General features: G+C 39.0%; 3 protein-coding genes, 2 long non-coding RNA genes and 6 pseudogenes across 19 annotated transcripts, besides 30 other annotated features; 7 read left to right on the forward strand and 4 right to left on the reverse strand.

The window, feature by feature from the left end:
* Positions 1-5,378: 5,378 nt before the first annotated feature.
* Positions 5,379-37,889, forward strand: LOC107984559 (uncharacterized). The gene is made up of 3 exons (XR_001749987.2): positions 5,379-5,440; positions 20,380-20,537; positions 37,498-37,889. It is a non-coding gene; the product is annotated as an uncharacterized LOC107984559 (long non-coding RNA).
* Positions 13,909-14,631: an enhancer, noted in NCBI's record as "OCT4-NANOG-H3K27ac hESC enhancer chr13:49447591-49448313 (GRCh37/hg19 assembly coordinates)". NCBI's record gives its function as "activates a minimal SCP1, AML or CMV promoter by ChIP-STARR-seq in primed H9 embryonic stem cells {active_cell/tissue: H9 hESC(primed)}" and the evidence as "EXISTENCE:reporter gene assay evidence [ECO:0000049][PMID:30033119]".
* Positions 15,448-15,956: an enhancer, noted in NCBI's record as "NANOG-H3K27ac hESC enhancer chr13:49449130-49449638 (GRCh37/hg19 assembly coordinates)". NCBI's record gives its function as "activates a minimal SCP1, AML or CMV promoter by ChIP-STARR-seq in naive H9 embryonic stem cells {active_cell/tissue: H9 hESC(naive)}" and the evidence as "EXISTENCE:reporter gene assay evidence [ECO:0000049][PMID:30033119]".
* Positions 15,957-16,465: an enhancer, noted in NCBI's record as "NANOG-H3K27ac-H3K4me1 hESC enhancer chr13:49449639-49450147 (GRCh37/hg19 assembly coordinates)". NCBI's record gives its function as "activates a minimal SCP1, AML or CMV promoter by ChIP-STARR-seq in naive H9 embryonic stem cells {active_cell/tissue: H9 hESC(naive)}" and the evidence as "EXISTENCE:reporter gene assay evidence [ECO:0000049][PMID:30033119]".
* Positions 24,856-25,095: an enhancer, noted in NCBI's record as "active region_7737". NCBI's record gives its function as "activates an Ori minimal core promoter by ATAC-STARR-seq in GM12878 lymphoblastoid cells {active_cell/tissue: GM12878}" and the evidence as "EXISTENCE:reporter gene assay evidence [ECO:0000049][PMID:35858748]".
* Positions 97,902-98,403: an enhancer, noted in NCBI's record as "NANOG hESC enhancer chr13:49531584-49532085 (GRCh37/hg19 assembly coordinates)". NCBI's record gives its function as "activates a minimal SCP1, AML or CMV promoter by ChIP-STARR-seq in primed H9 embryonic stem cells {active_cell/tissue: H9 hESC(primed)}" and the evidence as "EXISTENCE:reporter gene assay evidence [ECO:0000049][PMID:30033119]".
* Positions 101,994-102,163: an enhancer, noted in NCBI's record as "active region_7738". NCBI's record gives its function as "activates an Ori minimal core promoter by ATAC-STARR-seq in GM12878 lymphoblastoid cells {active_cell/tissue: GM12878}" and the evidence as "EXISTENCE:reporter gene assay evidence [ECO:0000049][PMID:35858748]".
* Positions 115,571-115,630: an enhancer, noted in NCBI's record as "active region_7739". NCBI's record gives its function as "activates an Ori minimal core promoter by ATAC-STARR-seq in GM12878 lymphoblastoid cells {active_cell/tissue: GM12878}" and the evidence as "EXISTENCE:reporter gene assay evidence [ECO:0000049][PMID:35858748]".
* Positions 115,745-350,233, forward strand: FNDC3A (fibronectin type III domain containing 3A). Of its 7 annotated transcripts, none has more exons than XM_017020440.3 (26): positions 115,745-115,845; positions 146,606-146,743; positions 215,743-215,818; positions 255,109-255,185; positions 271,591-271,828; positions 276,786-277,055; positions 279,201-279,259; positions 286,232-286,389; positions 307,698-307,757; positions 309,067-309,205; positions 312,497-312,550; positions 314,889-315,013; positions 315,821-315,995; positions 319,022-319,108; positions 326,418-326,556; positions 327,576-327,644; positions 328,969-329,087; positions 331,469-331,574; positions 331,663-331,838; positions 337,331-337,444; positions 338,179-338,328; positions 338,436-338,719; positions 338,816-339,028; positions 342,254-342,420; positions 343,611-343,738; positions 347,535-350,233. In XM_017020440.3, exons 2-26 carry the CDS (start codon positions 146,645-146,647, stop codon positions 347,847-347,849), a joined length of 3,597 nt encoding a protein of 1,198 aa, XP_016875929.1. In that variant the 5' UTR covers positions 115,745-115,845; positions 146,606-146,644; the 3' UTR covers positions 347,850-350,233. The 7 variants fall into 7 exon arrangements, 6 of the variants coding, with proteins under 6 accessions (XP_016875929.1, NP_001073141.1, NP_001265367.1 ...); NM_001079673.2 differs by lacking the exon at positions 115,745-115,845 and adding an exon at positions 116,366-116,631; NR_103528.2 differs by lacking the exon at positions 115,745-115,845 and adding an exon at positions 117,116-117,371 and having other exon boundaries at positions 331,469-331,563.
* Positions 115,901-116,520: an enhancer, noted in NCBI's record as "H3K27ac hESC enhancer chr13:49549583-49550202 (GRCh37/hg19 assembly coordinates)". NCBI's record gives its function as "activates a minimal SCP1, AML or CMV promoter by ChIP-STARR-seq in primed H9 embryonic stem cells {active_cell/tissue: H9 hESC(primed)}" and the evidence as "EXISTENCE:reporter gene assay evidence [ECO:0000049][PMID:30033119]".
* Positions 115,901-117,160: a biological region, named in NCBI's record as "H3K27ac hESC enhancers GRCh37_chr13:49549583-49550202 and GRCh37_chr13:49550203-49550822".
* Positions 116,081-116,350: a silencer, noted in NCBI's record as "silent region_5337". NCBI's record gives its function as "represses an Ori minimal core promoter by ATAC-STARR-seq in GM12878 lymphoblastoid cells {active_cell/tissue: GM12878}" and the evidence as "EXISTENCE:reporter gene assay evidence [ECO:0000049][PMID:35858748]".
* Positions 116,331-116,630: an enhancer, noted in NCBI's record as "active region_7740". NCBI's record gives its function as "activates an Ori minimal core promoter by ATAC-STARR-seq in GM12878 lymphoblastoid cells {active_cell/tissue: GM12878}" and the evidence as "EXISTENCE:reporter gene assay evidence [ECO:0000049][PMID:35858748]".
* Positions 116,521-117,140: an enhancer, noted in NCBI's record as "H3K27ac hESC enhancer chr13:49550203-49550822 (GRCh37/hg19 assembly coordinates)". NCBI's record gives its function as "activates a minimal SCP1, AML or CMV promoter by ChIP-STARR-seq in primed H9 embryonic stem cells {active_cell/tissue: H9 hESC(primed)}" and the evidence as "EXISTENCE:reporter gene assay evidence [ECO:0000049][PMID:30033119]".
* Positions 116,681-117,160: a silencer, noted in NCBI's record as "silent region_5338". NCBI's record gives its function as "represses an Ori minimal core promoter by ATAC-STARR-seq in GM12878 lymphoblastoid cells {active_cell/tissue: GM12878}" and the evidence as "EXISTENCE:reporter gene assay evidence [ECO:0000049][PMID:35858748]".
* Positions 117,301-117,400: an enhancer, noted in NCBI's record as "active region_7741". NCBI's record gives its function as "activates an Ori minimal core promoter by ATAC-STARR-seq in GM12878 lymphoblastoid cells {active_cell/tissue: GM12878}" and the evidence as "EXISTENCE:reporter gene assay evidence [ECO:0000049][PMID:35858748]".
* RNU6-60P (RNA, U6 small nuclear 60, pseudogene) lies at positions 128,365-128,470 on the forward strand (annotated as a pseudogene).
* Positions 161,536-162,085: an enhancer, noted in NCBI's record as "NANOG hESC enhancer chr13:49595218-49595767 (GRCh37/hg19 assembly coordinates)". NCBI's record gives its function as "activates a minimal SCP1, AML or CMV promoter by ChIP-STARR-seq in primed H9 embryonic stem cells {active_cell/tissue: H9 hESC(primed)}" and the evidence as "EXISTENCE:reporter gene assay evidence [ECO:0000049][PMID:30033119]".
* Positions 185,143-187,332, reverse strand: RAD17P2 (RAD17 pseudogene 2; annotated as a pseudogene).
* Positions 198,379-199,578: an enhancer, noted in NCBI's record as "BRD4-independent group 4 enhancer chr13:49632061-49633260 (GRCh37/hg19 assembly coordinates)". NCBI's record gives its function as "activates an origin of replication core promoter dependent on BRD2, P300/CBP, MED14 and CDK7 cofactors, and independent of BRD4, by STARR-seq in HCT116 cells {active_cell/tissue: HCT116}" and the evidence as "EXISTENCE:reporter gene assay evidence [ECO:0000049][PMID:35650434]".
* Positions 223,076-223,325: an enhancer, noted in NCBI's record as "active region_7742". NCBI's record gives its function as "activates an Ori minimal core promoter by ATAC-STARR-seq in GM12878 lymphoblastoid cells {active_cell/tissue: GM12878}" and the evidence as "EXISTENCE:reporter gene assay evidence [ECO:0000049][PMID:35858748]".
* Positions 223,516-223,575: an enhancer, noted in NCBI's record as "active region_7743". NCBI's record gives its function as "activates an Ori minimal core promoter by ATAC-STARR-seq in GM12878 lymphoblastoid cells {active_cell/tissue: GM12878}" and the evidence as "EXISTENCE:reporter gene assay evidence [ECO:0000049][PMID:35858748]".
* Positions 223,786-223,875: an enhancer, noted in NCBI's record as "active region_7744". NCBI's record gives its function as "activates an Ori minimal core promoter by ATAC-STARR-seq in GM12878 lymphoblastoid cells {active_cell/tissue: GM12878}" and the evidence as "EXISTENCE:reporter gene assay evidence [ECO:0000049][PMID:35858748]".
* Positions 235,846-235,943, forward strand: RNY3P2 (RNY3 pseudogene 2; annotated as a pseudogene).
* Positions 253,272-253,776: an enhancer, noted in NCBI's record as "H3K27ac hESC enhancer chr13:49686954-49687458 (GRCh37/hg19 assembly coordinates)". NCBI's record gives its function as "activates a minimal SCP1, AML or CMV promoter by ChIP-STARR-seq in primed H9 embryonic stem cells {active_cell/tissue: H9 hESC(primed)}" and the evidence as "EXISTENCE:reporter gene assay evidence [ECO:0000049][PMID:30033119]".
* Positions 253,777-254,280: an enhancer, noted in NCBI's record as "H3K27ac hESC enhancer chr13:49687459-49687962 (GRCh37/hg19 assembly coordinates)". NCBI's record gives its function as "activates a minimal SCP1, AML or CMV promoter by ChIP-STARR-seq in primed H9 embryonic stem cells {active_cell/tissue: H9 hESC(primed)}" and the evidence as "EXISTENCE:reporter gene assay evidence [ECO:0000049][PMID:30033119]".
* Positions 305,807-306,364: an enhancer, noted in NCBI's record as "H3K27ac-H3K4me1 hESC enhancer chr13:49739489-49740046 (GRCh37/hg19 assembly coordinates)". NCBI's record gives its function as "activates a minimal SCP1, AML or CMV promoter by ChIP-STARR-seq in primed H9 embryonic stem cells {active_cell/tissue: H9 hESC(primed)}" and the evidence as "EXISTENCE:reporter gene assay evidence [ECO:0000049][PMID:30033119]".
* Positions 327,808-328,203, reverse strand: COX7CP1 (COX7C pseudogene 1; annotated as a pseudogene).
* Positions 350,544-352,612, reverse strand: OGFOD1P1 (2-oxoglutarate and iron dependent oxygenase domain containing 1 pseudogene 1; annotated as a pseudogene).
* Positions 360,222-360,478: a silencer, noted in NCBI's record as "fragment chr13:49793904-49794160 (GRCh37/hg19 assembly coordinates)". NCBI's record gives its function as "represses an EF-1alpha promoter that drives an FKBP-Casp9 reporter gene in an ReSE screen in phorbol 12-myristate 13-acetate-treated (for megakaryocytic differentiation) K562 erythroleukemia cells {active_cell/tissue: K562(+PMA)}" and the evidence as "EXISTENCE:reporter gene assay evidence [ECO:0000049][PMID:32094911]".
* Positions 360,222-360,674: a biological region, named in NCBI's record as "ReSE screen-validated silencer GRCh37_chr13:49793904-49794160".
* Positions 360,415-360,674: a silencer, noted in NCBI's record as "silent region_5339". NCBI's record gives its function as "represses an Ori minimal core promoter by ATAC-STARR-seq in GM12878 lymphoblastoid cells {active_cell/tissue: GM12878}" and the evidence as "EXISTENCE:reporter gene assay evidence [ECO:0000049][PMID:35858748]".
* Positions 360,745-360,824: a silencer, noted in NCBI's record as "silent region_5340". NCBI's record gives its function as "represses an Ori minimal core promoter by ATAC-STARR-seq in GM12878 lymphoblastoid cells {active_cell/tissue: GM12878}" and the evidence as "EXISTENCE:reporter gene assay evidence [ECO:0000049][PMID:35858748]".
* Positions 360,792-362,831, forward strand: MLNR (motilin receptor). Its single transcript, NM_001507.1, has 2 exons — positions 360,792-361,692; positions 362,494-362,831. The coding sequence occupies exons 1-2, from the start codon at positions 360,792-360,794 to the stop codon at positions 362,829-362,831; spliced, it is 1,239 nt and encodes a 412-aa protein (NP_001498.1).
* THAP12P10 (THAP domain containing 12 pseudogene 10) lies at positions 373,328-374,853 on the forward strand (annotated as a pseudogene).
* LOC105370203 (uncharacterized) lies at positions 375,967-388,294 on the reverse strand. Its single transcript, NR_135318.1, has 2 exons — positions 388,089-388,294; positions 375,967-376,415 (listed from the first exon to the last, which is right to left on the reverse strand). It is a non-coding gene; the product is annotated as an uncharacterized LOC105370203 (long non-coding RNA).
* Positions 388,240-388,802: an enhancer, noted in NCBI's record as "H3K27ac hESC enhancer chr13:49821922-49822484 (GRCh37/hg19 assembly coordinates)". NCBI's record gives its function as "activates a minimal SCP1, AML or CMV promoter by ChIP-STARR-seq in primed H9 embryonic stem cells {active_cell/tissue: H9 hESC(primed)}" and the evidence as "EXISTENCE:reporter gene assay evidence [ECO:0000049][PMID:30033119]".
* Positions 388,272-388,501: an enhancer, noted in NCBI's record as "active region_7745". NCBI's record gives its function as "activates an Ori minimal core promoter by ATAC-STARR-seq in GM12878 lymphoblastoid cells {active_cell/tissue: GM12878}" and the evidence as "EXISTENCE:reporter gene assay evidence [ECO:0000049][PMID:35858748]".
* On the forward strand, positions 388,379-433,939 carry CDADC1 (cytidine and dCMP deaminase domain containing 1). Of its 9 annotated transcripts, none has more exons than NM_030911.4 (10): positions 388,379-388,573; positions 389,325-389,419; positions 396,293-396,367; positions 399,800-399,977; positions 407,944-408,513; positions 414,745-414,794; positions 418,804-418,973; positions 420,963-421,152; positions 426,676-426,736; positions 432,138-433,939. In NM_030911.4, exons 1-10 carry the CDS (start codon positions 388,492-388,494, stop codon positions 432,209-432,211), a joined length of 1,545 nt encoding a protein of 514 aa, NP_112173.1. In that variant the 5' UTR covers positions 388,379-388,491; the 3' UTR covers positions 432,212-433,939. The 9 variants fall into 9 exon arrangements, 8 of the variants coding, with proteins under 8 accessions (NP_112173.1, NP_001180407.1, XP_011533553.1 ...); NM_001193478.2 differs by having other exon boundaries at positions 433,232-433,939; XM_011535251.2 differs by lacking the exon at positions 388,379-388,573 and adding an exon at positions 388,851-388,923.
* Positions 441,587-441,881: a silencer, noted in NCBI's record as "tiled region #13963; HepG2 Repressive non-DNase unmatched - State 1:Tss". NCBI's record gives its function as "represses a minimal TATA promoter and a strong SV40 promoter by Sharpr-MPRA in HepG2 cells {active_cell/tissue: HepG2}" and the evidence as "EXISTENCE:reporter gene assay evidence [ECO:0000049][PMID:27701403]".
* Positions 444,127-444,421: a silencer, noted in NCBI's record as "tiled region #6847; HepG2 Repressive DNase unmatched - State 8:EnhW". NCBI's record gives its function as "represses a minimal TATA promoter and a strong SV40 promoter by Sharpr-MPRA in HepG2 cells {active_cell/tissue: HepG2}" and the evidence as "EXISTENCE:reporter gene assay evidence [ECO:0000049][PMID:27701403]".

A 446,434-nucleotide genomic window follows, 5' to 3' on the forward strand; every position in this document is an offset into this window, starting at 1 on the left:
AATGGAAATTTGACCCTATTTATTTTATCTGCTTGGGAAGGGGGAGGAGGAAGAAAGCAATAAAGAGCAGTCATTTCTTTAACAGCTCAGTCTCTGAATTACTCCCACTTCTCATTTCCCCTGGTAGAAAGACACTACGCCTAACTGGGTAAACCTTGCAAAGGGGACAAATAAGCCTTAGACTCACAGTAACTTTGACTTCTCTCATAGAGAAAATGTTGAGAATTAGCATTCACTGAAACCCTACTATGAACTAGACATTGTACTAGGTGCTTTAGTGATAATATTCCATTTATACAAATTGCATCCCTGTGAAACCATGTCCTCTTTAAATATGAGGAAGCTAAGGCTCAGAAAAGAGAAGTAACTTGCCCTAATTCACAAAGAGCTTACTTCTAAACTCACTTACTGCACCACCTAACACTGGAGAAGGCAGGGTGCTAAGTGGGTTCTCATCCAGATTAGTTCCACTCCCTGTGAAATATTTTGGAAAGTTGTAGAATTTATCTTCAGTTTTGTCATTTACCTATTGAAACATTATTTTCAGTTACATTTTTTAAATTTCTATTTTATATTGCAATTTATATTTTATATTTTTTGTGTGATTATGTGGCTAGTTAGGTTATATTACCTGCAAATTTCATTTTAGAATGGTAAAGGGGTATCTCAAAATATGTGTTACATAAAGGGAGGCTTTGGGCCTGAGAAGGCAGAGAACCGCTGCACTAAATCGTTATTCCCAGAATAATTGAGAATTGACACTGATTTTTCTTTAAAATGTGGGACACAAGCATTTCTCAAGTCTAAAAAGAGAAGTCATTGTTAGTGGCATATAACTGTATTAGTTTCTTAAAATAAATTAAACATATTTCTAAACAGTTAATGATGGGGCGGGGTAAGCACCAGGGAGAAGAAAGGAAATGCAAATTCATTTGTAAGGAGATATCCCTGCCTTTTCACTGGAAAGTCAATTTCCTTGATACATTAACTCCTCAATCTCAAACATTTATTTAGGGGGAGGTACCAAGTCTAGGGCCCTAGCTTCAGGGAGTGAGAGGGCAAACTGCAAAGTGAAGCTACCACTTCAATGCTAGTGCTATGCACAGAGCTAGAAATAAGAAATAATTAAGGCTTCACTTAGCCACTAGGAAAATGGGATAAAAGGTGGCTTCTCATTCTCTTGTTTCTGAATCTCATGTGGCCAAAGCCATTAGAAGGACATCCCCAGGTTATTTTATCTGAAGAGTCTCTGGAATCCTAGTATATTCTCTGGAATACGCACTCACTTGGGAATTGCCCCAGGGAAACCTGGACTTTAGGGCTACTTTAATGTAGCAAGTAGGTGCAGCTAACTCACCTATTTGGTTTTCTGTGTGATACAGAGGTACTGCTTCTTTCTCCAACTCTTTTGGAAAGAAGAGCTAAAGATAATATCAGAGATAATAAATTATCTTCCATTTTTCTTTTGTTATTTTAGGTCTAATACCTTTCAATAAGTGCCCTTCTTCAACATGTATACAATATAAGAAGAAACCACAGGATATCTTTAGAGCTAAATTGACTTCTCAAAGTTTATTTCTTTTGATCAGAAACCATGTTTTAATGGAGGGAGGAAACTTTATGGTGGGGAGCTGAGGTTTCAAATTTTATTCAGGCTGTATTTTTACTAGAAACAATATTGTTTTTTCTTTGTAGAATACTAAAAGATTAAATTTCATATTTCAATTTTTGTGAAGACTCCCAAGATCCAAATCCAACATTAAATGTGTGTGTTTGACCCCATATCCTCCTTACATTAACAATACAGCTTACACATAAGTACGAAGCAATGCACAGCCACCCACAACCAGCACAAATGATACTTGGGTCTTACAGCTACATGCTGTAGAATATTTTCAGCACATCTAAATAAGAGAGGCTATTAGAAATAAAATACGGGTCACAAGAAGTAAGGAAAATGAGATTAGTCTTTAATACGTCTCTATTTTATGCAATTATGGATTTTAGACCATTGTTCTGGGTTCCATCTTTACAGGTTAAAATCCAAGTGTTCAAAACTGAAATATAGAAACTATAATTGCTTATACATAGGAGATGTTTAGATAAATTTATTTTTCATAAAAGAAGCAGCATGGAGTAATAAATTGTCAGTTACATAAAAATCCTATCTGGGATGTTTTCAAGGGATTTTATTAGGATGGCCACATCAAAGAACACTTATTTATTATAGGTATACAATCTGCTTAGGTCCACTGGGCAGATTTTAGATAAACAATAGCAATCACAGGGTGTCCCAGTGACATCCATAGAAAGCTTTGTGGAGCCTAAGTTATCTGAATGACCTCTTCAAGGGCACCTCTTCTTACCCTAAGAATTCTCTTCTCTGAAATGGATACTCCTCGAGGCCAAAATCTACTTGGCATCAAAAGCTACTAGAGTAGATGTATTAGTCAGTTTTCGCACTGCTATAAAGAGCTTCCCTGAGACTGGGTAATTTGTAAAGGAAAGCTATTTAATTGACTCACAGTTCCATGTGGTTGGGGAGGCCTCAGGAAACTTATAATCATGGCAGAAGGTGAAGGGGAAGCAGGCACCTTCTTCACAAGGTGGCAGGAGAGAGAAGTGAGCAAAAGCAGGAAAAACTGCCTTATAAAACATCAGATCTCGTGAAAACTATCACAAGAACAGCATGGGGGAAACTGCCCCCACCTCCCTCCGTTGACACGTGGGGATTACAATCTGAGATGAGATTTGGGTAGGGACACAGAGCCAAACCGTATCAGCGGACTCCAAACCAGGTCCATTAAAAAGTCCTTTAATTTAGATCCCTATGGTGCATCAATAAAATACAATGAAAACATGAGAACTTTGTTGTTGCATTATCTCAATCCTCTCTAACCTCATCCTGGATGCCTATTAATATCTCTTGTTTTATTCTACCACCATTACTTCACACATCTAGATTATTCTTGTTTGTCACCCCTGTATTCAAACAAACTGAAGCATGAAGTTGTCCAGAATATTTACCTTGTGTCACTTATGTGACAAAGCAAGTCAGACACTGCAGAAACCTGCTAAATATCCAGTAACCTATTGATGAATTCAGAATGGCGTCTAAAAGCCCCTGGAACTTCTTGAATTGACCTTATCCATGGCAGACACAGGCTTACTTCTTTTTGGTTTCCTCCAAATGTTTCCTGTTTATTTTCAAGTTGCGAAAGCCATGCAGACTCGAGTATATGAAAGATGACCACAAAATAATGAAACCAACTGTCATGTGTGGCTCACATGTACTTAGTTCCTATAAAGGGTCATGGCTACACTTATATAAAACTTCAAACAAAATTAATCTGACAAATAGTATTTGAAACATTAGTATATTTATATCTAATCCTGTTCTAGAAAATATTTGTAATATTTGAATATATATTCAAAAACATATATTATTATAAACTATATAAATATATGTGTATGTGTGTGTGTGTGTGTGTGTGTGTATATATATATATATATGATTGAGGAAGATTGGTACACATGTGGAAGCAATAGGGACCTACACAGTTACTAAAATTTGTTCAGAAATTGGCCCTGAGTCTCCTGGAAACCAAAGCTGAAAGAGAAACATGACCACTTACAAAATTCATGTTTGCCATAAGGAAAGAGCATACCAGATCTTCCAAAATCTAATAATTTACATAATTACTCATGTACAGTATGGTAATAAGCCATAATTGGTGAGTAATATACAGAAATTGCTACAAATTATTCATTTTTTCATTCCATAAACATAATGTGTCAGGCTTCAGGGATAGTAAGAAAAAGTCCCTGACCTTGAGGAGTTTTCAGTCTAATGAATGAAGAGAGAGACATTCAAATAAACAGTTAAACCACAATATATTGACTATTAAAGAGTACCATGAATAAGATGTAGTGCCTTCATAAATGTTTCCACATAACCAAGTCAAAGTTTGATTTCTTCCTCCTACTATTTTGCGTATTTTCCAGAATTCAGGATCGATATGCAGCAATGCAGTCCTGACCTTTTCACCATGGAATCAGTAACACCATTGAGACCAGTAAGTGCACTTGTCCGAAGTACAGCCAAACTTCCTGTGTTCCTGCCTATACCCCAAGGCATCCAGCCCTCTTCCTGATCCTCTCTTCTTCCATCTTTGCCACCCTTCTTCCCTGTACTTGTCCTTGAGCAGTTATGTAATTGCTCCCTTCCCTTGGTTTAAGTGTTAAAGACCCAAGGCCAAGGAGAATCTGTGATTGGGGTTTGGAATTATTTATTGGGATTCTCAGCAGGATTCTCATGTTGAAGGGGGATAAAGGTACACTCAGGGAGGAAAAAGGACTCAACAATTTTGGCTCTGGATCCTTAGGATATGAAGTATTGAATCTAAGGGATGGAAGAGGATTCAATGAGACCAGTGCTTCTAATCCAGCCTCACAGCCAGGCATGCCAGTAGTAATTATAATAATACTAACAACAACAACAATAATATCTGTTTGATGCTTCAGAAATGATATGTGTTCAAGAGTAAATCAGGTGTGCCTCAGGTGTAAGATGATTTCAAGGCCAACAAGAAGGCTTTCTGGGCTTTCTGAATAAATCTCCACTGAGCTTCTTGACAGTGCATGCAATTCTTTTAACACAGGGACAAAGATTTTCCCCAACACAATTAGAGATAAAAAGGCTTAAAAATGTAAATGTATAGGAAAGGTGACACACTGGTATTGATTTGATTCAGTCAATGTGCAAATGATGGTATCAGAAACTTTCTCAACTCCCTCCTCTACTCAGACTCTTAAAACAAGAATTTAGTAGTTTTTGCATCTGTCCTTGCTCATGTTCCCTGGATTCCACCCTCCTCTGAACTTTGATCCATCAATGATCCCTCTGCCTTCCAATATTACTAATCTCATTCATTCAGCATCCTCATTGCTAAGCATATCCTAGACACTGGGGATGGACAAAACAGACAAAAATCCTTGCCCTAAGAGAAAAGATAAAGCAGTCAAGAGATAATTAGGGGTCAAGGGGAGAATGCTGAAATTTTAAATAGGGTGGTCAGGGAAATCTTCTATAAGAAGGTGATATTTAAACAAAAACTTGAAGGAGGTGAAGGAGCATGCATTCCAGGCAGGAGACACAAGTGCAATGGCCCTGAGGTCTGATATCCCTGGGACAGAATGTGCATGAAAGAGAGGGTCACCAAGGAAGCCAGTAAAATGAAGTCACTGAGATCTTAAAGGTCATGGCAATTGGCTTTTGCTCTGAGTGAGATGGGAAACTACTGGCGTATTTTGAGCAGAGGAGTGATATGATCTGAATTACATTTTAATAGGATCGTTCAGCCGCTGCATTGAGAACAAACTGGAGGGCACAAGGATGGAAGCAGAGAGTCCTTTTAGGAGGCTGATGCAACAAATCCGGGTAAGAAAGAAGAAAGTGGCCTGAACGAGGCCTTAGTCATTAGGGAGTTAGCAGTGGACGTGGTATGAAGTGATCAGATTCTGAACATATTTTGAAGTTGGGGCCAATAGTATTTGCTAAAAAATCAGATGTAAGGTATGAGAATAAAATAAGAGTGAAGGATAACTCAGAGGCTTTGGGCCTGAGCAACAGGAAAAATGGAGCTGCTGTTTCCTGGGATGGGGAAGATTTTGGAAGGATTAGGCACAGGGGTAGAATATCAGGAGCTCAATTTTAAATGCTAACTAGACATCCAAGTGAGATGTTAAAATAGGCAGTGGATATATAGTCTATAGTTTTGGGGAGAGGTTCAGCCTGGTATTTAAAGTCATGACACTAGGGAAAAACCACCATGGGAGGAAATATAGAGTTAAAAAGGCAAGAGGATGAACTGGTCTCTGGCACAGTCCAATTTTTAGAGGTTGTGGACGTGGAGAGGAACCTGCAAAAGAGGAGAAGGAGCAGCCAAAGAAGTAGAAAAACTAGGCAAATGTGATGTCCTAGAGGCCAAGGGAAGAGAATATGTCATGAGAAGGGACTGATGGGTCAAATGCCACAGATGGGTCATGGAAAATGAGGACTTTTCATTGACCATTGAATTTAGCCATCAGAAAGTCTTTGATGACTTTGACAGGGAAGTTACAATAGAATGGTGGGCACATTCCTACACTCCACCACTGCTCATGGAAGTTAATTCAGAAGAAGAAGAAAGATGAAAACTTGGAGACAACTAATAAAGAAACTTCTTTTGAGGTGTTTTGCTGAGAATGGAAGGGGAGAAACAGACAATGGCTTGAGAGTGAAATGGGAGTTCAAGACTTTTTGTTTTTAAAATGAAAGAAATCTTAGTGGGTTTGCATGCTGATGCAAAAGGGAAAAAAAACGGTTAAGTCAAGAGAAAAGAGAATTCTGAAGCAGTGGCCTTGAGCAGAAAGAAGTGATGGGATCAAATGAGAGGGAAGAGAAACCCCGTCTTAAAAAAAAAAAAAAAAAAAAGGTTGGGGAAGGGATTGGCTTTAGTTAGGAATATGGACAATGATCCATGTTTTCCACTCATCCTTCCTCTCAGCCTCTTTTAGCATCTTTTGGCTTCCCTGTTGCAAAACTAAGAGCAACAGGCTGTTTGCATCCCTCAAAATTCATATGTTGAAATCTAATCCTAATTTGATGGTACTTGGAGGTGTGGCTTTAGGGAGGTAATTAGGGTGATGCCTTCATGAATGGAATTAGTGCCTTTACAAAAGAGAGCCCAGAGAGATTCCCTTGCCCCCTCAACCATGTGAGAACACAGCAAAAAGTGGCCATGTATGAACCAGGAAGTGAGCCTTCACCAGACACCAAATCTGCAGCCACCCTAATCTTGGACTTCCTAGCCTGCGGGACTGTGAGAGATAAGCGTCTGTTGTTTTACAAGCCAATGGTATCCTATTAGAGCAGTGTGAACAGACTAGGGCAGTAAGCAATCTTCAGTTGCGTCTAACTATGCTCTATAGCTCTGCTTCCTTCTCTTTATAGTCTGTTGTCTTCAAAACATTGCCCACATTTGCTCTGCTCCTGTGGTTCCCTTTCGTTTGTTGGCACGAGATAGCCCAGCTTCTGCGCACCAGTGGCTCTGGAATTGCCTATTTCCAGGGACTGTTTTTTGTTTTTTTTGTTTTTTCTTTTTTTACTGAACCCTTTCTCAAGTGTCTGTGCGAAGAGACCACCAAACAGGCTTTGTGTGAGCAACAGGGCTGTTTAGCAAAGGGTGGTGGGATTATCGTTAGTTCTTACAGGTTTTGGGATAGGCGGTGGAGTTAGGAGCAATGTTTTGTGGGCAGGGGGTGGATCTCACAAAGTACATTCTCAAGGGTGAGGAGAATTACAAAGAACCTTCTTAAAGGTGGGGGAGATTACAAAGTACATTGATCAGTTAGGGTGGGGCAGAAACAAATCACAATAGTGAAATATCATCAGTTAAGGCTATTTTCACTTCTTTTGTGGATCTTCAGTTGCTTCAGGCCATCTGGATGTATATGTGCAGGTCACAGGGGATATGATGGCTTAGCTTGGGCTCAGAGGCCTGACATTCTTATCTTCTTATATTAATAAGAAAAGCAAAACAAAATAGTGAAGTGTTGGAGCAGCAAAAAATTTTGGGGGTGGTATGGAGAGATAACGAGTGATGTTTCTCAGGGCTGCTTCAAGCGGAATTAGGGGCAGTGTGGGAACCTGCAGTGGGAGAGATTCAACTGAAGAAAGATTTTGGGGTAAGGGGTGATATTGTGGGGTTGTTAGAGAAACATTGGTCTTATAGAATGATTGGTGATGGCCTGGATACAGTTTTGTATGAATTGAGAAACTAAATGGAATACACAAGGTCTGAATAAAAGAAGGAGAAAAATGGGTATTAAAGGACTAAGAATTGGGAGGACCCAGGACATCCAAGTAGAGAGTGCCCAAAGGGGTTCCGCGTAATTACTTGCTTGGTTGGTGAGTTTTTGAGCTCTATCCTTGACAGAGTCCTCTTTTTTAGGTTGGAGGCTGAGCTTGGTGAGGTTTGTTTTTAAAAGACCATTAGTCCGTTCTATGTTTCCTGAAGATTGAGGACAGTAAGGGGTATGAAGGTTTCACTGAATACCAAGAGCCTGACAAACTTCTTGGGTGATTTGACTGGTAAAGGCTGGTCCGTTATCAGGTTATATAGAGGTGGGAAGGCCAAACCGAGGAATTATGTCTGACAGAAGGGAAGAAATGACTGCAGTGGCCTTCTCAGACCCTGTGGGAAAGGCCTTTACCCACCCAGTGAAAGTATCTACCCAGACCAAGAGATATTTTAGTTTCCTGACTCTAGGCATGTGAGTAAAGTCAATTTGCCAGTCCTGGGCAGGGGCAAATCCCTGAGCTTGATGTGTAGGGAAGGGAGGAGGCCTGAATAATCCCTGAGGAGTGGTAGAATAGCAGATGGAACACTGAGAAGTGATTTCCTTGAGGATAGATTTCCACGATGGAAAGGAAATGAGAGGTTGTAAGAGGTGGGCTAGCAGCTTGTAACCTACATGGAAGAGGTTATGAAATGGCGACAGAATTAGAATGGGCCTGTGAGACTGGAAGGAGATATTTTCCTTGGTCCATGAACCATTTGCCTTGTGTTCAGTTGGGGAGTAGGTGGGAGTGACCAGATGAGAAGGAGAAAAACTGCCATGAGGGATAGAAGTTGGAATGCTAGCTGCTTTTTTAGCTACTTTATCAGCATAAGCATTGCCCTAAGCGATGGGAGCTGATGCCTTTTGATGGCCCTTGTAGTGTATGACTCCAGCTTCCTTTGGAAGTAAAGTGGCCTTGAGAAGAGTTTTTATTAAAGAGGCATTAATGATGGAGGAGGACCCTTGCACAGTGAGGAAACCTCTTTCAGCCCATATAACATCATGCTGGTGCAGGATATGGAAGGCATATTTACAGTCAGCATAAATATTGACATGCAATTCCTTTGCAAGAGTGAGGGCTCGAGTTAAGGCAATGAGTTTGGCTTGCTGAGAGGTAGTAGAGGGGGGACAGAGCAGTAGCCTCAATGATAGATGTGGAAGGTACTATAGCATAGCCTGCCTTTACTTATGAGTGGCGATTAGGCCTGGTAGAACTGCCGTCAATAATCCAAGTGTGATCACGGTGAGGAACAGGAAAGAAGGAAATATGGGGAAATGGAGTGAATGTCAGGTGTATCAGAGAGATACAGTCATGGGGGTCAGGTGTGGTATCAGGAATAATGTGGGAGTACGGATTGAAGTCCAGGGAAGGAACAATGGTAACTGTGGGAGACTCAACAAAGAGTGAATACAGCTGAAGGAGCCGGGAAGCAGAAATTATATGTGTCAGGTGTGAGTAAGAAAATAGATTTTGGAAGTTATGAGAACTGTAGAGAGTGAGTTGAGCACAGTTTGTGATTTGGGGGGCCTCTAAAACTATTAGGGCAGCAGCAGGTGCTACACGGAGACACAAGGGCTATGCTAAAACATTAAGGTCAAGTTGTTTGGACAGAAAGGCTACAGGGCGCAGTCCCGGTCTTTGTGTAAGAATTCCGAGTGCATAGCCCTGCACTTCAGCTATGCGTAATGAAAATGGTTAGGATGAGTTAGGGAGAACTAGTGTGGGGGCAGCTTCTAGGGCTGTTTTTAAGGAATGGAAAGAGGAGTGGCAAAAGGATTTAGGATCTATGGGGTCAATTAGGTTTGCTTTTGTGAGTTTATACAATGGACTAGTCAGGATGGTAAAACTAGGTATCCAAAGGCAGAAGTACCTAACCATGCTTAGGAAGGAAAGGAGTTGTTGTTTTGTAGAAGAGGTTGGGGTTTGGGAGATTAGCCAGACACGATCAGCGGGGAGAGCATGTGTGTTTTCATGAAGAATTATGCCGAGATAGGTAACAGATGAGGAAGAAATTTGGGCTTGACTGAAGTAATGGGGGCTGTCCGCAAAGTCTTGTGGCAGTACAGCCCAGGTAATTTGCTGAGCTTGATGGGTGTCAGGGCCAGTCCAAGTGAAAGCGAAGAGAGGCTGGGATAAAAGGTGCAAAGGAATAGTAAAGAAAGCATGTTTGAGATCCAGAACAGAATTATGGGTTATGGAGGGTTGTGGAGGGAAGGTATTGAGGATGGAAGAGTATATGGCTTTGGCACCACAGGGTGGATAGGCAAGACAATTTGGTTGATAAAGCACAGATCCTGAACTAGCCTGTAAGACTTGTCCGGTTTTTGGACAGGTAAAATGGGGGAATTGTAAGGAGAGTTTACAGGCTTTAAAAGGCCATGCTGTAACAGGCAAGTGATAACAGGCTTTAATCCTTTTAAAGCATGCTGTGGGATGGGATATTGGCACTGACTGGGGTAAGGGTGATTAGGTTTTAATGGGATGGTAAGGGGTGCATCATCCATCACCAAGGAGGGAGTAGAGGTGTCCTATACTTGTGGATTAAGGTGGGGAGATACAAGGAGAGGATGTGAAGGAGGCTTTGAACTGGGGGAAAAGGTGGCAATGAGGTATGGCTGTAGCCCAGGATAGTCAGGGAAGCAGATAATTTAGTTAAAATGTCTAGACCTTATAAGGGAGATAGGCAGGTGGGGATAACTAAAAAGGAGTGCATAAAAGAATATTGTCCAAGTTGGCATCATTTGGGGAGTTTTAAGGGGTCTGGAAGCCTGGCCATCAGTACCCACAACAGTTATGGAGGCAAGGGAAACAGGTCCTTGAAAAGAAGGTAATGTGGAGTAGCCTCTATATTGATTAAGAAGGGGATGGACTTACCCTCCCCTGTGAGAGTTACCCGAAGCTCAGTGTCCGTGATGGTCTAGGGGGCTTCCAAGGCAATTGGGCTGCATCAGTCCTCAGCCGCTAAGACGAGAAGATCTGGGAAGGAGTCAGTCAGAGAGGCTTGGGCCAGAGTTCCAGGGACCCTGGGAGTGGCTGCCAGGTGAGATGAACAGTCTGATTTCCAGTGGGGTGCCACACAGATGGGACATGGCTTAAGAGGAATCCTGGGCTGCAGGCATTCCTTGGCCCAGTGGCCAGATTTCTGGCACTTGGAGCAAGATCCTGGGGCAGGCGGTCCTGGAGGAATCCCTGGCTGCTGCGGTTCAGGTGTTTGGAGTTCTTGTGTGCTGGAGATGTGGCTGGGGTTTGTCTCACAGAGGAGGCAAGGAATTGCAACTCAGAAATACGTTGCTACTTGGCTGCCTCTACTCTATTATTGTACACCTTGAAGGTGAGGTGAATTAGGTCCTGTTGTAGGGTTTGAGGGCCAGAAACTAATTTTTGGAGCTTTTTCTAATATCGGGAGTGGATTGGGTAATAAAATGCATATTGAGAATAATCTGGCCTTCTGGCCTCTCTGGGTCTAGGACAGTAAAGCGTCTAAGGGCTGTTGCCAAACAGGCCATAAACTGGGCTGGGTTTTTATATTTGATGAAAAAGAGCCTAAATGCTAGCTGACTGGGGAGAGGTCGGATAAAGAAAAAAGCAGCATTAACTTTGACTATGCCTTTAGCTCCAGCCACCTCTTTAAGCGGAAATTGTTGGGCAGGTGGGGGAGGGCTAGTCATGGAACGAAACTGTAAGCCAGACCAGGTGTGAGGAGGGGAGGTGATAGAAAGATTATAGGGTCGGGGAGCAGAGGCTGAGGAAGAATTGAGACCTGGCTCGGCCTGGCGAGGAGCAGCCTGGGGTGAAGGGGAGATGTCAGATGAGTCTGTAGAAAAGGATTCAAGGACTCAGAGCTTGGGGTGAAGACTGAAGGAACAGACAGGAGAGAAAGACAGTGCCATTCTCTTGTCACTTGGAACTACTGTCAAGTTGGTATTGGGGCCAAGCGGTATTGCAGAAGAAAATAAGGCATTTAAATTTTAGGGCAGGTGTGAGTTGAAGAGGTTTTAAGTTCTTGAGAACACAGGCTAAGGGAGAAGAAGGAGGAATGGAGGGTGGAAGTTTGCCCATAGTGAAGGAGGCAAGTTTAAAGAGAAGGGTAGAGACACAGAGAAGGGGGGTGGGGAGCAGCCCTGGACTGCAATGTGGGTGAGCAGCCAAAGCAGGCATCCCTGCAATTGACTTGCCACCAAGGGAACATGGGTGAATGACCAAGGCAGGCATCCCCGTGGAGATCAGACACCAATCGAATGTGGGTGAATAATCAGACACGCATCCCCACAATGATTAAACACCAAGGGAAGGCTGTCTTCCCAAGTCCGTGACTGGCACCAGAGTTTTGGGTCCATGGATAAAATGTGTTTCCTTTGTCTCTACTAGAGAGGAAAAAGAACTGGAATTGGAAGGACAGGGAGATTGAAGGGTAGCAAGAGAGGCTGGAGAAGAGAGTGAAAAGACCGCTTACGTGATTTGAAATTGGTGAGATGTTCCTTGGGCTGTTAGGTCTGAGGACCCGAGGTCATAGGTGGATCTCTTCACAGAGTGAGGGTGAGGACAGGGGACTGGTCTCCCAAAGGAGTCCCTCTGACCCGGGTCTTTGGCACCAAATGTCTCACACATCTGTGTGAAGAGACAACAAAACAGGCTTTATGTGAGCAACAAGGCTGTTTATTTCACCTGGGTGCAGGCAGGCTGAGTCTAAAAAAGGAGTCAGCAAAGGGTGATGGGATTATCATTAGTTCTTACAGGTTTTGGGTAGGCGGTGGAGTTAGGAGCAATGTTTTGTGCACAGGGGGTGGATCTCACAAAGTACATTCTCAAGGGTGGGGAGAATTACAAAGAATCTTCTTAAGGGTGGGGGAGATTACAAAGTACATTGATCAGTTAGGGTGGGGCAGAAACAAATCACAATGGTGGAATGTCATCAGTTAAGGCTATTTTCACTTCTTTTGTGGATCTTTAGTTGTTTCAGGCCATCTGGATGTACATGTGCAGGTCACAGGGGATATGATGGCTTAGCTTGGGCTCAGAGGCCTGACAAACCCCTCTGACTATTGACTGCTTTCCTTTCTAGAAACCCTTTACCCTTTACTATATCGTGTACCTCTATCCCTGGGCTGGACTTCTGGTCCATTCCCTGGACTCCTGTTCCTCTGCCTGACACTTCAAATGTTGGTGCTTGTTGGGTTTTCTCAGCCTTTTTTTCATTTGACAAAGGAATATCACTTATCCAATGCCAGCAGGGACTCCAGAATTTTCATACAGGAAGAGATAGGTGATTTGTCTTGATGCTGAGTTTGCTGAGTAGGCTAACTTCTTCTACTTACATTCTCTATGTTTGGAGCAGCTTGTTAAGTGGTGATGTAGATTACAGGGGGACTTAATCCTCCCCCATCTCATCACCCCTTGTTTCTCTGCTGCCAGAGCTTCAACTGCCACCTACATGTGGGGTTGTTTTACCCAATAAGTACTAAAGGCACAGTATCTTTTCAAAGTAAAAGAAAATATTTAAGAAAAGAAAGAAAGGAAGGAGGAAAAGAAAGACAAAAGCAAGGAAGGAGGAAAGGAGAGAGAAGAGAAAGAGGAAAACTGCAAAATGAAATTAATAGATGTTTAATCAACTGCCTACAATTCATATCAAATGTCAGCTTGACTCGTGTATGATTATCTGATATATTGTATATAACATATTTCAGTATATTTTTATATGATGTATGGAAGAGCTTCCAAAAGTAACCATGATTAGAGCCTATCAAACACTTATTTACTGAAAATCCAAGCTAAAACTTCTTCCTGAGCTCTGTACTCTTCTTTACAATTGCCTACTACACACAGTCACCTCAATGACCACAGGAATCTCAAACACAACACATCCCTAAATAAAATCATCTTTCTTCTCAAATGTCCTCTAGAGTTTATGCAGTAAAAATGGAATAAGCTTGAGCATCAGCCAGTTTTTTAGGTTCAAATTTCAACTCTTTGAGTTAGCCATTTTGTGGGAAATAAGAATTTTAAATGGGACTTTGTCATTTACTAATAATTACATTTCGGGAAGGCAAGGGAAAGAGTCCTTACCAACCAGAGATGTAAGCACTCAAAGGCAGTAAACCCTGGTAGGGGCTGTGACAGAAGCTTGTCAGGATATAGTGAGGAACAAGAAAAGGAGGAGTCAAGAATGTATTCGGTGAGGTGGAGAGACTTCTCACAGACAGTAATAGTAGAGCTTTATCTAGAATAAGAATGACTTAAGTAGCCCAGGGCATGGCTAGGAGTGGAGGAGAGAGGAGCATTAGCAAGAATTAGCATGGTCACCTGAGACCACCAACAGGTTTCAGAGCACAACAGAGGAGTTTGGGAGAGGAGCTTGCATCTGATCAGGGATAATGCAGGACCTCGCTTACCCAGAGCCAGAATTTATCCTGAGGCTACAAGTGAGTCACAGAGAACTTAAGCAGGGGACTTATATGATTGGATTTGCATTTGAGAAACATAACTTTGGTAGCCACAAGGGGGATAAATTAAGACCAGACTGGAGGTGGAGAGAATCCTAATAGACAACTGTGAACATTCTAAGCAGGAGCAATGAGTTAATTAAGACAGAGCAGTGAGAAGGAAAGAAAGGGAAAGTTTTAGGAGGGTGTTAAAGGGTAATTCTGACAGTTGTGACTGATGAGGGACTAGAGGAAGCTGGAGAACAGGACTTCTGGGTCCCTGGCTCAGAGGCTCATCCGATTATTAAGAGGACAAAATGAAATACTATATGCCTGGTATATGGTAGAAGCTCAAATTATATTATTTCCCTTCCCTGTTCTCTCTTATTACTGGCACCGTCACTTACTCAGTAACTGAGGCCAGAAATGTGGCAGTAATTCTTATCTCTAGTGCCCTTTATCCTCCACACCCAGAGCTGATGACACTGAGTGAGGCGAGGGGAAGACAGAGACCAGAAAAGGGAAACAGTCCTCAAGGAGTTCACAGTTTCCCTCTGGCCTGAGTGTTTGTTGTTGTTTGTTTGTTGAAGGAGTGGGCAGACAGGAGCCCAGGTTTAAGGTATTTTGTGGCTTGCCCACCTTGGGGGCTTGCATAGCGATGAATGCTAGGTATACTCCTGCCCCACCCACTGCAATGCCAGCTTCTTCCCCATCCAGCTGATTCTCTTCCCAATTTCCCAGCTCCAGTCTGGCTTCTAAATTATCAGGTGCTTGGCTAGTGGCTGAATCTAAAAACATGTCTGAAAAGACCATCCCCTCCCCAAGGGAAATGGTTAACCAGATTTTAAACCAAGCTAAATAAAGTTTGGGGTCATTTTTTGAGGAGGAAGCGTTTTATTTGTATAAGTAGTAAGGGCTGGAAAAGGCAAAACTATGGGGACAGAAAAGAGATTCACTGTTGCTAGGGACTGAAGGTGGAGGGAAGACAACCCAAGAGAACTTTGCAGGGGGGTGATAGAAATGTTCTAGAACTTGATTGTGGGGGTGGTTACTAGACTGCCATTTTTTTTTCAAAAGGCATGAAACTACACTAAAAAGCATAAATTTGACTCCATGTAAATTACACCTCAATAAGCCTGACTTTAAATTTAAAAAAAATGAAGGAACAAATAAATAAATTCCTAAGCAGATAGTAAGGGCTCAGTAAATGTTTGCTAAAGTGATAGTGATGGGTAGTGATAAGGTATCCGGCTGTCAAAGCTGCAGATTTTACTCCTTCCCTGAATATTTGCATTTTAGTAGAGGATTCTTAAAGCTGGAAAAAGCCTTTAAGGCTCAAAGAAGTTTGTCTCTAATAGGATGCATTTTTTTTTTCAAATGCAAAGTATTTTATTGCAAGCCAGAGGGGGAGTTCTAGATGAAAAGAAAGGCTTGCAGGAGAGCTGGGAGGCCGGGAGTAAGGAGACTTTACCTGTCTCTAAATTCGCAAACCTCTGAAAGGAGGGTATGCATTTTAAGTAGAGGCACTCTCCTCTGCCTTTTATCCACCATTTCCATCACAAGCTTTTCCTGGATTATTATCCTGGCCCACGATATTGGATTCTTATTGGAAAAACAATTGGTGTTGATGGACAGAGACAGAAGAGTACTACATCTACATTCAGCTTGGAAAAGAGAATGAGTGAATTAGTGCTCGGCAGCTACAACAGGGGCTATTTAAAGCCAACCCATGCTAAAATCTGTTTCTACCCCACCCCATGTGGACCAAGCCAAATGCCGGCCTTGACCTACCAACCTTTTCCTCTCCTGTTCATTTGCCAGTCAGGTACCAGAGGATTAGAAGTGATTTTAGCTTCGTTTTGGCAGTCACATCTTGCTGATAACCAGGGAACTGCCTGCATCTTTGAAACGGATATTCTCTCCTGTGTTTCTTTAAAAATCGCTCTCCGATCTTGTAATACCAAAGCACCTCGATTTTCTTTTTAATTCAAACTCCCCCATCTGACAGGACAAGGATTCTCTTTTACAGGACACTCAGGGAACTAATTTCTTTCTAAGCCATTCAAAGCCCAAAATGTCGAATTCTTGATTTTTCTTCTGTCACCCTGGACAGGTTTTCCTGTTTCATTTCACCAGAGTGCATGTGAGCACCTGTTTGAACCTATATGATAGCATCTGTTATCCTTGGCAGCAAGAAGTGGAGGAGTCGGGAGTGTGGGAAGAGTCTCTTTCCACTGCTTGCCCCTGGCACCCCACCCTGGGGGAGGAGTGGCGGGGGTCCTGCTTTTTCCTTAGATTAAGTTCATCAGTATTGCCAAAACTGTCCATTCCTCACCCTTCCCTGGGTGGTAGTTCAGGAGAAGGGGGCATTTGACTGCTGGGCTGGAGAGGAGGTGCCCGGTGACAGGAACAGTGGTGGCCTCCTCTCCTTGTCCATCAACAGCAGCTCCCACAACCCCCAATCAACTGCCCCAAGACAGTTATCACCTGGCTCTGTCCACCTCTGTGCTCAAACTGCTGCTCCATCATTGAACTCTCCCTGTCTCACAACCCTTGATCTGGTGCCTCCAGCTCTGTTTCCCTGGCACAGCCCTCTGGGGCTTTCTGAGCCCCTACCCCCTCCCTACCCTCACCAATAACAAAACACAAGACTCAGCCTGTTAATTGCTTCCTTCCTAACAAGAAGTTAGCTTGTTGGCTACACCTGCTGACATTGTTCTAACTTATGCCTGCAGAGTTGATGAAAGGGCTCTACTCCTTTTGAAGTTCAGTAAGAGCTAACTTTTATTGAGTGCTGACTATGGGGTCAGCCAGGGTGCTAACCTTGGTTATGTCAGTTAATCCACATATGGAAACTAAGGAGCAGAAAGGTAGCAGCTGTGATTGACACCTGTGCTTGACCCATAACCATAACTACATTAAATTTTGCCCTAAACAGGTCACTAGTCCTCCCTGCCCTCCCTGCCCCAATTCCCAGGCTATTCTATTTGGAATTAAGCAGGATCCAATGATGAGGGACATCAAAGGCATTTTACTAGTCTGAAGGATTTAGGGAACTCTTCTAGAAAGTTCTGTCATCTGCCTAATCAAGTGATTGTATGGACCTACAAAATCAAAGAAATAAAAATGCCTAGGAAGAGGTCCAGGGCAGGTTACAGACTGTGGAGCACCACTGCTAGATTCCTTTATTTTTATTCTTTAAATTTAGTAAAGACCAGGCACGGTGACTCATGCCTGTAATCCTGACACTTTGAGAGGCTGAGGCAGGAGGATTGCTTAAGCTCAGGAGTTTGAGACCAGCCTGGATAGCATAGTGAGACACTGTATCTACAAAAAAATACAAAAATTAGCTGAGCATTTTAGCACATGCCTGTAGTCCCAGTTACTCTGGAGGCTGAGGTGGGAGGATTACCTGAGCCCAAAAGTACAGGGCTGCAGTGAGCAGAGATACCACCACTGCACTTCAGCCTGGGCAACAGAGTGACACCCTGTCTCAAGTATTTATTTATTTATATTTTGAGATGGAGTTTTGCTCCTATTGCACAGGCTGGAGTTCAATGGTGCAATCTCGGCTCACTGCAACCTCCGCCTCCCGGGTTCAAGCGATTCTCCTGTCTCAGCCTCCCAAGTCGCTGGGATTACAGGCATGCGCCACCACATCCAGCTAATTTTGTATTTTTAGTAGAGACAGGGTTTCAACATGTTGGTCAGGCTGGCCTTGAACTTCTGAACTTGTGATCAGCCCACCTCGGCCTCCCAAAGTGCTGGGATTACAGGCATGAGCCACTGTGCCCGGCCTCAAATATTTTTAAAAATTAAGTTAAATTAAGTTAGTAAAAATATAATGCTTTCAATATGCCATCATAAGGTAATCAATTGCCAGTATAATAACTCTAAATATTGTGCTAGGCATTTCTAAGGTTGTAATTTTTTCTTGTAAAATTCACATATCCTTACTGCAGCAAATTTTTAAAATACAAAATAATTAAAACAAAAATATGTCTTACATATATTCCCATCACCCATAGGTAGCCTCAATTAACATATTGGTGGATTTCCTTCCAGCCTCCTTTCTATATAAATATGTACGTATTTTCGTAGTAGGGATGTCCATGATATACAAATATTTATACCTGAGTTTTCACTAAATATTATGTTAGCCAGCATGTTTCCATGTAATTAAATTTTTTGAAAATGTCATTTTTAATAGCAGTAAATTATTTAATAAGCAAGAATTTATTTAACCATCTCTCCAATGTTAGACCTTTGCATTTTCCCCAAGTTTTCACTATTACAAGAAATGCCATCTCTCTCATTATTTCCTCAAGATTGTTTACTAGAAATGGAATCACTATGTCAAAAAGAACCTTTAAAAATTGCAGCCGGGCACGGTGGCTCATGCCTGTAATCGCGGCACTTTGGGAGGCCAAGGAGGGCAGATCACTTGAGGTCAGGAGTTTGAGACCAGCCTGGCCAACATGGTGAAACCCCACCTTTACTAAAAATACAAAAATTAGCCGGGTGTGGTGGCGTGCACCAGTCATCCCAGCTACTCAGGAGGCTGAGGCAGAAGAATCACTTGAACCTGGGAGGCAGAGGTTGCAGTGAGATGAGATCGTGCCACTGCACTCCAGCCTGGGCAACAGAGTGAGACTCCGTCTCAAAAAAAAAACAACAAAAAAAAAAACCAAACCTTTAAAAATTGTAAAAGCAGCTGGGCGCGTTGCCTCACGCCTGTAATCTCTGCACTTTGGGAGGCTGAAGTGGGCAGATCATAAGGTCAGGAGTTCGAGACCAGCCTGACCAACATGGTGAGACCCCGTCTCTACTAAAAATACAAAAATTGGCCGGGCGCGGTGGCTCACGCCTGTAATCCCAGCACTTTGGGAGGCCGAGGCAGGCAAATCACGAGGTCAGGAGATCGAGACCATCCTGGCTAACACAGTGAAACCTCGTCTCTACTAAAAATACAAAAAATTAGCCGGGCATGGTGGCGGGCCCCTGTAGCCCCGCTACTCCAGAGGCTGAGATAGGAGAATGGCGTGAACCAGGGAGGCAGAGCTTTCAGTGAGCCAAGATCGCGCCACTGCAGTCCAGCCTGGGCAACAGAGCGAGGGACTCCGTCTCAAAAAAAAAAAAAAAAAAAAAAATACAAAAATTAGCCGGGCGTGGTGGTGTGCACCTGTAATCCCAGCTACTCCGGAGGCTGAGGCAGGAGAATTGCTTGAACCCAGGAGGCAGATGTTGCAGTGAGCCGAGATTGCGCCATTACACTCCAGCCTGGGCAACAGAGTGAGACTCTGTCTCAAAAAAAAAAAAAAAAAAATTGTAAAAGCGTTTTTTCCCTGTATACAATACAATGGTTCTAAGTATGAGTATAGTTCTTTATATGACTGGCCAAAGAAAATGTTGAGCTTATGCCAAATATCTCCTTGTTACCTTCTTATAGCTAAAGGCCTCTTGGTAAAATTATCACATTGACTCTGATGAACAAATCTTAAAAAAAAAAGAAAGAAAAGAAAAGAAAAGAAAAAAGAAAACAGCTGGAAATCATTTCCACCTTTACATGGTATTAGGTGTTTGAAGGCTTCAGAAAACCTTGAGAAAATTTGTTACGATTGAAGACAAGGTCTTCAGGAATAGAAAAAGAAAGATTTTTCCCTAAAATGAGGAATTTCATAATAATAAAAAATGAAAGCAAGAGAATGTTGAATTTGAAGTGAATGTGAAACTTGAAGAGATTCTTGAATGCTTGACTCATTGCTTTCTAAAAGCCTTTAAAGATGTCAGCTTCCTGAGGTTTTTATGTTCTCTGCTGCGTTTAGCAGACCAGGTTAATTGTGGATGGTACAGACTGTCAGGAAGAACACAGTGCTTTGATGAGTTACTACACTTAAGCTTCAATGGTGTGGGAGCCAATTATCTGCTCCCTAACCTGTGTAGACACTTACTTTCTTTCCTTTTCCTAATAGTTACCCAGATTTATGATCATTTAACATCTCCTTAGGACCTAGTGCAAATGTGGGCAGATGACATGAAAGAATATCAACCTCAGATCTATCGATTTTGTTACAGTCAACCCTAAATGGAGCAGATTATCCGTACAACATGGGCAATACTGATGAGTAGCACCTACTCCCCTGAAGGAACACAGCTGGATGCTGCAGAGACCAATCAACTGAGACAGCTGCCAGCCGGCCCCAGGATGCTGTGAGAAGACTGCATCAGAGAAGGTGCTGTATCAGCCGCTGACATGGGAAGCAGTGGCTATACTCACAATATACCTCAGACTTAGGTCGTGTATTCTACAAATTTCAAAGAGCCTTTACATCCATACGATCATTTAAACCGCCAAACACTATAAAGATATAATCACCCATGACCCACAGACAGAGGCACAGACCCTAGAGAGGTTAAATGCTTTGCCCAGTATTGCGAAGCCTGTGAGCAGCAAGATGAACTATCAAAGCCAGGTATTCTAATTGCAATACTTGTGTTAAAGCAAACTAAATATGGCCTGAGAAGGACTCTGTACTTCTATATTTGAGTCCTTGTGGATGAACTGCAACCTAACAGGTAGACAAGTTAGGGTATTGAAACCCTAACTTAGAGGTATGCTCCTGTAATAATCGCTGAGTCTTGGCCAATCCCAGCAGCCATACTTCAACCACTCCTACACTGCTGAGTGTTCAAACTGTGTTCAAATAAGGCAAATGCATAGCTGTAACCAATCCAGCTGTTTCTGCACCTCACCTCTGATTTCTGTATGTCACTTTCCTTTTTTTGTCTATAAATTTGTTCTGACCACGAGTCATCCCTGGAGTCTCTCTGAATCTGCTGTGATTCTGGGGGCTACCCGATTCACAAATCGTTCATTGCTCAGTTTAACTCCTTTAAATTTAATTTGCCTGACGTTTTTCTTTTAATACTTGTGAACTTTCACATTGCTAGCTTACAACAAAATTTTACTCAGTATTACTGTGGGCCAGATCTTTCACTAGATAAAAGAGGATTGAAAGAAAAAAGGCATAGATCTTTTTTTTTTTCAAGGAGCTCAAGACCTATAAAGGGGGACAGACAGAAACTGAGGCTATAATCCTAAATGATGAAGCCATAACTGAGGCAAATGGTAGGAAGGCACTCTGGACTTCAAGTGTGGACAAACTGTTTTCTAAGGAAGCAGCCACCTGTATAGTGGTAAGAAAAGATTTTAGACTTATCATGTCTTCTCCTTTTCAACTCTTGCCTCAAACTCTTTACAGACTAATTCTTTTAACAATACAAGATACGGGGTTAAGAACTTGGGCTTCAGCTCACACAGTTCTGGGTTTAAAACCTGTCTCTGCCTCTTACAAGCTCTTTGAGCTAGAGCAAGGTGACTTTGAGCAAGTGGCCACATTAAGATCCAGTACACTCCTCTGTCCAGTGAGAATGGTAATAATAGTATTTGCCATTTAAGGTGGCTGTGAGGGCTAAATGAGAAGATGTGTTCAAAGTGCTTAATGCCTCACCAGGTGTACAGTAAGGGCTCAATAAACATTGGCATGATGATGAGGAGGAGGAGGATGATGATGATGATAATTAGATACCTTGATTACTGGAGAAGAGAAAGGAGAATGGAGAGGAGGAAGGGAAGAACTTGAGTGATAGGGGCTTAAGAGAATTTTTACTTAATTCATATCTTGCATTCCAGCTAGAAATCAAGGAATCTGCAGCAAGCTGGGCAGCCACAGGTTAGGAAGATGAGGGTAGAGCATTGGGGTTCCTTAAAAGGCAGCAAAGCTGGATACCTGAAGTATAATGGTTTATGAGACAAGTGCAAATTTCCCTACCAGGAAATGATGTGTTACCAAACAGCCCAGTCACTCTGCCTCTGTCACCAGAAGAGTCCAGCACATTCTAAAGCTTCTACCAGACCCATCAGCCCTTCTCTGGCCCACTCACAGCCCCTCAGGGATTCCTGTTCTAGCCTGAAATCCCCACATGAGTCTTAGGCCATGTCTCCTTTCCCAGCATACCCAATCCAAGATCTGACTTCCCAGCTCTAGAATTCTGGTTCTCTACATATCACTCCACTGTGGCATAATTCAGCATTAAAGAGGATGGCCCTGGACTCCCTGATTTCAAATCCAGGCTCTGCTACTTACTAGATGTTTAACTATGGCCAAATTCCTGATCCCGTGTACCTCAGTTGCCCCCATCTATAAAATGGGGACAATATTATCGATGACCTAGGGTTTTGTGAAGTTTAGCTGAGTGCTTAGAATTGTGGCTGGCACCGAATTTAAGTGCTCAGTGAATGTTAACTGTTATGATTTTTTCCCCTCCTTGGAAAATTCCAGTTCTGGTAAATGATAAGTAGGGAAACATATGACAATAGTTACATAAAATATGGAATTATTTGTATATTTCAATTGTCAGTTTTAATTACATATTGTTTCACGCATGGATGATTGAGAGTTCTATCTTGGGACTTTTTCATTTGAACTGGTTCACAAAGATGATATAAATGATGCTGGAATGTCCATGAATAAAGAAGGGACATAGTAAATATTAATGACACTGGAGTCTGGCTGTCAACTTTTCTGAACATTTCCAAAATCCTAAAAGTTAAAAATTTCCCAAAAAGGTTTTTGTGTGTCTATGTGCCCCTAACATCTTTCAGAATTCCACATGAAAGCATCTAGATGAGATAAACATAGACAAGGATTTACCCAGTAGGAGCAGAATTACAATCGCTGAGTCTCCAAGAAGTGCTGCTGTCTTTGCTCTTGCCCAAACAGCCCCTTGGCTACTTATGTACAGTAGAAAGCTGATTCCATTTTCTTATAGTTATAAAACTTACATAAGATCATTGTAAAAAAAAATTAAAATGAAGACAATAATAATCTGTAATTACAATTCTTGGGAATGTAGGTTTAGCGCATTTTATATGATCAGCCAGTTCTTTCTCTGTGCATTAAACATATGACCAGAAAGGACCAGAGTAGGAATGACACGCTTGTGACTTGATCAAAGGCAAATTTACTGGGAAGCTAAAAAACCTTAAGCTTTAGGGCCTCTCCTTTCCACAGGTGTTTTCCAAGGCCTTGGCAATCTGTTCATATGGTAATACATTTGTATAAATTGTATAAATCTTAGGCTTCTTAAATCCTGGTTCCATCCCAGGTGCTGCTGGCTGCAGTCTTTCCTGCCCCATGCCATTCTGTCCCACTGAGCGAGCCCAGACCCAGACTCTGTTCACTCTGAGCTTCTAGCAGCCACTACCAATCAAACAGAGCAGGCATCCACTGAAATCTACTTGTCATCTTTCCAATTCCTTTTGCCCTAAGTTGGGATTGATGCAGGGCCTGAGAACTGCCAGCAGGTATAGGTTATAAGGCTTGGAGAAAAGAGAACTGTGGCAGGGGAAAGGTGGAATACAGGGATGACTAAGACACTCCTTGACCAGCTTTGGTCAGGCTCCTCTGAGGCTACTTCTCAACATGCTCCAACCTTCAGACTCCTGTGTCCATCTTTACAATGCCAAGACTTAACAAAAAAAAATTCTGTTAGGTGAGTTTAGCAAGAATCCCCATCTTTGATATCTAATAATTCCTTATCCTCACTCTTAGAATCTGATCTCTCCAGCCTGCCTTCAATAAGAATACTACCATCAGTTTAGCTAAAATCCCCCTTACCCCTGATATTTCCTCTTAGTAATTTTTCCATCCACTGGTCCCCACCCTTGTCCTTGGCTATAAATCCCTACTTGTCCACACTGTATTTGGAATTGAGCTCAGTTCAATAGTGAGCCTCTTTTCCTCTATTGCAATATTTGGTTTTTTAAAAATAAAATTTATCTTTAATTAGATCCCAGAGTTGATTCTCTTTAACAAAGGGCAGGCAGGACATGATACCCACCAGAATTCTAGAAATGCTTGGTTTGCTGTGACAAAACAGACTCATATGTGGGACTGAATACCACTTATACCCAATTATCATCCAGCACGATATGGTTTGGCTGTGTCTCTACCCAAATCTCATCTTGAATTGTAGCTCCCATAATTCCAATATGTTGCAGGAGGGACCTGGTAGGAGATACTTGAATCATGGGAGCAGTTTCCCCCACACTATTCTTGTGGTAGTGAATAAGTCTCATGAGATCTGATGGGTTTATAAGGGGAAACTCCTTTCACTTGGCTCTCATTTTCTCTGTTGTCTGCTGCCATGTAAGATGTGCCTTTCACCTTCTGCCATGATTGTGAGGCCTCCTCAGCCATGTGGAACTGTGAGTCCATTAAACCTCTTTTTCTTTATAAATTACCCAGTCTCAGGTACATCTTTATCAGCAATGTGAAAATGGACTAATACACAGCACAATGACAATTACATATATTACTATTAAATGTGTTCAGTTAACTTTGAGGACAACCCTAAACTCAGTTGAGGTGAGAGCCCTCTTCAGAGTCTTGCTCACCCACTTTGGTAATCCAATTGTAACTTTAAAAATAGAGAATGCTGCTTTCAAGCCACTCGTTTGAAAGTAAGCTGTGTTACTACAGTGTCACAGTTCCCACATAGTACTGGAAGTGATTCATTTTCTTGTTAACTTGTGCTATATATACTCCAGAAAAATGAGTTGGCATTTCTAAGAATACTTGTTAGAAAAGAACAGAAGTTTTTCTTTCTCTTCCTGTCATCTGAAACTCTTAAATCATAGACAGTGCAATGTGTAGGAAGCTAAAATACGTACTCAAGCTCAGAAGCACCTGCCATAGCAGGGTTTGTCTTTTTTTTTTTCTTCGTGGTATCAGATAGTTTCTCTAACTCTGAAGAAATTTTCTCTAGAAAAATATAACAGTGTTAGGGCCGGGTGCAGTGTCTCACGCTTGTAATCCCAGTACTTTAGGAGACCGAGGCGGGCAGATCACCTGAGGTCAGGAGTTCGAGATTAGCCTGGGTAACATGGTAAAACCCCGTCTCTACTAAAAATACAAAAATTAGCCAGGAGTGCTGGTGCATGCCTGTAATCCCAGCTACTCGGGAGGCTGAGCAGGAGAATCACTTGAACCTGGGAGGTGGAGGTTGCAGTGAGTCAAGATCACGCTATTGTACTCCAGCTTGGGCAACAGGAATGAATGTCCGTCACACACACACACACACACACACACACACACACACACACACTCTCTCTCTCTCTCTATATATATATATATGTATACATAGTGTTAGATATCCTGCAGAATGCAAACCAACAAAGAACTATTAAATACCTAAAACAAACACAGGTTCTTCTTTCCCTTGAAGCTTCTTTTTTGATTCTTTGATTGAAAACTTGGGCCAGATAAAAAGGAAGCACAGAACTACAAGTCATCACCCACAAAATGTTTCATTCTCTGACTTCACAGCTGTAAAGGCACCTGGGAAAGATGAAGAGAAACAGGTAGAAGAGTGACAGTTTAAAAAAAAAATCCATCCATTTAAGTAATCTGAAATGAATTAAAAGAGTCACATATGTTAAAATGCAATTCACATCCAAAAATGTTCCCTTTGTGGAAATTGTAATTATGGCGTTCTGACCACAAGACTTTTGTCTTGTTTAGTTTTGTTTTGGGAGCACCTCACAGGATTAGGTTAACTAGGAACACACACTGGGAAACAACTGCACTAAGTTTTCAAGAAAGGATTATGTTCTCTGCATCATTCAGGAGCAGTACTCATGCATTTCAGGAAGGTTTCCATCCCTATCAGACATACCTGGCTGTATATCAAAAGTCCATGCTCCTCTTTCATACAGGGTAGAGTTGCTGCTAAAAAGTGGGTGAGCAGCTAGGGACTCTATTTCTGCCAGCTCCTCCCCCACCTTTGCAGCTTGATGCAGTCTTGCAATTAAATCTTAGCAAAGGAAGGGATGTTCACCAGCATGAGGTCCCCGCCACAATCCTTAGTGTTCTTTATTCCTCTGCTACGTGAATGTTGACATTCAGGGCAACCTTGGAAGCCTCTCACTGAAGATGGCAGAGCCTCCATCTGATTTCGTCTCTGAATGATTGTGTCGAGCGGAGCACTTCCCCTGCTCCCACAGCAAACACACACACAGACACATACATATGTACTACCACCACCACCACCTCCACTTGACCTACAACTGTGCTGTACTCTTAAGTGAGCATAAAATAACTGTCTATTTTGTGAAGCCCTAAAAGGCTAAAGTAAAATGAGGTTGGTATTTGGAACGGTAACTTGTAGTTAGATCTATGCTTTGGGGAGGGCAGTGCCCTAGGCCCCATGGTGATATTGATGCTGCACCTTATACTTCTAATTTGGAGCATTATTAAAATTCAATTTTCAAATTTCTCTCTTGAATAAAGATAACCCAAGGGAGCCTATAAAGGATGCTGACAGGGTGATTCCTTTCAAGTGTGATTATCTTAGGAGTTTGCACTAATAGTGTTGCCCAAGACCCCTCATGCTTTAAAAGATCCAGACTTTAGTTATTTGAAAAACCCATCACACTCTCTGGATGTGCCAGATAAATTAACTTTTTGCTAGATATGTCTATTCATTTTGTAGTTGTGAAAACCTCTTGATCTCTGGAAATCTCATTTGAACAGTACTTGATTCAGCAAATGTTAATTGAGCACCTACTACGTGTCCAGAGCAGCAATCATCAAACATCAAATACACAAGAGACTTGAAAGCCATGTTCCTAGGCTAAGCTGGGAAGCCCACCACATTCATCTGTAGTGCCAGCCATGAAGCATAGCACCTTTGTCCTGACATCTGGCTGTCCCTCTACCCACTTCCCTACATCGATGACCTGTAGTACAAGCGTAGCCTCTCTAAATTCTGGCTGCCACAATTAAATAGAGTGTAGAGTGGTGTATGAAAATATCAGCAGAGTGAACTTTAAAGCAAGCTCTTCAGACCTGGGTCCTCAGGTACAGTAGTCCAGGCTCCCTCCTAATGTTTGAAGAGCTTGAAGTTGTATATAGTACCAATAGAGGCCCACGTTTCATATATCTAAATATTTTAAAGTTATTGAGCAAACTAGCAAACTGTTAAAGTAACCTCCTACCTTGGTAAATACACCTTCATAACAACTTGGAAGTCCAAGTTCAAATGTAGGATTCTTAGGCTCCATAGCATTCTGCATTGGAACTTGATGGTGAAGGTGAAATTTTTCCCAGCCATTCCATTTCTCTGCCTATCCTCAGCTGCAGACCCCACCAAGAACGCCTCATGTGTTGATGTGTGGATACGGCAGTCTACATCCAGCTCTGTCTCCAAACCCCTGCAAACAACTGGCCCTTGGTTACCCCCCAGGCCTGGATGAAAGGGGAGTCTACTCTTTGGAGGACAAACTAGAATAGAAACTCATGCAGGCCCAGAGCATGATGTTTCAAGGGGCACTATGTTTCTGAGTGAGACTATCCCCATGGTCCTGTGGGAAGGGACATAGCCAGAGCAGGGCCCTACTGGGGCCTCTAAAGCATGGATCCCAAGGCAGGTGCCTTTCTTGCCTTACCTAAGGGTAGTTCTGCGCCCACCCTCCCTCAGAATCACCGAGAAAAACAACTCCTATTCAAATAAGTTTGAGAAACACTGGATATTGCACAGCCTTCTTGGAAATTTATAGTTAAATTAGTATGATGTCTTAGCTTGGGCTGCCATAACAAAATATCATCAATTGGGTGGCTTAAAGAACAGACGTTTATTTCTCACCATTCTGGGGGCTAGGCAGGTGCTGGCTGATTTGGTTCCTGATGAGGGCTCTCCTCCTGGCTTGTAGATGGCCACCTTTTCACTATGTCTTCACATGGCAAAGAGAGAGCTCTGGTCTCTCTTTCTCTTCTTATAAGAACACTAAACTCATCATGGGGGCCCCACCCTCATGACTGCATCTAAACTGGATCACATTGCAAAGGCTCCACTTCCAAATACCATCATATAGGGAGTAAGAACTTCAACATATAAATTTTAGAAGGACACAAACATTTAGTCCACAACACAAAGGAAAGAGAGAGGACTGATGCAAAGAAATCAGTTTAACTTTAACTCAGTATCATCCACACATATTTCTTTATGAAATTTTTTTTGAAGTTTGGTGGATTTTCCATAAAAAACACTAGTATTCGTGCTAAACCACTAGAATCTTAAATCAGTCATCACCTTTGGCTCTATCCTCTCGGCCACTGGCTATTTCACCAATACGGTACCTCGCTTTAGTCTCTGCTGATGGTGATAAATACCATCAATAAACCTTGTTTCTAGATTTCCTTTTCTGTCATCCTCAGACCTGTCCTCCTATTAATAAAAGTCCTAACAATTTGCACAATTTCCAGAGTACCAGTCAAGGATGTTTTATTCACATTACCAGTCAAGCATGTTTTATTCACATTTACCAAAGTGATAACTGCAATATCGCCCCATCTTAACAACCAAGCAGGTGAAGCTGTGATTGACTTTTAAATGCAATCACTAAGCAAGTGGCCAAAACTCTGACTTCATAGAATAGACTCAAAACAACTCTCTGAGTTCACTTTTCTTCTCTCCTTATCATTTTACTTTGCTTTTCTTTTAATTTGGACATAAGTGCAGCCTGGTGAGTAAGATTATAAATGAAAAATTCAGGAATGCAAAATTGAAAATTAGATAAAAGCTATGGTTTTCTGTAGCCTAAAACGAATTCTCCAATTCCTTTTTTTTCCATTTCTCCCACCCTTTAAATTGCAGGCTGTTATGAAGATTTACTTAGCATTTATAAAATCTAGAAGAGCAATAAGAGTAGAAGTATTGCATAAAAGCCAAGAGAAGGGTTTCATGTTGAAGAACAATCACAGTGCGTACTTTTGTTTACTAGGAAAAATATAAAGGATTCCCAGAAGGCTAGTACTAAAAGTTAGTCGCTATTAATTCCAGTTGAAGCCATCCTCACAGCTGCCCTTATTACTCTGCTGAAAGCTCCCAAGTGTTCCAGCCACGCCGTTGCTGTGGTGACTGCTGCAACCACTTGCTCATTTCAGCTAAAAAACATATTCAGGTTGTCAGCCTGTGCCACTAGCTGATTTTGGCTCAGAACATTAAGGTCACTGACATTGCCTTCTCAACGCATGTTATCAATTGAACCTGCTGCAGTAAGAGAAAGTTGAGACAGAATTGTTGTCTAGGCCAGGAGCCAGTCAGGGTCTTAGGGGATGACAACGTCCTTGGTCATCTCATTTAGAGTCTAATCCTCAACTTCACAGCCAGAAGGTCAGTTCTGTGGGTATATGTAGGGAGAGCTGGGCTCTAGGGTGCTGATTAACATTAATCAAATTAATGCAAGAATAATACATAAACTAGAATGTTCATCATTTTCCGTTATAAAACATATTTATATATAAAATATAATCAAGAATCACAAAATATAATCAAGAGTACCAGAATTCCCATGCCCATGCATCAGTAAATTCTCTGCATGATACTTACAAAGCCAAATTTGAATGAGAAGGTTGCTTAGTTATCTGGAAACCAAAGCCAGGGTGAAAAACAAAACTATTTTGGTGGCTGTCATCATGAAACCCAACAACTCTGCCTCACCATTTTCCAAGTTCACTGTAGTTTATTTCCCTGTGTAATCCATCTTGCATTAGGACAAAAACCAACTAAGTCAGCTGTATCTTTAGACTAATATATAGCCATACTCCTCTGAGTTGATAGCTCGAATACTTTAATTTAGTTTTAGGTATTCCTCAAACTCTCCAGGCTCCCATTTATAAATCATTGCTTAAAATGCTTTGGTTCTGCAGATGGCTGGTGTCAGATTGACTTTTTCTAATACAGCCTTATGTTCAATTTTGGGGAAGCCTATATCATATACAGAAAACAGTTCAATGTTTCAAATTGTAGAAAGAAAATCAGGAAGACATTATAGAGAAAAGACTTAGTACCAGTTTGATATTGGATCTCTGGTGAGGCATTTGATTTTTAATATTTATTATCATATCCTAATATGTTCTGAAAGATGAAAGACAGTCATCATTTATGGTAGGCAGGATTCTAAGATGGCCTCCAAGATTCCCACCTCCTAATAAATAGGCCCTGCCATAGTTCCATCCTCTTGAATGTGGGCAGGACCAGTGACTATGATGAGATATCACTCCCATGATCAGGTTCCTATTCAGTTGACTTTGAGTTAATCAAAAGGGAAACTAACCTGGGTGGGCCTACCTAATCTGGTGAGCCCTTTAAAAGGTGAAGCAGCAGAAAGATGCTCTATTGCTGGCCCAGAAGGAAATAAACAGCCATGCTGTGAACTGAACTGCCTATGGAAAGGGCCATGAAACATACCATTACTCCAACATTTGTGCCTCCTCATATTTCATCTCTGTCCATTCTTCCAAAGAACTTAAACTCTATATGATAGCAGAAAAATAGTAAAATTTTTATACGTCATTGGAAAGAGAACGTTGAATATATGGTTGTCCTGAAAACATTTTTTAAAATGCTATACTTTGTCATATTTCCTTCCAAAAACCAGCTGTCTGGTATGAAGTCCAGAGCTGAGTTTTGAGACAGAGGCAAAAAAGAACCAAATTCCCTACAGTAATATAGTGAGAGAGAAGTTGAGCTTTAGGAATAAGAAGAGAGTTCAATAAGATAGTGAAAAAGAGGTCTGTGAAGGACAGAGCCAGTGAGAAATTTACTTGAGCAGGAATGGCCAAAGAACTTGTAAGATCAGGAGCGCTCAACATCTGTTTTAAGTTGTTTGCTGTGATGTAACCCCCCTCCACCGACTCAGATCAGTGGGGCTTCAGAGGATGAAGGAATCGGGCAGTTCCTAATAGGGTGTAATGCTAGGGGGAAGAGGTGGACAACATATGTAGGGGATAATAAGAAGAGAGGTGAAAAAGAATTCAGATGAAGCAGAAGTTTTGATTCAGAAATGACTTGAAATATAAACTCCCTAAACCATGAGAGATATTTCAAGGCTTCTGGGACACCCATCATAAGTAGAAGAGGATTTTGAACCATTTTAATTTGAAAATTATAATGAAACAGATGAGCCACTAATGCTGGAGGACTTAGGAACTCCCAGACAGTTGACATCAGCTGAAGCAGATGGACCCACTGTGTGATGGTGCAGCTCTCTTCCCACCTTCCTAATCTCGGCACCTGTGGCTGCATTCCTCAGTGGAAAGCAACACTCACAGTGGCAAGAGGAGGGGCATTTTAAACTTCCTTTTGTGGGAAGAACACTTCTGTGCTGAGACCAAAAACGTGGTGCAAGACGAAGGATGCCATGTCACCATCATTGGGTGCGCCCCTGACCACAGAAGATCAGGATCAGTTCTCCCGTTTAGAACCCATCATTCAACTGCTAAAGACCAATCACCCATCATCCAAGTTGGACTACATTAGATTGATAAGAAGAAGCTTCACTGCAGGCAGTGGAGATGAGGGGTATTAACTCTGATGTGAAAGTCCATGCAAGACATTTAAAAAGCTCTCTCCACATTCTCATCTCAGGTAATGGTGTCATTACCTGATGTCAAGATGAACCTATTGCTCCCATTAAGACTAGTGAGTCAAACTTTGGAATAACACCATCAGACATTGCACTTCTTTTCATGCCCATCTTATCAATACTTCATAAAATATCAAACTCCTCTCCCACAAGACTCCTAGGGTTGTATTTTTTGGGCAGTGATTCTGAATAATCTTGTGCTTAAAAAAAGACTCAGATCCAGATAATAAAATGATAGAAGCTCTTGCTGAATAACCTCAAACATGTAAAAAGCAAACTAGGCAGTAAACTTCATGAGGACAGAGACCCTGGTTGTGTCTGGTTGGCCATCATCTCTCAGGTCTTAGCACAGTGCCTGACAAATAGCAGGCCATGATGACTCGGCCTCTTTATGCTTCCTGAATGTCAGGATTCATTTGCGTGGTCTGGTCTCCAGTCTTCTGGCTGTCTCTGTCTCCCTGAAGATGCCCAGGACAAAAGGCTACACAGCTGCCCTGGGCCGCTGAGTCATCTCCCTATCAGGAAATTGTTTCTGCCTTAGCTAAATAGGTAGGCAATTTTCTGCCCATTTCAGACAGAAAACCTAAGTTTAAAAAAGATTAAGTGAATAGCTCAAGGTCATATGCAAACTCTGGCCCAGTTAGGAATAGAACCCAAGTGGTTCCTGACATTCAATCCTATGGTTACTTTTGCAGAGGTGCCTATCTTTGTAATTTACAGATATTGTTCCCAAATTGCTCACTGAAAATTCTGCCTAAATATTGAAGGTAAAACAGCTTTATGTGTCCAATAGAGAGAGAAAGAGTATATATAAAATGAAATTTTTCCCACATGAGGAATGAATCACTGTAAGGAACATTTGTTCAGTTGTTTCATTATAAAATAAGAGCATTCCTCCTGGCTGCCACAAAATCCAAATGCTCCATTTTGTTACTAAACACTCCTTCTAACACCAAGCCAAAAATAAGTCACAATGTTAATGCAAACATCTTGCAAGCAAATAAAAGGACTTGTGCCAAATTTATCAGAGTTAGAGGGAAATTGTGTCAGACCTGTCTATGAGAAACTTTCTATTAGATCACCAGTCAATAGGATACCAGCATCTGCTGATCCTGACTGAAAGACATGAGTAATAACAGACAACTTTAGAAAATACATTTTTCTTCCATAGTTAGCAATGCATGACTCACTAGAACTCTCCAGACACTATACTGCATGAATGACTCAAAATTCTACCAAGGACAGAGCACAATCAGTTCTCTCTTCCTGTGCCAGGATTTCTCGTTCCAATTATACTGATTCGTTAGCTTACTTCAAAGACAGAAAATCTTGGTCCATTATCTTTCCTCTTTCAAAAACAGTCATGTATATTTTAATATAAAGACAATTATTAGGGTGCTACAGGAAAACAGAGACTAAACATAATAGCGAATGCTGAAAGCAATCTTCAATTGGTTCAACTCTCATCATTTGGGAGAATGGGTTGGGCAATGACCATGGTTAAGTTTCTTCTGGAAGATTGACCAATGAGAAGAGGTTGTTGCAATACAAGAAATATCGTATTGTGTCACACCAAGAGCCTGCTCATCCAAATCTTCAGTAGCTGATAGTGGTATCAAGGATATTTTGAGAAATATTTCAGTAGTTACTCTCCACGACAGAGGCCTTGTTTCTTTCAAATAACTGTTTTCCTCAATAATTGCAAAAGCCTCCCAGTGAAAGTGCACACCTCTAGGCTCTTTCCTTTTCATTCTATTCTTGGCATTCCATCTCCAGTTTAATATTATTGAAGGATAATTCTGATAATGACATCAACGTAGCATAGTGACTAAGAGAATAGGTCTTGGAATTAGGCCACCCGGCCACCAATTAATTTTTTTTTCTTTCTTTCTTTTTTTTTTTTTTTTTTTTTTTGAGATGGAGTCTCTCTCTGTTGCCCAGGCTAGAGTGCAGTGGTGCAATCTTGGCTCACTGCAACCTCCGCCTCCCCAGGTTCAAGCGATTCTCCTGCCTCAGCTTCCCAAGTAGCTGGGACTACAGGCACCTGCCCCCACACCTGGCTGATTTTTGTAGTTTTAGTAGAGATGGAGTTTCACCATGTTGGCCAGGCTGGTCTCAAACTCCTGACCTCAGGTGATCCATCTGCCTCAGCCTCCCAAAATGCTGGGATTACAGGAGTGAGCCACCACACTTGGTCATCACCAATTATGTTTTTAACCTCTTCATGCCTCAGTTTTCTTATCTGTGACATGGAGTTTGTGAGATGCTTGAATAACTTTTAACTTTGTGTTAAAAATGAGTGTGTAAGCAAACAGAGCATTCATGGTTAAGAGAATAGGTTCTAGAATGACATTTGGGGTTAAATATGTTGGTTCTGCCATTTAACTGTCTGCAAGGCTGAACCAGTTACCTTATTCTGTATAGCAAATCACCCCCAAAACTTTCTGGCTTATGACAGCAATAATCATTTTTTTTGTCTTCCACAGTTTCTGTAGGTCAGATTTGGGGAGCAGCTTGGCTGGGTGGTCTTGGACACAAGGTTTCTCATGAGGTTGCAGTCAGATATTGGCTAGGGCTACAGTCATCTGAAAATTAGACTGGGGTTGGAAGATCTACATTTAAGGCAGCTTACTCACATGACAAGTTGGTGGAGGTTATGGGCAGGGAGATTAATTTCCTTTCACATGGACCTCTCCACTGGTTGCTTGAATGTTCTGATGACATGGCAACTGGCTTACCCCACAGTGACCCAGGAAAGCAAAGCAGCTCCAATGCCTTTATGGCTTCACCTTGCAATTTATATCCCATCAACTCTGCCATGTTCTACTGGTCACACTGTCCACCCCAGATTTAATGTGAAAGGGGACTACTCAAGGCACTGACACCAGAATGTGAAAATCACTGGCAGCTATCTTGGAAAATGACTACCACAAAGATATTGAGCGAGCTACTTTTAGCTCTTTAAACCTTAGTCTCCTTATTCGCGAAATACAGACAATAACAATATACTTATTTCATAGGGGTGTTATGAGAATTGACAAGATGATACATGTAAAGTACTTGGTACCTACTAATTACTCAAAAAAATTACTTATTATTATTATTATAATCCAGTAATAATCAAACTATTCCAGGGGCTGCAATGAGGAAAAGGGTTTTACTTCCGGGGAGTAGATAAAACTGTAAATCTTCCCCGTCTTCTGCCTCATTCTTATTTCTTTCAGTTGACTTCATTTTGTCTCATATGTATTAGGCTTCCTCATAAGCTTTTCATTTGAAGAAAGGATTATTCAGCTTTTTAAAAAAGAAAACTACATTTAAAAAATAAAAGTGTTATTGATCATTATTTATTTCAAGCAGTAAGAATTTTAGTAAAGATAAATGTGTGAATGTATCTTTATAATTTCCATATAGATAGCATTACCTAGCTAATTAGTGATATAGTATGGCTGGAAAGCAGAGAATATCAGATTGTATAAAAGACCACCTAGTCCAGTGTTAAAACCCTTAAGGCTATTAACCCATTTCCACAGCAGTCAGATGGAAGACCTGACATTTGAGGTTGTTGGGTGAATGTATTAGGTAAACTCTTGCACATTCCAAAAGTTGATTTATTCACCATGGTATGTACTCAAGCACTTACTTTCTATGTGCCCTTGTCTAACTGCTGGCTATATATTAGTGAACAAGGTGAATAAACTTCCAGTTTCCATTGAGCTCTCATTTTGTGAAGGAAAAGACAAGGAATAAACAAATAAATGAACACTGTAATTTCAGGCAGTGATAAATGCTATAATAATGAAAAGCAATGATGTGGTAAAGTGACCAAGCAGTTGGAAGACTGGTTTAGCTAGGATGGTCAAGGCAGTGTTCTACAAGAAGATGACATTTGAGCTGAATTTTGAACAATGACAAGGAATCAGCCATATCAGCAATTGACAGAGGAATTCCTAGATATGTACTAACATGGCACCTTGGGAAGCCTGAGCCATCAGGTGACCTCATTCCAATGGAAATCTTACTATTTACTAAAGTTACTGAAATTTGGTTTGAAAGATATTCTGAATAGACTTCTTTCCCTTTGATGATGCATCTTCATAGAGACATTTGGCTAAAGTTGCTGATTAGAGACAATATTTCTGACAAAAAACAATGGAATTGCTGATAGATGGTGTGACTGAGACCAATGCCTCCAAGTTAAAAACCAGTTCAATCTGGGCCACTTTGAAAATATCCTAGAATATCTGAAGGATCAACTTAAGCCTATTTTTCATGGGCTTAAGTTGAAAACAGAAGTCAATACATAGAGGACCCAAGTATAGAACAGATAACATATGCATTCTTGTCTAGTTTCCCTAAGATTTTTCAACCTTCTTTTCACCACCAACCTATACACTTAGAAAGGAGGGGAAGGGGTGTCAAGAAAGAGAAATAAATGAAACATAAAAGACTTAAGGAGGAAAGGAGTAACTACAAAGTAAAATCAAATCTGGAAGGCTGAGGCGGGCAGATTGCTTGAGCCCAAGAGTTAGAAACAAGCTTGGGCAACATAGGGAAAGCCCATCTGTACAAAAAGTACAAAAAATTAGCCAGGTATGGTAGCATGCATCTGGAGACACAGCTATTGGGGAGGCTGAGGTGGGAGGACCCCTTGAGCCTGGGAAGTAGATGTTGTAGTGAGCTGTGATGGTGCCACTGAACTCCACCTTGGGCAACAGAGTGAGACTCCGTCTCAATTAAAAAAAAAAATCAAATCACATTAGAGTTGGAAGAGACCTTAGAGATGGTCCTGTCCGACCCCCTCAGGTTATACATGCACAAACCAAGGCACAAAGAAATTAGGCAACTTCTCAAAGGTACACAGTCAATAGCTAAGTGGCACCCTCACACACCAATGGGAAGAAGAGGTGATAGGGGTGTTCCCTTACTTCCCGTACAGCCTCGGCTTCATATAAGGTGAACGAGGGCCTCTCCATCCTGAATTCTGGGAATGCTCCACCCCTACTTCCCACTCTCAGCAGGTAAAATGCCCTGATCTGTAGAAGAATTGAGTTTGAGTTGCCTGTGAAACATCTACATAGAGATTGCCCAGGAAGCTATTGGACATAAGGGTAAATAACTTAGGAGCAAGATCTCAGCAAAGATGTGGATTCATGAGTCATCAGTGTACAGCTGAAGATAGGTCCAATTACAATACTTCCTGTTTTTACATTATGAATCTGAGACCCAGAAATGTGATGTAACTTGACTGGGGCCATATTAGTAGGTACAGAGCAGGGATTTAGAACCTAGTCTTCCTGACTCCCATGTCTGTGCCCCTTCCAAGAGGGCTTGCTGATATGACTATGTGCTCTGATGAGGAGTGGTAGGAAGGTGTTACAGCAGAGCAATGCTCTTTTAATTTCAATTGCATATTTCTATTTCTAATATATAGCTAAACATAAATATGTCTAATGTGGGTGGCTATACACATTTTGCAGCTTATGCAGCCAACAAATTGCCTACTGACAGGCAACCAGCCACTCACCCTTGTCCTTTGGATATGATTCCAACAAGAAACTCTGTAAAGCTGAGAGAAATCTCATAATGCCTTCCAGATAGTCCCTTCTGGGTCCTGTAATCTAACCAAAAGAGTGCAAGATGCCTGCCAGGTACTGTAATTGGGCCTATCTTTAGCTATCAACTGATGATTTCTTTTATAGGAACCTGGTGACTCCTGACTGTGCTACCCAAGAAGACTGTGTGGAAGGAAGCAGCAGACATCAGCATGTCCATTGCACCAAGACTGGAAGCCCAACCAGTGATTTCTGTAGCAATTTCTGAAGTTGCTGAGCAAGTGGATTGAGAGCTTTTAAGATAACTCTATACTGAGTATCAAACAAAGACCAGAAAACACCTAAGAGTGAATTACTCGTTTCAGCTGCATTATTTTATGGTTTTTAGGACACAATGGAAAACAATGGAAGCTCCACAGCTATTAATTAAAAACTTTGGGGATACCACCAAGAACTTCCCAGGTACGTAATGGTTGGTCCACTGTTCACCCTTCCTTGTTCAAAAAGGATTTCCTGAGCACCTTCTCTGATGCTTGCCTTCCCTCCCTATAGTCTTTTGGTCCTCTCTTTTCTGTGTCTTTGCTTCAAGCCTAAGGAGCTTTTCCCCAGACCTTTATTTTATTTTATTTTATTTTATTTTATTTTATTTTATTTTAGATGGAGTCTTGCTCTGTTGCTCAGGCTGGAATGCAGTGGCATGATCTTGGCTCACTGCAATCTCCAGCTCCTGGGTTCAAGTGAGTCTCCTGCCTCAGCCTCCTGAGTAGTTGGGATTACAGGTGCCCACCATCACACCCAGCTAATTTTTGTATTTTTAGTAAAGATAGGGTTTCACCATGTTAGCCAGGATGGTCTCGATCTCCTGACCTCATGATCCTCCCACCTCCCAAAGTGCTGGGATTATAGGCATGAGCCACAGCACCCAGCTCCCCAGACCTTTCAATATTAACCTAAGACCCAAAGGGTGAGAAATTTATCATTGTTAATACCTTTATTTCTCCTGCAACTCTCAACCACCCCGCTTTCTCTGATACTACATTCCTCTTGCTCATTTCCTGCCTTTCTGATGGCTCTTCTCTGCTCCTGTCATCAACAACCATTCTTTATGCCCTTTCTATAGGACATTTCCCAAGGCTGTTGCATTGGGTCTATTTTCTAAAATTCTTACACTTAATTCCTTGGTGATCTCATCAATTTCGCCCTTGCCCCAACCCAGCTTTAACTATTTGAGGATGACTTCCAAATCCACATCTTCAGTCCTGAACTTCAAGTCATATACATTTTCTAATGCCTGATAAATAATTCTACTGAAAAGTGCTACCAGCACCTCTAACTTAAAAACAAGACTTTTTTATTGTTGACAATAGACCATCCACGATTCTACCCATCCAGACTTGGAACCTTAGAGCCATGGCACCATTCGTTGTAATTTTAATCTCCTGAGTTCACTGTGTGGAGAATAGTATCAACTTCTTAGATGAATTCACAGCTCTACATCTATCTTTCCTACCCCTATCTTTACACTTAATCCAGTCCCAACCTCTCTTTCTTGCCTCACCACTCACATTTCTGTCTTCCCTCCTACCCTAATCCTTTCACCCTACTCTTCCACTTGTGTTGTACCTTGGATTATATTACTCTTTTCTCTTTCATTCCAATATCTTTCCCTTCCCCTTAAAGAGCATTTCTCATCTCTAACTGATAAGATAGGACCCATTCTCAGACCCATCTCAAGTAACATACGCCCAGAAATGGTAAGTTTCCTCCAGTGTGCAGCCACCTATGAGAGAAGATGTAATTTCCTGTCCAAATGCCTTCTCTCTCACTCTCCAAGTTAGTCTACCTCCTGCCCCGGAAATTCTACTTCCTTAATGCTTCTTAAATCTATCCATTTTCCTTTATCTCCTTTACAATACTTTTGTCCAAGTCACTACTGTTTTCACCTAGGCTACTAACATGGCCTTCTGGCTGACCTCCTGGGTCCTCTTTTGCCCGTCTCCAGTTTGTGCCATACAATACATGTTTTTAGAACATGACTCAAGTCGGGCCACCCCTTCAGTGCCTCCCCATAGTGCCCAAACCCTCAAGCCCTTGGTACACTGGATTCTGCCTGCATCTTCAGCCTCTTCAGCATTTTTTTTAAAGACAGCATCTTTCTCTGTCTGAAGTATGGTGGTGGGAGCATAGCTTATTGCAGCCTCAAACTTCTGGGCTCAAGTGATCATCTCACCTCAGCCTCCTGAGTAGCTAAGACTTCAGGCAATGCCATGCCCAGCTATTTTTTATTATTTTCAGTAGCGATGGGGTCTCACTATGTTGTGCAGGCTGGTTTCGAACTCCTGGTCTCAGGTGATCCTCCTGCCTAAGCCTCCCAAAGCACTGGGATTACAGACATGAGCCACTATGCCCATCCTCAGCTTTTTCTCAGTCAGCACCATGCCCATTCCTACTATGGGACACTTATACCTTCTGTTCTCTCTGCCTAAAATTCTCTCCTTCCACTCTGCTCTCCTAGCCTTCAGAACACATCTCAAATATTCCTCCTTTTGAAAAGCCTTCCATGCCTATATTCCCCCAGCTGTCAATGATACTGTGTGTGTACTTTCCCTTCATGGCAATTCTCTCAGTTAATTACAGATGATAGCTAGAGACTTACAATGGGGTTATGTCCCAATAAACCCATCCTAAATTGAAAATGCCATAAGTTGAAAATGCACTTAATACATCTAACTTATTGAACATCATAGCTTTGCCTAGCCTACCTTAAAGGTACTCAGAAAATGTATATTATGTTACAAAATATTCTAACAGAAAGCCAATTTTAAAATAAAGTGTTGAATATTTCATGTAAGTTGTTGAATACTGTACCGATACTGAAAAAGAAAATTATTATATGGGTACTCTGAGTACAGTTTCTACTGAATGGCTATCACTTTAGCACCATCCTAAAGTAAAAAAATTCATAAGTTTAATCATCATAAATTGGGGACCATCTGTATTTTACTATATATTTCTATTACTTGATTCATGTCTGTCTCCCCCACTAGATTAAATGTTCCATGAAGAAAAAGGCTGTATCTGATATGCTCATCATTTTGTCTAAGCTTTTGTTCCAAATTTCCAGCAATGTCTGGACATAGTAAAAGTTACCTAATAGATATCTGTTCATTCAGTGGGTGAATTGTTATTCTCTGCCCTCAGATTTCCTAAGTAAAAAGGAACTCCTTCCTTATACCTATTTCTTTCTGGTAATATTAACTATGGTTTTCTGAAAATAAAAGTGAGAAATTTTAACCCACTTTGTTGAACAAGTCCTATGTGTATAACAACAGCCATAATTCCAGGCTTCAGCTTCTGTTTCAAAAAAGTATTAATGGGTACAAAAACTGGCAAAGAGAGGGAAAATATAGGTGGGTGTAAATGAGGTTAAGGAAAGTACATGTTTTGACTCCACAGCAGAAAGAAGTCATTTATATGTCTTTCCTTCATCCCACCCAACACTAGGTTTCAGAAATTGGAACCAAACTAGGAACTAATAAATGTGATGTTCATAGGTCACAATGACAATGTTTATAAAGTGCTGCTTTCTCCACTCAACCAATTTATTTTAAAGCTCTTCCTGAAAATGATTTATACTAGGTTTTAAACTAAAAAGTTTCAAAATATTTTTACCTCTGACATTTCCATGAAAACCAAAGATAAAAGTGACATTGAGTTAGGGAAAATATTCAGTGCAAATACAAATGCATTGTCCTTCCTTACATCTGACTCTAATGAGCATAGGTACATGCTCAAAATTCTGCTTGTAAACATTTCTGTTCAGCTGTATTGAATTCCACTGATAAAACTGAGAGGACATGAGGTGATGAAGAAGTGGGGACAAATGGTAAGACCACTAGACTAGAAAGCAGAAAACCAGTATTCTAGTTCCACCACTTAATAGTCATTTGACAAAGCACTTAATTTCTCTGTGCCCAAATTTCAGGAATTATAAAATGGCAGTGATAGAGCTTTGGTTCAGGAAAGCCGACTAACATCACATGGGTTAACAATAAAGGTGTATGACAGGGGACACATCCATAATAGTAGTGAGCACTGAAGTTGTTAAAGTGAGTTCTTGTTGAGGCAGAAAGTCATAACCCAGGATGCTTACAGACGATGGCAATAGAGATAGGAGTTGGAATTTTTCTTCCCTCTGGGACCCAGGATTGATCCAAGCCCAGAGATAGCATATTCCGAGAGCAGTAGTGGGCTGAGGATGACAGTAAGCACAATTAATTAAACATCCTCTATTGAAATAACTATACCAGATTTTCTCCCTCTTTATGAACCCCACATGCCCAAAGAACCTGGCAAAAATGGAGTTGGCAGAGGAAAGTCATACTAGCTCCCCAAGATAATGATCTAGCACTGTATTCGTAAATATAAATGGAAAGCCAAGGATTCCTTCCATTTGTGTAAAAATACTTCAATGGCTCAAAAGAGAGGGACCAAAATAGAGGTAAAATTGTAAAAACCTTCCAGAAAGCAGAGTATAATTTTTTTTAAATGTTTAAAGAAAACCAAGAGAACAAAAAGTTAAGGAATATGGAAGATAAATCTAGGAGAGATGTTGTATATCTAATAGGAATTCTGGAAGGAGAACACAGGAGCTTTAACAATTAAAGATATAATTGAAGAAAACGTCCTAGAGCTGAAGAAAACATGGAGTTGTCAGATTGAAAGAGGTTACTGAGTGCCCCTATGGATGAAATTTCAAAACACCCCAAAGTAAAAAAAGCTAAAAGCTTCTAGGGAAAAATAATAGATTCCCTATTTACCTCACTGCTCAAAAGAATCTGATTATTTCACCTCTCAAAAGCATCAGACTGACATTGGATTTGCCATCAGCAATCTTAGAAACTAAAATACAATAGGGAATTGCTTTTGAGGAATGAGGGTAAATTATTTTGAGGCTACAATTATATGTTTGGCCAAGTTATATCATAAAGTTACTGTAAACAGATTTTCAGACACATTATGACTCAAAAAATCTGCCCCAATTTCACAATTTTTGTGAAAATTGCTTGAAATTTCACTTACATGTTGTTAACACAAAAAGGAACCCAAGAAAGAGGAAGATATAGAATATGTTTGTCAATCTAACCCAAGAGTGAGGTAATCAAGGAAATCTCAATATTTTAGATGCATAGTATACCTAAGGAGCAATTGATACAAAATTCATCAGGAAATCAGAGGATTCTAAAAACAATAAAAAATGCATTCAAGAAGATAGAATATTCCTTTTAAAAACACAGAAAGGTTAATATATATATCTATATACATAAATACTAATATGTATGTACTAATATGTACTAATACTAATAACACTTTATTAAATATATCTCTGTATATGATTAAATGTAATACACAAATATTTAATATAATCATTAGTGTTTTGATGAAGACATGATATTCTATTTATCAACAAGTATCTTATGTTGGGTTCCCTAGCAGAGTTCAAGAAGAGGATTCTTTTACAAGTGATTTATTGAGGAAGTGCTCTTTGAAAAAAGGGGGATGATGGAAACAATAAAGAACAGGGAAAATGCTAAGCAGGAATGTGGCTCAACTGAATATTAGCTGTACTCTGACTCCACAGGGCACTAGGGATCACAAATTGCTCCAGAGAAAAGGTCCCATCTTGAGGCAAGCTGCTCTATTGCACCACATGTCAGTCAGTCAGCCAGCAGCAGGCTTGTATGGGAGGGAGTAACTTCCCTAGTGAGGCAGTTTCCATTAGCCCAAAGGTAATTCTTTGGAAAACTAGTCAGCTGTAAGCTATCAGATGCCAACATTTAACTGCAGTGAGGCGTGCCTGCAAAGTGAAACAACAGCATTCATTACAACAACAAAGAAAAGCCAGGCAATTTAAAATACCAGGTAAAACAAAAAGCTATATCAGAAATCCAGAGGTCCAAATGTGAGGCAAATTGTAGCATAATTTTGAACAATCAATATTACATGAGAAAGTTTATCTCATTTGATTTTGATGATTAAAATATTCTCCTTTGAATTTCATAGGTTCAGTTATAACATACATTTCCTCCATGAATCACTAATTAGACTTATAGTAAATAATAATTTCATAATCACATTAACATAAGCATGTTTTAAGTTTGTAAAATCAACTTGTAAAAAGAGCATGTAAGACTTAATCATAGTTATAGGACAGAAGGCAAAATTTAAAAACCTTAACAATATCAAAGTAATGGTAGAGTTGAAAGAAGTTGGAAATAAAAAGGGGAGATATGAGATGGAGGAAAGTATAAGAATAAAAATTATTCATCTTCCATAAATGGAGTTAATATATGTATTTTCTAAAGTTGAGACATCAAGAAATACAGATTTAAGTTCTATGTTACTTAATATTATAAAGATTTCTAATGAAAGAACTATAAAATAAATATATAGAAACAAAAATTAGAAGGAGAGAGAAAGATAATATAAATAAGCTACATTTCTCATCTTTCATGGAAAGGAATCAATAGATTCTACCTGAGGCTGATAAATCAAGAAATGGACACATAATGATATTATTTGATGTTATGGAGATAAATGCCAAAAGAGGTAAAGTTAGAAACAGTTGAAAATGACTACCTCTGAAGGGTGTTATAGAGAGGAGTGAGGAAACAGTAAACTTTTCTTTTTAATTTTGTAAACTTCTTATTATGGGATTTTTTGTCTGTCCACATGTATTACTTTAGTAGAACTAATAAAAATGACAACAAGAATACTTTCTGACCTATCTTATCAGGTAATTAAGAGAATTAATTAAGATAATGTATAGGAAGGCACTCTGAAAACTCTTAAGTGCTAAGATAAATGTGAAGTATTATTAAGAGGGCAGTCAAAGGCATTTCAAAATAGGAGAAAGGAATGTAGCGTTTTTCTTGATCAAGCCACTCTTTCCAAGGTGCCAAGATCCAAGCTGAAAAGGAAGCTGTCTCTAAAACGCTGAGTGTAAGATATCTGAAGGAATAAATGTGCTGAGAGATAGTATTTGGAAGGGAATGACAACAAGAAATTTTAAATAGTAAGTGTCGAGGTAGAATATTGGGTTCCCATAAAATTCTTTCTCCAAACCAAAAACATTGTGAGGAACTAAACAGCAACAGTGATACCATCATCTTAGGAAATGCCATAGCAAAAACATTTCTTGTTAAAATATAAACTTATCACCTCCTTACATCTGAAACCATTTTTAAAGACTTTTGTAAACAGTCTCATAATTAGCATCCCACATGTTTTAAGAGTACTGTGTCCTCATAACTTCTTAATTAGACAGTACTAATCAATAGTCTTGTTAGGGCTTTGAAATAAAATTGTTGATTCATGCCTCTGTCTCCTTTGCAAGAAAGGAAATTTCTCAATTTCTCAGAACAAAAAACCATGTCTAACATTTTGTTCTCGCTCTAGTGCCTACCTCAGAGCCTCCTAGCACATAGTAGGTGCCCAGTGAATTTTGCTAAATGGATGGATAGACGGACAGATGGATTGATGGGTGGATGGATGGATGGATGGATGGATGAAATAACATAGAAAAAATGTTTTTTTATTCTGTAAAGCAAGCCCTTGGTTTGTCCATAATGTGCAATAAATGTCTGGGGACTGTCTCAGCCATTGTTCTTCTGTTAACATGTAGCAATAGGGGAGGAAATTGACCCTTCGATAGCATTGTCCACTTGAGCACTTTGGATAGAACAACTGCATGGTCTGTCCTTTCTTGAGACCTTTCATGAACATGGACTTTAGCCTCCAGTGCAGGTGGGTTCAAATCCCATTCTCCTGGTTAGAGTCTGTATGACCTTGGGCAAGTTTCTTAACATTTACACAATAATCACAACCAGCAACTAACAGGTATTTATGGAGAACATACTATTCATATACTCTGTTGTGTGCCTGCCTCCTCAGAGACTCATCTGAAAAATGAAAGTAAGGGTATCCACCTCAGATAGTTGTGAAAGTAACTTACTGAAACAATGTATGCAAAGCTCTCAACACATAGTAAATTTTCATTAAATGGCTATTATTATTATTATCATCCTCATCATCATCAATGTGCAACTCTTGTTACTGAGTGACCATTATACGCAGTCACTGTCTGCAGAGCTGGGTCAAAAAAGATAAGCAAAACAAGGAGCTCACAGTCCAGCAGGGGACATAAACAAGCTGCTGGGCCACCTTACTCTGTGTCACTCTCCATGTGCTTCATGCACAAGCTCATTTAACAAAGTATCCCTCTTGGGCCAAATTTTCCCTCCTGGATACCTACTAAGGTACTGGCCAGCAAGAGAAGATACATATGGTAGGAACGTGAGTTACAGAGGTCCTTGTACTGAATTATTTGTGAACATTCTTCTCTCCCTCCTCAACATATCCAGGGGCCATGATTGACCTCTGTTCCTCCATAGTCCCTAGCTCCCTAGCATGTGTGTCCCATAGAGTACTAGATGAATATTTTTTGATGGCCCTAAATTAGTCAAGGCAAGAGACCGAACCATGGGGAACAATCCAGAAAGAGGTGATAAAGCAGGCTCTGGACTCAGTAATTCACAATGAAAGTGGCATGGGAATCCTGTAAGCCTGAAGGAGTCATGGGCACAGAGGTTCTGGGTATTCCAGCGCCCCCAGACTGTCCATAAACAAAAAAGCCAGAAGCAGCTTCTTATTTAAACCATCAGGTTTTGGGTCATGCAGTGTTGGCTCAGACATACCAGACCAGACCTGGGAATTCATGACCAAGCCTGAGGATATACAAATGAGCAGGGAAGTGAGCCTTTCGTTGGAGCCTCCACTAAAGGCACCACTTTTAAGGTGTGTAGGGGGGAAGAAAAGACCCATTTCCACCCTACAATTGTTGAATTCCCTTCTTTCTGGTTGCCACAATCTTAACATTTTTTGGAATATGTGATATGGCAAGGAGAATAGCGACATCTTCCCACTGGAGTCGCCTCTGTTCTGCGCGTTTTCTAATTGCATGACAAATATTTTCTCTGTCATCATTTTCTTGAACTCAGACTTTTTTTTTTCAAGAAAGGAGGATGGCACAAAAAACTTGGCAATAGATTAACGTCATTTTATACCCAGATTCAGTTTCTTATATCATAAATGTTTTATCTTTAGAATGTTCATTTTGGAAGAAAGATTGAAAAGACTCTGTGAGAAATTGAATGTGCAAAAATTTTGTGAGTCTGTGAATTATAGAGAGTGCATATAAGTCTGTGAATTATGGACAGCATCCTTCCCCTTGAGTTTATTTCTGAGCCAGGCTGGAATTGAACATGATCATGTTCTCCACATCTCTGTTTGGCGTACTCCATTCAAACCCTTATCACAGAAGCTCAGTATCAATGTCCCCTGATTTTCCAGCACCCCCACTGGTTAAACAACAAGGATCATTTTCCCCGGCCCTGTAATGATTTTGCAGTAAAGGACAGAATTGATTTCAGGGCTATGACTCAGGGCTTGGTAAAATATTGGCCAAGAAGTGGGTGTAAGCAGCCGCTAGCACTCTGGAGATTTCTGTACCTTGTTAGCGGCTAAAAATACTCATGTAACCAATTACGCTAATTTCAAGAAAACATCTAAGTATTTGAGTACTTAGCGCTTTCTTCTTAGGAATCTTTAAAGGATTAAGTAGCTTGCTGTATTAATATTCTTCCTTCAGCCATTTTGTGGAGAAGAAAGTAGGCTGGTATAATTAACAAGGAAGGCTTTTTCCTTGCAAGCTTACTGTGTGTCTATCACTGTACAGGAGAGTAAACAAAAGGAGAGTAAGAACTGATTCATGCCTTCTAGATATCTATAGCCTAGGTCAGGGGGCTGGAAACATTCATTCATTAAGCAAAATACCCCAAAGGAGTGGTTCAGGTGGCCAGTGCCACCAAGGCTCAAGAATGAAGGTAACATGTCCCATGGAGCAGGAGGGAAGATTGTGATAGAGAAGGGGCATCATGGCAGCCGAGCACAGGCCATGCTGGGTCACTGAGACCACCAGGGCCTACAGCCGCAGGTCCTGGCCCGTCACCTCCAGAGACAGGAGGGAATTTGCTGCAGGGCCTCTGACTCCTGGCTCTCCTCTCTTCTTCCACGTGGAAAGAATTACCAGATGCTTTTCTGCTTTAGGCTGCAACACAGGATCTAATTCAGGAGCGACAAGTTGGTTATCCCTCAGACCTCACTGCCCACACTTGAAGCCCTAAACACAGTGCTAAAGAGCCTCAGTGGCCTTGCCCCCATCTGCCCGTCCAGATGTTCTTCTCAACGACATGCCTCTTAATGCTTGTGTACTTCAAAACCAGATCCTTAAAACCTACCCTGTGCTTTCTGCACCCTATGCTTTCACTGTCACTGTCCTCTCTACCCAGAAGAGCCTTCCTTGCCGTCTTTCCCTGTGGAGACCACACTTATCCTCAAATCCCACCTTCGATATTCTATCTTTACAAAATCTTCCCTGACCCAACTCCTAAACCACTGGCTGCCTGGTTGAAAATAATCTCACTCCACCAATTATCCCAATAGCACTTTGTTTGTAGCTTATATCACTCTTCATATTATACTCTATACTGAATTCTCATGAATGCCCCTTTCTCCCCACCAAATTCTTTGAGGGACAAGAAAATGCCTTTCACATCCCTGCCCTCAATTTCCTAGCATGTTTCTACCAAAAAGTACTAAGTAAATATTTGTTATGTGGCCCTAAATTAGTCAAGGTAAGACACTGAGCAATGGAGGACCACCAAGAAAGAGGTGACAAAGGTGTAATCAACAATGAAAATGGCAGGGAAATTCCATAGGCCTGAGGGTGGAAGTCACCGGCTAGAGTCAGCTGTACTGCTTCCTAGCTCTGTTATTTTGACCAAATTGTTTAAACTTTTTGGATCTCAGTTTCTTCCTTGTGAAATAGACATAGAAGCACCTCTTTGAGTGCTGGGGAGCCAAGATGAAGCATAGAGTCTAGGTGAACTAGCCCAAGTGTGAACTTTTGTCATCTATGACTCTAGGTGGGGTGGGGGCGGGGTTCATGTGCCCTTTGAGTTGCCTGCAACTTGGGGGATGTTTGTTAAATGAGCATTCTTCAGACCTTTGTTATACGGGGCAAGGGGGTGTTGTTCTAGACTGTAGGGGCAGAGGTGTTGACCTCATCACATTTCTTAGTCCATGGCATGCTATTATCATTGGTTGCTGCCAGGCCATTCTCATATTTATTAATTATGTATTAATTCTCATGTATCCCCATTTCCTATTCTTCCTCCTCTCTTTGCCCCCATATTTTTTGTACCTCCTTAAAAAATCTGTATTTGTTTTGTATTCATGTATTTTTAATTTACTCAAGTGGTAGTGTGCTAAATATTGCATTCTATTTCCTACTTTTTCTCACTTAGCACCCTGTTTTAACATCAATCCATATTGTTTTGTATGTATTTGATTCATCTTACCCATCATTAAGTGCTAGGTGCCTTGCAATTTATCAAAAATATTGCCACAGAGAGTATTCCTATTCATGTTTCTTGATGAACTTATGTAAAAATTTCTCTGAGATACACCTGGGAACATAGCATCTGCATTTTAGGTAGGGGGCTCATACACCCCAGCTTACCCAGGATGGTCCATGAATAGTTAATAACACTCACTGCTGAGTCATCCTAGGCAAAGGACATGCTACCTAATTGGAGTAAGTACTGCCAGCTTCCCTTCAGCAATAGTGATCAACTTTGCATATTGGAATCATTTGGGGAGCTTTAAAAAAATACTGCTGCCTGGGGTCAACTCCCAGGGATTCTGATGTAATTGGTCTGAGTGTGGCTTGAGCAACAGGATCTTAAAAGCTCCGGAAAATCCTAATAGGCACCCACTGTTGAGAACCTCTGCTCCACCAGAACAGTCTTTACCAATCTACTCTCCCATCAGCAAGGTTTTCATACACCCACTTGGCATTACCCAACTGAAAGCATTTTGTAAAATGTAACTCTGTAAAAATCAGGTTTTACTACGACTTGTTCAGTTGGCCATGCCAAGGCTTCAGTGACTCACTCTGATTTAAGATGCTGCTTGCCAGTGTGATATTTCACATTAGCAATGATTCTTTTATATAAGCAAATGGTAGTTGGGGGCAGAGTAAACAGGGCTTTGAAAATGCTTTAAATTTTTATTTGAAGTTAAAGGTAGAACTGTCTGGTTTAATGGGATCCGTCCCCTTGAACAATGTCCAACTCCTAGGCAGCATACCTAGCTCACCGCTGTGTTCACAACTGCCCCAGGCTTGGCAATGGCTCAGATGGGCAGGAACAAGGTTTGAGTGTCTGTATCTTTTCCTGGTCCTGCCAGCTAACTGCTTGTGTTAAGAAGTAAAGGCAGTTAAAAGAGTGTTGGATTTTTTTTTTTTTTAAGTTTTAAAAAAGGCCAAAATGTAAGTAGTAATTTTTAAGTGACATTTAGTAAAACCATAAAACCTTGCAAGGAATTAACAGAGCTGGATAGCAGACTATTTTGGGTTATAGTAGTACCTTCCAAAAGAAAATTGCAACTACTTTAGGTGGCAATCTTTCTAAAATTAATTATAAACTGCCCTCTAAGACAGAACACACGGAACTGAATTTAATCTCCTTTGCAAATGACCCATTCTCATCATTGTGGACATCAGTGCAATTAGTTTACTCTGTGGAGATGACCAAAATGTACCAACCTCTTTGCCTTTTCTCTCAATGTTCCCAGGCTGCTATGACTGGAGCTTCTAAGCCCACTTGTAGTTTTTCTGATGCCTTCCACACCCTTAGGATTCTAGCCATTACTTCTTAACTACCCCAAGCAAGCCTGTCTGAAATAGCTCCAAATTCTCAAGTCTTCCCTACTGCTGTGCTCCATGGTTGCCTTCAATTTGCTTTGCTAGAATGATGTCTATAGTACACATAAAGAGGCTCTGACTGAGAGGCTGAACGGGTCTTCAATAAGCAAAGGAACTTTGCAACAAAACTTTTTACTCAGAGACCTTTGATAGATTATTACCTGGTGCTCGGCTATGTTCTCAAATAATGGGAATTTTAGCTAACTGGATTCTGGCTAGAAAAAGCTTATGTTGATATCTTAGTCAGTTTAGCGTATCTCATGATACGTAAGGAAGAAGAAACATTCTAGTTGATAATTCATGTTCATTTAGTATCAAGAAATCTTTGTTTTTTAAAGAAAAAAATAAGTTTACATGCTCTTTCCTCTGCCCAAAAGCCTCTTTCCTCCTTCTCTACGTGGCAAATCCTACTTACCTTTGAAGACTCAAGCCCAGGGCTCCCTTCTTGGGATATCATCCCTGACTCTCCCTAGCAAAATTATCTTTTCTACCTTTCATACTCCCAAAGAGTGGAAGTGTCTCACCAAATAGACTATGAGCCTCTTGTTCATCCTTACATACCCAGGACCTAACACTGGGACTGACATTTGGTGCTTAAAATATTTGTGAATAAACGTATATATTTTAGAATATGTGGCCATCTCATGGAGTGGGAAAGGTATATAAATAGTTAAGGGCGGTACAAGAAAAAAAAAAACAGATGATAAAGAAGAACAGATAGGAAAGTGAAAATCAGAGAAGGGGGAAGGAAAGTAGGGGAAGAGAAAGAGAATATGTGAATAACAGACATGTTGAGGACAGTGAGATTTGATAGGCTCTGGAATGTTGGATTACCCACCCTTGCCAACTTTTCTGTTTAAGCCATACATTTCAGACTCTGGTTTCCTTTCTTACCTCGTTCCTCTGAGATGCTAATTAGCTTTCAAAACTGGCTCATAATCTTTCATTTTTCTTAACCTTAAACCTTAAAACTTCAAAGTTATTCACCCATCACTCCTACTCTCTTGATATAGAACTTCAAGTTTCTTAGCCTGCTCCCGCTATGTTATCAGAATAATATAGTCAGAATGCAGGAAACACTTTCGTCATCAGAATATTTCACATTGAATGGGAGGGAGCTGTTGTTTAAGGACTTGTGATGAGAAGACATGTGTTGTCACCATCACCAGAGGAAACAAGTATCACATAATTCTTTGGACTGTACCCACTATTTAACAAGTTACTCCTTTAGTTAACAAAAGATAGAAAGAAAAAGGGTGAAGAAGAGGATGCAAAGAGCTTATTTCATATGATCTATAAAATCAAAAGGCAAACAGCAGGGAGTCACAGGTAGCAATCTGGGATTTAAAGAAAGAAAATACCAACTTCTGAATTCCATGGTTTCAAAACTAATTTATTCACCGTGAACTAATCTTGCAATTCATTAGCTTCACCCAGGAGACAAGATTGAATGTTAACTCTTTTCCTGACCTATAAATAATAGGTGCCACTTGCTTAGAAATGAAACTTAGTTAGAGCATAATAACAAAGTGAATCAATATGATTGTTACAAAGCTAAAAAACACACACACACACACACACACAAAAACAGGCTAAGTCCTGGATCTTTGGGGAAAGGAAATTTTCAATTCCCTGCTCTTTATGGAGAAAAAATGCTTGACAGGAAAGCTGATAGACTTCCCTTAGAAGCGCCAAGAGTGAACTAAAAAATAGTCTAAGAATTAAAAATAAAATATATATTTCAATCATTTGTTTAGCCTGAATGAATAGCTGGGAACAATGGTATTACTCCATAGGTTAATAATGATGATGTGCCATTAACTGTGGCAATATTGAGTTCTTGCCAGTGAAGTATGAGTTGTATGCACCGCTTCCAGGCCTGAATCTAAAATACCTGCCATGCATGTTATTCTATGATCTTTCTTCATTTCTGCTAGTGGGAATGAAGATTACCATGGTGACTTGGGAGCTACTTGTTCAATATGGCAAGTCCTTTGTTAGCCTAGGTCCCTGAATGACTGCATGGAATAGAGCCACTACCAACCAACCTGGAACCTACACTGTTTTCTGTTAAGTGAGTAAGAACTAAATCTCTGGTTCTTTACACCACTACACTCTGGAGTTTTAGTTGTTTGAGCAGCCTATAATAACTACCTATTTCACTTTTATTTTTGAAAAGTTTTAATAAAGTAAATACATATTAATTGGATAAAAATATTATAAATGAAGAGAAACAACAAAAAAGAGGAAATAAAAATCTGTAATTACTCAATATAATAAGATGTACAATCCTAAGACAGGGACCACACATTATCATGTTGTAAGGCATTTTTTTCACTTAAAAAATATCATGAACATTTTTCCTTCTGTGTCATTAAATACTATTCTGCCACATAATTTTTAGTGAAGCATTATTAAAGTTACACAGATCATTGGGAAACCGCAGTTGAATGAATAGCAATATTTCTGTTCATAAACTAATGAACCAAAATATTGCTAGGCAACAGTTGTTCTCAGAATGATTAGATCCTGGACTAATAGCACAGGTGACCACTTGGAAAATTATAATTGGTTCTGATGCATGAACCAGTTGGTATTATCGTAGATGTAAAGCTGCTATAATTTTCTGAAAAATCTTTGTCAGAATGTAGGAAACATTCTCATACAGGCTTCTGAATGAACAAAAGTGTCCTTCCAGGTAATGAATTTGCCCAAAGAGTATCCCCGTTGATTCTCAGACTTTAGGATTGAAAGCTATTCTCAGAATCTAGAATTGAATTAGGCCATGTCTTTCTTTTCTATTATTTTTAATCAGTGTATTCTTGAATAATGATATACGCCAAAAAGCCCTTCATTATGATGGCTACATTTTAGCAACAATTAAATGTATCCATTTAAATCAATGATAACTTATAATCAGGAAAAAAAGCAAAATAGTAAGAACACCTACCTGAATGTCAGATTCTATCAATCTATTCAGTCTCTCTGGTAAGTGTGATTCGTTTGTGGTCCATTCTCACTTTTGTGGAGAATTGCTTTTCTAGAAAAGTTACCATATATCAAAATTATGTAAGTTAAAAATTATTTTTCCACAGATTTAAAGTCCTATTAGGGCATTAAATTCCTGATCAAATGTTCAATGTCCAACTTTTTATTAAAGTGTACCTAAAGACTATATTTAGTTGATTAAGAATTATATACCTAATATATACTACAAATATTTAATGCCATATGCCACGTTTTTATATTCTGCATAATTTCTGCCTTAGCTCATTACAGAAATCTGAAGATGAAGGAATACCTTCACGGAATTCAGAAGGGCTCTTCTCTTCTTTCCTAACATTTTATTCAGAAGCCATTTGAGACTTACAAAAAAGTTGCAGAAATACTATCTGGAGTTCCATATGCCCTCATCTGGTTTCCTCTAATGTTAACATCTTACATCACCATAGTGCAGTTATTAAAACCAGAAAATTTAATTTCATACTATGAAATTAACTAATTTTTAGACCTTATTTGAATTTCATCACTTGTTTCTTTTCTGGTCCAGGATTCAATCCAGGATCCTACATTGCATTGAATTGCCACATCTCCTAGTCTTTCCAATTTGGAACAGTTATTCAGTCTTTTAAGAAGACTATAAGCCAATATTTTGTAAAATGTCCCTCAGTCTGGATTTTCTAACTATTAGGTTGAGGTTATGCTTTCTGGTAAGAACATTACAGAAGTAAAACCTTCAGGCATCACACCAGGAGACAGATAATTCCAATATGTCTTACTATGGTGATGTAAACTTTGGTCACTTGATTGATTAAGAAGATACCTGCTGGATTTCTCGCTAAAAAATGACTGTTTTCCCTTTGTAATTATGAATATCTTGAAAGGGTATATATTTAAAAATTATACTAATAACTGTTTCTCATGATACCTTCACCTACTGTTAGCATCCATTGATAGTACCCACCTAAAACAATTATTACAGTGGTATTTGCCAAAGAGTAACTTTTCTGTTTCCATCATTCTTTCTACATGTTTTATTGATATTCTACTGTAAGGCCGAATGGCCCCTTCTCTCCCATTTATTCTTTATTCAGTTATTTATTTACACCAATGTGGACTCTTGGATAATTATTTTATTTTATAGGCTATAATTCATTACTATTATTATTTATTTTTTTGCTCAGATTCTTCCAGATTTGGCAGGGGCGGGCAGAAAAGCTTGAGGGTTTCACAGCTGCCTCTGAGGAAACCTACAGGGGACACCTAAGGCTACTTGAGGGCTTTAAGCAAGCTGATCAAAGAATGTGTCTTGTCATTCTCTTACTCACTTTAAAAATTTCCTGTAGCAAGCACAGGTATTAGATATGAAGTTCTTGGGTTCTGTTCAAAGGTGCCTGGAAGACAAGACATTCATCTGTGTGTTTACTGCTATAAAGCCATAATGTATTAACATGGCTTAATATCCTTTCGAGTTCCTCCATTCAAATATACAAAAATCACTTTCTTCCCTTTGGGGAAGGCAAATTCTCCCATAGTTGAAGAAGTGTCCAATCACATTTCTTATTCTTCTCTTTAGTATATTATAAGCTCCTCCCCAAAAGGAAGGAGTATTGTTAATCTGATTAGAGACTAAATACTGACTGGGCTGTGTTTTGCTACTGGGCAGGCTTACTGTGCCCTATCAAAGACATAGGGCCATGCCCTGCTTCCTTCTGCCCTTGCTGTCCCTTGGTATGAACTAGCCTGTATGGTTTGCCTCTGGGGCATGCAGGACAAGGTCTCACTCAGATCTGTTCTTTTCTATTCCAAATAGTCAAAGATTTCTCCATTCTATCCATTCTATTTTCCAGCAGAAATGAATCAAACGCCTTGTTGGGGCCTCCCACATTTGAAAATACAGCTTTTTACTGAAGAACTCTGCTTTGGAGGGTGTTGAGTACTTACCCCATGGTTAATAAGCAATATTTTGGGAAATTGCTTGGGAAATGCATGCTCCTGGGGAAGAAATGTGTGGAAGGGGGAAATCAGGTTCCAAATGTCAACATCCTTGAGAAGACACATAATCACTCCTTTGCCACCTTTTTTCTCATCCGTTCACAGTCATGTGCTCATCCTCTCCTGTGGTTCAGACGGATCAGCCAACCCTGACAGAGAGGGAAAATTCATTGTATAACCTGTAGATCAGCCACATCAGAACCATCTAAAAGTGCAGATTTCCTTTTTCTGAAACAGATGGTCCAGTCGGAGTTGTGTGGGACCTCAGGTCTCCTCAGCCTATCCTCCTTTCTGCTAACCGGTCTGAGATATTCCATGTTATTTACATAGCTGCCCAACTTGCAGGATTCTCTACCACCAGGGAAAGTTTACTTAAAAGACTTACTTTTTTTTTTTTTTTTTTGATGGAGTCTTTCTCTGTCGCCCAGGCTGGAGTGCAGTGGCGCGATCTCGGTTCACTGCCACCTCTGTCTCCCGGGTTCAAGCAATTCTCCTGCCTCAGCCTCCCAAGTAGCTAGGATTACAGGTGGCTACCACCATGCACAGCTAATTTTTTGTATTTTTAGTAGAGATGGGGTTTCACCATGTTGGCCAGGCTGGTCTTGAACTCCTGACCTCAAGTGATGTACCCACCTTGGCCTCCCAAAGTGCTGGGATTACAGGCGTGAGCCACTGCGCCTGGCCAAGCCTGGACTTCTTAACCAAACTCCTCTCCTCTTGGTGCCCCTTCTTGCTCTGTCTTATACTCCACTCCATTCTAGCATGGGGGCATAACTCTGAATCCCAACTCTCTTGGGGATCAGATCCTGCTCCCTACGTGGCATGCTGGATCCGATAAACAGATCTCTCAGAACCATACCACACAGTCTGCCTGATGCCCAAACGTTACATCATTTCATGAATTTCTCCTGGGCTGACACATACTTGTTACTCAAGATTCCAGGACACCATCTTTAGATCTGAGACTAAATCCCCCAAACTCTCCTTAATGTGCTCCCCGACTTCCCCAAAAAAACTTCTCTGTCAGATCTGTAGCCCCCATCCTCTTCCGCTCCTGCTTCAAGCTCCTCCCTGCCAGCGCCATTTCACTGAGATCCCAATATGCCTGGAGTGTTAGTCTACCATTTGCCCGCTCCAACATATACAGAGGAAACAAAATCAAATCCTGATGTGCGGGGATCATCCTGACCTCTCATACTTTCTACCAAGCTTATTTAAGGCAAAGACCAAATCACATTTTTTTCACAGTAATTAGCATCCTTCCTTGAAATTTATAATATTTAAACACATTGAGAGGTTCCAGTTCCAGGTAAGATGGAGTAAGCACACTTCTCCTATCTCTCCCAATGAATGCAGCTACAGAACGCATGGGCAGCTGTTTGAGGACTACATTCAGAGTACCCTCATACCTTCAGTGAGTTTGTCAGTCTTTCCCCCATAAGGAGGAAGAGTTTTCCCTGGCCTGGACCAAATCCAGAAGTGGGCATTGGTATAAGCAGAGAGGCTCCAGGGGAAGATCTGCAGTTTAGGCTCAATGAGAGGCCAGGGGTCTCCTAGAAGTGACAGCAGAGGTAATGGGGCCCACAGTGCCTGGTATATAGTTGGTGATTAATTGACTAATCGTAATGATAATAACAAATTACATACTAATGATGACAATAATAACTAACATTTATTAAGTCCCTGCTATGTGCCAATCTCACATCTGAGCACTTTGCTTATATTCATAAAAATGCCATGAAGCTGGGCATGGTAGCGTACACTTGTAGTCCCAGCTACTGGTGAAGCTGATGCTGGAGGATCGCTTAATCCTGAGAGCTCAAATTTAGCCTGGAAAACATAGCAAGACCCTGTCTCTTAAAAAAAATTTTAGGCCGGGCACAGTGGCTCACGCCTGTAATCCCAGCACTTTGGGAGGCCAAGGTGGGTGGATCATGAGGTCAGGAGTTCAAGACCAGCCTGACCAACATGGTGAAACCCCGTCTCTACTAAAAATACAAAAATTAGCCAGGCATGGTGGTTCATGCCTGTAATCCCAGCTACTTGGGAGGCTGAGGCAGGAGAATCGCTTGAACCCGGGAGACGAAGGTTGCAGTGAGCCGAGATCACGCCACTGCACTCCAACCTGGGTGACAGAGCGAGACTCCGTCTCAAAAAAAAAAAAAAAAGACCAAATTTAGTGCCATGAAGTAGGTTATTATCCTATTTCAGGGGTCTACAGACTACTTGTGTAAAGGGAAAGATAGTGAATATTTTAGACTTTGAGGACCAAAGTCTGTGTCACAACTACATAACTCTGCTCTTATAGTGCAAAAGCATCCATAGATAACATGCAAATAAATGACATGGCTGCGTTCCAATTAAACTTTATTTGCAAAAACAGGCAGCAGAATATGTTTGACTTAAAGCCCATAGTTTGCTGACTGCTATTTTATTTTGAAGATGGGAAAACTGAAACCCAGGTAGCTTGCCCAAGAACACAGAGCTGGTGAATGGCAGAGCCAGGGTTCCAATCCAGATCTTAAGTCTGACTCCTCATCACCACGCTACATTGATATTTTTGAGTAAATGAATGAAATGATGACATAGAGACAGACCCAAGTGATATCTTTGGTACGATTTTTTTCAAAGCCCATGGGCAGATGCTAAGTGTCAGAATGTGCCAAGAAAAAACAATTACAATCCTGAACAAGACTGTATTAGTTTCCTATTGCTGCTGTAACACAGTGCCACAAACTTAGTGGTTTAAAACAACATAAATTTATTCTCTTAAAGTTCTGGAGGTCAGAAGTTCAAAATCACTCTGACTGTGCTGAAATCAAGGTGTTGGCAGAACTGCATTCCTTCATGAGGCTCTCTGGGAAAATTCATTTCCTTGCCTTTTCTACTTCTGGAGGCCACCTGCACTCCTTGGCTGTGGCCGCTTCCTCCATCTCCAAATTCAACAGCATAGCACCTTCTAATCTCTCTTCCGACTGATCCTTCTTCCTCCCCTGATAAGGACCCTAGGGATTACGTTAGGCCCACCTGAATCATCCAGGACCGTCTCCACATCGCAAGAGCCTTAACCTAGTCGCATCTGCAAAATCCCTTTTACCAGGTAAGTAATATTCACAGATTTCTGGAATTAGTACATGGACATCTTTGAGAGGCTCTTTTTCCTGTCTACCACAGAGACATTCAAGGCAAAAAGCACTTACCTGGCAAGCTTTCTCCTCTAATGCCTCCTCATAACTTAACCTTTTGCAATCTGAGCAAAAGCAGAACTGAACCCATGCCTAAGGGCTCTATGCATACAAGGGTACAACACAAGCTGCAGTTGGAGGAAAAAATCAACAAAACCCTCTGGGACCTGAGATCAACCAAAAATAAAAGAACGGGTCACCTTATCCAGTTTCAGGTGCCCCCTGCTTCCCTGCCCAAAAAATGAAAACTTAAAGCCTTTCTTTTTAACAAAACAATGTTGTTAACGTTTTATTTTTCCCGGCGAAAAGTTCAGCCTTGACATTTTCCATGCTGGTATCTGAAGATATCAGGGTCAGTTTGTATATTCTGGGAAGCGGGTGTGAAGACAGAATTAGGGGTGAAAACACTTATTGAGGAAAAGGCCTATGAAGGATTAACTGGCAAGGGAACAAGAGGAGGCTGGGAGAGCCTTCAGACCAAGGCACAGGTCTGATATCTGTGGAAGGTTGTCTAGAAAGAGGCTCTGGCTTCAGTACAGCTTTGGGAAAGTCACAGCCAGGCTAGTGGGGAGCTCCAGAGAAAAGCGTGCTCTTTCAAGGAGGGCCAAGCTCTATTTCCCCACGACGCTCAGTCTTTGGCCTGGAGCAACCCAAGGGAACATGGCTGTGGTGTGAATGCCGACGCAAAGGTGTGGCAAAGCTGGACGCCATCCACTACCTTTTGTATAACAGGTTCTTTCTGAAAAAGAGATCTGAGCAGCACACCTCCATGAGGGCCAGGATAGGTCACCACCTTTATGGATATGATAATTATGAGAGAAATTTTCTTATCCACAACCTTTCAGAGACCGACTATAATGTGTAAAATCTTAGTAATAATGAGGCTTTTTTCCCTTAAACGCTTCTGTTGTTTTTTTTGTTGTTGTTAATTGATGAGCCATTCTTCTAGAATCTTCTTTGTGAGATTCTTTGAAAGTAAGTTTATATCCTTCTTAAATGGCTTTGTCTCAGAAACTTCCCTCGACATTGTGTGGTAATGAAGAGCAGTGGCGGGAAGGAGAAGAAACTGAAAATATTGCAACAGATGAAGGAATTTTTTACTTGGTCAAATGTACTTATTATATTTGAGCTGGGCCTGTTATAGTGCTTGTTCCCATAATGCCATGAGCATCATGAGGGAAAAGTGCTCCCCTGAAGATCTCTGAGCTGCACAAACTGTCTTCTTCACTCCATCCCAAGACTCAGGAGGCTGCAGGGCTGAAGGGGCTCCTGGTAAGTATGTGTTTATGCCCAGCTTATTCTAAAGAGGATTTGAGGAGGGGATGAAATACTCAGAATATGAATAAACTATAAACTAAAAATGGTCTGCCAGTGTAAGATTTTATGGACAATCAGTTTAAAATAGTGCCCTTACAGAATGGCAAATTCAGAAAGGAGGCTAGATAGAAGTGCCACCTGGGGGAAAGAGAGGGAGGGAGTGGTCTGTCCCACCTCTAGCACATTCTCTACAGGTAAGACATATCCTTTCTTTTACAACCTCACTGTACTTTGAAGATGGCCTTGTAGCTTAGGTGCTCAGTATATACATTTACCCAGTTGAGCTCTGTAGACAAGCTCCTCTTTTAAAATGCTAACCTTAAAATCATGGAGAGACTTCAGAGGAAATAGTAAAGTACACAGTGATACATCAGAAGACAGATCAGGAAACAAATAGAAAAGAGGTTAAAGGGTTGGGTTTTACTGGTGATTTCCCCATCAACTAGCAGCACAGCCTTTTCCCCTTCCCCTGCGTTTCAGGATCCAGGGGTAACTGGAGAATGAGATAAGCCAAGGTGGGGTTGGGGGACAGTGGGGGAAGCAGCAAGAGAGGTGAATGGAGAGATAATAGCCAAGGTATTCAAAGTCATTGGGATGGGAGATGATGAAAAAGGATATAGAAAAAGGGGAAAAACTGAGGGGGATGGAGAGAAAAAAAGAAATGCTGACTTGACTGTTTTACCTTTGTTCTTATTTGCTACAACCTCTTCTCACATCTTAAAATATTCCTTTGCATGTCACTCCTGTCCTACTTGGGCAGCACCACCTGGGCACTTAATCTTTATTGGTAAAACAGACAAAATAGAAGAGAATACAACAATATGTCAGTCAGGGTCCAACCAGGAAACATAGAATTAAAAATAGAGGGAATTTAATGCATCAAACTTGTTAACAAGTAATGAAGGTGGCTGAGAATCAAATGAGAGAACAGTGAAACTACAACCAGAGATGAGCAACAACAGTAAGTTGCTACCACCCCTAGGTTGGAAGGACAAAAGGAAGAGAAAGTATTCCTAGAGCTTGGAGCCTAGTGCAACTAGGGCCATTCAAAACCTGTCCTGTGAAGCTGGACAGCTACGAACACTGGTAGAAACACAGTCAAGACAAAGAGGCAAGGGAGAAATATCATCGCTTCTCTCTCTTGCTCTTCTATCTTCCTCCAAAGCCTCCCACTGGCCAGACCTAGCTAGAAACCAGCTGACAAGAAGGCTCAGGAAATGCAGACTTCAGGAGTCAGCCCCCTGCACTACAGAGAAGGACTGAGAAAGGGCAGGACAAACAAGTCCAGGACACACTCAAGCCACTTGTTCTGCCCAACTCCCAAGAGCCATCTGTGATGGTTAATTTTATATGTCAACCTGACTGGGCTAAAGGATGCCCAGATAGCTGTTCAAACATTATTTCTGGGTGTCTGTGAAGTTGTTTCCAGAAGAGGTTAGCAGTTGCATCAGGCGACTAAATGAGAAGAACTGCCCTCGTCAATGTGAGTGGGCACCATCCAGTCCACTGATGGCATAAATAGAACAAAAATACAGAGGAAGGATAAATTCACTCTCTCTTCTTGAGCTCAGACATTCGTCTTCTCCTGGCCTCAGACATCATAGCTCCTGGTTCTCCAGCTCCCCTGAATCTCAGGCCTTCAAACTCAGACTGAATTGCATCATCAACTTTCCGGGTTCTCCAGCTTGAAGAATGATTATGGAACTTCTCAGCCACCATAGTTGACCGAGGCAATTCCCATAATAAATCTCCTCTTATGTATTTACATATATTGTATCCTGTTTCTCAGGAGGACCCCAAAGAATATACCATCTAATTAGCTTATAAGGGAAGGAAATTATTTGTGAACGAAGGGATTGTCCAGTAGACAGAAAGGACACACAGGTGGGAACTTTCTTCCTCATGTGTCAAAGCTGCATTTTCAATAAGCTGGATTCAGATAAAGTTATGTAGCCATAAAAGGACATATATAAACAGTTCATGTGCTCTATGTGAACAGATTGTATATATTTTTTGAGGCAGGATCTCGTTCTATTGCCTAGGCTGGAGCATAGTAGCGTGATCATGGCTCACTGCAACTTCTAACTCCTGTGATCAAGTAATCCTCCTGCCTCATCCTCCCAAGTAGCTAGAACTACAAGTGCACACCACCACACCCTGATCTTTTTAAAAATTTTTTCTTGAGATGAGGCCTTGCTATGTTGCCCAGGCTGGTCTCAAACTCTTGGCCTCAAGTGATCCTCCCATCTTGGCCTCCCAAAGTGCTGGGATTACAGGCACAAGCCACAGGGCCTAGCCTGAACAGATTGTCTTTACAATGCTTCTTCAAAAGTCAGTAGCTCAAGACTTTGTAATTATTCTTTCCAAGAAACAATATTATGTAATTGTTCATTGCCAAGTAAACATTCAGAAGCCATTTTGAATCATATTATATACTAACTATATTTTCCAAAGCATGGGATCTTTCAAAGGAATTTCATACCTCTTCAGGATTTAAAACAAGATGGAATACTAAAAATATTAGAACTCTCAAGGACAATGAGACTAAATATTTGAAATTATACAGTTCTTAATTTTTTTTATTTTTTTAAATTTGCCCATAGGGATGCAGTCCTTAAAATTTTTAAATTTCAGATCCTTGCACCAATGTTACACTTGTTCCTGATGTCTAAGTACAGCATGTGTCTATAAATAGAGCATGTCCTATAGACATTACAGTCCAACTCAAAACACCAATAAAACACATCTCTAGCCCGTAGGAAATTCACCATGGATTTCTTCATCAGGTGTAGTTTCCCTTTGGAACCGAGGATCAGGACAGATAAAAGAACACTTGCCTTAGATAAACACCACCTTCATCTATGTCTGAGAAAACGGGTTAAAACTAATACAGTCCTGATTTATGTTGTAGAGCCTTAGGAGGCTGCTCAGAAACCATGTCAGCGGACTGACAACATCTATCTTCAAGTCAAGTCACAACTTGAGACACTGTTAGGAGGTTTCACTTTTGTGTCACCATCCTTGGATCACTATTCCTGGGCTTCTTTATCTGGATTTCATCCTGCTTCTTTTCCCGTGGGCCTAGATCAACTCCAGATATTCAGGCTCCTCTTGGTCACAGAATGCTTTGAACTCCTTTCTGGCTTTCCTTCTCTGATTCTCTGTTTCCTCCGGTTTGGGTTCTGATCATGGCGTCACACTCCTGATTCACATGACTGACTTCATCTCCTCCTGCTCGTCCCAGTGGACTTCCTTATCCCTGAGCAGGCTCCCAGCTCCGACCCCTCCTGGCTTGCCCACCCCTATCCCGTTGTCCCTACAACATGTCTCATATTTGCATAACTGCAGATAACTCTCCAAGCCAAGGATAACAATGGGAGCACTGTCATGTGACAATGTCATCCACTTAGTACTGGCTGCTTGAAACCCAGTTTGGGAAAGTATTCTGAGGGAAGGGTGCAATGCATACCATGACTGATAGACAAGACCTGCTATGGGCAAGGTACTTTTAGATTGGTTTAAAAGTAATTGCAATTTTTGTCATTGAAAGTAACAGCAAAACCCACAATTACTTTTGCACCAACCTAATAATGATAATGCCAGTAAGAGCTTCTAACGTTTGGATGCCTGCTGTGCACAAAGCCCTGGGCTAAGCATTTGTCTGCATTTTTATTTAAACTTCAGGATAAAGAAAGTGATGTTCCAGTAGTTAAGCAACTTCCTAAGGTGATACAGTTAGTAAGGAGAAAACCCAAGACTTGAACTCCGGTCTGTCTCATGAAGAACTCAGGCTCCTGGGTCAAACAGTTCTTAATATTCTGCATAAGACACCCAAGGACACCTATTTTTGTGGATTGGATTGGGAAAAGCCTCCTCATTCAGTATGTGAGCAATCATCGGTAAACCATGTGTTTGTCAATTGAGATCTACCTGTTCAGTCATATAAGGAAACTGGAAAAATGCACAAACAATGTGGTTGGGCATTAAATGAAAGAGTTTAATGGAAAGACATGGTAAGAAAGATCAAGAGGAGACAGTAGCTGAAATCCTTTTTTAAATCTCTTGAGTTAGACACACTGATATGCCGAAACTTGAAGTCTACCCACTCCAGGTACAGTATTCCTAGGAGGGAAATGCTGCAAGGGAGCTTCAACTTCAGTATCTGCTCACTATCAGGGATTTCTCTAGGTCTACTCAAACTTTCAGTATCTACTCACTATCAGGGATTTCTCTAGGTCTACTCAAACTTTCAGCTTCATGTGATGGCACCCAGCCAGGAGAATCTCAAGGGAACCCAGAGAGGGTAGGAAGTGATACAAAATCTGGATCTGGCTCTACTCATCAAGCTATGTGCTCTGGTCTGGGCTCCATCAGCCTGGAGGATAGTGCCTTTTTTCTAAGTGGCCCACCCAGGGCACACTTTTTAAAATTCAGGTGCTAGCTACTGCCCTGCTGGAAGTCTCCCATTTTTGCATTCGTGGCTTAACCAACCTCCTTTCTTTGCCTCTGTCTCCCTTCACTAGACCAGATTTTGTCTATTCTATAGTTCTTTAAATATCTCTCTGGGAGTTGAATGGGATAGAGATGTGGTTTGTTTATGTTGTTACTTTTTCATTATTTATTATTTTTATTATTTACTACTCATGAACAGCCTCAATAAAGAATTTGGTAGAATCTCTGGAAATTATATTGATGTTTCTGAAAAATATTTTTTCAGAAATACATTGAATGGTTATAGTAGATCAAAATGGCATGTTGGTAGATTTCTGAAAGAATCACAGAGAAATGGAAGGAAAGTTTTGTGTAATGATTTGTCTTTTCAAGATTACAAAATTCCAGAGAGATAGCCATTCTCCACTGCACAGATCTGCTTCAGTGTTTAATAGACTCCTTACCAGCAGGGGAGACCAGAAAAACAATCCCACAATTACAGAGCTTCTGCTATATTTAAGGCTCTGTACTTAGCATAAGAAACACAAAAATGCAATAGCCTGCCTTTCAAAGATCTTCACAAAGGACTCCCAATGGCTAAGTGCTGTGTGAATCAATGACCCAGGTTCTGTTTTAGTTTTTTTTTTTTTTTTTTTGAGACAGAGTCTTGCTCTGTTGCCCAGGCTGGAGTGCAGTGGCACGATCTCGGCTCACTGAAAGCTCCGCCTCCCAGGTTCACGCCATTCTCCCACCTCAGCCTCCCTCCCGAGTAGCTGGGACTACAGGCGCCCACCACCACGCTCAGCTAATTTTTTGTATTTTTAGTAGAGACAGGGTTTCACCATTCACAGGAGGGTCTCGATCTCCTGACCTCGTGATCCGCCCGACTCGGCCTCCCAAAGTGCTGGGATTACAGGCATGAGCCACCGCGCCCGGCCCTGTTTTAGTTTTTTAAGACACCATATTGCTTTGTTCAAGACAATATTTATTGATTTTGATTGATTGGATCCCTACTCCCATAATATCCAAATATATGGTTAATTATTCTGCTCCATAAATATTAATTGCTTAAGCTATTGAATTACAACAACATTTCATCATTCTAAATGGCACCCAGATATGGCACTGAATGGTTTAAAAACAAGGACAGATGGCTCAACATCTTTATTCGATAAGAAGGAACTACCTTTTTCACTTTCCCTGCTGGTCCTTCCTTTATCTCATCACCAGAGGAATATGGAAGAGTCTATTATTGGGGACAATTCAACTCCACCCACTGTGCTGCACTCCCAAGTTCTCCACAAAAAGTTACCGGCAATCAAACACTCCTGGGTCACAGTTACAGCAACATGGTTGTGCAGGGAAGAATCTCAGAAGTCACACCCAATACGCAGAACACAGACAGGCAGGCTGGCATGAGGCTCATCTGGTTTAGTTTTAACCTATTTAACCATCACTTGTCCAGCCCACTACTTTTTGGCCCAATGCCCTTATTTCTTCTTGCTAGATTCTAAGTCCTTGGCCACAGTTGAAAAAGCTCTCACCACAGATGTTTCCATGGATAGTGAATCCAGAGGAACCTCAACACTCTTTGCAATGTTGACTTCCTCATAAATTAGGGAATCATTTATGTATTCAGCAACTACATTTAGAGCCTTCTTAGGCTTTGAAGACACAACAATGAATAAGAAAAACTCATAGCAGAAAGGGGAGTCAGATAACATGCAATGGTAGTGCTACAAACAAATATGGAGCAATGTATGATAATGAAGGAGGAGATGCTACTTCAGAAAGGGTTAGGACTAAAGATATCTCTGACAATGTGATATTATCGCAGACAGCTGAATGTGTGAGGTAGTAAGCCATAAGGCTATCGGGGGCAATAAACTTTCCTAGGCAGAGAACAGCAAATGCAAAGGTTCTGAGGCAAAAGCGGGCTTGGCTAGGTCAAGGAACAACCAAGAGACAGGGGGCTGGGAGGAGGTGACAAGGCTAATAGCAGGAAAACTAGTTAGGGGACACTTGCAATAACCCAGGAAGAGATCATGGTGGCTTGGACCACAGCGACAGCAGTGAGGTGATGTGAAGTGGTTAGATTCTGGATTTGTTTGGAATGTGGCACCAATTGGATTTGCTGGTGAATTGATTGGATGTGGGGTGTGAGATGAAGAAAAACTCAAGAATGACTTCATATTTGGGGCATGAGCAGCAGGAAGGATGGAGAAAGGATCAAATTTGGGAGTGGAAAATTTAGAAGTTAAGTTTGGTAAATGTTAAGTGTGAAATGCCCAGTTAGCCATTCAAGGGGAGATATTGAGTAGAAGCAACAAGACAGCAGCCTGCCAGAAGTCGTTAAAAACTGAAGAAAGAAGAGGTGCTGTTTTCAAATGTTGTTGAAAGAGTCAGTCAAATAAGAAATGAAAGTGAGCTTTAGATTGGCAATTTATGGGTCATTATAAGAACTTTAAATGTTCATTGTAAGGTCATGAGAACCATTGATTAGAATTATTCCAATGGAGTGATAGGGTGAAAGGCTGATTGGAATGGATTCAAGAGAGAATGGGAAGAGACAGAAGAAGAGATGATGGGATGGAATAAGAAACTCTGTCAAACAGTTTTGCTGAAAATGAAAGCAGGAAATGTACTAGTAGTTGGAGGGGGAGCTGGAGGTTCTGGGAGGATCATTTCAGGATGGAAGACACCGTAATTTCCTTGAGCACTAATGAGAATGATCCAGTGGAGAGGAGAAAATTGATGATGCATGAGAGGAGAAGGAAAATTTCTGGACAATATTCCTGACTAGGATTGAGGGGAGGAGGTCTGTGTGCAGGTGGTAGGTTGGCCTTAGACAGGAGTTCCAGTGGGGCTCTTATCTTCCCACCCTAAGAATAGATGGGAGTCTCTTACTGAAATTTGTTCACCCACCCATGTTTTTAATTTTTGCCAAAAGAGCAAATGAAAAGTGTTATCTTATTGTTTTAACTTGCATTTTTGTGATTACTGAGGAAATTGAGCCCTTCTTCATGTATTTGTCATCCATTTGCATTCCCACTTCTATTTATATCCTTTGTTCATTTTAAATTGTCTTTCCTTTTGACTAGCAAATAATAACACATTCATGATTTTTGACACTGCAACTTCTTTCTCCTGGTTTGGCATGAGTCCGTTAAATCTATCAAAGTGTGCTGTGTTAAACAGAAATGTTTAATTTTTACCTAGTCAAATCTATCTGATTTTTACTTCATGGTGTAGGTGTTTTTGAATCACAAGGGTATTCTCCTACATGTACTTTTATTAGGTTAACAAATTTACCATTTGCCTCTTTAATGCACTTGAATAACACTATTAGTTTGTCTATTAGATAAACTAGGGGTTCAAGAAGGTGAAAATTGAGGTTGAAGAATACCTACACATGCACATTTCTAGCTGTGATGGTTAATATAAGATGTCAACTTGCTTGGATTGAAGGATGTGAAGATGGCTGGTAAAGTATTGTTTCTGGGTGTGTCTGTGAAGGTGTTGCCAGGGGAGATTGGCATTTGAATCAGTGGACTGGGAGAGGAAAAGCCACCCTCAGTGTGGGTGGGCACCATCCAGTCGGCTGCCAGCATGGTTAGAACAAAGCAGAGGGAGGAAGGTGGGATAAACTGGCTTACTGGGTCTTCTGGCTTTCATCTTTCTCTGGTTCTGGATGCTCCCTTCCGCTCCTCCTGCTCTTGGACATTAGACTCCAGGTTCTTTGGCCTTTTGGCTCTGGGACTTGCTGGGGGTCCTCAGGCCTTTGGCCACAGACTGAAGGCTGCACTGTCAGTTTCCCTGATGTGAGGCTTTTGAACTCAGACGGAGCCACTACCGGTTTCTCTCTTCCCCAGCTTTCAGAAGGCCTATAGTGGGACTTTGCCTTGTAATCATGTGAGCCAATTCTCCCTGATAAACTCATATATAAATATATGCGTTTGTATATATACACACAATATAGCCTACGAGTTCTGTCCCTCTGGAGAACCCTAATACACTAGCTTTCCAATACTACCACATTTGTGTCACTGAAAATAACTGCCATCTTAGAATTCTTCACCCAGCAAAATTATCCATCAAGAATGAAGTGAAAGTGAAGACACTTTCACACAAACAAAAACTGGGAGAGTTTGCCACCAGGGGACTCATTAAAATAAATTCTAAAGGCTGTACTTCATGTCAAAGGAAAGTGATTGCCAATGGAAGAAATGAAGACCAAGGAAAATGGTAAATATGCGGTAAATTGAAAAGAACATCATAAAAAACTATAGTAATATTATCATATGATGTTTTAAACAAAACAAAAAAGGATTGAAATATTTGTCACCAGTAACATATTGGTTAGGAGAGTTAATGAACGCAGTTTAAAAATCTAAAGTCTTCATATAGTTAAGAAAGAAAGATGTTAACTTTATTTTTATTTATTTATTTATTTTTGTTTTTTTGAGACGGAGTCTTGCTCTGTCCTCCAGGCTGGAGTGCAGTGGCGCGATCTCCCCTCACTGCAAGCTCCACCTCCCTGGTTCACGCCATTCTCCTGCCTCAGCCGAGTAGCTGGGCTTACAGGCGCCCGCCACCACGCACGGCTAATTTTTTGTATTTTTGGTAGAGACGGGGTTTCACCGTGTTAGCCAGGATGGTCTCGATCTCCTGACCTCGTGATCCGCCCGACTCGGCCTCCCAAAGTGCTGGGATTATAGGCGTGAGCCACCGTGCCCGGCCCCAAGGATGTTAACTTTAGATTTAAATACATTAGGATTCATGGTGTGCTTTCTGGAGTGAAAAACACAGAAATAGATATGATTGTGTAACTGTTAGTTCAAGTCCACAGAGAAGAAGATGCCAAGACAGGACTAGAAATGCAATCCTCCCTGTTAGGGAAAATGCCAAAGAAGGGTAAAAGGGAGGGAGTCCCAGAAAGTCAGGAGAACCTTGAGCCTATGATGCAGGCTGACACTTTGAAAAGGGGGAAGGAGGGACTGAGTAGGATCCAAACTATTATTTAGGAAGAATGTTCCAGGACAAAGAGGAGCAAATACAAAGCCAGAGAGGAGAGAGGGCTTATGAAACATTTCATGACATGCAAAGGTTTCAGTATAGCAGGAGCATCATGCAGGGAGCTCTAAATAGCGAGGTAGGAGGAGATTGAACAGGTCAGTAAGGGCACCGTTACAAAAGGCTTTACATGCCATCCAGGAAAGAGTTTGAATTTTAACCTGAAAGCAATGGGAAGTCATTGACTGATAGCTTCTGAGAAAACATTTACTCAACAAGTATTGGAGTACATACAACATCCTAGTCACTCTGTGGCTACCTCAGAACAGGACAGACACAGACCCCGCCTTCCTGCTTCAATCGGGATTGGCGAGCAGGAAACATAGGTTTTGGAGCAGGGCCAATCAGTAGATACTAATGTGGAGAACTGCAGGTTACAAAAATGAAGCCATGTGAGAAAATGAAGCCATGTGAGTAAATGAATCAAAAGACTCAACCAAAGGCAGAGCTCCACAGTGTATCAGCAGGGCCTGGACTAGGGTAAGGCAAGTAAGGTTCCCAGGGGTCAAAATGTAATGAGGTGCTCACTCTTAGGCTCATGCAAGTGCAGGATTGATGCCTGAGAATGAGTACCTCCTTATATTATTCTTTTTTTAATTTTAATTGTAGAGACAGCATCTCACTCTGTTGCCCAGGAGAGAGTACAGTGGCACCATCAAGGCTCACTGCAGCCTCAACTTCTCAGGCTCAAATGATCCTCCCATCTCAGCCTCCCAGGTAGCTGGAGGCATGTGCCACCGTGCCTGGTTAATTTTTGTATTTTTTGTAGAGACAGGGTTTTGCCATTTTGGCCCAGCTTGTTTCAAACTCCTGGGCTCAAGCGATCTGCTTGTCTCAGCCTCCCAAAATGCTGGGATTACAGCTGAAAGCCACTGTGCCCAGCCTCAGTTTTATTTTAAATAATAGTTTTATTAAGATGTAATTCATATGCCACATAATTCATCCATTTAAAATGTGAATTTCAATTTTTGATAAATTCACATCCATCACCACTAGATAACTTCACAACATTTCCATTATCCCTCCCACACTCTCCCTATATCTCTGACAACCACTAATCTATTTTCTGTCTCTATGGATTTGCCTATCTGGACATTTCATATAAATGAATTCAGACAATATGTCTGGCTTCTTTCACTTAGCAAAATGTTTTCAAGGTTCATCCATGTTGAAGCATGTATCAATACTTCCTTCCTGTTTATGCTGAATAATGTTCCACTGTATAGATATATCTTTTGTTTATCCATTCATCAGTAAGTAGACGTTTGGGTTGTCTCTACTTGTGGCTATTATGAATACTGCTACACGAACATTCATGGACAAGTTTTCATATGGACATTAGTTTTTATTAGGTTGATGCAAAAGTAATTGCAGTTTCTGCCATTACTTTTAGTGGCAAAAAACAGCAATTACTTTTGCACCAACTTAAATAGCTCTCTTGTGTATATACCTAGGAGTAGAACTGCTGGGTCATATAGTAACTCTAGGTTTAGCTTTTGAAGAACTGCCAAAGTATTGCAAAGCAGCTGCACCATTTCACTTTACCACCAGGAATATATGAGGGTTCCAGTTTCTCCACTTCCTCATCAACACTTGCTATTTTCCATCTTTTTCACTATAGCCAACCTAGTTAGTGTGAAGTGTTCTCACATCATAGTTTTAATTTGCATTTTCCTAATTACTAATGATGCTGAGCATCTTTCCATGTGCCCTGAATTACTCACCACCACCCATCATCTTGGAATCTAAAGAAATGAGGGAGATAAAAGCATCTCCTCAATTATGTAGGAAACTCTGGGCATACAAAGTCCTGTGTCTCTTGTACACCAAGAAGGTGCTTAACTCCTAGCAGTTCAAAACTGATGCATTTACCAATATGGAACAAACATTTTTAGGTTTTGGTCGTAGGATCTGGCTTATATCAAAATCACCCCATAATTTCATTTACTTTACTAGTTAACAGAAGTCTCAGGATTTCTTTAAAAACAGCTTGCTTAGAAAACCCTTAGGATGCCTTTTAACCCTCCTAATTGGCATAGTCAAATCACCTTTTGCTTGCACAAAGCCTCTTCTCAGACACAGAAGAATAAACCTGGGCTTTTGTTTTTGTTTTTCTGAGTGGAGTTTAAATGTCAAATATTCTCCGTGTAGACAAAAACACTTGCCAGACTATCAGGCTAGCACAGTTAAACTTAAATATTCATGTGTGATTTATTTGGTAGCAGAGTAAATTACACAACTTGTTTATATCAGCCTTGTCAACAGCAAAATGAAGCCATTTACCAAAAAGCCATATTGATGCAGGATGCCTCTGTGGCACAGGACTGAAATCTGACTGAAAGATATCAAGACACACCATCTGTGTTATGATTTATGACAATGCTAAGGAAAGAGGCTGTTAGACTGCTTTGCAAATACTAAACATATTAAGGGCTAAATGCAGCATTTGGTATTGCATTTTATTATATGAATTCATTTTAAGTATATCTTCCTCTGAAATGCCTTGCAGTTTCAGAGGAAAAAATATTTTCCTTAAATCTGATTTGTTTTGAATGAGGATATTCATGGAAAAGTTAGACATCAGCTTATTAAAAACTTCAGCCAACATTCAGAACATTTTAATTACAGAGAATCCTAGCAATTAGACCCTGTAGAAAACTTATCCCTGACTGAAGTGTTTCTATATTTTGTTCTTTATTTTTAAGGTCTACTTCGTCAGCTATGAATCTATTATGAATCACTGCATTGCAACAAATGTATCCTAAATAAAAAGAAAGACAGCCTCTTGTAATTAATGAGGTATCAATTAAATTTGAATTTTGCCTTTTAAAAGAGTTTTATCACAGTAAGATTTTATATGGAATCAGTAGCATGTCAAATGCCTGTAAAGTAAAGAGTAAGGACAAAAATAAATTCTACATTTAAATGAAATTCCAGCTTGCATTTTTGTCTATTATTTTCCCTTCTAATTAAACCATTTAATCCCACGTTTTTATATTTCATTATTTCTATCATTGGAACATGAATTCCAGTTCTCACAAGTAGTAAACACAATTCTTTAAAGACTTTTGTTTATTAACATTGAATTCCTGAATAAATGGCTACCCCTACCAACGTAATACTTATTTCTAATGGTTTCCAAATAAATGTTTCTTTCATTTTCTCATTGTTTTCCTTTCTCATAGACTCAGAATAATAAGAAAATTGAAGGAAAGAGTCAAAGAGGGGTCTGTGTGATTGTTCCACGGCTCCAAACCCACCCTTCCATTCTCTGCATTGCGATGCTGATGCCGGGACCCTGCAAACCACATTTCTGCTTTTCCAGCTGCCTCTCTGTTAGACTTTGCCATATGATTTTGGACTCGAAGGAGATTGAAAGGCTAGAGATGAAGAAAGAATTCACACTTTCTGTTCGCTTCTTCTTTGCTTCTTGTCTACTTCCTGTTCCTGTGAGCATCACTCTAGCACCTTGGCAACATAGGTCCCTTCCTTTAGCAGCAGTTGAACCCAGTCTGCAATTCTTCCAAAATTTGCAGAACCATCCTGGTTATATCCCATCAGAGACACAAGTGTCAGTGTCCCCTCCTCAGAGGTCTGGGTCTCAACCACACAGAGCTTCTCCTTCAAGTTCAGAGACATCATCATGAGTCAAGCTCTGGCCCCTTCCCAAAGAACTGAATTCCAGCCCTGGGGGTAAGAGGGCGTGGGGGCTTTTCCACCAAATTTATCTTTTAATAATTCCAGCTTCTTCCCTTTGATCTCCCAGCCATAGGGATGGTAGCTCTTCCTGCAGTTGGTACCTTCATGATGTATCAGTGTTTCCTTTTTGTCTCTTCAGTTACCTATTTAGCAATTTAAGACTTGGTTCATAATTCTTTATGTTAAATTGTATCTGTTAAAATAAGTAGGTGACTTCCATCTGGTGAGTGGACACCAACTATACGTGAATTTGTCCCAGGAATAGTTCTAGGAACAAAAAACATTTAAAAATGTGATTTGGAGATTGGTTTGTTATGTCCTTGGGCTTGAATGTGGTGCTAAACTCCCTGACAATGGAGCATGGGGACTAGTGATCCATACACTGGCATTACAATTCATCAAATTACACCTGTGGTTGGTTATAATGACATTCTTAATGAATTAAGTACTTTGGGGGAAACAAGGGATTGCTTCCTTTAATCGTTTCTTTTTTCTTCAGTGTTTAGTTTTCTTTTATTATTTTGGCTTGTCCTGTAATCATTGTAGCTGGCTGTCTTTAAAGAAACATCTACCATTTCCCATTATTATTATTTTTTATTTTTCCGTAAGTTATTGGGGCACAAGTGGTATTTGGTTACATGAGTAAGTTCTTTAGTGGTTATTTGTAATATTTTGGTGTACCCATCACCCAACAGTATACACTGCACCATATTTGTAGTCTTTTGTCCCTCGCCCCCCTCCCCACAAGTCCCCAAAGTCCATTGTATCATTCTTATGCCTTTGTGTCCTCATAGCTTAGCTCCCACATATCAATGAGAACATACGATGTTTGGTTTTCTATTCCTGAGTTACTTCACTTAGAATAAGTCTCCAGTCTCATCCAGGTTGCTGCAAATGCCATTAATTCATTCCTTTTTATGGCTGAGTAGTATTCCATCACATGAATATACCACAGTTTATTTATCCACTCATTGATTGATGGGCATTTGGGTTAGTCCCATGATTTTGCTGCTGTAAACATATGTGTGCAAGTATCTTTTTCGTACAATGACTTCTTTTCCTTTGGGTAGGTACCCAGTAGTGGGACTGCTGGATCAAATGGTAGTTCTACTTTATTTATTTAAGGAATCTCCACACTGTTTTCCATAGTGGTTGTACTAGTTTGCATTCCCACCAGCAGTGTAGAAGTGTCCCCTCTTCACTACATCCATGCCAGCATCTACCGTTTTTGATTTTTTGATTATAGCCATTCTTGCAGGAGTAAGATGATATCACATTGTGGTTTTGATTTGCAATTCCCTGATCATTAGTGATGTTAAGCATTTTTTCATATGTTTGTTAGCCATTTGTATATCTTCGTTTGAGAATTGTCTATTCATGTCCTTAGCCCACTTTTTGATGGAATTGTTGGGTTTTTCTTACTGATTTGTTTGAGTTCATTGTAGATTCTGGATATTAGTCCTTTGTCAGATGTATAGGTTGTGAAGATTTTCTCTCACCCTGTGGGTTGTCTGTTTACTGTGCTGACGGTTCCTTTTGCCATGCAAAAGCTCTTTAGTTTAATTAAGTCCCAGCTATTTATTATCTTTGTTGTTATTGTATTTGCTTTTGGGTTCTTGGTTATGGAATCCTTGCCTAAGCCAATGTCTAGAAGGGTTTTTCAAATGTTATCTTCTAGAATTTTTATAGTTTCAGGTCTTAGATTTAAGTCCTTAATCCATCTTCAGTTGATTTTTATACAAGGTGAGCAATGAGGATCCAGTTTCATTCTTCCACATGTGGCTTGCCAATTATCCCAGCACCATTTGTTGAAAAGAGTGTCCTTTCCCCACTTCATGTTTTTGTTTGCTTTGTCGAAGATCAGTTGGCTGTAAGTATTTGGATTTATTTCTGGGTTCTCTATTCTGTTGCATTGGTCTATGTGTCTATGTCTATTTTTATACCAGTACCATGCTGATTTGGTGACTATGGCCTTATAGCATAGTTTGAAATCAGGTAGTGTGATACCTCCAGATTTGTTCTTTTTGCTTAGTCTTTGTTTGGCTATGCGGGCTCTTTTTTGATTCCATACGAATTTTAGAATTGTTTTTCTAATTCTGTGAAGAATTATGGTGGTATTTTTATGGAGATTAAATTGAATTTGTAGATTGCTTTTGGCAGTATGGTCATTTTCACAATATTGATTCTACCCATCCATGAGTATGGGATGTCTTTTCATTTGTTGGTGTTGTCTATGATTTCTTTCAGCAGGTTTTTGTAGTTTTCCTTGTAGAGGTCTTTTGCCACCTTGGTTAGGTATATTCCTAAGTATTTTACTTTTTCACAGCTACTGTAAAAGGGGTTGAGTTCTTGATTTGATTCTCTGCTTGGCTGCTGTTTGTGTATAGAAGAACTATTGATTTGTGTATATTAATCTTGTGTCCAGAAACTTTGCTGAATTATTTTATCAGTTCTAGGAGCTTTCTGGAGGAGTCTTTAGGGTTTTCAAGGTAAGCAATCATATCATCAGCAAATAGTGACAGTTTGACTTCCTCTTTACTGATTTGGATGCCCTTTATTTCTTTCTCTTGTCTGATTGCTCTGGCTAGGACTTCCAGTACTATTTTGAAGAGGACTGGTGAGAGTGGGCATCCTTGTCTTGTTCCAGTTTTCAGAGGCTTCCCTTAACTGTTAATGAAATAATGTTAATTACAAGGACTATGGCATTGAATAGATTCTTCTGAGTGCACTGGACACTCATAGAATGAAAATTACAAGCTCAGGGCTTTACACGCTCAGCTTAAGCAACAGATTTCAAAGAATTTCTATGATAGCCCTAAGAAAATCTCTTATTTCTTGCAGCCACAGGACCAATATTGTTGAAAGCCAAACACGAAATTTAACTGTACAGGCTGCAGAAATACAATATAAATTGAATTCACAGCCTCTCTAAGTCTCTCAAGTGAGTTGGGGCGTTGATTGGATAGGAGTGAGCCTTGAAACTTAGGATAGGAACAAGTCTTGAAACTTAGAATAGGAACATCTGCTTGGGTTCAGAAGACCTTGAGAATTTTACACCTTCCCTGCCACCCTGTCATCATTCTGAGATTCTCTTGCCAGTGGGAGGAGCTTACCTTTTGCATGTCTAAGTAGACTACATGTTCCTTGCTTAAATACCCTGTAATAACCTCATCTGAGGCAGTGCCTTATAAGGGGACACTCATTGTCCTGAAGACTTACCTTAATACCCCTCGTTGCCACTGGGCTCATAATGAAGATCAGATATCATCATGCTCAAAGGGGTAAAGGACATAGTCTGACCTGAGAGAAAATGACTTATAAACCAAAAAGAAGGCAAGATTTGCTTTTCTTTTTTTTTTTTTTGAGACAGGATCTCATTCTGTTACCCAGGCTAGAGTGCAGTAGCACAATCACGGCTCACCACAGCCTCGACCTCCTGGGGTCAGGTAATTCTCCCACCTCAGCCTCCTGAGTAGCTAGGACTATAGGCGCCTGCCACCACTCCTGGCTAATTTTTGTATTTTTTGTAGAGATGGGGTTTTACCATGTTGCCCAGGCTGGTCTTGAACTCCTGGGCTCAAGTGATCCACCCACCTCAGCCTCCCAAAGTGCTAGGATTACAGGCGTGACCCACTGTACCGAGTAAAGACTTGCTAACTATATTAACATAAACCTGGAGCAAATGTGTGAGAATGCAAACTAGGAAATGGAAGATAAGCCCCACAAAATTTCTCATCTAGAATATGTCGAGACAGTCCCTCTGAAGAGAAAAATGAGTTGTTGTATCTTGTACCACCTAACACTAAAAATGTGGCATAACACTCGATGGGCCTTTTTTTTAGATTTTAGAAGCAACTATTTCTCACTTTTCAGTGTGCTACTTCAACTCATTTACCAAGTATGTTAAGTCTGTCCACTTTGAGTGGAGAGCAGAGGAGGAAAAGCTCTAAAGCAGATCTAGACTGGAGTGCAAGTTGCTCTTCCAGTTGGGTTTCATCACCCAGCATTTACAATAGTATTCCACCCTACAGACGGGGGAAATACAAGACAATGAAGTTATGGGCCAATTTTATTCAAGAGCCTGGATGCAGAAATTATAAACAAAATTGAGCAAACTGAACCCAGTAGTGCGTAAAGTGCTACATGTAAGCTCCATGAAGGTAGTGATTTCTAGGCTTATCATTACTGTATCCCAACACCTTAAACACTGCCTGAAACATCATAGGCATCCAGTATTATTATTTGAATGATGAATGACCAAATTAAGTATATCCAGGACTTCAAGGGTGGTTTAGCAATAGTAAATCCAGAAATTATTGCACCACATTGATTGATTAAATAATACACATATGTATTATTTATTAAGACATTAATAGATGCAGTAAAAGCATTTGATAAAATCCATTAACCATTCATTTAAAAAAATACTTCTTAGCAAACTAGAAAATAATTTGAAAATAGAAACAACCTACAATGACAAAGAATAAAATATTTAGGAATAAATCTAACAAAAATCTGTAAGAACTTTAAGGAGAAAATTGTAACTTATTAGTGACAATAATACAAAAGGCCTAAGTAAAGGAAGAAGTAGTTCCTCAAGCACAATCTTAAGACTAAATATGTTGAGGTTTTTGTTTTTGTTTTTGTTTTCCTTTCCCAGTATATATTTTCACCCTGGAGGACTGTTGACATTCTCATAAATTTGGAGACGCAGAAATGACCCAGTTTGGTAAAAGTGCATTAGCATCGGTAAACATTTTGCAAGTCCTTACTGCTCTAACTAAGTCTTTGGCAGCCCCTCAAGGAATGTATACCATGCTCTTGCCATAGGAGCAGAGATTCTGGGACCCATGTGGTTTTTGTAATGAGACATATTGGAGGAGCAATTATTTAATTATGCCTGATGTCCCTTCTCTTTCATTCTTCTTCCCTTTTAAATGTGAAAAGATCTCTGAAACAAACAAACAAAAAAGTCAGCGGAGGTAATTATTCAAGTAATTATAGTATTGATAAGTTAGAAATTCAACCTGACCCATAAGTACTGTACATACTACCTTAATAATAATTGCTAACATTTATTGAGCTCTTAGCACTTTACATGTATTATATCATCGAGTCTTCAAAATAACTGTAAGTAATATTCATTCTCTTCATTTTACAGAGGGTGGAAACTGAGATAGAGAAAGAACTAGTTAATTTGAACAACACAGGAGTCAGCGAAAAATAAAATAAATAAAAATTTTAAAATGTAAAAAAGAAAGAGCCAGTTAACTCAAAGTCACACAGCTAGTGTATTAGTCTTTCAGGGCCATCGTAACGAATTACCAAAACCTTGAGAGCTTAAAACAAGCAAACAAAAAATTTACTCTCTCACGGTCCTGGGGGTTAGAAATCCAAAATCAAAATATTAGCAGAAATATTGGTTTTCTCCGGAGGGTATGAGGGCCAATCGGCTCCACACCTCTCTTCTAGCTTCTGACAGCTGTCCGCAGCCCTTGGCTTTCCTTGGCTTGAGGGTATGTAACTGCAGTCTCTGCCTCCATGTTCACATGAATATGTTCTATGTCTCCTGTCCGTCCCTTTTTCATCTCTTATAAAGACATTTGCCCTTGGATTTAGGACCCACCCTAATCCAAGATGGTCTTATCTCAAAAGCCTTACCTTAATTACATCTAGAAACACTTATTCCAAGTAAGGTCACACATTCTGAGGTGTTGGGTGGACATTATCTTTTGGTGCCACAATTTAACCCACTGTAGATAGTGAGTAGTAGGACCAGGGATTCAAACACAGGTCTGTTTGGCTTCCAGATCTCAATCTCATCCATTATTCTGGACTTCTCTTTTTACCAAATCTCATGAATAGTAAATACTCAATAACAGATTAATGGCTGAATGAGAATTAAAGATTAAATACAATAGTTGGACAGTCTTTTGGAGTGTGTTATACTGGAATTTATCTTATAGTCACTTCTTAGAAAACTACTTCTGAGTAATCACACTGTGTATACTTACTATTCCTTCTACAAAGATGTCACTAACTTGCCACTTCCTCCTTGTGATTATCCTCTTTGATCCCTCACAATCTGTTGTTTTAGCAGCAGAAATCAAAGGCAAATTACAAATTCACTCAGGAAAGAATTAAAGAGAGAGGTGTGGTCAGAGAGCCCCACTAATGATGTGAAATCAGTTAGTACCAGGCTCACTCTCCTTGATCAAAAGGCAAAATTACCAGTCACAGGCCTCTCTCAATGTCTCTGTTCTTAACTCTTAAGTAAACCTTGGACTGTAATGCTAATCTGCTTCTCATGTTTTCCAAGAACTCTATTTGCAGAATTCCTAGAACAAGAAGATAGCAGGGTCATAGGTTGTTTTTAGTTTTAGTTGCTGCTGTTGTTGTTGTTGTCATTTAACATGATTTGAGCCCCAGGATGTTTCTGAAGTGGCTTGTCTTTCAAGTCTGTGTCCCAGAAGTATAAGGGTATGGAAAAAGAATGGGAAGGAAAAAATGAGTTTTCCATCCCAAGTATTTTTTAATTGAAAAATGTGGTGATATGAATGGTAAATAAAATATTTGAGATAAGACTTTCAGTAAATGCTATTGGCTCTTTCTTTTAAAAATTATTTCTAAAATCGATGCTGAGAGATTTATATACAAAAACCATTAATCATGTGAGATTATTTCAGTTTCTATACTGGATGATGAACAGTGTATTCTCATAGTCAAAAAAGTAAGACAATTTAAAAGTAAATTCAGTGACTATTTGTTACAGTAAACTATCTAATTTTAATATGCCAAATATGATTGTGTTCTTAAATAATGACAACAGAAAAAGGATTTTTTTCCCATATATTGCATGGAATTAAATTCTTAAAAATTGTCTGATTACCCTCTTCATTCCCACAAAAGCAGGGCTGGGGAAGGAAGTAGAGGGCAGAGTTAGGTGTTGGTTGGTTGGTTTTATCTATTATGTCAAACTTTCCAGAAACTTTCTATTTCCAATTTTCTCACTGGAAGGTAAACAGTGATCTCTAACTTACAGAATGAGAATTAAAGAATAAATACAATATTTGAACAGTCTTTTTATTGGGATTTATTTTATAATCACTTTTTTTTTTTTTTTGAGGCAAGGTCTTACTCTTGTCACCCAGGCTAAAGTGCAGTGGTGTGATCTTGGCTCACTGCAGCCTCAGTCTCCAGGGCTCAGTTGATCCTTCCACCTCAGCCTCCCAAGTAGCAAGGACTACAGGCAAAAGCCACCATGTCCAGCTAATTTTTTAAAAATATTTTTTGTAGAGATGGGTTTTCACTATGTTGCCCAGGCTGATCTTGAACTCCTGGGCTCAAGCAATCCTCCTACCTTGCCTCTGAAATGCTGAGATTAAAGGTGTTTGCCACTGTGCCCAGCCCATCACTTCTCAGAAGACTACTTCTGAGTAATCACACTGTGTATAGCTACTATTCCTTCTACAAAGGTGTCACTAACTTGCCACTTCATCTCTGAAGCTGTCAAGACCTATAGAGAAGTCGAAGCCCATATGTTTTTTAGCACCGTATTCACATTTTTGGGTTAGAAAATAAGGTCACTAATTTCACAATCTCACCATCCCAGAACACAGAAAATTTGCTATCCAGTAATGGTGACACTTCATGCATCCTGAGCAAGCCCTAGTTCTTACTTAGCCTGAGACCTTCACTCTTCCTCTTCTGCCCCTAATTGTCTTTGAATGGCCTGGATCCTGGGATTGGGCTTCAGTTTAAGTTACCCTAGTTCCAGCTTCCTATTCATCCTCATCACAAAGTGCCATGATCTCAGGGTGGCTTATGTCCAAATTCACCCAAATTTCAGCTTATCCTACTTCATCTCTCTTTAATGTACGTTGCTACTTTGACTTCTAGGAGAAATCTATACCCTAATTTTCTCCCAACCTCTTTGTCTACACATTCTCCTTCATTGAATTATCTTCCCTAGACAACTCCTTTAATGCTGATTTTCCTCTGGATTCTGTGCCCCCTGGCTTTCTCAGGCTTCTGTCACAGGAAATCTCATTCAATGCAATGGCTTAAATCAGGCATTGGTAAAGGATAGCCCACTGGCCAAATCTGGTCTGCTCACTGCCTGTTTTTGTAAAGTTTTATTGAAACACAGCTACACTCCTTTATTTAAATATTGTCTACAGCTGTTTCTACGACTCACCAACAGTAGAGTTGAGTGGTTAGACAGACCATATGGCCTGCAAAGCCTAGACTATTTACTATCTGGCCCATTAGAGAAAACATTTGTTGACCCTTGGCTTAAACAATCACTTCTACATAGATGATTTCAACTTCAATAATTGCACCTAGCTGGATGGAAGACTGGGCAGAAACAAAAGGTAAGGTTGAGGTAAAAAATCAATAGCAGGCAGTGAGTTCAGTCCTTCACCTAAAAATCACGGCTGAGATTGAGCAACAAGTGTCTATAGCAAGATGCCACTGGAAGTCACTTGGACTATTCCCAGGTTTCTTTTTGGCCCTGAATGATGGATAATTGTTAAAACTGAGGAAAAGAATATAGGTGGGGAAACAATTTTAACAGGAATGAAGGGTAGAAAGATAATGCTTGACTTTGGGAATGTTTTCATTGTGGTACCAATGGGACAGCCAATTTATGTCCAGAAAAGAGTCAGATGTACGAGGCTGAAACTCAAGAGGAGGGTAAGGATAGAGATCTGGGAATCATCACTGTTCCTGTGTTAGCTGAGTCCTAGACTAGGAATGAGATCAACCAGCAAGCAGTCGTAAAGTATATTTTAGCAACTCCAGGTAAAGGGGGCCAGGGTAAATTAATATCTTCCTGGATGTAACACTAACTCACTAATTTGGTAAATGCTGATACTGCTTAAGAAAAGAGATAAGGTAATCCACAGAAGAAGACAAGAGAACTGTGCCCTAAGTGCTCAGTGCTGGGGATCAAATGCTAAAAACCTTCGTTGCTGCAGTAGCGGCTGTTGCTTTAGCCAATCAATCTTGTAACTTTAGATGATTTGATAGAAAGATAAGAAATTCTTTGGTAAATTTAATCCATGTGGACCACCAGTTTAGAAAAATCTCATCATTCATTGTCAATAACAAATTCTTTTATCTAAATTACCTGAATAACCATTCTTATCCTTACTACATTTTTTATTAAATAATTTTATTTTGGCAAATAGTGTTCAATTAAGATGTATTATTTACATTTGTATGTAATTGGTTTATTTTTAAATAAACTTTTTATTTTGGAATAATTTTAGATTTACAGTAAAATTGCAAAGATAGTACAGAGAGTGTCTGAATATCCCTCAGTTTGCACTAATGTTAACACCTTACATTACAGTAGTACATTTGTCAAAATTTAGAAATCAACACTGGTCCATTACTATTAAGTACACTCCAGATTTTATTTAGATTTAATAAGTTTTTCCACTAATATCCTTTTAATATTCCAGGATGCCTACCCAGGATGCCACAATGCATTTAGTCAGAGTGTCCTTAGTCTTCTCAGTTTCTCAGTCTTTCCTTATTTTTCATAACCTTAACAGTTTTGAAGAATACTGGTGGGATATTTTGTAGAATATCCTTCAATTTGCATTTATATTTTCTCATTATTAAATTGGGATTATGGGTCTTGGGGAAGAACATCACATGTGTGAAGTGCCCTCCTCATCAAGTTATATCAAAGGATACACAATATCAAAATGACATGTAACTGGTGATGTTAATCTTGACTATTTGGTTAAGGTAGCATTGCCAAGTTTCTCCATAAAGTTACTTTTTTTCCCTTTCCTTACTCTATTCTTTGGAAGTGAGTCATTAAGTCCAGCCCACGCTCAAGGAAATCAAGCTCCACCTCCTGGAGGAGGGAGTATCTGAGTGAGGAGGGAATTCTTTAAAGAAGATTTGTCTCTTCTTCTCCACGTGTTTGTTTATTCCACCATTTATCTAGATCACTATGGGCCAATATATATTTGTTTTATATTTTGGTTTGCAATCCATTACTAGGCTATTTCCTTTGCTGTTCAAATTATTATAGGTGTGGCCATCAGTCGTTCTTTCAGTTGCCTCCTGTGTGCCTTTGACCTTTGACATGTTCCTTGCGTATGTGTATGTGTGTGTGTGTATGTGTGTATTAGCAATGTGAGAGACGGAGAAACACCTTAATTGAAGTCTAAGATAGAGGATACTAAGCTCTGATTTTAGCTCTGCCAAGAATCCACTCCAAGTTGGAAATGGGTAGTCCAATTCTCCCTCCCCCTTTTGAAAACAAGTATACTTGTATATGGCTACTTTTCATGAAAATAATGGTAATAACTGCATGAAAACACATTAGTGCAAAACTGAGGGATGCTTTCTGGCAAGAAAGCACACACACACACACACACACAAACACACAAGGAACAAGCCTCAAGCACTTCTTACATTTTCTCCCAGGAATTACCCACATTTTTGCCATTTAGAATAAAGAAAATAGTTTAGCAGTTGCTTAAAATGTTAAACATATAGTTATCTTATGGCCCAGCAATTCCATTCTCAAAAGAATTGAAAACATACATCTACACAAAAATTGGTATATGAATGTTCACAGAAGCATTATTACAATAGCCAAAAGTGGAAACAATTCGAATACCCACCAACTAACAAATAAACAAAATGTGGTATACTTATATAATGGAATATTATTTCTCCATAAAAAGGAACGAAATACCAATGCATGCTACAACATGTAGAAACCTTGAAAACATTATGCTAAGTGAAAGAAGTCTGTCACAAAGGTCACATATTGTCTAATTCCATTTACATTAAATGTCCAGAATAGGCAAATCCATAGACACAGAAAATAGATTAGTAATTTTCAGGAACTAGGAGGAGGAGGGAACAGCGAGTGACTGCTAATAGGTACAGGGTTTCTTTTGGAGTGATAAAAATATTATAAAATTAGATAGTAGCACAATTCTGTAAATATAGCATTGCATGGCATGCTTTACAAAATGTGAATTATATCTCAATAAAGCTGTTATTTAAAAAATAATAAAGTATGTTATATGATTGTTATTTGGATGTCTGAAGGTCTTCATCGATATATAAATGTTTTGGCTGGGTGTGGTGGCTCACGTCTGTAATCCCAGCACTTGGGAGACTGAGGTGGGTGGTTCACCTGAGGTCAGGAATTCTAGACCAGCCTGACCAACATGGTGAAACCCCATCTCTACTAAAAATACAAAATTGGCTGGGCATGGTGGTGCACACCTGTGATCCCAGCTACTCGGGATGCTGAGGCAGGAGAATCGCTTGAACCTTGGAAGCAGAGGTTGCAGTGAGCCGAGATTGTTCATGCTTGTTATTCCAGTGCTTTGGGAGGCCAGGGTAGGAGGATTGCTTAAGGCCAGGATTTCAAGACCAGCCTAGGCAACAAAGTGAGACTCTATCTCTACAAAAACAAAAAGTTACCCAGACATGGTGGTGCACAATTGTAGTCCCTGCTAATTGCTACTTAGGAGGCTGAGGCAGGAGAATCACTTGAACCCAGGAATTTGAGGCTATAGTGAACTATGATCTTACCACTCCACTCCAAACTGGGTGGCAGAGCAAGACCCTGTCTCTAAAAAAATTTTTTTTAAGTTAAAAAAGTTTTTGTACTTTCAAGTAAATAAATCTTTAAAATATTGAATGAAGATGGTGATAATGATGGCTACTATTAATTGAGCATCCATCATATACCAATCTGTACCACATGAAATTGCTGGTATTTGAACATCTTTGAGCTACAAAATGGCAATTTCATATAGTTTAATCTAATTCAAGGTTAAGCCCTTGAATGTATATATTTTAAAGCAACTGAAATGTCCCACCAGCTAGGAGCCAGGCCCAAGGGGATTGAATTGCCTAAGGTTACACAATGAGTACCTCATAGAACTGGAATTCAAATCCAAATCTCTCTACTGAAAATGCTGAGCTCATTCGGTTTGTCCACATGGGCTCCCATAGAAAATGAGGCTCTTGAATTTCTCATGCAGCAATTACGACCATTATTTCCATGAAAAGTAGCCATATACGAGTGTACTTTTTTTCAAAAGGGGAAGGGAGAATTGGAGCACCCATTTCCAAACTGGAGTGGATTCTTGGCAGAGCTAAAATCAGAGCTTAGTATCCTCTATTTTAGACTTCAGTTAAGGTGTTTCTCTATCTCTCACGTTGCTAATAGTATTGTCATCTCTAGGTAGGCAGGACTTCCCATTTATAAATCCTTGCCTGTTTTCCATGACAAGAGAATGAAAGAGGGAACCCAGGAACTTTATCCAAAACAGAAACAATCAATGATGCACAAGTTGGCTAAGACTGTTAACTTTGAAATAACAAACTGCTTTTAATCTTACTTGATTCATTTCTAATTTTATCTCAGGGTTTCTCTACCCTAATCCGGTCTTGCCAAAAATTCTCAGAGTTGGATGTATAAGTGCAAACATTTTAATAACTAGAATTTTTCTCCTCTGTTCCTTGCCAGTTTCCTCTCTTATTTGATGCTTTATTATCATTCTATGCCTATTTCCTCCAATTTTCTCCATTTAAGAGTTAGCACAAGCCTCTTGCTAGTGTTAGTTGCATTGAATGTCACATGAATGCAATGAAAAAATATAAAGTTCAGACCGTATCACCAAATATACATTTATGAGTTGGGGTTTTTATTTATTGGGTTTCGTTGAGGTTTTTTTGTTTTGTTTTGGTTTGGTTTTTACATTTTTTTCAGGGGAAAGAATGAATGGTCTTATAAAGTACAGAGTAATGACATGTGTGTTTGGAAGAAGATAGAAAGAAAATTACAGCTTCCTCACCCAACCCCTACATTTCAACACTTACCCTGTTTTATTCTTCTCCTTAGAACCTGGTATCATCTGATATATTTATTTATTTATTTATTTACTTATTTCTTTATTTTCTCTCTCCCTATACTCAAAGAAAAACTCCATGAGATAAGGGTTGTTTGTTCCCTGATATATCCCCAGTGTTTAGAATACAGCCTATTCTATAGGAGCCTCTCAATACATATTAATATTTGTCAAATAAATAAATGAATGAATAACAATGAAATAAAAGAAACAATTACTTTAAGGAGAATTATAGATCATTTTCCTCCAAATTTTTTATTTAAAGTTATTACAATATTGTACTTAACAGCAAATAAAAATCAAAGAAAAAATACTCCTTATTCCTCCTGAAAATGCTCAATTTGAATGTTGACAGCCTTTGTGAGAGTAGCTGACTGGTCTGAAACATGAGAGGAGGGCAGAGATTAAATGATTTACCAAGGGGAGAGGAGCGGCCATGGGGGCCCCTGGGCAGAATGATTGGTAAAGGGGAGGCCAGAGAAAAAGAAGCTCACTTGCCAAAAGCATGTAATAAACTCTCTTTCTTTTTTTCCCCCACCTCTCTCTTTTCCTTTGAGGCATAGCTGATTTCTTTTTCTTCAAAGTAATTGTTATAGTTAGAAGACATTAATTAAGAACAAATTCTGTTTTAAACAGTGTGAGTAGATTGCAACCCTGTTTGAAGAAACCTGTGGCCTTTGGCTAGGGGAAGAAGTGATTCTGAATGGCTGAGGAAGTCAGGCCACATGTTCAGAGCCAATTAGATTCACTCAATGTCCAAAATTTAGCAATCGCTAGTTAAATAATGCATTTTTTTCCCCACTAAACAGCCTCACTGTCAGTTAAAGACAAGCTCCTCACTGTTATAAGAAATTTTTTTAGTAACTATAACCTGTCATTCACCAAAATGACATCTTAAAAAGTCAATTTCAAGAATCGCCTTGGCTGTCTCTCAATCTCATAAATCTTTCCAAATCCCTTTACAGCCAGCCTGAGAGCACAGCCTCACACAATCTAGGATATGTCAGCTACACCTGTTGCCTATAAAATGCGGTTTATTACAACAAACACAATTGTAAACCTATATACCCCAATGCTGCTTTTATGGCAAAAAGCAAGCAACCCTGACTCTGGTATTTGATCACTAATGGTTGTCTTGAACAACACACAATGTTCAATAATTCCCAATTTGGCCACTCTTGATTCTAGTGGATCATAAACTGTGCATTATGAATTGTGGCTTCCCTAAGATAAGCCATATTACCCATGAAATGATTAAAAAGTAAACAAAGCTATGACAACATGATCTCTTTAGAAAGACGCATTTTTCTCAAATAAGAACATGGGATCTCTCCGACACAAGTTTCCTGACCAGATTACAAATCTACTAATTACATCTTGATTCCTTAAATCTACCCCCTTTAATTTCAAGTGAATGAATTATATTCATCTCATCTTAAATGTTACGGAGATTTGCACTGCACAGTTAAATTGCTGCCATCATTCTCCCCAGATAGTCACAATAGTTTACATTTGCATAACTCACTACAGTTTGCAAATTCCTTGCACATAAATTTTTAAACTTTAACCTATGATGGAACACCTATAAGCTAGTTATTATTAGTCCCAGTTTTACAGATGAAAAAATTGAGGTACAAAAGACTTTCTTTTACCCATTTTTGCTTCAGAAAGTGATGATCTTTTGCCAGTAGCTTCATCCCTGTCAGGTTTCTGATGAAGGTAGACAGTATATGTGCATTAGGAACCCCATGTAGACAGTATACATGCATTAGGGCCTTGGAGTTGGTCTTGCTGCAGACCAAAGTCATTTAGCCCTGGTATTCTGATGCCCTCTGACCTGCTTCTCTTCTTTAACCTCTGCCTCAGCCCTGTTCCAATAACCGGTTTATGTCTTAGTTCTCCCTCTGGCATGGGAGCTGTAGTGACAGCCCATTTCTGCCTATCTTGGCTTAAGACCTGACAATACACACAGCCCACGCCACCTTTATCTCTGTAGGAGCTGAACCTAGTACTCAAAGTGCTGTCTGGGAACTTGCCCCCTAACCCACAAAATTCCCTTACAACTATGACATGATGAGGCTGACACTCATCGGCTCAGAGCAAGGCATTCTCTGGAGAATCCTACCAAAGTGCTCCAGATACCAAATTAGACCTGGTCCAGATGAAACCTATGGAAAGAGGCCAACCACATAAATATCTGTTCCTACTGTACAAAGCTGAAGAAGTTTATCTTGTTTAAGAAGTTGATTATCAAAATCCAAACTCATTCTCACTCATTTGATAGGGAAAAAAAAAGCAAGTAAATAATAGAATGCCATGTTCTTGAGAGATCACCACCTCTTACTGGGATCCTTCAGACATAAAGTATTTTAGAGAAGAGGCCCCGCTCTGCTGTCCAGACAAGAGTGCAGTGGCACAATCACAGCACCCACAGCCTCAAACTCCTGGCCTCAAGCAATCCTCCCACCTCAGCCTACCAAAGTGCTGGGATTACAAAAGTGAGCCACCACACCCAGCCCAGACATAAATATAGAGAAGAAAGAAATCATCTGTATCAGTTAGGATTCAGTTCCATGGTAAAATTAGAAAAGTCAAATTAACAGTAGCCAAAACACAAAATATGTTATTCTGTTAAAAGTTCAGAATTGGTATTACAGAGGTGGTATGAAATCCCATAAGGAACCTAAACTCTAGTTCCTGGAGTCAGAACTTTTGCATGTGCTATTTGCCCTGGCTAGACTGCAGTTATTTTTAACATCGACTTTACTGAAGGAAGCATTCATTTATTCACCTACCAACAACTAAATCCAAGTGTAGAAAAGATAAGAAGGAAGGTGTGAGATAAAATATTATCCCATAATTTCATTTTAAAAAGTCTAAATTTTGGCCTGACTTGGTGGCTCATGCCTGTACTCCCAGCACTTTGGGAGGCCAAGGCAGGTGGATCACGAGGTCAGGAGATCGAGACCATCCTGGCTAACACGGTGAAACCCCATCTCTACTAGAAATACAAAAAATTAGCCGGGTGAGGTGGCACACACCTGTAATCCTAGCTACTTGGGAGGCTGAGGCAGGAGAATTGCGTGAACCCAGGAGGCAGAGGTTGTAATGAGGCGAGATGGCGCCACTGCACTCCAGCCTGGGCGACAGAGTGAAACTCCATCTAAAAAAAAAAGTCTAAATTTCACCTGTAATCCCAGCACTTTGGGAGGCTGAGACCGGCAGATCACCAGAGCTTGGGAGTTGGAGACCAGTCTGACCAACTTGGAGAAACCTCGTCTCTACTAAAAATACAAAATTAGCCGGGTGTGGTGGCACATGCCTGTAATCCCAGCTACTCGGGTGGCTGAGGCAGGATAATCACTTGAACCCAGGAGGCAGAGGTCGCGGTGAGCTGAGATCATGCCATCGCACTCCAGCCTGGGTAACAAGAGTGAAACTCCGCCTCAAAAAAGTAAAAAATATATAAATTTATTCTACCATTTTCAGCATCTGAGAAGCATTCCAGGATATATTTTGTTTAAATTTTTCTCTTGGTTTCCATTTATTTCCCCCTCTGTCTACTGGCTTCTCCCTTTTGCCTGTCTGAGTCCACCTATTGCTGAGAAAGAAACTTATGGTTGTCATAAAAGGTGATGGAAGTAATGCAAAGATCAGATGGACAGAAAAATTCCAGTTGTGGAAAAAGAGATCCTGTCCACCCAAGCCAGTGTAGTTGTGCATGTGAGGGAGATCAATGCAGTCCTTGTCGGTGTATGAACTGAAGGAAAGAGGCCTGGTGGGCCCAGTGGCTCACACCTGTAATCCCAGCACTTTGGGAGGCCGAGGCAGGCAGATTGCCTGAGCTCAGGAGTTCAAGACCAGCCTGGGCAATACAGTGAAACCCTGTCACAGCAGCATGCGCCTGTAATCCCAGCTACTAAGGAGGCTGAGAGAGTAGAATAGCTTGAACCTGGGAGGCGGAGGTTGCAGTGAGTCAAGATTGTGCCACTGCACTCCAGCCTGGGCGACAGAGCAAGACTTCATCTCCAAAAAAAAAAAAGAAAACAAAAAGAAATGACAGGAAAGTACACCGGGGCAAAGCATTACATCAGGAATTTTGGGCTCTATTTCTGCTTGAAGTGGCAAAGAAAGAAGGCATTCTAAGAATATACAGTACAACAGAGGGCTGTCTGGGAATGAAAAATATTAGAAAATCTCCTATAATACCTAGCATTCTGAGCACAGAAAAAATTAGCTTACATTCCACCAAGCCTTGCTTTTCCCATTAAAAATTATGGGTGGAGATGTTTTGAAATACTTGCCTATCTTATCAATCCCAAATAAAACATTCTCTGCAATCATAACAATTTTTACCTTAGATCCATTTTGAAATGTTTGCCGATGGTGCAAACGTTCCCTCTTGGAAATGTGCTTGCTTTTAAAACAATGCCAAATGAAACAATTTTCTGTGCATATAGAACATTTTATTTTCAAAATACTTGCTGATGTATGCGGGGCCTGTGCAATGTCAAGAAACATATTTAATCAAACATCCCTGGGAGAACAGCTTAGTACCATTAGCCTCATTATACAGATAAGAACACTGAGATCTAAATAGGTTAAGTAGAGGTTGCAGCATGCTTCCTAACAACAGAGTGCTCTAAAAATATGTGTACAGAAGGAAAAAATGTAATCTTTTGTAGGAAAGAGACTAGGGAGAACAGCCCAGAGGCAAGGAGAATTTATATTTTTGTTTTGAAAGCTTTCATGGCTCATGTCAAAGAATACATTGTTCTCCTGAGCCATGTACAATTTTCTCATCTAGTATTTTGGGGAATTATACTACTTCATCTCCAGAATTCAAGCAAATCAGATGTATACCCATGGTTTTCCTCTGCGGAGTACAAAGCACTAAGAAAATTCTGGTTTTGTTGTTGCTGTCAATATTGTGCATAATCAGCACATTTCTGATGATGCCATATCCCATACAAACCTAATAAATACATTTCAGGAACATATCAACTCTGATTTCTTCATTCAGCAAACATCTATTGAGTGACAATTCTGGGTCAGTCAGTGTGCTAAGCCTGGAGATATAATGATAAATAAGATAGCCCCTACCTTCCATTAGTTTAGTATGTAGAATAGAAAAACAAAATGTAACCAAATAATTAAAAGATAAAATTAATTAATTAAATTAGAAACACATACAAAGTACCTTGGTAGTACAGAGAAGAGTGCAATGTGCTCTGCCTGGAGAAAACAGCCAAATAATTAGATGATGTAAAATCTGAGCAACATCTTTAAGCAAAACAAGGTGAAAGGCATTCCACACAGATAGAGTCATACATCTAAGGGCAGAGAAGTACAAAGAGGATATTATGTGACCTGGGTACATTGAATACAGATGGGAAATAAAAATGGAAAGACAGAATGAGATGCACTTGTGAAGGGCTACGTTCTATCATCAATGAGGAATCAAGGAAGGATCTAAAACAGGGAAGGACACAGTCACATTTATGCTTTGAAAAGACAACTCTGCATGGAGAGTGGGCCAAACTGGGGAGGGATTGGAGACAAATGGAGCCAGTTAGAAAATCCTGAGACTGTGCAGTAGTCCAGAAAAGAGATGGTGAAGACCCAAACCACTGCAGTGGCAGTGAGGGTAGAAAGGAGCCAGCAGATTGCAAAAGATGTTTGGGTGGTGGACTCGACAAAACTTGAAGACCAATACTGGAGGTGGTGACTTGGGTACTACACATGCTGTTGTTATCTAAATTAGAATTATGGGAGAAAGGTCAGGTTTGAGAGAAGATAATGTCTTGGTATTTTACATGTATATGATTTTCTGAGTAAATAGAGTACCAGACGTGTAATTGAATATTTTACTGATTGTCTTACAATACCTTACAATTATCATCTTGAGATGAAGAGCTTTCTAACTCCATCAGTAATTTGTAAGTTTATGAGTTCAGTGGTGCCTTTTTTGAGGGTTCCTTTTGCTTGCCTTAAGAGAGAGAGGCTTCCCTCTTCATCCCCAAACATCAGGCTTGCAGACCTATTACTTCATTTTATAAACCCTGCTGAAAGTCAGGTTAGCAACATGGTATGTAAAATGAGAATTGAAAGAGACAACTCATGACACACCTTACCATCTTTATGTTCCCTGCTTCTTGTATAGAATAAGCATATACACACTGCTCATGTTTAATAAGTGAATAAGGTTTAAATCTTATTATTATCTGCAAAGGTGATAATAAGATGTAGCAGGTCATTGTTGATGGTCCTGGTTCTGACCATCAGAAATAATAACACAGATTTGGAGATATTATAATTCAGAATATATCTTCAAAAAGAAAGGTTCTTGACAAACTCACCTTGTGAATAACATTGAACATGAAAGGGAATAACCATAGATGTCCCTGGGTAGCCACAGTTGTGTTTAATAATCTGTCCCAGAAGTTGATGTGGCACCCTTGTTTCTCCCTAATTTTCAATCCAGACCCCACTGGAGAAATTATTCCATCTATCCCCACAATGCTGTAGATTACAGCAGCTGGCCAGAGCAATTAGATTAAAGACAGAAAATGTAGAAAGCCACTCAAAGAAGGAAACTATTTCCAGGTAACAACTAATAAGTAGTGGAAAACATTTTATAGATCATAAATAAGGAAAGCAACTTCTTTTACTTATCATTAAAAAGACATACGTAAACTCTGAACAATCACATAAGCAAAAGTGGAGAATTTTGGCAAATAATAAGAATTAAGTTCTAGGATAGAGCCATCTTAATTGCTTATTTGATTAAAAATTTAAAATTAAGTGGCATACATACTGAAGACTTCTGTCACTCAGAACCGTTCAAAGCCTGCTCTAATTAATGCACCGTCAATACTGACCTACCTATTTACTCCAATTATCTTCACAGGTATAATCTCATATCTAAGGATGCAAATGTGGTCTCTCCTTTTTTCAAAGGGGAAATTTTCTATTCCCTCAAAAATTTAAATCTATCAGTTTGTTAGTCATTCTGTCAAAATCTTAGATCAGCATCGCTTCTTAAACTGCAGACCTGGGCTTCTCAGTTCATTATCTTGTTCAAGGAGCAAAATCACTAAGGTACAATTAGACATTCACTGATTATTGTCATATTATTTGCCCTGTGGTGAAATCTGTCAAGAATAGCACAAATTGTAAACCTTTTGTTGACTTTACTTTGCATAAGCTTGAGAACGAAAGCTGGTTAGGAACAATGCAACATAAACACAATTCCAGTTATTGATCCCCATATTTAACATGCATTTTAATACTACCAGTCAAATTCCAAGTCCCCTTACAGTTTAGACAAAAGTATCCAATTTCTATTTCAATTATTTGGATGTATGGCATCTACTTTCTATCTCCCATGTTTTAAGACAAAATTATTCTCCAATACTAATGATATTTTTGTTTTGTTTCATTTTATTCTTGTTTACTTATTTTACTTATATGTTATAGTATCTAATTATCTTCAGAGAAAAAAAGTCTTCAGATAATCTTTGAAACTAAAATTATCTTTAAAGCGTCCTCCAAAAGACAATTGGCTATATTTTCTAATTCCAAACAAAACATTAATCCATTTAGTAACTTGAATTATATTGTGAGTTCATCAGAAAGCCATTTTGTCTTAAAAAATATATATTTCATGGAAGCATCGTCAAGGTTTTTCTTGGCCAAATTATTTCAGTAACGTTTGATGGGGGAAAACTTAGGAAATTCAATAATTCAGCCATATTTGTTCATGGGTTAGAGAGGACTCACCCTTTCTTTCTTTTTTTTTTTTTTTTCAGACGGAGTCTTGCTCTGTAGCCCAGGCTGGAGTGCAGTGGCACGATCTCAGCTCACTGCAACCTCCACCTCCCAGGTCCCGGTTCAAGCAGTTCTCCTGCCTCAACCTCCTGAGTAGCTGGGATTACAGGAACGCACCACCATGCCCAGCTAATTTTTGTATTTTTAGTAGAGACAGGGTTTCACCATCTTGGCCAGGCTGGTCTTGAACCCCTAACCTCTTGATCTGCCCTCCTCTGCCTCCCAAAGTGCTGGGATTACAGGCATGAGCCACTGTGCCCGGCCAGGACTCACTCTTTCTTGAGGAAAAACCTTTTTCTCTAGAAGCTGCTTTTGCTAGTAAGTCATTGTCATCACCAGCTGTTTCTGTTTTTCCTAACTACAGACTGCAACAAATGCATTTCAGGTTAACTACTATTTCTAAGTAATTAAGTTCTTTCTATTGTAAATTATTAATAACTTTCAGCATAGATTCCATTTATTGAATGTGGTTTTAAATGTGTCACTTTAAGAATAGCTTGTCACATTTCAAACGAATAATGTCATAGCAGACCACCTTAAGGGTTATGGCAAGACCAAAGCAAGGAGGGAGCTTTGTTTATTTTGGTCTTATGAACATAAATGATTTAACCTTTTAGAAAGAGATCATTATTTGGTTCAATATTACACCCACTCACATTTACATCTGTTTTGGGTAATCTTATGCAAAGGATTACACTCACAGGTTTTACTTTATGAATACAGGCAGACTGATTTTTAATATTTTTAGTTAGATATTTGATTTGGAGGAAGGAGTAACTGCAGAGTGTTCTTAATAAGCATCAGTTAAAAAAGAAATTATCTTTTCTGGAAAAATGGAGTGTGGTAAAAGGGAATGGTTATTATCCTCATTTCAAACTATTCCTAGAAATGTTTTACCTGAATATTTTGGTCAGTTGGATTAAGGGGAAGAAAGGAATGTACCGAGACTTTGTCCAAGAGAAATAGGAGCCTGGTTATTTCATCCGGAAATGGAGTCATTTTACAGCCATTTAGGCCTCTAGACACAAAAGTGTTCTGCAGTCTGCATCTTTGTTCTCGGTGACAGGGCAGAACCCTGTGTTCAGCAGAAGGAGTGGGGGCTTCTGTAACTTGGCTCCCCGGAACAAAAAGAAGCCGTTCATGACTCAGAGTTTACATAATGCATGTAACTATCCAGTAGGTCTCTTCACTCTCACTGAGTCGTGATATGTACTGAAATTACATGAAGCCCATTATCTCTTATAACAAGATGTTTAGATCACCTGCAATTTAGGATCATAAGTGCCATCTCAAAAATATCATTTGGATTCAGTCAACATCAAAATATATCTATGCATTGATTCTTACAAAAAAAAATGTTGTGTTAAATCCACATTTTAGGACCTTTGGACCACTAATGCTTTTTTCTTTTCTAACTTGGTATTCCTTCCATCTTACATTTATCCATTCATTCATTTATTCATTCATTCATTTAACAACTACTTATTGAACCCCTATTCCCTGCATAGTTTTATGTTAATATTATAAGGCATTCAAAAGAAGTATGAGAAAAAGTATACTCCTATATCCTATCAAATATTTAAATGACACTTGACAAAATAAGATGGAGCACCAAAATGAGTGGGAAAAGGAGTTCAGAAGAAAAATGTGTCTGTGTGGACAGTAATGGTCTAAAGTAGCTTCATTTTAGAGTCATCTTAAAGCAAAAATTGTCAATTAGCTCCCTTCCACAGCCTCCTTTTCAGCATCCCTGACTCCAGGTACCCACTGTCCTGATGTGATCCTTCTCCCATTCCTCCCTGAGTCACACATACATAAAGCACCAGGGAACCCCACTATGAACTTTTCCTCCCAGTTAGGCCTCATAAAGCCTTTTTCTCTCCTCTCCTTTTTCTATAGCTCATCCAATCTTACCTAGACAGCAGAACAACTTCTATCCAGTTTTCTGCTAGGAAACTCATATATTAATTAAAGGTATAAATTTCCTACATATCATATGCTTTCAGGACTAATTCAAGGAGATGGCTTGGTGAAGATAATATTGAAAACCCCTTAGGCAGGGTGGCAGTATTAATATTTTTGACCAGAAGTTCAACCTATGAATCCACATGTTGTGCCAATACAATAGGCCAGTACATGATGACAGCCTCTGTCTTAAATTGGCTTCCCTGAAAATGGGAAGAGATGAGGTGTTGATTGGAATAGATCAGGTGTTGATTGCAAAACATTCACATGGAGAATGCTCTCAGAAGATAGACCTGTAAAAAAGTGAGGAATGCAGTTGGGAGCAGAGGAGCTAACCCTCAAAGCTGTTGCAATTGAGACCTCATCCAAACCTACAAGGAGCTCTAGGGCTGGGATGACCCCTCAAGAGGCCTCTTATTCCCATATCAGCCAGTCATTGACCATAAGCTGCCTTAGAGGGAGTGGTTCTTTGATTAAGGCGGCTCTCTGTGGCAGCAGGTTATTTCCAGTGAGAAACACTGTGAGCTGAAAGCAGCCAATATGCCCAGCAGCTGGGGGATGGTGGAGGTGTTATTCCAAGAGAAGAGAGAATCTGAAAGTGGACCAAAGTACAAGTGCAAGGTAAGGAGAGCACCTGTTAATATGAAGTTGAACGTTGAACTCTCAAGTTTCTTTTTTTGTTTTTCTTTTTTTTCTGAGACAGAGTCTCACTCTGTCACCCAGGCTGGATGGAGTGCAGTGGTACAATCTCAGCTCACTGCAACCTCCACCTTCCAGGTTCAAGCGATTCTCCAGCCTCAGCCTCCCAAGTAGTTGGGATTACAGGTGTGCACCACCATGCCTGGCTAATTTTTGTAATTTTAGTAGAGACGGGATTTCACCATGTTGGCCAGGCCGGTCTCAAACTCCTGACCTCAAATGATCCACCCTCCTCAGCCTCCCAAAGGGCTGAGATTACAGGCGTGAGCCACCATGCCCGGTTAAAGTTATTTTTAAGACTAGGCTTCCCACTCTTTTATACTTAGCTTACATTTATATTCCATGATTAATAAACTAAGCTCAATGACTCAAGATGATTGTCCCAAACCTCTTAATAGGGCTCCTAGCTGATATTAACATCATGCAATGAACTCTCTAGATAGCCCAAATGATGTCATCAGGTTCTGGATCATCCATTTTGAGGGACATAGTAAACATTTAATTTGAGGCTGCTATGTTATAACTGCAAGAATACCAGCATACAATAAGTTCAGGCTTTTAACTTAAATTCCTGCTTTGTCAGCTCTCATGTGTTGAGAAGGAAATTATATTTTGAACTGAAATTCTACTCTTGTAATGAGGCAATAAGAAGTTTGGTTTTCTGAAATCTATACATTTACCTAGATGGAGGCAAAATAGCCCTCTGAATAACCATGGCTTTGCAAGTACTTAATTCCTCAAGTAATTAAAGATGGAATTTCATACTTTCAATTTGGTACACAGTCTAAATTTTACTTTATCACACCATACTTCTAAATGGGAATCTCATGAAGAGAAAGAAGTCTTCATTTTAGAACAGGTAATTTAACATGGTGCTGCTTCATTTGAAATATTAGGACTCTATCTTCTACCAAAAATAACTGGTGTTGAATTAAAAGCACATCCCACTGAGCCAAAAATTATATCTTCTAATTATCCAGTCTAAATTTATGGTCATCTCAGTTGAGTCTCTAATCTGCTTAGACATGCTCTTTTTTGAATCATTGTACTTTTGATAGTTATTCAAAGTTGTTATTTGGGACTTTAACATCATTTTGAAATTTAACTTGAACCCCTCAAAATATCAGTTATATCAAATCATGAGCTCTTTGGCTAACTTAATGCCTTTGGAATTGTAACTCAGGAGGTTGAAAAGCTATGGGGTCTGGCTGGATCCCCATAAGCATCACACATAACAGTCATAAAAATTGACTTCATGCAAACGGTCTGATCATTCAATTAATTTAACTGGCAATAGTATTAAGGCTGTTGCTCATTCCCTGAAAAAGAATAAAAAACTTCCCAGTAACTAACCTCTAAAGGTATCTTTGATGACTCTTCCAGGAATGACGATTATACTCAGACAAATCTACACTATCATATCACAGTTAAAGGACTTGGCAAAATGCTTTATAAGACACAAACTGAATGCCACATGTCCTTGTATTACTTATTTATTTTGGGGGGCAAGTAGAGCTGCTTATGAGAATATTGTTAAACCTCATTAGCAGAAACTGATTCCTACAAGGTTGTGCATACAAACAAACATTCAGGAAAAATATGTAGTAAACGTTTTTATTAGTACTAAAAGGAAAATTAGAGGTTGGGTTTACATCTCTCTCCTACTGTAGATTGGACTGAAATCAAATCTACGATGGAGGTGGTGGGGGCATGTAGGAAAGATTAGATGGTATGAAAATAATTTATTCTTCCCAGTTTAATTTGAAATACTAATAAAGACAGGCCCTTTTGTCTTTCCCTTTGAGCTTTTAAAAGGCAGGATGTTCATAACAATGCTTAATACTTAAATAACACCTTTCTTCTTCAAAGAGTTTTAAATACAGTAACTACCTATTAAGATCTGTTCCAAGCAGGGCAGGAGAGCCCCTTAACTTGAATCCAATTAAATTGTTGAATGTCACATGTTACAGTACAGTGACAGTGGAAAATAGGGAGAAAATAATTGCTCTACAATCACCCTGAACCATGGACAGTGAGTAACTGGTTAAAACCCTGAACCTTTTAATATCCTTTAAGATCTACTATATTTTTCAATAAAATTTAATGTTCCTTTCCCTTTATTACAAAACAAATATATGTTCATTGCAAAAAACCCCTCAAAAATGAAAACAAAGAAAATATTTACTGAATTACGAATCAATTTTAAAGGTTGTGATAGTGACCTCATAACTTCTACCAGTTCAACCTCATAACTTTAATCAGTTCTTTGTTTTTAAAAAGTAAATTGAGTCACAGTGAAATATTGGAGGTTAAAAGCCAAAAGCAGTTTTAGCATAACTAGAGAAATGCAGGGAATCTATCAAGAAATGAGAACTAGCAAGAGACATTTAAATTATGCAACTTGCTTTTTAAAAAGTTGAAGTAATCTGTTCATAAACAAGGTAATTTGGTTTCAATTTTAGCAGCCTAAATATTTACTAGAATGTGCTAACCAGATTTTGCTATTTTCTTCCTCTGAATCTTCCTTGTTCTTTATTCATGTATTTCTTCATTCAGCAACTATGAGCTGAGAATATGATGTGCGAACAGCCTTGTGCTGTGAGCAGAAGAGGTACAATAAAATAAAAGCCTGAGAATCCTGCTCCTATTCCCTGAGTTGGATTTATCTAATTTCTAACATTATAAGAAACTAATACCAATATATGAAGGACTTAAATAAGTACTAAGAAAATAAAAACCTTTTAGGATCTCAGATTTCTCTTGTTTCATTTATAAATGTAACATTTCACAACAGATTCCAGATAAAGTTAATTTAAGGATTTGTTTTTCACACTAGTTGAGCCTTTCTACTCTCTTGAGAAGCTAGTTACAATACCTCGTATATAATACTTTGTATAATGTAAGTTTTTCCTCTAAGAGAAAGTATTTAAATGATGAGGTAGGAAAAAAAAATTCTTCAAGGGCATAATAGGTAAAGGTGTTCTAGTTCAATGAACTCCTTTGAAACAGGGAAGGCATTTTTCCCTCTTGTGTGCCTATAAGACTCCGTCTTTACCTGCAAGGATCAAATGGATATCACCCTTTCCAGGAACTTTCTAGGTCATGCTAGCCTACAATGAATCTCTTCCATTTTTTAAATCCTATGGCACTTGTACATGTATTGTGTATGAGACATGCATACAAGAAAGAAGTTTTAGGCTGGGTGCGGCGGCTCACATCTGTAATCCCAGCACTTTGGGAGGCTAAGGCAGGAGGATCACTTGAGGTCAGGAGTTCGAGACCAGCCTGGCCAACATGGTGAAACCCCGTCTCTACGAAAAATACAAAAATTACCTAGGTGTGGTGGTGTGTGCCTGTGATCCCAGCTACTAGGGAGGCTGAGGCAGGAGAATCGCTTGAACCCGGGAGGCAGAGGTTGCAGTAAGCCGAGATAGTGCCACTGCACTCCAACCTGGGGGACAGAGTGAGCCTCTGTCTCAGAAAAAAAAAGACAAAAGTTTTGTTGGTTATCTTCATCTTGCTCTCTGACTATATTTGCCCCCCCCCCAAGCTAGATTATAAATACTTCGAGGGCTGTATCGCTTACATTTCATTGAATTTTCCCAAAGTGTCTCCCAATCCACTGTTGTTATGTAACTTCAGGGAGTTCCATTTCCCTAAAACCCAAAGAGGTTGCATTGCAGTAGCCCTGCTGATCTTCACAGTGATTACTGTATATTTCAGTACATGTTTTCTTTAGAACTACATTGTCATTGATTCTTTAATCAGTGTCCCTTTCTTCTTCTTCTTCTTTTTTTTTTTTTTTTTTTTTTTCAGACGGAGTTTCGCTCTGTCGCCCAGGCTGGAGTGCAGTGGCGCGATCTCGGCTCACTGCAAGCTCCGCCTCCCGGGTTCACGCCATTCTCCTGCCTCAGCCTCCCGAGTAGCTGGGACTACAGGCGCCTGCCACCACGCCCGGCTAATTTTTTGTATTTTTAGTACAGACGGGGTTTCACTGTTTTATCCAGGATGGTCTCGACCTCGTGATCCGCCCGCCTCGGCCTCCCAAAGTGCTGGGACCACAGGCGTGAGACACTGCGCCCGGCCTGTCCCTTTCTTCTTAAACATATTGATAATATTGTGGCTTTCTGTGTTTAACAGTAGAAAGGTTTAAAAATGGACACTTGTAAAATAGATGGAACAAGAGAGAGAAATTCTGCCAGGGATCCCTCAGTTTCAGACAGGCTCTAGATACCAAACAAGAGAGCTACCCTAAAGCTCCAGCCTTAGAAGAGGGTACCTGGGTAGGTAGAACCACTAAACCAAGACAGGAGAATGATGAGAATTCAAGTCGTTTTACCCTAACAACAATCACTTTATTGTGTATCATGATGTTGTATGTCAGGATTTAGGTGGGTCATTCATCTGTCCCATGTAGAGTTGACAGAGATCATTTGGTGGCAGTCTGCTGGCCAAGAGGCTGGTTTCGAGAGTCCAAGATGGCTTCCATTACTGACCTGTACATCGGTGGGGTGACTGGAAGGCTAGACGCAGGTTTGGTATGCACCTATATGTGGCCTTCACAGCATCATGGTCCAGTAAGACCTTACCATGGCAACTTAGAGCTCCAGGGAGTAGTCCAAGAGCTCAAGTGCTTTCTGATGACTTAAAATCCTGTCCTTTGCTTTATCCTCTCAAATTGTTACTTGATTAAATAAAATTCTTAGGAAAAATGTTTTATGTTTAGTAAGAACATTCTTACTATTACTCTACTTTTAAAAAAAAAAGTACTGTTTTTATTTTTGATATCGTAAAGATCATACATTCACAGTCATTTGGAAATGCAAGCAATATATAAAATTACATGACACATAGTAAAAGTCATCTTAAATCCTACCACAGTTAGTTATTGGAGGCTATAGTAAACATTGTTTAGGCAGCTGTATATGTGTATAAATATATATATATACACATACATACATATATGAATGACTTTTATAAGTGAGACATTAATTTATATGCTATTTTATAACCGTTTTTCACTTAACGATATGTCATGGTGCTCTTTTGGTGCCAATCAAGGTAGACAAACAGCATCCTTTTTAATATTCATATATTACTATGTAATATAAAATAATTTATCTAATCAATCTCCTATTTGCAGATATAAGACGTAATTTCTTTTAATGAAATATTTTTGGGCATCAAGTATTTCAGAGAAAACCCAGTCAAAATACAGCCATTTATTTTATTTTATCAAATAAGTTACATGGCTAAAGTGTGATGAGGTTTTAAGTAAGTTTAGGGATGGAGAAGCCAGATAGAATAGTCTGTTTTAGTCAAATAGGCAACCAAATAATAGGCAGTTCTTTAGTTTGTTTTCTGCTATACTAACGTAGGTTAACTAATACCCTAGACATTGATGAGGCAAAATAACTATCAGTCAACGTTTGCATTATACTGTGAAACCTGACAGAGGGAATGAGAGGGAGAAGAGGAGGAGGATAAAGAGAAGAAGAAGGAGGAAGAGGGGAAAAGGAGAGAAGGAAGGAAAGAAAGGAGGGAAGAAGGAAGAAAGGAAGGGGGGTCTGTCAGAATCTGAGTGCTAAAATTTTTTTTTAATTTAAAAAAAAGAAAGGAAGGAAGGGTAACTTAAATGAATCAGTGTTTCATTTTCATCTAGTTACAAGAAATAGGGAAGTAAAAAGTTCAGGGTTGGTCAGCAGCTCCACAATGGGGTCAGGACTCAGACTCCTTGTATCTTTTCACTCAACCATCCTACGTTGCACATCATCTTGTGGCCCCAGTGTGGCCACTTCACATCCCAACATTGTGTCCATGTTCCAGATAGGAAGGGGAAGGTGAAAGGGAAAAGGACAAAAATGCGCAAACCAGCTAAATCAGTACTCCTTCTAAGAGGTCTTCCTGGAAGGCCTATCCAGTAATTTCTGTTCACAGCTCAGAGCTGGGTGACAAGGTTGCCCTTATTTGCAAGAAGACTGGGAAATATAGGTTTTTGTTTTGCTTTGTTTTGTTTTTATGGCTCGTATGTAAGAAGGGGAAAATGCATATGGGGTGGCAACTATCTCTGCCACATTAATTAACATAGGACATTTCTTATAATATGTAGGTGCATATACATGTTTATATTCCCAAGAAATTTGACCTAAGAGAAGAAAAGGTAAAATGAGTAACACTCTTATTTAACTAAGAAGTCTGAATCTACAAGAGATTCATTTTAAAATAAGTCTGTGAGAATTCTCAATGAAAAGAGAATTTCTTCATTTTCAGTTCAAGTTAACTACCTGAGATGTAGGTGGGAAGAAAACTACAATGAATAGAAATAGCCACCGTCCTTGAGGATTTCAGTGTAGTGATGTCAACATTTGAACAAATAATTATAATTTCATACAAAAAAATCTCTATTGCACTGAGAAATGTATAAAGGACTGTGGAAAGAGTGGGCAGGCTTTGGGAAGGCATAAATGTGGAGGAGTCTACTTGTGCTCTAGGCTTAACAGATAAGAAAAACGTACCAAGGAAATGAAATAAGAGAAGGACTTTTCAGAGCAATGGAGCAGTAAAGTGCAATCACGTGCTGACTAGTGCCTTTAAAACGTTGTACAAGAGGTACATGTGTAGCCCAGGTTTCTCAGAGTTTGGTCTATGAGTCATATACACTACAAGTATGATGCTCCACCTCCAGTGATTCCAATTCAGTTGAAGCAATAATACCTAACAAACTCTTCAGAATTGGCACGCACACCAAAGTTTGAGAACCCAGGGTTTAACCTGATGAAAAGAGAAAATGGGTCAAAGAGACTCTGTCCAGCACTCTGTCAATACCTTCTTTCATTCCTGTCTTATGCTTGTCTAACTATATTGCTACAAATATGGTCTAACTATATTTCTGAGTTATGTTGATTTTTTTCCTTCATATGCTTCTCTTGGACACTTCCTCACTGAGGTCCTGGTTCTGATCCATAATCATACCCTTTAATTTAACCCTATCCTAAGGAGCTAACTTGGGCAGAACAATACCAAGATGTTGAGGCCCTAGTCCTAGAATTTTAGACTTCTTTTAGTATGATAGACCCCTTTAGCTATCTAGTAAAGCCCATGGACCCCACTTCTAAAAATAATGTTTTTATGTGCATAAAATGAAATACACAAAACAAAATAAAACAATTATATTGACATACAGTTAACATTTTTTAAAAAGAAATGTGCTTCTTTACTAATGCTCTAAATAGCAAGCAAATACATATAAATTATAGGCAAAGAAATATTAATGTGAGGGTTATTGTTGCTTAACTTGAATAAGAGTATTAAATAAGGCCGCGCATGGTGGCTCACACCTGTAATCTCAGCACTTTGGGAGGCCAAGGCGGATGAATCACGAGGCAAGAGACCAAGCCCATCCTGGCCAACATGGTGAAACTCCGTCTCTACTAAGACTACAAAAATTAGTCGGGCGTGTTGGCGCACGCCTGTAGTCCCAGCTACTTGGCAGGCTGAGGTAGGAGAATCACTTGAACCCGGGAGGCAGAGATTGCAGTGAGCCGAGATTGTGCCACTGCACTCCAGCCTGTGACAGAGCGAGACTCCGTCTCAAAAAAAAAAAGTATTAAATAGTAGTATTTGACAAAGTAACAGGTATGCCATATTGAACATGAAGGCACATGTTTTGTTTTTTCCTTCCAAGTTCATAGGCCTTCTGAAAGCATATGGGTCTCTGTGGACCCCACATTAAGAACCCCAACAAGGAGATCATCTAATAGAGAGGTCCGCAAGTGGGGCAATGCTGTCCCCTGTGGTGCATTTGAGAAATGTGAGGGGGTAATTTCGATAATCAAAATAACTGAGGAGATGCTATTGGCCATTAGAGGCCATGAGGTATAGAGTACCTCCCAAATCTATCAGCTCTGAATTATCAGCTTAACTAAATTCTTCAATAAAGTATGAGTTGATGGAAGAGAGAGATATTTCTTATTATGCTGAATCTACCTCAATTATTCTCTTGTTAAAGAGGAAACAAGAAGTTACTTAAAGCATAAAATTAACTGGAAATCCAATAAAGTATTTTATATCCTTTTCCTGATCAATAAGCATTTCGTTATCTTGAAAATAGACCATTTTTAATACCAGGCATCACTTATAGGTCTTTGCCTGAAACTGTTCATGTATTGTCCAATGGAAAATTACTAAAACAATTTTTACAGTTCTATTCTAGAAAAATTTTACCTAAAATATCCAAATGTCATTACTATTATTATTTTTTGAGATGGAGTCTTGCTCTGTTGCCCAGGGTGGAGTGTAATGGCATGATCTCTGCTCACTGCAACCTCCACCTTTCGGGTTCAAGTGATTCTCCCGCCTCAGCTTTCAGAGCGGCTGGGATTACGGGTATGCGCCACCATGCTCGGCTAATTTTTGTATTTTTAGTAGAGGTGGGGTTTCACCATGTTGGCCAGGCTGGTCTTGAACTCCTGACCTCAGGTGATCCGCCCACCTCGTCCTCCCAAAGTGCTGGGATTACAGGCGTGAGCCACTGCGCCCTGCTCAAATGTTATTATTAAGAAGAGTACTAAACAGTCATTCTAAAGATAATTGATTCAAATGCTTACTTTTTGTTACTTTTGCATTGTAGAGACAAACTACATGCAAAAAGAGTGAAAACAAATCTTGTCTTCCATTACATAATTTTATAAATACTTAAATTTTTAAAATTCTTACAGACAAAATGTCTCTTCTTAGAAACAAAGTATTTTTTCCTTATAATTTTAATTAGCCCCTTACTGGAAAAAAGTTATTGTATTTGCCTTTTCTTCACACCAGATAGGTTACTTTTAAAAATGCCCCTTTCCCAAATAAGGTATTGGATTTGGAAAGAAAGGTTTCAAACTAACTAGTTTGAAATCCTCTGAGATTCAGTGGAGTTAAAGCCCTGGTTATAATAGACAATCTACATTCAAAGCACAGGCAGTCCCCAAGTTGCAAATGGGTTATATTCCAAAAGTTAATTTGAAAGTCTGCTGTTTAGAACTTGTAGAGATATTTTGCCACGGAAACAAAGTTCTAAATGACAGTTGAATTTCTAGGCTAGCCCACAAAAGTCTATCTAACCCATAATGTGTCTGAATCCAATTGCTTCAAGGAGAGGTTTGTAACAGAACATAATAGTTTACTGACAGGCTGATTGGTGGCCCACTTTATCAGTATCTCTCAATTTAGCGTTGTTGGCTTGTCGTTTTAATATTTCTTCATTTTATTCCCTAAAGATATATTAGTCGAATAATAATACTTTTCTTTAAAAAGTACTTATTTCATTTCTCATAGTTGTGTAAATTATTTTAGGTCTTTATCTTAAAGCAAGGAATAAATAGATATCCTTTTTTTCCTGTGATAAAAATCAATTTCCTGACTAGGCGCGGTGGCTCACACCTGTAATCCCAGCACCTTGGGAGGCCAAGGTGTGCGGATCAGGAGGTCAGGAGTTCAAGACCACCCTGGCCAACATGGCGAAACCCTGTCTCTACTAAAAATACAAAAATTAGCCAGGCATGGTGGTGGGCACCTGTAATCCCAGCTACTCAGGAGGCTGAGGCAGGAGAATCGCTTGAACCCAGGAGGCAGAGTTTGCAGTGAGCTGAGATTCTGCCACTGCACTCCAGCCTGGACAACAGAGTGAGACTCCATCTCAAAAAAAAAAAAAACAATTTTCTTATAAGGTTTTTGTTTGTTTGATGTCTGTTTTTTTTTAATTTATACAAAGTTAAAATTCCTTTTCTAATGGCAGTAATCTATAAAGATTTTTTTTCCTGTTTGTTTTGTTTTAATGTGTTGCTTATTTAAAATGCCTTTGATAACAACTGTGGCTTGACAAGTAATAATGAAAAGGGACTGTAAACAACAATATCAAATCTTTCCCACTTTTGCCATTTTACTCCTCTGACTCCTGATTAAAAATAAGTGGTTCCAAAATTTCTCATGTGCCAATCAAAGTTCTCCTCAATTTAGGCCAAACTTCTTTTTTTGCCCTGTATCTCCATGCCTTCCATCACAAACGTTTGTGCTGGCTCATTTCTTACCCCCAGGCATACTTGGCATTTTCTCACTTTCATACCTTTGTTAGCTATATTTCCTGTAAGAGTGCTCTACTCTGATCATTCTATTTGAAGCCTATTCTTCAAGGTTCATTTTAAATTTCACCTCTTCTGAGCTAACATGAAATAACGGAATGAATGTGTTAAGAGTTGTTAAAGACAAAGTTATCGAATAATATTTGTCAAAGTATGATAAGGAGGATTTTATTCAGCATGATCATAATAGGTAGAGGGACCACTGCAATGGGGCCTTGTAGCCAGGGAGAGAGATTGGGCACAATTCCCAGTAGAGCATGGGCAAGTAAGAATTTGGAGCCACAGAGCAGTGTGGGGGTCAGCAGGTGTGCCTTGACTTTTAAAAACTTTATAGATAACATCAGGGGTAAGAGTGATTCTGGCTAAACTGACCTAACAGGATTCTTGCTGAAGACAGGCCAGAGTGTTTAGACGTCACCCAAGAGATGAGAAACTTGATCAGATATCAAGGATGATCAGCTATCGAGAATAGGAGTTCTTGCTAAAGTCAATTAGCAGGGTTCTTTGCTAAAACAGAATTTTACAAGGAAGTGCACAGAGGGGCTTAGCAGAAGACCCAGAAGTCTGACTAAGGCTTGGCCCCAAAGACGCTTTGTCGGAGTCATACAGGCCTAAGTATGAATCCCAGCTCTGTCACTTTCTTAGCTGTACATATGTGAATGTAAGTTTAACCACTCACAGCAATGTTTCTCGTCTAAAGAGTGAGACTAATGGTACTTTGATCACAATGTTGTTTTGAACATTAAATAAAATCAGTTAAAATTTAAAAGCACAATGGCTATCTTCGATCATCTCATAGCAACTGATTGCTTGTCTTTGAGCTCTATGGCAAATGTTAGCTGAGCTTTTCATGTCAAATGTTATATCACTGAATATATTTTTGCATGAATGTATTTTGTCTCCATAACCAGGTATTTTAAGTCTCTCTGGTTAAAATCTATTAGTCAAAGTCCTGGCTAGGACTTCAGAAATTAGAAACCATGCTACGTATTTCAGACAGAGGAATTTCATTTAAGAAATTAGTCACATAGATGTTGGAAGACTGAAAGAGCAAATGAGGGATGCTGGAAAAGGTGGCTATCACCTGCAGGGCAGCAGGGCCAGGGGACCAAATGGGAAAATCTAGGAGTATGAAGGAGAGGGGCCCTCATATAGTTAGCACTCAGGTCTTGAGGGAGATGTCCTGTGGTTGGTACTTATGCTGACAAGAGGGCGTGGCTGACTGGTCCTGGTAGCCTTGAAGAAATGTGGCACTGTTTTTTGTTTTTGTTTGTTTGTTTGTTTTTTGAGATGGATTCTCGCTCTGTCACCCAGGCTGGAGTGCAGCAGCATGATCTCGGCTCACAACAACCTCTGCCTCCTGGGTTCAAGCAATTCTCTGCCTTAGCCTCCCCAGTAGCTGGGATTATAGGTGCCCCCAACCCCCACAACGCCTGTCTAATTTTTTTGTATTTTTAGTAGAGACGGAGTTTCACCATCTTGGCCAAGATGGTCTTGAACTCCTAACCTCGTGATCCACCTGCCTTGGCCTCCTAGAGTGCAGGGATTACAGGCTGAGCCACTGCGCCTGGCCAGCACTGTTTTTTTACCCTAGAATTTGAGCATGTTTCAGCACATCTGCAGAACTGGCAGAACAAAGGAAGAAAAAATTCATCCTAAGTGAAGAAAGCTATGAAAAGTTTGCTTCAAGATCAATTGCCCAAGGTTAGAGGAAAAGACTTCATGGAACCATGTTATCTATCCCATGAACTCATGCCTGAGTCCTAGAGCAGCAAACAAATAATATAACTAAATGCTTCACTGTGATGTACACGGGACTTTTGGAACTGAAGACAATATCAACAGGAGATGATGCCTGTGAAAAATGGCGTCTTGGTACAGGCATTAATGCCATTAAAATTAGGAGTTTGCGGCCAGGCGTGGTAGCTCTTGCCTGTAATCTCAGCAGTTTGGGAGGCCAAGGTGGGCAGATCACCTGAGGTCAGGAGTTCGAGACCAGCCTGGCCAACATGGTGAAACCCCGTCTCTACTAAAAATACAAATATCAGCCGGGCGTGGTGGTGGTCGCCTGTAATCTCAGCTACTCGGGAGGCTGAGGCAGGAGAATTGCTGGATCCCGGGAGGCAGATGTTGCAGTGAGCCAAGATCATGCCATTGCACTCCAGCCTGGGCCAACAACAGCAAGGCTCTGTCTCAAAAAAAAAAAAAAAAAAAATCAGGGTTTGGTAGCCTCAGCACAAACAGCATTGCAGTTGGGGAGCATTGTTGCCTTTGGAAGCAGTAAGAGAAAACAATTCAATGAGCCAGAGGAGGAAGACGGTGACTGGGGACTGTTTCTTAAAGTGTTCCTTCCCTAAAAGCAAAGGAAACAAGGCATAGAATACAAAGCAAATCCCTGGGAGTTCTTAGGATCTTCTGAAAGAAATCTGAATGTGGATAGGGAAACGTATGAATACTCTTTAAGACTTTTACTACAACCCTTTTTTTTTTTTTTTTTTTGAGATGGAGTCTCACTCTGTCGCCCAGGCTGGAGTGCAGTGGCATACAACCCTATTTTTACTCTTAGTCTCGTGTAGCTTGGGAAAACGGGCTATATTTGAATATCTTTTTTTGTTTGTTTTTGTTTTTCTTTTCCTTGTTTTTTTCTTTTTTTCTTTTCTTCTTTATTTTTTTGTTTTTGTTTTTGTTTTTGTTTTTTTGGAAACAGGGTCTTGCTCTGTCACCCAGGCTGAAGTGCAGTGGCGGAATCTCAGCTCACTGCAACCTCTGCCTCCCGGGTTCAGGCAATTCTCGTGCCTCAGTTCCCTGAGTAGCTGAGATTACAGGCAGGCGCCACCAGGCTGGGATAATTTTTGTATTTTTAGTAGAGACAGGGTTTCACCACGTTGGCTGGACTGGTCTCAAACTCCTGGCCTAAAGTGATCCGCTCACCTTGGCCTCTCATAGTGCTGGGATTACAGGCATAAGCCACCAAGCCCGGCAAATTTCTTTTGTTTTAAGCTATTAGCTTCTTTAATTTGAAGCTGAATATTTATTTGTTAAAGTCATAGTTTATTATTTTTAAATGAAAATAAGCACTCCAAGAGACTCTGATGAGGGTAGTCCATGGGTCATAATTTGAGCATCTTAGAGCAACCAGCTCAAACAAGAGTCAACTTTCACAAATAAGAATGTTTTTCCTCTCTGTAACATAGAGTTAAACTAGAGTTGGCTCTTTATTTTACCTTCTTTTAGTAATGCTAAGTATTATTAGTAATTAATTTTGACTTTTGTTCTTTTTCGGTATAATAATTCTGGGTTTATGTCTTATATGTACAGTGTAAAGAAAAAATAAAAGCCAAGTTCAGATGTGCCTTGATTTTTAAAAACTTTATAGATAAAAATTTAAAATCAGTAAAATTGGTATTTTATTTCATTAAAAGTCTTCTATTTATAAATGATTTTCCTAGTGTTTCCCATTACTATATGTCATTGTCTTTATCTCAGAGATGCCTGCTTCAATTTTACATTATATTTTAAAATAATAAAGGCAACTTGATCTTTACTTTACCTACCATGAATAGATTGTTGATTTGTCTGATAGTCATAAAATGTGATTTGGTTTAAATATTTACCTCTGAAATTTGAGGACGATCTTTCTTAAGTTTGGTGAATTGTAGCTGGATTTAGAGTATCTGAATTTTCATTTCCTAACTTATTTAAATTTTATTTTTATTTTGTCCAGATTAAAGTCTTATTGTTATCTTGGTAAAGTAGTGCTCTGGTTTTGAAATTTGATTTTTTTGAGGGAAAATAAAAGCCAGGCAGTTGGGGAGTGTTTTTAGAATTCCAAGTCATCCTGTGCCTCATTATTCTTATAGATGCCTATCTCCTTCTTCTGTCTTTAAAATTGATTCATATGTCATCTGGTTATGCTGGATAATGATCGTGGTGTGTTCAACCCCAGGGCTATTATCAAAGCATCCTAAAGTGGTAAAAAAAACATCAAAGAGCTGTTGACAGTCCAAAAGAGAAATATAGAAACTTTATTTTTTCAACCTAGAGAAAATCCTTATAATCTGTCTATTATTGTATAGCCCCTTCAGATCCGGAAGCTATTCAAGAAGTCCTGGCCAGTAACCAGATAAGTCTTTTCCCTTTGGAAGTAACTGTCCCCAGTGGCATTGCTTTGAAACCATATCATTAACATTGACAAATTTGGACTATTAGGATTATCATTTTGTGATTAGGGAATTCCTTGGTCTTTCCTAATTGCCTTCTCTATAGAGAATAAATAATATAAATGACATGGACCATAGATGACCAGTTTTCCTGAACACTTGAGCCAACTCTAGTTTAACTCTATGTTACAGAGAGGAAAAACATTCTTATTTGTGAAAGTTGACTCTTGTTTGAGCTGGTTGCTCTAAGATGCTCAAGGTATGACCCATGGACTACCCTCATCAGAGTCTCTTGGAGTGTTTATAAAATGCAGATTCTTGAATCCAAATCTTGGGGTGAGAAGGGAGTATGTAGTAGAACCACTAAAGCTTAAACAAGTGCCACAGGTGATTTTTATTCATGCCAAAGTTTAAGAACTACTTCTCAAGGACAGTTACTCTTTAGTTTAGGAAAATACTTTAATAAAACATCTTAGTTCTGAAATAAAGCTAAGGTTCCAAGGCTATTCTGTATAAAAGTGAGGACAGAAAACAAACAGCCAAATTGCTTTGAGTAAGAATAAATTAACAAGAATTTGGGAATTGCCGCCCTGGTGTGTTTTTTCTTCTTCTTCTTTTTTTTTTTTAAGATGAAGTTTCGCTCTTGTTGCCCAGGCTGGAGTGCAATGGCATGATCTCGGCACACCACAACCTCCGCCTCCCAGGTTCAAACGATTCTCCTGCCTTAGCCTCCCGAGTAGCTGGCATTACAGGCATGCGCCACCACGCCTGGCTAATTTTTGTATTTTTAGTAGAGACAGAGTTTCTCCATGTTGGTCAGGCTGGTCTCAAACTCCTGACCTCATGATCTGCCCACCTTGGCCTCCCAAAGTGCTGGGATTACAGGTATGAGCCACTGCGCTTGGCCCACCCCTGGTGGTTTTAAAGAGAGGTGGCTTTAGGAGTCCCAGAAATTCAGAAAAATGTAGAGAAGGTTCTTGTTAGGGTGAGGGGCCCACAGCAATATAGTGGCAGGGTGTGATCCGAAAAGAATGATGGCTACTGAGAAATTCCCTGTGGTGGGAATGGCCAACATTAAATGTGAAGTCGCTTCCTATTCTGTGTCTTGTTTCCTTTGCTTTTAGGGAAGGAGCTGTTCCATCCATAGGAAAGCACAGAGTGGGATGGAAACGGGAACAGGATCAGAGCAAGTGTGCACCCTGGCCAAGTTCCTTTCCAAGAATCCTTGGAAATGTGGAGGAAGGTTCTGGATTTTCCCAACCTCACCAAATCACAATTAGCCAGGACATCCTAATCATGTAGCTCACATTTATTTATTGAGCATCAAGCATATACCAGGCATCTTCATACATTATGAAATTTAATCCTGCAAAGTAGGTATTTTATCCTTAGTTTATAGTTGAGGAACTGAAGCCAGAAAGGTTGGATAACAAGCCTAAGATCGATCAATCAATCAGTTAGTAATAGAGCTGCGACTGAAGCCCAGATCTACCTGACTCCAAAGCCTGTCTTTCCTGCTCCACATTATACTACACCCCTTCTCAGAGATTAAAAAAAAAAAAGCTCTGGCTGCTTTAACTGGTGTACCTCCAGGTCAACCACTTCCATCTCCTTCTCCTCTTTCAGATTTGCACCTGTTCCCTAACCAAAGAGAGGAACAACAGCAATAGTGTTCTGTCGGGATCTGTTCAGAGTTAAGGCCACCAATATTGTTCAGAGAATTCAGTCAGCACACCCCTCCCACCTCAATCTGCTGTCCCATCTCTCCTCTTCATCACCAAACTTTTTTTTCCAAACTTTCTAAATAGTCTCCACTTGCTGTTTGACTTCTTCATCTTCGTCTTTCTCTTTAACCCACTGTACTTTGTCAAGAACTATGAAAGGTCTGAGATTTCATCCTCCTTGCAAGCTAATCACTTAACCTGCTATAGTTTCATGGAAGCTGGCAGAAGACGTGGGGCTTTGCAGTCAAAGGGCTGTATTACTCATGGCACAGCAAGCAGCGCCAGTGTCATGTTCAGTCAGTTCCCTTGCCCCCAGGTCTTACCTGGAGCTACATGGTGTGGTTCAGGTGAGTGATGCACCTGCAGTGGGTTTGCCTCACAGCTGAGAAACTCTATCTAAGCTTAGGAAATCCCCAATCTTTTTATAATAGGCTGCAAGAAAACCTGCTTGACCTTTACCTCCAAAGACATTATCTTCACTATATTGGATGGTAAACAAATGTGCCCCTGCTCTTGGCGGGGAGGGGGAGCAGGGCAGGGGACACTATGTATATTTTCCAAGGCAGTTTGACCAAAAAAAAAAAAAAATCCTTGAAAATATAGTCTAAAACAAAAGCTGTTAGTGCCTCTGCTCACAAGACATGCAGAAATACTAGAGTCCCACAGAGAATTGTCTTCCAGCACATTTCTGCATTTCTTCCCACTAGTCATACAGAAGATTGCTCTCTTGAAAATGATCAGTGATCTAATTTCCCGATCTAACAACCTTCTAGAATCCCAGAAATAAACTCATAGGACAATAATCATTCAAGAAATATTTATTGGGTAGCTTCTATGTGCCAGGCACTGTGCAGGCCCAAATAGACATGGTCTTTATCCTAATGTGGGGAGCAACAGACATTAACCTAGTAGTTACACATACCAAAATGTAGTTACAAGCTGTGGTAAGTCATAAGAGGGGAGGGTATATGGTGGTAAGAGAGCTGACATAACAAGGTATCTTGAATGTATCTGGGAGGTCAGAAATGTTTTTCCCAAGGATGTCGCTTTCAAGCTGAGACCTGAAGGATGAGTAAGAGATAGGATAACTAAAGGAGAGAATGGCATGTACATAGAGCCTTTGGTTGTTGGGATCATAGCATTTTTGAGAAACTAAAAGAAGACCAGGAAGTCTGCCCAGGAAACAAGGTGAAAATGGTGTGAGATGAGGCTGGAAAAGGCAGGTAAGGCCAGACCTCGTATGGTCTTTTAGGCTGCCTTAAGAATTCTAGACTTATCCTAAAGCAATGAGAAACTGTTTAAGGAGATTTTTGGAGTAGTGACATAGTCTCATTTGCTTTCTTAGAGGATAATTTTGGCTGCAAAATGGAGACTGAATGGAGGATCCCAGATTGTATACAGTGAGATCGAATTAGATTGGTGGTGATTGGAAAGAAGTAGACCAATTAGATTTTAGAAATAAAATTGCCAGGAGTTAGTGCTGCAACAAATATGGAGAATGGAAGAATGGAGGTGAGGGAGACATCAGCGGTTACTGACTACTAGATATTTGATTTGAATAACTAGAGAGATGGGGGATAAGGAAAACAAGTGTTCATGAACTCAGTTGGACTAAACTTTGCAACTTTGAGATATTAAGTGGCCATGTCAGTGAAGCTTGGAATTTAGAGGTAGGGTCAAACTTTGACTAGTGGATCAGATTTGGAATTTAGAGGAAAGGTCTGGGCTGGAGGCATATATGTGGAGATCACTGGCATATAGATGATAACTAAAGCCATTGGCGTGGGTGATGCTGCTTAGGCCAAGAGATTACAATGAAAACAGAAAAGAATCTAAAACTGAATTTTAAGGTACTGTTATATTTAATAGTTAGGGAGACCAGCAGGAATATGCAAAGGAATCAGAGAAGCAGTGCCTAGGAAACTAAGGAGGAAAACCAAGAAAATGCAGTGTCAAAGGAAGAAGAAATGTTTAAGAAAGAATAGTGGTCAAAGTGTTGAGTATTGTTGAGAGGCCAAGAAAGATGAGGATTGAAAATGGCTCCCATTTTATTGATAAAAAAAAAGTGAAGCATTGAGAAGAGAACTTGTTCAAAGCCAACATAATTTCTTGACCCTCTCTCTGTTCCCAGAGAACTCATACTGGTGCACATGCTAGGGTCATTTATGTGTGGGTTTTCTTCTCTCCAAAGGCCATAAATTCCTTGGTCTTCACTTTACTTCACCTTACTGCATTGCATATTATTGACTACAATCTCTAGGTCTTCAATAACATTCTTAAATTATGTGTTAATCTCCTTCAAAAACAGCTGATCTTCTTTACTCTGCCTTTACATGTAGGCATGTCCCAAACATATTTTTTTAAATATAGTTTTTAAAAGTGCCATGTCTTGGCCTCTCCCTGGACAAAGGAATCAGAATCTTGAGGGGGTAGATTGCAGGATTCTGTATTTTCAAAAAGCTCCTGAGTAGGAAGCAGAGTAGGAAAGTATTAGCTTAGCGGTAAGTTTGGAAACCACTATCTTAGTCTCAGACCAAGCATAGTTGGGCAGTAAGATGGGGAAGCCACCCCATTCGCCCACACTCTGATAAAATCCTCATACTTTGAAACAATATACAGTTATACTTCAATTATTCCAAGATCAACTTGCCAGCTGTCTCGAAGAGGGCCAAATCCAAAAGTTAAGAAAAGGAAACATCTCTCACAGGGAAAGAACTTCTGATAGTGAAGAGCAATGAAAATATCTCAAGATACCACTGCCCTATTTACAACCAGAAGAAAAGAAACCTCTCATTAGCTGGCTGTGGACATAAACATCCCATCAATCTTCACCTGGAGCCGCAGAGAAAACCAGCCGAGAAAGGAGAGAAGAATGAAAAATAAACAGTAAAGCAGAAAGAATAAGAGGAAGGATCAGAGTGGATAGAGGCAGATGAGGAGATGAAAAGCAGTGAAGGATTTTAGAAGAGGTGATGAGAACATTCCAAAGAGGGAAAAAAAGAGAGCACCAAAGTAGGGATTCTATACACCGCAGCAATCCTCTGGGACTTAAACGTATGGCCAAGATATCGGTTTGAGAGTCAGTTATCAACAAAGGATTTAATTAGCCATTGTATTCTTTAAGAATATAGAGAATAATCACATTTTAAAGAGATTTCTGTAAAACAGTTTTAAAAATACAGCTATTTTAAAAGATCGCACAATTAATACACTGAAATAAAGCCCAGACATGCAACTTGTTACATCCATCACCATTTTTGAAAGGACAGTTCCTGAGGCTGGACTCACCGGCCCAAGTACTACCCCCTCCCCAGGTCTCCGGCGGCAACTGTAAGTCAAAAGCCCTCAGGCATTATTGCAGCGTCCCACATTGTTTGAGGTTCCAGGAAGTCGCTGCTACGCTCACTTGTAAGTCTTCGTGCTGTTGTAAAAATTGAGGTCGTGGTTTTCCACGCGATTTGGCTGGCGAAGAGACCACGAAGCCACCCCCCACGTTTTCAACTGAGTAAATATCTAAATATTTTTGCTTGCTATCCAGATCCTGGGTTCGAAGTCTTTGGGATTAGAAACTTCCAAGCCCATTTCAGAGGCTTCCTAGTCCTTGGGAGGAGTGTCTTTTAAAGCACCTGCCAGCCTTAAGTTCGCGTGCTTTCGGAAAGGGGCCGACAGGGTGCGTCTCAGGGGAGCCTTTTGAAATGTGGATTGAGAATTGTGTGAGTGTCTCTAGGAACCTCCATTAACTCCACTTTTCCTGAGTGTAGCTCCGAGCCTGGCCACAGCGGATGCTACCACAAGCCAGGCGCAGCCGGGCCTCGGGAGAAAGCCGGAAGCCCGAGAGGGTGTGGGCGCTCCGGGAGCCAAACGCGGCCGCTCAGCCGCCACGCGCCGGTGGCCCCGCGGGGACTCGCGTTCCGGTGAGAGAGCCCCGGCGCGGCGGGCTCGAGGCGGGGGTTCGGGGTCCCGGCCGCGGGCTCCGTCGGCGGGGCCCGCGCAGCCGCACTCGGCGCGCCGACTTCGGGCTCCTCCTCCCGGCTCCGTAGTAAGCATGGCGGCGGCGGCGTTCGTGGTCCCTCGGGTGAAACAGAAAGCGGGAGCTACGCGGAGAGGGAGCGAAGAGCGGGGCTGAGGCGGCGGCGTCACTGCCAGGAAACAACCCCAACAGTCAGCGCGCCGGCGGCCGCGGCGGCCCTGAGAGCTGACTCTGCAGCTGAGGTAGAGAGACAACGATCAGGAACCCTAAGAAGAGGCGCCAGAGGAGCCGCCTTCTGCCTCAGAACGGCGTGACTCGGAGGTGAGAGCGCGGGCACTCCCTCCGCGAAAGGCGGGGGACACCGAGCCGTCCCAACCCCGTCCCGCCCCGGAGGAGGCGCCGCGGAAACCGTTAGGCTGGGACTGAGGGCCGGGGCACTCTCCAGGGCTCGGCCCCGTCGAGGGGCGCGGACCACCCCCTTCTGTGGGCGCGCTGTGGGCAGAGGTGCAGAGGGGCAGTGGGGCCGGGGACAGGACCGGTCTACTAGTCGGGCACCTGCCGGGGCCGAGCCTAGCCAGGACACGCTTGCGGGGGCGCGGCCGGGGGCGCCATCCAGCCCAAGAGGAGGCGGCATCTAGCCCGAGGGAGGTGGCGCTGGTGCGCGGGCGGCCCTTCTCTCTGTCCCCCGCCTCCTCCCCGCGGCGAGCCGCGTAGCTCCGGAGGGCTCGGGGGCGGGGGCGGGGGCGGGGGCTGGGGCGGAATCCTCCTGAGAGGATCGCCCAGCACCCGCGGCGCCTTCGGCTTTGGCCGCCCGGCAGCCGCCGAACTTGAACGCTTTTCTGAAGAGAGTTTTCCCCGCTCATCTTGGGGTTAAAACCTCGAAAACCCGCCCTCTGTTTGATCCTGCGTGGCTGCTTCCAGTACCTGGCAGTTCCTCTCCCCGGGCGAGTTAACCACCTGTTCAGTCGGGAGGTGGACTCGAGGCTGCAGTCCTCGCCCGGTTTTAACAACCTGGATCTTCGAACTTTTGACACGGCTTTGGAAACGACGTCATGTGTTAGGTAAAGGAAAATGAACAGATAATTTCGCTGTCAGATTGCGAGCAGAAGAGGGACTGTTTTAATGGATGTGGTCGTTAATTGTTCTTTTATTCAACTGTTAGCGTTACAAGCCTTGGGATATTTTAGAGGGTGGAATGCGATGATTTGCTGGGGGTGCTAGAGATTGTGAATTCGAGATTTTCTTTTGTGAGATTTTACGTAAGTTCCTTTGGACACCTTTGTGTCTGACCATCTATTAAATAAGAGTCGCAGGCTGATGAGATTTTTTTTTTCTTTTTGCGGTATAATCATTATGTGTTCACTATGGGTTTTTAAAACCGAACAACGTAATTATTTTGCTTCTTACTGTGGTCTGTGTTTTTTAGTTCTTGAAACCAAAGTGTGTATGCTTCTGTATTGTAGGAATGAAATAACAGTTGAACTCTTACTATAATATTTTATCACCATGCTGTTACCAGCTCCAGTACTAAACATACGCCACTCAGGAGTTTGAGCCATATGTTAGGCAGAAACGAATTGAGTTTTGTGGTTCTGATCTTATGTTTGGATAAATATTTAGTTTTTGCGTATTTACTAACTCTTGTCATCTTGTGTCACCCACAAATGTTCAAGTGAGTTGAATCCCCTGTCTTTTGGATATTTTCTTGGTTGAATTAATTTTTCTTAAGTAATGAGATGAAGTACTCACTGAGACAGATGGTGGCCCAACAGAAAACAGTGATGAAGGATTTTTACCACATCTTTTATGAAATATAACCTGAAATGTTGCTTTTAGCTTTGTAGCCTACTAATCTTGCTTTCTAATCACACCAGTTAGTGGGAAGAAGGGATGATGACAGGAGAAACATCTTGTTAAAATTTTAATATTAAATCTTATATTTAAATTTTTTAGCACTACTACATTAAATTTTACTATATTGTCTTGTTTCATTTCATAGATCATCTGTTAGTTTTCTATGTGTAGGTTAACTGGAAAATTTTTTATCCCAGGCTGGCTACCGTTAGCCACCTGTATGCTTCTGAATTAACTCCCTCTTTTTCCCTTTTGTCTGAATCCTCCAAATCATTGAATGCTCCGGAAAAATAAAATCCTGGTTAACACTGTCAAGCATAGTTATAAGGGTAATTAATTTATCCCAAATTAATAATAAGCATTAAAAAAAACATTCTAGGATTATCTTCTTTTGGTGACGTCTGTGTCTTCACTTCCTCTATCTGTGTGAGTAATTGAGACCTGATTTATTTTAACACACATGTAATGATTACTCTTTACTAGTCACATTTCTACAATATAATAGTAAGCATATTTTATTACTAATTTAAAAATTTCTCCCTCTTCCCTGACCAGCCAGACATAGCTAAGGGCTGAGACATCCTTAACCCCCCGAAAAAAAGAGGGAATGCATGATTCATATTCTCATTGTCTTTTGTAGTTTTAGGCAAAGAGCATTTAATTTATACTTTATCAATTTTTAGTAATATTTGCGCTGTTTTAAAACATTTGCATTTTTTAAGATGTTCATGACATCCAAGGCTTGTGTATTTTATAATCTGCCAGTATTTTTAAAATACAATTTGATGAAGTAACCAAAAACGTTTTTTTTTTGAAACATTGTTGGTGCATTTTTGAATGAAAATGAATCTAGATCGTGTCTTTGAGAATGGTGTAGGGATATGCACATGATTTCCAATTTTATTAGCCAGATAACTAAGTGATTAGTGTTTCTGGTTTTTTTTTGTTTGCTTTTGTTTTTTTTGTTTTGTTTTTAGCATTGCCTAGCGGACTTCAAATAAACTCACAATATTGTAATTCCGAAGGTTTAGAATATGGTGCATATTTATTCCATTGAGCCTTTTACTGCTTCAGTTTATCACATTGCAAAACAAGAAATATGGCTCCCATATGTGTGAATGTCAAAAACTACTTGTTAAAACGAAATTAGTGGCCATTAATGTTGAAAGGCAAATTTTGTACTTTTACATGTATTGTGAGCTTTTATAATTTTCTTAATATTTTGGTCTTATTTCAGATAATTATTCAGTGGTCTCTTTTTATATCTTTATTCTTACCTTTCTGTCTTCCCACTGTTGTGGTTTTGCTTGTCTTTAATATATACTTTCAAGTTTTCTGTGTAACCTGTGGTCTTCCATCAAGTTCCTTTGTGGGTGTCATCTTTCAATGTTTCCAATCACTTATCACCCATTACCAGTCCTTGGGCTATTTTTTCCTCCAAGATTGAGAACTACACCTGGGAGATGTCATGTGCTTGCAGGGTGATGCAATGTTATTAAAGTGGGGATACAAACATAGTGTGATGTCTTCCTTCCTTCAAGTAGTTTACAAATTAGTTGGGGGTACTAGACTAATAGTATCATTAGCAAAAATTATAATATGGTATTATTAAGTTGTGTGACACCAACTGGAATTTAAAGGGAAGTGAAGCCAGTGAGAGCTAGAACAATCCTGGAAGGCATTTGGAGGGAGTCAGAGGAAACTTAGAAATGATTTAGATAACAAAAGGAAAGGCATTCCAAAAGAGATTCACAGGCAGAGTTGGAAGTAGTAGTAGAATAAGTAGTCCAAGAGCATCCAAGGACAGAAATTGGGACGAAGAAAGAAAGAAAGTTAGGTCGAGATGTTAGCTTAAGCACCAGGGCATCAGAAGAGGAAAATAGGCAGAGCTGGACAAGACAGTTTGTATCATTAGGAACCTATCACTGAAAGAACTATACCTCAGCTTTGACATATTAATAGCTTAAGCTTTATGTATAATGGATAGCTTATATGTGTTTGTTTGTATGGCTTAGGTCAGGGGTCGGCCAACTTTTTGTGTAGAGTGCTAGATAATTAAATATTTTAGGTTTTGCAGGCCATTTACAGTCTCGGTTGAATGTTCTTGTTTGTTTGTTAGTTTTTTATAATCTTTTAAAAACGTAAAAATTTTTACATTGTTGTCTCAAGAGCCAAACAAAAACAAGCCATCTGTGGACTGGATTTGGCCAGGGGACCTAGTTTGCTGACTGCTAGGTAATAATTGGCAAAGTAATTGTCCATATAGCACATACTGTGAAATTTCTTGCATCATCTTGTCTATATGGTGGTTTGGGCGTTTTATGACTATCATGTATATATTTTTCCTTATGTTATCCTAAAAAAAAAGTATGTAGAAATAAGTGCTTCTGTAATTGTTATTTTGTGGCCAGACTTCTAACAAGAGCCTAGAATAGGTCTCAGAATTAGGAAGTGAAAGACGAAAAGCCTTTGAGTCAGGCCTTACTACAGTGAAAATAGCTACACAGTGGCTTGATTTAGAATTTGTATAAGGTTAGGTGTATCAACTGCCTGTGCTGGTTTTACATTTTTAAAAACAGCTGGCAGGTTAAAAACCTTGTCTAGGATGCTGGTGGTCTGTAAGTGACAACAGAGGAGCAGGCAGTAGGGATCTTTGTTTTTAGAAGTAGTCTAGGATGAGTTAATAAAGGGACAAGCAGTTGGACATTCTGCAGTACTCCAGAAAGAATCACTCTGTTATGGAACAGTCTAATAATTGATATTTACATTGATGAGCTTGAGTCATCAAGAAAAGATTATATCATGTGCACATTAAGGCACGGAAGAAAGACCTAGAGATCTCTTTACAAATAATTAAGATTTTTTTAAGATAAGTTATGGTGATTTAAAGGATATAAGTATCAGCTGTTTTGAAAAGTAATTTACATGAAACATCTCTGAAGTTTCTAAATTTATAGATATCTATTTCTAAGGCAGTTCTGTTTCCTTCAGTATACTGTGGTTCATGTGCCATTACCAGGTGAATAGTGATGCCTCACGCTGTGGCTGCACAAATCAATTGGCTGGGGCAACTGTATTTTTTGTGGCATCAAGAGAGCAAGAATACATCATGAGAGCATTTTTTCATTAAGCAGGCATCAGTACATTCCATATATCAGGGTTAGTATTAGGTGCTGGAAAAAGTACAGATGTATAAGATGGGAAGCAACCTGGACAGAATCAGTGATGCTTCTTTCTTCCTGTTAAAAACATTAAAACCAACCAAACAAAATCATGAAACTTAACTTTTGTACTTTAATTTATTATTAGCATTTTTCATACTTAGTACATACAGTACCGTAATTTTAAGGCAATATAAAGCTTTTGATTTAAATAACAGCCTTCATAAATTGCTACTTAATACAATTTTTACTTTTTAAATTTTAGTTTAAGGAGAAATTCATGCCCTCCCTCTTTTTTTGTGAATGCTTGAAACAGCTTCACCATGCCAGCTGTTTCCATTTGCTAAACAAGAGGTAAATTAAAGTACCTTGGATGGTGACTCAAAAGTCTAGTTCTTAGTTCTAACTTCACCACTTATTACCTATATGATTTTGGGTTAGTTTCTTGCAATCTTGGTTTTCTAAGCATTAAAATAGAGAATAATATCTATCCTGTTTTCCTCAAAGATATTGTGAGAACCCACAGAGATGTTGGAAACTATAAAAGCATTAAAATACATACCATAAAAGTGCTTACATTAATGCTACTATATTGGAAGCAATGCAGCCTTTTTTTTTTTTTAAGACCAGAGTTCAAGCTTTATCCTCCAAAGTTCTGTAAACATAGTATGTTTCCAGTAAACATTCAGTTGAGCTCATTGAATTTTAGAACCTATACTTGCTTATTTTTAAAATCCTATACAAACCTGCCAGATATGTGGTGGTATTCTCATTTTACAGATGAACTATACTTCTGATTGACTTCCATATCTCTTTCTCCTTCACTTCTTGAGATCTCTTATGTGCTAGTTGCTAGAAATACAAAGTGCAATGTATACTTTGAAGTAAGCCTTGGTGTAAAAGTTACCTAAGTTTGGTAAATTAGATTGTGTATGTTAATCAGCCTCTATCAGAAATGCTGGGGGAAAAAAAAGTGTTGTATCTGTTTTCTTTCCTCAGAATCCATATTTTAATATATATTTGAACTTTTAAAAACTTAAATGATTTCGCTTCACTACTTCTTCAGTGAGGGATTACTTTAATTGGTTTATGTATATTCTAAACCGACAGACACATAATTTGGGAGGCAAAAAAATCTTACTTCTCTAGGGGTTCTAAACAGATATTTAAGTACACTTTAAATCACAGTTTAGACTTTTATTAGAAAGTAATTACGTGCTTTGCTTTATAGAAGTATATGCCATATACAGCAACTACTTTTGTTGAGCCATAACTTGAAGGATTAGTCATTTCATTTACTTTAAAATCAGTTTTTCTTAAGATTTGCTTAAATAAAAAGTGAAAATTCATAATTTGCGATTTTATGTTTAAATTTTCTAAATTTTTTTTGTTTTCTTAAGACAGACATTCTCAATTATGTCTTTGTTCTTATGACTTGATTTTTTTCCATGTAATATTTTCATTTGTAATATATACCTAAAAAAAATTTTTAGCATAGTACCTTCATAGTTTATGAAGTACCTTTTTGTTTCTTTAGTAACTATTAGGATCAGCTTTTCCTGATGCTTCAGATTGGTATTCCTGAAATAGTATGTTCGCATTTTTGTTTTAATCACTTGAACCTTACTAAAACTGGCCTAGTGTGTGTGACAGAGTAGCCTTTGGGTAAAATGTAGGGGCTACTGCCCCTCTAACCATCTTTTAGGCTGCTTCCAGGATATTTAAAAAACATGAATTTATTCAGATCATTCCCCAGTTTTAGAAATCGAAATCACAATACAATTCCTGCTGCATTAATTATAATTTCCTTTGTCTTTGAGAGTCCATACTCTGTTGATATCCTATTGTGTCATCATTTCTTACCTCTTTACAACTTTGTGATATAGTGTAGAGAACATATTTCTCATTAGGCAGCCACAGGATTGTTAGTTGACTTCTCATACTGGCTGTATAGAAACATGAGTGTGCTACTTTACCTGTATGAGCCTTGGTTCGTTCATTTTACAGTGTAGTAATAATAGTAGCTATCTCCTAATATAGACTGTACAAGAATTAAAAGATCCTATTTAACATGACAAGTAAAATGCTTGCCATAGGATATTTATATCTAGAACTTTGACAGACATACCTAATCATTGTCACTCAGGCATCCTGCATATCATTCATTTATTCATTTGCCTATCATTTGTTGAACATTTAAAATGTCCTAGATACTTAGAATATGAATGTTGAATGTCACAAAAATGAATGTCACACTCCCTCCCCTTTAGAAATTTACAGAATGGGATGAGAGATAATGATATGTAAATAAATACATATTTTTAAATAATTAAAATATCTTGTGTCTTTTCACTTGTGTGAGTCCTTCCTGTCTTTTAATATTTAAATGCAAAATGTTTCCATAATACCCACAGAATATCTGGGTTGTATATATCATACTGTAATGTATATATATTTTTTACTTGTCTAAATCAGCTATTCAACTATGAACTCCTTGAGTTTGACCAGTACTACTGGAGTCAGCAACTTTTTTAATATAAGAGAAGGTAGTAAATATTTTAGGCATTGTGGACCATATGGGCTCAGTTGCAACTACTTAAACTGTGCTACAGGAGCACAAAAACAGCCATAGATAAATTATAAACAATGGGCATGACTGTGTTCCTATTAAACTTCATTTACGAAACTAGGCAGCAGACCAGATTTGGCCCACAGGCTTTAGTTTGCCAACCTCTGCAATGGTGCATGCATATACTTTTATTTGTGCTTGACAAATAAAAGGCACTTAGTAAATAATATGATTAATAGGCATTAAACACTTTCTGTATTCTGGGTGCTATTGCAAAAAACTTTATATGTATCAGTTTACTTAAGCCTTAAAACATCTCTCTGCGGTAGATACTATTATCACCAAATGTCATAGAGTAATAATAGAAGCACTTTCATTAATAGATAGGAACACAACATTGGTTCAAAAGTCTTAGGCAATACATTAAGAACAAGAAAAATAATTAACCTGTAAATAAAGGGGGGAAATGTATCACTATTATTTAGAGTTGATATGACTGCTTACAAATACAAATAAATATAATACAAATACAAATAGCAAAAAAATATGAGATAACAGAAAAAGATTTGTATTAAAAAATTTCAGTAAGCTGATTGGCTATAAGATAAAGTTAGAAAATTCATTAGCCTTCTTATATATCAACAATAACCAACTATGAAATACAGTAATAAGAAGTAGCAGCCTAAACTATAAAATACTTAAGATTTTAAAATGTGTAATAGCTATGTGAAGAAAACTGCAAAAAGATGTGAATGGATGGAGGAGTATTCATGAATGTGTCAACTTAATGCCATAAAAATGACAGCTTTTACTAAATTATTCTATAAAGTCAATGCAGTTCTAATCAGAAATTCAACAGGAGTTTTAAAATGGAATTTGACAAACTGATGGTTCAAGTTTTGAGAAGGGAGCATGCACAAGAATGGCCAAGTAAATTTCAAAAAGAAGTATAATAAATGGGACCCATCAAAGGTCGAAACATTATAAAATTACAATTATTAAAATAAGAATTTGGAGTAGGAATAGGCATATTGATCAAAGGAATAGAATAATAAATTCAGGAGAAGATCCATAGATAAACATGGATAAAGAAGAATTGTATGATAAATGAATGAGTAATGGAAGAACTGGTCTATAAAGGGTGTGGGACAATCAACTGTTTAATTGAAGTAAAGATAGTTAGGTACCCACTTCGTGACACTCTCAAAACTAAGTTCCAGGTGGACTAAATGGTTTTTTATTTTTATTTATTTATTTATTTTTGAGATGGAGTCTCGCTCTGTCACCAGGCTGGAGTGCAGTGGCGTGATCTCGGCTCACTGCAACCTCCGCCTCCCAGGTTCAAGCGATTCTCCTGCCTCAGCCTCCCAAGTAGCTGGGATTACAGGTGCCCACCACCACGCCCAGCTAATTTTTGTATTTTTAGTAGAGACGGGGTTTCACCATGTTGTCCAGATGGTCTCGATCTCTTGAGCTTGTGATCTGCTCGCCTCAGCCTCCCAGAGTGCTGTGATTACAGGCGTGAGCCACTGTGCCCAGCCCCGAGTGGACTAAATGTTGATAAATAAAAAATAAAATGACAAAACTTTTAAAAGTTAATTTAAAAACTCGTTGGAGTAGAGAAGGCCTTTTAAGTGAGACATCAAACTTAGATGCCATTTAAAAAGGAAGGCAAGCAATAGACTGGGATAAAATATTCGACATGTAATAGACAAAATTAATATTCAAGGTATATAAGGTGTACCTACAAATCAATATGAAAAAGATAACCTGATAGAAAATGGGAAAGAATGTAAGCAGGAAATTTATAGAGGTAGAAATATAGGTAGCCTGTTAAGTTTTGAAGGAATACTATTGAACCGAATATAAATAGCTTCATCTTTTTAGGAGAAAAGTTTGGCAGTATCTATCCATTTCAAATGTACGTTCTCCTGAGCCAGAAGTTTTATTTCTATATGTCTGTAATATAGAAATGCTATCATTCATTAATAGAGAGTATTGCATGATTATTCCATGCAGAGGAGAAAATGTATGATGGGAAACTGGAAGTAATAAGATCATCATTAGAACAGTTAAATTATGGTGTGCCCTTACACTATAATATTAGATACTTATGAAAAAACATGAAATAGACATAGATGTACTTCTTAAGATATTTTACATGAAAGGGCGAGATACAATATAATACATACACAAAGACACAATTCATACACACACAAAAAAAATACAATACACAAAAGCAGTGTATGTGATTTCACTTACATAACAACCAATCCCAGAAAACCTAACACACAGGTAAGCACAGAGAAAAAGACTGGAAGGGTACACCACAGTTGTTAGCTATAGAAATAGGAGTTGGATTAGGGATCAGGAAAGAGTTAAAAACAATGTTTGTATGTGTATTTTCAAGTATAAGCAAGTACAGCCTTTGTGATATAACAAACATAACAACACATGCAAGGCTTTGTTATGATTGGTCCTGATTAGGACCATTCCTCCTGGGTGGACAGCTTTGATTTATGTCGGTTTTCCCTGCGTAATTTTTAATAGCACTTCCTTTCACTTGCAGAAGCTTCCCAGTTGGTGTCTGAAGTCATTGGTGTTTTTAGAAATAGCAATTTCTGTATAGTGTTGGATCTGAAACTGTGTTAAAGTGGGTTAAAGAAGTGAGAATTCTACCAGTGATTCTTAACCTCTATAACTACAACTGCCAACCAAGACAAAATAAAGTGCTTTTTATTTTCAGAGTTTCTGTTATAAAAACACTTTGCTTTTTTAAATATAAAGTTATAATTTCGAATGTAGTTTTTTTAAAGTCCCATATGTCTGGATATTTTGATCCTCCCCTTTAATATTAAAACCTAATATTTCAAGACAGTTAATGATAGAGGTCAAGAGAGGAATCAGAAGCTTAAGAGGAAGACAGAGTAAGGAGAAGGAAGTTGTTTTTTTTTTTTTTTTTTTTTTTTTTTTGAGGCGGAGTCTTGCTCTGTCGCCCAGGCTGGAGTGCAATGGCGTGATCTCGGCTCACTGCAACCTCCGCCTCCCAGGTTCAAGAGATTCTCCTGCCTCAGCCTCCTGAGTAGCTGGGACCAGAAGCACGTGCCACCACACCCGGCTAATTTTTTGTATTTTTTAGTGGAAACGGGGTTTCACCATGTTGGTCAGACTGGTCTCAAACTCATGACCTCATGATCCGCCCACCTCAGTCTCCCAAAGTGCTGGGATTACAGGCGTGAGCCACTGCGCCTGGCCCGGAAGGTTTTTTTAAAAAGAAGTTGAAGGAAGATGAGTATGATTAGAGGCAATCTTTAACCAAGGCATAGTTGTAGATTTATAAACAAAGAATCTGGTCATCTCAGAAAGGACTACTTTAAGGACTACTGGATTCTGCAGACAAATCTACTTATAGGAAATAAAGAAATGTTACTTGATTTTATTATGATAAAATTATTTTGGAGGAATTAGTGAAGGAAACATGTTAATATGGTTAAGTTATAGTAATACAGTAGCTTTTACACAGGAACTCAAACTTTCTGTTGTGAATTTAGTTACCAATGTATTACTGTGGCCAGAAAATATTCAGAAACTACAGGTTTAATCTTCAGTCCAAAAATCACACCAATGGATTTGAAGTTCTACAAGAGCAAAGTTAACAATCTATAATATAAAAACTAAAGTTTTATATAATACTTCTAAAAAGGACAGTAAAATATTTGGAAGTGAAAATAGGATTGTCCCAGGTGTAGTTGCCTTTTGGCTCTAAAGGGTAGCCTATGTGCTCCAAAGACACTAGACAGCTAGAGCTATATGTGGAACTTAAGAAGATGTTACTTGAAAGAAAAACTGATCTATGTGCACACTATCAGTCCTTTAATGGACTGGGGTTCGTTTCTTGGAAGCAGTTCTTTCTCTCTTGTTTCCATAGTTTCCTGACTGGAAGTATCTTTTTGATCAAGATTTCCTTTGAAGTCTATTTTAACAGGATTTTCATGTTAGTATTAAGGTATAATTTCTTAGTGGGAGAATGGGGGCTGTATCTCCTAAATGTCTAATTAAATTTAAATTTAGTATATCTGACTAAGAAGGGTGAGGATGGTGGCTTGAATGCCCTCTTCCCTTTTAAACCTTTCTTCACTTAAGGGACATGAAAGAGTGAGGCTTATCCATCCGACCAACACTACTCTTTCCTTCTTTCCAGTGGATGTGGGATTGGAGAAGAATAAGATAAATAAGTTACAGTAAATTTGTTGCTAACAATCTGTGTAAATTATTGATTTCTTTGTAAGTGTATGAACACTTTCATTAGGTTAAATTGTTGATATTTTAAAGTTTTTGACCTCAGTGGCAGTTTCATATGGTTTGACCTATTGCATTATGAAACTATGGCTATAATCACTGCCCTGTATATAAAAATGTTATGGCACTTAAACAAAAATACATTATAACTTATTTAAATAGCATAAATTTGTGCGTGCTTTGGCAGCACATATACTAAAATTGGAACGATGCAGAGAAGATTAGCATGGCCCCTGTGCAAGGATGACACACAAATTCATGAAGCGTTCTGTATTTTTCAGACTCTAAACCAACAAAGATAAAAAAAGACAAAGAAGGGCATTACATAATAGTAAAGGGCTGAATGCAACAAGAAGAGCTAACTCTCATAAATATGTATGTGCCCAATACAGGAGCACCCAGATTTATAAAGCAAGTTTTTAGAGACCTACAAAGAAGCTTAGACTCCCACACAGTAATAGTGGGAGACTTTTAACACCCCACTGTCAGTATTAGATCAACGAGACAGGAAATTAACAAGGATATTAAGGACTTGAACTCAGCTCTGGATCAAGTGGACTTAACAGACATCTACAGAACTCTCCACCCCAAAGCATAAATTCATAAACAGTACATCACTGATGAAATGTCAACATCCAAGCCAAATTGGAATGTTCATGAATACACCTACTTTAGCAACAGGTAAAGCCAAAAATATTGTTACTGCAGATATGTATCATTATACATTAAAGGGTTAAACAACCTTCTCCAGAATCTAAATTGCATATGAGAATGATAAAAGCCATAATATAGTAATTTATAATTTAAAAGCTTGTAGTATGGCCAGGTGCTTGGCTCACACTTAATAGTCCCAGGACTTTGGGAGGCTGAGGTGGGAGGATTGCTTGATATAAGGAGTTTGAGACCAGCCTGAGCAACATAGCAAGACCTTGTTTTTACTAAATAATAAGTAAATAAGTAAGTAAGCCAGGCATGGTGGCACATGCCTGTAGTTCCAGCTACTTTGGAGGCTGAGGTGGGAGAATTGCTTAAGCCCAGGAGCCTGCAGTGGGCCATGATTGTGCCACTGCACTCCAGCCTGGGTGAGAGAGTGAGAACTTGTCTCAAAAAAAAAAAAAAAGATAAGAAAAAGCTTATAGTAATTTATAAGTTAAAGCTATCAGACATGAAAACCTTAAGTGTTCAGCAAAGTATGGATAAACATATACATTTAAGGAAACTACACAGGGCTGGAGAAAGAGCCAACTAAAAAGATTGTATATAGAACAGTATCCAAGCTCACACAGGGCCAGAAGAAGTGCCTGTTTCCACTAGCTAGAACAGAAAGCCTCATAATTCACAAGGCATTCAGTAGAGTACTCTGGAGGGTTTTGCATTAGTAGTGGGGAAAAATTAATTACATATTAAATGCAGCTCTGTTCTTGCCTAATCCATCGTAAAAGCAAGTCCCAAAGAGTCAAACTTTGTCCGAGTCCCTTAGCCACATGTTATAACAAATCTCCAGATTATTTATGGAAATACAAAAATATCCAACAGCCAACAAGATAAAGTTAACAGTATCTTACATGCAGTTCAAATTACTGAGTCTGCAAAGAAGCAGGAAAATACAAACCATATTGAGAAAAATTAATCACTTGAAATTGGCCTTCAAATGATACTGATGATGATAGTCATTAAAACAGTTATGACTGTTGGAGAAGCTAACAAAAAGATTGAACATGTTAAATAGAGATACTGTCTGATTAAAATTACGTGTCAAAGACATACTACATTAATGGCATGTTAGACTTTGTCAAAGAAAAGATAAGTGTACATGAAGATACAGCAATAGAAACTATCCAAAATGAAGCACAGAAGAAAATAGAATTTGGAGACAATAACTGAAAAAGTATTTGAAGAAATAATGGCTATTTTCCAAAATAGATATAAACTATAAACCAATAAGCACAATAAGCATAAGAAAGATGAATAAAACTCTGCTAAAACACATCATAATCAAATCACTTAAAGATAACTTTTTTTTTTTTTTTTGAGACAAAGTCTCGCTCTTTTGCCAGGCTAGAGTGCAGTGGCACAATCTTGGCTCACTGTAACCTTCGCCTCCCAGGTTCAAGCGATTCTCCTGCTTCAGCCTCCCGAGTAGCTGGGATTACAGGTGCATGCCACCATGCCCAGCTAATTTTTGTATTTTTAGTAGAGATGGAGTTTCACCATGTTGGCCAGGATGGTCTCCATCTCTTGACCTCGTGATCCGCCCACCTTCGCCTCCCAAAGTGCTGGGATTATAGGCGTGAACCACCGTGCCTGGCCCATAAAGGAAATCTTAAAAGCAGCCAAAGAAAAACAGAACAAAGATAAGGGTGACATCAGATCTGTCATTAGAAGCAATGTAAGCTAGAAGACAATGAAGCAATATCTTTAAAACATTTTTTTGCAAAAACTGTCAACCTGGGACTTTTTACCCAAACTGTCTTTCAAAATAAAGGCAAAATAAAGATTTCAAATATACAAAAGCTGAAATAATTTATCACTTTCATTTATGAACTAAAAGACATGTTAAATAGAGTCCTTCAAGCAGAAGGAAAATTAAACCACATGGAAACTTGGCCACAAGGAGTTTAGAGTACTGGAAGTGGTAACTATCTGGGCAAATATATAGGATTTAAAAAAAATTATTATTTGAATATCTTTAAAAGACAAATGACTGTTTAATATAAAAATGATGACAGTTGCCAGGTGTGGTGGCTCGTGCCTGTAATCCCAGCACTTTCGGAGGCCAAGGCAGGCAGATTGCTTCAGCCCAGGAGTTTGAGACCAGCCTGGGCAACATGGTGAAATCCTGTCTCTCCAAAAAAAAAAAAAAAAAAAAAAAATTAGCCAGGCATGGTGGTGCATGCTTGTAGTCACAGCCGCTCGGAAGGCTAAGTTGGGAGGATCGCTTGAACCCAGGAGGCGGAGATTGCAGTGAGCTGAGATCACACCACTGCATTCTAGCCTGGGCAATAGAGACCCTGCCCTCCCCTAAAAAATGACAACATGAGGTTTAAAACATGTAAAAGTAAAATATACAATAATAGCAAAAATCCCAGAGAAATTGCAGATTTATTGTTGTAAGGTTCTGATACATATTCCTGAAGTAGTGTATTACTTGAAGGTATACAGTAATAAGTAAAACATGTGTATTGTAAATTTTAAAGAAACCACTCAAGTAACAAAGAGTTGTAGCCTATAAATCAACAAGAGAGAGGGGATGGTATAATAGGAAATAATTCAAAATGAAGCAGATGAAGAGGGAAAAGGGGACAAAGAACATTTGAAACAAATAGCAAGATGGTGATGTAAATCCAGTCGTATCAACAATCACATTACATATAAATGGCCTAAACACCACAATTAAAAGTCAGGGATTGTTGGATACAATTTTTTAAAATTAAGACCCAAATATTTCACATCTACAAGAAATCCACTTTAAGTGAGTTAAAAGGATGGAAAAAGATATGCCATGCTTACACTATCCAAAAGAAAACTGAAATCAGTAAGTTAAACCAGAAGTTAGGTTACAGAACAAAGAATTCTTACCAGAGATAAAGAGGATTATTTCATACTAGTAAAGGGATTAATTAAGAGGGCATGCAATTATAAATATGCATCTAGTATAGGAACTGGCCTGGGGGCAGTGGCTCATGTTTGTAATCCCAGCTCTTTGGGAGGCTGAGGGGGTTGAATCAGTTGAGTCCAGGAGTTCGAGACCAGCCTGGGCAATGTGGTGAAACTACGTCTCTACAAAAAAATACAAAAATTAGCTGGGTGTGGTGGCACACGCCTGTAGACCCAGCTACTAGGAAGGCTGAGGTGGGAGGATTGCTTGAACCTGGGAGGTTGAGGCTGCAGTGAGCTATGCTCACACCACTGCACTCCAGCCTGAGTGACACAGCAAAACCCTGTCTCAAAAAAAAGAAAAAAGGAAAAAAAAAAGAGAGAGAATGTTTCTGAATATATGCTGGAACTGCAAAGAGAAATACAGATGCTCTTTAATTCATGATGAGGTTATGTCTCAATAAACCCACCTGGTTAAAATATGTCAGAAATGAGTTTAATTCACCTAACCTACTGAACATCGTAGCTTAGCCTAGCCTATCTTAAATGTGCTCACAACACTTACATTATCATATGGTTGATGAACAAAATCATCTAACACAAAGCCTATTTTATAATAAAGTGTTGAATGTCTCGTGTAATTTATCGAATACTGAAAAGTGGAAAACCGAATGCTTGTATGGATACTTGATGTATGGTTTCTACTAAATGTGTATCTCTTTTGCTCCATCATAAAGTCCAAAAATTGTAAGTTGAACCATCACAAGTTGGGGATTGTCTGTATACAAATAATGCAATTTTAGCAGAGATTTCAATACCCCTCTCAATGGAAAGTAGAAAGAATGTAAAGCCTAAAACTATGAAATTTCTTAAAACAGGAGAAAATCTCTGTGACCTTGCATTAGGTGATTTCTTAAGTATAGCATTGAAAGCACCATTCATAAAATGACAAATCGATAAATTGTACTTTATCATAATTTAAAACTTCAAAAGACATTGGTAAGAGAATATAAAAACAAGCCACAGACTGGGAGAAAAATATTTGTAAATCACTTATCTGGTAAAGGACTGCTATCTAGAATATATAAAGCACTATCAAAACTAAATAATAAGAAAACAGTCTAGTAACTAAATGGACAAAATAATCCAACAAATAGTCAACCAAAAATATACCTGGATGGCAGATAAGCACATGAAAACAACATCATTGTTCATGGAAATGCAAAGTCTCCAGTTTACAAATGGTTAGTAGGAAAATTTGAGAGATGACGGGTAAGTTCATTATCTTGATTATGGTAACAGTTTCACAGGTGTATTTATGTGTCAAAATTTATCAAATTGTACACTTTTAAACATGTGCAATTTGATATATGTCAGTTATACCTCAGTAAAGCTATTTCAAAAATCAAGAGTAGTTGACACATTGTATTAGGTTGGTGCGAAAGTAACTGGTTTTTGCCATTGCTTTCAATTAAAAGTACCATTTGTACCATTAAAAGTAATGGCAAAAACCACAATTACTTTTGCACCAACCAAGTAGTTATAACAACTACTTGATGCGTGTTTGTTTAATACATTTAACTCATTACTCTGCCATTTCCCAGGAGTATTTGAAAGTTTCAACTTTGTTTAATCTACAGGAAATAGCAACTTCAATCTAAGGATAGTATATCATACTCTCCTAGTATATTGATTTGACCATAATATCCAAAGGCAATTAAAAATTCTTCATTAAACTTGATTCCTCTACGAATACTTTCTTATCCTTAGATCAGTATTTTTATCTGTTTCTCGTTGAAGGATAATGTATTCACATCTGGGATGAGGCTTTCCAGAATGAGGTATACACCTTACATTGTTATCAACTTTACATCCTTATTATCAGTTAGTACTTAATGTAAAAACTTACTTAGTCTTAGAGTTGTATGGCCCAGAGACTAGCAGCATCAGCCTAACCTGGGAACTTATTAGAGATGTGATTTACTGGGCCCCACCACACACCTGTTGAGTCAGAAACTCTGTATGTGTGGCCCAGGAATCTGTTTTAATAATCCCTGCAGGTCATTCTGATACATACCAGGATTTGAAAGCTGTGATCTTAGAGCAACAATAGGACTTTAGATTCTTAGATACTTATAGTAGTTTCATTTTTAAAAATCTCATATGATAGCACACTTAAGATTTGTACATTTCTGGTAAAAGGAATTTGACAAAAAAATTTTTAATGAAGATGTGTACATTTTACCATACATGAACTTTTTTTTAAGGAACTAAAAATTTTGAATGCTAGTAACACATGCAAAAGTGTTTAGGGGTGAAGTATACTGATGTCTGCTGCTTTGAAGTGCATTTAAAAAAGATCGCTAGAGGAATACATGCAATTAAATCCTGTCAATTTTAGAACCTAGGTGGCAAGTATATGGGTGTTTGCTGTTCAGTTATTTCAGCTTTTCTGTGGGTTAAAAAAATCCTCATAATATAAAATCCTTCCATGACTCCTTTTTAAATTTTTGATCAAGAGAGTGAAATGTGCCCAGAATGTGCTCTTAGGCAAAATAATGGTAGATAGTAATGAAGTTTTAGTATCTTAACAGCAATTATGAATAAAGATATAGAAAACTGTGTTTCACTAGAATGATATTACATTTGTTAATCTTAGAAATTGACTATTTGAGATTTTTCTAATCAAATTAAAATGGAAAGTGTAATCTTGCTAATGTTCTTTAAATTACCTCTATTGATTGTCTCTTCATATATCCAGATGAAAAGATCATCAGCTATATATGATCTAGTTAAAGTCACTTTTAAGGACTGATATAAATTATTGATTTTTTCAAAAATAAAAAAGTAGACCAATGTGGTCTTCAGAAATAAAAAAAATTACTTGCTTTTAAAACATTATTAAAGGCTTGACAGTCAAATGGATGGTACTTAGATTAAAAGAGGTTTTTAAAGACATGGCAAATAGTAGTGTGCACATCTGATACAAATCCTGATTCAAACAAGTTTTAATAAAAACAAGACAATGCAAAATTTGAACACTGACTACATATTTGATGATTTAAGGAATTATTGAAGTGTATGTATGGTAATGGTTTTGTAATTATGTTTTAAAAAGGAGTTCCTGTCTTTCAGAGATACATACTGAAATATTTGCTGTGGTTGAGCGCAGTGGCTCACGCCTGTAATGCCTGCACTTTGGGAGGCCGACGCGGGCAGATCACAAGGTCAGGAGTTTGAGACCAAGCCTGGCCAACATGGTGAAACCCCATCTCTACTAAAAATGCAAAAATTAGCTGGGCGTGGTGGCGCATGCCTGTAATCCCAGCTACTCCGGAGGCTGAGGCAGGAGAATTGCTTGAACCTGGGAAGCGGGGGTTGCAGTGAGCCGAGATGTGCCACTGCTCTCCAGCCTGGGTGACAGAGCAAGACTCCATCTCAAAAAAAAAAAAAGAAATATTTGCAAATGAAGTTTTGGAATGTCTTAGATGTGTTTCATAATACTGCAAGACAGGAAGTGGGGTATAGATGAAACTAGACTGGTCATGAGTTGAAGCTGGGTAATGAGTACATGGGGTTCATTATACTATTATGTTTACATTGGTGTATGTTTGAAGTTTTCCACAATAAAAGGTTTTAAGAAAGATGTAGGTTAAATTTAACTCTTACATCATGATCTGAGAATGAAATCATCACTTATTGTGGTGTTTCAGTGAGAAAATATTTTCCAATTATATCTGACTTTAAAACAACTAATAATAATATTAATAAGGTCTCTATGTTGCCCAGGCTGGTCTCAAACTCCTGGACTCAGGTGGTCCTCCTGCTTCAGCTTCTTAAAGTGCTGAGATTACAGTCGTGAGCCACTGTAAGAGTGAAAGGCCTTTTTATTTATTTCTTTTTTAATATTTTCAGATATATCTGACTTCTAACAAAATACTGTAAGGGAGCCTATTTCTTGATTGAGGACTGCCTTTTTTTTTTTTCTTTTAGCATAACAATCTTAGTTGTAGCCTTTTTGTGTACCAAATCTTGTACTGTTTTATACTTCCAGTATCCAAAGATATGAAAAAAGTGAGCATGGGGAGAGAAAGAAAAGCAAGGAACTAGATTAAGCATAAATCTTTTGAATTATAAAAAGCTGTCTTTTTTTAAATTTAATATCAGTCATTGAAAATGATTAATAGCACTGTCTTCTTACCATCCTCCTCCCTTCTCACTTTCTCTACCAATATACATTTCTATTATAAATATAGAAGATAACAAGATTGCTTATTATGTCTTCATAAAATTTCACATTAACATATGGACATTTAAGGTGAACTGAAATAATGCATGTAATTATATTTTTAAGAGCCATTTTTCTGCAGTACAGTTGACATCAAAGAGGGTAATTCAAAGAATTAGTTTTGGCAAAAATATAAAATAAGCTAATATCCTGTTCTTATTGTTAAATACAGTCTATGAAATATTTGTTTTTGGTTTCTGATAAGAAATGATAGGATAGTTTTGCAGAGTGATTCCCATGAGTTTCATCTCAGGAAATTCCACCACAGGTGATTTCAAATACCTTATTTTTAGTCTAATATAGTCAAGTTTAGAAGATGAAAAATCCAAACGTTAAAAATGAAGTAGAAGTCTAAATTGGAAAAGTACATTTTAGGATATCAGTTCATGAGATAAATTAGTATTTTGGATAAAGTCCAAGTTGTGGCAGAACTTATTTAAATTCTCCTGAAAGGGTACTTAGATGGTTGAGAAGCCAAATATGTGTAGTTGCCTATGGCTCTTCAAGACTATTAACTTTTAAATCAAAATTTTGATGGTGGTATAAACCATATCCATATTATAAAAAAAAACTTGAGAAATAGAAACAGTTACATAATCTCACCATCTTGATACAGTTGCTACTGTAATTCTAATATTTTTACCTAACATTTTGTTCATGTGTATGTTTAAAAATACTCCTAAATTCTAGAGTTAAATGACTAAAACTCTTTGGAGTACAGTCAGCCTTCCATTTTTGGGGGTTTCACATCCATGGAGTCAATCAACCGTGGATCAAAAATATTTGGGAAAAAATGGATTGTTGCATCTGTACTAAATATGTACAGAGCTTTTCTTTTTCATTATTCCCTAAACAATACAGTGTCACTATTTACGTAGCATTTATATTGTATTAGGTATTATAAGTCATACAGAGATGATTTAAAGTATACAGGAGAATGTGCATAGGTTATATGCAAATACTACAACATTTATATAAGGAGCTTAAGGTTTTGTGGATTTTGGCATCTTTGGGGATCCTGGAATCAATCCCCTGTAGAAACCAAGGAACAACTGCATATGATAGTCTTGTGGTTTCAGATATGGCTCTGGAGACATACAGTTTTTAGTTTGAATTGGACACATCAAAAAACCACATCAAAACACATTGGATTTCGGCAGGGCATGGTGGCTCACACCTGTAATCCCAGCACTTTGGGAGGCCTTGGTGGGTGGATCATTTGAGGTCAGCAGTTCGAGACCAGCCTGACCAACATGGTGAAACCACATCTCTACTAAAAACACAAAAAATTAGCTGGGCATGGTGGCAAGCGCATGTAATCCCAGCTACTCGGGAGGGTGAGACAGGAAAATTGCTTGAACCCAGGAGGCAGAGGCTGCAGCGGGCGGAGATCGCACCATTGCACTCCAGCTTGGGTAACAAGAGCGAGACTCCGTCTCAAGAAAAAAAAAAAAAAAGACATTGGATATCTCAATCTAAATGTACATATTTTTCCTATCAGTACTTCAGTTATAGTATTGCTGTAATCCAAGATGTAATCCTGCTTTGCATTTTTCCACATGCTTTTTAGACAAAAAGAGCTGAAGTTTCAAACCCCAGACCAAGCTTATTCTCATGAGCTATCTACCTTAGTTTCTAGGTCTAAGCTGTTGTCATCATATAGATAACAAATCTGGGTGGAATTAACGGATATGAATAATAAGGTTAAGGAAGAAAACTAGCAGAATACATGTATAAGGAAACAAGAACAGATTCAGAATTGTGTCAGCGGCTGAGTGAGAAAGCACCTGATAGTGTTATGGACTGAATGTTTGTATACCCCTCAAAATTCATACATTGAGCCCTAACCACCAATGTGACAGTATGTGGAGCTGGGGCCTTTGGAGATAATTTGGCTTAGAGGAGAGCATGAGCATGGGGTCCCCATGATCAGATTAGTGTCCTTAGAAGAAGAAGAGACTTGAGCTTGCATGCTCTCTGCCTTGAGGACAAAAGGAGAAGGTAGCCATCTGAGAGCCAGAAAGAGGGTTCTTACCAAAAAGCCAACCATGCTAGCACCCTGATCTTGGACATCTTGGCCTCCGTAACTGTTAAAAATTATGTCTGTTGTTTAAAGCAACCAGACTATGTTATTTTGCTGTAGTAGCCTAAGTTCAGTAAGACGGTAATTGGTGCTAAGAAATGGGTGACTGCTATAACAAGTACCTAAAAATGTGGGAGTAGCTTTGGAACTGTGTAATGAGTAGAGGCTGGAAAAGTTTTGAGGTGTGTGCATTAAAAAAAAAAAAAATGCTGAGATTGCTGCAACCAGACTGCTAGGGGCAATTCCAGTGAGGGCTCACAGAGAAAAAAGGAGAGCTGGAGAGAAAGCCTCCATCTTCAAGGAGGACACATAAATAATCATGAACAGAATGTCATTTGAAAACATGGGTGATAGGCCATTCTGATGAGGTCTCAGATGGAAATGAGGAGCATGATTTGGACAATGGAGAAAAGGCAATCCTTGTAATAAAGTGGCAAAGAATTTGACTGAATTATGCTCATGTTCCAGTGTTTTCTAGAAGGCAGAACTTGTGAACTGTTAAATTGGGTGTTTAGGTAAAGAGATTTCTAAGCCAAGTGTTGAAGGAGCAGTTTGTTTTCTCTTCACTGCTTATTCAGGTTGAGCATCCCTAAATTAAAAATCCGAAATATAAAAAGCTCAAAAATCTGAAACTTTCTGAGCTTTGGCATGATGCTACAAGTGGAAAATTCCATCATGTGATGGGTTGCAGTTAAAACAGTCAAAACTTTGTCTCATGCACAAAATTATTTAAAATACTATGTAAAATTACCTTCTGGCTATGTAAGATGTATGTAAAACATAAATGAATTTCGTGTTTAGACTTGAGTTTCATCCCTAAGATATTTCATTATGAGTAAGCAAATATTCCAAAATCTGAAAAAAATGTGAAATCTTAAACACTTTTGGTCCCAAGCATTTTGGATAAGGGATACTCAACCTGTAGTAAAATGTAAGAAGAGAGAAATGAATTGAAGAAAGAGAAATGAATTGAAGCAAAAAGGCACCAGAACTTAAAGATCTGGAAAATTCTCAGCATGTCCATATTACAGAAATGAGAAAGAACATTTGGAAGAGAACATCAAAGGGGTGGCTGGCTGACCGTTTGCTAAGAAGATTAGCATGGGTGTAAACCATGGACCTAATAGCCATCTCAACCGAAGCCAGGAATAGAGACTGAATTATATTAGAAACACTGCCAGCTGAGATTAAAGGAAATAGAGAACATGGGATAGAATGAAGGAAGACTGTGAACATGCATGATCATTTCAGAAAAGGGAGAAGGACTCCAAAGGCAATTCAGAGGTCATCAGGGCTGCTACGCCCACTACAGATCCAAAGTGCATGGGCCCAAAGGGCAAGGCTGCTTCCACCTCAGCTTTAAAGGGCAGGACTGCCCCGCAGCAGAGCCTCATGGGAAGGTCCCTGTGAGAGTGCTGCATGGTCAGGGCTCCACCAAGCGGAAGGGACAGGTCACCTCACTGAGCCATGGGAGTGATGCTGCCATTTCAGTATCTGGAAGGCAGGACCATCACCCCAGTGGATATGGAAAGCAGAGCATTGAATCAAAGATGATGATTCTCAAGCCTTAAGATCTAACAGTATTTGCCTTGGTAGGTTTTGGACTTGCTTGGGACATGTCACCCCTTTCTTTAATCTGATTTCTACCTTTTGGAGTGGGAATGTCTGTCCTGTGCCTGTCCCACGATTGTCTTTTGCAAATACATAACATATCTGGTTTCACAAAAGCTGGAAAGGAATTTTGCCTCAGGATGAATTGTACCTCTACCTTCACCCATATCTGATTTAGATGATACTTAGATGAGACCTTGGACTTTAGAGTTGATATTTCTGTGAGTTAAGACTTTGGGGGCTGTTGGGATAGAATGAAAATGACATGAATTTTGGAAGGTCAGGGGCCGAATATTATAGACTGAATATTAGTGTCTCTCCGGAATTCATATATTGAACCCCTAACCCCCAAAATGATAGTATTAAGAGGTGGAGACTTTGGGAGATAGTTACTGAAAATAGTTAGACTTAGATGAGGTAATGAGGGTGGAGCTCCCATGATGTGATTAGTGTTCATATATAAGAAGAGTAAGAGACACAGAGCATCCTCTCTCCCTCATGTGAGGCAACAGCAAGAAGATAGCCATCTGAAAGCCAGGAAGAGAGGATCCTTACCAAGAACCAAATTTGCCAGCATCTGGATCTTAAACTTCCCAGCCTCCAGAAGTGTGACAAATAAATGTCTGTTGTTTCAGTTGCACACTTTTGTGGTTTTTTTTAAAATAGCAGACCAAGCTAAGACAATTTGTAAATGTTTTCTTCCATTCCATAGATTACCTCTTTACTCTGTTGATTGTGTTTTCTGATGCACAAAAGTTTCTAAGTTTGATTAAGTCCCATTTGTCTGTTTTTGCCTTTGTTATGTGTGTTTTTGCTGTCATATCCAAGAAATAATTGCCAAATCTAAAATCATGAAGCTTTTCCCCATGTTTTCTTCTAGAAGTTCTACAGTTTGGTTCTTACATTTGGATCTTTAATCCATTTTGAGTTAATTTTTGTATATAGTGTAAGATAATCCAAATTCATTATTTTGCATGTGGCTATCCAGTTTTTCATACATCATTTGTTGAAGAGACTGTCCTTTCCTCATTGAATGATCTTGGCACTCTCGTTGAAGATTATTTGGTCATATATGCTAAAGACTTATTTCTAGGCTCTCTATTCTATTTCACTAGTCTGTTGTCTTCCTTTATGCCAGTACCACACTGTTTTGATTCCTGTGGCTTTGTAATATGCTTTGAAATCAGGAAGTGTGAGTCCTTCAACTTTGTTTTCTTTCAAAATTGCTTTGACTATTTGGGATCCCCTGAGATACTAGAATTTTAGAATGGATTTTTCTTTTCCTGCAAAATAAGCTATTGGTATTTTGATAGGGATTGCATTGAATCTGCAGATTGCTTTGGATAGTATGGACATTTTAACAATATGAAATCTTTCACTTTGTGAACCTGGGGTGTTTCTGCATTTATTTGTGTTTTTAATTTCTTTCAGCAGTGTTTTGTAGTTTTCAGTGTATGGCTTTCACCTCCTTGATTAGGTTTATTCCTAAGTACTTTATTCTTTTGGTTGCTATTGTAAATGGAATTTTTTTATTTCTTTTTCAAATTTTCATTGTTATATATAGAAACAATGAATTTTTATGTATTGATTTTGTATTCTGCAACTTTGCTGAATTCACTTATTAGTTCTAACAGGTTTTGTGTGTTTGTGTGTGTGTGTGTGTGTGTAATCTTTAGGGTTTTCTACCTATAAGATTATATTGTCTGTGAACAGAGGTAATTTTATTTCTTCCTGTCCAGTTTAGATGCCTTTTGTTGAGGGAAGTCAGGGACCCCGAATGGAGGGATCAGCTGAAGCCATGGCAGAAGAACATAAATTGTGAAGATTTCATGGACATTTATTAGTTCCCCAAATTAATACTTTTATAATTTCTTACGCCTGTATTTACTGCGATCTCCAAACATAAATTGTGAAGATTTCATAGACACTTATCACTTCCCCAATCAATACCCTTGTGATTTCCTGTGCCTGTCTTTAATCTCTTAATCCCATCATCTTTGTAAGCTGAGGAGGATGTATGTCGCCTCAGGACCCTGTGATGATTGGGTTAACTGCACAAATTGTTTGTAGAGCATGTCTGTTTGAACAATATGAAATCTGGGCACCTTGATAAAACAGGATAACAGCAATGTTCAGGGAACAAGAGAGATAACCTTAAACTCTGACTGCCAGTGAGCTGGGCAGAACAGAGCCATATTTCTCTTCTTTCAAAAGCAAATGGGAGAAACATCACTGAATTCTTTTTCTCAGCAAGGAACATCCCTGAGAAAGAGAATGCATCCCTGAGGGTAGGCCTCTGAAATGGCTGCTTTGGGGGCGGCTGTCTTTTACGGTCAAAGCTGTGGGATGAAATAAGCCCCAGTCTCCCATAGAGCTCCCAGGCTTATTAGGATGAGGAAATTCTCACCTAATAAATTTTGGTCAGACCGGTTGTCTGCTTCAAACCCTGTCTCCTGATAAGATGTTATCAATGACAGTGCGTGCCCGAAACTTCATTAGCAATTTTAATTTCGCCCCAGTCCTGTGGTCCTGTGATCTTGCCCTGCCTCCATTTGCCTTGTGATATCTTATTACCTTGTGAAGCGTGTGATCTCTGTGACCCACACCCTATTTGTACGCTCCCTCCCCTTTTGAAAATCACTAACAAAAACTTGGCTGGTTTTGCGGCTTGGGGGCATCACAGAACCTGCGGACATGTCTCCCCCAGACACCCAGCTTTAAAATTTCTCTCTTTTGTACTCTGTCCTTTTATTTCTCAGACCGGCTGACACTTAAGGAAAATAGAAAAGAACCTACGTGACTATCAGGGGCAGGTTCCCCCAGTATCTTTTATTTCTTTTTCTTGCTCAGTTGCCCTGGGTAGAACTTCCAGCACTGTGTTGAATAGAAATAGCAAAAGTGAGCATCCTTGCCCTTTCCTGATCTTAAAGGAAAAGCTTTCAGTCTTCCACCATTGAGTGTGATCTTTCCTGTAGGTTTTTCATATATAGCCTTTATTATGTTGAGGTATATTTCTTCTAGTATTAGTTTATTGAGTTTATTTTTATTATGAAAGGGTGTTAAATTTGTCAAATGCTTTTTCTACAGCAATTGAGAATGATCATGTGGTACCTTTAACTTTTAAAAATAATTTTTGAAGGATAATATACATAAAGAAGTGCATATATAATCAGTATACAGCTTAGTAAATAACTTAATGGTAATCATCACATAATAGCCCCCCAGGTCAAGACATAGAACAGTACCCTAACCCCAGGAACTGCCTTCATGCTTTGCCCATGTTTCCATCCTTTCTTCCTTGTCAAAGGGAACCACTGTCCTGACTCTTAACACCATAAATTGGTTTTATCTGTTTTTGAACCTCCTGCAAATAAAATTATGTAGCCTGTATTCTTTTGTGTGTTTTTCATGCATGTTGTGTTTGTAAGATTTATCCATGTTGTTTTCTGTATCACTAGTTCATTAATTTTCATTGCTGCATATAGTCCATTGAATGAAACAGCCACAGTTTATTTACAAAGGACATTTAGGGCCATTAACAAGTAATGGCTTCTATGAGCCGTCTTGTATCTACCAGGAATCTAATAGCTGGATCATAACTGGGTCCTAGAGGATGCATATATTCAACCTTGGTAGATAATGTCAAACTTTTCCTAAGTGATTTACGAATTTTCATTTCTGTTCCATATGAGTTTGCCTCCATAACTTCATTACCACTTGATATTGTCAGTCTTTTTCATTTCATTTTCCACTTTTTTTATTTTCGAGACAGAGTCTCGCTCTGTCACCCAGGCTGGAGTTCAGTGGCATGATCTCAGCTCACTGCAACCTCCACCTCCCAGGTTCAAGTGATTCTCCTGCCTCAGCCTCCCAAGTAGCTGGAATTACAGGCACCTGCCACCACACTCAGTTAATTTTTGTATGTTTAGTAGAGACAAGGTTTCACATGTTGGCCGTGCTGGTCTTGATCTCCTGACCTCAAGTGATGTGCCTACCTCAGCCTCCCAAAGTCCTAGAATTACAGGCATGAACCACTGCACCCGGCCACATTTCTACTTTTGTGGAGAGTATATTCAAGTCTCTTGTTATTTTTCTATCTTTTTTTAAAAATCAATTTGTAGGAGGCCAGTATATATTCAAAATATATGCTCTTTGTTAGTTGTATATGTTGTAAATACCTTTTCATTTTCTTAAAGCTTTTTAAAAGAAATTACAATTCTTAATTCTAGTGAAATCCAGTATATTTTTTTGTTTATGTTTTAAGAAATATATTTTATATCCTGTTTAAGAAATCTTTCTCTGTCCCAAGGTTATGAAGATATTCTTCTGCATTATCTTTTAGAACCTTTTCTTTGGTTTAACCTTGTATATTCAGATCTGCAACCTCTCTGACATTTAAAACAACATTGTTTAATTTGACACTAATTAAAATATTAGACCTACCAAAAAAAAAGTTGCAAGAATAGTACAAAGATGTCCAGGTTTTTTTCACCCAGAGTCTGCAACTGTTTATTTAATGTATTTTACAAGCTTCTACATAGAGCACTGATCCAAACATTAATATTTCACATTATTGCTACATAAATAAATGTTGATATATCAACAGTGATATGCTGGAGCTGTCTTAACTTGTGTACAAAAGTTGGTTGTTAAAATTCAGGAATTTGCAGGTCAATTTTAAATCATTGGTAGTTTGAAGTGGGCTGTGGCAGGGAAGAATTTACTCCATGGATGTTAATACATGCTGTAAGTTATTTCTATTCTTTTTAAAAATACATCAAATGTTACATTATAAAAATTAAAAATAAGTGTATAACTAAAACTAAGAGGGTATTTGAGGTCAGAAGATAAGACTAGAATGTAGAAAGTGAGTAGTAACAAAACTAGAAGTAATTTATTGAAGGAAGAAGCTGACAGTATTCTCTACACAAGGAAAGAAAGGAATGTCTGGTTTCTAAATGCCAGCATTTGAGTTGCAGGGTAAAAGTTTTGAATCTGCAAGCTTAAATAAAACCAATTACTTTGCGTGTGATAGATATGGCCATACAATAAACCAATTTATAAATGAAACTTTAGTGTGTTCTAGTTTTAAAAATACTAAAATTAAAGATAATACCTTAGGCAAATTGACCAATGGGTTGAAAATTTTAAAAAGGTAATACCTTAAGTGGAATGGTAATATTGAAATATAGCATGTGGCTCTATACCCAGTCTCTAATAGCACTAGTATTGGAATGAACTTGAAGATTCAGAAGAAAATCTGTATTTCTATTTGTAAAATTACCAGTTCATCTCCTGAAACCAAACTGTGGTTGTATTTTCATTGTTACATTCTAAAATTTAAATAATAATGGCGGCCTGCAGTTTTAGCTAAACCTAGTACATAGAATATTGCAAATAGAATAAAATGACAAAATTTAAATGGCTCAGTGGTTTTTATTTTTTTTAATTTATTAAGAAAATTGAGTTACCTACAAAATCTTGTTAATCCCAAATTAGCTTCCTGGAAATGTTTCTTACACTAACTCTTGTGATATGCAAGTGGGAGAAATAATACATTTATTCTTTCTCATAATTCTTTGTATATTCCACAGAGCAACATTATTTGACAATATTTAAAGTACTTAGTGGTTTTATTGGACTTTAGTATAGCAATACAGGTTATGCCAGAAGTTAGATTTGCATTATTTTATATATAAACATTATGTTTAAAGAATATGCATTTTCATGAGATAATTAAATAATATAAAATGGCTCATTTTACATTATTGTGGTATTAACTATGAAATCTTCAAGTAGATACCAATACTGAATAATTTTTAAAACATCATAGTAGTTGTTATATAGCTACATGAAAAATTATTTTCAATCTAAATCAACTTGTGAGATTCAGCAGTCAAGATTTTAAATAAATAACATGAATTTAATCTCTTATAAAAGTTAACCCTCTTGACACTACTGAATTGCAGAATGCTGTAAACATTCCAAAATGTTTATTTTATTTTTCAATATAGATTCAGTGTATTTATGATTATACTCAATTTGCTTATCTTGAAATGTAATTTGCTGATGTTTTATTGGTTAACATTGTATATGATAGACTAATATTGCTTACATCATCTTTTACTTTTCTTTTTGTATGTGATATTGTGTGTACAGTTAAAGATTTGTAAATATATGTTTTTTTGTTGAAATTATTGATTTATTGTAAATAGGTATCACTTAGAAAAGAGTAATACAATCAAAATAAGTAAGTAATATAAGAGCTTGAAACTTCAAACTTGAAGGTTCTTACCCTAATCCTGAGCAAATTTTTTTACCATTGTGTTTTGTCTGAGGAATCAGTGAAAAATCATAATTTTTCTTGTGTAGTTCCTAGAGACAGATAGGGTGATGAGGGGGATTGAGTCTTCATAATTACCTTGTCTGCCCATAGAAAAAAATTAGTGACAGTTGCCTCACTCAATCACTGTATCTTAGTGCCTATCCCAGTGTTTAGATTAAGTAGTGGTGGTTAAATTAAATAAAATATTATATAGAGATGAAAGGGGTGGAGAGACAGACATAGAATTTAAATAGAGCCTGCTGATATTCGCTTTAATATATCATATAAACTTACTGACTACTTTGACAAACAAAGTAATTTGAATTGTAAGAAATGTATTTCCTTAAATGGCTTATTGATTGGAAAAAAAAGCAGTCAACAGAGTATTCTAGAATTTCCTTTGACAAGAATATCTCTTTAGGTTAAAGAATGAAACATCTTGAATGTACAATGTTTTACTGTATTTTAAGGATATACTTACAAATGACTATATATGTTTGTTTTTCAGAATTGGAGCGTTATTCAGTATATTAATGTCTTATTGATAATGGCAGAACATCCACCACTACTGGATACAACTCAGATCTTAAGTAGTGATATTTCTCTTTTGTCTGCCCCTATTGTAAGTGCAGATGGAACACAACAGGTAAGAAAACTGAAATGTTTATTTCTTTATGTCTAATACACATGTATTTATGCAAAATTTAAAACAGATCACAATAGTGAGTTCCTGTTAATTCGTGTTTTAAATTCCCAATTCAAAATGTTGTTCAGTTTTATAAGATGATAAAAATAATGAGACTGTTTTTGAAGTCTCTTTTAAAATATCTTGCTAATTAATGGTCAAATTTCTTATGTGTATATTTAGTTGCCATTCAAGTTGTTTTTGTTTTCCTTTAGACAAATAGTGTGCTAGTCCCTGAGTTTAGCCTTGTACCTTAATGATTATTATAAATCATTTCAAATCATTATGAAATTATGATTTTTGCCTACATTATATAATAATGAAACGTTGTCTTTTCCCTCCCATTCTCTTCTCCCTTCCAAAAGTAAATACACAATCCCTGAAAAGCTGATAGATTTTTTTCCCCAGCCCAGGTCTTTATTTAAAATGTTGTGGTTGCACTGATTTCACTATTCCCACAGTAATCCTAAAAAGGGATAGGAATAATAAGCTTTCACAAGTACTTATTATGGGCCAGGCAATGTGCTTCATTCTCATAACTATCTTATATGGTAGGTATTTTAACAGTAGGTGAGGAAACAAACACTAAAAACATAATAAATGTTAATGAGGAAGGGAAGGAACAGTTTAGGTGCCCATTATGTAATAAACATTGTGCTAAGAGCTTTATGATCTCATTTAATTCTTTCAACAATTCTATGAGGTAGGTACACCTGCCCTTATTTTGCAGATGAAGCAAAATGAGTTTCAGAAAGTCTTAAATAACTTGCTCAGCATCACACAAAGCTTGTGCTCCTAACTGTTACTCATACTGCCTCCTTGGAAAACTTAAAAACAAGAAAGTCAGATTTTCTTACTTTATAAACTTAGTATCTATAGTAGGCAATTATGATTTGCTGACAAGATAAAGGGCTACTATTGAAAAATTAGTAGCAATTGGCTTGGGTTCTAAATTTTTCTGTTCTGTGTAAACATGGCAGAAAGTGTTGTGTCCTGGTTTTAATTTTTTACGTGCTCTTATCCCAGCAATTTCATTCCACAAACTTGCTTTTCATGGTCAAATTTAAGTCTGTTAAGATTTTCTACTCACAAAAATAGTAGATGTGGCAGGTATTCATTTACTTTTTGAGGTTGTCCAAGTGTCTTCAGTTATCATTTGTTGCCTCAGGCCAGTCACTAGTTTCAACTTGTTGATAATCTAATGTATAAAAGAATCTATTAAGCAGTTAATTACAGTACATTGATAGAGTTGCATATTCTGTTAAGGGGAAGACAGCAGGCTGAAATAACTCCATGATGCCATCTCAAGACTTTTCTCTCCTTCCCCCAGAAGGAAATTGCAGAATTTTCTTGAAATCTTGAAGGCACCATGGCTATCATGTAACAGTAATGGTGTAGATGGCTATAGAGAAAGGATCTGGGAATAGAAGAACCTACTAGCAAGATTTAAAGGAGCAGGTGGAGTTAGGAGGTCTAGGGACAGGTTTTTAGGTAGAGTTTAAAAACAAACAGATTTCAGGAAGTGTAGAGTAAAGCCTTGAATTCTAACTAGCAGGTTGCGTGTAGTTCGGTAGGGAGAGAGCTAAACACGAGTGGAAGAAAACACTGGACTGGCCTGATAGATCTGGATTTGATTTTGGTTGCCGAAGACAAGTTATTTAACTTCTATGAGTATGTTTGCTTCTCTAGAAAATGGAGGTAATAATATCTTAAAGTAGTTATAGCTATGTGGGTGAAATGAGCCTGAAGGAACTCAGTAAATGTTTGCCGAATCCTAAGTAAAGCACTCAATAAATATTTAAAAGACTGAAGAAACTTTAGATATCCCAGTCAGGATTTCAATAAATAGAGATAGTTATAATAAGCAGTGGATCAGAAAACGTGGAGATAGTTATGAAGGATGCATATGAAGTGTAAAGAGTGAACCAATAGCTATGATAGAATGTAAGGGACTATATACAAAGCAGATAATAATTAGAGGTGGGAGCGCAATAAACTTGACAGCAGACATTTCTTTGTCTTAACACAAGAACTTATTGATACGCCAAGTTATAGCTTACCTATGGAGATATGACACAACTTGGTTGATGCCTGTTTAACCACAGACTAAAAAACTGTTCCTGACAGATGGAAGTGTGCACAAGCATGATGTTAAAAATTCAAGACGACATATTTTGTCCCTTGTCTTGACTTTTCTTCAGAATATTATGCTATATGAAATGATTTCTCTTCTACTCTTGGGATCAAATTAATTTTCTTATAGTTGGCTATTAAGATTATCTGTCTCCTCATTAATATTTTCTGGTTTAGTACAGTAAACATTTCCTACTGTATCATATTACACGCAGTGGGTCTTTGGCTTGTGAATCATAATAGAGGGAATTGCTCCTGATATCACTGCTAGTGTTGCCTTTAGGGAGGCTGTAATAGTCATTTATTATTCATTTTGACAAGCAGCTTATGAACCTTTTTTTGTGGTTATGGAATCTGCCTCCCTTTTTCATTATTAAAATAGATTTTATTTTTAGAGCAGTTTTAGGCTTATAAGAAAAATTGAGCAGACAGTACAAAGTTCTCACATACCACCTCTTCTCCACAGTTTCTTCATTTATTAGTGTGATATATTTGTTACAATTAATGAACCAGTATTGATGCGTTATTATTAAGTAAGGTCCATAGGGTTCACTCTTAGTGTTGTACAACAGTTCTTCAGGTCTTAACAGATGGGTAATGTCATATATCATTACAGTATCATACAGAATAATTTCACCGCCCTAAAAATCCCGTGCTTCACCTTTTCATTCTTCCTTTACTCCCCCCAAATCCTTGGCAACCACTGATCTTTTTACTATCTCTCTACTATAGTTTTGTATTTTTAAGAATGCAATACAGTATGTAGCCCTTTCAGACTGGCTTCTCCCACTTAGCAGTATGGTGTAGGTAATTTCTTTCCACGGCTTAATAGCTCATTTCTTTTTCATTATTGAATAATACTTCATTGTATAGATGGACCAGTTTGTTTATTCATTCATCTGTTGAAGGACATCTTGGTCACTTCCAGCTTTAGGCTGTTATAAATAAAGCTGCTTTAAACATTCATGTGCAGATTTTTGAGTGTACATAAGTTTTAATTCACGTGGATAAATACCTAGGAACATGATTGCTAGATTGTGCGGTAGGGCTGTGTTTAGTTTTGTGAGAAACTACCAAACTGTCTTCTAAGGTGGCTGTACCATTGTACATTCTTTGTCACATGATTGACTTGAGATATCTTTTCCTGATAGCAGAAGGAAAGCCTGCATGAATGTGTGTGCCCTGTTAGAACCTCCAAACCAGTTTTATAGAACATAAGCTTCAAGCAAAAGTGGAATGCTCAGTTCTGTTCTCTAGTGCCACCATCTAAAGAAGATTTCAGATGTTTTAGTTTCTTGTGTGGTTTAGCAGTTTACTAATTTGTCTTCTCTTAATTTCTACTTACTTACCTTCCAAAAGGATTGAATACATTTAAAGTTTCAGTTAAGACCTTTAAAAACTTAGCCTGCCTATTATACAGTCTTTATTAGTACCTTCTTGATTGCATTAATCTCTTAAAATTATAATTTTTATAACTTCCCGTCTCATTTGTACCCATGGGATTTTAATTTACGGAAGTAACTTAAGAGATGGCACAAAGAGGCTAATGCCATTGAAAGAAGATTTTTATTACTTAAATTTCCCAAAGAAGGGGACGTATCATGTCATACAGGTAGGGCCAAAGGAGAAGCAGCATGTTCTGGTCAGGAGGCAGAAGAAGGCATGAGGAGAAAGCCTGGACCAAACCTTTTGTTGGGGTTTTCACAGGAAAGGCAAGGTGAAATAAATAGTGTTGGATTGGCTAGTTTTAATAATTCTGACCATCTTTGGGCTGTAAGGGTGATCCCTGGTAGCCTGGTACCTGGCCTGGGATGGCTTAGGGTAGGGTAAATATTGGCTTGGTGTGTAAAAGTTAGATAAGGTGGTTGGCACTATAGACTTGGGATTGGATGGTTTGCATATAAGAAGTATGCCTCTGGCCAAGCCTTTTGTTATCTGTAAGAATTGGCTATCCCTACAAGGGGCCATCTCTCCCCAGCAAGTGAGGCCACAGGTGCCAGAACATCAGGAATACAGAAAATAAGAAAATAGGGTTAATATAATTGGCCCTGTGATGAATGGATGCCAACGGACAAATAAAGAATCTAAGAAAACACAGAATGTGCCCTCAGCTTTTTAAAACCTGTTTTAAATCATGAAGTATAACATATATTTATAGAAAAGTACGTAAAATAAGCATGAAATATAGCATATGATTATAAGGCATAAATCTTGTAACTACAAGCCACACTAAGAGATATAATACTGCCAATACCCTAGAAATTGCTTGTATGTTTCTTCCACATCATAACACCCTCTCTCCTTCAAGGTTACCACTATCCTGACTTTTATGATAATTGCTTACTGACTTTTCTCTGTAGTTTTATCTATATATACTTCACTATACAACAATACTGTAGTTTTGCCAATTCTTGATATTTACATAAATTAAACTTGGTTTAACTATTCTTTTGTGACTTGCTGGTCTTATTCAATATTGTTTTAAAGATTCCTCCTTACTGTTGTTGAAATTTGTTCTTTTTAGTTTTCAGTATCAGATTCTATTATGTGTGAATATAACTCAATGTATTCATTTATCTGTTCTCTTCTTGATGACCATCTTGGGGGTTTCTAGTTTGGGATTATTATGAAGAATGCTTTTTTTCTTTGATTTATCAAACTGTTAATCAAACTGTTAATATATATTCTGGCCAAAAGTTCTTAGTCAGTCATAAGTGTAGTGAATATTCTCTCCTGTTCCCCTGTTCTGGTTGTCTTTTCACTCTCTTTGATGTCTTTCTTTTTTTTTTTGAGACAGGGTCTCGCTCTGTCACCCAGGCTGGAGTGCAGTGGCGTGATCTCGGCTCACTGCAACCTCCGCCTCCCAGGTTCAAGTGATTCTCCTGCCTCAGCCTCCCAAGTGGCGGAGATCACAGGCGTGCACCACCACACCAGGCTAATTTTTGTATTTTTAGTAGAGATGGGGTTTTGCCATGTTGGCCAAGCTGATCTCGAACTCCTGACCTCAAGTGATCCACCCACCTCGGTCCCCCAAAGTGCTGGGATTACATGCGTGAGCCACCGGCGGCTGGCATCTTTGGTATCTTTTGATGGACAGTCTTTAATTTTAATATGGTCAGATTTACCAGTTCTTTTCTTCTAGAGTTAGTGTTGTGTTTCTTCTCTCTCTACAAAAAAATTTAAAATTTAGCTGAGTGTGGTAGTATATGCCTATAGTCCCAGCTACTCAGGAGGCTGAGGTGGGAGAATCACTTAAGCCCAGGAGGTCAAGGCTACAGCAAGTCATGATTATGCCACTGTACTCTGGCCAGGGCAACAGAGCAAGACCGTGTCTCAAAAAAAATGTTTAAGGTATTTATGAACAGGAATTCCCTATACTGAGGCAATGAAAATATTTCTAAAAATATATTCTAAAAACTATACTTTCGCGTTGAACATTTTATTCCAAAATCTACTGGAGTTGATTTTTGTGAACTGTATCAAGCATAGGTCCAATTTGACTGTTTTTCCATGTATGTATAACTTAATTATTTCAGCACTGTTTATTGAAAAAACTGTTGTTTTCCTGTTGCTCCACAATGATACTTTTGTCATGTATCTATGATACATTGTTACAGATATGATCAAATATCTGTCACATATTTGTAGGGTTATTTATGGATTTTTTTTTTTGAGACGGAGTCTTGCTCTGTCACGCAGGTTGGAGTGCAGTGGCGCGATCTCGGCTTGCTGCAAGCTCCGCCATGGGTTCATGCCATTCTCCTGCCTCAGCCTCTCAAGTAGCTGGGACTACAGGCGCCTGCCACCATGCCCGGCTAATTTTTTGTATTTTTAGTAGAGATGGGGTTTCACTGTGTTAGCCAGGATGGTCTTGATCTCCTGACCTCGTGATCTGCCCGCCTCCACCTCCCAAAGTGTATTTATGGATTTTTAATTCTCTTTCATTGATCTGTTTTATTATCCCTGTGCCAAGAATACACCAAGTCTTGGTATCTGGTAAGCAAACCATCCCACCTTATTCTTTGAGAAGGTCTTGGTATTCTTGGGCCTTTACATTTACATATAAATTTTAGAATTAGCTTATCAATACACACACACACATGCACACACACACAACACCTGCTGAGTTTGATTTAGATTGCCTTGAATCTATAGATTGATTGAGGGAAGAATTGGTGGCATCTTTACAATATTGAATTTTTCAATTGTTGAAGTTGGTGTATTCATGCATTTATGTAGGTTTTTAATGTCACAGTGAAGTTTTATAATTTTTCCCATAAAGGTCTTGATTATCTTTTGTTAAATTTATTCCTGGGCACTTGGGTTTTTATATGCAATTATAAATGTGTGTGTGTGTGTGTGTGTGTGTGTGTGTGTGTATCATTTTCTGTTCCTGGTGAGTTAGAAATACAGTTTATTTTTGTATATTGCTTCAATATCCAGCAACCTTGCTATACTCTTACTCATTTTGAGACTTGTTCTTAGTCTCAAAGAGAGTATTTTCAGCATATTATTAAGCATGATGTTTATTATACATTTTTATGTATATTCTTTCTAAGATCTAAAAGGGTAAGCCAGGTGCAGTGGCTGACGCCAGTAATCCCAGCATTTTGGGAGGCTGAGGCAGGCAGATTGCTTGAACACAGGAGTTGGAGACCAGCCTGTGCAACATATAGTAAGACTTCATATATACTAAAAATAAAATTAGCCAGGTGTGGTGGCACACACCTGTAGTACCAGCTACTCAGGAGGCTGAGATGGGAGGATCACTTGAGCCTGGGGGGTTGAGTCTGCAATAAGCTGTGATTATGCAACTGTGTTCCAGTCTGGGCAACAGAGTGAGACCCAGTCTCATATTTTCAACATTTCTAAGATAATGATATATTTTTCCTTCAAATTTTGATGTCATAATTTACATTAATTTTATTATTATACTTTAAGTTTTAGGGTACATGTGCACAATGTGCAGGTTAGTTACATATGTATACATGTACATGTGTATACATATGTACACGTGTATACATGTATATACATGTACATGCGTATACATATGTACACGTGTATACATGTATATACGTGTACATGTGTATACATATGTACACGTGTATACATGTACATGTGTATGCAAGTATAGATGTACACGTGTATACATGTGTACACGTGTATACATGTATACATGTACATGTGTATACATGTATACATGTACATATGTGCCATGCTGGTGCGCTGCACCCACTAACTCGTCATCTATCATTAGGTATATCTCCCAATGCTATCCCTCCCCCCTCCCCCCACCCCACAACAGTCCCCAGAGTGTGATGTTCCCCTTCCTGTGTCCATGTGTTCTCTTTGTTCAATTCCCACCTATGAGTGAGAATATGTGGTGTTTGGTTTTTTGTTCTTGCAGTAGTTTACTGAGAATGATGATTTCCAATTTCATCCATGTCCCCACAAAGGACATGAACTCATCATTTTTTATAGCTGCATAGTATTCCATGGTGTATATGTGCCACATTTTCTTAATCCAGTCTATCATTGTTGGACATTTGGGTTGGTTCCAAGTCTTTGCTATTGTGAATAATGCCGCAGTAAACATACGTGTGCATGTGTCTTTATAGCAGCATGATTTATAGTCCTTTGGGTATATACCCAGTAATGGGATGGCTGGGTCAAATGGTATTTCTACTTCTAGATCCCTGAGGAATCGCCACACTGACTTCCACAATGGTTGAACTAGTTTACAGTCCCACCAACAGTGTAAAAGTGTTCCTATTTCTCCACATCCTCTCCAGCACCTGTTGTTTCCTGACTTTTTAATGATTGCCATTCTAACTGGTGTGAGATGGTATCTCATTGTGGTTTTGATTTGCATTTCTCTGATGGCCAGTGATGGTGAGCATTTTTTCATGTGTTTTTTGGCTGCATAAATGTCTTCTTTTGAGAAGTGTCTGTTCATGTCCTTCACCCACTTTTTGATGGGGTTGTTTGTTTTTTTCTTGTAAATTTGTTTGAGTTCATTGTAGATTCTGGATATTAGCCCTTTGTCAGATGAGTAGGTTGTGAAAATTTTCTCCCATTTTGTAGGTTGCCTGTTCACTCTGATGGTAGTTTCTTTTGCTGTGCAGAAGCTCTTTAGTTTCATTAGATCCCATTTCTCAATTTTGGCTTTTGTTGCCATTGCTTTTGGTGTTTTAGACATGAAGTCCTTGCCCATGCCTATGTCCTGAATGGTAATGCCTAGGTTTTCTTCTAGGGTTTTTATGGTTTTAGGTCTAACGTTTAAGTCTTTAATCCATCTTGAATTGATTTTTGTATAAGGTGTAAGGAAGGGATCCAGTTTCAGCTTTCTACATATGGCTAGCCAGTTTTCCCAGCACCATTTATTAAATAGGGAATCCTTTCCCCATTGCTTGTTTTTCTCAGGTTTGTCAAAGATCAGATAGTTGTAGATATGTGGCGTTATTTCTGAGGGCTCTGTTCTGTTCCATTGATCTATATCTCTGTTTTGGTACCAGTACCATGCTGTTTTGGTTACTGTGGCCTTGTAGTATAGTTTGAAGTCAGGTAGCGTGATGCCTCCAGCTTTGTTCTTTTGGCTTAGGATTGACTTGGCGATGCGGTCTCTTTTTAGGTTCCATATGAACTTTAAAGTAGTTTTTTCCAATTCTGTGAAGAAAGTCATTGGTAGCTTGATGGGGATGGCATTGAATCTGTAAATTACCTTGGGCAGTATGGCCATTTTCACGATACTGATTCTTCCTACCCATTAGCATGGAATGTTCTTCCATTTGTTTGTATCCTCTTTTATCTCCTTGAGCAATGGTTTGTAGTTCTCCTTGAAGAGGTCCTTCACATCCCTTGTAAGTTGGATTCCTAGGTATTTTATTCTCTTTGAAGCAATAGTGAATGGGAGTTCACTCATGATTTGGCTCTCTGTTTGTCTGTTGTTGGTGTATAAGGATGCTTGTGATTTTTGTACATTGATTTTGTATCCTGAGACTTTGCTGAAGTTGCTTATCAGCTTAAGAAGATTTTGGGCTGAGACAGTGGGGTTTTCTCGATATACAATCATGTCGTCTGCAAACGGGGACAATTTGACTTCCTCTTTTCCTAATTGAATACCCTTTATTTCCTTCTCCTGCCTAATTGCCCTGGCCAGAACTTCCAACACTATGTTGAATAGGAGTGGTGAGAGAGGAGGGCATCCCTGTCTTGTGCCAGTTTTCAAAGGGAATGCTTCCAGTTTTTGCCCATTCAGTATGATATTGGCTGTGGGTTTGTCATAGATAGCTCTTATTATTTTGAAATACGTCCCATCAATACCTAATTTATTGAGAGTTTTTAGCATGAAGCGTTGTTGAATTTTGTCAAAGGCCTTTTCTGCATCTATTGAGATAATCATGTGGTTTTTGTCTTTGGTTCTGTTTATATGCTGGATTACATTTATTGATTTGCGTATATTGAACCAGCCTTGCATCCCAGGGATGAAGCCCACTTGATCATGGTGGATAAGCTTTTTGATGTGCTGCTGGATTCGGTTTGCCAGTATTTTATTGAGGATTTTTGCATCAATGTTCATCAAGGACATTGGTCTAAAATTCTCTTTTTTTGTTGTGTCTCTGCCTGGCTTTGGTATCAGGATGATGCTGGCCTCATAAGATGAGTTAGGGAGGATTCCCTCTTTTTCTGTTGATTGGAATAGTTTCAGAAGGAATGGTACCAGTTCCTCCTTCTATCTCTGGTAGAATTCAGCTGTGAATCCATCTGGTCCTGGACTCTTTTTGGTTGGTAAGCTATTGATTATTGCCACAATTTCAGCTCCTGTTATTGGTCTATTCAGAGATTCAACTTCTTCCTGGTTTAGTCTTGGGAGAGTGTATGTGTCGAGGAATGTATCCATTTCTTCTAGATTTTCTAGTTTATTTGCGTAGAGGTGTTTGTAGTATTCTCTGATGGTAGTTTGTATTTCTGTGGGATCTGGTGATATCCCCTTTATCATTTTTTATTGTATCTATTTGATTCTTCTCTCTTTTTTTCTTTATTAGTCTTGCTAGTGGTCTATCAATCTTGTTGATCCTTTCAAAAAACCAGCTCCTGGATTCATTAATTTTTTGAAGGGTTTTGTGTGTCTCTATTTCCTTCAGTTCTGCTCTGATTTTAGTTATTTCTTGCCTTCTGCTAGCTTTTGAATGTGTTTGCTCTTGCTTTTCTAATTCTTTTAATTGTGATGTTAGGGTGTCAATTTTGGATCTTTCCTGCTTCCTCTTGTGGGCATTTAGTGCTATAAATTTCCCTCTACACACTGCTTTGAATGCGTCCCAGAGATTCTGGTATGTTGCGTCTTTGTTCTCGTTGGTTTCAAAGAACATCTTTATTTCTGCCTTCATTTCGTTATGTACCCAGTAGTCATTCAGGAGCAGGTTGTTCAGTTTCCATGTAGTTGAGCGGTTTTGAGTGAGATTCTTAATCCTGAGTTCTAGTTTGATTGCACTGTGGTCTGAGAGATAGTTTGTTATAATGTCTGTTCTTTTACATTTGCTGAGGAGAGCTTTACTTCCAAGTATGTGGTCAATTTTGGAATAGGTGTGGTGTGGTGCTGAAAAAAATGTATATTCTGTTGATTTGGGGTGGAGAGTTCTGCAGATGTCTATTAGGTCTGCTTGGTGCAGAGCTGAGTTCAATTCCTGGGTATCCTTGCTGACTTTCTGTCTCGTTGATCTGTCTAATGTTGACAGTGGGGTGTTAAAGTCTCCCATTATTAATGTGTGGGAGTCTAAGTCTCTTTGTAGGTCACTCAGGACTTGCTTTATGAGTCTTGGTGCTCCTGTATTGAGTGCACATATATTTAGGATAGTTAGCTCTTCTTGTTGAATTGATCCCTTTACCATTATGTAATGGCCTTCTTTGTCTCTTTTGATCTTTGTTGGTTTAAAGTCGTTTTATTAGATACTAGGATTGCAACCCCTGCCTTTTTTTGTTTTCCATTTGCTTGGTAGATCTTCCTCCATCCTTTTATTTTGAGCCTATGTGTGTCTCTGCACATGAGATGGGTTTCCTGAATACAGCACACTGATGGGTCCTGACTTTTTATCAAATTTGCCAGTCTGTGTCTTTTAGTTGGAGCATTTAGTCCATTTACATTTAAAGTTAATATTGTTATGTGTGAATTTGATCCTGTCATTATGATGTTAGCTGGTTATTTTGCTCATTAGTTCATGCAGTTTCTTCCTATTCTCGATGGTCTTTACATTTTGGCATGATTTTGCAGCAGCTGGTCCTGGTTGTTCCTTTCCATGTTTAGCGCTTCCTTCAGGAGCTCTTTTAGGGCAGGCCTGGTGGTGACAAAATCTCTCAGCATTTGCTTGTCTGTAAAGTATTTTATTTCTCCTTCACTTACGAAGCTTAGTTTGGCTGGATATGAAATTCTGGGTTGAAAATTCTTTTCTTTAAGAATGTTGGATATTGGCCCCTACTCTCTTCTGGCTTGTAGAGTTTCTGCCGAGAGATCCGCTGGTAGTCTGATGGGCTTCCCTTTTTGGGTAACCCGACCCTTCTCTCTGGCTGCCCTTAACATTTTTTCCTTCATTTCAACTTTGGTGAATCTGACAATTATGTGTCTTGGAGTTGCTCTTCTCGAGGAGTATCTTTGTGGCGTTCTCTGTATTTCCTGAATCTGAACGTTGGCCTGTCTTGCTAGATTGGGGAAGTTCTCCTGGATAATATCCTGCAGAGTGTTTTCCAACTTGGTTCTATTCTCCCCGTCACTTTCAGGTACACCAATCAGACGTAGATTTGGTCTTTTCACATAGTCGCATATTTCTTGGAGGCTTTATTCGTTTCTTTTTATTCTTTTTTCTCTAAACTTCCCTTCTCGCTTCATTTCATTCACTTCATCTTCCATCGCTGATACCCTTTCTTCCAGTTGATCGCATCGGCTCCTGAGGCTTCTGCATTCTTCACGTAGTTCTCGAGCGTTGGTTTTCAGCTCCATCAGCTCCTTTAAGCACTTCTCTGTATTGGTTATTCTAGTTATACATTATTCTAAACTTTTTTCAAAGTTTTCAACTTCTTTGCCTTTGGTTTGAATTTCCTCCCGTAGCTCGGAATAATTTGATCGTCTGAAGCCTTCTTCTCTCAGCTCGTCAAAGTCATTCTCTGTCCAGCTTTGTTCCCTTGCTGGTGAGGAACTGCATTCCTTTGGAGGAGGAGAGGTGCTCTGCTTTTTAGAGTTTCCAGTTTTTCTGCTCTGTTCTTTCCCCATCTTTGTGGTTTTATCTACTTTTGGTCTTTGATGATGGTGATGTACAGATGGGTTTTTGGTGTGGATGTCCTTTCTGTTTGTTAGTTTTCCTTCTAACAGACAGGACCCTCAGCTGCAGGTCTGTTGGAGTACCCGGCCGTGTGAGGTGTCAGTCTGCCCCTGCTGGGGGTGCCTCCCAGTTGGGCTGCTTGGGGGGTCAGGGGTCAGGGACCCACTTGAGGAGGCAGTCTGCCCGTTCTCAGATCTCCAGCTGCGTGCTGGGAGAACCACTGCTCTCTTCAAAGCTGTCAGACAGGGACATTTAAGTCTGCAGAGGTTACTGCTGTCTTTTTGTTTGTCTGTGCCCTGCCCCCAGAGGTGGAGCCTACAGCGGCAGGCAGGCCTCCTGGAGCTGTGGTGGGCTCCACCCAGTTCGAGCTTCTGGGCTGCTTTGTTTACCTGAGCAAGCCTGGGCAATGGCGGGCGCCCCTCCCCCAGCCTCGCTGCTGCCTTGCAGTTTGATCTCAGACTGCTGTGCTAGCAATCAGCGAGACTCCGTGGGCGTAGGACCCTCTGAGCTAGGTGCGGGATATAATCTTCTGGTGCGCCGTTTTTTAAGCCCGTCGGAAAAGCGCAGTAGGCGGGTGGGAGTGACCCAATTTTCCAGGTGCCGTCTGTCACCCCTTTCTTTGACTAGGAAAGGGAACTCCCTGACCCCTTGTGCTTCCGGAGTGAGGCAATGCCTCGCCCTGCTTCGGCTCACGCAGGGTGCGCGCACCCACTGACCTGCGCCCACTGTCTGGCACTCCCTAGTGAGATGAACCCGGTACCTCAGATGGAAATGCAGAAATCACCCATCTTCTGCGTCGCTCTCTCTGGGAGCTGTAGACCGGAGCTGTTCCTATTCGGCCATCTTGGCTCCTCCCCTACATTAATTTTTCAATGTTTAACTGACAGTATATTTCTGGCTAAACCCAATTTCATTGTGATACATTGTTCTTTTAATGTATTGCTGGATTGGGGTATGCTAATATTTTTTCTTGGATTTTATTTTTAGTCTGTGTTCATGAGTGAGACTGTCCTATAATGGGCATTTCCCTAATATCCTGAGTTGGTATCAAAGATGTGCTGAACTAAACTGTGGAGTTTACCCTTTTGTTTCTTATTCTTTGGTTAAATTTGTGTTTGTTTAAAATTGTTTCTTCCTCATTTGGTATAACTTGTTCAGTGAAATCTTCTGAACCTAAGTTTCTTTGACTGAAGTATAGAAATGAAGAAGCAAATCAGATGCATACTGTGAATACTTCATCTTAAGTTTGGAAGTACATTTTTATAATACTGAGGTAATCTGTGTATATTTGTTATGTAAGTGGTATTAAAATGGTTAAGAAAAGTTGAGTTTTTAAATAAATTTAATAAGAACTATTTAAGCACTTATGATCAGGCATTTGAGGCATTTAAAATAAAATTTATTGATGTTATTAATGCAGATTAAAATGTTTAAGGAGAGTGAAGCTAGGGAAGGAAAATATTGTAATATCAGATTAAAAAAACCTGAATTAAGGTCATGTTAATGATACACGATTTGAGAAATATTAAGGAGGTAAAATTGGTGAACAAGTCATAGAACAAAACTAAGAGAGGGGATAAAAATTTCCCCAGGATTTTCTTTGAAAATGTAAGTGGATAGCAAGACCATTTACTAAGTAGTTAAGTCTTATCAGTCAGAATAGGCAAGATTATTTTGTGGTAACAAACAGCTTCTTAATCTCTGTAGTTTACCAAAAGGTTTATTGCTCATACTGCACGTCCTTCACAGGTTTGCTGTGGCTGTGCGCCACATAGTCTTCACCTGAGACCCAGCCCCTAAATAGAATGTTGCTGGTATCCTGGTGAACTACTTGCTGATCTCCATTCCATTTTATGGACCAACACAAGGCACATGGCCAAACTTGCCATCAGTGTTGGGGGGTTATAATAGCAGCTACTGTTTGAGCCCTTACCCTGTGTTCAGACACTGAGGCAAGTAATGCATTATTTCATTTAATCTTCATAACAGTTCTTAGAAGTAGCTTTAATATTTCCATTTTATAGAAACTAAGAATCAGAAAGGTGTTAACTTGTTACTAGGTTAAGTAACATAGCTTCTGAAAGGCAAAAACCAGGATTCAAAGCTAAGTCTTTAAAATTCCTAATCATTTATCATGGTCTTAATCACTATAAAAATAGTAAATTAATGGATTAAATTTCAGGAAAAAGATCTGATTCGAACCAGAGATGTAGAAATTATCAGAATAGTCAGGGTAGTGAAGCCATAGGAATTAATGAGTTTATTCATACTGAGAGAATTTCAATTTGATATGGGAAAAAAATGTTAGTAATTTCTGATATAACACCCTAGTGAGTAGGCCTATGTAACTGGTATTAAAATGATTAATATATACTGCCAAAATGAAAGTAGGTTTATATAATACTACACCTTAACTTGAACACACTAGAGCTTTTCAAAGCCCCTATATGAACATCTTATTCTGCAGCTTTTCCTGTCCAAGTTTTTGGTTAGCTTCTTGTTTTCCCTATTGTTATCCTCACCACAAGCCAACTGTGATGTTAAACCAACTGCCACTGATTGTTTTACACATGCTCCCCAGGGGGAAAGCTATTTGCAATAAGGGAGCTCTGAGTTAGGACAAATCAAGACAAGCCCTGGGACTGGGTGTTTCCAGGGAACTGCCAGACAGGTCAAATATGACAGTTCTTTTGGAGATGAGACTTTTACGGTATTCCAAACCATTCTTTCCCTTCCAGTGGCTGCTAGTCTGCTGGTTTTTACTGCTGCTGTGATTCTGAGACTTTTCCAAGGCTTTTGTGAAGCTGGGGAGACAGAGTAGGGAATAGAGCAAATTAAAATGACACAAAGCTCACTGTCCATATCAGGATCTAGCTGTTTTCCCTGAACATACTGTTGCAAGCCTTTGGTTAATTTCTAGAGTTCCAAAAAAAATTAGTTTTGACGATTTACGCCTGTGTTCTCACTGCTGTTATGGAGCAATGGATTTTTGGAGGTTAACACTGTGTCATTCCTAATGATATCTTCCAAAATGGAGTTTTTATGGAATAAAAATGCAGTATGATCAGAGTAGGGCCAGTTCTCTATGTAATACAACATTTTTTCTAGTGTCATTTTATATTTTTATATTGATATCTAAACTTTGGAAAACAGTGTTTATTATTTACCAACATGTACAATGAATAAATTTCTTCATCATATGACTGTATATATAGAATAAAACTATGTTCAAAGCCTGCTGGGTGAACAATTGTAAAAAGGTATTTTTTTCATCTGACTCAGACCCTTACTTCAGAAATTTACAATGAATAAACCATTTCACAGGTCAGTAAGTTTCCTTACTTGAGGGCCCTCATCATTTTTGTTGATACATGTTAAGCTTTCATGCATAGCAGGCCTTTGGTTAGACCCTTCATCGAGAATTGTCTCAAAAACATTCAGAGCATTTTGTCCAGAGGAAACTAAAGACAAACCAGAAAAAGCAGAGCTAGGTAGTAGAGTAAAGGTGCTTCCCCCTTTTTACATTACCTAAAACAAACCTAAAAACAAAGCTCTACATGTTTGTTTCTGAGATTAGCTTTTACATAATGTTACTTTGGGTTAAACTTTTATCTCCATGGAAGTTGTGTTTGGTTTAAATGGAAATAAGAAGGAAAACTTTCACCAATAGCCAAAAATCTAATGTAAAAACTTTAAAAAGTGCTCACATTTTTAAGTTCAAAAAGTTACAAATTTGTAAATATATGCATTTAAAAATCTGATAGCTTCCATGCTAAGCTATAAACATAAACCTTAGGAATGAGGCTACTGAGACTGAAATAAAGCTTATACTTTTGTGACAATAATTTTGTGCCTCAGAATTCTAATACAAACCATTAATCATAGATTTCATGGCCCAAATTAGTCATCTTCTAACTGCTATGCAGCTTTGCCTGGCAAATAAATAGTGGTTTGCTAAATTTCTCATTCTTAGAAGCTTTGGAAAGGCTAGAATTTAAACATTACTCTCCTTTTTCAATTAGTTTTTTTCTCCCACACGTCTGCACCATGCCACTTTCTGTGACATTTCCTTAGAAAATCAAATATTTTTGAAAAATTCTAGTGCTATTACCGTTAACTTTTCTTTAGACATAAAAAGCCTTATGCTCAAGGTTCAGATCTGAAAATTTGCTTAGTTATCACATTTTTGTAAGCACACATTTTAAAAAATTTATGATAAATATTAAGCTAGGTTGTCCTGGAAAAAAATTAACTTCACACATATTCAGGTTCTGTCTGTGTATAAAATATTGCACTGGTTCTTGTTTTAAGAGATGATAAAATCAGATTTACAAATTGGGTGTAAATTTTAAGATAGTCTAAAGGGAAGAAAGGTTCATAAAATATCAGTCAGGAACAGAGTTACAAAGAATGCAGACTGGAATTTAGTTTTTATATTTGGCACAAAATAATAAAATTGTATTCTTATTGAATGACTTGAGACCAATACCATTTCATCTGTTCATTTTTTAAACTATATATATTTCCAATAAAACAAAAATTGGGCAAATTATTTTATTTAGTTGAAAAATTATTTCATTTTAAAAGTGGACAGTAAAATACTTTCATGTAATTCAAGCTAATATGACAAAACTAAAATATTTTGTAGCGTTTTTATACTATCTTAATATATATTTTTATATATTTAATATGTTTTTAAAACTGTTATGAAAGAGAATCATCAAACTCTTAAAATAAACATCTTACAGAAATGAAACATAATGGTCCTGGAATTTTGAGGGATTCTTGGTCTAAAAAGAATTGATGTTCTATTAAACTCCTACATATTCTACAGTTAAATTCCAAACTCTGATTCAGAGTGACTCAAAAGTTAGTCAACTCCTGTGCCCCAGAATCCTGTAGAAATTGTTAACTTTTAAGTAATATAGTTTGGACTAAAGCAAGGAGGAAATAAAGAATGACTTGAAAGTAGCACTGTATAAATAGGGAAATGCATTCAACTAAAAAACAAAGATGTTTCCCACTTTTGCAAGTGTCCTTACATTAGATTAATATAAAGCAAGATGATTTTTGTCAAAAAGTGTACAGATAGTTGTTGAAGTAGAAATTGAGTTCTGCTTTTTCAACTCATAACGTTCTCCTTTCATATAAAAATAAAAAAGATTACAAAACCAAAAGTGAGTTTCTTGAAAAGATTAACAAAATTGACTAGCCATTAGCTAGGCTAAGAAGAAAAAGAGATAAATAAATAAATCAAAAATTTAAAAGGAGACATCACAACGGATACCACAGAAATACAAAGGATTATTAGAGACTACTATGAACAACTATATGTCAATAAATTTGAAAAACTAGAGGAAATCGATAAATTACTGGACACATTCAACCAACCAAAATTGGAACAAGAAGAAGTAGAAAACCTAAACGGACCAATAACAAGTAATGAGATTGAATTTTTAATAATGTCTCCCAAGAAAGAAAAGTCCAGGACCAGATGGCCTCACTGCTGAATTCTATGGAACCTTTAAAGAATAATTAATACCAGTTTTCCTCAAATTATTCCAAAAAGTTAAAGCAGAAAGAACTGTTCCTAACCATTTCCATGAGGCAAACATAACCCTGATACCGAAACTGTACAAGGACACAACAGAAAAAGAAAGCTAAAGACCAATATCCCTGATGGACATAGACACAAAAATCCTCAACAAAATACTATGTAACAAACTGAATCCAACAATTCATCAAAAAGATAATACACCATGATCAAGTGAGATTTATCACAGGAATGTAAGAATTGTTCAACATACGTAAATCAGTAAGTGTGATACATGACATCAACATAATGAAGGACAAGAACCATAAAACCTCTCACTAGATGAAGAAAAAGTATTTGATAAATTCAGCATCCCTTCATGATTTTAAAAAAAAACCCTCAATAAATTAGGTACAGAAGGAAAGTACCTCAATGCAATAAAGGCCATATATGACAAACCCACAACTAATATCATGCTGAATGGGGAAAAGCCGAAAGCTTTTTCTCTAGGAACTGAAAAATAATTGGTTTTAATGAGTCCCAAATTAGCCAACCCACTTATACTGTTGTTTTTCCTTTCAATAATCATTTTTAAGTAGTAGTAGTTCATATTTTGCCTATTTTTCTCTCTGCTTCTAAAAGTGATTAGAAAAAAATATTTTGTTGCTACTACTGTTATTTTCTTCAGTGTCTTAAATTATCTCCTAAATAGCTTTTTTGTGCTTGCTCCACATAGATAGATAGAGGAATCATGGCTGTAGGACAAACCGTAAATCATTAGATTTAAAATAGGTTAGTTTTCAAATACTGCTTTTTTGGAATTGAAATACAATTCCATTTCATAAGTATTTACTAAGGTAACTACTACTAGATATAATTTATGTTCCTGAGGATTTATAATTTAGCACATGAGTGTGCCTGTGCACACTGGTTTATAACATTATAAACCAATATATGGCAGTTTGAACAAAAGTGATTTAGATAGCTTTTCTCATCACTATTGACTTGGTAATACTTGATATACTTGAAAAATGTATATTCTAATATTTTCTTTTTTCAAGATTTCAGCATGACTCTGAGTAATCTATTACATTCTAAAGTAATTCTTTAGAATGTCTGAATAAAATACCTGTTCTTTAACTAGTAAGCATAGTAAGCATTAATTTCAGTGTCTTATATGTGTCCTCAAACATGTTATTGACCACTTAATAGCCTATATACCTATATAATACAGAAACTGGCATTTACAGCTAAAACAGCTGGTAAACTTAACTGATACACTAATGAGTGCTAATTGTATAAGGAAAGAATTTAACATTAGTCATAAAGTTGGCCACAAAGGGCCTGTATGTGAAATACCCTATCTTGAGGTGATTAATTGGACTTATTAAAAGTTTGGGGGAAGAAAGGAGATTGGAGTTATGTTCTAAAGAAAAAAAAATGCAAATTAAAACCTTAATGAGATTGTAGATGTTAAGGAACCTGACAGTATAGTAAGGCTTGTGGAGCAATAGGATCCATCAGATACTGCTGGCACAGTCAATTTGGAGAGTGATAATAGCAGTATTTAATAAAGCTGAAAAAATGTATCTTCCAAATCCAACACATATATACTTCTAAATATTTCTCTTACAGAAAATCTTATATATAAGGCACACATGTGCAAAACTATTCTCTGCATTTTGTAATAATGATAGAACTGGAAACAGTATAAATGTTTACTAGTAGGGAAATGGAGAAGATTTGAGAGGATTTATGTAATGGAATACTAGAATACTATATACCAGTATTTTATTGTGTGAATCTATACTATGGATAAATCTCAAAAATACAGTATTGAGTAAAATAGCAGGTTAGGGATTTGTAAGATGTGAAGTCACTGATATAAATGAATAAAAATAAAAATTTCACAAAATAGCAGTGTATACTAATAATGGATGTATATAAGCATGCGTATGAAGAATACTAAATGAGAATGATACACTCCAAGTTCGGAAAAATGATCTGTAATAAAATTATATTTCTTTTTCAAAAGAGCATCTGAGGAAAATTCATCAACAAATTCTAGTTGATTCTGGAAAGTAAAGGATACAATACTGTCTACTTTTCTGTATGTTTAAAATATGATAAAAATATTAAAGACATGCCATTAGGCATTACAGACAGGGTAGTTGCTAAGAGGTTTTGTTTCATTTTGTTTTGTTTTATTGTTTTTTTAAGACAGGGTCCTGTTCTGTCACCCAGGCCAGAGTGCAGTGGTGTGATCATGGCTCACTGCAGCCTCAGTCTCCTGGGCTTAAGTGATCCTCCTGCCTCAGCCTCCTGAGTAGCTAGAACTACAGGCATATGCCACCACACCCAGCTAATTCTGTTATTTTTTTATAGAGACAGAGTCTCACTATGTTGCCCAGGCTGGTCTTGAACTCCTGGGCTCAAGTGATCTTCCTGCCTCGATAGAAGGTTTTGAGTGTTATATTCTAAGTTTTAGATTTGAGGTAATAAGATATAAGTAGCCAATAAAGTTTCTAAAGTAGATCAATGAAAAGATGAGAATAATCCTTGAGGAAAATTATTTGGTTAACTATATAGTTAAATGCAATGGAGTGGGGAGACAGCAGAGGAAGGATTGATTGGCTTATATATCCACCCCACCAAGCATAAAGTCCAGAGGATACCAACTGTGAAATAGAAAGTAAAGGGGGAAACCTGATAGTTTTTTTTTTAGAGAAAGAATGAGTATGATGAAATTTTGGAAATTCAAAACTGAAAGAGTGTACAGAAAAAAACAGTCCAATTCACATTTTTACAGATGGACAAACTAAAGGCTCATAGTTAGCCAGTTGACACACTGAGTGGCAGATTTGAGACTAGACTCAATATCTTCTGATCCCCCAGTCTCAGTCACTTTGGAGTAAGAAAGGACGTTGAGTTTAAACTCAAAATTCTACAACCCTTGGTTCTAGGTAAGTAATGATCTAGTTGATACTAATAAAACAGTTAGAAATGGCAGCACCAAACCGATAGGAATGGTTAGTGAATGCTTTTCCAACGCTGTCTCCTTACATTCAGTAGGAATGTTCACAAGACAGTTGAGTAGATACGAAGAAATAAAGAGGACCAGTAAACATAACCAGGTAAATACAGTATAAATGTATTAAAAAATTTTTTTCTGTCTGATTTAAAAGTGATTTGCAGAAAGCAATAATTATACACTGTTGGTTGGCTTATAAGGTATAAAAATGTAATTAGTGTTATAGCACAGAGGATAGGAGAGGGAACTGAGGTTAGAAAAGCAGTGTTTTTTACATACAATTGGAATTAATTGGATCAACATTATTATGAGTTAAGAGGTTAATTATAATCCCCAGGGCATCTACTAAGAAAAAATAACTCAAAAGAATATTGTAAAAGAAACAACAGGAGAATTAAAATAGAACATCAGAACATATTTAACATAAAAAAGGCAAAAATGGAGGAATTGAGGAACAAAAAAGATATAATATCATGCATAAAACAGAGCAAAATAGCAAACTGATAAGGCAAATCCTACCTTATCATTAAGTGCATTGCATCTAAATGGATCAAACATAACAGTGAAAAGATAGTTATTGACCAAATGGATAAAAATTCAGGTGCAATGGCTCACACTTGTAATCCCAGCACTTTGGAAGGCCAAGATTGGTGAATCACCTGAGGTCAGGAGTTTGAGACCAGCCTGACTAACATGGCGAAATCCTGTGTCTACTAAAAATACAAAAATTAGCCAGGTGTCTGGTGTCACCCACCTGTAGTCCCAGCTACTCAGGAGGCTGAGGCAGGAGAATCGCTTGAACCCCGGAGGCAGAGGTTGCAGTGTGCTGAGATTGCGCCACTGTACTCTAGCCTGGGCAACAGAGTGAGACTCTGTCTTAAAAAAAAAAAAATTCATGATTTAACTATGTGCACTCTATAAGAGACACTCTTTATTTTTTAAGAGACAGGGTCTTGCTCTATCACCAGGCTGAAGTGCAGTGGTGCCATTGTAGCCCTGAGCTCAAGTGATTCTCCTACCTCAGCCTCCTAAGTAGCTGGGACTCCAGGTGCATCCAGTTACACCCAGCTAATTTTTTAATTTCTTGTAGAAACCGAATCTCGCTTGTTGCCCAGGCTGGTCTCAAACTCCTGACTTCAAGTGATCCTCCAACCTCATCTTCCCAAAGTGCTAGATTACAGACATGAGCCACACTGTGCCCAGCCCAGGACACTCTTGAAATCAAAGACACAAATAGGTTGAAATGTAAAAGATAGAATAAGAGAACTTGTAACCCAAAGAGAAATGAAATGACTATACTAATAATTGACTTTAAGTCAGAAAAGTTACTAGAGACAAAGAAGGATGTTTTATAATGATAAAAGGGTAAATCTGCCTCTAACCATCAAGCTGCCAAATATCTGAAATAATGATTGACAGAATTGATGGGAGAAATAGACAATTGAACAATAATAGTTGGAGCCTTCAATAGGTAGAATATTAACAGGGAAATGGAAGGTATGAACGACACTGTAAACCTGATAGACATCTGTAGAACATTCCACCCAACAACAGCAGCATGTATAATATTTTCAAGTATACATGGATCATTGTCCATTATAGGGTATATACTAGGTCATAAAACTAGCAAGCTTCAATAGTAAGAATTTTTTTCTTGAGACAAGGTTTTACTTTGTCACCCAGGCTGGAGTGCAGTGACATAATCATGGCCCACTGCAGCCTTTGCCTCCTGAGCTCAAGTGGTCCTCCCACCTTAACCTCCCAAATAGCTAGGACCACAGATGTGCACCACCATGCCAGGCTGAAGTTTTTTTTTAGTAGAGACAGGGTCTCCCTCTGTTGCCCAGGCTTCAGTAAATTTAAAGAGATAGAAATAATACAAAGTATTTTCTTCAAACACAATGAAATGAAATTAGAAATCAATAACAGAGAAATTTGGGAAAATAACAAATATGTATAAATTAAAGAGTATATTTCTACAAAGCCAGTAGGCCAAAGAATAAATCACAAAGGAAATTAGAAAATACTTTGGTATGAACGAAAACCATGATACAACATACTAAAATTTATGAAATACTGCTGAAGTAATGGTTAAAGGAATACGTATACCCTTAAAAGCCTGTGTTTAAAAAGAAAGCTCTCAAATCAATTATCTAACCTTTTACTTTAAAAAGCTATAAAAAGAAGATAAAACTAAACCCAGAGCTGGCAGAAGAAAACAGTAAAGCTTAGAGTAGAAATAAATGAAATAAAGAACAGAAAAATATAGAAAATCAAAAATACCAAAAGTTGGCTCTTTGAAAAGATCAACAAAATTGCCAACCCTTTTAAGTAGACAAGAAAGAATGAATTGTTGGTGGTGCAGTGGTGAGCATAGCTGCTTTTCAAGAACAAAAAAGACTCAAATGACTAAAATCAAGAATGATCAAGAATGAGAGAGTAGACATTACTACAGATCTTACAGAAATGAAAGGATTATTAATGAGTACTGTGAACAGTTGCATGCCAACAAATAGTCTAAGTGAACTAGACAAATATCTAGAAAGACACAAAACAACCAAAACCGAATCAAGAAAAAAATATAAAATCTGAATACACGTATAACAAGTAAAGAGATTAAATTGGTACCACAAAGAAAAACTGTCACCAAGGTAAAGTCCAGACCCAGATGGCTTTTTTGGTGAATTCCACCAAATGTTTAAGGGAGAATTAACACCAAATCTAAAACTAAACCAGACAGAGACATTGCAAGAAAACCACAGACCAATATCCCTTATGAATATAGATATAAAATCCTCAACAAAGTACTAGCAAATCAAGTCCATGAACATATACAATTCTATTTTACTTCATTATGTACATCAACTAAGTGGGGTTTGTAGTAGGAATGTTGAAGTTGGTTCAACATACATAGAACAATCATTGTAATATACCACATGGTCATCTCAGTAGACTCAAAAGAAGCATTTGACAAAATTCAACACTTTTCATGATAAAAACACTCAGTATACAAGCAATAGAAGGGAACGTCCTCAACCTCATAAAAGGCATCTGCAAAAAAAACACAATTAACATTGTATGGAATGGTGAAAAACAGTATGCTTTTCCTCTAAGATGAGAAACAAGATATGGATGTCCTGCTGTCACCACTTCTATTCAACGTTGTACTGGAAGTCCTAGCCTGGGCAAATAAGTAACTAAAGGAATTAAAGGCCTCCAGGTTGGAAAAGGAATAAAACTCTATTCAAAGAGAACATGATCTTGTAAAAAGAAAATCTTAAAGAATCCACTGAAAAACTATTGGAACTAATAAACAAGTTCAGCAAGGTTGTGGGATATAGGTTCAATATAGAACAATAAATTGTATTTCTATATACGGGCAATGAACAATCTGAAAATGAAATTAAGAAAACTTTTTACAACAGAATAAAAAAGAATAAAATACTTAGGAATGTTTAATGAAAGAAATATAAGATGTATACACTGAAAACCATAAAACTCACTGAAAGAAATTAAGGAAGACTTAAACAAGTGGAAAAGCATCTGATGATCATAGATCAGAAGACTTAATATTGTTAAGGTGAAATACTGCCAAATTATACATATCCAATACGTTGCCTCCCAAATTCCCAGCTTACTTCTTTGTAGCTATTAACAAGTTGAGCCTAAAATTTGTATGGAAATGCAAGAAACACAGAATAGCCAAAATAATTTTGAAAAAGAGCACAGTGGGAGAATTCAGTGTTTCTCCATTTTAAAACTTACTGCAGACTGGGTGCAATGGCTCATGCCTGTAATCTTAGCACTTTGGGAGGCTGAAGTGAGCAGATCACTTGAGGTCAGAAGTTTGAGACCAGCCTGGCCAAGATGGTGAAACTCCATCTCTACTAAAAATACAAAAATTAGCATGGTGGTGTGCACCTGTAATTCCAGCTACTCGGGAGGCTGAGGCAGGAGAATCGCTTGAACCCGGGAAGCAGAGGTTGCAGTGAGCCGAGATCTCACCACTGCATGATCAGCCTGAGCAATGGAGTGAGACTCCATCTCAAATAAATAAATAAAACTTACTGCAAAGCTACAGTAATAAGACAGTGTGGTACTGGCCTAAGAATGGAATAGAATTGAGGGTCCTGAAATAAACTCTTTACATTTATGGTCATTTGGTTTTGACAAAGGTGCCTAGATGATTCTGCTGGGAAAGAATGGTCATTTCAACAAATGGTGCTGAAACAACTAGATATCCACATGTAAAAGTATGAAATAGGACCTATACTTCATACCATCTACAAAACTAACTCAAAAATCAATTAAAATCCTAAAATAAGAGCTAAATTGTAAGACCGTTAGAACAAAAAGGCATAAATCTCCGTGATCTTGAATTATGGAATTATTTCCTAGATAAAAAACTAAAAAGCACAAGTAGGAGAAGAAAAATGAGATACAGTATACTTCATCAAAATTGAATAATTTTGTGTTGTAAGTTTTGTGTTACTATCAGGAAACAAAAATCCACAAAATTGGAGGAAAAAATCCATAAAATTGGAGAAAATATCTGCAAACTGTATCTGATAAGGGGCTTGTATTCAGAATGTGTGAAGAACTCTTACTTCTTCTAAAAAGACAACCTAATAAAAAGGTGGGCAAAAGATTTGAAAAGTCATTTCTTCAAAGAAGTTATGTACATGTACTATAAGCATATGAAAGATTCACAACATCATCAGTCATCAGGGAAATGCAAATCAAAACCACAATGAGATACTGCTTCACACCCATTATAATGGGTAGAATTAAAAAGATAAAAACAAGTGTTAGCAACGATATGGAAAAATTGGAACCCTCATACACTGCTGGTGGGAATGTAAACTGGTAAATGTACTTTGGGAAATAGCCTGGCAGTTCCTAAGACAGTTAAACATAGTGTTACCCTATGACCCAGTAATTTCACTCCTAGGTATATATCCAAGAGAAACAAAAACATATGTCCATGTAAAAAAATGAACAGCATTATTTATATTAGCCAAAAAGTGGAAACACTCCAAATGTCCATCAACAGAGAAATGGATAAACAAAATATGGTATATCAGTAAAATGGAATATTATTATTTGGCTGTAAACTGGAATGAAGCACTTCAGTATATGCCGCAATGTGGATGAACCTCAAAAACATTATGCTAAGTGAAAGAAGCCAGTCTTAAAAGTCTACAGACTGGCTAACAGGGTGAAACCCCATCTCTACTAAAAATACAAAAAATTAGCCGGGTGTGGTGGAGGGCGCCTGTGGTCCCAGCTACTCGGGAGGCTGAGGCAGGAGAATGGCGTGAACCCGGGAGGCGGAGCTTGCAGTGAGCCGAGACCGCGCCACTGCACTCCAGCCTGGGCGACAGAGCGAGACTCCGTCTCAAAAAAAAAAAAGTCTATGGAAATTTCTTTTTGAGGTGATAAGAATGTTCTAAAATTTACTGTGGTAGTGATTGTACAGTTCTCTGTGTATACTAAAAACCATGAAATTATAACTCTTTACAGGGTAAATTTTATTGCATATAGATTATATCAATAAAAATATTTTTAAAGCCTATTTGCATTTTAAATATATGTTTATATAATTTAAATGTGATTAACAATCCAGAAATAAGTTATTATTATAAGACTAAGTATTATCAATCTTTCTTTGATAAATGGGTTAAATTTGTGGAGTCAGTTTTAGAATTAAAGCATTAATAGGTTATTTCTAGGTGTATGGGATTTGTACACTGATGCTTGTTTCTTTTATATATACATATATATAAACCGCAAATATACTGACATATTCCAAGATGAGAGCAAAAACAAAATAACTAAAAATGTGGCTTTAAAATAAAATATATTTGTAAACAGCATACTCTTAAATTCTGACTTGTTAACTGATACTGGATTATCTAGAAGCAGATGCTACTGCACTTCTTTGTTGATTTGGTTGCTATGGTGATATAGTCATGTACAACAGTAAGCCTACCGTACATTGGATAATTTGATAGAAAACGAGGTTTGAGGTAGGTATTGATGAGTGTACTGGTAATCAGTTGTACCTTTAACATCCTGTCTCTACGTGTATTTTCACTGGATAAGTATAAAATGACATAAGATGCCACCAGAATAGAGTTTGTAAAGGGTGACTTGGTAGACTAAGGACAATATGAGGTCCAACTTGCCAGTGAAAATTACCTTAGTATTCAGTGAATTGAAACAAATTAGAATAGATTGCTGGAGAAGAAGCTGTTGAATCTTACAGCAGCTGTTGGTACCTGTGGAAGCAGCAGTTGAATGAAAAAAAATCAGAGAATGCAACCAACAGTAAGTAAAGTGGGTTTTAGAAGTGGCTTTACTAGATAAGCAAGTTTATGATTTAATACATCAGTCATATTTTATAATTTATACTTAAATTTTTTGTATTTATTGGTCAAGGAGTAAGATCATGTTACTGTTTTTTAATGTAGGTGCTGATAGAGTATTAAGAGCTACAGATTTACCAGTTTTAGAGTAAACTTAAAACTATTAACCTTTTACCATAGAATAATTTTATTAAATCAATAGTTATAGATTAGTTTTGAAAAAATACTGTGATTTAAATGAAAAATTGTAAAAACCACTTTGTAGTTAAAACTGTTAGGAAACTATTACTTTAAATATGTAAATTATTTATAAATGAAGTTATTTTAGCTTATAACTTATATTTATTGCTAAAATAATTATATTTTAGCATATTACCATGAAGGTAAAATATGCGGAGTCTTTAAAATGCTGTTTTTCTAGTATATTTAGAGTTTTTATAATTTGAATATAGAATTTCAGAGTTTATGAATCTATTAAGAATGATCAGTCCAGCTGCACTCTTTGTGAAATTATAAATCTGGAAATTTTCAGAAGCTGTATTATGAAGAAAGCTATTACAGACTGCTGTAAGACACCTGAAAGAAACATAACTCTTTTACAGACACTAATTATCATTCACCTTTAAAGAGTGTTCTAAGTAATTATATTTTGGTTAATTTGTTAGTATCATTGAAATGACTCTTTCATACAGGTACACACACTTGTCATTTGGGTAATTTGTTGCAGAGTTAGAAATAACAGTATTTGTTATCCATATAACTTTCATCACAAAACTTCTGAAACTTAGAGGTACTTCAATAACTTATTTTGACTTGATCCTATTACGTTGTGAGATACTGTCCTAATTGTTTTAATTCTAAATTGCAATATGAAAACTTGTGTTTTTGAGTTTTAATAAGCATAATGAATTGCTTTTGATATATTGATGCAGTTTATGTAAGAAAACTTATTCTGTGAAGAGACTATCAGCATTTAAGATAAAACTTACTTCATAAAGATAAGGCAGAAATTTTATTAAAAAGATAAATTAGTTTATTTTCAAATGCAGGCAGTTTATACTGGAAGCATTACATGTTAAGGGGGTGCATGTTATTGCTCAAATATAAGCCATGTGAGCAGTGAATTCATATTTTAAACTCAATCCTAAAATGAACAAAGTAAATGAGCATGAAAGTGCTTGATTAACAATAAAGTAAAACACAACTTTAAGCTATGATACTGTAATTATCCCCTTGGGTAATCTTGATACCCTGGACTTATTTTGAATATCAGTTTTTAAAGAGTGGTACAGTGGTTAAAAAACATGCAAACCCAAATGACATCTGGAAATTGGAATTGATGCTGATATTCTAATTACTGTAAAGTCCTTATATTTTTTTCTTTAAAATAATTGTAAGTGGAAAACATTTTAAGTCTGACTTTTTGATAGAACTGGCTTTAGAAAGAAAGATTTAATTATTGCCAACCCACACATGTGTATAAGTTCAATGAGCTACATGGCACCCATGTGCAGGTAATGACACTTTTTAGTAGGATTGGTAAGAGAATTAAGAACAGATCTACTTATAAGCCATTCTGAAATAAATGAGAACACAAATCCTTAGTTGCATATGTATACACTGTATATACATATATGCAGACATTGTCTATAAATGTGTATATGTGGGATAATACCTCATTATATTTTAAGAATCTCCTGTATGTCAGGCAGTATGCTGACATACAGAATATACAGAATTTACCTTTGTAGAAAAGTCACTACAGTTTACAGTTAAATTAAAAGCTGCATACCTATTAAGTAATAGAGTAGAATTTGAATGTAGAATAATCTGACTCAAAATTCATTTATCTTTTCTGTCAAAATGACTTTATTTCTGTAGAAACAATTATGAAGACAAATGAGCCTAAACAGGAAAAAAAATTTTCTGATTACCACATATTATACCATGTATTCTGTTTTGTATTTTAATTGGCTGTAACTGTCTCCCTTACTGATTCATCCTTGTATCCCCAGCTCTTCAAAGAGTGCCTAACATATAGTAGTTACCCATTAATTGTTTGCCAAATAAATGAATTAAACGAGCAATTGGTTGACTCTTCTCAGTTGTTTGTCTATATGCTGGTATCAAGCATATATTCTTACTTAGGTTGAGTTATTATCCATCATGGAACTAAAATCCAAATTCAAATTCGTTAGTTTGATAATATTCTTATCTTTTATTTGCAAATCTTAATTTCTATTTTGACTTCAGCTGAAATGTTATATCAGCCTGTCAGTCTACAGATTGACAAGATCTAGCCAAGTATAGATAAAGCTTAATGCAAAGTTCATATGATCAAGTTAATTTAATAGCACTTTAATGTATAATTTAGACATTTGTGAATTGATAGGATATTCAAATGAAATGAATTTCCTAGCTTAACTTCTCAGGAAACTCAGATAATTAGTTCAAATTTAGACATAGTGAAATGGAGGTACCTGCAGTTTATCAAGGTGAATAAATCCAGAAAGTAGTTGAAAATGGAATTTTAAAGTTTGGGGCATCCCGAGATATATTGTCTAATACAGTAGCCATTAACCACATGTGACTATTTAAACTACTAGAGTTAAATAAAATTACAGATTCAGTTTCTCATCCCTACTAGTCACATTTCAAGTGCTCAATAGCCACATACAACTAGAGGCTGTTATATCAGACAGCACAAATGCTATAGGACATTTCTGTCATCACAGAGAGTTCTGTCAGACAGCACTGGTGTTGAAACTGGAGGAAAGGATTTAGGAGTCATTTGGAGATGGATGGTAGTTAATTGAGCAAACATTTGTTCAACCTATGTTTTTGTAAATTTACTGTGGTCTCTGTAACTATAAAAACAGATCGATGTCTAAATGTACCACTCTAGTCTCTGTAACTGTAAAAACAGATTGAAGTCTTATGAAAGGCTTGTGTTGTAGTGGAGGTGACATCATGTAAACAACTAAATACAATTTAGTGCTAAGTGTCATAATAGAAGGATGTACAGAGTGCTTTGAACCTTAGAATGGGAATAATCTAACTTTGCTTTAGGATGGCAGAATCTTGAAGGATGAGTAGAGTTTTCTGAAGAAGAAATTCTATGTTCACAGTCATAGTGGTTGAGAAGCCCTGTTAGGAAAATATTAGCAGAAATCAAGTCTGAACTAATTGTCATGCCAAAGAATAGTAAGTAAGTCACAGACCAGAAAATGAAGGTGAGGCTATTGACCATTAGAACACTACACTGAAAGGAGTAGAACAGATGGATATCTGGAAAGCTAAAGGATCAGTATAGGAAAATATGAAAAGTAAAGAGTATGCAGATCCTGGACCAGTTGAGGAGAAATCTCATAAGCATTGTGTTCTAGGTATATTCTCTTTCATGTGCGTCCACTTGGCTAGGCTAGAGGCAAGTCCTTAAATTGAAAGATCTATATTGATAAAAAATAATACTACTAAGAGCTACTCATACAGCACTTACAGTAACAGCGAATATGTGCATAGATAGTGCTTACTATATGCCAGTCACTGTTCTATGCACTTATTATATGTTAACTCATTTAATCATCACAAGAACCCCATGAATGCTGAAGTAATTTGAAGGCCTTTAACCATGGGTTGGAGGAATGAATGGTTTGGCTTAGCTAACCATTGCTAAATGTATGTTATTAACTGTCATTCAAGGATACAAGGCACAGAGGATTTTCTCCTTTATTATTGCTATCAACCACCAGCAAACGTAAAGGAGCAGTTGGATAAGGAGGAGATAGAAGGATTAGGCATTCCAAATATTTATGTGCTTTCTGTAACTTGGGGGTTGTTATGGGAGGAATTGTCATGTCCACCCCCTACCCCCTGCCACAACCCAAAATTGATATGTTGAAGTCCTCACCTTCAGTATCTTCAGTACCTCAGAATGTAACTGTATTTGGAGATAGGGTGAAACGGGAGAGTTCCCTGGCCTCACCCCCCTCACAGTACATGCAACAGAGGCATGCCTCTCTGTTCAGCCACTGAGAGCTCAAACCCCTTATGGGAGCGGGAACTCGCAGATGGGCAGGTGCAGGAGCCAGAGCAAGCACTTTGTGCTCTGGCCCCATGATAGTGTCTACAGATGGGTGCCTGTGACTCCCAAAGCCCAAGTGGGCATTCTACAGTGCACTCTTAGTTTTGCCGTCCACAGATGGCTTAAGTGCCTTCTTGGCACCCAGGTTCTTGTGCAGAGTCCAGGAAGAATAAGGACTTGAAGAGTGAATGTGGGGGCTTTATTGAGTGGTAGAAGTGGCTCTCAGCAGGATGGATGGGGAGCTGGAAGGGGACCAAGTGGGAAGATTATCTTCCCCTGGAGTTTGGCCATCCAGCGGCCGATCTCTTCTCTGATTGTCCCCACTGAACTCTTGGTGTTCAGGCGCTCCTTCTCTGTGACACGTTCTGCCGTTTGTCTGCTCATCTCCTTCTGGAGCCTGGGTTTGGGATTTATATGGGTACAGGATAGGGGGTGCGGTGGGTCAAAAGACAACTTTTTGGGCATGAAAACAGGAATGCCTGTTCTCACTTAGGGCCACAGGTATCCAGGCTTGAGGGTGGGGCCTTTGCCAAGGAACTGCCCTCTTCTACCCACTATTTCCCTGTCTCCTGTCCATATCATTTTCCCCCTCTAAAGAGAGGGTGAGCCCTAATCCAATATGGCTGGTTTCCTTATAAGAACAGGAAATTAGGACATAGACACATACAGAGGGAAGACACGGGGAGAAGATGCCATCTACACGTCATGGAGAAAGACTACGGAGGAAAACAATCTTGCCAACACCTTGCTTTGAGACCTCTAGCCTTCAAAATTGTGAGAAAATAAATTTCTGTGGTTCTTTTTTATGGCAAACCTAGCAAATTAATATGGTAGCCAAGATAATTTATTTGTAAATATTGGGAACATGAATATATGTTTTTGAATTCTGGGTTGATTTTCTTACTGTATCTACTAAATCCTTCACCAAGTTTTAGAAGTAGAGATGTGAGATGTTTACTTTGTTGTTCTCAGACCTAACAATGTTTGTGAAGAATGCAAGTCATGTTCCTTTTGGGATAAGGCGAGAAAGTTAACTTATATCTGTAAAATTGATGCCATTCATAAACATTTTTCTTTAATTTTTTTCTGTAATTTGGTTTTGTAGATTTTTTTTTGCAAAAATATAGGTGAACAAGAAGTTAGGGGAAAAATACAGATTCTTCACCCTCCAGAGAGGGACCTGAATACATATACAGTATTTTGAAAAAGTCCCAGGACAATTCTAAGACATCATCCCTTCCATCTGGTGCACATCTTCTCATCTGATAGATTTTGGTGGTGCTGCGGGTCAGATGTAATGTTATTTTTCCTGTTCTCTTTTGTATGTAAGAAACTTAGACTGATAGATATTAAGTAAAATTGAAGTAGGGGACCAAGGAATTGTGTATTACCATTGGAATGTAAACTAATATTTTTCAAAGTTAGTAAGGTATAATTTATGCATAGGTATAATCTTTTCTATAATACCAATCTTTTGAATAATACCAATAATTTTCTGTTAATTTATTTTTTAAAATCTGGATTGTACTAAATGGTATCTCAGACATCACTTAGCTCTAACTTTTCCCAAGCTGTAGGCTCTGTTTGTTTAGAGGTTCCCGTCAGGCTTGCTTGTCTCTGGTATCAATGCTCCTTTGTCCTTCCTCACTCCAGAGATATCTTTTGCTGCTGTCCTGCTTTTTTGAAACTTAGTTTTCTCCCCCAAGTAAATAATTTTATATATGAACCTCTTAAATCTTATCTATCCTCTTCTGTAACTTCTCCAAGCCATCGTATCTTTTTTATCGTTTATTAAGAATTGCAGTGAGCATTAAATTTTAGTCATATTTTGCTGTATTTTTGTAGTTTTAACTAACATATATACTGGGCATATTTATAACTTTAATCAGTGACTTTTCATTATCATACTTTTTCTGTTTTTGTTTTTTGTTTTTTGTTTTTTCTGAGACGGAGTTTCGCTCTTTTTGCCCAGGCTGGAGTGCAATGGCGCAATCTCGGCTCACTGCAACCTTCGCCTCCCGGATTCAAGCGATCCTCCTGCTTCAGCCTCCCATGTAGCTGGGATTACAGGCATGCGCCACCATACCCCGCTAATTTTGTAATTTTGGTAAAGACTAGGTTTCATCATGTTGGCCAGGCTGGTCTTGAACTCCTGACCTCAGGTGATCTGCCTGCCTCAGCCTCCCAAAGTACTGGGATTACAGGCGTGAGCCACCGTGCTGGCCCTGTTATTTTTTAATGTGACAGTTTTGTGTACATATTTTCATATGTCATCGTAGGACACTTGTAAGAATAACTTAAAGGTCTACATGGTATGGCATTATTTGCAGTCATGATAAATTCTTATCTGCCCTTTGGTAGTAGCCGCCTTACCAAAGACATGTTTTAAGCATATGTTTATCTGTTATTCAAGAAGTAATGTAATTATTAGTAGTACTGAATAAGTAAATTCAGGATACACTAAAAATGCTCACTAATTCTATTTATCTCTGTTTAAGATGCTTAAAGTTGGACTGTTGGCATATATTCAGACAATAATTTTTATCAATTGCCTACTCACCCATTATCGGCACTAATAACTCAACCCAGATATTAGAAGTTCCCACCATTTGCACTTACGGATGGCAAAGGAAAACTCCTAGGTATCACACCAGTAGAGCAAGGTCTTCAAAATGCCACCAAATCTATTGCTAGAAATGAAAGAAGTGAAAGAAACTGAGGAGAGAAACATAGTGCAGAATTTTTACAAATGGTGTAATGAAACTGTCAGATCTGAACTCTGATCTTTAAAATAGTTGGGAGTTGGAAGATCAGCAGTGCATCTGAGATAAGTGCAAACTTAAGAGTATGGTTATTTGTTTCTATGAAATTTAAAGATATTGAAGGATTTAGTTTTTAAAAGTCTAATAAAGTACTTTATAACCACTTTATGATAGTATATTTGTAAAAGGTGCTCTGTAATATACCCCTGTGCAAATAGAGACATCAATGATAAGAATCACAGAATGATGGATAATTTACCAGGGTTCCTCACCTGTCACACTTATAAGAGTTACTTGGTTTACAGGATTTTTGTAGTCATTTCATTTATGATTATTCTGGAAACAGTTTTTTTGACATATTTTATCTCAGGTAATATAACTAGTTTATAATTTGTAGTTCTTCTTTCACTCTTCCCTCCGCTCATCATATTGTACTATTATAATGAGATTATGGAAAATTCCACTGCATTTGTGGCAGATGAATGTAAAATAGCATAGGAATCCAGATAATTTGAAGATATATGAGTCCTGCATTTTGGAGCTGGCCAAAAGTTTGATTATTTGCCAGAAACCTGTGAGTGGGCGTAGCATTTAGACAGGGACCTTTATTCCAAAGTAGCCCTGGTTTAATCTGGCATGTTGGCGAAAGTACATACTACACATACATCTGTGTATGTTAATTTCTTCTAATCTCATATTTTCTATTTAGTCTTTTAATAATTCCCTAAAATAACTATTTCAGTTGATATTTACTCAGTGGCCTAACTTGAATCCTATGACTCTTTCTCTGCCATACCATGAAGGCGGTTAGTTTTGTCTATTTTGTTTACTACTCTATCCCAATTATCTAGCACAAAACCTCACGTTACAAGACCTTAGTAACTGATTGTTGAATGAATTAATCAGTTCCACACCCTTCCTAGTCCCCACTCTTCAGTTGTTTATTCATTGAACGAAAGTTTATTGAAAACCTATTATTGGCTAGGCACAGTGGCTCACGCCTGTAATCCCAACACTTTGGGAGGCTGAGGCGGGCAGATCACCTGAGGTCAGGAGTTTGAGACCAGCCTGGCCAACATGGCAAAACCCCATGTCTACTAAAACTACTAAAATTGGCTGGGCGTGGTGGTGGGCACCTGTAATCCCAGCTACTCGGGAGGGTAAGGCAGGAGATTTGCTTGAACCCAGGATGCGGAGGTTGCAATGAGCCAAGATCATGCCACTGCACCCCAGCCTGGGCAACAACAAAGCGAGACTCTGTCTCAAAAAAAAAAAAAAAAAGAAAAGAAAAAGAAAACCTATTATCAGCCAGGCTCTAAGGTGTGGAATTTTATAAGACAAGTTGAAGTGTTTGGTTTCATAGTGAGCTTTTATTCTAGTGGAGTGGAAACCACTCAATATAAAACCAAATAATTGCACAAAATAATTTCAGATAGTGATGAGTACTAGATAAAAAATAAAATATATGTGAGGGGTATATATACCCTACAATTTGGTCGTCAGGGAGCGTCTTCCTGAGGAGATGACATCTGAGATATGGGAGTAAAAAGGAGCCAGCCTTATGAAGATCTTGGGAGAAGAGCCATAATTTTAATATTCCCCTAAATACAACTTATATATCAATAGAAAGATATTTATAAAATCCATTGTAAAGCCATCTACTTGCATCAAATCTCCAAGATTTGAGTATGTCCTTGGGACGAAAAACCCCAGGCTGGAAAAGGTAAGTACTTTTTTTCTTGTATTTTTTCTCCTGGTTATCTTTGATTACTCTTTGTTATCTTTGGTGACTCTGATTACTCTTACAACTATTTTATCATCTTCCAGCATTTCTTTATTTTCTGATTCGCTATTTCTGCTCATATTTTTGTTTCCTTCCTTTTATTTTCGTTGGATTAGCTATGCCTTTTCTTACTGAGTTGGACACTTAACATACTAATTTTCAGCTGGGTACAGTGGCTCATACCTGTAATGCCAGCACTTTGGGAGGCCAAGGTGAGAGGATCGCTAGAGCCCAGAAATTTAAGACCAGCCTAGGCAAGATAGTGAGACCCTGTCAAAAAATAGAAAAAAATAATGAGGTATGGTGCTGCATGCCTGTGGTCCCAGCTGTAATACTTGGGTGGCTGAGGTGGGAGGATTGCTTGAGTCAGAGATGTTGAGACTGCAGTGAGCTGCGATTGTGCCACTGTACTCCAGCCTAGGCAACAGAGACCCTGTCTCAAAAAAAAATTAATTGTTGTTGTAAGTATTTAGAGGTCTGTATTTTTTGATAAATACAGTGTTGTCTGCATCCTAAGGTCTTACTGTAGAATGTTTTGGTTACAGTTCGTTTCTGTTCCTTTTCTATTTTTCATTATAATTTCTTCTTTGACTTATGAATTATTGAAACTTTTACAGACATTTTCTGTTTTTGTTTTTTGAGAGCCAGGGTCTCATTCTGTCACCAAGACTGGAATGCAGTGGTACAATCAAGGCTCACTTCAGCCTTGACCTCCTGGGCTCAAAGAATCCTCCCACCTCAGCCTCCCAAGTAGCTGGGACTATAAATGTGTGCCACCACACCCAGCCAGTTTTTTTTTTTTTTTTAATATTTTGTAGAGACAGGGTCTTACTGTGTTGCTTAGGCTGGTCTTGAACTCCTGGGCTCAAGGTATCCTCCCATCTTGGCTCCCAAAGTGTTGGAATTACAGGCGTGAGCCACTGGACCCATCCTGCAAACATATTTTTAAGCTGTTAAAAAATTATTTTATTTTTAACTTTTGTGTACATTGAAGACAGTTAATACTAATTTCTTTGAAATTTGTGAAACTTGATTTGTGCTGTTCTATGTGGCCCATTCTTAAATTTTTTTGCTCCACTTCTTTATGTGCTTAAAATGAAAGTATAGATTTAAATTGTTAGGTGCAGTGTTCTTTCCGAGACCATTTAGGTCAAACTAATTGATAATGTTGTTCTGATATTCTGTATCCTTTAATATTTTGTCTCCTTGTTCTGTTAATTACAGAGATAAGTATTAAAACATGCTGTCATGATAGTGTAATTGGAATATGATCCTTGTAATTTTTTTAATTCAATTTGATTTTCTGTTTTTTTAAGTAAGCAAAACTTTGGCCATTTTTTTTTCTAAGTCTTAAGGTTTATTTATACTAATGATTGCATTGTACAATGCTTTATAATTTATATTTACAACCCCCCATAAACTTTTTGTATTCTGGATTATTCCTTCACATTTTCTAATATTCAGCATAATGATCAAGCATACTTCATATACATTGACCCCTCTCCTTCAGCAACTCAAAAGATTAAATAAATACTGTAGAAAAAATGAAGAGATGACCTGAAGACTTGATCATCTACATCTATGTGACAGAAGAGTCAGTTCTTTGTAATGAAATACTGTAAGAATGAAGAATTAACAAATTGTTTGTAGTTTACCAGAAAAGCATATTAACTCTTTTCAAAAACCACTGAATAAAAGTAAAATGAATCCCTTAAGTTGCATTCTAATTAGCAGACTGGTTTCCATATCTCATCATTCTCATAGTCTTCTGTTGTCATGTCTTCTTCCGTGTCTCCTTGGGATGAAAAGGGCTGAGGCTGGTTGGCAGGTAATTCATTCTCACTATTCTGACTCAAAGATACCAGGTTTTGGGTTCAGTGGTTTGAGTGAGTTCACCCAGAGCTTCCTCTACAAGCTGTCCTCCATTAAGCTGTGCCTCCTCTCTGCTGTCAGAGTCTATTATTCCATGCTCCCCATAAGGTAGGGCTTCCATTTTCAGTCTTCCAAAGTGTTGCTCCAGAGGGAGCTTTCCAATGTCTTGGATGAAAGAAGTCTGAGGCCGGGCGTGGTGGCTCACGCCTGTAATCCTAACACTTTGGGAGGCCGAGGCAGGTGGATCACAAGGTGAGGGGTTTGAGACCAGCCTGACCAACATGGTAAAACCCTGTCTCTACTAAAAATACAAAAATTAGCCAGGTGTGGTGGCACGTGCCTGTAGTCCCAGCTACTCAGGAGGCTGAAGCAGGAGAATCACTTGAACCTGGCAGGCAGAGGTTGCAGTAAGCTGAGATCGTGTCACTGCGCTCCAGCCTGGGCGACAAAGTGAGACTCTGTCTCAAAAAAAAAAAAGAAAGAAAAATCTGAGCTTGATTTCTCATTTGAATGGTTAACAGAACAAGATATAGCAATAGCTAAGTTTGGAGACATAAAGCTGGTAGGCAGAAGTCAGGAAAAGTGCTTTTGTTGCCAGGCCATTTTTTCAATACTTTTTGTGTGTTAGAAACTACTGGGGTTTGTGCAAGGTTCAAAAACTTGATTGTTCTTGGCAATGAGCAAACCCTCAAGATTTGTTGAAATGTATCACATCTTTCATAGCTGTAGATGTACTACCCTGAGTAAAGAGCATGTATTCTTTTCACAAATGGGGATATCTGCAAAACTCAGAAATTCACTGGCTCTCATAAGATTTCTCCTTTCCCTTTCCTTTCCCTTTTCCTTTCCCTTTCCCTTTTCCTTTCCCTTTCCCTTTCCTTTCCCTTTCCCTTTGCCTTTCCCTTTCCTTTTTTCTTTCCCTTTCCCTTTCCCTTTCCTTTCCCTTTCCCTTTCCTTTCCTTCTTTTTTAATGGAATCTCACTCTGTCACTCATGCTCGAGTGTAGTGGTACCATCTCGACTAACTGCAACCTCTGTCTCCCAGGTTCAAGCAATTCTTCTGCCTCAGTCTCCCGAGTAGCTGGGACTACAAGTGCGTGCCACCACGGCCAGCTAATTTTTGTATTTTTAGTAGGGATGGGGTTTCACCATGTTGCCCAGGTTGGTCTCAAACTCCTGACCTCAAGGATACTCCTGCCTCAGCCTCCCAAAGTGCTGGGATTGCAGGTGTGAGCCACCACACCCAGCCAAGATATCTACTTTCATTAAAAAAAAATCCCTGTAGTTTTGGTGAAGATATAAATTAAATAAATAACCCTCCTGGCATGTGTGACATTTCTACTACTTCCTCAGTTTGAACAAGTAATATATCCCATACCATACTCTCTTAAATGAGAAGGCAACAAAGGTGAGTCTAGTTCTGTTAAGGATGCTCTTCTACAATACATTTTTTCCTAAAGCTCTGAAGAGAAACAGAGAAACAACTTTGCCACCAATAGCTTGGACCTCTTGATTTTCAAAAACCCTGTCAGGATGTTTTCTTTGTTTTGATTTTGACAGCATAGCATCTGATTTTAATGACAGTCCTTTTTTTTTTTTTTTTTTTCGTTGTCAAATAAATTGTCCTTTTCTTTTGAAGGAGAAAACTGGAGGCTGTTTCTTACACTTTAGATACATCCTTGACAGAGCAATTCTAGAGAAGTTTTTATCAGGGACAATACTTTTTCCTTCATTCTTGTTACCATCTAAAGTCAGTATTCAATTAAGAAATTTTATCATAATTGTTGTTGCCACAGGGTTGAAGCTAATATTTGAGATAGAACACTCTTCTTGAATTACTCTGGGAAACAATAACCTTTGATTATTTCCATTGAGACTGTCAGAAACTATAAATGTAAGAGGACATCGGGCAGTCTGCACATTCTTTCTTAGAACTTCATGTAAAGTATCAGAATCTCAACAGAACTAATCAGATAAATCTTCAACCAAAATTATGTTCTTATCAGTCCTCAGATCATTTCCAAGCATTTGTAGCTTGCGATGCTTTGTTGCCCTTAGTAACAACTCTTTGTAAACTGAGATCTAAGACTGTTAGGGAAATATAAGGCAGCTTGATTCAGGATTAAACATCTTGAAACAATCTTTTTGGAAGTCTGTTAAAACTGGATTAATCAATCCACTCTTGTACTTGAATACCATGCTTCTTTGATAGTATTTTTATACTAATTGTCTTTCCACATCTAAAAGGACTTGTTATGAATAAAATAGATATACCCTGTTTGGGTTGCCTTTCTAAGACTTGAACTTTTATCCATGTTTCAACTTCAGTTATCTTCTGCACATCAAGTTCATGCAGAGTTTCTGGTTTATATTTATACACCCATGATTCATTTTCAGACAGATATTCTTTTAAATTTTTTAGAGCTTAAATCTGTTCTAAGGAAGATAACTTTTTTTCTATGTGGAAATCTATTACTTTCTAACATTTTTTTCTTGTATAACATGAGTGATTCACACCTAATGGTGTAGTAATAGTGTTCTCACTGTTCTCTGAAAAATCATCACATAATGAGTCTACCCAGTCTTCCGCCTTTGTGGAATGTAAACCAAAAAGTATCTAAGGAAAGTCTCTTTTTAAAAAGTTAAAAAGTTTTTTTTTTATTTCAGTAGGTTTTTGGGAAACAGTTGGTGTTTGCTTACATGAATACGTTCTTTAATGGTAATTTCTAAGATTGTGGTGCACCCATCATCCGAGCAGTGTACACTGTACCCAATGTGTAGTCTTTTATCCCTCACCTCCCCCCATCCAGTCCCCTGAGTCCCCAAAATCCAATATATCATTCTTATGCCTTAAACCAAACATATGTTTGCTTTTCCATTCCTGAGTTACTTCACTTAGAATAATAGTCTCCAGTTCCATCCAGGTTGCTGCAAGTGCCATTATTTTTTTTTTTTTAATGCCTGAGTAGTATTCCATGGTGTATATATGCCACATTTTCTTTATTCACTCATTGATTGATGGACATTTGGGCTGGTTACATATTTTTGCAGTTGCGAATTGTGCTGCTATAAACATGCATGTGCAGGTATCTTTTTTGTACAATGACTTCCTTTCCACTGGGTAGATACCTAGTAGTGGAGTTGCTAGATCAAACAGCAGATTTACTTTTAGTTCTTTAGGGGATCTCCATGCTGTTTTCCATGCCATAGTAGGTATACCAGTTTACATTCCCACCAACAGTGTAAAAGCATCTATTATTTTTTGATTTTTTTGTTATGGCCATTCTTGCTGGAGTCAGTTGGTATTGCATTGTGGTTTTAATTCGCATTTCTCTGATCATTAGTGATGTTGAGCATTTTTCCATAGGCTTTTTGGCTATTTGTATATCTTTGAGAATTGTCTGTTCATGTCCTTAGCCCACTTTTTGATGGGATTGTTTGTTTTTTTCTTGCTGATTTGTTTGAGTTCTTTGTAGATTCTGGATATAGTCCTTTGTCGGATGTATAGCTTGTGAAGATTTTCTCCCACTCTGTGGGTTGTCTGCTAACTCTGTGGATTATTTCTTTTGCTGTGCTGAAACTTTTTAGTTTAATTAAGTCCCATCTATTAACCCTTATTTTTATTGCATTTGCTTTTGGGTTCTTGGTCATGAAGTCTTTGCTTAAGCCAATGTCTAGAAGGGTTTTTTTCTCAGTGTTATCTGCTAGAATTTTTATGGTTTCAAGTCTTAGATTTAAGACTTCGATTTATCTTGAGCTGATTTCTGTATAAAGTGAGAGATGAGGATCCAGTTCCATTCTTCTACATGTGGCTTGCCAATTATTCCAACACTATTTGTTGAATAGGATGTCATTTCCCCACTTTACATTTTTGTTTGCTTTCTTGAAGATTAGTTGGCTGTATTTGGCTTTATTTCTGGGTTTTCTATTCTACTCCAATGATCTGTGTGCCTGTTTTTATACCAGTACCATGCTGTTTTGGTGACTTTATAATATAGTTTGAAATCGGGTAATGTGAAGTTTCCCAGATTTGTTCTTTTTGCATAGTCTTGCTTTGGCTATGTGGGCTCTCTTTTGGTTCTGTATGAATTTTAGGATTTTTTTTTAAGTTCTGTGAAGAATGATGGTGGTATTTTGATGGGAATTGCATTGAATTTGTAGATTGCTATTGGCTGTATGGTCATTTTCACAATATTAATTCTACCCAATATTCTATATAGTAATATTAATGAATTAATATTAATTCGTGAGCATGGGATGTGTTTCTATTTGTGTCATCTGTGATTTCTTTCAGCAGTGTTTTATAGCTTTTCTTGTAGACGTCTTTCACCTCCTTGGTTAGGTATACTCCTAAGTGTTTTATATTTTTGCAGCTATTGTGAAAGAAGTTGAGTTCTTGATTTGATTCTCCGCTTGGTTGCTGTTGGTTTATAGCAGACCTACTGATTTGTGTATATTAATTTTGTATCCTGAAATTTTGCTGAATTCATCTACAGTTCTAGGAGCTTTTTGGATGAGTCATTAGGGTTTTCTAGGTATATGATCATATCATCAGCAAACAACAACATTTTGACTTCCTCTTCACCAATTTGGATGCCCTTTATTTCTTTCTCTTGTCTGATTGCTCTGGCTAGGACTTCCAATATTCACTGAATAGAAGTGGTAAAAGTGGGTGTTCTTGTCTCGTTCCAGTTCTCAGGGGGAATGCTTTCAACTTTTTCTTGTTCAGTATAATGTTGGCTGTGGGTTTGTCATAGATGGTTTTTATTACCTTAAGGTATGTCCCTTCTATGCTGATTTTGCTGTCTTAATCATAAAGGGGTGCTGGATTTTGTCAAATGCTTTTTTTGCATCTATTGAGATAATCATGTGATTTTTGTTTTTAATTTTATGTGGTGTATCACATTTATTGACTTATGTATGTTAAGCCATCCCTGCATCCCTGGTATGACACCCACTTCATCATGGTGGATTATCTTTTTAATATGATGTTGGATTTGTTTAGCTAGTATTTTGTTGAGAATTTTTGTCTCTGTGTTTATCAGGGATATTGGTCTGTAGTTTTCTTTTTTTGTTTCGTCCTTCCCTGGTTTTGGTATTAGGGTGATACTGGCTTCATAGAATGATTTCAGGAGGATTCCCCCTTTCTCTTTCTTTTGGAATCATGTCAGTAGGATTGGTACCAATTCTTCTTTGAATGTCTGATAGAATTCAGCTGTGAATCCATCTGGTCCTGGCCTTTTTTTTTGTTTGCAGTTTTTTTCATTACCAATTCAGCCTCTCTTCCTGTTATTGGTCTGTTCAGAGATTCTTCATCTTCCTGGTTTAATCTAGGAGGCTGTATATTTCCAGGAATTTATCCATCTCCTCTAGGTTTTCTAATTTATACACATAAAGGTGTTCATAGTAGCCTTGAATAATCTTTTGTATGTCTGTGGTATCAGTAGTAATAGCTCCTGTTGTGTTTCTAGTTGAGCTTATTTGGATCTTCTCTCTTCTCTTCTTTTCTTTTCTTTTTTCTTTTTTCTTTTTTTGAGATGGAGTCTTGCTCTGTTGCTCAGGTTGGAGTGCAGTGGCGTGATCTCAGCTCACTGCATCCTCTGCCTCCCATGTTCAAGCGATTCATCTGCCTTGGCCTCCTGAGTAGCTGAGTTTACAGGCATGTGCCACTATGCCCGGCTAATTTTTGTTTTTTTAGTAGAGACAGGGTTTCACCATGTTGGCCAGGCTGGTCGTGAACTCCTGACCTCAGGTGATCCACCCCTCTTGGCCTCCCAAAGTGCTGAGATTATAGGCGTGAGCCACGGCGAACAGCCTTCTCTCTTCTTTTCTTGGTTAATCTCACTAATGGTCTATCAGTTTTATTTATCTTTTCAAAGAACCAGCTTTTTGTTTCATTTATGTTTTGTATTTTTTTTGTTTGTTTCCATTTCATTTAGTTCCACTCTGATGTTCGTTATTTCTTTTCTTCTGAGTTTGGATCTGGATTGTTCTTGTTTTTCCAGTTCCATGAGGTGTGAACTTACTTAGATTGTCTGTTTGTACTCTTTCAGACTTTTTGATGTAGATATTTAATATGATGAACTTTCCTCTTAGTGTTGCTTTTGCTGTATCCCAGAGGTTTTGATAGGTTGTGTCACTATTATCATTCAGTTCAAAGAAGTTTTTAATTTCCATCTTGATTTCATTTTTGACCCAGTGATCATTCAGGAGCAGGTTATTTAATTTCCATGTATTTGCATGCTTTTGAGTATTCCTTTTGGAGTTGATTTCTGATTTTATTCCACTGTGGTCTGAGAGAGTACTTGGTATAATTTCGATTTTCTTAAATTTACTGAAACTTGTTTTGTGTCCTATCATATGGTCCATCTTGAAGAATGTTCCATATGCTGATGAACAGAATGTATATTCTGCAGTTGTTGGGTAGAATGTTCTGTAAATACCTGTTAAGTCCATTTGTTGTAGGGTATAATTTAAGTCCATTGTTTCTTTGTTGACTTTCTGTCTTGATGATCTGTCTAATGCTGTCAGTGGAGTATTAAAGTTCTCCACTATTACTGTGTTGCCGTCTATCTCATTTCTTAGGTCCAGTAGTAATTGTTTTATAAATGTGGGGGCTCCAGTGTTAGGTGCATATATATTTAGAATTGTGATGTTTTCCTTTTGGAGTAGTCCTTTTATCATTATATAATGTCTCTCTTTGTCTTTTTTTAACTGCTGTTGCTTTGAAGTTTGTTTTGTCTGATACAAGGATAGCTGCTCCTACTCCTACTTTTGGTGTACATTTGCATGGAATGTCTTTTTCAGCCCCTTTACCTTAAGTTTATGTTAGTCCTTACATGTTAGGTGAGTCTCCTGAAGACAGCAGAAACTTGGTTGGTAAATTCTTATCTATTCTGCCATTCTGTATCTTTTAAGTGGAGCACTTAGGCCATTTACATTCAATGATAGTATTGAGATGTGAGATACTGTTCTCTTCATTGCACTATTTGTTGCCTGAATATCTTGGGTTTTTGTTTTGTTTTGTTTTGTTTTTTCATTGTGTTATTGTTATATAGGGTCCTGTGAACCTTATGCTTTAAGGAGGTTCTATTTTGGTGTATTTTGCGGATTTGTTTCAAGATTTAGAGCTCCTTTTAGCAGTTCTTGTAGTGCTGGCTTGGTAATGAATGAATTCTCTCAGCATTTGTTTGTCTGGAAAAGGCTGTGTCTTTCCTTCATTTATGAAACTTAGTTTTACTGGATACAAAATTCATGACTGATAATTGTTTTGTTTAAGGAGGCTAAAATAGGACCTCAACCCCTTGTAGCTTGTAGGGATTCTGCTGAGAAATCTGCTGTTAATCTGATAAGTTTTCCTTTTACAGGTTACCTGATGCTTTTGCCTCACAGCTCTTAAGATTCTTTCCTTTGTCTTGGCATTAGATGAGTTGATGACTATGTGCTTAGACGATAATCTTTTTGTGATGAATTTCCCAGTGCTCTTTGTACTTCTTGTATTTGGTTGTCTAGATCTCTAGCAAGGCTGGAGAAGTTTTCCTTGACTATCCCCTCAAATACGTTTTCCAAACTTTTAGGTTTCTCTTCTTCTTTGGGAACACCAATTATTCTTAGCTTTGTACGTTTAACATAGTCCCAAACTTCTTGGAGGCTTTGTTCATATTTTTAAATTCTTTTTTCTTTGTCTTTGATGGATTGGGTTAATTCAAAAGCCTTGTCTTCAGGCTCTGAAGTTCTTTCTTCTGCTTGTTTGATTCTATTGCTGAGACTTTCCAGTGCATTTTGCATTTCTCTGAGTGTGTCCTTGATTTCCAGAAGTTTTTATTGTTTTTTATTCATATTTATGCTATCTATTTCACTGAAGAATTTTTCTTTCATATCCTGTATCATGTTTTTGATGTCTTTAAGTTGGACTTCACCCTTCTCTGATGCCTCCTTGATTTGCTTAATAATCTACCTTCTGAATTCTTTTTCTGGCAATGCAGAGCTTTTGTCTTGGTTTGCATCCATTGCTGGTGAGCTGGTATGATCTTTTGGGGATGTTAAAGAATCTTGTTTTGTCATGTTACCAGAATTTTTCCTGGTTCCTTCCCATTGGGGTAGACTATGTCAGAGGGAAGATCTGAGATTCAAGAGTTGCTGTTCAGATTCTTTTGTCCCATGGGGTCCTCCCTTTGATGTGGTATTCTCCCTGTTGTCTTATGAATGGGGCTTCCTGAGAGCTGAACTTTTTTTTTTGACCTTCTGGGTCTAGCCACTCAGTGGAGGTACTGGGCTCCAGACTGGTACTGGGGAGTGTCTGCAGAGTCCTGTGATATGATCCATCTTCAGATCTTGCAGCTGTGGATACCAGCACCTGCTCCGTTGGAGGTAACAGGGGAGTAAAGTGGACTCTGTGAAGGTCTTTGGTTGTGTTTTTGTTTAGTGTGCTGGTTTTGTGTTGGTTGGCCTACAGCCAGGAGGTGGCACTTTCAAGAGTGCATCAGCTGTGGTCCTATAGGGAGGATGCAAACTTGCCCTAGGGACACCTGGTTAAGTTTTCAGGTGTCTCAGGTGGTGGACAGGGCCATAGAGCTCCTGAGAGATTACGACCATTGTCTTCAGCTACCAGGGCAGGTGGAAAAAGACCACCAGGTGGGAGCAGGGATAGGTATGTCCGAGCTTAGCCTCTCCTTGGGCAGGGCTTGCTGTGGCTGCTGTGGGAGATGAGGGTGTGGTTCCCAGTCCAATGAAGTTATATTCCCAGGGGGTTTACAGCTGCCTCTACTGAGTCATACAGGTCACCAGGGAAGTCTGGGAAAGCCGGCACTCACAGGCCTCACCCTGCTCCCACTCGGCCGCAGTCCTGAAGGCCAGTCTCATTCCAACTGTAACTCCCCAACAGCACCGAGTCTATTTCTAGGCAGCTAGTGACTAGGGCTGAGTACTTGCCCCAGATCATGAGCCTCCCCATTCAGAAAGCAAGCAGACTCACAGTTTTTCGGCATTTTGGGGAGCCTGCAGTGGTGATACAGTTGCTTTAGAGGGTCTGTGGATTCTCCCGGCTTTCTTAGTATGTTTCTGTGGTAGTTCTTGAAGCAAAAGTTTATGACATGAGTCTCCACATACTGTTCTGTCTGAGTGGGAGCTGCAAGCTAGTTCTGCCTCCTATTTGCCATGTTAATCCTGAAACAGGTCTCAAACAGTTTAGAAATTTATTTCATTAGGGTTACAGATCATGACTCATGACACAGCCTCAGGATGTCCTGTGAACATGAGCCCAAGGTGGTTTGGTTATAGCATGGTTTTCCATGTTTTAGGGAGACATGAGACATCAGTCAGTACATGTGAGGCATACAGTGGTTTGGTCTGGAAAGGTGGAATAACTCAAGGGGTGTTGGGGGGTGGCTTATAGGTCATAGGTGGATTCAACTATTTTCTTAGTGGTTGAAGGAGCTATTATAAGACCTGGAATCAATAGAAAGAAGCGTCTAGGTTAAGGCGTTGTGGAGACCAGCGTTCTTATTATGTAGATGACGTCTCATATGCCTCCACCCCCAGAGGCAATAGATGGCAAATATTCCCTATTCAGAGCCTTAGTAGGTGCTAGAGCACTCAGCCAATCTTTTCAGAATCAGGAAAAGTCCTGGAAGGGGAAGAAGATTCTCTAGAATGTAAATTTCCCCCACAACAGACAGCATTGTAGGGCCATTGCAAAATATGTCAGAGAAACATATTTTGAGGTAAAATACTTTGGTTTCTTCCAGGGCTCTGCTGTCATGTGATGCTACACTAGAGTCAGGTTGGAGTTTGGTATCTTGTTTCTGCAAAGAGTCTGTTCTGTCAGTCTTAGGATCTCTATTTTAATGTTAATGCTGGTCAGTTGTGTGCCTGAACTCCAAAGGGAGGAGAGTATAATGAGGCATGTCTAACCACTCCTTTCGCATCATGGTCTGAACTAGTTTTTCAGGTTCAGTTGGGTCCTCTTGGCCTAAAAGAGGGTCCTTAGTCAGGTAGGGCACTTAGAATTTTATTTTTAGTTAACAGAAAGATGCCTTTGGTCTAAGAAAGTTTTGACATTATAAACTTTAATAGTTCATCTGTAGTATACAACCTGTAGTATATTAAAACATAATTCATTTCCATTAAAAAGAATGTAATGGTTGATGCCAGATTCCTGAAAGGAGACATCAGAGATAGAAGATACATTCAGGACTATTCCTATCAGACCCACTACTGCCCCACACATTGCACAGAGGATAGTAAACTCAAACTTCATTCAACATAATCTTGTAATCAGTATTGAGCCATACTGAGCATGCATGTCCCTGCTCCAGGCTGTACCCAAACCACCTTGGGCACATGTTCTCATAGTGCATATTTCTGCACTCTCACCTTTCTCATCTCCAGATGGGATGGGCAGTCTGGAAGGAAGAACAGTAAGAGCCCAGGAAGACATGAAGGCAGAGATGGACTCACATCTCTATGACATATATACAACATAGCCATGGTCAAGGTGGCCTTATTCTCCCAGAGCGGCGTCCCCTCATGGGCAGAGAGGAGCTCAAGCCCTGCTTCAGGTGGAAGGGCAGTTGCCTGGCCCTAGCCAGGATCAATGCTGAGCCCCTCGGAGGTCCTGCTTCCCAGGGACCCTGTTTATATTTTATATTTATATTTGGATTTATTTCTAACTTTATTTTTTTTTCTATTCACTCTACTTTTTTCTCTTTTTCTACTTCATTTGTGGTGAGGGTCTTTTAATGCTAAACTCAATTTTTACCTGAGATATCTTCATTTCATTTTCTTTTTGAATTACAGTTTAGAAATATGATTAATTTCTAGGTTGATAGTTGTTTTCTTAAAATTCTGAATATACTAGTACATTGTATTTCACTGTGGCAGTTGGGAAATTTGCTCTTCTTTTTTTTTTTCTTTTTTAGAGACAGGGTCTCACTCTGTTGCCCAGGCTGGGGTGCGGTGTCACGTTCGTGGCTCACTTCAGCCTTGGCCTCCTGGGCTCAAGGAATCCTCTTGCCTCAGCCTCCTGAGTAGCTGGGAATACAAGCATGCACCACTACACCCAGCTAGTCTTATTTCTTTGTAGAGATGGGGCCTTGCTGTGTTGCCCAGTGTAAACCAAAAATAAAATCCTAAGGCCCCCCAACCATCTGAATAGACCCCCACCTCTTGGCCAGGGCACTCCAAAGTTAACCTGCAAAATGGGTTCAGGGCATGACGAGAAGGGAGGGTAATACATGCCTTATACCCTCCTCCCTTTTGGAATTTAGGGGAAGCCAACCAGCATTTAACATCAACACAGACCTTAAATTTGATAAGAAACATTTATAATCTTTATTCTCTGAAGCCTGCTACCTGGCGTCATCTGCATGATAAAATTTGGTCTCCACAACCCCTTATCATAACCCAGACATTCCTTTCTGTTGATAATAGCTCTTTCAACCAATTGCCAATCAGAATATTTTTAAATCTACATATAACCTGGAAGCCCCCTGCCCCTTCAAGTTGTCCTGCCTTTCCAGATCGAACCAATATATATCTTACATGTATTTGATTGATGTTTTATGTCTCCCTGAAATGTATAAAACTAGGCTGTGCCCCAACTACCTTGGACACATGTTCTCAGGATCTCCTGAGGGCTGTGTCATGGGCCACTAGTTACTCATATTTGGCTCAGAATATATCTTTTCAAATATTTTACAGAGGCCGGGTGTGGTGGCTCACACCTGTAATCCCAGAACTTTGGAAGGCTGAGGCAGGACGATCACTTGAGCCCAGAAGTTCAAGACCAGCCCAGGCAGCATGGCAAGACCCCATCTCTACAAAAATAAAAAAAATTAACTGGGTGTAGTGGCACGCGCCTGTAGTCCCAGCTACTCAGAGGCTGAGGTGGGCAGGTTGCTTTGAGCCCAGGAGGTTGAGGATGAGGTGAGCCAAGACCATGTCACTGCACTCCAGCCTGGGCATCAGAGCAAGACCCTGCCTCAAAAAAAAAAAAAAGTGCAGTTTAACTCTTTGTCAACACTAGGCTGGTCTCAAACTCCTGGACTCAAGCAATCCTCCTGCCTCAGCCTTCCAAAGTGATGGGATTATGGGCATCAGCCACCATAACTGGCCAGAAATTTGCTGTTCTAATTGTTATTTCTTTATAAGTAACATGTATTTTTTCTCTCTGGAAGCTTTTAAGATCTCTTTGTTTTTGGTGTTGTACTATAGTGTGTCTAGGAGTGGATTTTGATTTCTTTATTCATCTAGAGACTTGTGCTTCCTGATTTTGAGAATTCATGTCATTAAGTCACTGCAGAAAAATTCTTGGCTGGTTTGTCTTTAAATGTTGCCTTTCTTCATTCTCTGTTCTTCTCCTGCAACTCCTATTAAAATGTATTTTGGACTTTCTTATTCTATCTTCTGTATCTCAACTTCCTTTCTATATTTTACATATTTTGTTTTTCCAGTTCACCTGTTTTCTACTGGGATTCAATATGCTGTTTAACTATTTCATTGTTTTGTTTCTTTTAACTTCAGTGACCACATTTTCGAATTTCAAGCAGTTTTTATTGTTCTTCTTAAATCTGCAGTCTGTTTTCATAGTTTATTATCTTATATTTTAAATTCCTTTTTGTGTCTTCAGATATTTAGACATTTTTAAACATTTTAAACATTTTAATGTTGTCTCTTTCCTAAAACCTTGTTATCTGATTTTAGGAGGTCAAAACCTACAGTTTGTTTTGTCTTTTATTGATTTACAGTGGACTAATTCTTCATGATTTATATTTTGATATTGTGTATTCATTTCATGTGATCTTTTTGTCTGGGAATTCTCAATAACTTGGTTTAAGGATATGTCTTCAAAGACATTTGTGTTGGCTTTTTCCAGGTACTCAGGCTTGATGGACCAGAAACTAACTTGGGGGTTATTTTTTTGTCTAGGGGTTTCTAGATTATATAGCTAATATAGATTTAGTCCCCAGATTCATTTGAAGGTAAATCAGTAGTCTTGAATTCCTGGAAGAGACTTTTGCCCAGGCTATGATGTAGGAGCTTTCTTACGTCCTTCTGTTGAAGGTAGAAGGGTTCTAATTATTCTTTTACTAAATGCGTAGTCTTTAGGGGAGCTGGATTTACACAGAACATATTAATGTAAACTCACTGCTCACTTTGGACTACTGGCTTTATCTCCTATTTCTTAACGGGTTTTGAAACTCAGCCATTTAGTTACCAAAGCCATCAGCCACCCCTCTTATGCCAGATAAACTCTCAACTTCTACTTGCTGCTCTAATTTTTCATTTCCTCTTTGTTCTTAGCTCTTTTTTACAAATTTATGCATTTGTTATCTTATACCTTGCATTTTTGGTTGTTTTGTGGGGATGATTTTTAGGATATCCAATATTCATGTTGCCATTAATAGAAGTTTCCAAAAAGCACACTAACATGTTCTAATATACTTTTAATGCATTAGTTTTCTACCTTATTTAATATACTAATAATGAAATTTTAAATAGAATTTTTGTTCTCAACCAATATCAAACTAAGCATATATGGTATCTTGGCTTTAAAAATTAGAATGACTTATTGAAAATCTGGTGACTAGTCAATTCCATTTTGTTTTAGTTAACTAGCACACTTTCTGATTAAGCAGTTCTCTCCATTCTCTGCAAAATGAAAAGAAACACAGGATTTTAGTAGAGTAGTATTTTTCCTAAACACAAATACTATGGACTGAATTGTATCTCCCCCCCAAAATTTATATGTTGAAGTCCTAACCCCTAGTACCTCAGACTGTGCCTAAGTTTAGAGATTAGATCTCTAAAGAAGTAATTAAGGTAAAATGAGGTAATATGGGTGGGCCCTAATCCTGTAGCAGGACAAGCCACAGACAAACCCCTCAGACACCGAGTTAAAGAAGGAAGGGCTTTATTCGGCTGGGAGCTTCAGCAAGATTCACGTCTCCAACAACCGAGCTCCCCGAGTGAGCAATTCCTGTCCCTTTTAAGGGCTCACAACTCTAAGGGGGTCTGCATGAGAGGGTCGTGATCGATTGAGCAAGCAGGAGGTATGTGACTGGGGACTGCATACACCAGTAATTAGAAAGGAACAGAACAGGACAGGGATCTTCACAGTGCTTTTTTTATGCAAATAACCGATTAGGTCAGGGGTCGATCTAACTACCAGGCCCAGGGTGTGGTGCAGGGCTGTCTGCTTGCGGATTTCATTTCTGCCTTTTAGTTTTTACTTCTTTCTTTGGAGGCAGAAATTGGGCATAAGACAGTATGAGGGGTGGTCTCCTCCCTTAATCCAATCTAACTAATATCCTTGTAAGAAGAGGAAATTTGGACACACAAAGGGACACCAGGGATTCCTGCACAAGGGAAATAGGTAAGGACAAAGCAAGATGGCGGTCTTCCGTAAGCCAAACAGAAAGGACCCAGAAGAAACCAAACCTGCTGACACCTTGATCTTGGATTTCTAGCTTCAGAACTATGAGAAAACGAATTTATATTGTTTAAGTCACCCAACCTGTAGTATTTTGTTACGTCATTCCTAGCAAACTAGTTTAAGTGTCTGCTGACTTTTCAGGATTCATCTTTTAGTATGTTGTCTATGGCTTTACTCTTTTCCTCAAGCTAATATTTATTTCACACCATTCAGATTAACAGTCTTCTAATTGGTAGCTTTGCTTTTGAAATGGTTCACTCTTCATTCTTTCAATACTGCTGTCAGAGCCATCTTTCAAAAATGAAATTTGTACCTAGCTTTCAGTTCCCAGTTTCTAAATACTGCACCCCTTAACAGGACCAGAGGTAAGGTACAAAGTGAGCTCAGAACAATTTGTCATGTCAGAAAGTTAAAAAGTACTCACAAAATGTTAGATACATGTTAGGATACAAGTACCTGTAGATGATTCCATGGGAAAAGAATAGTCTTCAAGAAATGATGATGCTAGGACAACTGGATATCCGCATGCAAAACAATGAAGTTGGGCCTCTGCCTCACATCATATACAAAAAAAATTAACTTAAATGGATCAGCAACCTGAATATAAAAGCTAAAACTATAGAACTCTTAGAAGACAACATAGGGGTAAATCTTCATGGCCTTGGATTTGACAGTGGATTCTTAAATATGACACTGAAAACGCAAGAAACAAAATTAGACAAATTTGACTTCATTGAAATTAAAAATTTTTGTGCACCAAAGAACATTGTCAGAGATGTGAAAGACAGTCTATAGAATGATAGAAACTGTTTTGTTTTTGTTGTTTGTTTGTTTTGGGATGGAGCTCTCGCTCTGTTGCTCAGGCTGGAGTGCAGTGGTATGATCATGGCGCACTGCAACCTCAGCCTCCTGGGTTCAAGTGATTCTTCTGCCTCAGCCTCCCAAGTGGCTGGGATTACAGGCACCTGCCACCATGCCTGGCTAATTTTTGTATTTTTAGTAGAGACAGGGTTTCACCATGTTAGCCAGGCTGGTCTCAAAACTCCTGACCTCAAGCGATCCTCCCACCTCAGCCTCCCAAAGTGCTGGGATTACAGGCATGAGCCATCACACCTGGCCTATAGAAACTATTTGTGAATCATGTATCTCTTAAGGGTCTAGCATCCACAATATATAAAGAACTATTACACAGAAAAAGCCAGTCCAATTAAAACTGGGCAAATGACTTGAAAAACTTTTCTCCAAAGAAGATGGAGTGGCCAGCAAACACAAGAAAAGATGCTCAACATCATTAGTCATTAGGGAAATGCAAATCAAAACCAAGAGATACATTATACTCACTAGGATAGATATAATTAAAAAATGGAATAACAAACTGGCAAGAATGTAGAATAAGTGGAATCCTTATACATTTTTGTTAGGCACATAAAATGGTGCAGCCACAATGGAGAAGTTTGGTGGTTCCTCAAAAAGTTAAACATAAGAATTACCATATGACCTAATTATTCCACAAGTACTATGTGGAATATCCAAAGGAACGTGTATATCCAAAAGAAATGAAAACAAGTACTGAAATACTTTTGTACATGAATGTTTATAGCAGCACTATTCTAAATAGCCAGAAGGTGGAAATAGCCTAAATGTCTGTCATCATTTGAATGGATAAACAAATTGTGATATATTCATACAATGGAATGTTATTTAGCCATAAAAAGGAAATGCTGAGGCGGGGCTGGTGGCTCATGCCTGTAATCCCAGCACTTTGGAAGGCCAAGGTGGGCGGATCACCTGAAGTCAGGAGTTCGAGACCAGCCTGGCCAACATGGTGAAACCCCATCTCCATTAAAAATATAAAAATTAGCCAGGTGTGGTGGCATATGCCAGTGGTCCCAGCTACTCGGGAGGCTGAAGCAAGAGAATCGCTTGAACCCAGGAGGCGGAGGTTGCAGTGACCCGAGATTGTGCCACTGCACTCCAGCCTGGGCGACAGAACGAGACTCGGTCTCAAAAAAAAAAAAAAAAAAAAAAAAAAGTGCTGATGCATGCTACAACTTGATTAAACCTTAAAAACACTGTACTGAGTGAAAAGAAGCCAGGTCACAAAAGATCACTATTGTATGATTTTGTTTATATTAAACATCCAAAATAGGTAAATACATAGAGATAGAAAGCAGATTGGTGATTACCAGGGGCTCGGAATAGGGTAGAATGTAGAGTGACTGCTTAATAGGCATAGGAATTTCTTATGAGTAATGAAAATGTTTTGGAAGTATACATGGAGGTGATGATTGCACAACATTGTGAATGTACCAAATGCCACTGAAGGTTACACTTTAATATGGTTAATTTTATGTTATATGAATTTCACTTCAATAAAAATGTTAATAGTTACAGAAATTGATTATAATATTGATTTTTAAAAGAATCCATGAGTCCATATTGAGACTAAAAAAAAATTAAAATTGAAAGAGGGGGCTTGTGTTTGTTTTAGAGATGAGATCTCACTCTGTCACTCAGGCTGGAGTGCAGTGGCGTGATCATAACTCACTGCAGCCTCAAACTCCCGGACTCAAGTAATCCCACTCTCCCAGCCTCCTAAGTAGCTGAGACTACAGGCTTGCACCAGCATGCTTGGCTTTTTCTTTTCTTTCCTTTTCCATTTTCCATTTTCCCTCTCTTCTCTTCCCTTCCCTTCCCTTCCCTTCCCTTCCCTTCCCTTACCTTCCCTTCCCTTCCCTTCCCTTCCCTTCCCTTCCCTCCCCTTCCCTCCCCTCCCCTCCCCTCCCCTCCCCTCCCCTCCCCTTCTCCCCTCCCTTCCCCTCCCCTCCCCTCTCCTCCCCTCCCCTCTCCTCCCCTCCCCTCTCCTCCCCTCCCCTCTCCCCTCCCTTCCCCTCCCCTCCCCTTCTCCCCTCCCCTCTCCTCCCCTCCCCTCTCCTCCCCTCCCCTCTCCTCTCCTCCCCTCTCCTCCCCTCCCCTCTCCCCTCCCCTCTCCCTTCCCCTCTCCCCTCCCCTCCCCTCTCCCCTCCCCTCTCCCCTCCCCTCTCCCCTCCCCTCTCCCCTCCCCTCTCCCCTCCCCTCCCCTCCCCTCCCCTCTCCCTCTCCTCTCCCTCTCCTCTCCCTCTCCTCTCCTCTCCCTCTCCTCTCCTCTCCCTCTCCTCTCCTCTTCTCTCCTCTCCTCTCCTCTCCTCTCCCAAGCTGGTCTCAAACTCTTGGCCTCAAGTGATCCTCCTGCCTCAGCCTTCCAGTGGGCTGAGATTACAGGCATGAGGTACCACATCCAGTGAAAGGCTCTTCTTGGAGAAGAATGGTGACTAATACATGTAGAAAGAATGATGTTTTAAAATCACCATTTTACAGTCCCCATAGTAATAATTGATTTAGTAATTGCGGAAACCATTGTGTAAAGGATTGCCAGGGACAAGAATATTCACAAAGCCCCGAAGTATCACCATGTTGATTATCACTATTGAAGGGAAACTGTGCCTTTCTCATAGAGACATCTGACAGATACTACCTTAACAAAATGATCAAACCTTACACCACCCAGGTACTCTAAAACCATTTACCAAAAAGAGTGAGAGTGAGCAAAAGTGGCAACACGTTAATTGGTGAATGTAGGTGAAGTTTACATGGGTGCTAATTGAACTATTCTTGCATTTTTTTCTATAGGTTTAAAATTTTTCAAAATAAGTGGGGGTAAAGATGAAATTTGGATATGACCCTTTCCTGTTTAATAGTGTTGCCTGAAGGTTAACAGTTGAACTCTTTAGCCTACTAGTTAAGGATCCTTATGATTCAGCCCCTGTTTATCTTTCCAGTCTTATCTTTTTCCATCACATTTCTCAAACTAGTTTAAATGTTAGCTATGCCACACTACTTCCTATTTTTCAGATTGCTCATGTTCTCTTTCACCCTCATGACTTCGTACACATTATATGTGCCCTCTCCTTGAAGTTTCCTTTTCCTGTCTTTATCTTGCAGACTTCTGCTTGTCTCGCTGAATTCTGTGTAGTTTATCATTTCTTGCAGGAATCTTCCCTGATCATCCTAGGTTGAGTGGATGCTTATAATGCATTGCTCATATTCCTGTTATACCACTTGTTACACTATAAGTTAATTGGCTGAGTACTTGTCTGTTTTCTTCCTAGACTGGGAACTCCTTGATGCCTTGGACTGTGATTTATTTTTCTTCTTTTGGTGTCCACAGTACCTGCAAGAGTGTGTGCCACACGGTAGCTGTTTAAGAAAAGATTTTTACATAAATGAATAAATTTCACCTCCTGCTATTTCCCTGGATATTTTAACTTAAAATAGGTCTGTTTATCTTCATTTGTACTTAATATCAGTTTTATGTGTATATCATGTTTGGTTTTCTTAGTTTTATTTCTTTTTCTCAACTTTATATAGTGAATGATTTTGTTACAGAAATTATTAGTAATTTATAGAATTCTGCAGCACAACTAGTACATGATAGGATTTGATCCAATAAGTATGAACATTTCTTGCTTAACTGTACTACATTGCTAAGCACTGTGGGAGAATATAATAGAGATGACATTTTGGCAATTTAGACAATGAGCTAATGTTTCCTAACATTAAAGCCAAATCTATAACTCATTTTCTATACAAATAAAACTTCTGGATTTAGCAGAGATGTAAATATGATTTTAAAAGGAAAGAAACTCTAAATATACTAAAAACATTTAGGTAAGTTTTTTTTTTAAAATAATCATGTAATATAAAGTCCTTTATAGTGCTGACCTAAAAGGAAGAAGCTGAGGCAAAATTCATGGAAGTAGAGCTTATTTGGGCCAGGGTCGAGGATTGTAAACCAGGAGCATGGATTCAAGTTGCCCTGAATGTAGACTCCAATTAGCAGCAGTTACAAGTAGGTTTTGAAATGAAAGGAAGCAATTCCTAAATTGTTTCCAAGAAATTACATTAATATAACAAGCTATTGATTGGGTATACATTATTCCTTGTATCACAAATTCCAGGAAAATGAAGATAATGGGTGAGTCAGTTAGTCAGGAACAAAATATCTTTAAACAATTGCCCCTGGGCATGGGTGCATAGGGTGTGACTGAAGTCCCATACTCACGTCTCTCTGGGCCTGATAAATTTTACATGCCTCACATAGCTCAGACTGCTCTGAGCTGTTTTTCTTTTCTCAGTAATATAAAATGAAACCCAGAAGCTATAAAGGAAAACATATTGATATAATAATTCTTCTACTTAAAAATGTAAAACTCTAGTGTAGCAAAACAAATTTTTTTATTTGAAAAAAGAGAAAGTATCTGTGTTACATGTTATGGCAAAGGGCTCATTTCCTTGGCATACAAACGACTATTACAAATCAGTGGAAGAAATTCAAACAACCCAATTGAAAAACAGGTAAAGGACATCAATAAATAGTCTGTGGAGGCCAGGCGTGGTGGCTCATGCCTGTAATCCCAGCACTTTGGGAGGCCGAGGTGGGCAGATCACGAGGTCAGGAGTTTGAGACCAGCCTGACAAACATGGTGAAACCCCGTCTTTACTAAAAATACAAAAATTAGCCGGGCATGGTGGCAGGTGCCTGTAATCCCAGCTACTTGGGAGGCTGAGGCAGGAGAATCGCTTGAACCTGGGAGGTGGAGGTTGCAGTGAGCCAAGATCGTGCCATTGCACTACAGCCTGGGCAACAGAGCAAGACTCCGTCTCAAAAAAAAAGTAGTCTGTGGAAAAAGAAGATTGCTGATAAATATAGAAATATTGCCCCCCGCCCCCCCCCCAAAAAAAAAACAACAAGGGGTTTGTTCACCTAGCAAGCAACAAACAAGTGTCCACAAAAACACAGGTTTTGACCAATAGAAGTTTTATTACCTATCACAAGGAAAGAGATCACTGAGAGTATTCTCCAAAGCAGTGTCTCCCTGAGGGAAAGTGACAGGAAGGTTTCATGGATCAGTGGAGAAGGGAGAGGATACGTCATCACATGTAGAGGAGGGGCCCCAGTGGCGCAGACACAGTCAGTCATTATGCCAGCACACAGGTTGCATGTAATGATAATGATGCTATAGCTCCTCCTGGGGTGGAGACTTTATAGCATGGTGAGGCGGAAAGTTCACTTGGGTTCATGTGTAAGTTGCTGAGGTCTGTCAGTAGCTGATTCCAACTGACTAGATGACCACATAACATACAGGGTTTGGGAAAAAACAGGTTGCAAGGCAGGAGGGTATAAAGCAAGCTCACAGTTCATGTTTATTAAATTCTTATAGTCCCTGGAGACCTTCCGTGTCTGCTTACAATATGTTATAATGAATGAGTAGGTCTGTATACTGCTGTGGAAAATTGTATGAGTGAAAAAATCCATCATACTTTTCAATTCCTGATTCAGTTATCTATTGTTGTGTAACAAACCAACTCAAAACTTAGTGCGTCAAATCAGCAAACATTTATTTGCTCCATTTCTGCTCTCTGGGCAGAGCTCAACTGGGCAGTCTTTGCACTGGTCTTGCCTAGAGTCACTCACCTACTTAAAGACGTATAGAGTCAACTAGAGCTGGAAACCTGCAATGGGCTGGTCAGGCAGCTCTCTCTCCCCATCTCTGTGGCATCTTCAGCAGAGTATCTGGACCTTTTTTACATGGTAGCTCAGGAACCCAGGAGGGAACTTTCCAAGAGTCACAGGGCCCAGTATCTAAGTGCTTATGAAAACCAAGTCACATGGCCAAGCCCAGAGTTAGTATTGAGGACTACACAATATGTAATACCAAGAGGTGTGATTCACTGGGGACCACCAGTGTAACCACACTTCCTAATTTATGTTACATACCTATTTATCTGTTTATTGCCACTCTTCCATTAGAATGTATCATCTGCAAGAGGATGGGTTCTGCTTATCTTGTTCACCTATATCAGCCTAGAACAAGATATACTACATTGTTGGATTTCAGTAAATTTTTGCTGAATATATATGTCTAGTAAGATGTTGTGTTTAAAGAAAATGGTGTGTATTAGGGGAGGCTGGTATTTCTGTGTGCATAATAAACTTCTGGAAAGATAAACATAATGGTTTTATGATTAAACATGATGGTTTCTGGATTTGAAAAGGAATAAGGGGACAAGAGGGGACCTTTTACTCTATTTCATTTACATTGTGTATTTCCATGACTGTATCCCAGTTTTATAACTTAATACATAGTAAAATATGAGAATCATTCTTTATTTGTAAAAAAATTATTTTCTTAGACATTTATAAGAAATACTAAAATTAGAGTACAAGGCCAAGCAGCTTGTAAAAATGATTTAAAGTTGTCTGGTCAGTATGATAGAGTTCTTAAAAACATTCAAGTTTATGCTAAATGAATGTTATTCATTTACTTATTCTCCTACTCAACAAAGATTTTTTGAGTATATAATAAGTACTATAGTACATTGTTTTGGGTATCTCAGTGACAAGATTCTTTGTCTTCCAGAGTTCTATTAGTTCAATTGGCAGACCTGGTTGGATGAATAGGAAAATGCCAAATTATAAAATACCTTTGAAAATTCTTAAAAAACTGTATTCCTGTATTCGTTTTGGTTATTAAAATAGTCATTTGGAGCCAAGCATAGTAAAGATTTTGAGTCAGAGACAAAAGAATAAAATAGTAAGACTTTTTCATTTGTGACTTCTGAACTAACTCTCAAGGCAATCTAGAAAAAAGTAGTTTTAGTTCTTCTGAGTTCTCTAGAGTAGATCTCTCACCCTTATAGTTCATTGCTAGATAACCTAAAGAGTATCTGGCATTTATGGTGCCCAAGAAACACTTATTGAAGATATATGTAATAGGCTTCACTTACTGCTGCTTACTGTGTATGTCACACTGTGCTGTATGTTTTACATGTATATTATCTGTTAATCCTTCAACAGCCCTGTGGCAAAATCATTATAGATCTCAGTTTTCAGACTAGGCAACAAAGACTTAAGTAACATACCCAAAGTTACAAATAGCTATTAAGTGGTGAAGCATATTGAAAGTCAAGATCAGAGATACTTCAAAGCTTATATTCTTTTTTTTTTTAACAACATTCTTTTTTTTTTAATATATACTTTAAGTTCTGGGATACATGTGCAGAACATGCAGGTTTGTTACATAGGTATACACGTGCCATGGTGGTTTGCTGCACCCATCAACTGGTCATCTGCATTAGGTATTTCTCCTAATACTTTCCCCTCACTGCCCTCAAAGCTTATATTCTTAATGACTATTCCTTTTTGCCCCTCCACCAAACCCATTCATATGAGACTAGCATTGTTTTGCATCTGTATATGCTTGCATGTTTATTCAAAAAACAGTCTATTTTTTAATTACCTCGGAGAAGACTTTATGGGCAAAAGTGTAGAGGCAGGAAGGAATGTTTGGCTAGACTAGAGTGGCTTATAATAGACATGACGAGATGGGTAAAGAAGTAATAAATTGTAACCTGGAAAGCCAAAGGATTGTATCATGCTGTTAATTGGCTATTCTACTAAAAGGTCAGATGAGGGAAGAACTAAAAATTTTTAGTTTTAAAAAAAATTAGCTTTTGGGTTATTTGTAGATTTTAATTATATTTTCTTTATTCTTCAAGGATATGTAAGATGTGCCTACATTTATGCTTTAAATATCTCTGATTTGTCTATCAACTAATAACATTAGAGCAGTGTCTTTCGCATTTCTTAATTCCCTCTCTAATTTCCCTGTTTATCCTTCTCTCTGTGCAGATTGTTGGTTTGGCATTCTGTCTGGATAGCCTCAGCCAACAAGTATTAATAGCTTGGTCAAAACACAGAATTTTGAGGAATCATTGTATCCATAGGGTAAGGTGGATGTAAAGCAAAGATATTTAGGTAGTTTAGCCATGATTTATTTTATTAACCCATTTATGCCTAGTGTACCATTATTGGAACGCTAAGCTTGTGGGAGTTATTTGTATCCTGCTGCTCAAGGTCATCGCCAAGGTCCGATTTTTCACAAAAAAACCTTATAACCTCCAGCATAAATGGGTTAATTTAATCATTTCTTATTGATTTCGTCTGTCCTAATAGTTCTTAATCTACTTTGGGTCTTGGACCTCTAAAAATCTGATGAAAACAGTGCTCAGAAATTGTAATATCTACAGAAAGTTTATATACCAATCCAGGTTGTTTACAAACCCTTTGAATCCTATCTATGACACCCAGGTTAAGAACTCTTGTGCTTTATCTCCATGCTGGTCTCAAGTAACATCCTACAGTAATTCACCACCACTATAAAATTTTATCACTAATTAGAAAAAGGGTGGAAAAGATGGAATGCTTTAAAAATTTTAAGAACCATAGATTTGTTAGAATCATTAAAAATGTGTTGGAAATAAAAGCAAAAGGAACATCCTTCAGTCTACTTTCAAAATTTTAAGTATGTTTTACAGGCCAAGCATTGTGGCTGTCCTGTAATCCCAGCACTTTGGGAGGCCGAGCTGGGCGGATCGCTTGAGGCCAGGAGTTTGAGACCAGCCTGGGCAACATGGCAAAACCCCGTCTTTATTTAAAAAAAAAAAAAAAGTGTGTAAGTGTGTGTGTGTGTGTAATTTAGCCAGGCATGGTGGTGTTCACCTATAGTCCCAGCTACCCTAGAGGCAATGATGGGAGGATAGATTGAGCCCGGGAGGTCAAGGCTGCAGTGAACTGTGATGGCACCATTGCACTCCAGCCCAGGAAACAGAGTGAGACCCGTCTATAAAAAATAAATTAATTAATTAATTAAATTAAATAAAAACAGTTGTTGGATCACAAAGGAGATCAAGAACAAAATAGCAGAAAATCTAATAGTGGTGAATCAACCATTGTGGAATCAACCATTGTGGCGATTCCTCAAAGGGCTGAAAACAGAATTACCTTTTGACCCAGCAATTCCATTACTGGATATATGCCCAAAAGAATAGAAATTGTTCTGTTATGTCATGAAGATACATGCATGCATCCATTCATTGCCACACTATTCACAATAGCCAAGACATGGAATCAACCTAAATGCCTCTCAGTGGCAGACTGGATGAAGAAAATGTGGTACATATACACCATGGAATACTATGCAGCCATAAAAAGGAATGAGATTGTGTCCTTTGCAGGGACATGGATGGAGCTGGAGGCCATTATCCTTAGCAAACTAACGCAGGAACAGAAAACAAATACAACATGTTCTTACTTACAAGTGGGAGCTAAATGATGAGAACACATGGACATAAAGAGGGGAACAACAGACACTAGGGCTTACCTGAAGGTGGAGGGTGGGAGGACGAAGAGGAGTAGGAAAAAATAACTATTGGGTACTAGATTTAGTACCTGGGTTGCAAAATAATACATACAACAAACCCCCGTGACATCAGTGTTTACTTATATAACAAACCTACACGTGTACCGTGAACCTAAAATAAAAGTTAAAAAAAATGTACTGAAAATACTCTACATGGTTAAGCTGATTTAAGTAAAACTCATAATCTTAAGTGTAGGTATTATTAAGAAGAGAATGAAATGAGTATTTAACTGAAAAGATTAGAAAAAACAAAAAAGTAAGCCTAAGGAGAACAAAGGAAATGATGAAAGTTAAAAGTAGAAATTAATACCTTTAAAGAAACCTTTAATACCTTTAAAGATGACGGTGGCCTCCTGAGTTAATCCTCTGTGGCACTACCCTGCTTAAATAAAACTCTTCATTGTCCTTAAAATGGCTCACTAGACCCTTCATAACCTGGTTCCTATCCACTGCTTACTATATTTCTCACCCTTCCCGTGTTCCCCCACCCCCATGCTCCAACCATATAGAACTCCAGAATTTCTTTTGGTTCGTTGAACACAGTAAACTTAATGTCATTTCCGATCCTTGTGCTTTGCCCTTATTCTTCTCTAGGCCTTCCCACTCTTCTTGCCTGGCCAATTCCTACTGAGTCTTCAAGACACAGCTTAAATTTTACATACTCTAAAAAGGCATTGAACATACAAATGTACATACACATACACACAAGTGCTCAGGTAACAGACTAATTTACATACTCAATCTTCAGTGGTTTGATAGCATTTTACTGCCCCTATTATAGCACTTCTCTCACCAGTCAATATCAAAGAAGTGTTTGACAAGAGGAGTAATAATTGAGGTACACCATCAGAAATCCAAAGTTACACTGCTTAAAATTATTAAAATGAAGCATATTTCCAAAGCTACTTTTGCTAGAGCAGATACTAGTATGAGTGAGATAGGCCAGAATAGTATATTATAAGCAAAAGAAAGTATCCTAAATTTAGCAAATTGTATTGGTTAACTCTCAAGGGAAAAAATACTTTTGAGTCTTCAGATAAATTTTAGATACATCAAGGAAATAAATATAAGCAATTAAGTTATATAAAAACTAGGAAAAATAGGAACTAGTACTAATCCAAACCTCTGGATCAGTGTTGCCTAATAGAAATATAATACAAGCCACATAAGTAGTGTTTTTTTAAAATTTATTTTTATTTATTTATTTTTTTGAGACAGAGTCTTGCACTGTCACCCGGGCTGGAGTACAATGGCATGATCTCGGCTCACTGCAACCTCCGCCTCCTGGGTTCAAGCAGTTCTCCTGCCGCAGCCTCCTGAGTAGCTGGGGTTACAGGCACCCGCCACCACGCCCAGCTAATAAGTAGTGTTAAAATTTTTTAGTAGCCTCATTAAAAAAATAAAAACAGGAAAAATTAATTATAACATTTTAACCCAGTATGTCCAGAATATTGTTTCAACATGTAATTGATATAAAAATATGAAGTACCAGAGTTTTTTAATACTAAGCCTTAAGGTTTTTAATGTATTTTTAAAGATACATGTGATATTTTGATACATGTATACAATGTCCAATGATCAAATTAGGATAATTGGGATATCTGTCATCTCAAACATTTATCTTTGTTTTGAAAACACAACAATCTTCTAGCTACTTTTAAATACATAATAAAGTAGTAACTGTTAAGTTCTTTACTATCAAATACTAGAACGTATTCTTTCTAACTGTAATTTTGTACCTATTAACTGATTTCTTCTCAATCTCACACCCACCTTCCCAGCCTCCAGTAACCACGATTCTATTCTCTACGTCCTTTAGTTCCACTTTTTCAGCTCCCACATGTGAGTGAGAACATGCAATATTTATGTTTCTATGCCTAGCTTATTTTACTGAACATAACGACCTCAATTTCCATCCATTTTGCCACAGATAACAGGATTTCTTTTTTTTTTTTGTTTTGTTTTTTTTCTTTTTTTTGAGACAGGATCTCACTTCATTGCCCAGGTTGGAGTGCAGTGGTGCCATCGTAGCTCACTACAGTCTTGACCTCCTGAGATAAAGCAATCCTCCTGCCTCAGCCGCCCAAGTAGCTGGAACTACAGGCATGTACCCCCATGCCGGCTTTTTTTTTTTTTTTTTTTGTAGAGATGAGGTCTCACTCTGTTGCCCAGGTTGGCCTTGCGCTCCTGAGCTCAAGCAGTCTTTCCACCTCAGCCTCCCAAAGTGCTGGGATTACAGGAGTGAGCCACCGTTCCCCAGCCAGGATTTTGTTCTTTTTCATGGGTGAAAAATATTTCATTGTGTATATATACCACATTTTCTTTATCCATTCATCCATTGATGGACACTTGGGTTGATTCCATATCTTGGCTACTGTGAATAGTGCTGCAATAAACATGGGAATACAAATATCTCTTTGATATACTGATTTCCTTTCTTTTGGACATATACTCAGCAGTAGGATTGCTGGGTCATATGGTAGTTCTATTGTTTGTGTTTTGAGGAACCTCCATACTGTTTTCCCTAATGGCTATAATAATTTACATTCCTACCAACAGTGTAAGAGCATTCTCCTTTCTCTGCATCCTCCCCACATCTGTTATTTTTTTGACATTTTTGTAATAGCCATTCTGACTGGGTTAAGATAATATCTCATTTTGGTTTTGATTTGCATTTCCCTGATGATTAGTAATGTTGAGCATTTTTTTATATACTTGGCCATTTGTATGTCTTCTTTTGAGAAATGTCTACTCAGATCTTTTGCCTATTTTTAAATCTGATTATTTGGTTTTTTTTTTTTGCTATTGAGTCATTTGAGAGCCTTACATATTCCAGTTATTAATGCCCTGCCAGATAGATAGTTTGCAGATATTTTCTCCTATTCTATGGGTTGTCTCTTCACTTTGTTTCTATTTGTTTTTAAGATAGGGTCTCACTATGTCGCCCAGGCTGGTCTCAAACTCCTGGGCTCAAGTGATTCTCCTGCCTCAGCTTCCCAAAGTGCTGGGATTATAGGTGTGAGCTACCATGTCCAGCTACCTTGTTGATTGTTTCCTTTGCTGTGCAAAAGCTTTTTAGCTTGACATAATCCCATTTTATTTTTGCTTTTGTTGCCTGTGCTTTTGATGTCTTAAACAAAAAAATATTTGCCCAGACCATGGTCCTTTAGTATTTTCCCAATGTTTTTTTCTAGTAGTTTTGTAGTTTTAGGTCTTACATTTAAATCTTTAAGCCATTTTGAGCTGATTTTGTATATGTTGAAATATGGAACTGTAGTTTAATTCTTCTGCCTAATAGAAAACCGGTTTTCTGAGCACTATTTACTAAAAAGACTGTTCTTTCCCCACTATATGTTCTTGATTCCTTTGATGAAAATGAATTGGTTGTTGAGTTTCATGTCAAGGCTAGGTGAAAAGATAGAAAAAAGTGAGAGTTAAAAAGTTAAAAAAAAAGAAAATGAGTTGGCTCTAAGTGCATAGATTTATTTCTGGGTTCTCTGCTCTATTCTGTTGATCTCTCTGTCTGTTTTTATGCTAGTACCATGCTGTTTTATAGTTTTATAGTTTTCCTGGTAGAGATCTTTCACTTCTTAGGTTAAATTTATTCCTAGGTGGTTTCTTTTTTGTAGCTATTATAAATTAGGTTGCCTTCTTGATTTCTTTTTCATATTGATTGTTCATGTGTAGAAACACTACTGAGTTTTAAAAATAATAATTATTATTTAATTGCAGATGGGGTCTTGCTATATTGCCCAGGCTGGTCTCAAACTCCTGGGTTCAAGCAATCCTCCCACCTCAGCCTCCCAAAGTATTGGGATTACAGGCATGAGCCACCATGCCCAGCTAATACTACTGATTTTTGTATGTTGATTTTGTGTCCTACACCTTTACTAAATTTGTTTGTCAGTTCTAAGAGTATTTTGGTGGAGTCTTTAGGTTTTTCTAAGTATAAGATCATGTTGTCTGCAAACAAGGATAATTTGACTTCTTCTTTTCTTCTTTGTATGCTCTTTATTTCTGTCTCTTGCCTAATTTCTCTGGCTGGATGTACTAAGCCTTTGAAATCCAGTGTTTATTTCACACTTACAGCGCATATCCATACAAACTAGCTACATTTCAAGTGCTTGATAGCCATATGGCTCTTGGCTATCATTGGACAGCACAGCTGTAGATGAAGTTAAATATAGAAGCAGTAGAAGATAACACAAAGGAAAACAATAAATAACATTGGCTACAGGAAAATAAAGAATTTAGTAAAGAAAAGGCAGAAAACAAAAAGAAAAATATTTGCAACATATTATAGTACAATATTATTATTCTTAATATGCAAAGGGTTCATACAAATCATTAAAAACACTTAAAAACCCAAAAGATTAACAGGCAAGATGACACAAGCAGGTAATTTACAAAAGAGCTGGTAACAAACTTAGACATAACAATCAAAGAAGGATAAATTAAAACAATAGTACAGGTTGGGCATCCCTAATCTGACAAACCGAAATGCTCCAAAATTGGAAACTTTCTGAGCACCAACATGATGCCACAAGTGGAGAATTCCACACCCAACCTCATCTGACAGGTCATATGACAGGTTACAATCAAAACACAGTCAATAATATTGTATGAAATTACCTTCATGCTGTGTGTATAAGGTATATATGAAACATAAATGATTTTTGTGTTTAGACTTGGGTCTTATCCCCAAGATATCTCATTTCATATGTATATATATATACACACATATATAAAATATATATGTATATATAATATATATGTGTATATATAATATATATGTATATATAATATATGTGTATATATAATATATATGTATATAATATATATGTGTATATATTATATATATGTATATATATTATATATGTGTATATATTATATATATGTGTGTATATGTATATACACACACACATACATATATACATATTCCTTAATAAAAAAAAATCCCAAATTGGAAACATTTTTGGTCCAAGCATTTTGGCTAAGGGATACTCATATTTTAATATCCTATTTTCATCTGTCAAGGCAGCAAAGATTTTAAAACTGTAATTTTCAGGGTTGCAGACAATGTAGTAAAAGGGTGTTCTCATAGACTATGAGAGGGCATTCGAAGTAGTATTATAAAACCCTTTCTGTTACTTTTTATTTCCATAGGTTTTTGGGGAACAGGTGGTGTTTGGTTACATGAATAAGTTCTTTAGTGATGATTTCTGAGATTTGGGTGCACCCATCATCTGAGCAATATACACTGTACCCAATTTATAGTCCTTTATCCCTCACACTCCCCTCTCCTCACCTCCCCGCATCCCGAAAGTTGATTGTGTCATTCTTATGCCTTTGCATCCTCATAGCTTAGCTAGCTCCCATTTATGAGTGAGAAAATAGTGATGTTTGGTTTTCCATTCCTGAGTTACTTCATGAAGTAGTAAAACTCTTTTAAAAAGCAGTTTAGCAACAAGCACCAAAATTCTGTGTTTGGGAATCTATCATGAGGAAACAATACTAGCTGTAGAGAGGTGAAAACTGCATACCAAGACACTCACTTCAGCATTGTTCACAATAATGGTAAAATTGAAAACTACCTAAATTCCTTAAGTTAGGGGAATGGTTAAGTCGTTTATGGTATAATCTTTTGATGAAATATTTTCAGTAATAACTTGAAAGTCTTTTTTTTAATAATATTGAACTTTAAAAAAGGTAGAGAATTGAATATCTTGTATCTAGAATTTAAGGGAGAATTAATCCTGTGCAGCATAAGAAGTTTATTAGAATGTTAACAATGTGTATCTTAGGATAGCAGGACTTTAGTTTTTTTCCCCAGTTTCCTGTTTTTTCTCTGTTTTTCAAATGTCGTAAAATTGGTATGTATTACCTTTATAATAAAAGGAAGCCTACTTAAAATGGTGGGATTAATTTAACACATTCTCGAATATAACTTCAGATGTCATACTAATTCAGATATGCTCAACTCATGCTCTACCTATCAGTTTATACTTTAGAAAAACATGATACTTAGCAACTGATAAGCTCACTTAGATGATCTAAATATTCTGTGGTTTGACTCCATCTTTGTTTCAGAGTGAAGTTTATTGACTTTTCTTTCTAATGAAAGTGTGTCACTTTCTTCTTTTTTTTATTCCCTTTACTTTTGGCTTACGTCTAACCTCCAGAAAAGTGATGTCACATTTTTTTTAGCAAACCAGCATCTTAAATGTGTAATCCCCATTTTCCTTCCCAGTTTCATAAGGTTAAATAGCTTATATCTGCTCTGTTACTATTTTTATATTCTGATTTGCTTTTTTTTGTTTTGATTAATACTTCTTCCCCTCATTTTTAAGGTTATTCTGGTACAAGTTAACCCAGGAGAAGCATTTACAATAAGAAGAGAAGATGGACAGTTTCAGTGCATTACAGGTAAGAATGGTAATTGAGAATAATCATTTGAGACCAAATAAACCCCAAAAATTTATGATACATAATAGTGTATATGCCTATGGTTTCTTCCTTCTTTCTCACTACCAGCACACAAAAGCATAAACTCTGATATCTTAGCATTTAAGTATTGCAGTGTCATTCTAACTAGTCTCTTTGCCCTGGTTTCCTGATTATGTTGATTATTCTTGATATATTATATTGTTCATGTCTCTTTCCTGTTCAGCAATCTTTATCAAATCTAGTCCAGGTGTCTTAGTTTTTCAGAAAGATCATTTCAGCTTTTTAGTCTTGTTCCCACTTCCCCTTCAAATTGCTTTTCTTCAGTTTTTCTAATAGGCTTATTCACTGTCTTTTGAAGCTATCTTGTACTATGTGTTCTGTTTCCCTTATCTGGAATTCACCCTTATCACCACTGCCCCCCCCACCCCCACCCCCACCCCCCCTTTCAGATCCTACCTGTGCTTCAAGACTGAGCTCCAGTCCTACCTTTAACAGGTTTTTTGGAAAGTCTTTGTTTAGTGAGCATCTCCTTAGTACTGTTGACTTTTGGGTCAGGCAGTTCTTTGGTCAGCGGGACTGTTCTGTGAACTGTAGGGTGTTTAGTGGAATTCCTAGTTTATACCTACTAGCCACTCACCCTCACTTATTCATTTATGACAAACAGAAAAGTCTCTGGATATCCCCAAATATTCCCTGAGGGACAAAATTGGCTCCAGTTGAGAACCATCTTCCTATGGGAAGATGAGAGCAATAAAAAAGATGACTGGCTTTGGAATTAGAGAGAGAGAACCTAGGATTAAATCCCAGCTCCTCTGCTGTTTACTAGCTACATGACCTTGTACATGTTACTTAACCTCTGTAAGTACTTTTTTTTTTTGAGACAGAATCTCACTCTGTCACCCAGGCTGGAGTGCAGTGGCTCAATCTTAGCTCATTGCAACCTCTGCCTCCCGGGTTCAAGTGATTCTCCTGCCTCAGCCTCCCAAGTGGCTGGGATTACAGGTGCCTGCCACCACGCCTGGCTAATTTTTGTACTTTTAGTAGAGATGGGGTTTCACCATGTTGGCCAGGCTGGTCTTGAATTCCTGACCTCAGGTGATCCGCCCACCTCAGCCTCCCAAAGTGCTGGGATTACAGACGTGAGCCTCTGTACCCAGCTCTCGGTGAGTACATTTCTCATCATTAAAATTCTTATTCCTGTCAATAATAGTACACCTTATAGGATCATTGTGAAGGTTCCTGATACACGGGTAATGTACTCTAAACCAGCCTGGGACATACAAGGCACTCAATAAGTGGTGGTGAGTGCTGTAGTGTTATTGTTAATAGAAAGTGATCCCCGTCACCTGTGAAACCCCATCATACCAATTATTGCACCATTCATTTACCAAATAACTACACCATCTTGTAATATTTCTTCTAGTTGTATTTTTAAAGTTATTTAAATTTTGTATTGTTTAACATAAAATTTTTATTCAGTCTCCCCAGCTAAAGTCTAAGCACTTTGGGGACACATACCATTTCTTACATTTCTTTGTATCCCCTTCAATTCTTGGCCTTCCATATGTTGGGTATTTAACTAATAGTTATTGCTTTAGTTTAAAAAGGGAAGACAAGTGCAGTGGGTCACACCTGTAATCCCAGTGCTTTGAGAGAATGAGGCAGGAGGACCTCTTGAGGCCAGGAATACGAGACCAGCCTGGGCAGCATAACAAGACCCTGTCTCTACAAAAAATTTAAAAATTAGGCATAGTGGCGCACGCCTGCTGTCCTAACTACTCGAGAGATAAGGTTGGAAGATTGCTTGAGCCCAAAAATTTGAGGCTGCAGTGAGCTATGGTCATACCAGTGCACTCCAGCCTGGGCGATAAAGCGAGACCCTGTCTCAAAATAAAATTAAATTTAAAAAGAGCATTGGAGATGAGGTGTCTGTATACTTTGTCATCTTTCAAACTGGAATACAGTGAAAGAACTCTAACACTTACTTCAAGACAACTGATGTAAAGCAAGACTGTCTAGCCCAGGCAAACTTCCTGTCTTCCCCCATTTTACCTAGGCTGTCCAATCTGTTTAATCAAAGAAGAAATAGACCTAACTCTTTTCAGAGAAGTAATCAGCTCAGTAATTAAAATTAAAACTTTTAGCCTGACATTTAAACCTTATATATCTGAGAGTTAAAAATTTCTCTCTAAGTTGAACACATGGACACAGAGAGGGGAACCTCACACACCAGGGCCTGCGACAGGCCCCGGGCCAAGGGGAGGGAGAGCATTAGGACAAATACCTAATGCATGCAGGGCTTAAAACCTAGGTAATGGGTTTATAGGTGCACCAAACCACCATGGCACATGTATACCGATGTAACAAACCTGCACATTCTGCACATGTATCCCACAACTTAAAGTAAAAATTTTTTAAAAATTTCTCTAAGTTAATTTAAATCATTTGTGCAGCAGTTATGGCAATTTCACAAATAGGAAGAGTTCACATATTATACTTAAAAGAAACCAGGCAGTAGAATTTATAAGCAGTGTGATAAGCATTACCTGTCTTTACTTGCCAGTTAAGTTTTTATGAAAATAATTTTATTCTGTGTACTTCATAGAGTGTAAGTTTCTAATAGAGCACACATCTAGGTTTGTACATCTCTTTTCAAATTGTTTTCAATAAATACTGTTTATGGTGGGTACATTTTAACTAATACAGCATTGATCTTTTCTAACACATTTGCAGAGGAAGATACTCATTACTGTTTTAGTGTGACTCAGAACACAAAAAGTGCTATTTATGATTGGATAACCAGACCCTGAATTATAAGTAGCTTATATTTCAAAAGTTAATTTGTAACTGCAATCTGTAAACCCCACCTCCATAAATCAATTAAATTGATTTTATATGCGGCAGTGACCCCTTTGGTCAGGACCAAAAAAGCCTATCTAATTTATAATGTGCCTGTAATACTAACAGTATCTTAGTGATAGGAACTAACTACCATGAGAAGATATTTTTAGGCAGGGACACATTTCTCTGCTTCAGTGGGAAATGGATTCCTTTCTCTATATGACAGATTGTAAGATTGGAGACTGTTTTAAAATTATTGGGTAGAGGTTTTAAAAACACAGGAAAGGATAAAGGGAACCAGACAGAAAATAAGAAGGCTCTCCCCTCTTTATGTTTTTGACTGTCCAAAATTACAAGATGGAATATGGGTGGAAGGAATAGTAGTGAGCAAGGGAACTGGGGTTGAAGTCTTTGTAAAATCAACATGCCTTCACTCTGAGCAAGAGAAGACAAGAAAAGACTTCTGGAGTTCATTTTCTTCCACTTAGCCATCACTAGTTTCTGTCATATGGCAAGCCCCTTCGTGGACTAGCTCTGGATCTAGGCAAAAAGTGAGATTATTAATAGAAGTGGAGGCAACAGATAACAAGGAGAAAGAGAAATTAAGGGAAGAAAATCATATGCCAGCGAAGTGGAGAGAAACATAGATCATTATAGCCCTAAGGCCATCAAGTTAGGAAAGCTGTTCTCTGACAGCCACTATACTAATAAAATCTCTATATTAAAACCTAATGAATTGAGATAAGAGCTGTGTAAATTAATAAGCATTTGAATTAAAGTCCATTCTTTTAAAAGTAGCTTTATTACTTGTTCAGAATATTTAGAAATGAAAACTAGGTTGAGAATCACAGAGAACTTTAGACATCTAAATAATTACCTTACTTTATTGGAGGCTCAGATTTTGTGAGTTACAGCTAGTTATGGGCAGAGTTCAATACAGTAGTTTTTCTACTGTATAGCATACATTCTGGAAAGACAAATTGCTAATTATTTTTTTCTATGAATTTTCTAAGTATCTACTGAGGTATACTGTGCTAGTTGCTGGACATTCAAACAAAATCTGAAAACTAAGTTCCTGACATTCAAGAACAGTGTCATGGGGGAAAAAAAGGGAAAATTAACAGTTGTATTACAGTATAAAAAGAGATACACATAGGGTGTTATGGGAGCATAGAAGGAGGGTTACTATAACATTCAGTGGTATGTAAAGAAAAAATTATTCCAGGAGAAAATGACACATGAGCCTCCTCGAAGAACAGTGGCAGTTGGTCAGATGGACAAAGGGTCTCAAGGCACTTTAGACAGAGGGAAAGTGTTCAAAAGCAACAGAAGGAAAGAATGACTTGACTTATTTGAATAACCACAAAGAGATTGGAATTGCTAAAAAGTTGTGTAAATATGTGGTACCTGTTGAACCAAAAGTCTTCCTACTACAAACATCATTGGAAATGTTCAATAAAATAATAACATGTAATCTTTCAAATACACTCCTGAGCTTCTCTCTCTTCCCTTCACCCTATAAAAAGGAAAAAAAAGGTGGGGACTGGGGAAGAATCACTGTGGGCCAGAAACAAGGACTTTTCCACATTTATTTGTCTTCTATTTTAAGAGACAGGGTCTCTTTGTCACCCAGGCTGGAGTGTAGTAGCACAGTCATAGCTCATTGCAGCCTCAAACTCCTGGGCTCAGGTGATCCTCCTGCCTTAGCCTCCTGAGCAGTTAGGACTGCAGGTGCATGCCACCATGCTTTTATAGAGTTGAGTTCTCACTGTGTTGCCCAGGATGCTCTCAAACTCCTGGGCTCAAGCAATCGTCCCATCTCAGCCTCCCAAAGCACTGTGATTACAGGCATGGACAATTGTACCTGGCCCAATATTTGTTTCAAAAAATACAGTTTTCATATTTTTAATGAAAAGAATTAAAAATATCTACATTGTTCTTTTGATTTGATCATTTTCTATTGTCCCATACCATTTTTTCTGAGTCCTCTTCAGAATTTGATGTCTGTCTTCCCTTAGTTCTTTACCTTATTTCATGTCCTTTTGGATAAGGCACCACTCTTAAATATCTAAAAGTGTAGTCTTCTGTTTTGCTAGTTTTCCATTTTGGTCATTGGTTAGATCTGTTTATATTTCCTGATATGAACCCATACCTCATTTTTTCCCCCTTCTTTAACCATTATTCACTGGTTTTAACTTAAATTCTTGATTACTTTTGAAATGAGTGCTAGTTTGAGTCTGTCTCAGGTTTTTTCTGTTGAGAGGTATTTTGAAACAATCTAACTTGTTCTTACGTTTTCATAGTGAAGTGCTTTGATAGCATGTCAACAGATTGTCTTGTATATTGAGAGATACTGTGAAAATTAAGTATTTTGCCTAGTAACTGGTATGTAGAAATGTAAAAATTTATTGAATGGGGAGATTTTAGGTTTTATATTAATAGATCTTTGTAGCATGTGCTAAAGACTACCTTCTTAGTTTTATGTTGTGAAGAGTTATGAAAAATAGGGAATTAGGCAAGGTTTCTAAATTTGGGTTACTGGGAAGGTCATAGAAGCATATTTCATAGAGAATATGTAGTAAACACTTAAGAATCCTGTGTAGAGCTGGCTCTCCTGATGACAAATTGGTTCCTCTAGATATCATCTGTTCTGTGAAGCCCTTGCTTTAGTTTCTCTCCTCTTTTAGCTGTAGATACACATACAGAAATAATTGAAGGCAGATATTTTTACATATGTTTATAGCCCTGATGCTTTGTATGGCACCCAGCACATAGAGACTCTCAATAAACGTTTAAGGTGAGTGAAGAAGAGAAAACAACAGATGTTTCTTGAGCATTTATATGTGTCAAACAAGTAGATGTGTTATAGCCAACAGTTGTAGCTAAAAACCCTCCTTATGAGAGGCAGGTATGGCTTTTTCTCTTTTCGTCTGTGATACCTCAGAATGAATAAATGGGGCTAACGAGTAAGAATTTATTAACTATCTAGGGGTTTTGCATTGTTATGGCACTTCTACTTTGGTGTGATTCCATGCCACTACATGTAAGAGAGAAAATTATGAAAAGCAAAAAATACACAGACGAGCTATGCTTGAATAATTTTTATATGCTCTGGCTCCTTCAAATATTATGTTTTAGACAGACAAGCAAAAATATTGATGATTATTTAATACTTTAATAGGGCAGTAGTTAAGCAGAAGGGTACTTGGGTTTGAGTTCAAACTTTGCCACTTACTATTGTATCAGTCAGATTATATTCAGTATATATTGTGTCTTACACTTGTTTATGTAAATAGTGTGTGTCCGTGTGTATACACATCATGTAGGACTTAGAACATAATTTTGTCATAGAGAAGATTATTATTAGGCCGTATCTTTTGGGATATATTACTTATATCTGTGGAACCATAGAACCCAAGACCTACATCATATATAGTCTCTAATTACATTGATCATGGATTAACCACATCTACATTATAATTTTTCTGCAAAGTGGCTTCTACAAAAACAAAGACCTTATATTCTTCATCCATTCACTTATTCAGTATTCAGTGAGGGACAAAAATGAATAAGCACTGTTTATTTTCTCAAGCTTATTTGTCAGACTTTCTTATATACCTTTATAGGAAGATGAAATAAAATTTGATCATCAGACCGTTGCCAGTCTGCAACTTTGTCTCACGTTGTGTTACTCAGGATTTTGTTCTCTAGGGCTTTCTTTTGAGCCTGTTAAATCAGTACCTTTTTTTTTTTTTTTAACAAAAATAAAAACATGTTTATGAAATGTTTAAGTGTCAGAAAGTTGCTAACGTTAATAAATGTCAAACTCAAGAAGATCAGAACATATTGAAATGATAGGTCAAAAACAGTAGGATAGGCCCAGCACGGTGGCTCACGCCTGTAATCCCAGCACTTTGGGAGGCCGAGGTGGGGCGGATCACCTGTGGTCAGGAGTTCGAGACCAGTTGGACCAACATGATGAAACCCTGTCTCTATTAAAAATACAAAAATTAGCTGGATGTGGTGGCGCAAACCTGTAATCCCAGCTATTCGGGAGGCAGAGGCAGGAGAATCACTTGGACCCGGGAAGCAGAGGTTGCAGTGAGCTGAGATCCTGCCACTGCACTCCAGCCTGGGTGACAGAGTAAGACTCCATCTCAAAAACAAAAAAACCCAACAGGATAAAATTTAATAGGAGTAAATATAAAGTTCTACGTTTTGATTTTAAAAATCTAGGTACTGTATAGTGTGTATTAGTTGGGGTTCCTTTTTTGAAACTTAATCTTGCCTATAAAACACAAAAGAGTTTAAGATGATATTGAGACTCCTCCTGTCCTCATTCCTTTTCCTTCCTAATAGCTCAGTCCTGAAGCTCTTAGGTGAGGCAGAACAATATAGGCAGTGCACTAGTGGGAATGGGAGAGGTGAGCTGCAGTTCCCCAGAGTAGGATGTCAGAGCCCTAATTGAATGAGAACCATATCACATCAGAGAATAGCCAAGTATAGGGAGTTAGAGCCCAAGCAGACTGAAGAGGGAATTCACACAAGAAGGCAGCCTGGTATAGGGAGTCAGAGTATAAGGCTGAGGAGGATATCATCAAGAAGGTATGTAGTGTGGCATGTAAGAACTTGAGCAGGATGAGGCAGTCACTGACGCAATGCAATGATCCAGCATGGGGAATCAGAGCTCAAACAAGAGTGAGGAGGCCATCTGTGTGGAGGGGTAGCCTGACCTGGGTTGTAGGAGTCCCAGCATGGTCAGATAGTGCACAATCTGGGGATGTATTAGAGTGAAGAGTCAGAGCCCAACTAGGGTAAAAAGGGCATCCACACAGAGGTGGTCTAATTAGGAAGTCATCATCAATGCTGTGATTATACCCCTTCCCCTCCTCCACTAAGAACTCAGTATTACTTGCTTCTAGCACAGATACCACTTCTGCAACAGGAATTTTGTAGCCACCCACCACTGCCTGCCAAATTATCAGCACCTGTAGGAGTGATGGTCTTTATCTCACACCAAGGAGACTCCTCAAACACACAAAGGGACTTCAGATTCTATGCACTAAAACAAATGACAGCGTCCACTGCAGTGCAAGAGAAGACAACTTTATGAATAGAACTTGCTTATTTTAGCGGAACTAGAACTAAATATGAGTCATCTATTGAATCCCATTTGCAAAAGGGAAAACAAATGAAATCTTGGACTTCAAAAATAGAAATGCAAGTTCAAAACAGATGGTGGTGTATGCTGGTTAGACGGTATTCTTTTAACATGTTTAAAAGAAGTATTGACAAACTGGGATTGTCCCAAGGAAGATAACCAGGAGATCATAGAAGCGTGAAATCACCTTTATAAAACACTATAGAAATGCGTGAAGGATGTTTAACCTAGAAAAGAGGGCAGTGACTTGGTCTCAAGCTCTTGACCTCGTGATCCACCCGCCTCGGCCTCCCAAAGTGCTGGGATTACGGTTGCATTCACCACCATGCCCGGCTAAGGAAGCAGATTTTGACACGGGGAAGAACAGCTATGGCTGTATAAAAATGGAGTTGTTTGTTATAACAGTGTCCCATCTTCATATGTGTTCATACCCTGGTTGGGTGATATTATAAAAGTAATTCCAGCATAGAAAGATAATTGTGATTAGGTGAATTCCAGCAGTTATTGTAACTAAAGATGCTTTGATTCCAGAATAATCTGTTTATTAAACTGAGTTCTCTTTAGTTACTTCTGGGAATGAGGACTCTGAATGAGCGTGTTAAATTTAACAAGTCTATCTGTGCACAGGCACATAAGGTAATTGAGCTAGTGAATGGTTATTGCTCATGGTAGACCTATAAATAGTATATCAACTAGTTAATTTATTAATACCCACTACTGGTGAAATAAATACTTGAGGAGAGAGAAACTTCCACTACATTCTGAATCTCATAGGGGCAGGAACAATAATGCCGTCTTTATTTTGGTACAAAAACCCTACTTAACTGAAGTGGAGTATTATCTTCCATTTTGTTTCTTTAACAACAGAAATTGCCTGTTTCATCTTTTATCATCTGTGCTAAAATAATGCCTTTTGCTTAGTGGGCATTCTGTCAATATGTTAAAAAGAACTGCTAAAATATTTTTATTTGTGTACAGTACTTGCTTGCCTTGGTAACTGTTATATACCAAAAATATACTTTTCATACTTGGGGATATTTTAGTGCCTCAGAGTTTTCAATATGAGCACCATTTAAGATTATACAGTTATATGAAAATATTGATTTAAATATGTAAATGGTGAGCCACAGATATCACCTGGGTGATGATCATTTGACCAAAAATTCTGGGTTTATGCTTATTTTCTCATGATTTGACTCTTTGTGTAGAAAAAGTATCAAGGTGAATTCAAGTTTTCTGAGAGGTATCACCTTTGTTTTCTCATACCTCACGCTGCTTGGGGAAGACAAGAACCTAATTAACACTACTAGAGTGTGTTGATTGTGAACCTCGTCACCTACTAGAGTTAGTATGATCAGGCTCCACCTAGAAGTCCTATTGCTAACCTTTTGGTTTCAAGTGGCTCAGAACAGCTTCTCAGGAGTTATTGATGTTTTCTCCTCGTTGTTGCTGGTATGGCTTTTTCTGCCAGTAGGGGTTTATCCTTTCTTGCTTCTACTGTCCCCTCATTAAAGAAGTAACCAGCCCCGGTGCTTCTGGGGGCAGTTATTGTCAACTCCTCTATCTGACTTTTCTTTTTCGTTGCTGCTGCTGTTCATTGCTTTTCTACTCTCACCTCATTTCCTCAAGTACCTGATCCTGCTTCTTCCTGCCATTACAGGTCTTTTTGAACATAAGGGATGGTATGTCCCAACCAGTTAGTAACCATTTTCTCCCTTTCTGTGCTGTGGGATCGTGATGATTATAACCACACGTCCATCCTCATTCCTGCAATTAGTCAGCTTTTTCAAATACCTGCCATCTCCTTTGCAGAGCATTTTTTAGCAAGTCCCTAGACTAAGCCAGTATTTTGTTAAATAGTTATAAACCCTGAGCCTCTATCCCATTAATCACAACTCTGTTACCTCATGGTAAGTTATTTGCCTTGCAAAAGTTGGAGCTCCTGGCCTTGTCCTTCTCTCATGTTCTAGTGTAAATCCTTATGCCCATAAGACATAAGCAAAGCCCTCTTCTCTCAGGATGTCTTTGTTGGGGAGGAGAGAGGAATGTAGAGTCCTCATGCAAGTAAGACTCCTAGTAACCTGCTCTGATATCCTGGAATCTCTGAGACACCTCAGCCTCATGACTCTTGATACTTCAGGGCTTTGATATTAGAAATACCTCTGAAATTTATCAGAAGTTGTGTCTATTGTGTTGTAGATCATAGTCACTACAACTTTTGCTGCAGTTACTATAACAGTAGGCATGAGATATTACACGTATACCATTTCTTCCTATAATCACAATAAAACTTTAAAGAAGTAACAGACTATGTGACAGAATTAATGGTGTGTTATTAAAGGCACAGGTCTGGGAGTAAATTGACCTGGGTTCTAGAACCAATGGGTGGAAGTTAAAAGAAAACAGAGTTTAGCTTAGCATGAAGAAGAACTTTGTAATAAACGGAGATGTCAAAGGAGGGTTAGGAGTGATCAGTTTCCCATCCATCCTTTTTTTTTTTTTTTTTTCCCCTTGAGACCAAGTCTTACTGTCTTGCCCAGGCTGGAGTGCAATGGCCCGATCTCGGCTCACTGCAACCTCTGCCTCCTGAGTTCAAGTGATTCTCCTGCTTCAACCTCCCAAGTAGCTGGGATTACAGGCACTTGCCATCATGCCCGGCTAATTTTTGTATTTTTGTAGAGACAAGGTTTCACCATGTTGGCCAGGCTGGTCTTGAACTCCTGATCTCAGGTGATCCACCCGCCTCAGCCTCCTAAAGTTCTGGGATTACAGGCATGAGCCACTGCACCCAGCCTCTCCCATCTATCTTTGTAGGTGGTAATGCATCTGCTGGCTCTTCACTTGATGGTGGTTTATTTATAGAAGATGGTTTATTTCTTTTGAGGGGATTGTTCATGCCTTTTAAGGTTCATCACAAGCCTAAAATGCTATTAATTTATAGCCGTAGGTAATTTACTTAAATTCTGGCCGGTATTGTGCATATACTGAAATGAGGGTGGGCTAGGGCAATTTAGATTCTACAAGTTTCTACCAGCTCTCAAATAGTTACATATTCATAACTATACTAATTACATACCATGTCTTAAATGTATTTTAATAATACGGAGATTGATATTATAAGAATTTTTTATAAGATCACTGGTTATCTTTTGCCCACTGACTTTGCATTACAGCAAATCAGACCAAGTTCTACTGAAATTATAAGTAACTCAAGTCAAAACCACATGTAGTAGATTTTTATTCCCATATGACTATTTACTTTTTTCATAATTAGCAAACTAAACCATGGAGAAGTTTGTTCTTTATACATTACTTAAACAACCTTAACTTCCATTAGAAAATTTTTTGAAGCATAGGTAACTATTTTTCATACTGGTGGAAATCATGATTGTATTTAAAAATTTGCTCTTTATACTTCCCCTTTTAATATGAAAACATCAGTTTAATTAGAGTCGCTCAAAATAGTAGCTTTGAAACATTAATGAGTCATGTTTGTAAAAATGAATTATAACAGATCATCCATTCATAAATTCAGCCCATTTCAATTTAAGTGAATGACTATGATTCATTCCGAGTACATTGTGTAATAGTCTCAGGATGTCCCAGAGAGCTATTAAATGTTACTTTTCAAGAGAAAGTGTGTTATATAAGACTTATTTAAGAGAAAATTGCAATATTTTTGTTAGAAAGGAAAATATAGGGAAATTCAGTTGTCATCAATTCTTCATGTTCCTAATAAGCAAAATATCACTGTTATAGTTAGTCTCTTGGAAGTATAAAATCTAAGCCAGTTTAGTGAGTGCTATTAAAATAAGCAACAAAAATATTGATTAAAAAAATTTTTTAATGACTGATGACAAAAGGAAATTAGGATCCAGAAAGATGAGTATGTGAAATATCTTATATTAGCTTTTGAATAAATGTTCACAAACCTTTTGCATTCTGGCACTTTTGATATCGTTTAGTGACTAAAATGGACATAAAAGGATCTAAGCCTTCTTTTGAGCTGGCCTCACAAAATGCTATTTTATTACGTAGGTAGAAATATGAATATAAAATGTTTGTTTTGTGTGCCATTCTCTCTTCCTGTTTTCCCTTTTAGGAAAAAAGCCACTTACTAATAGTAGATAAGAGCTAGGAAATGAGGCTAGAGAAGCAAATTGACTTGGAATAGGGAAAAAATGGAAAGATTAGATAATTTTAAAGACAAGAAAAATGAATTTGGATGTTTTACAAGAGTCAAAAATTTACAGTCAAAAGAGCTAGAGAAGATTTTCACTTTAGGCAGATTTTAAGCTAATTCCTAAGAATTATGTATCTAAGGCAGTTTCCATTTAGTTTGATTTTAAAAGCTGCCTTTTGAATATCTAATACCAATTATAAAATAAATATGTGTAAGTAAAATAAAATGGTAACTTGTTTTTTATAAGAGGGGAAGTTGGTTGGTTTTATAAATTAAATGAACATTTATGCAGTCGGTTATTTTTACGTAAAAATAGTTGTTATATTCTAGGTAACAGAAATTTAGAAACCTATTTTTCTGTAGAAGAAAGGTGTTGCTATCTGCTTTTGATTTCTCAGATATTTGCTTCTCCTTAGAATGCTATGATCAGATTTTTATTAGAATGAAGTTTTCTAAAGGCTTTGATTGGCATTAGCTTCATTACTTATTTGCTTAGGTTAAGATTAGCCCAATAGACATATTATCTTTATGGACCATTGCAAATTTTTCTAATATCTAACCATTTTTAACCTTTTATATATGAATAATTAAGGAAACATTCAATTATAATAAAATTTATTCCTGGCACTATGTAGGCACTCAATAAGTATTTGTTAATTGAGTAAATGATCCCAGTAGATAGTTACATACAATATACAGGGAATCTTTTTCTACTACGTGTGTTTTTCCTCAAAATATTTTTTTAGTTCCACTTCATCATGAAATTACTTGGAAACTGACACCAAAGAGATCATGTTTGGGCACAGTTTTATTTCACTCAGCTTCACTCCAAAATTCTCATACTATGGGAAAATAATCCATAACAGTAGTAACTATTGTGATCATATACTACTACTACTTCTAGATTGAATGATTGTTACACTCTTGTCAAGGTCACCAGTAACCTCTGTGTAGCCAGAATGAGTGGTCAATTCTCACTTCTCATCATACTTGACCTCAGTGTATTATTTGAACCAGTAGCATTCGACCCAGTATATTTAACCCAGTGTATTATTTCCTTCTTCTTGGACACTGTTCTCTTGATTGCCCTTCTACAGTTTATGCATTCTCCTGTTTTTTTTCCAACCGCACTAGTACTTCCTTCTCAGTCTTTTTTTCTTTTTTTTCTTTTTTAAGTAAAGACAGGGTCTCGCTATGTTGCCCAGGCTGGTCTTGAACTCGTAGCCTCAAGTGATTCTCCTGCCTTGGCCTCCTAAAGTGCTAGGATTTACAGGCATGAGGCACTGCACACAGCAGTGTTTTCTGATGTGTATTAAAATTTAATTTCAAAAGTATGTAGCAGTTAAGTGAAATAAATCAGTCACAAAAAGATAAATATTGTGTGATTCCACTTACGTGAGGTATCCAAAATAGTCAAATTCATAGAGAGAGAAAATAGAATAGTGGTTGCTAGGGACTAGAGGGAGGGAAGAGTGGAGAGTTAGTATTTAATGGGTACAGAATTTTAGTTTTGGAAGATGAAAAATGTTCTGGAGTTGGATAGTGGTGATAGTTGCACAACAATGTAAATGTACCTAATATTGAACCATACACTTAAAATGTGTTAAAATGGCAAGTTTTATCTGTATTTTACCACAATTTAAAAAATTAATTTAGTAAATTTTTATATTTATCAAAAACCATTTTTAAAGCAGCAGATACCTGAAGCCAGAGCTTAAATAATGTGGTAGGCAAAATTCTAGGATGGCCCCCAGTGTTGTTGCCTTCTCTTGTACATAACCTACATAATTTCCAGGACAATGAATATGATGAATGTTACTTTCACAATTGGGTTATATTGTATTGCATGGTACAGATGACTTTTAAGAAAGAGAGATTGTCTGGAATAAACCTCACTAATCAAGTGAGTCCTTATGAAAAGAGGGCCTTTCTGGAAGAGATTTGAAGCATGAGATGGAAGTCAGCAAGTGAAAGAGTTTTCTTGCTGGCTTTGAAGATGGAAAGGGCCACATGGCAAGAAATGTGGGTGGGCTCTGGGAACTGACTGTGGTCCCTGGCTACCCACCAGAAATGGGGACCTCAGTCCTGCAATCACAAAACTTAATTCTGCCACACCATAAGCTTTTGGTAAGAGGTCTCCAACCTCCAGATGAGAATACACCCTAGTTCACGCTTCTTTTTTTGCCTTATGAGACCCCGAACAGAGAAGCCAGTTACACCATACCCAGACTTCTGAAGTACAAAACTGAACTAATGAATGGGTACTTTTTAAAACCACTGTTTGTTACACAGCAATAAAAAACTAAGACAAATAATATGAACTTTTTTCTTTTCTCATAAATTACGGTACAAAGATAGGCAGTTAGTGCTTGTATGGAGGTGCTGCTCCATAGGTTATACAAGTGGCCTAGGTTACTTTTGCCTTGGCCTGCCATCCCTAGGTTGCTGCCAATGTATGCATGATCCAGGTTGGCTCACCACCATGTCCATGTGCCAAAGAGAATGGAAAAGGGCAGGAGAAGAAAAAGAGATGAGAAATTTGCCCACTTTCTTTAAGAACATATCCCAGAGGCCAGACGCGCTGGCTCACACCTGTAATCCCAGCACTTTGGGAGGCTGAGGTGGGCAGATCACGAAGTCAGGGGTTCGAGACCAGCCTGACCAACATGGTGAAACCCTGTCTCTACTAAAATATACAAAAATTAGCTGGGCATGGTGGCATGTGCCTGTAGTCCCAGCTAGTCAGGAGGCTGAGAGAGGAGAATCACTTGAGGTAGAAGTTGCAGTGAGCCAAGATCACGCCACTGCACTCCAGCCTGGGTGACAGAGCGAGACTCCGTCTCAAAAACAAAACAAAACAAAAAAACAAACACATCCAGGAGATTGCACAGATCGGGGGTCTGTGCTTTGACCTCTGACTGGGGTCTGTGCTTTGACCTCTGACTGCTGCTTCTGTCACAGACATGCAAACAAAGAAGTGGGCAGCCATTGTTATTGTACGACCCTCTATTGCAAGTGCCCCCCCACCCCACCCCCTGGCTGTTGTGACTTCCAGGGGATTTAAAGAACAACACCCTTTTATCCCCCACTTTGTTTTCCCCCGTCTGGGAGCCATGCATTAAAGATTAGGTCAGTCAACATGTACCATAGGCCAGGCTCAGTGGCTCATGCCTGTAATCACGACACTTTGGGAGGCCAAGGTAGGAGGATCGTTTGAGGCCAGGAGTTCAAGACAACACAGTGAGACCTCATCTCTACTACTGAAAATTTTTTAAAAATTAGGCATGGTGGTGTATGCCTGTAGTCCCAGCTACTCGGAAGGCTGAGGCAGCAGGATTGCTTGAGCCCAGGAGTTCAAGGTTGCAGTGAGCTATGCTTGTGCTGTTGCACTCCAGCCTGGGCAACATAGCAAGACTCTGTCTCAAATCTGCTTTTACAGGGAAAACTGAAAATGACCATACATGCTCAGGGAAAGACATAGGCTCTCAGAAGACCTTAAATGTACATCTCAGGCTGATCCTTGGCAAAGAGATAGTCTACAACAATAAAAAAATCAGAACAATAACAAAAAACAGCCAACTCTGGGGAAAGAGAAGAAACTGATTTCCAGAGTTTCTACATGATTAGATTTAAATGTCCAGTTTTCAACAAAAAAAGATTACAAGGCATACAAAGAAACAGAAAAGTATTGCCCATTCAAAGGAAAAAAAAAGAAATAAACAGAAATTGTTCATGAAAAAAGACTCAGTGGTAGATCTACTAAATACAGACTTAAAAAAAAAAAAACAACTCCTGGGGCTGTGAAAGAAAACAGAGACTTTAAAACAACTCTCTTAAAGATGCTCAGAGGAATGAAGTCCCTGACCATCCAGCTAAACCATTGGGTACAGCCCATGAATCTGTATGTAATCACACATCTGGCCATTTCTACTTCCATGCAGAGTACACAACCAGTTGCACTGCTTGAAGTTCTGCCCACTGGGAAGATTTCCCTTCACTGTTGTCCTTCAAGAATGTCCTAGAAAGGGACTGTAGTGCTGCAGCTGTTCACTTTTGGGTGATGCCTGCATATCATGCAGATCCATTTGTGAACCAGGCCCTATCTTCTCTTCCTGTGTCAACTGATCATAGGGAACTCTCCATGAGGCCATAGGTGCAGGCTGGGGGAGAGAAGGCAGGGTGGCAGGAGTGGAGACTATGGGCATTTGAGCCACTTCCTCATGTAACTTACTTGTGCCTGCAAGACCTGCTCAAGCTCGATCACTTCCATTTGATGATGGAATGCTGCCATGCATAAACCACTTTATGGCTAGATGGGTCAGAAAGCACCCAGTTCATGATGGGCAGTTAGGTCACATGGTGACTTGATGACCCATAGTCAAATATTCAGTTTCCACCAAAGCCCAGTAACGGGCCAAGAGCTGTCTCTCCAAAGGAGAGTTGTTATCTGCGGAAGATGGCAGGGCCTTGCCCCAAAATCCTAGAGGTCTTTGCTGTGATTCACCTATGGGGGCCTGCCAAAGGCTCCAAACAGCATCCCTATCTGCCACTGACACCTCAAGCACCATTGGATCTGCTGGGTCATATGCCCCAAGTGACAGAGCAGCTTGCACAGCAGCCTGGACCTGTTGCAGAGCTTTCTCCTGTTCTGGAGCCCACTTAAACTGGCAGCCTTTCAGGTCACTCGATAAATGGGCTGAAGTAACATACCCAGATGAGGAATGTGTTGCCTCCAAAATCCAGTTAGGCCCACTAGGCATTGTGCCTCTTTCTTGGTTGTAGGAGGGGCCAAATGCAGCAACTTATCCTTCACCTTAGGAGGAATGTCTCAACAGTCTCTCTTTTTCCATTTTTCTGCCTTCTTATCTTCTAGCGGTATTGGCAGCTGATTAGGTTGTGCCCATCCAGATTAAGGTTAGGTCTGCCTTTCCCAGCCCACTAACTCAAATCCTTTGGCAACCCTCACAGACATACCCAGGATCAGTACTTTGTATCCTTCAATCCAATCAAGTTGACACTCAGTATTAATCATCACACCGCCTTCATACCTTTGTTCACATTGTTCCTTCTTATAAAAATCACACAGGAGCATGCATACATACAGGTGAGAGCTTTCTGAATCTTTCCAGCCCTTCAAAACCCAATACTAGTTACATCTATTTTGAGACTCTTTCTGACCACTCCAATGTTAAAAAAAAAAAAAAGTGCTCCTTAATTTCTTGTAATATATATATTGTCAGGCTTATATCTCTAATCTGGCATGTTGTTTATTGGTCTATATTGTTATTTGTCTTTTTTTTCTGTCTCAGAGTCCATCTTTAATAATGTAATTAGGTGCTCATTGTCTGCCAAGATTGTGTTGTATGCATTGATTGCATTAATCAACTTTAAATCTTAAGAGAGGAACCTGAGATTCATAAAAAGCCTCATACCTAGTTATTGGTGGATCTAGAACCCAAATGAAAGTCTTTTTGATTTCTAAAGAATAATTTTTACCTGCACCAAGATATCTTAGAATCAACTGGGGAGTTTAAACATACAGTTGTGTAGGCCCACATCAGCCTTTCTCAACTGATTTATGATACAAAACCATGATACAGTGGTAGTATACTCTTTGTAGGCTACATTCCCCTCCGCTCTCCTCCCCGTAGCACTTACAACTGCCCCATACATACAGAAATTCAGTAAATGTTTATTTACTTATTTTAGGCATATAACAATAGAATTGTCTTTATTTCAGCACTTAGTCATTTCTAATTGCACAGATATTGCCTTATAGATCCTCAAGTAATGAAAAAAGGGAGAGAAAGTGACTTTGTTATTTAATTAGCATATATATTAGCTAATGGTTATCGAACGATCCCTGTACCAGTTAGTGTTGTAAACACTCTACATGTGACTAACCTATTCAGTCCTCCCAGCAACCCTTTCAGCTAACTATTATCTTCATTTTATATACGAAGAAATTGAGACACAGGTTAATAATTCGCCTGTAGTTACCAGTTACTGAATGACTCAGCTGCGACCTGAACTCAGGCAGTCTGGCTGCAGAGTGCATACTTCTAACAGTTACCTTACAGTGACTTCTCAAACATAGAGTACCTAAGATGGTGCTCTACTCATAGTCCAACAATGATTAGTTCCTCCAAACCATGTACTTGCTTCCTGAAATATTTAATATATTTCAAAATTGAATGCTGAAACCAAATTATTATACCAAATACTCTACTCATAAATTTATCTTTGAACCTCAAGACTATCTCTATCAAAAAGTGCCATTTAGCTTTACATGATTTATATTGCATGATGCTGGGGCAAACAGAGTCTCTTTTGGTTTTAATTGCAAGATGTAGTTTTTCCTCAGAGCATTGAGAGAACATGTTTTATTTCCTTTACTAATCCTCTGTTTTGAGGAGTGATTCACTGAAATAATTTTAAAGAGTGAACGATACAGATTTTATATTAAACAAAACACTGAGTATGAGAGTTTGAAAAAGGCTCTTTCTTCATTTATACCTAAGAAATACCTTAATTTTGATTACCCTAAATGGCAGAGGTGGGGTGGGGTGACTAATATCATTTGATTCTACTTTTTTGGAAAGAAATCTTCATCAATTGGTTTTAAGATATTTTTGCTAAAGATGATATTATTAGAGTTAATAACAATAGGCGTAAAAGGTGTGTGCTTTAAACCTTAACCTAAGCACAGAGTGTCCTTGTAAAATACCTTTCTGATTAACTGAAAACCAGAAGGCTTTTCCAATTCATTTTACTGAAAATATTTATAGAATAACAAATTCAGCCATGGTAAGCAGAATATACTGAAAATAATTCAGTCTTTCAGTGCCCTAAATCATTGTAAGTATTAATAATACTGATTGTACTATATAGTTGTAGATTATGTAGAAGATAGAGTTGAATCTAGATTAGAATATGGCCTGGGGGTTGCTTTTTAAACCCATTACTTTATGTAAATAATTCTTAACCTAATATTTGCAATCACTATTCCAAAACACTGGAGATGTAGTGATAAGCAACATAGACTGTATCCCTGACTCCCATGAAGTTTACAGTTTCCTAGGAAAGAAGATTTAAGGAATTCGATGAAGTGAGAGAAGTGTTGTGATTGAAAAAGAAAAAGAAAAGGCACTATGGAAGCATATAGCAAGAGCATTCAAACCAATCCAGGGACTAGAAAATACTTCCAAGAGGACACTTACAGGGTGAGCCTACTCTATTCTTTTTCTCTCAAAAATGGAAGATTAAAAAGTTTTATTAATTAGGTGTTTGCTTTAATCAGGACCATTTATTTGATATATATTATTAAGGATTTCAACAAAATTAACTCTTTTGTAATAAGAAAAAACATTACTTTTGCATGGAAAATACAGATCCATGGAAAATAATTGTGGCATATTTCCTCCAAGTATATGGTAGGATTATAGGAGGTTTTTCTTCTTTATACTTTACATATAATTTGATAATGTCAACATGAATTTCATAAATAATTATACAAGTGAAGTTTTAACCCCTTTTAAATTGTTTAGTCCAACTTTATTTAAAAATGTATATATATTTTTTTAAATTAAGACCCTAAGCTCATTCAGGAAAGTGAGATACCATGGTGTTTTTGGTGCAGATAAGTGGATTTTTAAACTAGTAAAAACTAAAAAATCAGACATATGAAGGTTATCAACACATCATTGTAGTCCATCAGTTTTCTAAAAATCAAGGGAGTGGAAGAAAAGAAATGTCTAAATTTCATATCATAATATAGAACTGGGTTAAAGGATTCTGCCACTCGGGATAGATAAGAAACCCGCTGGTCCAAATGCAGTGGTGTTTACAACTAATTGATCACATCCCGTTATGGATTTCTTTGTTTCCTTTCCACTCCCACTGCTTCACTTGACTAGCCTAAGAAAATAAAATAAAATATAAAGGAAACTCAAGGTAGAGAATCTTTATACCTTGAGGATTTATTTTCTTAACACTATGAAAGAATGTCTAGAAAGGTCACCTTCCTTATTAAAAATAAAAACCATACTCTCCAAAGTTAGCTTCATTAGAAGGATATCCTGGTGAGAAGGACAACTGAATCACAAACACAGAGATTTACCTTAGTTTAGCCTTGTAGTAACTTCTACCACATTTTTTGATTCAGGGAAGTACTAATTAAGCATTCTAACCCAGGGGCAAACCTTTGTAATTTTTTTCCAGGAGCATACCTGAGATGAGGCTAGGATGTCCAGAGAATACTTATATAACGTTATAAAGAAACTACCGTGCATTTATCTACTGTCATTTACATGCTTTTGTACCATCTGCAGAAAATGTTCTAGGAAACAGAAAAGATCTTTCCTGGTTCCTTTGTTTGTATGGCAGCATGTTGGATGTGATTTTTAGACACTACCTAGATATATAGAGATAGAAAAATCATTCTCCTCCAACTTATCTAGGATTCATTCTCTAAGTTTTCCTCTGTTATGGCAACAAACACTTTAAGCATAATTTCATTTTTCAGAAAGTTTCTTCCTGTATCTAGAGAAGTGTGACTTGTGCTCCTGACTGTGGTTATGGTCTTTGATTAAAGTGCATCCAAACATGTCACCATTAACCATAAGAATCACAAAATAACATAATGGTTGCAGGACAGGATTTCTTTACAGGTATGTTATTTTCTCTATGGCTCCAGAGGTTAAAATTATGACTCTACCAGAGTTGAGTAGAGTTAGCATTGGATTCTCTGATCCCAAAACCCATGTGATACCATTGTTTGAAGATGTTCATTCACTTTTAAAGAATGAATTTTAATCAAATCCAGTTTCCATTCTTTATGGTTTAACAGAGTTCTGTCTTTGACATTCCCTTTTGCTTTATCATGTAATCCTTCGATATTTTTGGAAAATCCTTTCATCATTACAGTAAAATACCATCATATTTCAATATTTTAATATTATTTTTAGTCTTAATGTGCTGAAGTTTCTCACTTCTTTTGTGTCCAGTCTTCTGTATTCAGCCACTTGCTAGAACACAGAAAACACAGTCACTGAATGTGTGCTCTTTTCCCTAGAGAGAGAATTTGTTTTAAGTGCCTTTTCATGTCCTGAGGGGCAACTCATTCTTGACAGTTATTTGAAAGACTTAGGCCTTGCCTCACAGCCTAGTACAACAGACAGAAAAGTAACCCACAGTTAAAACAAAGAAGGCCATGCTAAGTGCTATGATGGAGTTTATGTGGGAGGCCAGGGTAGGAATACCTGAGCAAGCATAGGGAAGTCATTGAGTGCTTAGGAAAATATGATGCTTGAAGAAGTAGAAGTTAGCCAGAAGAAAAAAATAAATAGAAAAGTATCTTCGAGACAGAAGGAACAGCATGTGCAAAGCCCAAGCACACACAGATTAGAGGAAACGGAAAAACTGTGATTAGAGAGGTAGCTTAGAGAAGAGACTGCATGGGAGAGTATCTGAAAATGAGACTAAAAATATATGCTACTTTGCAAGTACCGTTATATGCCACGCTAGAGATTTCACATTTTATTCTGAAAGGAAAGGGAACCATTGAAGGATTTTAAGCAGGGGATAACCAAAACTATAGTAATAAGAATGAGACCTGGAAGCTCAGTGTGGAGGGTGAGAAGAAACTAGGATGATTTACAAATTTCACAGACAAGAAGAACTATGAGAACAACTGTCTCAGCAGTTTTTATATTTTCCAAATATTTCTTTTAGATGATTAGCAGTTAAAAAAAAAAAAAACTTAGAATGAGGGAAAGCCCTTGCTTTTTTACATTTTTTTTTTAAACACTTTTTCTTAAGAAACAACACTGGTTGAGGAAACGCCACCAAAGCAAAAGCCTGAGGGTATGGGAAAAGGCCCTTGGCATGTTTTCATGTTAGTCTATGTCAGAGTAATGATGACAGAATGAAAGGTTATTAGATGTGCCTCCAGCTTTGATCTCTGTTTGGTTTTCCAGTTCCCCTGGGAAGTGCCAGTCTTACAACATAAACTAACAGGAAGGGTAATGCTTTAAGTGTACAGGCCTAGTTTCTTTTTGGGAGAACCTACAGCAGGATGTGAACATTCTGTGCCAAGCCTCCAGGGGTAAGTTCTGTTCCTTTTATAGAAGAGAAGATTTCCAATTAGGTGTGGGTGTGTTTTCAGGGATAATATATTTCGAAACCTTATACATATGATTACTCATAAGCCATCCAGCTGTAACCATTAAAAAATTGATATTTTGATGCCCGAAAAGACTAATAAAGTTTTAAAATTATAGGCCCAAAGAAGAAGTGACTATTGGGAAGAAGACCTGAAATTACAGTAAATTGTAAGGCCATAGTGTAGTGCTCCAAATCTGAATCAAAGTGATATTTTGTCAAGCACAGCATATTATATAAAATGCTTAATAAATGGCAACATATCTGCAGAAGATAGTCTAAAAAGCCTAGATACAGAAGCCTTTTTACAGATAATTCAGATGGCTAGTAGAACCTTAAGACATGTTTCTAAGGGCCCAGACCTTAAAGCACAGAAGCTGTGAGGAAACTAACATATAGATTCTGTTGTATGGGCAATCTATAATTAAAATAAAAAAGTTTAGATATTATGTAAAAAGAGAACCTAGCACAACCCTTTTTGACACTAGCAGTACTGATTTAATGCAGTCTGCATGGTAGATGACTAGCCTGCTTTGTCACTTGAGCAGTTTTTTTCAGTCTGTGGCCTTAATGTTTGATCCTGACAGGATTTGCGTCACTGATCCATATCACTGCCGTGTGATGTCAAAGTGTGGGTGTTCAGTTATTGAGGCATAGTTAACCTAATGTGCTGCAGTAAATCCTAAGTGCTCCTTCCTACTAAAATAACAAAAGAATGATTCATCATTGTTCATATTAGGCTGATACTAAAAATAGTAATGTTCACAACCTGCTGCATTCATGGACATTAATATCACAGCCTCTGCAGCTTTCTAAACAAGTGCACTAAAAATAATTTCTTGTTTAGAAACAGGTGCTTGGTAAACACATCTCCTTCAAGTTTTCTATTTATATGCAGTTCAATTTAGTGCTAAAGGTAGATTCTAACCATAAGTCATTCTTCAAATGTACTCTACTTAGTGTTTATCACTGATACATCTAATTGTGCTGCAAATCTAATCATAGAAATTTTCAGTTACTTGTACACAGATAATGAAATTATCCACAATTCTGAATCATACTTAGGCCCCTAATTTAAGCATTCTGCTTTATCCAAACTTTAAAAAGAATAATAAATTTCCAAGGAAAAGAAAGGTCTCTAAACATCTAAGCATGAATAATGACCTTGATCTTTTCTCTTTCTCCTGTAACTTCCTTATTCTGTTCCCAAGTTCTGACTCACCAATTTGGTGAGTTCCTAGATCAAGGCTTACACTAATTGCCTGCCTTATATGAATAAATGTTGCTAGGTGTTTCATAGCCTTAATAAATAAGCATTCCTTATTAGTAAGGGGACCTTATATCCCAATTTGTCTAAGACAGTTCTGGTTTTTGCCTCATCTTGATATCTAACTGGTATGACATTTGTCTTGGATTTATCATTTTTAAAACAATATTATTAGTAGTTCATTAAAATAAGTTGTGATAGATTTGGTTGACCACCATTTTGAATTTCCAGCTTCCACCTTGATCTCTAGTAAGTAGCTCATCTGTCTCTTTTTCACTTTAAACTTGTGGTTAAATCTTAGACAACCCAAAATAAATCATTCTCTCTTCCTGACCCTTGCCAGAAGCAAGTCTTAATTAACAGTAAGTGAAAGTGTGCTTAGATTTAAAGGACTGGGAACTAACTCCTTTCAGTTTCCTGGTAGTAGTGGCAGAAGTATTTGATGCTGCTGTCTTTGCTGGCCACTTGGTGTCACCAGGGCACCAAGTGGAAGGACCAGTGGGAAGCATATAGGTTAAATAAATAAATATGAGGAAATTAAATATTTCTGCCACTGAATATATAAAAAATAGCTTGAATGATTTTTATCACTTATTGTATTGTGTATAACTGTTACTTGGCAGTACTTTTTTATCTTGCAGTAAACTCTCTCAGCAATAATGAGCTCAAAAACAAGGTCTAAATTTGGTGAAACATGCAGAAGAAAAATAAAGACGATTCAGTGAGATTTGTAAAAATATGTAACATTTTTATAGTACTTAATATTGTAAAAATATTTGAAGTATTTACACATCTCGATAAGAAACAAAAAATAGAACTGAGAGTATCCTCCACTTAGCAGATATGCTCCCAGCTTACCAGATAGCACCTTAGAAACAGTTTTTCTTAATATAAATGTTGTAGTCTTAAAATATTACAAAAAAGAGTCAATTGAAGGTATCAGCAGCTTTAAGTTTATAAACCATAAAATACAACATTGTAAGCAATTTTATTTTAAAAATTAGGATGACTATTTGAAAGAAGAAATTTTTCAATTAAATACCAGTGATAAGGAATTAAAGACAGGTATAGCTAAGAAATTAAAATACATATATACTAAGAATAATTGTTCCATTTATATTACTCCAATATTCAGATACTCAATATGAAGAATACCTTTAAATGCTCTTTAATGTACTTGCATATGTTTTTTAATAAAGCATTTTATTTTTCGATAGATTTTGTTAGAACTTTATCTCCCTCAGTGTAATTAAAATATATCAGTCAATAAAGAAACATACCAAATGATGTATTTTTAATGATTTTTAGCCCCCTTTTTCACTTTCAGAAGTGTTCTTGATTGGATGATGATAATATAATTATCCTACCTCTGCTCTGTTTCCTCCTTCTTCCTGTCACCAGAGCTCAGCCAGCCTGAAAGATAAATCCCTATCCCTCTTACGCTAAGCGTTATTCCCAAACCCTTTTCCATAGATGTAGGGATATTTCATCAGTCTAGGAAATAGGAATAATAAAGATAATGTAGTGGTTTTTCATTAAGTTAAATTTATTTACTTAAGACTTTTTAAAAATTCTGAAGTTAAATCTTTTATAATGTTTGAAGTTACAGTATCCTCTTTTTATGAATTGATGTGACAATATAGGATAGACTTCCTTCTATCCGTTCTTAATTTCTTCTTAACTTTTAATGTCTTTACTTGGCCTAATGAAAAGCTGGTTAATGAGTCCCCAGAATTTGTTTTGAAATTTTGCTGTCACATAAATCCAAATGTTTGGGAAATACTAACTTAGAACACAGATAACTTCTGTATTGACCATTTTCTGGTTAATATCTAACCTCCTAACCTTATCCAGGCACCCTCACCCCTCAAATCAATCCAAAATATATTTGGCCTTAGACTGATCCTCACATTGCTTTCCTATTAGCATGTATAATGTAAAGTAAAACTTTTGTTGAATCGACATCTTAGTATAAGTAAAGGGGAAAATTATAGAGAAAGAAATCAGCGACTATCTGGTGAGATATGCAGGTTGATTAAGGCCTCTGAACGGGATAAGAGGTAAAACCTGGGTGAGAAAATGAGAAACAGTTAAAAGGAGAAGAAACAAGGTTTGATTTGTGCCCAAGGACAAAATTATAGTTTCTAATTCTTCACTCCCCTTATCTCCCTTTAGACTATTTGCTTATTTCATTGTCAGTCACTCCCTGGCAATAGACTCCTTCCCATGGAGCACCTGGTTAGTTGCAGATTTCATTGATCTTTCCTTGGTCCCTCGACTCTGTGGACATGTGTCAATTAAGCTCTAAGCTGCATGAGTTTAACACATATTATTTAGATGCTTATTCAGAACCTGCACTTTAATACTGCCACAAGAATCAGAGTCAGGGTCAGAGTCAGTCTTTTGAAATATCAGATAAAAATAGGTAGAAGAGTACAAGAGTGTACCTCACATCCCATCCTTTTATATCTTAGTGACCTGAAACCACTCTTTGTTTAGCTGAACGAGTCTACCTTTTAAATTTTTGGACATGCAAATGACCCTGATTATTATAATCTAACAGCAGCCTTAATAAACAGCTGATCTGGTTTGCCAGGAAAAAAAAAATCAAAATCAACTCTTCTTTTAATTTGCCTCATAGCTGACAATCTCTTTCTGCAAATCAACTGATTCATCTGTTGTAGCTGTTCATTTTGCAACTATATTGGAGGACATGTTGCTAAAAGTTGGACATTTATGGATGCTTTACTGAATTTTATATATGGTAGAAGTCATCTTGGACTATACCTGCTTTAGTTTTTTTTTTTTTTTTTTTTTTAAGCCAAATCATTGGAATCATGTTGTATGGCAGTGTGGGCAATACTTAAACTGCAGAAGGGAAGAACTAACTTAACCAACTTAACAGCGTGGTCCTTGGTACCTGATTTTAATCATGTTTCAGCTTACACAAAGCAGAGAGCTTTTATTGCTCATCCTCTAGTAAGAGCATAAGACTAGCCTTCCTCCTTTTTAAATTTTTATGTATTTATTTATCTCACTGTTTTGCCCAGGCTGGTCTCTAACTCTTGGGCTTAAGCATTCCTCCCACCTCAGCCTCCCCAAATGCTGGGATTACAGGCATGAAGCAAGCGTAGCTTTTTTTTTCTTGATTTTTTTAAGCTTACTCTTTATTCTTATTGTTTTTTCTATATTAATTTTCCCTTTTCTTCAATTTATCATGGCTTGTGTTTTGGTTTGGTTTTGGTGCTACATATATCTTAAATCACCTTAAATTGTCTTTTGGAATGGGTTGAGCTACTAATTCACTGATTGTTTTCCATATAATATCCCTTACTTACTAGAAACAGTTTAGGATCTTTCTTCACAATAGTTTCAGTGAGATAAATATAGGTACATTTTGCTTTATTATATGTAACTAGCAGATACTTAGGGCATAATAGTGTTGGGTTTTCCATCCAAATGTCAGTGCTTTTTGTGTGCTTTAGGCGATATTGACTCCTACCTTCAGAACCCTTCTAAGAAAACTTAACAAGACTTAACTTCATACCCTTACTATTCTCCCATTTGCCACAGAGTTCTCATCCTCAGTGTTAGTGACGTGGTCACTACATTCAAGGACCTTTTGGTTATAGTGAGGACAATACAGGATGCTTGTATTTTTTGTTCCCTAAAGACCTCATTAATTTGAGTATATGTGTCAAACAATTTTTCTATAGGAATAAACACAGAGGATGCATTGAGGAGATTACAGTTTATAGGAATGCATTATGCAGTGACCAGCATATTTTTCATTTTTCCATTCTTGTTTAATTATATGATAATTTTAGCAAACTTAAAAATGTACCTGCTTATTTTTGTAATATTATCTCAGATATTTTGCAGAGAGCTATCTTAATAGCATGGCATGTCATAGCAGTTGTTTGGATTTCTTCATAATATTTTAACATATTAACTACCATTCCTGAACTATTGATTTTCAGGTAGGCTTGTCAATACAAGCACTAGCACTGTGCTTAGGTGACATTGCTTAAGCACTTACTGTGTACCAAACACTGTTCTAAGTGCTGTACAAATATGAACTTATTTAATCTGCATAATATCTCTATGAAATAGAATAATTATTTCCAGTTTACATGTGAGAAAACTAAGATACAAAGAGGTTAAGTAACTTGAAAGGTCTCACAGCTATAAGCTGTCATTAGAATTAGATGGGCTAGCTGAGTCCATGTTCTTCATCACTACCTTATGCTGCCTTATGTTTAAGCTATAACAAATTATAATAAAATGAATGATAAAATAGCAAAATAGTAACAAAATTCCATTTGAAGACATTTTGATCCCAGTGAAAACAAATGTGGTTCACACAGTATTGACAAGGATAGACTGGTATTTTACCAGTTTGAGTGGCATCACCCAGTTCATGTGGAAGCATAGTAGGCTACAGTAAAGAATTTGGACTTCATCTCATCACAATACAGAATGGTCTCTGGGTTATAAGCAGAGGAGGATACAATGAAATTTGTTTTTTAGATCAGGTTAGCATTAGTGTGAGAGATGTATCAATTGCTAGGGACTGGGGGCAAGGAGACCCATTAGGAGAATACTGGAATAGTTCTAGAAAGAGCCTAGTGCTGCTAAGGCAATAGCAATGGAGTAGAAGAGAACATGGATTTGAGAGATATTTAGGAGATAAAACTGTCAGAACTTCCAAATAGATGATGTGGAAATTGAGATGGGGGGAAAATAGAGTCTAGGATTATTCTCACATTTCTGGCTTAAGATTAACTTATCATGGGAAACACAGAGGCGGAGTGACTATTGATGGAAAAAATAACTGGTTTTGAGTTTTATGTAAATTAAGTATTATAGATCTAGAGCTCAAGAAAAAGTCTGGATGAGATACAGAATGATAATCTTTCATGAGAGTAGTAAATAAGATCATCTTGAGAGATCATGTAGAATAAGGGAAGTGGACCAAGAGCAAAACTCCCAGGAAAATAAACACTTAAGGAAGAACAGAAGACAAGAAGCCATTAAAGAAATTGAAAAAGTATGATCAGGAGGTAGAAAGGAAACTAGGAGAAACTAATATTTCAGATGTTAAGGAAGAATATTTAAGAGAGTTGTTAGCAATGTTCATTGGATTTGGTAAGTAAGAATTTCATCTCAGTGACTTTTGCCAGTGCAGTTTCAGTAGAGTGGGCTGGACAAAAGCCTGATTATGGTGGGTTGCAATGTGATTTTGGGGCCGGGCGCAGTGGCTCATGCCTGTAATCCCAGTACTTTGGGAGGCCGAGGTGGGTTGATCACGAGGTCAGGAGATCCATACCATCCTGGCTAACACTGAAATCCCATCTCTACTAAAAATACAAAAAATTAGGCAGGCATGGTGGCGGGCGCCTGTAGTCCCAGCTACTCGGGATGCTGAGGCAGGAGAATGGCGTGAACCCAGGAGGCAGAGCTTGCAGTGAGCTGAGATCGCGCCACTGCACTCCAGCCCAGGTGGCCCAGGTGACAGAGTGAGACTACGTCTCAAAAAGAAAAGAAAAAAAAGAAAAGAAAAGAAATGTGATTTTGGAGACTTCCATTTCAAGTCATTTGGTAGAATGGATGCTCTGCTCTAGGTACCATCCTCTTATTAAAAAAAGATCTTCTGTAAGAATTTTAATTGCATTATTGTGCCCACAAAAAGTAAGAGACATGTCCTAGGGGATAGGGAGCAAGAAACAATGCTGGGACAGTTGGTTATCCATTTGGATTAAAATGGAATCAGATCCTTTTCTCATACCTTACCCCAAAATTAATGCTTGAAGACTTAAAGACTTATGTGAAAGGATAAACTTAAAAATAATAATAAAGAGAGAGTATCTTCATGACTACAGAGTAGAGAAAGTTTTTTTAGGATACAAACACACAAAATGCTAACTATCAAATGATCAGTAAATTTGACTCCATTACAATTAAGAACTTTGGTACATCATAAAATATATGAAAAATATAAGTCATAAACTAGGAAGAGTATATTTGCAACCAATGTAACCGTAAGGAATTAGTATCCAGAATACATAAAAACTCTTCCCAATCTATTTTTTAAAAAAGACTACCCAGTAGAAGAATAGGTGGGAAACATGGACTGGGTAATGCAAAATAAGATCAAAGTGAGATTGGCAAAAATTTAAAAATCTAAATACCAAGTAATGGAGGGAATGTGAATCAGTGGAACTTCTTATACATGCCTGGCTGGTAGGAATATAAATTAATATACTCGGGAAAACTATGTGGCACTATCCTATAAAAACTAACATTCACAAAACCCTAAGACACAGCATTTCCTCTCTTAGGTACATACCTTAAAGAAACATTTGCACATGTGAGCTGAGAGACATAGAGATAGCAGCAGTGTTCTGATCCATGCTTCTCTCTAAGAGATAGCATTAGATTGTCTTCTCTATCTACTTTAATTCCTTTGTTGATGTCATCCAGTCTCATGGATTTAAAGCCTATCTACCAAAGACTCTGGAATTTGTATCTCTAGACTAGGTAAGTATTTCCTTGAACTCCAGAATAGTAAAATGAACTGCCTGCTAGTTGAAATCTCCATTTGGATGACTAATAGACATTTCTAACGTAACATGTCCAAATCTGAATACCTGATCATCCCCAAATACGCTTCATCCACTTTTGTGCTATTAAAATTAGTACTGCTATGAATGTTCTAAATTACATCCTTCGGTTGGTGTTATATGTAAGCATTTCCACTGCCCATATACTTAAAAGTAGAATTACTAGATCATAGAGTATGCATATGTTCAAGTTTAGTAGATATTGCCAGTTTTGCAAAATGGTTGTACCATATACTTACCAGCAATATGTATAAGTCAGATGAATTTTTTTTAATATAACTTAGATCATGTTTTAAAATCCAGCAATGGCTCTTATTTTACTCAAAGTAAAAGCATACAGTAACCTATGAGGCCTAACAGAGTGTAGCTCATTTCCCTCTTAATCACTCTAACCTCACTCCTTTTCTCCCCCTTCACTCATGCTGCTCTGGTGACAGTGGTGTCCTTGTTAAGTCTTAAACATGCCAGTCATGTTCCCCCTTAGGGCCTTTACACTGGTTGCTCCCTCTGTGTAGAATGTTCTTCCCTCAGATATCCATATGGCCCACTCCCACACTTCTTTCAAGTCTTGGTTCAAATGTGACCTTCTCATTGAAACCTAAACTGATGTCTGTATTTTAAATTGCAGTATTCAATCTTCCCCCTCACCATCAGCCTATCTTAGTACTTAAAATCCTTTTTACCCTACTCTGTTTTATTTGTTTCTTTTGAGATGGGGTCTCACTCTGTTGTCCAGGCTGGAGTGCAGTGGCAGGATCACAGCTCGCTGTTATCTCAGCTTCCTAGGCTCAAGCAAGATTCCCGCCTCAGCCTCCTGAATAACTGGGACCACAGGCATGCACCACCACACCCAACTCAGTTTTTGAGATTTTTTATGGAGATGGGGTCTCACTATGTTGTCAAGTCTAGTCTTGAACTCCTGGGCTCAAGTGATCCACCTCAGCTTCCCAAAGTGCCGGCATTACAGGCGCGAAGCAGCACACCCAGCCTCTCTTTTTTATTTTATAGCATTTATCACTTTCAAATATACTTCGTGATTTACTTGAATATGATTTACTTATTTACCATGTTATTATTTTCTTCCTCTAGTGCCCAGAACACTATCTGGCACATTGTAGATAATCTATATATGTTTGTTAAGTGAATGAAAGCAAAAAAAAAAAAAAAAAAAACCAACAACAACAGAAACTGAAAAGAGCCCAAAAGCTAATGACAGAATAAACAAATTATAGTTATTTACATAAAAACATAAATGAAAATGAGGAAACTACAGCTATATGAAACTACATAGATAAGTCCTAGAAATCATAATATTGTTTAGGGATATATGTGATTTTTTTGTAGGAAATTATTTTTAAAAGAAAGGTAAGAATAAACTCAAAATTCAGGATAATGGAGACATGAGTGGCACAAAGTGATGGATTAGATGGTGAAGGAGCACATGGATGCAACAGTGTTGGTATGATCTGTTTCTTGGCTTGGATGGTGGATTTGAAACAGTCACTTTAATGACTTGCACTATTTTCTTTTGTATGTATCAAATATTGCATAATCAAAATTTTATTTAAAATGTGAAAGTGAATGTAAGGTCAGAAAATAGAGTCATGTTATAGAGTTAATGTTATATAGAGTTATGTTAGAAAGTAGAGTTATATAGAGTTATGTTAGAAAATAGAGTTACTGTTAATTTTGAGAAGTTTGAGAAAAGAGTGGTAGCTGGATGGTATGATGGGGCAGAAAAAAAGTGTCAGTGAGAGATGGATGATATGCATGGTTTATGTGTGAAACTTTACCATGTTTATGGGCACAGATGCAATGGTTCAAAGAGACTGAACAAAGGAAAAGGTAAAAATACCTGACAGGACGGAAATGACCAGTGAAGCCAAGTCCAAGTGGAGGATCAGATCAAGAGTAAAAGAGGAAAGATACCTTTGATCTAGTGAAGGAACAATGCTTCTTCTGCAAATAGAGGAAAGGAATTAGAAAAGTGTGTATGTAATATTGAGTTCAGTTCCATAACATCAAGAGTTCAGTTTCATGTCAAATAATGTGAAGAGTTCAATTTCGAGATATGGTTGAAGTCAGGTTGGGGAGGGCTCTTAAAGTGTAACGAGAATCTCTGATAATCATCCTAGAAAACAGTGTAAGGGATTGACCAGGGAAAGATTCATGAAAGGATTCCTGAGCAGTGCTGACAGCTGAGTTAAGGCTGAAGATACTAAATTTATAAACATGCCAGTCTGAGTACTGCTTGATTTCTACAGCTCAGGTGTAAGAGAAGACGGATTGAACTTGGAGATTTTCAGGAGATGGGGAAGTCAAAGGAAGACATGGATGAGAAAGGAAATCAGGCTATGAAGGCAGTGTTGGATCAGGAGAAAAGGGAGATCACTATGAAGAACAAATGTAGAAGAAAGAGAACTGGAGAGATGAAAGAAAGATATGATGGCCACATGAAAGTTTGATATTTCAAAGATGAGATAGTGGAGTTCTAAGTAATAAGTTCCAGGATGTATCTTTGAACATGGGTTACTAAAAATAGAATGAAAGACACGAGTTCAAGGAATTTTAAGCCTAGATTTTGGACATTAAAGTCATGCTGATAGACAAGAGTTGGGATAGAGAACAAAATTGATCACAGCGCCAAAGTTCTCAATAAATGAGGACTCAGCCTTAAAGCATTGAGAAGGGGTAGAGGGTTGTATGCACATATGCCGTGATCTCAAGGAAGAAGGAACTTTAGCATGAAACAGGAACAACAGTGGTGAAGGGAAGCAGCCTTGGAGTATCTGCAGACTACCAACACTGCTTCAGGAGAGGATAGGAAGTCTCTGCTCCTGGGGCATGCTGGGGAAAGTTTTCTACAGGACATCCATGCTTCATTTCAAGGCAACACAGGAACAAGTGTTCTGTAAAAAGGTTGAGGATATAGGAGAATTTATTTATAATGGAAAAAAACTTTCTAGTGAGCATAATGGAAAGGATTGAAAGGAGATGATAAGTTAAATAGTCAAGAAATAGAAATACAGGCTGTGTGCAAATGTGAGCCAAAATAAGAAGGTGGGCTGCAGAGGCTTGCTTTTTGTTTAGGGGCTGAAGATCAGAGACATGGTCGGATTTACAGGGGGGCTGGGTCTAACGTATATGAGTACATTCTGTTGAGACCAGGAGACTCCTTGCCCTTTGGTCTCGTTTTTCAGGGCAACCCTGCCTTTTCATAGGAATTTTGAAGTTAACAATTACCTTTCCCCACTTGTAAGAATAGGCCCTTACTGTCTTATCTCCTCTGGGGTGTCTTACATATATTTATTGAGACCTATTTCTCTAGGTTATCCTTTGCCAGTTGTTTTCCACCTTTGTGTGAGATGGGGCCTTTGAACATAGTTTACACTTTTTGAAAAGTATAGCCTTATTATTAGATAATCCTGCCTTTGCCTCGCTTTGTGCCCTTGGCATGTTACTCTGCTTCAGTTTTCTTACCTGGAAATGATGCTCACTTCACTTGTTAGGATTAAGTGAGTTAACGCAAGTAAAACACTCCAAATGATGCCTAGTATGTACTCTGCACTATGTGGTTATTTTTGAAAACATGGTGATCATACTTTTACATATTATAACTATTTACTGAGTATCATCAACCAATATACTTGATACTTTAAATTTATTTAATTTCATTCTCACAACAATGCTATGATGTTGATTAACCTTGTCACTGAAATAAGCTAAGACTTCAGAGAAGAGCAGTAAATTGCCTTGCTAATAAATACTGAAGCTGTTATTAAAATATATCTTTTAATACCAAAATTCACTTTCTTTCCACTGTACAACTTGTTACAAACCACTGTCATTATCATTACCTGTATATTTTTGTTAGCTGTTAATAAATTTCCTCTGAAGTTACATAGCACCATAAAGTAATGAAAGATCTCCAAAAGTTCTTATTCTTTCCTGTTGTAACTGGACATCTTTGGTCTCCTTTCTGGTCTCTACTTGTTCTTGGATAGAGAACTCTGAACCTGCACCTGAGGCTGTCTTTTCAGATTCGTGGATATGAGTAAGAATGCCATCTACTGAGCACCTGCACTTTAATTTAAATCTTAAATTTAAAAAAATCAGAAAGAAAATAAAACCAATAATGAAAGTGGTAGTCTTTATTCTCTTAAGAGGCAAATAACAGCCTGAAACATAAATCCCACCTTTGAGACACATGTCTATCAAACCTATATTCTATACACAATTATTTGTGTATTGTGGATATTCCTTAAGGATTGAGTATGGAGAATTACGTTATACAATGACATTTCAGACTGAATCTTTTAAATTAATATTATCTCAAATGTTCTAAATGAAAATTAGCGGCAGGCTGCATGAGTAAAAAATTAGAAGATAGCACCTGTGGTGTTATTGAACACAAAGAGAATCATTGTACATCAAATATATATTTCTGAAAAGTATACTTTGATGAGCTTTTGAATTGGTTCATAAGGAAGTCTGAAAGATGGTCAAATTCAGGGCAGCAGCAGTAGAAATCATTTAATCTTTTTTTTCCCCTATATCAGAAATGCTGCAAGCGGGAACGTTTGCTTTTTTTTCCCCCTTGCCCTTTCCTGGGTCACTGCAGGTCACGTGATGACTGTCACGTGACTCGGTCAAAGGATCTTTTCCTCTTACAGCCTTGCAAAAAAAAAAAAAGCCGTTCTCCAATTAAAGCTGTTAACGTGTACTACGCTGTTTCCTTGTTGGATTTTCTTGTTCTCTGCTGCTACTGTAAAAACGAAATGAGTGGTAAGATTTGCTGTTTTCGAACATTCTGCTTTTATTTTAAGACAGAAAGCATTGTATTAATCTAAAGTCATGCCGTGTGTTTTTAAAAATAGATGCTAAATATCATCGCCATAAAATATTTTAAATTGTTGCCATGTAAATACAAAAAGGTTAGACTATGTAGAGTTATTTTGTAATTTTGTATTCCACGGAATATTCCATTCTAGGATCTTTATTTTACTAGGTTTTTCTTCTAGAGCTAAAATCTGAAAATTGGCATCAGATTATTTGGAAGCCATTGTGAACGCTGGCTTATAGAGAATGTGTAGCACAGCGGCAGCACGTTGCATTTTAAGAATTAAAACTCCTGGACAAATTTGTAATTTTATTTAAAAAAAACCTCTTAAATATGAATGTATATTAACAAGGAAAGATAAAGAAGAATTTAAGTTATACTAGTTGAAATATCTTCTTTAAGTCAGTGATGGCACTTTTTAAGAAGCAGGGGTGGGGAGCTTCTCAAATTTCTTAAGACAATTGGTTAGAATTGTTTACTCTTCTGCAGGTTTTTGAAATAGGAAATGTATCCTTAATAGCTCCATGATTGGGGTAAATCATGCTCAAATCACATAGATTATAAAGGAGCTGCTAAGTGTATGCACAGTTGTTGTCAGGTATTGCTACTCTTGTGCCAGGCATACATTTGTCAATAGGATCTGAGTTTCTTCCTTGGGACAAAATCTCCCTCATTGCATACAAATTTAAGTCAGTTTGTAGTTAATTTTCTGTTACTTTCTAAATTAAAAAGTATTGTTGGAACTAAGGAGCTAATCAAACATTTACATCATTAAATATGCAAGGCTTTAAGGTTTCGCTACTATAGACACAGGAGTAACAACAGACATGAGATGCTGTAAACGTTGTAGTTCTAAACATCGATACTTGTATTTATTATGTTTATACAATAGGGGTTTGCATTCAGTGTTGAATGTTACTTCACAGCAATATTTTAGGCATTAAATATGATACCGATAAATTGTCTTTTTAAAAGAAAATCTGGCCGGGCATGGTGGCTCACACCTGTAATCCTAGCACTTTGGGAGCCCGAGGCAGGTGGATCACCTGAGGTTAGGAGTTCAAGACCAGCCTGGCCAACATGGTGAAACCCCGTCTCTACTAAAAATACAAAAATTAGCCGGGCGTGGTGGCACATGCATGTAATCCCAGCTACTCGGGAGGCTGAAGCAGAAGAATCACTTGAACCCAGGAGGAAGAGGTTGCATTGAGCTGAGATAGCGCCACTGCACTCCAGCCTGGGCAACAGAGTAAAACTCCGTCTCAAAAAAAAAAAAAAAAAATCTAACCATGTACAATTTCTGCCTCAGGATAAAAAAAAAATTTTTTTGCTAGAGTGAAAGGATTACTTCGTAAAGAAGTAAGTTAATCAGTCTTTTTCCTGGACTACATCTAGTAATATATTTACTACTGGTTTATTTTAGCTTACATTTCTCTTTTCAGCATCACACTTAGATATAATTAAAAAACAAAGTAGAATCTTGTATTACCAAATTATAAACTATTTTAGCGGCTATCAAAGTATAAAATGGTTTGAATTGTAACTACATATATATTCGTATTTCTGGTAAAAGGAGGGCCACTTGAAGCAATTGTGTGATTTTACTATTTTAAATGTAATTAGCAATAACTTATTATTCTGATGGCAAAAGAAAAACCTATTCTGATGACTTGATGTAAGGATTAAATTTGACAGCATATAAAAGGACCCACAGTAAAAGTGCAATGCTAATGGCCTTTATTAACATTATAAAATATGATTTTCAGTGAATTCTCTGTCAAGTTCTCAGCTGAATTTCACATATTGTAAGTAATACCTAAGCCACCTGTAAGGATTCAGGAAGTTAGTTTACTGTAGTTTTATATAAATTAGCTAATGGAAGTAAACCAGCATTAGTTTAAAACAGTTCTCATTTCTCTTGAGTCTAGAATATAGGAGCTAAAAGGTGAGTTTTGCATGAAGCTTTTCTGCCTAGAGGTATAAAGCAGCTCACAAGTTTTATTCAGTAAATTAATAGGTAATGTTTGCTTAAACTTAAGAAAATTTTATTCTTTCTCTCATGTTTTTACGGATGTAAAGACAACAAAGGCCTTAATTTTCCTTAGAGGCTTTAGAGCATTGTTCTTAAGCCTCAAATTATATCAGTTGCCAATACTGCATAGTATTTTAATGTTTACTAAAAATGTGGTAAGGATATGTCCTTAGAAATAAAACTACCTGGTTTTGAATCCCACTTCTACCACTTGGGGAGCTTAACCTCTCTGTGCCTCAGTTTCCACATCTAGAAAATGGAGATGATGATGATGATGATATTTACCTGATAGAATGATTATGAGGAGAAAAAATATGTAAAAGGCCTGGCACATAGTAAGTTAGTATTAGCTATATATAATTAAAATAATATTCTGGACAACTTCATGTATTTGGTGGTGGTCTTGTTTTGGATGGGAAGAGTATCTTATTGAAAAGTTCTTTTCACAGCCAGATATTATATAGTGTAATTTAGTGTTCTACACAAACACTTCTTACTTTCTCTCAACCACTTCAGTCTTATCCCTACTTTCTCTTCCCCTCCCCACCTCTTCTGTCCTTTCCCTCCCCTCCCCCTTTCTCCTATTTCTCCACATCGTTCCTCCTCCCCCTTACCCTTCTGTTTTCTCCTCTCCCTCCCTTCTTGTCTTCTCTTCACTCTCCTTTACTGCCTCTTGTCCCCTTTCTTATCCCTCCCTTTTCTTCTCTTACCTCTCGCCTCTCTCCTTCTCTCCCCTCTTGCCTTTCTCCTCTCCTTGCTTGCTTCCCCCTTTTTTCCTCCACTTTCCCCACTTTCCTTACCCCTGTTTAGTATTTTCCGTCACCCCGTTTAGTAGTTTCCCTCTTACACCCCCTTTCTTTTGTATTCTCTTTTCTCTTCCCTAGCTCTCTCATCTCCCTAGCCCTAATTTCATCACCACTGTGTGGTTCTGTCCTCACCCCTTGCCTTCCCTAGAAAGGGCAGAATGGCTGTAATCCGGATTTGTTGTGACCTCCATGTCCTTTATTCTGATTTTCTGAAGTATGTATAATATTAACAGAGTTACTTGTTTTCTACCCTACATTTGAGCTTTTCCTCCTTTATTTCTTTTATAGCTGAGAGCCATTATATAATGGTAGATTATAATTCTGCATATAAAAGAGATCCTTCCCCCTTTACATTCCTCATCAGACCTTTGTTCTTATTCCCTTAGAAATAAGTAATTTCTTTGAAAAGGTTTCATTTCAGGTTATAAAAAACTGGTGGGCATGAGGGGACACTGCAGTGTAAAGTTACAGGAAGAAAGGAACTGAAGGGGGGTAAGAGACTTTTTTAAAAGTTACATAAAGCAACTAAGATTTTAGTTCCTAGAAAGAACAAAACACACCTTCTCCAAATGCTTCTTTTGTTCCCAGAAATGTTAAAAGAGAAGGTAAACTAGAGATAATAGTTATAAAAGTTAATTGGAAAACCTAACACTATAAAAGTGAAAGGAAGTGTAGAGTGAGAGAAGCTGAATTTTCTTTTTTAGAACTTTTTAGTGTGAGAAACAAAAAAAAATTTTTTTTTCCTTTGGGTAAGTACACGTGTGGCATTTCTCTTTGTTCTTAAGCCCCCATAGACATGAGTCACACATTACACAAGTATTTTAACCCTAACAAAGCAAGTTCCAAATTTCTAACTATTCTTCCTCTTGCTGCTTTTCACTCTTGCTTTTTTATTTTGTCCCTGTAACTTTTGAAAATTTTGCCTTTTGTATTTTTCATTGATTTTATATGCAGAGTTTAGTTTGATTTTTCTCTAGGTCAGTGTTTCTAAACTTACACTATTATAAGAGTCACCTGGGATATTTGTAAAGTGAATATAATGATTCAAGACCCCATTGACTAAGAATCTCTAGGAGAGCCTGTTAATATGTTTTAAAAAGCCCTCCAACCTCCCCGCCCCCCACCACCCCTACCCCAGCAACTTTAAAAAACACAAATGTAGGTAAAGGGTAATTTGTGCACTTTACAAGATAAATTTTTATAACAAGTCAATCATCTGAATTTCTTTTTATAAAAATGTAGTTACTGTTGGCTTGAGTGTTTAGATGAAGTATTCAAAATGTAATTCAAATTGTTTTCAACTTTAGCCTGATAAGCAATCATGGGTTAATACATCATTTATGTGACCCATTCAGGTCCTGCTCAGGTTCCAATGATGTCCCCAAATGGTTCTGTGCCTCCTATCTATGTGCCTCCTGGATATGCCCCACAGGTATGTTTTTATGCTATTTTTCTTTTCATATTTGTATAATAGTGATAATGTTATTCTCTTTGACTTTGATTTTGATTTAAAAAAACCATTTAATTACTGAGGCTTACCAAGTGTTGTGTATCTATCATAAATCTATTTCAAGTATTTTAGTACATTTGGAAAGGAAGAAAAATTTTTATTGGCAGCACTCATCATTTGTCCTTGTCTTTGGGTGTTAAGTCACAAAAGAAAATTCATTCTAGAGTTTTGTCTCCCTAAATATATGACTAAATAAAAATAATATTTTAGGTTGTAAAGGTGCCTACACTGACATTTTTAAATTTAGAAATTTGCTTAGATGTAACCCAAGACAATGCTTCCAACTTTATTCATACAATGAATCTCAGACACTGTTGATAATTGCATGGCATATTGTGTTCAATAGAAAAGAGTTTAGCAACCCTGAGGGATGAGGGGGGGGGGGAAATAAAAAAAAAAAATCAGTATCTCCATACACCTGTAACCTTTTATGCATAATGACTGGGAAGCTCTGACCTTAAGTATAGTAATTTATGAACACAGGCAAACTGAATTAAACTGTAAAATCTGCAGGTGTTCAATATCTTCCACTACTGAGATTTCGTATGGTCTGCACGCTTTGCCTCAATCTATTTTGGGAAATAATCATTTTCTCTCCCTAGCATTGAATTTACACTTGAAGTTTTTCTTCAGGCCCTCTGTTACTTCCTCCCTGATTATGCCAGAATATTGGTGGTGGGATATTGGGGTGGATTTTCTGCACACTCTGTGAAGCACACCATCATATGAACCACAGCAAAAGAAGAGCGTGCTGGGAAGGAGAGAATGGAATGAGATTTAGAATGGATTCAGAAAAGCTGAATCCATATCTTATTTCAAACCTTTGCTGGCTGCATGGTCTTGGGCAAATCAACTTCCTTCAGTCTCAGTGCCTTCATTATGAGATGAGATCACGTACTGAAATTACCTTGTAAGCTTTTCAGAGTAGTCTCTACTAACTATCTCTACTTTTGTTTAGCACACTGACTCCTTAATATAGTCTGCATTCTGTCTATATTACTCTACTAAAACTGCTTTCCGCTATGTACCAAATCCAAAGTCCTGCTTTCCAGCCTGGTCCTCTTTGACCTCTAAAAATTTGGTACCACTGATAAGATTTACTACAGATTTCCTTGACATCATGCTGCCCTGATTTTTGTTTTCTACTTCTTTGTTGCACCTTCTCAGATCTTCCTTCTCTTACATGAAGACTGTTCTCTAGCATAGTTCAGTTCATGATTTATTGAGTGGCACCACGTACTGAGCTCTGTATTGGGAGCTAGTGATAAAAAGATGATTAAGACAAGTTCTTTCAGTGCACTTAGGTTATCTGCTGTTCTCTCATCTTACAGTACCTTTTCGTTTTATTTTTTGTGGCAAACTCCTATCCTTTTCATTTCACTTCATCGTGAGCTCTGAAAGCAGTTTTCCCTGAGCCTTTCCAGGTGCTTCTCCCTTTGGGCTTTCGTGGCATATTATTAATATATATATTCCTCTTTTCATAAACTTATGAAATGTGTAATTCTCTTTCCTGAGACTATGAATTCTTACAGTTCCTATGTTCAACAGTGTTCCACAAATATGTATTGAGTGTTTATATATGTCAGGCACTCTTGAGTGCTTGGAATATGTCCATGACTGAAAGAGGCAAAGACTCATGCCGCTCTGTGGTTTATATTCTTCTGGGAAGAGGCAAATAAAAAGTGGATAAACTCTATAATGTTTGCTGGGCATGGTGGCTCACGCCTGTAATCCCAGCTCTTTGGGAGGCCAAGGCGGGTGGATTACCTGAGGTCAGGAGTTCGAGACCAGCCTGGTGAAACCCTGTCTCTACAAAAAATACAAAAATTAGCTGGTCATGGTAGCAGGTGCCTGCAATCCCAGCTACTAGGGAGGCTAAAGCAGGAGAATCGCTTGAACCTGGGAGGCGGAGGTTGCAGTGAGCCGAGATCGCACCATTGCACTCCAGCCTGGGAGACAGAGTGAGACTCCGTCTCAAAAAAAAAAAAAAATCCTATAATGTGTTAGAGCTGGTTATATTTTACAAGAGTGGTCGGAAGAGGCCTCATTGGGCAGGTAAGATTTGAGCCAAGTCTTGAAGGACAGGTGGGGGTTAGCTATGCATCTATCTGAGAAAAGAGGATTCTGGACAGAAATGGCCAGTGCAAGTGGCTAAGATGACAGCATGCCTGGGAACAGCAAGGAGGTCAGTATGATTGGACTGATTCATCAAGGGAGAATAGAAGGGAATGAGGTAAGAAGTAAGAAGTCTAGATCATATAAGACTCTTACTTATCTTCATATCCTCAATGCCAAGTATATAGCCTGTCATATAGTAGGAGCTCAGTAAATATTTGTAAATTAGATAATCATCCGAGTTGAGGTTCTGTAATCTTTAGACCAAAAGCCACAGAGATAATCTTCCTATAGCATTTCTTTGGTCATAAAGAGCCTGTAGCCGGCTTGTACACTCAATGAAGTCTAGATTTCTTGACATTTAAGGCTTTACACGGTTCTGTCCTGGTTTGCCTTTGCACCATTTTCTTGATACTTTCAATTATGTCCATTTTTGTAGCCGAACATTTCTCACATGCTTACTTGGTGTTTCCTTAATGCTGTTATCTAAGGAATGTTATTCATTTCTCCATTTCTGCCTTTTAAAATTCTACCCATCCTTGAGGGCCTACCTAGATCATGTTATTGAACCACTTCTTGGTTATAATACATATCACCTAATATAATTATGTACTGTTAGCCCTTCATATCCTTAGGTTCCAAATCTATGGATTCAACCAACCACAGATTGAAAATATTTGAAAAAAAAAATTGCATCTATACTGAACACGTACAGACTTTCTTGTCACATTTCTTAATACAATATAACTATTTACACAGCATTTACATTATATTAGGTATGATAAATAATCTAGAGATGATTTAAAGTACACCCGAGGGTGTTGTAGGTTATAAGCAAGTACTACACCGTTTTATATCAGAGGCTTGAGCATTAGAAAATTTTGGTATCCACAGAAAGTCCTGGAACCAATCCCCCATGCATACCAAGGGACAACTGCATATGTATTTTTACTCCTACAGGATTTTAGGTTCCTTAAGATAGGAACTGCCTTTTAATTATTTTTGTGTTCTTGTGGTAACTCAAATGTAGTAAGTGTCCCATAAATAGTTGTCACATAAATTAATGAATTTTAACAATAATCTTCCTGGAAGGATTATGTGAGGTTAGTGGGCTACTATTATTAATCTTAATTTAAGATGAAGATTATCTCTAGAAAATGTGTCGTTTTCATTACACAGGGTAATCCAAAGACAAAAATCTAGTCTTATCGTTTTTTAGTTAATTTAAGTTTCCAGTATGTAAGACTTGATTCTTCCACAGAGGGCAAGCCCACAGAGGGCGAGCTGAAGCAGGGTGGGGCATCGCCTCACCCAGGAAGCAAAAGGGGTCGGGGAGCTCCCTCCCCTAGCCAAGGGAAGCCATGAGGGACTGTGCCATGAGGAACAGTGCATTCCGGCCCAGATACCACACTTTTCCCACAGTCTTCGCAACCCGCAGACCAGGAGATTCCCTTCGGTGCCTATACCACCAGGGCCCTGGGATTCAAGCACAAAACTGGGCAGGCATTTGGGCAGACACTGAGCTAGCTGCAAGAGCTTTTTTTCATATTCCAGTGGCTCCTGGAACGCCAGCAAGACAGAACCGTTCACTCCCCTGGAAAGGGGGCTGAAGTCAGGGAGCCAAGTGGTCTAGCTCAGCGGATCCTACCTCCACAGAGCTCAGCAAGCTAAGATCCACTGGCTTGAAATTCTCGCTGCCAGCACAGCAGTCTGAAGTCCACCTGGGACACTCAAGCTTGATGGGGGAGGGGCGTCTGCCATTACTGAGGCTTGAGTAGGTAGTTTTCCCTGAGCAGTGTAAACAAAGCCACCAGGAAGCTGGAACTGGGCAGAGCCCACCGCAGCTCATCAAAGCCACTGTAGCCAGACTACCTCTCTAGATTCCTCCTCTCTGGGCAGGGCATCTCTGAAAGAAAGGCTCCAGCCCCAGTCAGGGGCTTATAGATAAAACGCCCGTCTTCCTGAGACAGAGCACCTGGGGGAAGGGGCAAGTGTGGGCACAGCTTCAGCAGACGTAAACGTTCCTGCCTACCGGCTCTAAAGCAAGCAGTGGATCTCCCAGCAGAGCTCCCAAGCTCTGCTAAGGGACACATTGCCTCCTCAAGTGGTTCCCTAACCCCCGTGCCTCCTGACTGGGAGACACCTTCCAGCAGGGTCGACAGACACCTCATACAGGAGAGCTCCAGCTGGCATCTGGTGGGTGCCCTTCTGGGACAGAGCTTCCAGAGGAAAGAACAGGCAGCAGTCTTTGCTGTTCTGCAGCCTCTGTTGGCGATACCCAGGCAAACAGGGTCTGAGTGGACCTCCAGCAAACTCCAGCAGACCTGCCGCAGAGGGGCCTGACTACTAGAAGGAAAGTAAAAGAAAGGAATAGCAACAACATCAAGAAACACGATGTCCACACAGAAACCCCATCCGAAGGTCACCAAGACAAAAGGCCAAAGGTAGATAAATCCATGAAGATGAGGAAAAACCAGCACAAAAAGGCTGAAAATTCCAAAAGCCTCCTGCAAAGGATCACAGCTCCTTGCCAGCAAGTGAACAAATCTGGACGGAGAATGAGTTTGACGAATTGACAGAAGTAGGCTTCAGAAGGTGGGTAATAACAAACTCCTCTGAGCTAAAGGAGCATGTTCTAACCCAATGCAAGGAAGCTAAGAACCTTGAAAAAAGGTTACAGGAATTGCTAACTTGAATGACCAGTTTAGAGAAGAACATAAATGACCTGATAGAGCTGAAAAACACAGCACAAGAACTTCGCGAAGCATACACAAGTATCAACAGCCAAATCAATCAAGCAGAAGAAAGGATGTCAGAGATTGAAGATCAACTTAATGAAATAAAGTGTGAAGACAAGATTAGAGAGACAAGAATGAAAATGAACGAACAAAGCCTCCAAGAAATATGGGACTATGTGAAAAGTCCAAACCTATGTTTGATTGGTATACCTGAAAGTGATGGGGAATATGGATCCAAGTTGGAAAACACTCTTCAGGATATTATCCAGGAGAACTTCCCCAACCTAGCAAGACAGGCCAACATTCAAATTCAGGAAATACAGAGAAAACCACTAAGATACTCCTTGAGAAGAGCAAACCCAAGACACGTAATTGTCAGATTCACCAAGGTAGACATGAAGGAAAAAATGTTAAGGGCAGCCAGAGAGAAAGGTCAGGTTACCCACAAAGGGAAGCCCGTCAGACTAATAGCAAATCTCTCTTCAGAAACTCTCCAAGCCAGAAGAGAGTGGGGGCCAATATTCAACATTCTTAAAGGAAAGAATTTTCAACCCAGAATTTCATATCCAACCAAACTAAGCTTCATAAGCGAAGGAGAAATAAAATCCTTTACAGACAAGCAAATGCTGAGAGATTTCATCACCACCAGGCCTGCCTTACAAGAGCTCCTGAAGGAAGCCCTAAATATGGAAAGGAAAAACCAGTACCAGCCACTGCAAAAACATGCCAAATTGTAAAGACCATCGACTCTATGAAGAGACTGCATCAACTAATGGGCAAAATAACCAGCTAGCATCATAATGACAGGATCGAATTCACACATAACAGTATTAATCTTAAATGTAAATGGGCTAAATGCCCCAATTAAAAGACACAGACAGGCAAATTGGATAAAGAGTTGAGACCCATTGGTGTGCTGTATTCAGGAGACCCATCTCACATGCAGAGACATACATAGGCTCAAAATAAAGGGATGGAGGAAGATTTACCAAGCAAATGGAAAGCAAAAAAAAAAAAAGCAGGAGTTGCAATCCTAGTCTCTGATAAAACAGACTTTAAACCAACAAAGATCAAAAAAGACAAGAAGGGTATTACATAATGGTAAAGGGATCAGTGCAACCAGAAGAGCTAACTATCCTAAATATATATGAACCCAATACAGGAGCACCCAGATTTATAAAGCAAGTTCTTAGAGACCTACAAACAGACTTAGACTCCCACACAATAATAATGGGTAATAATAATTAACACCCCACTGTCAATATTAGATCAATGAGACAGAAAATTAACAAGGATGTTCAGGACTTGAACTTAGCTCTGCACCAAGCTGACCTAATAGACATCTACAGAACTCTCCACCCCAAATCCACACAATATACATTCTTCTCAGCACCACATCACGCTTATTCTAAAACTCACCACATAATTGGAAGTAAAACACTTCTCAGCAAATGTAAAAGAACAGAAATTATAACAAACAATCTCTCAGGCCACAGTGCAATCAAATTAGAACTCAGGATTAAGAAACTCACTCAAAACCACACAACTACATGGAAACTGAACAACCTGCTCCTGAATGAGTACTGGGTAAATAATGAAATGAAGGCAGAAATAAAGATGTTCTTTGAAACCAATGAGAACAAAGACACAACATACCGGAATCTTTGGGACACATTTAAAGCAGTATGTAGAGGGAAATTTATAGCACTAAATGCCCACATGAGAAAGCGGGAAAAATCTAAAATCAACACCCTAACATCACAATTAAAAGAACCAGAGAAGCAAGAGCAAACAAATTCAGAAGCTAGTAGAAGACAAGAAATAACTAAGATCAGAGCAGAGCTGAAGGAGATAGAGACAAAAATAAACCCTTCAAAAAAATCAATCAGTTCAGGAGCTGGTTTTTTGAAAAGATGAACAAAATAGATAGACCACTAGCTGGACTGTTAAAGAAGAAAAGAGAGGAGAACCAAATAGACACAATAAAAAATGATAAAGGGGATATCACCACTGATCCCACAGAAATACAAACTACCATCAGGGAATACTATAAACACCTCTATGCAAATAAACTAGAAAATCTAGAAGAAATGGGTAAACTCCTGGACGCATACACCCCCCCAAAGACTAAACAAGGAAGAAGTGGAATCCCTGAATAGACCAATAACAAGTTCTAAAATTGAGGCAGTAATTGATAGCCTAACAACCAAAAAAAGCCCAGGACCAGATGGATTCACAGCCTAATTCTACCAGAGGTACAAAGAGGAGCTGTTACTATTCCTTCTGAAAGTATTACAAACAACAGAAAAAGACGGACTCCTCCCTAACTCATTTTATGAGGCCAGCATCATCCTGATACCAAAACCTTGCAGAAGTACAACAAAAAAAGAAAATTTCAGGCCAGTATCCCTGATGAAGATCAATGTGAAAATCCTCAATAAAATAACTGGCAAACTGAATTCAGCAGCACATCCAAAAGCTTATCCACCATAATCAAGTCTGCTTCATCCCTGGGATGCAAGGCTGGTTCAACATACGTAAATCAATAAACGTAATCTATCACATAAACAGCACCAATGACAAAAATGACATGATTATCTCAATAGACACAGAAAAGGCCTTCAATAAAATTGAAGGCCTTCATGCTAAAAACTTTCAATAAACTAGGTATTGATGGAACATATCTCAAAATAATAAGAGCTGTTTATAACAAACCCACAGCCAATATCATACTGAATGGGCAAAAGCTGGAAGCATTACCTTTGAAAACCAGCAGAAGACAAGGATGCCCTCTCTCACCATTCCTACTCAACATAGTATTGGGAGTTCTGGCCAGGCAGTCAGGTAAGAGAAAGAAATAAAGAGTTTTCAAATAGGAAGAGAGGAAGTCAAATTGTCTCTCTTTGCAGATGACATGATTGTATATTTAGAAAACCCCATCGTCTCAGCCCAAAATCTCCTTAAGCAGATAAACAACTTCAGCAAAGTCTCAGGATACAAAATCAATGTGCAAAAATCACAAGCATTCCTATACACCAATAATAGGCAAACAGAGAGCCAAATCATGAGTGAACTCCCGTTCAAAATTGCTACAAAGAGAACAAAATACCTAGGAATCCAACTTACAAGGGATGTGAAAGACCTCTTCAAGGAGAACTACAAACCGCTGCTCAAGGAAATAAGAGAGGACACAAACAAATGGAAAAACATTCCATGCTCGTGGATAGGAAGAATCAGTATTGTGAAAATGGCCATACTGCCCAAAGTAATTTATAGATTCAATGCTATCCCCATCAAGCTACCATTGATTTTCTTCACAGAATTAGAAAAACTACTTTAAATTTCATATGGAACCAAAAAAGAGCCCATATAGCCAAAACAATCCTAAAGAAAAAGAACAGGGCTGGAGACATCATGCTGCCTGACTTCAAACTATACTACAAATCTACAGTAACCAAAACAGCAAGGTACTGGTACCAAAACAGATATATAGACCAGTGGAACAGAACAGAGGCCTCAGAAATAATACCACACATCTACAACCATCTCATCTTTGACAAACCGGGCAAAAACAACCAATGGGGAAAGGATTCCCTATTTAATAAATTGTGTTGGGAATACTGGCTAGCCACATGCAGAAAACTGAAACTGGACCCTTTCCTTACACTTTATACAAAAATTAACTCAAGATGGATTAAAGACTTAAATATAAAACCTAAAACCGTAAAAACCCTAGAGGAAAACCTAGGCAATACCATTCAGGACATAGGCATGGGCAAAGACTTCATGACCAAACACCAAAAGCTATGGCAACAAAAGCCAAAATTGACAAACGAGATCTAATTAAACTAAAGAGCTTCTTCTGTACAGCAAAAGAAACTATAATCAAAGTAAACAGGCAGCCTGTAGAAAGGGAGAAAATTTTTTCAATCTATCCATCTGACAAAGGGCTAATATCCAGAATATACAAAGAACTTAAACAAATTTACAAAAAAAAAAACCAACCCCATCAAAAAGTGGGCGAAGGATCTGAACAGACACTTCTCAAAAGAAGACATTTATGTGGCCAACAAACATATGAAAAAAAGCTTATCATTGGTCATTAGAGAAATGCAAATCAAAACCACAATGAGCTACCATCTCACGCCAGTTAGAATGGCGGTCATTAAAAAGTCAGGGAACCACAGATGCTGGAGAGATGTGGAGAAATAGGAACGCTTTTACACTGTTGGTGGTAGTGTAAATTAGTTCAACCATTGTGGAAGACAGTGTGGCAATTCCTCAAGGATCTAGAACCACAAATACCATTTGACCCAGCAATCCCATTACTGGGTATATAGCCAAAGGATTATAAATCATTGTACTAGGACCATGCACATGTATGTTTATTGCAGCACTATTCACAGTAGCAAAGACTTGGAACCAACCCAAATGCCCATCAGTGATAGACTGGATAAAGAAAATGTGGTGCATATACACCATGGAATAGTGTGCAGCCATAAAAAAGGATGAATTCATGTCCTTTGCAGGGACATGGATGAAGCTGGAAACCATCATTCTCAGCAGATTAACACAGGAACAGAAAACCAAACACCACATGTTCTCACTTATAAATGGGAGTTGAACAATGAGAACACATAGACACAGGGAGGGGAACATCACACACTGGGGCCTGTGAAGGGATGGGGAGCTAGGGGAGGGATAGCATTAGGAGAAATACCTAATATAGATGATGGGTTGATGGGTGCAGCAAACCACCATGGCACGTGTATACCTATGTAACAAACCTACATGTTTGGCACATGTATCCCAGAACTTTAATTAAAAAAAAAAAAGTAGAGAAAAAAAGCTTCAGAAGAAGCAAACTATTTGAAAAGATGATACATAGTCCACATACCAAGATTATGTACTTTACACATAAATAACCTCCATAGCCATTTCTGGGGCCTGCTTGGTCCTTATTTTAGGCAGAACCTTAATGAGCTTTATTGTTGCAGTTTAATAAATAAGGATACTTTTAAGAAATTGGTGTACTGCACAGAGGCAGAAATATGTGCCAGTGGAATTAAGTTATCAAATGAGGAAATGAACAAAACATAGAACTATAAAACTTAAATACAAAGCAAGTGATGCCAGGAGTAGAAGGAACTTAATTCACTGGCAAATAGTACTAACTTAGAGTCCCTAAGAGCATTGTATTGCAGGACAGGATAACACTTCCGCTATTTCAGTGATAAAGTTAATAACTTATCAAGAGAAGTTTATGAACTACCTGAATGGGACTCCTGAAAGGCAATATCAGAAGTTCTGCCTTTCTGGTAATGGCTCCCTTAACTGTTTTTTTATAGAATGTGGGCTGTTATGGTAATGAGAGGGTGCCTAACAAGGAAGGAATTGTAGATCGCATAGCGTGGGGAAAGAAACTATATCGACTTTGGGAAAAGTTTCAGGTTACTCCTTTGAGCTGTGCTTGCTGTTTCATTTTGCTTTTATGATGGCACGCAGGAGTGAGGTCAGTGTGTTTTTCAGATATTCTGCAAATCAATCTGATCTCAGACTTCTTGCTGCTCTCCTGGGGACAACAGCCAAAAGGGATGGGCAGGGGAGTGTGAGAAACTATAAGATGGGGAGACCTAAGAGATTTATATGAGAATGAAGAGATATAGTAAGAACTGGAGAGAAAGGAGATTGTGATCACATACTGTTGTATATGTTTGTAGACACATAAATGTTTGTTAAATGAATGGCCTATGTTATTGTTTAAGAGCTTAAAGTTGTTTTGAGCTTAAAGTGAAGCTGTATTATTAAGAGCTTAAAGTTGGAATAGTTCTGGGTTCAGAGTGAGACCACAGAAGTAGGTTGCAAAAAGTAGAGAGGAAGCAAAGGTTGTAGGAATTGAGAAAGTCACAGAACCCTAATAGCTTCATGGTGTAAAGAGAGGGAGAAAGAAATGTAGCATTCTGTTAGTGCTAAAAGAACACATATATTTCTGATCATATCATTCATTTAACAAATAACTATTAGAGCATCAACCCATGTGCTAGGTACTATTCCAGGTCCTGGGGGAAAAAAACAATAAATAAAACATTTATTGTGGGCTTTATATTCTGGTAAGGAAGATACACAATATAAAATGTCAGATACAGTTTCCTTTCTCTGCAGCCCTTCTCAATTGTGTCTCTGTTCAATAAAGGAAGAAAAAAAAACATGTCTTTGCCTACTTAGAAATTAGGTGGCATCTGTGGTTAAGTGGTCAGACTATGCTAATGCCTCATTTAATTATATTTTATTGCCTTATCTGTATTTTAATTTTTATGAACACTGACAAATTTGAATTATATTTTATCTTTTTTTTCCTTTTCACAACGTACTTATTTTATTTTACATCACAACCAGTGTACCCTGTTGGTGTGAAATCTGACCTCTACATGATGGCCATTTCTTAGCACCTAAGCCTCTGGAGACTTAGCAAATAGTTTTGAAGTCTGTTGCCTTCCTCTGAAGTTACTGGCTGCTTGAGGTAGTGGAGTTCACCGTGCTCTTGGTTCTTGTCTGGCTTTTTTTTTTCCCCTCTTCTGTCTACATCTTAGGTTTGGGGGTTTTTTTTGTTTGTTTTTTTAATTGTGGTAAAACACACATAACATAAAATTACCATCTTAACCTTTTTTAAGTATACAGTTTAATGGCATTAGGTACATTTACAGCATTGCACTACCAGCTCCACCCTCCATCCACAGAACTCTTCATCTTGCTGAAAACTGAAGCTCTGAACCTGTTAAATAATAGCTCTCCATTTTCCTCTCCCCTAAGCTTATCTTTGTATTTTAAATGTTCTTACTCATCAGAAAAGTGGTTTTAATTTCATAAATAATTTAGCCATTTATTTTTAATCAAATAAATATCTTGTCGTAAACAACAACAAAAAAGACACTAGAAGACCTATGGCTTCTATGCCCACAAAGTAGATAAGAACATGGAATCTGAAGCCAAGTTGCCCAAGTGCAAATACTAGCTCCCTCACTTTCTACCTATATGACCCTGGGCAAGTTATTTAACATCTCTATGTCTCAGTTTCTCCATCTGAAAAATTGAAATAATAATAGTATGTAGCATTGTTCCAAGGATCAAATAGTTCATATATGTTCCTTGAGAAACTTAACATTTAAATTATAGAGTAAGACATATGCATCTGGAAAATTAACATTTCAGTGTTACAAATATCCAGCAAGTGATACAGAATAAATGCAGTAGAAATTATAGGAGAGAGAGATCACTGAGATTGTGGTACCTAGGGAAGAGTTCATGGAGGAACAGTCAAACGGTATCTTCCACAGACTCCTAGCCCCACACTTCCACCAGTGTTTGCACATCTGCAGTTATGTGCTCTGCTTCTCATCCAGCCCACAAACTCTGTTTCCTCATCTGTAACACAAACTTTCCTGCTCCTGTCCAGACCCGGTTCCCCCACTGGGATACTGGAACCCATCCCATTTTGCCTGTGTAAGGACACATTACTCTAGCATTTTTCTTTTCTCTCTTCTGTGTTATCAATTTCTTGTTCTCTGCTAGATTATTTTCATTAGTATCTTGAGCCTTTTGTAATTTCACTCCTGAAAACAACAAAACATCAAAGTTTCTTGACTTCACTACTTGTATGAGCCACCACCCTATTTCTGTATTCCCCTTTGCAGCAGAACATTTTAAAATTGTGCAGTTAGCTCTAATTCTTCTCCTTACTTTCTCACTTAAACCCACTGCAGTTGGGCTTTGACCCTATGACTATACCAAAACTGCCCTCTTCAAGGTCACAGTAATGTCTACATTGCTAAATCCAGTGGTCAGATTCTTAGTCTTCCTCTTGTTTGACCTATCAGCAGCATTTGACACAGTTAATCCTTCCTCCTTGACATGCTTCACCAAACTTCAGACTCTATACACTGTCTTAGTTTTCCTTCTGCCTCGCTTGGTCATCCCTTCCCAATCTTTCCAGAATTGCAGACTAGTATATCTTAACAGTCTATTCAACATTTCCACTAAGTTGTCTTATAAACTCTTCAAACTCACAAGTGCAAAACTTGAAACTCCAAATCTCTTCCCCTGAAAAAAACTTGTTCTACTCCACAGCCTTCCTCATCACATTGATGGAAGACTATTGTTCCCTAACTTCTTTTTCTCACTTCCCACATGGAATCATCAGCTAATCTTGTCTTGTTTCTCTACTTTTTTTTTTTCTTTTTGAGATGGAGTCTTGCTCTGTTGCCCAGGCTGGAGTGCAGCAGCACAGTCTCGGCTCACTGCAACCTCTGCCTCCCGGGTTCAAACGATTCTCTTGCCTCAGCCTCCTGAGCAGCTGGGACTACAGGTGCGTGCCACCATGCCCAGCTAATTTTTGTATTTTTAGTAGAGATGTAATTTCACCATATTGGCCAGGCTGGTCTCGAACGCCTGACCTCATGATCCACCCACCTCGGCCTCCCAAAGTGCTGGGATTACAGGCGTGAGCCACTGCACCTGGCTTCTACTTTTAAATATATGCAGAATGTGGGTCACTTCTCACCATCTCCACTGCTGCTTCCCTGGTCTTAGCTGTGATCATCTCTTGCCTAGATTACTACAGTAGCTTTCTGAATGGTTTCCCTGCTTTTGTCTTTGCCTCCCTACGATCTCTTCTCAACTCAGCAGCCAGAATAGTCCTGTCAAATATAAGGTTACATCAGGAATTCTCAACCATAGTAATGTAAACATTTGAGGTGGGGTGATGTTTTTGTTGCCCTCTGTGTTGTAGGTTATTTAGCAGTATTCCGGGCCTCTCTACTTTCTAGGTGTTAATAGTGCACCTCCCCCACTGCCCCGAGTTGTGACAACTATAAATGTCTCCAGACCCTACCACATATCCTCTAGGAGTCAGAAACACTAGATTTTATCACTCTTCTGCCCAAAACTTTGTGATGATTTCCCATTCCACTGACAGTAAATGATGAACTCCAACTCCTTAATAGTAGCCTGTGTCGTGGTGCCTGACCTGACCACCCTATCACCGCTTCATTTCTTTGACTTCATCTGCTTCTGCCTTTGCTCCTTTATACTCATGCAGTCACACCAGCTTCCTTTCATCCCTTGGGTATAATCAGCCCCACTTCTACCTTAGGGGCTTTATTCTAACTGTTCCCTCTTCCTAGAACAAATCTTCCAGATTTCTACATAGTTAATTCCTCCACTTCCTTCAAGTTTCTGCTTAAGCTTTTCTTTGCCAGTAAGGCCTACTCTGATCCCTGTGTTTATTCTGTAACCTGCTCCTTTCTCACAACACTTCTAATAGCCCTTACCTGCTATGCCTTTTCCATAGTATTTATCACCTTGCAACATGCTAAGTAACTTACTTGTTGTGTTTGTCTGCCCCTGTTAGTGTGGGTTCCCCACAAATATTTAATATATCATTCTGAGGTTTTTCCCTCTTTGAATTATCAGTTTGTTTTGCTGAAAAATAGTGTTTTAAATGAGTGGAGAAGGTAAAGTTAGAGCTAGAATTGGAAGGATAGACAAGATTATTATAGATTAAAGGGAAGCAAAGTGAAGAAGAATAATTGCATAAATAAAAGTACAGGGTATAGAAATGTATAGTCACTGTGAAAACAGGTTTTTTATTATACCAGCCTGACTGCAGTTAATGGTTCAGGATTTGTTGCAAAAGAACGATACAACTTAGAAGGTAGTTTGGAACCAGGTTGAATGAATATGAAGTACAAGCCTCTTGGAAATGGCTCCGTTTTTTAAGATTTGTGAATTGGAGAGTGATAAAGGTGAAATGAGTATTGTGACAGATACTGTGATTTGGCTCACTTAAAATCCATTTCAAACTTCTTCCAGTGTTCGTTCCTGTAGGGTAGAAGCTAAAAAGCTATCAGCAGTTCCCAGATTCCCTTCAGGTAGGGTTCTAGATATTGTTTAGTTCCCATCAATCATATATGTTTGCTTGAGACTTAAATTCAGAACTGAGTTAAATAGGGAGAAAGGGGTCTGAGGCATCCATTTTGCTGAAAACAAGGCATTATGGTTCTAGACCCAGCATATTAAAAACAGTTAATTCATTTGGTCATCTAGTCCCCTGTTAGAAGAGTCATGTCACACTCCAGTAGGTAAGGATAGTTTAATAATCTAATTAATGTTTGTAATTTAGGCTTATCTATACCCAGATAAGTGTGTTTTCTAGTATACCTATACCTACCAAGCACATATATTTATAAAATAATTTGCTATCCTTAAGCATAATAAACCTTTGCCTTCCTGAAAATCAGGATTTGCCTTTAAATTAGCACTTAACATTATGATCATTTTCTGTTTCCTGAGGAAGGTATTAGCCATTTGTTATACCTTAATAATTACCATATAAGTCTAAAAGAATAAGGGCCTTATTTTAGTGAGGGATTTCTAATTTTAAGATAAAGTCCTTTAATTTTTTAGGGTTTCCTGTGTGTCTTTGCAGCTCTAGTAAGGTTCAAAGAGGAGTAAGTCTTGTCATTTAAAAAAATTTATCCCCACGGTGTAATTCCTGTTTTTTGTTTTTTGGTTTTTTTTTTTTAGTTTGTAATTTCTAAGCCTCAAAGCCACAGATATTTTTCCTAGCTAGGAGTTAATATAGTAATATTCAGTATTTGTGTCCCTTGAAATGATCAGCTGTTAAAATTGTCCTGGTCATGGTCATAAGAATTTTACATCCAAATTCTAACATGTCATTGATTATCTGATTGAGTCTGGATCCAGTTGTTTTGTTTTCTATTTGGTCTTTCCACAACTTGTTTTCCCCTACTCCTAGTCATAATATAGAAAAGGAAATTGATTCCTGAACCTCTTGTGTCTAAACCAAAATTACTCCATCAGGAAATGCACATAACACATAGGATAAATATCTAGTATCATAACTTATTAGGTTACTCTTTAGCTTGTCTAATCAGTGTTTTAAGATTTATATTGAATTGTATAACAAAAACTAATTCATTTTGTTTAGTGCTAATTTACATGTACCAATATATTTAATAAGTTGTTTTCATGTTGATTCTCCAAATTTTTAAAATTTCTAATGGTGTAAAAATTCTTACTCTTACATTTTTATTTTATTTTATTTTTGAGACAGAGTCTTGCTCTGTTGCCCAGGCTAGAGTGCAATGGTGCTATCTCGGCTCACTGCAACCTCCACCTCCCAGGTTCAAGCAATTCTGCCTCAGCCTCCCAAGTAGCTGGGATTACAGGCATGGGCCACCATGCCCAGCTAATTTTTGTATTTTTAGTAGAGACAGGGTTTCGCCATGTTGTCCAGGCTGTTCTCGAACTCCTGACCCTAGGTAATCCACCTGCCTCAGCCTCCCAAAGTGCTGGGACTAGAGGCATGAGCTACCGTGCCTACCCTACTCTTAACATTTTTAAAAGAATTGTTTATATTCTATGGAAGAAATTTTAATCTGATGTTCATTTTGTAGGTTATTGAAGACAATGGTGTTCGAAGAGTTGTCGTGGTCCCTCAGGCACCAGAGTTTCACCCTGGTAGTCACACAGTTCTCCACCGTTCTCCACATCCTCCTCTACCTGGTTTCATTCCTGTCCCAACTATGATGCCGCCTCCACCACGTCATATGTACTCACCCGTGACTGGAGCTGGAGACATGACAACACAGTATATGCCACAGTATCAGTCTTCACAAGTCTATGGAGATGTAGGTAAGACATCTAAAAGTATTCCACTGTTATTGAGTTGGATATTCTTCGCTTGGATATAATAGATGCCATTATCATATCACATTAAAAAAACAGCAAATGGTAATGATGTAACAGGCATTTTTCTTTTACTCAAGTACTATATTAGGTGCTTCATCCTCATGATCACCCTTCAAGGCAGGTAAGTAAACAGAAAAATCAAAGAAGGGAAGTAACTTATATCATGCAGCACTACTTAGTGGTGCCACATTCAAACAAGAGGTCTTTTCCTCTGGCCTGCAATCTAGGCACTGAGAAAATTTTCAGCCAGGAATAACCATGTCATTGTTAAATCCTATTGGCTGTGATGCCACTACACAAAGCTGCTAAGCTCTGTGAGGGATTGAAAAAACAGGATAAGCCATAACCTCTGCCCTCAGGGAGTTAATAAATTTGGGGAAAGTTAATAAATAAAGTTAATAAATATATAGGCTACCAAACATAAACACAAAATAATACCTTATTATGTCCCATAGCTTTAAACACTGCCTTAAACAGTGCCAGACTTATTCCTGACTGCCTTCTCGATAACTTCACATGGATGTCTCTTGCATTTCAGAATATTTCTAAACAGAAATGTCAAATGTGGACCCCCACGACTTGCTTTTTTTCCGTCCCTTCATCTCAGTAGGTGGTCCACTAGTCACTTAGTTTGCTCAAATGAAAGCCAGATGGTCAAATTTGATTTCTCCTTTTCCAACCCTTACATCAATTAGTATCAGTTTTATTTTCAGAATTTTCTGAAATTTTTTTTACTACTTCCCCACTGCCACTCAAATCCATCCACCATCAGCTCTTGCCAGGACAACTGCAACAATGGCCTTCCAGTTGGTTTTGTTTCCATTCTTGCCCTCAATAATCAATTCTCAGCCACAGTAATTATTTTCAAATATTAATCAGACTGTTCTGTTTAAACTATTTCAGTGATTTCCCATTGCAATTAGAATAAAATCCTAAACCCTTCCCCTAGACTAGGGTTTCTCAAACATGCCACTATTGATGTTTTAGGACGGATAAGTCTTCATTGTAGAGGACAAAACTCTGCACTGTAGGATGTTTAAAGGCATCCCTGGCCTCTACTCACTAACTGCCATTGTGTAGCACAGTTGTAGCACACAACTCTGACACAACATTTTAAATATTCTGACATCTAAAAATATCTCCAGACATTTCCAAATGATCCCTAGGAACCAAAATTAGTTCTGGTTGCAAACTGCTCTTGCAATGTTCTGCCCTGTGGCCCCTGACTTCCTTGTCCCATTGCTTCCCCTTAGTCCCCTTATTTCTTCAGTTTTTCAAAACCACCAAGTTCTTTCTTGCCTCGGTCCCTGTGTACATGGTGTTCTCTCTGCCTTTTCTGTAAATTTCCTTTAACCTTTGGATTTCAGTTTTCAGAGAGACCTTCCTGATCTTACCTTGTTAGTCTCTAGCACTGAACTTTGTATCTTTCACAGAACTTAACACAATTTCTTTTTTGTCATTGTGTATTTGTATGGCTGTCTCCCTTATTTGACTATCAACTCCCTAAGAACTGAATCTATTTTAATCACTATTGTTTCCCTGCACTTAGCATTGCCTGTCACTTATGCTCAGTACATTTGCAGAAGAAATAACTTCAAATACAAAATTGAAATTACACAACACAGCCTGTAAATAGTGGATATATTGTACACATCATATGTATTTGTCAAACTTATTTCTATTGCCCAAGTAATGCAAATTGGTTCAGTAGCTCTGGGTAGTGCTTGAGATTCTGCATTTCTAACAAGCCCCTAGGAGATGTTCATGCTGTGCTCCAAGGAACATACTTTTGAGTACCAAAAGTTTATACTGCAGATTAGTCTCATCCTATTTTTGTTTACTGCTAATTATGACTTAGTTTTAAAAATATTAATTTTTTCTTATAATCTGAGAAAACTATAAGAAAAAGCTAGTATTACAATTATTACTATTTTGCATTGTTAAAACCCCTTGTTATTCTGTAGGGATATGCATTAGAATACATGGATGTGATCTACATTGATATGAAGGAAAGTGAAGGGCACAAATCCACAAATTAGCTACCCAGTGGTAAAAGGGAGGAGTCATGTTGTACTTGAGGTTATAAGCCAGAGATTCTACCACTAAATGCTAATTATTGACAGTACTGGTTTTCTAACCAATGGCTATACCTCCGTGATGTCCTTTCCATGCACAATCCATATGGATTCTCAAAGTGGAATCTGATCCAGCATTTCACTGTTAGCAGTACCATTAGTGAGCCTGAACCTTGCTAGGCACTATGCTCACACATGTATTATCTCACTTAATTTTCAATAAAATTCTGCAAAATTCAAATGAGGAAACCGAGGCTCAGAAATGTTAAGTAATTTCTGCAAGGCCACACTGCTAGTTAATTGCTCAGAATTTTAACCCTCTCAGATCTATTCAATGATTAAGTTCCTTCTCTTTCTACTATAATATATTCTTTTTTCTCTTCCATGGTAGCTTTATTATTTTGAATAATAGATAAAGCATTTTAAAGTATGTACTAATTGATCTAATTGATTGCAGTTGCTATTTTTCTTAACTTTTTGTCGAGATATAATTTAGGTAACAGTTCATCATTTTACACTTCAGTGGTTTTTAATATATTTACTTTATTGTGCAACATATGCAACTCAATGTTTTCTATATTCAGTATGTACTGTATTAAGTACCACTGTCTAATTCCAGAACATTTCTATCATCCCAAAAAAGAAACTGTGCATATTAACAGTCAGTCCCAACTCTCTGTTCCTTCACATCCCATGATCTACTTTCTGTCTGTATGGGTTTGCCTATTCTAGACTTCATATAAATATACATATAAGTATTTCATATAAAAATTTCATTAAAATGTTCATACAGTATGTAGACTTTTGTGTCTAGTTTTTTTTCACTTAATGTCATGTTTTCAAAGTTCATGTTCTCACATATAATAGTACTTCGTTCCTTTTTATGGCTGCAATAATATTGCATTCTGTTGATTACATTTTATCACTCATTAGCTGATGGACCTTTGGGTTGTTTTCACTTTTTGTCTATGAACAATACTGCTGTGACCATTTGTGTAAAAGTTTTTGTGTTGACATATTTTCATTTCTTCCGGGTATGTGCCTCAGAGTGGAATTGCTGGGTCATATGTTAATTCTATATTACTTTTCCACAGTGACTACACCATTTTATATTCCTACCAGCAATGTATGAGGGTTCCAATTTCTTTGCCAAAACTTGATATCGTCTGTCTTTTGATTGTAGGCATCCTGAATAAATTTCTCTCTCATTATGGTTTTGATTTGCTTTTCCCTAATGCTACTAATGTTGATCATCTTTTCATGTGCTTATTGGCCATTTGTATATTTTCTTTTCCTTTTTTTTTTTTTTTTTTTTTTTGAGATGGAGTTTCACTCTTTTTTTTTTTTTTTTTTTTTTTTTGAGACAGAGTCTCGCTCTGTCGCCCAGGCTGGAGTGCAGTGGCATGATCTCGGCTCACTGCAACCTCTGCCCTCTGCCTCCCAGGTTCAAATGATTCTCCTGCCTCAGCCTCGCGAATAGCTGGGATTACAGGTGCGCGCCACCACGCCCGGCTAATTTTTTGTATTTTTAGTAGAGATGGGATTTCACCATCTTGGCCAGGCCGGTCTTGAACTCCTGACCTTGTGATCCACCTGCCTCACCCTCCCAAAGTGCTGGGATTACAGGCGTGAGCCACTGCGCCCAGCCCCATTCATATATTTTCTTTGGAGAAATGTCTATTTGAATTCTTCACCCATTTTTTAAATGGGTGGGATATTTGTCTTTTTATTGTTGAAAGGTAAGAGTATATATATTCTGGATACAAGTTCCTTATCAGATATATGATTTCCTCCCTTGTTGTTTTTTCACTTTCCTTGTGGTATCCTTTAGTGCAGAAAAGTTTTTAATTCTGATGAAATCTAATTTTTTCTTTGATTGCTTGTGTTTTTGGTGTCTCGTCTAAGAAACTATTGCCAAATCCAAGGTCATAGAGACGTGTTTTCTTCTAAGAGTTCTATAGTTTAATCTCTTACATTTGGGTCATTGATTCATTTGAATTAATTTTTGTATATGGTGTGAGGTAGAGGTCCACGTTCATTCTAATGTTATTGTACATATCCTTATAATACTCATTTCAAAAATACTGTACTAATTTTCTTAAGGCACTGCTAAATTAAAACTTTTTACTGAGGCTTTTAAAAAATATTTTTCTCATCACAAATTTTAAATTTAAAAAACTCTGGGGACAATTGAATTAATATTTATTGAGCATAATGACTTAATTATGTTCCTATGTGACTTTTATTAGAATGAGTGGATTCTTCTAAATCACAACCTTGAGTTTATAGTATCTGAAGATACATTATATGTAGATTGTTATTGTTAAACAGTCTAAATCATTTCTTTTGGCTAACTTTTTTTCAGTGATGATTGCTTTTTTGAGTTATAAGGGAATTTAGGCAGGCAGTGGTTTTCTTTTTACCTATTTTATGTGTTTAAGGTTCAAAAAGATGTGAAAAGTAATAGTTACTAAAGAGTAAAAGAAAAAGAACTGTGGACTGCTCAGCTCCAGTCTCATTCCTCACCTACAATAATCATAAGTTACCACCAAGCTGTTTCTATGGAGATTAATAATTAGTTGAGAACAGAAGGAAATAAATCTCTCTGTAAATTTACTTGAGAGAGAGATATATATAATTAGAATAAATCACAAAGCTTGGTTCTGATAGTTTATGGAGACACAAAGGTTGCTTTGTTATGCAAAATTCTTTTAAATATTTTATAAAAGTTTTATATGATAGATTTATTTTCTGTTCTTTTTTCATGGCATAAACTTATTTGGAGAAAGTGATCTTCTTAACATTTTGTTTTTATTGCCTCCTAGATGCTCACTCTACACATGGAAGGTCCAACTTTAGAGATGAACGATCTAGTAAAACATATGAACGTTTGCAGAAAAAATTGAAGGATCGCCAAGGAACACAGAAAGATAAAATGAGCAGTCCACCATCATCACCCCAGAAATGCCCTTCTCCCATTAATGAACATAATGGACTTATAAAAGGACAAATTGCTGGTGGTATAAACACAGGATCAGCAAAAATCAAGTCTGGGAAGGGGAAAGGTGGTACACAAGTTGATACAGAAATTGAAGGTAACTGTTTGAAGTACTGAACTGTTCTCATTGATGCTATTCTCGTGATTTAACCTACTAAAAGTATATTCTAACCTTTCAGTCATTTTGTCATGGTCCAAATAGACTGTTACAGGCTGCTGCTTTCGACAGTTTGGAAAGCCTCAATTAGTAATTTCATCTATATCGTAAATTTTACTGACTGAAATTTCTATTTGATAGGAAAACTCAGAGAACATTAATCCAGATTCCTTTCTTCTGATTCTGGGCGTTTGATAAGGCTATGCTGCTGGTTTTTAATCAAAACTTTTTTTTTTTGAGACAGGGTCTTGCTTTGTCACCCAGGCTGGAGTGGCACGATCATAGATAACTGCAGCTGGAAACTACAGGCATACACCACCACACCCAGCTAATTTTTTAATTTTTAGTAGAGACAGGGTCTCGCTGTTTTGCCCATGCTGGTCTCGATCTCCTGGGCTCAAGCAGTCCTCCCATCTTGGCCTCTCAAAGTGCTGCAATTATAGGCCTGAGCCACTGTCCCCAACCTATCAAAACTTTTTATTTCTCCCACCTTCTTTTTGAGTAAAACCTTGATAGCAAATAGTTATATCATTTACTAATCTCTCTATATACTCTGTAATTAGGATAGAGTATTTTTCATTTCTTTCTTCAAAAGTTCTTTTCTCCTAAACTCTCCTTGTTACTCTTGGATCCTTCCCCTAACCTCTGACTTCTACTCTATGAACTTTGTTTTATTGGTTTTTGTTTGTTTGTTTGTTTTTGAGACCAAGTCTCGCTCTGTCACCCAGGCTGGAATGCAGTGGCGCAATGTCAGCTCACTGCAACCTCCGCCTCCTGTGTTGAAGCGATTCTCGTGCCTCAGCCTCCTGAGTAGCTGGGACTAAAGGCGCATGCCACCACGCCCAACTACTTTTTGTATTTTTAGTAGAGACAGGGTTTCACCATCTTGGCCAGGCTGGTCTCCAACTCCTAGGCTCAAGCAGTCCACCCACCTTGACCTTCCAGTGTGCTAAGATTACAGGCATGAGCCTACTATATGGACTTTGAGCACTATTATTTGTATATACTTGAATCAATCTCTATAAGGTAAAATATAGCTGGGTTAACAGCCTGTCTTTCATATGCCTACAGTTGTGGAGTTAGTACCCAGTACTTTTGATTGTAATGTTAAGCTTGTAACTACTGCTTACTTTGATTAATGTAGTTTCTATATGTATGTTCTTTTAGGTTTCCTTAATACTGACTATTATCTGTTTGACGTAGATATGCGTATGTAGAAATACATAGATATGCATGGTAGACCATGTCAGGTTCTAAAGGTTTCATCAGAAATGACTATGAACCATACCAACATGTCATTTCACAAGCACCAATAACCACAACTCTATCAGTCCTTGAATATGCTTATCTAAATTGATATTTACTATCAAATAGTGTAGGTAATTAATATATGACTAGGAACTAAAATGCTTCCAACTTTGAGGGAAATATCAAAATGTAAGCCATGTGAACTCTTCCTACCTTCCTTTTCCTTAAAATTTCCATGCCTCACTAACAAATTTCAAATAATGTCTTAACTGTTCATGACTTATATATTAACAACATTTACATAAATGTTCTCCCATTTATTTGAGACCTGATCATCGTTTTCAGCACTGATGTTTCAGAAGAAATTAAGTTAAAGTTTTTTGCCTATCAGTGGTGGCTATAAGTTACAGTCAAGCCAATTATATTTCTAATTTGGGAAACCATAACTAAGGCATGTCATGAAAAAATAGTTAACTTTATTAAGAGGTATGAGATTGACAAATGAGAACTTTCCAGAGAGAATATTCTTACAACCATGAATAAAAATATACTTGATATAAGAAAAATTTGGTTCAGATAGATATAGCTATGTCTAAATATATATAGATATATCTGTATATAGTGGTGTTATAATTAGTAGTCACAGTTAAGATAGAAATAAAAACTAAAGTAGATAAATGCTGAAGGGCCACAAACTGCTGAGTATGAACAAAGGAATAAAAACTAGAAAATAAAAGTCTCAAATACCAACCTAGTTTCAGAATACATATTTAGGGAGAAGAAGGGATTGTATCTAAGTTCTTTTTTTTAAATATTCAAATGTTTTATTTTTTTAAGAAAAAGATGAAGAAACTAAAGCATTTGAAGCACTTCTTTCCAACATTGTCAAACCAGTGGTAAGTATCTTATGTATTTTATTGATGTTTATATTTAATATATTAGCATAAGATGTTCATCCATCAAAATGTAGTTTTTTTCTTTTAACTTTTTATGAAAATAGGATCATACTGTATTCTGTGACAAGCTTTTTCACTCACTATGGTATGCTTTAGCTATCTTTCTATGTCATTACCTGATTCTTTGAAGAGCTACATAGTTTTGTCATTCATTCATCAAATATTTATTGATCCCTTACTATATGCCAATAAATAAAAAACAAATGCACAAACAGAATTCTGTGTGATAGTAAAGATTGCTATTATAGAAATAGGAATGATATGATGAGATTAATAGGAGAGGTTGTTAGGTTAAATAGAGCAATCAGGGAAGCTTTCTCTGACAAGTGAGAAAAAGTGCAAAAGTGGAAGGAATGGGAGAGGGAGAACAGGTGTAAGTAAGCATGGGGAGTTGGACAGAGGGAAAGAACCATTATCACTGGAGTATAGTGAAGGGGAGAAAGATGTGGTGGAAGAAGTAGGCCATAGGACTTTTTCAGCCAGAATAAGGCAATTTAAGATTGATAAGAATATTTTTTGGTTCATAAAACAAACTACTCTTTCCCAACTCTCAGAAACATCCATGGTAAAATGTTTTATACTAAGTTGCCCCAAAAATACTTTGTTTTTCTGAGAAAACAGATTAGAAAAGTTATTATTCTTAGTACCATCTCCATAAAGGCTTTTTAAGCTTATCTTGCCATGTTTTAGGATGTTTGAGTAAGCCAGTTCCTCATCTAATAGACTAATATGGTCCTACTTTTTCTGACAACTCCCAAATAATAGATTTGGTTGCTCTAGCTTTCTTTATTCTAATCTGTTTTCTCTTGAGAATAGAGCATATATGTGTAAATAAATGTAAATTTACACAATTATTTCATAGTAATGGTTAACACAAATTGATTAGCATCAGTCTCTGTTCAGAGTGCTTGGAATGCACATGTGCATTATTTAATACCTGTGACAACCATATATGTACTATTTTCCCTGCTTTACAAATGAGGAAACTGAAGCAACAGTGAGTTTCAATTAGTAGTAGTAGAGCTATGACTGAAATTTAGGCAGTATCCTTCCAAGACCCCAAGTGTATATCACTAGGTTTACTAGAAAAAGAATTTAGTAGGCTTAATAAGATTGATGTTTGAGTGATTTAATAGCTAATGCTAGTAGCATTTACTTGTTGTAGTATATATTAAAAGTATAATTTTCAGGCCAGGTGCAGTGGCTCACACTTTCCCAGTCCTTTGGAAAACCAAGACAAGAAGATCACTTGAGGCCAGGAGTTTGAGACCAGCCTGAGTAATATATTGAGACCTCGTCTCTACAAAAAACAAATACAGATACTACAGACCAAGGGGGCACACACCTGTAGTCCCAGATACTTGGGATGCTGAGGTGGGAGGATCCCTTGAGCCTAGGAGTTCAATGCTGCAGTGAACTAAGATTGTGCCTTTTCACTCCAGCCTGGGTGACAGAGCAAGAACCTGTCTCATAAATAAATAAATATATATATAATTTACAGACAGGAAAAGTAAATCTTAAAGCCAATTCAAAGACTTTCTTACTCAACATTAGGAAGAACATGTAGTTTAATAAGATAGTGAGCCCTGTATCATAAAGTAATGCTGATGGTTTTATTTGCTTTGTTTTAGTTTATAGTTTGAATGCCGATTCCTCTTTGATTAAATTAATTGTGAGCTACAAAGTGCAGGTCAGGGTTTTTGCTTGCTTGTTTTTGTGTGTGTGGTTGTTTTTGCATGCTCTAGTTCATTTAGAGCACTAAATTAAATGTGTTCATTCACTTTTTCATTCCATAAATATTTTACCGCTTACAAAGTGACAGATGTTGTGCTAAAGCTGGAGATAGAATGGAAAGCAAAGGATAGACACGGGCTCTGCCACAAGGCTTAGTTCAGTAAACTAAGCATCACACAATGAATGTTAAATTGTAACGGTGAAGTGCCAGGACAAAAAGATAGAGAGCAGTCAGAGTGTGTAATAGGAGGACTAAACCTTGACAAGGAATCAGGGAAGTTTTCCTAAGGAAGGATTATTGTACTGACATTTGAAGGAAAAGTAGTGGTTGGGCATTGAGGACAGGGGTGGAAAGTGTGGGAACAGTATTGCAAACTGAGCAGCATTTGAAAAGCACTGGACATGGCACATTTGAGGAACAACAAAAAAAAAGGAAAGCAGAGAAAAGCTCACTCATGTGACCAGAGTGCAGTGTATAGGGGAGAATGTGGTACATGCACAAGTCTCATAGTCTCAACTGTGTACTTAGGAGTTGAGTGACCCATGACAAGTCACTTGACCTTTGTGAATGTTTCTTCTTTCAGAAAATGGAGAATAATGGTATTGTATACCCTCACATGCATGAAATAATTAACTATATTGAAAGTGTTGTCTTTTCATTTGTTCTTCTTTGAAATTGTTCTCAGTCTCATTTCTGTGAAAATCTACTGACATTTATTTCAGTGGATTTCATTTCCTTTTATTTCAGTAATGCTTAAAATTAAATGTGTCATGCCTTTTACTCATTACCTTTTTGCTTTCAGAATCATTACCCCTTCCCTTTACCTTTTTGTGGTTACTAGAAGTACTATCTAACTCCAAGTTTCCTTAGGCTCAGCCTTTGAGTTATCTTCAGAATTATTCTCTCACCTCCTGATGCCCTTATCTAGACAAGGATCAAACATTTATGTTTATTCTACTTTAGTATTTCTGGAAATCCAGAAATTAGATACTCTCATTTCTTTCTTCTACAGTCTTTGTCAAAATTCATGTAATATATATGGCTTTGAACTCTTTTAACAGTTTAGCTTCCTAGATATATACTTAATTTAACCCAATGGACAGTTTTTCTCAAGGGTAGTTTTGATGACTACCTTACAAGGATCACAATCTGCCTCAAAAAATATATTGTACATAATCTAGCCACTTTCTAAAGGAGCTATTTTCATTTTTTCCTGTTACCATCTTTATCAGTTCTTAGACAGATTTTTACACAATCATACCTATTTTCAGCTACCACCTAGAAGTGGATTCAGAGTGGGATCATTGAGTAGTAGGAAAATAACTGAATTATTCAGGTCCTAGTCAATGGTTCTGTGACCTCTAGACAAGTTACTTAATCTTTCTGAATATGCTCCTTTCACAAAATGAAGATAGTTAAGCCTATTTTGCCTACTTTAGGTGGTAGTTGTAAGAATCAAGTGATATGGATATAAAAGCAAATTTTACTTCTAACATTAGCATACAAATAGAGTTCAAATTACTTCCAAATCTATATTTTCGATCCTAATTACTAATCTGTTCATGTAGAACTGTATCTCCTGAGGCACGCTAAAGAATACCCAAGTTTGAATGTTTCACTAGCAACTTTAGAAAACCAAATTCTTAATCTGCTTGTCTATACTATTTTATCACGTTCTTCATTCCTGTAAAATGAAGAAGGAATTGGGTTAGATCTCTTTCGTTTCTGTTTCCTTTCATTGTTTCCGTCGGTAAACACTTACCCATCCAGGTTTTCCTGGGTTACAGTATCATCTTACATTTCTTCTTTACCTTTCATTCTCCCCATGCTAGATTAGTACTCCAGCTTTATTATTTCACTATAAGTTTATAGGATCCACTCTCCCCACTGTCCCCTACCACTCCACATACACACACAATTACTACCTCAGTCTTCACACAGGAATTTTGTGGTATCTATGTGGGAGTCCATCTCTTTTTCTTCTATGCAACTCTATAATTCACCTGAAACCAGCAACAGAAAACAGCATTTTTAGAAGATTTTAAAAATACATATGAACATGCCTTGGACTACCAGATTTCAGTTATAAGCTTTGGAATATAAATACTCATTCCTGTACTAATTACCCACCTCTTTCTACCAAATTTTATCTCATCCAAGTTCTTTAAGATTCAATTCAAAATTCACTTATGAAGTTTTCCACATCTTATCCCAATGTAGTCACTCTTTCTGTGACTTAACATATAAGTGCAAGTAATAAGATAGCTTTTTCTTTTTGAGACAGAGTCTTGCTCTTTCACCCAGGCTGGAGGGCTGGAGTGCAGTGGCATGATTTCAGCTTGCTGCAACCTCTGCCTCCCAGGTTCAAGTGATTCTTGGGTCTCAGTCTCCTGAGTAGCTGGGATTACAGGCATACACCACCACGTCCAGATAATTTTTGTATTTTTAGTAGAGATAGGGTTCCACCATGTTGGCCAGGCTGGTCTTGAACTCTTAACCTCAGGTGATCTGCCCACCTCGGCCTCCCAAAGTGCTGGGATTACAGGCATGAGCCCCTGTGCCCAGCCATAAGATCTTTTTAATAGAATGAGTTAGTACTAAAAGATTTTCTGGAAAAGCAGAAATTGAAAAAGTTGAAATTGGCCCAGTGCAGTGGCTCACACCTCTAATCCCAATACTTTAGGAGGCCGGGGCAGGAGGATCGCTTGAGCCTAGGAGTTCGCAACCAGCCCAAGCAACAATAGTAAGACCCAGTCTCAATAAAAAAATAATAATAATATTTTTTAAGTTGAAATTAGCATTTTAAAATTTTTTTAATTTATTTTTAAAACTATGTTTGCTAAATTCAACATAGTATTCTGGAAGTCTGTTTAGTTAAAAGTATAGTTAAAAGCTTAGTTAATAGTATTTACCAATATTAATAGTTTTGACAAAAATGCATGGTTATATAGGATTTTAACATTAGGGGAAGCTGGGTAAAGGATAGACAGGGATTCCATACTATCTTCCCAACTTTTCTTTAAACCTAAATTTATTTCCAAATAAAAGACTTTTAAAAATACTTTATTTGTGTAACTCTGGTAAACAGTTCATTTCACTCAGCCACTCATTTTGTTGATGAGGCCTAGAACCCTAAGAGGGTGAGACTTCAGTATCACCAGGCAAATTAGTGACACATCTTGTGCTTCCCTATTTAATATTTTCTCTACTGTCTGTACTCCCCACAGATCCTGATAAAGCAAGCTTCATAAAGTAGGTGCCAGGCTGGGCATAGTGACTCACACCTGTAATTCCAACACTTTGGGAGGCTGAGGCGGGAGGGTGGCTTGAGGCCAGGAGCTCGAGACCATCCTGGGCAACATAGCAAGACCCCATCTTTACTACTACTACTACTACTACTACTACTACTACTGCTACTACTACTACTACTACTAATAATAATAATAATAATAAAGTAGATGCCAGTTAATGCTTTTGACTGACCCACCTTCATAGTCCTATTCACGTTCTCAAAGTTTAACACAACTATTATCATCCCATAAAATCAAGAGACACTTATGGGTATACATACATGTATAGTAGCAGTTTGTTTTAAAAAAGAAAAAAAAACCTGCTCAGTTTCAAGTTAATAGCCAGCTGTATACTGGATCATACAAAGAATCATTTTTAAGTTCATTGTAAATGAAACACAGTACCAAGACTTTAAGACAGTATTAGAGTGAATACAGTATTACATTTCCTGTGATTTAACAGAAGCAAAATAAATATAGTAATAGTTTTTTTTATTCAGACTTCGAGAACTTTGAAAAGGACAGAATGTTACAATTTTATGGAGATTACTTAATTTTACTTTAATTCAAGATAGGAGTAATTGTCATCCTAGTGGTTATTAGTTTGGTTTTAGAAATGCTAAGGTAGTTGTTAAACATATATAATTTTAAAGCAAGCTTTTATATAAATGCCTACATATAATCTGGTACCTTTCTCACCAATCTGTAAACCTTATCTAATCTCTAGATTTTTTTCGCTTTAACAAAAGTAACTTGTACTCATAAAATTATTCCAGTAGTATAAAAATATATAAAACATAATTGAAACCACATGTTTTTTTCTGTCACAACTTTCTCTGCGTCTCACCACACTTACACAAAATCCCCAAAGATAACAATTGGTACATTTGTACAGTACATTTTCAGACATTTTTGTACAGTTTTATAAAAGCTAACTCAACTGCAATCACAGTGTATGTACTGCTTTCCAGCTTCACTTTTTTCTCCTATTACGTAGCACCTGTATATTGAGGAAATCTTCAGATGTTAGCGCATGTATGTCCACCTCATGTTCTTTTTTGAGCACTTGCAGAATAATATGTTCATAGGCTGTGTTATGTACCATCATTTAGGTAGTCAGTGCCCTATAGTTCTAGTTTTTTGCCATTAATAATGCTGCAATGAACATTCTTAAGTGTGTATATTTGTATACATATGTTAAGTTTATAGGATATTACCCTGAAAAAAAATTCCTGGATGTAGAATTTCTGAATCAAAAAGTAAACACATCTTACATTTTATAATGATTCACTAGTTGCTATACACAAGGATTGAACTTACATATACTGTTACCACACTTAGAGAGTGCCATTTCTCCAAGTTTTTAACACTAGATAGTATTAGCTTTTTAATCTTCCCCTATCCAGTAGATGAAAACTGGGATTCTGTTTTAATTTACATGTATTTATGAATGCAGTTTCACACGTACATCATTTTATATGTTGTCCATTTATATTTACATATCTTTGGATGTCGATGTCCTTTGCTCATTTTTCTCTTGAGTTTTTGTCATCCTCCTGTTGTAAAAACATTTTCTAAGCTGAGGAAATGAACCCTTTCAAACATGTTACAATGGTCTTTTTAATCCCAGTTTTTTTCTTTTGACTATGTATGGTGTCTACGCTAATAGTTTTGAATGGCCTGGTTTTTAAACTTTTGTGGAACCCATCTCATTTGTTGTGGAACCCACAACAAATTATTTGCAATGGGCAGGTTTATATTTGTGAGCCATTTTATCTATATAAACAGATACATTTTATTTAATCTTGAAACCTCATTAGATATTTCACTGCTCATTGTATACATTACAGTTGTTTTAAAGAACTTTTAAATGTTGTATTTTTACAGGCCTCCGACATCCAGGCAAGGACAGTAGTACTTACCTGGTCACCACCTTCCAGCCTCATTAATGGTGAAACAGATGAAAGTAGTGTACCAGAGCTCTATGGTTATGAAGTTCTGATCTCAAGTACTGGAAAAGATGGGAAATACAAAAGTGTATATGTGTAGGTATTTGTTGTTTTGCTTTCTCCCATTGTGTAAATTAATGGTTTATTATAAAGAGCTTATTACTAATTTTGCTCTACTTTTCCTTCTTCACGCTTTTATTCTGAATCTTTAAGTTGGCTAATGATAGTGATTTCAATGTAAATGGTCCAAATGTAGCTTGGTACACATTTCTGTCTACCTTCCTTCAGAATAATCACTTTTATTGGCCACATTCAGCTTTTTTTTTCCCAGTAGGCTCCCTAATAGATGGTTCAGTATTCACGTATTCTTAATGCATTAAATATAAGTTGTAGTATGTAGAACCCATGACCAAAAATGGACAATTCATGATTGTAAACTCATAAAGTATGACATTGCTCCTCTAAGGACTGGATTTAATTCTTACATGTACAAGCTCATGTCCTGTTGTAAAATGAATTTAGTAGCACTGTTATTTATTTGCATGTTAGTATGTTTATAGTCATATTTTGAAAACTTACGTATTTCTTTCCTTGGTTTAAAAGTATATTACACACAGCCAGGCACGGTGGCTCACGCCTGTAATCCCAGCACTTTGGGAGGCTGAGGCGGGTGGATCACCTGAGTTCAGCAGTTCGAGACCAGCCTGGCCAACACGGTGAAACCCCGTCTTTACTAAAAATATAAAAATTAGCCAGGGGTGGTGGCACATGCCTGTAGTCCCAGCTACTTAGGACGCTGAGGCAGGAGAATCGCTTGAACCTGGCAGGTGGCAGTTGCAGTGAGCCAAGATCGCGTCATTGCACTCCAGCCTGAGTGACAGAGTGAGACTCCATCTCAAGAAAAAAATAAAAGTATATTACGCACCACGAAGCCTTAGAAAGATTCAGTAGCTAAAGTTGTGACATTTATGATTGACAGTTTTGAAATAAATTATTCTGTCCATATTCATATAGAAGTTGATTATTCTAATAAAAAAGGGTAATGTTAATGGTTAGTTATTATTTAAGCACCAAGAAGACTGTAAAGGTGATGGTTAATCATTTGAATGATCACAATTAGCACAGAACACTGGCTCCATCAGCCTTGTTGCTATCTTTTTTCAAAACATAGCTGGCAAGGAGAAGAAAGGAAAGTGAAACTGCTCCGGTGCCTCTCATCTAGTTACATAAGGTTATAAAAATTTCCTGTTTCCTCTCTATTGAGATTTCCTTGTGTTCTATTCATTTTTCTTAAGAGAGACAAGTAAACCTAAGGGGTAAGTAGGGGATAAAGGACTATCAACATAAAGGTTTCTTACTATGTTAATGACTGTTTTTTAGTTATATATGGCTGCTTACTAAGAGGAATGCTTTATTTCCATTTGCAGCCTGACCAGGGAGCACGAGGGGGGCATTAGTCATCTCCCATATCCTACAGGAATTAAGGTCTCTAAGGATGCTACTGCAACTGCCCAGTTCATTAAAATGTACTTTCAGCCTTGAAACATATTTATTTTTCATCATATTTACTGGCCTTGATTTGAGAAATAGAGTAGCTGGGAGGTAAGGGGTGGGGAATGGAAAGAAGTCCATAAAGTGGAGAGGAGAGAGACTTGGTGGAAGGAAATGAAATAGGGAATCGTGATTTTAAGTTTAAAAAAAAAAAAAGTAGGGAATAGGCTGGTTTGCGGCTACATACCCAAATAATATTCTGTTGTGTATATATACCACATTTTCTTTATCCCATTCATCCATTGATGGACACTTAGGTTGATCTATATTTTTGCTCTTGTCAATAGTGCTGCAGTAAATGTGGGAAAAGCACATCTCTTCAATATACTGATTTTTCCCCTATTTGGAAAAATACCCAGTAGTGGGATTGCTCATTTGTATGATATTTCTATTTTTAATTTTTTGAGAAATCTCCACACTTGTATCCATATTGGTTGTACTAATTAACATTCCACCAACAGTGTATAAGGGCTTTTTTTCTCTGCATCCTCACCAGCATCTGTTATTTTTTTGTCTTTGTAATAGTAGCCATTCTAACTAGGGTAAAATGATCTCATTGTAATTTTGATTTGGATTTCCCTGACTAATGATGTAGAGTATTTTTTCATATACCTGTTGGCCATTTGTATGTCTTTGGAGAAATGTCTATTCATGTCCTTTGTCCACTTTTAATGGGATTATTTGTGTTTTTCCTGTTGAGTTGAATTCCTTGTATATTCTGGATATTAGTCTTTTGTTAGATGAATAGTTTGCAAATACTCTCTCCCTTTCTGAGGGTTGTGTCTTCACTGTGTTGGTTGTTTCCTCTGCTGTGCAAAAGTTTTAGTTTATTTCTCTATTTTTCTTTTTTTTGTTGTTGCCTGTGCTTTGGGGGTCTTAGCATAAAATCTTTGCTTAAACCAGTGTCCTGAAGTGTTTCTTCTATATTTTCTTCCAGGATTTCATAGTTTCAGGTCTTAAACATTTAAGTCTGTAAGCCTTCTTGTGTTTATTTTTATGTAAGATGAGAGATACAGTCCAGTTTCATTCTTCTGCAGGTGGATATCCAATTTTCCTAGCAGCATTTATTGAGAAGGGTATCCTTTCCCCAGTGTATGTTCTTGGCACCATTGTTAAAAAGTCATTTGGCTATAAATTTATTTCTGGCTTCTCTATTGTGTTCCTTAGTTCTTGTGTCTATTTTTATACCAATGCCATGCTGTTTTGATTACTATAGTCTTGCAGTATATTTTGAAGTCAGGTAGAGTGATGCCTCCAGCTTTGTTCTTTTTACTTAGGATTGCGTTGGCTATTCAGGCTATTTTTTGGTTCCATAGACATTTTTGGATCACTTTTTATATTTCTGTGAAAAATGACATTGGTATTTTGATAGGGATTCCATTGAATATAAATTGCTTTGGACAGTATGTTCATTTTAATGGTATTAATTTTTTGAATACATGAGCAATGGATGTCTTTTCATTTGTTTGTGTTCTCTTCAATTTCTTTCATCAGTGTTTTATAGTTTTATCTTGTAGAGATCTTTCTACCTGTTATATTAGATTTATTCTTAGGGTGTTTTTTCTTTTGTAGCTATTGTAAATGTGATTGCCTTTTGGGCTTCTTTCTCAGCTAGTTTATTATTAGTGTATAGAAATGATGCTGATTTTTGTATTTTGATTTTATATCCTGCAACTTACTGAATTTATTTATCAGATCCAAGAGTTTTCTGGTGGAGTCTTCAGATTTTTCTACATGTAAGATCATGTCATCTACAAAGAAGGACAATTTGACTTTTTTTTTTTTTTTAATCTGAATACCTTTTATTCCTTTCTCTTGGCTGGTTGCTCTGGCTAGGACTTCCAGTACCATATTGGAGTGGTGAGAGTAGGCATCCTTGTCTTGTTCGAGTTCTTAGAGGAAAGGTTTTTAGACTTTCCCCTTTCTGTATGATGTTAGCTATGGGTCTGTCATATGTGGTCTTTATTATGTTGAGGTATGTCCCTTTAGTGCCTAGTTTGTTGAAAGATTTTATGAAGGGATGCTGAATTTTATCAAAATTTCTCTACATCTATTGAGATGATCATATAATTTTTGTCCTTCATTATGTTGATATGGTGTATCACATTATTGATTTGTGTATGTTGAGCCATCCTTGCATCCCTGGTATAAATCCCACTTGATCATGGTGTATTGTCTTTATAATGTGCTGTTGAATTCAGTTTGCCAGTGTTTTGATGAGGATTTCGTGTCCGTGTTTATCAAGGATTAGTCTGTACTTTTCTTTTTTTGTTGTGTCCGTATCTGGTTTTGGTACCAGAGTGATGCTGTCCTTGTAGAATGAGTTAGAGAGAATTCCCTCCTCTTCAATGTTTTTGGAATAGTTTGAGGAGAATTGGTGTTCCTTAAAAGTTTGGTAGAATTTGTCAGTGAAGCCATTGGTCCTGGACTTTTCTTTGTTTGAAGACTCTTTATTACTGATTCAATCTCATTACTCGTTATTGGTTGGTTCATATTTTCTATTTCTCGCTGATTGAATCTTGGTAGGTAGTATGTATCTAGGAATTTGTCCACTTCCTCAGATTTTTCAGTTTGTTGGTGTAGGTTGTCCATAATAGTCTCTGATGATTGTAACTGTGTTATCAGTTGTAGTGTCTCCTTTTCCACTTCTGATTTTATTTGGGTCCCCTTTCTTCTTCTCTTGATTAGTCTAGGTGGTGGTTTAGTTCTGTTCTGATTTTTTATTTGTTTTAGAGATGGCATCTTGCGATGTTGCCTAAGCTGGACTCAAACTCCTGGGCTCAAGTGATCCTCCCACGTCAGCCTCCCAAGTACCTGGGACTGTAGGTGTGCACCACTGCACCTGGCTGTCTGCTCTGATCTGCACCACTGCACCTGGCTGTCTGCTCTGATCTTTATTATTTCTTCCACTAATTTTGGATTTGGTTTGTTCTTGCTTTTGTAGTTCTTGAGATGTGCATTGCTAGATTGTTTATTTAGACTCTTTAAGCTTTTTAATGTAGACATTTATTGCTATAAACTTCCCTCTTGGCACTGCTTTTGCTGTATCCCATAGGTTTTAATATTTTGTGTTTCCATTTTAATTTGTTCCAAGAATTTTTTTTTTATTTCTTCCTTAATTTGTCCCTCTACCAGTGGTCATTCAGGAGCATGTTGTTTAGTTTCCAGGTAGTTGCACAGTTTCCAGAGTTCCTCTTGTTATTGATTTCTAGTTTTATTCTATTAAGTTATTAGAAAATATATGATATAATTTCAGTGTTTTAAAATTTCTTGAGGCCGGGCACGGTGGCTTACACCTCTAATCCCAGCACTTTGGGAAGCCGAGGTGGGCAGATCACGATGGCAAGAGATCAAGACCATCCTGGCCAACATGGTGAAATCCCGTCTCTACTAAAATACAAAAAATTAGCGAGGTGTGGTGGTGCACGCCTGTAGTCCCAGCTACTCGGGAGGCTGAGGCAGGGGAATCGCTTGAACCTGGGAGACAGAGGTTGCAGTGAGCCAAGATGGCACCACTGCACTCCATCCTGGCAACCCAGCAAGACTCCGTCTCAAAAAAAAAAAAAAAAAAAAATTGTTGAGACCTGTATTGTGTACTGACATATGGTCTACCCTAAAGAATGTTTCATGTTTCATGTGTTGTAAAGAAGAATGTGTTTTCTGTAGCCTTTGGATGAAATGTATTCACAAAGGTCAGTTATGTCCATTTGGTCTAATGTGCCATTTAAATACAATGAAATTTCTTTGTTAATTTTCTGTCTAGATGATCTGTCTAATGCTGAGAGTGGGGGGTTGAAGTCCCCAACTATTATTTTATTGGAGTCTGTCTCTCCCTTTAAATCTAGCAATAATTGCTTTATATTTCTGGGTGCTCCAGTGTTGGGTACATATATGTTTAGAATTGTTATATCCTCTTGCTGAATTGATCCCTTTATCATTATATAATGATTTTGTCTCTTTTTACTGTTTTTGACATAAAGTCTGTTTTATCTGAGTGTAGCTACTCCTGCTCACTTTTGGTTTCTGTTTGCATGGATTATCGTTTTCCATCCCTTTACTTTCAGTCTGTATGTATCTTTACAGGTGAGATGAGTTTCTTGTAGACAGCATATAATTGGGTCACATTTTTTAATTCATTCAGTGAGTTTGTGTCTTTTAAGTAGAAAGTTTTTTGTTTCTTTTTGTTTTTTTTATTATTATTATACTTTAAGTTATAGGGTACATGTGCATACCGTACAGGTTTGTTACATAGGTATACATGTGCCATGTTGGTGTGCTGCACCCATTAACTTGTCATTTACAATAGGTATTTCACTTAATGCCATCCCTCCCCCATCCCCCCAACCTGCCATGACAGGCCCCAGTGTGTGATGTTCCCGGCCCTGTGTCCAAGTGTTATCATTGTTCAATTTCCACCTATGAGTGAGAACATGCGGTGTTTGGTTTTCTGTCCTTGCGATAGTTTGCTCAGAATGATGGTTTCCAGCCTCATCCATGTGCCTACAAAGGATATGAACTCATCCTTTTTTATGGCTGCATAGTATTCCATGGTGAATATGTGCCACATTTTCTTAATCCAGTCTATCATTGGTAGACATTTGGGTTGATTCCAAGTCCTTGCTATTGTGAATAGTGCCACAATAAACATGTGTGCATGTGTCTTTATGGTAGCATGATTAATAATCCTTTGTGTATATACCCAGTATTGGGCTTGCTGGGTGAAATGGTATTTCTAGTTCTAGATCCTTGAAGAATCACCACACTGTCTTCCACAATGGTTGAACTAGTTTACACTACCACCAACAGTGTAAAAGCATTCCTGTAACTCCACATCCTCTCTAGCACCTGTTGTTTCCTGACTTTTTAATGATCACCATTCTAACTGGTGTGAGATGGGATCTCATTGTGGTTTTGATTTGCATTTCTCTGATGACCAGTGATGATGAGCATTTTTTCATGTGTCTGTTGGCTGCATGAATGTCTTCTTTTGAGAAATGTCTTCATATCCTTCGCCCACTTTTTCATGGGGTTGATTTTTTTCTTATAAATTTGTTTTAAGTTCTTTGTAGATTCTGGATATTAGCCCTTTGTCAGATGGGTAGATTGCAAAAAAAATTGTTTGGTTTTTTTTTAATTATACTTTAAGTTTTAGGGTGTATGTGCACATTGTGCAGGTTAGTTACATATGTATACATGTGCCATGCTGGTGCGCTGCACCCACTAACCACTAACTCGTCATCTAGCATTAGGTATATCTCCCAATGCTACCCCTCCCCCCTACCCCCACCCCACCACAGTCCCCAGAGTGTGATATTCCCCTTCCTGTGTCCATGTGATCTCATTGTTCAGTTCCCACCTATGAGTGAGAATATGCGGTGTTTGGTTTTTTGTTCTTGCGATAGTTTACTGAGAATGATGATTTCCAATTTCATCCATGTCCCCACAAAGGACATGAACTCATCATTTTTTATGGCTGCATAGTATTCCATGGTGTATATGTGCCACATTTTCTTAATCCAGTCTATCATTGTTGGACATTTGGGTTGGTTCCAAGTCTTTGCTATTGTGAATAATGCCGCAGTAAACATACGTGTGCATGTGTCTTTATAGCAGCATGATTTATAGTCCTTTGGGTATATACCCAGTAATGGGATGGCTGGGTCAAATGGTATTTCTACTTCTAGATCCCTGAGGAATCGCCACACTGACTTCCACAATGGTTGAACTAGTTTACAGTCCCAACAACAATGTAAAAGTGTTCCTATTTCTCCACATCCTCTCCAGCACCTGTTGTTTCCTGACTTTTTAATGATTGCCATTCTAACTGGTGTGAGATGGTATCTCATTGTGGTTTTGATTTGCATTTCTCTGATGGCCAGTGATGATGAGCATTTTTTCATGTGTTTTTTGGCTGCCTAAATGTCTTCTTTTGAGAAGTGTCTGTTCATGTCCTTCGCCCACTTTTTGATGGGGTTGTTTGTTTTTTCTTGTAAATTTGTTTGAGTTCATTGTGGATTCTGGATATTAGCCCTTTGTCAGATGAGTAGGTTGCAAAAATTTTCTCCCATTTTGTAGGTTGCCTGTTCACTCTGATGGTAGTTTCTTTTGCTGTGCAGAAGGTCTTTAGTTTAATTAGATCCCATTTGTCTATTTTGTCTTTTGTTTCCATTGCTTTTGGTGTTTTAGACAGGAAGTCCTTGCCCATGCCTATGTCCTGAATGGTAATGCCTAGGTTTTCTTCTAGGGTTTTTATGGTTTTAGGTCTAACATTTAAGTCTTTAATCCATCTTGAATTGATTTTTGTATAAGGTGTAAGGAAGGGATCCAGTTTCAGCTTTCTACATATGGCTAGCCAGTTTTCCCAGCACCATTTATTAAATAGGGAATCCTTTCCCCATTGCTTGTTTTTCTCAGGTTTGTCAAAGATCAGATAGTTGTAGATATGCGGCGTTATTTCTGAGGGCTCTGTTCTGTTCCATTGATCTATATCTCTGTTTTGGTACCAGTACCATGCTGTTTTGGTTACTGTAGCCTTGTAGTATAGTTTGAAGTCAGGTAGTGTGATACCTCCAGCTTTGTTCTTTTGGCTTAGGATTGACTTGGCGATGCGGGCTCTTTTTTGGTTCCATATGAACTTTAAAGTAGTTTTTTCCAATTCTGTGAAGAAAGTCATTGGTAGCTTGATGGGGATGGCATTGAATCTGTAAATTACCTTGGGCAGTATGGCCATTTTCACAATATTGATTCTTCCTACCCATGAGCATGGAATGTTCTTCCATTTGTTTGTATCCTCTTTTATCTCATTGAGCAGTGGTTTGTAGTTCTCCTTGAAGAGGTCCTTCACATCCCTTGTAAGTTGGATTCCTAGGTATTTTATTCTCTTTGAAGCAATTGTGAATGGGAGTTCACTCATGATTTGGCTCTCTGTTTGTCTGTTATTGGTGTATAAGAATGCTTGTGATTTTTGTACATTGATTTTGTATCCTGAGACTTTGCTGAAGTTGCTTATCAGCTTAAGGAGATTTTGGGCTGAGACACTGGGGTTTTCTAAATATACAATCATGTCGTCTGCAAACAGGGACAATTTGACTTCCTCTTTTCCTACTTGAATACCCTTTATTTCCTTCTCCTGCCTAATTGCCCTGGCCAGAACTTCCAACACTATGCTGAATAGGAGTGGTGAGAGAGGGCATCCCTGTCTTGTGCCAGTTTTCAAAGGGAATGCTTCCAGTTTTTGCCCATTCAGTATGATACTGGCTGTGGGTTTGTCAAATAGCTCTTATTATTTTGAGAGACGTCCCATCAATACCTAGTTTATTCAGAGTTTTTAGCATGAAGGGTTGTTGAATTTTGTCAAAGGCTTTTTCTGCATCTATTGAGATAATCATGTGGTTTTTGTCTTTGGCTCTGTTTATATGCTGGATTACATTTATTGATTTGCGTATATTGAACCAGCCTTGCATCCCAGGGATGAAGCCCACTTGATCATGGTGGATAAGCTTTTTGATGTGCTGCTGGATTCGTTTTGCCAGTATTTTATTGAGGATTTTTGCATCAATATTCATCAAGGATATTGGTCTAAAATTCTCTTTTTTGGTTGTGTCTCTGCCCGGCTTTGGTATCAGAATGATGCTGGCCTCATCAAATGAGTTAGGGAGGATTCCCTCTTTTTCTATTGATTGGAATAGTTTCAGAAGGAATGGTACCAGTTCCTCCTTGTACCTCTGATAGAATTCGGCTGTGAATCCATCTGGTCCTGGACTCTTTTTGGTTGGTAAACTATTGATTATCGCCACAATTTCAGCTCCTGTTATTGGTCTATTCAGGGATTCACCTTCTTCCTGGTTTAGTCTTGGGAGATTGTATGTGTCGAGGAATTTATCCATTTCTTCTAGATTTTCTAGTTTATTTGCGTAGAGGTGTTTGTAGTATTCTCTGATGGTAGTTTGTATTTCTGTGGGATCAGTGGTGATATCCCCTTTATCATTTTTTTTGTGTGTCTATTTGATTCTTCTCTCTTTTTTTCTTTATTAGTCTTGCTAGCGGTCTATCTATTTTGTTGATCCTTTCAAAAAACCAGCTCCTGGATTCATTAATTTTTTGAAGGGTTTTTTGTGTCTCTATTTCCTTCAGTTCTGCTCTGATTTTAGTTATTTCTTGCCTTCTGCTAGCTTTTGAATGTGTTTGCTCTTGCTTTTCTAGTTATTTTAATTGTGATGTTAGGGTGTCAATTTTGGATCTTTCCTGCTTTCTCTTGTGGGCATTTAGTGCTATAAATTTCCCTCTACACACTGCTTTGAATGCGTCCCAGAGATTCTGGTATGTTGTGTCTTTGTTCTCGTTGGTTTCAAAGAACATCTTTATTTCTGCCTTCATTTCGTTATGTACCCAGTAGTCATTCAGGAGCAGGTTGTTCAGTTTCCATGTAGTTGAGCGGTTTTGAGTGAGATTCTTAATCCTGAGTTCTAGTTTGATTGCACTGTGGTCTGAGAGATAGTTTGTTATAATGTCTGTTCTTTTACATTTGCTGAGGAGAGCTTTACTTCCAAGTATGTGGTCAATTTTGGAATAGGTGTGGTGTGGTGCTGAAAAAAATGTATATTCTGTTGATTTGGGGTGGAGAGTTCTGTAGATGTCAATTAGGTCCGCTTGGTGCAGAGCTGAGTTCAATTCCTGGGTATCCTTGTTGACTTTCTGTCTCGTTGATCTGTCTAATGTTGACAGTGGGGTGTTAAAGTCTCCCATTATTAATGTGTGGGAGTCTAAGTCTCTTTGTAGGTCTCTAAGGACTTGCTTTATGAATCTGGGTGCTCCTGTATTGGGTGCATATATATTTAGGATAGTTAGCTCTTCTTGTTGAATTGATCCCTTTACCATTATGTAATGGCCTTCTTTGTCTCTTTTGATCTTTGTTGGTTTAAAGTCTGTTTTATCAGAGACTAGGATTGCAACCTCTGCCTTTTTTTGTTTTCCATTTGCTTGGTAGATCTTCCTCCATCCTTTTATTTTGAGCCTATGTGTGTCTCTGCACGTGAGATGGGTTTCCTGAATACAGCACACTGATGGGTCTTGACTCTTTATCCAATTTGCCAGTCTGTGCCTTTTAATTGGAGCATTAAGTCCATTTACATTTAAAGTTAATATTGTTATGTGTGAATTTGATCCTGTCATTATGATGTTAGCTGGTGATTTTGCTCGTTAGTTGATGCAGTTTCTTCCTATTCTCGATGGTCTTTACATTTTGGCATGATTTTGCAGCGGCTGGTACCAGTTGTTGCTTTCCATGTTTACCGCTTCCTTCAGAAGCTCTTTTAGGGCAGGCCTGGTGGTGACAAAATCTCTCAGCATTTGCTTGTCTGTAAAGTATTTTATTTCTCCTTCACTTATGAAGCTTAGTTTGGCTGGATATGAAATTCTGGGTTGAAAATTCTTTTCTTTAAGAATGTTGAATATTGGCCCCCACTCTCTTCTGGCTTGTAGAGTTTCTGCTGAGAGATCCGCTGGTAGTCTGATGGGCTTCCCTTTTTGGGTAACCCGACCTTTCTCTCTGGCTGCCCTTAACATTTTTTCCTTCATTTCAACTTTGGTGAATCTGACAATTATGTGTCTTGGAGTTGCTCTTCTCGAGGAGTATCTTTGTGGCGTTCTCTGTATTTCCTGAATCTGAACGTTGGCCTGCCTTGCTAGATTGGGGAAGTTCTCCTGGATAATATCCTGCAGAGTGTTTTCCAACTTGGTTCCATTCTCCCCATCACTTTCAGGTACACCAATGAGACGTAGATTTGGTCTTTTCACATAGTCCCATACTTCTTGGAGGCTTTGCTCATTTCTTTTTATTCTTTTTTCTCTAAACTTCCCTTCTCGCTTCATTTCATTCATTTCATCTTCCATTGCTGATACCCTTTCTTCCAGTTGATCGCATCAGCTCCTGAGGCTTCTGCATTCTTCACGTAGTTCTCGAGCCTTGGTTTTCAGCTCCATCAGCTCCTTTAAGCACTTCTCTGTATTGGTTATTCTAGTTATACATTCTTCTAAATTTTTTTCAAAGTTTTCAACTTCTTTGCCTTTGGTTTCAATGTCCTCCCGTAGCTCAGAGTAATTTGATCGTCTGAAGCCTTCTTCTCTCAGCTCGTCAAAGTCATTCTCCATCCAGCTTTGTTCCGTTGCTGGTGAGGAACTGCGTTCCTTTGGAGGAGGAGAGGTGCTCTGCGTTTTAGAGTTTCCACTTTTTCTGTTCTGTTTTTTCCCCATCTTTGTGGTTTTATCTACTTTTGGTCTTTGATGATGGTGATGTACAGATGGGTTTTTGGTGTGGATGTCCTTTCTGTTTGTTAGTTTTCCTTCTAACAGACAGGACCCTCAGCTGCAGGTCTGTTGGAATACCCTGCCGTGTGAGGTGTCAGTGTGCCCCTGCTGGGGGGTGCCTCCCAGTTAGGCTGCTCGGGGGTCAGGGGTCAGGGACCCACTTGAGGAGGCAGTCTGCCCGTTCTCAGATCTCCAGCTGCGTGCTGGGAGAACCACTGCTCTCTTCAAAGCTGTCAGACAGGGACATTTAAGTCTGCAGAGGTTACTGCTGTCTTTTTGTTTGTCTGTGCCCTGCCCCCAGAGGTGGAGCCTACAGAGGCAGGCAGGCTTCCTGGAGCTGTGGTGGGCTCCACTCAGTTCGAGCTTCCCGGCTGCTTTGTTTACCTAAGCAAGCCAGGGCAATGGCGGGCGCCCCTCCCCCAGCCTCGCTGTCGCCTTGCAGTTTGATCTCAGACTGCTGTGCTAGCAATCTGTGAGACTCCGTGGGCGTAGGACCCTCCGAGCCAGGTGCAGGATATAATCTCGTGGTGCGCCGTTTTTTAAGCCGGTCGGAGAAGCGCAATATTCGGGAGGGAGTGACCCGATTTTCCAGGTGCGTCTGTCACCCCTTTCTTTGACTCGGAAAGGGAACTCCCTGACCCCTTGCGCTTCCCAAGTGAGGCAATGCCTCGCCCTGCTTCGGCTCGCCCACGGTACGCGCGCTCACTGACCTGCGCCCACTGTCTGGCACTCCCTAGTGAGATGAACCCGGTACCTCAGATGGAAATGCAGAAATCACCAGTCTTCTGCGTCGCTCACGCTGGGAGCTGTAGACCGGAGCTGTTCCTATTCGGCCATCTTCGATTGCAAAAATTTTCTCCCATTCTGTAGGTTGCCTGTTCACTCTGATGGTAGTTTATTTTGCTGTGCAGAAGCTCATTAGTTTAATTAGATCCCATTTGTCTATTTTGGCTTTTGTTGCCATTGCTTTCGGTGTTTTAGTCATGAAGTCCTTGCCTATGCCTATGTCCTGAATGGTAATGCCTAGGTTTTTCTTCTAGGGTTTTTATGGTTTTGGGTCTAACATTTAAGTCTTTAATCCATCTTGAATTAATTTTTGTATAAGGTGTAAGGAAGGGATCCAGTTTCAGCTTTCTACATATGGCTAGCCAGTTTTCCCAGCACCATTTATTAAATAGGGAATCCTTTCCCCGTTTCTTGTTTTTGTCAGGTTTGTCAAAGATCAGATGTTTGTAGATATGTGGTATTATTTCTGAGGGCTCTGTTCTGTTCCATTGGTCTACATCTCTGTTTTCTTACCAGTAACATGCTGTTTTAGTTACTGTAGCCTTGTAGTATAGCTTGAAGTCAGGTAGCATGACGCCTCCAGCTTTGTTCTTTTGGCTTAGGATTGTCTTGACAATGTGGGCTCTTTTTTGGTTCCATATGAACTTTAAAGTAGTTTTTTCCAATTCTGTGAAGAAAGTCAATGGTAGCTTGATGGGGATGACATTGAATCTATAAATTACCTTGGGCAGTATGGCCATTTTCACGATATTGATTCTTCCTATCCATGAGCATGGAATGTTCTTCCATTTGTTTGTGTCCTCTTTTATCTCATTGAGCAGTGGTTTGTAGTTCTCCTTGAAGAGGTCCTTCACATCCCTTGTAAGTTGGATTCCTAGGTATTTTATTCTCTTTGAAGCAATTGTGAATGGGAGTTCACTCATGATTTGGCTCTGTTTGTCTGTTATTGGTGTATAGTAATGCTTGTGATTTTTGCACATTGATGTTGTATCCTGAGACTTTGCTGAAGTTGCTTATCAGCTTAAGGAGGTTTCGGGCTGAGACACTGGGGTTTTCTAAATATACAATCATGTCATCTGCAGACAGGGACAATTTGACTTCCTGTTTTCCTAACTGAATACCATTTATTTCTTTCTCCTGCCTGATTGCCCTGGCCAGAACTTCCAACACTATGTTGAATAGGGGTGGAGAGAGAGGGCATCCCTGTCTTGTGCCAGTTCTCAAAGGGAATGCTTCCAGTTTTTGCCCATTCAGTATGATACTGGCTGTGGGTTTGTCAAATAGCTCTTATTATTTTGAGAGACGTCCCATCAATACCTAGTTTATTCAGAGTTTTTAGCATGAAGGGCTGTTGAATTTTGTCAAAGGCCTTTTTCTGCATCTATTGAGATAAACATGTGGTTTTTGTCTTTGGTTCTATTTATATGATGGATTACGTTTATTGATTTGCATACGTTGAACAAGCCTTGCATCCCAGGGATGAAGCCAACTTGATCATGGTGGATAAGCTTTTTGATGTGCTGCTGGATTCGGTTTGCCAGTATTTTATTGAGGATTTTCACATCGATGTTCATCAGGGATATTGGTCTAAAATTCTCTTTTTTTGTTGTGTCTCTGCCCGGCTTTGGTATCAGGATGATGCTGGCCTCATAAAATGAGTTAGGGAGGATTCCCTCTTTTTCTATTGATTGGAATAGTTTCAGAAGGAATGGTACCAGCTCCTCTTTATACCTGTGGTAGAGTTCAGCTATGAATCCATCTGGTCCTGGGCTTTTTTTGGTTGGTAGTCTATTAATTATTGCCTCAACTTCAGAGCCTGTTATTGGTCTATTCAGGGATTCGACTTCTTCCTGGTTTAGTCTTGGGAGGGTGTATGTGTCCAGGAATTTATCTGTTTCTTCTAGATTTTCTAGTTTATTTGCATAGAGGTGTTTATAGTATTCTCTGATGGTAGTTTGTATTTCTGTGGGATTGGTGGCGATATCCCCTTTATCATTTTTTATTGCATCTATTTGATTCTTCTCTCTTTTCTTCTTTATTAGTCTTGCTAGCGGTCTATCAATTTTGTTGATCTTTTCAGAAAACCAGCTCCTGGATTCATTAATTTTTTGAAGGGTTTTTTTGTGTCTCTATCCCCTTCAGTTCTGCTCTGATCTTAGTTATTTCTTGTTTTCTGCTAGCTTTTGAATGTGTTTGCTCTTGCTTCTCTAGTTCTTTTAATTGTGATGTTACGGTGTCGATTTTAGATCTTTCCTGCTTTCTCTTGTGGGCATTTAGTGCTATAAATTTCCCTCTACACACTGCTTTGAATGTGTCCCAGAGAATCTGGTATGTTGTGTCTTTGTTCTCATTGGTTTCAAAAAACATCTTTATTTCTGCCTTCATTTCGTTATGTACCCAGTAGTCATTCAGGAGGAGGTTGTTCAGTTTCCATGTAGTTATGCGGTTTTGAGTGAGTTTCTTAATCCTGAATTCTAATTTGATTGCACTGTGGTCTGAGAGACAGTTTGTTATAATTTCTGTTCTTTTACATTTGCTGAGGAGTGCTTTACTTCCAACTATGTGGTCAGTTTTGGAATAAGTCTGATGTGGTGCTGAGAAGAATGTATATTCTATTGATTTGGGGTGGAGAGTTCTGTAGATGTCTATTAGGTCCAGTTGGTGCAGACTTGAGTTCAAGTCCTGGGTATCCTTGTTAACTTTCTGTCTTGTTGATCTGTCTAATGTTGACAGTGGGGTGTTAAAGTCTCCCATTATTAATGTGTGGGAGTCTAAGTCTCTTTGTAGGTCTCTAAGGACTTGCTTTATGAATCTGGGTGTATATATATTTAGGATAGTTAGCTCTTCTTGTTGAATTGATCCCTTTACCATTATGTAATGGCCTTGTCTCTTGACCTTTGTTGGTTTAAAGTCGGTTTTATTGGAGACTAGGACTGCAACCCCTGCTTTTTTTTGTTTTCCATTTGCTTGGTAGATCTTCCTCCATCCCTTTATTTTGAGCCTGTGTGTGTGTCTGCATGTATTCAGCAGATGGGACCCCTGAATACAGCACACTGATGGGTCCTGACTGTTTATCCAGTTTGCCAGTCTGTGTTTTTTAATTGGGGCATTTAGTCCATTTACATTTAAAGTTAATATTGTTATGCGTGAATTTGATCCTGTCATTATGATGTTAGCCGGTTATTTTGCCCATTAGTTGATGCAGTTTCTTCCTAGCATCGATGATGTTTACAATTTGGCATGTTTTGCAGTGGCTGGTACTGATGGTTCCTTTCCATGTTTAGTGCTTCCTTCAGGAGCTCTTGTAGGGCAGGCCTGGTGGTGACAGAATCTCTCAGGATTTGCTTGTAAATTTGTCTGTAAAGGATTTTATTTCTCCTTCACTTATGAAGCTTAGTTTGGCTGGATATGAAATTCTGATTGAAAATTCTTTAAGAATGTTGAATATTGGCCCCCACTCTCTTCTGGCTTGTAGGGTTTCTGCCGAGAGATCTGCTGTTAGTCTGATGGGCTTCCCTTTGTGGGTAACCCGACCTTTCTCTCTGGCTGCCCTTAGCATTTTTTCCTTCATTTCAACTTTGGTGAATCTGACAGTTATGTGTCTTGGGGTTGCTCTTCTCAAGGAGTGTCTTTGTGGTGGTCTCTGTATTTCGTAAATTTGAATGTTGGCCTGCCTTGCTAGGTTGGGGAAGTTCTCCTGGATAATATCCTGAAGAGTGTTTTCCAGCTTGGTTCCATTCTCCCTGCCACTTACAGGTACACCAATGAGACGTAGATTTGGTCTTTTCACATAGTCCCATATTTCTTGGAGGCTTCTTTCGTTTCTTTTTACTCTTTTTTCTCTAAACTTATCTTCTCACTTCATTTCATTAATTTGTGCTTCAGTCACTGATACCCTTTCTTCCACTTGATGGAATCTGGTACTGAAGCTTGTGCATGTGTCACGTAGTTCTCGTGCCATGGTTTTCAGCTCCATCAGATCATTTAAGGTCTTCTCTATGCTGTATATTCTAGTTAGCCATTCGTCTAATCTTTTTTCAAGGTTTTTAGCTTCCTTGTGACGGGTTCAAACATCTTCCTTTAGCTTGGAGAAGTTTGTTACTACCAACTTTCTGAAGTCTACTTCTGTCAACTCGTCAAAGTCATTCTCCGTCCTGTTTTGTTCCCGTTGCTGGCAAGGAGCTGTGATACTTGGAGGAGAAGGGGTGCTCTGGTTTTTAGAATTTTCATCTTTTCTGCTCTGGTTTCTCCCCATCTTTGTGGTTTTATCTACCTTTGGTCTTTGCTGATAGTGACCTACAGATGGGGTTTTGGTGTGGATGTCCTTTTTGTTGATGTTGATGCTATTCCTTCCTGTTTGTTAGTTTTCCTTCTAACAGTCAGGTCCCTCAGCTGCAGGTCTGTTGGAGTTTGCTGGAGGTCCACTCCAGACCCTGTTGCCTAGGTATCACCAGCGGAGGCTGCAGAACAGCAAATATTGCAGAACAGCAAATATTGCTGCCTGATCCTTCCTCTGGAAGCTTCGTCTCAGAGGGGCACCCAGCTGTATGAGGTGTCAATCAGCCCCTACTGGGAGGTGTCTCCCAGTTAGGCTACTCGGGGGTCTGGGACCCACTTGAGGAGGCAGTCTGTCCCTTCTCGGATCTCAAACTCCGTGCTGGGAGAACCACTACTCTCCTCAAAGCTGTCAGACAGGAACGTTGAAGTCTGCAGAAGTTTCTGCTGCCTTTTGTTCAGCTATGCCTTGCCTCCAGAGGTGGAGTCTACAGAGGCAGGCAGGCCTCCTTGAGCTGCAGTGGGCTCCACCCAGTTTGAGCTTTCCGGCTGCTTTGTTTACCTACTCAAGCCTCAGTAATGGCGGACGCTCCTCCCCCAGCCTCGCTGCCACCTGGCAGTTCGATCTCAGACTACTCTGCTAGCAGTAAGCAAGGCTCTGTGGGCGTGGGACCCTCCATGCCAGGCCCTGGATATAATCTCCTGGTGTGCCGTTTGCTGAGACCATTGGAAAAGCACAGTATTAGGGTGGGAGTGTCCTGATTTTCCAGGTACCATCTTTCATGGCTTCCCTTGGCTAGGAAAAGGAATTCGCTGACCCCTTGCACTTTGTGGGTGAGGCTATGCCCCACCCTGCTTTGGCTCACACTCCTTGGGCTGCACCCACTTTCCAACAAGTCCCAGTGAGATGAACCTGGTACCTCAGTTGGAAATGCATAAATCACCCATCTTCTGTATTGCTCACACTGGGAGCTGTAGACTGGAGCTGTTCCTATTCGGCCATCTTGGATCAGCCTCCTTAAGTAGAAAGTTTAATCCATTTATCTTAAAGTTACTATTGACACGTGAGAGTGTATTCCTGTCATTTTATTAATTGATATCTGGTTGTTTTTATGTTCTTTGTTTCATTCTTTCTTATTATGATTGTGGTTTGGTGGTTTTCTGTAATGGTACATTTGAGTTATTTTTCTTCCTCATTTGTGTGCTTGCTCTATCAGTAAGTTTTATACTTTCATGTGTCTTCATGACAGCAGATATTGTCCCTTTGTTCCAGGTGTAAGACTCCCTCAAGCATTTCTTATAGAACTGCTGTAGTCGTAATGCATTCCCTCAGCTTTTGCTTGTCTGGAAAATACCTTATTTCTCCTTCCTCTTCAAAGTTATGAAACATAACTTTGTTGGGTATAATATCCTTGGCTGACAGCTGTTTTTCTTTCAGCACTTTGAATACATCATCCCATTCCCTGCTGGTTTGTAAGTTTTCTGCTGAGAAATCCCGTTAGTCTGATAAGAGTTCTCTTACAGGTGACTAGATGCTTTTCTCTTACTATCTTTAGAATTTTCTTTGTTTTTTACTTTTGACAGTTTGACTATAATTTCATGCAGAAGACCTTTTTGCATTCTGTCTCTTTTGTATCTATATCTGTTTCATATCTGACTCTCTGAGCTTTCTGTGTCTGGATATCTAAATCTCTTGCTAGACTTGGAAAGTTTTCAGCTATTATTTTGTTGAGTAGGTTTTCTAACCCTTTTATTTTCTCTTCACCGTTTAGGATACCAAAAATTCAAATATTTGGTTGCTTTATAGTGTCTCATATGTCACATAGGCTTTGTTCATTCATTTTTATTCTTCTTCTTTTTTTTTTTCTTGAGACAGAGTTTTGCTCTTGTTGCCCAGGCTGGAGTGCTGTGGCATGAACTCGGCTCACTGCAACCTCCACCTCCCAGGTTCAAGCAGTTCTCCTGCCTAAGCTTCCCAAGTAGCTGGGATTACAGGTGCCCGCCACCACCGGCCGGCTAATTTTTTGCATTTTTAGTAGAAATGGAGTTTCGCCTTGTTGGGCAGGCTGGTCTTGAACTCCTGAGGTGATCCGCCTGCCTCGGCCTCCCGAAGTTTATCTTTGTCTCACTGGGTTATTTCCAGAGACCTGACTTCACATTCTGAAATTCTTTCATCAGCTGTTTTTAGTCCTTTGTTGATGCTTTTGAATGTGTTTTGTATTCCATTTAATGAATTCTTCAGTTCCAGAATTTCTGTTTGGTTCTTTCTTATAATTATGTTTCTTTGGTAAATTTCTTATATTCCAAATTGTTTTTCTAAATTATTTGTATTGCTTTTCTGTTTTTTCTTATATTTGAGCTGAGCATCTTTAATATCACTATTTCAAATTTATAATCTGGGATTTCTTAAATTTTTGTTTTTGATTGGAATCTGTTGCTGGAGGATTATTGTGTTTCTTTGGAGGTGTCATATTGCCTTGCTTTTTCATATTTCTTGTGTCCTTATGTCAGTATCCATGCATCTGGTATAGCAGTCACTTCTTTCAATTTTTTGAGGTTGCTTTCATAGGGGAGGACTTTTTCCTGAAGATGCATCTATTGTGTTGGTTGGGTAGAACACTTTGACTTTGATTCAGGGTACATGCTGAAGTGTAGTCTTTGTATAACTTCTGCTATAAACAGTGTTATGGTGTCTGTGATTTCCACAGTGGCTTAGGGTGCAGTTGTTAGTGGAGGCTGTAGTGAAGTTTTGCTGGGGATGGGGATGTGAGGTGGGCCTGTCCTCGGGCCTCAGTAGGGGCAGCAGCAGGCCCAAGCCTACCTGTCCTTGGGCCCCCAGGTGTTGTACATGAGTACCAGTGTTAGCAAATCCAGGCATGCTGATTCTTGGGCCTCTAGGCAGCTTGCTCAGGTGCTAGTAGTGGCAGCAGTGGGTCAGGCAGGTGGCCAGGTGGGTTCTTTGGCCTCTGGAAGCAGATATGGCTTCGGTGATGTCATTAGCAATGGCAGGACTAACCTCTGGGTTCCAAGCAGTCCATGCTGATGTTGATGGTGACTGTGACAGGCTGGGCAAGCCAGTCCCCAGGCCCACAGGTGGTACATGCAGATGGGTGCCTGCTGCAGTGATTAAAGGCAGGTTGGGTGGGCTCAATCTCAGGCCACCAGGAGGAGTGCTCAGGTGTGTGGCACAGGTGATGGACTGGGCTAGGTAGTCCCCAGGCCTCCCAGACAGTGTGCTCAAACACTGGGGGCACAGAGCCAAGACCTGTCCTCAGGCCCTCCAGTGGTGTTTGTAGGTGCTAACTGTGTTGGCAGGGTAGGGATGACCCCCAGGCCCAAGGAAGAATCCTCAGGTGGAGGCGGCAGTGGCTATGCTGCAGACCTGCTATTAGGGAGGGCTTTCAGTGGCAACAGCTATATGCAGGCTGCTAGGGAATACCCACTTCACTTGCGCTTTGGCCCCAGCTGCAGCAGCCCACAGCTGCAGTTGCTGCAGACAGGAAGTTTGTCCTTGGAGTGCATGAAGATGTGCAGCAGCTTCACTGCTGGGGGCAACAGGATCTTTGCCAGTGGCTCAGGCTTTAGTCCTGAAAGCAGCAGCCAGTGACAGTGGTGGCCTGTGGGTAGGAAATGTCAGTGGGGCTCCAGACATGTGGAGATGTGGGGACTGTAGGGCTTGTGGGCAGGATGCAGTCTTTTGGGGGTTGTGCTCTCAATATGATACCTTGTTCTAGCTGCTTAGGGTTTGGGAAGTATATAGGACCCAGCGTGAACTCCCTCTCTTGAGCAATGTCTTGCACAACTCCAGGCATCTCCCTATGTTAGTTGCAGCCCACAAGGGTCTAGGGTCTTTCCCATGACTAGAATACAGGAGTCCACGGTGGGAATGTGTACCACTGGGGGTCACTTACTTACCCTTTCCCCACACTGGACAACCTTTCTAGGCTCCCAGCTGATTGCAGCCGAGCAGGCTTACTTCCTTCTCCTTCCTTGTTTTACATGTTTCCAGTTTAATTCCAGTGTTCTCTCTTAGGTGATCTGTTCAAAGTGTAACATTTTAAATGAAGTTCCACATTATTTTCTAATAAAATAGTGGCAGAGTCCTTGTAAAAAATTGGCAATTTTGCTTTCAACAGTACATGTTTTATTTATTAACTGTGCAAAATGGATTTTTAAATAATTGATAATAGTTTTGTTTCTTCAGTAAGCTAAATATCTTCCTTAACTCCACTCCAAAAAAAAGAGTCTGGCTTACACAGCTGATTTGCTTAGCACTACCTTCTGTTTTAAAGTAGTATGCAGGTACACATGTTAAGTTTGTTACATATCCTAACTGCCAAATTCCATATTAGTGGAATCTGAATACAGTTACAGTTGGTAAAGAAAGAAGTAGTTTCATAAAATACTCTAAACTATAGTGTATATAATGTACATTGGTTGAAAATGCTTTATTTATCAGACATGATATATTACCCTTTTTTCCCCAGAGGAGAAGAAACAAATATCACTTTAAATGATCTCAAGCCAGCCATGGATTACCATGCAAAGTAAGGAATTCCTACAGATTGCCTTTATAAGATACAGCATAAGGGGTTTTTTTTTTAAATAATTATTTTCTTAAAAATCTAGTATATAATTTAAACATTAATTTTGGATTAAAAACAGACTTTGTGGGCTGGGCGCAGTGCGCCCGTAATCCCAGCACTTTGGGTGGCCAAGACGAGGATTTCTTGAGCCCAGGAGTTCAAGACCAGTCTGAGTGACATAGTGAGACCCTATCTCGACAAAGAAATCCAAAAAGTAGCCAAGCATGGTGGTGCAGGCCTGTGGTATCAGCTACTCGGAAGGCTGAGGTAGGAGGATTGCTTGAGCCCAGGAGGTTAAGACTGCAGTGAGCCATGATTGTGCCATTGTATTCCAGCCTGGGCTACAAAGTGAGACCTTGTCTCAAACAAAAAAAAAAACTTTGCAGACTTCAGTTTTTCTATTGGTAAAATTATCAAAATTTTTCCAAAAAAAAAACATTTAACTCATGTTACAGTCAAGGACTAATCATCCTGTTTGTAGAATTTTGGGTTTGGAATGAATCTGTAGAATATGTCTGTAGCATCTGGTTTGGCACTGGAAACTTGTCCCAGCTTTTGGAATTTTTATAAAATAATTATAAATATTTTGTTTACACATATCTTTTACTACATCCTGTTTTAGGGTTCGGGATACCAAGACTCTAGAATTTCACAACATTTAATAGGAAGAACTTAGATAATGTTTTACTCTATGCAGGTCTTCTAGTGTAATTTACTAAAATTTCATAGACTCTAGGGCTTACCCAGCTGAAGCCTAATATAACACATTTAGTTAATTACCCCCATTTTTAAAAAGAGCACATGTGGTTGGGATTATTTCTGTTAAACTACTAAGTGTTCAAGTGTACTTACTATGGATATACTCAAAGTATTGTCCAACCTAACCTTTTTCAAACTGTAGATTGTAGTCACATTTAATCATGAATTTAATTCTGTGGGTTATATTCAGCATTTTTTAAAAAAGAGAAATAGAATCAAATAGGACAGAAAGCATCAGTGTATTCCCCATAGTTGAGAACATTGTTTCAGGAATATATATGCACACTCACAGTTATATCACAATTTTAAATTATTTCTTTGGGTTGCAGCAAAAAAGAAAAAAAAACTTGTCCTTTTTTTTTTAACGGTCACCTTTTACTTCTAATAGTCATATTTTCTTGATAGAACTTTTAGTGGACACCTTCCTAATCTGCAAGTACTTAAAGGTGACACTATTGAAAACAGGATACAGTGATTATGAAAGGTAAAACTATTTATTTTATCACCATAGAGTCCAGGCAGAATATAATTCTATAAAGGGAACTCCTTCAGAGGCTGAAATCTTTACCACCTTGAGCTGTGAACCTGATATACCTAATCCACCAAGGATAGCCAATCGGACCAAAAATTCACTCACTTTGCAATGGAAGGTAAGAATATTCTTTAGGGTGTTTCCAACTGGACATGTGTTTCTTTGTTTCCCCTGGTAGTATTAAGTTTCAATTGTTGCTGGAGACAAAGAGCTTTAATTTGTTCCTGCTTTTTACATATAAGACACAAATGCCTATTTAATGTATCTTAAAATAGCACTGTTACTGGTTTTTCTTACTATATGTAAATATAGCAAAAACGATTTGTAATTAACAGTCCTTATTACATTGCACATGTGATGACATTGAGATTCACAACAGTGATTCTTAACCCATTACTCCTTTTTGTAATATTTCGTCATGATGCCTTTATATTCTGAATTGTATTCTAAAATTAGATTTATAATAACTATACTCATAAATCAATATGCTGCCTAAAAGGAGGAATAAAGTTATTGTCAATAGAAAAATATATATTTTAATTCATAAACGTTTGGTCCTAGCTACACAAGAAGATACAATGAAGTGGACAGATACCATACATAGAATTAGTCATTCAAATACCACAGACAACATTGTCACTGATTATATAATTTTCTGAAATAGTGTGGACTTGGTAAATTTCTGAACAAATTAAATGCAGTCTTTCCCAGATTGCACAGTTATTGCATTTTGGAAAACTTGGTGTCTGTTAAAACCATACAAAAAATACTTTATAAAATGGGATTTGGTTCTTCAATTCTGATAGATATTCAGAAGTCCTAGAGGAAGAGAACAATTCCCCATCATACTGATTGTCCCCCATTCTGCAGGGCTATTAGCGCCCTTGATCTTCACCCCATACCACCAGACTCTCCCCTCCTGCATTATTGTGATCAGGTTAGAAATAGCCCCCACAAAATTTCAAAACATCCCCTAGAATGGGGTACCACTCCTGTTAGCATTGGTTTGCAGTGAGATGTAACTGTTCCTCTTGATTTTAATTATCTGTCCTTGCTTTGAGAGCAAGCTCAGGGCTAGCCTTACTTTTGAAAGCTTTTAAAAATGTGGGGCTTACTACTTGTTCTGTAGCTTGTTAGTTTCTAGTTCTTCTGAGGATATTAGATACTTTTGTAGTCAAAAAGTACTGTTAACACATGTAAGTCAAGCAGCTGTGTATATATACATATATTCATGTGTGATAAAAAAGTATGACTAATTTTATTTCGTGTCACTTACAGTAGTATTTTATTTGTGGATATGCTCAGACCCTTTCCTTTGGTAGAGCAGTTGAGGTAGCAGCCCATTGTTGTTTATATAGGTTAAGATTTCTGTAGGTGACTGTTCTTTATTTCGAAGATAATTAAAATAGAATTTTGAAATGTCTGCCTTTAACAATATCCTAACATCCCTATATAAGATGTAGGTGGTGGTACCTCAGATTACCCACACAGGTTTCCCAGGCTTGAACCCTTCTAGAAATGACCCTATATACACACACAGTAATCAACATGGTTGGAAAAAGATATCATTGTCACTGTTATTGGAGGATAGTATTATATACCTCAGAGTCGGGAGGATTAAACAGGTAACATCTAAATCGCCCATAGTATAATGTCTGGAACATAATGAGCGTAATAACTATTGTTATTTAATATTAAAAATGAAGAAAAGTCACTAAAAGTAGTTTAGTGACTTGAATATCTGGTCTTTTGACTCTGCTACCTCACCTAATCTAAAAGCATTCCTATGGTGGTTAACATGGGAGATAGCAGTTGAGAGAGGTATCTTATTAACTGACATTGTTTAGAATTGCCAGAGCATGGTGATGACAAAAAGCTCACTAAAGATGGTCTTTTTCTGTCTTATTGCCAGTCCCCCAAGGCAGACTATCTACTTCTCAGCCCCTAGAATAGTGCTGGGTAGGAACACTGATTTTTGTGGGCAGATAGAACAAATTCAGTTCTGCTCTACTTTTAATGACTTTGTGATCTGGGATGATTTATTTGGTTCTTTGAAGCCCTCATTTTCTCTTTTGTAAAGTTCAGGTAATAGTACTTCATAGAGTTGATTGGAGGACTAAATGAGATAAGGTAAAACACTTTACACTTAATAGTATCCCCTCAAACTTGGAGAAAAGCTAGAGGATCAGTCTTAGGTTAAGGTGGACATTTTAATAGCCTCACTGGAAAAAGAGAAAAATTAATCAAGTAAGTGTGAGAGACCTCAGCAACTAGACTAGAGCAATCTGGAGTCATTAACACTTGGAAAATGTCTTTTTATATCCCTCACTTCCTGCTGAGACTTTTGATCTCTCTCTTTGGATTCTCTTCCTCTATATCATAAGAGCTGGAGTTTCCCAAAGATTCTTCCTCTGCCCCGTTCACATTATATTCATTTTTAACTGCCACTACTTTGCCAGTCAGTGAGATATTACCCTAACTTACAAGCAAATTCTGGCCATGCTAACCAGTTTAAAATTATAATTTAAAAAAAATTAATGTAAGATCTGTATTAGCGTTTAACAAATAATTTAGACCTCCATGTTCATCTGTATTAAAAACTTAATGATCCTTGATTGCCATTTACATAGTTAGCAATATTATATAAAAACTGGATAGAGTCCAAAAAACATCATTTCAAAAATTAAAATGGTTTAATTTTGACCAGGGGAGTCTTAAAGTCAATTGTCTGCAAATATATGGAGTTATAATAAGAATAGGGGTGACCATTTATTCTGCAAAGAGGAAATGGGCTGAAATTGTAGAAGGAAAATTCAGATGGAAGTAAGGTTGAAATTCTTGATTTTTAGAGTGATTAAATACTGAAATAAAATGCCAAGGGAGACTGCATACTTTTACACCTAAAATAATAACAGATTGCTGAGTCAGCAGTCTCAGGTAACCAGCACAGTGAGTATAGAAACAAGGACCAAGACACTGCCCTCTCAGAGCTCCTTTCAGCACCCTGGTTCTTCACTCTTTGGTATTTTATACAATATTCCATTTATTTTGTAAGGTGAGTTTTAATACAAATGACAGGATCAATCCTACAACCTTAAAGCTGATAAAACTCTCTGGAAGAAAAGCAAAATGGTTTTTTTAAAGACTTTTTCAAGTTATTAATAGTTCTTGCTAAAAGAGATTGTTCAGTGTTCGGAAAGACTTGAGTAGCTTCTTGCTTTCTTTCCTTAAATTTGAAAGGATTATAGGGCATACAATACATATATTTTTGTATTTTTATGAACATTTTCGCAGGACCAAGTCACAGAAAACATCTGCCACATAAACTAGATCCTTATATTAGATCATCACAGTATCATTTATGAATGTACTAATTTGTTTTCATTTTGTTTTTTGGTGTTGGTTTTAGGCACCTAGTGACAATGGTTCTAAAATCCAAAACTTTGTATTAGAATGGGATGAAGTAAGTAAATTGAATCTTTTTAAATGGTTAACATTATGTGCATATGTTCAGGCAAAATTAACTTTTTTGTTTGTTTTAATCATCAAGTATATTCTTCTGTCAAAAAAAGTATGAATGATTTTGTGTGGTGCATGAGTGGATTGATGGTGTTTTCAGAAAACATTCCTGACTTAACTTCCCTATTTTCAATAAATCACCATCAAAATTATTATTTAGGTAACTACCTTGATAAAGGAACTTTTTTTTCACATCAGCCTTAAAGACAAGTGTATTCCTTTCCTATGGCTGCTATAACAAATTACCCCAAACCTGACATTAAAACAGCACATTATTCTCTTACTTTTCTGGAGGCCAGAAATCCAAAATGAGTTTCTCTGGGACAAAATCAAGGTGTCAGCATGGCCAGGCCCTCTCCAGGGACTTTAGAGGAGAATCTGTTTCCTTGCCTTGACCAGCTTCTGTAGGCTGTCCTCATTACTTGGTTCATGGCCACATCACATTGCGTTTTCTCCCCTTGTTTCCATCATCACATCACCTTCCTCCTCTGTCTTCAAATCTGTCTTCCTTTTTTAGGAACACTTATGATTCCATGTAGGGTCTATTCAGATAATCCAGGATAAGCTCCTATCTCGAGATTCTTAGTCACATTGTACAGTCCCACCTACCATATAAGGTTATATTCACAGGTTCAGGGGATTGGGACCTGGATATTCATGGTGGCCATGACTCAGCCAACCACAGCAAGCATACTGGACTTCATTGTTTAGTACAGGGGTGTCCAGTCTTTTGGCTTCCTTGGGCCACACAAAATACTACATTTGTGCAAAGGTAGTTGCTGTTTTTGCCATTAAAAGTAATGGTAAAAACAGCAGTTACTTTTGCACCAACCTACATTAACACTAACAATAGCTAATGAGCTTTTAAAAAAATGACAAAAATATCTCATAATGTTTTAAGAAAGTTAACAAATTTATGTTGGGCCACATTCAAAGCTGTCCTGGGCCGCATGTGGCCCTTGGGCCGCAGGTTGGACAAGCTTGGTTTAGTACATTGTTTTTACTATCAGTTACCATGTTCTCTCTTGCCCTATGGCTTGTACCAAGCTAAGAAGAGGGGCCAGAGGGAGTGGAAGAAATTCCATTGATAAGTTGGGAATTCGGCAGTATATTAAAAGAATAATAAAGCACAACCAAGTAGATTTTATTCCGGAAATTCTAAGATAATTTAGAATTAGGAAACCTATTAACATATCACATTAATTTAGAAGAAAACTATATTGCTAAATTAAGGAAGAGTATTTGATAAAAATTACCATTCATCTCAGTTAAAACTCAAAGCAGATTAGGAATAGAAAGGTAATTTCTTACTTGATAGTTATTTTTGTACCATCACTAAACAAAGGCATTTTTATGCAAAGCTGAAATAAGTCAAGATTGCCAATTATCCCTACCTTTATTTAACATTATTTCAGAAGTTACACTTAAGGCAGTATGACTTGAAACCAAAGCAAAAAGTACAGTCATGGTGTCTGGCTCGGGGCAAAACTGTCATTATTTAGAGATGATATGATTTTCTACTTAGAAACTCAGTCGAATCAACTAAACAACATCAGAACTAAAAAGAGCATTTAGTAAAGCAGTCAAGTACAGTCTACAGGTTTTCTTTGAAGCAGAAGTCACCCTAACTACCATTTTATCTCTAGCAACACAATAAAGAAAAATGGGTGGCAAATGTGAAACTTACCCATTTTAGTTACCACTCTAAATTTCTAAAACTCTTTAGTTGTCCTCTTTTCTCTCTCCTTCTTATTGCCTGTAATTGGGCTGTGCTCTCTGCTAGAACATTTTCAGTGTTAATCTAAGCAGTAGAAGCGCCAAAAGTTTTATTTTAAAGAAGTTTATGAGCTATCTAGTTGGAAGTTTGGGCATGGGTAAGGACCTTTTCTTAAAACTGTCTGCTTAGAGCTTTCCATAGGTTGAAAAAAGCCGCCAGTTGACCCTATCAAAGATCGTCACCCCATTTCTACCACTGGTAGTCTTCTATGGAGATTGTAGGGTCCATACCTGCAGAGTTTCCTTTATTAAAGCCAGAGATTTAACATTGGCTAAAAGATGGTACTTAATTCAAGAAGCTGTACAAAGATACCTGCTCTCTGGTGTTTTAATTCTGCATTTGATGATCTATATCATATAAAAGATGTGCTGTATCTCAGCCTTCTCTTGAGATCCATGACTTTTAGTATACACTTGCTAATATGTAACTGTCAAGAAGGAATTGATGCGAATTTATCTTTTTACAGTAATGTACATGGTATATAATAATCAGCCATTTCTTGTAGGGAAAAGGAAATGGAGAATTTTGTCAGTGTTACATGGGCTCACAGAAACAATTTAAAATTACTAAACTTTCACCAGCAATGGGCTGTAAATTCAGACTATCGGCCAGAAATGACTATGGTACAAGGTAAGGTGTACTTTATAAAAGAATGTAAATATTTTTAGATTATCAAGTCAACGTCAATTGTATAATTATTTACTGTCCAAATTATTCATTAAAAATTCTGCTTAGTTTATCTCTTTGTTGATATAGTTAAGATGTGTTACCAGTCTAGCAAAAGCTATAAGAGAGTTAGTTACATAGGAACCACAGGAAACATTAAACTTACAACTTTCCAAGATTTTCAGATATAAATTAGATTTTTATATGTGACAAAGAGATTTTTCTTTTGCTCCTCAGCATATGTGATGACAGTATTTTGTTTAAAGTCAGGTGAACTGTAAGAACATCTAAAATACCCAATTTAAATAGAAAGGCCAAGTATCTTTCAAGAGTCATTGAAATTATTTTTGTTCTAGAGATAGCTCTGCTCACCTTAGGGGCAGGTGCGTTTAATTACACAACTGAGAACTTACATTTTCTATTTTATATAAATGGCATTATATGAAAGTGTGTTTAAAAGTTACAACATTTACACCAATACACGAGTGTTATTGTTTCCATAAGGTAATGTGTATATTTTTTCATTGACTCGATAAATTATGATATAAAGGCTTACAAATCTGAACAAAACTGCATTTTTAATAGAACACTAATTCACTGTTTGGTATCTGACCTGGTTATCATAAAGAGATCAAACCCAAGATATATTATTTGTATTATAATTCATTATCAAAACTTGTCATTTTCCAAAAAAATTACATCTGTCACAAACTTGTTCTTTCACTGTAAAAATAACTTTTTCATGCCTTTTAAAACCATTTGTTTCAACAGTGGTTTTAGTGAAGAAGTCTTATATTACACCTCAGGCTGTGCTCCTTCTATGCCAGCAAGTCCTGTATTAACCAAGGCTGGAATTACTTGGTTATCCTTACAATGGAGTAAGCCCTCAGGAACACCATCAGATGAAGGAATTTCTTACATTTTAGAGATGGAGGAAGAAACTTCAGTAAGTGCAAATATGGATTTTAAATAGTGTATTTAAAACATTTTCAGCTTAAGGAGATTTTGGGCTGAGACGATGGCATTTTCTAAATATACAATCATGTCATCTGCAAATAGAGACAATTTGACTTCCTCTCTTCCTATTTGAATACGCTTTATTTCTTTCTCTTGCCTGATTGCCCTGGCCAGAACTTCCAGTACTATGTTGAATAGGAGACGAGGGCATCCTTATCTTGTGCCAGTTTTCAAAGAGAATGCTTCCAGCTTTTGCACATTCAGTATATTGGCTGTGGGTTTGTCATAAACAGCTCTTATTATTTTGAGATACATTCCATCAGTACCTAGTTTATTGAGAGTTTTTGGCATGAAGGGGTATTGAATTTTATCAAAGGCCTTTTCTGCATCTATCGAGATAATCATGTGGTTTTTGTCATTGGTTCTGTTTATGTGATGGATTACGTTTATTGATTTGCATATGCTGAACCAGCCTTGCATTCCTAGGGATGAAGCCAACTTGATCATGGTTTTTCGATGTGCTGCTGGATTCAATTTGCCAGTATTTTATTGAGGATTTTTGCATCAATGTTCATCAGGCATATTGGCCTGAAATTTTCATTTTTTGTTGTGACTCTGCCAGGTTTTGGTATCAGGATGATGCTGGCCTCATAAAATGAGTTAGGGAGGAGTCCGTCTTTTTCTATTGTTTGTAATAGTTTCAGAAGGAATGGTACCAGCTCCTCTTTGTACCTCTGGTAGAATTTAGATGTGAATCCATCTGGTCCTGGGCTTTTTTTGGTTGGTAGGCTATGCTGGAAACCATTATTCTCAGCAAACTAACACAGGAACAGAGAACCAAACACTGCATGTTCTCACTCACAAGTGGGAACTGAACAATGAGAACACCTGGACACAGGGAGGGGAACATCACACAGCAGTGCCTGTTGGAGGGTGGGGGGTTAAGGGAGGGATAGCATTAGGAGAAATACCTAATGTAGATGATGGGTTGATGGGTGCAGCAAACCACCATGGCACATGTATACCTATGTAACAAACCTGCATGTTCTGCACATGTATCTCAGAACTTAAAGTATAATTTTTTAAAAAATCAGAAAAAAAAACATTTTAGTGTGGCATTAATCCTAATACAATAAATATTGCCACTCCTAATACAGTAAGTATTGCCACAGTAGTTAGCTCATTTCCCAGTCCTTTGAAGCCTTGGCTTGTTACTGTTTGGGAGAGGTTAGGTATGATGGAGAACTCAGTCTTTTTTTTTCTTTTGCAACAGGGTCTTGCTCTGTAGCCCAGGCTGGAGTGCAGTGGCACAATCTCAGTTCACTTCAGCCTTGAACTCCTGGGCTCAGGCAATCCTTTCACCTCAGCCTTTCAAGTAGCTGGGACTACAGGCACATGCCACCATGCCTGGCTAATTTTATTTTTTGTAGTGACAGAGTTTCGCTATGTTGCCTAGGCTGGTCTCACACTCCTAGGCTCAAGTGGTCCTCCCACCTCAGCCTCCCAAAGTGCTGAGATTACAGACTTGAGCCACTGTGCCCAGCCTGAAAACTCTGTCTTTTCTTTTGATGTGAAGGGGGTTTTGTTTTATTTGTGTGTGTGTATATATGTCTGTCTGTGCTTTGGAACCACATAGGCTGCACTTTAACTATATCTGTTTTAGGGAAACTATGAGGAGGGGAAGATCACCACAGCCTTCTTGACTAAGCAGCTCTAAAAGATGAGGAAATATTGGGTCTGCCTTTCTCTAACTGTATTTATACACTGCTTCCCAAGGTGTCACAGAAGATTTTAAAAGTTTCCTGTGAAACTGTAGTACAGCCTGAATCTAGTTACACATCACTGACATCCTATTACCTAGAGGCTAGCTGACCAGGAGTTAGGGTGTATTCTATTATTAAATCTATATATAGTTCATAGATTTTCAGAGCTACTTTGAAGGAATATGGGTCAAAAATGGCATTGGTCCACCCCTAAGTATATACCCAAAAGAATTGAAAACACATGTTCATACAAAAAAATTGTACACAAATGTTCATAGCAGCATTATTCATAATAGTCAAAAAGTGGAAGCAACCCAAATGTCCATCAACAGATAGATGGATAAACAAAATGTGGTGTATCCATACAATGGAATATTTTTCAGCCATAAAAAGAGTACCAGTATATGCCACAACCTTGAAACCAACCTTGATGACCTATATGAACCAACCTTGAAAACATTATGCTAAAGAACCCAGTTACAAAAGACTCCATATTATATGATTCCATTTATATGGATATAGACAAATCCATAGAGACAGGAAGTATGTTAGTAGATAGGTGGAGGGAAGTGACTGCTACCCAAAAAAGGACAGGCTTTTTCTGAAATTAGGAATTAGGGGAAAGTTGCACAACTTTGTGAATACACTATAAGCCATTAGATTTTATACTTTGAAATGGTGAATTTTACAGTATATGAATTATATCTCAATTTTTTTAATTCAAAAAATGATAACGTTCGGAAAATTTGTAAAGCATTGTCACTAGTGCTGGAAATAGCCATCCCAAACCTAAGTGACATCCTCACCTGCCAGCACAATTAACCCTTCAATTATTTACTTAGACAACCATGTGTTAAAGGCAAGTTAAATATGTTAACTACTTACAGTTCTATTCAGCTCTTGCACGATGTCTCTGGGAAATCTCTGTTCTTGGGATAGCTTACTGATGGTGAAGTTACCATTGGCTCCAACTCTATAAACTCTTCCCTCAACACAAAGATCGTCTTCTCTTGGCTACTATATTTACTGAGACTAAGTGGCCTGCTTCATCTTCTACCAAATGTTCAATAAGCATTTCCGGGTCTACCCACTGAAGACAGAAGCATCGAGGTGAGGATTCCACTCAACAGAGCATTAGTCATATTGCACATAGTAGAAGATGAAGAGAAACCCGGGTCTTTTCACATATTCATTATTGCCCATATTTCTATTGTTAGACATCGAATGAAGACTTTGTTTTTTCCTTTTCCAGGGATATGGTTTTAAGCCTAAATATGATGGAGAAGATCTTGCTTACACAGTGAAAAATCTCAGACGTAGTACTAAGTATAAATTTAAGGTAAGCTTTGAAAACCCTTAAACGATTTGTTCCTTGTTCCTATTCTTACTGGTGTGGTGGGGTTCTTTGTTTTCTGTTTGTTTGTTTGTTTGTTTTTTGAGACGGGCTCTTACTCTGTCACCCAAGCTGCTGCAGTGGCACAATCATGGCTCACTGCAGCCACAACCTCCTGGGCTCAAGTCATCCTCCCACCTCAGCTTCCCAAGCAGCTGAGACCACAGGTGCATGCCACCACACCTGGCTAACTTATTTTGTAGAGACGAGGTTTCACCATCTTGCCCAGGCTGATCTCACACTCCTCGGTTCAAGTGATCTTCCTGCCTCGGCCTCCCAGAGTTCTGGGATTACAGACACAAGCCACTGCACCCAACCTCTATTCTTACTGTTTTAAAGACAAGTATATACTTCACTCCTTTGGTTTTAGATCTTAAATAATGTTGACCTTTTCTAGTGAGCTTTTTTGTTTTACTTTGTTATATAGCGGTGCTTCTCAAACTTTATATATTTAACAACCAATTTATATGGCTCTTATTTGTGTAATGTGACCAAACATCTTTTAAAATATGAATGTTAGAACATACTAAGTATATGCTTTGTTGGCAGGGATATCACAGAAAATAATGCTACATTTTTCTCAATGTAGCATATCAAGTGGTGTATAATTTCAATTTGTCTTATTACTGGTAGTCACTTGATAAAGCCTGTATCTACCATATTCTTCTCATATTTATAATAACTGTAAAGTTATTCTTTTTTGTTTGTAATTAATAAGTATTTTGTAAATACTGTGTACCCTGTGAGCATCTTGTTCCTCATCAAACTTTCATCCATAGTTTTAACACCCATTGGTGATACTTGCCTAAATCAATTATTACCATGATTGATGGTGCCAAGTGGTGATTTTTAAAATTTTATCATTTTTTCTACATTCATTAGTTGGTATTATACTGTAAGGAAAGAAAGACTTTCTCTTCTCCCCATTTATATCAGTATGTACTCATGGAAGTCTGTTAAATGGCTTATATTTTGTTACTTTGATTATTGTGAGGCTCAAATTGTCCCAGATTTGGGATCCCCTACAAGCTGGCTTCAGAATCCTTTTGACATGTCTCTCATTCTTTGAGCCCTTCCTTTCTGGCACAAGATTTCTAGTCTCATCTTAAACTTTACCTTCTTCAACTCTGGAATTGGCCATTTCTCAAAGCACCAGGATCCTTTTAGTGGACAGTGATATTTAGGAATCAAGATCTAGATACTAAGTATACTTAATTGCCATAGAGGTTTTACTGCTCCTGAGCACCCTCCCAATGGACACAGCTAGGAACTATATGTGTGTATATGTTTAGTTTATATACAGATATTTATACATGTGTATATACATAAATAGACAATTACAACACAGATACATATCTGTGTCTCTGTATCTCTGTATTTTTAAAAATCATGAGTTCACACCAGATACCTTCAATTCTAATCCAGTGCCACAGGTTAATTTTAGTTTTCCCCTGTCCTTATTTCTAACTTCCTTCATCATCAGTGAGAAACTTTGCTCATTAGTTGATAAATTCAACATTTAAATTTTCCTGCCAGTGCTTATTTAATCAAACCATTTCAAATAAATGATAAAAGCCACTGTAAATTGTTTTCACTATTAAAAAGCAAAGAAATTTTATTACTTCTTGAGAATCTTAAGTCTTTAGCAATGGGAAATTTGATTATTTAGCACATAATAATTGTTATGCTTTATTTTATGCTATTAGCTTCATTTTAAAAACTTATAATAATGCTATGTCAATTTAATTTCTAAATATGATTTTCATATTTACAAGATTTATAAAATACCTGAGAAATAGGCACATCCATTCCAGTTTTGTGATGATATTGGATTGTATTTTTGCTTCATTAATGAAGCATTCCAACAGGTCTCCTAAAGAGGAAGTTGTTAATGTCTTTGTAATTTGTTAAGTTTATGAAAATCCTAAAATTCTACTACCATGTAACACCATGGTATTATAGGGACTGAAATGGATACAAATATACATATGTGTTAAATTCCTTAGCATTCTACTATAAGCTAATCAAATTTCTATTTAGGCCAGGCATGGTGGCTCACACCTGTAATCCCAACTACTCGGGAGTCTGAGGCACAAGAACTGCTTGAACCTGGGAGGCAAATGTTGCAGTCAGCCAAGATTATGCCACTGCACTCCCGACTGGGCAATACAGCGAGATTCTGTCTCAAAAAAAAAAAAAATTTGTTTTTTCTATTTAAAAGCCACCAGGCATGGTAGCTCACGCTTGTAATAATCCCAACACTTTCGGAGGCTGAGACAGGAGGATCATATGAGCCCAGGATTTCAAGGCTGTAGTGAGCTATGATCGTGTCACTGCACTCCAGCCTAGGCAGCAGAGCAAGACCCCATCTCTTAATAATATTAACTAATTAATTAAAGTGTGTTTCACTATGGTGGTCACTGTCAAATTTCAGGGGAGGGAGAAGTATACAGTCAGAATCTCCAAGGAGACAGTAGGCTGTTGCACAAAATTCTCCCAGATAATGAGGTTGGAGATGGGAAAACAATATGTCTGAAAGCCACCTCTTTACTCATCACTGGATAAAAGGAAGGGGGCTATATTCTGGCTTATTAAGATGTGGAGCAATAGTTCTCAAAGTAGTCAGCAGGCCATTTTGTCAGTATCGCCTGAGAACTTGTTAGAAATGTAAATTCTCTGGCCCTGCCCCTCCCCACCCCCATCTACTAAATTAGAAATTTGGGGGGCAGAGGCCTAGCAGTCTGTTGTGGTATACTTCTAAGTAATTCTGATCCTTGCCAAAATTTGGAAACAACTGATCTAGAGGAGGAAAAAAAAACAGGAAGTAGAAAATGATGCTTGTATGAAGTTCTAGGAGCTCAGACACTTATTTTAAATCTGCCATGTGCAGGGAACCCAGCTTGAGGGCATTTTGAATCATTAAATCCTATTGTTGTGTCTTGGTCTTCCTTTTCTAGCTAGATATTGCAGATTCTTTCAAACAGTCGTATCAAAATAAAATCTTAATATTTTAGAGAGATCTTAGAACACTTTGAGAAAAGCTACAAAAAAAAAATAATCCAGGAAGTAATGACTAAGTAGCATATTATTATTCTGAAGAAACAATAAGAATATGATTAATGTAAAGTGAACTACTAATATGACCAAGTTTACCAAATACTAGAGCTCTAGGTTCTACACTGAGGACAATTCTGGGATAACCAAAATACTAAAACAAGATAAGAACAGTGAAAAAATTTAAATGATAAAGAAGAATGAAAATAAAATTTTATTTATTTATTTGTTTATTTTGAGACAGGGGCTCACACCATCACCCAGGCTGGAGTGCATTGGCACAATCATAGTTCACTGCAGCCTCAAACTCCTGAGCTCAAGGGTTCCTTCCACCTCAGCCTCCTGAGTAAGCTGGGACTACAGGCATGAGCCACCACACCTGGCTATTTTTTATTTTTTTATATTTTTTTGTGGAGATAGTTTTGTATGTTGCCCAGGATGGTCTTGAATTCCTGTACTCAATCAATCCTCCCACCTCAGCCTCCCAAAGTACTAGGATTACAGGCATGAGCCACGACACCCGGCCAAAAATAAAATTTTAAAGCACAGCAAAGCAGTCAGAATTCTTTAAAATTATTTAAAATTAAGAGTTATAAGCAATTCTAATTTCATCTAATGGTTCACTGAAGGCTGGGCTAGGACCTGGTGTCTAAATTTTTTTTTAAACGATCAAAGCCTTCAGAGCCGAGTGGCCAGTCCTATAATCCTAGGCCACTAGAAAACTGAATTTCCTGAATTTTCTGAAAAAGTTTTTCAAGTAGAAAGCCTTCTGGGATTTTTTTTTCTTTTTTTTTTTCCAGTCCCCACTTTGGATGTAGTAAGGCTTCTAAAGGTCAAGTTATCTTGAGCTAAGAACCTTTAGATACTTTCACTTTCAGCTTATTCCTTGTTTTTTGAGGTCTTTTTATAGGTAAAGAGAAATCAAAACAGCTTCTATCTGGCTCCGTTAACTACTTTTATGTTCCATCCTTGAAATTCATTTATGTCAGCATCTGTTACAGTACATAGTATGTAGTCATGTTTTCTTCCTCTCATCTTATCTGGTGTCACTTCTGCCCTAAGTGTGCCCTAGCTAAGTCCTTAGGTCTTCTTGGTGTATCCCTCTCTTGCTTGGATATACCATCTTTTTGCCTTCCATTTCTGTCTTGAAGAATACTAAATCTTCAAACATATTATGTATATAACTGCCTTCAGGCTCTTTTTTCACCTTCCAATCCAGGTTCTTTTCTATACCTAGATTAATCTTTCTGAAAAACACCTTTCCCTCTAAGAAACAATTTCCTTAGTTTGATATAAGATTCTTTATATTTCTGTTCAGTTTTTAAAATTTACTACCTTCCAGTCCATACTTGAACCAGCTACCTCACCAGATTAACTACTCATCTCTCCCTGAGCAGAGCTCACTGTTCACTATTCACTTGTGCTCTTATGTACAGGGCTTTCTGTTTTTTCTCTTACCCAAGCTTCCCCTTTGATTGCTGTTGCCCAGGAAGACTCCATAACACTTCCATTTCCCTTTTCAAAGCCTTCCTAAACCATTTTAGGCCTTAGTAATCTTTGTCCTCCTGCCCCATTCTTTTGATATGCATATTGCTTATCTTCTGCATGAAGATTCTAAATTCCTTCAAGGTACAATCTGCTCACACAGGGTTCCTAGCACAGTGCTCCTTATGTGATAGGCACTAAATGAACATTTTGATTATTTGTAAAATTTGGGTGGGGGGAGATTATCTTTTTGACTTTATACCTTTAATTACCTTTATGACTAGAAGGTGCTTTACAGTAAAAGGAGACAATGTTGAACTATAGAGCCTTAAAAACATAATTAAATGAATATAGTTTTTAGGAGGACTCTTCTGGTTAAAAGGTTTAAGTAGATTCTGTGCACAACATTGAGAAGTGTTTTAAACCCATTTGTAGTCTCATTTATAAAGGAGTAGAGTAAGAAAACATCCTGAAAATCCATGTGACTGTGAGAGGACTGAGGAAGCCTGAGCAAAATTGAACAATTGGACTAAACTTTACTGAGTTCTGATGGGCTCTGTGATTTATTTGGGGTGGTAGATTTACTCATATCCTTGTGTATGGTGTTATATAGCATCATAGTCCCCATCTATGAGTCATTCATTCAACCAATATCTGTTGAGCATCTACTCTCTGCTAAGCATTGTTCTAAACACTAAGACTACAACAGATATTCTGATGAGGGGAGTGGACAATAAATAAGCAAACAAATAGATTGTGGTAAGTGCAATGCAGGTTAATTAAAATAGAATGGGGTAAGAGAGAATGACTGGGTAGTTAAGGAAGTCTTCTTGGAAATGACATTTAAACAGATCTGAGTAACAAGGAAGTAACATGTCAAAATCAGAAAAACATTCCAAGTGAGGAAATAACTGCTAGCACAAAGACCCTACAGTGGAGTTTCAAGAGGTAGTTAAGGATGAAATCACATAGGGCCTTGTAGGCATGGTGTGGAATTTAGATTTTATTTTGAGTAAGATGGGAAGCCATTAGAGGGTTCTGAGCTAAGCAGTGATAAAAAGTCCCTCTGGCTTCGGTGTAGAAAGTAGTTGGGGGTCAAGGGCAAGAATGTACACTGGGAAACTAGCTAGTGGTATAATTACAGTCACTCAGGAAAGATAGGAGAAAGGAGGCTTTCATTAAAGTGGTCGTAGTTGTAGAACAGTGAAGTGGAGGTAAAGTTAACCAGATATAGTAAGAGATTGGATGCGGTTTAGAGAAGAATCAAGGATGTCTCCTTTTTGTAAGGTCAACCGAGAGGAAGAATAGACCCAAAGTCAGCCGAGTAAGTTTATTGAACCTGCCGGCTGCTCCACTACAGACAGAGGAGGAAGCCCTGAGCTTATAAAATGAGGGGTTTATATTGGGGAGAGAGACCCTGGGGTCGTTTGTTGGTTAACTTTATCATATATCACCTTGTGACATTTGTGGTAGCAGCTAAATGAAGGAACTTACAGGTAGGTGTAGGTAAAGCTTGTTTGTGCTTCCCACGACCTCCCCCTGTGCGGTCCCAATGGCCTGTAATTGGGATTTGCTTATCACAGCAAGGCCTGATAGGTGAAGTCTGCTGGCTTCATTGTGGCACCTAGATAAGGGCTTAGAAATGTAAAGGGGCTCAGAGGGAAAGGTGGGCAGCACAGAGAAGAGTTGCAGAGCATAAGGGGGAGGGGGGTGGGCAGCATGGAGAGGTTTGAGGGGAGCGTCAGCAGTACCAAGATTTTTTGGGGCAGTTTGTCTCTAACACTTTTGACTTGAGCAACTAGGTAGATGGTAGAGCTTTTTACTGTGGGGAGAGAAAAAGAGGGGCAGGTTTAGAGAAGAAAAAATCATGGTTTGATATTGGACTTGAGGATCTTTAAGTTCAGTAGAGGAGAAAATGTAACAATACAGGTATAGTTAAATTTCTATAATAGAAAAATACCTAGATTGGAATTATATTTCTCTATTGCTTTATAACAAATTATCCCAAAATTTAGCAGCTTGAAAAAACAAACTTATAGTTTCTGTGGGTCAGGAATTGAGAACCAGCTTAACTGGGTAATTCTGATGCAGGGTCTCTATGAGGTTGTAATCAAGATGTCAACTGGGGTTGCAGTCATCTCAAGGCTCTCCTGGGACTTCACTCACTTTCAGGTTCACTCACATGGTTGTCTCCAGGAACCCTCAGTTCCTCACCACATGAGTTTTTCCATAGGGAAGTTACACACACCGTCATTTCTGCTGTATTCTGTTTGTTAGAGTGAGTCATTAAGTATAACACACACACAAGGGAAGGGGGATTAGACTTCACCTTTTGAAGAAAGGAGATTCAGAGAATGTGTGGACCTCTTTCTAAACTCACAAAGAATGTTAAAAGAAGAAACAAAGCAAGCCTAAAGCCCATGAAGAATCACCAGATTATAGCTTGTTCCTCTGATTCTTATTTAGTATCAAAATATTAGGTTTTACACTTGTATTCCCAGGACGGACTCTAAAAGGGGAAGTACAGTTGCATACTCTTCATATATGCCAAGTATCTATTGGAGACAAGCAATTCTCAAAGAACAAGCCATTCCAAGCTAAAAAAAATGTATTTTATCATTTGGTTGAAGCTGTTTGTCTCCTATCACTTTGTTTATTAAGCCAGTATCATTAGGTATCAAGTGTATTATTTAATGTCTTTCTGTTCTCATCACAGGTTATTGCTTACAACTCAGAAGGTAAAAGTAATCCAAGTGAAGTAGTAGAATTTACTACTTGCCCTGATAAACCAGGCATACCTGTAAAGCCTTCAGTGAAAGGAAAGATACATTCACACAGTTTTAAAATAACCTGGGGTAAGATATTATGCATGTTTATACATTATTACTTTTGCGTTTGATTAAAATAATTTGAATATGAAGATAATTTTTAAGATATTTGAGTAAATTTGTTATCTCAAGCCAGTCCAAAAAGAAATGTGAGAGTCATTCATTGGGTATGTTTTTTGTGGAAAACCTTATACTCTCATACATGCTAGGTTAAGATATGATAAAAAGGAACTTGCGATCCACTGTAAGATAATGAGCAGGGGTAGCACTGTGAAATGAAGGATTACTGAACTTGCAGCTAAAGTCACCTGGGTCATCTGGCTCTCGTAAGAAATGAAAACCATTCATTTAAAACAAACATTTATCGAGCACCTACCTACATACCTAATGGAAAAACAAAGATCCCATAAACTTGACCCTTGCCTGAAAAATTCAGACCAATAAAAATGCTTCAGTGATATTTATAATATTCAAAAATTTCAAACAACCTTAACATCTAAAGTAAATGGAGGCTGGGCATGGTGGCTTACGCCTGTAATCCCAACACTTTGGGAGGCCCAGGCGGGCAGATCACATGAGGTCAGGAGTTCGAGACCAGCCTGGCCAACATGGTGAAACCCCGTCTCTACTAAAACTACAAAAATTAGCTGGGCATGGTGGCACATGCCTGTAGTCCCAGCTACTCAGGAGGCTGAAGCAGGAGAATCGCTTGAACCCAGGAGGCAGAGGTTGCAGTGAGTCGAGATTGTACCATTGCATTCCAGCCTGGGCAACAGAGTGAGACTCCATCTAAAAAAAATAAATAAAAATAAGTAAATGGAATATCATGCAGCCATTAAAAATTGTTATAGAGAGCCATATTTTAAATATGGTAAATTAAGTGAAAAGCAGATGACAACAGCATGGAGTAATTGGGTACTGGTATTAAGTCATTGCAGGTGATTTTTTTTTTTTAAACCTAGTTTGGTATTCTGTTTATTAGGTTTTTTTTATCATTTTTATGTTGTTTTGTACCTTGCCTAATACTACTTTGCTTCTTTGGATAGATCCACCAAAAGACAATGGCGGAGCAACCATCAATAAATATGTAGTGGAGATGGCAGAAGGTTCTAACGGTATGAATGGATATTAAACACTGATAGATTTATTCCAGCCAGTCTCTTTCTATTCTTTATGGCTTTACATTTTATGTCATATCTTTTCTTTCTTCTTGCTTTTCATAAGGTACACCATAAAAAGATGTTCACTTCACTTTGGGTTGTCCTGGATTTTTTTTTTTTAATGTCATAAGTTTATTGACAAACATATCTAGTATGCCATATGAGTTCAAGTTTGATCCACTTCCAGAGGCTGTACCTCTTAAAATGCTCTTCATATCTGTTAATGGATGAACTGAAACATCCTTATGTTTTAAGTAGTTGTTGTCTTACTACAAGAAAGGGTGTAGCAAATGCAGATCCAAAGTACAAACACATCTTAGCTAGTAACGACCACTTGTTTTCCACTGAAAATGGCAAATTCTTCCCAGGGCCCTCCTCACAGTGGCTCCTACGGACCACAGAGGTTGTGAACCTCCGGATGCTCTGGCCCAACGTAGCGCTGCTGGAAGCTCTGCGAAAGGCACAGAAACCGAGGACGGATGAAATGGCGGCACCTCACCAAGACCTTTTTTTTTTCCTGGATTTTTTTTTTCTTTGTTTGTAGCAGTTAGGATTTTGCCTGTTATGATCCACTTTAAATTGTGATTTCCAGAAATACAGTGAATCAAATGTAAGAGTGCTGAACAACTGTATCGTTGCATTTACATGTTCTTTTTGTTCTCATTTATTTACATTGCTCAGCCTCTATACACCTAGACCAAGTCATTAGATACTATGAATCTTCTGAAGGTTAGTTTATTCAGTTAGATTTATATACAGATATATCAGAGAAGGATTAACTTCTAAAATTTAACTCACATCATACTAGTTTTAGTAGTAAGTTTTATGACTAGTGAACTTTATTCTTGAATCACACATTTAGCAGTGTTTATTTCTATGAAATGACCTATTTCCTGCCAAAAAGAAAAAAAAGATGTCTTTTAATTAGGACTAGACTTCCTCTGATACTGGTTTTTTGTACTCTTTGTATGCTATAACGTTATTACTGGACCAGTAAACACATTTAAAATGCTTAATTAAAAGTAAATTATCAATCTAGGCCAAAGTCTGTACAGAGTTACAGAGATATTTCACTTCCACAAAGCCATGCAGACTTGTCTAGGAAGCTGCACACATAAAGAAAATTAGATCATTTCCAGGAAACCGAAACAAACCTAAATTGTTTCTGACAAATTACACAAATACTTACTTTGTGAAGCTAGGATACCTGATGTGTCCATGATACCAGAACGTTAAACATTACCTAGTATCTGATTGAACACAATTCCTCACCTTACAGGAAACAAATGGGAAATGATATACAGTGGTGCTACCAGGGAACATCTTTGTGATCGACTGAATCCAGGCTGTTTCTATCGTTTACGAGTTTACTGCATCAGTGATGGAGGACAGAGTGCGGTAATACTTATATGTAGATTCTTTTGTGTTGTTATTAAGTTTGGCCAAATGGGGTAGGATCACCAGGTGCCACTTCAAATATTGAAACATATCCACAAATGGAGAAAAGTAACTTCTGTAACCTGTTGGGTTAATTTGATAGTGACCAAAATATTCTAATGTGGTACTTAGCTCACAGTAAGTATTCAGTGTGTGTCTGTTGTCTGGTTGGTATTCAGCTTTGGAAAAACAAATACATGAAAACATTGGAGAAAATTTTATAAAGATAAATTTGAGAATGATGCTCAATAACCATACTAAGCAGAGATAGAAATAAAATAATTATAGACCGATTTACTGCTCCATAAATTATGTGTGTGAGGACACATCATAAAATAGTATCTGCTGTTTAATCTACTTTCTAATATTTACTTACTTCAAAAAAGTTGGCCATTATTTTATTATTAGAGACTCAATAACCAAAATGAACTTAAAATGTACCATTGATATAAAGACATAATGTTCTAGGGATGTATGTTTATTAATGAGTGATTTTTTTTTTTTTTGGGAAACAGTCTCACTCTGTCGCCCAGGCTGGAGTGCAGTGGCACGATTGGGGCTCACTGCAACCTCTGCCTCCTGGGTTCTGCAACCTCTGCCTCCTGGGTTCAAGAATTCTCCTGCTTCAGCCTCCCTAGTAGCTGGGACTACAGGCGCCCCCCACCACAACTGGCTAATTTTTGTATTTTTAGTAGAGACGGGGTTTTACCATGTTGGCCAGGCTGGCCTCGAACTCCTGACTTCGTGATCCACCGGCCTCAGCCTCCCACAGTGCTGGGATTACAGGCATGAGCCACCGCACCCGGCCAAGTGATTTTTTTTTTTTAAATGAATTAAACCAAGAATGGTTTCTTGGATCATTCATAATTGCTGGGTTTTTTTTTTGAAATGAAATTTAATGCAATGAAAGTATTCTTTTTTAAAAATGAAATATAGGCATTTTGTTGAAAATGAAACTAATGTGCAACTGAGTGTGAGTCCTGCCCAACTGGCTTGTGCTCCAGTTGCTTCATTTTATCCAGTAAGAAAATCTCCCTGGATTTCAGAAAAGCAACAACACATAGACATGCACAAAATCCTGTTCTACTATAGCATTTTACAGCATTTTTACATAGATAGCTTTCTGATAAAAAGATGACCAAATATTTTGTGTTTAAAAAGAATGTTAAGTATGAACCTTAATATGTTGCAAGTAAGTAATATGCCACTGAGTTTGTGGCATTGTTTTTTTTGAGACAGAGTCTCACTCTGTTGCCCAGGCTGGAGTGCAGTGGCACGATCTCGGCTCACTGCCAGCTCTGCCTCTTGGGTTCACACCATTCTCCTGCCTCAGCCTTCCAAGTAGCTGGGACTACAGGTGCCTGCCACCATGCCCGGCTACTTTTTTGTATTTTTAGTAGAGACTGGGTTTCACCATGTTAACCAGGATGGTCTCGATCTTCTGACCCTGTGATCCACCCGCCTCAGCCTCCCAAAGCGCTGGGATTACAGGTGTGAGCCACCGCGCCCGGCCCAGTGTGGCATTGTTTTTAACAGAGTGTCTTTAAAAATAAAGGCTTTTTAAAATATAAATATAGCATAGAAACTAAAAGCAGTATCAAATACCTAGAAAGATGCCAAGTAACTGGAAAAGCTTACCTGATTTTAGAATTATTTTTAGGTGGAAAGGATGAAGGAAAGATAATCTTTTAATGTATAAGTTAAGCTTGGTGCAGTGACAAATGTGTATAGTCTCAGCTACTCTGGACGTGGGAGGATTGCTTGAGCCTAAGAATTTGAGGCTGTAATCATACCTGTGAATAGCAACTGCATTCCATCCTGGGCAACATACCAAGACCCCATCTCTAAAAATAAATAAATAAATCAGTGTTTAGGTTAAAAATACAGTCTACAGTAGTAAAGTAGCCAAAATATTCTAAACCTCCTTACAACAATACAAACAGCATATACAGTATTTTAAAACATCCCTCCTTAGAAGAGATTTATGGATCCTTTTGGAGAAGATCAAAAATATTGCCCATTAAATTGTGTTGGAAGTTGTTTTTTTCTTTAGTTATGGAAAGAAAAGGAAAGGAAGGGTTCATTGAAGTTCTTTTTCAGTAACTTGCTTTGTATATAGTAGTTGCACAGTACATGTCTTTCTTTGTCTATGAAAATTTTGAGTTTTTATTTAATTGGGTTTTCATTTTTTTTCAGAACTTTATTCCTTTTTTGTTGACAATCAAGTACAATTTCAAATTATCAGTGCAATATTTGTGTTTATATTATTTTTCCTTACCAAAAGCAATCTGATTATTTGGTTTTGGGGCATTTTTGTTTTCTTTTTGCTTTTGTTTTGGCAGGTCTCTGAATCTTTACTTGTGCAGACTCCAGCTGTGCCTCCTGGCCCATGCCTCCCTCCCAGATTACAGGGTAGACCCAAAGCAAAAGAAATACAGTTACGATGGGGTAATTTCCATTTTGGTAATAAATTATAATTAAGCTAGAACAGGAAGTATTCGTCTTGTTAAATTGCATTAATCTTTCCATCTTTTAGGACCCCCTCTGGTTGATGGTGGATCACCCATTTCCTGTTACAGTGTGGAAATGTCTCCTATAGAAAAAGATGAACCTAGAGAAGTTTACCAAGGTTCTGAAGTAGAATGTACAGTGAGCAGCCTTCTTCCTGGAAAGACATACAGCTTCAGACTACGTGCAGCTAACAAAATGGGGGTAAGAAGACTGTGCTGGTAGAATTATAATCACAATGGTGATATATGTTTCATTTTAACATATATCATCATATCCATTATTTGGCCATTTGGCTTTAACATATGACTCCAAATTTTACAATTTTTAACAAGCCTACATTGATAAATACAAGAGAAGTCGGTATATTCCATAACTTAATTTTTATGAAATCTCAGTATTTTTAGATCCCACTTACAGTTTGTGACACTTTGGACTTCAGCTGGGCTAGAGTTTACCTTTTAGGCAGTGTTAATAGAGTTTACTTAATCAATTTAAGAGTAGAAATAAAATCATAAGTACTGAAGTTTTTTGAGGCTGATTGAAGTTTTTGAGGTTTTTGAGGCTGATTGAAGTTTTTTGAGGCTAAAGTAGCATTTACTTTCAGTTGGCAACTAATTATGATTCATTTTTTTTGCCCAAATGAAAAAAAACTTATGCTTGAAACTATTCTGGTTTTGTATGTATTTTTTGAAATATTATCTATGTATTTAATATATAACTCCAAAAAGTGGACAAAGTAGGTGATATCTCCATTTCACAACTAAGGAAACGGGTTCAGGAAAGCTAAATATTTTGCCCACAGTCATACAAACTAATAAGTGATAGAGGTAAGCTACAAACCTTAGTTTGTCAGACTCCAGAGCCAAAGCTCTTTCCACTCAGCTATGACACCTCTCATCTCTCTGCAATAAAGCAGGTTCCCTAAGGACAAAGCAGTAATTTCCTATCTCAGCTAAATAACAATTTCTTTCAACTATTGTATAATTAAAATTTTTATAGAATTAAACTGACAGTTCTCTCCTACCCATTATTTTGGTGAACTATACTATATTTCAAATCCTGTTTTCCAACAGGGTTCTGTATTTACATCTGTAAACTTATTTTTCAATTTATTTCTGTTTGATTTTTTGAAACAGGGTCTCACCCTGTCACCCAGGGTGGAATGCAGTGGTGTGATCTTGGCTCTCTGCAACCTCCGCCTCCTGGGCTCAGGTGACCCTTCTACCTCAGCCTCCCAAGTAGCTGGGACCACAGGTGTACATCACCACACCTGGATAATTTTTTCATATTTTTAGTAGAGAGAGGGTTTTGTCATGTTGCCCAGGTTAGTCTCAAACTCCTGGGCTCAAGAGATCTACCCACCTCGGCCTCCCAAAGTAGTGGGATTACAGGCAAGAGCCACTATGCCCGGCCTAAATTTCTTATATGTCAAATTTATATACTTAGGCTGCTCTTACACAAGTCATTCCTTTCTGTAAGAAGCCATCTTGTCAGCCTCACAAGGCTGCAGTACACTAGGATCGCATCTTTAATACTTACGTCTTAATTTATATTTTCAGGTTTGTGATAATTTGTCAAAATCACCTTAAGTAAATATTTACTTTCCGTATTTCCAGAGAACATACATTTTAGACCTTTCTAAAGCTATTCCAGATTTTAAGATAAAATTTATGCCTACCAGAGAGCAGTACTGATAAATAATGTACTATAAGTACACTATTTACAGTTTTATTTTAAATAAAATCCATTCAGCATGCTAGAATGGTGAAGCTTTGTCATTATTTTGTTGTTGTCGACATGAATTAACCTTGTTCAAAAAAGGGGGGCAAAAAAATGACATTTGTCATGGAAAACTTTTTTTAATCCCTATAGGACTTGAGGAACAGAATCCTTACTTCAGTTCTTATAAATAGTTGTGCTAAACCTCAAGTTTCTATCATTTAGTGGCCCTTTCCATGCTCTCCATGAACTAAACTGAATTATCTGTGTGACTGATATGTTTTCTTAGGTTGCCTTATAACATGTATAACAGTACTCTTTATTTGTAGATACCTTTGTATGTATGTGTGTGTATAGACAGATAGACAGACTTTTTTTTTGAGACAGGGTATCTGTCACCCAGGCTGGAGAGCAGGGGTATGATCATGGCTCACTGCAACCTCAACCTCCCAGGCTTAAGCGATCCTCCTGCCTCAGCCTCCTGAGTAGCAGGGACTATAGGTGCACACCACCATACCAGGCTGATTTTTTACTTTTTTATAGAGATGGGGGTCCCCTTATGTTTCCCAGGTTGGTCTCAAACTCTCGGGCTCAAGTGATTCCCCCACCTTAGCCTCCCAAAGAGGTGGGATTACAGGCATGAGCCTCTGCACCTGACCTTTTATATATACTTATTATTGTAAATCATTTGCTGCCACTAGCAGTCTGTAAGTCTATACTATTAAATGACATATTGGCCAGGCATGGTGGTAAATGCATGTAATCCCAGCACTTTGGGAGGCCAAGGTGGGTGGGTCACTTGAGGTCAGGAGTTCGAGACCAGCCTGACCGACATGGTGAAACCCCTTCTCTGCTAAAAATGCAAAACTTAGCTGGGCATAGTGGCGTGTGCCTGTAATCCCAGCTGCTCTGGAGGCTGAGGCAGGAAAATCACTTGAACCTGGGAGGCGGAGGTTACAGTGAGCTGAAATCATGCCACTACATCCAGCCTGGGCGACAGAGTGAGACTCTGTCTCAAAAAAAAAAGCAATTAAAAACAAAAAACTATTAAATGACAGATTTATATTTGGAATTTTGGCTAGGCACAGTAGCTCACACCTGTAATCCCAATACTTGGGGAGGCCGAGGCTGGCAGATCACTTCAGGCCAGGAGTTCGGGACCAGCCTGGCCAACATCGGGAAACCCCATATCTACTAAAAATACAAAAATTAGCTGGGCTTGGTGGTACCCACACCTGTAGTCCCAGCTACTCAGGAGGCTGAGGCACAAGAATCGCTTGAACCCAGGAGGTGGAGGTTGCAGTGAGCTGAGATTGTGCCACTGAACTCCAGCCTGGGCAACAGGCTTTTTCTCAAAAAAATAATAACATATTTGGAATTTTAAAATTGATTGGGTTTTCAAATTTATTGTTTTAAATTAGGAACTTTTGAACTACTAATAAAACTATCTGCCATAGTTCATTGATTTTTACATGAAATATTTATTTTCAAGATGGTTTCAAGATTACTTTTCACAAAGCAGGCGCATTATATCACCATTTTGCTCTGCCTTGTAAACTTGCCATCTGGGATTTTTGGGTGGTATTCATGTGAGAGTAAAGCATATTCTCTAGCAGTTTCCTATAGCTACAGGTTTGTTTGTTTTTTTTCATTGCTTCTAACAGGATATAGTTACTATGAGTCCATGAAATATAATGGAAATGTGAATAAGGAGTTTACTGAAGACTTTAAACATTTGATTTTTTTTTAATCGTGAATATGATAGAAACTGGTAGTGTTGAGCAGTGCAAATATTTGAAGTGGTGATTTGTGAAATAGCCCAGCATTGCCTTAAACAAAATCACAGTCTACTTCTTGTTTTATACATATGATAGTATAAAAGGTTTCTTTTTTTTCCCATTTTCTGAGATTTATAGATTGGTATATAGCTTTAAACTATATAAAGTTTTATGGAAAGATTTTTTAAACTTATTAATATAAATTTTAAAGTTGATATAATTAAAGTGAGCCTATCTTCTGTTTATAAAATGCAAGATTCCTTAACATTTATAATTATACAGATGAAATAGTTTCTATAAGGAAGTTGGAGTTTTGATTTTGCCCTTTATAGATGTTAGATTGTGCAGATTTGTCTGTATTTTCTCACCATATCAAATAATACTTTTATTATAAGATTGGTTTTCAAGAGCCGTATTAGTTGTTATAATTGATTAGTATATAGTTTAACTTTATTCATCATATTTATACTGTAGATTTATGGCCAGAGGTTGAGGTTATTTCAGGAGAGTTGATGACCTTCATTTAAAGTCTAGCTAAAATCAGTGCTGTAAACAAAAGGAAACATTTACGTTTGTTTCTGTTTGCCATATATAGTAGCCTTGATTTTTTACTTTTTTATAAAACAGTTACGTTCACAATATTAGCCTGAGGTATTAATGACATTGTGATGATACAAAATGGTGTATATTCCCTGTGCAATCGGATTTGGAGGAAAAATGAAGGACTTAACATTATCTGAAGTCACTGATACTCTGAATAAGTATGGTCAAGGAGTGAACTATTTTCTTTTGGAAAAACTTTTTAAAATTTTATTTTTAAAGTATTATACTGTTATTTTTAGGGCCTAATGGTTACATTGAATAGTTGGTTTCACCTTCTTAAGGTTTTTTACCAATATTCATGAAACTTGATATTTTTAAAATCCCTACCCTTTGGTAAGTCGTTATTTATTAACATTTTTATTGGTGATTAATACATGTTTTTTCCTAAATTAAAAATAAATAACTTGGAATAATTTTAATATTAAATATTTGTTAACAACTGAATGTTTCCATAGAATTTTCTGAGAAGTTGAGTTTCTTAGAGTTTTCGTAGCTGGCTGGGCCCAGTGGCTCATGCCTGTAATCCCAGCACTTTGGCTCAAGCAGTCCTCCCTCTGAGACAGGAGGACCACTTGTGCCCAGGAGTCTGAGACCAGCCTGGGCAACATGGTGAAACCCTGTCTCTGTAAAAAGTAGAAAAATTAGCCCAGCATGGTAGTGCACACCCGTAGTCCCAGCTACTCAGGAGGCTGAGGTGGGAGGATGGCTTGAGCCCAGGAAGTCGAGGGTGCAGTGAGCCATGTTTGCACCACTGCACTCCTGCAGTCTAGGTGATGGAGCCAGCCAGACCTTGTCTCAAAAAAAAAAAAAAAAAAAAAAAAAGAAGTTGAGCTAGCTCTTAAAGATGGGCATTTGGCAAAACTGCCTGATACAGTGCAGTAACAAGTAGGTTTACTTCTGACCATTATAATGATGCGCCACTGTTAAGTGAAAATACCAGTGTATTGGGGCTTTTCTTTTGCTAATGAGCTTTGAAAAATTGATGACAAGAAATTTCTGTAATTGTTCTCCTATGTGTCGGGGAAGGAATTTGCCAATACTGAATAAAATTTTTTATATTCCGGGTAATGTATGTTAAAAGTAATTATGAGAAAGTGAGCTTTTTAGCATGGAACAGAAAAATCAAATTCTGTTACAAAATAAACAAATTTATAGAACAGAATGTTGGTAAAATTTGATATGGAATATGCCTAAGAAAGATTCGTGAAGTATTAAAAAATTAAAAATAATAATTTACACCTACCATCTCCCGTACCTTTAATTAGTATCAATTTCTTCACTCCTTATATTTCTCCTGAATTATTCCACCGACCTCATTCCCTAATGTCCTGCCCTTCTTACAAAAACCATTTCCTGAAGAAATAAGGGGCAGAAGAAAGTATAGGTAAATGAAACTTTAAAATTTCTCACACCTTTACTTTCATGATTTTTAAGTCTTTTTAGTTAATGTGAATACTTATAGAATTATGACCAAATTAATCTTGAAACACAGGGAAAAGACTTTATTAATGAATCTTTAAATATGCAGTTCTGTGCAATCAGTGGACATTTAAGGGTGAAAAATAAAAACACTAGTTACATTTGTTTTTCTAGTTTGGACCATTTTCAGAAAAATGTGATATTACTACAGCCCCTGGGCCACCAGATCAGTGCAAGCCCCCTCAAGTGACATGTAGATCTGCAACTTGTGCACAAGTGAATTGGGAGGTATTGTAATTTCCATTGACTTGTATCTACTTTCTTAAGTGAATAGAATAGTTTATATAAAAGAATAAAGATACTGTTCATTTTTACCGCCTATATTATACAGAGTAAGCCCTAGTTTAATTCACATGAAAAACAGTGACTTCTTTTTCCTCTTTGAAGAATTTGAGTAAGGTATATTTGCATTACAAATATTTAGATTCCTGTTCATTATGTGCTTTGTATTTTTATGAATGGCTTTGTCTCAGTACTGAGATATTTCAGCCACTGTAAGTTTAATGTTCAGAATAGACATACACAGGAATTAGTAAATTCTATTTCTCTTATATTTATCCAGTACACATCTCCAGTGTACTTATTGTGGATAGTAATAATCAGTGATGATAATTATTATATTTTCAGTTCCCTTTGAAATTTAACAAAATGTGTGTATGCTTTTAACATTTCATATTAATAGAATTATCTTGAAACATATTTACCTTAAAACACTCTTTCTAAAGTGACTTAGTCATATTTCTACTTCTAATTCAAAACAGTTATATATTTGACCAATCTTAAATTCAGATAATCTTAATGAATAAAAAATGTAAAATTGAACAGTTTTGATTGTGCTTAAAAGTTTTAAAGAAACTCAAAAGCAATCTAGTTTTACATGTGCTCAGGTAAAGAGCATTTTTGGCCAAAAGCTATTTAATCAACATCAAGACTAAGACCTTTATCCTTTTCTTAATTTAAAGGTTCCTTTGAGTAATGGAACAGATGTCACTGAATATCGACTGGAGTGGGGAGGAGTTGAAGGAAGTATGCAGATATGTTACTGTGGGCCTGGTCTCAGTTATGAAATAAAAGGACTTTCACCAGCAACTACCTATTATTGCAGGGTCCAGGTAAAGATGATCAGTACCTTGTCACTTAACTCTATCCAGAGTTTTATATTTCATTGGCATTTTCATGGTCATGACTTTGTTAACTCGGAGGCTCTGTTAATTTGTAGGCTCTGAGTGTTGTGGGTGCAGGCCCTTTCAGTGAAGTAGTAGCCTGTGTGACTCCACCATCAGTTCCTGGCATTGTGACCTGTCTTCAAGAAATAAGCGATGATGAGATAGAAAATCCCCATTATTCACCTTCTACATGCCTTGCAATAAGCTGGGAAAAGCCTTGTGATCATGGTTCGGAAATCCTTGCCTACAGCATAGACTTTGGAGATAAACAATCCCTAACAGTGGGAAAGGTTACAAGCTATATTATCAACAATTTGCAACCAGATACAACATACAGGTATACTCTAAAAATTATGTTGATTTTTGCCTAGACCAGAGAGACGCTTTAAATAAAACAATCATAACCAAACTTTTTTTCTTATGTGGCACTTAGAATACGAATTCAAGCCTTGAATAGCCTTGGAGCTGGTCCTTTCAGCCATATGATAAAATTAAAAACTAAGCCTCTCCCTCCTGATCCACCTCGTCTGGAATGTGTTGCCTTTAGCCACCAGAACCTTAAGCTGAAATGGGGAGAAGGAACTCCAAAGACATTGTCAACCGATTCTATTCAGTACCACCTTCAGATGGAGGATAAGAATGGACGGTAGGTTTTTTTAATTGCTTCTTTATATAGTTTCTTAGGTCTTAAGTATATACATTTCTGTAACTATTAGAAGTAGGCCAGGTGTGGTGGCTGACACCTGTAATCTCAGCACTTTGGGAGGCTGAGGCAGGCGAATTGCTTGAGCCCAGGAGTGCAAGACCAGCCTGGGCAAGACAGTGAGACCTTGTCTCTAAAAAAAATTTATTTTAATGAAGTAAGTTTTCAAAAACGAAGTCAAGATTGTCATACAAAAGTGTGCTGTTTTTAAAACGTTAGAAAACACAATGTACATTTCCTGTTTATAATTTGTGAGTGGAATACCAAGAGAAAAAAATAAGTGGGCTACTGTTTGGTTGTTTTCTGTAATCCATTTACTGTTTTCATGATAGTAAAAGACACCTAATCTTAGATACAAAATAAACTCTTCAGTGTTTATTTCTAGCAGGACACAATTTTTTTTTTTTAAGACAAGGTCTTGCTCTGTCACCCAGGCTGGCCTCCAGTGGCACTATCTTGGCTCATTGCAACCTCTGCCTCCAGGGCTGGAGCCATCCTCCCACCTCAGCTCCCCAAGTATCTGTGACCACAGGCGTGGGCCACTACACCTGGCTAATTTTTGTATTTTTAGTAGAGATGGGGTTTCACCATGTCGCTCACACTGGTCTCGAACTCCTGGGCTCAAGTGGTCCTCCCCGCTCAGCCTCACTGAGTGCTGAGATTACAACTCATGAGCCACTGTGCCTGACCGAAACAATTTTTTTTTTTTTTTTTTTTGAGACGGAGTCTCACTCTCACCAGGCTGGAGTGCAGTGACGCGATCTCGGCTCACTGCAATCTCCGCCTCTCAGGTTCAAACAATTCCCCTGCCTCAGCCTCCCAAGTAGCTGGGACTACAGGTGCGCACCACCACGCCCGGCTAATTTTTTGTATTTTAGTAGAGGCGGAGTTTCACCATGTTGGCCAGGATGGTCTCCATCTCCTGACCTCCCGATCCACCTGCCTCGACCTCCCAAAGTGCTGGGATTACAGGCGTGAGCCACTGCACCCGGCCCTGAAACAATTTTATAGTAAATGATTATGATCGTTCCTGGCCTCTGAGATCCTTGAGGGCAGAGATTATGTTTCAGTCTTTTCCAGATTCCTGACACAGGGCCTGCACGCTAAATGAATACAGTTCAGTTTTTCACTGTGTGATCTCAGTTAGATTCTGTGATTAATTATCTAGTCCCTTTGCTAATCACTGTTGCTAATCTTTGCTAATCTTTGAATTAGAAAGAACCTAATTTCATTCAGGTTCTTTCTGTGCCTCTTTCACATCTTCATGTACATGTTGTACTATTCCTATATAATGTGCCATATACTGCCACACTAAATCATGTATTTTAATTACAGTGTTAACTCTGAATATTTGTAACAGTCATTCTAATGCCAACTAGGGCTATTTATTCACATTATATTCCATATAAGCAATGCCACATACCTCCCACAGCTGTTAATCCTTTAATATTTTAAGAATTTTGAATTTTGCTTTTCTACTTTTCACTGAATATATTAGAAACAATTTCCAAATCTGATGGACTCAGAATACTAGTAACAGTTTTTCCCAAGATTTACTTTTCTGTGTTGTTTGTATCTTAGCCAGGTATTCAACAATGAAATATTCATGGTGCTTGTACATAACCACTCTCTATCAGAAATACTTATACATTTAAAATAACATATGGAATAATTTTGTATACTAGTATATCACCAGTAAGAACATTACACAGAACAAACGTGATCATTTCCTAAAATCTGTATCGATGAATGTTAGCCTTTGTTCTTGGCAGAATTTTATGTAATCTTTGTAGCCTTATCTCTACAAAGAGATTATTTGCCTTGTACAGGTTTTTGGTATAGCCATTTATCTTTAATATATGTTATTATTACTGGACAAATTAATTGTTTAAATTTTTTTCCTCCCCTTTCTAGCATACATTTGGGGTAGTGCAAGAAGGCTTACTGGAAACAGGTCTAATTAGTGTTTGGTTGAAAGATAATAGAATAAAGATTCTATTAGATATAAATTCTATTATAGAACTTCCAACTTAATATTCAGCTAGCATCTAGAGAATTGTTATGGGGTATGAATATGGCTCATGGCCTTTGGTTGTGGAAAATAAAGAAATTAAAACCTTTTATGATACTGTTAAGTTTAATGCACACATTTAATAAATTAAATCAATTTAATATCTTTGATTACTTTCATTCCCTTTGATTTTCACAACTATATACACTTGCTGTGGGATGGTATCATAATGATACTTTAGTTGTTCCCTGATCCAGATTTTGTCATTGTTCAGCTTTTTTAAACAGTGGTATTACCACTATTTTTTTTTCCTGTCATTAAAAAAAAATTTAGAGGTTGAAAAGGCAAGGCTTATCCAATTACTGCTTATTGGAAGTACTGTTTCTTCCTGTCATTAAATATTTCTTTATTTTTAACTTGGCTACAATTTTCAGACTGTTAGCATTGAATAAGCATTCATTATTCATTCTCTAATTTCCAAAAATTTTAGAAACATCCAATCAAAAATAATGGGATGCATTCAACTTATAGATAACATATTAGGAGAAATATGTATGATATTCAACTTCATTGAACAGTTCAAGTGGGTAATGTATTGGAAATTTTATATTATCATACTGCTTTTGTAAATCTCTAAAAAAACGTCACCAAGTCAACTAAAAATCTGCCTGGGAATTGAGAATTCTCTTTTTTCCAGATAAAGACAAGGAAGATTAAAATAGAAACTTAATCTCATAGCTCAGGTCTCTATGCCATACTTGGCAAATTTTATCAATATGACTTTAGTTAGAAATAATTTGTAATGAAAATTGTGATGTTCTGAGCATCTTTTAAAATGTACATTAACAAAACAGTATTCAGAAACAAAGCTAAACCGGAAGCCTGAGAAGAAACAGTTATGGTCGGACATGAAATTTAGTAACAGACTTTTGGTAAATCATGTCAAATTGGGAAATTTACCAAATATCCTATTTTTCTTAATCTGATGAAAAACAGATTTATTTTAAGTGACATAGAGTTCCTGGCATCAAACTTTTGGGGTAACTTATCACTCCTAAATAATGTTCATAACTGTGTTTTTATACTAGTTTGTAAAACACTTTAATAAGGTATCATAAGGTAGTATAAGGTTTATCTAATAGTTATTTCCATTTTAGGTTTGTATCCCTATACAGAGGACCATGTCATACATACAAAGTACAAAGACTTAATGAGTCAACATCCTATAAATTCTGTATTCAAGCTTGTAATGAAGCTGGGGAAGGTCCCCTCTCCCAAGAATATATTTTCACTACTCCAAAATCTGTCCCAGCTGCCTTGAAAGGTAAGTTATACATCCTGAACTTATTTTCTTTATAATAAATTACTTTTTAATGTATTTTCATAAATGCTTTGTTTACTGATATTAAAATTTAGCATCCAGTATATGTCCACCAGTTATACAAAATCGTATAGGCAAGCCCAACTCTACTGAGAGTTCCACTCAATAATAAAAGCTGTTTTATCTGGCACGCTCATATTCAGACAAGTACTGGCTTTTGTCACTGATGTTTTTAATAATGTAGCATAAAAATACTAAATTGAATAGGAAGGCTGGTTTTCTAATGAGGTCATTTGCTTAAAGAAAAAAATCACAAACTCTGGTTGTTTAAACGTTTTGAGTTATTGATATTACATTCATTTGGATTTCAGAAGGAAAGCTTGGTCATCTGTTAAGCAAAACAAATTCTTCATTAATGTGGGTTTTTCAATTAGTTTTACACACACATGTACACATATTTACACACATTTGTATATACATTTATCTTTTAATTTTAGAGGGGTTCTTATTTTAAAGTGACTCTGGCAAGGGCTACACTCTATTTTTAGCTGAAAAGTCTATAAAGTTAATTGCTCTGAAGACTAATCACAGAGACTTCTAGAACCATATCCTAGATCATGTACTTAAACCTATCATTTGTTAAACAGCAGAACTCTTCTTGACTAGTCTTTCTAATAATATTGAGTTTCACTGAGTCATTTTTCTGTTTGCTCATCAAGTTTAGTGTCTCTTAGCTTTAAGAAGAGTGCTGACTATAAGCAGGGCACAGTGGCTCACACCTATAAGCCCAGTGCTTTGGGAGACTGAAGTGGGAGGCTCACTTAAGGCCAGGAGTATTGAGACCAACGTGGGCAACATACTGAGACCTGCCTCTCTACAAAAGAAATTTTGAATCAGCTGGGCATGGCAGCATATGCCTGTGTGTGTAGCTGCACAGGAGGCTGAGGCTGCATTGAGCTATGATCGCACCACTGTTGTCCAGGCTGGGTGACAGAGTGAGATCCCATATCTTAGAATACAAGAGTGCTGATTTTAACCTCTTTGGATGCAAATTTCAAAAATTCACTGATACTTATTTCAAGTTTATAAGTGGATTTTAAATATTTGTTGATTTTTATTAAGACAAGTGTCTGCATGATGTACCAAATTAAAAATCAAGTGGAACAGATATTATTTATATTTGTTTCCTACAGCCCCCAAAATAGAGAAAGTAAATGATCACATTTGTGAAATTACATGGGAGTGTTTACAGCCAATGAAAGGTGATCCAGTTATTTACAGTCTTCAAGTTATGTTGGGAAAAGATTCAGAATTCAAACAGGTATGTACCAAGATATTAATGTGTGGATGCATATTTTTACCCTTTTTTAATTTTTATGTATTTTCAGTGTAAGATTTGGCCATCTTTACCTTTTAATTCATAAATATTTATTCAGTATATATTATGTTCCAGAGATCTCAAGATTCCAAATCTTTTCAGTATGAACTACACTTGAACAGATTATTCATTTATCTGATAAGTATTCATTGAATTCTGTGCCAGGCACTCAGGATATAGCACTGAACAAAAAGTCCCTTGCCTCCATGGAGCTTACTTACATTCTGGTGGAAAAGAAGACACTATAAGCAAGTAAACATGACAATATATTGTCAGATATAAGTGTAATGGAGAAAAAACAAAATTGGATAAAAGAAATAGGGAGTGGAGGGGGAGGGCACTGAGTGTTATTTCATTTGGGGCACTCAGCTGACATTTCAGCATGGCCCAGAGGAGATGACTATGGAGAGAAGAGTGTTCCAAGAAGATACGCTGAGGCAGGAACATGCCTATTAAATCTGATGAACATAAAGGAGCCAATATGACTGGATGGAGAGAGCAAAGGGAAGAGTTGATAAGGTCGGATAGTTAATCCTAAGGGGCCTATAGGTGGTATGGAGTGACGTAAGGCATAATAGGCCATACTGTGGCTTTTACTCCACGTGAAATGAGAAGACAGTGGAGGATTTTGACCAGGGTATTCACGTGATCAGACACAACGTTGTTTTGACTATAGTGTTGAAACTACAGTAGGACAAGGGCAGAACTAGAAAGACTAATAAGGAGGCTTTTACAATAATAGTATTAATAATAGTCATAATGCAGTGCTGTAAATATGACATTAGGCATGAAGTTATAATGGAAACCTAGAGGAATTGTCACCTTCCTAGCCAAGAGGTTTCAAAGATAGCTTTCTGATAAAGCAAGAATAGCAGTGAGATAGAGTGGAGTGTTGCCAATGTTTGTTACAACTTTTAAAAAGAATAAGCTTTTATACCACTCCAAAGACTAATTAAATACCTATACATTTCACCTGATTTTCCCTTTTTCCTGTAACCTTAATTTTGAGGGCTTTTAAGCTGGGTTGTTTTCATTGTGTCTTATATTTTCCTCTTCCACTAAAAAAAAGATCCTTCATTTGTTTTATTCCAGTATTGTGCTATTGTAACCACTCTATGTAATATCTTAACTGAAATTACAAAAGATCCAAAGAGTCAGATTAAATCTGGCATGCAATTGTTTTTCTTTATTAAGCCATCTGCAAATTGACAGGATAATTAGATTTGAAATGTAATTTACAGATAAGTAGGTTTCCTTCTAAGGAGGAAGCAAAATTAATATTAAAGAAAATATAATTGTATTACACGTTTAAAGGAAATAGGGATTCCACATTTGAGTAGTATATGAATAACCTTAAGGCTTGTTTGAATGACTTTTCTTGGGTGTATAAACCTTCTGAAATTAGCTTGAGCAGGTTAATCTGTTTTCTTCAGTCCTGTATTTACAGTTACCTGTGTCTCTTCCTGCTTAGAGGTCTTCCCACATCTGAAATACAAAATTGAAAACTTGATCCCATCATCTTCCCTCCCAGTATCTCCTCTCCAACATCTTTACTTCATCAGTGTCATAGACACCAATATCATCTTGGTCTCCAAGCTTTAAATTCTTAGATGAATTTTTTTTTCCTATCAACTCTTAATCAGAATTTGTTTCTAAATCCATAAAACTACATCAGGGCCTCATCACTTTTTACATGTACATCAAGAGTCCCTGTCCTACTCAGCTCCCTTCAGTCCTTCACACAGCCTCACGATTAGGATTCCATAAACACTGTTTTAATGTCACACACCTACAGTGGTCCCTTTTGAATTAACCTAAATTTCCAACTAGTGTAATTAATGTATTCTTCCTCTTTGTACCAGATCTCTTATCACCCTCATGCCATTTGTTGAGGTTTTTCTTTCTTAACCTAATACTGCCAGGCTCATGGAATGGTATATGAAGACACATGGAAAGTATAAAGACAAAAATCATCTATTATATCCATAAGACAAATACATATTTTTAATTTTTACTCAATTTACTTCAGTGTTATGTATACAATTTTACACTACTTTATCATACAACATTCTGTTTTAAGTGAATCCTTTTACAGGTTGAAGCATCCCAAATAAAGTCCAAAATTCAAAATGTTCCACCCAAAATCTGAAACTTTTTGAGGATCGATATGACACTCAAAGGAAATGCTCATTGGAGCATTTCCAATTTCAGATTTTTGGGTTTGGAATGCTCAACTAGTAAATATGCAACTATTCCAAAATCAAAAAAATTGAAATGCTTCTGGTTCCAAGCATTTCTTATAAGGGATACCCAACCTGTACCATCTCCCAAACATGGATCATTTCTACATTCTATTCCCTGAAACATTATGCATCCTTAGAACTAATGTATAGTCACCATTTTCTTTCAGATTTATCTTAAAGCTTCTTTCAGTAAGTTCCTTTATATATTGTTATCAGCATCCACATTTTTATTTATTGCCAATAATTCACTAATTTAATGTCCTTTTATTAAGTACCTACTATATGCTAGATTCTGGAGACAGAAAAATGAGACAGAGATCTTACTTTACTTTGAGAGCAAAGCAATATGTAAAAATTTAGATTTACATCACAGGTACAATTGAGGCAGCTAAAAGTACTTGAAAGCCCCCATGTGTTGGTTCTTCTGACTTGTAGCCCACCAACTAACTGGAGAAACTCAACTGACAAGTCATTTAACCCTATGAACCTTGGTTTTCTCAATTACAGAATGAGTGGTGGGAGGTTGCTCATTATTGGAAATGATAGCTCCTACAGATTGAGCAGTGACTGCATGCTGAGCACTGCGCTAAGTGCTTTAACAAGCATTAGTTCATTTCATCCTCATAATTATCATACATGTTAACTACTAGTATGTCTGTTATACTAAGGTAGTTGGTCTAAAATCACATCTGGAGTGTGAAGTGGTAGAGCAGACCTTGGATGCCAGGGGTGAACAGTTCTAGTATATAGCTTCTTATTTATGCCTAGTGTTCCATTATTGGAACACTAAGCTTGTGGTAGTTATTTATATCTCACTGATCAAGGTTATTGCCAAGGTCTGATTTTTCACAAAAAAAAAATTTGCAACCTCTGGCATAAATGGGTTAATTACTAGCACATTCCTCTGAAAATCCGTGGAATTTCATTCTTTTTATTTCCCTTGTGAGGCATGGCAGAGGAGGTCCTATTTTCTGATTCTAAGTGATCTCCCCTCTCTGGTTTATACAGTGATTTGCCATAGGCACCTATAGAAAGCTCCCCTTATTCATTTTCCATTTCATTGTACAGATATGTTTGAAATTATATGGAAATTTATCAGTTATACAAAGACATAATGGGGGAAGCAAAAGTAGACACTATCCCTTCTTTGATGGAATGATTGCATTGAAAAATGACTTCTTACATTTGAGAAAAGCAAGAAAATGCTTGAGGACCGATTTTGCTTGTTCTCTAGCTGCCCTGGGGCACATCTGCACTCCTTAATTCATCTGTGAACCGTATAAGGGTAGATCCTCGCTTTTGAAATTTCTCTTGCCCCTATGCAACAAACAGATAAGTACTTTAATGGACAGGTATTTTTAACATGTCATTTAAAAGATAAAATCAATGGCATTCACTGGCTTTCACATGAAAAACAATTCTAACACTAGCCAGTTTTAACACATTTTCTGTCCAGCCTTCACACGTAATTCTTCCTTCTAATATTTTATTAACAGATTTACAAGGGTCCCGACTCTTCCTTCCGGTATTCCAGCCTTCAGCTGAACTGTGAATATCGCTTCCGTGTATGTGCCATTCGCCAGTGCCAAGACTCTCTGGGACACCAGGACCTCGTAGGTCCCTACAGCACCACAGTGCTCTTCATCTCTCAGAGGACTGAACCACCAGCCAGCACCAACAGAGACACTGTGGAAAGCACAAGGACCCGACGGGCACTGAGTGACGAGCAGTGTGCTGCCGTCATCCTTGTGCTGTTTGCTTTCTTTTCCATTTTGATTGCCTTTATCATTCAGTACTTTGTAATCAAGTGAAAATATAACTTTATTTTTTAACTCTATTACATTTTATTTTGTCATGTACTAAAATTATTTCTGTATTGCTTTTATAAAAAACAGTGGCATTTAGCACTGGCATTGAGACTATAGCACATCATTTTTGCCATTTTCAGTGCTTATATTGTTAGGTAGAGGCTGGCACTTTATTAGAATGCAAGCCACAAAAATATCAATTTTGTTTTTTTTGTTAGGGTGGGTCTTCTTTTTTTCTTTCCCTCTCTCTTTTTTTAACAAATGCCTTCTTATAGAAAAACTTTCTAAGAGGCAACAATTTAGAATGGATATTTTGACGAATCGGCATGAGTGTAACAGTGATAACCTGATCTGTTTGTTTTAAAGATTATTACCAAGTGAAAAATTCAGAATGAATAGAATTTACACTAACATGCTATATAAAATGTTAAAGTCTGATGCTGTGAAAGCAATCTAGTGCTATATTTCTACCTCCTCATTTGTCTTAATTATTTGGTAAGTGGGATTATGATGAGTAACTGGAGGGGCTTAGAAACAAAAACTGGATGAAAGAGTATGCATGAAGAAAAGCTTCTTTGATAAATGTGGAGTTCTTCATTATAAATATATATTCATGAATTCACAGATAAGTACTTAAAGAACAGACAGTTTACTTGGCCTAAAAATATTTTGATGTTTACTCAAAAAGTACCTCTTCAGGTCTTGAGAACATGGAAAAGAATTGAGTGCTTTTAAATACTTTTTAGAAAGTAATCATAAAAGTAAATTGAATTTCAAACCTATTTGGCTTCTGTTTTGTGAACCTTTGAACTATATGTATGTGTATAAGGGTATACACATACATATATGGCATATAACAAGTGTACACATATACACATAACAAGTGTAGAAGTATATATTACATACATACACTCACTCTGTCTGGTATAGGCTAATTTTGAAGAACTCCCATAAGTTTCTGCTGCTTCTCCCATAACTGCTGCCACCACCATCAGAATTCATAATCAAACCTAACCTTTTTGTTTGGGGCACCAAATCTGAAGACAAAATTAATTTGCACCAGTAAACTTCAAGCTGCTTTCTTTCTTGAAAACTAAACGTTTAACGTATAATGTCTGTTTGGATACTGTTCCAAATTGTTGATTGCATGTGGTTAATGTTGCATTAGAGCACTTTGCAATTGCATAATTCATTAATGTTTTGTGAGCTTGCATTTGTGAGTTATTGGATGATCAGACTGAATTTTGTCAAGTATCACATTGTACATCTTGCCTAGATGTCGATGACTGCAAGTAATAATACAGTTTATAATGAAACTATCTACAATTCTTGTTTTAGCACATCTGTTATCCGTAAAACACCTGTAACTAGCTTTTTTAATTTATTATTTGAATTTTAGGATAGCGAATCACTAATTTTTAGTTGCTGAGGTTGGCATTTTAGTGATTATTAAGCACTTCTGTCAGTCTTTGAAAAAAGAACGTATTTTTTGTGCTTTGAAGATCTCTGAAGAATTTCTTTTATAATAGAATGGGCATGTATTGTAACAGTTTTATGTCAAATGATCTGTGCTGTAGAAAAACATTAACCCTTGTTCAAAAAAGAAATGGATAAACTTGGCCTTTCTAAGTGGTAAGAATGACCTGTCACTATAATATACTGTATGTTTACATTTTATTTAAATTTAATCTCTTATGTATAGGGTGATAACCTTCCCCAGAAACAACAGTGATTGCGATTGTTTTCTAGAAACTTCTTTAAAGTGCCACATTTGGCAGTACAAATGAGTCTGAGTGTAATAGCCCAGAGATTTATATATAGTTGAATGTCTAAAATGGTAAAATGTGCCACTGTGTCAAGTTACAGTGGCTTATGTTTTTCATAGTAATTCAAATGAACTTCCTATTTTTGATAGTAAATGTCATTTAATAGTATACTTGCCATTTGAGCCTCACTGCAAAATTAGTGCAGAGGAGAAAACAATTTTTAATGTAATCTTGATTTTACCTCATATACTGTACATTCCAAAAACTCTAAACTTTTTAAAGATTATAGATACACTACCAAACATATCACCTTAAAATTGTATAAGGCTGAATGAACTTCATACAAATGAAAAAAATCTCATAAAAATACATAAACTATGTAGCAAAAGTATCTGTAAAATCCATGGAAAATAAAAGTTGTATCATTCTTTTTGAGATACGTTTATTGTATTCATATATATTCATTATTTGCTACCTGTTTAAGAAAGTGAAATGTTATGGTCTCCCCTCTTCCAATGAGCTTAAAACATTTTTCCCAACAGTATATAAATCTTCAACATGAGAGGATGTATATTTATTATATAAAGCCCAGTAAAGAATAAAATTAGAAGTTTTATCCTAGTGACTTGATTTTGTGCAACTCATGAAATATCTTACTTCCTTTCCACATATAAAGAATACAGTGAGTCTAAGGTAAACTTCCCAGTGGGAAGAAAATCCCTAACCTCTCCTTGCCTTTCCCACATCCCTATTTTCTAGTACCTTCTTTCGCCCACCACCAGAGGCCCAGAACCTTCCTGGTAGTGGCACTGCTGGGTCTGCCTTCCACCAGAAAATCCAACATTCTCTCACTCATCCCCCATTAAAATTTCCATCCCAAGAACTTCCTCCTGGGGATGGACACTCAGTGCCTTTTTTTTTTTCTTTTTTTAATGGGTAAGCTAGTAAATTTTATGTTATAAATATTTTACCACCATAAAAAAATCATTGAAAAATTCACTGAAGAAGCCAATATGGAAAGAGGAGAACTCAATGTTTAAAATAAAGCCAACTTTTTTTTTTTATTCAAGAGGTAAGTACATAGCTTCAAGCTCAAGGTCTAGGTTGAGGACAATCATGAGTCCTATTAAAGGACAACCAGTTTAAAGAACACTGTCAGGCAAGCTACCACGTAGCTCTCCTTCACTCCAGGCTTAGCTGTTCCAGACTTCCCAGTACTGATGAAGGATCATGTTTTTGTTCAGCTTTGCCCAGTGCTGTCATTCATAATAGATAAATGAAAAGTCCCAGAAACCTGTTGTGTTTGGGAAGGTTTTCTTTTGTTCCAGGCTTCAGTGGTTAATATGCTTGACAAATTTCAGAGTCTCTATCTCTGTAGACCAATGCCAAAGAATTGCTTTCTGGATTCACTGTTAGCAGCTCTTCGTCTTCATCTTTGGCAATGTAAGAAAACCACCATATTCTGGCCCCCAGCCTTCACAGCCACAGTGGAGAATTAAGTCTAGGGCAAAATCAGCCTTGCCATGGTCACGAATTAAAAGTGTGGTGACCAGTCTTCCAACGCCTCAGTTCCCTTTGGCATGTGGGAACACCTGATTCATTCTTTGTTTCATTTTCCTCTGACTCGGTCTGTCTGCTCATGGCTCTGTTGGCCGTTGATGCTGATGGCTGCCTGATTATTCTCTGGCTCAGGAGGGCTATGGCCAGTCCCTTCCTCAGTTCTATCAGCAGCAGAGGCTGCTGCTTCCTCTTTTTTGTCATCCATCTCATCTTCCGAAGGGGCCAAGAAGTGAAGCTTCAGGCCTGTGAAGTTGGAGAGCAGCAAGAATAGTGCCTCAGAGCAAAATAACTTCATGCACTCCTTCAATATATCAGGAAGCTTACTCTCCTCAGCTTTCTCATAGAATCATCTTTTGTTGGCCAGGCACGGTGGCTCATGCCTATAATCTTAGTACTTTGGAAGGCCGAGGTAGACAGGTCACCTGAGGTCAGTAGTTCAAGACCAGCCTGGTCAATATGGTGAAACCCCTGTCTCTACTAAAATAGAAAAATTAGCTAGGCATGATGCCAGGTGCCTGTAATCCTAGCTACTCGGGAGGCTGAGACGGGAGAATTGCTTGAACCCAGGAAACGGTGGTTGCAGTGAGCCGAGATTTAAAATTTAAAAAATGATAATAAAAAAAAAAAAACCTTTTCTTAGGGGGACCTCAGCTGCTCTCTTCCACATCTCCATTCTCCAAGGCCTCACAGACCTTTGCAAATTTCTCAGGCTTAAGAAATTTCTTAGGAGAATTTCAGAACTTTCTTCAAACTCTTCTTGAGTTTGAATTTGGTAATCCATGTCCAGATAAGTAAGGTTGATCCAATCAAACAATTTCATGTTCTTGTGGGGTGTGAGGGCTCCAAGATATGAGGGGGTTCAAAGTAGTTGGGAGGCCTAGTCAGTGAAGGACCATGAAACCAGCCACTTATAGACAAATGTGACTTCAGACAGGACTTTGGACACCTGGTGAAAGGACACTGCAGATACTTCAAAGAAAACCAGTTTGTTCCATAAAGGGGTAAGAGACGACAATCTGCTTCGGTTGAAAGTGTTCATCAATGTTGTACAGGTCCAGGATACCCTCCAGGCTCCTGTCCCAGGAAAGAACCAGGTACAGGATAAAGGCGATCCAGCGCCCTTCTAGCTCATCATCATGGCACAGCAGGGCATCAGTGAATTCATATTTAGCACAGGACACATCGATGGTTGGTTCCAGTAAATTTTAGAAATGCCAGAAAGCCAGGACCAGAAATCTTCAAACAGAATTTTCCTTAAAGCAGAGATGTGAGGCCCTCTTCTTTAAATCATCAGACTGCTGGAACTTACATAAATCATTATACTTGTCATGGAAATCTAAGTTCATAAGTTCCTTCTGAAGCCCTTCCAAGAAGTCGTCTTTGGATGAAGTTTGGGATCATGCAGTGAAGAAAGGGGTCCATGTCCCTGACAATGGCTTCGTAGCTCCAGGCCTCAACCACCTGCTTTTTCAAGGTTTCCTCCATGACGGCATCTGAAAATTCCGCCATCACCTCCTTCTTTCCCTTTTTTCCCACCCGGGTCCGGCCGGGCTCCACTGGCCGTTTCATCTCCTCACAAGGTACAGAGCCACGCCATATGACTCAGTGCTTTTAAAATCCATGTAGATCTCTTAATTGCCACAACTCCAAGGACCGTGATAGAGTTTAAAATGTTGGGCTGGGGAAGGAGAGTCCGGAAATAGGAACATCACAGAAGCAGCTAAGCATGAGTCCAGGTTTGAGTGGGGTATGATACTGATTTGACAGTATGATTGCACGTCACCTCTTTTTTTTCTGTAGATTGGAAATAGGAGTCTTTTGCATCCTGTTTGAGCATTCCATGGGTTGGTTTCCAACACAAATCCCTTGCTTCTCACCATTATAAGATTATTTCTGCAGGAAGATTCCATTGACGTGGTGGCTCAAGGAGGCAAACAGGCTTCAAAAGAAAATAGGCCGGGTGTGGTGGCTCACGCCTGTAATCTCAGCACTTTGGAAGGCCAAGGTGGGCAGATCACAAGGTCAGGAGTTTGAGACCAGTCTGGCTAACATGGTGAAACCCCGTCTCTACCGAAAATACAAAAATTAGCTGGGCGTGGTGGTGCACACCTGTAATTCCAGCTACTCAGGAGGCTGAAGCAGGAGAATCGTTTGAACCTGGGAGGCGGAGCTTGCAGTGAGCCAAGATCGTGCCACTGCACTCCAGCCTGGGTGACAGAGCGAGACTCCATCTCAAAAAAAAAAAAAAAAGAAAATATTCCCCCAAACTTAAGCAGTGATTCTGTAACCTAACTCCCATCATCAAAAGAGATGATGCCTCATGTTTTTAGAGAGTTTTTAAGTGTTCTATTTTCATATACATTTTGTAAGTATATGCCGTTGAGAATGTGTATCCCTTTTGTTTATTTATCATTTTCTCTCTGATGCTCCTAAGGCGGGAGAAAAAACTTGGAGGAAAAAAAGAAAATCAACCAAAGAACCAAGATTTCAACAAGGTGGTCATCAAATTCTGTGTCCAGAGTGGTGCCTTCAAATGTTTAGATGCTGTAATGGCTATTTTTTGTCTCATAAACGGGGCTATTGTGCCATTTCCACTTACTACGGGAAATTTGCCAAGAGAAAAGGGTTTCAAAACTGAACAGATTTTGAAGCCACATGGCCCATTCAAATCATTATGGCTAGGATCTGTCAACCATTTAATGTGTTGTAAGCATTATGTTCAGTTCTTTACCTTGGGCATCTCATACAGTCCTCTTAATTGCTCTAGTAAGCATTATCTGCAGCACAGAGAAGTCGAGCTCTCTGCCACAGGTCTCATGGCTAATAAATGATGAAGCTGGGGTTTGATCCAGGTCTGGGGCTCCCACACTTGACCACTATCCTCTGCTGTCTGGCCCAAAATTTACAAACTCTAGGAAATCAAAATTAATATGAATTGACTTTAATAGTGCGTTTATGATAGCATTTATTGATTGAGTACCACCTGTTTGCTAGGCAATGTGCTAAGCACTTCCTCATATGCAAAACAAGCCACAGCCCTCTAAGGACTGAACAGAAAGAAATCAGATGAGAAGAATCTGGTATAAGCATAACAGACTAAATGAGAAACCCTAATTTCTTTCCTCTTGAATTTCATCCCCTGATACTTTTACTACCATTTTGAGCCCACACTCAATCCTTAAGGCTAGCCCATCTTAAATATTAATCCAAGGATGAAAACGCCATTTTTGCCACTTACCGCAACTAAGACAAGCTGACATTTTCAAAAATGAATATAGCTACCATGTGGACCAACCTCAAAAACACACTACAATGAAGGAAGCCAGACACAGAAAGTCACATATTATACAATTCCATTTGTATTAAATATCCAGAATGAGTAAATCCATAGAGACAGATTAGTGGATGCCAGGGCTGGAGGGAGGAGGAAATGGGGAGTAACTGCCCAGTGGGTGCTGGGTTGATGGAAATGCTTAGGAGCCAGACAGAGGTAGTGGTTGCACAACTCTGAGGGCACTAAATGCCAGTAAGTTTGTCACTTCAGAATGGTTAATTTTATGTGAATTTCACCTGAATTGCTTAAGAAGGGAATATAAAACCTATAAACTGATACACAGGTAACATAAGACTAGAGAATCCTGGGCATCAAGTCCATAAAACTGACGTAGTCAGTAAGTTCATTTTGCTAAGGACAGAGGCCAACTTGTCTCTTTTTTCTCAAACTCCCACACCTCCCAGGATGCTACCACTCCTTTCAGCCTGTGACATGTGCCTGGCTTACAACTGAATATTTTATGGATGTCCTTGAGTGTGATTAAACAATTTCGCCTGCCCACACCCAAGTTATCAGCTCTATCTCATTCTTAATCCTTCTAGGATGACACAGAGGTCTTAAAGAAGAAATTACCTTTTCAGTTTCACAGTTAATCAATGGCAGCAGCTGCACAGTAAGAATGCTCGTATGCAGTAGTGTAAGGCCTATAACCTCTTCCCACCCACGCTTCCAAGGGCTTGCTCCCTCTCCACCATCCCCCTTGGTAATTGTTGCCACGCTGAGCCTGTCTGTCTCTCAGGAGAAACTGGGACTAACAGAAAAACTGCTAAAGCAACAGCCACAGAGTAACAGGAATCTGCACTCCACAAAAGTCTTGCCTGAATTTGCCCTGCCGTGTCCCTGCTGTGTAAAAAGAAAACCTAGGAAAGACTGAGCCCCTGGTCAATGTGGCGGTCAGGTCCTGGCGGTGAGATTGGGAAATAGCTGGCCTTGAACTTCTCTGCCAGGGGCTCCCTTCCAGGGCCAGCTTTGCTATCTCTGCATTTTACTAAAGATACCATTTCCTGGTGCCTGGGGTCTAGAGGACCCAGTGGGTCATGTGAATGAGGAAGGGGCTGAGTGTGAAGCCACAGATGCCCTGTGTGTGGTGACAGCTGTGAGGTGCCTGCAGAGTGGCACCAGCCTACAGGCTGCAGGTGGCAGTCTTTGGGGAACATGAGCTCAGAGCTGCCACAGCTTCCGGTTTTGCAAGACAATGCTTCCTTCTCAAACTCCCACACCTCCCCGGATGTTACCACTCCTCTCAGCCTGCGGCACGTGCCTGGTTTACAACAATATTTTATGGATGTCCTTGGGAGCTATTAAAGAATTTGGTCTGCCTAGGCCCAAGATATCATGCTGACAATCTGGAACTTTACCTGAAATTTCCCAATTGTAAAAGGTTGGTTCAAAACATTATGAAATGGCCAGGCTCCGTGGCTCACATCTGTATTCCCAGCACTTTGGGAGGCAGAGGAGGGTGGATCACTTGAGCCCAGGAGTTCAAGAGCAGCCTGGGCAATCTAGGGAGACCCCCATCTCTACAAACTTCATGCCTTGCTCTTATGTGGGGAAAAGAGTGTAAAGCCTGTGGAGTGTTTACAAGTTTACATAAGTAAACTATTGTACAAGTTACGGATGTATTTTTTTTTTTTTTTTTTTTTGAGACGGAGTCTCGCTCTGTCGCCCAGGCTGGAGTGCAGTGGCGGGATCTCGGCTCACTGCAAGCTCCGCCTCCCGGGTTCACGCCATTCTCCTGCCTCAGCCTCCCAAGTAGCTGGGACTACAGGCGCCCGCCACTACGCCTGGCTAATTTTTTGTATTTTTAGTAGAGACGGGGTTTCACCGTTTTAGCCGGGATGGTCTCGATCTCCTGACCTCGTGATCCGCCCGCCTCGGCCTCCCAAAGTGCTGGGATTACAGGCGTGAGCCACCGCGCCCGGCCGTTACGGAGGTATTTTAATGCTCCTCACAACTTTCCAGATTCTTCAATTTGCCCATAAAATCTGGTTTCTGAGAAAGACACTGGAAGACACTTTCCTAGCAGAATCCAGATCATAACCTAGCATTCTCTGCAGCTGGTGGTGCTATGGTCTGTATAGCAAGAGGCCACCCAGCACAGTAGTTATGCCCATGGACTCTGGAAGTGGACAGCACCACCCTTACTGGCTGTCCCAGTGACCTGGGGTCACTTCTCTGTGCTTTGCTCTTCTCATCTCTAACATAGAGATACTAAAAGAACCTGCTGCCTTGGACTGCTGTGGAGGATTAAATGCATTCAGATATGAAAGTACTTGGAACAGTGCCTTGCACACAGCAAGCATTAGCTTTATATTCATCCAGACCATCCCTTTATATTCATCAAAAGCCAACAAGTGAGGCCTCCAGCCCGGGGCCAAGAGCCTATTGATGACACCAACCTCTTGCCTCTGGGGACGCAGGCCGTAGCTGGGCCAAACCTAGACCCACCCTTGCCCCACATGAGTTACAGGTGGAGAGGTACTCAAAGAGTAAAGAAGAGAGACGCCCATGCTCCCGGTCTACTGAGAACTTCCTCTTCCTCTCGCTAGATTAACTATGAAGTCAGGAAGCTGGTGAATGTCTACAGAAACACAAAGTAGAAAACAGATCTGGTCCCATTCCTTCCTAAAACATTGAATGCCAACCCATCATAAGAGCTCAGATATGTCCTAAGGGCCAAGTTATGTTTGAACCTCAGCATAGCAATGTTATCAAAAAAGCCCGCTGGGTCTCCACCTCTCCATATCAGTATTCTGTCTTAAGCTGAAGTATCAGTGACTACTTACTGAGCACCCACTACAATCAGAGCACTGTTTTAACGGCTAGGAATTGTAAAGAAAACAATGGTACCTGGTTCTACAGAAGCTCATTCATTCTCCAAGTTAACAAATATTTATTAAATTCTCACTTTGTGCCAGGCACTAAGGAAACAGCAGTGAACACAGCAGATTAAAGCCCTGCCTTCTGGTGCACATAATGTTGGGAGATAGAGATAGATAATAAACAAATAGCTAGGTAAATTAAATAGTATGTCAGTTGATAATAAGCAATATGGAGAAAATACCATAGAGAGGGAGTGCCTGAATGGAGGTGAGTAATTCACAACAGCCAGGATGCTGACTGCAGACTCAGTGAGCCTGCCTCAGCGCCACCATGGTGGGTGGGGAAGGGAATAAGGGAGGCTTCAGCAGAGGCTGGGGTAGTCCATCAGGCCAAGGAGCAAATGGGAAAAACCAAAGAGACTCAGGGATTCGCAGCCCATGAGAGCCATGGGGAAGATGTCAAGTGCTCCTGATAGCATCACCTGAGTCCAAGAAAGAAGCTACCTCTTCACTAGCCACAGGCCCATGCGCCCAAGGCTAGCAGAGCCACTGGTGACCAGGCAGGAAGGGAACATGGAACTGGAGTCTAGCAAATGCCAGCCCCTGACACCCCAGGAGCCGGCGTGAAGCTTCATAAGGACCTCTCCCTCTAGCTTTAAGCCACTGACCCCTCTCCCCGTACACCTGGGCCACCTTGAGGAAAGGCATGATGTCTGAGAGAAGGGAACACTGCCCAGAGGGGCTGCTTAACTGATCCGCCTGGATCATGCCTTACCTAGGCTAGAGCATTCATTTCTCTTGTTGAGAGCACAGGGGAAAATCAAATCAACTATAAATGAAGAAATTACATTTTCTCTGCCTAGGGGGAGGAGACAGGGAGGAAGAAAAAGTGGAAACTGTGAGTACAGAAACTATTTTGAGGAGTTTTGCATGAAAATGATCCAGGAGAGAAAAACTGATGACAAGAGAGAGAGAAAGAGAATTGACGCAGTGATGTCTGGAGGAGGAGAAAGGAGCACTTAAGGGGCAGAGCTGACTTCAGCTGCAAGTACCACCAACTGTCCCAGGGGAGCACGAGCAGAGGTGGGGGTGTGGTAGTTATCTTCAGAGAAACAGGGTGCAAGGAAACCTCCCAAAGGAAGGGGTGGTGGGTGTTGGGTCTAAGGAGAGAGGAGGGGGTATAAACCAGCAGCCTGGTGGTGGGAGAGTGAATGAGGTCAGGTGAGAGTTGGGAAGGCCGGGGGAACGAAGCACCCCGCTAGAGGTTGTGCTTTCAAGTGAAACAACGCCATGTGAGAGCAGGCAAGGAGTAGGCAGGGAATTCGGCTTCACCAGGGTTGTGGTGCTCTTGGTGGATGGACGAGGCTGACAATGGAGAAAAGAGCAAGGGAGTCGAGGGCGTCTGTGTGGGAGTGATGGCGACTGCCCGTGGAATTTACGTTGGGTAAAGGAAGAAAGTGAAGACCTGGGGCAGGCAAGGGACCGGGAAAAGGAAGGAGGAGCCAGCGATGGAGGTCGCAGTGGGTTGAAGGATTACCGGAACTGAGGTGCTAGGGGAAGAGAGCTAAAAAGAGAGCGGGCGGAGGTCAGAAAGAGGGCTGACTGAAGTGGAGGTGGAGGAAGGCTGGCAGGCAACCGTGAGGTGTAAGTTCCGTCGACAGGCGCGGCTGAGATCGGGTGGAGAGCAAGGTCATAGGTGGAAAGGAGGTCAACAAACTAGAGGCCAAGGCATTCCAAGACTCGGCATGGGTGTGAACGGCCGCAGATGCAGTGCTTCAAAGAGAGCGCAGGCACCTGTCCCTCAGGGACTACGGGTGACCACGGAGGAAAGCGCTAGGGAGGGCGGTTTTAGGACCGCTGGAAACAGCAGCGATGAGGGAGGCGACAGGTGTCCCTCCTCCAAGCTCACAGTCTGCATGTGAGAGAGAACTGCAGGAGAAGCTTGCCCTAGGCAAAGCCAGGTGTCAGGTCCAGAATCGAGACTCCAGAGAAGAGGTTGAGGATTTAAGCCACTGAGGGGGTGGAGCTGGGCAGTGAGTAGGACGTCAGGCTTGCAAGCTCTGGGATTAGGCCGACCAGAGCCCATATCCCAGTCCCGCCTCTTACTGCCTGCTTGATCTCAAGCAAGACCGCTTTGTTCATGGGCGAAAGGAGCGCCCCGGGCCATGAGGATTAAATGGAGAGCACAGGGCCAGATCCATCTAAATTCTCAGTAAGTGTTAGCTATTGTTATTAAGACCACACCGAACAGACTGAACATCCGTTTTAGCCCCTTTCCCCAATTTTCGTTCTTTCCGGTGTTGACAAATCCTCTAGTTTTTTAAGTTTATAAAACATGTTGTACATAAGAATGACATATCACATGTGAAAGTACTCTAGTGTCCACGTAAATATTTGTCTTGTTCTTTATAATAAGTAAACATGCTCACGGATCCTTGAAATTATCTGGTCACTGCCGGGCGCGGTGGCTCACGCCTGTAATCCCAGCACTTTGGGAGGTCGAGGCGGGTGGACCACCTGGGGTCAGGAGTTCGAGACCAGGCTGGCCAACATGGCGAAACCCTGACTACACAAAAAACACAAAATTTAGCCGGGGCTTGGGCGCTCCTGTGCTCCCAGCTACTCAGGAGGCTGAGGTGGGAGGACTGCTTGAGCCTGGGAGGTCGAGGCTGCAGTGAGCTGTGATCGCGCCACTTAAACTCCAGCCTGGACGACAGTGAGACCCTGTCTCAAGAAGAAAAAAAGAAAGAAAGAAAGAAAAAAAGAAAAAAAAGAAATTATTTGGTCAATTATATGGTCAGCTCCCTCCACCACTCGCGAATTTACAGAAGAGGAGAACTGGGCTGGGCGAGACCAGGACTAGCCCAAGATTACACAAGTTACTCGGTTGTAGAGCCAGGATTAGACAGGAGAGGCTCTAGATTCTGGTCTAGACTCCCCTCCTATTATTTAGCATTATGGCTTCCTGAGGATTACCATGAGCCCTCCTCCACCGTCAAGCGGCAGCTACCAGCCACCAGACCAGATCCCTTCGAAGGTGCCCGGAGTACCAGACTGACAAAAGCGCCCGTACAGTGCTCAGTCCTGTAACCAAAGCTGTCTAGGGTGCAGACATCGCTCACCGGACCGGGTAGGGCTCGTGCGCTAAGGGCGCCGGGTATTCCAGTTAGTGGAGAGGGAAGCGCCCTGGAACTGCATGGGCCCGGGAGAGGGCGCGGGAGCGGAGCAGGGCCGGGCCGGGGCGGGCCGCGGCCGTGGGCGGAGACTGCGCGCAGCTAGCTCGGGAGCGCCTCGGAGCCCACCCCGCAGAGCCGCTTCTCGCGCCCCGCAGCGCAGCGCAGCGCTCCGCCGTCTGACCTGCCGCGCCCGCAGCGTGCGGGCTGGGAAAGGAGGCGCTCACCGAGAGGGACCACGCGCCAGGCTCCCAGCCCGACCCGGGACGCGGCGGCCGCGCGGAGCACCCATGGGCAGCCCCTGGAACGGCAGCGACGGCCCCGAGGGGGCGCGGGAGCCGCCGTGGCCCGCGCTGCCGCCTTGCGACGAGCGCCGCTGCTCGCCCTTTCCCCTGGGGGCGCTGGTGCCGGTGACCGCTGTGTGCCTGTGCCTGTTCGTCGTCGGGGTGAGCGGCAACGTGGTGACCGTGATGCTGATCGGGCGCTACCGGGACATGCGGACCACCACCAACTTGTACCTGGGCAGCATGGCCGTGTCCGACCTACTCATCCTGCTCGGGCTGCCGTTCGACCTGTACCGCCTCTGGCGCTCGCGGCCCTGGGTGTTCGGGCCGCTGCTCTGCCGCCTGTCCCTCTACGTGGGCGAGGGCTGCACCTACGCCACGCTGCTGCACATGACCGCGCTCAGCGTCGAGCGCTACCTGGCCATCTGCCGCCCGCTCCGCGCCCGCGTCTTGGTCACCCGGCGCCGCGTCCGCGCGCTCATCGCTGTGCTCTGGGCCGTGGCGCTGCTCTCTGCCGGTCCCTTCTTGTTCCTGGTGGGCGTCGAGCAGGACCCCGGCATCTCCGTAGTCCCGGGCCTCAATGGCACCGCGCGGATCGCCTCCTCGCCTCTCGCCTCGTCGCCGCCTCTCTGGCTCTCGCGGGCGCCACCGCCGTCCCCGCCGTCGGGGCCCGAGACCGCGGAGGCCGCGGCGCTGTTCAGCCGCGAATGCCGGCCGAGCCCCGCGCAGCTGGGCGCGCTGCGTGTCATGCTGTGGGTCACCACCGCCTACTTCTTCCTGCCCTTTCTGTGCCTCAGCATCCTCTACGGGCTCATCGGGCGGGAGCTGTGGAGCAGCCGGCGGCCGCTGCGAGGCCCGGCCGCCTCGGGGCGGGAGAGAGGCCACCGGCAGACCGTCCGCGTCCTGCGTAAGTGGAGCCGCCGTGGTTCCAAAGACGCCTGCCTGCAGTCCGCCCCGCCGGGGACCGCGCAAACGCTGGGTCCCCTTCCCCTGCTCGCCCAGCTCTGGGCGCCGCTTCCAGCTCCCTTTCCTATTTCGATTCCAGCCTCCACCCGCCGGTACTTCCCATCCCCCGAGAAAACCATGTCCTGTCCCCCAGGAGCTCTGGGGGACCCCAGGGCGCTTTGAGGGTGGGATCCCCGGATCCGATTCAGTAACCAGCAGTGCTTTTCCAGAGCCTCTGAGACCAGAAAGGAGAGTTGGTAATTCTTAATCCAACCACCTGTTAGATGCCACAGATGAGGAGTCCTCACAGTGCTCTTGAGAAGACGAGGGAGATTTCATTAAGCTAAAATTTTTTATTTAATGTTAAGTGATGCTGAAGGCTAAAGTAAACCTTGCTCGTATCAAAAAGTAAAGATTGTGCAGACCTGTTGTAGAATTCTTTTCAACAGAGAACAGAAAACTTGTCTCCGAAGTGGGTTTGTGGAAGGAAGCCTGCCAAGGCGGCTTGTTCAGAGAAATTGCTCCTTCTGGTTTATGTCCAGCCTTGATAACACATATGGGAGCCTACTATGCAGTTTTAAAGCAAGTATCCATGCAGCCTGCAGCCTGGTCATTTTTTCTGGGGTGAGGATCTGCCTAGGTAGAAGTTTTCTCTAATTTATTTTGCTGTTACTTGTTATTGCAGATGGTTCCTTGTCGGGGTGGGGGGTTTATTTGCTTCCCAATGCTTTTGTTAATCCCGGTGCTGTGTCTTATGTTGCAGTGGTGGTGGTTCTGGCATTTATAATTTGCTGGTTGCCCTTCCACGTTGGCAGAATCATTTACATAAACACGGAAGATTCGCGGATGATGTACTTCTCTCAGTACTTTAACATCGTCGCTCTGCAACTTTTCTATCTGAGCGCATCTATCAACCCAATCCTCTACAACCTCATTTCAAAGAAGTACAGAGCGGCGGCCTTTAAACTGCTGCTCGCAAGGAAGTCCAGGCCGAGAGGCTTCCACAGAAGCAGGGACACTGCGGGGGAAGTTGCAGGGGACACTGGAGGAGACACGGTGGGCTACACCGAGACAAGCGCTAACGTGAAGACGATGGGATAACCAGCACGGCCAAGCCAGGCTCCTCTTGCAGTTCTAAGACTTTGGGGAAAACAGGTGTGTAGAGAAATAAAGACTGCAAATGAGGAACAGATCCTGTTAAGAAGAATGGAAAGAGGGTTGCAGTTGTGCCAGTTGGTTAAGAAATAGACCGCATGATTTATTTAACCAAGGTATGAAATGTAACTGCGCCAACCTTTCTAGTTTCCTTCCCACGTACCTCCTAAGGAAGGTCGATTTTACCATCATGAAATCCCACATCTCAAAGTGTGCTCTTGTGTGATGGTTTCATGAAGTCCTCATTCTCCTACTCTTCGGAAAGATGATTGTTCATTTTACAGTTAAATGATACACAAAGATGCTGCCCCAAAACTGCCACCTCTGAGATCATGAGTGTATTTTATGTTTTGGATGTAAATGTAACAGTACATCTACAAGGAACCAGGATAATGATAGTTTTGATCCAAGAAATGATTTAATACCTATGTATGGCTGCAAAAACTTTTAGAAGTAAAAGGAATTCTGGGTAGACTCCAGTGTTCAGGGGTCCCACCTCTCTCCAGATCACAGCAAATCATAAAGTTTAGGCAAAATAATAGCCTCTTTCAGAAGTATTAAGCAATTGTGTTGCAACCCACTTCTCCTTGACACTGCCCATGGGACCTTCCCAGTGCCACTGGCCATGGGGTGGCAAACTTTGGGCATCAACATTTGAGAGTAGAGAGCTCAGCAGGACATGGCTTTCTCCAGTGACTACAAATGACGTTTGTAAAGAGCTATTTAATATGCTTTATCTCACCTCAGCTTGGTGGGGTGAGTACTGTTGTCAACATTCCTGTTTTGGAAGTGAGTCTTGGATTGCCCAAACAGGAGCTGGTGAGCTGGAGTCTGAATCCAGTGTTTAAGTTGCTCACCCAATCCCAAGCCAAGATGCTGTCCTTACTGAAAAACGCCAGCCAATGGATTTAGTCAAGAGTGAAAGAGAACTCACTGGACATTCTGATCAACAACTCTGTAACTTTGTTTTGTTTTTTAGAGTTTAAAACACAAATATTTTTAGAGGGTTACTGCTGTCACTCAGCTCCAAAGGGCTTCACTTATGCCACCTTCTGTATGAATGGCACCCCCAAGATGTGGGCAGGGTACAGCTTTCACAGTTGTACATGGGACCTTTTTTGGGGCTTTCAGATTGATAAATTCAAACCTAAATTACAATAGGATCTTGATTTGTATGAGGAATTTGTCCTGAGACCTTCATGAATCTTCACATCTACAAATACCAGAAAAATGACAAATGCTATAACTTCAGAGTTATAAAGACAGATAGACATAAAGTCACATTGAGACTTGGAGGCTAGAGAGGCAGCTCCGTTGATTCACTGACTTGATGTCTCTGCTTCACAGCCCACAGTTTGGGTGGCTTTGGTAAATGTCTAAATTACTTTCCGCCACAGGCCACCATAGTCTCTTTTGAATAGTTAAAACTACAAAAGATGAATACATAAATAACAAGGGTCTGCCCGACATGCATTCAAAGTTCTGTTGCTTTCTCATTTTCTTAGCCAAAGCCCTAGCTCAGTCCCCAGCCCGGTCCACAATTGGCACAGGAATGAAGTCTCTCGTTTGCTTTTTCTCCTAGCTAGTGGAAGAAGCAGATTGCAGTCACTTCAGGAAGCATTCCCTAAACTGTGTTCTGCAGATTTCCAGGGATTATTGGAAAAAATGGTTCTGGGGTTAAATATGGCAGGAAAATACCACATTGTGTTCCCCCTACCACACCCTAAACATTTCACACACATAACACAATATAGCATGTCAGAGGCTCTGAGAAGTTGTCTCAACCAACATTTCCTTGACTTATTTTATCACAGAACCAACTCTCCATCTTCCCTCCCAAGAACACTTAGTAAAATCTCATGGAGTGAGAAATACTTTGGGGAGCACTGATGTAGGGGTTCTGACAGTGGAGGTGTCAGCCTGGAGCCTCCATAACTCTCTGCTTGGTAGCACTGAGTACAGCAGCTGCCACAGTCCTTCTGCTCATGGGAGCTCCTCTCTGGAGCAGTCAGGAGTGGCCACCTCCCTAGGGAAAGTCACAGCAAAGAACCTTATTAAGATGTATATAATATTTTATTTTATTTTTTTAGAGACAGGATCTCACCCTGTTGCCCAGGCTGGAGTGCAGTGGCACAATCATAGCTCACTGTAACCTTAAATTCCTGGATTCAAACCATCCTCCCACCTCAGCCTCCCCAGTAGGCAGGACTACAGGCACACACCACCATGCCTGGCTAATTTTTTAGTTTTTTGTAAAGTTGGGGTCTTGCTGTGTTGCCCAGGCTGGTCTCAAACTCCTGGCCTCAAGCAATCCTCCTGCCTCAGCTTCCCAAAGTGCTGGGATTACAGGCATGAGCCACCACACCTGGCTCATGTATAATATTCTAAATGTAGAAGCAAAGACCTCTCTTTTGAGCTTTCTCGTTCAGAATCTAGAAAACAAGGATTTACATGACACTTTCCTGGGACTTAAGCATGTTTCCAGGTGTGGGCATAGGGAGGATTATCCTTCCCTTCCCAGATGGTACCTGAGATGGAGGGCCTGAAGGCCATCCCTTCCTTCAGGATTCTTGTGTGGTCTCAGCCTACTAGTGGACTGTGAAATCAGTAAGTGTGTCATATTTTTCTTTAATGGAACAGTGTGGACAAGAATAGAGTCCATTGTGTATCACATGTACTAAGGTAACTATTGTGCTGTGAAACTTTTGTTTCAATTATGTTTTGGTTGGTGTCTTTCCCGGTTCACAAAATAAAATACATTCTAACTGTGGGTCATGGTGGAAAATGTTTAAAAAGTTGTTCTAAGATCTAAAGTTTTTCTCTGTTCTTACACTGACAACTGGCTATGAAAAGGGAGGCCAAGTCAGCGAATCACTGGAGCAGGAGAATCACTGAGCTCTGGTTTCCAGTCCAGGGCTCCCTACCCACCCAACCCAGGGTGGTAATCATGGAGGCTATGGGCCAGCCACTCCCTCCACCCCAACAGAGACCCGTGCTGGCATTCCAGCCACTTCTCTTTGAGCCCCCTCTCCCTTCTGCAGGCAGAACCACTTTTGTTAGGTGAGCTGCCAACCTTGGAAGAGAGTTTGTATTTCATTCATTCCCATGGCAAATATTTACCAAGCAACTGCTAAGTGCCAGACGTGTATAATACAATACACTAGAAAAACTAGTCCATGTGATGATGTAAAAATCAATCAACTTTCTAATGGCATTCTCTGTTTGAAATGTGTATTGTGTCATCTAGACTAACATGGATTCACCATTTAGATCAGATGGAAGTGCAGAACATCAGGTTTGCACTATCTGTCTGGATGTTCCTCCTCTTTTGTATGTGAGACATTTCCACTTCTGAAGGAAATGTTCAAAGAGCTATTGCACAACATCCACTGGGATCCAAGAGTTCCCTGTGCCAGGTTCTCAAAGAGACACAGGCAACGTGCTAATGGTGTTGAAAATTCAAACACGCCCTCTCCTGACCCTTTCTACTCATGTCATAATGACATTTGCCAGTATATGGAAGCAAATTTTAGTGGTTGCACAGGTCTAGTGTGTTTTGTTTTGTTTTAGAGACAGGGTCTTCCTCTGTCACCCAGGCTGGAGTGCAGTGGCTTGATCACAGCTCACTTTAGCCTCAACTTGCTGGGCTCAAGCAATCCTCCCACCTCAGCCTCTCAAGTAGCTAGGACTATAGGCACACATCATCTTCACACCTAGCTAATTAAAAAAAAATTTTTTTTAAGAGATAGGGTTTTATTATGTTGCCCAGGCTGGTCTCCAAGTCCTGGCCTCAATCGATCCTCACACCTCAGCCTCCCAGGGTACTGGGATTATAGGCATAAGCCACCACGCCCAGCTTAGGTTTAGTGTTTTAAAAGTGGCTTTACTTAAACATAGATGGGATGCAATATTTAATTATGAGCCCAATTTCTAAGGATTCCAAACCCTATTACAGAGCCCCTAGTCTTCTACGAGGAGCCTTTGAATTCAGCGTTTCCTCTTCTGAGCGCACAGGGCACAGGCTCCAAAGGAATGCTCTGTGGAAGTCACTCAACCTGTCCCTGGTGTACACTATGTCTCTGGTGTACACTACAGAGGAGGGGACTCGACCGGCCCCCTTAGGAAAACACTACACACTTTTTAAATAGTGCACACCTGTGTACTAAGGGTTAAAAGGCTTTTTATTCCCCACACTAATTCTCTGGGTCAGTGGTTCTCAAACTTCAGCCTGCATCAGAATCACCTGGAGGACGTGGTAAGACACAGATTGCTGGGCTTCCCCCAGAGGGTTTTGGAGTTAGTAGGTCTGGGGTGGGGCCCAAGAATCTGTATTTCTATTGAATTCCCAGGTATTGCTGGTTTATGTCCCAGGTGAAACACAGCGGGATGGCATAAGATTTCATCACACTACTCAGGGCACGCTCGACTGAAAACCTAACAACTGTTTAATTCTGAAATTTTCCATTTAATAGTTTTGGACCATGGTTGACCACAGGTAACTGAAACCTCAGAAAGCGAAACTATGGATAAGGGGGACTACTTTGTGGTTCCAAAGAAGCCATCCAGCTGGAAAAGTTCTGTTGTTGCATTTTCCACAGGCTCCTGCAAATAGGTCCTGATGGTCAAATACTCTTTTTTTTTTTTTTTTTTTTTTTGATATAGGGTCTCACTCTGTCACCCATGCTGGAGTGCAGTGGCACAATCACGGCTCACTGCAGCCTCAGCCTCCCGGACTCAGATGATCCTCTCACCTCAGCCTCCTGAGTAGCTGGGACTACAGGTGCACACCACCACACCCAGATAATTTTTTAATTTTTTTGTAGAGACAAGGTTTCACCATGTTGCTCAGACTATTCTCAAACTCCTAAGCTCAAGCAATCTGCCCTCCTTGGCCTCCCAAAATGTTGGGATTATAGGCGTGAGCCACCATGCCTCAGCACTTAAATACTTTTAAGAAATGTTGCAATACTATATAAACTCTTTTTGGCCATACAGCTTTTTTTTTCCTCTCATATATTAACATTCCCCAAAATACTCCACCTTGAAATTCTAGAGAGAAGTTTGGGTATGAAGTCAGGGCTCACCATAAAGATTTGGGAGGCAACAGCATGGAAATGATCATCTTATCCAGTGCCTCAAAAACTTTTGCTTGCATCAGAAACACTAGAGGGCTTCTTAAAACACGGATTTCTGGGCCCACTCCAGAAGTTCTGATTCTGTAAGTCTGAGAATTTGCATTTCTGTGTAGTTTGCAGGTGGTGCTGCTGCTGCAACTCCAGGATCACACTTTGAGAACCACTGATTTAAGTGATAGAAATAGATGGCCCCGACTAGGAGAAAGCTTACCAAGATCAAAGCAGAGGTGCAGGGATGCACTCTAATGATCCCCACGCTGGCTGGAAGTCACCAAAGCAGGCAGAAGAGCAGAAAAGAAAAAGCATGTGATGCATGTGATACAACCCAAAGGAAGAGCGTTTCACAGAGGGTCGGAGGTCAAGGGGTCACGCACCACAGGGAACACAAAGAGAATGAAGTAGGGTTGCCAGACGAAATTCAGAGCCTGAAACTAAATTTGAATTTCTGATAAACAACATATATTTTATGTATAAGTTTAAATATTATTAGCATGACACACTAAGGGCCAGGCGTGGTGGCAAACACCGGGAGTCCCAGCACTTTTGGAGGCCGAGGCAGGAGGGTTACTTGAGACCAATAATTCAACACCAGCCTGGCAATATAGCAAGATCTCATTTCCACAAAAAAATGCATTTCTTCATTAGCTGGGCATGGTGGCGTGCCCCTGTTGTCCTAGTTACTTGAAAGGCTGAGGTGGGAGGATAGCTTGAGCTCAGGAGTTTGAGACTGCAGTGAGCTCTGATCACGCTACCGCACTTTAAAAATATAGCATACCTATTACTTACATTTTAAAATCATTTATTATTTATCTGAAATCCACATTTAAATGGGCACTCTATTTTTATTTTTAAATCTGGTAACCCTAGGATACTGGCAATGGAAAGACCACAGAGTCTGGCAAAAGGAAGGAATCTAGAAAGTGCCTTTCAAGAGAGTGCTGGGGCAGGAGCCGGAAGATGGTAAGTTGAAAGGAAATGGCCACTGAGCAACAGTGGGTTAGATGGTCCCAGCCTTGGGGCCCTCTTTGTGCAGGGAGCTCAGCAGCTGATTAAGCAACTTTGCCGCTAGTCCTGTACTGTACTGACTTGTACCCCCACCCAAGAGCCAGCCTCTCCTGCTGTGGCTTGTATCCCAGCACCCCAGTTAGGAAAGCACCTACCGCCCTTGTGTTAGGCATCTGCACTGCACAGTCAGTAATTATTTTGATTTTTTTAAATCACAAAACTGAAGAATGTGTCTGATTCAGAACTTCCTGGAATATAATGTGTCATGACAATCTGTCAAACTGAAGAAGCTTCGTTTGTATCTAACCTGTTCCTAGGTGTTTATGTACACTTAGGCATTTTTTTAAGGCTTAATTTTCTCTTTCTGCAAAAGGGGTTGAATGAAATAAAATTTTGTTAAATGAATAATTAATTTACAATGAGGGGTGGTTCTTTTCTTCTTTTTTGAGACAGGGTCTCACTCTGTCTCCCAGGCTGGAGAGCAGTGGCGTGATCAGAGCTCACTTGCAGCCTCCACCTCCCAGGCTCATGCAATCCTCCCACCTCAGCCTCCCAAGTAGCTTGGACTATAGGCACACACCACCACACCCAGCTAATTTTTGAATTTTTTGTAGAGACTGAGTCTCACCATGTTGCCCAAGCTGGTCTTGAACTCCTGGGCTCAAGTAATCCGCCTGCCTCAGCCTCCCAAAGTGCTGGGATTCTAGGCATGAGCCACTGCTCCAAGCTGGGTGGTTCTTCTTCTAAAAAAAATGTAACTCTGTGTGATGACTGAGACCATAAAGGATAATGAAGTAATATTTAAATCTGTGTAAAGCAACTAGCATTGTGCCGGGTAGTAATAGATTTGATAAATACTACTTAAATGTAAATGGAGGATAGCAACATTTTGGACAGGGAAAAATATCGATTTCTTAAAAACTAAGTTCATTGCAGTATTATAATACATTATAATGGAGTGTTTAGTTATATAACTATTGCAATGTACGTATAACATATAATAATACAAGGTACTTGGTATGCCATCTGGAATGCAGTAATTCTCAGTAAATGTGAGCTAGCATTTTTGTCCTCAGTTCATATCCTATTAACTATCACTTGTTGGGTCTTTTTGTTTGTTTTTAAAAACATGAAACAAAAGTACTGAACATTTATTTTCTAAAAATCCAACAACTCATAAGAGGCATATTCACTTCATTACTTAGCTTTTTAAGGGACACCATTGGCATTTTACTCCCAAAGGATGCTATCTTTCACTGAAAGTCTTCAGTTATTTTTTGTATTTATAATAACCCCATTCATATGATTCTGAGTTATCCTCCAGCATGCATCTTTAAAAACTGGATTCTTGTGCCTAATGCAAGCATCTGGCTTTCTTAAATAAAGATGAAAATGGCCAGGTGCAATGGATTGAGCCTTATAGTCCGAGCTACGCAAGAGGCTGAGGTGGGGACTACTCTCTTAAGCCCAGGGGTTGAAACCTGCAGTGAGCTATGATCGAGCCACCGCACTCCAGCCTAGGCAACAGAGCAAGACCTCACCTCTAAAAATAAATAAAAATAAAAATGCATTTCATAAACACATTTCCCAGTAGCAGTTCCTAAGTTGGATTCTTTAAATGTTCCTTTACTAATTTCCATATACATTTTGATTTCCTTCGACAAGGAAAAAATACAAAGTATATTTTATGTTTAAGTTGTTGGGCTATATATAAAAATGAATAGGCCTGTAATCCCAGCACTTTGGGAGGCAGAGGTGGGTGGATCACTTGAGGTCAGGAGTTTGAGAACAGCCTGGCCAACATGGTAAAACCCTGTCTCTACTAAAAATACAAAAAAAAAAAAAAAACCAACTAGCTGGACGTGGTGGCACATCCCTGTAATCTCAGCTACTCGGGAGGCTGAGGCATGAGAATCACTTGAACACAGGAGGTAGAGGTTGCAGTGAGCCGGGATTGTGCCATTGCACTCCAGCCTGGGCAACAGAGTGAGACTGTCTCAAAATAATAATAATAATAATAGGACCAGGACCCTTAACCTCAAGATTCTGTGACTTGTCAGGATGGGGGAAAAAAAGTATGTAAATAAGTATAGATGTGATTAAATAAGTTTTAATAAAGAGCAGGGGAATTTAGAGAAACTGTACCAAGCATTAAATGTATTACTTTTAGTAACCAGAAATTCCTTCCATGGATGTAGTTAAGATTTTATAGTATTTGGGAGGCCAAGGCAGGAGGACCATTTGAAGCCAGGAGTTCAAGACCAGCCTGGGCAACATAGCAAGACCCTGTCTCTACAAAAAAAACTAAAAAGTTAGCCAGGTGTGGGAGTGCACACCTGTAGTCCCAAGCTGCTAGAGAGGCTGAGGCAGGAGAATCACTTGAGCCCAGGAGTTCAAGGCTGCAGTGAGTTATGCTTGCACCACTGCACTCTAGCCTGGGTGACAGAGTGAGACCCTGTCTCAAAAAATAATAATAATAAAATAAAAGATGTTATAGTGATTGTTGGCTCAAACCATGCAAACTCTGCTGAACATAGTTTATTAACAATAACTCTCCATCTGAGGAGTCATTAAATCTTTCTGAGCTCAGTTTGCTCACATGTAAAGTAAGAAGGTTAGAACCAAATTATTTGTCATCTCTTCTACATAAATTATTCTGTGAATCCCTCACTTCCCTCAGCCTTGTAGGTTTGGGTATATTTTAGAAATTTGCTAGAATTAGGCCAGGTACAGTAGCTCTCACCTGTAATCCCAACACTTTGGGAAGCCAAAACAGGAGGATCGCTTAAGCCCAGGAGTTCAAGACCAGCCTAGGCAACATGACGAAATCTCATCTCTACAAAAACTACAAAAACATCCAGGTGTGGCGGTGCATGTCTGTAGTCCCAGCTACTCGGGAGGCTGAGGTGGGAGGATCACTTGAGCCCAGGAGGTCAAGGCTGCAGTGAGCTGTGATTGTACCACTGCACTCCAGCCTGGGTAAGAGAGCAAGACCCTGCCTCAAAAAAAAAAAAAAAAAAAAAGTACTAGAATTAAACAAAAGAGACTTGTTGCACCTAAAATAGCTTTTTATAAAGCTTTCAAGTCCATGAGGTTGATTTTCATTTAAAATACAGTTGCTAACAAGTTGGGTCATCTGCTGTGCCCACCAATAGCATGTTAAAAGCATTCAATAGGATGGCACAAGAGAGGAAGGGCTATTAGCAACAGAACAGTGATGTTGGGAGATGGGGTAACTAGACTGACAGGAAAGAATGAGGAAAAGTGGGACATCCAATGGTGAGGTCCATCACACTGATCCTGAGCCCCCGACGGCAACACCAAACTATGCTCAGCACTTTTTAAAGAAATTATTTAAACTGACAAATAAAAATTGTATATGTTTATTGTATGCAACATGATGTTTTGATAGATATATGTTGTATACATTGTGGAATGGCTAAATCAAGCTAATTAGCATATCTGATACCTCACATACTTTTTTGGTAAGAATATTTAAAATCTACTGTCTTCGCAATTTTTAGATATACAATTTATTTTTGTTAACCATAGTCACCATGATGTACAATAGATTTGCTTTCTTTTCTTTTCTTGTTTGACACAGGGTCTTGTTCTGTCGCCCAGGATGGAGTGCAGTGGCATGATCATGGCTCAATGCAGCCTCGACTTCAGGGGCTCAAGTGATCCTGCTGCCTCAGCCTCCTGAGTAACTGTGACTACAGGTGTGCGCCACCATACCTGACTAATTTTTAAATTTTTTTTGTAGAGATAGCGTATCACTTTGTTGCCCATTCTGGCCCCAAGCAATCCTCCTGTCTCGACCTCACAAAATGCTGGGATTACAGGCATGTGGCACCACACTCAGCCATGATTGCTTGAATTTATTCCCTCTGACTAACTGAAATTTTGAATCCTTTGACCAACACCTCCCCAATCTCTCCCTGCTTCCGTTTCCTGGTAACTGTTTTACTCTCTGCTTTTTATGAGTTCAATTTTTTTAGATTCCACATATGAGTGAGATTATGTGGTATTTGCCTTTCTGTGCCTGGCTTATTTCCCATAACATAATGTCCTTCAAGTTCATCTGTGTTGTTGCAAATGGCAGGATTTCCTTCTGTTTTAAGGCTGAATAGTATTCCAATGTATGCATATATGTATGTATGTATGTATAAACCACATTTTCCTATACACTCATCCATTGATGGGCACCTAGGTTGATTCCATATCTTGGCTATTGACTTGTTCATTTTTAAGAATCAGTCTTTCTGCCCACAATGTGTGGTGTCTTCCGTACACACATGGTGGGGGCTGATCAGGGAGTAGTGGTGTGGTCAGGTATATTTGTGTCCACCAGGTTTCCTTCCAAAATGAATGTCCAGGCTACTGGGCTTTTAGAGAAATAGTCCCAAGGTATCTACGCACTCTGCTGTTCTTGGAAAGTCAGGATTTGTCGTAAGCACATCTGTCGCATTGGAAGCATCTGAAGAAAACTGTTCTTTTTCTTAACGGTCATTGCAACTGCTTTTAGGATTCCACAGTGTTAAATCTGCCCTTTCTTTAGAGCAGTCAAGAAAGATGTAATAACTGAAGGAAATGGGCCTTCCTCCACTGATAGGCATGATGCTTTTGAAATTTAAGTGGAGCTCTTGCATTTGTTTTTTGTATGGACGGTATAAGGAATGGCACAAACGCTAGATGGAATAGCTTTATAGCTGTTGAGCATTTGTGCTCTTTTGTGCATCAATAGATTTCTATTTCATTGGTTTCATTTGTTCTTAAAAATGCCCTATTTTTATTTTATTTATTTATTTTTTTGAGATGGAGTCTCGCTCTGTCACCAGGCTAGAGTGCATTGGCACGATCTCGGCTCACTGCAACCTCTGCCTCCTGGGTTCAAGCAATTCTCCTGCTTCAGCCTCCTGAGTAGCTGGGACTACAGGCACCTGCCACCAAGCCTGGCTAATTTTTGTATTTTTAGTAGAGATTGGGTTTCACCATGTTGGCTAGGATGGTCTCAATCTCTTGACCTCATGATCCACCCGCCTCAAAAAATGCCCTATCTTAACAAGAGCCTTTGGGGGGAAAATTCCAGTGGCAAACTTCTGGCATCTTCTTGACAGGCAGCAGCTTAACTACAGTTATCACATTCACAAATGAAGTGGTAAAAAATATTGAATTTTATTATACTTTTTGGTTTGAGGAAGCCACTAATGTGGCCACTAAACATGATGTTCAAATGAAACCTTCTGGGAAGTTTTTCAGGGATTACCAGGATAACCTAGAATCTCAACTAGCCTTTGACATTATTAGAAACAGTGTCCCAATGGTAGAGCACATTATTCAGAAACTTAGATTTTCTCAGATCAGCACCTCAAAGTACTTATACTAAGACACAGGACATCTCCAGCTCAACATGTCAGAGTAACACACTGCTGACATGTACAGAGTGACTCACCAATCTAGACGCACTTCTATGGAGCTCCATTGCTGGAAGATCAAGTGGAAATACACACGGAAAGGCAAAGAACTTCTATCTGTTCACAATTTATGATGCTCGCTATCTGCCTGACATCTATGTCTCTTTCTTAATGTTTACATATCATTTCAGGTCCTGTGTTCCCAGGATGGAGACTGAGAGTGAGCACAGATGGATGTAAGCATCACAAAATATGCCCAAAAAAACACTGACCAGAGGTCAGGTCATGTCACTTGGTTAACATAACTCTTAATACAAAACATGGTTTGCATTTAATGATAGACACATAAAGCAAACTCTATACAAATGAGTCAGAGCCTCCAAAAGTAACTCGGAAATTACTGACAATACCTGAGATAATATTTTAAGATGCTTTGTTTTTCACTATTAGGAAGTAAAACTATGATTTGCATTAGGCCACTTAGTCACTAAAGGTAAATTTGGCTACAGGCCTCCCACCAAATCCATTAGCCATCTATGTCCTACATGTTGAATAATCACAGCCTGAACTTGCATGCTTTGAAAACTTCTCTGTCTCCAAGAAGATGGTATTCAAAGTGTCAAGTTTCATTTCTGTGCGATGCCCGCCAGTGGCGTGATGAAGGGATTAAAGTCATTTTGGGAATTACATTTATAATCTACCAATCTAATGACCAGGATTTGAGTTATCAGCTTTTGGAAGAAATAAATGTTGAGGAAGTGAGGGAGGGAGAAAAAAATTTATACAAAAGAACGAAGCTTCCAACTCAAATACATTGTGTTTTAAGTGCACTATTAAAACTATTCCATAAGGAATAGTTTAGGAAGTTACCAGAAAGTGATAGAAACTGTGTGCTCACCTGAACAGGATTTCAGGGTAAACTTTGTCTTCATCAAAGAATGGACAGTAGCCAGGTCCAGTGGCTCAGGCTGTAATCCAGCACTTTGAGAGGTGGAGTTGGGAAGATCCCTTGAGGCCCGGAGTTACAGACCAGCCTGGTCAATATAGTGGGACCCCATCTCTTAAAAAAAAAATAAAGAAAGAGAAAGGAAGGAGGGGAGGGGAGTGGAGGGGAGGGGAGGGGAGGCGAAAGGGAAGGGGGAAGTGTGGAGGGATGGAGGGGGAAGGGGGAGGGAGGGAGGAAGGAAGAAAGGAAGGAGTTACAGTTACAGTTTGAATGGAGGGATGCCTCACTGTTGCCCCACATGTGTTGCTGGGGCTTGCACCCCTTTGTTGTATCTCTACCCTAACTGGGCCATCAGCTTTTTAGCGGACCACACATGAACCCTCTGTTTTACAAGCAAGACAGAACATGAGTTCACAGACACTGACAACTGATTTGTCTCTCTTTGGTTATTCTTTGGTTTTTTTTCATTGCCTCATCTTGATTTATATGCATAAGCATCTTGATTTATTTTTGCAAAAAAAAACTTCCAAAAATAAAAGTTTTGTAGTTTACCTAGGAATAATACACAAAATATTGCATTTTTGTGAGGAAAAGCTATTTGTATAGTTTATTTCAATCTAATAATATTTGAAATTTGTTTGAAAAGCAAAATAAAAAGAAGCACTGCAGAGTAACTGTGTGATTGCCTGATGGGTTGTCCTGCCTGCTACACAGACAAAACCAATTCACTGGGAACACGGTACTATAGTAAAGAATAAGTTTAATTAACTAAGGCCAGCCAAGTGGAAGAACTGGAGTTATTACTAAAATCAGTTTTGCTGAGAACTCAGAAGCCAGAGTTTTTATGGATAATTTGGTGGGCAGGGGGCTAGGGAATGGATGCTGCTGCTTGGTTGGGGATGAAATCATAGGGGTGTGGAAAACAGTCTTCATGCATTGAGTCGGCCTCTGGGTGTGCGCCACAGGACCAGCTGAGTTATGCATCATGGGTCCGGGTAGGATCAGTTGGTTACCAGAATGCAAAAGTCTGAAAAATACATCAAAAGATCAATCTTAGATTCTACAATAGTGATGTTATCTATAGGAGCAATGACTCCTGGGCAGTAAGAGAGTATGAAAACTATGCCCATATTTAGCAGAATTCAGGCCGTCCCATAATCCTAACCTCGTGGCCTTTCATTAGACTTACAAAGGCAGTTTTAGTTCCTGGACAAGGAGAGGGTCATTTTAGGGAGAGACTACTGCTTTCAAGTTAAACTATAAACTAAATTCTTCCCATGGTTAGCTTGGCCTATGACCAGGAATGAGTGAGGACAGCCAGCCTGTGAACCTAGAAGCAAGACGGGGTCAGCCATGCTAGATTTTTCTGACTGTCATAATCTTTGCAAAGGCAGTTTCAACTGTCCAGATTATTTAGGTCACTCAGGTGAAATGTATATGATGCACATGTAAACTAACAACATTCAGCTTTTGTCATATGAGTGACTATGTAAATGTGAATAAATTACATTTTAGCTGTTGATAAGACATATGTGCATTATTGCATAAGTATGCAAATACTAACTCCCTCTTCTTCCTCAAGGCACTTTGAACTAAAGAGTCCTCAAATCTGAACATTCTTTTTATTAAAATAAATTTGTGCTCCAAAAAGCATATAAAGCAATTTATAAAAGCATCTAAAATAAAACACACATGAAGTAAATGGGGAAAGTAGAAACTAACAAAAAATTAGGATAGGCAAAATAAGATTATACCAGGAGGAAAATGAGGACATAAAATTCATATCCTGGTGTATGGTTAAGAAGTTTACGTGATTCATGGGAGACAGGAGAATCGATCCTTCAAGTATTCCAAGATGACATCTTAAAAGCTAGAAAACTATGTCCTCAACAACAATCTTTAAGGCAAGCATAGTAATGAATGTCCTAGAGCTTTTTCTTATAAAGCCAATGAGAAAAATTGTCCCACATTTGGAAAATGATTAAATAGTGACTACTTAAATTTTTTTGCTATGCATTTTTTTTTTTTTTTGAGATAGAGTCTTGCTCTGTCACCCAGGCTAGAGTGCAGTGACACAATCTCGGCTCACTGCAACCTCCACTTCCTAGGTTCAAGCAATTCTCCTGCCTCAGTCTCCCAAGTAGCTGTGATTACAAGTGTATGATACCACCACACCGGCTAATTTTAGTATTTAGTAGAGATAGGGTTTTGCCATGTTAGCCAGGCTGGTCTCAAACTCCTGACTTCGTGATCCACCTGCCTTGGCTTCCCAAAGTGGTGGGATTACAGGCGTGAGCCATTGTGCCCAGTCACATTTTCTAGTATTAGAAAATAACATGACTGCTTGAATAAAAGCAGGACATTGTTAAAGGGAACTCTCATTTGATATTCGGGGGGAATGCAAGTTTGTTGTCACATTTTTTAAATTAATAGCACACAATTCATAGAAGCATAGCCCTCTAAAAAGAGATTACCTTGCTGAAACTGAAAAAGTGTTAGGATTTTATAGCCTTTTTAAATAAGTAAATTAACCCCAAACAAGATACCACTATATACCTATTACAATGGCCAAATTCCAGAACACTGACAATAACAAATGCAGGTGAGGAAGTGGAGCAACCAGAGCTCTCATTTGTCAATGAAAAGAGTCAAATTCTAAAAAAATCTTTGAAGAGATTTACTTTGAGCTAAATATGAGAGACCAATGACCCGTGACACAGCCCTCAGGAGATCCTGAGAACATGTGTCCAAGGTGGTCAGGGTACAAGTTGGTTTTATACAATTTAGGGAGATATAAGACATCAATTAATACATGTAAGATGTATACTGGTTAGGTCTGGAAAGGCAGGAAAACCGGAAGTGGGGACTTCCAGGTCATAGTTGGATTCACAGGTTTTCTGACTGGCAATTGTTTGAAAGAGTTATTATCTAAAGACCTGGAATCAATAGAAAGGAATGTCTGGGTTAAGATAGGCAGTTGTAGAGACCAAAGTTTTATCATGCAGGCGAAGCCTCCAGGTAGCAGGCTTCAGAGAGAATAGATTGTAAAGGTTTCTTATCAGACTTAAAGACTCTATTCTATCAGTAATTCCAAAATGGAGGAGGGCATAATGAGGCAGGTCCAGCTCCTCCTTCCCATCATGGCCTGAAAGTTGACCTGAACTAGTTTTTCAGGTTAACTTTGGAATGCCCTTGGTCGAGAGGAGGGGTCCAATCAGATGGTTGGGGGGCTTAGAATTTTATTTTTGGTTTATACATTCATTTCTGTTAGAAAGGAAAAAAAGGTACAGTTACTTTGGAAGATAGTTTGGCAGTTTCTTACAAAACTAAACATACTCTTACCATATGATCTAACAAACATACTCCTTGGTATTTACCCAAAGGAGTTGAAAATATGTCCACAGAAAAACCTGCACATGGGTGTTTGCAGAAGCTTCTTTTTTTTTTTTTTTTAATTTTATCATTGTCCAAACTTGGAAGCAACCAAGATGTTGTTCGGTAAGTGAATAGATAAATAACTATGCTACAACCAAGCAATGGAATATTATTTGGCACTAAAAATAAATGAGCTATCAAGCCCGAAAAGATATGGAGGAAACTTAAATAATGCATATTGCTAAGAGAGAAGCCAGTCTGAAAAGACTACTGTTCTGCAATGGGCAGGTCTATGGAAATCTACCCCTAAAGTCTGCGGAAGCTAAGAGGCCAAGAAAGAGGCTGACACATTTGGTTTCTCAGGAAAAAACAAACAAACAAACAAACAAAAACATTTAATAGGGACTTAGGAAGAGAAGCCACAATGTCCTGGGCAGCTGCCAGACAAGGTGTTGGATTCCCACACTATGACCCCCACAGACCCAGGGCTTCCATGTCATAGGGAAGGAATGTGTAGGACAATTATAGGGAAAGGCAAGATGCTATGTGAATCTGCCTAGAGCAGAATTTATGGTCAAGGGAGTTTTGACCTAAGGGCAGGATTTACAGTAAGTACAAGCTCTTACACAAGGAACAGTAGATAAAATGGAAGATAGCAGCCTTCCCTAAATTGAGGTTAATCAAGAAGTCAACAGGGCGGATTGGCATCCAAGATGGAGTTGCGTTAGCCTCCACAACTACATACAATGATTCCAACTATATGACATTCTAGAAAAGGCAAAACTATGGAGACAGTAAAAAAGAAGACTAGTGTTGCCAGGAGTTAGGGTGCAGGGATGAATAAAGCAAAGCACGGAGGATTTTTAAGGCAGTGAAACTACTCTGTATGATATACTACAATGGTGGACACATGTCCCTACACATTTGCCCAAACCCAGAGAATGTACAACACCAAGAGTGAATTCCAATGTAAACTGTGGACTTTGGGTGATGATGACATGTCAGTGTAGGTTCATCAACTGTAACAAATGCACCACTCTGGTGGGGGATGTTAATAGTTGGGGAGGCTGTGCATGTGTGTGGCAGGGGCCATATGGGAAATCTCTATTTTCCACCCCATTTTGCTGTGAACCTAAAACTGCTCTAAAAAAATAAAATCTTTTTTAAAAAGTTAACCCAAAAGTATATGGTTTTATTGCCCTAAAGAAAGTTAACCAGGCATATTGTACCTAACTTAGCTATTTTAGAGAATCCTTTTCTCTTCAAGTATTTAAATCCTGTTCCTCAAATACACTCTGAACTAGGTCTCATTGCTGCCACCAACGGTTCACTCATTTTAGGAGTTAAATGAGGGGGAGTTAATTGAGTTTTATTGGAAAACGGCCACACTCAGTCGTTTTCATATCATCTATGGCTGCTTTTGTAGCAGAATGGAATAGTTGTGACACAGACTAAATGGTCTGAAAAACCTAAAATATTTGCTATCTGGGCCTTTCCAAAAAAGTTTGTAAACTCCGGGCCAAATAAAACTTTGACACTTGCTCGAATCTGGTATGAAAATTTTGCTTGTAGCATCAGTTAACATCAGCAGATGATATGATACCAAAAAGTACTTGGTATCATCAGTTAACATCAGCAGATGATACGATACCAAAAAGTACTTGGTATCAGTTGCTTTTGGTAAAAGCAATTCTACAGAGGGCCAAAATACTTTAGCTAAAAACCACTGATTCAGAATCTCTAAGGCTGGGACCCAGAAATCTGGGTTTTAACATAGTCTCTGAGGGACTCTTATGCATACTCCAGTTGGAGAATCGCTGGAGCCCACTGGCCTAGCCCAGTGGTGGATGTACAGATTCTGACTCAGAAAGTCTGAAGTGCAGCCCAAGATTCTGCTTTTCTCACAAGCTCCCACATGATGGCGATGTTGCTGGTCTGAGGGCCTTAGTTTCCTCACCTGCGTAATGGAGATGATAAAAATCTATTTCATAGGGTTGTTGTGGGTAGTAAATGAAGTCATAATGTCCATTTATATCCTGCCCCCACCCCTTTCAAGCTATGTCTATTGGGGCAAGTTACCGAATGTCTTGGTTCCTATAAGTGGAGCTAAATAATATTGCCCACATCACAAGGTTGCTGGAAGGAGCAAATGAGATAATAAACATAAAGTACCTAGAACAGAGCCTGGAACACTGTAAAGGCTCAATAATGTAAGATACTATTATTACTATTATCATTATCGTTACATAGGGTGTCTGATCATAGCAGATATTCCATCAGTGTTAGTTTCCTCCCTACTCCCTCTCCTATCCATCCTCTCATCCCTACCCCTCCCTCTAGTGTCTTCTGTTGATTTCTTTTTTATTTTTGTTTAGAGATGCTGTCTCACTCTGTTGCCCAGGCTGGCATACAGTGGTGCAATCATAGCTCACTGCAGCCTCAAACTCTTGGGCTCAAGCGATCCTCTCACCTTAGCCTCTGGAGTGGCTGTGGCTACAGGTGCACATTACCACAACTGGCTAATTTTAAAAAGTGTTTTGTAGAGATGGAGTCTCGCTATGTTGCCCAGGCTGGTCTTGAACTCCTGGCCTCAAGTGATTCTCTGGCTTTGGCCTCCCAAAGGGATGGGACTATGGGCACAAGCCACTGCACCCAGCCCTCCTTCTGTTGATTTCTAATGTGTCTAATTAGATAACTTCTATAGGAATGCTGATTCAGAAATACCTGAACCCAGGTGGCCCTACCTGACAGTCCAGAGGTGCCACACAAACAGGGACCCAAAATGAGCTTGGACATTGACTGTGCTGCCCAGGCCCCTCTGCCCACCCCCTCTCAGGCAGGCTTTTGGTAGAGAGTTTGGGAGAACAAGGGAAAGTGGGCTTGCCAGTCCTTCCCACCTCAGGGGAGCACCATTTCCAGGGCTGCCTGAACATTCTTACTCTGCAGCACATTAATCTACGTGGCACCAAGTTTATTTTTCTGAGAAGATTATTTGGGACAATATATGGAAAATCTGAGAAGTCATTTCTCTTTGGCAGCACTGCCCTCCATAACAAAGCACATATTCCTGAAGGGCATCTGGATTTTGTTTCAGGTTTCTTTTTGCTTCCTCAGGGTTTAAGTGCTGCCAGGAATGGCCTTCTAAGAATTGCTTAGCAAACCTTAATCTCCAGACTCAGGGTGGTGGGGATAATCACATTTTTTGCCCGAAATGACCAAATTGAAACCATCCCCACAGGGTTGACAAGAATGGCATGCTGGGTTCTGGACAGAAATATAGTTATAATTAAGAATGAATCAGCCGGGCGCGGTGGCTCACGCCTGTAATCCTAGCACTTTGGGAGGCCAAGGCCGGCAGAGTGCCTGAGCTCAGGAGTTCGAGACCAGCCTAGGCAACACGGTGAAACCCCATCTCTGCTAAAATACAAAAGAAATTAGCTGGGCATGGCAGCATGTGCCTGTAGTCCCAGCTACTCGGGAGGCTGAGGCAGGAGAAATGCTTGAACCTGGGAGGCAGAGGTTGCAGTGAGCCGAGATCGTGCCACTGCACTCCAGCCTGGGGCGACAGAGCAAGACTCCGTATCTACAAAAAAAAAAAGAACTAATCAGACAGGCACGGTAGCTCACACGTCTAATCCCAGCACTTTGGGAGGCCAAGGTGGGTGGATCGCTTGAGTTCAGGAGTTCGAGACCAGCCTGGCCAACACGGTAAAACCTGGTCTCTACTAAAAATACAAAAATTAGCCAGGCTTGGTGGCATGTGTCTGTAATCCTTGCTATTCAGGAGGCAGAGGCATGAGAATCACTTGAACCTAGGAGGCAGAGGTTGCATTGAGCCAGTATTGTGCCACTACACTCCAGCCTACCTGGGCAACAGAATGAGACTCTGTCTTAAAAAAAAAAAAAAAAAGAACTAATCAGGCCACAATTCAGCACACTTCCTTGTTGCCAAAAGTCACTAGATCCTGACCATTTGCATCCCCATTGTTCCTAAAGATAGGATTTCTGACATTAAGATTATAATGATGGAGACAGGAGGCAGAGAAATTCTAGGCAGACAGGGGCAGGTCCCTGGCAAAGTCCCATCCTCAAGCCAAAAAGCCTGAGACTGCAGCCCAAAGTGAGAACTTACATCCCTGTTCTCCCGCTCAAATGTTGCCTTTTCCAAAACCACCCATGGCCCGCCCTGCCCCCTATCCTGTGCTTATAAAAACCCCAGACTCAGCCGGCAAAAAGGAGAAGCAGCTGGACATCAGAGACTATGGCTCAACGTCTGAGAGAAGTGGCTTGACTTCAGAGAGACAGCTTGACAGCATAACTTCAGAGAAGAATCTGGCCAGAGACAGCCGGACTTCAGGGGAAGATTACCTTCCCACCCCATCCCCTTTTCAGCTCCCCTTCCTGCTGAGGGCCACTTTTATCAGCGATAAAATCCTGTTTTTACCATCTTTCAATTCCTTCGTCCAAACTCATTTCTCCTGGATGCCAAACAAGAGCCTAGGAGCCACAAGTGCAGATGCAAAAGGCTGTCACACTGGCCCTTTGCCCTCACTGGTGGAAGACAGCTCCCTCACATGAAAAGGCAGAGGGAGGCTCTGCAGAGCTGCTAACACTTAAGCTGTCTGCAAATGGCAGAGCTAAAAGACCACTGTAACACTCCCTCTGGGGCTTCAGGGGTTGCAGGAACCCCACCAGATACTGCCTTGGGGGCATGCATGGAGTTTGCTCCTGCTGGTGCTCAAAAGTGCTCACCTGGCTCCTGCACCTGCTCACCTGTGTGCTCCCTCCCATAAGGGGTGGAGAGCAGTGAGTCCGAATGAGTGGAGTTCACTCCTGCTGGTGACGAAGTGGCCAGCTGATTCCAGTGGTTGTGTACTCCAGTTCCTGCCTTATTTGCTCATGCGCTCCCTCCCGCAAGGAGTTGAGAGCTGTGGGCTGAGTAAATGGGGCACCCCTATTGCGAGTCCTGCAAAGCGGTCAGGGAAATATCCTACTTCAATAAGACTGTTTAAAAATGGATTTGCATCCCTGTTGTTCCTATAGAGATGATCTCTGACGGAATCATAAGGCTTTTGTTTAAGGATTGCTTAAGATGTTCTCAGATCCAAATTTCAGCGACCAGTTTGGAGACCCTCACAGAAGAACGGGATGAGCATAAGAACACAGCTTCTTCATCTCCCTGTCCCATGACTTCACCCTGTGCTCTTCGACCAGTGAACACTCTCCACACTTGGGCCCACTCCAAAACCCTAAAGACTGTAGCCCCAAACTCCTCAGACAGATGGATTTAAGATTCCCTCCCATCTCCTCCTTTGGTGACCCTATAGGTAAATGCTTTATCTGCTAAAACCCAGTGTCTCTGGCACTGGTCATGGAGTGCCTTCTCACAAGAGCAAAATTGAGTGTAAGGTACATTTTCTTCCACAAGCCAGGTATTCCATAAGCACCACCAGCATCAGCAGATCCAGCTACAGATTCAGTGACTATGATCAACTCCACAGACCATCAGCTTGCTTTGTTGAGAGGATTCTGTCCTAATAAACACACTGCTAAGACTAACATTCCCAATCCACAGGACCTAGAATAAAAGAAAATTCAGGCTACTTAGAGAATAGGTAAATGAAAGATGAAAAAGGGAGGGACAATCAACAGTATTGAGCACCTGTGCTTTGCCAAGCACCATACTACTTGGGATCATGTAGCCCTTCATGAAAATTTGTGATAAATGTTTTACCATCATCCTTTCCTTCCTTCTTTCCCTGGGCTATTCCTTCCTCCCTTCCTTCTTCCCTGAGTAAGTCAGTCAAAAAGGCATTTGATAACCTCCCCTCCCCTCCCCTTCAAGGGAGAAGAGGCTATTACAGCAGAGGAAGAGGAAGGGGCTGGAAAGCCAAAGAAGCAACTAGCATGCTAGGAAGGTGAGTCACATACAGGGGAACTGAGGGTGGAAAAAAGAAAGAAAGGACAGAGGCTGCTCCTTTAGCCTGGATCCCAGAGCCAATTCACAGGAGCAGCAGCATGTAACATGAGTAAAAATTAACCTTTGTGGGGGCAAGCCACTGAGATTTCATGGTCATTTGTGTGAAAGGAAAATGAATCTTGGGGCCCCAAAATCACTAAGCTAAAGGGAAAAGTCAAGCTGGGAACTGCTTAGGACAAACCTGACTCCCTTCTATTCAAGTCATCCCTCTGCTCACTGAGATAAATGTATATCTGATTGCCTCCTTTAGAAAGGGTAATCAGAAGCTCAAAAGAATGCTAGCATTTGTTTCTTATCTACCTAAGACCTGGAAGCCCCCTCCCAACTTCGAGATGTCCCACCTTTCCAGACCAAACCAATGTTCATCTTACATATGTTGATGGATGTTTCATATCTCCCTAAAATGTACAAAACCAAGCTGTGCTCTGACCACCTTGGGCACATGTCGTCAAGACCTCCTGAGGCTGTCACAGGCGCATATCCTTAACTTTGGCAAAATAAACTTTCTAAATTAACTGAGACCCGTCTTAGATTTTGGGGGTTCACATTTGTTACCCACAGCAAGCCGGGTCTAAGCCAACTGATACAGTAACTGGTAAATAACTTCTGTTCTTAGAGTGTGAATACAGCTTGTCTCTCTCATATCAAAGCCCATGGTCCTTCCACTTGATATATAGAATTGTTTATTGATTTAAAAACCATTTTATTGATTAAACTGGCCTTTGTAGAACTCAGCTGCTCTGAGCTTGTCCACTTCTCAGCACTTAGGGAAAATTTCATTTTATAATCCTTTTTAGTCCTCTTATTCCTCTGCAGCAGAACAATTATTCCACCAATACTGTGGAAAAGTTAGCCTAGTCTGAAAAATATTTCAGCTACAAATACCTAAAAATGCAGGATAAAATATGGCTGAGCTAGCAAGAAAGTAAGAGAAATAGTCCAAGTATTTAAACTGCTCTGAAATACTAAAGGACTGAAAATGGAATGAGACCAGGAGTCCAAAGAGAGGTTAATGAGCAATAAAGCTAATGATTGTTTGAAGGGCAGGGCAGATCTAGACTGCTGGGGATTAAAGATACACACACAAACACACATATAACATATATAGGTGTGTATGTATATATATATACATATAGTTATTTTGAGAGTTTAAGACTTAAAGAAAGTTGCAAAAATAATACAGAGTTCCTGTGTTACCCTTCACCCAGCTTCTGCAATAATAATGTCTTACCTATTCACAGCACTTTGGTAAAAGCAGGAAACTGATACTGGTAAAATACTGTTAATACAGGTATAGATCTTATTTGTGTTTTACTAGTTTTGAATGTACCACTTTGCATTTTTGGTGTATAGCTCTATGAATTTTATCACATGTATAGATATGAGTAACTGTCAACACAAAGAAACTCTGTCGTGTTACCTCTTAACAGTCAGACCCTTGTCCCAACCATAACATTTGGCAATCATGGATTTGTTCTTCAATGCTATAATTTTTCTTTGGCTATGAGAATGGTATCTAGATGGAATCATACAGTATACAACACTTTAAGACTGGCTTTTAAAAACTCACCACAATGCCCTTGAGATTCATTCAAGTTGTACGTATCAATAGCTCATTACTTTTTATGGCTGAGTAGTGTCCCATGGCATGGATATACTCCAGTTTGCTTTCTATTCATTCACTAAGGACTGTTTGGCTTGTTTACAGTTTTTTTGTTTTTTTGTTTTTGAGATGGAGTCTCACTCTGTCGCCCAGGCTGGAGTGCAGTGGTGCAATCTTGGCTCACTGCAACCTCTGCCTCCCGGGTTCAAGTGATTCTCCTGCCTAAGCCTCCTGAGTAGGTGGGACTACAGGTACATGCCACCACGCCTGGCTAATTTTTTGTATTTTTAGTAGAGACGGGGTTTCGCCATGTTGCCCAGGCTGATCTCAAACTCCTGACCTCATGATCCGCCCGCCTTGGCCTCCCAAAGTGCTGGGATTACAGGTGTGAGCCACCATGCCTGGCCTGTTTTCAGTTTTTGACTATTAAAAATAAAGCCACCATGACATTCATGTACAGAGTTTTGTTTGAACATAAGTTTTGGTTTGTCTAGGATAAATACCCAGGAGTGTGATTGCTGGGTGATATGATAAGCATATGTGCAACTTTATAAGAAACTGTCAAACTGTTTTCTAGAGTGGTTATGCCATTTTATAGTCCTACCAGCAATGTTTGAGAGATCCGGTTGCTCTGCATCCTCACTAGCATTTAGTGCTGTCAGTACTTGTTATTTTAGCCATTTAAATAGGTGTGTAGTAGAATCTCATTGTGGTTTTAATATACATTTCCCTAATGGCCAATGACACTGAACACTGTTTTACATGTTTATTTGCCATCTGTATATCTTCTTTGGTGAAATGACTATTCAAGTCTTTGATCCATTTTCTAACTGGACTGTTTACTTACTCTGAGTTTATATGGTTCTTTATATATTCTGGATATGAGTCCTTTGTTGGATACATGCTTTGCAAATATTTTCTCCTAGTCCATGGCCTGTCTTTAAACCTTAGTGTTAATTGCCATGAAGGCACTGTCAACAAAGTCTACACTTCAGGAAAGGTGCAGAATGGAGTTCTCTGGATATAGTCAAATCACCTGAAGAGCTTTACCCTCAGAACAGGCGAACTAGAAAAAATTCTACAAGCCAAAGAAATAAATAGCAAGCTGAAAGATAGATCTGAAGAAATTAGCCAGAATGTGGCTCAGAGAAACAAAATGATGCAATATTTTAAAAATAATAATTTAGAACCTCAGAAGGTTTAACCTATGCCTAATAGGAATTCCAGGAGGAGAGTCTAGAGTAATGTTGTCCAATACAGTAGTAGCCAATAGCCACATGTCACTACTTAAAATGTAAATTAATTAAAACTAAATGAAGTTAAAAATGCAGTTCCTTGGTTGTACTGGCCACATTTCAGATGCTCAATAGCCACATGTGGCTGGTGGCTACCATATTGGACAGTGCAGATATAGAATACTACAGGAAATCCTACTGGACAGTGCTGATCTAGGTCATAAAACAAGTCTGAACAAATTTCAAAGAACTGGTATGATACAGATGTTTTGTGGAAATAAACTAGACATTAGAAATTAAAAACAAAATAACTCCTACTGCCTCCTCTCACCTTTTTCCCCATTACAATTCCACCTCTTAATGTCTTCATGTTCTTGATGAGAAGCAGAACGTCCCTACTGTGTTCCATGGCACCAAGTTCCCCAGAACCCGCCAGTCTCTGATGACAGAACATCCTGGACCGCCCAGCTCCACACCCCAACCCAAGAAGTTCTCTAAAACACTGACCATGACAGCCTGGGGTAGGTTTCCACTTTAACATTCTGACCAAAATTCTCAACTCGATGCAGTCAGAGTCTGCGCAACCTGGGACCTCGAGCCAAGAAATCCTCAAGTGACCTTACTTGGCAAAACCAACAAAACAACCAAATACAGGTCTCAAGCGATTTACAGCTCGGTGCTTAACTCGGTCACCGGCCGAGGGGCAGCCCTCTGGCGCCAAAGCCCCGCCTCTCTATGACGTCACACGAGGAGCCCTGAAGTGGCGGTCAAGCTTGAGGCGTCATCTGGCTGCGCCTAGTGGGCCGTTGCCTTACAGTTGCTGAGAGGAGGCGAGAGGCGGGGGCGCTAGGGCCGAGATCATGTCTGACTGGGAGAGGTTTCCTTGGCAGCAGAGGACGCTAGGTTTGGGATGAAAGAAGCTGGGCAGATGCAAAATCTGGAGAGCGCGAGGGCCGGGCGGTCAGTCAGCACCCAGACTGGCAGCATGACCGGTGAGTGTCCGGGACCCTGCTCCCGCCACCCTACCTTTCGCTCTGCCCTGTGCGTCTCCCGTCATTGAACTCCAGATTCCTTGTCTGAGCCTCTTTGCCTCCCCTGCTGCTTTTGGATGTCTCCTGCCCGCCCTCTGCGTGTCCCCTCCGCGGTCGCCAGGACCAATCGGCTCGGTCGCACTGGCTTTTGAAGTCTCGCTTTTTACCCCTGTTAGCTACTTCTCACAGGACCTAGAGCTGGGGCCTCTGAGGTCAAAGAGCCTGAACATTTCCAAACGGCGCTTTTGCCTTGATTTCCAAATTAACCGCACGTGACGCTTTCCTGTATTTCGACTGCTTTACCGTCGAAGGTCAGCGCATTTTTCGGGTTGTGTTCTAATCGCTTTCCTTTTAGCAACGCCCCATCACAGTCCAAAGAAAAGCTTGCACCACGACGACGTCAGATGCGAAGACTTTTCACAGCTTGCTTTGGGTTGTCCCCCTCAGCTATGTGTATTAGCTGTACCGTTTTTTCCTGCAGGGTGAGGGCTGGAGAAAGAAGGCTCAACTTTTTAAGTGGAGAAGGAGGTAGCCACGACTAAGGCTGAAGCGTCTACTGCTAAGATACCTCTGACTCTCTTGTCCCCTATCTTTTTCTGTGCCTCTTGCGAAAGCAGCTGGGCTTAGGCTGCAGCACCTAAGTGGCATTGAGATTGGCTCCCTTTTTCACCATTAGTAACAAAGTTTAAAGTGTTTGTCGTCTCTTTTGTAGGTCAGATACCAAGGCTTTCTAAAGTCAACCTTTTCACTCTGCTCAGCCTCTGGATGGAGCTCTTTCCAGCAGAAGCCCAGCGGCAAAAATCTCAGGTATAATTTGTTTCATAGTTTTTCCCCTTAGAAAAGCAGTGGTTTAAAATCTGAGTTTATTGCTCCAGTTTCTGTCATACCTAAAACCAAACTTAACAAGGCTTAAGATTTAAAAAATATCTTTATTGATTAACATGACACTTTATAATTCCCAGCCGTAATAAGTCATCTTCCATTCTAAAAATACTTTCTGAGAATACCATGTTTATCGGGTACTAATGGTATTCATATGTCAGTTCGGCTAATAAGATTATTGTCTATACCACATAATTTCCCCCAATTATATATACTGTTGGTGTTTTATCTAGGTAGTTTACTCCTCTGCCACAGAAATATATAAATTGCCTGGAGATAGAGACCATGTCTTATTTTACCTAGCATATACCCTTTAGAGTCTAGCATTATATGAGTGCTAATTGATTAATGTTGGATGGAAGTAGTCTCTTTTTGGATCTTGAAAGACAGGATCAAAACAGATTAGAAATGGGCTGTGTGCAGTGGCTCACGCCTGTAATCCTAGCACTTTGTGAGGCTGAGGTGGGTGGATCACCTGAGGTCAGGAGTTCAAAACCAGCCTGGGCAACATAGTGAAACCCCATCTCTATTAAACATACAAAAATTAGCCAGGAGTGGTGGTATCCGCCTGTAGTCCCAGTTACGCGGGAGGCTGAGGCATGAGAATCGCTTGAACGAATCGTTGGAGGTTACAGTGAGCTGAGATTGCACCACTGCACTCCAGCCTGGGTGACAGAGCAAGACTCCATCTCAAAAAAAAAATCAGAAATGTATAGTAAGAATAATCATAAAAGCCAATATATTGGAATTGGAAGTATAAACATCCTGCGTCTTTTCTTTCTCCTACCCTTGGGGCAACAAGGGGCTAGGTTCTCATTTTCCTCCATGCTTGGAATGGCATGATGCTAGGTTCTCATCATTTCTGTTTGATAATTTTGGAAGCTTAGGGTGTTGGCATTAATTTTTATAGGGGGCCACGGCCATTGGAAAATAGTATTAGGTTAAGTTGAGCATTTAAGACTTTTTTTAAAACAGAGGTAAAATGAGGGGGGTGGGGCAGAAAATTACACATGGCTTCTCACCACTCTAACAACATTACTGTTAATATTTTGGTGCTTCCAATCTTAAGCATGAGGTTTTTTATTTTTACTCTTACAAAGTTGTAGTTATATTCTGCATGTACTCGCTGAGGTTTCCAACTTGCCCATAATTCTGCTGAAAGGTTGCTTTAGATTTTCCAGAGAAAGACTATAAATCCTTAAATTCCCACAGTACTCTTAGGAGACCACCTACTCTTTTCATTTTACTGTGGATGAGGTTTTGTGCTTGGCACTGGAGACACAAAGCAGAAAAAACATGGTCTTTATTTTCTAATGAGTAGAAACACTAGGCATTTAAACAATTAAAACAGAATTGGTGGAGTGAGTACATAGTATAAGCAGAGATGTTGGCAAGACTGGGAGCCAGGCTCTATATGGGGAAGTGAAGGAAGGATTCACAGAGAAGGTCGTATTTGCACTGAGACATGAAGGATTAGTGGACTTTTGCCCAAGCCAAGGAACTCTACATGGAAAAGCTTGGAGCAATGAGAGAATTTGTGGTCCTCAGGCCAGAAAGTGAAGTTAGGTAGAGGGAAGAGACTGGAAAGGAGCTTGACAATGTAGACAGGAATCATATCATAAAAAGCATTGTATGCCTTGCAAAGGAGTTTAGATTTTATCTTATCAATATAGGAATTGCATTGAGGAATTTTAACAGGATGTGAGGATATTCGCTTCTCATAATAAAATGATATCTCTTGGTGTAGTTTCCTCCCCCAATTCCTATGTGAAGTGTTTTATAGATAGTAAAACATTATTTAAAATATTATACATCGTTATTCCATATTTCTCACCCTCATCCCCCCACTCTGGCTCTACATGTTATTAACGGCTGAGAAAGCTCTTCATTTCCTTCATTAATTTTGAAATTCCTTTATTCCTTCTACTTGTTAATAGTTTAGTATTATTTTATGAAAGTAGATTTCCAAGCTGTTAGGGATTTTATGTAGTGTTGTGTTTTTTTTGTTTTGTTTTGTTTTGTTTTCAGATAAAATTTATTTTGAAGAGCCAGATTAGAAACAAATATTTAGAGGTTTAAGACTTTTAGGCCGGGTGCAGTGGCTCATGCCTGTAATCCCAGCACTTTGGGAGGCCGAGGCAGGCAGATCACAAGGTCAAGAGATCGAGACCATCTTGGCCAACATGGTGAAACCCCGTCTCTGCCAAAAATACAAAAAGTAGCTGGGCGTGGTGGTGCGTGCCTGTAGTCCCAGCTACTTAGGAGGCTGAGGCAGGAGAAACACTTGAACCCAGGAGGCAGAGATTGCATTGAGCTGAGATCACGCCACTGCACTCCAGCCTGGCGACAGAAAAAAAAAGAAAAAAAAAAGAAAAAAAAACGTATAAAAACTGGACATATTAGAGATTGAATACAAATTTTGAAAAGGCGTTCTTTTTTTTGTAAATATCCAGATGTGATCTCGTTTTAGTTCTGTTTTTTTATATACACACCACATCCTGTGCTGAAATTAAGTTTTTTTTTTCAACAGGCACAAGTTGTATTTAATTAGTGAGAAATGACATTTATGTTTCTATTAGGAAGGAATTGATTGGCCAACTAATTGTTGAAGTTTATTTGCAAATAATACACACCCTACTGTTTCCTCATACTATATAGAGAAAGCTGTGGATCTGAGAAAACTGAGATGAAGCTTTCAGTTAGCATTTTGTTAAAAAAAATACTACCAAGGAAATTTCAAAACTATATTAGCAACAAAATTTTATACAACTTTATATCATGTTTAACAAAAGATCAAGGTTATGACTCTCATTTTCTCCCAAGCCAACAACTCTTAAGTTTTCCTGGCATCTCATTCCTTCATCTGGTGGGCACCATGGAAGTTTTCTAAATGAAAATAAATAAGTCTTTTGTTTCAGATATTTTATTTGGGATCTTATTTAGAAATCTGACTCATACGCATGTCTATTTAAGGCTTTTAAATGGAAAGTTATAACACATAGAAATGAGTACAGAAGGCATCAAAACAAAGAACATCCATGTCTTCAGAAAGCCAGGCAACCTGGAACTAGGATTGACTTGGCTATATGAAAGGTTATCACTCTTAGCTCCTGGTCCTGGAGCATGCCCAGCTCCTATTCACTGCATTGGTGTCTTTCCAGCTGTGCTCCCATACCCATGTGTCCTAGGACTACAACCCTCTCACCATGGTCTTGGGTAGGCCTTTACTTCTGTTCTTACCTACAGGGCTTGGGACTCCAAGGCACTTGGGGAGGGAGAGCCTCAGGATTACTCTGGCAGTGATCTGGGTGAAAGAGGCTTTTGCATGTTAACTTGGGAACTTGACTATCATTTTTAACATTGTTTATATGAGAAAAATGTGTTTTAAATTCCGAAAAGGGAGATTTACCAAGTATTTAGAACATGATTGTAGGTTGTCAATTACTTGTATATTTAATGTCAATAAAGCAGAAGTATATAATTTCATTAGTTCTTCTGATATCATGGCCATTGCAAAAAAGCAAGACCAATGATAGTGTGGGGGAAGAATACAGAATGAAAGGGAGCATATTGTACTCCACTTTTATAGTGTTATTTATTGTACAAACATTATCATTGAAACTGAATTTATAGCTGCAACATTTTTAAAAACTATTTTTTTCTCTTGGATTTCCTTTTTGTACTAGTTAATATCCACATAATTTTGCAGGTAGTTGCAGTCATAGCAGGAACACAATTTTGTATTTGACAGTTTTGGTACTGTTACAGGGTTGATAAGTTATTAATTTTAAATTATACAGTAAGAATACATCTAAATTTCATATGCATGTAGTATATGCTGCCATTGTGTTTATACTTGTGGAAATATTAAATTTCTCAAAATGTTGCCCAATTTTGTGCCTAATATTTCTTTACCATTTACTATAGTATATTTTTTCCAGTATTATTTGCACATGGTATTCTTAGAGTTGAGTACAAACTTTTTCCAATTAAGAGAAAAAAAGTCTTCTTTAAGCTAAAGTAATAAGATTGTTTCACTTAAATTCTTTAGTCTGCTTTTGTTGTACAGAGTAAATCACAGAAATACCAAGATGCAATTAGACATGTAATTGTATTGGAAATACTGCTTTTGATACTTTACCAACATTTGTCTTACTAAAAGTATTTTTATGAGTTACCAAAGTAATATATGTTTGTTATTTTTAAAATGGACAGAAGAAAAATTTTATCATAATTCCACCTCCTAGAGACTAATTACTTTTTAAAAATTGTTTCTCAGTCTTTTTTCTCTTACTTTCTTTACTTACATGAGATCATTTAACTCTGGATCCTACCCTTTTCACTTAACATAAGAAAATACTTATGCTGTAATGCTAGTATAAACATTGGAGCAGCACCTTAGTCTAGTAATTTAGAGTAGCCAGTGGTTTTACAGCCAGCCTGCCTGGGTTCAGACTCTGGCTCCGCCTCTTACTAGTTGTATAACTTTGGGTAACTCTACCTCTCTGTGTCAGCTTCCTCATCTGTAAAATGAAATGTTACTAGTATATACTACATGAGGCTTTTATGAGAAATGAATGAGTTAATATTTGTAAAGGTCTTAGTGCCTGGCACATGTTAGGTACTATGTGTTTGTTGTTGTTGTTGTTGTCTCCTTATTTATTTATTTGTTTATGTATTTATTTTAATAGAGATGTGGTCTTGCCATGTTGCCCAGACTGGTCGCTAACTCCTGGGCTCAAGCAGTCCACCCGCCTCAGCCTCCCGAAGTGGTAGGATTACAGGCATGAGCCACCGCACCTAGCCTCCTAACTCTTTCCATTGTGTCTTCTGGTACCTTATGCTAAAGGCCCTCACTGTACTTTTCCAGAACAGAAGCAATGTGGCATAATGGTTAAGACAATGGATCTTGGGCTGGATCTGGCATATCCACTTAATTACCTGTGTGACCATGGTTGAATTATTTAATCTCTCTCAGCCACAATTTCCTCATTTGTACAATGGGAATAATAGGAGCTACTTTATAAAGTTATAAGGATTAAATGAGATAATTTAGGGCCTGGTACATGATAAACATGCAGTAGATGTTAGGTACTGTTATTATCATCACTCATATATATAATTATTACCACTACTAGCACCCACATCCTTACCGTTTTTCCACTGATACCATCACTTCCTCTACTTCCTGTTCTGTCTGAACAGAAACCTCATTCCCAGAACATGGGTTTTCTTATAAACTTCTTTTTGATGGTTCTTTCTTTTCTAGCATCCAGCACTTGTTTCATAAGACTAGCAGGTCAACATTTACAAAGTTTCCCATTCCTACTTTAAAACTTTATCAATGTATTAACTATCCCACCCTTTTTTTTTTTTTTTTGAAACAGAGTCTTGCTGTGTTGCCCAGGCTGGAGTGCAGTGGCGTGATCTCGGCTCACTGCAACCTCCATCTCCCGGGTTCAAGCAATTCTCCTGCCTCAGCCTCCCGAGTAGCTGGGACTACAGGTGCGCACCACCATGCCCAGCTAATTTTTGTATTTTTAGTAGAGACAGGGTTTCACTATGTTGGCCAGGCTGGTCTCGAACTCTTGACCTCGTGATCTGTCCGCCTTAGCCTCCCAAAGTGCTGGGATTACAGGTGTGAGCCACTGCACCTGGCTATCTCACCTATTTTGGAGCTCACAGAATTCTGTGTCACTTTCTTTGTCTTAATCAACTTACTTCATAGTCACTTTCCTGTTTTCATAAATCATAAGCCCTGTGAGAGCTGCATCTTGAGCAACTAGGCTGTCATGTAGCAAGGGTTCAATAAGTATTTGTTGAACTAATAAATGAAGGACTTTGGTCCCTGCCTCAAAACTTTCTTTCTACTTCAAGTTTTCACTTTTTCCCTCATGGATATACCTGTATTCGTTTTCTATTGCTGCTATAACAGATGACCACAAAGTTGGTGGCTTAAAACAACACAAATTTATTATACAGTTCTGTAGGTAAGAGGTCTGAAATGAGCCTTACTGGGCTAAAATCAAAGTGTTGGCAGAGCCAAATTCCCTTCAGACACTCTACGGGAGGACCTTTCCTTGCCTTTTCTACCTGTGGAGATTGTCTGTTTTCCTTGGCTCATGGGCCCCTTCCATCTTCAAAGCCAGCAATGGCCAGTCAGGTCTTTCATGTTGCATCGCTGACTCTCCCACACCCCTCTTTTACTCATAATGACCCTTGTGATAACATCGGGCCAATCAGATAATCAAGGATAATCTCCCTATGTCAAGGTAGGTGGTTAGTGCCTCAGTTCCAGCTGCAAACTGATTCCTCCTTGCCATGTAACAAAACATAGTCACAGGCTCCAGTGACTGGGACAAGGAAATCTCTGGCGGGGCATTATCCTGCCTACCACAATCCCGATCTAATACCTTTGCTACATAGTTCCTTATCTTCTCAATTCCAGTTAATTTACCTCTATTCCACTTTAGTCATTCATGGCCACACTTTGGACTTTTCCATTACTCAAAACTGCCACAATTCTGAAACCATAAACTTCAGAATTTTATTTTCTCATTACAATTTCCAATCCTTCTATGTTTTGGGAAAGTACATAGGGGATAGATTATAAAGGTTTATTTACTAGGTAAAGTAGTATGAACTTGATCCAAACAAAGTGGGAAGTCAATGTAGAGTTTCATCATGGAAAAAAAAATGGTCAAAGCCAAGGAAGCCAGCCTTTAAATATGGGAATATTGAATTAGTCATATGTCTTATGTGCTAATCTTTTTTTTTCCTTAATCTGATTTTTATTAGAAAAATGAAGAGGGAAAGCATGGACCCTTAGGAGATAATGAAGAGAGGACCAGAGTATCTACTGACAAAAGACAGGTAAATTTTTATGATTTCACATATATATGCTCATAATAACAAAGCAAAAGGAATAGTATAAAGTAGAATAAAAGTGCCTCCATTTCTACTATCAAGGGAGTTTTTAAAATACTCTTCTAAAAATGGTCTGTATATTTACAAGACTATATGTCACTCCTTTTTTTTAAAAAAAAAAGTACAGATGGGATTATTCTATGCTACATCCTACATCTTGCTTTAAAAAAAAAAAAACTCTTGATGGTTCATATAGATGTGTTAAGAAATACTCTCCCTTAGTTCTCTCACACTCCCACACACCTTGCTGGGTATGCCAAGAATGCAAGGCCCTAACCATTTTTTACCTGGGTCATTTCTCAGAGTTGTGTTTGCAGTGATCAACCCTGAAGGTTGAGGTAATATCTCCCTCCAGGACAAAAAGCAATCTGGCTTACTTTCTGCTGTGAAACAGTAGGACCCTCAAGCTCAGTGTTCCTCTCCTATAACACTACCCACCCTGTGTCCAGGCAGCCATCTGTGCCCATTTGTATTACCCCTCATGGGGCTTGAGGGCAGGAAACAGAAATGATGCTCATACTGACTGCTGTGCTGCAAATAATAAAGTTCATTGTTTCTAACCCAGAAGTTTCATGTTTTCTGCTAATATCCATGAAACAGTAACAGGTTAACTTATTAGTTGGTAAGTAGGGTAAAATCAAAGTGCAGACTTGAAAGATGAACCTTGTTCTTTTTAATATTGTATAGTATTTCCTTGTTACTTTATTCCTTTGAGTTTTCCAGAGGTTCCGATTCATTGGATGCAGAGTGGAGACTAAGCATGTATGTTTTGAAGAGTTACCTTGATGATTCCGATGTATATTCCTAGAGATTTCCTAATTCATTCTGAGAGTGAGCCCAGTAGGAATATAGAAATAATTTGTCTCAGAATATTTACATGTTTTCATAATAAGAAAGGCCAAGGGAAAAAAAATAGTGAATCACCATTTAAGTCAATGTACTAGTCCATATACAAAACAGACTGTACCCTTTTGCCCATGTTTTAGTGTAAAACTCTGTGACTAGGATCAAACAGATGACTTGCCAAAATGTTAGCGAAGTGAGGCAAAATCAAATTCAGAGCAGCGATTCACTGAAAAGATTCAGTCCTCTGGGAGTTGTGGTAAATGGAAGTGCCAAAATGGAATGCAACTTGAGCTTTTATTTGTTTTATTGAGTTTGGGATGGAAAAATCTTTGTCTCAAACTTGGTATTTTGGCCTTACCTAGATGCAAAATGAAAAAATACATATTTTCTGAGGTAAAAAGGACTCTAGACAAAAAAGTGATAAATAAACTCGACCCAAAAGATTGTTCTAATAACAAATAAGTTGATGAGTGTGCTTCTCACTTGATAGGAACAATTTTTTTTTTTATGTTTTATTCTGGCTTTATTTCTGTCTGTTTAACTAGGAAAATCTAAAGCTGAAATCATTCCCTTGCAGCCACTTCCACTGGTTACGTTGGTTCAATTTAACAATAGGAGCTCTGTCAAGATCTTTTGATGAGGCAGCATTACTTCTTTTCCAAGATGATACGTATTGGCCGGGCACGGTGGCTCACGCCTGTAATCCCAGCACTTTGGGAGGCCGAGGCGGGCGGATCACGAGATCCAGAGATCGAGACCATCCTGGCTAACATGGTGAAACCCCATCTCTACTAAAAATGCAAAAAATTAGCCGGGCGTGGTGGCAGCTACTCAGCTACTCCACGGGCTGAGGCAGGAGAATGGCATGAACCCGGGAGGCGGAGCTTGCAGTGAGCCGAGATAGTGCCACTGCACTCCAGCCTGGGCGACAGAGTGAGACTGTCTCAAATCAATCAATCAATCAATCAATCAGTCCAGCCTGGGCGACAGAGTGAGACTCTGTCTCAAATAAATAAATAAACAAACTTATTGAAAGTATTCAGAAATCAATAATAATATATGCTTCGCATTTGAGGAGCATAAAACTCAAGAAATTTTGGTAGGGAGGGGAAAGTGTTCACAAATTCAAGGTCAATTTAAAGCTTATTTTAAAAGCCAATATAGATAGGTTTTTCATATTTTATATACATCCTTAGGTACATATTTTGTAAAGCAGAGATTTTTGTATTCCTTTATAAATGTCCTTCTAGTTTAGGAGATGGTTGGTTAACTCAGAAATGGAATTCCATAAAATCTTCTCTGTTCCTTCTTTTTTAGATAGTTTACAAATTATTCTCCGTAATCTCAAACATTCATACTCAAAACCGAAACTGAAACTTGACTAGTTAATATCGCTTTGGTCTGATCCTTAAAGTGATTTCAGATATGCTGTATTGGGGGATAAGTATAGGGTTAAATCCCTTTGGAAGGGGATGGGGAATAGGGACACCCTCTCCTTAGCCCAAGCTCCCCTCATGTAACAGTCAGTCCCAAGCCCAAGGATCAGGTTTACATTCCTTACTTCAGAGGCTTTTGCTGTGAAAACAGCATAGACTGTTTTGTGCCTTATGCAGAACTGACTTTTTTTTTTAACCTTAGTCTGTTTTATCTGATATTGTTATACCAGCTTTGATTAGTATTTGTTTAAGTTGAGAAACTTTAGGTTCAATAGTAACACAAAACCTTCACTCAAAGAGATCCACTGGAAGTGCTTAGAACCCCAGTCAGTAACCAGTCTGCAGGGCTTAATTCAGGCTCAGCCAGTCCCTGCTCTGTGGAATATTGCTAAGGTAGCTCAAGCTCACTACTCTGACATCAAGTTCTCTCATCCTTTTTGACACTTGATGGTATGTCTTCCTTCTTTTTGTTTTTATAACTTACCTATAGTAGGAGGTGGGACCTAACTATAGTAGTCTAGACTGCCATAGTGCTAAAAATTGATACAGCCAGTAGTTTCTCAAAAGAAATTGAGAATTATCTTTTCTTTGGTCAATATCTAAAATATTTTAGAATTTAAGATGACCTCTGCTTTAGTTCTGCCTTTTACCATCTGTGGGTCTTTCAGAAAGTCATGTAAACTTTCTGGGCTTTACTTATCCATGTGTAAAATCAGGGCTTTATATTCTTTATTACCATCTAGAAGCTTAATACTAAATGGTACTACACTTAATCCTATAAGAAACAAGTCAAATTGATCTAGTTCTTGCCCTTTACTAGGTTATAATGTATCTAATCTTTCACTAGAACAAATTAATGATAATTACATGCTTAATTGTTTGATTAGTAGAGCCTAGGTTTAGAAAATTTCTGGCCTAAAGTCAACACTAAAGTTTCAGAAGCTTTTTGGATCTAATGAGAAATGTGCTTTGTACAAACTCTGTTTAGATAAAGAATTAAACAAAACTTCCATTTTTATTAATAATTCAAGTATAATCCATAATATGATTATTAGGTGTTATAACTAATAAGTTGTTATTTTATATCTTAATGTAGGTAAAGAGAACTGGTCTTGTGGTGGTGAAAAACATGAAAATTGTTGGTCTCCACTGTTCTAGTGAAGATTTACATGCCGGGCAGATTGCTCTTATTAAACATGGGTCAAGGCTGAAAAACTGTGATCTTTATTTTTCCAGAAAACCATGTTCTGCTTGTTTGAAAATGATTGTAAATGGTAAGTGCAGAAAAGGGTTTGTTGGGGATTAAGAGTATTTATCTGGGATGGGCGTGGTGGTTTATGCCTGTCATCCCAGCACTTTGGGAGGACAAGGCAGGAGGATCGCCTGAGCCCAGGAGTTCACAAATAGCCTGTGCAACATAGGGAGACCTCATCACTACAAAAAATAAGTTAGCTAGGCATGGTGATGCACGCCTGTAGTCCCCACTACTTGAGATAATGAGGTGGGAGGATTGCTTGAGCCCAGGATGTCAAGGATACAATGACCCGTGATTGCGCCACTGCACTCTAAGCTGGGTGACAGAACAAGACCTTGTCTCCAGAAAAAAAAAAACGAAGAAAGGAGCGTTTCTCTGAGAGCAGTCAGTGGGAACACATTTGCTAAATACCACAGAGATAATTTAGAAATATATATCTGAAAGTCAGGTGCTATGGCTTGCACCTGTAATCCCAGCTACTCAGAAGGCTGAGGCAGGAGAATTGCTCAAGCCCGGGAGTTCAAGGCTGTAGTGAGCTATGATTGCTCCACTGCACTCCAGCCTGAGTGACAGAGCAAGACCCTGTCTCTAAAAAATAAAATAAAAAATATGTAAATATATATCTGAAGACAGTTTGATACATTATAAGAGTAAGCATCAGAAAACATGGATTCTGGTCTCATTCATGTCTACTAACCTATTAAATGACCCTCAGTGTATGAGTAGACTAATGCTAACTGCTATAACAAAACAAAATTTCAGTGACTTATGTACTAGATATTTATCACCTGTATAATAGTCCAGCACATGTGTTGCTAAACAGCAGGCAGCTTTCTCCATTTGGTTGATTCCTGGGCTAGGCATCTTCTGTCTCATTGCTGTTGTCACCTCTAGGGCTTTGAGTCCTCTGTATCCAGAGGCAGACTGAGAAAGAATGAGTAGAGAGGGTGAACCTGCTTCTTAAAAACCCTGACCTGGAAGTCACATACATCATTTCTGTTCTCATCCATTGTGGGAACTGTTGTTCCCACTGGGCAGCTGTCTTTCAGTGACTACTATACACTTTGGAAGGAGGAACACAAATTTTTAATGTATAGCCATCCGTCCACACCAGGCTATTCACTAAACCTCCTTGTGCTTATGATTCTGTTTTGCACCCAGGTATATGCCGATCATTCTTTCATTTAAAAAATATGCATCTTGTTGCATAGGCATCATGGTAGATCAAAAAACAAAAAAAACTAATGTGGTTCCTAATCTTTACTCTCGAGGTGTTATTTGGGGGCCAAAATAACAATTTAATATGATGCATTATCTAGTACCAAATCAGCGATACAGGTTGTAAGTGATATTTGGTCTCAGAGGAGAAATAGTGATCCCTGCAGATTTCCATATTATGAAAGGCTGGGGCTTAAGCTTGATCTTGATGCGTCATAGGTAGAGGAAGAGGAACACATTCCTGGTCAGGGGGAACAGTGTATATGGAGTCATCAAGTTGTAAGAAGCAAAGTTCTAGGGGTCAGTATTTGAAATGGAGAATTATTCTTGGAGAACAGTGGCAGATGAATTATAGTGATAGTGGAGAACTTTGAAGAACTGTAGAGCCTTTGGACTTTATCTTATAAAACAGAGTTCCTAGGCCTGTTGTGAGAAAGAGCTATTTTTATTTACAGCAAAGCCTTAAGAGTAATGATCAGATCTATGTCAAGGTCAGTGCCTTGAGCTATAAATGGCAGAACTTCTAGAAGAAATGGATCATGTGGCTAGAAACCTCTCGGCCTGCAACAAGTATTTCGAGCAGGTAGGTATCTGTGGTAGTGATTGGATTCTATATTCTCAACTGCAGTTACCAATACATTGAGAAGATAGGTATGAAAGTGGTGGTGGCATTTTTTTCACCTTTTCCCAATTAACCAGGCAGATTGGACATGCATTTCATCACTCATGTTCAACTGACCTACAGTTCCTGTTTGTAGGTAATGTGGAGACATTGAAGATTCTTGAGAAAGATGTAACGTGATTGAAATTTTTGTTGTTATTGCTGTTATTGAATTGGAGCAGGGAGAGATTAGAGATTGGGAGCTTGATTAGTAGACTATTGCATTAGGCAAGGTCCAAATAGGGTTCAGATGATGACATTGATACAGAAATGAAAGAATGTGAAAGAACCAAAACATTTGTTGGCTGATCTGTTCCAGATCAAGGGAGAAAAATGAATAAAAGATAGTTGTGCTTTGTGCTGAGCTAACTGTGCTGAAAGCAGTCTTAATAGCCTCGGAGCCACAAATTAGAGGGAAGAATAGGAGAGTGCAGGTAACTCATCACTGCTTGATGTCTTAAGACATTTCATCCTGACAAAAAAGATAATGAAGTATGGAAAGTCAGGAAGGACCTACAGTGGAAATGCTTGTGTATTGGTGTTGGACAATATATAAACAAAATTGCTATGTTAGATTAGGCTTATGTATTATATTTAGTTATCTTAGGAAGGGGGCATGGTTGAACCCCATGCTATAGCTAGATTACTTTAGTTAGAATTGCTATTACCTCAGTTATAAGGCAAAGATTGTTGTAGCACAGTGGTTCTCCAAGTGTGGTCTGTGGACTCCTGATGGTCCACGAGGTCAATGTTATTTTCATAATAATACTACCTTCAGGTTGGGCATGGTGGCTCATGCCTCTAGTCCCAACATTTTGTGAGGCTGAGGCAAGTGGATTGCTTGAGCCCAGGAGTTTGAGACCAGTCAGGGCAATATGGAGAAACCCCATATCTACTAAAAATAGAAAAATTAGCTAGGCGTGGTGGTGCATGCCTGTAGTCCCAGCTACTCGGGAGGCTGAGGTGGGAGGACCACTGGAGCCTAGGATGCAAAGGTTGCGGTGAGCTGTGATCGTGCCTCACCAATGCACTCCAGCCTGGGCCACAGAGTGAGACCCTGTCCCAAAAAGCAAAAACAAAAACACTACATTCATACTAATGGTACCAAAACAATGATAGGTAAAACTACTGTTTCCGTATCTTTATTTTTATTTTATTTTTTTTTGAGACAGAGTCTCGCTCTGTCACCCAGGCTGGAGTGCAGTGGCACAATTTCAGCTCATTGCAACCCCCGCCTCCCAGGTTCAAGCGATTCCCCTGCCTCAGCCTCCTGAGTAGCTGGGATTACAAGCGTGCACCAGCATGCCCGGCTAATTTTTGTATTTTTAGTAGAGACAAGGCTTCACCATGTTGGTCAGGCTGATCTCGAACTTCTGACTCATGATCTGCCCACCTCAGCCTCCGAAAGTGCTGGGATTACAGGCGTGAACCACTGCACCCAGCCTGTTTCCATATCATTAAGACAGTGGTGCCAAACTGCCCTGGTAGTCGTCATACTCTTCACTGCACTCAGAGGGAAAAAAGAAAACCAGTTTTACATAAGAAGGTCCTTGATGAAACAGTAAAAAGTATCAATTTTATTAAATCCCAACTTGAGTCTGCATCTTTTTAATATTCTGTGTGAGGAAACAGGAGGTGGGTATAAAGTGCTTTTGCTACAGACCTAAGGTATGAAGATGGCTTTAAGGAAAACCATGTATGTGATTGTTTGAGTTGCAGACTGACTTATCTACTTTTTTAATGGAACATCATGAACTGACAATGGTTAGTTAGACTTGGATATTTGGCAGATATTTTCTTGAAAATATAGTGAACCTGTCACTTTCAGATAAACAACTGACAGTATTTGTTGCCAGTGATAAAATTTGAGCTATCAAGTGAAAATTAGAATTTTGGAAAACTCATATTCTCTATTATGAGCCTGACAGCATCTCACCACTTAGACTCTTTTGATGGGATTGGTGGTGATATTAATGAACGGGATTTTTTTTAATATTGTAAAATCAGTAAATCATTGTTTTCCGGATGACCAATGCACAATGCTACAAAATCATGCATGAGTAAAAGCCATTCTAAGTGCAAGACAGACCAACGGACTTTAACGTAACAGTTCAAAAAGTTTGTTGATATGGTTTCAGATTCTACATTGTAACTAACCTTTAAGAAACTATCCCTTGTCAAATTTTTATGTAGTGCCAAAGAAGAATATTCACAAGTATCTGAAATGGCTGTTAAAATACTCCTTTTTCAACCACATATCTATATGAGGCCAGATAATTTTCGTATACTTCAATGAAAACAACATATTGCAACAGATTGAAAACAGAAGCAAATTTGAGCATCCAGTTGTCTTCTATTAAGCCAAATTTTTTTTTTTACAAAGCAAGTTACTTTATTAGAATTTTAAACAATGTATAAGTGATGGAATCATTCTAACAACACATCTATTCACTGCTTACAATTCCAACCAATTTCAGTTCTCTGATATCTAATGACAAGAGCGAAGACCTGTTAAAGTTCCTTCCACCAGTAAAACCCACAGCTCAAAGTTGTGGGAGTGATTAACTGAGCCATAGGCCTTCATTCACATGTTTACCACATTAAAATACCACACAGTGTTTTCTTATAAGGTCAACCACCTGGGAACTAATTAACATTAGCATTAAGATTTAAATAAACTGTTAGGCACAGGGCTAGATCAGGCATTATAAAACCCTGTGGTTCCCTAGTCAAGTCACACAAATCCCCAAATATTTTAGCTTGTAACAGTTTTGTCCTTCCTCTCTTGAGACAATTATTTGGGTACTTGCTTTTGGCAATAACGTAATTCACAATGGAAGTTTCCTAACTGTGATGGTGCTTTAGGCAACTTCGGAGAATGAAGATAGAAATTATGCATGATTATATAACATGAAGAGTTTAATTTCTATTACACACTCAATTTCCATGCCCTGATTTCTCTTAACTCTATAAACACATGTAAATCTTCTGCAGAGCTTTAAAGAGCTCTGAAAGGGAAAACACCTTTCCATATATGGAATTGATAGCATAGTACAGGTCAGGCGCAGTGGCCCACACCTGCAATCCCAACATTGTGAGGCCAGTGGGAGGACCACCTCAGGTCAGGAGCCCAAGACCAGCCTGGGCAACATAGCGAGACCCCATCTCTACCAAAAAAAAAAAAAAAAAAAGAGCTGGGTGTGGTGGTGCACACCTGCAATCACAGCCAATCTGGAGGCTGAGGCAGGAGGATTGGTAGAGTATGGGAGTTAGAAGTTACAGTGAGCTATGATGTCACCACTGCACTCCAGCTTGGGTGACAGACTGGTCTCTATTTAAAAAAAAAAAAAAAGGTATAGTGATACACTATTAATTCCATGTATGCTAATATGAGATAGCATCCATATAAACTACTATCAAGTCTTTATGTGCCAGCTACTGTAATAAGTCTTTTCAAGTTTAACTCACTGAATTCATAATGAATTATGAGGTAGCTACCATTATTTCCCCCATTTTACAAATAGGGAAACTGAGGCTGGGAGACATTATTTAACTTGCCCAAGTTTCTAAAGCCAGTTACTGGCAGAACTGGTATTTGAACCTACTTAATCTGATTCTAGAGCCTGTGCTATATAAACTCTTACCCACTATGCTATGCTATTCATTAGTATCCATTTAACAATTACTACTATTGCAATAGCTGCAATTATCACTCCTATAGTACAGGGGAATCTATCAAAGAAACACTCAGCTTTCACTTATCTATTTCTGAAAACATTTTTTATTAAAGTATAAGGTGCATTTCACTGATCTATTTTTATAATTGTCAATTTATTTAAGTACTTTGATTATATGATGTAAGAAAAATGTTAGAAATGTCTTCTGGAATTAACCAGAACACAATAAATGTGCAAAAATTAGAATGGAATTTACAGAGTTTATAGGCCACTGAAGCCCATCCATGAAACCCTTCATGAAACTCATTCATGAGGCCAAAGGGCAGAACAAACCCTCCCTGAAAATCTCAATTGGGCTTTTAGAATTTAAATTTAAATGTCTATACGAATTCTGCTGCTCAGTTTTGTCCTTCCACTCTTCTTAATTTTCCAGTGATATTGCTGATAACTATTGTTTTTCCTTTTACTATTAATCCAAATATTAAAGATATTTGTAAAAATTTAAAACAATCTCATTCTTACAAATTTTTGTTTTGGAAAATAGTTTTTTTCATAAAGCTAATGTTATTTATATTAATGTATAACAGATTATTGTTATTTTTAATGAATTAATAAATATTTTAAATTTTGTTTTAATTTTCAAGTACAGTAAATATCAGTAGATATATTCCACATAAATAAAAGCTTTTTGGAGTCCTCAATAATTTTTAAGAGTGTTAAGGAATCCTGAGATCAAAAAATTTGAGAAACTCTGCTTTAGCATTTGCCACTAATACACAAATGTCTGTCTAAAGAGGATTTTTCCCCTCTTGAATCAGGATTACTGGAAGCAGCTAAGATGCCTAGATGAAAGGTTTACCATCACTGCTGGTTAGGAAATGGATTATGAGAACTCGAACAGAGGGAAGGTGAAATGCAACCGGAGGAAACACTCTGATATGAGGTTTGAGGCCTTCAAAATTGCTTTGCAGCATAAGCCACAGTGAGTCAGGAGTACCAGGGAGTGGATAGAATGTTTATTTGTTTAACTGAGACTTTTTAGTTCATCAATTATTTTGAAGGGTAGAACACTCTGTGGGCTCTCTTTCTATTTGCTTCTGGGTACAATCACAAAAAAAAAATCTCTCCTAGCTGAAATTACATGCAGTACTAGCAAAGGGGTCTCTTTGTTATAAACTGTTCATTAATTGACGAACATTTGTGTACTTAACTATGTATAAGGCATCTCATCGTTCAATTTCAAATACAAATTAAAATATTTTTTCACATTTGTTATCCTGTTATGTTTTCTCTTTTACAAATTGTCTGTTCGTATCTTTTTGTCTCTCTTTAGGCCTTATTCTTGTCAATTCATATGTGCTCTAATGAATTGAAATATTTTCTGTATATTAAACATTACTAACCTTTCCTCTGTCACACTGATTGAAAAATGATCTATTTAGTTTGTTGTTTTGTCTTTAATTTTGTAAGCTTTAAAAAGTTAATATTGCCCTTCAGACACCATCCCAACATCACATAAGAATTTTTTCATGTTATAAATTCTTTGTGGACATATTTGATAACTGTTTTATTATGAGGAGGACCATAATTAATTCAACCATTCCCCTATTTTGGTCATTTAGGTTTTTGGGTTTGGGTTTTTTGTTTGTTTAACGTCTTTGCTTGCTATTTTAAAGAATGCTGCACTAAATGTGCATGCATGAGATTTCTTCTCTGTATTTAGAATATTTTCCTAGAATGGATTCTCAGAAGAATTCTCAGTCTGTGGAGAGGAACATTTTTAATGCATGGAAGAGGTATTTATTCCAGATAGAAAACTAGGCAATATTAGTTGTTCCCTGTAAGATTTTAAAAAACAGCCATGGCACCATGGAGGACTCTTCGAGTATATAGTTTTAGCGCTGGGCTTTGGGATCACACTTCACAACACCAGTAACTCCACAAATGCATTCCTAGAGGCTCTGTGAGAGGCTGGGTAACTTTTTCTTGAAAAGGCCAGATAATAAATATTTTAGACTTTGCAGGCCGTGTGGTGTCTGTCACAGCTACTCAACTCTGCCACACGAAAGCACCCAAAGACTATATAAGTGAATGGGTGTGTCTGTGTTTCAATAAAGGTTTATTTATGGATACTGAAATTTGAATTTCTGACAGTTCGATGTGTCACAAAATGTTCTTTTGATTTGTCCAACTATTTTAAAATGTAAAACCCATTCTTAACCTGTGAGCTGTACAAAGACTGGCAGTGGACTGGATTTGGCCTGTGGGTGGTAGTTTGCCAACCCTCAGGCTATATAATAGGTGACTTGGTAATAGACATTTATTATATTGAGGGTTCTAGATATACTGCAATGATAGGGTGGATTTTATAATGAAAACCCTAAATTCAGCATGTATCTCATAATTACCTTTCGTATTTTGTATTTCAGCTGGAGTTAACCGAATTTCATACTGGCCTGCTGATCCAGAAATAAGTTTGCTTACGGAGGCTTCTAGTTCTGAAGATGCAAAGTTAGATGCCAAAGCAGTGGAAAGATTGAAGTCAAACAGTCGGGCCCATGTGTGTGTCTTACTTCAACCTTTGGTGTGTTATATGGTGCAGTTTGTAGAGGAGACCTCTTACAAATGTGACTTTATTCAAAAAATTACAAAAACATTGCCGGATGCTAACACTGACTTTTATTATGAATGTAAACAAGAAAGAATAAAAGAATATGAAATGTTATTTTTGGTTTCAAATGAAGAAATGCATAAGCAAATACTGATGACTATAGGTTTGGAGAACCTGTGTGAAAATCCATACTTTAGCAATCTAAGGCAAAACATGAAAGACCTTATCCTACTTTTGGCCACAGTAGCTTCCAGTGTGCCGAACTTTAAACACTTCGGATTTTACCGTAGCAATCCAGAACAGATTAATGAAATTCACAATCAAAGTTTGCCACAGGAAATTGCAAGGCACTGCATGGTTCAGGCCAGGTTATTGGCATATCGAACTGGTGAGTTACATAGATCGTAAATTGGGGCTGATTGGTTGGGTTGTATTTGTCTCTGAAGTGTTCGTCTCATTTATGGTAGAGTTCATTTACTCATAGTTACTTAAGTTTTGCTGTTCATACAATATAGAGAAGTTAGTGAGACCCTTGAGTAGACAACTCTTTCTCCCAGCAGTTTTGGGATTCCTTGTAGCCTTATATTCAGTACCACATTTCTACATCAGGCCCTCATTAATCTAGGCCCTTCTTTCTGCTTCTTGCTTTTATGATTTCACTGTTCCTTGAGCCCTCCACTAAAGGTAGGACAAGAAGAGAAAGGAGAGGCCCAGTGCAGTGGTTCATGCCTGTAATTGCAACACTTTAGAAGGCTGAGACAGGAGGATCGCTTGAGCTCAGGAGTTCAAGACCAGCGTGGGCAACATAGCAAGACCTCGACTCTAACAAAAAAATTAGCTGGGCATGGTGGTGTCTGGTGGTGCGTGCCTATAGTCCCGGCTACTTGGGAGGCTAAAGCAGGAAGATTGCTTGAGCCCAGTAGTTTGGGGCTGCAGTGAGCTACAATAGCACCACTGTACTCCAGCTCCAGAGACACAGCAAGACTCTATCTCCAAAAAAAGAAAAAGGAGAAAACCAAAATTATTCATTTTTGTTAACTCTTCAATATTTTGATGTACTGAATATTTAACAATTTTTAAAAAATCTTTACAATAACATTAATTCAAAATAACTAATAGAATCAAGGTAAAGGAATGGTGATTATTGCAGATTCTTCCAGTTGCTGGTATGTCTTCAATCAGCAAGTTGAGAAACATTTTTACTGTATTGTATTAAGTTGTATATTTGGAAAAGGAAAATATTACTTGGGATTTTTCTTTGTTATGATAAAAGATGGCATCTGTATTTCCAAACATGGAACAATATTATCACATCTTACCTGATGTAAGATTTCTCAAAGTAGAATCATGATCACTTTTTAAAATGCATCTTTGTGATAAAGGGGAAAAAACATAGACAGGAGGAGCAGTAGAGTAAGATTTGTTTGGGGAGTGTACTGTAGTAGGATTTAAAAATTATCCCAAGAAAGAAGAGAAAGTCATCAGAAAAGGTCTCTACAGATGCTGCTGGTCTGCAGTAGTCAACAGAAGGGAGGTTCTCAGCTGGCAGCAAATAGAATCGCCATTGAAACTTTTATAAAAAGTACAGATGCTATACTTTTTACTTTTATAAAAAGTACAGATGCTATACTTTTTACTTTTATAAAAAGTACAGATGCTATACTTTTTACTTTTATAAAAAGTACAAACCCCAACCCAGACCTATTAAACCAAGTCCCTAACAAAATATGGCCAAGTTCTATGTTTTTAAAAGTTCCACAAGGTGTTCTGATGTTCGCAGAGTTAATAATTGCTCAATTCTTCTTAAAGATTTTGATTCTGTAGGCACACATTATATGACCCCAAACAATTGCATTGTGTAAAAGTCTGGTTTCATGTAATTATATTCTATTGTGGGTTATATATTTGTTTCTTTGCCAACTCCAGCTTTGTAAAGAATTTTTCTGTAAACCATTCAAAAAGATAGAAAACATAAATGGGAACAGCTGTTGTAGCTATAATTCACTAATTACCCTTCACTAATTAGAATTCAGCAGAACCCTGCCTGTGTTCCAGAGTAAGAGGGCGATGTGAATCTGCTATTTTACTGGATCTTAGTACCTCTTGCTTCTCATAGAACACCTTATCATACCAGCTGTGATTCCAGTGTTTAAAGACGCAGTATGTATACATTTGCATTTATATTGTTTATTAGATACTCTACACTACTGTATAGTTATAAGTATATCCACTATTGTGCAGAATTTTGTACATAAAGCCCTGCTTACGCATTTGATGGTCAATTTAAAAGATTTTTCAAGGTTAATTGTTGGTGATTTTTTTTTTACATGGAACTCAAATCCTGAATAGGGTGCAACTCCTCTGTCACTCACTCTACTCCACTGTGCACTCTTCCAGGGAAGAAACCATGTCTTAATCATTTTTTCCTTAGCACTAAACACAATGTGCGTTGAATGGATAAAACAAATCTTTTTATCCAAAGATAAAGGGTCCACAATCCCTTATGCAAAACTTTTGGAGCCAAATGTAAAGGAATTCAGAATTTTTCCGATTTTATTTTATTTTTTTTGAGACAGGGTTTTACTCTGTTGCCCAGGCTGAGTGCAGTGGCACTCATGGCTCACTGCAGCCCTCAACCTCTCAGCCTCAAGCAATCCTCCCACATCGACCTCCTGAGTAGCTTGTACTACAGGTGAACCACCACCATGTCCAGCCAATTTTTAATTTTTTGTAGATATGTCTCACTGTGTTGCCCAAGCTGGTCTCGAACTCCTTGGCTTAAGCAATCTTCCTGCCTCAGCCTCCCAAAGTGCTGGGATTACAGGCATGAGCCATCATGCCCAATCCAGATTTTAAAAAGGTAATATGGTACATATACTGTTATATAGGACTCCCAGTGGCATCTGGGACAGTACCCTGTAATCACATTAATACATACAGAGTGAAAAAAGTAGGAATATTTGCACTAAGAATAATTGAGGGCTATAAATAACTCAATTTGGGTCAGATTTGGCCGCAAAATAAGTGCATCAAACTTCAAAAAAACTGGATGTAAAAGATTTCAGATCAGGGACTCTGGACCTGTAATTCTTCCTTAATGATAAATAATAACAATGACAGTTTATGGAACACCTACTATGTGTCAAGCACTGAGCTTGGTGATTTATATATGTATCTCATTTAACATTGAGGGTACTTCAGTAAGGTGGATATCCCTATGATACAGTGCGCTTCCAATTAAGCTTTTAATTTCACATTATTCAGTTTGGTTTGATGACCTCATTTCTCCCTAATTAATAGATGAAGATACCATTTCATTTAAAAATGTACATATGATTAAAATGAATTCCAAAACCTCTAACAACAGAGTTCTAAAATGAATTGAAAGTAGTTGCTTATAATTGCTTTTTGAATGATGAATAAAGAGGATCCATAGAGATGTCATGAAAAGTATGTTACTAGCCAGGTGCGGTGGCTCCCGCCTGTAATACCAGCACTGGGAGACTGAGGCAGGAGGACTGCTTGAGGCCAGGAGTTCCAAAAGTATGTTTCTAGAATACCCGAAGGTAGCAAAAAAGTGGAAAAAAAAAGTGTTTAGACTCTTGGGGAAAAAAGAGCAGGAGGAAGGCATCAAAAATCTTATCTATCTGCTTTAAGTACTGAGTTGTGATCTCTTCGTGTCTTGCTTTCTCATCAGATTAGGTGTTTTCCAAAGCTAAGGATTATGCCTTCCTCCTGGGCCACAGTACTGATAATGAGAGTAGGCTGGAGTAATCAAGAAAGTTAACTTTTAAAACAGAACTCAGTGGTTCTCAGATATGAGTATGCCTGAGAATCAAGGGGGAGCTCAGGAGTAATGCAGATTCCTAAGCCTTGCCTGCCTCTCTCAGAGAGGTTGATTTAGGGGACTTCCATGGAAGCCAGGAGTTGCCTCTTTTTTTTTTTTTTTAAATTTTAAAAACAAGCATCCAGTAATTTTGATGCAAGAGGACTGTGGAGCACCTTGGACACTGACATGACCACAGGATTGGGAGCTAAAATAACCACACCTGTGTTCTAGAACAAAAAGTTCCCCTCTGATTTTCAGTGATCAAAGAGCCCCAGGAATTTGACTCAATGATTGTAAGTTGACCTTTCCTTCAAAGTTGTACAGAGAAAACCCTGTGAATGACCAGATCATAGGGAGCAATTTCTGTAAAAATTATAGACATGAAAAGATTTTTGAGAAATTACCTCATCTGTCACCAGCCTTGATGCTGAGTGACATCAAATCTGTTTTATATGGATGAAAATTTATTCCTATTTTAAAAGACAAGTAGTAAAGAATATTCTCTTGATGTAACCAACCTTAGCTAGGCAGCAGAGCTGCATGCTGATGGAAAAATCACATTTTTTTTTTCCTCCTAACAAGGTTTAGTCTGTCCCCAGGCTGAAACAGAAAAAGTGGCTTCTGTGACTAAGAAACATAACATTAAAAATATGCAGTGTTGATGGTAGAAAAGGGGGCTTTTAATATGGAGAATTTTTATTCTGGTTTTTTATTTTTTCATTTTAGATTTATGCATAAATTAAATAAAACTTTAAAGATTTTGGTTTTGCAGGCAAATATAATCTTATGTTTATAACTTCTGCCACTTACCTTAGAAATGAGCATAAAGCCATTGATTTGTATTCTTGCCCACTCATGTTAAACTCTAAAGGTCTAGGAAGGAACCCAATTTTGTTTACACCAAAATCCCTTTTCCCTCTACTCTGTAGAAGGAAGTCATCTCGTGCACTCTGCTGTTCAGCCTCATTTATTTCCTTCAGAGCACAGCACATAAAGTACTGTTTGTTTCCTTGTTGCTGTTCTCCTTCACCATCCAACTGTAAGTCGTATGAGGAAGGGACTACAGTTTCCCTCACCACTGCATCCTCAGTTCTCACAGTACTTGGAACATAAGAGGCATTCAATAAATGGAAATTTTTGTCAAGGATTTCTTTTTCTTTTTTTTTTTTTTTTTTGAGATGGAGTTCTGCTCTGTCCCCCAGGCTGGAGTGAAGTGGTACGATCTCAACTCACTGCAACCTCCGCCTCCCAGGTTTAAGCAATTCTCCTGCCTCAGCCTCCCAGGTAGCTGGGATTACAGGCATGCACCACCACACCTGGCTAATTTTTGTATTTTTAGTAGAGACGGGGTTTCACCATGTTGGCCAGGCTGTGTCAAGGAATTCTTTATGTCACGGTGCAAGGTGGAGGAAAGGCCAAGCAGGTTGGATCTGGAGGGCTAAGTTTTAGTCTATTTCTTTGCCTGTTTCTGCATCTAGAAATGGAAATTTTATCTGCTTTACCTTTAGGGTAAAAATGAGATCATGAATAAACATGTTTAACATAAATTATACAAATGCTTTGTGGTATAATTTTGAAAACCAGGGTTTGCTTGAATTTGAGATGGGAAATTTTATTAGAGTATCATAACTGTTTTAAAGTTAACCTCTTAATAAGACATTCATTCTAGTTTTTAATGCAATTGTGGCACAAATTTTCTTTGTACCTTTACTGGAAAGTAGGTATTTAAAAATGTTATCATTGGAGGGATTCACTTTTAGGAAATTGTAGGGTGAAACCACGGTTTCAGTTAATCCTCCCCAAAATGAAAATGCCTTAGGGTAAGTTCACAGATAATTGTTATTTTCTACGTGTAAATGTGCCACTTAACTACCTTAGTCCCTTATTAAGATTTTGATAAATACTATGGTTTTCATAATTAGTGTAATTTGTCTTAGAAATTTGAAACTCAACATTGTATAGAAGGAAAAAGTAAATCCTTAATATGTAGAATTTCTATTTTGTTTTTTAATTTTCTGTTTCAGATTAATGGTTTTAAGAAGTACAGCTTTACTTTTGCAAAGGTTTTGGTTCTACAGGGAAATTATAATCTTATGTTTGTTTATAACTTCTGCTATTTGATTTAGAAATGGGCAAGATGTCATTAACTTGCATTCTTTTTCCCTCAAGGTAAACTGAAGGTCAAAGAAAGGACAACATTTTGTTTAAATCAGAATTCTCTTCATGTACTTTCTAGCAATAGATAGATAGATCCATAAAGATTTGTTTATGTTCGTATGAGAAGTTTGAACTTTTTTCTTAGCAAGAACATTTTCATAAGATATATTTTCCATGATTAGAGTATAAATAATGCTGGGAAAAGACAAATTTGGTTGTTGTGAACAGTTATTACACAAAATCCATTAGTTCTGAAACCTTTATTAAATTTTATCACCTATCAGAAGTAGTTGTTTAGAAACCGGCTTGTTAATGGAGAATCAATGAAGTTGCACTTAGTTCTGGCTACAGCTTTGAGGGACCTGACTGTGGACACTGCCATTTAGTGGCCTCCACATACGTATGTGTGACTGAGTTGGTAGTGACTCTCTCTAGTTATTTGGTACCTAGCTCCCATATTCCATACTTAAAAGTGTTTATTTTAATACTTTTCTGTAATTAGTGAAGATACAAGGATTGCTGCTACATTTATGAAGTATGTTTCAATACAAGTTTTTATTACTTTTGGAAAAATATATTTCTAAAACTAACATATCATAATTTTTACTGAGTTAAATGCCATATATCTTTCAGAGGATCATAAAACAGGAGTTGGGGCAGTCATTTGGGCAGAAGGGAAATCTGTAAGTATGAAAACAATTCTTTAAATATTTAACCTGGATTTTGTTTAAACATAGTTCAGTCTTCGGTGCATTACAGGTTACTGACTGCCAAGGCGGGCAGATCACAAGGTCAGGAGATTGAGACCATCCTGGCTAACACAATGAAACCCCATCTCTACTAAAAAAAAAAAAAATACAAAAATTAGCTGGGCGTGGTGGCGGGTGCCTGTAGTCCCAGCTACTCGGGAGGCTGAGACAGGAGAATGGTGTGAACCCGGGAGGCCGAGCTTGCTGTGAGCAGAGATCGTGCCACTGCACTCCAGCCTGGGTGACAGAGCGAGACTCCGTCTCAAAAAAAAAAAAATATTAATATTTTTGTAATGGTGCATTTATGAAGATCTATAAAGATTTGCTCATCCCTCAACAGTTTTCTAGATAGACGCATTCATTCAGCAAACATTTGTTAAACACTCTCTACAGGTTAGGCACTGTGCCACAGTGAATGCTGGGGATTAAAGATCACATTTTATGGCCTCATAGTTTAGTGATGGAGATGTAGAAGTAAAATATAACTGATATGTAAGTGTAATTATAACTGATATCATGAGAACATAGAGGAGGAACCTTTGCTTGGAAAAATAAGTAAATACTGTTGGTGAATATTATTAATGTTACTAATATAATATTCTTGAAGAATAAGATAATTTCTTCAGACAGAGCAAGTCAATAGGACCAGGAGGATAACATGAATATTCTTGGTGAACATTCTTTTTTTTTTTTTTTTGAGACAGAGTCCCCCTCTGTCACCCAGGCTGGAGTGCAGTGGTGCAATCTTGGCTCACTGCAACCTCTGCCTCCTGGATTCAAGTGATTCTCATGCCTCAGCCTCTTGAATAGCTGGGACTATAGGCATGTACCACCACACCTGGCTCATTTTTGTATTTTTAGTAGAGATGGGATTTTGCCATGTTGACCAGGCTGGTCTTGAACTCCTGGCCTCAAGCAGTCCACCCTCTTCTGCCTCCCAAAGTGCTGGGATCACAGGTGTGAGCCACCATGCCTGCCCTGAATATTCTTAATATTAATATTAATAATGTTAAAATTCTTGAAGATTAGGAGGATATCATCAGGCAGAGCAAGTTAATGGGACCAGGAGAATAACACACAGAGACTGGGGTGAGAGAGAGAATATGGGAAAACGCATTTGATTTGGCACATAGAGTAAGCAACAAAGTGGACGGGACCATGAAGAACTCTATATTCCATGTAAAGATTTTGGACTTTATCCTGGCAGTGACATACTATAGCACAGCACTAACCAGTAGAGAGAAAAGGCAAGGCTCAAACTGAATTTTAAATTTTCTAGGTGTTATATATATATATATATATATATATATATATATATATAGAGAGAGAGAGAGAGAGAGAGAGAGAGAGAGAGAGAGAGAGAGAGAGAGAGAGAGAGAGAGAGAGAGAGTCTCACTCTGTTGCCAGGCTGGAGTGCAGTGGTGCAGTCTGAGCTCACTGCAACCTCTGCCTCCTGGGTTCAAGCAATTCTCCTGTCTCAGCCTCCCCAGTAGCTGGGACTACAGGTGTGTGCCACCACACCCAGCTAATTTTTGTGTTTTTAGTAGAGATGGGGTTTCACCATGTTGTCCAGAATGGTCTCAATCTCTTGACTTCGTGATCCACCTGCCTTGGCCTCCCAAAGTGCTGGGATTACAGGTGTGAACCACTGCAACCAGCTGGAGCCATGTTTTTAAAAGGAAGACAGATAAATTAATTTTAAGAAAATATTTAATCATGTAATCAATAAAAAATTATTGATGAAATATTCTGCATTTAAAAAATATTAAATCTTCAAAATTCTATGTGTATTTTACACCTGCAGCACCTCTCAATCTAGACTAACCACATGTGGCTAGTGGCGACTGTATGGGACAGTGCATTCCAAGAATGTTCTAAGTGGGGAAATGATTTGATCAGATTTGCATTATAAATAGAATGAGGTAGGGCTAGACAGAAAATAAGGAGATTAATAAAAAGAGATGAGGACTTGGAGATGTGGGGATGGGTTAGGAGGCTAGAATCAAGAGATATTTAGTAACTATATAGCTGACTGAAAGGTGAGCCTACATTTTGCCTCAGGGACTTCACAGAAAGTAATCTGACAATTTGCTTTGATGTTTCACAAACTCCTCAAGTTCACTCATCCAGTATCTTCCCTGCTAACCTCCTCCCTCATCAGTGGTCACCATCTTGTCTGTTACTGTACACATACAATCACCTAGCACAATGGATTCCACCTTCAAAATACCTCTTGACTCTACTTACCTGTACCCCAACTGTTAACTCCTACTAGAATACTAGGCTCCTCTGCCAGAAATTCCTCAGCACTCTGTACAACTTGTCTGTGACATTCATCACAGTTAAAGTTATCTGTTCAATTTCTTACCCTCCCCAGACTAGAAGGCTCATGAGGGTAGGGACTCTCTGTCTTGTTTACAGTTGTATTCCAGCACCTAGCATAGGTCTAACTGGTGGTTGGAACTCTCATTTGTGTGTACATGAATGCTCAGCAGACTTTTGGCTTAACATCTGGTTGTTAATGATTTTGTGGAGAATGTCAGTTTCTAGTTATCTCTAGAGTAGGCCAGCAGGCAGCACGGTGAAATGGAAAGACACATGGCTTAGAGTCAAGTAATCTGGGCTTGAATTCTGGCTATGTTACTTACTCATTTTGTGACCCTAGACAATTAATCACTCTTGTCCTCAGTTTCCTTATCTGTAAAACAGTAATATTAATAGTATCACTCTTTAGGTTGTTTCAAGAATTGATCAAATGAAATGATCCATGTAAAACTCAGTATGGCTGGGTGCAGTGGCTCATGCCTGTAATCCAGCACTTTGGGAGGCGGGGGTGGGAGGATTCCTTGAGCCCAGGAGTCCAAGACAATCCTGGGCATCATGGTGAGACCCCGTTGCTACAAAAAAAGAAAAAATTAGCCAGGCATAGTGACATACGCCTGTGGTCCCAGCTACTTGGGAGGCTGAGATGGGAGGATGACTTGAGCCCAGGAAGTCAAACCTGGGTGACAGAGTGAGACCCTGTCTCTAAATAAATAAATAAATAAATAACTCAGCATGATGTTTGACATTTAGTAAATGTTCAAACAGATTTATTAATGAGATAATATTTTGTTTGCAGGCTTTTGTTGGCTCACTATTACATGATTTTTATGAAGCTGCTACAGTAATGAGTCTGTTGATATTATCATGAGTAATTATAATATATTGAAATTTAATGAGTTTTATAGCATATTCCAAAAAACTATTACACACACATTACTAATATTTCATTCTAATAATTGATAAAGCATTCATATTAACTACTATTTCTCTTTAAAAGAGAAATAAGAGCCATTGAAGTAAGAAGTTCTATAATAATATGCATATAATAGAGGCTTAATAAATACTGAAGATGAAAATGCATTTTTTATTTTCCAACTAAATCACAATAGCACATTTTTAGCCCAACAGAAATTTTCTGTTTAAAGTATTTAAAAGTTTTTGACTTGCTAACCAGTAGCATGGCACAGAGCACATAAGAAATTAACAATCACTTGTTGAGTACCTGCTATGTACAGAATACTCGAACATGTTGAAGGGATGGAAAAGAAATATATAACATGGTTTCTGCTCTCCAGGATCTATAATTTATTTGGGAAGTAATATCTGAATCAAGTGAAATAATTTGTTAGTTAAGTAAGATAGTATTTAATTAATTGCAAAAAACAAGGACTTCCTTGAGATTATAGATTAGAGAGGTGGTTGGCCTTCTTGGAATTTAGCTTTGACAAGATCACACTGCAGTAGGAGTATCTGGTATTATATTTTTTGATAGCTCAGTTTACTGTAGAAAATTGAATGAATATTCATTATACAAAGTATGATAGCAAGCTTCAAAAATACATTGCAAAGTGTCTTTTCAGAATGTTGAAACTAACCATTGGTTTGCTCACTCTCGTAGAGAAGTTGTGATGGAACAGGTGCCATGTACTTTGTAGGATGTGGTTACAATGCTTTTCCTGTTGGATCTGAGTATGCTGACTTCCCACACATGGATGACAAGCAGAAAGACAGAGAAATAAGGAAATTCAGATACATCATACATGCGGAACAGAATGCCTTGACATTTAGGTATGAAATCCTTCTTGGTGTACTTTTCTTTAAAATGTAGCAAGGGTTGGTTGAAATTAATTTTCTTATAATTGTAATTTATTTCCTTTTTCAAATTCCAAGAAAGTTTCCTTTCAGAAGTATAACTTTGGTAAAGCTTGGTCCTCACTGCCAGACCTGAAGCTATGACCTGACCTGAGGTCATCGCCTCTTCAGGTCTTCCCAATTTGTTGAGCATGTCTTTTTTTCCCTTGCCTCTCTCCAATATGAAACTGCTTTAAGTTTATCCTTTGGGATCTTGCTCAGCCTCTCATATTTCTGGATGTTAAGGCTCCTTTGTTTTCTAAATCTGGAGCACGCATTTATTAATACAGTTACACGCCACAGAAAGACATTTTGAGCAACGATGGACTACATGCACAACGTGTTCCCATAAGATTATAACAGAGCTGAAAAATTCCTGAGTGAAGTAGCCATTGTAACATCACACGTTACCTTTTTTATGTTCAGATACGCAAATACTTACCATTGTGTTACAATGGCCTGCAGTATTCAGAATAGGGATTTATAATGAACCAAATTGCTTCAAAAGAGCTTTTGTTAGTGATTATACCTGTTAATTTACATCATTTTCACAAACACTTCTCAGCCTTTACCATTAAGGTTAAGGGATTAAAAAACTGTGTAAGACATGACTCCTGTCCTTGGAGAGCTTCTAATGCAATAGGGGATATGAGACGGCATCCACCTCGTGCTGTGGATTCTGTGGGAGGGGCAAATGTAAAGTGCTGCGGACATTCTGGAGCTGCTATGGACAAATGGGAGAGTGCAAGGGAAAGGCTTTAGGGAAGAACTGGCATCTGAACTGAGCTTTAAAGGATTCCTAGACTGGGGCAATTGGAAGGGAAGGGAAGACCATTCTTGCTTCTAGCATAAGCAACGGTCTAGAAGTAGGAAAATCCGTGGTGTGTTTAGGAGCATGAATATTCCAGTTAGGTTGGAATGTGGACACAAGGGAAAGACAGCTCACAAGGACAGGCTGGGACTGGACTCGAGAGGACTTTGAGTTTATGCTCCATTTGGTAGGCAGCGGGGAAATGGAATGGCATTGACAGAGCCATACGCTATAGATTATGTAGGTAGTATTGTTTGAACAGACTAGATGCATAGAATTCTGTTGCCCTAGTCCAGGTGAACGTAAATAACAGTCTCAACAAGGAAGATGGATGTGGAAGGCTGGCGGTGGAGGAATTGAAGATGGCTGGCTGAGAGCTACGTAAGCCTCAGAACCCGGAAGTCAGTCCTTGCAGCCCCAGTTGTTAGTCCTAAACTACCCTCAGCATGCAAAATTTCACCCAAAATTCCCTCTATTCTTTTCCTTGTCCTCTTCATTACAGATTTACTTGCTTCATTTTGTACAGAGGTGTGAATATATCAAATAGAAACTTTTCTTTTTAAAATTATCCTATGATAGGGAAGGGGTAAGGGAACTATAAGTCAAAACAGAACTTAAGTATTTGATTATTCATTTAGTAAACATTTATTGACTATCCACTAGGTACCAGATAGGGCTGTGTCATTTGTCTAACAAGATGAGTTAGTGTCTAATCAGACATGATTAGCTCTTAAGGTATCAGTTTCAAATCTAATTCCAGTATTCTAAACAGGTACTTATTTAGAAAGCATTGGGGGTTTTTTCTCTCTTTCTTTGGTGTCTGTATCTTCCTGATTTCATTTATTTTGTAATCTGAAACTGAACCTCTTACTTAGAATCAATAAATTATTTTTAGTTATAATAATTGTCATGTTCAGGTTGTATCATAACACTTTTGTGGGTTTACATACTTTGAACATTCAGTAATTCAGCAAGTCTAAGGCTTGATGATCATTATTAATAATGTCATAAATCTGTTTTTAAAACAGCTCAATTTTAGTGTTTAAAGATTTTTCTAAAAAATAACTTACCCTTTCAGAAACGACCTTTCTGATATTTTATAATTTTTTTTGTAGGTGTCAAGAAATAAAACCAGAAGAAAGAAGCATGATTTTTGTGACAAAGTGCCCATGTGATGAGTGTGTACCTTTAATTAAAGGTGCAGGCATAAAACAAATCTATGCAGGAGATGTAGATGTTGGAAAAAAGAAGGCAGACATCTCTTACATGAGGTTCGGGGAGCTTGAAGGTGTTAGCAAATTTACGGTAAGTAGATACACATTTTTTTCAGGTGTATTTTGTATTATGTTGTTAGGTACCCTGCTGCAATATTGTAAGTTAGTGATTCCCACCCTTTTAAAGAGTTTCAACAAATTATTATTATTATTATTATTATTATTATTTTATTATTATTATTTGAGACAGAGTCTCTCTCTGTTGCCTAGGCTGGAGTGCCAGTGGCTCGATCTCGGCTCACTGCAGACTCCGCCTCCTGGGTTCAAGTGATTCTCCTGTCTCAGCCCCCCGAGTAGCTGGGATTACAGGCGCCGGCCACCACGCCTGGCTAATTTTTGTATTTTTAGTAGAGACGGGGTTTCGCCATGTTGTCCGGGCTGGTCTCAAACTCCTGAGCTCAGGTGATCCGCCCGCCTCCGTCTCCCAAAGTGCTGGGATTACAGGCGTAAGCCACCGCGCCCGGCCGAGTTTCAACAAATTATTATTATTATTGAGTTTATTTATATGTGCAAACCCTTACCTAACTGCAACTGTTCAGCTAAGGATTCCTGCCTTATGAATTTACATCTCTGTAGAGAATTGAGCCAGTGGATCTTTTGGTGCCATCTGGTGGCTGATAAAAGAAAAATCTCTGACCCATCTCTTCCCTCTCCTTTCTGGCTTAGAGAGGTGGATAGAGGTGAAAATACTTCAGCAGTCCCCACCCTTTTCGGCACCAGTGACCGGTTTTGTGGAAGACAATTTTTCCACAGATGGGGTTATGGTTTTGGGATGAAACTATTCCACCTCAGATCATCAGGCAATAGATTCTCATAAGGAGCACGCAGCCTAGATCCCTCAGGTGTGCAGTTCACAGTAGGGTTCTGCTCCTATGAGAATCTAATTCCACCGCTCATCTGACAGGAGGTGGAGCTCAGGCGGTAATGCTCGCTCGCCTGCACTCACTTGCTGCCGTGCGGCCCAGTTCCTAACAGGCCACGGACCAGTACTGGTTGCTGCCAAAGGTTTGGGATCCCCTGCAATAGTTTAAAGGTCACCCCCACCCCCAAACAAAGGGAGGTGCACACACACAAACACACACATTTCTCATGAGAAAAATCAGGAAAACAAGAATATTTGTTTATTTATTTATATATTTATTTTGAGATGGAGTTTCACTCATTGCCCAGGCTGGAGTGCAATGGCGTGATCTCGGCTCACTGCAAACTCAGCCTCCCGGGTTCCAGCGATTCTCCTGCCTTGCTACCCCCACCCCCCTCCCCCCACCCCCCAGTATCTGGGATTACAGGCGCACGCCACCATGCCCAGCTAATCTTTTGTATTTTTAATAATAGAGACGGGGTTTCACCATGTTGGCCAGGCTGCTCTTGAACTCCTGACCTCAGGTGATACACCGGCCTCGGCCACCCAAAGTGCTGGGATTATAGGCATGAGCCACCACGACTGGCCCGGGAAAAAAAGAATTTCTTATTTGATAGTTCCAAAAATGTACTGAGGTAGTTCATGGAAAACACAAGAACTTTTAAGTCTTTATACCTCTTCACTATTTGGGTTCTGGTTTTTGTGGGTTTTTTTTTTTTTTTTTTTGCTTTTGTTTTTGTTTTGAGACAGGGTCTCACTATCTCACCCAGGCTGGAGTGCAGTGGCGCCATCTTGGCAATCTCTGTCTCCTGGGCTCAAGCGATCTGCCTGCCTCAGCCTCCCAAAGTGCTGGGACAAGCATGAGCCACTGTTCTCAGCCTATTTTGGTTTTCAAAAAGCTTTTTATTTGGAAAAAACCTTAAGCATACAGAAAAGTTATAAAAACACTACAAAGAAATTTTTTCCCAGAAGTTGTTGACATGATACCAGCTCACCCTTTATTTCCTCAAATGAGAAATAACCACATAATTACAACCATAAAAATCAGGAAATTAACATTGATACATTACTGCCACTAATCCACAGATTCCAGTCAAGGTTCATTAGCTGCCCAAGAAATGTCTTATATAGCAGGTTTCCCCAACCCCTGGGTACCAGTTAAGAAGCTTCTTCTGTATTTATGGTCACTCCCCATTGCTCACATTACTGCTTAAGCTCTGCCTCCGGCCAGATCAGCAGCGGCATTAGATTCTCATGTGAGTGTGAACCCTATTGTGAACTGCCCATGCAAGGGATCTAGGTTGTGCACTCCTTATGAGAATCTAAAGCCTGATGATCCCCCATTCCTCACCATCTGGTCTGTGGAAAAACTTCCATGAAACCGGTACCTGGTCCCTGGTGCCACAAAGGTTGGGGACTGCTTTTATATAGCAAAAGGATCCTGTCCAGAATCATACATTGTTTCTATGACATCCAATGATTTAATCCTGGCATTGAATGAGTTAATGTAACATTTAACTACTAGAATTTGCAGTGGGAAGAAAAATGATATAAAAGAACCGTTTATATATTTCAGCTTTACATTCCTGCCATATACATCAGTTTGAGTCCAGGATACCTGGAACATACATATATATGATTAACTTGGACATATAACATATAATTATATATGTATATAATTTTAAATATAGAAACATACTATCCAGTGTCTGTCATGTGTATATGAAGTATCATAAGTTTTTACCATTTGTAATATTGTCATTTTTTTCTAATTGTCTTATTTAAAGTTTATCACATTTTTAAATGAGGGGGTGTTGACATGGCACTGAAAGAAGGCAGAGATGGGAAAGATACCTTTTTTGTAAAACTCAATAAAAGCTTATATCCAACTAGTCAGAGAAATCTCTACTTCCGTGTTTTTGTTTTCTGTCTCTTCATTCCTCCTGAAGAGTGTGAATAAATAGGTTTTTCAAGTTCTCCTCATAAAGATTAAGTGACTTAATCATAAAGATTAAGGACTATGAGTGATGGGTTATGGAGAATTCTGAAATATCTTGCTTACTGGTAGATTTTAATAGCTTTTCAATTGTAAAGAGAATGAAGAGATCAGAAGAACTTAAGAAAGGGCAAGAGAAGCAGAAGGAGGCAGGAAGACTAAGGGGATCTTCAGGGGCAGAGATGGGAAAGGAAGCACCCAGTTGGGCCAGACCCTCCCGGAAATACCCTCACTCAGGCACATGTTCCAAAGGCTGTTGTTCATGGTTGTTCTCTGTTCTACCTCCAGTGAAGATGAGCTGTCCATCTTCTCATCCTTCTCATCTGGCCTGGCTGCAAATATTATGTAGATGGTTAGCTAGATACCTAGTTTTGTAAATGCAAGTAATTAACATGAACTAGAATTTGTTCTAAATCTGAATTTCAGTACCAAGATTATCAAAAATAGTGTGTGTCAATAAATTTGGTATTTGTTTTTAAGATTAAAGCAAATTGAAATTACTTTGAAAGATTTTTTGCTTTCCTTTTTGATAAGTTACCATAGACCTTGAGATAAGTAGTTCTATTCTGTGGTGTTGTCACAAACCAGGCTAGGACTGGGCAACACTGTTTCCAAGAATAGATTTTATCAATCTATATCCATGTCCACATACTCAGTTCTTTGTTTTCTCTTTAATATGTGTGGATTTTTCTCTATTAGGTTATATTACTTATTTTTATTATGAAAGTAGTATATGCTCATTGTAGAAGACTAGGAAAATAAAAAAGAACGTGTATTATCTCACAACTCATAGATACCACAATTAACATGTTGCTGTATTTTCTGCCACTAAAAGTTCTTTAAAAAATATTTTAAATAATTTAACACAATATTCCAACCCATAGGCCTAACTTATTTAACCATTCCCATGTTGTTGGACACCTGGATTGTTTCTAAGTTTTTACAGTTATAAGAAGCCTTTTTATGAATGTCCTTAAACATAAATTCAGGATTACTTGTTTTTACTTTGTCTGCCCAAATTAATAGGTTTTAGTGGTTTGACGTCTTTCAAAAAATGCCTAATTTTAAACATTTTTTTGGTAATTTCTCATGTAGCTTCCTACCCTTTCTAAGTCTTCTCTCTTTCTTGGTGCTAGCCTAAACCATCCCATTCGTTTAAATAACCAACCATTTCTAGATGTCCTCCCTTTCCAGGGACTTTTAATACATGGTAAAATGTTTGTCCTGTATCTCATCCCCCCTCAAGGCTCGTGATGTTAACTAGTTAATCTGATGAGTGAACTGATGCTTATGGAAGAGGCTCCCGGGTAATCCATATTTGTGTCCTGAGATGGTGCCCTAGCAGGGCCTTTTGGTTAAGTCATTAGTGATTCTGATAGAGATTCTATCCAGCTGAGAAAAGAAGGGCTGTGCTATAAGATACCGATTACTCTCCATTTTTATTTTCTCCTGCCCCAATATTCTATGTAATATCTGTGAATCTTCAGGCTTCCCTATTTATTCCTGAATGGTTGAGATGAAATACAGTAATCAGAGGAGATATATGATATGATATAAAATGATATGATGCAGGTAATAGTTTATGATATAACAACATTAAAAGGCAAGGTAATCTTGGTCATATTTTCTTTTTCTTTTCTTTTTTTTTTCTTTTTTCTTTTTTTTTTTTGTGAGACAGAGTCTTGCTCTGTCTTCCAGGCTGGAGTGCAGTGGTGCAATCTCGGCTCACTGCAAGCTCCACCTCCCGGGTTCTCGCCATTCTCCTGCCTCAGCCTCTCGAGTAGCTGGGACTACAGGCACCGGCCACCACGCCCAGCTAATTTTTTGTATTTTTAGTAGAGACGGGGTTTCACCTTGTTAGCCAGGATGGTCTCTATCTGACCTCGTGATCCACCCACCTCAGCCTCCCAAAGTGCTGGGATTACAGGCGTGAGCCACTGTGCATGGCCTATCTTGGTCATATTTTCATTCTTTAATACCTAGGCCTTTTCTAGCTATTATAAGATTCTCTAGGACCTGGAGATAGAATACAATGCGATGTTAATTCCATAGTACTGGGCATGGGTTCTAATTCTATTGCCTCCTGTAGTTAGGGTGTAACCTGAGACAAGTCACTCCAATCCTCTGGTCTTCCACTTACTTCCAATTAAAATGAATGTAAAGAATCTTCAACTTCTCTAAGAGTATTGATTCGGATCCCAGAAGTTATATCATTCAGGATCACTCAGTGTGGCGTTATTAGGGCTTTGTTAATTTGAACATGCTAACTTCTTTTTCTTCTATTTTTTTAATTTTTTTTTTTTTTCAAGATGGAGGCTTGCTCTGTCACCCAGGCTGAAGTGCAGTGGCACCATCTCAGCTCACTGCAACCTCCACCTCCCAGGTTCAAGCAATTCTCTTACCTCAGCCTCCCAAGTAGCTAGGACTACAGGCGCGTGCCACCACGCCCAGCTAATTTTTGTATTTTTATTAAAGACGGAGTTTCACCATGTTGGCCAGGTTGGTCTCAAACTCCTTAACTCAGGTAATCCACCTACCTTGGCCTCCCAAAGTGCTGGGATTACAGGTGTGACCCACTATGCCCAGCCATTTTTCTTCCATTTTTAAGAAGTTGTTTTGATATTTAAAATCAATGTGCTGGAATGCTATGTATTAAATCCTCTTTAAACAAGTAAAATGTTTGTGCACTCTTACAGTGGCAGCTGAATCCATCAGGAGCTTATGGTCTTGAACAAAATGAGCCTGAAAGGAGAGAAAGTAAGTATTTATGTATTGAGGTGAACTTTGTTGCTGAGGAGAAAGGATATACAGTGAATTTTAATGATCAGGTGATGAAAATTGTGTTAATAGATGGAGCATATTATTTTTGAAGGTTAGATTTTTGCCATTCAATTTGTTCATAAATATTTGTGGGTCTACCATATGCTAGGTGCTATGGAAAGTGCCGATTAATAATTACTCCTATAGAATCTACAGGTTAATACAAATAATTATGCACAAATTGACTTTATAAATTAAATGCATATGAAACAGTAAACAGCAATGCTCTTCTATAACAAAACAAAAGCTTATTGGGGAGTGAGAAAGGAAAAATATGTATAATTAGTACAGATGGATTGGGACCAAATGATGAGGATATATACATTCTTCTAGAGTAAACCCACATTTGCCCAGATTGGAAATGTTCTGGTAACTTGAATAATCTGATTAACTAAGAATCATCACAGCTACCATAATGAATTACTAGTCTTTAAAGCTTTATTATTCGTATACTACTACAGATATTTTGAATGTAATATAATCTTTGAGAAGTCTTACAATTCTTTAGGCACATAATTTTAGATATGAGTGCTATATAATATTATTCTAAAATAGTAACTATAGGCCAGGTGTGGTCACTCACGCCTATAATCCCAGCACTTTGGGAGGCCAAGGCAGGGGGATCACTTGAAATCAGGAGTTCGAGATCAGCTTGGCCAACATGGTGAAACCTCGTCTCCACTAAAAATACAAAAAATAGCCAGGTATCATGGCACATGCCTGTAATCCCAGCTACTTGGGAGTTTGAGGCAGGAGAATCACTTGAATCCAGGAGGTGGAGTTTGCAGTGAGCCGAGATAGCGCCACTGCACTCCAGCCTGGGCGACAGGGCAAAACTCTGTCTCTAAAAATAAAAATAAAACAGTAACTATATTATCGAATTATTTGGATTTGAAGTAAATGGAAGTTTTCTGTAAGTTTTCTTGATAATAACAATTTTTTAACCTTGAAAAATCAAGAAGTATAAAGGTCTTAGAATAATTTTTCTGTGAATATATTGATTTTCAGTGTTCTGAATTAGCTTTATTTGATTCAAATAGAAAATGTATTGTTTGCAATTTGGAAAAAAGTACATATCCACTGCATCTTTCTTTTTAAAAATTTATTAGCAAAAAAGGCTGTATCTATCTATCTATCTATCTATCTATCTATCTATCTATCTATCGGTCTGTCTCTCTGTCTATCTATACATCTGATTAAATAATGTACACTCAATGACAGTGTTTGAAGGGGCCAATGAATAATTTCCTATGTTAGGGAAAGGATACAAAAAGCACGAATCATAAAAAGGTTAATTTATCTATGCTACAATGAAGAATATCTGTTCATTAAAATATATTACTAGGCCAGGTGCAGTGGCTCACACCTGTAATCCCAGTGCTTTGGAAGGCTGAGGTGGGTGAATTGCTTGAGCCCAGGAGTTTGAAACCAGGCTAGGCAACATGGCAAAACCCTCTCTCTACAAAAAATACAAAAATTAGCCAATTGTGGTGGCACATGCCTGTGGTCCCAGCTACTCAGGAGGCTGAGGTGGAAGGATCTCTTAAGCATGAAGAGGTTGAGGCTGCAGTGATCCATGCTTGTACCACTCTACTCCAACCTTGGCAACAGAGTGAGACCCTGCCTTAAAAAAAAAAAAAAAAAAGATATCACTACAAGAGTGCAAAGGCAAGCCATGGAATATGAGAAGATACTTGCCACTTATAATCAACAAAGGGCTTGTATCTAGGATTTATTATTCCTAGATTACTAAGGAAAAGGAAGACATGCTGTGGTTAAAGCCCCAAGATTGGAAGGAGGGGACAAAAGGAAGGCTTCTGGTTTGCTGGCAATGTTTTATTTATTGACCCAGATGATGGTTACATATGTTTGCTTTGTGACAGTTCAACTGAACAGTTAAGTTTATGTTTATGCATTTTTGAACAAGTGTTTGATCTCAGTAAGCAATACCCCATTTCCTTTTTAATTATATGATAGTTTTACTGATATGTAATTCATCTATCATAAATTTGCTTCTTTAGTAGATTCACGAAGTTGTACAGGCATCACTACAACATAATTTCAGAACATTTTCATTATCTGAGAAAGAAGTCTCATGCCTATTTGCAGTCACTCCCCATTCTTCACTCCCCCTAGCCCTAGGCAACCACTCTTTCAGTTTTTATGGATTAGTCTATTCTGGCCATTTCATATAAATGGAATCATACAGTATGTAATTCCTTTCCAATTTTTGATTCAGTTGAGAAATAGACACCAGAATCAACAGATGAAAGTTACAACACCAGCTTTGTTGTTAGACTGGGGCTTGACTTTTGGGTAAATCAGTCTGTCTAACTCAGAGGGGGACTTGCTGCTGGATACTCTCTCAGTGCCAGTAGCAGGGACAAACAGAGAAGGAAGGCAGGCAGTGTGACTGACAACTCTCAAGTGCCCTTCCACTCCATGCAAATGGAACCCAGGTAACCCATAACAAGCATTCTTTTTAAAGAGTCATGGAGCTTTCAAGAAAATAAGAGAAATATTCTCCTAAGAACAAAATAGAGATAAGAAGGCATTTTGCTAGAATCTGAGGAGCAATAGTAAGCGAACACAATAGCCAGAGCTATCCTGGGGACAAATGTCCATATAAGCTGGGATCTGAGATCAGGTCTGGGTCTGCTGCAAGGTGAGTGAACTGAACTTAGTTCACCCAATCAACACATGAAAAGATGATTAAACTTATTAGTAGTCAGAGAAATGCAAATTAACATTGCACGGAAGTAGCTTTTTTTTTGCTTTTTTTTTTTTTTTTTTTTTTTTTTATGACGGAGTCTCACTCTGTCGCCCAGTCTGGAGTGCAGTGGCGTGATCCTGGCTCACTGCAACCTCCACCTCCCAGGTTCAAGAGATTCTCCTGCCTTAGCCTCCCAAGTATCTGGGATTACAGGCATGCACCACCATGCCCAGCTAATTTTGTATTTTTAGTAGAGACGAGGTTTCACCACGTTGGCTAGGCTAGTCTCAAACTCTGGACCTCAGGTGATCTGCCCGCCTTGGCCTCCGAAAGTGCTGGGATTACCGGCATGAGCCACCACGCCTGGCCTGAAATAGCATTTTTTATAAGCGTATGCCCTAGAGAAACTCTTGCATATTGTATAAGAGTCAGAGAGACAAAGAATTTGTTGCTATATTGTTTTTAAAAGCAAAAACTGGAAATAACACAAATGTTTGTTTTGGGTGGTTAGATAAAAATATTATGGTGTATTCCCACAATGGACTACCATATAGCAGTGAAAACAAATGAACTAGAGCTACATTCTTCAACATGGATGAATCTTAGAAATATAAATGTTGAATTTAACAAAGCAAACTACAGAATTATGATACCATTTCTGTATAAAGTTCAAAAAGACATACCATATATTGGTTAAATGTGGTAGGCCAGGCATGGTGCTCACACCTATAATCCCAGCATATTGGGAGACTGAAGCGGGCCAATTGCTTGAGCCCAGGAGTTCAAGACCAGCCTGGGCATCACAGCAAAACTCCATCTCTACAAAAGATACAAAAAATTAGTTTGGCATGGTGGCCTGTGCCTGTAGTCCCAGCTACCGCAGAGGCTGACATAGGAGGATCACCTGAGCCCAGGAGGTTGAGGATGCAGTGAGCTGAGATCACACCACTGCACTCCAGCCTGGGTAACAGACTGAGACAGACCCTGTCTCAAAAAATATATAAATAAATAAATAAAATATACTTTAATATATAGTATATACAGTAAAGTTATTGTTAAGAAGCAATCGATTGATAAACACAAAAATCAAGATAGGAGTTGCCTCTGAGTGGGGTGAAAGGGGATGGGACGAGAGAGGGAGCGCACGGGAATTGATAATGTTCTAGTTGTTGGATTCGGCAGTATGTTTTGTTTTTTTTCCATCTCCCCCCAACACACATAATGTAGTTTTATTCAGTTTTAAACAAACTGTAACTCTTTTGGGGCAGTAAGTTCATGAGTGTTCATTTTATTGTTAGGCTTTAGAACTCCCATCTGTATTATGTATGTATTATTATATATTACATAATACATTATATATAGAGAGAGAGAATGTTTCAAATATTACATGATATGATGAGAACAAGAAAGAGAGAGGGGTGGCTTTCCAGATCTACCTCTGGAAGGCAAGTCTGAGCCCTGGCCCAGGTGTCCTTAGGACAAGGAAACAGCAGGGCAGAACATACAGGCTCAGGGCAGGAAATCCCTCAAAAGATGGGAAGAAAGGGGCAGAAAGAAGCTTTTGCAGGTGATAGATATGTTCATTGTCTTGACTGTGGGGATAGTTTCATGAATGTGTACTTATGTCAGAAATCATGAAACTGGACTAAGCAAAATGGCTCCTTCCTGTGATCCCATCATTTTGGGAGGCTGAGGTGGGAGGATTGCTTGAGGCCAAGAGTTCAAGACCAGTTTGGGTAACAGACTGAGAACCCCATCTCTACAAATATTACAAATCAAAAAGTAAATTAAAAAAATTCATCAAGCTATACACTTTATGTTTAGTTTATTGCATACTTTAAACATGTATCATTTATTGTACAAATAAAGCTATTAAACACAAAAGCCAGGAAGAGGTTGAAGCCATACTCTTTTCCCAGCCTGCCCAGTCAGATAAGTCCGTCTTCCTTCCAGTCCCCAGATTCTCCCTACCCCACACACAGTCCCCTTCTCCCTTAGGAGGTACATTTTATTTCTTCCAGTCTAGTAATAGGACGTCCCCCCACCAAAAACATAAAACAAAAAGTTTTATGAATTACTTGCCGTACACTGTTGAGTGAATTCAGTTTTTGGTTTTTTTTTTTTTTGAGACAGGGTCTCGCTGTGTCACCCAGGCTGGAATGCAGTGGCACAGTCATGGCTCACTGCAGACTTGGCCTCTCTGGGCTCAAACAGTCCTCCCACCTCAGGCTCCTGAGTAGCTGGGATTACAGGTGTGCGCCACAACACCTGTTTAAAAAAAAAAAATTTTTTTTGTAGAGATGGGGTCTCCCTATGCTGCCCAAGCTGGTCTTGAACTCTTGGGATCAAGTTATCCTCCCTCCTCAGCCTCCAAAAGTGTTAAAATTACAGACGTGAGCCATTGCACCCGGCCAATGTGAATCCAGTTTTTAAAAGCCAGATTCTGTATTGCCTGAGAGTAAGTTATCTAGATTGGATTCTCTACAATTGAGAATTTGAAGATAAAATAAAGTGAAAGTTCCTTTAACTTAAGCATTGTTTTGCTCTTACAACATGTAAGGCTGAAACAAGTGCCCATGGGTTTGAAATGAAGCTGTCCTGACCTAGCGTTATTCTCAATGCTAGATGGTGTGTTGAGACCTGTCCCACAGAAGGAAGAGCAGCACCAGGACAAGAAGCTGCGCCTCGGAATCCACTAAGAAGGCCTGTCTACACTGCAGGGGAACCTCAAGAACTTTTCATTGCACTTCTAAAATTCAGCCTTGTTCATTCAGAAAATAAGGATGGATTTTGTGAATAATTGAAAAGATTTTTTAAGGAAGCTAATTTATTTCTAGGATACAAATGGTGTTAATAAGAATATTTGTCTTTTAGATTTATGTGTGGGTTTTCCATAATGTAGTAGTGTGTTATTTTATTACACGAAATGAGGGAGCAATAACTTCAACCAATGTAATCACCAACAGGGACTGATTTCTATTTATCTTGACTTTATATTAGCCAATTTGAAAGGGTCTGCTTCACAAGAGGTCATGCCTCTGCAGGGAATCACACACCTTTTGAGAAATATTAATTCTTTTGAATTACAAGAGTGACAGTTAGTAAACTGCTCCAGGGAAATAAGTGTCATCTTTTAAGAGTCAGTGTATAGCAAACCAAAAGATCACATTTATACCCAAAGCTTTCTAGTAATCAGAATTTACTTAATTAGAATTGACTCATAAAAATAAAGTTAGTGGACTTTGTCTCCATTTTTAAAGTATATTTTGTAAATGTTAATTCTGTGGTCCTGTTTATCACAGACTTTGGGTAGCAATAGGAAGAGAGTGTTATTCTGAGACAGTGTCGCTGCTTGATATCACTGACTCTTGAAATCACTAACAGTGAACCTCAAATTTGGTTATGATGTTAACAGAGAAGAAATATTTGAGTCTGGAATATTGAAACTAGCTTTCCTAGAATTCCATTAATAAATGCTGCTCCCCCATATAGTCTTCCCTTCTGTATAATTAACATAGGTTGTCTCATGGCTTTGATCTTCAAAAGGAAGAGCCTTTTAAAAACATTTGCCAACCTCAAGAATAAATACTGAAAGTCTTGAAAGTATGGTCATTTCAGCTATTCCAGATTGCTGTCTGTGATTTCTCACATTTTTATTTGCTGAGAAACATTCAGAAAATTATTCCAAAAATGAAGGTACATTTTCTGTTCTCTCCTAGGTTAGAGAGGGGTGGCCTGGGGTGCTTCATGAGAAATGTCTTCCTGGATCTGCGGTGGTCAGGTTTGCCTCTGCTTTTGTTCCCTGCCTTTCCGCCACATCACACGGCCTCACTGGGCTTCCTACCAGTTTCTCAGAATTACACGCACGACCATCCAAACATTGGCTCCATGCCAGGGCTGTGACTGCAGCCTGTGTAGGACCATGGGGAGTTCAGAGTCATCATACAAGGCAGCCAAGAACTGCCATAAACACTACACAGATGGAGGGCATGGGATAGGACAGGAGAGGAGGTGATGTACACTTAGAGGTAACTAAGGCTAGTTTGAAAACCGTGAATTAAGATATTCTTATCAGTATAAAAACACTGAGATTGCTTACCTCCCAAATTGCTTTATTGTATTAACTCTCATGCTTCAGCTCTTGGATTTGTTGTTTCTAACTAACATGTCATGTACACCAAACATTTTATAAATCAATCAGTAAATATTTTGTAAGACCCAAAATCCTGGCATATTGCCAGGTCTGTGGATTTGCCTGTTGGGTGTTGGGATGGGATATCAGAGGAAGAAGCATACAAGTGGGAAAAACTGTGATTAGAAAGGGAAAAATAGGCATTTCCACAGTACTATTAAGAGAGGCATGATAATGCCATTTTTTTTCTTCTGTACAACTGGTCAGATTTCAATAAATAATCATTGATGGTTTACTGTGTAGCCTCAGAAGGTGAAGTCTATGAGGGCAGGGAGGTGTGTGTGTGTGTGTGTGTGTACTTTTTAACTGCTGAACCCCAGTGTCTAGAACAGTACCTGGCACACAGTAGGCATTCCATAAATATTTGTTTATTGATTGAATGACTGCTAAACACTGCTAGACTGCGGGGATGAGATGTGTGAGAAATGCCTCCTGATCTTAAGACACTCACAGTCAAGTGGAAGATACAAGCATGGAATCAAGTAATTAAGAAAAATGATTCTCAGGCCAGGTGCCGTGGCTCACACCTGTAATCCCAGCACTTTGGGAGGCTGAGTGGGGTAGATCACTTGAGGTCAGGAGTTCAAGACCAGCCTGGTCAACATGGTAAAACCCCGTCTCTACTAAAAATACAAAAAAAAAAAAAAAAAAAAAAAGCTAGACATGGTATTGCATGCCTGTAATCCCAGCTATTTGGGAGACTGAAGCAGGAGAATCACATGAACCCAGGAGGCAGAGGTTGCAGTGAGCTGAGATCATGCCACTGCACTCCAGCCTGGACAACAGAGCGAGACTTAGTCTAAAAGAAAAGAAAAGAAAAAAATGTCTCTGGACCAGCAGACTATTTGTTAGAAGTGCATATTCTTAGGGTGCTCCCTAGGCTTACTGAATTAGAACCTCTCAGGGTGGGCCCAGCAAGCTGGGGTTTCACGACCTTGCGGGTGATTCTGGTGACCTTTAAGGCTGAGAACTGCCATTGTGGATGTAACTGTAGGAACAGTGGGGGCACACGAGGATTTACCAGCACTCTGGGGAGTCATGGAAAGGACCCTGTAGAGGCAGAGGTGATGAGGTGGGGCCTGAGGGGATCCAGGGGTTTGCCAGGTAAACAGTGGGAATGAGACAAATTTCTGGGAAAAAGTGATGGAGACAGACTGCTGAGCCACCCCAGGAGCCCGCCTGGGTTTGGAGAAGCTCTGTGGGGCACTTTTGACCCAGATCTATAAATTCCCAGTCTTCATCCCTTAGCCTGAGAAATCAGAACTTACACTTAAACAAAAAATACAATGTCTTTCTAAATTTCAAAGAATGGGAGGATGATGGTAAGTTCATAATTTGTAAAAAAAAAAAAAAAAAAAAAAAATAGCTCTGCCATTTGTTTACTGCCTAAGTGGCCACAGAATATGCTACTGTGAGGGGAGCTAAGTGTAAGCATTTGCCTGGCTTCCTTCATCCCAGTCATGCAGAACATACGCAGGTGTGTGTATTTTCATTGTATTGCTGCTGAAGCTTTTTCTTTCCTTTTTCAAGACAGGGTCTCACTCTGTTGCCCAGGCTGGAGTGCAGTGGTGCCTTCATAGCTCACTGCAGCCTTGACTGTTTTCTGTGCTCAAGCGGTCCTCCCCACCTCAGCCTCCCAAGTAGCTGGGACTACAGGCACGTGCCACCACGCCTGGCTAGTTTATTTTTTATTTATTTTTTGTAGAGACAGGGGTCTTGCTATGTTGCCCAGGCTGGTCTTGAACTCCTGGCCTCAAGCAATCCTCCTGCCTCTGCCTCCCAAAGTGCTGTGATTACAGGCATGAGCCACCGCGCCTGGCCAAGTTAGCTTTATTTCTGGGTCAATGAATGGTACCAACACTCTATAAACATGAACTCTATCTTTAGTGACACTATGATACATAAATGAGCTTATCGCCCCTGAATGTCTATATCTAAACCCACGTAACACTTGGGAAGGAGAAAGAAAGAAGTGAGCCCATCTTGGGACAGGAGCTCCTTTGGTGAGTGTAGCACAGAGTGATTTGTTAGGGAAAGCACATGTCTTTCCAGAAGGACATGAGCCAGAACTTTCCTGGAATACTTCCCACCACCCCATGATTCTCAGAAATTGGGGTCCAGGCCAGGATGAACGAGAAAGAAACCACAGTTCATCCCAGTGCTGACACCCGTACCCAGAGAGGCCCGGGCCGGGGATGTATCCCAAGGACAAAAGGTGGAGGGAGGAGGCTGGGGGGAGTTCACTTCCTGTGGAGTGAATGGAAACAGCCTGGCTCTGCCTAATGTGCATGAGGGGCTGGGGGTGGCTTGAACAGCTTGAAGTACCTTGTGTAGTGTGTGCGCACATTCACAATGTTAGAAAAAAACAAAAACAAGAGCTAAGCGAGAAGTCTGAAATACTGTGGTGTATGATGCTGTTGAGTTGCAAGAAATGGAAGCTCGTGAGCCGGGAGGCTTCTGTGTGGCAGATCGTAACTCCTGACCAACTTTGTTTCACCCATGATGATAACCAGCAGAGGTTCTCCAGGTTGTTTATTTTTGAACATGGTACAATTCATTAACAAATATTTGCCAGGGCTTAGCTTACCATGAGCCAGGCACTGTGAGGAGTGCAGTTACAGTGGTGAGGAAAACCAGACACAAACCCTGCCCTCGTGGAGCTTATCGTCTAGTTGGGGAGATGGACATACATCAGTATTCATGAAAATGAATGAAAGGTACACAGAAAAGAACTGGCCTCCCAACAAATACAGGGACATGTTTTTTCAGTTCTTCCACTTCACAGAGATCTGGTACTATTATAATGGCACCATGGGCTGCACTTAGTGGACCCAGAAAGTTCTACTGGTTTGGGTTTTTTAAAAGATATCCTACACGCTTAAGCAGGGAATCTTTTGGAAACCTCTGGAAGAACAATCATATTAAACATGCAAATAGGGCTGGGCACGGTGGCGCACACCAGTAATCCCAGCACTTTGGGAGGCTGAGGCAGGTGGATCATGAGGTCAGGGGTTTGAGACCAGCCTGGCCAACATGGTAAAACCCTGTCTCTACTAAAAATACAAAAAAAAAAAAAAAGAAAGAAAGAAACTAGCCAGGCATGGTGGCGTGGGCCTGTAATCCCAGCTACTCAGCAGGCTGAGGCATGAGAATCACTTGAATCCAGGAGGCGGAGGTTGCAGTGAGCCAATATCGTGTCACTGCACTTCAGCCTGGGCAAAAGAGCAAGACTATATAAAAAAAAAAAAAAAATTGGACCATGACCCTTAACCTCAAGATTCTGTGACTTGTCAGGGTGGAAAAAAATGTATGTAAATAAGTATAGATGTGATAAGCTTTAATAAAGAGCAGGGGAATTTAGAGAAACTGTACCAAGCATTAAATGTATTATTTTTAGTAACCAGAAATTCCTTCTATTGATGTAATTAAGATTTTATAGTGTTTGAGAGGCCAAGGCAGGAGGACCACTTGAAGCCAGGAGTTCAAGACCAGCCTGGGAAACATAGCAAGACCCTGTCTCTCCAAAAAGAAACTAAAAAATTAGCCAGTTGTGGTGGTGCACACCTGTAGTCCCAAGCTGCTAGAGAGGCTGAAGCGGGAGAATCACTTGAGCCTAGGAGTTCAAGGCTGCAGTGAGCTATGCTTGCACCACTGCACTCCAGCCTGGGTGACAGAGTGAGACACTGTTTCAAATAGAAAAAAAACTGCATATAGTACTTTACTCTCAGATATGAGTGTTTCTGTTGACCAGGAATTTTACCATTCCTGGTTCTCTGATGCGGAGGTGGCCTTGTGAAAGGACACAGTTTCTGCTGAGCTGAACACGCTTTAGTGTAATCTGATGAAGAACTTCTATGCTGGTTGCGGTATTGGTGGAAAGTGTTTTATTTTGCAGAAAAAGCACAAATTCCACAGAGGGCAACAGTTATCCATTCACTCCATAGCTATCTATTGCTGCATGACAGACTACCCCCTAAAACTTAGTGGCCCATGCCACTATTTTATTTTGCATGATTCTGTGAGCCAGGAATTTGGGCAAGATTCAGCAGAACAGCTCTACTCCCTGTGGCACTGGCTGGGGTCATGGACGGTTGTGTGCCACTGGTGGGTCAGTTGAGAGGGGGGCCCAGCCGGCACAGGGACAGTGAGGCTGGACCATCCAAGGGGCTTCTTTCAGGTTTCTGGTGCCTCAGCTTGGATGGCTGAAACAGCTGGCAGCTGGCCAGGGCTCTCCAGCAGGGTGGCCAGACCTCTATGAGGTGGCAAGGGCTCTGAAAGTGAATGCTCCACAAGGATGGGCCCAGTGTGTCCCCCTTGCATCATGCTGGCTCATGGATCACTGGCCAAGGCCAGTTTCGTGGCCACACCCAGAGTCCATGTGGAGGGGCCTGCACAGGACATGAAGCCAGGAGGTATAGTTCACAGGGGAACACAAAAGTAACGTTCACTGCAGGGACAGAGCAGATCACTGAAGGGAATGCCACTGGGAATCGAGCCCCATGTCCTGGCCCCTGAGCAGAGTTCTGTCCCCAAGACCATTACTCCTCATGGAACTTTTCACCTCCCTCACACTTACGGCAATGCTAACAGTCACTACACACGGTTCTGAGAACCTTCAAATTGAAGCCCTCATGATGTTTCCTAAGAAGTTGCAGTTGTCCAAATCCACAAACCCAGATTTTAGTTGGCAAGTCTGAGAGGTTCTGGGTAACTGTTTTGCTGCACAAACGTGGGTATTCCTGAAAGTTTAAAGATTCATCTTCAACATGCTAGGGAAAGCCACCATGATAGCTAGTCTAATAATGCCCAGACCATCCCCTCATTGATGAATGGAAGGCTCACATTTTAAGATGAATATGGGCCAGGGAGGTTTCACCTTTCTTGGCTGAGGTTGATGCCAAAGTGATAAACCTTGGTGCTTCCCGCCTCCCTGTTCCCTGGGGATGGGCCAGAATCAGATGCCATCAGGGACCCTGCAGGCAATTCTGAGAATTCCTTTTAAGAAGACACCTGCAGGAAGGGTGAACCGCTTTCTAGCCCTTCTGCAGCCAGCCACTCCCCCTGCCTTTTGATGACACAGGTTCTGCATAAGGTGAGAGGGAGGACAGGGTGACATCCATTTCTTGTAAAAATGCCTCAATGAGAAAAGGGCCACATGCATTTCTTGTAAAAATGCATCAGTGAGAAAAACAACAGCAGCAGCAACAACAGCAAATATTTACTGAATCTCCTAGTATGATCCAAGCCCCCAAATCAAGAAAATGTGAATGCTGATGTAAAAAAGGAAGGTATTTGTTCAAACTGCCTGGCCAGTGTTTTTGAAGAAAACAGAGATCTCCAGAGACCCCTTTTTTGGTCCTAAGTAGCAAGCAAACAAGTTCATTAAATGTGTACTGTTTATTTGTGATGTCTCCAAGCAGAGTAGTTGGCTCTTGTTATATATCTGGGAGAATAATCAATGATTTATGCTTCTGACAGTCTTATCATAGCCATTTACATAATGGTCATGTGTATTTGTGACTTTAATACCCTCTGCATATAGCCTTAATTTTTAAATGGATTACACTGTTTTGCTGTTGTGACTTTGCTTGTTTAATCATAGCTAAGACTTTTCTGAAGTCAAATACTTTTTCCATTATCACAGTGAGGCGTTGGCAAAAAAGTGGGGGCTTGCTGGTTACACTTGCTGAAAATAAATCTTGCGTTTATTTGGACTCTCAAGATTGGAGCTCTGAATTCACATAGTCCAGTGTTTATGCACAGAGCACCACTGGCATTGCCATTGATTACGACTGGCATGACCACTGCCAGAGGTTTAGCAGCCCTGGCACACATCCACCAAATGCCATTTCAATCACTCAGAAATTTCTACAACAACAGAAGGCCCCCCACATGTTGGGATAGTGGGCTGCCCTTGCTTGAGCACAGCTGATCGATCCAACCACTGGTCAGCGGTTGCATCTCCTCTTCAACACTCCCCTAAAGGGACAGATCAGCCGGGCTCTGCTCCAGCATCCCCAGCGATGAAGAAGTCACCACCTCCTGAAGCCACATTGGCCTGTCCTCATTATTAACATGTTATTTTTATGGAGTAAACTCCTCCCCCATCACCCCCTCAGACCTTGTCTATAACACAGGCCTCTTTGTGTCTCCTCCCCTACAGGAATGCCCTGGAGTACTTGAAAGTAGCCATTGTGTTCCTGCTGTCCTGTGACAGCCTCCCACCTCTCCTGGAAACTTACTGTGTCATTGTAGCTAGGTTTGCATTTTACAGTGAAGCATTTTTTACTTCACCTCATTAAATGTTCACACTGTGAAGCAGGGATTAGCATTTCCACTGTACGGATAATGAAATGGAGTCTCAGGTTAAACGACTTACCCAAGGCTACACTGCTAACGATTGGCAGAGCCAGAACATGAATCTGCTCCAAATTCAATGCCTTTCATAATTTTCCCAATATGCACTTCATTTTTTTTTCTTTTCTTTTTGAGACAGAATGTCACTCCTATTGCCCAGGCTGGAGTGCAGTGGTGTGATCCCGACTCACTGTAGCCTCGACTTCTTGGGCTCAGGTGATCCTCTCAACTCAGCCTCCCGAGTAGCTGGGACTATAGGGGCACACCACCACACCTTGCTAATTTTTGTATTTTTTGTAGAGATGGAGTTTTGCCATGTTGCCCAGGTTGGTCTCAAACTCCTGAACTCAAGCAGTGTGCCCACCTCGGCCTCCCAGAGTGCTGGAATTACAGGCGTGAGCCACCGCGCCCGGCACAATATGCAATTCGTTTTGTCCAGCCTCTCCCTCTGATGTCTTCATTCTTCCCATTACAACTCCGCATGTCTCCTGTGGTGGAAGGCATCAGTGGCCCCAATTTTTCACCCTTCCCTTTCACATGTTTTGCCAGTTCCATCAGCAGGTGGAACTTGTTGGGGGACTTTGTTTTCAATAGAATAAGATGGAAATGTCCTCGTGTGAGTTTCGACATTAGGCTCAAGAAGCCTGTGTGTTTCCACTTTGCGTTTCTGCCATCACCAAACATCCGGAGCAGAGCCACCCCAGCTAGCCCAGCCGAGATTAGGTGACTCCCAGCCACCCCACAGACTTAGGAAGAAAACATTGGTTTTATTTAAGTTATTGCGTTTCAGGGGGCTGGTTATGCTGCAGTTGCTAAGCAATACATTTCTCCAACTTTCAAAAAGCTTCCCTTTCCCCACGGGGTTCCTTTCCCTTCATTACTTGGAAGCCTGTGCTAGCTTTCTCAACATCCTCCTCCTGTTTATTCCACAAACCACTGCTGCCTTTCTGCTCCCCCTCCCCATGGGAAGGTGCTCCCCAACTCCTAGTGGCCTAACCCTGCTTGGGCCCTGGGCCTTCAGTGTGCAGCATCAACTCGTCCTGAACCTCTCCTTTTTTGGCTTCATAACGCTTACCTCTTGTCGGCCTCGACCTGTTCTTGTGTTTCTTATCTCTCTCCTCTCCTCCCATGGCTCTTCCTGGGCCCTCTCACCTCTTTGCTTCCTCTCCAGGGCCCCCATCCTTTCCCAGGACCTCGAGGACCACCAAAGTGCTGACGACTGTTCCCAGCCTGCGTCTCTTCCCAGGTGCAGCTGTGTGTGCACGCCCCTAGACCGCTCCCCCGGGGGCCTGATTCACAGCAATGATCACCAGCACGTGAGGAAAGACTGGCGTAGGGGAGAGTGGCCAGGGTTCCCGCCAGAGAGGTGTTGCAGGAGTCCAGGCGAGAAGCGATGCGGCCCAACAGGGCATTAGGGTCACCAGAACCCCCTGTCTGGGCACCCATGCTTCTACCTGCAGAGCTGGAGTTTTGTTTGCAGACCTTAGTGTGGGACTTCACATTTATCCTTATTAAATCTAGGCATGGTCAGATTGCACCCAACACTGCAGCTTGTCCTACCGCTTGCTAATTTTGTTTCAGACACTAATTAGGCGTCGCTCTCAGAGACCAGGGTCACTCAGGCATTTGATCAATGTGTTACTTGTGTCCCATCCAAGTCATCGATAATGTTGAATAGAAAGGGCCCAGCAGGAACACAGTAAAGACTGTTACTTGTTTTAGCCACTAGAGGGCTGCATGTCCCAGAAATTGATGCAGGTGCTGCTTAGAAGTGAAACTAGGAAATGTGAGCACTGTTGGGTTCTATGGGGTTTGGAGTTTCCAGGGCGGGGGCGCAGAGGAGAGTGTAGCACACTGGGGAGCAGCAGATGGTTGTAGCATTCGTGGGCAAGGAGAGGGAGGAGTAGGGGGTTGGCAGAGACCACGAAGGGCCTTAGGAACACTTCTGGGGAGCAATAGGGAGCCATAGAAGGACTTTAAGCAGAGGCCACACGATCATATTTGCTTTTTTTTTTTTTTTTGAGACAGGGTCTCTCTCTGTCACCCAGGCTGCAGAGCAGTGACATGATCACGGCTTACTGCAGCCTTCACCTTTTGGACTCAAGTGATCCTCCTGCCTCAGATTCCTGAGTAGCTGGGATTACCGGTGTGCACCAACACACCTGGCTAATTTTTTATTTTTATTTTTGTAGAGACAGTTTCCAGGCTGGTTTCAAACTCCCGGGCTCAAGCGATCCTCCCACCTCAGCCTCCCAAAATGCTGGGATTACAGGCACTAGTCACTGCGCCCAGCCCCTATTTGCATCTTAAAGCAGTCACTCCAGCATCCGTGTGGAATGGAGGGAGGAAGAAGGGAATTGGATGGCTGCTGGTTGGTTCAGAATGAGAAATGATAAAGGTCTAAGGTGACATCTGAAGGGAATAAAGGAGGGGACAGAGGAATGTAAGTGAACTGAGCAGAATGAGGGCAGAGTGGCAGGGGACAGAATGGCAGGAGCCACCCAACAGGAGGGGAGGGGGAGGGAATGGGAGGGAAGGGAGGGTCACCTGGAAGATGTGAGGGGGCCAGGGAGTGAGGAGAGAAAGAGGAAAGTGAAATTGTGCTTTGTAAAGAATGAGTCGTACATTCACTCACGATAGAGCATTTATTATGTCGCAGACACTGGGCTAGACCCTGGGGATACATTCATGAGGGAAACAGACACTGCCCCTGCCCTGGAGTTTTGCACCCTAGTGGAGAGACAGCAGGTATTTGGGGCGGGAGGCTCCTGTGCTGGGCCTGGGAAGCCCAGAAGTGGGTATTTAAGCTGAGAGAGCAAGGATGAGAAGCAGCAGCCGGTGAAGAAAGCTGGGAAGACTATTCCCAGCAGAAGGAACGGTATCAGGGAAGGCCCTTTGGGAGGGATGGAAAAGCAGCCAGGCTTGCTGGACTTGTTGCAGGAGGAAGGCTCGGCCTGATCCTGTGTGCTTTAAGGACAGTGGTCAGGGCTTTGGGTTTGATTCTGTGCATCAAGGGAAGCCACTAGAGGGTTTGGGGGCAGGAGAGAACCATGACCAGATGCGACCTATGAAAAGATCACTTTGGATGCTTGCAGAGATGGGGTGCAGTCCAGGTGGGAGCCATGCAGATGCAGAGAGCTGCTCAGATGGGACACAAGTCTCAGAAGCAGAAATGCTGATGAATTGGCTGCAGGTGAGAGGCAGAGAGAACTCATGTGCCTTCCTGGGTTTCTGGCATGAACAACTGGGGGAATTTCAGGGGCATCAGCAGAGCTGGGGAAGCCAGGTGCAGGGAGTGACAGGAAGTCACATGCCATATTTTGAACTGTACCTTGGAGAGAGGGAGCCTGAGAGGCATCCAGCCAGCAGGTGAGTGCATGCATGAGCTTGGAGATTGCCGAAGTCGGCCCGGAGCCACAGAGGTGGGAGCCACGGTGGGGCACGCACAGACCACAGACCTGAAGCCTTGCAGGAAGACAGGGAGATGGAGAGGAGATGCGCAGGAGACTGAGTCCAGGCACAACGGTGCTCAGTGCTCGGCTCTGAGGTGGAGGAGGCTGAGCTGAGAGAGCACAGGAGGGTGAGGTTGCCTGGGCGACAGGAGAGGAGAGGGCCTGGAGAAGAGGCCACCAGCTCTGTCACCTGCTGCTGAGGGGTCAGATGAGCACAGGAAATCGCTACTGGATCTGGTGGCTCTGAGGCCCTGGATAGCCCTGGGAAGAGCATCTTCCAGGGAGGTGGGGAAGCCAGAGATGGGTGGGTTGTGAGGTACATCACAGGTGAGGAGGTGTAGCCCATTCGTGGAGAAATTGGAGAAGTTTTGCCCTGAAGGAGGGCAGAGAGACAGAAAAGGGGCTGGAGGGGCAGCTGAGGGATAAATGGTGCTTTTTTGACGGGTGACGCACATCTTGTGCAGGAACTACCTGAAAACTTGTGAAGACATTAGAAAGAAGAGCCAAGACCCAAGAAGGGAATTGAAGGTGCGAGGGAAACTGTCATGCCCGCCCTGCCCTGGCCTTCTTATACGGGTGCCTGTTCCCTGGCTGCAGGTCACGTGCCACATCTTGATTCTGATGGGCATAGCACATTGACAACTGAACAAAGCCACCCGGCTTGGAAATGGTCCCTGGTCAAGGTGAAGGACACGCCTGGTGCTGCCAGAGGCCACCAGGCAGCTGCAGGCACGCCCTCTTCCTTCCTCCCACACGCTTGGTAGCACAGAGCCTCATTCATCCAGGCCAGCAGGTCACAGCCATGGGAATGTCATGCTCAGTTCCCAGGGAAAAGGGCAGAGGCTTTTTCCCCTGCAGAAGAACCAGTCTGCACCTAGGGCCTTGCCCGTTTTCCCCAAGAGTCCTGTGATTATATAAGCATCATCTGTCCCTGATGCTGGGGTCCTGGTCAAGACTTCCCCAGGGCGGGGCTGGGGTGACACAGCTAGGCCCTGGCCTGGAGTTCAACCACCCTTTGTCCTGATGGCACTTTATAAAAACACTGTCAGCCTGGTCTCTGGGATAACAGGGTTACAAGCCTCTGGATGACTAATTGGCCCTCAGAACTAACTGGATCAAATACAAACTTTGGGATGATATTGCGTGCCCCCAGGCCAGGTGGAGACCTAGACTGAGCATGGACACTGCCATGGAGAAAGGACATGGGAACCGTGGGGTCCCCCTGCTGCCCAGCCACCCCCACACCTCGGGTTGAGGTGGGATGTAGGTTACAGATAAGGTTAAAATACAAATGGAGGCAGGTGAAAAGTTGGGTGGGTCCGGAGGTTTGAATCGCAGCAAGGAATGGATCGCTTCCTCTTCACCCAGACCTCAGCTGCTCCCTAAATCTCAGTGACCGCCAAATCGGTGCCTCTGGCCCACGTCTTTCTTGAGCCCCAGACTCATTTGTCCAACGGCTGCCTGGACATCCCCACGCCACGTCTCCAGGCACAGGACACTCGTGTGCCTCTGCCCCCCATCCCGGGCTCCCTGTCTTGGCTGAGCACATCCCCTTCTACTCAGGTCACCCACGCCACAGGCCCATGTCCTCCAGAAATGGTTCAGCTATGCCTGGTCAATAGTAAATCCTAAGTATCTCCCAAGTTCTATGGCTGCTGCCTCTGGGCTCTGGGTTTGAATCCTGCACCACCATCTGCTCACTGTATAATTGGGTGAGCAACCCTCTCAGTCCCTGTTTCCATGCCTGTAATATTGGGATTGTGAAAGATGTCATAATCAGAATGGAGCCACTTTTGTTAAAAACAAATCCTGACAAATAGAGCCAAGGGAAGGCCATGAAGAGAAATATTCGCATGCATAAATGCCTAATAACAAAAACTACCACGGCAGACTATGAAAACTGCAACCTTGCACAAAAAATGCTTCTAGGAGGACAGCTGCCCAGTAACTACCTGTCCAGCCTTGGACTGGTGTCCCTCTTGCAATTAACCCTTGCAGCCAAGGATCATTACTTCAAAGCAACAATACAGTCCTCACTTTCCTTCACCTTTGCCTTCCTTCATCTCCCTGAAGGCACACGTGCTTTTTACTCTGGCAGGCATACTCCCTGGCAGTGCCCTATTCCTGAGTAAACATCACTTTCTTTGAGAGCCACTCTCTGGTTATTTAGGTTGACAGGATAATCACAGTACGCACCTCATAAGGTTTCTGAAGACTGATGTTAATACTCTAAAGCATCTGGAGGGGGACTGCCAGCAGCACCGAGTTCGCACTCGCTGTTACCAGCTGGCGCTCATCATCCCACCCTCCCTCATTGTTCCCCCTCCAGGCCCGGCTCCAGAGCTCTCCCCCACCAGACACACAGGTGTTCAGGTCACTTCCTGAATAAAGGCCAGCCGCCTTAATGATGGCGTCAGACCCTTAGCTGGGCATTTAAGGCTCCCTCCCGGCCCTCTCACATCCCCACATGCCCCGGACAAAGCGCACACGCCTCGTCATTTTCCAGCCATGCTTCGTGCCCACGGCCCTCCCTGCAGCGGGAATCTCTCGCTCTGGTGACGGGGCTAATGTGGGCGCCGAATCTGAGCCCGGCATGTCACCTACTTTACCTCGTTGGTTCCCACAACAATCCTGTGAGGCAGGTCCTCTTTTGGCCTGTTTCCTGGAAGCTCGGTGATTCTCAAGAGGGAACAGCTAGCCGTGGAGCCAGGATTTCAGTCCAGGTGTGGCCTATCCCAAAGTCCAGGTGGTTCTAGTTAATCCACACAAACCTCTCATGAGTAGATGACATTTCAAAGGAAAAAGGGACCTGACGTCTCCGAGATGGGAAAGGATGGTAGCAGGGTGTATGTCAGCATCTCCCCAGGGCAGAACACATCTGGCGGCATCTGCAATGTCTGTTTTGCTAAGCATGAGCGTGT

This window comes from Homo sapiens, chromosome 13 (genome assembly GCF_000001405.40).
Source record: "Homo sapiens chromosome 13, GRCh38.p14 Primary Assembly".
Classification (NCBI taxonomy): Eukaryota; Metazoa; Chordata; class Mammalia; order Primates; family Hominidae; genus Homo; species Homo sapiens.

What these genes read in the sequence shown, in the direction of transcription:
- FNDC3A (XM_017020440.3), top strand. Translation starts at nt 146,645, where the DNA reads ATGGCAGAACATCCACCACTACTGGATACAACTCAGATCTTAAGTAGT. An exon ending in AGAAATGACTATGGTACAAG is followed by an intron (nt 315,014 to 315,820) that starts GTAAGGTGTACT and finishes TTGTTTCAACAG; the next exon opens with TGGTTTTAGTGAAGAAGTCT. An exon ending in ATGGAGGATAAGAATGGACG is followed by an intron (nt 339,029 to 342,253) that starts GTAGGTTTTTTT and finishes TTTCCATTTTAG; the next exon opens with GTTTGTATCCCTATACAGAG.
- MLNR (NM_001507.1), top strand. Translation starts at nt 360,792, where the DNA reads ATGGGCAGCCCCTGGAACGGCAGCGACGGCCCCGAGGGGGCGCGGGAG. An exon ending in GCAGACCGTCCGCGTCCTGC is followed by an intron (nt 361,693 to 362,493) that starts GTAAGTGGAGCC and finishes CTTATGTTGCAG; the next exon opens with TGGTGGTGGTTCTGGCATTT.
- CDADC1 (XM_011535250.3), top strand. Translation starts at nt 389,017, where the DNA reads ATGCGAAGACTTTTCACAGCTTGCTTTGGGTTGTCCCCCTCAGCTATG. An exon ending in CCCAGCGGCAAAAATCTCAG is followed by an intron (nt 389,420 to 396,292) that starts GTATAATTTGTT and finishes GATTTTTATTAG; the next exon opens with AAAAATGAAGAGGGAAAGCA. An exon ending in TTTGGGCAGAAGGGAAATCT is followed by an intron (nt 414,795 to 418,803) that starts GTAAGTATGAAA and finishes TCACTCTCGTAG; the next exon opens with AGAAGTTGTGATGGAACAGG.